This window comes from Xiphophorus maculatus, chromosome 23 (genome assembly GCF_002775205.1).
Source record: "Xiphophorus maculatus strain JP 163 A chromosome 23, X_maculatus-5.0-male, whole genome shotgun sequence".
NCBI classification, from domain to species: domain Eukaryota; kingdom Metazoa; phylum Chordata; class Actinopteri; order Cyprinodontiformes; family Poeciliidae; genus Xiphophorus; species Xiphophorus maculatus.
Window position 1 is genome coordinate 17,957,753 of NC_036465.1, and position 456,542 is coordinate 18,414,294.

The 456,542-nt window shown below is 38.0% G+C and overlaps 13 protein-coding genes across 18 annotated transcripts; 10 read left to right on the forward strand and 3 right to left on the reverse strand.

Annotated features, from left to right (window-relative positions):
• Positions 1-12,220: 12,220 nt before the first annotated feature.
• Positions 12,221-17,972, reverse strand: LOC102235273 (ADP-ribosylation factor-like protein 3). Its single transcript, XM_005795307.2, has 6 exons — positions 17,728-17,972; positions 16,910-17,053; positions 16,069-16,185; positions 15,690-15,740; positions 14,698-14,883; positions 12,221-13,562 (listed from the first exon to the last, which is right to left on the reverse strand). Exons 1-6 carry the CDS (start codon positions 17,743-17,745, stop codon positions 13,515-13,517), a joined length of 564 nt encoding a protein of 187 aa, XP_005795364.1. The 5' UTR covers positions 17,746-17,972; the 3' UTR covers positions 12,221-13,514.
• A 7,547-nt stretch (positions 17,973-25,519) lies between these two features.
• On the forward strand, positions 25,520-37,836 carry rgs14 (regulator of G protein signaling 14). Of its 2 annotated transcripts, none has more exons than XM_023328833.1 (15): positions 25,520-25,637; positions 28,708-28,729; positions 28,854-29,005; positions 29,118-29,210; positions 30,950-31,093; positions 31,185-31,358; positions 31,437-31,518; positions 31,606-31,700; positions 31,858-32,076; positions 32,327-32,400; positions 32,709-32,835; positions 34,582-34,663; positions 35,233-35,285; positions 35,923-36,019; positions 36,768-37,836. In XM_023328833.1, the coding sequence occupies exons 1-15, from the start codon at positions 25,593-25,595 to the stop codon at positions 37,088-37,090; spliced, it is 1,782 nt and encodes a 593-aa protein (XP_023184601.1). In that variant the 5' UTR covers positions 25,520-25,592; the 3' UTR covers positions 37,091-37,836. The 2 variants fall into 2 exon arrangements, with proteins under 2 accessions (XP_023184601.1, XP_023184603.1); XM_023328835.1 differs by having other exon boundaries at positions 35,923-35,998.
• Positions 37,837-49,687: 11,851 nt separating this feature from the next.
• Positions 49,688-61,442, forward strand: LOC102234331 (sodium-dependent phosphate transport protein 2A). 2 transcript variants are annotated; one of them, XM_023328311.1, is made up of 12 exons: positions 49,688-49,750; positions 51,864-52,043; positions 52,411-52,557; positions 52,803-52,946; positions 55,326-55,437; positions 55,921-56,116; positions 57,154-57,249; positions 57,326-57,392; positions 57,495-57,662; positions 57,901-58,017; positions 59,825-59,949; positions 60,082-61,442. In XM_023328311.1, the coding sequence occupies exons 2-12, from the start codon at positions 51,866-51,868 to the stop codon at positions 60,685-60,687; spliced, it is 1,956 nt and encodes a 651-aa protein (XP_023184079.1). In that variant the 5' UTR covers positions 49,688-49,750; positions 51,864-51,865; the 3' UTR covers positions 60,688-61,442. The 2 variants fall into 2 exon arrangements, with proteins under 2 accessions (XP_023184079.1, XP_023184080.1); XM_023328312.1 differs by having other exon boundaries at positions 49,708-49,750; positions 51,833-52,043.
• A 42,468-nt stretch (positions 61,443-103,910) lies between these two features.
• Positions 103,911-108,723, reverse strand: LOC102235708 (alpha-2Db adrenergic receptor-like). The gene has a single exon (XM_023328221.1). It carries the CDS (start codon positions 108,200-108,202, stop codon positions 106,931-106,933), a length of 1,272 nt encoding a protein of 423 aa, XP_023183989.1. The 5' UTR covers positions 108,203-108,723; the 3' UTR covers positions 103,911-106,930.
• A 17,774-nt stretch (positions 108,724-126,497) lies between these two features.
• On the forward strand, positions 126,498-140,928 carry simc1 (SUMO interacting motifs containing 1). The gene is made up of 10 exons (XM_005795474.2): positions 126,498-127,016; positions 131,172-132,431; positions 133,300-133,547; positions 133,646-133,739; positions 133,915-134,075; positions 135,814-135,906; positions 136,003-136,134; positions 136,382-136,538; positions 138,311-138,395; positions 140,473-140,928. The coding sequence occupies exons 1-10, from the start codon at positions 126,861-126,863 to the stop codon at positions 140,682-140,684; spliced, it is 2,598 nt and encodes an 865-aa protein (XP_005795531.2). The 5' UTR covers positions 126,498-126,860; the 3' UTR covers positions 140,685-140,928.
• A 188-nt stretch (positions 140,929-141,116) lies between these two features.
• LOC102235957 (CCR4-NOT transcription complex subunit 6) lies at positions 141,117-159,084 on the forward strand. The gene is made up of 12 exons (XM_005795309.2): positions 141,117-141,194; positions 142,250-142,371; positions 144,625-144,811; positions 145,032-145,117; positions 145,225-145,329; positions 145,498-145,566; positions 146,030-146,187; positions 149,397-149,551; positions 151,703-151,857; positions 152,072-152,302; positions 153,965-154,167; positions 154,598-159,084. Exons 2-12 carry the CDS (start codon positions 142,260-142,262, stop codon positions 154,811-154,813), a joined length of 1,677 nt encoding a protein of 558 aa, XP_005795366.1. The 5' UTR covers positions 141,117-141,194; positions 142,250-142,259; the 3' UTR covers positions 154,814-159,084.
• A 62,226-nt stretch (positions 159,085-221,310) lies between these two features.
• LOC102234845 (A disintegrin and metalloproteinase with thrombospondin motifs 2-like) lies at positions 221,311-353,921 on the forward strand. 3 transcript variants are annotated; one of them, XM_023328512.1, is made up of 23 exons: positions 221,311-221,568; positions 225,205-225,629; positions 281,826-282,000; positions 320,915-321,120; positions 329,800-329,883; positions 331,385-331,541; positions 332,342-332,447; positions 332,654-332,797; positions 333,318-333,450; positions 334,145-334,174; positions 337,381-337,494; positions 337,588-337,733; positions 338,398-338,558; positions 342,542-342,675; positions 342,762-342,885; positions 343,314-343,394; positions 343,494-343,657; positions 343,759-343,915; positions 344,020-344,155; positions 345,131-345,338; positions 345,464-345,593; positions 346,227-346,313; positions 349,855-353,921. In XM_023328512.1, exons 1-23 carry the CDS (start codon positions 221,481-221,483, stop codon positions 352,980-352,982), a joined length of 6,318 nt encoding a protein of 2,105 aa, XP_023184280.1. In that variant the 5' UTR covers positions 221,311-221,480; the 3' UTR covers positions 352,983-353,921. The 3 variants fall into 3 exon arrangements, with proteins under 3 accessions (XP_023184280.1, XP_023184281.1, XP_023184282.1); XM_023328513.1 differs by lacking the exon at positions 334,145-334,174; XM_023328514.1 differs by lacking the exon at positions 349,855-353,921 and having other exon boundaries at positions 334,142-334,174; positions 346,227-348,833.
• Positions 353,922-359,738: 5,817 nt separating this feature from the next.
• LOC102236216 lies at positions 359,739-362,678 on the forward strand. The gene is made up of 2 exons (XM_005795310.2): positions 359,739-359,924; positions 361,302-362,678. Exon 2 carries the CDS (start codon positions 361,304-361,306, stop codon positions 362,072-362,074), a length of 771 nt encoding a protein of 256 aa, XP_005795367.1. The 5' UTR covers positions 359,739-359,924; positions 361,302-361,303; the 3' UTR covers positions 362,075-362,678.
• Positions 362,679-370,976: 8,298 nt separating this feature from the next.
• On the forward strand, positions 370,977-372,137 carry LOC102236467 (C-X-C motif chemokine 10-like). The gene is made up of 4 exons (XM_005795311.3): positions 370,977-371,125; positions 371,219-371,339; positions 371,605-371,679; positions 371,804-372,137. The coding sequence occupies exons 1-4, from the start codon at positions 371,062-371,064 to the stop codon at positions 371,883-371,885; spliced, it is 342 nt and encodes a 113-aa protein (XP_005795368.1). The 5' UTR covers positions 370,977-371,061; the 3' UTR covers positions 371,886-372,137.
• Positions 372,138-373,320: 1,183 nt separating this feature from the next.
• On the forward strand, positions 373,321-383,185 carry LOC102236717 (putative monooxygenase p33MONOX). The gene is made up of 9 exons (XM_005795312.2): positions 373,321-373,424; positions 373,516-373,606; positions 375,590-375,687; positions 375,777-375,955; positions 376,126-376,234; positions 376,402-376,529; positions 380,634-380,758; positions 380,930-381,108; positions 381,969-383,185. Exons 3-9 carry the CDS (start codon positions 375,660-375,662, stop codon positions 382,172-382,174), a joined length of 954 nt encoding a protein of 317 aa, XP_005795369.1. The 5' UTR covers positions 373,321-373,424; positions 373,516-373,606; positions 375,590-375,659; the 3' UTR covers positions 382,175-383,185.
• Positions 383,186-399,118: 15,933 nt separating this feature from the next.
• Positions 399,119-415,852, forward strand: LOC102236979 (glutamine--fructose-6-phosphate aminotransferase [isomerizing] 2-like). Its single transcript, XM_005795313.3, has 19 exons — positions 399,119-399,244; positions 400,142-400,249; positions 401,833-401,943; positions 402,092-402,214; positions 402,770-402,828; positions 403,911-404,045; positions 405,207-405,268; positions 406,883-406,962; positions 409,995-410,112; positions 410,272-410,435; positions 411,305-411,400; positions 411,589-411,686; positions 411,811-411,931; positions 412,140-412,297; positions 413,292-413,406; positions 413,583-413,710; positions 413,916-414,083; positions 414,208-414,369; positions 414,896-415,852. Exons 1-19 carry the CDS (start codon positions 399,238-399,240, stop codon positions 414,938-414,940), a joined length of 2,058 nt encoding a protein of 685 aa, XP_005795370.1. The 5' UTR covers positions 399,119-399,237; the 3' UTR covers positions 414,941-415,852.
• Positions 415,853-417,308: 1,456 nt separating this feature from the next.
• On the forward strand, positions 417,309-433,942 carry LOC102237237 (mitogen-activated protein kinase 9-like). 2 transcript variants are annotated; one of them, XM_005795315.2, is made up of 12 exons: positions 417,309-417,537; positions 423,274-423,420; positions 424,977-425,106; positions 425,370-425,428; positions 425,583-425,721; positions 426,423-426,588; positions 426,811-426,882; positions 430,536-430,718; positions 430,847-430,971; positions 431,056-431,119; positions 432,056-432,127; positions 432,262-433,942. In XM_005795315.2, exons 2-12 carry the CDS (start codon positions 423,305-423,307, stop codon positions 432,396-432,398), a joined length of 1,263 nt encoding a protein of 420 aa, XP_005795372.1. In that variant the 5' UTR covers positions 417,309-417,537; positions 423,274-423,304; the 3' UTR covers positions 432,399-433,942. The 2 variants fall into 2 exon arrangements, with proteins under 2 accessions (XP_005795372.1, XP_005795371.1); XM_005795314.2 differs by lacking the exon at positions 426,811-426,882 and adding an exon at positions 428,593-428,664.
• A 677-nt stretch (positions 433,943-434,619) lies between these two features.
• On the reverse strand, positions 434,620-439,298 carry LOC102235373. The gene is made up of 2 exons (XM_005795477.2): positions 438,160-439,298; positions 434,620-435,012 (listed from the first exon to the last, which is right to left on the reverse strand). The coding sequence occupies exons 1-2, from the start codon at positions 439,095-439,097 to the stop codon at positions 434,775-434,777; spliced, it is 1,176 nt and encodes a 391-aa protein (XP_005795534.1). The 5' UTR covers positions 439,098-439,298; the 3' UTR covers positions 434,620-434,774.
• Between the last annotated feature and the right edge of the window lie 17,244 nt (positions 439,299-456,542).

The window sequence follows — 456,542 nt, forward strand, 5'->3', positions numbered from 1 at the left end:
TGTGAAGCAGCAAAACAGGCCACCATGTAACAAATGCAGATTACCTCCAAATTTGCTTTAGCTTCACCTTTTAAGTAATGACTTTTACATTTGGTTGCCTTGTTTAAATTCAAGTGAGGTTTTTTTTTTATCACTTTGTATTTTCTCACAAATTGATTCCCTGAACTCAGCAGAAGCCTTGTGGGGAAAAAAAAAACTTTGTCTTTATCTCTGCTGAGATTGGAAATTGATTTTTTCCTCGCCTACCTCTATCTCCCAGTGGGAAGCCTCCTGGCCTCGGAAAGTAAACGTTAAGTCATCCTTAGTCACAAATATTCATCTGCTGATGCACAAATGAGGCCGAGAGGCGGCTGCTCTTTAATGGTTTATTAAGGAGAATTGTTTAGTAGAGAAAGCATTTTGAGAAAGAACATTCCAGCTTCTGTGCAGCTCTGCCTTTGTGATCAAACTGAATCAGTCATTTCCTCTTCAGCTTATTCAGACTCATTGTTTAGCAGTTTGTGACACATGGAGTTATTGTGTTCACGACAAATCACTGTTGAATTTTCAATGTTTGAGAAAATGACTCCTGAGAAGGACACTGAGGGAATAATCGGAGGAAAATAAAACACATATTCTTCCAACCACTGTGTGGGTTCCAATGCATTTATAAGGCTCTACAAAGCTAAGTATTTCATAAAATTGTAATTGAAAACATTGGTGTCACCAACCTCAGGCGTCATAAATTGGGCACATAAAAATTTCATTCCCATTCCTGATAAATATGTGAAGCCTTAAAATAAATTAACATTTTATTGTAGTGATATAATCCCACACAGTTTTTCTATTTTTAAAGTTTGGCTTTAGTTTTGACTAACAGGGGAATAAATCAACACTAAAAAGAGCTGTTTTGAACAAAATCACTGATTCCATTATAAATTGTACAAGCGATGCATGCTATTAAGAAATTAGCTTTGATGTCTGGCTTGCCTCTATTCTTTAAATCTAATAGCTGTGAGGCTATAAGTGATTTACTTTTGTGTGTTTTTGTCAGGCAGAAATTTATTTATACCCCCTGAGGGTGTAAGAGGTTAAATCTTCAATTATGATTTTATTAAGGCTTAATAATTGCCAATACTAACACAAAGTAACAATTAAACAAAATAGGACGAGTTGCTTCAAAAAATATTTCCTTCTGTATTTATAAACTAAAATATTTATGATCACATTCTTGGCAGATATTGCATGGGGCCTCAGTGAAGCATGGAATAACCAAGATGATCTTTACTGACGGCGATGAGTGCCGGCTTTATGGACATTCCCATGCCAGTCATGCTAAATATGACAGAGGAGGCTCCTTATTTCCCCGGATGAGGGGCAGCTTACTGACAGCCTCTAACACAGATGTAGCTTGACCAACGCACTGCATGCTATAAAAAGGCACTTTGTTGACACTGGAGCCAACATAGCTCTTGGAACGTAATTGGCAGAAACTCAAGGTAGATGTTTGGAAGAACTGCGGAGACAGCACCAAAAAATCACCGGCTGAGAGGAGATTGTGGATTTCATAGTGCCTTCTATTGGAATGTTATGTGATAGACCAACACAAAGCAGCACCATTGTAAAATAGATGGTAAATGAGTCAGGTTTAGGTACTTTTTGCAAATACAATCTATATCTTGGGTTTTATTCAACCCCAAATTTAATATGAAAACCTCAAAATAAAATCACCTTATGGGTAAACATATTTATGTGTGTCTATGGGTTTGGGTCTGGCTCCCCATCTCTCTGGAGAGAGGCACCAGCCCCCCTGCAACCTGCCTGGGCCTGTGAGTTTAGACAATGGAGCTGTTGGGTGAACGGATAGAAAATAACAAGAAAATTACTCTCCTTCCACATTTTTTTGTTTTGTTCAATCACATAAGTTGCAAATAAAATCCACTGACAGTTGAGGTTGTAATGAGACAACGAGAAAAAATTCACACAGAATACTTCAGCAAGGCTCTGTGAAGGATCGGTCTTTTCTTGGCTGACATCTAACTATGGCCATAATTGTAAGAGATGAGAATTTGCAATGTTTTGTCACAAGAGGATAAAATAAATAAAACGGAGTTTGTTCCTGAATAAATTTGCATCTATTTAGCATGACATTTATTCACAAAAAGAATAAAGAGCTTATGCTTTTCAGTTTATCTCTGTACCAGAAAAAGAAAAACCCAAACACATACAGCATTTAGTGGAGAAAGCCAATGTGTTTGATGTCAGAGAATAAGCATATAGAAAAGGAATAGGACTCTCTGTTCATGTCCCACAGAGAGCAGTGAAAAGCCACCGGGCACCGACATCTGACACAAGAACAATGAGACTGAAGCGTCTGCAATAAGACCACCTTTAAAAGGATTTGCCCTGCTGGCCATGAGATAAGACCTTATTGGCTGCTTTGAGAGCAGGAGAGAGCAAAAGCTGAAAAATTAAGTGGGCCTTTTATCTCTTCGCATTGAGAGCTAAACTCATTAAAATTTATTTGCAGCACTGAAGAAGTCATCATACTCTGAACTTTTCCTCACTGCCTTTGGGAGAACGGCTGGAAGTCAATCAGATGGGGAGTCGGCTTGACGGTGCTCAGTTTGAGCTTCAATTTAGAGCCGAATGATGTGCGAACTGCTGTGTGAGAGTCTCATCAAGGAGTCACACAGAGATGATGTCTGCATGCTTGTCAGAGAGAGTAGGTACCTACCAGGTAAAACGTTCACAATGAGAAATTATATAATGTACATGCATGGAATATGAATCTCTTTGATGTGTGTCTACAACCCGGTATGGCACGGCAACGTCTTAACTTTCATTTTACTCTTTCAATGAAAGAACCTGGTTTTCAAAGTGTTTTCCTCTGCAGGTGTACAAAAACTGTTTGATTTCCAGCAACACAAAGACAGCCGCGAGAGAGACTCTGCAATGAGCTAATGAACTCCTGCTGAATCGGATTCCTCAGGTTAAAAGGAAAGTTTGCTTATAAAATGATCCATAAGGTTGAAAATATTCAGTGCTTTCTAAACGTGTGCTACATACATTAAAAAGAAGTCGATATGAATAAAAACATCGAATGGTTGTACAGCAGGTGATTGTGCAAAAGGGTTCCTTGTTTCTACTCTTTTGAGAATTAATTTAATATGAGAAGTGTGCAGGAAGAGAAGAAACCATAAAGAAAGTATGTATATAAATGCATTTTAAAAAAATATTTGATGAGGAGCTAAAAGATTTTTTCTTCCAAACAAAAGGATATGGAGTTGCTGTCATAGGAGGAGACAGTTCAGTTTTGTTTCCCTCCAGATTTTTATTTTTACCGACCATTCAAACTGGTTACCCTCCTGGGTTGAAGGATCCAGTTGACTCTATGTTTATCTGCTGGGGAACATTCTCACTAAGTGAAAATTGTTATGGTTCTCTAACCTTGACCCATGGAGATTAGATGGTCAAAGGTTCTGCAGCACATGACTATTGGCATCCCTGGTAAAGATGTCTATGAAAGCCTTAAGATTAACTTATCTGCCGTGTTTCTGCTGTTGTTGGGTTTTGATTCTCTTTTACATTTAGAGTTAATTTCATTCTTAATGACATAGATTCGACGCAATTCGACCCCATATTTATGGTGGAAATTGTACTTACCTTTTCAGTTTGAACGTAGGATTTCATCTCTGCTCTCAAAACTTATAATGTTTGTTGGACTACAAGCATCTGCTTTCTTTCAAATATTCTCTGTTCTCCCTCAGATTTTCTCATTGTGCGCAAACTTTCTCTCTGCACGGATTAAATCTGCACTCGAAAACCTCACTGCTCGGTTGCGAAGCATTTTCTGCTCCTTCCCGGATCAAGGAGTACCGTCGCCTAGCAACCGTTCCAGCCAATAGAATGATAGTATTCCACTGGGTGCGCTTGATAATTTTGGGTGTGCTTGTGTGGGGCTATAACAGGTAGCTGGATCTCTTTTTCCAGCAATGTGTAGAAATGAATTTCGGCAAAACTGATCGCATATCTGTGTTCTCTATACTCAGTATCTTACTTAACCCATCTTAAACACTTGATCCTTGTTTTACATGCTTCATATTCATTATGAGAATCAACCGCATCCCAAAATTGATCAAACTCTTTTTTTTAATTCATTGAATACATTTGCTTGGGAAGTTTCAGATGCAGTAAGATATTTATTACAGTTTGATTTAGCCTGTCCAGCTATTTAAATATTTTTTATACTAAACTATCCCAATGAGCAGCTGCTCCCAGCTACTGAGCACAGTTCATTCATTTTAAAAAGCTAGATCCTCTACGAAGGTTCTATTAACACAATCCAATTATTATGACCTGCTAAAATCTAAAAAGCACGCTTCATAAAGTATTGTCCTGTTTCCATTCGCTTGGTCCTAATAAAATTAAAGCTTCTAATCTAGAAGAGCTGGAATGAGTGGAGCCACGGCTTCAAACGAAAAGGACAAATGAGAAACATACCAGAGTGGGAACCCATCATCTTCTTGGAAACAACTGTGTATGAGCGGTCCACATGAACACACACGCATACACCCCTGCACGCACACACACAAACACTATAGTGATACAGATCTTTATTAAAAAGGCTATGGCTGAAAAGTAAAACATTCTAAAAATGCAGCAAGAGCTAAAGTGAATTAGGAGCAAGGAAATAAAAGCCCGGGCAGTGAATCAAATCAGGGGCCCATTCTAGCAGCACTTACCATGCATGAAATGAGCTGCTAATTAGCTTGTAATCAAACAGTGCAGCTCTTGTGAGCCTAATGGGAACCCATTTGCAAGTGAGAGTGTTTTCCTCAGAGTACATTACCAAAACATCTCCTTCCTCTTTGAAAACATTTTCTCATGCAAGCAAAAATCTCTGCAGCTCTGAAGGTTGTTATGGACCAGGCTACAGAAATGTTAACAGCGACATGCATTTTTTTTTTTTACATTATCGATGCTGCAGCTCACCAAACGGGATGCAGCCAGCCATACCTGTCTTTTTATACATTACATGCTGTGGGCAGAGCTTCTGTTGTTATATTAGATTTCTACTTGCCTTATTCTTTTTTATAAAATTGAGTTATTTGTGATCGATTTATCTTGTTGTGCTCTCTCATGTGAGACAGTAGGGTCTAAGCTCTCTGATGTGTTAAAGACCAGCCTGAACATCAATAACCTGCTCACACATGGCTTCAGGAGAGACGTAAAAAGAAAAGTGGGTAAACTGCGTGTCCACACGCTGTGTGCAGTTTCTGATGTCTGATCAGCCCATTTGGCAGTCTAGATTAGCTTTTTATGCCATGTGTGTCTGTGGTTGTTTGCAGTCCAAAATCCTGTAGATCCAAGTTAATGATTTGTTGTTTCATCATTCATTCTGGGTAAATAACATAACTGTTGAAATGAAAGATGTAAAGATCTGGTTAAAGTCCAGTCCAGGATGATTTCTGTGAAATTGGATAAAAAGTCATGCAAAGGAGGACTCTTTGTCAACGCTTGTGCGGTCTGAATTGCATTCTGCGCTTTTTTCATACTCTTGCTGCAATTTTTTCCAAACCAAGTTCCTTGGCTTGTTTTTTAAGTATATCTATTGTGCAGTGTTCTTGAAGATTTTTTTTCAAAAGTCTGCAGTCATTAATAATAGATAATCTGGATCAAAGTTACAATTTTTAACATTCTTCTTATTTCGTCTTCATTGGACTCAAGTTTTCTTGCCTAAAATATTAAAGGCACATCGTCGTCCCCCTTATGGTTGACTTTAATTGGCCCAAATTAATTCTAACAGGAAGCCAGATCATAGACAAGGCATGTCTGTTGTGAAGACAGGAGTGTAGTTCCCGTGATGACACTTTTGTTGTTTGTATCTGCTAATTTTGCATACAGTGCCAAAGGTATATACATCATCTGATCATCTAAATGTTTTGCGTTGTATCTTTGTGCTTATTAAAAAGAAACAGCACTGGAGGATCACAGCGAGATGAGCATAAGAAAAATAAATAAATAAATAAATAAATAAATAAATAAATAAATAAATAAATAAACAAACCGTGAGTTGAGCAAGTTTTAAAAATGAAATGAAATGCTCTCTTTGTGCGGGGAGTCAGTGACTGTCTGCAAGACAACTGAGAAGTCAGCAGTCTTCCCCATGACTGTGTAAGACCATAACATACCATTTATGTATTAAAATGATTTTTTATTGGTTTGAGGCTATATTCTAACTTTGTGAGAAGTGGAATGTTTGCATTTTTATGAGCATAGCCACAAGCATCAACATTTGCTAAGATAAAAGCTTTGAATGTCTCCCCGTTTAGTGAATTTACGTTTGTCTTTTTTAACTATATTGATGAAATAATTTGACTTTTTGATGAAATTCTAATTTAGTGAGATGTGTTTCTAATGTGAATAGTTGTGACAGACCTGATCTTATTCCGATGAACATTTTGCTCAGCAGCACTCCCAAGGAAGGCAGTACATCCTTGAAAAAGAGCCATGATTAATCACCATCATTGAAGATATTGATTCATGCCTTTATGACTACAATCAACGATCTGACTCAAGATTTTGTATTATTTGTTTAACATGAGTGATATTTTTATACATTGTGCTTTATTTTGTATGCAGATTCTTTCATTTTTACAGATATTTTTTGCTTTGCTACTGGGATACTAATGAGTCCTGTTAAAAGAACAACCTGTAAGGTTCAGCTTTTTTCTCTGTGTTAATTTAGGTTTTTGTGTCATTTTCAGTTAATTGAGTCTCCATGTTGTCCTGTCCACCCCAATTGTCCCTTGTTTCTCCTGATTGTCTCCCTGTGTATTTAATCCCACCTGTGTTACTTGTTCCTTGTCGTGTCTAATCTGTCTTGCCATCTAGCCTAGTCTAGTTGTCTTGCCTGCTGTTGTTGTCTTTTGGCTCTACCAGTTGCTACCAGTCGTAAGTTATTGGCCTTCTGCTCGTTCTGTGCTGCCTGGACTTTGGACTTTGTATCTGTGACTTCATCATTAAAATCATCATTCTCCTTCACACCAACCTGTGTCCTCTGCGTCTGCCTCATCATCTCTCTACCGCACTTCATGACACAACCATTTTCAGTTTCTATCAAGGAACCTAATTAATTAGTTAAACACAGAGCATTTTGTGGGACAACACACATTAAATCCTAAGCATACTTGGACACATTTAAAACATGGACATTAGTGCATATTTCTCCTTACTAGTAACATTTTTGCATCACACAACATTTTCAGGATGATTCCATGACTCAGACTTTATGTTGTTTTTTTTCATATCTGCAGACAGAATCTAACCTAATCTTTATAATCAATAGTTAGATATCTTTTGGCCCTGTGCACTTAAAATTCTTTGCTTGTGTGAGCAGCTTGGTTGTCAATGTGACATTTTATCAGCAGGCCTGACTCTGCCTGTGACTGTACATTCAGCGATAACAGCAAAGCGACTCCCGAAGGTGTTGGAGGTAGCTGATTGCAGGTGCCAATCTTAGAAAACACTTGAGTGATCCATCTGTCATCAGGGAATAGAAAAGCGAACACCGCATTTTGCATGTAAGTTTGTGTATTTATTTATATGCACTGCATGTTATGTGGTTTGTGAGGAACAGAAGTAAAAATATTGTCCAAATTATTTTCAGTCTCTAAACCTTGATCATCAATAATATCTATTTCCAAGGTCCTATCACCACATGATTGCTACAAGTGAGATATCCCTGAGCTGCAAGCAATCTCATTTGACCTAATACCAACTTTTTAAAATCTCTGATTGCTCGAGGTTCCCTCTGTCTGAGAAAGACACCAGTAAAGAGAAACATATCGTATCAAAAATAGAGAATTTATTCCATTTTTTGAAGAAACCTGAAGCAGAGTTTTATGTGAAAGAAATCTTTTTTCATAGGGGTAGAAAAATAGTCTTGTAGCATGTCCACATTGCTAGAATTACAGTTAACTTTTATTGTTACTTTTGACAAATTAATGTGGCAAGATGACACATCTTTGCATCTTTTGCTTCCACAAATCCCACCAAAATTTGGACAGTCTCCATGACAGGATCTGGTGATTGCTGTTGAGTACCAGTTTCATCACAAGCTTATTATGCTTTAACTCACAACGGCTGGCTTCACGTAGATGTTCACAAACATCTACGTGAAAAAAGAAACAAAAAGTCTACTAGAAGTGCCAACATTGCATTAAATTGTCATTCTTTACAAAATCATGCAAAGTTGGCACTTTCTATGGACTTTTAATGCAACTTTTAAAGCAACTTTGCATTAAAAGTGTCATTATTTACAGAATGACACTTCATGACAACATTCATAGACATTCATAAAGACTCTTTCATGTTCACGACAGATGTTGTCATGTTTATGACAATCATGTCAGTCTTATGCACACCCATCAAAAAAAGTGTTAAATATGTAAGAGGGCATATACTTTTTCACAGCACTTTGTCTTTCACTTAGATCACCTTATATATACAGTTTAAAATGTTGTATGGTGTGAAGCCCAGAGAAACCTCCTAGAAAGGGTAAACTTCCTCATCTAGTCTGGGTAATAGATGGTAAATTTTTCCTCTCCAGACTGTTTATATTAATAAAACACCTATGACTTAACATAGTTTCTGTAAAAGCAGTGCAGATATGCCTAGAGGAGGCCTGGATGAAAGTCCACTCAAGGGGACCTGGAGAAACTCAGCTGAAAACTAGAACAGGGCTTCAGGGCATTCGACTACAGCTTCATGGGTAAAAAAAAAAAAAAAAAGCAACTTTTTGAACCGAACATCAAACGACCTCCTCACAGAAAAGGTTGGTGATGTTTAACATCAGATTCAACTCAACAGATAAATAACTACTTTATAATCTGCGAGCTATAGTGTGTGAAATAAACAGTGAATGTATTGTAGGTGAATCACTTCAAGCAAAATTGATGAAGTTTCACATCCTGCAGTGTCACAAAAAACTTTAGGAAGTAATTTTTAAACATGTATTGCTTGATTAAAATGGACCTCAACAATCACCAAGGACAGGAGAAACCCACTTAGCAATGAAAGAGAGTGATGGCGTGCCCTCAGCTTTGTCACGGCCAACTCTGTATCCCAGCCTCAACCCTCGGAAATTGTTTGGTCAAATGGGTCAAACCATTTATGAGCAGCTGTTGTGTGATTGGCTTCAATTTATATGGGAAAAAACAATTTACCCTGAAAAACTGCCAGACAGTATGAAGGCAATTTGCAGAATCGTGATGAAAGCAACGTGAACTTTTTAAAGAATCGTTGACCTTTTTGGCTGCAACACTGGGCTTTATGATACTTGGACTTATTCCTATATAATTTATTTTCTTAAAGGGTTGTATCTAGATACATGAATCAAATTTTTTTTACACATTTCTTTCTTTAGGTAATATTTATTACATTTTCCTTATATGTCCCTGTAATGTAGCTGCACAGCACAAATAATATGTTATTGTTTGCTCTGTTGCACCTTGTGGATGCTATCATTTCACCATTATGAATTTCTCCTCTCCATCTCTGTTGCTTATCTTTCATATGTATTCAAAAGCTCATCCACTCATAAGAGGAAATCATTTGTCACTTCACTGAGGATATTGGAGGCTGAAATGAATCTCTGTATAGATGCATTTATTTTTCTTGATCCTCAACGACAACATAATTCACTCATGTTTATATTTTCATATGATTTATATCTTTTATTTTGCATTTTTATATTCAGCTATATGTTAATATTAGATAAATGTTGTATATATACACAGGGATAAAGTAACGTTAATTTCATTGAAAATTTTTTTGTGTGTAATTTTCTTTCAGCTCTATAATACATCAAAACAGTGCCTTTCAGTTGTCTCAAAGTTTTTCTTTGGTGTAGCTTATAGTCAAAATGACAAGAAAGCTTATAGTTATTACTTTTACTGTTCTTATCAGTCAGACTACGTTTTGTACTGACTGGATTTCAAATGAGCTGTGCCTATATGTGGTGTCCTCTGGCTCTAGGCTGCATCCGTTAGCCGACCGTGACTCCTTCCGAGATGAACCGATGGAAAAGTGGAAGCAGGAGGCATAAAAGAAGGCCAGCAGGAGAAGGAAGCAGACAACACAGAAAATGACAATAATCACAATGGTCTGTATTTCCATGTGGTGCTTTTCCTCAGGGAGGAGTGTGGTTGGGGTCATGAGGCTCAACGCTGTTGGGGTAGCATTGAAACTGGGAAACCACGACTTCACAGATGACATGATGAGAAGGGTTGCTTCCTTTGTAGGCTCGGCAGGCTTACTGTAGATGATACCTTAAGGAGGAAAACACACATAATTCAGTTTACCACATGAGCAGAATCAAGGCTCGATTACCTGAAGTCACTTTCAAACAGGAACATTAGAAAGTAACTCAGTGGAGTGTGGACTGTAGCAACTACCAGGTACTTTAATATCCAGACACCAACCAGTCTCACTGTCTGTCCAAAACCCAGTCAATCACATTGATTATCAATAAGGTTAATTCAGCTGAAGATTAATTATTGACCTCTTAAGGAAGTTAAAAAACTGCATTCACAAAGGAGGAAAAGAAAATTATTTATTGGGAAAAAAGCATTTAATTCACTATTGCACCAAACTTAATTATGGACAGTGTTAATCAAACAGAAACCCAATGATTATCATTCTTTATGTAGTGCTTTAGTCCAGCACAGCTGCAGATCGTTTTTGTACAAACAAAATAACGCAGTCTGAAACGTAAGAAAAACTTTCAATATTTTCAGAGACAAACATCGAAAAAGATTGGATGAATTAAGAGTCTCTTTTATCTACTTTAAATAATAAAATCTGGTCTTTTAAATAAAGTGGACAGGGCAGTGAAGAGTCTGGTTGCTACAGAAGGGTATTCGTTTAATTTGGAATAATAAAGGCCACTTTGAACACCAAATTATGAACAATAATATAGCCCTGCGCACAGTCTTTAGATGGTTGTACAGAATTGGAGTTACTACATGTATGAAGAAATGACTCAACACTTTTGAGCGGACACTTTTCTAACTTCTGGTTAAAGCTAGCTGAGCTTTATTGCTTAGCTGGTAGCTAAGTGGGCAGTAATTTCTGTCACCACTTGTGTAGCTTTTGCTCAGTTGCTCGATCCTTCACACACCAGAGAAAAGGTGTGTGAAGAGTAAAGGTATTTGCTTGAATATTCAAGCAAATATTCAAGCATATTTGCTTGAAAATGCATCTTCAAGCAAAACAACATTAACATTAAATTTGGTATTAAGTGAAGCATGTTAAAATGCTGATAATCTGCATAAAGCAATTTTATACCCCCTTAGCTCTTTCACATATTTTACAAAATTAAGCTTAACACGTAACACTATTCATTTTAGAACATTTTCTATTCATTGCATAAAACACTGCACTGACTTTGTCTCTTGGGCTTACCTGTTGCGTTCAGAAGCCGTACTGCCGTACTCAATCTTTCCGTTGCAGGATTCGAGGTTTTCTTTTGGTGAGCACAGGTCGGGAAGTATCATAAATGAAGGAAAAAACGAGAGGGAGGGCTGGAGAGCAATGGAGAGATGAGAGGTGGCTGGAGGACCATGAATAATAGGGAGGGCTGCCATGGCAACGCGGACTTAGGGGCCGCCTGTATTACAGTGACATCACATCCCTCCAACATGCTTTTATTCGTGATTTATATACGTATAACTTTTAACAAAAGAAAGAGGAGTATAGTTAAAGCACAAACAAAGTGGAAGCTAAAACAATGTGGCCTTCAGTGAAGTCTATAATTTATTGACACTGTCAGGAATTAAAGCTTTGCCTAACCAGAAGGTCCAGGATAAGAGCAAACAGATTCCTTGGTGGCTAAGAGATTATTCAGACCCTTTGGTGCAGCCACCTGTTAGTTTAAAAAAAATTCTCAATGCACATTGCAAAATACCAGCTTACCTCCCCTCCCCCAGTGCCTTCGCTGTCTGCCTCCTTCAAACTACCATAATGATCCATTTTTCACAACTTGTAATTGGTGCGGAACCCCCCGGTGAAGTACCAGGGGGTGCTCAAAGGGAACTGAGGACTGAAAATGTTCAGTCTTGCCTCAGATTAAAATCTGCAAGAAGAAAATCATTAAATTCGTGAACATCTATTGAGAAACCTGAAGTTCTACATCAAAAGATTCAAGCAATAACAACAACAAAAAATTATAAAAGTATTCATTAGCACAATTTAATGGGTAAAAGCACAGAATGGACCCCGCTAGCTGTTAATTTCAGAGTGGTTTCAGGTGGTTAATTGCAGCTTTACACAATAGAAACAAAGGATCCATTACATCCAAATGCAGTTAGGAAGAACCAAAAAAAGGGAGCATGAATGAAGGATTTGGGCACACACCAAAGTCAGTCAAACAAAACACAACATGAGGAATAATCACAGGAGTGTGTTAGCCCTAATGCCTGGAGGGTCTCTGACAGCTATCCTCCCAGAAGAGACAGCTGACAAAGACAGAGCTCTGAAAAAAAAATCAATGGTCTGACCCCATCTTACAAAGAATGTAAAAACAGGTTTTCTCCCTCCCAGTTGCTCAGATTTTGTTTGAGGATTTGCATTTACGCTTGAGGAACAAACGGCATTCACAGCTAGAAGTGAGAGGTGTCATGTGGCAAACTCTCGGTGAAAACAGATGATGACAGACAGAAATGGTGCTGCGACATAATAGTTTCAAAATTAACATATAAAACGTTTCATGGAAAAGAGCCTATGCCGAAATTACCCAGTCTCGCTCTGTGTGTAATTTCCTGCACTGTTTGCTCTGCTATGCCATTAAGATTTGATATCTTGTTTGCTATGCCATGTAAGTGTGTAATTTTAAACTGTCTTTTCTGCAAGTCTTGTTGCTCAGATTGTTTCCATCTCACAGCAAAATGTTAGCACTTGTCAGATTAGCTTGTAATTGTCTCACAATGAAGTATGTACATTGACATCAATGCAGTTTCTGTCCATCAGTGACAGTGTTTTTTAACGGGATTGTACCTCCTGTCTCCGTATTGTCCTATGTGAAATGTAAAGACACTTTGATTATATAGGGACAGATTTTATCTGAAAACAAGTAACAACACAACAGAAATGATTAATTTTATTGTCAAAATGTGCACGTTACACACATCCACACAAAAACTGCTACTGCAATGCTACACACTTTCCTTGGTAATTGCAGCATTAAGGAACGCAGACAGATTCAACAGAATCTTTTGGGATGAAGCCAAAATGTTTCATTTCAAAACAATGTTAATTCTTAAAATACTGATACTAATGAGAACTAGGTACTTCTTTATATTGACTACCTTTGTAAAACATTCATAACAATAAAAATTCATAAAAACAGAGTTATTCCAATCTATGAAGTCAGCTGAATGCATCATAATTAAATGAAGTGACAAGATATAAATCACATTCTATGATGCTGATGCTCTGATTCATACTGGTCAGTGTTATTTTGGGATTGGTCTTCACTTCTTCTTGTTCACAATGTTGTTGCAAATCCAGTTCATGCCGTCCTGTTGGTAAAATTAAGACAGTAATTGTGTGTGCAAATTATTTTTATGCAAGTGTCTAAACAGAGTTGTCCTGATTTTTCAGTAGATACTTATTCTAAAATTATTCGCAAAAGTAGTCATACCAGTAAAACTTTCATACATTTTGCAACATCGCAACCGCAAACTTTGATATATCTTGCATGGATATTATATAGCTGCCCAATAGAAAGTAGTTCAAAATTGGGATGTAGAAGGAAAATAAAACAGTTTTCCAAACAAAATTGTTTTACAAAAAGATATCTGAAAACTGTGGCATATATTTGATTTCATTCTTGTTTTAGTCAATGCTTTACAGAACCATCTATTGCTGCGATCAGCTAAACCTCTTTTTAGGAATGTGTTAACCAGCTTTTCACATCTAACGATATATATATATATATTTGCTCATTATGCTTTGCAAATTAAGATTTGCTGTCAAATGTGACAGAAAGCTGCTGTCAACATAGAGGTTCATGTCTAATCACAAACTTCTAATATTACTGAAGTCTGAAGTTTGATGTAATGAGTATGCTTTGATCCTAACAGTTTAAAGTTGCTGTTACTAGAAGGGAAAGCTTCATCTCATTTTCCAGTATCAGGGTTTTTTCTATAGTTGCCCTGTTATCCTCTAAAAATCTCTGCTGAAGTATCCCCACATTATGATGCACCCTCCTCCGTGTTCCACGTCAAAAAGTTCTGCTTTGGTCTCATCTGAGCACAACACTTTATTCTCCTATACTGTACATGACTTACAGTCAATTGAGTGTTCTTGCCACTCTTCCCTAAATGTTTCTCTAATTAATGTCCTTCCTATCCAGTCTGTGGGTTTAGGTGATATTTCATGTGTTTGTGCTTTCGCAGATATTCTTCACTTCTTCATATGATAGGTTGAAAAGAACTCAGTAGTATGTTCAATGCTATTGATATTGATTTGTAACCTAACCCTGATTTGAATTTGTGGGCAATCATGAAAACTATATACTATTTTAATTTCACTTCACAAATATTTACTTATTTAGGTTTTTTACTTTATGTCCCATAAAATCCTGATGAGATAAGAGACGTTTGTGGTTGTAATGTGACCAAAATAACTAAATAAGCAACTGTTGATCCTTACCTGAACTCCCTCCCCAGAAACAGCCGAGCATGCCTGAATTTGCCACTCGCGGTCCCGGTATGTGTGCAGGTTGAGCCCCTCAGCAATCTCACTAGCTGGTGACGCTGTCTCCAGATCTTGCTTATTAGCGAAGACGAGCACTGGAACACCCTTTAAATTTTCTTCATCGATCAGCTCAGACAGCTCCTGCACAAACAGCTTTTGTGAGTCATGCAGACTGTCTAAATAAAATGTATGAGGTAGAATACTTAAAGTATATCACCAATCCCAAAGTGGTAAATTAAACACAGATAACGATCTTCAGTTCCTTGGTTAGGGATGAGAGCTATGCTAGCTTTCATCCTGGTAAATAATTGCCAGAACTAATATACAGTTTTCAATGATGGATTAGTCAGGATTTGTATTATAAGACAGCAAACAAAACAGAGTATGCATGAAAATGACAAGTTAATTTTATATAATCAGACATGACATAGTATTGTAGTCAGAGAATGACTGAAATATTGCTTTCTGAAATCGTTCTGTCGTTGTAAGTTTTAAGAGTTCAAAACAACCCAAAAGATTCTTTCAAGTCAGTGTAATTACGATAGCAGCATCTTCCACCTTTCGCCATTCAGTGTAGTAGCAAGATCTCACAATGAACAATTTTGCTGCAGTTTTCTAACAGTAAACCTTAGATTTTTTATTTTTATTTCAATTCCTTATCATTCTTATCAATAAATTAGGAGGACATTAATCATTAAGACAAGACAATACATGTATTATTGTTGTGTTGATATTCTTTCCTGTATTTCAGGTTTCTCAAGATTTCAATTAAAAAGTGGGCAACTCACTAAGCAAACTGAAATGATTATCTTACTCGGGTTTTGCAGAAACTGCTTGAAAATCAACAAGGAATTTTAAATACACATAAAAAGTCAAACATGATATCTTAAAACACTGTGATGCTTCTTTTTTGAGGGGTGGGAATCAAAAGGAATTTCCAAGCTCACCAATCCCGTCTCCTCAAACCTCTTCTTGTCTGCGCTGTCAATAACATAAATCTAAAAAAAGAAAACATAAAAAGTTGTCTTTTCTCTTAATAGTATCACCAGGAATTTTATTGTCAAAAATATGCAGTCTCTAAGAAACTAGAATGTGTTATATGCGGCATTCATTGTTGAAATATTTCAATCTGCAACTGCTTGTGGATTTCCCTTTCATGGTAAATATCTACAAAACTGCTAGCTTTACCATAAATCATAATATCACACAGGATCAAAGCACACACTCTTTTTCATTTGGACATCATGATCCTTTGTAAGTAATTATGTACAAACTGTTTGGTGTTGGAAATGTAAGAATAGGTTGAGTTAAATCAACATTGCTCACCAAGAGGTCTGTGTTTTCCAGATACTTCTTCCAAAATGGTCTGATCTTCCTCTGTCCTCCAATGTCCCAAACATTGAGTTTCATGCCATGAGAGGCCACGCTTTTTATGTTGAAGCCCTGGAAGAAACCACAGGGAGCAGTGTGTCACAACCTATAACTCAAAATATATGCAAAGCGGAGCGGAAGCCTCCTAAAATACATCACAAATAAAGTATTCTTTTCTTTGTCGTTCTTAGCTGCAAACATGTTATGCATCGGTGAGAGAGTGACGTGTGTTTTAGAAAGACACAGTTAATCCGCAGCTGATTTTCATAACATCTTGCCCGAGTTTCACTTGGCAAAGTTGTATAACAACGTTATCCCGAGGGGCAGCCGAGGAGAAAATCTGAGGATAAGACCAGAAGGATCAAACCAGGAGTATGGGCTGATGTGTCAAGTCTGATTTACTTCTACGGCCACTGTCTCCACATCTTACTGGTTGACATCCTCCCTGCCTAAAGAGCTGTCACACTGGTCGAGGACCTGGCAGTACATCAAATATTTTCTTGGAAGAGTCAGATAAGGGCATCAGATAATGACATTAGAGATTAGATAATTGCATCAGAGTGAGACGATAGGAAAAAAAAAAGAGAACTCTGCTTTGGTCTTGTATATCTTGCAAGAAAGCGTGCTGGGGAGATACAAATCAGAACATGGTTTATGTTCTTATGAAAGGTTATTTAAAGGATGGGAAGATGACATCCATGTCATACTTTTGCTACATACACAAAAAAGTCTGACTATTTTAAGAAAGCAGGCCATGCAGTCTGCATGTCATTAGCTCAGAATCATTTCCTCGTACCTGCGTTGGTGTGATGGTGTTCACGTCTTCTGAGGCAAGGCTTTTCAACAGTGTTGTCTTGCCTGCGTTGTCCAAACCCAGCAGCACTATCCTGACCTCCTGCTCTGTGGATCCTTTCAGTTTCTCTATGACAGAGAGTAAGCCCTGCAAGGTGGTGAGTGTCAGGGTCAGGAGGTCAAACAGAAAAAATATGGCAGGGAGTGAACTGTGTTTACACCTGAAACACAACAACGCATCTTTTTTCTGCTTGTAATGGGAGTCAAGGAGCAGAAACTGCTTGAACAGCTAATGAGAAAACAAACATGACTTCTATCAGTAAACTGATAAACCCTCTCTGACCTCTCTGATTTGTGGTTAAAGCTTTTCTTCCAACTCATGTTCATGGTTTCGTTGTGACTACCACTCTCCCCAACTCCCATTCTGAGAAAAATTAATCTGATGCTACATTTAGAAAAGCGCTGGCGTCAGACGCTCCATTCATATAATAGAACCTTGTTTAATGTGATCAGTCTGAAAGGTTGCACAACAGTTTATGTGGTGTAGCAGGACCACCACATTGCTGAAAATTTGCACCAAGAGTTCAACATTTGATTGTAAGTGATGCGTATAATGACTCTTGTGGGATTTACTCCACACAAAAGAGACAAATGTAACGGTATAATTGGTGTTGAACTGACACAACTTGAGGAATTTGGATAATCCATTCTGACTGAGAATAACACAGAGTGAGAAAAAATTTAATATCCTGAATGATTCATCTTCTACGAGTTATAACCAACCTAAAGAAGCAAATACATATAAGCTCACATTTGACCTACCTTCTGAGCTTCTCCCATGTTGGTGTGTGTCCTGTGGCCTGGCTAACAGGCTGCAGCTACATTCTCCAGTGACACTCACACAGGTGTGTAAGCAATCCAGATCACGCAGAGTATCTATCCAGATAATTAACCTGCAAATACTGCTTTTTTTTACCTTCTCCCCTTCTCTGAAAACTTGTCTAGGTTAAGTGTTATGTGTTTAAGTGATAATGTCTACCTGGGCGTCAACAGCTCCTTAGTGCCACTGTGAGCAGGAAGAGGGGGAGGGTGGATGGGGACTAGGATTAGGAGGCCAGAATTAGCCCTAGCCGTCCAAGCAAAGGCCGCTCCATCGTCCTCCCTTCCCCCCGCACCTTGGACCATCCCTCCCTCTCCACTTTGCAGTGGCTTTACCTGGATTATCCGTTTGCCACCTGCTGTAGGAGGCAGCTAAATGAACAGATCTTCCCAACCCATTCACATACACAGATTGGAAAAAAAATATCACCCATATGACTGCTGTTAATGCAAGACACTCTGTGGTCTTAGTGTGGGCAAGGTTAACATGTAAATATTAAAGGGGTAAATCAGAGCGTTGAACCAGGAGACTGTTTTTGCTGTCATTAGTCTGATTCCTCATATGGTTGCCTTTTAGAGGGGGACTGGATGGATTTATTGTTCAATATATCCATTACAGGCTAGCCACTGTTAAGCTGCTCTGTGTAGAGTGTGCTTCTGTGAATAGAGCATCCAGAAGGATTAGTGGGAATCTCTATCCTGTATTTGGATTAAAACATTTCTAGACTCGTTTTCCTCAACCAAACAGGGCAATGTGGAAGCAGCGTTACATCATGAAAAATATTCATACAGTGGGGGAAAATAAGTATTTAACACATCACTTTTTATGTGTTTCAAATGGGCCCACAGAAGTATGATAAAAAAAAAACATGTAACCCACAGAGATCAAAATATATATTGGAACAGTGGAATGATGTTAGAAATATTGAACTATCTTAGTTAAACACAATTATTAGCCATCATTTTTACTTTTTTAGCAATGATGGTTTCAAGATGTAAACTGTACTGAAAAAAACAGACTAGTTGGGATGTATTAATCAGGATTTATTTTGTCCATTTTTTCCACACAAGCTGTACTCAAATCTTGAACATTTTGCGGACAACTCGCCAATACGCTGTTTCCTTTGCAGAGTATTTGGGATTATTGTCTTCATCACTTTGTATATGGCAACGAATTTTTGTCATAAATGTTTGATTACGTTTCTCCAGTTGTCCTCCCTTCAGTTAGAAGTCTGACAGTACCATTTACTGAAAAATAAATAACCCCACAACATGATGCTTTCACCTCCAAACATCACTGATGGTATAACATTTTTGATGTGTTATTTTTTCTGTAGTTTACTGGTTTGTCCAAATCTTCTACTGATAACTTTAAACAAGATTTAAACAAGATACATTTTCTTCAGCAGTGGATTTTTGCAGTTAGTCCACATCCACATCACTGTGGTTGAGTGAACTAATTGTATGCTTTGAGAAAAAAAAACACAACAACTTTGAAAACATTATTGTGATTCTCTTGTCTGAAGAGAAACGTTGCAAGATCAACTGGTTGGGGCCAGGTTATGGTGAAAAGATATTCCCACATCTAGATTATGACCACAACAGTACTGACTGAAACTATCAGAAGTTCAGAAGTGTGTCTAACAAAAGACATCAGAATGTTTTGCAACTATGACATTGTGAAGGTATTGAGAGCCTGTTATTACTCTCAGTGACATGGTTCCCTGTGGGGCATACCATGATAATGAGACACCTTTTTTTGGACTAAACCAGTTGATATTACATTACACAGATCAAAATTAATTTTTGACAGATTTCAGTTAGATTTTTAGCTTTTTGTTTATATTTGCAACTCTTGCATTTAATATTTGAACTCTATGCTATTTTAATTCACATTAACATTGTAAACCAAATTTTAGTTCATTACTGGGATTTTTGCAAACATTTAGTGGGAATGTTGACAGAAACCTCTTCAGAAATATATAATCTGAGAAACAAAACTAAAAAAAAACCAAACTGATGTCTTCTTCAACTTTGAATTTCTTAGCCGCCAACAGTGACACAAACTGAAACAGGAGACTTTTTATTTACATAAGGAAATAGTAGAAGTACATTATGACAGGAAGCTTAGAATCCATCACAGTTATGCGCAATAGGCCATTTTCTTCAGTATCCTCGGGGAAATGGGATTGGACCAGCATTCTGTGCATCTTGTGCCCTCTGCGCTGCCCTCTGCTTCATCCTCTCCTTGTGTTGAGCTGCCAATAGGCATAGGGTAACACTGATTAATAAGCACTGAGTAAGTTCATAATATGTAGCTTCAAGATCTGCAAACATAATTACAATAGCCATCTCTTCTAAATAAAAACAAACACTCACAAAGGGAGGAAACAGCAAAGCTAAGTGAGACCAAAACTAAAGGAATTAATCAGCCAGACCTTCAAAAGCATCAGACTGTCACATCATATCTAGTTTGTTTGGTCTTGTTCCAGTTTAATGTTTAAAACATGTGCAAATCTGATTGAAACCGTTATCTTACAATGAAGCTCTAGGCGAAAAGACCAATGAGTGTTAACTTCAAAATGTCATAAATCTTCTCACGCTGCTTTTGATAAAAACATGTTTGCTCACCAACTGATAATGATGAAAAATAACACAGATGAAACACTGTGCATTGAGAAATAACGTTTACAGGGAATGTTCTAAGGAGTCTGAGGTATGGCTTAAAATAACTAGCAGGTGTTTTATTTAAATGCAATCAAAATGTAATAAAAAGGCAACATTAACAGTAAAATAAATAATCTGAAGCATAAAAAGAAAATCTTTGGTCAAATGTTCCAGGTCGTGAAAAAAACCCCATCAACTTTGCTTGTTTACCTTAGCTTTCCAAAGCAGCATCGGTATTATTTTAAATTGGTGGAATATGGCTATATCTCTATTTTTGGGCGTGATGTCAGCCATTTTGAACATTTAACAATTATAAAATAATGTTGAGGTGCGCAAAGAAAATAAGACAGAATAAAATAGGTGTGAGACAGTGGGATAATCCATTTGCTTATTTCTTAATGATCTACCTACATTTTTTCAACACATCAGACAAAATATGACAAATAAACAAGAGCTAGTTTGTGTTTTTTACGATGTGTGTATTTTAACCTGGATGAACTACGTTAAGAACTAGTTCTTGCTAACGATGAACCGGGTCAACACTGGATCATAATAGAAACTCTTGCCATGTAGTGGTGAGTCTGAACAACTCTCAGCTGTGGTTTTCCATTCTAAAACTATATTTGAAATTCTGTTATGGACCAGAATGAATTGTAAACAAAATAGAGGAACATGTTGTAGATCAGTTTAAGAGGTCCGTGTAGCAATAACAGCATCATCAGTAACATTATTCATGTCTGTTTTTAGAAGCATTATTCATTATTTAACCACTGATGTTGCTAATTGGTTAACATCTAAATTTGTATCAATTTTTGTGCAATATTCAAAGTTCACCTAATTTAGTCTCTGCTGGCCAGCACAATAAATTTATTTTAGATAAAGTTTTAAATTATTTCAGAGTGTAAAGGGTTGTTTTCAGATTTGCATGGCTGTAGTCATATGAATCCACACTGCTCTGTAAATCCAAGACACACCATCCATGGGAAATTTATTAAAACATCTTTGTTAGCAAGCCTCTGGGAATTTTACTATGTTTGCATAGAGGGAGTGTATGTGTTTACCCATGTTTTAGTCTTTGTGCAGTTATGCTAAGCAACTGCTGACTACATCCATGTTTCTTTAAATAAGACTACAGCTCCTTCAGTCAGTCTAACATTTTAAAAAGAAATAAGAGATTTAAATACTTAAACAATCCAAATAAAGCTCTTACCCTTGTCCATTTCCAGCTTAATCTTCATAGCCCCCCCCATTATTAAGACAAGAGCCAAAGCTGAAACCCCACAGACAATTAAGATCAAGATTGATTCGTCTGAATGACAGCACATGGAGAGTCACAGGGAACAAAAACAAGAAAAATATCAAAAGTTAAAACCTTTCACCTTGTTTTTCTAAAAAAAAAAAAAATAATAAAATTGAGAGCCATTGTAGAATCATGACATTTACTTACTTGGTATATTGAAATCAAATTCATCGGATTCACAGTGGCCACATGAGGTATTCACAAAGCATTTGTATTTGCCATTTTTGCTTGAAAGGACTTTTTTCAAAAGATTTGTTTTGTTATTGCCATCAATATGTTTGTTGTCCTGGAACCATTTATAGCTCAGGTTCAGAGCAGGGATGTTGTGGGTGCAATCTAGAGTTACGTCATCACCCTCTTTTATGGAGGTTAAAGAACTATTGACGTGTGCATTGAAGGCTGTTGGGAAGAAACAGAGTTTAGTAGTGATAGTCTTGGAGGATCTGAAAAGTTTATAACTTGCAGTGATCTGTAAGAGATAGGTATACTGTTTGGCTTACTTCTGGATGTTAATGATATTCCTTCTGATCAGCAGTTTATAGTAAGATCTAGAAAGTTACTATCCCAACGTATTCAGCTCATTCTTTGTCTATGTGGTCAATATTTATAAGGAATATCAACAGTTACACATTTTTAGTTAATATTTTGAGCCTCCTGTGTTTACCACGTTTGTGCTGACCTCTGACTTTACTGAACTTGTGACGTTAAAACTACAGCATTTCTAATCATATGTAAAATTTCCAGCTCTTATCTTAAAATAAACAAATACGAAAGAGTGGATATACCATTAGAACACTCAGTGATGTTAAGTTTCTCCTCACAGCAATCTACAGAGAAATAACAAATGAAAAACACTCATTTAGAACACTTCTGTCACATTTTGATGAAATCATGACCATAAGTAACTTTTATTTTTACCTTTTGTGATATTACATTCCCTAGCAAGAGAGGAAGAGAAGACACAAACTACAAAAAAATAGAATACAAAGGAGATTAAGCAGAATCAAATAGAAATACTTGGTACCCAGACTGCCAAAATAGTGAATAACCAAATATTATAAGTTTTTACCCAGAAAAAGTCCAAACAAAAGCTCTCTCCCTGTTCTGATCATTCTCTGTCAACCAAAAGTGATCAATTTAAGACTTAAGTGCAAAGAACATCTAATAAATGTTATACTTATGATACATTGACATAAACAATTAAATATTGCCCAAGATTACATTATTATAAGGCTTAAATGTCTTGATTTTACCTGCTCTGTTGCTCAAGGCACAGACCCATGCATTGACCGGCTCTGCTTTGCTTAGCCTAAAGGTCTCTGCAATAGAAAAAGCTTGGAAGAACATATTATAAACACAGATAGGGATGTAAATTATTTCGTCCCTGGAACTTGGCATCACAAACACTGCCACTGTTTATCTGTTTCGAAGGTGGAGATGACAGCCAGCCATCGCAGGATGGGTGCTGATTAATGCAAATTTGTTCAAATATTTCGCGTTTCATATGGTATATTTTTTTCACAAAAAAAAAAATTTGACAAATGTGAGGTCAAGTGAGACATGCACTCACAAAGGAGTACTTAAGCACAGCCAGTTATCAGAAAAAAAAAAGTTTTTTATGCAAAAGCCTGTTCCCTTGAGCACATAGCATACAAAGAGACTCACATCAAGGATACTCCTACTTAGAAATAAAAGCATTGACAAAAGATAACTTAATTTTAAGTACACACATTCAATAAAGGCATACTTGGTCTTCATAGTGAGATATCTATTCATAAAGTGGCCACTAGAGAGTGCTGTAGATTATCTTTTGTTTCCTTGTTACTTCTTTGAGTGGATGGGTTCTTTTAAGGAGCTCTTTTAAGAATGCACAATAGAGACGGAGACAGCTTCAAAAGAGTGGAAATGAAGCAAAAGTTCACTGAAATACAATTTAAGCACCAGATTGTTTTAAAGAAACAACACACAGAGAAGGTGACCACACAGAAACTAACAGACATTTCTTTGTGTGTTGCAATTTGCATGCGAGCCACATCGCCACACTTTGGTCCATCTGATGAAAATCATGTTGAATACATACTGCACTCTGCTGCCATTTCCTCTTTAGTTTTAGGTGCTCTGACATTTTAAAATGAAAGCAAAAATCTACTCAAGTGACAACTCGTGTCAGACAGCAGCACAATTCATGTCTTTTCACCAGCAAAAAGCCCACAATATAAGGAAGCACAGAAAAGAGGGAACATGTTTTTGCGAAAGTGTGATGCTTTACTTCTTTCTACAGCTAAGCTGGTTAAAAAGAAACTTTTCTATGTCAGATTTTGTGATCATCTTCCATACTGCAACAGGGAACAATGAAGTGCTGAAATAATGAGTGGGGTTAAGGAATAACTACATCAAGAGCTGCTGTCAGTCTTTACGAAGTAAATTGAGACAGCACAGGCCTCAACAAGCTTTGAAATAGCTTTCTGTTAATTACAATCATTTTGGCTGCTTATGAGGGACCTTTAATCCTGCTCATTTCACTCATTACAGTGATCTAAGTGCCCCATTTGGGAGTTAGTTCTGACACACTGCATAGGGAAAAGGTTAGCAGCCAGAACCTTTCTTACTACGCATGTTGTTTTTGGGTTTATTGTGTAAGCATTTCATTTTGTGTCACTGAGAATCTTTGAGAGTAATTGTGTTGTGTCCAGTTATATTTTGAAGTTTCATTCCAGTTCTTTCCTTAGTTGTTTTGGCAGATTTGCATGATCCCAAATGTGACTCATTTGAGACCAAATGAGTCACATTCATTTTCCAGGTTTCAGATATAAGAACAGATACTGCTGAAATTTAAGCACAATTGAACATAAGTTATCTTCTATTGCCACATATTTACAGCATCGACTCTAATGTTGTAGAAAGAAAAATAATTAAACTGTTCTCTGAGTGCCAGACTAAATTGGCCGCCATTAATTAAGTGCCACCTGCGTGGTTTTGTTGCGCTCTTGAGAATAGGTGTTGGACGTTGTCATCTTTGTGGTTTCGTTAAACATTTTCCTCTCCCTCTCACTAAACATGGTGGCTCTCAGTGGACTTTTTCACAAGTTTTCTCGCCTGGCAAAAAGCGTTTCTCTGAAGCAACACAGGACGTACAAGAAATTGCGTATTTTAGTTTGTTGTAACAGAGAGGGGAGAAAGGTGAGTTAATTACAGGTGTCCCCATATATATTGATCAAATCGCCTCAGCATTATTTGTACTCATTATGAACTTTCCTTACATGAGTTTAGCTTTATTAGAAGAACCCAGAAAACAGGTGAAATTTGACCACTTCAATGTTCTAGGGTCTCTTATTCTAAAACGAATTTGATATTTGAATAAAAATATACCTGGATAATATAAACTACATATTTTCATTTTAACTGGGATCATTTGCTTGTATTTACATTGTATGCAGACTTTTCGAAGTGAAATATTTCCCAAAAACACACAACGGCCTTGCGGGGGAACTATAACTGTGAGGTGCGTCAAAACTAAAACTCAGCTGCATGCATCTCAAAGTGCACAGCAGCTGAACTGCACTAAAAGCATAGTGAGTCTGCGTATGAGCCCACATCACAGAGTTTCTCAAGATGTAGGTTGAGAACAGTTTGATCATAGTAACCATACTTCCTCTTCTGCGGCTTGTTGCTATGGCGAGACTTCCCTTCCAGGCAGGAAGTGACAGGAAGACCCAAGTGATGTCTGAGTGTTTGTTGTGAAGAGTGCTCATCAAGTTTGGGTGGAGCACTTCGCTGTATCCCTTTGACGGAGAGGACAGAGGTTTTTGGTGTTTTTTTTAAATCTGGTATCCAGGCTATAATGGCGAAGAACTGCAATTCTCTAGGGATTCCTCTTGCCCACATGGTAAGCCTGTACAACTCTTTTTTTTAGGTTTGAACAGGTTTCTGTAGATTTGATCTGTGCCTAGTTCTTTTTGTGTTTGTAGGTTTTATCGGTTTAAGTGCTAGCCTTCATTTTAGTACTTCCTGATACCAGTGTCAGTCGACATTTAGCGGGTTGATGAACAGCTGTCCCATGTTGGCTTGTGTTGCCTGACTACCCTTCCCTGCAAAGCCAGCACCGGTCAGGCTGTGTGGCCACAGTTGGTTGCCGCTGAAGACAGGCCGGTGTTTATGAGCCAGAAGCATAAAGCGAGTCATGCATGTGGTCCAATCTGTCCTGTGTAGGCTGAGTTGGCTTGAATTCACTCTCCATTTCCTAAAATGGCTCAGCTCTTAAATGTCTTTTTGTAGATGCCCTCGAATGTCTTGGATGTTTAGCACAAATTACTGCTTAGCATTAAATGCAAGAATTTCTTTTATAATTTGGCAACTACTTTCTATGTTTGCAGTCCCTTTTCTGCTTGATATACAGAAAACACGAGGTGTGCAAGCCAGATAATGTCACTTTATTTGATTTAATTTGTTTGACTTTTCTTTTTGACTTCCTTCTGCCACGACTGATGGCTTTTCAGATCAAACAGACAAAAAAGGACAACAATTTAAATGGGGAAGTCAATGAGGAGTGCAGTTGTAGCAAAAGTCAGCATATTACTGTTGAAAAATGCTCTTAAAAGCAGTTTAATAGCTCAGACACATTGTGATTAGTTATATTGGTAATTTGATCTTTGACACAAAAAGTGATTTATATCACATCTTGCATGCAATATGTCCTGTTAAATTCATTGGATTGAAACTGGTTTCAACCCTTCTGCTTTTCCTAGCCTTTTATTTATTGACAAGAGACTTAATTTAGACTAATATAAAAGCTGCTTTTTGTTTTAAATAAAAACAACAGCGGATACAGACAAAATACACAATGCTGTAATTTAAGGAAATCCTCCCACACCTAGCTTAATCTTTTACTATCAGGACAATGATTGATAATGATTCAAATTAAACACAACTGTGTCCAACCAGCTTCATTCATCATGAACTAAGGCTGCTAAGCTACAGTTACACTAATGGTTAAAAATGTCTTTTTAAGTAAAAATACACTGTGGTCATTTTATGTGACCACCGTATAAATGAAACATTTACAACAGTTCTTTCTGCATTGCTCCGGGTACTCCAGCTTGCTCCCACAGTCCAAAAGCATGACTGTGGAATTTTCCTTAGATGTGAATGTGTGTGTGTGCATGGCTGTTTGACTCTGTGTTGCCCTTCAATGGACTGGCGGCCTGACTATGGTGTGCCTCGCTTCTCGCTCGTTGACTGCTGGAAATAGGGACCAGCACATCTCGCAATCCCACAAGGATGAACCTGTTGGTTAATGGATGGATTTAGGTGGCAATGAATTTCTGGAATTTTATAAACTGCTGATCTATGAGAATGTTTCACACACACTGGTCAGAAAAAGGAGAAAATGTCTACTATGTAATTATTTTTTGGATGACAAGAATATTGGGAGTTGTAGCTCACATCACCGTTCGTTACAATCAACGTATATTGAGTACCAGGTCTGAACATACAACACATCAAACTTTGGAACAGATGATGTACAGCAGCAGACACTCCTGGCAGCTAAGGACAGATAACTCAGGCGGCAACATACACAAGCTCATCAAAACTAAAGAATAGCATATTGAAAAACCTGGTTCAGCAAGGGTCTGTTTTGGTTGCAACATTCAGATGATGGGGTCAGAGCTTTGAATGTTTTAGGACAAGTGTCATTGATGCTAATAGCACAGCATTAGCATCATTTTGCTGGGGAAGTACATCCCGTCATTACCACAGTGTAGGTGTCTTATGATGTCTACTTTCATGAAATGCAAAATGACACAAAAATGATCTCAAGCTGGTGTGGAATCTCCAGCATTTGCATGATGCTATAATTTCAAGATTAAGCAAATTCTCAGAGGAGTAATTTGAAATCTATTCACCACCATGACATCTCATCTGAGAGTCATGGTGAATTATTTTCTTGAAGAATTAAGACACTTTAAATGTCTAAAAGGGGGTCTAGTTTGTAACTACCAAGGTGTTTTTACAAAAGTGGCTGCTCGGTGTAAATCTAAGACTAAAAATTAAAGTGAATGGAAGATATAAGAAACTGAAGCAAATGTTAAAAAACTACAAACAGAATTTTTTTTTCTTGATTGTACAGTTTAAGATTTTTAGCTTAGACTACTAGCAAACGATGATGGGGAACTGAGAGTGAGATATAATATATGGTAATTATATCAGTGTATTTATAAATTAGAACATCAACCTTTATAGTCGGTAAGGAAGTTGTTTTTTTTTTAAAATTTGTTAGTGATATCATGTACAGACGAGTAGACATGGCTACATTCACACCTCTGAGTAATTTTAATTTACCAGCCTCTAAATGTGTAGATTGTGGGAGGAAACAGAGCCCCCACATTAGGAAACCCAGACAGGAAAACATAAATGCCTCTCACAAATTCACCTCATCTCTCTTTTTTTTTTTTAATAGAAATACCATTTTATAAAATTGAAAAGTAATTTCTTAGCCAGATCTTTGTTTTCTTGATTCTAGTTTCACAAAACTCTTGTCTGTCAGCTACTGTGGGAGAACTTTTGCAAGATATGAATTTTTTGTGTGCTCTGAAAGCTGAATGAGAGCTGTTGTCATCAGTGTTGCAACCACTTCCTGTGAAAACTGTCCTGGCTGATTGCGCTACACTGACAGAACATGCAGAAAAACATGCAGCTGTTGTTCACATTTCCTTTTGTAAATGTGTCTATTGTATGCGGTTGAATTCACTTTCTAGGTGTTGCAGAAATGTTAATTTTTGTCTAAGCTAGACAATAAGCATAATTGTAATTGGAGCCACATTTTTTAAAGGCTTGTTTCAGAAATTGTTTTTGAACAGACTGTAAGTCTAAGACAGGTTGATTTGCAGTAACATATTCTTTCCTACATTTTGTTTGCTTTATGAAGTCTCCTGACTTACTTCTCTATTTGTTCCCAGAGTCAGGCAGTGTCAGATGGAGGTAAGCATGCACATGACCAACCTTTTACATATCTCAACATGTTTGAGCATGAGAAGATCTGATTAAGCGTCAAGCTCCAGCTTTCTGTTTAGCTCTCATAAAGTAGGTGTGATTGTGCTTTTAGAGCTGAACATGACTGCGCGGGGCTGCGGAGGCAGCAGCTCCAGCCTTCCAGGGACCCCAGGAGGGGACGTCAACTCCGCCAACAGTGTGCTGAGCTGGGCCGTCTCTTTTGAGAAGCTGTTGGAAGACCCCCATGGGGTCTGTTACTTTACGGTGAGACAGACTATTTGGATATTAACGCTCGGGCTGTTCACTGGTGTTTTGTTGAAGGTGTTCCTGCTAAGCTAGGCATGTTTGTTCATGTTTCTTGCTCGCTTCTCTACAGGCCTTTTTAAAGTCCGAAGTGAGTGCAGAGAACATTTTATTCTGGCAAGAATGTGAAAAGTTCAGGAAGATTCCAGCCACATCTTTGGATCAGGTATGGTGCCACTCTTTAACTCCTGTACTTATTTGACTCATTTCTTTTAGTGTCTACTGCTCTGTTTTCTAATATGTATGTTTTACTTTCACTTTAATAAAACTGCTTGGTTAAAGCAGAGCCTCCACAGAAATAAGGAAAATCACATAGATAACGCTGAGAGTGTATTTCAATGTTGAAAAAGAATTGTTCAGGTTTAAGAGGGATTAATCAGATAAAACCAACTCACAAGGAGAAATGCATTTAATGAATTGGTATGCAAAATCACAAGTTTTTGCTTTTGTGGAAGCTTAAGCCTCTTAGTAAAACACATCTTATTTATAGAAGCCTCGTCTTTCACCTTTAAAGTTTTTGTGGGTAATTTTAAAATTAACACGGGGTAATAGCCTTTGGCCGTTGCAGTGTCTTGCAAAAGTAGTTATAACCCTTAAGTATTTTTTCTAACCTTTTCAATTGACAACCACAAACTAATGATTTTTATTCAGTTTTTGTGTGATTGACTGTTTTCAAGTAATCTATAATTACTGCCATGGGAAAAAAACGATTGGGTTAAAAAAATATATACCAAAAAATCTGAAGTGTGTGTTTGTTGTATTCAGTGCCCCTGTGATCATGTAAATACATTTCACTTTACTTACAGCTACATGCAATTTTAAAGTATGTTTTTACCAACTTTTCACATCCAGAGAGCAATCTTACCTTCCATTCGTCTCACAAAACAATGGTCATGATTTGTCAAATATAGCAAAGATAGATGGTAAACATCTTTTTTTAGAAATTTGCTACATCATTTAGGTCAGGAATGCACAAATCCAGTCCTCTAGATCTACAACTCAGCAATTTTTAGATGAATCTCTTCTCCAACTCACCTGAATCAAATGTCAAATAGCTGGATACCACAGAGGCCTGGTAGTACGTCATTCATTTGATTCAGGGATAAGTGATGCATTGCAAAATGGTAGTTCTCGAGGACTGGACTCAGGTGTGCACACGGCTAAATGTTGAGGGTTGTTATCCTGCTGGAAGTTGAACCTCTACCAGTCCTTCATTTAGCTCTGCCCACCTCCTCATCCACCCTTCCAGTTTCTGCCACTGCTAAAGAAAAGCATCCCCACAGTAAGATGGTGCCATGACCAGAGGATGAGACCAAAATTGAGCTTTTGATCTCATTTGACCATCCAACCTTCTTCCTCATGTTTATTGTGTCCTATATATAGTTTGTGAGAAATGACAAACAGACCTTATCATGGGTTTGTTTCTGCAATTAATATTCTTAATACTTCTCCACAACGTCTCCCTGAACTGGTGTGTGCCCTAACATTCATAATACATAAACAAACCTCTGAGGCCTTCACAGAACATCTCTGTTTATACACAGGTTACATTATGCACAGCTGCACTGTATATTAATTACTAATTACTTCTGAAGGTAACTGGTTAGACTGACAGATCCTTCGGGATATTAAAGTAGAGAAAGCGTCCTACAAATGCACGTCATGCTTGTTTTCAGATTTTTATTTGTGAATACTTTGAAAATGACATTTTCTTTGCAGTTGATTAAGCTCTACTGTTTCTCTACCAGGTAAAACCACTGAAAATGTTTGGTTTTCCTGTATTTGACAAAGTAGAAAACATGTTGCATAGACATTTATTTTCATATCCAACAGCTTGAATACAGTAAGTGAGAAATGGTGTGTGTAATCTCCATTGATTCATTGTGGTTTATCTGTTCTTTATAGTTGAAAGCAGCAGCTCGCTCCATCTATGGCACTTACCTGTCTGACAGCGCTCCCTACAGTGTGAACATCGATGACACTGCCAAGACAGAGGAGAAGGATCTGGAGAAACCCACTCCTGACATGTTTAACAGAGCTCAGGCTCAGGTTAGCAGAACGTTTACTCTCCCATATAATCACTGGTACATGTATTTATTGCTTAACTCTGAGTTCAGCTCTACTGCTTCTCTCGTATCAGATTTTTAAACTGATGAAGATGGACAGCTACCGGCGCTTTGTGCGCTCTCCTCTCTATCAGCGATGCAGCTTGGCAAGTGTAGAAGGTAAACATCTACCTCAGCTCTCGACAGAGCCCGTCCGCATGGGGTCATGGGACGACATGGCCAACAAGAGCCCCGCAAGTGACAAGAAGGTGAATAACATAAAGATCAAGGCAACAACCCATTATTCCGTTTAAACCTTGATTTATCTTTATAAATCTGTCAAACAGAACAGGAAGTCCGACTCCAATAGTCTACCAAGTGGTACTAGTGTCTCAGAGAAACAGCGACAGAAAAGAGGATCCTGGGGAGGTAGTAGTGGTCATATGTCAAATCGTTTCTTTTTTTTGTTTTTTAAATTCCGTATTTTGAGTTTTTCTCTTTTTGTCTTGACTATAGATGCATCAAACGGCTCAGGTCCTCTGAAGCAGTCAAATATGTCGATCAAATCAACCAGCAGTGTGGAGCTTGGCTCCCTCTGCAGACAGATGGAGGTCAGTACATTTGTGACAAACATTCTGGGCATGTTGCAGATCATATAAATTATTAATTATGTAAGATTATGGTTAAACGAACACAATAATAAAATGTAGACCTGAAGCTGGGAAATCTGTCTAAATATTCTCTTTTTACTCTTCATCTGTTGTGTAGAACGGTCGGCCGGGTCCCACCTCCCGCGATCAGGCTGCTGGCATCGGGAGCCGTATGGGGGTGGAGGGGGGTTACTGCTGTGTCTACCTGCCCGACGGCAGCGCCTCCCTGGCCCCTACACGTAATGGGCAGCCCATCAAGGACATGCTGGCCAGCCTGTGTGAGAAAAGGGGCTTCCCATTAAAAGACGTGATGATTTACCTTCATGGCAAGGACAAGGTGAGAGCTTCTCCTCTGTGTGCTGCAGCACTTGCTGTTTCAGATAAAGCTACCGGCTGCAGTGCCAATCTTTAACCATGTTTGGTAACATGAGACGATTAACCTCTTCCTGTTCCAACATCCTCTCAGTCTCATCTCGGCCTTTCGTTTCCGAAACCTTTTGTTGAAACTGATGCTGTTGTTTAAAAAAAAATAAAAAATCACTGGCATTTCTCCCTGTCTCGTGTACTGTTCTCTCTCTCTTTGGTAGCCCTTGTCACTGGACCAGGACTGCTCCGTGCTGAGAGATCAACAGGTCTCTCTTGAGCTCAGGGTGACATTTGCGTGAGTCATCTTAGTCACTTCCTTTTTATTCTTTTTTTGTCTGCCGTTTTAGTCACCATTAGCAGACTTTCACACCCACTACACTACCACCACAACATGTCACATCTCACCATATTTGGGGGAAATCCTGATGTTGTTGGGACACATCATCTGCCTTCTAGTTGGGTTTCCTCAAACACATGACCAAATTAGGTCAAATTTCCGCTTCATGTGAAGAGGTCATTAGGTGTTGACATTCATTTTATCTATCAGCATTGTTTTCAGTAGGATTTGTGTGGGTTATTTTTGAAAATGCAATCATGTCCCAGGTTGGAGAATGCCTTTACTGGTAAAACAGTGGGAATCATGGTGAAGTCCAGTAAAACACTGCAGGACGCCCTCTGTTCAGTGATGCAAAAGCACCATCTAAAGCCGCAAGAGACAGCGGTAACCATGGTAAGAGGTTATGTCTGACACCTTAATATATATAAACCAGTCTTTTATTAGGAATGGTTACTTATGCTTAACAGTCTCACCAATTAGTTTTATATTTTTTAAACCTTTAAATGTTATAAAAGAATTTGCCATGGATAGATACCTGCTAGAATTAGCAGTACACAGTTTCCTCTTCAGTTGTCAGAACATAATTTACACTTATGCCAAATATACTTGCATTTTTTACTTTTATTGAGTCATAACTGCCACTGAAATACAAGCAGTGCTTTGCAATACTCTACAATATTTGGTAGTATATACTACTTAAAATTTCATACTAAGTATGAATATGTGATAAATTGCCCTTACTGGTCCCACTGGGTGTACAATTATAGTGGTGAAAAGGCAAACACTTGTGGAGAGGTAGGAACATTATACATGTGAAAAGACAAAGAAAAAAGCTTGGAAAATTTTGATTAATTGTAATAAATATTGTCATCACAATTTTCAGAAACAGTATCGCAATTCCTCTCATATTACGCAGTCCTGGCTCTGACAAATCTATGCGTTTAGTCTGCTCTTCCAGTAGTGTCCAGCTTGAAGTAAATGATAAACTTAAATGTCAAAAGAACATTTACAATAATGTATTTCTTTAAAACTGTTTTTTTTTGGTGACAAATAATTGTTCAACATATTTCATGTCTTACTTCAGATCTCAAAAGAGAGTATTTTTTGATAGATGCAAAGAGACATTTTTGTAATGACTGTCCCTTCATTGAGATGTTTTTGTCAAATTTACCCCCTTTACTGATTCATTAATCAAGTCACAAAGCAGCCAACATTTTCCCAAAGACTGACCGAGTGTCATTCATTGTACATTGAACTCGGGCATAAATTTTTAGCGCCATGGGAAACCAAAACAGAAGTAATAACGCCAAAGTCTCAAGCTCTAATTTTAGCTCATACAGTAAAGATTTATATAGTCCATCAGCATATTTTTCTCCAACCGTCTTGTCAAAAGGACCCGCTTCTATTTTGGTGAGCAGTGCAGTAACGGAAGGAGAAATTTTCAGCCTCAGTTCGCTGCCTCTCAACTCTCTTCCCTCTGACCTGAGCCTGAGCAATGTCCGGCCCCTGCTTTAACTATAAGAATGTGAAATAGAAAGAGCCTGAAATAAAAATGGAGCTAAGAAATAAGTCCATGAAGTAGCTTTACAAAATAAGTGTCACTAACTAAAACACCATTATGAAATGAGTAAATAAAAAATGAAACAAATAACTGAATAAATCTTGAAATAAATTATATTTTTTAAAGTATTTTTTCAGTTTTAATTCCTAGAGTTAAAACTGAATTCTAGTTTTAATTCATAATACAATTTTATTTTGTGTATTTTATAAATTATTTATTTAGAATTTTAACAAATTTATAAGTAATTTATTTTTATTAGTCCATATTTCTGCGTTTCCAAATATTTTTATTTATTTTTTTGTCTCGTGTAATATTCTAATTTTAAATGCGGTATCCTCAGCCATTTGGTTAGGATGATTAAAGTCACATCTTTAGTCACCCTAACTTAAAAAAAATCTAGATTTCAAAATATAATTATCTGCTTAAGTATCTTCTATTTAATGAATTGAGTTACTGAAAGGACTCCACCTTTCATTGATATTCTAATTTACTGACTATGACTGCATATGTTGAGTTCAGGTTGCTAGTACTGGCTGTCGGTTCAACAGGATCTCTTTCTTTTTTGCTGTCTGTTTCAGGTTGGAAGTGACGAGCCTGTGAACCTGAACTGCTCTGTGTTCAGACTAGCCAATAAGACGCTGCGGTTGGAAAGAGCCAGAGGTAAACATGCTGGACTTTACTTTTTGAAAATCCAATCATTTTGCTTCAAAATTGACCTTTTCCAATAATTTAAAGGGTACGCTTCTCAGCTTTCTGAAAAACAGTAAAGAAAACAAGCCTGTGTAGTCGAGGAACCGTATTTCAAAGTGATAATTAAACACTGGTCTCCATATGTTATTGGTAACACACATCATGTTATGTTCTTTCCTCTAACTTGTGATTCTTTATTTTTCTTATATTTCTCTGTTTTTTTTTATGCCTCTCACTCTCTGAATATATTGGAGTAATTTACTGTCCTGGTTTCTCTAAATCCCTTTATACATGTCCTCTTTCTCTTTAGTCTGACTACTTGCTGAGATTTTTCTCTGCTCTCCTTTTCTATGGGTTTGATGTGTCGCAGTGAATTTGGTTTGTTTAACGCTGTGTCATTTTCAGTTTTCTCATCTCATTTCCCAACATCACATCAGAGCCGCGGTCTGTGCTTCAGCTCCTTTCCCTGCGCTTCAGGGAGAGCAAAGAGATTTTACGTCAAAGTGGTTTTACAAATTTTTATCTTTCTGTGAAAATAGGTAAAGAGCAGACCATTATTCCCAGAGGAGGGAGTTCTTCTCCTACTGCACAGGTCAGACTGCCATTAATGTAATTATTACCATTTTATCAGAGCTTTAATGCATTTCACTTTTTTGTGAATTAGAAGGCTAAATAACTTTCTGTCCTTCACTTCAGATTATTACCTTGTTGTGGGTAAAAGTTCTGATTAGTTTTAGGAACCATGGCTGCTGACTGATGGATCAAATTATTTGTTTCCTCCATAATTATTGAACATCCCAGTAAATATGGGTCAAGCTGTCTCTAAGCAACACAAACTGTTGTTTGGAGACCCACAATGCTGTTCAGCAGTTCACTAACGGCGAGCTTTAAAACAATAAATAAAAAATACAACCCCTTATCGTCTTCCTCACTGATAATTAAAAGTAGACAAGAACCCAGGTCTTTCTGTCCACCACACATAAAGCCTTAGTTGTTTTATAATATTTAGTGAGACTGTACATATCAGCATGTTCTAAAACTGTTTTCATGGAACCACACCCTTAATTGTAAATCTCGGTCACATCTTGTTCAGATGTTCATTTGTTGTTTTTATTTTTTAAATTAGAACTAGAGTGATGTAAATGTGATGCTTGTGTATTCTTCTTCGATATAAATTTCTCTATATGTAAAAGGTGCATCATGTCTCTGGGATCTATTTTTGTCCTCAGGCAGGATCAGGGAGTGGAGGCCTGGAGCCTCGATCATCGACTCAGACCGACAGAGTCCGGACGCAGCAGAGACCCAGTAAGAACCGCGACATGGACGGTAGGGCACCTCACCAGTGTCTGGTGTAGCTGGGTATTACACCACATGCTGTTAGAGGATTTCACACCTGGATCACTGGAGCTCATTTATAGACAAGTGTGTTATGCTAGTGATTTTTACTGCCTTTATTAAAGCAATAAATCAAAGTCAGGTCAAGATTAGATCCATTGAAAAGAAATTGTAAAAATGGATTACAGAAGTTTTAATTCTCATTACAGCTAAAAACATTGATTGACATGAAGTAGAGCACATTTTAAAGCTGAAGGCAAATTATGTTTTGTCAAAATCTAGTGCAACTAGAAATAAGAAAGGTGTGGTGTGCAGTACATCCCATCTTTTTTCTGGAATTAATGATTCCTGCTGGTAGAGCTGGTTTCTCTACCAGCTTTTTACTGTATGGATGATGTGTAGCATAAAAAAAATCTCTTATCATGAAAGTTGGCAATATTACATCTCAAAAGTGTCGCCGCTGTAATTAAAGCAGCCGTTTTAGAAGGCAAATACAATTTTGCACACTTTGGATTTTTATTTGTAAAATATTTTTGAATGAATTTTCCCCTCAATTCAAAATCTTGCACTGTTATGTTTCTCCATCACCTAAGCTATCAATAGAATACTTTTGCAGAGTGCTTTGCCACTTGCATCACTTACATCTTACCAAGTGATGATTCTGATGCACATTGCTCAACACTGTTTGCATTTGAAAAATAACCTGCAAAATTAACATGATTGTCTTGATTTGAATCAGGATTTCTGGACATGCTGACCAGAGCTCAGTGCTGCAGAGTAGATGACCAGCGAGGCCTTCTGACCAAAGAACAGCTAGAGATCCCTTCATTCCTGCAGCTTTCTTCAGACCAGGGACAGAATACAGACGATTCAAGTGTAACCAGCTCTTCCACTACCGACTCCAAAACAGAGTCAGGGGACAATGCAGATGTTCTGGCTCCGGCTCCAGCTTCGGCTCCAGCTCCGGCTTCAACTCCAGCTCCAGCTCCAGCCAATAAATCTGAGGAAAGTTCTGATGCTCCTAAATCTGAATCTAAAGACTTGAGGGAAACAACAGTTTGACGCAGAATTGTGTGGAAAGACAAAGTCTTAAAACCCATTGCATATCTAACAGAAATATGATCTGATTTATGTAAAAAGATAGTTGTTGGTCCAGATGCACTTTCTTTAATGAATAAGCTCACACTTGGCAGTATTTTCTTTGGCCTCAGCCTTTGATCAAATGGGCTTTTGAAGGCAAGTGTAGATGGGTGAAAACATTCTGGCAAACATTTGTGTAATTTTTAAAACACTACAGATCTTCCCTGGAGAATGTTTGCTACGAATCTATACTGCACCCATAAATGCATAAAACGTTTGACCTTAAAATTGCACCCTGAAACATGTTGTACAGATTAATTCACCCTCGAACCTGCAGTCGACTCTAAAGCATACGTGTATGTCTGCAGAGGAAGCATGGACTGTTCTGAGTAGCCCTGTTAAACGTGCCTTGCATGTCTGTGTCTTATGATTTCTAAATATTTTATGAAGATTAGCTTTTATTACTTGAAATATGTGTTTTCTTGTGTGGGCACTTGTTTATTTGTAATGCATGTTTTGCATTGTTTGTTGTGAAGGCACTTTGTGAAGCTCTGGTCATGCCTCGTTCCCTGCCACTTCCAATTGCATTTCGGGATTCCTAAAGTTAAAGGGTGACAGATTCAGTGTTATGTTACCTAGCAAAACTTTCAACCGACTCTGTTAATTTGTTTGCAAGGAAAGGCGTTATATTTTTCAATAAATCCGAGGTCGGTTTCTGCCTGAAAGAACTGGTTCGTGATTTGGTTTAAATTATACATTCAGCGTGCTGTAAGATGACTCGAGCTCAGTGGAGTGATTGGATGAGTCATGCTCAACAATACAAGACTGATCCAACCGAGTACCTGCAAACTCTTTTTATATATCCATTTTTTTTTTTGGTTTATCCTGATAAAGGAAAACTTCCTCCTACATGTAACGTCAGTGATGATGATCTTTGCAGAGTTATGATTGTTTCCTTGGATAAGTTTGTAGCGAATGAACTGCTTTTTATTTCCCAAGACTTGTTGCTGGATGTGGGTTTGCCATTTTTCTGTGATGGCTAGGCATTATGCGAGTTACAAAACCTATTAGATGACTCATGGATGATCTCATCCCCCTGGATGACGTCAGCAGTGTATATATTTCATAGTATGTGGCAGCACGTGGTTTTGGAATGCATCCCATCTAACATGCTTGTTTAGACCATTACATGCAATTGTTATGGTTGCAATTAAGCTCGAGAGAATGAACGGCACTACATTAATGTGCAAAGTGTTCAGACACCGTAGCACACCTGGCATTTGCGTGTTTGTGTGTTTGCACGTCTAGTCGTGCGTGAGTGGTGCGTCGGTGGAGCTATGAATGGGCAGAGAGGGGTGTTCTCTCACACACAGCGTCACAGCTCTGGGATGAGGAGTGCCATCTACTCTACTGCACGTCTGCTGTGCTGCTGAGAGGAAAGAAGACAAAGGGGGAGAGAAGGAGGTGAGCATTTTGAGTTTTTCCCCAGAATGTTTTATTTATTTATTAATTTATAACAGGATTTTTAAAGGTTGCTTTTGCAGAGTGTATTTGTTTGTCCTTGTCACTCCCATCTTTCATCCTTCTTGCCTGTCTGTCAGACAGCACATAACTGAGCTTGATGAAATGCATTTATCCTGTCTGATGAACCTCATGGTTTGTCATTTCTTTTTTTTTTTCACTGCTTCATTTGGATGGAATTTATTGCATGCTTTATTTGATTGAATTTAAAACTGTCAATACTTAAAAATATTAATGATGGATGCATAAGGGTTTTCAAAGAAAATAAATCTATTCTGCGCTTAGTGACGGAATCATGACTGATTTAAAATGATTTCACGTTCTTTTTAGCAGTTCTCGGGTGAAAGACACGTGGCCCAGCTGTTAGTCGGACAGGGAGCAGCTGTGCTGGGCGACCGACTAAATTCATCCTGTTGGGGTGTGAGGTCAGGGTGCTGAGTGTTCACCTGAACGTGGGAAAACAGACGTCTAGTTACTCTGTTTCTATCTTCTCACAACTCCAATGTTATCAGAATTACTGGCCACCTTCTGACCTTGGAACTCGTTCATCTCTGTTCGTTGTGAAGTAATAATGTCAGACTGAAGTTAGGAGCTCTTTGTCTTGATAATTTAATCTAAAGCTTATTTTTGATTAATAAAATGAACTCTAGCTGGTTGGGTATGAAGAAGGTTGCATGTTGGGAGACTCTTTATTTAAGAAAAATTATTTAAGGCAAAGCTACTCCAAAGCCGCCAGGAGCTATAATATAGTTTTATGACTACAGGAAGCTAATCATGCATTTTAAGCTCAACCTCTTCCTTTCGTATTTTAATTCGTGGCCATTGAGTTAAATACTGCTGACCTTACTCTTTTAAAAAATAGGACAATATCTCTGGAACAGATTAGGTTTCCATCCTATGAGTATTTTATTAAGAGTCTTAAAGCTTCTACTTTGTTTTTAGTTTTATCTTCCTCAAAGCGTCTTTGAAGAAGTGGTGGTGGTAGGAGGAAGTGTTTAACCAGAAAGACTGCTGTTTTCTAACATTTGGTGCCACTAAAGAAATGTTCACCATCTGAACATTTCCAAATTTTACCTGTCAAGACCATAAAATTCAAAGCAGACTATTGGGATTTTATGTAATGAAACAACCCTGGGCAGAATTTTGAAGTGGGAGGAAAAGGATATACGGGCTCAGCATAAAAACACTTTACATTTGAATTCTTTTCTGAGATATTTCAAGCTCAAATTGAAATGTTTTTTTTTTCTCAACATATATTTTAATCTAAACCCTTCCATCATTCCATCCCCACCAACAATATCTCTGCTCAAGAGCATCTTTACAGCATGATGTCGTCACCACCATCTTTCACTGTGGGAATGGTGTGTTCAAGGTGATGTGCAGTAGTTTTTCAACACAAAGTTTTGAATGTTTCAGTCTTATTGACCTTGTTTGTTTGCTGTTCTCTTTGTGGCTGCATGTCTTGCCATTTTCCAAAATATCCTGTTAATACATTCTCTGACGTCGAGCTGCTCCTGGCTGCTTCTCTAATTAACGCTTTCCTTGAACACCTCGTCAGTAAAGGTCGACGGTAATGACTTGGATGCCATTTGTGCCATACTCTTTTTATTTTATGATGGATTGAACAGTAACCCACAAGCTGTGGAAAATAAACCTTTGATGCCATCACAGAATAGTAGTTAGCATAGCATCCTTAAAATAACAATAATAACAATAAAAAGCAAGGAAAACATGACAAGGAAAATAAAACAGAAGGGTGCAAATGTAAATCAGCATACACAAAAACAGGAAAAGGATACAGCTCCAATCTGCTTAAAAGCCAGTCTGAATAAATGAGTCTTTAGCTGCTTCTTCACAGGCAGAAAGATGAATGCAATTCATTCCACAACCTTGGAGCCACCGCTCTACAAGATTTATCTCCTCTTGTCTCAAAATATGTGTGGAACCACTAAGATCCTCTTCCCAGAACATCTCGGACTGAGAGGAGGTGTGGAGCTCTAAAAAGCAAGAGATATTAGCTATAGATTCACTCTAAAAGTGAGAACTAAGACTATAAAATAAGTTCTAAAATATATTGATAGCCAATGTGAGAAGAGTAAAATTGGACTAATGGGCTGTCTCTCTTTTTTGAGAAGAGAGTCTCTCCTCAAAAAAAGGCTTGCAGTTGCATTCTGTAGTCACTGGAGATGGTTACGATCCTTCTTTTCAGTGACTTAAAGAGGTTGTTGCAACACAGTCATAAAGAGGCATTGATGATCATCTTCAGCTTTTGAAAGCAGAAGTCAAATTTTGGAAACATTTCTTGACTGAGAAAAACGGTTTCTGATTAATTCTCAGAAAAGATGCTCCAAGGACAAAGATAGCATCAACCTTTCTGAGTTTGTCTTGGACAGTAGAGTGCAATACATCAAAGTGATGTTTGATTTCAGATATTTGGCTCTTAGAGGCAATAACGTTTCCATATTCTCACAGTTCATCTGCAGCTTGTCACAAAGCTTCTGTGTAAAACTTGTAAAGCATTTTTATCAAAGGGCAAGCTGTAAATATTCCTTCCAGCCATTGTCTATACTCGCTTGTCCTTGTAGGGTCTCCTTCGTCAGACAGGAGCCAGGGTACATGCTAGAGTGACACAAACGCATCCCTCCACACACACCAATGAAGCTAAGGGATGTGCCTTGAGAGACAGAACCCATGTATGCAAGAGGAGAACATGCAAGAGGAGAACATGCAAACTCCATGCAGAAAGACCTGAGATTCAAACTCCTTACCTTACAGCTGCAAAGCACCGTTGCTACCAATTGCACCTTTGTGTTGCCACTTTAAATATTCAATTGGTTTAAAATATATGATACATGAAACTTGTGGTACTTCACACAGAACTAGATGGTGGATTAGGTGACTTGTAAAGGGGATTTTCTTTCTGGAGTAATCAGAATAATTGGGGCACAGTAGAAATAAATTGTTTTTAGACCATAACTACAACAAATCTTCAACAACAGTGTAATTTCTTCTTTCCACTTCAAAAGTATGCTCTGATTTTTGTTGTCACATAAAAGTCTAACATAATATCTATAATCAGTATGTCTATAATGTAACATTATTAGACGCTTATTTACTTTTGCAGAGCATTGATTGAATCTTTAACCCTTCATAAGCTAACAGAGATTATTAAATGTTTGCACTTTGCTCAAATGCTTTCATCAGTGACATGTTTCTGTATTTCTTTTAAAAAATAGAACTTTCCTTCCCTCAGTTTTACCTCTGTGTAGGTTTGCTTTACATACAATGGATAATTTCTTTATTGAGACAAACGGAAAGTGAAACAACAAATCGTTTTTATTTAGGTCATCTCCCTGAGTGAGCTGGCCAGAGACAGCACTTAGGACTTACTGAATGCCTCCCCTTCCATCAAGGTTGAAATTATTCTCCTCTGCCTCCTTCAAAGCCCCTTAATGCACATTTAGAGGAAGTGTGCAGAGCTCAGCTGCTGGTTCCTTACCCCTGGGTGTGCTAACTGAAGCCTGTATGAAAAAAAGAGTCGGAGCACTCCACTGAGTCACTTGTGTTGGCATGTTTTAGATAGCAGGCAGGTCCAGTCCGTATCTATTCCACTTCAAGAATGCTTTTGTGTTGGGGTTCCCTGCAGCATCGAATGTTAACCGACTGTGACCACTGACGTCAGTCGTCACAGTGGGTGAAGGAACTCCTGTCGCTCAGTAGTCATTCATTTTTTATGAGCTCCTGAAAAGAGCATCACGGTGATAGTTTTGTTTTAGTCAAATCCTTTCCTTTTATTCCAATAATGTTCTTATGAGGTCTCACTTAAAGAGATGCATCTATTCTGTAAAACCTTATGCACCTAATAAATGACTGATTTAAATGCTCTAAATGTGAGCACAAGTTGGGCTCATTTCTCATAAAACTTAGTAGTTCGCTTTGATGAAAAAGGCATTATTTGTACTTTCTAGGAATGCTAAAGTGTTTGCTTTTTTTCACCGAAGCAGCTTTGCAGAGAACCTGAGCTTAGAAGCTATTCTTCATCTGCTAATATTGGTCCTAAGTTGTAATGAAAAGCTGTAGAAATACAGACTTACTGGAAGTTTATTTTTTTACTTTGACAGTTTTTTTTTTTTTTTTTATCTGTAAAACAGATCTATATGCTGTAGACGGCTGCAATAAACCACATCTTCAAATGTGAACTCAGACCTGCCAATAACATTTCACCCATGCATCTTTGATGGATGTACGAGAACTGACAGAGATAACAGAAACTGTTGGTCTGTTATTTTGTTTTTTTAAATAAAGAAACCGTCTCTCACATAATGACCTAAACCCCAAGGTGTTTAGTCCCTTGGCAGCAGGGCTCCTGACGCCAGCTGTGCCTCTGGCTGTGACTGTTGCTTTGTATTCACTGTAGACTTTGGCTTTTCTGGGACTCATTGTTTGTGCTGCATTGGTGTGCATGAGTGAATGTTCTTTTTCCCCCCCTTTAGAAAACCTCTCCTCCTTTCAAATGTCTCCAAAGCAAATAAAATCATTATAATCTGCCTCTCAAGAATTTCTATTCTCTATTTGCATAATGTCTTGCATAATGATTTCAGGTTCTTAATGAGGTAATTAAACTAAATGTGAGCATTATTTTAAGCTTTCTTCTACAGATACAATTGGAAAGTTGAATGTGTGATTGATCCATTCATTACCTTCTCTCCTCTGTAACTTTGGAACAAATTACTGTGCTAAGTATTCAGCCTTTAAGTCAGGGGTCCCCAAACTTTCTCCTGTGAGGGCCACATAACTTGTCCCTTCTCTGATGGGGGGCCGGGGTCAGTTTGTAACAGAAAAAGTGTGACGATTGTAAGAGTGCTAAACATAAAAATTTATTGTTTTTCAGAAAGCACAATCAAATAACCTTTTCTGGATTCTTCAGAGAACAAAAGTCAGGAAATAACACTATTTATGAAATAAATAATAACCAAATAACACTGGGTTCTCCACATAAAAAAAGGGTTAGGGTCAATTATATGCATGTATAAAATAGTTACTAACTAATTGTTAATAATAAATAAAGTTCATTACTAAGGAACATTTTATTGCAAAAGTCCAACTTATCAAATAAAAATGCACATATATGAAAATACTCTGGTATTGTTCAGGGGGCCGGACCAAATGTGGAGGCGGGCCGCATCTGGCCCGCGGGCCGTAGTTTGGGGACCACTGTTTTAAGTTGTTACAGCCACTGTTCAGCTTGTTTTTGTGCAGTGTGTTAACTCTTTTAAATGTTCTCCTTCAGAAACCTTTTTAATCTGCTCAACAGTTCAAAAATCTAACTGTGATGGTGTTATGTTTGCAGACGGTTTATTAGCATTCACGAGCTCACAGAAAAACATACAAGTAGTAATGTCTGAACTTGTTAAATAAGATTGTCATTAAGCTAAAAGTGAATCAAAAAATAAAAGTGGAAGAATTTCCCCCCTCCCCCCCAAAATGACACAAATCCATTAAAATTAAGTTTCAAGCTGTCTGTGAATTATTACAGAAATTTATTGTAATTGTTAAAACCCCTGAGAATTTTTTTAAAGCTTTAAAGCCAATTCATATCTAGTTGCTGTAGTAAAAGTAGGAACTGAAACATTTAGACAAATGCTAACTTTAACCCGAGTAAATCCAGAACCTGGGAAACAATCTCACTCAACACTGACAATTATTTGATAATAATAATAAAAAAGACTAAGGTATTTTTGCAATTAATTGTTTATAACCTGGTCAGTGTCCAGGAAATTTTAATTAGCAATTAATAATTTTGGCTTATAAATGTGACATGGCAGAATTCTCTAAGCCAACTTTCAAAATAAGAAAGACAAGAAAACATCTATTTCAAGTGATACAAATGTGTTGATCTTTATAAGTCAGGACCTAATACAAGAAAACATTTTTTGCATGGATAAACTTGCCCATAACTTCAGTCAGAAAAATAATTAAAAAAACTGGAAGTGTGACAAACAAGATGGAACCAGGATTCATGTTTCTCTGTCCACTATGCGCAGGCAGTAGATTGTAAAGATGGAATAAAGCAAATCTCCAAACATTTGGAGAGTTTCAGCTAGGAGGGCGATCTTAGGTTCACCATGTCTCCAGGTACAACATGCCAATTAGACACTTGGGGATGATACTAAATGCTGCTGAAGCTTTTACTGGAATGATGTGGTTCGGTTATGAGACTAAGGTTGATTTTTAAATTATTATTTTTTAACAAACACTTGATGCACATCTGGCATAAAACAAAGGATCATTATAAGCAACAGAGGAAAATCTTCAAACTAAGGGAAACATTTACAAGTGTCTGCAATTCATGCTGCTGGGTAGAAGACCGGTTCTGAGTACAACTTCAGAATGCAAAAATAAGTTAAGCAACACATTTATTATTGCATATTGTTCACTGAGAAATTTGTCACAAATCACTGTAGCTATAAATAAAAACAAATGTGTCATAATGGTAAAAAAAAAAAGATAATGTAGCACACAATGAAAAACTAATGGGTCTTAAAAGATGCAAATCAATGATTCTTACTGAACAAGACGGTTTGAAACTTTTTAAAAGAGTGATTAGTAAACTAAATGTGGTCAGATGGTTCCGTTGCCTTGGTACCATGGACTTTCAGGTTCTGCTCCACCTGGTCTTCTGTCATGTTGTTGGAAAAACTAATTCATTCTGAGCCTCTGGGCAAAAACAACAAGCAGCAATATATTTACCGAGAAAACAATATGGGGCTTGGATGTCTAGTTCTTTGTATCTTATGTTGATGAAATAATAATTTTAAAAAGTAGAAGAAAGAGGAGCAAGAGACAAAAGAACATATCGGGCAATTTATTGAAAACATTTAAACTCAAACAGGCTGTTAACAAAGTGATCAAACATCCAAAGCAGTAATAAAAGTGTCAGGAAAAGGGCCTAGTTAGTGAGCCGCTCCAAGGCTTTTGATGATTACTTAAAAAAGAAATGTGTTCAGACATGCTGGAGACGAGTTTTTCCAGTGATTTGGGAGGGAACGTTGTTCAAGCTTTGTGAAAAGTTTCTACAAGCTGAAAGAGACGATCATCTATCTCCACAAACCTCCCCTTCCTATCTGTAGACATTTCAGTTTTTATTAAAAATTGTTTTTGCGTAACAGGTCTTTCACTCATATGCTTCAAATAAATGTTTGATTTTTCTGTCAGATTTTGCTCCTGCAAAACAAATTTGTTTTGAGTTTTTTCTTTCTTTTCTTTTTACACATCTTAACTTGTGCAAGTAGTTATGGAGAGCCCTGGAAATGATGAATCATGTCATCTGAGTGTAAAGGTTTACATTATATAATTTATGCATCTGTGAAGCTTCCATGCGAAGTTGGGCTTTTATCATCAAGGTCGGCATTCCCTGCTGAAACATCAAGAGGAACTGCAGCATCTGCATGTTGTTTACTGTTCCTGTGCAGAATGTGAAAGTCAGGGCAGAGTTTGCTGTCCTGAAAAGGCTGGATTAGTATATAAAATGTATGAATTTAATTATTTGCTGTAGTCAGGATGGTGATTGTGCCCTCTCAAAATGAAGATTTCCATGCACTTCAAAAGAAGCATTTGGGTTAGACCTTAAATGTTCATCTGTGTTTTCAAGCGCTGCTGTTTATACACTTCACATACTAAAAGCTACAAGCATCGCTCAAAAAACATCGGGGGACTTGGAATAATACAAGATGTCTTTTTAAATTGAAAACATACTTCAATGAATAATAAAGTGTGCATTAATTTTACTTACAAAACTGAAGTGAAATTAAGAATATAGGCAAAAACTGCTTGCTTCCCATCGTGACTGTGAGCATAAAAACAACAGAAATAATTCACTTGGTAATGCTTCAGTGATTAAAATGAGTGTGACAATGAAAAACTGAGTCAGAAAGACCATCTAGTGGCAAGAGCCTGCAACTACACACTCAGCGTCTTGCTTATAGATCTTTTGATTGAGCATTTAAATTAAGCAAATAAAATGAAATAAATAGATTTAAAAAATGTATTTGTCTTTTTTCCAGCTTTACTGTTGTCCAAGAATTTTCGAAAGCACAAGGCCACTCTTTAGCACTGAACTGGAAAAATCTCCACTTGGCCATGGAGCAGAAGACAAATGAGGTGTGTAAAAACAATTGACTCTCACAGCATTTTGTTATTCAAACCTGGTCTTAACCAGATCCTTCCTCTCTATAGTGTCCCACCTCTACCTCTCCTCAGAAGCACATGAAGAACAGGTCTAAATCCACAGAGGAGATGCAGCAGTCCAGGAAGGTGAGCAGCAGCTGGACGCATTAACGTTTGTTCTCTGGTTAGAGCTGATCTCACTTTTTTATCTTCTTTAACAGGCATTTTCCTCACAAAAGTCACTGCCAGGCAGGCCTGATCTGGAAAAAGTGAAGGTAGGTTTTGTTTTCCTATTTGGTAATTGTTCACTTGCTCTTTTATGTTTACCATTATAGTGGTTTAATTACCACTGCAATGGTAATTAACATTTATTCTGATAAGGCGTTGGTTTTGTTGGTTTTGCAGGAGTGTCTCGATGGCTCTGACACGCCTTCGTCCTCCACAGAAGAGTTGAAGTGACAAATGGCATCAACATCGAGCCACAAAGTTGCGCATATAAAATGTACATATGTCAACAAAGAAAATGCTTACTATTTATGATCATAGATGGCTAGAATCTACTCAAGCTGTGAATTTCAGGCTGAATCAACCTTATCGGAAGTCTACATCTGATGAAGCTGTGTCATTGTGCTGTGACTGAAATATATGTGTAGTAAAAGTAAAGTGATGTTGTTGGATAAATGATTTTTTCTGTTTTTATTCACTGCAACAAGTCTTGCAGGGTACAAATACATTTGAATTTAGCAATTTAGGGACTCAACCTTTTTTCTTAAAGCCGCTTTTCCAGACATGATATGATAAAACTCTTGGTGCAGTATTATGGGGCTGGGCAAGAACAGTGAACTTTTTGTGTATAAATAAAAGTGGTATTTGATCAGCTGGAAAATCTGCAAATACGATGAAGGGAAGGCCATACATGGGACAAGAAAAACATGGAAGAAGGGATTCTCAACAGAGGAGTCCAAAGCAGAACTTTTTAGAAAGCAAAATTCCTTATGTGTCAGAAAACCAACACCTCACTTTACCATGAAAGCACCATCCTCACATGAAATATGGAGATGTCAGCATCATGCTGTGGGAATTCTTTTATTCAAAACAATTGGTTATGAGAAGGTGGAACAGCGACTCTGAACATGAAGCCAGAACTACAATGGACTAATTTATTGTGCTAGAATGGCCCAGTCAAAGCCCAGGCTCAAATCCTATAGAAAGTCTATGACAAGATAGAACTTTATCACCTATTCTTGTTTCGACTTTTACTTTAAATTGAAATTACATGATTTCTGAAGACAAATAATTATGATGGGTTCTATTTAAGGGCACTGAAGAAGAGGGGCTCGATAAAAACGCATGCAAGACTTTTTAGATTTTTATTTGTTGAAACATTGTATAGTTGGAAGATAAACTTTGATTAAGAATACTTAAAACATTACAGTAAGCCCAGCTTATTATGCAATGCAGATGTTAACAGTTTAGAGCAAAACCTTTGCACAGTATTGCTTCTGATTAATGGGTCTCATTTGTTATTAAACTTGAGTTATTTTTCAGGATGAAAAAACAAATGAAGCACTTGAGCAAAGTGTTTAACTTCCTCAATCCACAATGAATTATTAGCCAAAGCAATGTCATGTCTTGTTATGCTGCAAAGTACACAGCAAATCACTCCTCTGCAGACAAAAAAAGGGGATGTGTGCTTTGCTAAAGCCTTATCTGGCCGTCCTTAGAGTGAGCTTAGACCACAGCTGAAGAAGAGCCGAGCTGGACTGATGGCTGACCTGCAGAATGGCAGGATGAAGACACCGTCACTTCGGTTTGTTTATCCCCAGGATGACAGGTGGCAGCATCCTCTCAACGACTTCTGCATTTGGAGAGGGGATTAACTGCAGTATGGAGGGCTTTCTAAGCAAAGGGCCTCAGAGCTGTTCCACAGCTTTAGCTGGGTGTGTGGGTTTAGAAGTGACTGCATGTGAGTGGATATCCGTGTTTCACTCTTTCTCTGCCTGCAGCGTTACCAAATCTGAAGGATTTCACCTCTGTAGTCAACAAATGACTGAAAAACACCAACAACAGAGCTTGCCTCTGCGTCTCCTTCCTTTTTGTCCCAGCTCTCATCATCATTTGGCAAGTAAAAGTGTTGCTGAGGGTGTTATTGAATTCTGCTCCACTGGGTTTGTGGATGCAGGCATGAGGTCAGCAGGTTCGCCAGATCTGGTTAGGAGAACTGCTGACAGGAAAAAACTCAAGCTGAACTAATTATTAATAATTATATCACCCTGTTACACAGGCCAACTCTGTTTCTGAGAAGAACATCATGTGTGAGCAGTGGAGTGTAAGGGTAAATGTGCTTCTCTGTGTGTGAGGCTGTCAAAAAATTCCCCTGATAGCTCTTGTCCAATCAAAACATACTTAAACTTAAGCGCCCGAGGTTGAGGGGAATACCTGCACCAGCTGAGAGCAGATTACGCTCCAAAAATTTGAATTACTTTCACTGGCTTATCTTGAAAAAGAAATAGTCAGCTAATACACCGTCTCCAATCTTTGCTATGTTCCACAGCAGGATGAAAACGGCTGCGTGAGAACATGAGGACCAAACCAGTCAGCGGCATTCCTCCAGAGTCACCACTAGGTGTCAGATTTCTCTCAGTGTTTTCATGTTGGATCAAATCAAACTGGCAGCTTCATCTTTAAATCCCCTTATCTGGCACCAAATCAAGTGAAAATTACACCGTCTGAGAGAGGATCAATCATTACCGAGTGCACTACATACCCTTTTAACTAATGCATCATTAACTTATCTCTTTGCGATATTGATTAACAGTGTTGTCTCAAGTTAATCACCAAAGGAGCAGGTGCCCCTCTCAACACTTTCAGGTCTGAGAGCGTATTTAAAGATGATTTACTCCCCATCTTGATGCTTTGCTTTGCAGGTCTCACACAGACGCTGTTTGACACCAGGTAAGAGGCTGTACTTCAGAAACAATATCAATAAATATGATATTTGTGTCAAGTTTGATTTACCTATATTTTTCTCATGTGGAGCAGTGTGAAAGAATAGGTTTGCTTTCTTACATATTCCTTGTTTTTGCTGTTTTGGTTGCACTTAAATGTGCAGATTTTAATCCAAACGCAAATGAGGTTTTCAAATGATTTCACTTACTAAGGGAAATGTCTACTCAGACCAATCTGGGCCTATGTGAAAATTTAATTGAAGTTATAAATAATAACTTATTGTGCCATCAAACATTTGGAATAATCAGCAATAAGTTCTTTATCATTGAGGAGGAATTAAGGCCCTCTAGAGCGTGCAATGATGGTCTATTTAAGGCAATGACACAACATCTTATTTGAACTTTAGTTCAGAGTTAGACAAGACAACTTGTTCTTTTTTTGAAACCATTCAAAGGTGGATTTGCTGGGCTGCTTTTAATGATTGTCTTGCAGAATAATCCAAGTGTGCGTGAACTCGAGGTCAGTGAGCGATGACCAGACATTTTTCTTTAGGACTTTCTGGTTCAGAGCAAGATGTGTGGTTGTCCAAGGTCCAGAAGAAGCAAAGTTGTGATACAGTGTTCATACGATGCTTTTTGTTGCTGCTGACAGTTTTACAACTCATGTCCCATCAGTTCAGATTGGACATAAATTGTTAAGTTTTATAACAATACTTGTATGGGCCTAAAACTTGACGTACCTCATTATTTGTCTTTCAACAAGCAAATCTGTAGCATCCCTGCTGCAGGAAGACTTTTGAAATTTCAATGCTTTTCTCTGACAAGATTTAAAGAAAAATTTGCCAACCGATGAAAAAGATTGAGTGGCAAACTGCCAGAGAACCAGCAACACTCAGATAACATTCAGTGTGCATTTACCAGCACAAAATATGACCAGAGACTATTTAGCTGTGATCTGTAGAAGCTGGTTCACCCACTCCCACATACATGTACATATGCTAACAAGACCTCTCCACCCATTAGGAACTACTGGAAGATGTTGCATACAATGCTAATGATGCAGTGACTGTAATTACTGTGATTTTGCCTGCTGTAATTACTTCCATCCTCTTTGCTTTTAAGGGACACATTCTTTTCTGCCTTGAAGGCTGTAAAATACAGCTGATATGCAAAAAGGGAAAAGTAGGCACTCTATGCTTAAAATAGAAAATTCTTTAAAGGCAGTCGTAGCCCTTTGAGAGGTGAAGGGTGCCTTTGAGAAAGTAGAAACGGGGGACAAGTTACACTGATAACGATGTTTTCTCACTGATTCTGAAAACGTTTTCGTTTGCCAGGAGGTGTGGCACTCAATCTGACCTCAAATCAAGAAAAGGTGCCACTTAGAAACAATGTGGGTGGCTTTTGTTCTTTTGTAATTGCTTGTCTGCTGCCGGTCTCGGCGCCTCTGTGAGAGATGGGCTCATATACAAGAAATGCTGGTCTCCACTGATTTCTTGTTACTGCTGCAGGTGGCTGATAAACACATTCACTCTTATCTGTTTCCTCTACAGTGGTGCCATCCTGTGATTTTAATTACTTGAGCGTCTTTACACAGAGCTCAGAGTGCCACATGTTTTCTCCCTCCTCAGCTGCAGAGCCCTGTGGACGGGGCACAGGTCTCACTTACTGTGGAAACATTCAGCCTTTTACAGTTTGACATACACTCATCATGGACAAGAAGGCCATAATATACTTTCATGGTGGAAGGGATTTTTGGCTTTAGTTATTTATCAGATTTACTTTCATGACTGCAAAAAGTGTGTCATCAAGATGCAAATTATTTTCTGTATTTAAGGATGTACAGTATGTTTAATTTTGACCATGTCTGGATTGAAAAAAATAAAAATAAAAAAAATAAAAACTACTGTATGTACCCAATTATTGTTCTCAAAAATCACTTGAAATGCAATTTGTTTACTTTCCTTCGGAGAAAAAAAGAATAGTTCAAATAAAAAACCCCTCTAAATTCAAGACAACATCCATGTTCATAGGGGGTGTGTATATGATTCTGATTGGTACGTATTTTGAAAAGCTTTAATGTCTCCACTAGGAACCTAAATGTGAACCCCGTGTTCTCTCAGGCATGAAGATGAATGTGGTTCAGCTTTCCTCCCAGCCCAAACTCTCACTGGAGGAGGACAGGGAGTCTGGCATCGGATCCACTCTTGACCTCACTGGCAGCTCTGAGTGCTACAATGAACGTCCCAATCGCTTCTCTACTGTACTGTCAATAAATACAGGCAGTGTACACACAGAAAAAGGTATAGGCATCAAGAGGAGATGAACACTTTCATCTCTTGGTGTGGCAGCTGGCTTGATTTCCTTAGAAAGGGGAATTCTTGTAGATAAGAAACATCTACAAGAAAGAGGCAAAAATGCCAATGGGATTTTCTGGCTCCCCTTTAACTCAGCAGGTGCTTCGCTGTGTATGCTGTACATTTGATAGCTTTGTTCTCATACAAGTACGAAATTTTTATATTCAGAAGCCAGATTTCACATGAAAAGGAGATGCGCTAGCTTGAAACTTGCTATTTTTCTGTTTTTTCTTATGGGGAAAATAGGTCAGTCTTAAGCTATTTATGCCCTGATGCAAGTCTAAACCTTTCCCTTGGTCTTTGTTTCCAACAGAAAACTCTCCGCACACTACAGCTGTGAGTCCAGGCAAGATCAAGCAGCGTCTTATCAATCTATCAAAGATCCCTCTCCTTTTCATCCTCCTCTTCTTCTTCATTTGCTCGTTGGACACGCTGAGCTCTGCCTTCCAGTTAGCAGGGGGTAAGTATAACCCTCACTGTGGGCTGAGTGTGACTCAGCTAGCTGATGTGTGACAAAAGAGTGACTCAGTGAGGGACAATTCACTGTCCTACTGTATCATTTACTGCCAAGCCATCATCTGGTGACCTTCTTGAAGAAGAGGAAATAAGCAGTGTGAGTGTTGTCATTCCTCAGAGTAATCAATTTTGTGTTTTGTCTGTGTTTGTATTTTTCCCTCTGTGTACGTGGGTGGGATATTTAACCAGGTAAAGTGGCAGGGGACATTTTCCAGGACAATGTCGTGCTGTCCAACCCTGTGGCAGGACTGGTGGTGGGGATCCTGGTCACCGTCCTTGTCCAGAGCTCATCCACCTCCACCTCCATTGTTGTCAGTCTGGTGGCCTCAGGATGTGAGTAGGCGCATGAAAACCTGTGTAAATGTTTGTGTGTTGGAAGATGAGCTGGTTTAAACTGTAAATACAATTTTGAAATGGAAGGAACAGAGAAAGATAACCAGCCTGGTATATAGTTTGCGTGTTTACTGCATTGTGTACTTATCTCCAGGCAAATACTTTGCATGCATACATATTACAATAAATGGACCAATATTCAGACAGCAAAGAACCCTGGGAATTGAAAACTCCCTTTGTACATTTTCGACAATAGAGCTTTTCAGAAATTGGCTTTGAAACCCAACTGACTGCAGGCGACACGGCATTATGGTTTTTGATTTGCTATTGGCATAGATAATGGAATCTAGATTAATTTAACGAAATCAGCCGGGATTAAAATATGTATGAGGTAAAAGAGGTAGATTGGATTCTGTGCACATTTATATGAATGCAGTGGTACAAGTAGGTGTTAAGCAGATACAGAGCCAATTACATTTTCTATCTTGGAAAATAATTGAGGACATAAACTGGCAAGTAAATCTCTATTTATGAACACTATTAGCACCTTTATTAAGCTTTGATTAGCTTTGACCAAATTAGTGTTGTCTGAGTTTAAGCTATGTGAGTGTAAAAGCACTGACTGTGTACCTGTACCAAAATGTATGTTTATGTACCTAGGTTCACACCAAGAAATATGTGGTAACAAATCCAGTAACCTCATACAGAGAAAATAAATCACTAGCTTGTGTATTAAAACTCAGAGAAAAAAATAAGGTGTGAGAATCGGTCTGACTGTAAAAACTCATTTCTACCAGTAAACATATGTTTATGTAACATTTATAGTTATGTGTTTTTCTTGCAAGTTTGGACATAATGAATATTTAAAATTAATTGCAGCAATGCTGAGGAAGCAATGTAAATACACAATAAAAAAACAGAATGGCTTTAAAACCTTCTGTAATAACAAATGAGGTTTACCTTTTGTAATCCTCAGATATTTAGTTTTGTATTTTCTTGGCTATTGAAGTGAAAGTGAATAGCAAAGTAAAAGGGATTTAAAGATGTCTCTAAAGGATTTGAAATCAGTCATCCCTCTGTTTAGAAAATAGTTTACAGCTGTCAAAATACATGGGTTTGGCTGTCAAAGCAAATCCACCCTGAAAGAAAACGGCCAAATACTAAAAGTCTCCAAAATCCATAAAATGTCATAACAGGACCTCCAGCAGGCTCTCTGCTGTTGAACATAGTAGCTGGATGTGCACTCCTGTATGATAACAATGATACAACAGAAGACAAGTGGGAGGAATAAAATTCTGCTCTCTATGACAAACATGAAGACCAGGTAAAAGTTTGTCAGTGAGAACGAAGATAAAGACCAAGGATTTCAGAACTTTTTGAAGGATGTTCACCAAAATTAACAGAACATCTTCCTGAACACACCATTTCAACTGTGAAATACGCTGGAGGCAGCGTCATGCTGACCATCCTGGAAGTAAACCTGCTGGAGGTTACAAATGACCAGGGCGTAGATTTAACTTGCAGCTGGAGTGATTTGCAACAAGGCATATTCATGACTATTCATATGTTATAATGGCCTAGTTAAAGTTCAGACCTAAATCAGTTTAAAAATCTGAAAACTGTTGCTCACTGATGCCTCCAACCAAGCATTTGAGTAGAAGTGCAAAGGTGCAGAGATATAAACAAAAACGTCTGATGTAAATATAGCAAAATGTATTGCATCAATACTGCGTGCCTCAATTTTATTATTAAAAGTCTTTGAAAAAAATACTAAATGTATAGTTTTTCTACTGCATCATAAAAATATACTATTTTGTGTTGGTCTACCAGTCCCCAAGTGATATGTTGCTTGTGGTTACAAGGTGAGAGAATGTGAAAAAGTGGCTCTGCATGATGTCAAGTCACACTATCCCAACTGTGAGTTTTCTCTCTTTCATTCAGTCCAGGATTTCTTGCTCTCAGGCTCCACAGTGAGTCTGTACAAATCAGTGAAATCATGCTACAGAAGTTGGCTCTCTGCCCCTTCTAAAAGATAAAATAAATAAATAAAATAAGATTTCTGATAATTATCAAACTTAGAGGAAGGTAAGGATGTTTGCCTGCATGATGTATGTCCTCTCTGTTCTCCCCATTAAAGATGCTCTCCACATTAACCTCTCCCGTAAAGCTGCCTCCTCTCACTTTTAAATCACAGCCATCTCTCATCACCATTAAAGGAGAGGGTCATGTGTCGCAATTATTGCTGCCATAAATGGCTCTTCTTGATAACTTGGACGTTTCACGGCAAAACAGCTCCTTTTGTATGTGTGCGGTGCTGCATAGTAATGACCTTGATGCAGACTGTGAAAACACCTCTATTCTGTCTCTCCTCTCTCGCAGTGTTGAAAGTGAAGTTGGCCGTTCCAGTTATCATGGGCACAAATATCGGAACCTCTGTCACAAACACCATCGTAGCCATGATGCAGGCCGCAGAAAGAAACGAGTTTCAACGGTGAGTGAGCAAACAGTAGTGAGTCAAAGAATGAAGGAGACACAGGAGCAGGGAAGAGAAAACTGAAAAAGACGAGTAATTATTATATGGGGGGGATAAAGAGGAAAACTGCCCGGATGAAAGCAGAGGAGGTGGAAGAGGAAGCACTGGCAGCTGCTTGCTGCTTTATAAGCTCTATTTCAGTGTGAAAGTGACAATAATGGCACGCATCCAGTCTAATTCCACCCCGGCAAAAATCTGCTATGAAATGATAACATACTGAACAGATGGCGCATTATTTTATCTGCATGATTAAATAATTATTTATGCCAACATTTTGCAATAAACAACGTCACAGTCAAAACAGACATGCTCGTCATGTCACTCATATCTAGAAAACTGCAACTGTAAAAATCTGATTAACAAGCTATTGTTCAAAGTAGATGATCAGCCTGATGCTGAGTGACCTTGGTGAACAGAGTTAATGACTGCGACCCTCGGCAGGGCCTTCGCCGGAGCAACAGTCCACGACTGCTTCAACTGGCTGTCGGTGCTGGTGCTGTTGCCCTTGGAGGTGGCGAGCGGGGTCATTACCCATCTGTCCCAGTGGCTGGTCAGTGTCTTCAGACTGCAGCCTGGGGAGGAAGCACCTGAGCTACTGAAGGTCATCACTGAGCCAGTCACCAAGCTCATTATACAGGTAAAAACCTTTGCTTGGTCGTGTTTGCAAATATCCTGTCCAATAACCCGCTCAATAAACAGATGGTGCCACGTCATCCTTCATTAGTTGAGTGTTTTCTTCTTGTTGTTTTTTGGCCAAAAAGTGTTGAGATATTAAGAGGACAAAAGTAGGGAACATCCTGATGCTCACAAATAAGCACCAGGATGCTCTTCACTCAGGGGTAGCTGCAACAGATCACCAGAGAAATGGAGCGCAGAGAAGTGATTATTAATGACATCTTTCTTTGGTAAAATGATTGTCATCGTTTTATCTCGCTACAGCATTACACATTACTAACAAAAACCTTTTAACACGTCACTCATTGCCAGATGACAATTTGGCTTGAAGGTTTATACCAAATTTTCTATGCCAAAATTTCATATGAACTTTACCTGAGTTGTCCTCTGTTTTTCTGCAAATACATGGAATATAAAAACAGAAATCCAGACTAAAGGGGTCATGCTTTATTCAAACCAGCCAGCAAACAGAGAATAGAAGGATAGACTTTATATTTATCTGCTCCAGTGGGTTACAAACCCTTAGAAATACAAATAAACCCATTATCCCAATATCTGGTTTATTCTGATTTTTTGATCTTTTCTGTGTTTAAACTCCAATTTCCAACACACTTTGCCAATCAATTCACAAGTGATAAAATATGACTGTAACAAGTTTTCCAGACAGGAATTTGCTCTTATTTTTTAAAAAGTAACAAATAACCATTTAAATAATAAAAAAAAACAATCTTTTCTGTCAAGATTGGACTTTGTTAGATCAATTTTTAGTATCCCAAACTAACATACAAATTCCAAATTTATGAATTAATTTCTGGATATTTCCAAAGAGGAAAACTGTTTCCCCAAAAAGATGGTAATACTTACATAGCAGACACATCAACGTTTTCATTGACAGCAACATGAACTCATACTGACAGTAGATGTTATAAAAAACATTTTTTCATTCTTTAACCTTACTGCCCTGAAATGTGCTGAAAAAATGTATCCTTTTCCCATCAGCTGGACAAATGTGTGATCACAGGGATCGCCATGGGAAATGAGGTCATGAGGAACCGGAGCCTGGTGAAACAGTGGTGCCGGGATGACATAGTCTTGGTAATAGCTAGTTTGATACACATACACTCTGTGGTTTAAATGTGGCTTTCATAAAGCTCCATCTTTCTTTCTGTAGTCTGCTGGCAATAAAAGTGCTGAAGACTGTGGTCTCGGTTCTGACTTATCCTCAACACATGTCAAGTGTGGGTTTGCAGTTTTGCTGTGACACATTATTATTTCTTTAATGTAAAAAAAAAAAAAAATTCAGTGCAATAAAACAGCTTGTGGGATCTGTCTCTTTGCAGGCCGACATTTGTTTGCATCTACAGAACTGTCAGACCTCACAGTGGGGCTGATTCTCCTAGCAGCCTCTCTGGCCGTCCTCTGCACATGTCTGCTGCTTCTGGTCAAACTGCTCAATTCTCTGCTTCAAGGTCAAATGGCAAAGGTCATCCATAAAGTCATTAATACAGGTGAGCTCACTCTGCAGGCCTTCATATGTTGCTATATTCATGCTGTTATTAACAATCCTGGAAAAAACAATGACATTTTTCTAAGGATACATGGTAAATTGGGGTTTTTATTCCAGTTTGTTGATCAATAGGCCATGTTAACTTACAGGCAGGTTTGAGTGTAATTAATCCTTTAGAAGACTCTTTTGATGGTTGTAATTTTTGGTGCATTTAATTTCTCCCACTTTTCTCTGACCAGACCTGCCATATCCATTTGGATGGCTGGCGGGGTACATCGCCATGTTTGTAGGCGCAGGGGTTACGTTTGTCGTCCAGAGCAGCTCGGTTTTCACCTCGGCTATGACTCCTCTAGTTGGTGAGTATCGTGCTTTATTTTCATGCTCTTATCAAGGGGACATCAAATTATTGTATCTTCTTTCGTGAACTGGAACGACTTTGCATTACAAATAAAAGAAAACTCAAAGTCTATTTCAGTTCAAGAACTGAAGTCACTCTCAATCCCCCAAGGTTACTTTTGCATAAATTTACTGGGCATGTAAAATGATAGAAATTATGGAAACGGACGTGAGATGTGCTTAGCAACGCAGGACTTAAAGTGAGACATCTGCACATCATGAATCAGAAATGAATAAATGTGAAAAGAAATGACAGAAAGGCTAATAATCAAAAACCTTTTGCAAGAAAATAGGGGTTTTTTTGCTGCGATTACATAAAGCACAATCAAAATTATATTATTTTATAATTTAGTGGAAGCATGGAAAATTAATTTGGAGCATGAGATAAGAAATGCAACAAATCTCCATGTGATGCAACAAAAAAGAAATGAGAGAGCACCTAAGTAGGCTTTTTTAGAAGGTAGGGCTGGAATATCATCGCATCTACACCAAACTCCTAATTACTTTCTAAAGAGCTGAGCAAACCGAGACCCACACCACACATTTTATATTATGAACCACTGACATAAACACTAATTTTCCCACTCAAACAGCAAAAAACTGTTTCTATGAGGCTAAATCTGTCAGAAATATATGTTTTTCCTTCTTATTCTTCATGCTCCTCTGTTTTTTCTTTTGCCCTGCTGCATATGTGCTCCTAACCCATAAGATATTAGAGCATATGATATGTTTTCGTATTCCTCCCACGTAGACCTCAAAACTGGAGCTACCCTGCCCCCAAGTGAAGCTGTTTTTGACTAAAATTGTTCACACTTACAAGCAGGGCTGGATTGGACCTGGAGTCAAGATTATTATATCTTTTTAATCTCTATCTTTATTATTATTATTATTATTTTTAAATACATCTTATTTTCCTACTCAGTATTTTCTTTAAAACTTGCAAAAATACATCAATTAATTAAAGAACCTATACTCATATAACTTTCTGAGCAGGTTTTGAGTCTCTCCTGTAAGAGACAAAAACAACATAGCACATGTTTGAGCTATTAAAAGATTAAATAGGTAGAACATCAGCAACATAAAGGCACAGAGGTTCCTAAAGTAATTCAGATTTGAAGTATATACTGAAACAAGACAGCCCATAAACTGAGCTTTTGCTTCCAAGGCCATAGCTTCCTGTACATATATAAATTTTAACACCATGGCCTCTAAAAGGACATTTACTACAAAATAAATAAAGTGCCAACATACAGGTGTATTGTATTTGCTACTTATGAAATATTTAGTTATTTTTAAGGAAGAAAATATCAGATTTTTCTATTTTATGTTTGATTCGTAGATAAATATAAACATATATGACTGCATACATCCACTGACAGAGTCTTATGAAGTTTTTACGAGGACCTTTCATCACCAGCACAGTCTGTGGACGGCTAAAGGAAGAATATCAAATCGGTGACGACTGAGTCATCAGCCTGCTACATAGTGATAAATAAGAGATCAGAATAATCCTCACATCCAACAGAGGTAATTAACTAAGCTTAAAATGAAAAGGCAAAAACAGCTTTTAATACAAAAACAGATTTCTGCTTGTCCTGCATATTGGATTTCAGCTCTGGCTCCCAGTGAAATCACTGTCTTAACACGATGCAGAATTATGTAATAAAACCAAACTGCAAATGAAGAGCAATGAGACATCACTGACACAATTTTGGCTATTTTATTTTTCTGTCTTTCCACAACATGTTTTATTATCCTATCTGCTAGGAATTGGTGTCATCAGTCTGGAGCGGGCCTATCCGCTCACGCTGGGCTCCAACATCGGCACCACTGCCACCGCCTTACTTGCAGCTCTGGCCAGTCCTGGGAACAAAATAGTAGCTTCCATTCAGGTTTGCTTCTGTTTTATTAGAGACAACTAAACAAAACAAAAATGTTACGATGGTAGGATTTTGTTTTACATGTATGTGAAGAAAGAGGAAATGTCTGGTCCTTGCTTTTCAACTGTTTGCCTTTGTTCCTAGATTGCTTTGTGTCACCTCCTCTTCAATGTTTTTGGCATCCTGCTGTGGTATCCTGTTCCATTCATGCGTCTGCCCATCAGGATGGCTTATGTTCTGGGGGAACGCACGGCCAAATACCGCTGGTTTGCCATCCTCTACCTTCTCTTGTGTTTCCTGCTCCTTCCATCCCTCGTGTTGGGCCTTTCCCTGGCTGGCTGGCAGGTGATGGCTGGAGTTGGGGGTCCTTTTTTGGGTATCACTCTCTTCATTGCTGTAGTAAATATGATGCAGGCTCACAGTCCCCGGCATCTGCCCACCAAACTCCAAACCTGGGACTTCCTGCCCAAGTGGATGCATTCTCTCAAACCTCTTGACCGCTTGATAGTGAAGGCAACTGTCTGCTGCAGTTTCACTTGCAAGGCAGGTCAGAACCAAGAGACGGAGGATGAAGACCCAATCTCACCGCACACAGTGTCTGTCAGAACGCAGGATGAGTCCGCTTCGTCCCAGAAGAAAGAACAGCTGGCTTACAATAACCCGGTTCTGGACTGCTTAGAAGAGATCAGACCAGGTGTGCCGGTTTTTAAATTAAAAGGCTTGGAGAGGTGCAACAGTACCCCACTGTAGTTGGACTAACAACAAACTGCATTTTGTACTGTCCTTTGAAAATCTGAAATTTGTAACTAACCAGGAGAAACAAGAGAAGCTTTCTTTTTTTCTGAAGTCAAACAATAGTCAATATGAAATGTTATCTTGCCTCAGCTTGTTTCAGCTGTGATTTATTTAAAAGGTGTAGTCTTCAATCTATTCCAATGCAGATTATTATGTTTAAATGTCCACTTCAATCATAAAGCTGTCAAGAATATTAGGCTCTCATAGCCCATTGTGTTCAATCTAAATTTAGCTAACAAATTTTTCTGCCACATTTAGACATCAAGAGGCATCTTTTCAACCACATTAAACTGTTATTTAGACAGATGCTAAAGCTGCTTTTTCTATGCTTTCTCAACATGTTTAAGAGGATTAAAGCCATCAAAATATTCATTAATAATCACAATATGACAAAAATCTGTAAAATTGTTACAGATTTTATTTATTTGTTGAAGAATTGATGTGCAATTCTTCTCACTTCCTGTAGGGGGCGACACTTACTAATAGGGGGTATGGTGTCCTAACTTTTTCCCCCTGAAGAAAACACATTTTGTTTATCTTTTGGTGAAACAAATGAGTAAAACATGCTAATTGTTTACCTTTTAATTATAGCAATTTTTTTCAGAGATAATTTAAGATTAGACATAGAAATGTCAAAATTTCTCAATAAAGAACTGAGTACCTAGGCATTGTCAGTTTTCATGATCAAATAAAACACAACTTTAAATGAACAATATTTTTGCATTTTTTTTTTTTAAATAGACCTGAAATGTTACAAAGATTTCTTCTAAATGAGTACACAAAAGCAAAGGAACACTATTTTTCCAAGAAGTTAGCAGCCTCTAAGGATTTCATGTGAGAGGTGAGAGACATGCAAGTTAAAAGTTCAAAGAGACAGAAGTGACATCCATCACAGGGTGATGAGGCCAGGATGCAAATTAGGGACGGCTGCAAAAAAGATCTTCATGTTCCATGCCTGGGCTGCTTGCTCAACTGGTAGCACTACCAAATACACATATTGGAAATTCAATTTTTATCAAACAATCTCCAGATAAAGCTTGAGAAAAATCACCAGATGGACTCAGAAAGAAAAACAGATGCTAGAAGACGTACAGCTGAGGGCTTCAACGTATTAGCACCTGTGCCTCCTGATTTACTCGCCGAGGTAAAGAAACTGAGAAATACTGCACCAGTAAGCATTGGAATGAGCAAACAAGCTGAAATAAGTGGTGTGAAACCAACTAAGTGGGGATCAGGGAACTGAGATGTATCAGTCGCTGTAGTGAACTGTAGTGAATATGTTAAATGTTAAGTGTGCACGCCATTATGCCATGTTTTTTATTATTGCAGTTAAACACCAACATATTGCAGTTAACAAATATGTAATTTATTTTTCTGTTTTCCTTTTGGGTGAGTGATGTTCACAAGTTATTTTAATCATAAGGGTTCTGAATCGTTCTGTAATTTTTCTCCTAGTTAATTTCTATCTACAGCAGTTCATCTATAGATCTGTCGAGGAAAAAATCTAGGTTCAATCACCATAATATAGAGCTTATGAAAGGCTGCTATGATGTAAGCTGCCTGTTAAAATTTGTTCTGCATCTGAGGTTATTTCTGGGTGAATGAATTTACACAGCTGCTAAAAGGAACTGAAGAGTATCTTCACATGAATGATGTCTGCAGCAACCTGTCTGTGTGTCCTGTGCAGTCTGTGTCTTTGCGTGCGCTTGTGTGTGCTCACTAAGTGGGTGGGTGTGCACATTTCATTTGGGAGGTGCTGCAGAATGTGTGAATTTGTGCTTTGTTCTTGTTTGCAGACTAACAATTGATCATGTGTTTCAGAAAAGTCGACAACTCTAGTTTGCAGTGACTCTTCAGCCGTGAAGCTGGTCCAACTGGTCCAGTGACAAACACTAATTGTACAGCAAAATGTTAATGTTGACGCAAATCATTTCCCACAGACAGGTGTTGCTTTACTACTGGCGACCAAATTGTCTGTGTGAAAATGTGATGACAATGTCCAGATATTAGTGATGCGCAGTTCTAGCAAGAGGTTGATGAAATATTTATATTGATCTATTGAAATTTTCATAGTAAACCATTTCACAAGAAAAAAAAAAAAAACACTGACCAGAGAGAAAATTTGATTTCAAAAGCATTTTTCTTTCAAAGCTAGAATACATAAATAAATAATGCAGGCAATAGTTGAAAGCATGCAATTTTTATTTATAGCAATCTGATCATCAACATTGCACGGTCTTTATGAACACTGAAAAGGCTAAAAGATATACAAATTTTCTTCAAACATGTTTTTTAATGTTTCAACACTAGGAATGTTAAGAAATTGTCATTTAAGGTATAGCACCTTGCAAAAAGTATTCATACGCCTTTTTCACAGTTTGCCAAAAATGCAACCACAAACTTAAATGTGTTTTTTGGGTTATGAGTTGGAGACAACACAAAAACGTGGATGATTGATAAGTGTAGATGCCCTTTAATAAAATTTAGTGTGACCAATTGTACCTGGAAAACAACATCCACTGTGGTGTAATTTAATTTCAGCATAAGCTCACCTGATATTCGCTTGGATAGAATTCTGAAAACTGTCTCCCACTTCACAGTAATGCTCTTCATTGTTCACCTGAAATTCATATTAAAAGCAATTCAGTTTGTTGTACTGTGAGCAAATGGAAAAAAGGAGGCAAGTTCAAGTTGTGTCGAGCGGTTTATCACTGAACGACACAGGCTTGCTGCTGTTGATATTGAATGCACCACATTCTATTTTAGAGTAGGAACTGATCACCATTAGGATTGCATATGCAGCAGAATCCCATCCCAGAGCATCATCTGCAGGATAGAAATACGCTGCTGCAGCAAGATTCTCATATCACTAGTCACTTGAATTTCAACAGCTCAGGAATAGCCTGTAAAATAATGACAGACCTGAGTCAAACTCACTCTTAGTTTTGACTAATAAATGACTCAGCAAAAATTAGGGAAATACATAAAAAAACCTAAACTGATAACATCTGCCTACATAAACATAATTCTTTCTTTTTGTGAGTCTTTTCACCTCTCTAAGTGCTTCAGTTTGTCTTGTCATGCTGGCTGCAAATTAAAGTTGGAAGATCGATGACTGTTTTATTAAGCATCTTCATATCAGATTTTTCCTTCTTCCTTTACGCTTCCTAAATGCGTCTTTTTATGAAAGCTTAATTATCTTCATATTTTACTCTGAAATGACGTTCAATGAGTTGTGTAAAATACATATGAATGTTTAGTGTCACACCTGCAGCAGTTAGAAGATTATTAATATGGTAAATGAAAGCAGAAAATATATAGAAAAAGAGCTCAATTTTATGACATAAAATTATCTAAATTTACAAAACAAACAAAATAATGTCCATGTTGTGGATTTTTACATCATTTTTATCTCAAGGAAGATGGTTGTGTTTTTGGGACCTCATTATAATAATTGCGCTGTGCACAGCCAGCTAGTAATCATTGGCCCTACACTAAAAGGATAATACAGAACAACACAAACGTTATACTGGTCAAAAAAATTGTGTCAGTCTCTAAGCTGCCATTTTTCTAAAATCAGTAAGAAAAATGTTCATGCACACATCTGTATTTTTTAAGTATGATATCATTATGGAGATATTGTGTGGCAACCGTACCTGTCACTGCAGCAACTGCTTTAATACAAACCTGCAGCAACCGTTTCCTGTCCTCAAACAGTGGCACATCTGCAGCTGAGATTTTGTTAGATCTCACAGCAGGTTTTTGAGAAGGTTGGTCACACCATCCTAATATATCATCTCTGAGATCTGGTTGAGGGAAAGTGTGTTATCATTCAGTGATTCACTTTCTATTACCTAGTATCTCCTACTGTGTTTGAATGGTCAATTTCTCTTCAGCAGCCCCTCTTAGTCTTGGAGTTCCTCATGGATCCATCTTTAGGTTGATTTTGTTTCCTCTTTACATTTTTCCAGTGGATCATTCTATTCTCTGCTTTCGAAATCATATTTTTGATGGTGAATTTGAGCTCCTACCATCTGGAAAGTTATCCAGATGGCTACAGATGGATAAAACTTTGATCCTCAGGCCATTATTACAGATAAATATAAAATGTAGTTGGACTTGATTGTTTGTCATTTAGTCTGTTTGTTTTACACAGATGTTTATACAATTTCTTTTTACTCTTTTGTCAATGCTGTAGCGTGATCGTCTCTGGATTTATATTTTTTCTCCTGTGGGGAAAGTAATAAATACTGATATACAGATAAATACAACAATGCCTAGAAACTATTTTTAGCTAATTGATATTACTTTTTTACATTTTATCCTCACTTATTAAATGCAACAGTTTCTTTGAATAGATGGAAATGTTTATTTTTATTTTTTTACAGATGTCGTTTCTCCTGTGAGCCTGTAATCTGTCACGTCCAGCCTCCGTCTCTGAGCATTAGCGTGTGCAATCTCATCAGTTTCTTTTCCTCCATAAATAGTAACCATTCTTTCCCCTGCTATTTGAGCCCAGTCTGATTTGAACAAGGTTTCAGTAAAGCCACATTCTTCACATACAAATTTTTTTAAACCCTTTCAACACCAATGCCAACAGATTTTGCATGGGAAGCATTTTCATGTTCACTACCCAGGGACTGATTCAGCAATATTCTATCCACAGCTATTTCTTGCTGTGCTAGCTTTTGAACACATTCTCAGAGAGACGGCAAGATTCTTAATCTAAATGATCATCCAGAGAAGCTATTACTGAAACAGAAAAGCTCTATGGTGAAATATTTTGGGTCCATCTACCATCATTAAAATGGGAATATGCAGTAAAATCTCTCTGGATTATCTCATTTCAGGCAGGTTTGACTTCCAATAATGATGGTAAAAATGTGATGTTTTATGACTATCATGCATCAAATATGCAACTAAAACAGTTGGTTTATCCTCTACATTGTTCTAAATTAGTTGATTTTCCTAATAACTGAGGTGTGGCCATGCTAAATTGAATCGTGAAGCTGCATCTGAATGAGATGCAGCTTAGTCTCTTAACTTTTCACAATTTTGATCTTCATGCCTGCACATACTAACAGAGAATCAGACCTCACTGACCATGGAAGAGCGACTAAAAGCCTCTTAAAATGTGGCAGAGAGTTACCTAAACAGCTAGAGCCTGAGAGAGACATGAAGAATGCAGGAGAAAGTGTCGTACTGCAGTTAGGGTCACCTCTCCTGTCCTCTGCTGCTGGGAATAATAAGTGTCAGAGGTAGTCCTGAATTTAAATCAAACCCATGCATGGGGACTTAATCACCACTTTAACGTTTTAAATAAAGTCATTATTGTGTTTTTCTGTGCATAAATGTGGAAAAGCACAGACCTGAGTTTGAAGGAAGGTCATACTATGCAGCTCATTGTGAGTTCAGAAATTATTCATTAAGACTGGAACGTTCTCATAAGGTAAATCACTTCAAAAAGTAGTTAAATATGAAATTATAGCTATAAATAAGAAGTAGTTTGTAATATATAAATAAAGAATACAGAAGAAATGGTTTTTAACTGTTTGTGCTTCTTTTCAGAGCAGTATGAACTAAATTTACCTGCACCAGAAAACATAGCTTCACCAAATGTAACATTTTCTTACGACTGTCTAAGTTCTTTGAGATATGTTGAAGTTGTAAAATAGATTAAAACCACCTTTTGAAAACACTTTCAACAATTTAATATTCATATCAAAACATCATAAGTACAGAGTTGGTTGCTAATTTTCCCTTTTGAACGAGGAGTCCTGACATCCACCAACACAGATGTTTAACTAAAAATAATGGGAAAGAAAAAACTATACTTTGAAACTTTATCCACAAAGTTGAGATGTTGAATTAATGACAGAATGGACCAGCCGGTTGCATGTTTACTATGGATTTCTGAGCTAGAAATCTGCAAAGGTGGAGCTGTCTTTCAGTTCCTTTCTGCTTCTGTTTTGCCCTGCCTCTTTCACAAAGAGTCAAGGAAAACAAAAACGTCGGTGTGTAGTTTGTTGCCCAGTGCTGGTGTCTAGCTGCACCGGTTGGTGCACAACAGATGGGCCACACCTGGCACATCACAGAGCAACACACACACACACGCACACGCACAAACAATTTTGTCACACCTAAATATTTCAATTCATGAAAATAATTTTACTATCAGGTGTTGATATTTGACTAAATATGAAAAGCAATCATCAAGGGAACAAAATCATACAAGTAGGTCCCACTAGTTTGATCATAAATTAACTTTGACCTTCGTAAGTTTGCTTAAAATGACCTTTTTAAATGTTTTCCAGTTTAATTACAAAAGCCACACCAAGGCCTGATTATTAACAGATCTCAAAAAGCAAGACATCATGCTCCAGCCTAAAGAAATGGAAGAATAGATGAGAAACAAAGTCATTGAAATCTATCAGCCTGGGAAATGTTTGCAAAGTCATTTGTGAGGCTGGGGCTCCAGTGAACATCAGTAAGAGCCATTATCCACAAATGGAGATTACATGGCATAGTGATGAACCCGAGTGGAAGGCTGAACAAAATTACTTTAAGAGTGCATCGAGGGGGTTACACAGTTGAACCCATAACACCATATAAGTCACTGCGGTGTTCACTTTCTTTAGTAAAGGTTGGTGTTCATGATTCAACAGTGAGAAAGAGGCTGGGAAAAAATTACATCTACGGAGAAGCTCAGAAAGACTCATCCCAGATCTGCCAGAAAAAATTGAATCATCACCAAAACTTAGGGAACTATTTAAACACGATGGTAGTAGTGTGATGGTCTGGGCTGCTTTGCTGCTACAGGTCTGACTTTGCTACAACTGATGGAATCATGAATTCTGCTCTGCATAAGAAAACACTAAATAAAATGACTGAAATTAAATGATTGAATTAAAACAATTGTGCAGAAAACAGTGGGCTAAAATCTATTCTCCCCAGAACTTTGCAATATTTAGCATAAATATTTTTCTCCAGGAAAAACAGGAGTCAAAGCAGTTGTTGTCCTGTAAAGGCCCAAACAAACAAGAAATGGTTCTATGGTTTTAAATGTCCTCAAAGGAAAAAAGATACAGCTAAAGACCAAGTTAAGTGAAAAAAATAATAACTTAGACATTCATCTAGCTACTGAAAATAGTTCAAGTTCAGTTTTGTCATGCAAAGACTGAAATAATAACAACTTTGGTTTATCTATAAAGTCAGTATTTGTCCGCAGACTATGGAGGGAAACATACAAAAAGAGAAAATGAATAAAATCAAACTTGATCCCAGTTCTAATTCACTGCAGTTCTAATTCACTGCAGTCTCTGACGGCTAACATACTTTTTTATGAAACCAAACCCACCTGGTTGCATTGAGCGACTGGCTTGTTTGCTCCTCAGGAGCATGTGGGGACAGTGGGTAGTCCACACATGAATCTGGCTGTTATCCTTGCAGAAATCCCAGAGCGTTCACATGCCAACTTTTTTATTTTTGTAAGGCAAAACTAAACCTTGCAGGTGAGCTCCAACATTCCTATCAGGACTTTTTCAATTTGACCGACTTAAGTTGAAGTATCGTCCTGCAACATGTCAGTGGACACAAACATGTGTCCACTTACAGGCTATCTAAAAATACTTTTGTCCATTACTGTTTTTTTTTTTAAGTAAACCCTTTACTGAACTGGATTTAGGAATAGCATGACAGGAGTTCGAAGAAATTTATTGTTGATGGAGGAAACAAATCCCTCACTGCTTCTGTAGTACAGAAATCACCGAGTCTGAGCCACTTACATGAATAAAGTGACTCATTGCACCGACACAGATTTCCCTGCACACCACACCCAAACAAGCTTTTGATAATAACTAGCACCAAAAAACAGAATCACCAGAGACCTTTGCTTCTACATCTCCCAGTTGAAAGAAAGCGAGTGATAAATATGGAGTTGTGGGAATGAAGCTGTCTCTCTACCTGCAGGGCATGGTGGGTGGTTGATTTGAATCACACACTTTAATGCCGTCTGTGTTGCAGCTGTTGTGAGTAGGCTGGATGATAAGGCTGTTTACGTTTTTGCTGAATGCCAGGAAATGCAGTGATATCTCACTCCTTTTTTACCACATTTACAAATTGTGTCATTAGTTCTTGGTTTACACAGGAAATGGTGCAGCGTTATCATCCTCATTTACGTCCATTTGTGACCATCATATCACACCATTCAACCTTAGACTAAAAGCAAAAAAAATGTAGCAACAGTAATGTGTGATAAATCATAGAAGTACGTGAGTGAGTGCATCGAGTGTGGATTATGGTAACCTTAAGGTCGCACTCAATTTGTGCTGTGTTGGAAAATAATTTAGACAACTTGGATCCCCAATGAATCCCATCTTAGGGGTTGACATGTTGCATTAACCTCTGTATTGGTTTGCACAAGTTCAATAGTGCACAAACATTGTGTGTCAATAAAGCAAAACCAGGATACCAACATCTTGACTGATTATGAGTCAATAGCAATAACAACAAAAAATCCCTGCAAATATATCTGAATTGACTCTATGATATTCTCTATTGAAATGAAGGAAATTTCTGATACATTAAATGGGGAAAAGAGAAAAATGATTCTAATGTTTGGCGACAATTAAAACAGTCTTGTTTCCATTTTCCTAAGGCATGTCTGGTTCTGAATAATTTGATGAATCTGAACATAAACTGACTTGTACCAGACAGATTACGTATTTACTGAAAACAGAAAAATATTTTTTTTTAAAAACAACAATTTCCTAAACATCCAATGGTTTGGTGTAATATATAACTGTCAGGATTTAACCAGTTTTGTGTAGAAATAAATAAGTGAAACACTCCTCGAAGTGGTTTCAGTGTTAATAATAACTTTATGTTGCAGCAGTGAACACAGAAATGTCCCTTCTGAAGCTGAGATTTGAGCAGTGATCCAGCAGGATTTCCAAGAGGAGGAGAGCATCTACGAGAAGGTGAGTTGGAAGCTACATTTTTAAGGAGGCTGTCCTGGGCTTAGATAAGTACTTTTCCAGGTATCTGGTAAATTATTCTGTAGCATCAGTAGAGATGATAGTGTGGGTGGAAGACCAAGTTGCACTGGGACTTTACCAGGAGCTCCAGTACAGCGGGAGACACGCACAGAAGCAGTTTCTAAACATTACTGCAGGTTGGTCTGGTCGAAAGGCGGGCATGAAACTCTGAAGGTTTCTCTCATGGAAAAAAAAAGTGAGACTCTAAAAGTGCTTTGCCAGAATGCAGCAGTGAGAGAGAGCAGATAACAGAACAACCAGAACCACGAGGCCAGGAGAATCTGATTACCACTCAAGTCGAACATAATTGAATTCTTGTCAGTGGAGATGAGATGAAAAACAAAGTCTCTGACATCCATCAGTCTGAAAAAGGTTACAAAGCCATTTCTGTGACTTTAGGACTCCAGGGAACCACAGTAAGAGCTTTTATTCACAGATGGAGGAAACATCAAACACTGATGAACCTTCAATTGGATGGCTGGCCTACCAACATCACTCCAAGAAGGCATGAATAACTCAGAGGTCATAAAGAAACATGATCATCAGCTAATGCACTGCAAGCTTCACTCGTCTCGGTTAGGGTCAGTGTTCAAGATTTAACAAAAAGAAAGATACTGGACTAAACAGCATGTAATGAAGACTTCAAAAGACCAGCAGTCAGACATGGTGGCGGTTGTGTGGATTGTCTGGGGCTGCTTTGTTTCTACACAAGTTGTCCAACCAAGCACTATGTTTAGGGGGTTTAATGTCTGACATTAAAATTCATTTGGCAATCTGATACATTTCAGTGTGACAAAAAAGTGACAACAAAACATCAACCTCTTTCACAGCACTGTACTTGTTCTGCAGGCTCAAATCTTGTGGATTAAGTTGAACATTCCCATTGAATTTCATTGAGTCTGTTATACATTTGCAATATTATTCATGGAGCTACGTTCTGGATTAGTTGCATTAAAAAGAAAAGTAAACTGAATAGAAATCAAATCTCTGTACTGGATTGCTCACTTGCATATAGTCAGAGACAGATGGCTGCTGTTAAAAGAGATTATCACCTGGGTAATTGTCTCATCCAGAACTTTCAGCTATCATATCCCATCATGATAGCTGAGCTGGATCTGGGCTAGACTCTGTCAATGCATGAGAAATGGGACATATTCTAGACATTCAGCTAGACCATTACTGGGCCAGAAAACAGAGAAAGAGGCAAGCATGCACTACTGTCAACTTAGTACACACACTCAGCTAAATTAACCATATCTTACATGAATCAATGCGAGACGTTCCCAATTATTAGCTCAGACTGTGATATGTTACATTTATTCATGTAAAGTTACTGCTTGAATAAAAAAATTATACACTGTTTAGACTCAATGAAGCACAGACAAAAAAAAGGAAGCGGTCTTCTTCAAATGCGTATTTGTTCCAGCTGGATCCAGATCAGCTGGATTTCACATCTAAAACTCATTTTAAAGAAAGGATAAGTTGGTATCTGTGTTTTAATGAAAGGTTTCTTCTATATCCTGCTCTTGCTCACACTTCCTGCTGGTTGGGAACAAATTACACACAGCACAGTCCACAAGGCCGACTGTGTTTCCAAGGTCTATCCACTGTTTACACGAGAAACACAGTTAATGTCTTCTAGAGAGGACACACAGGAGACACGAAAGGTGGATTTCACCTCTGCTTCCCTCGGAAAGTTCAGTCTGAGTTTCTGCCAGCTTCGCATGTGAGTCAAAATTTCTCAAAGTAAATAAATAAACAAGGGCAAAGGTGATAAATGCTGCGACATTATTCGGTGTTTCTGAATATGCACATCGCAGTGAGTTTTGAGTTTGATAAACTTGAACCTGAGCGAAGAATGACCACATTAGCAGACAGATATTAACACAAAGGAAAACTGACCTGTTGTCACTGTGATATTTTTAGTTGTTTTCTTATTTTACTAAATCCTGTTTATATCCTGTTTTATTTAAACTTCTTGAAGATGAACTGGTTATGTTATTACTAACTGCCTTTGTGCCAAGCAGTCCATTTTCTTCTTATTTATATTTTTTCTTCCAGTTCCTTGTCTCTCTTCCTGGAGGTTTCTTATCGATTCCTCCAATTTAATGTTCTTTGTCAGTAAGTTGGATTCTCCTTGATCTTCCTGCTGCTGAGGTGCCTTCCTTAATGATTTAATAAATAACTTGTTTCATCCAAGCCTGGATAGTTTCAACCATTCACTGTGACTCTGTAACACTTTGATTAAATATTCAAAGAAACCTCAAATCAGCATTCTCACCTAGCCTCATAAAAAGCATTTTAAGAATAAGATGAAACTGGGAAAAACTAAAGGATAATTTTAATGGCCTAAGCATTGGGTCCAAATCAACATACTTATTAAATCCTTACAGGTGTGCTGGTTTTAAACAGTATTTCATGCACACTGGCTCTTGTTTTCTTTCCCTTGGCAACATCTTTGAACTTATGGACATAACCTGTATGAATCAGTTTATTTAGACAAATTATGGAAATAAATAATATACAGTTTAACTGAAATATGCATTTCTGAAATATAAAAAATAAGTACGAACCGGGCTTGTTCATATTCATCTTTCTGTTCAAAGTGTGTAAATATCACCAATATTTTTTTTTTAAAAAGCAATTAAACTAGACACTTCACTTCATTTTCCCTGTCCGTAATGAGTGGAAAGAGATGTTTAAAATACAACAGATACATTCAGGAGAAAGTAGAAATGCTGAAGAAAAATGTTTGTTGGAAGAACTCGTAAACAGGTCCCCTAAAAACAGAGGTTTTTAATCTTGATGTAGTTTTTATCCTAGGAAAATAAAGGTTAAATTAAATAAAAATAAAAATGCTAACGTTTTATTTTTCTCAGCAAGCGTTTGATTTCTTTTTCCTTTATAAAGTTTAGATCACTTGGTTAATTCAGGATAAAAAAAAATAGAAAAAACATTAGTTTTAATGCCCCAGTCTATCCCAGCTGAGGCAGGATGGATGTTCAGTCCTGTTGCCTTACTTTGTCAGAGCAGATTTATGCCACAATAGCGGGGGGATGAAATCATGCCTGTTCCATAATTGATTTTATTCAATTAAATGTGCAATAGATTGCTTGACAAGGGGAAGAGAAAGTGGAGGAAGAGGTCGGGGAACGACAACATTTACAGCAACTCAATGGAATAACTCAATGTTGTCTTATCTGAGGATCCACGGATCAAACAAAAACAGGTTTTGGGAATTCTTGTCCGATCTGGAGATGGTGTAAAAAACACAGCCTACTCTATTTATTAGTCCAATTTACTCTGACATACTGCAGATTTTGAGAATCAGTCAGGTTTATTTGTCTAAACATTTGTTTGAGAATGACAGCTAGTTCAAAGAAGTAGATAAGGACAAGTAAAATCATACAAGGTGTAAGTTATATCAGAGCAACAGATCATAAAAAAAAGATCTTTTAATTACATTGGTGATTGAAATTATGTTTAAATTGAAGTCTTATAATCTCTCATTTAATTAACAAACAAAAAAGCTTTTATATTTATTGTTTTATTTGTTGTGTGTTGATAGGAGCTTATTCACCTGTCTAAAAGCATCTATTTTATCTTCTTCCAGACAATTTAAAAAGAGAGTGAACTCCTAACCCGCCACAAGGCAGGTTAGGAGTTCATCCTGTGTTTCCCTGGTGATCTAGCCAGGCTCAAAGAGATTCTCCTTTGTGATACAGAAAACTCAGACTTTCACTTCAACACAGCCAACTAAGCCATAAAACCTTGCCTCAGTGCATTGTCTGGATCGACGGCATCAGACAGTATTCCACATTTACCCAGCCAACTCTCAGTTATGAAGGTAATAATGTCTGATTGAGCCCAGGTGTCAGTATAGCAGCTCACTGTCTGAAAATCTGCGAGGAAGCTTGCAGGTTGATGACGACTGTTTCATTGCAGTGAGAATCCACAAAAAGGCTACCTGATGGCGAAACAGAAGGGCAATTCATCACAAAGATGCCATCAGTGATTTCTAACTGCTGACAGAACAAGATTCATGAACTTCTTTGGGCAAAGGCAGCCAATATTATTACCTTAGAAATAAGAATGTCTTTGTTTATGACAATATTACAAAGCAGCAAAGTCACGGTAATGATTTACCACCAGATTCTCCTTGAGGCAGAAACTATAACCTAAACTAAAATGATATTTCTCATGTCAAAAGTTACATTTTTGCTTGTTTGTTTTGCTTTGCATTTTCCAGGAAACTCAGAACATCTCAGGTAATTGGTCAGTTCTAGACCACCATATATGCAGGAAACACAAATAAACACACACAATATAAAATATAAAATCTGTTTCTGGTGTTCTGTCTGAGGCCAAACAGCAGTGAGTCGGCATGAAAAAGACTTAAGGTGATTGCAGTAGGCAAACAGCAAACACAGCTAAGCCACAAAGCTTATCTTTACTGCAGCATCGAGCCTTTTATATGTGGTTTAGATTCTCTATTTACAAAAGAAAAAGTCTGAATACAAAATGAAATAACTACACCACCAATATAACTATATTAATATTAAATTAATAGTCAATTATCTGCGACAGACTGCCGACCTGTCCAGGGTGACCCCGCCTCTCACCCAGAACGTTAGCTGGAGATACACACCAGCACCTCCTGACCCCACTAAGGGTGGTAGAAAATGGATGGATGGATGATGTAATAATGAATCATAATTATAATAAATGATCATAAAAAACCTAAAATAAAATTAAACTATGACTAAGATGTGAGATTTTGTGGAGGAAAATTCTTCCGAACATGTAGAAATACTGATCATTTATTTGTTTGTTTTTTGGTGTTTTTATCACCGATTAGCGAATGGGATACTTTAACCACCAAATGTCCCAGTTTCAAATAACTTTAAACAGTTTTATTTTCCAGGAACCTGAACATCAGAGTCGTGCTCATTATGGCTAAAATCATTTTGTACTATTTTCAAACTGAATGTAATGAATCCAATTAAAACCTGTCTTCCATTGCAGAAGCGTTGCTGCTTTGTAAAACTATTAAAAGTAGGAGGGGGCATAGTCTCATGTTGGTTACATAAAAACGATACCTTAAGTATCTTTTGAAATACTTTCTGTGTTTCAAAATATGTTAAGTACTGTAAATGTCTGCACTATGTAAATATATTTAATTGGAAAGGATTTTAAACAAACTACCAAAATCTCAATATCTTGTTCAGTTGAGGAGTGTCAACAGAAAAAAGATTTATTGCTCACATGATGTGAGCAATAAATCTATAAACAACGACTCTCTCACAGTACTTATATGATTTAAATATGTATTTTTCTCCTGGCTACTTGTCATTTTAGCACATCAGATGACAACAGAAAGATCTCCAGTTGACATTATAACCCTGCACTTAGATTTTTTATTATTCTACAGAGGTTACACTCTGCAAAAGAATTGCCTTTAAAGTCCAAGAAATTTTGATACATTCACATATTTGTAGTAGCTAAAGCCTGAAGGACACACTCATCAAGCAGATGGCAGCATGGGAGCAGCTACATGACTGTTTTTCCAATTTTCAAATTGGTCAACAACAAAAAATCCTGGGGACCTATAATTGCTTACATTTATATTTATTTATTAATTTTTTTTTTTTTTTTATCACATCCAGTTTAGTTTCCAGAAATGACTTCGGTGTGCACCGAAAGGAAAAATACATGGTTGAATTTGTCATGATTCCAGCCCTTCAGCTCTGCCTTGGCTGTGCTGATTGCTCATTGCCCTCACCTGCACTGAGCTGGGCCCTACTTAAACAGCTGCTCATCACCAGCTCAGCGTGAGATTGTCTGTTGCCATTGTCACAGCTTTCAAGCCTTGTTGTCTCATGTTCCAAAGAGTTTTCTGGTTTCTGATCCTGCCTGTTTTTGACCACAGATTTTTGCTTAATCCTTCTGCTGTTGAAAGTCCTGTTGCTGAACCCCGCCTGTCTCTGACCCTGCCTCCTGCCTTCTGGATTCTGGATTTTCACTGCCTGAGACCCTCCCGTGCATGACCCTGGACCGTTTCACGACTCAGCCTCTGGTTGGTGGATTTTGTCCCTGTCGTCTGTTTGTCCCCTGAGACCCCCACAGATCTCCCTTTGTCCATTCACCCCCCCCGGCTCCTGGACTCCTGACCCCTGTGGATTCCTTGTCCCTGACCCACCAGTGTGACCACACCCTTCTACACCATTTACTTTTGTAATAAAACTTTTTGGTTAACCATCCTCTTGTTGTGGCTGCGTTTTGGGTTCTGGCTGATTCTGCTTTTAGCATTACAGAATTGAGATATTTCCACAAAGTTTAGCTTATTTTATAAATGTATTTGAATGTAAACAGTGAAAAACAGATTTTTCACTGGGTTTCAAATGATGTACCAATTATTCTTGCTGGATAATTTAACATTAAAGTAAATTATCATCAAGAAACTCTGCCCTAGGGTAGCTCTATTGCTGTGTGTGTGTTGATTTATTATAGAATGGATTTTAAGTGTTAATGTAATATGATTGTTAAGGTCTTTGGATAATGCAGGAGCCAGTGACTATAACCCACACATTTAAAGTTTATTTTATCTTATCTAAGCTATCTTGTTAACTGAGAAATATTTCTGTAGAGGAAACACACCTCAACCTGCTGTAAAGGTCAGATTAATCTCAATTATCTGGGGAGAAGTTCTCACTGAAGAGTCAAGCGAAAGGGTAAATGATATATAAAGCAACCCAGGAAACAGGATTTCAAAATGTCTAACTTAAAACATCTTACTTAGGTGCAAAACTACTTACAGTTTCGGAGGAAATGTTTAAAGACCAACACAATCAAATCTTTTTGACTACACTTTCATCAGACTCACGCTTCAGTTTCTGCCTCTCCAGAAAAAAACTGTCTTACTGTAAGGAACAGCAAAAAAGAAAAGAGCATGAAAGAATAAGCGCTCTGTCTGCAATTTAACTTTCCCAGAAACCTTTTCAACAAAACTTGTCAGCATTGTATAAAAAGCACTTGATGTTCTGAATCTTTTGAATGCATTACTATTTCACTGCTCTCAGTTGTTTTCTCTGAAGTGTAGGATAGTCTTACTGTAGAGTGAAGCGTGCATCTTTTCTCAGCTGGGTAAACTTCAATCCCATCCAATCTTTATTTCTCTGACAAAGAAATTTGGTGAACACAATGAGTGTTATCAGAGCATATGGTCCATCAAATTATTCATCGGCTCACAGACAGTGCATTTGTTTATACCTCAGTTCTGTATAAACAATCACTTCATTGCAATTGGTCCTAACAGTTTAAAGCATTTTCTCCAACAACATGCAACATCCACTTCACACTTGTTGGAAAAACCAATAAATCACATTTTCTTTATAATTAAACATAAGTTCAGTTAGGGTTGAGTTGTACTAGATATTTTGTCACTAAGATTAGACTGAAATATGTTGGATTTTGAATAGAAGATGTTTTTGTTTTAAATAGTGGTGAAGCCCTATTTTACTGCTCTGTCATGGACGTGGCATCACCTCTGCTCATAATATTTATAGTTCTTGACCACTCACAGCAAGGATAGAAAAAAGAACCTGTTTAATACATATATTTGATTCAAATTGTATTTAAAGAGAAATTGAAATTAGCTAAAATTAGTAATGACAGTTACTAATTGTTACCATAAAAAGAGATCAGGTATAGGCAACAACATTCTGATTCTGAGCAGTGCACAGTTCATGGGCTTTATATGTGTATTTTATTCTATTTACAAGCAAAATCTGCTTGTTTTTTCCCTTCTTATGAGCTGCTCTGAATATACTACTCATACTGCCTGAAGGACAAGATAACTTTAAGTGGAACATTGTATTCTACTGTTGAACAAGCTGTACGGATGAATGTGGAAAACAAACCCTGGGGACTTCAGAAAGATGACTTAATTACCGGTACTCCTCACATTGTTTTACTTTGGCGTCCATTTAAAGTTACGAGATATATCCATACCTGATCTTTGAAACCAGATTAATGCGAATAGGTTGTTCAGGACGTTGTTTATGCCCCACAAGCAGAGAAATTACATGACTTATTTTTTCTAGAACATAGAGAAAAAAGGAATTAATAAAATAATCTAATTCAACATCTCCCAGCTAATTACCAAACTTCTAACACCTGGATCATATTTTGACGGAAGGTTTTTGGAACCAGTTGATGGCATTTTTATAAGAGATGAGATTAAACATATCTCTTCGTGCACTGATTGAAAACAAAGTTCTTAAGATTTAATTGTTTAGTCAGATAGCAAACAGTGACTTAGATGAAAATCCTTAACATTTATTTATTTTGAGTTCAAATTTCACTCAGATCAACATTGGTTAGTGATTAGTTGACACCCCAGGGCAATGGCTGCCCTGAATTTTATTTATTATCAGAATAAAGACAGCTAAATACCAAGTCTTCATTCATTTTCCTTAAACTTTTCTATATAATTGCTCACTATGCTCACTATTTTCATTGGTTTATTGCTAAAATCCCAGTAGATTTTAATGTTATGATCAGATGATATGAGTACTTTACTAATGTGTGTGAATGTGTGGTTATAATTTCCATGTATTAAACCATCTAATCCAAATCTGATTACATTCTAAACCTTTAAAAAAAAATCACGTTCACAGTGGTTCAAATTTTGAGACAGTATTGATTGTAGATGGTAGAAATATGTTATGGTCTGACTACTTTTTAGTCTGTCATAAAAGTCTAAAACTGTTCATCTAATCTGAGGTCATCAAAACAGTTTTCTAACACAGGTAACATTCTACTAACTCATAACCTCTCTGCAGAAACATTATTTTTATTAGTTTTGTTGGTCTTCATGTTTCATTCCCTTTGTGATATGATGTCCTTTTCAGCACATAATCCACACACATAGTTTTGCACAGTATTTTTTGAGAGGCCACTCGAACTTCCATCCATGTTGGGAAATATTACTCATATTCCCACATTTTTCAGTGGTCAGAATAAATCCTCACAATCCTCTCACCTGCCTTTGAGTAAAAAAACCCACAACATAGTTTTGGCTTTATCTTAGCAATTATATAACCTGAACCATTTCTCACAAATCTTTGCTAAGCGTCACCTTCTGGCAGAAACACCAGTCTTCTTTGACACAATAAACATGAAGTCATATTTACATTGTGGAAACAGAAGAACTTCACAAAACATGTAGTGAAAGCTTGAATCGGCTCAAAACGAGAAAGACAACATGTCGAATTTCCGAAGAACATGCAATTTATTTTATTAGAGGTGTGTGTGGCCCTGATTCAGGCTAAATAGATTCATTGTGCTCTTCCTGATGCTTCACACTTGGTCTTTGGCAACCCACAATGGAGGTTACACAAGAGATCTGTTTTGTAATGTAATGATAAATCCTTTAAAACAGGATTCTTTTAGTTCCAGATATAACATTTGAAATCTTTCATCACTTTCTCACCAAACCTAATAATCCTCACACAGTTTCCCATTTTATTATCTCTCCTTCTTTGATTTATGTTTCTTGCTAGAGTGTATTTGTCCTTTGTGGCTGTTCAGTAAATGCACTGTTACCGTTTTATTGTTGCCTCACTGTTTTTATTGCATCTCATTCTTTTTTATAGCAGTATATTTTCTTGTTTTAGGTCAAATAAAGAGGTTGCAAAGAGCGCAATTGGAAGAAAAATGATCACTATTCCACACACCGCTTCCCTTGCTGTGTTATTATTCTGAGGTTATTACCTTCAGTCAATTCTGCTGCAGGTAACAAAATAAATCAAAAACTGCTTTGAGTTTCTACAGTTCTAAAACTCATCTATAATAATTGGTGTGTTCAATCTGTGTTCCCCTTTAAACTACATGTGGAGTGTTATAATCAGACTCCTCTTAACTGATTTAGTTCTGAGCAGTGATAAAATTATGATTGAGATTCCAGTACTTCATACGTTGAAGTGTAAATGCTCAGGCCTTACTAAAGTGATTTTTTTTCTCTACCGCTCAAGTGCTGTTATATCATCCAGTGCCTGTGAGAAGAGAGCGCTCTTCGTTCAAACGGATCAGAGGCCAGACCACAGGCGTTTGATCTTTAAAGGTCAAGTGGATGTGTCTGCTTATCTCACTCACTTCATCTAAATTCAAAGAAAACAGTGGCTCTAAAAGAATTAAAAAAAAAAAGACAATGTGTGTGAGTTAAACTCCAAAAAGAGGAATGTTTAGAAATATGTAGAAAGAAGAACAAAAAACAAGATACTTAATGAGAAAAGGTTTTGCTAGTCAGAAAGAAGAATTTAGTTTGTGTTTTGGAACGTGAAATAACACAAAGATCATAACTAAAATCCATATCAGTCACAATCTGATTGGGATGCTGCCTACCGTCCTATTTGCAAATGAAGACAGGTTGCAACTGCTGCTACTGTCTGCGATTTCCAGTGCAGATATGCAAACAGGCAGATGGAGGCAGATATGTTCAGATGCTGTTTTTGGGTCCCTCTGTTCCTGTTGTTGACAGATATTTGGCAGCTCTTGGCTTGATGGGGAGTTTAATACATTTAGCCAAAAAAAGAAAAAAAAAAAAAAGAAAAGAGACAGATCCAGATGTCACAAGAGAGGATGTTTTCCAGCCTGGACTGAAATATTTTTCTCTTGATGGAAATTGCTTTTTTATGCTTGTCTAAAGAAAATTATATAACTAGTATTAATGTTTCTCCAACAGCTGGGGTGACAGCAGGCACATTTAATTTAACTATTAACATTTTAGTTAATAATTCTCAATGGAAACTCTGTTGTGTCTTTGCATGTCATGAAAAATTTAACATGACCTTCCAATAGGTTGAAAAAATAAAGTTAGAAAATTGACAGGTTTATGTTTTCGGCCAAAATCTAATTTAAATTGTATGCATGTGATCTTTTGCGTGTTGATCTAGCTGACAGATTAGTAGCTACTCTTAGAGCCATCTGCTCACTCAAGATGTTTTTTAAAAGGAAATAAAAAGGGCCCACATTTAAGGTCCTTTTAACCAGATGAACACTGTGTCTGTCAGTATGATTCACATTTTTCCACTTCATCATAAACTTCATCCGCAAACTTCTCTGGATTAGATTGAATTTGCTCGATCACCTTCCTACTTAGTAGCAGAATTACTGCATGATGGGTGTTTTAACTTCCACTTTAACCCCATGGAAGAGCCACAGTGACTTCCCACTCTCACAAGGCTGCAAACAGCTCTTTCTACAATTAACTCATTAGGGACACAGGAACAAAAGCCACTTTGATCCCTTCCAAAATAATTCTTCAGTTTTGGTTTTGTGACAAAATAGTGTGAAGATAAATAGTCCCCAAGAACTGTATACATTTTTATTTCCAGCTCCTGTGGAGCCAATGTCTCACCAGTCAACCTCACTACATGCTACTGACTTGTGCTTCATTAAAGTGCTTCAAAATCCTCCATTTTCTGTAACAAAATGTGTAAAAGTTTAATTATTATCAGGATAACAACTGTAAAAGCCATTGAAAAAGCCTTGTTTCAATCATGAGTGCAGGCAGCTACCCACATTATTAATTGGAGATTAACAGTGTGGGTGTCAAAACTAGCAGTAATAATAATGTCTTACAAACCCATGCAGTGGTTTGAATGTGGTGAGGAAAGTGGAAATGAGAAGAGGAGCGGGGATGGAATGTTGCCACTGAAGATCCCACTGGGAGTCAGTTCCAATCTGCAACCCTCCACACAATCTTGTGTGAAACTACAGACTAAAGAGCTGCCTTCGCTGATACATCTGCTTATTGCCTCACTAAATAACTGATTGTTTTCAACTATACTCACAATCTCTCCTCTCCTTCGCAAATGGCCTGCTAATCCCCCCATCTCTACCTTCCTCTGCCTGTGTGGGATGAAGCACAATGAGCAAGCCGAATCTATTTTAATTGACACTTTCCTCCTGCACTGTGGCCCAGCTGTGTGCGGCAAGCAATAGATGAAGGACATACCTGGCTAGATTTCCAATGAGGAATGAACACTTGCTTAATAGATTGAGATTATGTGTGAGTGTATGTGAATATCTTCACTTGGCCTGACTTCAGATGAGCACTGGCAGAACAACAACTTGTGGGATGAAGTCTGTTTATAGACTTTTCTCTCCTTTATTGAGCAGTTGAGTAGGCAGAAGTTTTCACATATAAAAGCTGATTTTGTTTTTGAAATTATTATTAACAATTTGTTCATTTGTTAATGAACTGTCAAAGGTTTACAACTTCTCTTCCCTGTTGATTAACTCAGTGAGAATTGAGTTTCCATAGCAAAATAACAGATGAATTGTAGGGCAACAAATAGTTTCATACTTTTAATTTGGGAAAAAGAAATAATTGGAGAAACCATTCAAAACTAACAGAATTATGTTTAAATCAAAATCTGTTTGATGCCAAACATGAAATTAAGCAGGAGTTACAATGTTGTGAAAAAAATGTCTTATCACACTGAAGTATTTTACATCATCTAAGAAATTGTAGTGTAGCAATTTAATAAATCTAAGCTTTAATTATTTTTTTTTCAGAAAGTCCTGAACATTCATTAAGACTTTTTTGAAAAGTTAAAGTCCCACCTTTATTTCACCACCATTTCATACTTATGGATTATTGCTCTGATTGTATGCTGTGACATTGTAATTACTTCAAAACTGATAGATGCTAGGGATTTTGTTGTAATTTTTATTTTTAGATTAGGGTGTTGTTTATTGCCATCTTTTAGAAAACCTTACTCTGTCAGAGGTTATATTTAAGGTCTTTCATGTCTGTGAGTAATCAGGTTTTGCTTGTCAAATTAAGCTTGACTGTCCAAATAACATATTTAATTCATAATTTAACAAAAGGGGCAATTGCTTCCCCCTTTTGGGCTAGAGTGATTTAGATAGCTTTGCTCCTTAAACAAACCAACTTGTCATTTAAAAACTGCAATTTGAAATTATTTAGATGCTTTGTCCGGTATTACAATTTGTTTGATTATTTCAAACATTCAATTATGGTCAAAAAAAAAAAGCAAAAACAGACAAAACAAAGGGGCAATGACTCCACAGTAAACATAATAATGGCAAACGGCATGAAATCCATCTCCTCTTGAAGTAATGTAATGATTTGCCATTCAAGAAAAATAAAAATGTTTTTTGTTGAATGAAAATATTTATAGCACATCCCCTAAATGGGTTTTCCCTAGTGAACAAGCAGAAAAACAAGAGGATTATCATGTAGTAAAACCAAAAAAAGATGTATGCGATGGGGTTTGGGTGATGGTAATCAGACTTGAAGAACTGGCGCCAGTTTCATGTGTCATTTTTAAGATTAAATTTATATTTATTTGCAGGTTTAGAGCTAAAACTGTCCAACTTTTACAAATCACTGTTGAAATAAGAAGCAAGGATGGTCTGGACTATGGCTTGTAACACTGAAACTGCCTCATTTTCAGTGTTACAAGGACAAAACAAAAAGACGTCTCTTTGGTAATGCTTGCTTTAAGCTTGCACATTCGTAACTCTTGATAAAGACGATTGATATCAGAACCCAATCAAACCAGAGGCTAGAGCTGCGTTGTTATGAAAGAGCAACAGTTCAAAGATAAAAAGCTTAAGAAGTTGCTATCTGGGAGAAAGTGGCAATAAACACAATTCACCTGCTTTTTTTCAACTCCAAATTAGTTTTCTAGGTGATGATGTTGATGGAACTGGGAATGTATAGGAGTTGAGCTGAACCCAAAGGTACAGAGGTTCTGTTGTTTTGATGGTGATATGTGGATCTTTGCATGGTTTTGTGTTCAGATGCTTCATATGCTGCATTTTAATTACTGTAAGTTTGAACTTTTTCAAGTAAAGTAAAGTCTCATCAAAGATTAGATTTCCTTTTATTTCTCTGGGACCTCCTTGGTAAAATGATGTGCTTTGTTTTGATGCAGCGCAGAAGGGAGCTTGTAAAGAGACTCTCGCCACTTGAGGCTGGAGATTTAATTGGAATGCAACTCCGTCCTCCCTGATAAGCTTCCTCACTGCGTGAATCACCCAGTTCCATTACATCTATACGTAACACTGCAGTCATTATGGATGAAAGCTTGTTCATGACAGTGAGAAATATTACAGCTATATTTGCGTAGCTCTGTTCTTCCTTCTTTGAAAAATGACTAGAATATGCTCTACAACCTGGCGCCAAGAACGTGCCAATCCACCGTGTTTAAGCTTCACCTACAGTAGGAGGCCGATCCCAGTAACAAGCTTACAAACTAAGGGGAACAAATTTTCAACTGCTTAATTTTTTCATTTGTAAGTAATTATTATTTGCTACTGAATAATCACTACCACAGTTCAGTGCAGTTCAGGCTGCATAGCCAGACGCATTAGTTTATACGTAGATCTAAGTAAAGTTGGTTTTTTTATCTTAGCCAAACCATATTCAGTCCAACCGGTTACAGCATTTTTGGAGAAGCACTATCAAAATATGTACATCATGATCATCTTAATGTGTTTAATTTTTACTTTAATCTTGCAGGGTAAGAAATTATAAATATATCAACCTGTGAATATACTTGGATAGTGTAGTTGACAGCTAAACACCTGATTTACAGATATCTTTTGTTTTAGCTGTTTTTGTATTTAAATGCTTTATGTCGCTAAACTATTTTAATATCAAACAAAGTTCACCTGAGTAAATACAAAAATAATGTGTAGATGGTGATGTCATTTTTTTAATGAAAAAAGGTATTCAAATCTCTCTGCCTGTTTGAAAGGGTAATAAAGCATTTTATTTGGGCAGATTTTAGAATTAATGAATTACTTAAAGAAAACCTGTCTGAAAACTTCAAAGGGGTGAGAATATCTCTAAAGGCAACACACCAAGCTCCACTCTAAAGAAAATTAAGAATAGATGAAAAACGACTGATATTATTTATCAGTCTGGAAAGGTTTGCAAAGCTATTTCCAAGTTTTTGGGACTGTGGTAAACTGCAGGGTTATCATTTATAAATGGATAAAACATTGAACAGAATGCGAGTGCTGACTGAAATAACTAAGTGCACATCAATGTGTCAAGTCATAAAAAAAAAACCCCCAGAGCACAAGTTGAAGCAAAACACAGGTATTGCTTACCCAAGTAAAGGTCAGCTTGTTCATGCTGGTGAACAAGCTGACCTTGTAAGCTTGTGACAAGGTCAGTTCATTATAATGTGATGATCTGGGACTACTTCATGTGGATGACTGGATTTGAATGGATTCTGCTTTCTAGAAGGAGAATCTAAAGAACTATGCCCAAGACCTTTAAATAATATTAATACATATTTTTTATATACTCAGTGTTTCTGACAGAGAACAAATGGATCATGTTTCTTTCTATTGTTAGGCATCATGTTGGTAATTACTGGCTTTAGCCTTACTGGTTACTTGTTAATGGTTAACATGCAGTTATCAAAATGGAACTCATAAATCCTACAAGTAACTTAACAAATCCCATTAAGTTCTTTGTACCATTCCTCAGCATGTAGGCGTTTAGATCTTGAGTGTTTTATTCTGTGATTCTGGAGTGCAGAGGCGACCCGACGCAGAGCAGAGGCTTTACTTTACTCTTTTATAGAATATCACTTGATCCAATAATACTTTTACCAAACCACTGAACCTGATGTTTAGATTAGTTGAACTTGAAATTTTAGACTCTCCTACCATTTAAATATACTTAGTATGTGGGTTTTCTAATGTAATAATGAACATAAACATTTTCTGAATTATTACATTTTTAAAAATATATTGTAACATGGTGCCATGTGGGAAAGTAAAAATATTTGTCCCTCTTTCTTGGTGTCAGATTGGACTCAGAAAAATATTATTCTAATAACAACATCTGACTCACACTCAACCTAAAAATATGACACAAATGTACAAATTCACACACATACCTGTCCTCCTCCTCATCCTCTGCCAATCAGCTTTCCTACACGAGGATATTTTATCTTGCTTCAGCCTTGATAAATTATGGCATTCACAGCAATCCCCACATAGGAGTGTAAATAAAGTAAAAATGTAAAAATATGGACATCCTGAGGAAAGTCGGCAGAAAGGAAAGATGGTCTTTTGATAGTTGACATTTTGTGAGATACAGTATGTACTGTATATGAGTTTGGTTTAGCATGTTATGGTTGGAATATGAATCTCCACTAGTGTCATTCTCTCATTTGCCCAACTAAGTATTGAATGTACACAGCTATGTTGAGGTACATGTCCAGACCTGCCTCATGGTCTTGTGAAGAAATTTAAATAACTTTGGATATGTCCACCCAAAGCATAAATACCCTTCCTATTAAATGAGGACCATTAAAAATCATGACTAAAAGTAAGTCAGGCTGGTTGTCAGGTAGGTCATTATAAAGATTCAATCCAACATCCCCATGGACAAACTTTCACTGAAATTAACCCTAATTGGCTGAGCAGCAGAAAGCCCCAAAACTGCTGGGAGTCCTGCGAATTTGCTTCCTTGTTTCAGCTGGCCTCTTTTCAGACCTTCTCTTTAACCCCAATGGAAACCAAGATAATTTCTTCCCCCTTATCCACACACACACACACACACACACACACACACACACACACACACACACACGCACACACACACACACACCCACACACACACACACACCCGCACGCCCACCCCTGCTGCTGTGTGACCATGAAAAGGTACAATTGGAGTGAGAGGGAAACTCTGGGTCTGTGCTGATTATTTTCACCTCGTTTCACTTGCCTGAACTAGCAGCTTTTAAAATTTAAACCTTGATTATTACCATAAACTAAAAGATTCTACATATGGAAATCGATTAGGGGCTTCTGTGAGTTTATTTCTCAAAACTGAAAAAACTAAAACTAAAACTAAAACTAGTGAAGATTTAAAAACCAGTTATTAAAAATGTTAGGGTTACAGGTGCAATATTTTGTACTGGATAAGACCAATTGGAGCTAAATGCATGTTAGCATGAGCTCTACTGACATGCATAACCCATGTTAGCTCTCTTTAATGACTAAAACTTCATTAAGTTTTTTTGTCTCCTGTTAATCTTCAGTGAGCATTTTAAAATGCATAATTTATCATTCAGAATAATGTCAGATATAAATGTAGCATTTTCAGTTTGTAGAAAGCAGAAACCTGGATAAAATAATCCATATAAACAACTTTACTTTTATTAAGACCTGCATTCCTAAGACCTGCATCAGCAGGTCAGTTTTGGATTTCCGTCACTAAATCCAAAACTGAATAGATCAAGTAAAGCATTAAGTTTCATCAGTTGTAATGATGAAGCATTATTACAACTTCTGCCCAGAATTTTTCTCCCCATCATCTTTACATTTATCTTAATATTGCAGAATGCAAACTCACTCTTGTCATTAAAAAATAAATAAATAAATAAATAAAGACAACTACCATTTAGACTACCCTTTCACTTATATCTGAAGCAGAATTTGGCATGGATGAGCTCCCAGAGCCGTTACCAAATCCTGGTTGGTGGATTTTGTGTTGAATGCAGGCACTGGGGGATAAAATGCCACAAATTTCTCCAGCTCTGTCATTGTCAGGCATTGTTCTCTAAGCCATCCAACTGCTGCATAATTCACATACGCAGCACCAGGGACCCATTCCTGTAATAAGCTGGAGTGACACGAATCCTCACCTCCACCAGTAAAGAGCTGGCTGATGTGTGACAGGAAGTCGGCTTATAGCAGCCAAAGGATGAGAACCACTGTAAATAGTAATGTTGAGTGTAAATAGAGCCACATGCTCATCAACGCAGCACATTTTTACTCAAAACTTTTGGTTTATATGAATATGTATTTGTTTTTGTGAAGGGTGCAAAATTGATGCCAACTACTAGCTTCAACTCGTGACAGAGGTGTGAAAGAAGAAGAAGAGGAAGAAAAAGAAGAAGAAGAGGGCAAAAATGAATGCTGGTACAGTAGGGATGTGATAATTAAAGGTCATAATTTTGGAAAACACCCCCACAAGCATAAACATTTGACCGCATAGGGCCAGTTCTTTAACAAATTAAAATGGATCATTTTAATGAGGCTATATCGTCTAAAGGTCAGACAAACCCATCCGGATAAAGACATCTAAATAGTAATGAAAAACAAGCCATTAAATCATCCGGTTGGGCCTCTTTGAACAGTAGGATTTGGATATAAGGTGAATATGCTGTTACTGTATGAATCTATGAATTTTTCCACTGAATTCTGATCCCTCTAAATTCAAAACATAGTCCGATATGAAAAAACATGCAAATAAAGTGAAAAAATGAATTTTCTTTAATAATCAACAAGATTTTTAATTTCTTTTTAGCATCCCTTTACTTATCATTGGACGGAAGCTTAATATGATCCTTGTATTAGTAACACACAGTGAACCAACATACATTAATATTAGTTTTAATGACCTTATACAACTGTCTAATACACAAGTGTCAGCAGTTGAATTTATTTCATAAATTGCTCTCATTTTATGACTGCAGAGATCCTCTTTTCTATGTGACCCTCAACACAATGCAGGTAAAACACTGATTGCTTTCACAGTTTAGAAGAACCTACATAAAACAAAAACATTTCAACTACTCCTTTTGGATGCCACATACTGGAAAATGTGCAGCGGAGATCCCCTTATGGAAACTTGCACCCTTTACTTTGATCTGACCTCAACTGTTTTCCCTCGCTTCTTGTTTACACATGTATTCTGCATGTTTTACAATGATAATAAATGAATTTGGCAAGCCCCTCAGGCTATTACTTTAGGGAGTTTGTCTACATTAAATGAAAATAACTGCTCATGTTACCCTTGAGAGGCTAAATAAACACTTCTCCACATGGAACTAGTTGCTGGATTTGATTACTCAGTTTCATAGCAAAGGGATCCCCATGCATAAGGCATACACAACATAAATGTGTAACTGCTACACATTTAGGAGCTGTGCTAGCCAAACTCTCGAGCACAAATAAAAGGAATAAGTCATCATCTAGATCCCGATTTGGCACATCAGGGACTTTAACTGGTTCATCATCTTTTATAAACTCTTGAGAAAGTAGAACACATTCATTACAAGCATAAACAGATGTTAACAGATGTGCCCTGTCTCCCTCCTGATTTCCCACTATTTCTAATTCTTATAGGCTGCACCAGTGCACTGACTTTTGGGTAAGCATGTGCGCTATTCGCCTGAGGCGTCAGGGCATGTGAGGTTAAAAGACGCCTACTCAGTCTTCTAATCGAAAATCATAAACACCCAAAGAGCTGAGCCTGAAGAAACATCAGTGATACCATCTGACATGGGCCTCAAATATAATTGTGCATATGTGTAGTAGCAGTGGAGGCAATACGGTTCATCTAGAATGTCTTTCTTTTTTGCTTCAGTAAACCAGTGCCAGGCACTGTTCTTCTGGGATTTTTACAAGGCACCCTTCAACATGAACAACCATTGTCTGATTTGCTTCAAATGCTTTTAAGAAGGGGATATGTTATTTATGAACCACAACAGTTACTGTGGAGACTGTGTAACTAATAATAATGTAACTAATAATCAGTATGGGTCAAAAATTAAAGGGGATCCTTACCGATGTTCATAACACAAAATTTAAGCATGCAAACAGGAAAATAAAACAGATATATATCAATACAGATTCACTAAAGAAATCCCATAAATTATTATTTTAAAAATGCTTCTACAGTGATATTTTTTCCTAGGTCTTACAACGGTCATGCTGTTAACATGACTAAAAATTTTAAATATTTTATCTGTGAACTATGTTTGAAGGAACTGATGAACCAGAAGAAGTAAACTCTGGTTCTGTAAACCAGAGTTTATGCTGTGGTGTGTACCAGAGATAGAAATATTAAATCCAACCATCAGCCAGTAAAACTGTTGGTCACCAAGGAAACTGAGCATTCTTTTTTTTCTAATAATAGTTTAGTTTTATTAGAAAATAAAATTAATTTCTCAGTCAGAAATTGCTGAGTGAGAAAACACACTGATTCTTAGGCCTCCTGCTGGCCATCAAAGGATGTGACAGGTGCTCATCTCCCAAGTCCTGCTTGATCTTCTGCGTGTAATGAAGAAATTATTACTTAATTGATATCCTTCTGAAAAAAGAAACACAATTTCCTTTCCTTTAATATGGCTATGAATTAGTTGCAACATGAGCAGCAGACTTGTGAAGATCATTTCCACACTTCCCACTGACTTACCACAGATGAAAGGGGTTGCATATTCTTTCAATGCATTTTCTTCATATTGAACAAAGCAGATGGCTCATGTTTTGGAGGACAGTTTTAACTATCTGGTGTTATTTTTAGCTTCACCAGTTCACTTAGATGTATAGTGAGCTCTATTTGTGAAGTAACCATTAGCAGTTATGTTTCTTGTTTCTTTGTGTGTCTGTTAAGATAATTTCACATCTACGGACATGTCTATTTGAAGCTTGGACATGTTATAGTATGTCTGTTGCACTGTTTGGAGATGCATCTTTAATTAGAAAAAGTGATAAAAAACATCCTTCCCCCATTTTTGCTTGGGGTAGACTGACCTCCAGAAAAAAAAATTCTATAATGGATTAACAGCCCAGCTAAGAATAAATGATATATGGGCTCTAGAAATGAATTTTTCCATCCCTGACCACATTCTGAACCTATATCATAAAATTAGCCCATACAGCTAGTCAACATCACAGCTAATTTACTCTCAATTATTAAAAAATGTCAAATCAATGCCAAATTCAAATGTATTTTTTCCCCATTCCTGTGCAGTGGAGACTTAATATTTTAGGTCATCCCCCAGTCTGCCCAGTTAGACACTGATAGTGGTATTTTAACCAGTATCTTTGACCGCCATATCCTTGCTGTTTCAAGAGAGCAGACGTTTGGGTATTTTTGCCAATAACTAAGTACTTCAAAAACCCATTTTCTGCTTTACTGCTGTTGAGAACATTGTACTCCGTTGTATCCAATACCATCTATTCTAAGATATGTCTGGCTCACAAGAAAATAAGGAAAAGTTGAAAGGATCTGGAAACCTTGTGTCATTAATGTATTCGGCCATTAATGACACACCATTATTCAAGATTCAGTTGAGGAGTCAGTTTTCATTAAAATAACTCAAGCAGAACTCTATAACTCCAAACTCAGGATAATAAAGATAGATGAACTAGGACTGCTGCTTGCCCTTTTGCATTGAACTTGCATTTGCAGAAGGAAAGACAATGAAGTTGATGCAACATATCTAGAATGCAGCCATAAAATAATCAAAGAAAGACTAAGAAAATGGAAGTACCTTTCAAATAAACCTTCAATACTTTCCAAGATATCTATATATTAGAGTGGTTTTACCCTATGGGAATTCACTGCATAATTCTTTAATTCATCACATAATTTTAATTTATAAAACTGAAGCACTACTTATTTTGAAGTAATAGCTAGAGAGATCTACAAGTGCATGATAATAAATCTTAAACCCTACACCAGAGTTTAAATTCCTCTGTTATCACCATGCTATCAACCTTTCAACTAAAGTATGAAAAAAAAAATTTGTTACTTATATCCTAAAACTTAGATGAGAGCCCATTTTCTCAATATGTCTATTTTATGAAAATATTTTAACTCAAAGAACTATTAATGATGAAGTAAACTTGAGATGTGAGATAAAAATGCTGCATAAAATCCAGAAATGAATAATTGTCATCCTCTGTTTTCATCCATGCAATAAATTCCTTGTGACGGTGCCGATAAAGCAAAAATGAATACTCTGAGCCAAACTCGATTTTGTAAAGCGATGGCTGCAGTGAGACGCAAAGAAATGCAGTCAGAAAGGGGTCAGTAGGAGGGAAAACAAACTACTTGTTTGCATAGTTTATATTCTCTCTGCAGGACTATTTCCTCTGGGTGCCATCAGTTTATGTTTCATTAGCCCTGCAGTTTTCCCTCTGCTGTTTTTTTGATGCAACAGTGGAATTGTGACCCAGTGAGGGGGCCTCAATCCCACACAGTGGTTTTCTCTTTGGCAATTGCATTCAATCAGCGTCTCATTTTGAGTTAAAACTTCCTGTTGTCGCAAAGTGGTCTTCTATACTCCCCATGCAGCCATAGTTTGAAACACATCTTTGCGGGTGCATGGGAGGCCAGGCCCATGCATGATCCAAAACAGTTCACAGTTGAGGATAAGAAGAAAAAAAAACATGTCAGAATGAAAAAGAAATCAACTCCATTTGCCTGAACAGAGCTAGTTACGGACATGTCGCAAGCCAGTGAGAAAGTCAAAATTGTGGACCCGTGTGAGTTTATGCCCTTAAAATAAGAGATATAGCTGAGATTTTTCTGCTGTTCAAATCTTATTCTTATAATTCTATAAACATGATTAAAGCTGAAGCATTAAAGAGCTACATTACAAGTCCTATACAGAGGGATTTGTGTTACAGAGTCGGGCCTCATTAAGGCTGCATTCAGATCACGGTCACAGAAATTGAGGTCATGACCTGTGTGACTCTCTCCTAGCCTTTTCCCACATCTTCTTCCATTTCCTGCAAATACATTAGTTTTTGCAGTTCCTTTTATTATCAACAGTTTTCCATTATAGTGGAGGCTTTACAACAAAGCTGTATTTTTAAAATAAATGTAGATCACTCAGGAGGTTGGTAAATAAAAGCAGATTTTTTTTTTTAATTTAGAGCTAAGATGATAGTTTCCAGGTTAAACTGGATGGAAAATTACAGTCCAATCAAAAAAATACAAAGATCCATGAAGCAGAAGACAAATTGTGCCTTCTTCTACACTGTTCTAGATCCGTTTTAATTTATTTTTTTCAAAACTGAAAAAGTATATATTAATAAATCTATAACATTCAAGGTGGAAATATAAAAATAAATGATGTGCATTTGTATTCTGTCTACTCTAAGAAAATCTCCCCAGCAGGACGCTGCCACTTCGGTGCTCCACCATGTTGATGATGTGTTCAGGGTGATGTGCAGTCCAAATTTGAGGTGTTCACAACTAATAGTTGACCTGTAAACAGATTTTTCCATGTCAGCTTTGAACTTCTACACAACTTTGTCTCTGCTCTATTTCCTGTGCTTCTTGGTCTTCATGATGCTGTTTTTTTTTTTTACTCGCAGAACAGATTATTGGATTTATTGGGACTCTCTTTACTAATTGGATGACTGCTGGAGGGCACTGGCCAAATTTGATTAATCTGCAAGGTATTCGAGTAAAAGAGCCTGAATAAAATATTAATGTATCATTTTTACCCACTTCACAATTATGCTCTGTTTCATGCTGAGCTATTAAAAGAAATTACTCAAGTGACTTTGAAGGCAGCAGTTTGGACTGGATTTTATTTTAGTTGTTACAAAGCAAGGATAGCTGAATACTTTTCACATATCTCTTTTGAAAGCAACCTGTCATTTCACCCCAGCTTCTGAATTATGCACTGCATTTTGTTGGCATGATTTTGCAATAAAATATGGTAAAACTTGCAATACAATTTTAAAATTTATTTTTCAAAGTGCTACGCTACCTGACGATAAACCACGTCTAAAAACAAGAGTTAAATCCACTGATAAGATAGATGCATACCAGATACAAAGCAACAAATTTAGTCCAAAGTTTGACTCCAGAATAAATAGTAGCCTGCTTTATGGCAGTCACTTTGCCAGTTGTTCTTTATTTATTATTATTATTAATGTGTAGAGACTAACACAGTGTTTCCTGTATATGTATTTAAATTGCCCTTTATATTATTTTTAAAATGCATCAAAACTCCAACACATACATATCTTCAATATCCCCCTGAGATTCTAATGACACGGATTAGCTCAACCGTCTAAAGCTGTTTTTTAGCTTAGAAGCAGTTTAGGGGTCATAAAAATTTACAGCCATGAAGTGGATTCAGCCTTAGTTTGATTTCACCCGCATAAAACATTAATACTTTGTAAAATAATTATTGGTAACCTTTGACCAAAGTCTTAATAGCACCATCCTGCTGAATAATAATTCACATCTTTTTACCATCCTCTTGGAAATGTAACAATGGCGGCGAGCAAAGTGATTAGAAATAATGTGAGCATGTAACAGTAATTAAGGCTAGGCGCCTGACTACTGCCAATATGGTAATAGGCAGTCAGAAAGGTTTGGCTGAGGAACCAGTGTGTGAATAAAACACCATCAGACAGAAAGTAAGTTTAAGTTATTGCATTCAAACGTATACTTTTGCATATATTTAGGAAGGTATTCAATAATAATAATAATATTTATATTTTCCTATGAGTATAAACAATAAACACAACAGGAAAACAACAATAACAAAAAAAAAACCCTGATAACACCCAAGAGTTTTTTTTTTCTTATTCAAGTCCGTTCTTTTGTAGGCAGAGTGATTAATGGTCCATCAATCAATAATCCGACTGTTTTTAGTTCATGATCCAGGGCAATAGGTCCGGAAAAATAAAGTAGTTTGGCTCAATTAAGTCCTACTGCAAAGCTGCGGTGATCCCGTAGCTCGCCATCCTGGGTTGAAACAAGGGGTGGAAAAAAACCTGACCTAAATAAGGTCATAAATAAAAACAAAAATTAGCATATAAACTGGGTTAAACTGCTATACAAAACAACTAAACATTCATAAAAAATAGCTATATTCCATAAAGTATTTCTGAGGAATCATCAAATGAATTTCAAGTTAAAAATCACATTAATGTTACAGATCAAAGTCAAGCTACATATCAAATTAAAGTTACAGATCAAAGTAAAGTGCACTTTCAAGTTGTATCTAACTTTAATTGACATTAAAGTCAATTAAACTTAATTGACTTAAGTATTGTTTCAATAAACTGTGTCTGGTACAATCCTGAAATGCATTCAAAACAACTCTTTCGATGATGTTTCTAGCCCATGCACAGTACACAAAGCAGCACTTGATGTGCCAAGTATGTTTTAACATTATTGATTTAGCAAAATTTCAATTTGTCAAACACATGCAAGAACCAAAAACACACTCAAAATATCTCCAAATTTGGAAGCAATATTTAATAAATAGTTTTGACTTTTTTTCACCAAAAATACAGATCAGATGTCAATAAACCAACAAAAAAACCAATTCAAATCTAAAACATAATATTCCTAGATCAATACATTTTTGATATTGCATCATGTCATACATGACACACATGGATTATGGCAATACATCCTTAATATACACATACATGTTTGCATGTGTCACAAAGCAGATGCTTTAACCCAAACAGTAACCGAGATGACATTAGCAAACAGCCACTTTTTTGCACAATAGTTGTGGGGCAATTTTAGTTTGCTTTCACATTAATGTTCATGTTGATCTGATGAATCTGAAGTGCAATATTTGTACACCAACTACCTCTTTTTCCTTGAGGAACTATCTGGCTCCATAGCACTTTAAAGCACCTCTCTGTCTTGAGCGGTGCATTGTAATATTGTCCGCAATAACAACCCTCAGAAACTGTTTGTCCCTTGTACATCGCAGAAATACTAATCAGTAGAGTGTTTGCCTCACATTTTGCATGCAGGAGTGTGAACTTGAATCTTTAAGACAGAAGAAAAAGCTTGTTATCCTCTTCTTACTGTAGCTTGGAAGAAGTAAAACTCCTATCTTCAGGATTAGGAAATATGTGAAGCTTCTTCAGCATACTAATAGTTTCCAGATGACTGCAACAAGCTGGTCTCACATTTTTTTAGGAGGATTAAAAATTCCGAAATGCTTCACAACACAAGAAAATTCACATGACGAGTGAATCCTTGTGGGAGAGCCCCCTTTTTAATATTTTTATCACATGAGTCTTCTTTGCAAATGTGCAGCATAGGAATCTTGGCTCAGGCAAAGTCCTGTGATCTTTGAAATAAACAGAATAAACATGTAAACACAGTTATTGACATTAAGTCAAATCATGTAACATTAATATCCACGAGTCAATCAAGCTTACTGCTCATCAATAATCCAATCTAAACCCTGAATTCTTACGCTTCCCAACAAGTTTTTTTTTTCATTGCACTTCGAAAGCAGAGATTCCTAGTTATGTTCACAGCAAGATGTTTACTTCCACTGTATAAAATTTGTTTTAACCTCTCTGCATAGTCGAGGTGTTGCAGAATGCAGAGTGGTCCCATGTTGGCTGCATCATTTGCAGAGATATTAAACTTATGTTAAGCCCATATAATATTGTCACCAGATAAAAGCAGGTTAACATTCAGAACTTTTCACAATAAATGTACAGCTTTGAACCTTAACATGTCATGCTTAGTGAGTTAGGACCAAAAAAGGCATTGCATGTAGGTAAGCTTGATCAGGGGAATGTTGAACAGCTGAGTAGAGAATGCAGAGCAAGGGACTGAGGAGAAGAGACTAACGAACACAATGAATACATAGGAAGTTAAACCTAAATGGACAAACTAAGTTAAACACTAATGAATGAACTAAAATGGCAGACAAATAAACAATAATAACAAACAGAAACATTAACAGAAATAGAAAGGAATAATCAAAGGAAAAGAACAAGAAAAATAAGAGAAGTGATCCCAAAGGAAACATAAAAGAACAAAACAAAAACATTTGTGAATCATGAGATTAGATAATTAATTATACTTTCTGAGCTGCAGGTGGCTTGACATAAAACATTAGTGTGGAATGTCATGAAAACATCACATTTTTAAAAGATTAGTTCAATGCTTTGAGAAGGATGTTTTGTTCTGAAGAGGCCAAGAGCTCATTTTATTTACATAATGAAATGTATCAGACTATTTGAAGTGAGACTTCAGAAGCTCTTAGGAAATGAAAAGTTTAAAGTTAGACTTGCACTACAATAATTAAAATATCTATATAGATATGGTTAGACACTTTAAATAAAATAGCAAAGTCAAGTTATTTTTTTCTTTCTGAATATGTGCCTTATGTTTTTTTTTGTTTTTTTTTTTTAAGTTCACTGATGTTCATCAGGACTGGCTCTTGTAATCCAGAAGATAAAAACAAAACAGAGGCAACAGATAATGAAGCAATTTAAATTTGTATCTGATTGAGTGTGTGGCTCAGCAAGGACTCTGAATACAGAACTGATGAGTATAAAAAAGATTTTAGCATGATGAAATCACCTCCTGCTGTGGATCCATGCTGCCCCTGCCTGAATCCCATCCATTACTTTACTTGAAGGCCTGACAAGCATAAGGCTGAAGATCGGAGGCCACCCATGTTATTCATTAAGACTGATGCAAGAAACGTGATGCATTTAAAGACTCTAATTTAATGGGAGAGCAGTACAAAATAATCTTCCCTGCCTCTGAAAATTCCAGATGATTTCTTGTTATGTCTTATCTCTTATTGAAGAATGAGAGCGACAGAAACACACAAAAACATAACGTAAATTGTAGAATAAAATTATTTTAATTGACTAGTAGGTTGTTTGAAAAGTTTTTCTCACAAAACCTTTACACTTCCATAATGTTATATCATGCCCCTCCTGTCCAGCATAATGCCCTAATGGCGTACCAGGAAAATCAGTCTATTACTTGTTTTAAAATATAAAAGTTCCCGTAGATCACAGGCCATAGATGCCCTCTAATGGTATATGAGTCAGTGCTGGAAATGGATAAACACATTGGAAAGTGCTGAAGGTGAATACAGATGTATGTGTTTACAGATGATGACAAGAATAAGTATTAAAAAAAATAGACAATGTGATCCAAAAATATGCACTATGTTTTCTACTTCAACACAAGGGATGGAAAAAAAATAAGTGAAATGTCTTCTCTAGTCGGGAGAAATGTACAGATACAACGGCAACTAAATCGGTCTAACAGGGCGCATTTTCTGCATACTTAATCATAATATCTTTAGTGTATGCAAAGGTTATGAAGATTGTCCAGGCATGATTATTATTATAGTTATACATCTAGAATACATACTTTCACTCTGATTGTCCGCTTTACTTTTTACACATGTAATTGCTTGTTATTTTTAATAGTCAATCAGCCATATAAACTTTAACATTTTACAAGCCGACAGGGGCCTTTAGAGTCTGAGAAGTACATCTTGTTTTGGGTAAGTAAGAACCTTACTGCAGAGCTCCAAAAATTACCCTTCATTAAACCCAAAGCTTCTTAATCCAATCCTTCACAGCTTTCTTCCTCTGACTCGTGATCAAACTGGGATTACTCTCCAACACCCATGATCAATAAAGTGTTTAATCAAATGAGTGTGTTCATTTCAAGCCTCAGCTTATAAGATATGTCTGATCTGGAACTGTAGTCTTGAGGGTTAAGGGTTGAATCCTTTTGCAAGGTAGAGTCTTCAGCTTATCTGAGGGCCATGGTCGTCTTCTTCGTCTGCAGGTTCTTTGTTTGTCTTGATCTGCTGTCAGGACACAACCCATACTTCCTCTTTCATCCCTCCTTTTTATAGGACTTTTTGACATACAGATTTGTTTCCTTATTGCCAGACTGATTTTACTGGTTATCTGTTTGGGTAGATTATCTCAAATCCCCCTTTGCCCAGCAGACATGATGTCATGCAGTTTGTGGTCTTGTTGTTCAAGAGCCACATCCCCCATAGTTCCTCTTTTGTGGTTCTGCAGCCACCTGTTTCCATCATGATAGGAATGGTCACAGTTCTCAGCTGTTTACCCTGTAGACTACTTCATGACTACAACTTTGAAGCACAACCTAGTTGACTGTACTGAAGTCTTATTCTCATAAAAGCCAAAACAAGAACTGTTTTCGCAAATTAGCAGAGTAAAATATTTCTGGTGTCTGCTTCTCCTGATTTTAGTGATTGTGGCTTGAAGTTTGTGAGAACCGTCTTTCAATCTTCTCAGAAGATTGAAAGACTCTGTAACTTAAGACCAGTGAAACAAAACAGCTGCAGTTATTTCTGTGCTTATTCACTTTTTTGTATCATGCATTTTCCTACCAGAAAACTTCCCATCAGAATGTTCAAATACTCTAAATAGCTTACTTTTGGCCATTTCAATCCCTCTTTTCTCCTTAGCACAGGAAAAAACACTTGTGTAGGATTCGGTCCTCTAATTGTAAAGTTCCAATAAATTCTTGGATAGATTTTGCTGGACAAGCATCTCAAATCTGTTTACTTGTGCACCTTTTCTTGACATATTTACTTCCACCCTGTTTTCTATGATTATGGCTTTGTGAAATAAATATATACACAGTGCAACCTGACAGTCAGTGGCATGCTCTATCCATGAGTTTATTCTTTACATAAAAACATAAAACACAACATTAAACTCATCCTTGTTTGTCAGTCACAGCCATTTATTTAACTTTTGGTGAAATAACAGTTATTGGAAGCCTTAAGAGCAAACAAAGTTCCTGGTGACTTGAAGGCTTCATTTGAAACTGCAGATGTTTCATTAGTAAAAGATCTAGATGGTCTAAATTTCTTCAGAGTAAGAAGCACCTGTCCACAATCTGCTGTTTCTGTACACAGTATTCACAAATACAACATGATTCTCAGGGACGTAAACAGGCATTCTGCTTTATGGATTTTATAAATGTCATTCTGAAACTGATAAGTGAGCAGGCAGGGTCCAAACATATTTGAATTTGCACTTTAAATAATGAGGCTCAGTGAGGAATAAACAATGAGAGATTTTACTTAATTCACTTCATGAATATTTCAGTTGTGGATTTTTTTTTTCTGTTTCAGAAATCCAATATCCTCACTTCAGTTTTTCAGAAATCAAAAGTTCAGAGATAATAAATCTCAGAGTTATTTTCTGTTTGTTTATTTAAAGAACCGAAACCCATCTTTACTTTCATGAACAATATGGGAGTTGTATTTTTTACCAAATGGTTCATATCTAACATATTTCTGAATTTTGTTTTGAATTGCTGGACTCAACAGCAACAATATGTAAGGTCACATAAATTACTTTGTGTGTAAATTTATTCCATCCATCCATCCATCCATCCATCCATCCATCCCTCCCTCCCTCCCTCCCATTTCAGGAACTGATTAAAAAACATCTCATGCAGTGATGAGTTTCGAAAGAAACCATCCTACAGATACCCTACAGATGGTTTGAAATCTGACTGTCATTTCAAACCTAATGCTGCACTTTCCTGATTCCTTTTATCACCTGAGGTAATTTCTTACAGTGTTGCCGAGTCCCTTGGACCAGCCAGTTCCACTCCCACTTCAGCGTGACACAGGCTGATTTACACTAATGACAAAGCGCCTCTCCTTCTAAAGATGCGTCAGTGGATAAACGGCAGTTTTGGCCTTGTTTCGCTGTCAGCCCTTATCTTGTTGGAGACAACAGAAAAAAGCAATTACCCACAGATGCTGCAGTGGCTGACAAAGTAATGTAGGAGACGACAAGAAGCTGAAGCCACTTCTTTCATCATTACGTCTGTCTCTTCTGCACTGCACCTCTCTGGAAACATTTATACCTGTCTCTTTTCTGACTGCTCTGACTGCAAATAGGCTCGCTAACATGGCTGACCCTAAACCTCTATACCTCTCTACTTCTCTTCTCCTATAGCTTAAAAAAAAGCTCTAGTTCATCACCGCACTCTGGCAGTCATTTAGGCTCTTAGCAGTAGGCCCTGCTGCTCTTACTGAGCCTTCAAGTGAGGGTTTGGGAGGTCGAAGAACACAAAAGTGCTTCAACTCCTCCTCAGCATCTATCAAACTTTTTCTTACCTACTATATATATATATATATATATATATATATATGTATTTATATATAGTTGGTAGATAGATACAGCGAGAGAATTACATAGAATGCAAACTAGGAAAGTCCCAACAACAGCAAATTAATGTGTATAAATACAATTTTTGGAGCATTTATCTAATAAACCTTTTTATACAATAATAGCCTCAGATTTTTCAGTCTGCTCTTTCTGCATTCTCCTCTCTCATCTTGTCACCCTTCAACTAGTTGCACTCTTTAGATTCTACCTGTAAACTGTATAGTTTAACTTTGAACTTTCTACACAAACAACACAAATTTTGATAATTGTACAGGACAACAAGCAAATTTAAAAAATGGCTCTTACTCTGAAAAAGTTATGTTAATGAATATCCATATCAAATATTTTTGCTTTTATGTACTAGATTTCTGGAAAGTGTCAGGTCTTCTTCTCGTCATCTTCAGAATTAACGTCAACATTTTAGCTTATTCAGCTCCTGTGTCAATGCATCTAGTTTTCCCAGCCCTTTTACTTTTTGCACAGGTACTGTTTCATTCTGATTTGACTTAGATATTAGCACCAGTAACACATTTGAAGGTCTTTCTGTTATACATCGCTGCAGCCTTGTAAAACAAAAAACTAACTCTAAATGATTCAGTTTAATAAATCAAAACCTCTGTGGTGATTGCATGAATTAGACTATTAAAGTATTTTAAAAAATGTTACAAAGATAACCAGTTATGAAATGAGGACTTTATTAATCAAGGTACACAGAAATGTTGAATTGCTGAATTGTTTTAATTCTGTCATTTTAAATCAAATTTAAATCCAGTCAAATTTAAATCCATACTTTGACTAGGCTACTCTAAAACCTTAATTTGTTTCTTTTGAGCCATTAAGAGATGGACATGGTGGTGAGATTTGGATCCTTGCCCTGCAGCACAACCCATCAATTATGGCAACTTGTCCAGATCCTAAAGCAGCAAAATCGGTCTCTAAATTAGAGGACTTCAAGTCCAAGTATGGTGTCCTGCAACTCTTCTGCTTCATCGCGCCTATGTGGCAAATAATAACATGATTAACAAGACTCTGGAGAAATTGCCTGCATACTGATGGGAAGTAATTATCACTTGGTTCAGATGTGTTGGACCAGGGAGACATCTAAAAGTTGCAGGACACTACATGGCTCTCGAGGCGTGGACTAAAAACCTCTGCCATAAATCACCATAAATCACCATAAATCATCACATCACCTTCATCTTTGACTGATGTTATGATGTTTTCTTTTTAAAATGTCTTGTTGTTTTTATGCCAAGTCAAACAGGATTTTTGTTTTTAACACTGGTTCGCAAAATGTTTTCAAAACATGAAAATGAGGTTTAACAAATCTTGGAATCACTGAGCTTTTGTTTGTTTGTTTTTCTGTTTGATCAATGGTGGATTTCACCTCATAACTCTCCCATGGATACCATTTTTATCCATTGGCCTTCCTATTTTTGAATCATGAACATTGACCTTAACTGAGGCCAATGAGGCAAACAGATGTCTGTGACATTGTTTCTCTTCTGCTTTTACAAGTTCCTAGAAGAGGCCAAATGTTTTGCTTTCTAAGTATTTTATCTTGCTTCATCTGGCAGGTTCTATTATAGTTTCTTGGTTCTACAGGTCGAACTTAAACCACATTCTCGATGTGCACTTGAACTCAGCTTTCCAAAAAATTAGGTTAATAACTAGAAATTCATGATTTTAATAGATTGTGGTTCCCTTTTGGCTGGAACTGGTTTTTCTCTCCTAAAAAAAACTGTTTGTTAATTTATGTTGCATTTAAACTGGTGATAGTTTTATGTTAACATTGGTTCATTGGTGTGAAACACTTAGGAGTGATTAAAAAAAATCAACAAAAGCAGAAAATATATATGAGGGGGTACCATAATTTTGGCAATGTCAAACAGGGGGCCCTCTGAAATGTTTTTTTTTTTTTTTTCTTCATAGAAATAAAAAAAAAAACTGGGGCCCTGTCAATTACAAAATTAATCATATTGTGTTTTCTAAAATAGTTTTTAGCAGTAAAAATCAAATGTTGCCCCTCCCAGTCCAGAAAGCAGACATCCATATTTGCCGTGAACTCCCCTGGATCTGCATGAAATGGTTCGTTCGTGCTTGGAGCGCTTGACGGTGATGGTGTTCAGCAGCAGTCAGTGGGAGACACTGACTGCTGCTGAATGCTGTTGCAATGCTGCTAAGAAAAATAATAAAGTCAGGTTTTCAATAGAGAAATAGAGAGAGAACAAAACAAGAGTGTCAATTTATAACCCAGTTTTTCTCCAAGAGAAGCGAGTAGACTGTGTGAAATTATCAACCATTTAGCATAATTAGCTTAGCTTCAGACTACTGTAAACCTCCATTTCACTAGCATTTTATGAACGAAGGAAAAAAAATTACCAACATATTCGTATATTTAACTTGTACCTGTACCTCTTACTTAACAACAGATGAGTCAGTCAGCAGCAGCTCTAAACCAAGTCCCTCCTGACCTGACCTCTCCCAAGTAAAATTAAAGCTGCAGTATGTAACTTTTATAAAAATATTTTTTTACATATTTGTTAAAACTGTCATTATGTTGTGACAGTATGGTATAGAAATGATCTGTGAAAAATGTATTTCATCTGCTTTCTCCCAGTACTATCTAGAAACAACCAATCAGAGGCAGGAGAGTTTTAGTGCTGTCAATCACAATCTCATGTGGCTGCTCCCTCCCTCCCCTTGCTCTGTACTATGATTGTAGCTAGCAATAATGATAAGTTGTTTCTCTACCATTAACACATTTAGCAGTGAGTGAATGAGGTTGATTGACAGCACTAAGACCCTCCTCCTGGTTCTGATAGGTTGTTTTTGGCCAGAACATTGTATTGCTTTAGCCAGCAATAGTTCAGACAGGAGGTGGAGGAGATTGATTGTTTTCACAGATTATCTCTCATAACAAACTATCACGACATGGTGACAGCTTTAACAAATATGGAGAAAACATATTTTTTTATTAAAGTTATATATTGCAGCTTGAATAAAATGCAACAACATATCATTTTTTGAGAAGTCTGGATTGGTTCATCTATATTTTGCATATTGCCTATGACTGTTGCTCATGGGGAGAGACATTTCAGTAATCTAAAACTAATAGAAAACATTTAAGCAACCTACTTGCAAACTGTATGCGGACTATTTCATGTAAAATTCACGAGCAGTAAATATTGTGCTAGTATCAGTATGGAACCAAAGAAAGCAAGGCCGTTGCAAGCATTTAAAATCGTGACGCTTTTGATAGGTCAAATAGACTCACGAAATTGCAACGGCAGCTGTGCGGGGGGGGGGGGGGGGGGGCCCAATTAAATTTTTTGTCATGGGGCCCAAGATTCCTGGCGGCGCCCCTGGCTACATGCATGTGTAACATGAAGACCCACGCTCGCACAGGAAAACACATTTGAACAGCTGCCACTGCTGTGAAAACTATGCCTGGAAAGACACAATTTTACAACTTACCCTGAAATAAAATTTGTGCTAAATAAAACAACATGCGTGGGTTCCAGATTAAAACAGGTTTTCGTCTGAGGAGACACGATTTGTTCCTGCTGCACTGAAGCATCTGATTAAAAAGACAATTGAAATGGGATGTGAGATCCAACAAGGGAACTACCCGTCATGACGGATGCTAATCAGTGTATTAGTGAGAAAATTACAAATGAATGTAAACATTTTCCACCTTGGTTAATGAAACACAAATTGATAACTGCATCCTCTGGAGAAATTAGGTGACAGCATGCGTTCAATAGCGTCCCAATAAGTTACAGGCAATTAAACATTGCCTTTCTTCCACAGAAGGAATCTGGAGGCTCTAATTTAACTCCATCTTCCGAGTGTGGCTCTGCTCAGACATTTCATTTATTTCAAGAGTTTGTGAACCCCTCAGAGATTAGGTTTCCTTCCTCAAAGCAGTCACAGTGGCCTCTTATTTTTTAATCTTTGTTCAAATGTAAAAGAATATCAAATGTGCAGCCACCTTCACTCTTTCTTTCTTGATATTTTATTTAAAAAAACCTCATGAATATGAGCATACTACCCGAAAAAAAAAGAAAAATATCCTTGCAGGCACGACACCCCTAAGACCGAGTGATTGTCTTTGGCGAGGTGCCATTGAGCTTTGAAGACATTCCTAGTAGGATATAAATAGTGTATTTTTCCTCAGCACCGCCGTGTAGACAATGGTAGAGATATGGAAGTGGCCAGTCTTCCTCTCACTAAGTAGTACTTTCCCAGAGAAGCACAGGCCTTTACTCAAGAGGCCAGTAATATATGAGACTGACCACACTTTTTAAAAAAAGTGTTGACAAGTTTAAAGTTAGACATAAATAAACACCATCCTCTTTTCATGAACTTTGTCATGTCAACATTAATCATTTAACACCGATGAAAATGTAGATTATATGAGTCATTTTTTTGTGTCATTTCTTTGCTTGTTTGTATCTAAAGATGGTATATGATGGGAAATAGGAAGTATGTAGTATGTAGCTGTTAAAAAAAATAGATGTTCTACTCCAGAGTAAAAGAAACAATCACCCGTCATGATTGTGAGAGCAGGTTTTACGGGAGAGATGAGACCCCAATCTGTTTAAATATTTACTGTCCAAATATTAAGCTGCTGCAAGGAAACCAAATGTGAAAATGTCTGTATTTCATTTTTGCTCTTGCAAGCCTCATATCTGGCCATTGTTCAAGCATGAGGCAGTGTGACGGCGTGGCGAGAGGGTGAGAAAAGACTCTTACATAAGTTTGACTATTTCCTGTGCAGAATTGGCTGAGGTGGCTTGCAGAAGCAAACAAAGAGATGCACCTTTATGAATTAGCCTCAACGTGGGGAAGTTTAAATGCTGCCTTTTAAACCATCCTTTCATCCTCCAGACACATACATTCAAGCTCGCCTGCCAGCTGCCAGGCTTGTATGCGAAAGATGGTGAAGATTATTCTTGTATTTATGAAAACACAGAACGCTCGCTTTGAACCCACAGTCAGCACTGGAATTCATATCAGTAGTTTCACATTTTTACTTTAAATATGTTCTGCCTGTGTGCTGCTCCAACCCACTTGGTGAAATAAGGAGGTGTTCAAGATTTCTTATGCAACCTAAGATTTCTCATACCTCAGAAAGAGTGGCATAAATATGAGATTAGTAGCTTTTAACAAATATTATATATGCTCCACCAAATAAATTTTATTCATAGACAGTAAATACAATGAACTGTGTTTTTTTCTGTGTAATTACAGTAAAACGATGAGGCAGCAGTACTCTGGGCTAATGAGCCACACTAACACATTTTTAGAGATGCACCAATCAATAGGCTAGTTTTTCCTTAATATGCTCCAATTGTTTATCAGAATTTGAAATACTGAAAATTATGTTTTCTTTTCCTTTAAACGCACCAGAACTAGAAGTGTTCACCACCTTTGATCTACAAATTCAACAGCCAACAAAATGTACTTCAATGCACTTTTTTCAAGTGTAAAAATATCTAAGACATACTAGGGACATATGCTTTCATGCATAAATAGGAAAAAGTTTGTAATTCCTTCTGTTGGATTCCAAACTAATATCTATTTTACAGAATTTACTACATATTTATTATTTTATGTGGGGGAAAGCTGAAAGACAAAACTAGTAATTCAAAACAGTAATTGGTAAGTTAGACCTTAAAAATATATATTTATATGTGCTTCAGTAGCATTTCCATGTCTCATACTAATGAGTGAGAGAGCTCCAAGTCTTTCTAAGAACTTGCACTACTTCCTTCAGAAAAATAAATCAGATTTGGTAAGATATGGCATTGGCAGGTGAGTGGACATTGATATCAGTCATGAAAGTTGAATCATTTATCCGCAGATCAGACGATGAAATTTTGGTGTTTTTTTCTCTCCATTAAAGATATCAAAATCTAGATCTAACATTAGTTTTAATGTATAAACCATGAGCCATAACATCATAAACTTTGATATAATATTTTGGGGGAAAAATACTACATAAATGTCATTTCACTTTTATTTTAATTAGTAAATGAGCTCCCTCTTTAGGAAATTGTGGAAAAATAGAATTGGTAAAAACTGGAACCAACAGGTCAGATCCCAAATAAAATCTGAAATTCCAAGAAAAGAATGACAATGCTGGCCAGAAAATGTCCAGTCGATGAATCTCCATACATACATTTTATTATTTAATGTGTCATGTCTCTTCGGAAAATAATGGAACTGGCATGTTGAATCTCAAAGAAAATCAGAAATTGGCATCGGCCTGAACAAAAACCCTGATTGGTGCATCTCTACACATTTCCAAATCTCTTTACTAATTAGTGAGTGAGGCAAAATATAAATAGTACCCCCCTTCATGAGCGCTTTGAAGTTCTGCATATGATTTTCTTGAAGGCTTTTCTGAAGTCTCTATTGAAAATAGTGTAAATAATGGGGTTCACCGAGCTGTTGCAGTAGCCAATCCAAAAGAAAAGTTTGAAAAGTGCGTCAGGGATGGTGCAGCTGTTTCTGCAGATCGCATGGAGGCTGTAGGTGAAGAAAAAGGGGAACCAGCAGAGCACGAACACCCCCATCACCACCGCCAGCACGAAGGTAAAACGCTTCTCCCGCATCTGGGCCACTTTGGTCTTGTTAGCCGCGCCCAGCTGCTGTCGCTCGGCGGGGTTCTTCTGCTCCGGGAATGGCTGTGACGCCCGGGCCGAAGCCCACGAGAGGCGGCAGCTCTGCGGAGGGCAGCATTCCGACCCCTCCACCTTTCTGCGCTTGGTGAAGCGGTGATGGCGGGGCTTGGTATCCGAGGAGTAACAGCTCTCTTCCAGGTCGATGTCGTCCAACTCCCCTTGCCTCTGCTGATGGCTGCCGGAGCTCAGGCTGCTGGGGCTCTCCACCTCGAACCGGTCCTTCCTGACGAAGCAGGTCTCCGACTGGGAAGGTTCTCTCTCCAGGCCGTTCTTGGCCACAAACACGGTGGACGAGCGCTGCTTGGCCACTTTGTAGATCTTACAGTAAACCAGAATCATGATGAGACCCGGAGCGAAGAAGGACACCAGGCAAGAGGAGAGGATGTACCAGGTCTCGTCAGTCAGCTCGCACTTCCTCTCGTCGTGCTTGGTCATGAGAAGAGGGGGGAAGGAGATGATGGTAGATATCACCCACACCACAGTGATCATGGACTTGATGCGCTTCGGCGTTCGCTTCAGGTTGTAACTCACAGCCTTTGTCACTGACCAGTAGCGGTCCAGACTGATGGCGCACAGGTGCACGATGGATGAGGTGCAAAACAACACGTCCAAAGCCAGATAGAAGGCGCACCAAGTACTTCCAAAGAGCCAATAACCCATCACCTCATTGACTAAAGAGAACGGGATGACCAGCGTGGCAACTAGGATGTCCGCCGACGCCAGGGAGACCAGAAAAAGGTTCTGTGGCGCACGGAGTGCCCTGCTGGTCAAAACCGCAACAATAACTAATACATTGCCTACAATAGTCACAGAAATCATAACAATAACTACAAGTATGATGAGTGCCGTGGCTGCCTCCGGGTACGGCAGTGAGAGCGGTGCGTCGGTGATGTTGCCATCCCTGGAAACGTTTTCCAGCAACACATTTAAATCCATCAAATCCATTCTGGCTGAAATCTGTTCTTTCGGATCATTTTTGATATATTTTCGCCCTCTTAAAAGAACTGAGGCTGGGCACGCTATGCTGCGTCGCTACAGATCGGTGCTCCGCTGTGCGCAACGCTCCTGTTCAGAACAAACGCAGCGCATCATTCAGAAGACTCCAAAGCTGCAAACAACACCGATTTCCTGAAATAGCATGTTTTGCATGAAAGTTCGTGGACACAGTTCTAGCACTTCCACCCGATCCCGAACATAAAGAAAACATGTGAACAAAGTCGCTCCCTTGTTGTCACATTGCCCTGCGTAACGCTGGCTGCTTCTGTTTCTCTTTGGAGAGGAGCTGGCGAGCCACGCTGCGGGTGGAATGAATGTTCTCACAAGAGTGGGGTGACATCACAGCAAGTACCAGCCCATCTTCAAAACTCAAGCACGGACAGAAGGAGAGAGAGAGAGCAGATAACATTCTCTGCATGCCATTTCTCCTGGGGTTGTTGTGTTTCATCTGTCCCCGGTGTTGTTTTTTGAAATATTTCGCAAAGTAAAAAAGTATAAGTTACAAAGTAAAGTTTACCACACTCATTGTAAGTTGTGTGTATTTTTTTCTTGTGTTCACTGGGCGTATTTGTTATTTTATTTTATTTATTTATGTACTGCTAGTTGCAACTGAACTTAGAACTACCCCAACCCGACAGTTCTATATATACACTATTTCATTAAATTGAATTTAGAATAAGAGATAACAGTTTGCAACAAACGTGGATTTACCTATTATATTGATTATTCGTCAATTTTTTGTGTTTTAAGTACAATTTAGCTATTGATATGCCAACCCAGGATTATGAGTGGCCTTCATCAGAGCAGAGCATCCTTTGGAAAGCTGATCCCATCTCATATGCTTAAAGTCAAGTTTTTAACCTCTTGCTGCGCATTAGTACCAGTTAAATAGACATAATTCCTTGTATACAGCAACGTATATGAGTAGATTTGTAGATAAACGGGTTAGATTTTCGAGACCATCATGAACACAACTTTATCTATTTAGCCTACCTGATAACAAATACCTTTCACTATCAGAATAATGCAGACAGCCTTTTTTAACTTGAAGTATTATGACTGAAAATGTCAATACAGAAAACACCCACACCCACACGCCCACACCCTGCCTACATCCCCCCTTATATATATATATATATAATTAAACTGAAATACTGACAAACTTTAATCTGCTGAAAATAAAAGCGGCTATCTAAGTGTTTGGAAGCTGAGCTTGCTATATATATAATATACAGTATATATACTGTAGCTTGCTATAAAAGTCACTCTGGTGACTTTTTAATCACCAGAGTGGTTAAAAAGTCCTCATTGTTTCCACAACTGATTTAGAAAAATTACTTTAAAGAAATAAATATTACTTTTCAAGAAATAAATGAAGGTTCAGTTCAGTCACCAACTCGTCTAGTCTCACAGTCTTTCCCAATTACAATTTTAGAGAATGGTTGTCCAGGTTTCTGTCTCAAGGCGAAGCCCACTGTTGTTTATACACACAATCGGTCTTCCATTATTCATGCAGTGTAATCTGGGGTCATTCTCTGCAGCCACACTGAAGCCAACTGTTATACCTGTTGCAGTTTTATCTGTTTGCTCTCAGTTATATCAGATGTGTGCCGCTGGGCCAGACAGCTAGAGGGATATATGCCTGGATACAAATTGCCAGGGACTTTAAAAAAAATATCACCATATTCAACGTTGCTGTAGAAGAGAAAAAAAAACATTACAGCTGACAAGAAAGTGTCTGCCTAACGCAAGCAGATCACCAGTTTTGAGTTGAATGTATATATTTTTTAACATAAACAGCATCTGCTATGAGGCTATTGGGCTGGGATTTGTAACCCATCTGAAGCTGCATAAAAGCCAACATTTGCAGATATGTGCACGGTTGCGTTCACTCTTGAGAGTGAGTTATGTGGAGGCTCAAGAAGAACATTGGCTGCTGTGAGATTAAACCTTAAAAAGCAGTTCCAAGGAATTTTATAGTGAAAGAGGAGGCGGATTCACATTATCAAGCCATTTTTTTCTCTACTTTTTGCTGTGAAAATAAAACAACAAAAAAATTGTGTAAAGGTCATAAGAAGGGCTCATGTCACTATGTATCACTAGTATGTGAACACCTGCCTTGAGGGTTTGTCTCCATTGTAAAATCAGAAAAACGCTGCCTCAGGTAACCAGCGTCCTCTAACACATGAATCATCTAAAGCAATGTAATTTTATAATTTTTGCCCATTATTTTATTACCTGAGGAACCAAGATATTGTGTGCAGTCATAACAAGCAGGTTGTTATGCACATATGATGAAAGATAGCCAGCTATTAAAATGGGTTCTTTTATTGCTTTGTTTGAGCTTTAAAGGGCAGCTACAGATGAAAATTAGCTCAGAGCTAGAAGGGATGATACAAAATATATGAAATAGGATATTTTTGTAGGTAATTGTCAAATTTTACCTTCGCAGTTGTTCCACCTTTTGTATGTTTTATGTTTTCCAAAGATGTAAATCCTTTTACATGTATTCATTACAACAATGGTTATTGTAGATGAGGCATTATTCAAAGGGGTTCAGCATGTTTATCGAGAACAAATACAAAGAGTTGAAAATATGGTTCAACACCTGAAATAAATTAACATCTAGTTTACCTCTCAAAAAGAACTCAGAAAACACTTTGTCTATTTTCTTTTGGTGTATATGCAAAGAAATGAAACTCTTCAACTTTCTTCAAAGTTACTGTGCAAAGTCCAGAGGCAGAAGACATGAGAGAGAAGCTAAGCAGCAAGTGTGTTAACTAGCGTGTCATCATGAAGAATCACCTCTGATCTCATCCTAGAAAATTACCATGAGGCCTAAAAAGGTTCAAACATGAAAGAGGAATTAGATACAAGTTCATTTTATTTATTTTCAGGGTCTGCTTCTTATAATACAGCAACATCTGACATCCCGTGATTTTGACTCAGGCATCTGTTTGGCTAAATAGAACATCACACCGAATGAAGTGAGTACAGAACAAATCAAATACCATCCAAGAACATGTTTTAATAAAAACTACAGCCATTTTTGAGCAGATAAAGTTAATGAGCTATTTGCCATGCTGCATGTTGAATATCTTTGAGACACACGACCTCGGTGTGACGCACATGCCGGATCCATTTACCGTCACATTTTTAAATATTATCAGCACAGAAGTGTCGGAAGCAGCACAAATAGACGCTCAATCAGCTTTAAACAGATCGACTCATCAATCATTAGATATGCACAGTGATTTGACAACTTGCCCAACTGCCAGCAGGTAATGTTTTGAGTCATGTGGTTCTAGTGATAATGGCTGCCCTCAGAAATTATTCATTAGCTCAGAGCTGCATATTAGTATGCGACCTGAACATCCTTTTTAAGCAGAGCGACTCCTGCACATATATGTTCTCAGACTTTCTGAGGTCACTGCTGAGCTAGTTGCATTGTGTACAGGTCTGCAGGACATTAACAAGAATTGTAGACATTTCTTATCAGCCTGTATGGGGAGAAATTGTTGTAAAAAATATGTAGTTATGCTGACACTTGATGAAGCAGATAACACTGTTTATTGGCAATACAAGACAGACTGAGTCAAGTGCACACAATATGCAGGCCTGAAACAAACCCACAAATATTGCTCAAATATTCATTGATGATTTTTAAGCCTGCCTTGTGATGGGCTGACGACCCATCCAGAGTGTACCCCTCTCAACCAATGACAGACAGCTGGTTATAAGCAATATATTAATGGCTGGATTTTTAAGCAGCAATCAAGATTCCTCCAATGCAGCAACTGTATTTGCATAAATTTTACAAGAGTTCATATTCATTGGACTTTATATTGTGGTTTGAAATCACGATTACAGCTTAAATCCCAAAACTGAAAGGATAACAGAAGTTTGCACTTTAATTTCACAGCCACAGATGCTGTTAGAGACAAAAGAAAAGACCGGACTGCAAATGTACCAGAAGGCTCTGCTTCAAAATGTTTGTGTGCTAAAAATGTTACTCCTACACTTTAATGTTCATCTATTTGGCAAAAATATCTACAGTGCTTAGGGAAAAAAAAATCCCAGATTACAGATGTCATTTTATTTGGTAAAATTCAAATGCTTCAAATTAAGTTTAGCAACACAAATGACCAATTTAAATAAAAAAAACAAACAATTTTTTTGACATGATAATGTAAGTTAAACATGTGGGGGAAGAAACATGACAAAAGATGAACTTTAGCATAAAACCAACACCGCATTTAAGACAAAGAACATGAGAACAAAAGTCAAAGAGGGGATTGGGTAATGTGATGATTTGGGGCTGCATTACTTCTTCAGATCTGCTGTGCTTCAAAGCATGAATTCAGTTACCTACCAGGTAAAGTTTAGCCATCAGTTTGCTTCCCTTAGTTTGGATCAAATCAAAGTGCAGAGGACATTTTCATGCTGAAAAAAAATCTTCAGTGTAGCTGAATTACTGTAAAATAATTCCTCAAAGAGTGAATCAGAATTACTCTGCAACAGTTTTAAAGACTTACTGCAAGTCATCACAAATACCTAATAGCAGTTGTTGCCACCGAGCATTGAACATGCATTAAGTTTGGGACAATGGAGCAGATTGGTTTGAATATTTGTTCCCCTAAATGCATGAAACCATCAATTAAAACTGAATGTTGTAATTACTGAATCGTTCAATGCTTGACAAAGAAGCAAAATAATAAAAAATTTAATAAAAATGTATTTTTTTAATCTTCTTTTAAACGCTCCTATTCTTGATTGTGGATGTTAAAAGATGAAAGGGTTTACCACTGAAAGAGGAATAAGATCAGAGTTGACTTTTTTCTTCATACAGAAAATTATAACATTTGATTTTCTTGGTGGAAAATATTTTACCCAGAGAATTTGTTATTAAGTCAAGAAAAATACTGATATTTGTATGTTCTTGACTGCAAGGTTTTTGCAGCCTTTGACAGAAAATCACATTTTGATGGTCTCAGAATGAATGTCAGCATCAGTCAACAGTCGGAAACCTTTAAGTCAATTTTAGATGAGTTTGGTCTGCATTTTTACGTCTTTTCACGGGAAGTAGGAGCCATGGAGTCAAAGAGCCAATTATTTATGTAGAATCATCTGCCATGGTTGCATGTTTTTTCTTTCACCTTATAGCACAGGAGTAACTGTAAGTGAATAAAACTTCATTTTCTTCAAGGTTTAGCTAACAAAAGTCTGGTGAATTCTTGGTTGTATGGACTGTAATTAAGTGGATTTAACTTTTTTTCAGGTATAATTAGCATGTAATTTAAATAAGTTGACAGCCTTTTGAGGTAAAAATCTTTCAAAAATGTATTTGGTTAATTTGACATAATGTATATTGAGTGATACTGAGGATTGGCCTGCAAGGTATCCCACACTGCATTGAACAGGCAGCAGTTCTGTCAATGCAATGGCACATCCTATCAATAATAAATGGAGAAAGTGAGTGCAGAAAGTTTTAATTTTTTTAAACAACTATTTCATTTATTATAAAATTTAGTTTTAAGATATTTAGGGTGAGACAGTAGACCTCACAGCTTCATCTATGTAGTTGGTTAATCAAACATGAGCCTGATTTGAAATGCAGTCCAGAGTTTTTGGAGCAGTGCACATTCACTATTCTTACTAGTTATTTTTTTGGCAGGTACCTTTATAGTAATAAAGCATTTTAATACAAATCAGAGTAAACCTAAGTCAGTGCAGTGTAAGCATATCATTATTTTGCATAAGAATAAGTATGACATGGCACTGTGGACTAAAAAAGATTTCTCTGCACTTTTAAAGTGGCAGTATTATGTACCATACATTTTCTTTAGTTTTACATCATGTTATAATGTTATTCCCTCATTAAAGACATACTTGGATTGTTGCCTTCCTTCTTTAATGCATGTTTGCGAAATCCACGACTAAAAGCATTGTTAAATGTTGACCAGAGAAATGTTGATTTGATGATGTGCTGAAGGTGTAGTGTTGGAAAGAGCAGGAGCTTCTTAAAGAGACAATGGCCCTATTTCAAGGCGTTCAATTGCTAAATCAAGTTTTTTTAAAGGGGCAATATTATGCATTTTCCAGGCACATGGTGCCTTTTTATAGCAAAACAAAGTAACTGTTACCTTCAATTGTTATAAAAGTTCTCTCTATATTTATATACCTTCAGCCTGCAGCTGGCTAGTCTGAAGGAGACTAGCCAGAGGTGTCTTGGGGAAGAGGTGCTCTGTGAAACAAAGATCCATAATTCTGTCCCTCTAAAATATAGTTTGTTCAGGTGTAACCTTATCTTGTGCATTATTTCACTTTCTGTAGACATTTGTGTAAAAAAACTACACTACAAGAGCAAGAGCCAAAAACTATTTTTGTAGATATACAAAAAAATTAGTTATCGGTACTATTAAATGATTACACCTTAAGTTAACTTAAGGTGTGCATTCTAAAACATATGTTATATGTTAATGCTAATCAGTAAATTGAAAGAAAACCAGAATATTTTGAGGCAACAAGTTTGCTTTTATTAAAGTAAGAAAAATTTATTAGAATATGACCTTTTTAGTTAGATAGGGTCACGTTAAAAATCTTACTGAGTTTAAATAATAAAAAGTTGTCATTGTCAGTTTAGGGAATTGAGAGGAGAGTGTCATGTAACAGATTTGAGAAATACCCTATTCTTTTTTGCAAAAAAAATTTTCCTGTTAGTTAATCTACTCAAAGCAAAGCTTCTTAGCCATTGACATAGAGCTCTACATCAGTATCTTTGCATTCTGCAATACAATACATGTCAGTAGATAAACCAGAGATATTCTGGGAGGGCACCTTGTTTGGTACAATTTGTATTTTTCTTTTTGCTGCTTTAATCCTCTCAGCTCCCTGTCTTGTATTTTTCCTTCCAAAGGAGGCTATTTGGCTGGATGTGAACTGAACCCACTGCTGCCTTATGTAAGTTTCCAGGAATAAACAACCTGCGGTGGTGTGTGGAAACCTTAGCTCAGGTTTCAGGTGATCTGCTATTGTAAACAATTTTAGGGCAATCAAGCTGACAAAATTCATCCTGGCTCAGCTTACACACTGTAAAGATATTTTATTTGCATTTTTGATTTAGAAGGTTCTTGGCTCACGTTTGTGTGTTTACTTTTTGGAGTGGGAAGGAGTCTGTGTATCTGTGAGTTAGCCACACTGTGATTCTTTTTTCAGTAATCTCGCTCTTCTGTATCTCCCGCCTTCTCCCACTGCTGCTCTCCCTGTTAGTGGCCTTGGCAGTTCAAAAGAAATACATGACACGACCTTTATTGTGCCCCAAACAAACAAGATTATCCTCAGATGTTTGTCACATCTAGGACCAAACTACACTGGAATGTGAACGTGTGACTTTATTTTCATAAATCCTCAAAGGTCAGATTTGACGACTGTGAAATAAATAAAATAAATGTATTAACAATCACATGTAATTAATGATAAAAATCAATTGTCTCATCTTCAAATTTGAATACCAAAAGCAGTTACAAACAGGGCAAAAAAACTGGCTATGGTACTTCTCTCCTGATATTTGCTTATTTTTACAAATACATAAATATATTTTTGAGGTTTAAAGCCTCAAAACTGTATACAGTATTAATGAATCTTTGGCCTGCAGGTATCAGACTCATCAGCTAAAAAAACAAACTGAGGCACTAATTTACAGTCTTGGACAATGACAAGCAGTAAAAGGTTGGGTGATAGTACTGGGAGAAAGCAGATGAAATACATTTTTCACAGATTATTTCTATACCATACTGTCACAACATAATGACAGTTTTAACAAATATGTAAAAAAATATTGTTTTTTATAAAAGTTACATTCTGCAGCTTTAATTTTACTTAGGAGAGGGCAGGTCAGGAGGGACTTGATTTAGAGCTGCTGCTGCTGACTGACTCATCTGTTGTTAAGTGTGGTAAGAGGTACAGGTACAAGTTAAATATATGAATATGTTGGTAATTTTTTTCCTTAATTCATTAAATGCTAGTGAAATTGAGGCAAACAGTAGTCTGAAGCTAATCTAAGTGAGTGAAGCAAAGCGAGTCTTGTTTTGGCACCAGCTGTTTGATCAGTTTATGTAGGATGTGCCATTGCATTATTTTCCCCAAGATACCTTTAAAATATATCAAACAACTTATCCATGAAGACACAGAAGAGTTAAAGTAGGGGTGTCAAACTCCAGGCCTCAAGGGCCACTGTCCTGCAGTTTTTAGATGTGACACAGGTACAAAACACTGAAATGAAATGGCTTAATTACCTCCTCCTTGTGTAGATAGGTTTTCCAGAGCCTTGCTAATGACCTAATTATTCTATTCAGTTGTGGTGCAGCAGAGGCACATCTAACAGTTGCAGGACACCTGCCCTTGAGGACTGGAGTTTGACACCTGTGAGTTAAAGCAGTCAGTATTAAATAATAATTGTAGTTGAGTTGTGACGTCCAAAGATCAGAGGGAACATAATTACCGTAGTATTTAATTGCACAACTTTTGAAGGATTTGACTGTGATCAATTGGGTATGAAGAGATTTTGAGACAGAGGAAACAGTTAAAGCTATATCCTTTTTTTAAGTTCGTCCACAAGCTAAGATCTTAAAATGTGTAAAAAAGGAATTATTTTGTACAAAAATCCAATTTGTACTTTTTAAAAGATCAGGTCACAATTTAAGGACAGACAGGGATAACTTTTAGCTGGAGGTACCAGAGGATAGAAGAGGAACAAATCATGTCCTTAAAATACCTCAGTGGCTGATGACTAACATGCCCACCAGCAACATGACCAGGAAATATCACAGTTGTAATGTGATTTGTTGAAGAGCAACAACAAATTCTCAGATTAAAAATTGTGCAGTCCTAATTTTGTTACAGGTCAGATGACAGATGACTGCACTCACATATATATCAAAATATACAACAATAAGAGAAAAGCTGTATGTACCAAAGACAGAAGACAGAGACCAAAGTAAGTCCTTACTCCATAACTAAGCTTTAATTTTATTCAAACAAAAACTGCACAACCTCAAGCAAATTATTGTAAAAAGCCTTTAATGTATAAATCCTAAGGTGTTATGTGACAGTGGTGAGTATTTTACTATGCTAATTAGTATGAGACCTTTTGACTGCTTTAAAAATCCTCTGGTATGAAATGTATCGTGTAACTTTGCAAAATGTTGAGCAAAATATGACATTAAGAGAGACTCAATATCTTTTCAAAGTGCTGCGTGCCTTGTTTTTGTTTCCTTTGGTTATTGCTTCTGTGTTTTTCAGTGACCGTTTGCATTTCTCCTCTTCTTGGTCTATAAATATTTATTCACCCTTACTTATGCTGGTTCCATTCAAGAGAAAATGAGGGGAATTGTGTTAACAATTCTAAAATGAATGTTCAGTAAGCTTTTTAAGTTCCGTGAATGTAAAGTGAATTATGTTCACTCGTTGTCACACACTTTTAACCGTTTTAGTTTGAAATTTGTCTAATTTCTGCACATTCGGAGTCTGTGAATTAGATTTCTTTGACCCATGTCCAGCAGTGACAGCTTTGACAGTGAAGTAATTTCTCTTGAAACAACTATTGTTAGGTTTTAATCTACACAGTCCTCTGACTGCTATATGCCTGACTTTAAAAAGACTGCTTAGTATTCGAGCCAGCTCTTTAAATCCTGCTGCCAACTCAACCATGAAGCCCTGATTTCTGAGTGGGACTTTGGTCTCAGTTCATGTTAATTCTGCATCATCCTCTGTATTCCAGTTTCCTTTTCATTTTCACATTTGTCTTTGAAACAACATTTCATCAAGTACAATGAGTTGGACTGTATTTAAATTTTGTTCTTTTTTCAAAGTTAATCTGTATGTGTTGAAGAATAGAGTTAAGGCTTACATAAAGTTACAGAAATTAAACTGAATTTAACTGGAATGATTCAGTTTGATCCAATTTTATTTAAATCTATCATAATACATAATATATTTATGGATATAAATATATGGGTATATATATGAATTTGTGATCAGATTTCAAATGTACCAGTGTATTTTCGTCCTGGAGAGGCCTTGAAATAACTGTTACTGCAGCTGGAGCAATCTGAAACCGAATGAAATGAATTAAATGTATTTGTATTTGAATTGCATTTTATTGAACTGAAATGACGTGAATCAATTCAAACTGAATTAAATTGAAATGACTTGATTTTATTCAGTTAAAAAATGATTGAATTAAGTTGATCTACATGTGACTGAGTTGAGTTGCATTTAAATGAGCTAAATTAAAGTGAAGTGATCTGAACCAAAATGAATGAACTGGAATGAATTGAACTGAACTTAACCTCAAATACTAAAACTTAACTGAATCAGTTTCAATGAACTAAATGTAATTCAACTAATTGAAATAAAATTAACTCAACAGAATTAATCTAATGCAGATAATTTGAAAACTAAACTACACTAATGTGGATTAAAGTGAATTGAATGGAATTGAGCTAATTTTCTTAAAGTATAGATCTAAAGAATTATTTTTTATGTATCTTTTAAAACTGAGTACTTAGACTTTTTTTTACTTCTTTATCTATTTATCTACAATATTGATCACATAAAATCTTTATAATATTTTCATTATAATTAAAACAGATGGGATTCCCTTTACACGTTGTTTACATGTTTGACTACAATAGATTGCAGGTTTCTATGAGTTACCGTTATAGCATTTAGCTGATCGTAACTGTCATGTAAACGATCCTGGTATGACACTCGTCACCCTCTGAGGTCACAGATTGTGGAGTGAGTCACTGGGCTTCGGCCCACAGTTAGCCTCTCCTGTCTCCCAATCTGGCATGCTCTGCCATTCAAATAAACCCTGTTAGGTGTGCTGAGCTGCTGCAAAGGCACAAAAAATTGGGTCATACTGACATGCTTCTAGATTTGTGTGGCAAGCATGCCCTAAAGATCTTACTAGCATGATGGGGCTTCAAGTAGCAATACAGGAATTTGAGAATGTGGCAGCTGGATAGTATCACTGGTGTTCTTTGCTTCACGACAGCTGGCACCGGATGCCTCTGGAAGTTGCTTTTTCACTTTGCCTCTCTACCTGCAGATCTATCTCACTATCTCTCTTGTGTTTTTTTTCTGACATCCCTGACCATCTGCTGGGGCTTTTTGGGATCCTCTGCCAGTCCTTTTTTGTGCTGCCCTGTGGCAACAAACAACAGCTACACATAATTCACCAGACACACCATGAATGCACTGTGAGCATCCATGTACAAAGCTCCTTTCTGGAATCAAGCTGTCAGCCAACAGTGTCTTTTGGCATCTGATTTGTTTTGATACTTGCTGTTTGGTAGAGGTTGTGTTTGTGTGTGTTTTTTTTGTTTGTTTCTTTGACTTTATTTTACCATAATCTCTGATCAAGCATCAGAAAGGTTTTAAGAAATTTGATGAAATACAAAAACCATATCAAAGCACTGACTGATTAAATGCATGAAGCTTAAATGCTTAACTGAAGCATTAATGCACAAGGCAATCAACATGATGTGTTAGCTTAAATGGGAGCACACAGTTTAGTATACCAATTCAAGCCAGAGCTTTTTTTTGGTTTATTACAAAAATGTACTAGCTTCATGCAAACCAATGCTGTTTTCAGGCCATTAAATTTACAATATCCAACAAGCTCTTTGTGGGCCCAAAGTGGGAGGCCATCAATTTGCTCTGTTTTGAACAAACAGAGGAATGCAAAGAAGGGATAATGAATGAGGGGTTTTGGTAACATAATGATGCTGCAGAGTGTCTAGGGTTTGTCTGTGACATGATGGGACAAGCGCAATTAATCCAGTGTGGAATGGACACTTTCTAAACTATTTTTGGTCTTACTTACTCATCCCTTTATCTTGTGAAGAATGAAAGTAATCCTCTTTAAATTAAATTGGGCATCTCATCTGTTCATGTAAAACCTGCCCTTTCTGCTTTAGAGTTTATTCAACTCTAGATACAAACAGAGGCAGTTCTTGAATGAGGCAGTCTTATGTCAAATTGACTTTTTTTTTTAAGCTGTACGTCATGTTATAATGTTACTCATCAAAAACATATCAGGAGTGTTGCTTTGATTCTTTCGTGCATGTTTGAGAAATCCTTTAATCTCACTCTTTCTCTGGGTGCAGAGAAAGAGTGGCATAACCAAGCGTTGCATTTTCGACAAGCTCCTCCCCGAAGCTACAGTCAGGCTGAGGTCCAATTTCAAGGTGTTATATTGCGAAATTTTGTGTTTGAAATGTTTGATATATACAGCATTTTTAGAACAACTGAAGGTAAGATAGTCACTTGATTATGCTAGAAAACTTGTCATGCTTATCTCAATATAGGATAGCATGTGCCAAGTAAGCACATCAAAATGGCCTTTTACTGTGTGTAAATTACAAGCTTCAAATTCTACACAAATTTTGGTGTCATCAGCCATGACAATATTCTATTTTGTGCCAACCACAAAGGGGCACCTAGTCTGATTGATACACCATTAATGGAAACTAAAACCCTGGATAGAAATCCATATTATTTACTTGATCATTCTTTTTGTTGTTGTTGCTGTTAAATCTTTCAAAGTTAAAAAGTCTTAAGTAGTTAGGTTTGCAGGTTTGCAAAATTGCAAGTTGGATGCAGAATTTAGAAATGATAAAGCCATGTTGTAACACTATGAACATGTGCAATGCAGATAACATAACTCAATGCAATGCAACTGAACGCAACGCAATTCATCACAACTCAACTCAATGCAACGCAACTCATCGCAACACAACGGAACACAACTCAACTCAACGCAACTCAACTCAGCGCAATGCAATGCAACGCAACTCATCGCAACACAACAGAACACAACTCAACTCAGCGCAATGCAAAGCAACGCAACTCATTGCAATGCAACTCTACGCAATGCAACTCTACGTAACGTAGGCTGACAGGATATTGCTACTCATTGTTTTAAAAGTTAAGAAAAGATTTACTGTTTCAAACTATCTCTGTCCTAATTGCAGGTTTAAAAAGTGTCATTGTTTGATAAATAACTGTTTTTCTAACAGTTTGCCGATTGCCAGAGTATTGGTTTGTTGAATGTGGTACTATGAAATGTCAGGATGAATACTACATTATGCAACCATCTTCAAAAACACCTGACCTCCAGAAGAGGGGAGAGAAGAGGAGTTGAGTAGATCATATTGAGTGTAGGATACCTGCAAAAACACCAGGCTCTATAAGGACTTTATTCTATAATTCTGTCATGTTTTGGCCATTTCACATTTCATTCTATTTATTTCATTTTTTGAGAAGAAGGCAAGATATGTCTCCTCCGAACAACTTGTTTTTTTATTGTTCATGGATTTTTTTAGAAATATTTCTAAATCTATTTTTTTCCAGATGAAACCTTAATAATGCCCAATATAGCCAGCCATTGATAAACACCAACATACCTTTGCTTACCTCTAAAACAGTATGATTGTTAAGTATTTCCTCTTCAATGTGTGCTAATGTATGCAAAACTGAGCATTGTAACGGATTGTAAAGCTACTGTCACACTGTCTCTTATCTCAGCATGGATGCAGATGTACCCATGAACAGGTTTTACATGGGTTTAGACATGAATAAATTAAACCCATTTTGTGAAATGTCAGTTCTTTGGATGTATATGACATTTATGTGACAGTGATGATGAACTCCTGATGTGATTTATCTTTTTCAAATGTAATGATTGCCTTACCGAGTGGATATCAAAGTTTAATTTTAGTCTATACAGTACAGAAGTGCCCCAAAGTGGTCAAATAGTTACTATCCAAATTCATTAGAAAATAGGTCAGGATGCCCTGCTGTTGAAGTCACGTGAATGTTTTTGCATGGAAGTATGTTGTCATATTGCAACATGAGATTAAAGGTTTTCTCTCAGCAATTGCTTTTACCAAAAACAAATACAGATTAATATGATAAAATAAAATGAACACATAAATAAAATTTTAATCATTTTGGACAAAGATAATTATGTTGACATTGTTTTATTTTTTACCATATTTTGAGAATAGTGATTAAAAGGTTTATTTTTTACCATATATTGAAAATGATGCTGCAGGACAACAAAATCTGCTTTTCTAGCACAATGAGATATTTGGAGGAAATGTGATTTTTATGCATTTTATGTTTGTTTGCTTACCAGTTTTCTTTGTTGGAAATATGCCAGAATTTTTTGTTGATAGGTTTTGTAGGAACATAGTGTGTACATGCACGGACTAACCAGCATGTCTTCTGATGCAGAAGCGACACCTCTGTTTCCAAAGTTGACAGCACAGAGACTGGCTGAAAATCCATGTTATGCATACAAAAAAGCTATAGGTATATTGGTATGAGTAAACAATGAGCCCTGGTTTCTCCTGAATAATTATTAAGTAGCAAGGAATGAAAGGGTGGGTGACACAAAGCTGCATTAGCAAGAAAAAAAAGAGAAATAATTGTCAGGTCCAGTGGCTAACGGTTATATTATCCAATAAATTGGCTTACTTTGTTACGTCTTGAATGACAATAATTATGCTCAGCAAGGTCGATATATGTGTCAATAAAAATGCTTAGTTAAAATGATACTGAAGTCTCAAACCTAAAGACACTAGAAACAATTCTCAACTGAATACCCACTATTAAAAAAAGAGGATCATTTAATGCTAGCTTTGGACAAAACGTTTGGCTCTTTTCCTCTTTAATCTTGCCCGGGATTGACGAGTGACGCTCTCCATGGGCGACGTGCAGCGACCGCGTGCTGCTAAAACGAAACAACAACAAAGCGTGTTGACGTCACAGATCACAGAGTTTAATCTCATACAAAGCAATCGACAACAAAGCTGCAGAGGAACAGAGATATGCATTTTCTCATAAAAATAAAAACACACACAAGGGGTAGACAGACAAACACAGAGACAGACAAAGGCGCCCACGTGGAGAAAAGATGGAAAAACTCTAACTCCGTTTTCTGGCCTGGAATTTTTAAACAGAAGAGGAGTTTCCCTATTTAATATATGCAAAAAAGGCGTTCCGTTCTTTGACCTATTAGAAACTCCGTAGGGACTCAGAAAACTTGGACAGTCCCCTCATCATGGCAAAGGTGTCTGTTTTTTGTCCAAGCAAAAAAGGGGGGGGGGGACCACTTCGTCTTGGGCCGTGCCAGGTACGGGGAGAGGCGCCAAAGAGTCTCCTGCTCTATCGGAATTTAAGTTTTATTGCTCTGTCTGTCAGAAGGGGGAGGAAAAAAGGCCCTACTTCCCCCATGCTCCACAGAAAACTGTTCCAAATAAAGTGTTGGCTATCCCTTTACACATGTCGTAAGATTAAGTGTATTTTTAGCATTAAATAATCATTTTCCTTAACACCACAAAATGCTCATCTCATCTCACATAATAACAGAAATTACTATAAATGACAAACATATTAATTTGGACTGCCAAGGCTTGAGCTTCTCAGTCAGCTCTAAGTACCCATTGTTGTATGCCAAGCATGTATTGGTCCAACTCTTCATGAGTCCAGACGATAGTATTATAAATGTTAACACTCCAAATCTCTCTCCAAAAGAATCCATTGTGATATTCTGTCTGTAGTTGACCTCCTTTCAATCTTCTGATCAGGAGACCTATTATGCTGCCACGTTTGCAGATGTTTACAACTGCTTGTTACGTCCTGCTACGTTGCCCTGCCGGCCATTTCATATCCATGTCAGGTGTTTGTGCTTTCTATTTTTCAAAACCAGTACACAAAGTATACCAGGGGTCTCAAACTCCAGTCCTCGAGGGCCGCAGTCCTACAGTTTTTAGATGTGCCACAGGTACAATATACTGAAATGAAATGGCTTAATCTCCTCCTCCTTGTGTAGATCAGTTCTCCAGAGCCTTGCTAATGATCTAATTATTCTATTCAGGTGTGGTGCAGCAGAGGAACATCTAAAAGTTGCAGGACGGCGGCCCTCGAGGACTGGAGTTTGAGACCCCTGATATACACAGTGTAAAAAGGGGATTCACAGGTCGAAAGTACAACAAATATTGAAAAGAGGTGCATATACGGCCTTTGAAAGGACACTATTCTCAGGTGATTGCCTCATCATTTATGAGGCAATCACCTTATACTATTTGCATAAAATATGTAGCTGTAGCATCAGTATGCAGTATGAATGGTCTCTGAAAGTAATGTGGCTCAAGCAGAAATGAAATTACTTATATGCTACAGTATTAGATATGTAGAAAGACAATGCCTGAGTGAATTTCTTTAAACCCACAGAAACACAAGAAAATGTGCGGTATAGTGCAATTTGGTTAGATGATTTCAGTTTTCTCCACAGCTCTAATGATCAAGCAATGTTGCATTTATGTTGGATTTAAATTTTCTTGTTTTCTTTATGTTCTCATGCCAAATAAACTGATCCACTGAAAACACTGCTGTGCAATAAATATAATTTTCCTCAATTTACATTTTAAGCTAATTTCCGATGCAAAATTTGTACAGCAGTTTTGTAATGCTAAAAAGCCTAAAGATGATTCCCAAGGCACACGCAATATGCAGATATAAACACAGCCTTTATGTATTAACCACCCTAATAAAGTCTTCACAATGCTGAATGGATGTCAGGAGGGTTGTATGTGTCTGATGGCAGTGACTCATCCTGCCTGATATTTCCTCACAGCGTGAAATGGTTGGAGACATCTGAGGTTAATAACCCTTTTCATCCAATTACATGAGACGCTGAAATCAAAATGTAAATTTCTTCGAAAAAAAACCAAGAATGACTGGCAAAATCATTGTGTTTCGACAAACCAAGTGGGATTTAACAATGCATGTAATAAGAAGAAATAGAATTCAAATAATAGTTAAATCATCTATTTGTAAAAAAAAAAAAAAAGGAAAAGAAAAAACAACAAAAAACATGAAACCTACAAGGCGGCAGTAATTTTGTGGGCGCAGGAGTTACAGCTTAAATCGTGGGGTTCACCTTGTTGATACTTGCCTGACAATAACATAAATGCGATTAATTTGTGAAATATGTAAATGCGAGAAAAAGAGTCCTTTCTCAACAGATAGCTACCATGGAGACAAATTGAAGAGAAAAATGAAGGAAGTATATTCACAGAAGCGCTTAAGAAAAGTTAAAAGCAGAAGAAAAAGTGAAAATCAGAATGAAGGAAGTGTTTTACTCTAAACTTAATATTTCCAAAAAGCCTAGGAGCATTATGTGTATGCATGGAGATCTACAGACATGTTTGTTCTCCATCTTTTGAACGTCACGAGTGCCATCCAGTGGTGACCAATGAGACTACATATTCACTCAGAATAGAATAGAATAGAAGAGAATAGAATATGTTGTATTGTCCCTTAGAGAAGAAAATTATGTGTACCAGCAGCAAAGTGACAGAAAAATTGATGCATGCAGAGTCACAAAAAATAGCAACAAAAAAAAGAAGAAATCTGAGAAATAACAGTAATTTTACAATATAAGAAAAAATACTGGGGGGCATAGTGTTATAACCATGTCTAGGAGCTTCTGGGAGGAATTATCTGAGATAATGCTCTTTTGTGCACCTTTAAGTAGTTTATTTCTGTAGGAGCTGCAGTTGTTTCATGTATGACGTGGAATGAAGTTGGTCTTTGAGAATTCCCTCTGTCTTCCACCACCCTTTGTGAAGGGGGCATTCTAGCACAGAAAAAATAAAAAAGAATAAATAAATAAATCGTTATAGCTTCCAGTCCATTGAGAAGGCAGGAACTGATGGTATAATGATGATTTATTATTTCAATCCTTTTATCTCATCAGGAAGAATGAAAATTACAGTCATTTCACCATTCAAATAAACTTCAATCACCGTTATTAACCTTGTTCCCTTACTTTGCAGCATTGAATGCTGTTAACTTTTTCAGGTAGAACTGCCCTCTGTTACCATAGCTACCGTTACAAAAATAAAACTACAGCATTTAAAGCGTGGTTACATTAAACAAAAAATAACTGCACTCCCTTGGCCTTTACAATTATATTTTTTTTACTAATGGGTAAATATTTAATGATTTTTGAGGTCTTAAATATGAATTGATAATGTTTCTAGGCCTGGTGTTATGTATACCTGCATTGGATGGAAGGCTGACAAAAGCAGGGTATGCCTTTGCATTCCTGTACAGCAGGTGGAGATAGCTGCAACTATAAAGCTTTATTTGATGCGCCATACGAAAGAGGAAAAAAATGACGGAGGAAAACAAGGAAGCGGTAAAACGATACCTATCATTTTCTTGCTGCTGTTGTGAGATTACAGCTTGATCAAACGTTTTGAGGTGGTTTATTTGAACGCTACACATGGCCGACAACATTATGAGTGTGGCGTGGAATTCTAACCAGGAAATGCTAACAGTTTGACGCCTCGGCAGAGAAGTTGTCATGTGTTTTGTGAAAAACGTGATGGGCATTTTCCCCATTCACGATAGATCGTCTTTGTTCGGGACAGTGCCAGCTACCGCGGGTCTGCATGACAAGGTGAAGCTTGCGTGAGCGGCGGCCCTCCTGCTCTAGTAGACCTTCTGCTCCGTGTGAAGGCGCTGGATGACGGGGCAGATGGAAGAAGTGATCTCCCTCAGCTCAGACGACTCCGATCTGGAGATCGTCGGCTCTTACGGTGGCTTCACTAAGTCCAAGCCCCCGCCGCCGCTGTCAGAGGTTCGAGTGGATGTCGAAGCTGTAAACGTCAACATCCCCCGGGTAAGCTAACGTCGAAAGTTGTTGCTGTAGAAACTAGGGCGCGGAACCTTTAAACTAATATTGCAGAATATTGCAGCTTTAAAAAAAAAAAAATCACACACCACCGGTGCTCAATGGGTAAGAACTTATCTATAGCGCAATACATGTTCTTAATTTCTAAAAAGAAATGTGCGTACTTCTTTGTCTTAGGTCACAAAGTGCTAAAGTTAAAGGCTGAAATTTGCATAACAGCACATATTGTAACTCGTTTGTCTGTCGAAGCACATTGTTTGAATTAGCAGGCTTGTTTTATTATATACAGTGCAGGAGTTTACGTCTCCCCTGTATTTAGCTCTATTCCACCCATCTTCCTATTAATGCTGTGGAATGCTTTTCTGTCCTATTGCAGAAAAGCATGCCACAGCATGGAGCTTCTACCACCATGTTTCACCAGTGGCGCAAAAAGTGGGTATGCACTGTATGCATAGAGGGGGCGCAAAAACGATGTATGGATTTTTTTTCTAGTCAGCATTTTAAGTGCTTAACAGCTGTTTGTGTATGAAATGATCAATAACAGAGGAACAGCACTGATTAGGCGCCACCCCCCTCACATACAGGTAGCTTAAGCATCGTCCCTGAGAACTTGCCGAGGCGCGTTTTTTTTTTTTCCTTTTAAATGGGAATTGTAGTAATGCACTCAACAACAGGGAGCTAAAGATGGGGCGGCAGAAAAAAAAATCCGGAGCACAAAACAAAAAACGGAAGAAGGGGAAGGATAAAGATGTTGGAGAGACGAAGAAAAGCTTTTCAAAGTGGTTTAAAGACAGTAGGTAAGTAATGTCAGTGTATCAACAAGAGAGTTGTAAATATTCAGGTTAGCTTAAGCTAGCCAAAAAATTACAGGTGGTTGTTGTTGTCCAATACGGGACGGGATTTATTCCGTATGGGCTCTTTGCACCTGCCGCGCTGACGTCACAACCGCATGAGCAAATGCGGCTCTCTTTTTTTCCGCGTTGAGTTACCATGACAGCTAGACAAGACAAAGTCTTATTTCAGAAGCAAATAAAACAATACTATGAACATTGCTGTCTTCCTAATATCATGGGCTTTTAAGTTTTCATGGATTTCCAAACGATCCTGAATTAAGCGTTGCTACCAGTTAAAGCTAACGCCGCACAGCAAAGTTTACAGCCTTCACTTCACTCCGGATCAACTTCTTCTGCCTAAAGCAGAAGGTAAAGGAGCCTCCTGTGTTATTTCCATGGAATCACTTCTGTATTCAGCCTGAAAGAGAGTTTATGGGAACGAGAGAGCAGACCAGAGCCAGACAGCCGAGCTACTGATCCGCCTGTACACACTGCTGTAAACACCGTCCTGCTTCACAAGAAGCATGCAAAACTAATAAAGCTAAATAACACAGAGATACACGGCCATATTTTTCTAAAAGCAACAACTCTGAACCTGAACAGTCAGCTGAACTAGAACTCTGACACCAGAGCTGCTCTACTGTTAAGCGGGTTGTTGTTCCTCAGGCTTCAGAAGCAAAAAGCCTGAACTGTAAAATCCCCGTTACTTGGTCTCTGACACTAACGACAATAAACCACGTAATATACTTGAACACAAGGTAAAAACAGTGTCCGTTAGAATGGATGAAAAATGTTTAGATACTTAAATAGCACGTTTTTACAAAAAAAATGTCTAGCATAAGCTAAAGCCAATGTTAGCCACAAAGTTTAAAGAAAGTAAAACTCACCTTCCCCGAACGCGGAAGCTGAGGTGCAAAGAGCCCATTGCTATAAATGTCTGATAGACACACCTACCACACACATCTCAACAATAAGTGTAAAAATAATTACCAAAATAAAACACAGGGAATAGTAAGGACAGCTAAATTGTCGTTGCGGGACCTAAATAGGACCCTCCCCGTGGCGCAACCCTCACGAACTGAGCTGTTGTCACCAGACGGACACTGCGCAGCCGTGGTGAGCTGCTATCAACCCGTGTCTTTTTAAAATGTCTTTTTAAAATATTATTGATACTTTAATTAAAGATGAGTTGTACAAGTTTATGTCGTGTGGGGGGGTGGTGATGACATGTTTGTATATACCTCAGAAAGTATGTAGTTGAGCCCCTGTGTTTCAGCATTGTGTGTTCAGGGTGATGTACAGTACTAGTGCTCCTCCACACATACTGTTTTTCCCCCCCAAAAGCCTTAAAGCTCCTTCTTTCACATGTTTGTTGTGGCCAGTCCCTACATGTTTTGTGGGAACTCTATCCACCTTATTCCTGGGAGGCTTATTGCGGAAACGATTATGGGTCTTACTTCCGGCGCCCACCGGAAGTAGCAGTATTCCATATGGGGGAATTCTTTTGCCATTATCAAAGAGCACACATGTTCAGTCTGAAAGCAGGATTTTATGTATTTTGTTCTCAAAACTTTTAATACTTTTGCTTACATTTTTACTTTGAGGGCAGAACTTCATGTCTTTCTTCTCAAAACATGTAATGATTGTGCCCAAACTTCTCCTGGCGCTCACCCTCAGCCTCTACTCGGAGCAAATCTTCGCTTGCGAAATTCTCTGCTAGCTTGGTGGAAATTTCCTGCTATAATCCAAGAGCGCACATTTTCAGTTTGAGAGCAGGATTTCAGGTGTTTTGTTCTCAAAACTTTTAATACTTTTGCTTACATGCTCATTTTGAAAGGAGGACTTCATGCCTTTCTTATCAAGACTTGTAACGCGTGTACTCAAAACTTCTCCTCAGGCTCACACTTAGTCTCTGCTAGTTCACAAAACATGGAGCTGCCTTTTTGGCAGAGACGCCTAGCGACCTCTCAGCCAATAGAATGAAAGCGTTGTGCTTGAGTGCGTTTGTTTCATTCTAGCCTGTGTTCCTGTGTGGCTACTATCGATTGTAGCAGAAACCTCAGCACTGCCGGATAAGTTTGTTCATATCTACGGACTATTGACGTGAGATCTCGGGGAATAACGTTTCACAAGGAAAATGGACACATTACTGTTTATGTTTTGTGAATAGAATATTACTATACTGTATTTATGTCCACCGGCAAAATGCCAGCTAATATTACCTACAGTGCGTTGGTGTAATACCGGGGTTCAGCCAACGCAATGAAGGCTAACCAAGATTTTATAAATCTTAAAAAGTTTTAATTATCCCCTAACATTGATTGTGGCAAAGACTCTTATTTGTATGTAATTCTTTCACTCTGTCGAAAGCAGGGGTGCCCAAAGTCGGTCCGGGCCCTCGAGGACCGACTTTGGGCACCCCTGGTCTAAAGTAAGATAGCTCCCGTTTTTATTTTGAAGATTTCATAAAGACACGATGTGAGGATGAAGTGGGAAATGTCCGAGCAGATACTAAGTGTGAGCTGGAGGAGAAGTTATCAGTACAAGCGTTACAAGTTTTGAGAAGAAAGACATGAAGTCTTTCAGTGCGGGTAACTGTTGTGTTGTTCGTGGCTGCACTCAAATAATCAGACCAAGTTTAGTTTGTGGCTGCAGCAAGTGTGTTTTGAACGTGCTCCCAACACAAAAGCGGTAGTTTTCATCACCTACCGACTGATAAGGAAATAAAAAGAGTTTGGCTAAAAATTCTAAACCTTAAAAGAGAACCCAAAAGGCTTTATGTGTGCTCGTTTCATTGTGTGGATAAAAAGCCAACCGAAGAAAACCCGCATCTGCATCCTAAGCAACTGAGTCAGTGAAGTAGCTAAATATGATAGTGCGGGTTATTTGAGGTCATTTCTTCAGGTCACCATCCCACCCCGCATTAGCTGTAGGTAGCGGTAAAACAATATTACTACATTTAAGCTGTGATAGCTGGTGTTCCCAGATATTTTATAGCCTAAAACCTCAGATGAAAGCCGGTTAGCGAGTTGCTAATATGTAAACAAATAGCGGTTCCGGTTTGCGGCGGAAGTCATGCCTATATATCATGCGAAGACTCAAGGGGACTAGGAATAAGGTTGATTTACCAAATAGGTGACTGCACTGGACACTGGGGTTTATTTAGAAGAGACTAAAAGGGGCTATATACATAAGAGGGGTACATATTTATCACATATCTGTTATTTCATTTGCCCATCTTGTCTTTCTTTTCTGTCACACTTTCAAGTATTTTGCTCATTTTGGTGACATTTCCCCTCTTTTTCCCCAGCATTACATTGACCTCACTGATCCAAGATGGGCTTGTCCAGAGCTCAAGCTGCGCCCAAGGTTTAACATCCCAGGCTCCCCTGTTGTAGACTTGACTGCAAATGAGACAAAGGAGACAAAGCCAGAGACAAAGAGCTCCCTTGCCTTGACTGAGACAAGAGTGACAAAACCAGAAATAAAGGGCTGCTTTGAAATTGGTGACAGTCAGTTCAACCAAAGTATTGTGAATAAAAATAATGTCTTAAATGGCCAAGGTTTTAAGCTACAAGAAAGCTCTTCCGGACACTCCCACATCTTTCCTCTACAGCAGGACTGTGGCACCCAAAGTCCAAAGCAGAGATGTTTGAATTCTCCGATGCAACCACAGAAGCAAAACCTTGCAAAACAACCCTCTCAGGATGCACCTGATGTGGAACCAGATCAATTGCCTTTTATCGAATCACATATCAAGAATCTGAAAACATCAGGCAGTTGTGTTCAGCTAATCAACGATTCTCCACAGATGTCACTTTGTTTTAAACCAAACAATCGCTTTGAAGCACAAGAATCTGCTACTAGTTCAGAAATATTTTCTTCTACATTATATGTTTCTCTCACAGAATCTACTGTCCCTAAGTGTCTTCCTATCATGTTGAAATCTACAACAAAAGAACATGAAAACCCCCAGGAATATACAAGCAACCTGTTGCAAGCTCAAGCAACGCAGGACCTACAAATTCCAACTGACTGTCCTAATGCGGAACATGATGATGCAAACTTAAAGCAGCACAAAACTATAGAAAATAAATTAGATGGCTTTCATTCATCTGACATGATTCCATCATCAACTTCATATCAAGATAAAACACAAAAAGAAGCTATTTGCTCCAATTTGGAAAAGCTGGATTTATATCCAGAATCTGGACAAAGATCTCCCTCCGATCATCCTTCCTCTCATTCATCTCAAAGTTCTAAAGCTGACTCTGTTTCATACCCAGGTTCCAGTCCTCTCAATCATACAAACCAAGGTTGCCAATCACCCAGGTCTCCCTACACTCCTACTGAAAAGACGTGTGAATGGGAGCTGGAGTCACAGACTTATGAAGAGAATACCGGAGGTGATAGTCCGATATCCTTGCCTTGGCAAGGAGAAAGTGATAGAGAAGACACGAATGAAGAGAGCAGATGTTGCACAAATTTCCGAGAGGCCAGTAGAGAGGATCGTAGACATGTGTGCCCAATCACTCTTAAGAAATTAATGTCTGGACACCATCAAGTCCTGGTAGGAAACACCATGTTTATGCTTTATTTTCTGTAGCTCTCACAGCTTCTTTATACAGATGCAAACAAATACGTTGGCTGCTTGTTAAAGATGTAGAAAGTTTTAAAATAATTTCTTATTTTATTCCAGTACCATATTCTTACAATGATTTTGTTGAAAACAAAGACAACCTTTAATTTGAGTTCATTAATTCAGTAGGAACCAAATCACATATTGAAGCACTTTAAATAAAATCTCAAGTAGCCAATTATTGGTTTCAAAATAAATCCCTTTATGATCAGTGTAACTGAAGTGTTTCTGTAATTCATACTTTTTAAGTTCGTCAGTGTTTTGATGAACTTATGCATGGCTTTTTGCTTCCTGCCGGAGAATTATCCGTTCTCCATGCTGAGTTCTTGATGTATGAGGTTACAGAAGAGTCAGAGAGTTGAATTCATGAATTCCATTTGTTAATAACAAAATACAGCTGGTCCAAAATGACCTACTACCTCTAAGAGCTAACAGACAAATGGCGACCAGCAACAGTTGGTAACTTCTTTTGTTGGCCTCTGTCTAAGCTACGCCCCAAAGAGGGCGTTCCCTAGTGTGTCATTTCTTCTAAGCAGAGCTATCATTTGCATTTCCTTACATGTCATTTCTTGTAGGTTTAGCTTAGCTTTAGCTAAGCAACTAGCTAAAAGAGATAGAAGGAAAACACAGAATTATTTATTCTCAACATTCCCTTGATTGTAAGAATGGCATTTCTCTTTGTCACCTGCCACCAGTCGGAGTGGACGCAAGTTTATTTTCTTATCACAAACACAGTGGACAGGGTAGCTTAAAAAGAAGATGAAACAAAGTAATTCTTTTTAAAATGTTTCTTTCATAGATCGATAAAGATAATGTAAGCCCTAAAGCTCCTGAGGTGCTGTGTCGTCAGAGCCTGAGTCTGGTCTATAGTACAATCGAGGAGAACTACCCAGAAGGCACTTTGCAGCTGCTGTCTGACCTACTGCAGCCTGGTTTCTATCCTCCCAAAGATATAACCACCCACCTTCTTCGTGGTATCCTGCTTGACCCACATTGTCCCCATCATCTCAGCTTGCAGGCTTATAATCTTCTTATGAGGACTCAGAGGTCAGAGGCACAAGAAACATTATTTTCCAAAACATTTCATAGCTTTGTGTCAGAATTTTACTCCCAGCCTTTGATTTAAATGTGCTTTTGTATTCCAGACACCACCGGGCTAATAGATCCTCTGTTCCTTGGGATTGGGAGTTGCTTACCTCGGTTATGTCCAATCAGCTTGAGCAGAGCAAGCAACAATATGTGAGAATGTGTAGTCCCTTAATATCACAGAGCAAAAAGAAGTGTTTGTAACATTCTATAATAAATTAATCTCAGATTTCATATTTATGTTGAAATAGATTGTACTATTTTGTTGATATTTCTAATATGAAGTAAAAAATAAGCAGGTGTTTTTGTTGCCTTCTTTCACTGTTAGGATGGCAAAAAGGAAAATCAATGGGACATTATCTGCCTGCTATTGGAGTACTGTGTGCAGACTTTAGAGGATGACTTTACTGCCAGATGCTCTTCATCTTCCCTCAGCCATTCCATTGCAAAGGCAACTCTGTCATGTGATCGGCAGTTTTCTCGGGTCAGGTAAGATGAACAAGCCGAGGTCTGCATTTTACAAAGGAGTAGCCTCTGCCTTAAGCATTTCTACTTCTGCTGCTGTTTTCACAACTAAGCAGCTGAAATGTTTACGGTGCAGTAAGAATTGCCCAGAGGGCACATTACAGCCATTGTGTTAACTACTGCAGCCTGATTACCATCATCCCAAACATAAAACCATCCAAGTACTTACTTAGGGTAAGTCTATCATCTTAGCCGTTGTGACGATGTGATCTATTTACTTTGCTGCATCGCTTCCCTTTGGATGCATTGGCAAAAGAAAATAGACTAATAGAGTTACCAAAATATTTCCTTAGCCCATATTTGGAGTTCCTGAGCTGTCTCACAAACATCAAAAGACAGGATTAAGTGGGAGTGTTTTGAGGAAATGTGCGCAGACAAGCACAGATACTTTAGTACTTTCGAGAAGTATTGTTTCCGCAGTACAGGCAACAGAATGGAAAAATTAAAAGCATGCACACACAGTATGCAGTTTTATATAATTTTTGTACATCAAATTTAGAGCTGCACAAAAACTCACAGTAATAAGGTTTGTCATATCACAATCGCAAAGGACTGCTTAGATGTAATATTTGGTTGGATATGATTTTCCCCATGCCATACATTCACATTCTATATGGTAACAATATTTATGGGGAACTGGATGGAAACTCACAGAAAATAAATTATGAGAAACGGAAAGAGTTGGGGAAATGTGAGTTTATCTCATGATCACAACATTATGCAATAGTATCTGTGTTGCATGTTTTACTTATCAATTTACTTATCTTTATCAAATTCCAGAAAGTAAGAGTTGTCTGTTTATGAAAACTACAGTATACGTGGTGTAATGTAATGCCTGGGCTGTGAAATTCAATTCTAGTGATTTGAATGCTATAAATTACATTTTGGCTGATGGTCAGTATCTAATACAGTTGTTATGGTTCAGTTTTCCTGTTACTCTCTCCAATGAAAAAAAGGATAATGCACCTTAAAAAATAAACTAAAATTATTCTTAAAAATATGTAGAAAGTCTATCTTAGAACTTTTTCAATTGTAACAGTTTCAAAAGCGTTTTAAGAGAACTTGTTTTACCATTGCTAACTTAAAATAGTTCCCATTTGTTACATCGCCCAACTTCCTCCTCAGAAAGCATAAATTAGATGAAATAAATCATGCCAGTAAAAGAGCAAGGTCATTGCAACACTGGATTACAGCCGGAACATATATTTTTACTGACATACGCCAGCATCAGCTAGTATATTTGTTACAGCGGGATCCCATTAAAAGAGCTTGGGAAGCAATGGGTTAATGTTGTCTTTTTAGACTTTATTGATTCTGCGTTGCGTAAGATCTAACTCTCTTTTGATGCAATGTACTCTTCACTCACAATATTTTCAGTTTAATTTAAATGTAAATTTCCAAATTGAAAACCTTTTTGTTTTGTACTTTTATTGCTACATAAAAGTACAAAACAGAGCAACATTCAAATGTATGAATGTTGCTCATTCATACATTTCAATGAGCAAGTGAGAGAAACTGTAAATCGGTGGAAGTAAAGGATGCAAATCTAATTTATTTTCACTTTGTTTAAAAAAAACAGACAATTGCATGATTAGGAAGCAACCACATTTTTAAATGTGTTTTCTATATATATAGACAGTGTTGGTTTTAAATTTATTTGGATAATCTTAAAATGTCTGTTTTGGCTTTTTCTTCTCAACAGAGATGTTATCAAGTGGCTGTTTTGTGTCATTATGAAAACAACCGAAAATGAAGACAGCAAAGAAGGAATCAAAATTAAGGATGAGCAAATGAGGTACAAAAACAAAACCTTAAATAAAAACCTGTTGTTGTTTCACTCTTCTCTAGCTTTCTGCACACTTACGTTCTGGCTGCACTTTGTCCCCTGCAGAATAGTGTCCGTTTTCCAAAGGATGCTGTCTCTGGCCCTGGAGGTTGACCGTTCTCCTGCTCTGAACTCTGCCAAGCTTTCCCATGAGCTCTTCCATATGGTTCTCAGCCACATGCCTCTAAGAGCACACAGGTGACAAGCAGGCAAAGAATGCTTAGGACTACCATTAATTCATAACTACAGGGAATGCTAAAATTAAATGAAGGAGGTTTTTTTTTTATTTCATCATTTTCCTTTTACATTATGAATGCTCAGAAAAGTAATACGTTCTAATTCAAATATGCAGATGAATGCACTGAATCATCTGAGTTGTTTTGCAACCATACTTGCACAGGGACTGGTTCCCAGTTTTTCAGACTTTTCTGTTGGTGATATGCAGGATGTTGTTGTTGGAGAGCCTGCAGAGTAAGCTGCTGAGCTGTAAGCTGTTGGAACAGTTGCTGGACTATGCATGCCCAGAGAAAGTCTCTATTCCCATGTCGCTTAAGCTGCTGCTTCACTTTCTGAAGAACTGCACTCTGGCCTCAGACCCAACGGTGAATATCATGCTTGTGTATTTTCTTCTGTGATCATAATGACTTAATACTGTTTGCAAATTTCATTACTAATAGTAGAACTTAATTTCACACAATGCAACTTTCAGAGAGCTCTAAGATTTGTAAAAGACACTAAGAGATTTCTGTTTCACAATTGAGAGACTGGAGATCACAAAACTGCAGCTGCCGGGATCACAGAGTACAGGATTTTTGAAACCAACTGAAGCCACCTGAACACATTAAACTCTCTTGGAAACTCTTTAGGAGGGGAGATTTAAGCACGCCAGCTGGCGGTAGAAATAAAGAATATTGGGCGTGCTGTGGTGACGTAGGGGATGGCGTGACCCACGTTTGGAGGCCTTGAGTCCTCGACGCGGCCGTCGCGGGTTCGATTCCTGGACCCGCCGCCGATATTTGCCGCATGTCTTCTTTCCCCTTTCCTGTCAGCCTACTTTCATATCAGGGACACTAGAGTCCACAAAAGACCCCCTGGAGGGGAGAGAAAAAAAAGAATATTCCCAGAGTTCAGAGAGACTACATTTTTCTTTTCATACCCTCTTAAAACAAAAGAGATGCAATATAATTACTTAATGGAATATTATTTAGCTCACAGCTGAATTTCTCCAATGAAAATTGCATTTGGTTAGTATTGACTGTGTTTTCTGAAGTACTTGTGTTGAGAAAAATTTATTCTTTTATGTAGGGATGTTTGTTTTTGAACAAGTTTTAGTATTGGATTTATTCTTAAAATATTTGTTTCTATTTTAGCAGACAGCAATATATTGGTTAGGGTGAAAAAGATTGTGTTAAACAATTTAGCTCTAATTGGAAAATGTTTCATCCATAAATGTAGATTCCTTAAAACTAAGCTCTACCTGAACCACTGTCAAAACTACTTGTCTTTATTCTGTAAATTTATAACATTTACATTTTTAAAGTCCTTTACCTCACTTTTAAAATGTTTACATGTTTTGTTAATTTTATAAACCTTCATTATTTATTTTAAATTTATATCTCTTAATACTTTTGCAGGTGTTTGCCTTTTTTTGTTTATCATTAATGTGTGTTTTGCTCAATCTAAAACTAGGATAATATATGATTTATCCCTGTTTTGAGTTCGTTTACAAGTAGAGCAGAGGTCTCAAACTCCAGTCCTCGAGGGCCGCAGTCCTGCAACTTTTAGATGTGCCTCTGCTGTACCACACCTGAACAGAATAATTAGGTCATTAAGGCTCTGGAAAACTGATCTACACAAGGAGGAGGTCATTAAGTCATTTCATTCCAGTGTTTTGTACCTGTGGCACATCTAAAAGTTGCAGGACTGCGGCCCTCGAGGACTGGAGTTTGAGACCCCTGAAGTAGAGTAAAAAAAATCACCTCTCATTGGTTGTCAGCAATGTGTTTGCACTTCAGTTGCTAATCAGTTCACAAAACCCACTGCCTCCATTTACAACTCAAAACATTTGTCTGACAGCAACTGAGTGTAGTTTGTTTCACCTTATCCCCATCAAACTAACTATTTTTCGTGCGAACTCACCCAAGTAGAGCAGACTGTTGCAGACTTGTACTGACTGTTCATTGTGAGAAAAGTTGGACAGAAGAAATGGTGTACTGCCTTTTCAGCTATGTTTTTCTACGTGGATTCAAACAAGAACGTGTAAGTCTTATCGAGTGAGTTGAGTTACTAGATTTGGGTAAAGAGAAAACCAACCAAATAAAGATGGCAAAACAAGTAAATCTCTATAAAGCTAAAACATCAATATGTTTTCCAGGATGGCTTGGAACGCTGGCGAAAGTGGGAAGAGTTGATCCATCTTCTCTGGATGTTACTGCTCAGCTATAGCAAAGCAATGAAAGGTGAGCTGGTAGAAAAAGGCCTCAACAGCAAATGTTGCAGAATACTGCACTGTATAGTATGAGATCTAATAAATGTAAAAAGAACTTTACTTGTGGTGTTGGTGAGGAGTATTTCTCTGAGTGGTGAAATAAATGTTTTCTTTTTCTTCCCCAAAACAAAAGTTAGCTAGTATTATTTTGGATAATTAAACTATCTATTTGTACCAAGTCTGTTTTGATAGAATTTAAACCTGCAGGTTCACTGTGTTTCAAACAATGTTTGAAATATTTGTCCTTCTAACATAACACAGTCTTCTCTAATGCTTTTGTAACATAAAAGTGATCTGTTGGAATGTCAGTTTCATTACTGAAAAGTAGAGTTGGTATTTAAATACATCAAAAAATTAAACATCAGTCAGATCTTTTGGGTTAACTTAGTTAAACACATTCAAATGTGACCTCTGATGTGTTATATAACACTAATTATGTTGTAATTGAGACACCTATCAGACTGTGGGATCTAATAGGCAGACATTTTGTTCTTAAATTTAGAGTATGGATTTGAGTGAGTTTGACTGGGGCCAAATCATGATGGTTAGGGATCATGAACGGCCAGTTTGGAGGAGCTCCAGAACACTAGCTTGTGTATGCTGGTCCAAGTTTGCAGTAGTCAGTATCAATCAAAAATGTTCCAGGGAACTAACAGTGGTCAAATGGTCAGATCATTGGCTGCTGAGAACAAAGACTTACCTTTGTAGTCTGATCCAAATTGCCAGAGAGGTTTATGCTGATTCAGATAGAAAGGTGTCAGCATACAAGATCATCATGGGTTGTTGTGTTTAAATTCACTTACTGTTTTGCTCACTTTCAGCAGGAAAATGTGCCTCTGCTACCAAGCATAAATGGTTCAGTAACAATTTTATGAGAGCATGTTTAACTACAAATTCCCCTGACGTCAGTCTAATAGAACATCTATGGGACGTGGTGAACGAACAAGTATCGACCTCGGAGCCCCATCTTGCATTTTACAGGACTTGAAATGATCTGCTGCTGACCGCTTGGTCAGCGCAAATACCGCAGCACATCTTCATGGGTCTAATGAGTCCATATCTTGACAGATCACTGCTGTTATAGCAGCATAAGAAAAACCAGAACAACATTAGCCAGATGATCACAATGTTATACCTGATCAGTGTATTTCCTTTTCCTGCTCTCACCTTTATTGCCCACATTTTCCTTCCTGTTACAGTTGCAATTAAATTAAGTTGTAGAAGTATGCATGTGGTATATTGTTATGACATAGCTATTCTTGGTCTTTATGTGCATTTGTTTAGTGTTTTTTACTTTTTTACTCAGTTATCTGTAATAAAATTTTGCAATGCCAAGTGGTTTGTTATATATTCACATGTAAACTGCAATGTTTGTTTCTGGTGAATGCACTCTAATTTATATATGCTAAAGTTACTATTTTGCTGCTAATTTTACCACTTTTCTGAATATTGATTGTATTAAGGAACCAACTGGTCATGGTCACTAAACAGTTATGTGCTCTTAGTTTGAAGAAGTCAATTAGTATTACTTTTTACAAACTTAATTTGAGATATTTAGAAGTCTTCAAAGACTAGGTCAAAAAGTATATTTTACTGTTTAATATTTGTATACTTAATAAAGAATTGGGGATACATAAAATTAGGTTGATGTCAGAATTAACATTTGGTAGAATATTTAAGAAAAACATTTTTCATTTGAAATCGTAATCAGCCAAAACTAGAATGGGCAGGTGAAAAAAAAAACAACATAAATCAGTATCGAGCATAAAAAACTTAATCAGGGTATTCTGCCCTTGATGCAGGAAAGCAAGCGGTCAAATTACATTTTCCTAGACAATCAGCCTGACTTCCATTTAATAGTCAATTTTTGCAAAAACTATCACGTAAATAATGTATGTTCTGGTTGCTGTGCATTTCCCATAATAGACCGACAGCTGATTAACAGCTATATCTATCTAAAATTCTATATCATTTATTTACAACTTCTGTTCTTCAACCTTTTGCTTTACTTTATTCCCTACTCACACGTTGTCATCTGTCGTCTACAGGCTGTCTGACCAGCTCTCCCTTTGAGCAAATTGGCAAAGAGGCCACATTAGTTTACAAACCAGACGACATGGTGTCAAAGTCTGCTGTTCAAGAAGCAGTGAATGCTTTCCTGTCCCGATCCCAAGAGGACATCGGTGAAGCCTTACCTCTTCATGTGGAAGAGTCCCTAACTTATCTTCAGGATCACCTGTTAGATGTCTGTCAGTGTTGATTTTGAAAGAAAAAAGACTTTCACTTGTTTTATTCATCGCATGATTTGAGAAGCATATTGTAATTTATAATTGATTTTTTGCGTGCCTGTTCATTTGCACAGTTATTTGTTTTAAAGTTGTGACTTACTTAAAATTAAAATTTTAATTTATTCTGTTAATCAGGAAGTTATTTACGAGTTCAGTCTTCTGTTTATGCCACACTACCTTCACACAGAGTTTTTGAATAAAGTGGTCCTTCAGGTATATTTGTAAATTTATTGCACATCTCTGTGTTTGTCTATCCATCACAAAATGGTCCACCAATCTAAAAGCATAGGTTGCTATTTATTGTGGTTCAACAGCTGGTTGGACCTTCTAGACGGCAGCCAATAGGATGCAGCGCTGTTATCGAGCGAGAGAAAAAAAAAATCCTTACAGTCGCCATGATACAGCAGCGGAAACGGGGAAGAAGTAGCTAGAAAACAAAAGAGAACACGCAGTCGTCCTCGCGATTTGGTATGCTCTTGCAGGTAAAATGAAACCCTCTGTGTTGTACTCGTGTTCATGTAAAGATATTTTTTCTCATCTCGTCAAACATCTTTGTCTTTAATGTACACAGCTCTCCCTTCGTGTAACAAAGTATTTCAATAGGAACTCGGTCAGCTTCAAATAATTGAGGTGTTAGCTTTTAGCTTGTAGGCTAGCCAGGCTAAGCTAAATAGCCCGCAGTTGCTTGCAAGTTAATCGTTTCGGGCCTGTTTTAAGAGCGCAGGTGTTTTTTCTTCTTCTTTCATTTATTAGCAATTATTGTTTTTGAAAGAAAAATAGGCGACAGTGGTGTTTTGCGTGTATTCGTGGCCTTGTGTTTATGCGCAATTCAGTGCTTTGCCATTATGTAAACAACAAGTGCACACTATATTTTCAAATTTATCCAGCATATTATTTTTGACGTTTTTCGAAAGGGCTTCGGACTATGGTAACTGAGATTTAATACTAATTCAAGTTGGCCTTTTCACCAGATTGCTAGTCTGCGAGGTAGTTGGGGATCTGGCTTTGTTATGTAGTCCGATAGCTGCCAATTTAGGTTAAGCTAGGCTAATCAGTTAGCGTCACCGAGGGGAACAATCGGTGAGAGTAGCGTTGTTTGTCTTGGCTTTATAGCTGTCGAGTTTTTTATTTTATCCAGAACAAAACCTCGTTTTGTTGTAAAATTGCCGTTTTTCTAAATCTGGCGGGAAGATTCTATAATGTATTCTCTAGGTGTTCCGTTTTTAACTTATGTAACAACAAAGAAATCAGTCTTTCTAGCAATCTGTGGCACGTTTTACTTATTATTATTATTATTATTGCTTCTGGTGCACAGGTAGATCACGATCTTGATAACATTTTTGAACGGTTTTATTAAGTGTTGACATTTGTCTGCAGATTTGTTGAATAATAAAATTGACAGCCACATCATCCTGTAGATGGGGTTACTGAACTATAGTTTCAGGCCAAAACGATAGGCTATGTCTTGCAATTTATTGCATTTTGACGGACTTTTTATATTTACCACTGACAGCTTTATTACACACGATTTCTGTAGTGTTATAGGAATGCCCAAGGAAAAATATGACCCGCCGGATCCCAGGCGGATGTACACAATTATGTCTAGCGAGGAGGCAGCAAATGGGAAGAAGTCATACTGGGCTGAGCTGGAAATTAGTGGTAAGTGTCTTCTCCTGTAGGAAATGCAGAGAATCTTGCTGTGATTGTTTTATGCTTCCGCCTGGAAAACCTTTATTCTGTCTGCAACCTTTAAGACTGAGGGTTTTAATTGTTTCTCAGTTAAATGTATTGTTCTTGTCATTAGCAAATCATTTTTTTTGTCAGTTGATTTCTTGGCTGTATTTTCAACACTTGTGTCAAAACAAAGGATTATGACTAAGAAGATTTAAATACACAACATAATTCCAGGAATGTGTGATGAAACATTTTGATAGCCACACAATATGAAAAGTAAAAATGTGATTGTTTATGTCCCATTTACTTTAGAGGATCTAAGGTGAGCTGACATGTAATAGCCCCATTATTCAACATAAAATTCATATTTGTTACTGCACAATATTTTCTTCTTTTGATCAAAAGCAACAGAATATTCTGCAATATACAAAAAGCTATTCAGTGTGTATTCAATGTAAACAGTTTAATTGATCCTAACATTGTCTAAATTATGTCCATTTATGGATGGTATTGAACATCTGTCCAATACCATCAAATTAATGAACTAATATCTCAAATCAGTTTTATTTTTTCTTATTAAGGTAACTGAAAACATTACCTGGCACACACAGAAGTTGCTTTAATACATTCCATTCCATTTATGTAAATTTGAACACAATTTTGCCAAACCGAAACTTAAAAAAAAATCATGAGCGAAATACAGAATTTGTTCCTGTTATCATCAGGAAATCTCAAAATTTCATACCAAATTAGCCAATAAAACGTTTTTCAGTAGAAGTCACAGTTGGTACCATAATCCTCGATGAACGCATTAGAGGGCAAAAGCCCTCTAATAACATCACTGATGTTATTTATATATGTTTTGTAATCAATAGAACATGTATATATAAACCCCAATCTTTGTCATACTAAAATGTTTTCCATTAATATGTCAACATAAAATGTTATGATTTTATTGCTTATTTTACATTATGAAAATAATACAGAATTGTTGCTGCTGGAGGCTGTTCAGTGAGTTTTAATTTATTGTTGTAAAAACAAATGCAACACAAAACTCTTTTAATAGTTTGGAAAAAAAGTATCAAATTTTTTTTAAATCAAGAAGGTAAATAATATGATCATTTGATCTTTAGGGGAAAAAGTCAAGTTCTGAACCATAAACACTTGAAATTCACTGATGAAATGATTTTTCATCAGTCATGTTCCAGCATTCTCAGATGGAGTCTTGTAATCCCCTTTACCTTCGATTTTCACCAAAAGTCCTAAAGGAGAATGAGATCTGGGCTGTTTGCTGGTTATGTGATTGATGGTCTTTGCTTTCCCATATGCTGCATTATTGTCATAAAAATGATTATGTGGCATATTATGAGAATAAGAAAAATATTTAAATTTCAATGCCTGCCTGTGTGTCTTTTGTAGAGGTATTGAGTGCCATCTGCTCTGGTTGTTTATCTGACACAAAACTCCATATTGATGAAAACTCTTACCAAGAAATTGCTCAGGAGATTTTTTTATTATTATTTTGGGGGAGGTGGGTTGTCATGGTAAATATTTATAATGGTAGTTACGCTACAAAAACTTGTTTCATAACCAATTTTTCCGTGTGAATCTGAGTTTGTGTGTAAACAGAAAAGTTAGCTTTACTGCATATGTGTCTGTTTTTAAAGACCGGGGAGCAAAACCATTTCTCCAAATGCTGTATTATCCTTCTGATTTGATGTTTCAAAGTCCAGCATCTGGCCTTTAGGTTTAACCTGCAAAACCTGCTTGTGCAGATAATACCACCATGGACCATTACAGTGTTCCCAAAGATCTCAACTAAAATCTTAGTGTAATAAATGTCCAGATGCTTGTTTTAGCAAACATTACTTATTTACTGGGGAAGTATGGCCTCATTGCAAAAAAAATAATTGCTTAATTTTTTTAGGTGCTCTATAATGATTGAGTCACATCTGCCAATATCCAACATCAATTTGTAGGTTGATTGGTAGGTCAGGAGAGGACAATGAGAAGTGGGTTATTTATAATTTAATCTAAGACACAACTTTGACCTGCTTGTTTTGTGGAGTGTCTTAGAATATTTATAGTGTTTTTTTCCATTATTTTTATTATAGTAATCTTAAGTTATGAAGTAAAGTTCCTCCTTTTTTTTGAAAAATGTATAATTGTGTCCAAACAAGATTTAAGACACATTAAATGCATTTACATTTTTGTCTTTGCTTTTTGTTTTCTCTTCAGGCCGAGTAAGGAGTCTCAGCACCGCCCTGTGGTCTCTCACCCACCTCACTGCCCTGCACCTCAGTGACAACTCTCTGTCACGCATCCCGCCAGACATTGCCAAACTACACAACCTGGTGTACCTGGATCTCTCATCCAACAAGATCAGGAGCCTGCCGGCAGAGCTCGGCAACATGGTGTCTCTCAGGTCAGTGATGCCAGGTTACATAATGCAATTAGTGCAGAGATAATGAGGGCAGCCACCACAAGTTGCCTGTGCATTTGGACTCTGTTTATTATTTAATTACATAAATGCTGAGAAGTATGAAGGTTTTGGTCCAAATCTTAACACAGGGAGTGTGGTAAACTGTTTTCAAGATAATATGTTTTTTTTTAATATATATACATATCTTATTTGTCCTCTGCAGGGAATTGCTTTTAAATAACAACCAGTTGCGAGTTCTCCCGTTTGAATTGGGAAAACTTTTTCAGTTACAGACACTGGGGTTAAAAGGTAAGTGGCTTGCACAAGTTTTTATTTTTATTTTTTTTTAAGGCCTTAAATCCTGTTTTTTTTTTTTTTTGGTGCTTGATACAGGCTGATTATCTCTTCCTTTCCAGGAAACCCACTTGCACAAGAAATTATGAGCCTCTATCAGGAACCTGATGGCACACGGAGACTGCTCAGCTACTTGTTAGACAATCTGGCAGGGGCTATTAAGCGCAGTGAGTACTTAGCATCCTCTGCTAACCCGAGACTGGAGCCAGGAGTGTGTTTTTGGTTTTCTTCTGTGATATTATGTGCATAAAAAATATGTCAAATGTATGCATTCAAAAGCAAAATTTAAACACTTCAACTTTTTTATATTGACCTGTTTTTCTACTTTTCCACAGTACCAACAGAGCAGCCACCAGCCAGGTCATGGATCTCGCTCCAGGAACCAGACCGAACACGTCCAGCAAGTAAGGCTGATGTACACACACCGTAACTTTAAACAAATGTTAGAAATGTTTTTTATTCCTTTGTTTCATTTTATTACTGTTTTTGTTTTTTCCCCTTTCTTACATTTTATACATGTTGACGCAAAATCAGGTTATTTTCAACAGCAACAAACCTTGATAGTTTGTTGCTGTTGAAAATGTATCACAAAAATAAGGCTGATATATAAATGTCAAAGTGAATGTTAAGAGTTTTACTTCTATATTTCATTTTAAACAAACAAAATAACAAAGTCAATTTTTCAATTTCCTTGTAGTAAGACATTATCATACTAATATTTAACATTTTCTGGCTAAATTGAGCAACTCTGTTTTATGGCAGAATTTAAAGCTACAGAGGTTTTCTTATTTTCTGTATAAATCAGCAACATATGACATTTCTGTTCAACTAAGTGCATTTCTTTTGGTTTCTGTTTCCCTTTCATAGCACTGTTCTCAGTTATGTGTTACAATGTGCTGTGCGATAAGTATGCCACACGACAGCTGTACGGCTACTGCCCCTCCTGGGCTCTGAACTGGGAGTACAGGAAGAAATCTATCATGCAGGAAATCCTAGGCTGCAACGCAGACATCATCAGTTTGCAGGTAAGAAAAAATAAAGGATACTTAAAGTTCAGAAAGTTGTTTGTTTTGTTCATTAAATTAATACCAAAAAGTTTTTAAAAGCATCTTTTTGTGAAAAGATACAATTTTGCCCCTACATCATATGATTACACTAACATGATGTGGTGCCTTATGCAAGAGTTTCTGCTCAAAATAACACCCTTAGTAAAACATCACATACAAGTCAGATAGTGTACCTCGCTATTGTAAAATATATTTTTACAATAACCCTCTGGATTTAATGGAACTAGACAGTAGGGAATGAATAGATCAATCATTGTTGTTAGAATGAGAGAAAAGATTTTCACTCAGTTACTTAGAAAGCTGTGTTGCTTGATGATTAATACCTGACTGGAATAACTTGAAAAATGAATGTACCCAAAACCCTTTTCTTTGTTTTATTGTTCAAACAATCTGCTTAAAAATAAGCTTTTCCTGTAAATCACTCCACACTCACCTGACACTTTATTAGGCACGCCTCTGCAAGCGGTTCTTTGTTAAATTTATGTATGTTGAACGGTAAATTAAGTTGTGGAATGGGAAATTAGTTTTATGAATATTCAGCCAACAAATCTGCAAGGATCTGTAATTCTGTCATGTTGATACGGATCAAAATATAGGAATATTTCTGACACGGTGAATTTATGGCATGAAGGGTTGAGGCAGTTTTGAAAGCAAAGACGATCCATCCAGGCACTAGCTTGACGTTAGTATTAAAGTGTCACTTATGTGTCCCACTAATTTCCAGTAGATCGTGTGATATTCATACAGTGACTTTGTTGTTGGTAATGAGTTCTAATGAAGTTAAGAAATCTAATGAAAGTAAACATTTTACTTATTGTAAGTAAAGGTAGTTATGGCAGTATATGCCTTTTTACCCACTGGTTGAAACATCTTTGTTTGAAAGTACATATTTTTGTTGTGGATCATATTAGTTTGAATAAAGTCTGAGTTTTATTTTTATTGATTACAAAACTGTGAAGGTTTTTAACTAAAAACTATTGAACTTTTTTCAAAGTAAACTTGAATGATATTGTGCAATTTCAATGTTTAGTAATTGTGTTAAGTGATGAGTCTTCACATAATATCAGCATAAAAATTTAAGTTGGCATTCAGTTTGAGACACTTTACTAAAACTTTTCTTTGTGTGATTTCTGATGACATTTTGGCTTTTTTCATGGGATAAAGATTTTTACTCCTCACCACTCTGTTAGGTGACGATTCCTGCTCCTGTAAATTTCTCAGATTCTTTGGGGTTTATAAAGAGCCATATTCTTCTGTACCCAGATGGTTTTGAATTATTGTAATTATAGCTTAATTACGTTCCATAAGCAGCCACTTGATTAGGATATGTAAATGCTGCGTGTAGTTTTCTGTTTCCATCTGCCAATGTCAACTGGGGTTTAATATTGTTCTCTGAGTTTGAAAAAGCTGCATTCAGGTTTGCTGGTTAGCTCTGACCTTTCTGTGCAGATTTTAGCTGGTTTCCTGGTCCAGACATTTGCATGTAACATTATTACATGCAAATGTAATGTAAATAAGCAAATATTTGCTTATTGTAAATATCTATTCAAGTTTGTGAAAAGTATATAAACTTCCGTGGGACTCATGTAATGGACCTTTATGCACCGTTCCTCTTGTTCTTTGTGTCTGCTGGGATGGACTCCACCCAACCACCGCCTTAGGCAGTAGAGCACATCAGTGACCTGGGCAGATGAATTGTTGCTACAGAACTTGTAAAAGATGGGGAAAAAAATTACACCCTGTTCATTTTTAAGGTTTAATGTATACGATCACAGAAAAATCTAATTGTTATATTTCATAAATATAGGTAGGTACAATTTCTGAAATAAACACACAGCACCTATTACTTTGTACATTCATCTACCAGGAAATGAACTAAAAGGTCTGTGAGCTAAATCTATCAAATCAGTAACTTTTAGAAACGTCATTAGCAGCTGGATCATAGTGTAATTATCTTCTGTGACCTCAGTAGTCTTTCACATCATCTTCAACAAAATCAGGGTTGTTATATATCAGTGTTTTTGCACAACTCTACTAAACACTACAGCTACCTTTTAGCTAACGTTGACTGCTGTTTCTTCTCCCTGCAGTGAGAATAAAAGAAAAAACACTTTTGACGTTTTCTTTGTGTAGTTTAGTGAGATTTAACAGTTCATGCTCTTTGGGTGGTGAAATTTCCCCACCTTAGTTTAGGCAACGTCTTCTGCTTCCGTTTGAGACAATGTGTTTAATGGGCAATCAAAAAATCTGAAGCTTTTACTAGTGTCATAACTAAATATGGTTTTTATGCATTTTATTTTATGTTAATACTAACTAAATCCTAGTTAGTTAGTAGGATTTTGTCTTCAGCGTAATTATGAAGATAAGTAACAAATTCTTCCCCGTATCACAAGTTATTTCATGAAGCTGAAGGAAAAAGGAGAAATCAAACTAAGGTCAGAGCGAGAGCTTAGAACTACAATGAATAGAATTTGACCTCCAGACAATCCTGTGATGTTTCTGCTGCAGCAGATTATGGACGCATTGTAATAATCTACCAACTAACATAGTCATGTTGCCCAGGTTGTGGTTCCTTTTTCTAAGAACTATAAAACACACACAATCAGGTGTTTAAACTTACATGAGATCTATTTGAGATTATAACTATTTACCACAAAGAGAGGGAGAAATCGCCTAGCCGTTTCTTTATATAGGAGCTCAAACTTGGAATACACTAACTAGACAAAGGGATTACAAAGTTATTCACATTTATGCAATGAAGTATATACACAGTTTGTACAACACAATACAGTATTTTTTTTGTTTCCAAATAGCAAAACAATATTGTAAAATTAAAACATTGTTGTCCCAAAGTAAATCTGAAGAATTGTTAAATGGAGGATATGCCTTAATTATTTCCCCCCAGATATTGGTGTCTCTGCTCCATTGCCATCGTAACACTTTGCAAGAGCTAGATGATTTTCTTCCTTAAATAATGTAATTTCACTACAAATATATTGTTCACATTTGTTGACAGTTGTTGAATAATTTTTTAACATGTTTCAATATATAGTAATATCTCAGTAAAACATGCTGTAGCTAACATTTAATAAACAGATGGATTTGTTTGGTGTTTCAGAAATGTGCACCATCCTATTAGCAATTTGTTTTATCTTGTTAATTTGCAGGAAGTGGAAACGGAGCAGTACTTCAATTTCTTCTTGCCAGAGTTGAAAGAGCAGGGATACGACGGGCTCTTCAGTCCAAAGTCACGAGCTAGAACGATGTCCGAGTCGGATCGTAAACATGTGGACGGATGTGCAATCTTCTTCAAAACAGAAAAGTAAGTAATGCCAACATTATTCCTGTAAGGTGCTGGAAATATAGATTGAAAAAAAGTCTTCAATCTTTTTTCAGCCCAGAACTTGGGCTGTCAGAATATTTAAAGAAATCTATGGAACAATAGATTTCTTTCTTTTTGAGGAGAAAAAAAAAATCAGCATTTTTCTTTTCAACTTGAATTATTTTTTTATACCTTTAGTCTTGGCATTCTGACACAATTTGGAATGAAATGTCAACAGGTTTTCAAGTTATGAATTACATACACGTGCGGTGCCGTATCTGGGAAAACAAGTATAAGTCTAATTAAGCTCATTATATTTGTGCTAATAAATAAAACAACATAAAACTTCCAAATGTAAATATGATTAAACCAAAGAAGAAATTAACAAAAATAAGTCCTGGTTCAGTCACAACACAACTACAGAGGAGAACATATTTGTGTTAAACATTAAGGGTGTATTCAGACCAACCCAGGATTAGAGTCCTGAATTAGACTCTAATCCGTTTGTCTAGAAAGTCCGAGTTTTTGGGGAGGTCTGAATGCAAATTTGAATTCCAAAACGGACTTGAAAATCGAACTCTGATCCGCCTAAAAACCTAGGTCTCGGTCCTGTTGAAGTGGACCCTAAAACCGTAGAAAACCTGTCTGAATGCAACCTGACTAGAGACAGTTTCAAAAGCAGGAAGTTAGCTACAGTCAAAATATTACTCTTCTCTGCGGGTTAACGAAGATGTTGTGGCGGTTGTCATATCAATGGGTTTGCGTGCCGACACTAAGCAAGGAAAAGCAGAATATAAATGGTTTGAAGTTGTTTTACAACTTTTTTGCAGCCTATTGTCCCATTGCTGTGACGCTCTGCAGCTGCTGTAATTTTTAAACCTTAATAAATGACAAAAACTGAACTAATTGCCTCCTTTGTTTGAACATAATCATCAAATAGGATGGAGGAATTTGCTTAGTCCTCTCTTGTATCTTGATAGAAACCAAACCGCTTATAGATTTATATCAAGGGAGAATAGTTACAAACATCAGGAATTTTCTCAGCTTTAATTTAAGCCATGTTTATAGAAATCGGGTAAGAAATAAAGGCGCTCCGATCATTTTTGTGATTCCTGCTCATCCTGCTTTGGAACAGCCTGGTTTAGTGGACAGACTCACCACGTAGTAACGGCGCCTGCAGGAGCGTCGCTAGGCATTTGTCTTGTTAAAAGTTAATTAATTTAGGCATTCGCAGTGAGTTCACAAATATTAAATGTAATTTTGTAAGCAAGATGAAGTAAAAATAATTTGAGCTTCTGCATAAAGTCGACATATTAACTGCATACATATGGGGAGCAGAGGTGAGCAGTTACATTACTTTACATTCACTTGAGCAAGTTTTTGGGAAGAAAATAATTGTAAGAGTAGTTTTACTACACAGTACTTCAAAATTGTATAAAAAAAATTTAATTTGTCTTCAAAATATCAAAGTTTGCGCGTTAATTTTATGCTGTTTGTCTGTCTGACATTTTTAAATGTTAAGTCAGAGGTTCTTATCAGTTATTCAGAATTTAAGCAGCACTTATACCAAATACTTTTTTCCTATTGAGTAATTTCTTGAATTGAAACTATTTACTTTTACTTGAGTAAAAAGTTTCAAACAGCTGTGCCACTCATACCTCAGTACAATTTTTGGGCTCTCTACCCAACTCTGGTGTTAAACAAACGTGTTAGCATTCAACAGCTTTAAAAAGAAAAGCATCATTAAATTTATCTATTTTTTCTGGCTCATCAGCAGTCGATTCTGTATCTTTTTCTACTCTGCTGCTGCCAATACCTGAGCTTGAAGAGCACACAGACCTCTATTTATATCTTATTTTGATACTTGACACATTTTAAAAATCTTGTACGTTAAGAAGTAATTAATCCATTGAGAGCCAACCAAAGGCTTTTCTCCTTTCAAAACATGTTCAAAAGTATTTGGAGAAAAAAGCCCTTATGAATCATTTTGAGCTCCCATTTAAAGCAAAGTTGAAATTTTCATATTTTTTCTTTGTCAGTGACCTGAATTGCATCCTTTTACAACATACCGTAAGAGATGTACTTGGTTTTAAAAACCATTTATTCTTCCAATTGCCTTCAAAATATTTTTATTTCTTCCTTTCACTCTAGATTCAGCGCTGTGCAGAAGCACACAGTGGAGTTCAACCAGCTGGCCATGGCTAACTCCGAGGGCTCAGAGGCGATGCTGAACAGGGTGATGACCAAGGACAACATCGGAGTAGCTGTATTGCTTGAAGTCCGCAAAGAGATGATGGAAATGTCTTGTGAGTAGTTTTGTTTTTTTCCCCCTCATCTTTATTATTTGAATTCTTGCATATTTTGACCTCCTATGTCTTAGATTTGCTTTTTACTATTGATCCTTATGTGGCTTTTGTCTATAACTCAAACTATTGTAGTTTAAAGAGGCCTATGATGCATAAAAATGTATTTTCTGTTATAAGAACATGTTGTAAATATGCTCGTGATTGATCTTTTTAGCTGGTAAGTCACTCCACGGCCTGGACAAGCAGCTCCTGCTGGTGGCAAACGCCCACATGCACTGGGATCCCGAGTACTCGGATGTCAAGTTGGTCCAGACCATGATGTTCCTGTCAGAGGTGAAGAATATCGTGGACAAGGCAACACGCAGCTTCAAGCTGTCCACCTCTGGTGAGACCAATGCCATTCCACTGGTGCTGTGTGCTGACCTCAACTCCTTACCTGACTCTGGTAAGTAGGCGAGAGCAACAGTTTTATATGACCATTATAATTATGGGGATGTGGGTGTTTTTAATTGATCGGCGTAAGATCCCAAAGCTTTCATTCAAAAACTGCCTTTTCTTTCTGGTAGCGCCATATTGCGCTGCTAAATATGGCTTTGTATTTGTGCCACCCTTCAGAGCGCGCAGTGAGATTGATGTATATATTTCAACAAGCAATAATTTGTGGTGCTTGCTTATAAATTTTTACGCTCGCTCATTCAAAATGTGTTCTGGCGCTTGCACCTTCTCAAGGGTGTGAGTGTCACCCATGAGTGAATGCACTTAACCCCACGTCTGCATTCACAATTTATCAAATTGTATGTTAATGAACCAGTCATAAACACAGTTTTGGATTAAAATGCTGAAAAGGCACAAAGCATCTATAAAACGCATTACATGCATCGCCCTCCCCATGTTTTCCCCTTTAAGCTGCAGGCAGCAGCAGACCAGCAGGGAAGAATGATAATAAAGTTTAACGTTGCCCACAATATTGCAGAAGAACAACTCTTTACTAAGTTTACTAAGTCTGACATAATTCTTCCACCTAAAAATGTTTTGACGGTAGCAAGATGTTCCGTTTGATATGTTCATGAGCTTTTCAGGAGTGTTGAAACATTTGGACTCATTTAGATTTTCTTCTGTTTCTTCCTTTAAATTTTAATTTATGTTATCTTGATGATATCCAGTCTTGTGCAATTCTGATTCAAAAAAATATCTTTATGTTTACTAGATAACTAACTAGATCATTTATGAATCAATATTACCTTTATGGACAGTAATAACAAAAAAATATATATATAAAACTTTGAAGTTAAATTTGATGCAGTTGAAGATTTGGGTGCATCTACTGTTTCTTCTGGTGCTCCTAAGAAAAAAGGCCCCAGTGCAAGAAGTCAGTCTAGAGGTCTGGTTAGACCAAGCAGAATAACTGAAAGGAAACATTTGCTGGACTTAAAAACTTCCATTATATATAATATAATATAATTATTATATTAGTATAATTCCATTCAATCCATTATTGTTTTCTGTTTTAAACAAAACAATTTATACTCAACTTGTAAGAAATATATATTTGGTATTGTATTTCTGGAAGAGGTAAGCTATGTTTTCTTTTAACTGTGGTAAACCTTTCAAAATAAAGTTGGCTTCTGGGGACATTTGCTCTATTTACACTGCATAAACCAGGATTAAGACAGATTAGGTTAGAAATTAGAAATGCAGATAAACGAAGTATAGCCAACTCAAACTGCTTGTAGGGAACCTCCTCTTTTCAAGATGAAAAGAACAAGCAGAGTGGATCATCAGGGCTGATTTTCCCTCCATCCAGGACATGTACAGGTCTAAGGTCAGGAAACGACAGCAGCAGTAGTTTAAGGAGGGACGAGCCAAGGAGTCAGTAGAGATAATTTACGTGAACATATAAGTTTGTATGTCATTGGAAACACAAACAACAAACGAACAACAAACCAGGACTTTGGACTTTACGGCCCAAAGTCTGCCTGGATTTAAAAGAAAAAGTTCCTGATCATTGAAAATTCAAGAAATTATCATGGAAATTATTATTTTTTATTTAAATAACAGACTAGCACAGTGGGAAATGTGTCAGTTTATGCGTCATGTTTTTCCTCAGGTGTAGTCGAGTACCTGAGTACAGGCGGAGTGGACTGCACCCACAAGGATTTCAAGGAGCTTCGCTATAGCGACAGCCTGACCAAATTCAACTGCAACGGCAAGAACAGCACTTCTAATGGCAGGATCACCCACGGCTTCAAGCTCAAGAGCGCCTATGAGAACGGCCTAATGCCTTACACCAATTACACCTTCGACTTTAAGGTAATTAGATAAATAAAACACAAATTTGTCCTTTTTTTACCCTTGTCTTTAATCTTTTACCTTTTTCTTTAAAACCAAGAATTGGGTACCATTTTTGCCGTTAGGAGTCATTAAATATGCTGCAACAAATATGATGGTGGCTACAAAAAGTGTTTGTTTGTATCTTGCTGAGAAATGACAATTTTTGTCTGTATTTCAGGCTGTATGTGTAATTTTAAACCTGTTTGGGTTGGAGAAAACCCAAACAGGGTGTACATTCTGGTTTTTAAAATTCATTAGAGTTGCGTTCCACTTTACATGGAAAAAATGGTTGAAATTCCTGACAAAAAGTAAAACAAATTGATGTTAATTCCAGCGGTGAGTTTATTTGTATAACTCTGGAGCAGCCCAAAGCGTTTTATTTGCTCACTATAATCCTTCTGTCTCATAGGGTGTCATCGACTATATTTTCTACTCCAAGCCTCATCTGAACGTGTTGGGCATCTTGGGCCCCCTGGACCCTCACTGGCTCGTAGAGAACAATGTCAGCGGCTGCCCACACCCCCACATCCCCTCTGACCACTTCTCCCTCTATGCTCAGCTGGAGTTGCTCCTGCCCAATGTGCCCTCCCAGGTCAATGGGCTGCACTTGCCTGCACGCAGGTAGTGAGACCCTGCCATGCCACCAGGGGGAGCTGCGACCACAGCTTCCCCCTCTACCAGCTCTTACCTCCGCCACCTCTGGAGGAGGAAGACCGAAAAACAACGCAACCTGTAAAATATTCGTACAGTGAGGTCTGGCTGACAGGGATTTCGTATAAAATGTTATAGATATTCTATATTTTTCTTTTATTCTTTCTGATTTTTTTCTTTTTCTTTTTATGTCCTTTTTTAACTGCTTGGTTCAGTCCTGTTTATGTATCACGTGTTTTGGACTCCCTCTTCTCATCTGGTTCACAAACCCCCACCCCTGCATACTTTTTATTTTTCTGTCTTTCAGGCTAGAGGGGATGGTAGCTCATTCAGATTCATCACATGAGGCTCTGTGTGGTTTTAATGGGGAAGCTTAAAAGCGGCTGGATGGGTGACATTTAGCTGAGAAGCTGCAGAGCTGTCTGTCTGTCCCTGTATAAATCTAAAACCAGCAAAGACAGCAGACTTGTCTGTCTCAGTCCCTCCATGTTTGGCTCGTGCTCGCTATCCATCTGTACTCTGGGCAGCCGGCGTAGATTCTCGGTCTCTCCAAGATACGCACATTTGGGCTTCGGGTAGAAGCAACTTTTCATGACTAGCTAAGCATCCCAGCAAGCGGATGCGCCGCAGCTGATCCGAGGGGATCTTTCCTGCTGTCATTCTGTGGTGCTCAGGCCTTTTTGTGTGGTCACGGCCTCCTGCGGTGCTACAAGATAGTCCACACCTCTGACCCCTGGTCCTGGTGCATAAGAAGCGGAATTATGTGACATCGGCAGTTCGGAGAAATAGTGAGAAACTGAGAGCAGCTACCATCCTGTTTGCAAACAGTTTCACCCCTGCTTGTATAGTTGTTATGCTAGTCATGTGCTTAGGAGCTCATGTGGCCCAAGAATCACCTTTTTTAGAGCAAGGAGCGAGGGAGCTAGGTCAACCGGTTAAGCGACGGGAGGTAGGGGGGCTTTCACAAACCTTTTCATTGACGTCATTTGCGTTTTCCCAGAGAGCGAAAAATGGCTGAAGAGTAAAACCAGCATTCCTCTCTCTATCAGGAGATGACCTCCAACTTCACTCATGCAAGATCGAACATACATACACACACACATACACAGGTAATTTTCAGGCAGATGTGTAGCACTGTCTCCAAGGCCAGTAGTGACTCCTCCCCCCACCCCCAGCCATACGTTCACACACAGAAGCAGTGATTTTTCACGAGTGTTTGTACAGAATAGAAACCTAGACTCAGTCTTTACATGATTGTATATGAACCACAAAAAGACCTGTTTTCTGGCATTTTTTTGTACGAAGAGTAAATTATGGTCAGATTAAGAAAAAAAAGAAGATTGTATTGTAAACTATGGCTAAATTTTTATCCAGTTAATGTTGAGATGAATTAATATTACCAGCTTGTACAAAAGACGTAAGAGGAGGCTGCTCGCCGCGTTCGCTGTCACTTCTTTGCACTCCCAAGAGATTAACTGTAACGCATCAGTATTGTTTAGGCTGATTTGCTTTGATGTAAATAGACGGAGTCAATTTTTTTTTTTTTTACCTGTTTCTTTCTGCCTATTAACAAAGCCAACGATCCAGGCTGCTGCCGACGGTTTGGACGAAACGACACGCAGCACCGATTCGCATCTGTTCATCTGGCTCCAAAGCGAAGTGTAAACGACACAACACGGAGAAGTCCCGCGCGTACGCCCCGTACTCACTGTAGCAGTTGATGTTGTCTTGCACTATTTACATGCGACGAACGCTCGAGCAGCCTCCTCTCCTTTTATTTTTAAATACTGTTGAGACATTTGTGAAGATTTTATGTCCTTTTTTTTTTTTTTTTTGTTAATGTTTATTTCATTTTTTTTATGAGATGTGACAATGTAATGATGATGTGTATATCCTTCCTATTCATTGAGCTCTCTAGTAATCAGGTATGCTTTCTCCACCCACCCTCCTCTCCTCCACTGTACGGAACATGAGCGGGGTCGTCTTTATAAATTCACTCAGATTGTTTTTTTTGTTGTTTTTTTTTTGCCCCCAGATTACCTGATCCCTCCTATCTCCCTTCCTGGCCACAAATAGCCCTGAGCTTTTATCCATCACCACCACCATAAACCATCCAACCTCAGACTTTTTCTGCTACTCTTCTCAATTTTTTTTAACATCCCTTGCCCCACTTTTTTTGTATAGATTTTCTACAATTGTCATTGCAGCTATAGTGCCATTTGTGGACCACCCCTGCCTCTTGCCTTTGCATTGGAAAGGGTGGAAGAGCCCATTGTTCTTTTTATTCCTGCTGTTTGTCAAAACGGCCAGCCTGTCAAGTTTCTGTTAATCAGATTTGTTCCATCTCAAAAACAAGTTGAAATCAGTTAAATGTGAGATTATTTGAAATGCACTTAAACGATTCAAATGCAGCTCTTATTATACTTCAACAAGAACTTTTTTATGTCGAATAAGCAAGAAAATGGGAAGTGTCAACTTTGTCCCTGTCTCTTGTTCCTCCCGTTTTTTCCCTTTCCTTTGGTGAAAATCAATGTGCCCAAATTGATTTTTCTTTCCTGAATGGCATTAGTATTGTAGTAGATTTAAAGGGTAGCTTCTTTTTTTTGTTTGTCCTTTTTTTTTTTTGTAAAAGTGTGAATAAAAGATGTACTTCTTATTTCCTTTCTAAAAAGACATAATTTTTGGTGTTTGTGTAAATCATGATTTATACAATGACGATGATGATCTGCTGCATTGTTTTTACCCTTCTTTGACTTTTCTTATCCCTTCCACCACAAACCAAATCCTCTGTCAAAATCACGACACGTTGACTCGATGGGTTGATTGGAGAGGTCGAAGGTTTCCGAAGATGCGTCGCAAGAAGGAAGTAACTATCAGTTAAAACCCGACACACGGATGTTTTTTTTTTTTTTTTTTTAGCTTTTCAGCTTTACTTTGGCAGTCTCTGCACTAGCTGGAGAGTGCCGGTGTCCATAGGTTAGGGCAGCAGAGCTGTCTTACTAGTTGCTGCAGTTCAGTATTAGCAAATACTTTTTGACGGGTGTTAAAAAAAATATACAAAAGAATAAAAAACGTGTTTGTACGGCAAATGCTAATGATGTGCCGCTAGACCGGTCATGTGATTATTTTTTCCCCCCCCGTATTTCTAGTCCCACCTCATTCTGATCTTGTGCTTTACAGTGGTTCAGTCTGTTAAACTAGCTAGTGATAGTATTGATTCACAAATCTATTTCTTTGTTACTTCTCTTGTTTCCTCTAAAGATCTGTCAAATTAGAGCTGGATTTGTCATTAGTGGGTCATCACATTGCAAGCTTTATATTAGTTCAGGCTTATTTAGCTTAGTGTTTTTGTGTTATTTTGTCTGCTGGCTGCATCTTTTTGTAACAGTGCAAACCAAAGCTGCTTGTAGTACAGTTGTGTTGTAGCGGAAACTCTTAAACCAATCAACCCTTTTTATTTCTCTTATTTAAAAAAAACAAAGAAACCTCCATCTTCATGCAAATTAGGGCTGTAAGAAAAACAGTCGTTTTCTCTCTGATCCCATTTAATTTGTCCTTCCATCAGCTAAACTTGGCAATAATAACTGGAAACTTTCACATTCAGCCATTTTGTTTTAATCTTTAAAATGTAGCTGTTTAATCCTTCAAAACTGTTTTGCGCATCTTAAATTTGCCTACCTGAACCCTTTTGCCCCCCCCGCCCCCACTCTTCCTCTCTCTTTTATCACCCATTTTGTATATTTGCTCATCTCCTTGCCAATTTTAGTGGTAGTTGTTCAATGATCAGGATTGTCTATCTGTAGTCAGCTGAGTACATATATTGATCTGTGTCACTGTGTTTATGCACTGGACCAACTATTGTTTACCATTCATAAAATACCAGCAAAAAAGGAAAAAAAAAAGATGAACACTTGCACAATGTTGTAGAATGTCCATTAACCCAGATGAGAAATCAAGGCAGCTGTTTTCAAATCAACACATACTGTTTAAACCTGCAACTGAATGGTAAACAATGCTTTCTGTTGTATCCTTTAGCCGTCCTTTTTATTCTCTTTGGACTAGTTTTATTCTTTTATTATACTTTTTTTTTCTTCTTTTGACTACAGGTTCTGCTTGTTTCCTTTACACCTATCTATGTATTTTCCTACTTCTGGTTGAAAAATAAATTCTGTATTATCTGTTTCAAGCTGTGTCACCTCCTATTCTTTGCAATGGATATTGGGAATAAATTCTATATCTGTTGTCCTCGTCTTGCCTGTTTTCATTCTCATTTTGTTTCCTCCAAGGCTCATTTTGTCAATGGATGCATTACGCCTTCATTCATTATACACATTTAAGTTGCATTTTTAGTCTTTTAAGCATTTTAGTAGATGCTCAAATATCAGGCCTCAAACCCAATGAACTTGTTCATGATTCAACAGGTGAGAAACCTAAATTTCCAAAACCTTTTGTTGGGTTTTATTCGACAAAACAACACAATTTTGTGCCTAGTTTTTAAGTGGAATGGAAAAGACATGGCTTTGGAAATATTTTACAAATAAAAATCTTAAAATGTGTGCATTTCTAGTTAACCCCACTGAATCTATATTTTGTTTCTTTTGACACAATGTCTCTCCCACATCTATACAGGTTTAATTTTTTTTGGCTTTTTATCGAAGGCTGAAGTAAAATAAGATTGGATTCTCCAGTTTTGACACAGTTGGAGTAAAGACTTGGACTAGGCCAGGGATCCTCAAATCCAGGCTGTGGGAGCAAGTTGTAGACGTCTCTGTTTCGACACACCTGTGTCAAATAATTAGGTAATTAGCAGGACTGTGGAGAACTTGGCTGCACCGAGGAGGTAAATCGACCATTTGAATGAGGCGTGTTGAACGGGGACAAGGACCTGTGCATCTTGAAACGCTTCACCTGCGAGGTAGGATGGCTTATCGGTGTATGGTGACATGTTCGTGGTTTGAACAGGCTAACATGCTTGAATGTTTCATGTAACTTTTATTCAAGCGTTTAAAACCAGGTATGTCGCCCCTCTAAAGCGAACCGCACGAACTTTGTGAGTAAAATATGACGAAAAAAATGCTCATTGTAAAAAAAAAAAAAAAATCAAATAAACTCCACCAGTTGTCTTGACGTCAAATAGTACAATGCTAAGCTAAACGTCGAGCCAGACCTTTATTATTTTTTTCTTTCTTTCTTTTCATGAGCTGTACAGAAAATGGACATGTTTCCCTTTAGTTTCGGCTAAATATTTAACACCTTTCTTTTGCAGGCTGGGGGTGATTTCTTTGTGGTCGCATGGTGGAGCCAGAGGATCAGCTTTAGACGAGCAGCGGGATCCGGTCTGCATGCGCGTCGCCCTGACAGAGCTGACCTTTTCAGATTGACAGGTATGAAAGAGTTGGGACTTTTCACCTTTAACACTTGGAAAAAATGGTTTTCATCAAAAAATGAGAACTGTCTTACCTCAAAACTTCCATTCAATGGAAGCTGCTCTTTTTGACATCGAAGATAAAAAAATAAATAAATTATGTTTGCAGTGTGTAGAATTCAGTTTTCTGTGTATATTGTATTCAGCACAGGTGAATTTGGTGGATCTATCAAGAGATTTTCTATTGCTTGCTTTCGATCGTGTGGTGTGAAGTAGTGCTTTGCTTCCTTGCAGAAAATGACTGACTCTCAGCCTAATGTTGTTAAAATGTCATGCTGAGCTCTTAGAAGTCGTCCTCTTTAATTAACAAATAAACCTCCAGATCTTGTTCGGTATATTACTACAAGTTTAGCTTTTCACCTGTAATGTTTTTTGCTTTCCGTTTTTGATCCATAATAACTCTTGGTATGCTGGTCGAGTGAATCTAAATTTGTAAGTGATACAAAGGCTGTGTGGTTGTGTAATTTAATGTGTGACTGGACCATTTTACATGCCATCAGTCAGGTGGAACAGGTGAATGATGGCGTGTTTGGAGTTTTTCTGCAGTAATGTGGGTGCTGTTGCAGTCTCTTGTGGTAAAGAAGAGCCTGGCCAAATGGCAAAGCTCAGGATTTTACAGTTTACATCCTGCCCCTTACTCCTGGTCATGAGATATGCAGCATGACCGAAAGAATGAAATCGCTCATAAAGCAGGAGAAATGACCCAACTCAAAGTAGAGCTGATGGATGGATAGCCATAGTCTTAAATATGCAACTCTTTTTAAAGTGTTTCATTACAGATCTCCTCAAAAACTGAAGTTCTAGACTTTGGAGTTTTTATATTGTTCTGGTCGATGGTTTTTCTTCACATAAACAAAGCCTACAGCTCACAGAGCCCTCCTAATCTGGTATCTGAGCTGCTTTAAGAAACCTCAAGTCCCAGAGCATCATACACTCTCCACCATGCAACTTAGATGCCACTGCATTATATAGAGGTCTAATTTGTATCCAATTTTAGAATATTATAATATCATGCAACATAATATTGACATAGAAGAGAGTGAAGCTCATATATAAAAGTTTTGCTACTGAAATGAATTGATTGTCATTGGGCTTTTAATTTTGAGAGGTTTTGTAGAGAGACGTTACCTTTTAAAATATTTTTACAACAATTTTACCAGTTATTTCTCTTTTTCTTTAACAAAAATTGCAGGAGTAGAAATGATTATGCCTCTTTGGTAAATGTACAAAGCCTGAGGGTCATGGGCCCACAACAAAGTTCAATGTCTCTATTTTATTAGAGGGAGAGTTTCAGAAATGAGAGGAACAACAACGAAGCAAAAAAACACGCTCTCTGAACCATTCCTGTACTCTTTCTTACCCAAGACCTGAACTCTATACCAACATTTTCTTCAAAGTGACTACAACCTAAAATGCCCCACCATAAAAGCAATATCTTTTGTGGTCTTTCTTTTGGAAAGTGACAAGACAGCCCCCTTTTAGGTTTTGTTTAAAAGTTTTGGCAGTTTTATTGAATTGTTCTTATATCAATATACTCTATTAAAGAATTTAGACCATCTACACAAGCTATCATTGCAATTTAAGGCTTTGTACTTTTCACTCGTCACATTTAATATGTCATATATCTTACAGAATAGCAATACTATATGTAGCACATTCAATATCCCTTAATCAGTCTGTATAAAAGTCATCACTGCAACAAATAGAAAATCAGTGAATATGTAAGATGGATTTTGTTCCGTCTTCTTGTTCTATACAAATGTTATGTTTTTAGTAAAGGCGATAAAATATTTATTGAGATACTAACCAGAGGTATTTCCCCCCATGTTTTAGATCGGTCAGGATGACCTAAATATCTCTACATGTTACAGACAACATCTCAAACATGCAGCTTTGTTGTGTGACCACATGGGAAAATCAAAGAAAATCTGTAATCAGGAAGAGACCTTTGGATCCTTATAAGTCTAGTCCACATGACTGCAGATGCCAAATTCATCAGTTCAAGCAATTATATAACCCTAACCCTAAGTACACAAATTGATACTGCATCTCTTATTCAGACTGGTATACTATGAATAGGCATAAAACCAGGGGTCCTTTTGGAAACACTTGTACAGTCTGTTTACATGTCGCATCAGTAAAGAGATGCCATTTAATAAAAGAGATGACTATAGTGAGAGCTCTGCTCGATCAACCTCTGATCTGTGCAGTTTCCACTTTGTGTTTTTCTTTCAAATGCTAAGAAGAACATTTTGCACACATAAACGCCAATGCTTGAGAATTGCAGCTGCGTCCTTGAAATTAGCACCGGTGAACAGACCTTGAGGGAAGTGAGCCACCATCTCTCCTACATCGACGATGTGCACAATGAAGAAGAGAGGAAACTAATCCAAGAAATGCAAGCAGACCTTTACCAGATGCCCACAGGAGAGACACCAACTCATAATGAGATTGCAACTGCTCTGCAGAGCAATATAACTGTTAGTAATATGTTCTGGTTTCAGCTCTTTACACAAAGTCAATGAAACTTTATTTCACAGAACATGTACATAGAGAAACTCATGGTTTCCCATAATTCCCCTGAAATGGACTTTGACACTGCATGCAGTTCTCACCTGAATTTGCTCAAGTGGAAAAAGAGGGGCTTTAAAGACGCTGTTTTTATTCTGTGGAGTTAATCTGCTTTAAATGAGAGCTCGGAAGTTGGAAGACGACATCAAGAACTTTCCAAGAAGCAGCTGTTCCTCTGAGGCCATGAACTGTTTCTTATTTTAAATCCAATTTTTATTTACTTATTTTTTCCCCGAGCCAAATGTTATCCAGCGTCAGTTTATTGACAGTTTTTTAAGAAAATAAGAGGAAACCAGATCCTTCCTTTGGCGTTACCGGGCTGTCTGTCTGGTGTTGACGTGGCCTCAGACACTATAAATTTTTACGCTCTCTTGCGATCTCTCCTTTTTTATTTTATTTTTTTTTTGCTTCTTTTCTTGGATCTGATGTTTTCACTCCTCCCTTCTTCAACCATTGTTTTTAAAGTAAATTCCTCCAAAATTCCAGCTGGGGTGTTTCTGTAGTGAGTGTGTGCTGTGATAACTACTAGGCCTGTTTCCTGTGTGATGTTTAGCCAATTCCTCCCTCACTAAACTACTTTGGGCTCCATGGCTGTGGATTCAAGCAATAAAGGCTCAAAAAAAGAGCACATAAACTGTAGCTCCGCATGTCTAACTGGGCCTAGGAAGAGCCAGCCAGAGACATTTCTAACACAGAGGGATTTTGGCTGGAAATGTTCCTGAGGTTTTTCACCGAGTGAAGTTGACCTCTCTGTGCTACAAGAGCGAGACTGATGCAATCTGTAGCCAATCTGACCAAAAGGTTTTACTGCTGATGGAATAACACTTGATGATTTGCCTCTCTGCAGACACCACATGTTCATGCTTATGTGTGGCTTTGTGCTATTAAAGAGAAAGTAAAACCTGACAGCCACCAGGACAGAAAAAGCTTTGCATACAGATTCGGACTGCAGAAAAAAATTTAATAAATCAGTGTTTCTATTTTCTTAGAAATCTGGGAAATTTCTTATGTAAATTTAAAAGATCGAGAAGTCTATTGCAAGTTGTATTTAATAAAATCAATTACGCCATCCCTCCATTTTCTGCACCAGGTGAGACCTAAGGCTAACTATCTCCAGGGATTAATGGATGAGAAGTGGGAAACATCCAGGATGCATTGCCAGTCTGCTGCACGGCGCTCAGAAACACACACAGACGTAGCAATAGGTGGATTCAACGTATGGGCGGTGGACACTTAGCCCCTTGTAAACCTACAATATGGAAAATGTTTTCACTAAGATTTAAGTAAAGGACTTAATGCAACCTCTTGGGTATTTTGCACAATAAAAGCATGAAATAAACAAATGTGCTTTTCGAGTTTTAGGACCTTGGATGTCTGTTGACAAATTTGACAATAATGTATTGTCTTCTGTTCACTCATTTTCAACATTTTTATAAAAACAAATAATTGGATAAAAAGTTTTTCACTTAAGCCTGCCTCAACAGTTTAGATTTGAGGCGATATACTTTATTAATTTATCTAAATTAAAAACTACTTATAACTTGTAAATTAAGAACTAGCTCATCAGTTTATAAAAAAATTGCTATTTTCCGAGTTTCATATTCACCCATTAATAGATCGCCTAGAAACTCAATGGAATTGCTCTATCTTCATATTGTATATTTTTCTTTCTCTCTGTAATTATCATTAGTTTAAACATAGCTAGCTATAGTAACAGAAATTTTAGTGAAATGAAGCCTGGAATGCCTTAAACTTTGTGTTCAACATGCATTCTAATAAAAAAAAGAACATTTCTGAAGTTTTGCTTTATCATCTTTTACATTTTATGTTTGTGGGTTTGAAGGCATTTTCTCAGAGACCAAGCCGACCACGCGACATCGTGAGTAGGCGTGAGCTGTCAGAGTAATGTCATTAACCTCGCCAAATCAGAACTCTAAAAACAATTAAAACGCAAATGGGAGATGCTACTTTAGTGTGAACTGCTGTGTGTGAATAATTTACTGCTTAATGGGAAGTGATATAAACTTCAAGAGTTACTGTATGTTTAGGCTATTTTTCCATCTGAGCTTCATTGTTCTGATTTTGGATGAACATTCTTAAATATATTCTTGAAGTCATGTGCTGTTTATGACAGAGGCAATAAAAGCATCATAAAATGTCTGCACGAAGCTGACAGCTTAAGCATGTTTCCTGCAGGGCAGCTTTGCTGCAGAAGTTAATGTTTTCAGCTGTCAGTTCTGACATAAAGTATACCATTCTGCTAATTTAGCCAAATTAAACTTATGAGTCCTCCTCGCACTCATTAGCTATTAAAGCTATTAAAAAAAAAAAGTTGTCTTCTGAGTACTAAATCATCTGACAGAACCCAGTTTGGTTATCTTTTAAAATTCAGAGTTTCATGTTAGCAGGGAAGAGTAAATTAACCTTGACCTGCAGAATTCATTTAGCAGGAGAACATTAAGGGAATGACAAAACATGTGGAACAGACGGATGTGATGAAGATGGAGGATTTGGTAACCAAACAACCCCACCTCCTTGCAAACTGCACACAACCTGCAACCTTTTGAACAGCAACAACTCTGCCATTGACATATAATCCACAGAAAGAGAAAACGAGGCTGTTTTATCTGTGAAGTCATGCCAGGAATTCACAGCATGAACTTCATGAAAACGTAAATAAGATTGCCTGCTCTGATTTGTGTCTAATTGGTGCAATATGATGTGACCGTGGTTTGTTTGTAATTAAATGATAAGCGGTCAAATAGGAAAAGCATTTTTGTCATTATTCTATTTGGTCATGTATGACGGTTATTAAAGAGTTGTTTTTTTTTTTTTTACCAGATGTTAATAGTGGTAATGAAAGCCTGCATGGAAGGAACACATGCAGATGAAGTTATCCTATGGCTCTGACTCTTTGGGACTGCTGTGGAATGGGTAAAGTCTCTGTTATACCACTATTTCTTCCAGTCTACGAATGTGTTTTAAAATGTAGGCCCCCTTCTGAAACTTTGCATTGTAGCAGGATAGAATATCTTAATTTTTCTGCAGCAAATTGTTACCATATGACTGCATCACCTCTTTATATCCAGCAGTGTAAAGACATGAAACTATGAAGCTATTCTCACTGGAATATTTATATCTTTTCAACTTTTTTCATACAGGCGATATCTGTGATAGCCCAATGCAGGACACAAAAAGGGACATAAAAATAACAAAATCACAATCGCCATAGTGTAGCATGATTCTCCACCCCAGACTTTGCAGTTGAGCTATTTTCATTTTCAGATGATGAATGAAATCCTGAGATGCTAAATGTTTGAAATCTTACTTTATAATCTAAACCTCTCCACAACTTTAGCAATGACATGTTTGCTGTATTCCTTTGTTTTCATAAAATTAATAAGTACAGTTCTCTGACAAATCTGAGTGCCTCAGTAAACTGAAAATGTTCTGAAAGTGATAAAATGCAACGGATTTAAAATGTCTGCTTTTAAACTGTCATACAGTGTCATGGTATCAAGAAAAATATTTAATTCATAACATAAAGTCTGTTTTTGAGATAATTAAACTTGATTGTGTTGCGCATCAGTTTGTCGGAAAGAAAGCTGTTATTGTTATACAGAAACCTTGTGCTTAATTTTTGTGGATAGAAACTGCTTGGTGGAAAGGTGATTGTCCTTTAGATTTTTGAGATCTTGATACCATTTTATTTTTGATAGCTCATTAGACTGTTTGGGTTAATATGTCTTATTGTAGCTAAGTCATGATAGAGTATTACCAGCAGCTGGACTCAATTTACGACTGAAGAATGTGTAGACATTTGCCAATAAACACAATATGTGCTGACAAATTTGTGCAGGAAGTAAGTAATACTCCTTGGACCATTAGACGTGTTTTTTGTGACTCAAGTTGTTTTGTAAGTCTGACACTTGCTTGCTACACAATTGACCCCAAAATTATTTATATCTTTTTGAGAATTGGATTTGAAGAAATCTTTTGATTTTATCAAAATCTTTTTGACTGTAAAACATTTTCGCATTGCAGAGTGCCCTAGTCAAAGTCTTCACTTTAATCTGGTAGCAATTTTATGGAGGCATCTAAAGATTACGGTGGCGATAAGGAGGCCTTATGACTTTGACGAATTGGACCTGGTAATTTTAGGCATATCTCTGGAGGCAGTCTGCATGATGTGGTGGCGTTGCATTTTTTTCCATAAATTTTTGATTGTAGAATTGCCAGAATCTCAAAACTGGCATGCATTCAATTTAATCAGATACATTAAACAGATACTTCAGCAGCAAAAGTAAAATCAGAGAACCACTCTGTGTTTGATAGAAACAGACTTCATCCATGCAAGCAGTTCTCTGGAGCAAGGTAAGTTTAAGCCAAGTTTAATTGTGTGGATCCGATTGCTGAGTTAGCTTCTGCTGCTGTCATTGCTGTCACCGTTAGCGCTGATGCTGCTGTTGCTGCTTGGGTTTGTGGGAGAGGGCTGAAGTCTGATGTGAGAAGCTTCTGGTTGCGGTTGTCCCTTTGTTTACTGTTGTTTAGTCTCCTGTATTTATAGATTCTCTGCTGCCTGTTTCAGCTAATTATACCGTGGATGCCATAGGGATAATTGCAGTAATGAATGGTTGGCTTCCCAAAGAATTCAGGTTTTTTTCCTCTCTGTTCATTTTGCCTTGCACAATAAGTCCCAACTTCAGCAACTCGGTTTGTGTTAGACATTCCTGTGCACATACATCTGCCTGCGTGCTTGGAGCCACATATGTTTTTGCCTTGATTCATGCCAACTCACTGAGTTACCTCAGAGTGGCGCCGTTTAGTATTTTTTATTTTTTTTATAAGAACACATAATTCATGCACTGCTTTGAAATTGCCCATTTGATAGGGGCACAGGTCTCTTACTACCTCCACAGCTCACTTAACATGCAGAAACAGAAGCCAGGAATGTTCTTTAATCAACCTTAATTATGGTTTCCCAGACTCTGCTGCTCTAAGGTCAGCTGTTAATCCTCGCTCCAGGTTCACAAGTTCAAAGTGTCATTAGCGTAGACAGTGAGGGTCTCTAAACACACCATGTGTAAAATACTAAACAATATCAGCACCCGCAGAACTTGCATTTATCATAACATCCACGGCAACATAATAATGCCCCATTAGCCTGATGTTGGAGTTGAAGAATGTGGGGCTCTGTTTCTATGTGGATGTTTCATTTTTGCTGTTCTCCTCGATTCCTGTTCTTAACTGCAGTTATTTATTGGGCAATGGAGGCTTTCGCAGGTACTGCACATTCTAACTAATGCACATGTTAGTGTGTCACTGCTGTGTTTTCTCACATGTAAACAGCAAACATTTCTGATGAGCTCTTGCACAACAATGCAGGGCAAACCAGGCCAGATCCAGTTGAAAACACACACATTTGGAGCACGTATGTTCTTGATATAGTTTGGAAGAACAGCTGCGAGCCACGCTGAGAGTGTCCTGGAAAGGTCAGTAAGGTTTGACGGGAAAAAAAACAGTCTGGTTAGAGCTGGTGATTTAGATCCCTGTCTGGCTTCAAACTCACAACTTCTAGAGCCTCTGTGTTTACACATGAACAACCCAGACGAAAACTTTTTATAGAAGAGATGTCAAACGCTCTGACATTGGTGACACTAAAAATTAGAAATGTACATTTTTGTATTTAAACAAATTTCACAAAAGTATTTGAGTGTGGTTTGAATATTTATCAAAACAGCAATTTACCATAATTGAAAAGTGTAAAAGTTATAAAGTGAGTATCAACATTGAGATTTTGACTTTTGGGAAATTTGAAGAATTGAAACATGGAAAATATAATCTGTGATTAATTACTTTAAATAAAACATGCCTATATTTTGTATCATTATGTAATAATTAGCTGCAGTGTTTGGAACAATCTAGTCTGAGATACTCTACTGACTTAGTTGAATGTACAGTATGCTGGGTTACTTTTCTACATTTCATGCTTTCATACATTAAATGATTATTACCGGTAACTTTAATTGGTATTAAAATTCATTATCATTGTTTGAGCTTCAAAATAAAGTTAAAATACTTTATTTCTGGCACAGATAATTACTGGTTCATTCATTTGCAGCATGCTTGGAGCTTTCTTTTCGTCACTAGGCTGCATGCTACTTGTTTTCATTCATGATTATTTTCTTGTATAAAATTGTTTTTCTTTGTTCCAAAATTAAAAATTAGATTTGTAATTTTTATTCTTTGATTTATCCAGAAAATAATTGGATTTTACAAAGTAGGGGTTATAATGCTTACTTCATTTGAATGGTTATTGTGGCTGTTAAAAAAACAACCTTGCATTAGGAACGAGGATGAATACCAGTGTTTGAATTAATTTGTAATTTGATCTAGCAAATTCTCAAAGCAGTTTAAATTATTAAATTAGTTTTTAATCATAACTCTCATTATAACTTTGTCAACCTGTCCTGTATAAATTCAAGATGACTTTTGACTCCCACATCAGTAGTTGCAAAGTCCCTATATACCTTGGATTGGCCCTGAGTATATAAAAAATAATGCTGAACTGAATTAAGCCAAGTTAGAGTTTGGGTTGTATTGGGTATCACCATTGCCTCACAGCAGGAAGGCATTCAGTTTAAATCTTGGGAGTTCTGGGTTTTTTGTATGATTTGCATTTCCGGTGTAGAGCTGACCTGCTTTGATGTCAATTTTATGACTGAAGCAACCTCTGTGATACTCTAAAGATGAGGTTGAAACTTTTCACTTTTGGGACTCTGATGTTGTGCTGGTAACTTGTGTACCAGATCTGGTGTTTGATATTTAGTTCTAAAACAATGATCAAAACCTTGGTCATGATAGACGGACAACATGCGGGCTGTAATTAATTTCCCTCCTTTTGACTTTTGTTGCTGTGGAAAACAAAAGTTTTACTTTAAGTAAAGCAAAGAACATTTTCATTATGATGAGCCCAAGTTGATATTTCAAAGTCGTCTGCTGAGATGATGAACTGAAGTGGGACAAAGAGGAGCAGAAAAGCTAACAGGACAAGAAATAATGATGTGAAGCTGGTGTGTGTGTGAGAGCCCCTGAGATTTCTGGGAAAAGCACCTCTGTGTGTTGGGGCAGAAATTGCATGTAAACATCATTGTCATGAGAGCAGGTAAAAGGCTTTGACACCAGACAAATGTCAGCATTGATTAGTAATTCTTACCTTCAACATTTTTCTAGAATATGATATTGTTTTGATTCGGTGCTGATCTCATTTGCTCAATGTAGATTTATCCATTTGTTAGCCAGCTGCTTCTGGGATTGTCTGTGGAAGCACAATTCTATAAAACTCAGAACATCTGCTGATTATTACATTTTACCATTATGTTACACATTGTGCAGCACTGAGTTCTCGCTTACACACAATCTAAGTAAATATTAACCTCACTAAGCCATGAAATTCTTTTTATTGAATCCTTAAACTTATTTGTGATACAGTGTGAATAATCTGTATACTTCCTCTGTTCCTATCTATTGGCAAGTGGCAGATGCTCAACCTTGACTCTGCTCAAGGGCACTTTTGAAGATGAACACAATTTGTTAAGCATCAACAAGCTCATTCAGTGAGAGGTTTGTTTCATGGGCCACAGCTAAATCAGGGATTTAGTGGGAAATTTATGAAGCTGTAATGTAGTTAAAACTCAATTAGATTATATTAATCGTCATGCATTGATCTGAGACAAAACTTAATTGAAAATCAATGTGACAAACAAATATTTTAGTTTTTCAAGACACATTACTTCAGAGGGGAAAAAAATCTAAACTGAGTTACAAACATAAAAGAGCTGATTTGTTGAGTAGAAGTTAAGAATTGATCAACAATCAATTCTGTTTGATAGTTACTAGACATATTTGGCAAGTTTACTGCTTAAACTTTACAAAATTAATTATACATGGCTTCAATACATCTAAACTATGAAGGACCAAAACTGACATAATTAAAGATATATATTCTGATCCTCCATATCTTTTGAGGTAAGCTTTCACCAAGCCTTTCGTTTAGTTTCCCTATCCGTAATTCTGTTACTACCATGCTGCATGAGAAAACAATATATTCAAATTAATGTTTAGTGTTGTACATAGTATTTTGCATGTTTGTAAAACAAAAAAAAGTTGAGTTTTGGTTTAATCTTCTTTTACATGTTTGCTCTGTTCCCTAAATGACAGCAAACACACTTTCTTATTGCTTCCTTACATCAATAGTTTTGTTCTCGCCTCTCTTCCATGAAGGTCATATTTATGGTGCTCACAACTAATAACATTCCTATCAATGGACACTCAAGCCACATCTTGGGGTCTCTGCAGCTTCCCCAGAAGAACCACAGGCTTCGTGACTGCTTCTCTGATTAATGCTCTTGTTGTCCCGCTTGTTTGTTTGGGTCATGTCTTTTTTAGGTTTGCACTTGTGCAGCCCTCTTAACAGTGTTCCTTGAGATAATCAAAGCTTGGCATATTGTTTTATAACCTATCCCTGCCAAAACCTTTCCCCTGACCAGTCCGCTGTGTTCCCTGATCTTCATGAAGCTCTTTATTCCCTAATGTTCTCTAGTAAATCTCTGAGCTCTTCACAAAATGACTAGATTTATACTGAGATTAAATTACAAACAGTTGTGGTTGATTTACAAATCAGGTTACTTTACACGGCAAATTCTTTGCACTTCATGCAGTTTATGGTATGATAGTAAAAAGAGCTGATTAGAAGTGGATATCGCATTTTTAAATTAAATTAAGATGCACTGAAATAAAGCAGGAACACCTCACTGAGTTTTTTAAAACCAGCAGAAAGATTCTATATACTGATAATACTGAAGAAAATTAGTTTAAACTGCATTATTTTGACATATACTGACATGCATCTAAATAAATCAGGCTTCTTATTGTCCGAAACATTTTATTTGGTTATGGTTTATATTCTTTGGAATTTAGTGTCATTATCTGTAAGATATAAGACTATTCCATCTTAGTATTCTGTCATGATGGTCAGATTTGGATATAAATGTTCTCTGTGTATGTACATCATTATAAAGAGCCTGTTTTCTGAGCATCAGTAGTGCTGCATTATGAATTATGAATTTGTGGATCAAACTTAAACCCAGATTGGTTATAGAAATGACTAATTCCTGGAACTTTGGCGCATTCTCTGACACAAAAACAACTCTGACTAAAAACACCTGCAATATAAGGTGCTAACAGGGTCCCTAGGACATCATAATTATTTGCTGTCTGAAAATGTACACCTCTAAACTTTTTCTTTGGAAGGTAAAAGCAATCACCGGATTCTTTTAAAAATGAACATGTTCCTACAGCGGTGCATTGAAGCGGCGTAATGCGGTTACAGACAGCACAGAGGTCTGAAATGTCTGTTGTGTAAGCAGTGGGGAGTCTTTGAACTAACTTTTCCTGTTGCGCAACCACTGAGGGCACCTGTACTCGCTGTCCTGCCATGTCTTTAACCTGTGCTTGGCGACACCTGAGTGTTTGTTCTCAGACAGCAGTGTATTAGTTTGACCTTTGGTCTGTTCCTGCAGAAATGGCAGCCTTTTCCATCATATTGCTGCTCAGCCTTGCAAATCCCAGTAGCCAGTGTAAATACCAGGTAACACTCAGATGGCTCACTCTGTTCCTCTTTCTCTGTGACCTCCAAGAAGTTGAAAGAGAAATGTTACTGAGCGCAGGATGAGAGTGGAAGGTGATGGATAGCCCTAAGCAGTGTAATGGTGTTGCCCTTCTGTATTGAAAGAGAACAAATATCTTCCTGGGCTGTATGATGTGTGGCCTCTGCTCGCATCATACGTTGTGCCAGGTTGTCTCATGTGGCTTTCTTCGGATGTTCTGTAGATGCTGGGGGAAAAAAAAAAAAAAGACAGAGCTGTGCAGACAAACAGCCTGACAAAAACGATGGGAGACTTGAGGAGGAAAATGAGATGAGACAAAAAGAAAATGCACCAGGGATGGAGCAGATATGGTGTGACATTGAGAGGCAGAGAAGAGAGATCTCAGCTCTGTCAAGCTTCTTGTCTTCACACGGCGCTGAAAGATGGTCCATGGCTTTTTCCTGGTCTAATGATCACCCTGCAGGCTTGATGTCTTATTTCTGAAAGTAGGTAGCATTTTCAAAATCTCACACAACCCTACAATCATACACATTTTTCCTTTTGTAGTCGAGGATAGGCAAACAAAGAATTCCAATCAAATTTTCTTGAGTCCTTTGTCTTAATCTAAACCCTGGACACAATCTTTGATCTATATTTTAGACAGTCGGAGTACGTGTCCAGAATAGATGAAGGTATCGCAAACTTGACACTCCTGTCTCATAAAACCTAGCAACGCTGTTCATAAATTATTGCAAGCCAAGGAGAACTGTGGCCCTGAGGGGTTTGGAGGAGACCTTTAGCAGAGCAGAGACTGCTTTACACCTGTAATATAAATTAAGTGTGGAATGGGGAGGGGAAGGGATGGACACCTGAACCTGGGAAGCAATAGATGGAGCTTGACTTTAGCAGCGCATGATTTATTGTTGATGGTTGAAGCAAGGCTCAATTCAAAATCCCACAGCTCTCCTGTTTTAACTTCATGTAGAATGTTAATCTTAATAGGTTCACTATTATGCAAAATTCACTTTATGCATTTTTCTGTACTTCCAATGGGGATCTACTGCTCCAGCTGTTTTTTGGGAATAAGTAAATGTTCTACTGGTGTCTGCTAAACTACCAGTTTCAGAGACCATTAAGTTGTTGCCACAATTTATTTTTAGCTGAGCTACTAACCCTAACCCTTCACCAGTCAACTCAAGTGGAGCTCCACCCACTTCACTTTAAGGCAACGCTACATTTGTTCTGCTGGTTTTACTGCTGTACAATAGTTGCTGGAAAAGAACAATGTTTTGTTGTCTGCTCCAAGACACAGCTTGTTTCCATGCATTTTCTCAGTCATGGAGAACAGAACTGCATGGCTTAATTTTATTTTTGCTTACAATGTCCCTGCAATATTGCCAAAAAAAGTTGTAGTTTTGGCAAATCAGTTTAAGGAGGAGTTGTTTGGAAGTTTGAAGTTAAACTACCAACAGTACACTGCAAGATTTGTTAAATACTTCAACTGAAGGAAAGTTCTGTTCCTACTGTTCATCATCGTCAGAAATCTGTACATGATGGCAATGTTTTTGTGTCGGACATTACCAATATCATCTGAATGTATTTATTTTTGCGTGTTGAGATAAGTGCTTCCCCTCTAATCTTAAATATACATTTAAAAAAGGTAGTATTTGTGGAAAAAACCCCCCATCTGTGCTGGAATAATGGTGACATAAATGTGCATCAGATCCGCAGTGTTTCATCCTTCAGTGGTTGTGGCTTGATGGTTGATCTGGAGGCTCCACGTTTGCTTCTGAATCTGCTTCAGGATCAGAGATATGATTGTACCATTGTGCATCTGCTTGTTGTAGCCATTTTCAGGTGTTTGAGATGCAAACGTAAACGCTGAGATGGGAGGGCTTTGCCAACAGCAGGTTATCTGCATAATTGTGACAGCGCTAAAACAACATATTCATAAATGAGCTCCAAACGGTCAGAACTGATCGGGTGAAATCTCAATATCTGAGAATGATTTTGGTTATTTCATGCAATGACCATGTTTTATATAGTCTACAGACCTGACCTAGCTTGTTCTAGGAAGCATAATAGGTTTCAAGCATTTAAAGGTGCACTAACAATGGAAGTGCCATAAGATAATAATGAGCAGCAAATGATTGTAACAATGCTGCAAAAAGGCTTAAAATAATTTCCATAATTTCCCACTAAAAATTAAGAAAAATACAACCTTTAATGAGAGAGAGGAAAATCTCAAATTATGAAAAAGGATATTGCAGTAACTGGAGAGAAGAAAAATATGGGCCACTGGCTAAAATAAATAGGCTCCTTTGTCGAGATATATTTATTCGATGGGGAAAACAGCAAATCAAGGATTCCTTACAACTCTTAAGAACTTAAAAACTAAAGTAGATTCTTCTTTTATGCAGAAATTATTTGATTTATCAGTACAGCCAATTCACCATATTTATAAATCCTGAGCCAGTGAGACTGTATTAATAATACTGGTGATTAAGACTTGCAATTTTAGTCCTGTTCCATCTCAGGAGAAAATCCAATCTGCTGAGTGCTTTAACCTGAAGAAGTACTTCACTCTGGAACAAAATGTCTGCCAATCTAGAGTTGATCATGATTGTGTCCACATTCTCTAGTAAAGACAGTCCTTCAGGTGAAGAGGGGTCTGAATTACCATGTTTTGCTGCAACTTCACTATAAAACTAGAAACATTAAAAAACAAAGCAAATCTAAAGGTAACAAACACACACCACTGTGACACTGTTTGAATACCTGGTGATCATTTTATTAGAAGCCACCAAGTGTGGCAAAATCCCATGAATTGTGACCCTATAACTACACTTTCCCGAGCACTCAATCATTCTTGTTTTGCTTTGGTGTGGAGAGACATAGACACTATATAAATCTCCTCAATTTCTGTGATGATTCTTTACACATGGAATAATAATAATAATAATAATAAAAAAGAAAACATGTTTATCCTTTCTTCTGGATGAGTCATTATTCTCAGAATTTCTTTTCTAATTAAATGTACCAGATTACTATTGCAATTGTGATGAATCCACATAGGGAGCTGGTTAAGGAAACAGGTGGATTATCTGGCCTATGATAAAACCAGCATTGTTACTTGGAAACACAAAAAATGAAAAAAATCTCATTCAAAATGCACAAAACCTTAACGTTGTGACATTTTAGTTATATAGTTCATGCTATTTTGAAACAGAGTTTGGCTGGTTGTGTACTCTTTTACTTGGCTAGCTGCATTAATCTGTATTGCTTATGATTTATACAATTAATAATGGGGACTCTCAAAGGTTTAACTATTACTGTCTTTGTAAATTTTCACAGACAACATTAGACAAGAAACCAAGAGATAAGCAACAAATTTAAGTCTTAAATCTGACTTCTATCAGAGTGAAGTGAAGTTCAACGTGCTGAAGTTATCTAACCAGTCTTTTCAGAATGTCTAAGACGATGTCTGAGATTCTTCCTCATCAATTTATATGCATTAATATTAAGACAGAACATTACCTTTTTGAATGAAGTCTTAAGCAAGCGAGGATGAAACTGTTGGAAATTTTGCCTGTCATGGCCTCACTCCCTCTCTCTCCCCCTTCTGCTTCCTGAATGTTTGCTCAATGTGGGAGAAACAATCAGCAGTTCTGGAAGATTCCAGGGGGCTTCCATGAAAAAATCATGACTCAATTAGAGCTTGTTCAAAATTTCAAACAGAGCGATCATTAAAAATTCACTGGGACTTCTGACTGCCACTTTTAAATACATCGTTTGTATTGCTTTAGCTGCTGAGGACTGGGTCAGGCTAAGCTCCTCATTTAGATGCTTGATCTTTTGATTTGCTATCAAGTTGTTGCCATGGTTCATTTAAGGTCCCTTGAGAAAGTGATTAATGTTGGCAAAGTTGCAACTTTTTATCACAATATTTAACCTCTGCTAAGCCATTTGTTCTTTGTATCTGTTTAATCAAAATTTCACACTATTTATCTTGTACATCTTTCCATGATTTAAAATCTCTCTTTACTTGGATTTAATGAGAGCAGCCAGGTGTTAAAAATGAAGTGAGGACTGCAAGGTGCAAGCACTTCCTTACCTGCATACACTCTTGTGCTTTTTCTCTCTATGCCAGCTCTTACACAGGCACAAACACCCCTTCACACACTATCTCCCTGCTTTTCCCTGGTTTCCATGGTGAAGGACCCGAGAATTCAAGGACAGGTATGTTTTCAAATGAGACTTTGCTAGCATTATATGAGACTTTGCTAGCATTATATGTCCACTGATACACCACAAGCCATGATTCTCAAAGGCAGGCTGAGTTTGTCTGAAAGTGAGAGAGATTTGAAAGTGTAGAATTCAAAGAACATGACACATGTTGGTATTTGTCTGTTGGCCTGCTGCAAGTTCTGTACATCTGCAGTCCATGCTGTGTTTGCATGTTTGCTTGCGTGAGTGAGAGCGTGTGTGGATCACATGTTTGGCTGCTTCCACATACAAGAACAGACACAAACACAGACATGCTCCAATATGGTCTCTGATTAGGAGAGCAGACTGCCCGACTTAAATCTCAACATAAAAACAACCAAACAAGAACGGTAATGTAGAAAGAAAATGTAAACGTGATGCTATGGAGAACAGTTGCATCAAGTACATAACATTTGCAGTTTGTCACTAAGCTTTCAATGCACTCAAGTAAGAATAGCTCAATTTCAAGGAGGCAAAAACCCCGTTTAATCTGATTTAATTTAGGAAAATAATGTAATTATACACCAGAGAAAATATCACATTACTTACAGGTTCCAGTACTTAAGACAGATCAAATTAAAAAAAAAAAAAACAAATCAAAATAAATCACATCTTTGCAAAATATGAAATTTGGATAGAACGCTATCTATCCGACACCAACACGAAGTCTAAGCTAATCATCTTAAAGTAACTCACACAGTAACATTATACATGATGATTAGCTTTGTTTCCAAAAGATAAATATGCTCATCAGTTAAATTTATTGATCTTATTTCACTCCCCATAAGACTGTTGTGTTGCAGGCAAACTTTATGACAAGTTTCTAACCTGAAAAATTTCAATTAACAAAGACTTGAGACTTGAACTTGGGGTAAAATACTTTTTAGGCTTACATTGGAATTATTCCTCTGTAATTCAGACATAGCTGAAATAAGAGATTTCACACTGAGGGGAGAGTTGTTCTAAAAGACATAAATGGATCAGTCCTCTGATTGTGATTTTTGTGACAGGGATATATTGCTATTTAAAATTTCATTTGTTATTGTGTAACGTGTGATCATTGTTGCACTTTAATAAGAATGAAAATGTTTCGCTGCATTCACAGGACATCAGATGATGCAGCGTGTAACTTTACCAAACACAAGTCACTTCAGTTCTAAAAAAGAAATGAAATGCATTTTGATATGGTTATCAACCTCCTGAAGTTGTCTCATTGTAAACTAAATGTATAGGTAACTAAGTGATGGGAATAACCTTACTACTTTACAATGTATTTGTCATTGTATTTGTCCTATCTTCAATGGTTGATCTTGTTACTATGCTCTCAATGTTAGGGACTGCATACCTCCTGTAATGCACAAATGTATACACAAGCTGTTCTGCCCCCCTATAGCACTCTAAACCATATGTCACCCCTGGAGGAACAGCTATCGCACACTGCTGTCTCCGACTGTGAGTTTTCTCTGTGTCATGCTGCAAACACCGCAATACAGAAGTCACACACTGTGGTTTTACTTGCATGTAACGATGGGTGTATACCTGTACGGTTTTGTGTGTCCCAACTCCTCAGTCTGTCATCACACTTGTGTCCTATATATCCAACGTTGGTGTGACTCCAGAGTTAAAAGGCTTGATTTTCTATTTTTTATTTTATTTATTTATTTATTTTTCCTGTGTGATGGGTTGAAAACTGGGGGATTCTCACCTCTTCAACACATCTGCATGACAAGCAACTTGTCTCTTTGTCTCTCTTGTTCATCCTCATTAACTCAGTGTCACACTTATAACGCATTAGTTATTCTTGAGATTACAAGAAGAAGTTGTGGCTCAAAAGAATATTAGTTTAAGGTGTGCACATTTATGTATGGAAGCAACAAACCCACTATAAATATATTTCAATCATTATCCTAGGTTAAAGGAGTAATTATCTTGCTATCCCAGGTTTTTGAAACTCATTTCCTTTTGATAACCAGTCACTTTTAAATAGATGACTAGTATTAACATAAAGCTGATTGGATCCTACTAGTTTCATGTATTGCTCATTTACATAGTCCGCATTAATGATTAGAGTGAATCTGATCCCTCCAATACTTTCTTTGAGCTTATCTTACTTAAAAAACTTTTCTCTTCACTTGTGTGGAAAACCCCTGCCATACTGCTTTGTCATTATTTCATCATGTTCCAATAGGTGACTGTTACGTAAGGTGTGCCGTAATATAGCATAAAATGTTTATTTATCTTTCTAGGTCTGTCTGGCTCCTGTAAAGGGCCAGATGTGGCCTAGTTGCTGTAAAATACCTAGATATATTCTAAAGTAAACTTTCAGTTTCTAATCAGTGTTTCCAGCAATTTCACTACATCTAGATAATTTGAAATCAGGGTCAAATTGATCTCTGATACTTAAAGTAGTTTTAAAAGGCTAAGGACAAAAACTAAAACTACTTTGAAGCTGTAACAAACAAAGTAAGTAGCTTTTAATATATATATATATATATATATATATATATATACACACAGTATATGTATATATATACTGTGTATATATATACATGGAGGTTAGTGAAAGCAAAAATGGAGCTCCCCTGCCTTCTCTCTGTTGCTACTTTTATCTGGAGAGTTATACCCAGGCTCAAACAACCTGGAGGAATGTCTTAGCACTGTCCATCATTCTTGTTTACATGTTGCTCACCCCTGCATCTTGCTCTCTGCTACGTGGAGCCTGCTGTGAATACACAGGTTAGTTAGCATGACCACTGATGACGTTAGATAGCAGTTGTCACTATTAGCACAGCATCATACCCTCTGTCACAACATAGTGACAAATATGTAAAAATGAAAAAAAAACAAATGAGCTACTGCAGCTTTAAAGCTGTGCGGGAGTGGTACTTAAACTTAATTGGAAGAGGTGTGAGTGTTGTTTTATATTTGTGACAGACTGAAGAAAATCTACAATTTCTTTTCAGAAGAATGTTTTTTGGATAGCTGTTGACCAAAAAGCACAGTAGCATAATGGAGAAAACGAAGTAAAAGATCTTGGCACACGCATTGTCAGCATAGTAGTGGAAGGCTGATGGCTTGTTTTACAGCCACAAAGTCCTGGGCACCTCTTTAACCATCGCATGAAAAAAAATAACTTCTCTAAATTAGTCAAAAGTGAGGCTGTCTGACAACTGATGCGTGTTAAAGATTGGATCATACGGCAAATCTGTGACAAAATGGCTGAGAAGTAGAAAACAAAGATGTAGTAAAGACTCGGCCTAGTCTTTTTGTCCCAGCCTTCAAGTTAACTGCGCTGCTTTGGCAGTAAATTTTAAAGAGCTTTGGACGAATGATAACCTAGTAACCTAAAACTAGAGCAACAAGTGTCTGCAAAATAAAAATCTTTAAAGTTGCTTCAGGGAAAGTGAAAGGTGCAAGTCAACAGGTTAACCACCATTTACACTCAGGACAGACAATGTCAACTTTGGCTTAACACAGTGATTTAAATATCCGACTGAAAGGAAAACATTCTAAAAAGACTGGCTTGAGGCAAGCAGTAGTATACCTCTTCAGTTTAGACTTTCCTGTTTATGACTTCTTCTTGCCAAAGGCAGACAGAGGAAAAAAAATAGATCTGGTGTGCATTCTTCCTCCATCACACTCCCTCTCTCCGTGTTTTATCTTTAATTGGCTGTCATCTTCCCGTCTGCTCCTTCTCTCTGTTTGCCTTTCTTCATTTCCTTACCGTTCCCTTTCTCTTCCCCCTGTCTGCACGTCTTTCTCTGTGTTTCTTTTCTTGTTTATTCCCTCAGTCAATCTCGCCATGCTTCTCTCCCACGTCCTGCATGGGCTCTCTGTTTGTGTCGGATCCTGGCATAGGTGGCACAGCTTCCATATGGAAGTGTTCAGTAGATGATATAGAACATATGTGACCCCAGCTCGCTGGCTTGGGACTCTGCGGAGATCACACCGTGTCATTAGTGGCAGTGAAAACGCCAGTGCTGCAGTGCAAAGAAGGAATGGAAAGGACAGATATAATTAGGTTAAGGAAGGGGGAAGAAGTAAAAAGGACAAAAAGAGCAGGTTATAGTGTTGAGTACATTGTGTCCTTTGAGAGGCTTGGTGTGGGTGTGTGCGTGTGTGTTCTCAACCCCTACTGGTTACATCTGGGAGCTAATGTGAGTCGAACTGAAGCAGAAATGCCAGGTAGGCGCTCACGCTCCAGTGTGCACTCACTGTTTGCTTTGAAGCTTACTCTTCTGGAACCAGTCTTAACAAATTGATTTTGTCTCAACAACTGCATAACAAGATCTGTCAGGATCTATTAACTTTCTATTCTAAAGGGGGGGAAAAAAGTGCCGAGTACAGTGCAACGCTTTCATAACGACTACCAAAATGTCAGCATGCCTAACGGTGAATCTGAGGTTTCACAAAGTCATGAAGACATGTGCTGATGTCATACAGCTGGAACAGAGCTCATAACGAAAGAAAACTACACATTTTCCACATGGCGTCTCACTGGGAATGAATCTGTTTTGATTGTTGTTTAATTTGCCTGACTTGTGGAATGATTTGGTCAAGCCAGAGTTATTTTTGGTTTGACTTGTGAAAGTCAGCAGAGCCCAACTTGATTTCTCACACTTCATACTGCATGAGAGATATTGCTCATATAAAGCCATTTCATTTCTTTATGAAGCCACACAAGAAGGTTTGACAGATATGATGTGCACTAGCCTCACAGTATGGGGACCTTAGGATAAATATTAAAGATTTAATAAAAACTTCCAACAAAATAAGAAGCAACTGGCATAAAACCTTGCATGCCTGTGGAGCCAGTTCTCCTGGACTAGATGCAATATACATAAGGTTTATTAAAATCAAACATATTTAAATCCTTGAAAAACATAGTTCAGTCAGTTGGATCTATAAAGAAGAAATGTTATAAAAATAAATAAATTTGCAGTATAATAAAATGTATTGTTTTAAAAAAGTTTCAACATTTTTCAGGATTTCTTCAACAATCTGTACAGAATAGTAGATCATTTTCAAAAGTCCCCTAAATCTGTCTTGCAGGTGATGCAGCGTTCAAACAATTCATGAAAACATTTCAACAAAAAAAGCTTTTCATCACTTGAAATTTTACAATTTCTTTATTTATCAATCCAATGGGGTAATTACTTTTTCTTAATACCCAAATTGTGTTTCTTATTACAACTGAGAAGTTTGCAACTGTTAATTTTATTGACCAAAAAGTCAATTCAATCTTTTTCCAAACTAAAACTTTAACTCTGGCCACTCTTCTTTGCAGAATTGAATGACCTGTTTAAAGTCACATGCAGCGTCTCAGTCTTAAAACCTTTGACTAAGCCACTTTTAATGAAATGTGTACCCCAGGAGTGTTGAACTCCAGTCCTCAAGGGCCGGTGTCCTGCAACTGTTAGATGTGCCTCTGCTGCACCACACCTGAATAGAATAATTAGGTCATTAGTAAGGCTCTGGATAACTGATCTACACATGGAGGTGGTAATTAAGCCATTTCATTTCAGTGTTTTGTACCTGTGGCACATCTAAAAACTGCAGGACACTGGCCCTTGAGGACTGGAGTTTGACACCTGTGGTGTACCCAAACCCCAAACTAGTAAGATGTTTTGGGTGAGTTGCACATGAGCCCACAAGTTTCGGACACTTCTAGGCAAGATTTCATCCACATGCAAGTTATTTCTTGACAAGGCAGCGTTTATACACTGCCTGGCCAAAAAAAAAGTCGCCACCTGGATTTAACTAAGCAAATAGGTACAAGCCTCCTATTGGATAAGTACTGCATAGGCGATTATCTTTCAGCTGGCAACAAGTTATTTAACCCCAGCTGATGCAATGAGTAACTCCTCATTTCTTAAACAACCATGGCAAAAGACACACCCTGTGGTCGTGGAAAAGACGTTAGTCTGTTTAAGAAGGGTCAAATCATTGGCATGCATCAAGCAGAGAAAACATCTAAGGAGATTGCAGAAACTACTAGAATTGGGTTAAGAACTGTCCAACGCATCATTAAAAACTGGAAGGATGGTGGGGAACCATCGTCTTCCAGGAAGAAATGTGGTCGGAAAAAATCCTGAATGATCGTGATCGTGATTACTTAAACGTTTGGTCAAATCAAATCGAAGAAAAACAACAGCAGAACTCAGGAGTATGTTTAATTGTGAACACAAAAGCATTTCCACACGCACAATGCGAAGGGAACTCAAGGGGTTGGGATTGAACAGCTGTGTAGCCGTAAGAAAACCTCTAATCAGTAAGGCTAACCAGAAAAAAGGCTTCAGTTTGCTAGGGAGCATAAAGATTGGACTGTGGAGGAATGGAAGAGGGTCATGTGGTCTGATGAGTCCAGATTTACCCTGTTCCAGAGTGATGGGCGCATCAGGGTAAGAAGAGAGGCAGGTGAAGTGATGCACCCATCATGCCTAGTGCCTACTGTACAAGCCTGTGGGGACAGTACTATGATCTGGGGTTGCTGCAGTTGGTCAGGTCTAGGTTCAGCAACATTGTGTGCCCAAAGAATGAGGTCAGCTGACTACCTGAATATACTGAATGACCAGGTTATTCCATCAATGGATTTTGTCTTCCCAAATGGAACGGGCATATTCCAAGATGACAATGCCAGGATTCATCAGGCTCACATTGTGAAAGAGTGGTTCAGGGAGCATGAGACATCTTTTTCACACATGGATTGGCCACCACAGAGTCCAGACCTTAACCCCATTGAGAATCTTTGGGATGTGCTGGAGAAGGCTTTGCGCAGTGGTCAGACTCTCCCATCATCAATACAAGATCTTGGTGAAAGATTAATGCAACACTGGATGGAAATAAATCTTGTGACACTGCAGAAGCTTATTGAAACAATGCCACAGCGAATGCGGGCTGTAATCAAAGCTAAAGGCAGTCCAACAAAATATTAGAGTGTGTGACCATTTTTTGGTGGCAACTTTTTTTTTGGCCAGGCAGTGTAGTTCTCAGTAACTTGGATATCAAGAAAAAAAATCTTATTGTGCTGGTTTGCCAGAATGTGCAGTTACAAATCCCAGTTCCTTTGATTTTAGATCAAAACTGGGCAAATATGGGTCAATAAATGTCAGCAAGGTTTTATAATACCAAAATGGTCTTTTTACCTTTTAGTTAATTATGAGGTTTATTTTTAGTAAAGGCCTGTGAAGCACAGAAACACTAGCAAAGACAGTCACCACAGCTTAAAAAAAACTTTAAAAGTCGCTGATATAAGAGAATATGCTCAATCCAAGTTAAATGAGATTTTTGTGTAATATGTGTTTCTGTATGCATTGTATTAAGCCACATTTATAAGATTTTTAATAAATGTATTAATGCATACAGAATAGGGAAATAGAGCTGAAAATGCATAGCAGGAGACAGATGAATTGTTAAGTCAATAGCCTGAGGACAGAGGAGTCACGGTTTTGAATAATTTAAGGGAAATAAAGAACATTTTGAAGTAAGAATGTTCCAAAATTAGTTGATGATGAATACTTTTACGTATTTAAAGCTAAAAATAAGATTAAAGAAGATAACAGAGGATGAGAACCATCCAGCAGTGGGAAAGATGGTGTCTGGCGGAGATAGACAGACAAAGCCTGTTTGCTCAGGCATTGATTCGGGGGGCCCCTGAGGCTGCGTCTTCCATTTACCAATTTGTGTCTTTCCTACACTCATCCTCACCTCTGCCCGTCTTCCCTCTCTCCGGCAGATCATTCGCAGGGAACAAACAACGCCGCTCGGGAACGCCGGACCCTGGGTTGCCAGGCAACCACACACTGACTTGATGGAGTGGAAGCAACTTCAGAGGCCTCTGTGAGCACAGCATCAAGGTTGCTATTAAACTCAAGTCTCAACCCTTCACACAGACACATACACATGCAAATAAGGCAAACAAATCTGAGGGCGTGTGCTAAAAACAAATAACATTCAGAAGCTTCTTTTAGTGAAACGACTGCAAACTCAGGGCTGCAACTTTACCGCAGCTTTCTCTCCAGGTCAGATGTGTGCTTTCTCCACCTATACTCATGTTTTTTATAAGTTGTAAAGGAAGTACTGTTTCCTTCCTGTAAGCAATGGGTGTGACTATGATAATAACAGGGGCACTTATTAATTAAAGGGAGAAGAAACACCCAAATTGTCCACTTACACGAGAAGCTGACAAGTAAAAGACAACAGTGGATGGCTTTAAGTCTTAGGTTGAATGAGTTTTTCTGACCAGATGTGCATGTATGCATACTTACATTTTAGTGTAACCACTTTATATTAAGCTAAACTTGTTCTTAAAGCCATATGAAAGCATCAGTGATGGCCTGAGCAGTCGCAAATGTTCTTCTGGCGGAGAAGCACTTTGGGCTACATTAACTCAATAAAAGCAGCAACTAAAAGCATTGTATGTTTGATGAAAGATGAAAATCTTGCAACCTGTTATGTTGTTGCTAAATAGAGCAAATAATTAAATAATAACACTAAGATCAAGGTAATTTTTTTGTTTGGACTCCTGTATTTCTGAAACTCGCTTTGCTTTAAACAGCACTGTTGAAAATATTCTAAATGTAAAAAATGTCTGCCACTAATTGTATCAACATTTTGCAGCATTTTAAAAGTGGCCAGCATAGAACTGGTCAATTAATGGGAGGTAAGTGGAAATAGTCATTGAATGGACATGGAATATCCAACAGTAAAAACCATCATTAAATGTCGACAAGAGGAAGAAAAGATGGTGTAAAATTTAAAAGTTCAAAAACTTTATTTTGCTGTCACTCGCAAAGACTCTAAAGAGCTTCACAAGACTTCAATATATATATATAGATTTATATATATATAAATTTCTTTTAATCTCTGGACTTTTTTCTTCTTATTATTATTATTATTATTATCATCATCATCAAAGTTGTTTCTAAGTTATATAGACTCAAAGTTTATTGTGTCCAACTTTCTTGAAGTTTGTCATAAAATACAAAGCAATAAACCAAAGAACGAACCTCATCTGATTGATCACCGGGCTGAGACACCGAGAAGTGTTCTGAACACTGTGGCAACAAGATAATCGGCTTGTGAGAGAATAAAGTTTGGGCAGCAGAGAGGACAGGCACAGAAAAATCCAACTACTGTTCACCACCACCAAGGTGCTCTGTGCTGCTGGGAAAGCTCTTTTTGTTCCCTTTTTGTGTTTTTACAGAACATAGAAAAGCTCTGACTTTTGTTTCAGTTTCTAAATACCCCCTCTGGGAAGCTGCATTTCATGCTATTCAGAGGATATGCTCCAGGTAGAGTGAGCAGAATACGAAGTCTAAGCAATGGAATAGCCAGAGGAGGGTATTCAAGTTTTGGAATGCTGATTAAAAGGGTTGAGAGCTACATCTGTGACACAAATGATGCTGCGAGATCCAATGTTTGCTTCAGTGCTGGGAATAAGTTCACTTCAGCTGTTGACAGCGTACTGAACTGAGGCGGCTGCACATTTGTACAACAACTGCATTTTAATTAGCTCCTCCTTTAAGCATTGTCTGATTCTCATATCAACAGTGGGTAGCACAGTGGCACACGGTTGTTGATGCCTTTAAACAAGAAGATCTTGGGTTCAAGTCGCATACAATTTCTCCATTAGGTCAGGTTATTTGTTACATTTTTTGCATGTGTGTGTGCATGCATGGTTATATGTCTGTGTTGCCCTGTGACGAACTGACCTCCTGTCTGAGGTGTTCCCTCCCTCTCGCCCAAAGACTGCTGAAGATGGATACCAGCCACTTTGCAAAGACAAGAGGGGGATAGATGATGGATCATTTTAACATACAAATAGACCCAAGATAAAGTCAAAGAAAATCTAACATTACAAATTCATAGTTATCTTTACTTTATCCCTCCCACCCCTAACATTGGCAGCAAATGCAAGAAGCCCTTGTAACTTCTTAAAGTAAAAATGATAGACCAATTAGACTGTGAACTGCTTTCTAGCAAAGAATTTACACAAGGCCTGCAAGTGTCATGATATGCGAGTGTTGAAACTTTAGGTTTCATTTGTGTTTGAGTTTTTTTTTTTTCCTTGTTGCTTATTTACTTATATCTGGGCAGTATAATTTATTTATGCATTTATTCTCATAGTTTATGTTTTAGATCTGTTTTCCTAGATCAGTTATTCTTTCTGCAGGTTTCATGTCTCCCTTTCTCCTTCTCTTAGCCCAGTGGTTCCCAACCTTAGTCCTCAGTGACCACTGACCTGCAAAATGTGTTTACTTGCTGCTGTACACTTGATGTAAATGAATGGGTCATTAAAAGGCTTAACAGCACTTTATGGTATGCAGAGGAGGTCATGTAATCATTTGAATCAGGTTTTGGTGGAACAGACATCAAAAAATGCAGGACAGCAGTCCCAGGGTTGAGCACCACTACCTTAGCCTGCCACTTTGCTCACTTTCCCAGCTGCTTTCAATCTCCTATTTCCCTCAGTGTGGTCTCTTCCCCAGCTGCCCTTACTTACCTCTGATTAGCTCCTCTTGTTCCTGTGTCACCTCCACCTCAATATTTAAGCTCACTGTATTGTTCCCCACTGACTCTTTCTGAAATTCACCGTCATTTTCCATCTTCCCTGCTGTGCCACCAGTTTCGTAAGTTATTCCATTTCTCATTAAATGTGCACTCTATGATTATCCAGAGTTGTTGTCTGTACTTTGGTCCACTCAAAAAATCCCCTTAGATGACAGCAAGAGATTATCTCTACAATGAGAAATCGCCTTCTGACCCCCAAGTTTTAATCTCGCATTACAAAGATTTTGAAATAAATGTATGCTTATCTTAAGCTTAAAAAGGGGTTGATATTTTTCATGTGTTTTTAAATGATGATATCAAATATTTATACATGGTTAATGTCAATGAAGCAGATGGATAGTTACAAATATTGACACCTATTTATAGTCAATCTAATGAATGGAATTCCACCAGCAAAGCTGAATGTAGTGCAGCAAAGTGTTTTTAGTGGTTAACAGAGTTCAGATATAAAAATTAAAGTAAAAAACTGAGAATTTTTTTTGTGTGGATTAGAACACATCCTTGTTTGTTTATTGGATTGGTGCACAAATGTAATTCCTGCACATGTGCCTGTGACTCCTTGCACATCAACAGCTGGTCTGTCCTGATTTATTTGGATGAGGTACTACTATTGTCAATATGAGCGTTGTGGTGTGAGTGAGCTGGTCCTCACAAGTTATTTTCTGCTCCACTCTAATACATGCCATCATCCTCTTAGTAGACCGCAAGTCGACTCCCCACAATAAAATGTTGCAGAGAAAATTATGGGCGCAGTTTGAAACTTGGATTGTGTCTAAGTCATTGTTCTGGGTTGATACTAGACCTTTACAAGAAACTATTTTTATTTAATCTGCAGATGAAGTCATATAAGAGAGAAATAAATAATGAGGAAATGTCATAAAACTAGATGAATCAAGAAACATACCATATTTAGTTATATGTTAATATATAAATATGACTTAATTCGCTATATTCAGCTAGGCAGTTTCAAGTCTGGGAGGCCTGGGAGCTTGAGGACTCTGAGTCGTATCTCGACTGTTTGTGCTTTTCTGAAGCTAGATCTGCTATGGAAACTCCTCCAATCAGGCGCCATCATATACCACTGGTGCCAATGAGGACTTGCCTTTCTCCAAAATCTCTGTCCTACTTGAGCCCGTAGTATTTCTCAAGCTTTCTATATTTTTGCTGGGATTCAATATGTCTGCCACTACTGCGTTTTGTGAGCCTGTCCATCACCACATTGTCTGGATGGTTAGCCATCACCTTATTCTCATCAGCGGTGATCAGGAAGTTCCACAAGATCTTAACTTCATTGTCTTCAACCAACTTTGGTCTTTTTTTCTCACTTTGACTGCGGGCCTAACAGGAGGTACATATTTGTACGTGTTCCATATATCTTTGCATAAATCAAATAATTTTTTGTGCTTAAGTTGCAGGCATAATGTTTGTTTTTTATTATATTCAAGAGAAAAAGCAGCTAAGTTGAGTGTATTTTCTACAGCAGAACCAAAAAGCCCACATGTAAAGGTGAAATAAGAACAACAGAAAGAGACAGCCATCTCCCTCTGGCATTTGTAAAACAGTACATTTCCTGGTTGGTATAATGGATTTATCTCTGAGGAAGACCTCCTAGGAGCACTGTCTGCAGATTGCTCCTCACACCATCTCCTACAGGGTTATTTGTTTGTCAACAGCTGTTTCAAAAAGGGGCAGAAGTGTGAATGGAGATGGGTGATAAAAACTAAGACTATTCCACACAAAACATGCGGGCGAGAGATTTTTCATTTACCATGAACTCATCTCACACGTTCACTCATCTAAACCTCAAATTAAGAAACAGAGGGTCTCTCCAGCTGTTGCTAAGCGTGAGGCAAGGGGTTCTAAATCCCCCTCACTTATTTTATGGTGACAGACATAAAACCAATCATTCTATGATGTGCTGTTTATTGCACTTTTGGCTCCACATATATTAGATCAAATCTACTGCGAAGATGCCTCTGGCAATTTGGCCGCTGGGTGGGGTCTGTTTTACCGTGGCAAGCCGGTTCATTGTTAGCAGAGCCCAGGGGGAAGCGGTGAAGAGCGAGGTCAGGAAAAATTGGAAATTTGATCACCCTCCAAAAACAGTTAAATGGCCTTCTAATAACCTTGGGACCAGCCTCAGAAAATGGCCCCGGGGCCAAAGATGTGTGTTTGCATTGTATTTATTGTGTACAAGTTTGAGTCTTTTGTTTAAAATATACATATATATAATCTGTGTATGTAAAGCATAAAAAGAAAGCAACACCATTTCTGCATAAGGATCACAGCCTCAATAAATGCTGGCCATGTTTTCCCAAAACAATACTTTAGATGCTGAGAGGGATTCATGCTCTGATTTTGTTGTTTTTCCTGTGATTTTAAAACGGGACACAATACTATACTGTTTAAACTGCAATGTCCACAAACATGCTTCAGAGTTAGTTTTTGAGGATTGTTAAAGTTTTGTTTTAAGTTAAAGAGGCTAGTTTATAGTTTGTGGAGCTTGAACTAGCGGAGAACAACATTAAGATAATAATCTGGATTAGTACATGACATTAAAATTGTTCCTGTTTGCTGGATGATTTTAGTGAGTTATTTTGGGTTCATTAATAACACTGTGTATCTTTCATTTCACATAATAAAGCATGAGTGGCCCCTGACTTTTTGGAGAATGCACAAAATTTTTGTAATGAGATTGTAGTATTTCAAGATTGATGTTATGGTACCTTCCTATAGGAGGACATCGGCTGTTAAAATTCCCAGCTCATTGTTCTCCTCCTGCTATTAACTTTTCATTTTGGTGAACTACGCGTCATGCAGATGTGAAGAACAGTTGTTATACAACTACATATTAGTCACAGAAAGTTTGAATCATCACATATTTTTCAGCTTATGCGATAAATGGTCAAATAAATTTCTGGCACTAGTCCCCTTTAGTCACCAGACAGAAAATACGCAAAGGAAGAAAGACATACAGCAAGGTATCGGGGTTGGAAATCGAATCCCAGACTGCTGGACTACATCCTCTGTGTATGGGACACCTATTCCACCTCTACACCATGCACAGCCCCAAAGTACATGTTTGAGTTTGTAAAGAAAAATACAAGCAGCTCTGATATTTTTAATGTAACTGGACTTTAAATTCAGCCTGAGTATGAATATTTTTTCTTTTTTTCTGTGAGCTAAACTTTGAATTAGTTTGTGTGGGATAGCTTGCGCATAAGTGTTGAGACATAAATGGTAAGTGAAATATTAAAACAGCTTTTAATAGGTCGTAACAAAAGAGGCACTTATTTCTGTGTGCAAAACAAAACGTGTCACACTGACAAAAAAAAAAGATGAGATAAAAACAGCTAGGTTATCTTGAATTAACAGGATAATTAACCGCTGGTCTCACATCATAAATTAATTGCAGGCATAGACATTTATAATCTCCAACAACCCACGTTAAAAATACATTTTAATAAGATGAGGCGTCACTAAATACTGAGAAATATCTAGTTCACTTCCTATGTCCCTGTAACCACATGTTGGTCAAATATCCTATAACTTTCTGCTTGTGTCATATTTGGAGTGTGTTTGAATTTTAATGAATATTTTTCAGCACCAATTTCTTTAAGCTGTAACGAAGAGCTTCCGCTGTCTGGCAGAAATTTCTATGTGGTCTTCCTGTTGCAGAAAGAACCCACCACTTCTCCCCTCCTCCTTTTATAGTCTTCATTTTAAAGGGAATGCCACCCACCTGGAAACTGGTAAATACTGAAGGTGTGCAGCTGAATAAATTAATAAATGGCCAACACTAATGAGGGGAGGAATTTATTTGCACTGTTGGGGTCTGTGTGTTTATGTAGAAGAAAAAGAGGGATTAAGAGAGAGAAATGAGAATTTTTCACAAAATACACATATGTCTGTGGATTTTCACAATTTGCGGTACATTAACCCTACAAACCTAAAGAATTTAAACCCTCCAGTGTGTTAGTCCACAATATGATCATGAAAGCTTATGTGGAGAACAATAAATTTTGTTTACTTTTGCATTAATAGAACGTGCAGCGTCTAGTGGTGATGAGAGTTACTGCATGCAACTCATATATGAGTGGCAATATGTGAATCCATGCATGTGATGGGGTACAATATGGCTATTAAATATATGTATATTCTTAATTTAGTATGCATTTAAATTTAGCCTTCTTTAATTTGATACCCCTAAATTAATTAATGTGCAATCAGTTGCCTTAAGATGCCAGCTATTTTTGTAAGCTGAGTTTACTGGTGTGATGTAACCTGAGTATTTATTGTTAAAATATACCCATAACAAACTCATTTGTAATTTGCAACAAGACATACAAGGAACACAGCAAACATGTGATAGTAGGTGCTCTGGATAAATGCCAAAAAGCTGAGTGTAATGTAAAACTAATACTGTTCAGCGCCCAGATGACACCAATGAAATCTAAGGGTAGAGAATGCTTTTCTTCAGCAGAGACAGGAAACCTGGTCATAGTTAATGGGAAGATAGATGGAGCTAAATACAGGACAGTTCTGGAAAAAAAACCTCAGAGTTTGTAAAGTACTTGCAACTGGGATGAAGGTTAATCTTTCAGCATCACAAAGACCTTAAACACAGTCAGATACACAACGTAAAAAGGGTTTGATGTTTCTAACTGTAAATACAATATCTTACTATCAAATTTACTTACTCAAATACATGTAAATCCACCACTTATTCGGTGACTGTAAGTCTGAAAAGGAGTATGATGAAGTTTAACTTATATAATCATACCCCTTTTCCATACATTAATTCATAGCATAAGTAGTCTTCCTACTTGGATCATGATGAGTCAGTAACGGCACTAAGTCAATGTTAAAACAGCTGGAAAATATTACATTTAGGAATGAGGTGTATTTGCCTGAAGAATACAAACAGTTTCCATTGTTTTCAAACAGACTCATTAGCTAGGAGTCATATGCACTTGCCCATGTTGGTACAAAGACATTTAGAACTGTAATATAATGTTAACAAAGGTATCTTTTCATTTTGTTATTATTACTATTATTTTGTGAAAGTGCTGGCAGGTGGGCATATGTAGTACTGGAAAGGACCAGAGGTCATTTGGCAGCAGCATTGGGTGTATCTGGCAGTCAGTACTTCTCTCACTGGGACACACCCTCTGTCTATTTCTGACCTGCCAATCTCTTATTGGCATATGGACGTCGGCCAATGGTAATAATGTGGCATTACTGCCTAACAGCATGGCTAATATTCTAATTGATGCTTATTCAGATCTGATTGAGTAGTTTTTGTTACCCAGATTTGGCATTTCACATGAAAAAAACTCCCAACACAGGCCTCAAAGCAAAATGTGAGGCCAATTTCTTTCCTCAGTTTGATTTACTTTGTTTGATTTAATTCTCGTTAAATTAGTCTTACATAAACTGCGTCTGATTAGTACAAATAGTGATTTCCTAGCTTGATGGTCAATTACCTGATTTAAAGTGTGTTTGTCAAATTTAGGGTAGTATCCATTTACACCAACCAATATGCATAGCTGCTATATTGTTTAAATCCTCTATTACAAAAGTCTTTTACACACTAAACATAAATCAGAGAGGGTACTGGTAAAAAAATCTCAATTCTACATGAGACGATATAAAATAACTTAAAAAAAGGTAGTATTTTTCTTAGTTCCTAACAATATCTTTATTTTGCTTTAGTAGATCCAAATTTTTGCAAGTTATGTAAATGAACTTTTTGAACTCAATATTTAGTGGTGAGGGAGGCATTGCAATCTACAATAAAATGGAAAAATGTTATTGGGAGGAGATGATACAATAAAACTGGGGAAGTTGTTAAAAATATCTTAGTTGTTGCTACTCATTAACAAGATAGATGGACTAACCCAGTGTCACTTTGCTGTTTAACTTTGTGGTTATTTGTGCTTACTGATTATAAACTCCTGGATTTGGAGCTTAAAATACATAATTTTCTTGGCTGTACCTCAAATTTCCAACTTTTTTTTTGTTTAATGCGCACTCCAGTGTATCGGGTTTACCATTTCTTTCCTCCCACACTTTATCCAAAGCTTTGGATTTTGGTTTTTGGATTTCCCGTCATTTCAGTTTGGTTTAAAAAAAAAAAAAAAACTTTAATTATTTTCACTTTCTGCATTCCTCTGGAGTTACACACAACTGACTGTAACTACCAAAATACATCACTCATGCTTAGATGGTTTGAGGCTGAAAGCTGTTTGGCCTGATGCAGTCTAGTGAAACTGATGTCTTGCGTCGCTCTATGTCCAGGATGGTTTTCATGTTAATTTCACACGTACTTTTTAAAATCTTGGTTTTCTTCTACAGGCCACATCATTTTAAGCATGAAGGCTATTTATATCTAAATTATAAAGGCTATTTGGACCACATCAAACAGGCAAATTGACCCTCATTTTCAACATCTTTGTTGAGGCTAAGCTGACAATATTGAAATCTGGGCTATAAGATGATATTTTCCAAAGTACTAATCCCATGATGAATAGCTAAATTGGCAGCGTAATCTAAAAGAGAAACAAAAGAGATTCTGAGGACAAGTTAATGCTTCAAACATAAAATGTATATTAAAGCACAAGTATTAATTTCAGATGTTCAAAAATTTAACAAGGTGGCTCCAATTTTTTTTTTTTCTGCTGTAGAACATCTTGAAATGAGTTTTCTACATAAGGTTAATTAACTCAGACTTTACCAATGAACCACAACACTGATTTCATGGTTAAAATGTTCAGACTGAATAGTAAAAGTGGAAGAAGGTCTGATCATGAGTTATTTATGCACATTGATTCATGGGTAAAGTGATGTAACCGTCTGCCAATTGGGGTTGAGGATGGGCTTTGGGTTCAGTAGCTGAAGGTCTGACCTCTGGAAAGGTTTTCTCTTTGCTGGATGCATTTGGATAAAAAAAAAGCAGTGAAGGTAGAGATTGTACACTGTCAACAGTATGTGCTAATGGTGTGTATAGAAAGCAGATGTTTCACTGAACACTGACCCGTGTGTGTTGACTTTATGGGTTTTTGTTTTTGCTCCAATTTGCCAACTGCTCATATGGCACAAGAAATTGAAGACATTTGTCTAAAGATGTACATTAAGGCAGATGTACTTGTTTTTATGTTGTTATGGAGGTCATAACCTAACAGAACACTAAAACCTTGTTTAAATGTCACTATATTTGTTGTATTATTGTTTGGGATCCAGTTGTGACAGTCATCTCTACAATGACGAAGTAAGATAATGTAAGATGGGGAAACAAGTTAAGTTTGTCTGCCTGATTTATGATTATGGAACTTATTAAAACTGAAGCGCTCACAAGTCTGTCCATTTCTTCATGTTTAGATTGGCTCTACGTTTAAGTTTTTATGTCTTCATTATCTTTTGCTGCTTCTTCACTTGGTCTAAAGAAGCCAGGAGGTTCTGATTATCTGTGAGGCATCTCTGGCAATGTGCAGATGCAGTAATGAAGAGGTTGTCCTGAATTTAAGCAATTCCTGCAGAATTAGAGACAGATTTTGTAGGGGCTCTAGTGAGATTACAAGGTTTACCTGATCCACACTGATAGTTTTTTTTTTCTTTTTTCAGTAGAAGTACACACTAAACTGAATTTGAACTCTCGTTTTATCAGTGGGATCTGGGAGTTTATTAGTCATGCTTCTAACAGCTGTATTGTTTTTTTACATTTTAAATGGCTGACGCCTAATTTTAAGAGTTATGCATGCAGATGTTAAGATTAATACTTGAGGAAGAAAATTCACTGACGGATGTGAGGGGAAAAGAAACAAGGATGTGCTCTTGAGTTGACCTGTAATTTCCTTCATTAATACTATGTCGTAGTTTAAGCGTACTCTGTGGCGTAAACATGGATTTACACATTGTTTTTAGGATTTAATTTCAACACATGGTCTACAGCTGTCGATATTCTAGGTCATACATATACTTTGGACAAGCAGTGGGCAACATAGAGTTTTATCACAATATTTTTTGGTACTATTGTGATAAAAGTGATGAGAGATACTACTGTTTTTTTAACAAGCTGTACAGCTGTGAGTTCATGACACAGCAGTCCACACAAACACAAATACTGCTCTTGAAAAACATACCCATTTTTATGCTGCTTCAGGACATAAATAAGTGTGATTTGTATTACTAAACTGCTCACAGTAACTGGATTTAATCATCTTGTCAATTGTATTGATATTTATTGATGCACTCATTGAACAGTAAAATTAACAATCCCAACAATACGGACAGTTTTGGAGTTTTTTAACATCGTTAATTATCGTGATGACAATAATTCAATTATATCACGATAATAAATGTGTCACAATAAATGATAAACGGTATGGTGGTAATTTGTTATACAACTGCATGCCCATGTTCCATGAAATAAAGATTATACTTATTATTTTCCACATTGTCATAATGAGGTAGTTATGTGTTGAATTTAATACAATTTAAAATAACTCTTTAAAATGTGCAAAAAGTGAAGCACTTTGAATACTTCTGAATCAAGAGTATTGATTTCACTTAAAGTGCATCAAAGAACATGCTGTTCCAAAAATCCTGGGAATGTTCTGTAAATCTACTTTTAATGAACTGGGAACAAATTGTACATTTTCAATATTAGTCCTTTTGATCAGTGATCAAGGGCATTTGAACGATTTTGATCATCGACTGGCTGACTGGTAAAATTGAAGTTGAAAAATCATGTTTTACATTAATGTTTCCACTATGAAAAGACAGTGGACAATTTTTGAGAAAAGAATAATAGAGTCAAGGAGTTTTTCACCAGCAGCACACAAGAGTCACATTTTGTCCCTCATAGATTTGTTGATGAAATCTGAAATTAGAGAAAGCTGCTTTCTACCAATGTGTCCCACAGATTTCTTTACTGTTGTTCATTAACACTGCTTATTTTTGGCAAAAACCCTTTGACTTTTTGGCATAAACTTTGGCAAAGCATTATAAGAAAAGCAGAAAAGATTCTTGTCAGAGTCCTTAAGAGTCAATACTGAAGGAAATGCAAACACACATACAGACATTGTACAACATAGACAGCAACCCTCTCACAACTCACAAATACTCTTGAGTTGCAGCCTTGGCAACTGTTTTTCTGTCTTTTTTTAATTAGAGCAAAAGATCAGAGAAATACCAAGTGTCAATACTGCAGAGAATGAGAATATGGCAACGGCGACCTTTTAGAGCTCTTTGATCTTTTATAATGTCAGGGATGGAGCATCTTGTTCTTTTCTGCCATACGTTTGGGTCCTCTGTCACACCCTCGCATGGAAAATCTGAGAACTGCATTGTAATAAGAAAAAAACAAAACAACTTATCAAAGAAAGCGGCAACAGTCTCCTGCTATTAAATGTACAATGCATGTTAAAAGGTGTTTAACCGCATTAAGATGTTCCCGCATACTTTCTGGTCATTATACGCATGAAGGCATTTTTGAGCAACATGGCAAATGACTAAATAGTGGCAATGTCCACCTCTGACTGTGAGGAATCTGTTCCTAAACCCCTTGATGTCACACAACAGGGTGCAGAAAAGGCTGAGAGTTTTTCTTTACTTTGAGCTATTCAGGTGAGCTAGCTTAATTAGCACTATCGGTCCAGTTTAAAACATAAAAAATAATCACAGAATCGTTTGTGAATGTATTATGGAGATGTGTTTTGGGAGTATTTTGATAATCTGATACATTTCCATTAATGAAATGGTAAGAATTTAATGGTGTGTCAGTAGGTCGACCATGAGTCTACTCCAAAAACTATGCACGGCTCATAAGGCTGGTGCTGTAATTTTGGTTGTGAGAGATGCTGATTAATAGCTACATTTGGGAGTTTGGGGGGAAAAAAACATGGACTTGGCTTTAAAATTTGAACAAGCACATCTTGCATGTCTTCTCCTTGTCTGCTGCGATGCAGCCTTCCCAGAGCTTGCTGTGAAATGTGAGAAATTGACAATTTTCTCGTAAGGTTAGGTTGTTTGCCCACAATTAGCACAGCTGGGCACCAGCAATCTTAAGCTTGAATGATGACAAGCACCAGAGAGGTGAGCAGCACATACACAAGCTTGATTGACATTGCAAAGACATTCCTGGGTCCAAGACATTTAGCACAAGCTGGATTTAGTTATTGTTGATATCACTCCCAGAAGCAGCAGCATAGATCTGTCTTATAGAGAGAACACATAGAAGTAATGTAGATTACACTTGATAGATGTTGCTGCTAAGCAGGATTATCAAGCTTAGGAAGTGATTGTTTTTTGACATAGAACCAGGTAGGTTGAAAAGCTTTTCTCCTTTAAATGAAATTGTTTATTTAAAAAAATGCCTTCTGTATTTAATCTAGTTATTTTTTTCTGATATAAAATTTAATTATGACCTAACACATTAACAGATGACAAAAGCAAAACTGAATGACTCTCTAAGGGAACAAATGTACATACGTATTTTTTTGTTGTGATGTATTGTAAAAGTTACATAAACACATGGATCAGTTTTAACTGCATAGGAAACCAAATTGAAAGCTATGAATCCTCACTAATTACCATCAATTATAAACTGAAAACAAGCCTTTCACAGTAATTTAACAAAATAGAATGGGTTGAGAAATACATGAAAATTAGCTGGTTCAACAACATAGGCAGCAACTCCCCGGTAATTGCAGTGAAAACGGGGGGAGAAACAGCTTTACTTACCAGAGATTCTCGGATGAAATTGAGTCTTGGTCCATTAGGATAAATCTGTCATGTATGCATCTCCAAAGCGTTATTGTGATCATTACCTAAAGACAAACTAAAGCTGGATTTTATGAACAAAACTGAGCTTTGGTTTGTAAGTTGAATTAACAAATCTGGAATAGAAAGAACATTGTGTGACCTTCCAACAAGTTTGCCATGCCCAGATCAGTTTGATATGAAAACCGTCATCAGGCCAGCGAGAAAAACTTAAAAGGATGAAGAAACCCCTCCCCAAAAATGATTTTATCAGTCTATTCATGTAATGCAAGAAAAAAAAAACCTTGAATGAATTGTGGTATGTGTAAAAAATGCTTCATTCCCTTGGTTTTGCTTTCCTAATTAGACCCAGTTTGAGATCAACATCAATGCTTTGATGTTGCAATGGACTGTGCAGGCCACATGCTCCTTTCTCCACATTCCCTGAGCATCAGGCTGAGAAGGAGATAAATCATCCAGGCTAGAGGCCCAGTGGCTGGGATCATCTCTTTCTGCAGAGATGATCCCATCTCTTCTTTGTGTGGATGTCCGTATTAGCAGTTGGCATGAGTTTTTGCCTCCGGCTGTGAGGCAAGGGAGGATTTCAATGTGGCGATGATGGCCTGGTCAAGTTGAAAGCAGTCTTATCTCCTAATCCTGTTAAATAAATGGCCTGCATTTAAGTTGTAAGTTGGCTGAAGCAAAAATGGAGAGTGAAAAGTGAAGATATGTTATACCCATCAAGATTAAAAGGTGCTCTTTGCTTCTTTCCACTGATGGAGGTGAGAGGAATTAAATAATAGCCACCATTATGGTATTTGTTGTTTGTTACTTTAGTTAACTATATATGGCTTTTTCCCCCATTTCCTACACATTATGAAATTATTATTTCTCTATAAATAGAGAAAATAAAGTTTTCCATCATACCTGATAAGAACTAGATAAAAAGCAACTCAAAGAAATGCAAATAAGATCAGCAGTACATTGATAACATTTATCATATGGGATCAGAAAGCTTGAGAGAGAGTAATAAACTATTTCTTACTGTGACATTTGAGCATAAGTGGAAGGCACATAAGCTTAAGTGTACTACTATATTTGTGAAGTTCATGTAAAATATATGCATGCTCATATGTGGGTTAGTGATATCATGTGCATGTCTGACTGCCAGCAAAGTGGGTTGGCCTGGCTTGTGGCCTACGTTTATTTAGCTGTGAATTCTTCCTTTTGATCCAATGACTCACAGCCTGTTTGTGTGTCTAGAAAACTCTAAGCTCTGGCAGACAGTGTCCAGTATCACAGCAAAACCCTAACTTCATTTTGAGTGGGGCCTAGATTTTTGGGGACGTTTGGAACAACTTGAGGGACCTTTAGAGACCTCGGCACCACTAGCGAAACCACGTCATGGGTTTACAACGCTCACTCACACACTAACTTATTGGATATTCTGACTATTATTACATCTTTGCTTTTTAAACATATTTCAAATGAAATTATTGTAATTTTTTGTATTAAGTAATGGGGAAAAAATTAAATCTCTCAATGTTTATTCAAAAGTTGATTCAATCTTGATTTAAAAAAAAAACAAAGTACAGCATTGCTTTGTTGCATGACTTCTGATCTTGATTTGAAATCCAGCAATGAACACAAATATTCTTCATTAATTATGCACCAATATTGCCATTCAATTTCTTTAAGATGCAACTTGAAATATATTGTAATGCTTTTGTTCCTTGAAAAGATGGCTTATTATCCTCAGTTATAATCGTCACTAACCCTACACTCAGTTGACGCTGTACAATGTAGGTCTGACCTGCAATGAATCGTGGATTCAGGAGGAGTAATGTGACATTAATGTGATTTTCCTTATTTCAAAGCAAGAACATTCATCCTGGGGCAGGTTTTGTTCAAGTTCCCTAAACGGATCATTTAGACCCAGACTGCTTAACAGAAGCGGAGACTTGGGAGTTTGAGGCCATGTTTAAAGACTTCAAGACTTTGCTCTGTTTCTGAAGCTATAGAGTAGTTACTGTGTTGTTTTCGGCATCATCACAACTAATTTTACTTAATTGATCCGCAAATTCAAGGAACTCAGAACATATGCTGTTACTAGCTTAAATGGCACACTCTGTATGTTCCTCATCGGTGGTTTTCTCTGTATGGCCACAGAATATAAACAGTATTTCTCTTGCTATCATGCGAGAAGAACCACCAAACTCTGACAGACAACTCTTATAATCAACACATGCTGTGAGGACAAAGCACCAGGGTATGTGTAAAACAACAAAAGCTCAACTACTTTTTATCTCGTACTTCTTGTCTGCTTGCTCCTCATCACGAATGACAGCCCTGATTTGAGCTTTCACACAGCAGTTCGGCTCAGACACTCAGCCTGTCTTACTGAAACTGTGGATCCAGTGTTTTCTAAAACATGTTGAAATGGAACAATCCAAGATGTCTCTCTCACTGAATTTGTACAGTACATCTTGGGGAAGAATTCATCACTCCCATTTTTTAGTGATGTACTCCCAATATATTTCTGCATTGATGTAGAAATAGATCCTGGTATTGTTTCTATCATTTTCAATCTTTTAAAAACAATGCAGTAAAAAGCAAACAGACAAAAGAGAAAAAAAACAACAAAGCTACAGTGCATTTCCAAAGCATTCATACCCAGTTAGCTATGTCATTTTCTACATTACCATCACAAACTAGTTTTGTGATTGTATTTGATGAATGTGCATAGATTTGTACATTCTTTCTGGGATGGAGGATGAAATGCATCAGGTTTTATTTTTCTAGGAAGAGAAAGAAAAACAATACAGTACATACTTTTCCTGGGTTATACCCATATTCCACTTAGTAAAATAATCTTGTCAGTAATCTATTGTAAAATACAATAAAATCCAGCTGTTAAATGAAGACATCAGAGGTTTGTTAGAGTACTTGTGAACGCAGAGCACCAGGAAGATGAAGATGAGCATGCTTTAAACTGAGCCAAGTTATGAGACAAAGTTTTTTGGTGTATTCTGTTGCTCTTTCAGGGCTATGTTTGACTTTATTCCATTATTAATACTTCATGTTTGGTTCATGAGGTTTGGAGGTCTTCCCTTTTTTGGCAGGGTTGTTGTTGAGCCAAATTCTTTCAATTTTCTAATAATAGATTTAACATGTCTCCAGATGATAATCAGAGTATTTTATTTTAAAACCCAGCCCAGGGTTGTTTATTTCCCTTAGTTTTTGTATGAATGATTATTATTGTTTTGTTATTCTCTCTTGAAGCTTATTCAGTGTGTTTTCTTACAATACTGCAGGTTCTAAGTCTCTTTAACACTGAGGGTATCTTGAAATTTTTGGTTCTAGCACTGAACAAATACTTCATTCAGGATGGAGCATCATTATTTGGATTTTTTGCGATCATCCTGAGTTGTGATGATCAGACACAGACTGGGAAGAAAGCAAGATAAGAGAATTTATAAATAGTGTGGTTGTGTGAGAAACAGACTTTGCAAGGCCAAAGGGACATGAAGGGGGTGTTAGGAGCAGTACTGGCAGTACACTCTGTAATTGTGTGTGTGTGAGAGTTTGTGTGCGTGCATGTGCGCGTGTGGAGCCCAGATGGACTGTACTAAGGTTACTTGGAGAGAAGAAAAGACTCATGTTGCTCGGGAAATGGACTGGCGTACAAAAACTTGTTAAATTTGCTACATCTTTATAGAAAAGCAGATCTGCTTTTCAAGATGTTGTTGTCCTGCATCGTCAGCTGTCAGAATTCACTTGTGCTAAAGATGGGTTTAGGCGAGGAGGCGATGAAGCCAGAGAAAAGCAAAGACATAAACAGAGAAGGTAAACAAGAGAAAGCTGTTTTCTGCTTGTGTTCACTAAAGTTTGCTTTATACTTGCATGGAATTAGGTTTAGGAAAAACTCCTTACCAAATTATTGTCAAAGCAAAATCCTAATTCAGATTTGTTTGCGTACACTGTGTTGATGCTTTGACCAAACTGATCTGCCAAAAACAACCTTGAGGTTTGTACATGATATGAATATGGTCAGATGAGTAAACTGTAAATAATGTTAGTTTTACTGTAAAATTAGACTTACAACAGGTCTTTACTGTTTATGCAGTGAACACAATTTCGCTGTAGAGATGATGGTTTTCACAATAAAACTACATTATTTTCTGTACTTTATTACATATGACTGTGGATTGCATTCTGGTAAACATCTTATTACAGCCTCCTTATTAGTTCAGGTCTGTCTGAACTAATTACCATATAAGGCAAGCTGTCAATGATTTATTTATTTTATTTTTTTGAAAATGGCATCAATTCTGCCATGAGTGTCATTGCTCTCACATGCCTGGTTTACTCAACATTTACACAACTGCATCCCAACCTTCTGAGCAATGGCCAAACAAAAAAACACTTCACTCACCTATGCATGCTGGATGCTTGAAACGGAAAATGAAATTGATTGCATGACCAATACGGCTTCTCAAGGAGCATAAAAATTTCACAAAGTGACAGATTACTCTTTTTAGTCTTCATGGTAAAATAAAAATAGTTATGTTAAAAGTAAAATACCTGGTCACAGTTCAGCAGAACACTATGAAAACAAAAATGCACACCTATTCAAAAGGAGAACATGTACTTCAAGCATGCATTTTTTGTTTATTGTAACAAAACAGGAAAACAGGCACATGTTTACCGCATGTTACACAAAATCTGAGCAACATCCAGCTTGAGCCTATTTCTTGTGATCCCCTAGTCTCTGAATTACTGAGGCATTACTGGTCTGATCACACCTTTTCTGCAGAAAGCCCAATAAGCGTCCACCTCACTAACCCCCATCTATGTGGACAGATGACCGCGTTAGAGTCCCTGTAACCTAATAGAAAAAAGAAAAAAAACACATAACACTCAGACAATAGGAACAAACCAGAGCATTGAGGAGAGTTGGAATATAAAAAATTCTAAGCACTCTATGTGCTTTTCTGATTAACTTGTGTTGCATCTACACTGGAAAACAATGCAACAAACAATCCAATGAATGAAACCCGCCCACTCTGATGTCATAGAAATTAAGCATTATATATCTATGCAGTTAGTCATGCTTGCCCTCCCAGTCATCCACACTGCATACCCGTTGGCTCTATCAATATTTATTTTAGCCGTTGAATTTTGAATCACAACTTATATAATGATTTGATTATGCATTGACACAAATTATTTTGCATCCAGTCTTTGTGAGTTGGCGTGTGTGAGACAATCTGCAGCTTCGCATGAGCTGCAGGGGCAGTTCCATAAAGTTTAATTATATGTTGCATTCCCAGTAGAGGGCCTGAGATTAAACTAAATTAAATTGTGTTGGGGTGCATAAAACGTTTCTGTGCTGCAGAGCAAATACATGCAGCGCAGCTGAAGCGACTGAAATTGTGGCATCTCTTTCGCAGGTGACATGTAGTGACAAGTTAGAGTCCATACGGTTTTGTCTAGTTTGATCTTGTGAGCATTAATCAAGTGCAAAAAGTTGATGACATAATGTGTGAAGAGGTCAGAATGTTTCGAGAAGTACTTCCATGTGTCGTCTTAATGACACATAGAGGTTTTGGGCCTTAGTTTTAAAGTGCTACCAAAATCATTTTATATTGACTTCATTATGAGAAAGTTCATATGATTATTATTATTATGAAGCTTTACAAACATGAACAGCTTAGTAAGAATCTTTTGTAGCTCACAGTCTAATGTTCTAGGTTAATAAACCAAATGCCCCTCATGAACAGTGCATTGATGTGGTTTCCTTCCTTTAAATAGACTTGATGAAAGCACTATATAAAAACAGATAAACTTGACAAAAACTTACATAAACTGACTGACAACCAGGCATTTGTATACAATAGTGGTATTCCAGAGAAGATGTTAATAATTTATTGAACTGTAATTGTTGGTGACTTAAAATCCTATACCTCAAGCACGAGCTAAGTTGAGTCGAGTCGTGCAACTTTAAATCCAAGTCTGATGTTTGTCTTTTAGTGGCTTATGTGTGTCAAGGTTGTATAATTATTTTTGCCATCTGTGCCTTTAAATGGACAATGAAGCAGCCATAAAATGCCCAGATCTTTAACTACACTTTTCAATAAAGAGCAAGAGGTTTTTCTTCAACAAAAGTCTAATGCAAATATTTTGCAATGTTTTTCTAATTTTATGCTGAGGTGCAAAGGTCAGCTATTTTTTTTTTTTTTTTTAGTTTTTAAACTAAATGCATTTTTTTTAGCTTGTACAAACCATAATCCTGACATGGATTCAGTTTGAGTCTATTTTTTAAGATATTTTGGTTCTGTAAAAAATAAGATCAGAACAGCATAAGCATGTGGGCTCATTTACTCCCTCTTTTGAGAAACAGAGGTACTGCTTACCATACCTTTTGCTTTTCAGTGTGATTTTGTTGCCAGTTGGCAAAACTGCATATGCAATAACAACATTACAGAAGTGTAATAAAACAGGAAAAGGTTTAACTTGATTTACGCTGTATATGCCCTCTAGAGTGAGGCTCAGTTTGTCTCATTTGGGTTAGTTCACATGTTAGTCTCAAAAAACAAACATACAACCCCGCCCCCTTTTTTTTCTTTTTCTTTTGAAGCAATAATGGTGACCACACTTGAACTGAGCCAGATAAGCATAAAATAAGAATAGAAGATTCTTTATTTTATTTAACTTTTTATTGTATTATATTATTTTTAGTATATCTATGTATGTAGTTTAGATAAATAGAATTATATTTCATTCCCCATAAAGACCCAGCAAAACTAAAAAAAACATACAGAAAAATATTAAATTGAGAGAATTCAGTGAGATTGCAAGTTGGAATTATTAAACGAGTGCATGTTTACAGGACATAAATACCTCGATACCCTGACCTTCACATCATTAAATAGAGTTTACTTTAGTTTCATACTTCATTAGCATCACTAATTGAAAGCAGACTGGCCTCCAAAAGAATACATCTGTCCTTCCAAGTTCTCTTAAATGATATCTGCTTTAGAGACACAAACATTTTAAAAAAAAATATAAACCTTATGATTTGTTATGGAATTGGTTTGTACTCATAATTGTTTTAGCCAATAACTATTACTTAACCCGTTTTTCACAGGTTAAACACTTTGGATTCAATTCAAGTCTTCCTATATCTCTGCATAATATTTCCAGCCCTGTTCTTTGCAAATTAGAAGTAAATTTGTCTCTGGTGAACCCCAGAATAAAGATATTGGATCATTCCTCTCAAAGGCTTTTCTGTAGCACTCAATATGGCTCAGAGTGCAATTTCTGCTTATTTTAAAATCATGTCAAAACACGCCAAGAGCTTAATTAGGATTTGAGCAGTGATTATGTTTTATTATTATAGCAATAATAGTATGGCATATTTTATATTTAGCTGTGTTAATCTGTGGATAAGTCGTTATAATACTGTAACAAATACAGGATTGGAACATGGAGTTGTTTACAACACTTAGGCAGCCTATTGTCGTACTGTTTTTTTTAATTAACGCCTGGACCTGAGGACCTGTTTTTTTGTTGTTGTTTTTTTTCTGTTTAACGGGTTACTTTTGCAGTCAGGCCATATTTTCTGCATACTCACATTACCAGAAATGAAGACCAGTAAGTAAGAGCAAACATGGCTTCCATATGGTGTTTCCATATATGTTCTCTGCAGAGAGTTTCTGTGTGAAAATAATTATAGAAATCACATCCAGTCCAGATGCAGTTCATGTGGTGAGTGTCTGCACATGGCAAAAGTTAGCAGCGTACTGAAAAATTATAAATAACTACTGGTGAAGGAGGGCGGACCTGAGTCTTTAAAGACTTTTCCATGGCTCAAGCAATTGTGGAGCTACTCTTGGTTTTAGAGAGACATCATTCCAAAAGTTATGCATTTTCTCAGCAGGCATTTTGTTTTTATTACATATGTTCTACAAACCTTTCTCATTTCATCAGACATTATCTTATTTCTCTATCAGTCCTTTTAGGTTTGCATACAAACAATCTAAAAATAAAAAGGTACAAAAACACACCAAAAAAAAAAAAAAAAAATCAGATTCCAAGCTGAAACGGATCATCCATGGTGGTTTTTATTATCAAACATATTAAATATTCAGTTTTCAGATGTGAGAAACAGAGGATGATTAACAGCTTCGGTCTTGCTTAATTTCCACCTGAAACACAACACTCAGTAATACCTTTAAACAGATGCAGCAGTTCATTCTCAACACCTTCAAATCACAAATCATTTCAATAATTTTACTTCTGCTGAGCTTAATTTGGTAATATAACAAACTTAGACTTCTGCAATTATTAACACTACCTGACATCCTCCCCATTGGTATCAATTCTTCATGTGATTAATTGGCCACTGCAGCAGAAAGACATATTCTTCACCTCTTGTGCATTTATGCTCATTTAGTTCCCATATCTCCGTAGAACCAGTGTGACATCTATTTATTCTTCTTTTTTTTGTGATGGTTCACATTAGACTGCCGCAGTATCGACTCTGAAACCTGCACAATGCACAGGGGACAAAAAAAGGTTTCCATTCAATTACTAGACCCTTCTGCCCCCTCGCGCTCTGCAGAGCCGATAATATACCTACAGTATGCGCCCATGTGTGGGTGTCTGCACACTGGCCACAATGCTATCATTCCTCTCATTCCTCTGAAAGCAAGACATGCTTCAGAGGGATTATCTCACCTCATGAACAATATAGTGAATAAAGGTTCTTTGTTCATGTATAGCAACCTCATGTTCTATTGTACACGCTTTTACACACAGAAGCAAGTAAAATTCATCCAATTTTTTTTTTCTTTTCTGTGGGGTAACAAATTACTTTACAGTGTAAAATTATCATGTTGAAAATGAATTTGCATCCATTTTGTTGCAGTACAACCACAAATCTTTGAGGTATTTTGTGAGGACTTCATATGAAAGACCAACACAAAGTAGTGTATAATTGTGATTTGGAAGGAAATTTACTTGGTTTTCAAAATCTTTTATTTATAAAGAATCCAAAAATTCTGGTATGCATTTGCATTCAGACCATTGTTGCATTTGAAGAGAAAAGACAGAAGTTTGCAGCCCTGAGGACACAGTCCCAACTATGAAGTTTGGGGCGGTAGCATCATTTTGTGTGGGTGTGTTGCTGCAGGAGGGACCGGTGCACTTATAGAGACATAAAAAGAAAAGAACATTAACGTTATTTGAAAATACTGAAGCAATATTAGAAGGATGCTGATTCAAAACTGTAAGAAAAGAGGTTAGATTTCTTTTATGCCGTGTATGTAAATATCTACTTTCAAATGGATGTTAACATTTATGTGATCGGGGGTTTACACAAAACTAAAAGTTCATCCATCATACCATCACCAACCCTGGATGCTAAATGCAAGATTTGAAAAAGAGACAAATGACGTGATAGAAACTATTATAAAAAATGTCACAATCAAGTTTTCATGATTTAAAACTTCATTTTAATGTGTTTTAAAAACAGAAGTAAAATCATTACATCCTTCAATTTTTCCTTTTACAAAATTAACTTCTTTTATGTCTGTTAGCAGGAATGCTGGTTCATTACTGCAGCAAATTTCAGTAATCATATTTATAGGGGAAAAGTGTTTTGGCTTGCATCCAGACTGAATTTGAAATGGAGAAATGCTGTCAACTTTCTGTGTTTGATGTTCTGAAATGTACTATTTTAGTTGTTTCTACTCATTAGATGTTTCCTGTCTTAAAAAGTACAAGTGAATAGACAAGCTCCATCACCATGGATGTTCTTGTGCAAATTTGACTCATGCTGTCATGCTTTATAAATGTTTTTCTAAAGTCTATGGTCAAATCATTAAAGTAGTTTCCCCTCAAATGTTGAAATGCTTGGGGAAGATGTCACAAAATACTACTTTTTTAGATCATGATTGTTGGAGCATTTTACATCATCACAAATGGATAATTTATTTTCAAGAAGATTGACTCCAAGAAAATGAACAACAAAAAAACACACAATCTAATCAGTGCAACATTGACTATAATTATCTACTAACTTCAACATTTTACTTTATGCAAAATTTCAAAGTGACTGCTTCAATAAGAAATAAGGTAACAAAAGTTTTTAAAAATATATATATTTTTTTAGACAAACAGAGTTTGAAGTTTGGGAGTATTTCAAGTTAGTTGACAATTTATCTGCCATATTTACTAGTTAAACAGAATCCCAGCACAACACATGAGCGTCTAACAAAACAGATGAAATGACAGCTTGTGTGTTGTTAAGGTATTAGAAGAAGATTTGTGCACTTCTACAAAACACAATTCACAATGCAAAAACACTTCCCTTGCTTGTTCAATGACTTCTTTCAATGCATTTCCAGAAACATAAATAAGGTCAGGCTAAACTTTAAGAGAAAAATTAATTTAGTAATTTAAGAAATACAAATACGGAAGAGGATTACGGCCATGGAAAAACAAAAAAAAAGATTTCTGACTTTAAAGTCAGAATTATGAGATTAAAGTCAGAATTCTGACTTTATTCTCAGAATTCTTTTTTTTTTTTCGGTGGCCCTAATCCTCTTCCATATACAAAGGTTTTTAAAATGAAATGAAATTAATATCCCCTTTGCCCCAGATTATTTGCTAGTAAGTGTAACAGAGTAATAGAAAACCCAACAGCTATGTACACTGCTAATTCTGTTTGAAATATTCTTTAAAATAACATGTTCAAAATTGTAGCAACACTGAGGTCAGTCAATTAAATGACTGAGAATTGGTTAGTGAAGAGAACAGAATATACTTTATTGATCCTCAAAGGGAAATTGCTCCTTTGACATGCTACTGAGACAGAGATGGAAACAAAGGAACCAGATTAACTAATCAGAAGAGATATGGTACAGCTGTGGCAGGACAAAAATGGTGAAGTTGAGGCAGGGAGACCAATTAACAAAAAGGGAGCTGAATAAACACTCAAAAATCAAAGGGAAAAGACTAGAGAACTAACTCCAAATGTACAAAGAACAGAACACAAGAAACTAAAAATGAATGAACTAATGTGACAACAACTTGCCAACAATGAAATTAACTAAATATGCCAAGAACTATCCAACATAAATAAACATGAAGGAAGTAATCAAAACACAAATGAAAACCAGACCATAAACACAAGGATTGGAACAAAATGTCCCTTTGTTCAATAGCAGCAGCCTAAGTAAGGAGAAACAGACGTCGCTCTCCCCAACCACGTCATCCATAGAATAAATTACATACATTTTAGTTTACTGATTATGACTGTAGTTTCAACTTTACTAAGGCTTTTCATGTCATGAAGCAGTCTTCGTTGCCTGTAAGTGAAAATCCAGAAAAAATATATATTTTGACCAAACATATGATTACATTAGGCTCATATTTAGTTTTTTTGGCGTTAAGTATTTGCATTGTCGAGAACATGACTGTACCCAGACAGCACAATATGAGTGAAACAACATTGATTCAATGACACATTTTCAACATTGTTTACTTGGCTAGAATTGGATGATTGATTGGTGGTTGATCCACCATCATTTGTTGACCTCAACCAAAAATCAACCATTCTGACCATAATTCAACGTTGAATTACCATCATGTGCTATCAGGGTAATTTTCTGTCAATCACACTCATGCATTAACTTGATATCTGATATCTCTCACTATTTTGCAACAGCAGTAATACTACTTTTTTAAATCTATATTTTATATGTACGCCGTCATTGAGATTTTTATTTCTGTTGATGAAAAAAGGGGAACTTTCAGGATTCGGATTTCCTCTTTTGCCATGGTGGATCGTGTTATCTGCCTTCCACTGATAAGAGCTTTGCATATCCTTACACTCACGCATATATTATCAAATATTATTTCAATGGTTAATATGAAAGCCAAATCTTCAGTTTATACAGTACGTGTTCTAATTTGTAAAGAAAAATGTTTACAGTTCCAGCCTTACATTCTCTCTTTCTGTTTTATTCTGAAAAGTAAAAATAAAATCATGTTCAATTTGAAAGAGACTATGATGTCCATCCAACACACTGGATTCTATTAATAATTTATCAGTTGAGATAAAAATCTATTTTGAGCTTTTCTCACAATTAAAATTATTATTATTTTGAAACCAACATTAGTTCAGCTTCTGATAGTGACAGACTTGGAGTTTGCCAAAACAAGGCCAGTGAATAAGTGATGGATGGTGGCGGGTACAGAACCATGAGCTTACAGCAAGATTTCCTGTCTGAATCTCAGCTCTGTATGCCTGTCTGTGTGGAGAAACTGATCCAGCTTTCCAAAGCCTGGATAATTCCTCAAATAAATCTCTGCACCATTTCCAGAGGAGGAGATGAAACAGGAGAAAAATGGACAGAAGACAGAGCAGGAGATTAATCAATCAGTCAGCCTTTAATTAAATAGACCGCTTTCAGCAGTCGTGTAGATAAGTGGTTTAATTACCGAAAACCACAAATGCAGCCAAATTTGCTTGGATTAGATATCCACATAAATAAAAGTAAGATAGAAATTCTAAAGTTAATAAAGTCAAGTAAAAATAAAAATGTTAGAGTTGTAAAATGGATAGAACAAAATCAGAATTCCAAGTACCTATCAACCAGAAGGCAGATGCAAAGATAAAAGAAACGGATCACAAAAATATGCAGCGATTTATGGTCAGACTTGGAAGCATCACTATAAGTCTTAAGTATAATTTTTTTTTTGTCTGAATTTAAAGGTAGAGTGCATCTGACTCTTTAATGAAAACATGCTGGTAGCACCGTAGTAGGGGGATATAATAGCTGAAGGCTATGCTAGACTGGGAAACTACAGGAAATCCTGCATTCACATTTCAAAGTACTCCATTAGGTTGACAGGGGACTGGGATATCTTTAAGATTTGATGGGGTTTGGGCATTGGGAGTTCTGAAGGTGCAATGAAGAATGTGAAAATCTGTTCTGGCTTGTAGAGGGAGCCACTGCAGATTGTACAGTAGAAGAAATATGGTTTTATTTATGTTCTTGCAAGGGCTCTAGTTTCAGAATTTTGGACAAGTTGAAGACTTCTTTCAAACTCAAGGAATGTCAGAGGCCAGAGGTGAAAGCATGAATTAAGATTTTGTCAGTGTTGTACATCGTAGAGAGAAGATCACAAATATTTAAAGATAACTCTTAGAGTTTCCTAAAGTTTGCCCTTAAAGTAGCTTAAAGTTACTGGCAGGAAATTGAGGGTTTCCATTTGATTTACTTTGCTAAAATCTAATTTGCCCCTTCATCAAGACACAGATGGATGAAGGGTGTCTTCACCCTTCATCCAGTCATATCCATATATTTCCATATATGGATATGACTATCCATATATTTCTGGTTCAGTGAACAGTAAATCACCAGGCCAAATTATTGCCAAACAATAAATCAATTTAGAAAATCTGACTGCATAAAGTAGGCCAAGCAATTTAAAAAAAACAAAAAAAAAAAAACAATCTAAGAAACAGATTAAGATAAAATTATCCATTAGTCTGGGAACGGTCACAAAGCCATTTCTGATGCTTTTAGACTTCAGTACACCACAGTGATTGTTCAAAAAGTAAGAAAACAAACTTTCTCTGGGATTGCGGGCCTACCAAAATTACTCGGAGATCCTATCGAGGATATATCTAAAACAGGGGTGCTCGCATCCAGTACTCGAGAGCTACCGTCCTGTAACTTTTAGATGCATCTTTACTCCAACAGGCCTTGATCAACTATGAACAGGCCTGGTAATGAGACATTCATTTGATTCAGGTGTGTTGGAGCAGGGAAGCATCTGAAAGTTGCGAGATGGTAGCTCTCTAGGACTGGACTCGAGCCCCCCTGATCCAAGAGGCCGCTTATGAACAAAGGACAAAATATAAAGTCTCCCTTGCATCAGTTAAGTTCAATGTTCATAATTTCAAAATAAGAGAGGGACTGGGAAAAAATGATACTCACGGTTGCTTTCCCAGGAAAAACTCAAAAGTATCAATGATTTTGGGGGCAATATTCTGTAGACTGTTCTGAAAAAAAATCTGTTGCATCTGGTGTTAAATTACACTTAAGTCAAACAGGGTTGTGGTAGTATCATAGTCTTGGTTGCCATGCTTCTTCATGACTTGTCATAATTCATGGAGCCATGAATTCTGCCATCATCCAGAAAAATCCCAGACAAAAATATCTGACCATCAGTTTACAACCTTGAGTTCAAATGCACATAGGCTTTGCAGAAGAAGCAGAAAAACAAAATTCATAGACTAAATCATGGAAAACATCTAATACATAGTCGCCATTTACAAATTAAACATGTCAACAAACTCCAAATGTTAATCCTCTGGAATGTATCAAATAGCCAAAGTGAATTTGGAGATGGAACCGGGGAAAAGGCATTCAGCTTGATTTTGATAAGTCAGAAAGCATCCGATGAGGTAATTGTCTTGCAATAGCTGAACTCATCATTTGGCATACTAGCTAATCTCAAAAAATATTCTATTTATATTGCATAATTTAGATTTTTTTTAAAAGCACTTTTATGCATTTAACAAAGTTGTGATGTTTGAGTTACTATTCCAAGCTTCAGGTGGCATACAGCAAAATTTAATAATATTTCCTCTGATTGTACGTTGTTGAAATATAACAAATGTACGTTGTTATATTTCAACAATGTACTACTGATGCATACCGAACCACTGTGAAAAAAATGCATGTCAGAATTGATCAACATTGCGAGCTGTCAAACAAATGGAGGGAAATTTTATCCTACTGATGCTATGAAATTACTTTACTAGACCTGAAAATGTTCTTCTTGCACTTTAAACCCTGAATAATAAAGCTCCATCACATATCAAAGATCTGATTATTTCTGTGAGTTCCCAACAAAATGATTCTGTGCACACCAAAAGTATCTTTATGTTGATTTTTCACTTGACTATTGGATAGTCCATTGGGTAGTCTAGCACCCTGTGTGAAAATAAACAGGTTCAGAATGGCATGATGTTTTTCTTTGTTTTTATTTGTGCATGGTATACATCTTAATCACTGCCAAGCAAAACAATTAAAAAGTAGATGCATTTGCATTTTGCTTTGTGAACATGTTACTGCTCAAGCGACAAAAAGACCCACTGTCAGTAGAGGTAATCAAACAGATAAATTGCAACTGATGAGCAAAGAGAAGCATTCACTGTAACAAGCTATGAACAGCTGTTGCCTGTACTTGGAGCTTATTAGACAACAGGGGCAGGTGGGCTGATCAGATGATCAGCTCTGCACCGGTGTGTTGGCCAGCTCTGAAATGGAAAGAGAACTGAAAAACTTGTAGAACATGAACATGGTTTGACATTTGTGACACTCAGTTAAACAAAAAAGCCCCTACAAACAAGAAGAACTTGAATGATTCCTAATTCAAGAAGTTACATGAAGGTGGTATAGCAAGAAATGAAATGTGTAGAATAAATCCTCAACCTATCCACCGGCTTTTGGAGGTGAAATTTGTGGTTTAGTTGAGTGCTACAAGTCTGTCAAGTTGCCAGTTGTGATCACAACCTCACAGATGTGGTTTAGGAAAGCACATCTGTGCATCAACATGAGATCAACGAAAAACATTTGCTTCAGTCTTTGGCTCTCTCTTGTAATTATAATAGAAAACAACACTTACTACTGGGCAGAACCTTTAGCTTCCTGTGGTCAGTGGCATTTAGACAACTCTGCCTCTTATTTCTCCATCTTAGTGGGATGTCGGATTGCCCAGAGGGTAGCTGTAGTTACTATCCAGTAGCTTTCCACCATCAGTATATGAATGTGTGTATGAGTTGGTGAATAACTAAATGTAAGGTAAAGTGCTTTGAGGTCCTATGGACTTGATAAAGCAAGTACAAGTCAGTTACCATTTACCACTGTTGGAATTACAGTCCAAACAGACTTTTAATTATTGAGGCTCATTTTGACAAAGTGGCTGTTACTCTCAGTTCTGCAATATTCCAATAAGTGTAAAGATTAATATCATCTGGAAAAGAGATTCCTCATAATCTTCTTATATGAGAAAAAGATTAGGGAATATTAATTTAGATTTGATCAAGAGGATAATTTGGAAAACATAAACGCACCTGGTGGTCCAACAGCAGACTGCTTTGTGCGGGCACTGTAAGAGGTATTGAGTCCGATAACTGAAATGCAACATATTACACAAGCCTTTTGTAGAGACAGTTATCTATCTATCTGTTGCTTTTAACTCTTCAATGTTTGATATTCGTTCAACATGGGAAAGGTCATTTCTGCAATTAGCAAGAAACAAATTTAGCAATGCGTGGCGCTTTGTAAAAGTATTCATAGCATACCCTTTGAACTCTTTCATATTTTGTCATAAATAACAACAAACTGTAAAGTATTTTATCTATATTCTATGCATGAAGTAGAGTTTAATATAGTGCATTCTGAAAAATCAGAATAATTATGTACATGTATGTCACATAAAAATCTTCTACAAATAATTATGTCATTTATTATGATGAAAAAAATACTTTTTTTGGTCTTTTCTTTCCTTCCATGCTTTGTCTTATGCTTTGTTCCACACCAGCATAAGACAAAAATAGAAACGGATAATTTTTGAAAGGCAAAATTTAAGAGGCAGGTCATCCCCTGTTTTCGAGTGGTATTTGCCCCTCCATCCAAACTGTGGCTCCTTCACTTTAAAGATAAACTTGGTGTTCATCATCATTTCCACCCAGGTCATTTTGTGGGCAACAGAAAGGAGGAGACCCACTGGCAGACTTCAAGTCCATGTGTCGTCTTCTGTTGCATCACAATGACCCTCCATATCTGGACAAGAACTCTGTATCTTTCTTTGTATTTATATTTCTGGAAAAGTGACATCTCTTGTAAATCGAACAAAATAGACGTTTTTAATTTCTAATTTTGTGATGGTTCAGCTGCCTTGTTTCAGGATCAAACTTCCTACATATCTAGCTGATGCGAGTTAACTTTCTGGAGCCGAATATGTCAGAGTTCATCGCTTTGGCCTGATGCGCTGTCGTGAGGTTTTGATGCCTCATCATGTAACCTCTCTGAGAAACGGGGAACACCTGTCCTTGCACTCATAAGTTATGCTAATACATGCAGACACATGGTGGCCCGCTGCCTGACCTTGCTAAGAGAGCCTGTGTCATTGGAGAGAATAGTGGTGACCGCGCTGCAGGACACTCTCTGGCATATGTTCACTCAGTATAGTCTTTAACAAATCCAGTGTGAGCTAGCTGTTTAAAGCTGCTTGCTGGTATAAGCAAACACTGTATAAAACCAGAATAAGGAAATATAACAAATCTGGCCAAAGATCTGTTTGATGGCCAAATGCCCCTTATAAGAGGCATTGTTGTTGTATATGTAACAACACAGATGGAAAACTGTAATAAAATAAACATTGCATTTTTTAATGGCTAAGGTAATTAAGATTTTGTGGCTGTTGCACTGAAAAGAGAGGATTGTGAATGAACAACAACTGTTTTATGTACAAGCTAGAGTCAACTCATGTAGCACAGCTAGCTGCTACGGAAAGTTTGAAAGTTAATTTTTAAAACTCCAAAAAGTTGACTTATTGTGTATGTTTCTTTTTTTTCTTAAGCTACTTTTAATGTGTCTGTAATCATTATCCTTTTTGAACACCTAAATGTGTTCAAGTTACAACCCTCCTGCATGGGACTGCATGATATTGGAAATATAGCCGCAATTTGCTTGTTAAATATTCCAGTGACAATATTGGTCATGGTAAGCCCACAATTCCCCCTCTCTTCATGTTCCAACCCCTTTCCTTCAGCTGAACCACCTTAAACAGTAGCAGTGTTTCCATTACAAATGTGTGCAAAACTTTGTCGATATTCCATTGTCAAAAAAGGTAATTCCCCATTAAATAAGAAACACAACTAAAATCAAATGTGAATAATGTGTTTTTAAGTCATTAAAAGCCATTAAGTCATTAAAAAGATAATGCACCATCTTATTTACTTAATAGTCAAATGGAAGCTCAACAACAGAAGGTGGCTATGATTGATTTTATGTATGTAAATTCTAATTGTAACTATGGCAGCATGAAAACATGAACTGCAGTAACTGCAGCATTTACATTTAAGCACCTTTTTATGCTAATGTTTATTTTAATCATTTTATAGAAGGCAGATTTTCACAAGCCTGTATTATTTAAGTCATTACTCACCCGATTTTGCAAAATGCGTCAAGGCTTTGTGACCCTCTTTCTTCCTCTGGCTGCAAAAGACTTGGACTTTAACATTGGTTTCTCTGTTTCCTGAAAATAACCTTACAAACCTGATGTAGTACTTGTTGGAGAATTTTCTTGCCTGTTGTCTTTGTGCTGACTGATAAGGCAAAAATGACTCAAAAACTGTCTTGAGTAAGGCATTGAGTTCCACTATGTCTGTCATTAGCACTATTTGTCGGAGGTTTGCTTTACTTTCGTATGGGATGGAGCCGGCGTCATGTCAAGGATTTCATGTCAAATGGCAATTCACAGAAGTGGAACATAAAGTATTTTCATAACTTATGTAAATACATAAAGCATTTCTGAATTTGAATCAAAATTTTCAAGCCAACAAAGTTTACAACCTCCAAAAGAAAATGGATACAATAGTGACAATGCATGATGCTCCAACAGAACAGCCACCCCCCCCCCACTTGTCTAACAAGATGGCTCCTTGTCTCTGCATGCAACCTGTTTGCACATGCACAGGCAATGGACATTTGAACACTATTGTCAATGACAATCACACAAATTATGCAACTGCACACAAACTCTCCCAAACAGTCATGCAAGACTTTGTTTGAGTGGCTGTTTGTCTAAGAAGAGGGCTATTATTGTCTGTCTCTCCCATTTGCCTTCCGAGTGCACTTTTCAAGGTGCAGGGCTTGGTATCTCCATAGAAACAGCAAAGCGACCAGGAGTGAGGGGAGGGAGAAGAAGGTGGGCGGGTGGGATTTAATCGTGGGCAGGGAACATGGGAGGACGTTTTTAGGCATATGGGGGGCGGCTGGTCTTCTGGTTTCAGACAGACGAGCAGGGCACAGAGACTTGGGAACACGGTGACATTTGTGTCGTGACAGCGGAAAATAAAAGTGACAAGGGAGTGGCTTTCTCTGGAAGGGTTTCTGTGTGCATCTTTAGTGACGTCTTTGCATGTGTGCTGCTGAACAACCTTGAGGAGAACTGGTTTCTCAGAGCCCAGGTATAATCCTGATTCTTGGTGAAGGCTGACCTCTCGCTGTAAGTCACACACCCCCTTGATGGTCAGTGTTTGTGAGGCACAGACCTCCAGGTATTACTGGATTGTGTTTACATGTACATGTGTCCACGTTGGCCCAGAACTGTCCACCTCTGTAGATTCTTCTTTTCTTTCTCTTGTTTTTTCTTTAATTTGACCTTTATTCTACTGCAGTCACTTTTGGCTGTCTCTTTGTCTTGGATGACAAAAAACCTACAAACGTTTTAGAGAGCAAATTTCTCTTGAATTGTTTCTCTCCTGACTCTTCACATCTGTCTGAAGATGATTTTTCGTTTTACCCATGTTGGTTGCCTTTTCTCAAACTGTAATTGTATGGAAACACCTACACAGCAAGTTAATTCGTGACAATGTTATTTATAATTTATGGCCACATAGAAGAAACTCAAATTGTAAGTTGGAAGAAGCCCTTCTTTTCAATTTATCAATGTCTTGTTTTGGCTGCTAAAGATATTCTCACCCTTGAAACATTTTCATATTACTTTTAAGATACAACCACAAATATCAAATATTTTTCATTAGGTTTTTAAGGTTTTTGTAAAGATGTTTAACAGATACAACTGGAAAGTTTACATTAGGAGATGGATGTAAAAAGTGAGACAGACTGAACAATAAAAATAACTTTAGAGATGGAGAAACAGAAGAAAAATCTCACTGAGTACACTCACTTCACAAATTGAATACCAGTTCGCAAATCACAAAATGTGATTAAATGATCTGCAATCAGAATAACATGGTTTCTGTTTGGATAGAATTATCTTCCATTTTCAACTAGATAATAGAAAAAAATCCATATACAATAAAAAAGGTAAAAAGCCATTTACTTTAGTGTTCAATTCACAGTACAAATCAGATGTCGATTAGCCACCCGCACTGCTAACTCATATTTTCTCACAGTCTTAACATGTTGTTTAGCATGTCAGAGTTCCTAGTCCCAATGCCCACTTGCAAATATGCAAAACTTACACACCTGTCCAAGCCAAATTGCTCAGGACAGAAACCCTTATTGCCTATATCAAACCCCCCACTTCTTGTATTAAAATAAATCAATATTTGAAATAAGTTCATGTGATTGTAGATGGATCTCAGTGTATTACAGTGATTTATACTTTTCCTGTTTGCAGCAGTAAGAAGTTACCTTACTGATCCAGATGACGGCAAAAAACTCTAATGTTCTCCCAAATCAAGTTTTAGTCATTTTCATAACAAATTTCAAACAGAGGATAACTAAAGAAAACCACAGATGTTTTATCAAGAAAATTATGGAGTGTAAAATAAAAAAGAAATATTGTTTAAATATTAATGTTGTTTGAAACCAAATAGTAAATGAATGTATCCTAATTTATTGAATATAATATGGTTGTATATCGCTAACCTGTGTTCTGTATGTCACAAAAAGCTAAATAATAATCTGATTAATCTATGCAGAAGCAATTAGATTGCATTTGTCCCCAATGTATCTTATGGAATTTTATTTAATTCTGTCACTAACTTGAGCTAAACTTAAATTTGTCAAAAAGCTTAACTGTGTTCTACCTTAAAAATATATTTTCCTTTTAATATTTCTTTATTTTAGTTCTGTTTGCAGGATATGATTATTTTTATAAGTAGAATTAAAGATTAATGAAGGACTGCTACACTAGCTCTGTAATTTAGAATGACATAATTTAATATGTATACTAACTGCATCTCCATGAAACAATATTTTATTATTGTTGTGTATTATTGTTGCAATAAAGACTAGAAAAGTTTCTGTTTCTATGTCAAAATGAAGTTGTGCTTTTGTTAATGAACATAATTACTTATGAATGAGACTATTTTTTAGCTGTTTTGTTTATTAAGTATAATTGGAAATTAGTTATTTTGGATGCTTTCCCCTCCTGTATATCAAATGTAAAAGGAGACCAAGACATTTTCCCCAAAAAAGACAAATAAAAATTACATAAAATTAATAATAATAATAATAATAATTCTGAGATCATAATGATGAGTGATACAATGATGGCGCTGAATATTTACTGTTTGTGTATTACACTGTCTATTGTGTTGTAAAATCCGATGGCTTTCAGTACATTAGCAAAAATCAATGAGCTCCACAGGCTGAAGATAAATCCAGACTGGATTTTCAGATGGCATATTTTAAATATGTCAATAACAGATATTTTTATTTGTAATATCTATCTATTTTAGTGTTCAACTATTTGTTTTAAATACATAAATTCACTTAAAAGGCTTTGCATTCTTAACCAACCCTTTCACACTTTTCTCATGTTAACCCCATTACCTGTTTGCATTTTTACTAGGATTTGATGTGATAGACCAGCATATAATATTATTACAAAGTATAAAAGTTGTTATACAGTTTTCATTTTTAAACATTTTTTTTACAGTAAAAATATTCTAAAAAGAAGGTTTGCTGAATTTTACTCTTTAGTTCCCATAAAAAGTCTACATGGGAATGAAGCTCACACGGTACATCTGTTATCCCATTGTGAAACATTGTGATGACAGCGGATGATTTTTCTGTGGGACACTAAGACAGTAAGTTGAGTGAAGCTAAACACAGAGAAATGATGGAAGAAATCATGTTAGAGGCTGCAACAGACTTGAGTCTGGGAATACGATTTACCTTCTAGGGAAAACTGCAAGCATACAGACCGAGCAGCAACTTGATGGGTCTGAGCTAAACTTACCCAAGTGTTAGGAACTTTTTGTAAAAAACCTAAAATAAACTAAATTAAGAATCCGTTTCAAGGCTGGCAAATTGTTGTTCATGCTCACACTCCCCATCCAGTCAGTGTGAATTTCATCTATTGTATAAAAAATGGAGAGAAATTTAGTCTCTGGATGTGCAAGGCTGGTAAAGACATGGCCTAAAACACTTTCAGATGCAACTGCAGTGAATTGTGGCTCCACAAAGTTATGAGTTTATTCTACTTTCCTAGGAACACTAAAGAAAAGCTTCCCTGCAGCATGATGCTGCCATTGCCAAGTTTCACTGTGGGCATGGTGTGTTCAGGTTAGTGATTAGTGTTAGATGGGTTGCTCTGGATTTTATCAGTATTATAGTAGCAGAACCTGAAATCATTGCACACTTTGCAGGATGTTGTATACTTTATGAAAAAAAACAAAGAAAAACTTCAAATTTTACTTCAAATACAGATTTACTTTATGTTACTCCATTACATCTAACTCCTATGAAATGTTCACAAAATATGGGAACACTAATAGTTTATTGCTCATGTCTGTTGTCTAAATTATAATGCACATCTGTGTTTAAGAGTTTAGTAGTCAACAAGGGTAAATGATGTGCTAAATGAGGGCAATGCATGCTAGGAAGGACTGGAAGGAGCTCTCCTTTCTCTGCCTGTAAATTGGACCCTTGGGTCCTGCTAATACCCAGCACGTTTCCCGCAGGCGGCCGCAAGAGGCGCTGGTGCTCAGCCAGTCCAGGACGGCTAGCTGAATATTCAAAGTTTATGAAAAGGCTTGCAGCATGTCAGGGACCGCTGGAGCGGAGCGCTGAACTGTAGTTATGAACCTGGAAAGAGTGGCCAAGTTGTGAAAAACGACTTTAGGCCGAGGCCCCTCTCGCGCTGGAGGTGTGATGAAGCAGCGAGCTGTCAGCGGGCCTGTCTGTCAGTGGGCCAGCGCTCCGTGAAACATCTCCCCATCTCACACACGGGCTGTGGGTGGGAGCTCAGTGCCCGGTGCGAGTGTCAAGGCGGCAGGGGAGGAGGGAGAGAGACGTGGAGCGGAAAGAAAAGGAAGAGTTGAGTGAGAGAGGGGGAGAGAGTGAGAGACCTCGACTGAAAGAAGGAGAGAGAGCGAGAGGGAGAGAGAGAGACACCGAGGGAAAGAGAGAGAGAGAGAGAGAGAGAGAGAGAGAGAGAGAGAGAGAGAGAGGAGGAGGAGAGCTCTGTCTTTCCCGGTGCACTTGGCAGTCTAGTTGCGGGCTGCTGTGCTGTTGCTGTCGTGGCGTGGCTGGTCTCGCCAGGCGGGGGAACTTCACCACACTGGAGCCCGGAGTCCCACTCTCTCACCTGCGCAGTTCGGAGCTGCCATGGCTCTCTCGCCAGGATTGACTGTCCTAATTATTCTGCCGGCCTTCCTGCTGCACACCAGCGGCCTTTACATCGCCAGTAGCGTTGGTGAGTACAGTACAGCCAAACGTGGCCAGTGTTTATACTCCGTATCTGATCTGATCTCTTATCAGCGGGGCTCCTCTGAGCGCTCCCCAGAACTCCGCTCCAAACTGTCCGGTTTTCTCATGCTTGCTTCATCTTAGACCTGCCTTTTCAGCTTCTTTCCCCAAAATAACACAATTTGCAACTTCTGTGCGCCCTGCTGTTGTGCGCGTACTTTCCGAGGGTCCCTTGGCGGTGCAACTGCAAGCAGTGTTGTGATTTGCTCTCTTCCTCCCCCCTCCTCTCCCATCCATTCACTGGATTAAATTCTTCTTTTAGAGAAGCACCAGATTTACCGATCACACTGTCGGGTTTTGCAGGGAAGTAGCCGTAACGTTATCTGATTCGGCCGCTGTCGCATCTATCGATCTGTGACAGGACGCATGGAGTCGGATGTCAGCCTATTGATCACACTATTATCAAATCGTTCCTCAAACATAGAGAGGTCCAAGAGGGATTAAGAGAGTGTGCTTGATTTTATCAGTCAGCAAACTTTATACATTTAGACTTGATGAGTGCGCCGGGGAGATGCTTGTAAGGAGGTGACACACCTGACTCATGGATAACACTGGCACCATGAAACGGCCTTGGCTCACGGTGTTTGCGTGTGTATCAGTAGGTGTGGGAGCATCTCTGTAGTGTACCTAAGGTCACTGTCACGTGTGAACTACGGTTAATAACATAAGAGCATCTGTAATGTATCCAAAGTAACGTTTTTTTTAAATGCAAACTATTTATTATAAGAAAGATGATACGTGTCTGAAATATTAGGTCGGTTTAGTATCGTGTTTGCACGAATGCTTTTCCTTCTTCTTCTTTTTTTTATAAGTCGGGCAGTTTGACAGTGATAAAGCAGCGTGAGAAAGCTGCAATTAGCACCTTGATCTTGCTCCGGGTTTCCGGTTGTCGGTGGAAGGGCACAGAAGGTGTCAGGAGCGCAGCGCGCACTGCTGAGGCTGCCGTTTCCAAATGCACGCAACCTGAGCGTCGGGGTCGCCTCTGGGTGCATGGGTGGGGTCTGCTCCTGTGTCTATATGGAAGGGGTACAATCGGAGGGGATTATAATATGATGGTGGGGAGTGGGGGTCTCGAGTCCCCTCATACCCCACAAAGTCAGAGCAGAGCCTCTTTCAAAAGTATTCACGCCCCCGGAACCTTTTCATACTTTGTCAAATCGCAACCTAAAATTGAAATGCATTTTACTGGGGGCTTTGTAAGGCAAATGAAAAGTAACGCATGATTGTAAATTGGATGGAATATGATACATGGTTTTGCACATTTCCTCTTACTAGAAAAATGTGACAAGTGTGCCATGCATTTGCAAACAGTCCTTCGTATTTGTGCTGCAATTATTGCTGTAAATCCTTTGTGCTACTACGTTCGATTTTTTATCCATCTTTCTCTTTTCTTTTTTTGTGCAAAATAGCTTAAAGTAAGTAAAATTGGATGGACAAAACTATAAACAGACATTTTCAAATCTTTCTCAATTGGATTTGTGTCTGGACTTTGACTAGGCATTTCTAAAGAAATGAATATCCTATGATTCAATTTTTATTGTGACTTTGGGTTAGAACAATGTCTTACCTGAGATTGAATGTCCTGTGCAGACTCAAGTATTTTTTTTGGCCTTTCTTCAGCTTTTCTTCCAGGACTGTCCTGATAGTTTCACCCATTTTTCCCATCAGCACTGACCAGCTTCCTGAAAATGTCACTGCCGAAGAATAGCGTCTGCATGATTCTGCCAACGCCTTGCTTTCATGTGGGGATGATGTGTTTTCAGTGTGACGAGCAGATTTAGTTTTCCCGTTAGTGTTTTGTATACAGAACAGAAAGTCCAGTTGTCCAGTTTTGTAGAACACAGACCTTCAACATAAAATATATTGAGAGTTTGACTACAGCAGAAACTCGAGCACCTTTGACTATGTGCTTGCGTTGTATCCTAAATTACTAGTTTTAAAGTGTAAGTGGTGTGATTTCTTTTGATCTTTTTTTGAGCATTGGATTTCTGCACTCTTCAATACATTGCAGTTTGTTTCCCCCACATGAGCTATGAAACTCTGCAGCTCCTCCACTATGACTACAAGCCTCTTGATTAATGCTCTTCTCACCCTTGGAGCGTTGTGATTCTGTTTGTCCACCAAAGTCATCTAACAAATCTGTGAGGCATTCACAGAACAGCTGGCTTTATTCAAACATTTCATGACACACAGATGGACTTTGTTTCCTTCTAAAACTCGGATCCACTTTGTTTTATTTGGGGAGATCAGAGTAAATGCACAACCATTTAAAAAATTTTCTGTTTAAAACAAGTTAAATTATGCAAAACTTTGTTTTGCTATACTATGTAAAATCACAATAAGCTACACTGAAGTTTATGGTTAAAACACAACTAAATTTGAACACATTCAAGATTTATGAATTACAGGCATATTTTTAAACTAATGTCTAATCTTGTAGTCCTTGTTTAAATGTCATGTTATCTACATAGATCACCTTGATTCATATGTAGTCCAGTAAATTAAAGGGTATAAACCGCAAATTAATATATCTATTCTGTATGACACCTGCAAACTATCCATGTGTAAAAATTGGTAGAACATACAATGTGTTGAGAGTCTGTCTACAGCAGAAAAGAGCAGACCTACATAACACCAAAAAAATCTTCAACTAGATATAGAGGAAGATGTTCTCTGCACACATTTACAACAACTCTCTTTCTCTATGTCAATAAAAATATGGCTGAGTAATTTCACCTGGCAGAGGATTTCTAGAGAATTTAAATAAAAAATCTTCACTAAGTATTTCATTTTTCAGTTTTACAACATTGAGAAATATACATGTAAAATTAATAACATAATACAACTTTTAATAGTTAAAAGCTTGATCTTAAATGCTATACATTTTCTATATAACTTCAAATTGTAGCTAATTTGATAGATAACGTTAGGAGATTAATAACAGCGGCTCCAGAAATGATTGTGAATTGGTGTGATGTACATAAACTTGCAAATTCTCAACTGATTGGTTCATCTTTTGTCAAAACCCCTTCTGTGTTTTAATCTGTTGGACTTTGAGTTTAGCTTGATAATTTTGGTTTCACTATCTTATGTTTCCTTTTATTTCTGTTTTTGATTACTAGTGTTACTCTTTTATTTCAGTGCCTGAGTTACCTAGTCTCTAATAGCTGTTCCCATCTGTTCATTCTCTCTCTCATCTGTGTAGCATCAAAGTGCCCAGTATAAATACTTCTTGGTTCAGGTACTCCATGTCAGACTCTGTTATTCACACCCTGCTGTTTACAGTCTGTTCCTGGCTAATAAGTTCTGGTAATTGAAGTCATCTTTATTTCCACAATGCTTCTGCTATCCTGGTTTCTGCAAGTGGATCATTAGCTACACCAAAACATAATAGTGTACAATTCCACAATTTTTACCTTTGTAACTTTTATTGCTTGATTTCTTACTTTTTTATTACTTGTCCTATAACTTTGTTTCCTTCCCCATCCTACTGTTCTTCCCTCTCCTCTTCACCCAACAACATTCTTTACATCTTTCTACTGGATTGATTCCCTAATCCAACACTGCTTTTCCTTTTTCCCAGACTCCCTGCAGCATATTCTGGGGGACTATGGACTGGTAAGGCCGATCAGTGTGGATGCAGAGGGCCGCTTTCTGTCACATGCCGTCTCGGGTGGTCGCGTGGCAGCGGGGCAGTCCCGTAGGCGCCGGAAGAGGGAGGTAGGAGAAGGCAACGATGAGTGGGAAGGACATAGAGGAGCCGAGGAGAACAGAGAGTACCATGCCAGTCAGGAGAGGCTTTACTACAATGTCACCGTCTTCGGCCGGGAGTTCCACCTGCGCCTGCGCCACAACGCCAGGCTGGTGGCCCCCGGAGCCAAGATGGAGTGGCACGACGACAGTGACAGCATTCGGTACTCTGAGCCCCTGCATAATGAGTGCCTGTATGTGGGGGACATCACAGACACACCAGGAGGCACCGTGGCTCTCAGCAACTGTGACGGACTGGTGAGTGGACAAGCAGTTACGAGTGGATGTGGGGCTCACCACGAAAGCATCTGGCAAAACACGAGGTGACACAGGAGAGCGCAAAACCCATCCAAATGGATTGGGTTACTCTAGGGCTGCATAATACATCACAAGTATATCATTAAAACAGGAAGATAAAGTGATAAGGTGATCAAGCCATTTAGAAACTACAGCTATCCTGTGTCGAGGCCAAAACAGCAGATGTTGTCTGGAAGGAACTTTTTCAATAAAACCTTCTTCTTTAAATCTAAATAAAATTTTCTTTTTTCCAGTAGCTGAATTGCACACTGATTATTTAGGGACATTAACACATTTTAATTAATATTTTTATTACTTTTTATTAATTATTCATCTCAAGTCATATAGTTATCACATCATTCACCAATATTACTGCATATTGCATGTTTTCCTAGGTTTCTCTGTGGTGTGAGCTCCTTCTCCTGTCACATTCACTCCTTACTACTCTAGACCTGCCATGAGATAAAGCTGAATCATGTTTTAGCCTCTTCACAGTCTTCTCAATATACTGAAGGAGTTTTCAAAGGACTACATCAATATTTTCTAATAATTTCATATTAAGCATAAACAGGTATGAGGTTCTTATGATCAGTTTGAGCAAAATTGCCACAGAATCACATTATTAGCCCAAACATCCAAAACAAAAATGTATAATGTAATTGCATTAATTTAATACTGCAGAAAGGTTTGCTAGGATATTGATATGCCTTAAGGAATTTAAAATTTTTTTTAAACATGCTGTCATGTTTTTTGATGCCCTCCTACTTTGAATAGTGTGTGTACGTTGGAATCAAAGATGTGGAGTGTTAACCTGCATCAGAACATTTCTTTTGCGTTGACACCCCTGTTTTTTCACCTATGTTAGCATCGACTGTTTGTTCCACCCTGGAGGGAAATTTGAATGCTCTTTGTTGGCCGTCTAGTGGTCAGATGATTTTTGTGAAAAACTCAGAAAGTAGGTCATGTTGTCAGTTTAACTTTCAGTTTCAATCACAGTTTCAATGACAGAAGTTTTGCATAGTCCTGAATGAGATTACATGATTTTTTTCTTTATTGGGTCTTTGATGCCATGTTTCATTAGCAGTTGTGCAATTGCTGTAGCAGTGGCACACATTTGCAGTATACATGGTGTATCTGTGTGATGGAAATTTTAAACATTTTAAACAAATTTACTAGTGATCAAATGTTTTTGCATCAAATGCGTCCTAAATCGATGTTGAGTGATTTACCTAAGTTAGCATGCCTTTCTAAACAACTGAAATGCAAGAAAAAATATGAAATAGTGTGATGGGAGCATTAGCAAAAGTGATGGGTGACACTTCTTTAGTTCCTTCACTTTGAGTGTCCATGTTTTTCTGTGACCAGAAATATTTCCAAAAAGCAGAACTTGTCTTCCATGATTAAAAACATTAAAAAAAACAAATAGTCTTGTCTCAGCCAGATAACTGGTGGTAACAGGTGGCAGAGAGACAATAATGTATTCATCTACCCTCCAAATTATAGTTTTGAATCCAACAAAAATGAAAGAATTAAAAGATTTACCCAATTTATGTGTCAAAGAATGCTTTGACGCATAAATTGGGTAAATAATTAGGGGAAATAAAAAAAAAGAGTGAATTAGAATATATGCAGTCTCAGCTTTTTGAGTTGTATTTGGCTTCATTTCGATGCAAGCAGAGAGAGCAGACTAAAAACTATCAGTCCAACAACACTCAGGATTTAAACTGCCTCCATGAAATGTTTTGTTGCCCAACAGTTGCTCAAATAACTTTTAATAGATGGAAGGAGAAAAAAGGAAGGATATGGCAAACTGTTGGTGAATGACTGTCAGTGAGGGAGCGAAGTGAGATGTACACAGTGTGAAGACTGTGCACAGAAACTGAGATGAGAAGATGAAGAGAGACAGACCCAGTGCTAAAGGAAGAGGTGGAAGGGACGACTGTACGAGATAAGCCTAAGGCAGTGCAGGAGGGAAAAGGAAGGTAAATATGGAAGCAATATGCAAAAAAAGGAGGGTATGTACAGGAAATGTTGAGTTTGGGGAGGGAGGGGGTGGTCCTCTCATTAGGGAAATGGTTCATTAGTCAGTCAGATCAGCCCACCATTGAAGCTGAGCGGCAGCAACTGGATCGATTTAGGGTTGAGGACACTGGGGACTGAGTGAGCAGCTGAGAGAGCAGGCAAGAAGCCAGAACAGGACTGGTCTGACATGCCCACTTAGCTTGATACCAGCCAGCGGCACCTCACCGCTGTTGCTTCTTGTTCTGCATTGTCCTTTCAGGCCTTATTGGCAATGTCTGGAAAAGCTTGCTGCTAAAGCAAAGCTGTAGCAGATCACAGATCCGTCAGTACCAATCATTAGTTTGTTAACTGCACTCTTGTTCCACATATCCAAAGGATTTATTAACACATGTAAATTTCCTATCATTTGCATGCAAGAACAGGTTCAGCTGAGTATAAATGTCTGCAGAGAAGCATTTTTTAGAGGTTATGGGCACAGGAAAAAGGACCAGGCTTCACTGCTTCAAAAGCATGTAGCATCTTTGAATGCAGGATGTTGAGTTAAACAAGGATTTAAATGTTTTGTCAGCAGTTTTTGTTTGTCGTCTGTTACATGTTGGCTGCAGGGCTTTAGAGGTGGGCTCATGTTACGGAGGTTTCACTATTTAAAATGTGAGGGCTTTACTTTCTTTGAGACTCTGGCTTACCTAATGCCAGAGCACCTTAGATTTTAACTATCAATTTTAAATTTTTTAACAGCAAATATTCGTGGGCATCTTTTGTTATGACTCTGTGTTGGCCCTGTAATGTGTAAAGATGCAGTTACACATGACAGTTCCTCATTATTTATAATTGATTTTTGTCTCACTTTTAATTCCAAGTCATTTTATTACCAATAATTACTTGTCTGTCTTTTTATTTAACTCATTCATTTCATTTTGGTTATTCAATTGTGTTTGTAGTGCTTAAATGTCCAAATCATTTGGTGTTACACTTGGCTGCATGAAAAGTGCTCTAGAAACATAGCCTGGATGGATGAATGGATAAAAATAAAATGCTCCACAACATCTTATTTACAAAGTTGAATGGATTTGATTAAAGTTTGTAGCAATATTAAGAAAGATTGGTTTGGCTGGGACTCTTTCATAAATGTGTTTTTCTGTGGTTTAGAAAAATTGTTGCTTTTTTGGAGTGATGTTAGCGGCTCCATACAAATGACGTAGAAGTCACCAACAAAAGCTTCTCAATGTTTAAAATGTATTATTCAATGAAGGTTTATACATTTTGAGTAGATGAGAAGCAATATATTTCAAGGTTAGAAAGGAAAAAGAAGCTATCTTTAATAAAAAAAAACAGTTTAGTGGAATTGTGTGGTTGTGAAATTGAGGAAAGTTAGTCTCAGATACATGTAAACAATAATGAAATCCTAGAAATCGTTTCTGATTGCAGACAGAAGAGGATTAGTGAAGAGAAATTGGACCAAAACCAGGATCTGAATTCCTGAATTTCTTTCGGCTCTGTGTTTGTTTGTTTAGAGAGGCTGTTGATTGTTCTGGCCTGATTCTGTGCACATTTGGGTTTGTATCTTTTATCGCAAAGATTGGATTGATGGCTATGGTTATGACAACATTGCAATTTATGTTTTAATGACAGATGCTTATTTTACTGCATCTCGACATGCTGAAAATGACGCATTCATTTTCACTTCAAACATTTCATCTTTTTTCATTCCACTCCTCTAAGGCTTGTGCTGCTTTGAAGGAACTCTGTATTATACTTAAAGTTTTGCTCCATGTCCTTTTTGCCCAGTTTCTGAGAACATTTCGTTAGAGCATGTTCCCCAAGCTCATTGTTAAGTTTTCTCCATTATGTAGTCGTGACTCTTCAAAGTAAAGTATCCTTGAAGTCGATAAAGCACAGTGAGAGATGCTCTATTCAGAGACATAAGTATATTACTATATTTTGATTTATTATGAACTCCAAAGTATTTGACCTGATATAAAAAAGAATAAATTATGAGTCAAACACAAGAATTGAATAGGCAAGTAAGTAATAGAGTTACATGACTCAACCTCTTGAATTTCCACAGAATCATCTTTCACGCTTTAACTCTAGAATAAGAATTGATCAATTTATTAGTACAGACTTTGACAAGTGAAATGTGCACATTAAAATAATATTTTATTGCATTTCTATAATTTTGAGTTGAACACTTGTGAGAAACTCAATATCTATTTTGATTTCAAACAATGCAATGTGGAAAAATCCTACATTAAGAAATGATTGTTTTAATCAGAAACACTGGTGAGACAATTACAGATGCTCCTAACGATCCTGAGGCATTTTTTAAAATTCATATCTTTGAATCATTTGAAGTTAATTAGTTGATTAGCTTCTCTTGAGAATAAATGACACGGCATACACCAATTCATCTTAGTCACTAGAACACTAGAAAGAGGGCCTATAATTATGTTTCCACTGAGTCAGGAGGCTGGTCAAAGGGGTTAAAAGAAAACTCTAATGCTCACTGTGGTCAACAAGTTTCCATGAGACCAACAGAAAATATCTACAAGCAGAGCTTTTCTGTGTGAAGCCAAGCAGAAAAAACAGCCTTTTCTGTCTTACCATTACTAACATAAAAATGTATGTATATAGATGAAAATGAAACAAAGGTATTTAGCATCAACGAAATAAATTATTATGTGGAAAACCACATTAGGTTTATTGTAAACCATAATGAGGGATCTGTGTTTTTCTTCGAAAAGCCCTTCTCATGGTGTCTACACCTCTTGTCCAATGATGGCTAGAGATATTTTTCCTAATTTATTTATTTTTGCTGTTGTTTCCATGAAATTACATCAAATTTAAAAGTCAAAGTACTTTTTGTACTTGAAAAATCTGGCATTAATTTAGGTGCTACTTTTTAAAAACAGTTTGGGAACTTCTGTAAACTTATATATTGTCCAAAGAGGACAATGACCCCACTTTGTGTATGCTTCAACTTTGTGAAATGTATTATAACTCAATATTCTCCTTTTGCCAAAGGGAAGTTGAATAAAGTATTAATAGCTGGAGTACCAATAATTATGCCACTGGTTTAAACAGAACATGTATTTCATCTTATTTTTGTAAAAAAACAAAAAATAAAAATTGTTTCTTAACATTGAATGTTTTGCCTAATGAATACATATATTAAAATTAAAGTGTAGCTTTTATTACATTTTCTGTATACGCTTATGCTACTGCAGTTAAAGATGATGTTTAAAGGCATTTTGTGCACAACTTTACCATAAGTACCTACAAAATAGTCCACTTCTGTATAAAGAAAATAGCTCTGTTTCTCAGTGCCTTATTCGTCAGATATCAACCTATACTTTGAGGACTTTATGTTCTTTTAGATGGACCACAGTAATCAGTAGATTCTGAGCGTTAATGTGCCAGTTACAGTGTGAACAGAGTCTTATAGGGAAATGAATGGCTGCACAAATCAACTATGGAGAGGACTGATATCTTTAACAATGTGTTTCATAGAGGAAGTGTGTTACATCTCATCCTCGGTTTTACAGCTGCAAACCAGGTGGGTGCACACCTGGATGATTAAATACTGCTCTGGTGCAGACATTTGCTGCATGTTGCATCCCTAAATAAATGCGCAGTATATGTGCATCAAATTTCAGACATGGGTGCAGAAATCAAAGCGTCGTTCACTCGTCTTGTTGCATTCGCCCCGCAGTTCCCCTCGTTCTTTCTGTGTCTTGGCCAGCAGCAAAGCAGAAGGACTCTCCTAATGATGGTATTAAAAGAGTCAGGAAAATGACAGAGAAGGTGAAAGACAAAAGAATGTAAGAGATAGCTTCTTGCTTCCTCACACCCACAGATTCAGAGCTTCAGCAAAAAAAGGAAGGAAAAAAAGAGAGAGACAGCGAGAGGAGAGACAGTGTTCCTTTATGAGCACTCTTTGTCTGTTTTTAGCAACAGCTCTTCTCCTGTGCAATGATCAGACAAGTGCTGTTCAGGGTTAAGGGTATTGCCCATCATCTATTGCCCATCTAAAGTTTACAGCTGTTGAAATTTTTCAACAGTTTTTCAATAGGACAAATTACCTCAAGTTGATTACTCTTTAGCCCTTATTCCACACAGGTGATACTCTTGTATTCTTTAACTTGCTGCGAATTTTGTGTGTCTGATTAGCACACAGCATGAATGCTGGAAGGCAGCACTGTGACTTTGTGCTTGCATTGAAAACACTCTGACATAAATGGCAAAGAGAAATGCCAAAGAATTGACAGGTTGTTTATTGATTCATTTTCTTTGAGTTGGAAACATTGTTTTTAACTTGTTCCACACAGAAGCAGCCCACTCAGTGTTTCAAAGCTTTTCTGGAGTATACAGGCCCTGAGGAAGATGCTGCCTATTTGCCGATGTCACAAAGATGGATGAGGCCAAAATTTTCTTAACTCCTGTCTAAGACTGTACAGGTACAGAATTTATTTTATGCAGGATATTTCATAAATCTTAGATTCCATTTTTTTTACTGAATATTTCCACTTTGGGTTTGAGCAAGTGTTGCTTCATATAGGGAGCCATTTCATTCAAGTTAAATAATGCTATTTAAAAATTATTATTAATACATATTCCATTAAGCAAAATAAATATTAAGCATTTTTTGCACCTTATTTGTTTAGTTTTAATTTATTTGAAGATTTATTTATTTTACTCAAGCCTTAATGGGATGCAGACTTGCACATTACGCTCTCATGCAGATGTGCTGAATTTCATTAAAACTCCACCCCCAAATTTGAATACAAGATCATGAAATAAAAATCCTGCCGTAAAATCCTTGAAATCAAAACGGTGCTAAGAAAATAAGTCCCTGAAATATGTAAAGTAGCTTTACAAAAAAAAAAAGTCACAACATAAAAAAACATTATGAAGTGAATAAAAAAAATGAGGACCCCATTCTCATAGCTTCAGGTTTTAGGTGTATAAGCTGCTTGATACTTGGCTTTCACTTAGTTTGTTCTTTTGGTTTAGGTTTGACCCTAATTATAGCATGCATTAAGAAAAGTGTTATTTATATCTTAATTTCTTCAACAGTGTTAACATCGACCTGAAATTATCATATCTTTTTACTCAATGCACTTTAGGGGGGTTGTAAATACCTTTAAAAACTTTAACATAAGTTTTACATTAGAGCGATTCAACATTAGATTAATATGCAGTACAAGTCTGCTTAACTAAACGTTATTATCTCTGAATCAACTTGGCACATCTAAAAGTTCACCATCATCTGAGCCTGACCAGATGTCAGCAGCAAAGTTTGCAGACTTGCACACTTTCCTAGCGTATTAAAGACTTGATCTGACAGCTTACTTGTGGTGCACTTAAAGGGAAAGTACATTTTTAGTGGGTCATCAGCTTTGTCAGTCAAAAGCTCTCTAAATTAAGCATTTCTTCAGCTTCTTCTTTTCTCATGTGACCTTCCTACCCAGCAATTTATTTGTTTTTTTTTTATAAAACCTAACGGCTATAAACGTTTGGTGGTATTTATCTATAAAGCTGCTATACAGCTGCACTAAAATACAAACTGCTTTTTATACAAATACTTAAGTATACCCATAAACAAGTTAACAAGTCAAATTTGTAATACATTTTAGATTGTGGCAATGGTGGTGTGAACTTATAAAAACTTGTATTTAAACTCATTCTGGTGATTTGCTACCCTACATGGAGTCACTCTACCAAACAGAAGGGCTCACTGTGAAGGAAATGTAACTGTGTCACCTCTACGCAGATATTAATAATGCAAGAGTTATTACACTTGAATGAAAGCCTAAAATGATAAGAGTAATTTTGCTGTTTTCTGTTGAGGCTTCCTGTTATCGACTGAAAGTCTTACTCTCTAATAACCAAGCGGATATGTTCATGATGTATTTATCTCCATTTATTTATTTTTTTCAAAAGCATATAAGTTTTACATTTGTTTCTGAATTTAGTTTTAAGGCAAGCGACTTGGATTGAAATTTGATAAGATTGGTAAGAATCTGCACTGAATTTGATTATTTTGATTTGTTCAAAGATTTACAACATGATAAGTTAATGAACATAATTATCTTAAGCGAATTTTAAGTTTAGATAACATTAAATATTATTAATATATACTTCCTCAACCACTTGCTTGCTTGTCTGCTGAGATCTCAATCAAGCCACAGTTTATAGATGGAGGTGAACGCCGATTCCTTTAAAATAATCAGAATCGCAATAAATTGTGTCAGTGCCACTTGCCCCAGCCTGTAGCCCATGGAGCATGCTCGGCCATTACCTCCACATTAGGAGTTAATAGAAAAGGCAGCTGTGTGCCGAGCCAAATCAAAATATCCATCCAGCCGACCCAGCAGCTAAGCCTGGTCAGGCGTAGCAGCTCTGGGCCCTGCAGTGTGTTATTCCTCCCTGGGTCACACGATAAGCAGCTCTCAGCTATAATCAGCTCAAATTGAAATGATGACATCAATTATAGCACAACACGTAGCTGTTATTGACCCTAGCCCTGACTGACTGTAAAACAAACCCCAAAAAAAGAAGAACAGAAAAAAAACAGTGGAGTGAGGCCTAGAGGAACCACAGGGCTGGAGGGAGAGCCTGGTACACTGGATAAGAGGCCAGTATACAGCATGAATGAAGTGAGGAAGAAGAGAGAGAGAGAGAGATGCCCCCTAGTATCTGATTGCAGTTTAGCTCTACTCAAACATACAATTACTCAATCTGGTGCTATTATCAGAATCAGAGGAAAAGACGGAGAGAGAGCGAGAGAGACATAGAGTAAACTCATTCTGAGGAATGTTACACTGAGCAAACGAGTGCTTTTACCAGAGCTGTGATTACTGCCACTCACTCCATGCACTTAACCAGCCCCCTCGCCGCTCTTCCTCCCTTCGCTCTGTCATTCACACAGGGCTGCCTCCGTTTATCTGAGTGCTTCAAATAATAGGACTCTCTACAGAAAATAGAGTAGTGGAACCCCAGCAATTTAAAGGAAATGCCTGTGTGATGTCATAATACAAGTGGGTTATTGTTATACTATATACTCTACAGCTGATGTGGCAGCTATATATATATATCTATATATATATGTATAGATATATAGATAGATACTGTATATATATAGTTTACCGAAATGAGATTATGTTCTTGTAAATATGGCTGTCTAATAAGCAGATTTGTACTCATTAATGATAGCAAAAAACAGTTTTTTGAATTGTTTGATTTGATCTATTTATCTCAAGCAGGTTTTTAAAAACAAGAAATCAAGCAATCAGTAGGACAGATAAAACATGTGCATACATAACTAAGAACAAAATAATTAGTTTTTTTGTGTGGTCTATATAATTAATTATCAGACATGTATGTAATTGATTACTAAACTGGGTTTTCATCAATTCATAATATATTAAACCATATGCGATTGCATCAACCTGTCCAGGGATTGCAGGTGGACACAAGCTTTTCTGGCTATAATCTGTATAATGTACATGCACATTGTCTCTGTTTGGTAAATTTGCAGTGGAAGGAAAGTGTGCATGCTTTCGTGGCTTTTTGTTACAAATGGAAATCTGAAGTGAACATTTGTTTATAGCCCCTTCACTGAGATATTTCTAAATAAAACCTGCCAACATACGACCCTTTACTTACAGTGCGAAAGTGATCCTTTACTCAGGTGGAAGAATTTGCTGATTTGGACACTATCAGTCATGCACATCATAAATTTGGCCTTTATAGAAGATGACCATAAAATGTCCAGATTAACCTTTGCTTGAAACAGGGGTTAGCGCGACCCACGTTTGGAGGCCTTTAAAAGAACATAAAATACTCTGTTTGGCAGAAAACTAAAACGTTACGTAACCCTGAGACCTCATTATTATGGAACATGGTGGTGGCAGCATCATGCTGCGGGCATCCTTTTCCTTTTTTCTCTTTCCAACAGGACAACAGCTGTTAATATACAGACAGTCGCAAAGGAATGACATGTATTTATGAAGAGTGATTTTTAAATAGTATGAATCACCAATATCTGAGGGCCAAACATCTGATCCTCTAGTGAGTAGTGATTCCTTTAGCTGGAAAATATGTAGATAAAAATGTAGATAGTTCAGACTTCTTTTTCCGTCATATTTCTTCATCATTGCAAACTTGTCTTATCAAGCATGCAATAATGTGCATATAAAATAGGGAAATAATTTAGAAATGTACAAGGCACAAACATGAAATGCTTTTTGTGCCTGTTTGACCAGTTCTAAGCATGGGAGTCCCCCGGGCTGCACAGCCATGCAGAGAACTGATCGATGCTCGCAACATCAGCAGTTCTGCAGATCTCTGCAGCCTCCGTAGGGCTTGTTAGAAAACCAGACGAGACATCATCCTCTCATCCCACCGTCTTAACAAGCTGTCTTTCAGCCCCACCTCCAACTGACCCTGCCCACATCATCTGGAGCTTATTTTACCTCCCGTTTCATGTTTCCCCGCAAAACAACATCATAGAGAGCGTACGAAAATGTGAAAGGTGTGGACACTTGTTTATAGCTATTTTTGGTAATGGAGGTATAATTAGCATGTACACTTCAAATCAAAGGTTACATCCTTGATTTAAGAAGCTTGAAAACTTCAGTGCCTGATCATAGGGGTATGTTATGTTTGCCAGCTGTTCCTACCTCATATGCTCTTTGTACTGCTGCCCTCATACTGTTGATTTGTTTTATTGTCTCTCATTTGGATTTTCTACTTTTCTTCTGCTTTTTTCTGTAACAAAAACATTACACATTCTTTGTGGTTGTGCATAAGGACTTCAGGAATTGTAACAGTACAGGCATATGTAATATATTATATAATGACATGTTGTATTCTAATAACTGACACTGTGGGGGCTGCAGTGAAGAAGCAGAAACAAATAAAGACATGCTTTCCTTTGATCAGTCTGACTTATTGTTTGCCAACGTGTACATGGAAAGCTTTGGATACGGCCGTACAATTACATAACCTGTTTGCCAAGAAAAAAATGGACATTGTGAGAGATTTTTATTTTTTTTAACATGTAAAGCACAGTGGGATATTTTTTAGTGTGACATTAATGCGTTCTTGGTGCATCCTCTCAATTATGGCAAGGAAAAGACAGCGCTTAGTTATTAGGAGGCAACAACCAGGCTTTGCTGTTCTGGAGCAAGTTTTGTTTTTCCAAACTTTTGCTGATTCTGATTTTTCTGCGAAAATATTGTATATTATGGAAGCTCATATGTTTAAACATTGTTTTATCCAACAAATAAATCCTTCAAATTCTCTGAAAGAGATGGGAGTTTTTAAACCACCTGGAAAAGGAAGCAATTGTAAACCTATCCCCATTTTCCCCTCTTCGAAGCTCCTGATGTTTCTTGTACTTGTAGAAAGAAAAGCTTGAAATTTTCAGGTACCCGGAGAGAACCCACGCATGCACAGGGAGAACATGCAAACTCGGTGAAGAAAGACCCCGGGCCGGGAATCAAACCCAGGACCTCCTTGCTGCAAGGCAACAGCTCTACCAACTGCGCCACTGTGCAGCCCTCCGGCTTCCTCCTACAGTTCAAAAACGTGACTGTTAGGTTAATTGGTCTCTAAATTCTCCCTAGGTGTGTGTGTGTGTGTGTGTATGGGTTGTTTGTCTCTGTTTTGCCCTGCGACAGACTGGCGACCTGTCCAGGGTGACCCCACCCCTCGCCTGGAAAGTTAGCTGGAGATGGGCACCATCACCCCTCCCGACCCCACTAGGACAAGGGTGTTTGAAAATGGATGGATGGATGAAATTTTCAGGTGTAATTTGTGTCGTGAACAAAAATTTATCTGAATTTTCTGCATTTGACTGGTGGATTTAGTAGTTAGGACCAGTTATGGGAAAACTGGCCCATTTCAAACCTTAGCCAATTGATTGTTACATCACTAATACTTATCGTCGTATACTGTAAATGAAATAGTACACTTCTTTAATAACATAATCAAACTAAGCAAATCTTGTTAGACTGTTTAAAATTTTAATTGTCTCTGTACAAAATACTAGGACATTTGAAGCTCCAAGAGTTTACATATTAAATGTAAACTTTCAGACTGATCAAAGGAAAGCATGTCTTTATTTGTTCCTGCTTCTCCAGAGCTCAGCATTGCCCTTATTGGAAGAGACGTTGGTGGTACACTGGACAAGCTGACGGTCAGTTTAAGAGCTGACACAATGACAAGGCCATTAGCTTCTCACCTACACCCAATTCAATCTGGAGAGACTCACACAGAGAAGAAAATAGCAGTTAAAAAGATTTAATGGTACAATTTCTTTGGCGCTCGGACCCGGCAGAAGACCGTGAGCCGAGGATCGCCGTGAGCAGGCGGTCTGCTCGGCGAGCTCGGGATAGTCTTCCCCCCGGGACCGAAACTGGTGGTGGAGCGGAGCTTGGAGAGGAAGAGCACAAGGGATCCTGGAGGACGACCCTCATGGTGAAGGTGGAGAAGGGGAGGAGGTGGGTCGAAGCACGGCTGACGAGCAGGAAGACCCCAGGGTAGCTTGGACTTTTGAAGGTGTCTTTGGACGACGATTGGCTGGAGCGGCGTGAAGCTCCGGTCCGGATTGGCTGCGGTCGGGCGTAGTGATTAGATGATGTGGTGAAGCTGGTCGAGTCTCCCAGTTTGAATTTTCGCCAAGGCTCCATTTCAATCTGGAGAGACTCACACAGAGAAGAAAATAGCAGTTAAAAAGATTTAATGGTACAATTTCTTTGGCGCTCGGACCCGGCAGAAGACCGTGAGCCGAGGATCGCCGTGAGCAGGCGGTCTGCTCGGCGAGCTCGGGATAGTCTTCCCCCCAAAAGAGGGAGCCGGGCCGAGGCCTGGCTGGCCTGCAGTCGGATAACTGATAGGCGCACCACGTTGGTTGGGGCCTGCAGTCTGACGAGACTGATAGGCGTCGGTTGGGCCTGCAGTCTGACGAGACTGATAGGCGTCGGTTGGGCCTGCAGTCTGACAAGACTGATAGGCGCCGGTTGGGCCTGCAGTCTGACAAGACTGATAGGCGCCGGTTGGGCCTGCAGTCTGACAAGACTGATAGGCGCCGGTTGGGCCTGCAGTCTGACAAGACTGATAGGCGCCGGTTGGGCCTGCAGTCTGACAAGACTGATAGGCGTCGGTCAGGGCCTGCAGCTCGGCGAGACTGATAGGCGTCGGTCGGGGCCTGCAGTCGACGAGACTGATAGGCGACGGTAGGGCCTGCAGCTCGGCGAGACTGATAGGCGTCGGTCGGGCCTGCAATCTGACGGGACTGATAGGCGTCGGTAGGGCCTGCAGTCTGACGGGACTGATAGGCGTCGGTAGGGCCTGCAGTCTGACGGGACTGATAGGCGTCGGTAGGGCCTGCAGTCTGACAAGATTGATAGGCGTCGGTAGGGCCTGCAGTCTGACAAGATTGATAGGCGTCGGTAGGGCCTGCAGCCTGACGAGACTGATAGGCGTGGGTCGGGGCCTGCAGTCTGCCGAACTGATAGGCGTCAGTCAGGGCCTGCAGTCTGACGAGACTGATAGGCGATAGGGCCCGCACGCTGGCGGGACTGATGGCGAAGCAGCGTGATGGACTGCGAGGCCAAGCCGGCAGGGCTGAGGGCCTGTTGGGCCCTGCTAGCTTTCCTAGGTGTGAAATAAATGTTAGAGGTGACTGTAGCGGCCTCTCGGAATGGACAGCCAGATGCAGGGAGTTCCGAACGGGTGCAGCTTAATCTTGACCTTTCTTGTCAGGCACCGTGAAAACTCATTCTGCTTTCCAAGAGCGCTATTTTACAAATTTTCTTTTTCTTCAGGCTCTAACGCTGACTCTGCGTGGTTAGCAAAACAGGAAGTGCCTAACACAAAATACGCAAAGAAGAAATCTACCGCTCTTCAAAATAAAGCACAAATCAACCACTAAGTGTCACTGTGGGACCAATGAACAAAAAGAAGAATTTCACCATTTAGTAGCTATTTACGGTGACTAGGGCTCCACCACCAGTTATTTGGAGAGATGCTCACCTGCAGACATTGCATGTGGAGCTTCGAGCACAGCTGAAAGATTTGGTAGGATATAGGATGAGAAGGCCGGGGATGACCAGCGGCCGAGCTGAAGGAGAGAAGCTGAAGGGACGCCTGACGATGGTGATGAGGCAACGCCTATTCTAAAAGAATGGCCCGAGAAGTGGCAAGGGGGAGGATCTCAGCTGAGATCAGTCTGAGGTGGCAGATGAAACGGGCAGCGGTTGTAGTGGTCAGGGAAGAATTTAGTATCGAGTTAGATAGTCTCTAACTGATTGAATACTTTAGATGCAGTGTGAACTCACTCCGTAACTGAAATCCATAGAAGGCTAGGAGGAAAGCGCATGAGTGGAGCTCTGATGTAGGGGACGAAGGCGCCGGATTGGTGTGCAGTGATGAGATTCCCAAGTGATGGGAATGAGATGGGTTTCCAGCTATCAGGATTAGAGGAGCTATGCTTAGAAATCCCTTGAGAAGAAATTCACAGCGGGGTTCGACTAGACGACCAGACTAGACTAGATGATGTGGTAGGTTGCTAAAGCTTAGCGTGAAAGTTGCTTCCAGCGAGCAGACTGCGGATGTAGGAAAGAACTGAAGAAGAGAAGCTGTAGGAATGCTTTGCACGGAGGCAGATGTGGGAGTTATAACTGGACCTGGAGGGGCAGACTGGCTGCCTGTGATCTGCTGTAATATGATTAAGTTGTACGGATATACGAATCCTGCTTAACTAATTAATTAATTAATGCAACTACAGATGAATGCATGGATGTAATTCTCGAAATCCTGGACTGTTTTTATCTTATGCTGGGGGCAATGAGACGAAGTTGGATCGCTAAATAATAATAGGGGCCTGTAAATCCCCCAAAAGCTCTTTAGAGAACGCAAGGAAAAGGGGTAGAACAAGTCAGGATTCCTACTGCGCGGTAGACTAGAGCACGTACACGAGACCGAGAGTCAACGTCGGGCCGGAGTTTAGTTTCCTGCCAATGAGGATCTCCATACGTCCTGCTCCAACGGCTGGTAGCGACCGACAGAAAGGGATTACCGAGACGCTTTTAGGTAATCGGCCACATAACAGGGAAGTTAGATCTTCGTGAGCCATATTGCCAGCGACGGTCCGGCTTGGTGGTAAGCAGTCGGATTATCGGGGAACGGGAGGCTTGTTTTAAACGAGCGAGCTTTGTGGTCGGCTACGACTAGCTCCAGCGGTAATTACTGACCATTCATTTACCAGAAGAACGTTGGCTGGTTTTATCCCGTCGCGTGAATCGAACTGACGGCCGTACAGATGACGCTGACCACCTAGCGCGCATGGCTGCGTACCAACTGTGTGTATGCCTCCTTGATATGGGTCGGAACCAATGGATGACGAGGAAAGAAAGCTGTCAGAGCGAGCGGCGTTGTGAACTATGAATCACTTGAGAGAGGACTCGTGAAGTTTGTATCGCTGTGCAGGTGAGCTAACTGTTCGAGGGTGGAGGTTAAGATTGACGACTGGAAAGTACGCAGATGAGATCCGGTCTGGCTGCGATGAAGCTGCAAAATTAGAGAGCCTACGAGCGGCTTCTGATGATCAGACTACTCGGGGTGCGACATTGGCCCGACTGGGGGGGAAGGAGAACCATCCTCCCCGCATTGTGCACCAGGAGCGGCCCCGTGATTGATGGTGCTGCTAAGGTGTGTGTGCGTGACTGTTTCTCCCCGTGTATGTCGGCTGCCTGGGTGGCTTGTGTTCCTGATTGCTCGACTGAGATCGTCAAGCCATCTACGGTCAATGGCTGGGATTGCGGTTGTTGTGGATGCTGGACCTACTAATGAAGCCATTCGTGTGTTCCTGCAGCATTGTTACGTCTCCACCTGGTTCACCAGATGATAAGCGCGGATCTAGGTAGGCTGCGTCTCTGCTCTCGGGTAATCTACCTGCTGGGTCCATAGTTAAGGTATTTTCTCTTTCAGACACCTGATGACTGCACCATTTTGGAGCTGCAGTGCTCGGACGCTCTGCCATCTGTGTGGATGGGCTGCTTGCATGGATCTGGAGTAGAAGGGGCAGCACGGCTTTTTTTTTTTTTTTTTTTACAGAAAGAGAAATTGTAAATAAAAGATTGCCCATAACTCCGTTTGTTTTCAGGTGCGTTTTATATGGAACTTTAGGCGGATCCCCTCTACTAGTCATGAAAAGCTTTAAGAAAATGGTGCTGCGATTAGGAGACCAGCGGCAGCTGGGGCGGAGGCCAGAATGAGCTGAAATGCAAACCGGAACTACTGACAGAATTTGGAGCGATCTTAGCAACAGAGGGCAGAGAGGGCTACGGCGGCCTGAGCGGGAACTAACGGAACGAGCTAGTCGCGACCCTGGAAATGCCAAGACTGACCGGCTATAGGAGGCGTGGTAAACATGAGTTAAAGGCACTGGTGCGCTGACAGAGACGTAAAGCGAAGGGAAAATGAACGAGTCAGGAGCAGGTACGTCTTACCTAGACGACGCCCAATGGGCGCAGATGAAGCTGCGGGTTGATGAGGCTGACAAGCCAGCTGCGAGCCGAGATAGGTGGAGGTGGGCGCAGCGGTCTGATGCGACGTCCTCTCGGAGGTGAACTGGGAGAGACGATCGGGCAACGGATCGAGTCCATGGTGGGACGAGCAGGAAGAGCCGACGTGCGTCGGTGCAGCGATGGCGGATCGTGGAGACAACCAGCGCTTGCTGCGGGGGACAGCGCCTATGAGCCGCAGCAGCCTATGGTGAGCCGGAGCGGGGAACCGGGCAGATAGCGGAGGACTGAGACGTCAACGAGGGGAGGACGGAAAATTCCGCTCGTCGTCGCAGATGGAGGCCGAAGGAAGGCGTGATGAGGGCGGTTCGATTGGTGAGGAGTAGCGGGGAGTCGACAGGAGCGCAGCCGGTCGGTGAGGGATACTCCCTGGATCTGGGCGGACTGAAGGCAGCTGAAACTTGTTGACTGAATGTCGGAGAGGTAGGAGAAGCGTTCACGTAGGTTCGAAGCACGGCTGACGAGCAGGAAGACCCCAGGGTAGCTTGGACTTTTGAAGGTGTCTTTGGACGACGATTGGCTGGAGCGGCGTGAAGCTCCGGTCCGGATTGGCTGCGGTCGGGCGTAGTGATTAGATGATGTGGTGAAGCTGGTCGAGTCTCCCAGTTTGAATTTTCGCCAAGGCTCCATTTTAGAATCACTAAATTACTGACAACTCTATAGACAGACAGGGGAAACTTGCACTGCATTGCAGCTGTTTTGTTGTCGTTTGTACTGAGTCTGCACTCAGGATTTAAGATTCTACTACAGTATCTTTAAAAGACGATATTATATTTTTGCTGGTATTAAAATGATACCTTGGAAGTTCCAGATTTAAAAAAATCCAGAAAGACAAGCTTTTTAATAGCAAAATCTTAAATATGCTTTTTAAATGTTAACTAATAACACTTAATATTTATTAAGTATTAAATTGGAAATTATCACATTTACCAATATGGTTAATGCAATGCATTTCTTTGGTGATAATGTGTCCTTTGTGTGAATTACAGTTAAGATTTTCAAAAATACTCAATTTCCTCCTCTTCTTGTGGACTGCTTTTGAAAAAGGCAAACAGCAAAGCATCCATATCTTTTATTATTGCTTCCTTCATATTTGGGTGCTTCTATGTTATTTTTAGATCTTTCTCTAGAAAAAAAAACAGTAGCAAAAACAAAAAGAAAAAAACACACACACATAATGTCACACTCAGTTTGTGTACCCCGGTTTATTTAACTATTCACCCCAGCTTTACTTGTTAGTTATTTTTGTTGTTGTTTTTGTACTACTAAGCGTGATGTATCATGTATACATGCCAATAGTATCTCTCAGCAGTTTCTGAAACTGTTGCGAAAAGTAACATCTTCAGCCATAAAAAGATTCCAGTGATGCAGACGTGCCGTCCAGTGCCATTTTCCAAAACCTCCCATCAATCTGCCCTCTTAAACCACTAGCATTCCACACTATGGTGGGAGACTCCTTTTAAGATAAAATGCATGTTTCACTCACTTTTTATTTGTTGTAGGATTTAGAGAATTATAGGTGATTCCATATCTTTATTTATTCTACAAGTTCAAAGCATAAATCATGGAACATCATGTACTTTTCTAAGATTCATGGCCCAGCATGAATCTTTTTTCCATATCTTTTTACATTTGTCACATTTTAACATTAATCTTTGTATTCACTCACTGTTCCCTTTAGTTTTTGGATCAAATTCTACTTTGTGATTAATATATAGACTGGCAAACATTGTTTTTGGTCAAAATGATTTGTTTCTCAGTTCTGTTTGCACAAACTTTAAGGTGCAGAAAATATATTCTGATTTATTCAGAGTAAAAGTAATGGGTACATATAAAACATTTTAATTGACCATCTCCAAATCCTGACTCAGACTACAGTCAGTGTTCATTCATATATTAAATGTTATTTTTTAATTTAAATGCACATTTACTGTTAACCTTTATTGTTGGAGCAGAGACGTTTTTGTACCCTATGAAAATGCTAATAATCTTTTAGAGAAGGAGCAAAAATTCTTGCAAGAAATTCCCAAACTTTGTCAAATTATTTTGCATAAAACTTAAGGATTACATTGGCCTTGTCCAGGAGTGCCAATCATCATAATAATGAAGCTCTGTTTACGTACATTATGTATGTTTGCTTTGGTATATTTAATATAGTCATATCTGAAAACATTAATAGAAAAAAATGGGACTGATAAAATAATGATTGTTTTAATAGCCCTTTTGTGTCTTTTTGGCTATTGCTAAAAGCCATTTATATTTTTAAGGTCAATTTACATTTGCCCAAAGGTCTCCCTGTAGTTAAGTGATTGACAGCATTGCTTGAAGACAAAGAAAAAAATATATTTTTTTTTCTCTCAAGCTAATCTTTTGCCTCTATCACAAATACACTGACACACATTGACACACAGGGGAGTATGGACTTTTTGTCAGGTTGTGCACCATCTCCACAGTTCATTTCTAATCCTCTTGCTCCTTTTTCTCCTTTTATTCACGATTACAAACAGTCACTTTGGCCCAGTGCAGGGATTCCACATTACTAGCACCCGGTGCAAAGCTAAATCTGGGGGATTCAAAACGTGGTTGAAAGAGAACAGAGCTGTTCAGACAGGGAGAAGGTTAGATGTGTAGTGAAGAGCTGAAATGAGACTAGAGAAGAAAGAGTAACATAAAAACAGAATGAGGCTTTTCCATTTGTTCTGTACTCTTGAGCTTCTCTCCTCTCCCAGCTGTGGGGTTTTCCCTCTCAGGGCGGGTGTGGCTGCAGCTGACTGATGCGATGTGAAGGGACCCTTCTCTGTGTTTATCTCACTTGAGTATGACAGAATGAAGCTGTCATTCAGTTGTGTCTTATTTCCCAATTCCTTGCTTTATTTCTTACAGCTGCAGGTTTAAAGGTTTCTACCAGCACTGGAGTCCATCCAGAATGATTAGATTGTATGGATGTTGCATTTGTGAAATCTTTTCTATACTTTCCTCAACGTTTACCCTTGTCAGTGTGTTGCTAAAACATAGTGATAATTAAGTTTTATTAATAAATGCTCCAGGAGAAGGTCTCAAATACTCTACCTTCAATTTTCAAGAAACAGACTTCTTGGAAAAGCTTATGTTTACTCTAAAAGTGCGTCAAAGAGGCTTTCTAGTATTTTCACTTCATCAGAAAACATTCATCAGAATCTACTTCTTGTCTGTACTAAATGAGGATTTCAAAGAATTTCTCATCCCAGGTTCTAATGAATCACTGTTTTTTTAATAGCAAGGACATTTTTTTTTCATCGTGGTTGTAAACTAAGGACTTTCTCAGTCCACCAAGATCAGTTCTCCTACACAGCGTAAAGGTGCCGAAGTTTGAGCTACATTGACCGTCAGAAAATATTGACTTTTAAAAGTCACTTTTGGGATTTAAGCCTCAACCAGCCTTTTATTTTTTATCTCAGATCCCAGATGTGTTAATTGTGTAAATTCCTTTCCTGTAGAATAAACGTGATTGTAGATAAATGACTTGAACAGCTCAACTGCTTTTTACCATGACGTGCCATAAATCCAGTTATACGTTGCTTCAATAAATGAAGAATACACCCCCAAATCTGAGGTCGGTTATAGGATAATTATGGTGATTTTTTTTTTTTGGCTGAGGAAAGGTTGTAGTTAACATCTGTCTCTAGAACACGGACATAAAATTTTATGACTCGAATCTGTGTAAACCCATTACACTTTTTTGGCTGAGTGTATCCGCTTGTATAATCAAGGAGGCTTTTGGCTGCGGTGCACAAATGGTTTGCTTTAACCAGCTACTGTAGTTAATGTTTATTAGACTATTCATGTATTTTCTGCAGTGGATAACAAATTATATATATATAAATTTATTTATTTTTTTGCAGAATCACATAAAGACTTTGTAGAGGACGGGAATATGGGAGGGCTTCTCAAACTTCTGTTCAACTGTTAAGTCCTTTGTTATTGTTCTTATTCGGTCCTTTATTACATTTGCAAAAGCATTTGCTCAAATTTATGTGGATAACAGTATTTTTTCCACATCTTTCAGTTGTTTTAAAGTATTGTTGTTATAAAATGTATAAATTTCATTAGCACAAAGTTTTGGCACACAAGGAAAAATGACCGTTTAACAGGAAGAAAACTCCAGCAGAACCAGGTTCAGTATAAGCAGACATCTGACTCCACCGACTAGGTATGAGAAAACAGCAGATATGCACAAAAGCAACGGTACGAGAACTGATGCACAAGAACTGTCTCTGTTAAAGAAAAGTGAAAAGTCCACAGCAGGAGAAGGAAAACGTTTATATCTCAGCCAATCTGCATCCTAAAGAATGCATTGCAGCTAAAACGATTACCAGGCCAGGTATATGAGGAGAGAAAAACACTAAGAGAAAACAAAGTTAACACTGAAAATGACTGCAAATTATGCAGAGTAGTAGAAGAAGAAAGCAGCTGAGTGTTGAGAAGCTTTTAACCTGAGATCATGATCTCTGGTCTTCTGTAGCATAATGTGTCACACAGCTCTGTTAGCTAATCAGCAGAAATGGGAAAGAGAGGGGAACAGGCTATTTGAGTAAAGGTGAATGCACATAGGGTGCCCAGAGATGGGTCCCATTAATTTATTTATATCAGTAGGCACCTCTAACACACTGTCTTGCTGAAGCCTTATGAGACAGAACATATTACAGCGTTGAGCCATGGCTGGTTTTATCAGAAGCATCAGTGCTTGTTAATAGATCAAGCTAAACAAGATTTGCTGGGCACTGATCCTTAGAGCTCTGGCAGCAGACCAGACAGCTCTGCTGTGCATTGTTTAGTGTTAAATAAAAGGGGTTTATTTTTGCCTTTGAGGCAGATGTGTTATAATTCTCATAAGTCAAGAAATCACAAAAAGAAAATGAGTATTTAATCTAAACCTAACCATATCCAGAGTCAGAGCATAAATAAAAACTTTAAGCAGCTCTCAATGTGACAAACACTGCTTTATGAGGACCTGAGTTAATATTCTATCCATGCACAATAAACTAGATGGTTGGTAAAATAAAACAGTTTCCAAAACTATTGCAATCAAAGGTGAATTTATTTTAAGCTTTTTGCACATCCTACCAGGAGTGTGGATTTTGTGGAAGTAGCTGTACAGACCTCCTCAGTCAAGTGTTAATTCAGTGAAACAACCTATTACTTATTGCATGTGTGAAGGTAGCATGAGACTGCATGAAAGGTGCTCAGACCAACTTAGTGTTGCGAGATGGTAATTCTTTGTCTGATGTGCTTTTTTTTTTCTCTTTTTCCTTCCTCTGCTGCCAAATCAATCATTATCTCAGTATTACCCTCTCCTTATTTCTGTTGTACTTTCCCACTACAGTGTGTAGAGGTCATAACCCCGACTGAGCCACAAGCTGTTGCTGCCCGAACCTCAGAGAGCTCAGTTTACAATGTTACTCTCACACTCTCTGGAAGAAAAATCTAACTCACTCACCTTTATTCCTGCAGAAAGGGAGTTTATATCTCAATATCGTTTCACAATTCTGATTTATTTAAACATTCTTGTTCAAAATATGGTTTTGTAAATGTCAAATACTTTTACTGCATCCAACCATAAAATGATACAACCTACTTTTTAAAATGATTTATATGCATACTTTTACATCCAAAGCCAGGATGTGCCTCACTTATTCATCTACGATATGGAATTTTCTAAAAGTTTGAGCTGATTTACAGCATATGTGGCATATTGACAATGCATACAACATAGCATCTCCTGTAAATTTACTGAATAATGGCTTCTAATTTCAAGCATTGTTTCAGTATCCTGAACCATCTGAAATGCTGCTGGATTTTGATCCTATCATTGTTAGAGAGGAAGGTGAAACTTTAATTTGTTAACCCTAGATGACACATGCTGCTGTGCTCCAAAAGGTATCATTTCTACCTGCTTCTTCTTCATGTTGTTGAGTGTTAATTTGTTTCACGTTGAAGGCTCAGTTCTTTAGTGATTGTATTTTTAGGCTTGGTTGTAGAAATTCTTTATCTCCTTTTAAGTGAAAGCGTAAAAGAGGTGGCAAACTGTCTATGGAGAGTCCTTTTTTAGATACTAACGGAGGGAAGGAAAAATAAGTTGTATTTACTATATTGCTGCAAATGGCTTTTGATTTACAACAGAAATATGTGCACCATCTCTCCTTGTGGAATGCATTTGTTTACTCTCATTTCTCCTCAAATGCTGCTGGACATTACAGCCTTCTTTTTCTTTTTTTTCTGAAGCTCATCTCTCAATGTCTAGAAAATGAGGGGGTGGATGAAGCAGGGGTTGGGGGTAATTTGGTTAGAGGAGGTAACTATGAGATATGGCAGAGAAGAAGGCAGGCTTTTTGACACAGCCATTCGCTGGTGCTATGCCGTGATGTATAACGGCAATACGAGCGAGCTTGCAGAAAGCAGAATGCGTTGCACAAACTACACAATTGTGCACACGCGCACAGTAAATTGCAAACAAATTGAACCTATAGGCTTTCCTACTACCGAATGAAGTGCTGAGCGCGGGCCTGTGTGCGTTCTTGGGATTAAGGTGTCTGTTTGATCTCTGTCAAAGTATCACATGAAAAAGAAGGACGTGGAGGACATCTCTTAGCAAAATTGCATAAGATCCTTTTTCACCAGGAACTGAGGTCACTTTTCCTTTTCTTTTAGAACATGATGGTTTAAGTGCTGAAACATAACAGGCACCGCTCATCTCAAAGCAGCAGTAAAAAGCGTCTGGTTTCCTCTCAGACAATGTGATTGTATTAAAAATGTCGCTGTTGACTCTGTTCCAGGTCCCATAATTGGGGGTAATAAAGGAGCATGGTGTTCCCCCTGTGGATGAAATCTCTTTTTAGAAGAGAGGAACGATGATTTGGCGTGTTCAGAGAGAAAAAGGATGCACATGTGTCTGTGAATATGTGTCTCTCAGAGTGTAAGGGTGCACAAGCACATATTTATTTGTTTGAAAAAGTGGTGGGTTTCCCTGGTGATTGCCAGTTTGATAGCTTTCCTCATCTTTTATTTTTCAGCTGGCGAGTTTTCTCTGAGGAAAAGATGTAATAAGTTTTTTTTGTTTTTTTACATATGTGGCATGTACAGTTTGTAGATTTGGGAATAGAGGTACGTGTTAAATCCTGTGGCTCAGATGTTAATATGTGGATGCTGTGTAGATGTATCAGTGTTTTAATTGGCACCACAAATATATGCAGTAAAACATACACTCATGCATTTATTTAAACACTTGCACTGCCTCAGGCTATCTACACCGTCTTCTGTGTCCCCTAAATGTGCTTACATCTATCTCTACTGTATACATCAGTTGATTAATGCTTTTACATCTCATTTAGGGCTGACTTCGCACCAGCTGCCTGCCAATTGCATGCTGTTTCAATGCAGTAATGTTTTTTTTTTTCTATTGGGGATATCCATGCTAGCTGCAAGTTAACAACTGCTTGATCCATGCTGTAGCTTGGTGTCATTTAGAAAGTTAGAGGAGCCATATGACATATTTTTTGTATTGATATAATTGGAGGCCATTGCCAATGGTAGTTTTTATTATGGAAAGTATGACTGGTCACCATTTGGCATATTAGAAAAGAAGCCCAAAAAAAAGAAGTTGTAAATTGTGGACTTGGGCGTCTTCCTTACACATGGTGTGAATGCTGTTTTAAAATAAATGGCGACATGCCACAGCTGGTTTATGATGCTGAAGTTATTATTTTATTCCTGCACGCTATTACATTAATGGGGTTTTCACTGTTTAAAAAAAGCAGCATTCGCTCTATTTCATGCTAAAAATACCAAATCTGATCCAGTCTAACTGGATGAACAACACTACTCTGAGCAAATATTCTTTGAAACTCGCTTTGAGATTTAAGAGAATTTGTTTTGTGAAAAAAACCAAAGGGGATTCTAGGTTTTCTCTCATTTCCATCTGGCACAAAAGAAAGGACATTTACCCAAAGACTGCTGCTGGCCCTTTCCAGCAAAATGCAGGTGTTTACATCTGATTGGTTTAACGCACATATAAAACATTATATGCATGTAATTAAACTGTCAGGGTGTCAAGTCAGCTGTTGAATCTCTTTATAATAGGAACCAAAAAAAGAAAATATAATACTCATGTAGAGTTGTGAGTTCCTTTTGCATTAGCTCCACTTTTGTGGTTATTGCAGAGTTGGGGAAAAAAATCATAGACAAGAGGCTGTCTGTCACAGGCTTATTGTCTTTGCACATGGATGTACAAACAGAACAGAGTGGATTGGCAGTCAGCAGGGTTTAAAAGTTATAGGTCAGACTCTAAAGAAAAAGAGAATAGAGTAGTTCAACAAAAATAAAATGCACAATATGTTTCTGAGCAGGGCAAGCATGAAGACAGCACCGAGTTGTCTGGAAACCAAACTGCATGCCAGCTGTCATGTGGAAAAAAGTTCATAAAATGCAACTTAAGGTAAAGATTTGTTTTCTTTATGTAATTTTATCATTTTCAAAACTTCAACTCCATCTCAAACAAATTAACAATGTTGTGAGATGATCTCACAACAAGTAGTCTTCATGCAGTATGCTCCAGGTGGTCTTTTATACCTGTTAAAACTGACAGTTCAACTTCATGCTGTTTCCTACATATTAAGTATATTTTGCTTGTAAAATTTAGAGATTGTTCAAGTTTTTGTTTTGGATATTGCAATATTTGTACAACAGATGAAGGGCAACTGCTGCTAAAAACTTTATTTTAAAGTAAACAATTGCTCTTGTTCAGCTGTGGGCTTATCATTGAGCTATCAGCTCAAGTCATTTTTATTTGATTGGTTAAAAAAAAATTCTGTCATCTAAAATTGAAAAAGAAAAAAAGCAGGAAAAAATCCTTCACTACGACTCTTTGATTTTCATATTCTGAGGTGGGGTCGTCTTGTCAATGTAATTATCTCTGCATTTATCAAATACCTTCTACTTCCTCTAAAGAATGACATAAAATAGAATGGCTTGTGATGAAGAACAAAAATGCAGGAACCGTAATGTGTCACCATTAAACATCTGCAAGAATAAACTATCTGCTGTTTCTTTTTTCAGATGTGAAACATTGAAAAAAGAGTTGGCACGTTATGAACGAACAGGTCATCTGATGTTCAAATTATATAACTTTACACATACAAAGCACAAAAGAGTAAAATGTAGACTTCTATTGGCATTTTTTTTCAAACAGCAAAGCCTTGATATGGAGACAGATTTTTAATATTTTCATGTATTTATGACAGATGAAGAGCCAAGTGATTTTACCTCCTTGTTTTGTCGCAGAGCTCAGAGCATGCCTAGGAATATTCCCTCTCAATTTGTATTTGAGTGCCATGAATGCAAAGGTGCTGGTGGATGCCCTCCTGTGTCATGGAAACATCAATTTTTAATCTAGGATCTTTAAACACATCACATAAGCAAACTAATTCAATGACTAATAAATGCAGTCGGGCATAATGGATGGACGCAAGACGTCTGGCACATTGGAGAGTGCAGAAATTGTAATGGGAGAAGAGGAGTGCAGAGAGGCAATAATAAATTAGTGTGTAAGTATTATGACCAGTAAGGAGGTTGATAATTGATAAAGGTGAAGTGTTAAATATGAAAATGAATCAGTTTTCTCTGAGAAAAAAAACACAATATTAAAATCATTTGAAGAAAGTAGTTCAATCTAACTTTGCACACTTGACATATGGAATAGGTCAGGTGAATGTAAAGTATTGTTTCTGATTAATTTTTATCTTGCTAACCTTTTAAAGACTTGGGAAATAAAACGTCATTTGGTTTGGTCAGCCCTCCAGATTTCATTTTTTGACACAAAGACGTGAACGTCGACAAACTGGACTTCAGCCACACCCTTCTTTTCTACATTTTCACAAGCGGCTCCGATGGTATCCCTGGCTACCGCTGGTAACCTTGGTGATACCGGTGGAGATATGCTGCAGTCAGTGGGCGTTGCCAGGGCGTGATATGAAAGCATAGCCGGATCTCTGTGTGCGCGCGTGTGCATGCATGTTTAGGGGTGTTCTTGTCTGAGATTCTGATAGCAGCCCCTGCCAGAGCCTTCATTTTGACATATCCTTTGATGACGGCATTGGCATTCGAGCAGCCACAAATGCACACGCAGGAGAGGAGAAGGGGGGGTAGACATGAGGAAAAGCTGCAAAAATATGAAACGGGAGCATCCAAGTTCAGGTACACACTTGTATAAAAATCGATTAATTAATAGAGGAATCCAGCAGCATGTGAGGGAAGATGTTAAGTGTTTCTTGATAGTTTATGCACTTCTGCTGGATAAACTAGTGGTTCTGTGTCTTTCTTTGGGCCTTTAAGGCCTGTGTGTATCAAGATTGACTCTTCTGCATGTGATTTATGGCCAAATAACTGGGCTTAATCAACATTATTGCACACCTACAGTATCACTACTAAAGTGGAGATAGGCTGCTATGACTGGATAATAAAATAATCAATACATAAATTAGCATCTTTTATACCATTTTGTGACCTGCAGTTTCAGCTTGAATAGCTGCACTAAGAAAGGCAATTGTTTGAGCAAAAATTTTATTTCAATTATACTTAGTCTTGAGGTTTTGTCTTTGGTTTCATAAATTGTCGGTGGTATGTATTTTCTATTCCATTTTTTAGCACAATCAAGTAACTATGATATTTTCAGTTATGAAAATGCTGTATATATCAAACATGACTCAAAAGTAATTTAACTTTGCGATTTGATGCCTTGAATTAGCCTCTGTCTCTTTAAGAAGATCTTACTTTTTCCGACACTCCGCCTTCAGCACGCCATCACAACAGTGTTTGTCCATTATGCCCTTTACAACCATTCTAAAGAAGGCTGAGAAGTAATGTGTATGATAAACTCAACAGGGTCCATTCGCCAACAGTTACTTTTGCTCATTAGGCCTTTTGGGGAACACCTTTACTTATCCCTTCTCTAAACTAATTTAATTGCCAAGCTCTAAAACTTTAATTCCGACAAGAATTAGGGAAAAAAAATAAAAAATAAAAAAAAGTTTTTAGTCTTAGTAAAGAAAAAATAACAATCATCCAAAGCTGACAGTAAATGGTGCATCTGTCATTAAAAACAAATGAAATACTGATCCTCATTTCGCTACCCTTTATATGTCCTTCATGCTCTTTCCTTTTACTTCTTAGAAACACTTCCCACATTATCCCAGGATAATCTACAAGAAACAGGAGAGCCCAGAGTGGAGGAGATGTTTTTGCGGGGTGAAGCTACTAGCTTCCCAGAGAGGGTTGAGGCGGAGGCCATCGATGTTCACTCATCTGTCGAACACGCACACTGTCTGTCTTGCACCAGAGAGACTCCCTTGGCCTAGGCTGCCTTCATCAAGACATTAGCAATATGCTACAGGCAGCGTTTTTCTCTTACTACAAAATCACACAGGCCTTACCTCGACTCTGAAGGGAGGAGTCGAGAGAATGTTTTACTCACCAGCCGTAGACAAAATAATGTCTGTTATGACTGAAGCCAATGACTGTTGTCAAAATTCCTCAACTGAGATCTTTTCGTTTTCCATCTCTAGTTCCCACTGTGGTTTCTCTCTTCTCTTCTTTTGCTTCTTCCCCCAAGAGGAAGAGGTCATTACTAGATCCCCCTGTAGGTTCTCCGTAATCAAATATTTGACCTAATGAGGGGATTTAATTACTAGTTGCTCAGCTCTGGAGGTGTCGGATTACCAGTTCCCCTTTTCATTTTCTCTGCAATTCATCACCGTGCTGTCAGCAAGATGTGTAAGTGCATGTGCACTTTTGTGTTCGGTACAAGAAACTGTGTTGATATTTTCTTTGAAACCGCACAGTGAAGGAGTGAGTGTGGACTTGTGTACAAATTTGTAGTTTGTTGACTACTTGAGACTCAGGAAACAGACAGCTTTGTTTAACGTGGGATGTAAGCCACACTAAAGCACGTAGATTGTCTGGACAATCAGAAATGTATTTTTCATTCTTCCTGTGATATGCCCAAAGAAATGTGATGATTCCAACTACAGGCTGCTTGATATTCAACAGAAAACACACATGCAAAACAGTCTTCATTACAATGCATGAAAAAACAACCAAAAGAGAGTATTCCTCTGCCCTTGTGTTAAAAAATGTATGTTAGGCTAGATATTGAAATGCTAGGAATGCGAAGGCACAAACTGTGTTTTGAAAAGTTTTGGTTAAAACTATGTCTTGGTTTAGTGGAACTTCTTGCATGAATGGCACCGCGGGTGGCTTACTCTTTCTGCCATCCCCCAAACAATTATGATGCAAGCTGTTTTTGACATTCCAGGAAGGGTGAATTGCAGTGCACCACCCTGTCTAATGCCACCTTGGGAAACTGCCCACATGGCCTGTACAAAAGTTCCTTAGTACTATACTTTTTAGCTGTGTTTGTTAATTCATTGGCAGGCCTCCAAATAAATAAATAATAATAACAAAAAACCAAATGAGAGTTGGAGGAAGTATTCTCCTTATGAAATTCTGACATTTAGTAAAATCTGGAGCAGAGGTTCTGGGGATGGGGGAAAATGGCTGTCATAAAACAGACAGGAGAGAACATTGGAGGAATTTCTGAACATCATTAGCGAATCAGTATGCGACAGATGCACAGTAACGTGGCCCACTCCATGTAGATGAAATGTAGAGGGAATTGTGATTTCTTATGTTAGACCCATTATTTTACAAATGAAGCACTTCCTTTACTCTTGTGTGAAACACACGTTAGCTGTTGACTCACAGGAATATTAGCTTTCCAAAAACATGCAATGATCTTTTGTACTGCAACTGGTACAGAATACTTTAATGAAATGTATTAACAGGAAGTATGTGATATTTTGTTATTATATTTTCAAATGTACATATACAACTGATATTAAATATTCATGTGCACTGGTCAGTTAGGATAAACAGAATTATTTCTAGGCATGCACCAATAAATTGGTCCCGATTTCCTTAATTTTGGCAAGATCTGAGATCGACCAATACTTCCATGTGAAGCCAAGCTTATTTACCTCTGCAAAGGTCTAACAATCAACCACTGTCCTCTTTTCTCTGCTGTGAAAGAGTTTTGACTGACAGACCCAACCACAAGGTCATGTCTGTACATTTGCAGTTAACAATAGTCACTCCACAGTCACTGACTCATCAACTTCCTTGCTGTATTTCGTAACATTTCAGACAAAAAAAAAATTAGTATCAGCCAAAATTGGAATCGGCAGGTCAGGCTTTTTAAAGATTGATAATTGGCAATCAGCCGGAAAACTGCTATTGGTTCACCACTAATTATTTCTAATCGCTACGTGCCAGAAAAACATTTATTGAATTTGGAAGCATACGTGTGCTTGAATTACGAAGGGATTAGACAATTTGGGAAAACCCAGATGAAGATGCCACAACTGTGTAAGCTTCTGAGCAATTTTTAACATTATTAATAATAAACAACACCACAACCACAATACTGTCCTTTATGACATCATAAGAAAATTAAGAAAAATCAACCAGGAAATCGGGAATAAAATTGTGGACCTCCATAAATCTGGTCAATCCTTGATTCACTTTGCAGGTGCCTTAATGTGCCACCTTTGTCTATTCAAGCAAGTTTACAGTATGTGTAAACTGAGTATGTGTAAACTCAAAAGAAATCCACACCCACTTTGCTCTTTAGGAAGAACATAGGTTTCCAGAGATGAAATGGTTTCAGTATGAAATGACCTATGAAACCTAGAAACAATAGCATCCACAATAAATAGTCATTATCTGTTTGCAATGTAAAATGCCAAATTACAAATCATAAATGCACAATTTCCTGAAACATGTCTCTGGTCTGGAGGAACAACTAAAGCAACTATTTGTACTTGTTGACTACTGTTACGTTTACAAGAAAAATGTGGGTGTACTGAAGCCTAAAAGACACATTTTTAATGGTGAAGTTTGGGGGGTGCCAGCATAAGGTTGTTGGGATGTTTTACTGCAGGAGTGCTCTTAAAAAAATAGATGGCATCACAACAAAAGGACAGTATGTGTAAATATGAAAGCAACATTTTAACACTTCAATCTGGAAATTGAAAGTTGAGCCTAAATACGAGATAAAAAATAGTACTCACTATTTAAGTTTTATTATCCTCCTGCTATATAATAAATAATAAAACTTATTACATAGCAGGATGGCCCTCCTGCTATGTAATAAAACTTAAATAGTGAGTACTATTTTTAATGTAAAACTTTATATCAAAATTTACCACAATGAACATCTCATTGCACCTTGAGTTCATCGGGGCTTTGTGAATTTTTGTTTTCTGAATGCAAAAAATGAAAGCAAAATAAATTTTGCATTCAGAAAACAAATAATCCCTGAATTCACCCTTAAAATGTGTAAGACTAAATCTCATATTTCATCCTCTGGGGACCACAACTTAGTCTGTCAGTTTTCCACATGGCCATGTCTAACGACAAATTAGGCTATGGATTGGTTCGTGTTTTGAAAATACCTACAGATTTACCTAAATATCTGTGGTTATTAAAGACAGGCATCATGATGCTGGTCATGCATGTTCTTGATAAGGTGCTGCACATGCTGGTAAAAAGAAGCAAGAGAGTGGAAAGATCAATTTTTGCTCCACTTCTTAACAACACAGACATTTTTATGTGGTTGCCCTTTGCCAAATCCCGTCTCTTTTCTCCACAGGACGCCCCAAAGAATGATCCCTTTTTGCCTCCCCTGCCTCTGCGTTCTAACCATGTGGGAGTTAAATAATTGTGAGCCAATTTGAGGGAATGTGCCATATCTTCCATTTACCTGTTTAGGAATTATTATGCTAATTTCCACACACGAATGAGCATGTATGCATTAATAAGTAAAAACTAAGATAATCACTCAATTCTAAAACTGCACGTTACTTTTCTAGTGACCCCTGTGCTAGCATAACAACCAGGAGCACTTAAACATTGGGTTTATTAATTAGATATGCAAATCTTTGAAACCCTCAGAATTTGATTAGATTACAATTCATTGGCTAAAGGTCTGATTCATCAAAACATGATCATAAATGGATCTCAGTTTACATCTTCTAAGTACCATGTAGGCAAACAAATTAGCACTTTTAAGCACCTAAAGATGCACTAAGATTTAACTAAGTGCCTTCCCTTTTGTTGTTTCTAAATAACCTTGCAGAACAATTTTACAGCAACACAGCCAGATATATCGCCGTCATAAGTACAGAAGAATAAACGGTAACACTTTATTTGACGGGGTGTGCATAAACATAAACTGTGCATTAAAGTGTCATTATTTACAAGATAATACAAAGTTGGCACTTCTAATGGACTTAGAAGTGCCAAGTTGCAACTTTTAAAGCAACTTTGCATTAAAGGTGTCATTATTTACCAAATGACACTTCATGTCAACAGTCATAAACATTCATAAAGACTCTTTCATGTTCATAACAGATGTTATGTCATGTTTATGATAGTTTCATGTCAGTCTTATTCACACCCTGTCAAATAAAGTGTTACCGAATAAACAAAGTGGCCCACTTCATTGGGTAAAGTGGTATCCAAACCAAACTTACTCCTGAAGCTTTCTGATATAACATCATTTCATATCAACTCACTGAAAAATAACCAAAACTTTTGTTTTGGTTATTTTTGTTTTGTTCTATTTTGCTTAATGCTCCCTTTTAGAGTAAAATGTTCAAATTTACCACATTGTTCTTGTGTTTTTAGATATTAATATCTTCAGCAGGGCTTGTATGTATATAATGTATATGCTCTTTTCAATAGTAACCTGTGTAATTTGGTCATACAATTCACTAACTTCAATAATATTTCATTGTTTAATTTAAATTATAATTTTTTGAGTCATTTGTCACAAAAGCTTGCTTTCAATATCCATTTTCAAATGGGTGTAGCCTATGTGCATTGCAGATAAATACGTATTCCTAAATGAGTTGGCAAGAAAGAATTCAGTCAAATTGATATGTCTGAATAAACAGCAGAAAAAAGACTTATAAAATAGTAGAAAATATGGAAAGAAAACCAGCAAATGACTGTTGGTGTGAGACATGAGGTAAAAAGCAGGGAGATCTGACAATAAAAACAGAGAGGGAGTGATTACTGGAACAAGAGACAGGTGAAAATACTTAGCTAAAAGTGGATCATCTGTGGGAGATTTTGTTGGAAGGAAGATCGCTAGAATATCAAAGGGGAGCACAGAATAAATTGACCAATCAGAATAGACACAGAGAAACACAGAAATTAGTGGAACTACACCTTTACACAAGAGAGCATCAAGGAAACACAATTTTAGACAAATTAAAAGGATCACATTTACTTCTGAAGCTTTCTGACATTACATCAGAAAGCTTCAGACATTACTCGCTGAAAACATTTGAGAGCGGATATCCGTTCTGTAAAGAACTACATCGATGTTAAATATGATGCAGAAGAGAATTTTGTCTGCCTCAAACACAGTGTAAGCCACAATCATATAATGTTTTTCATGCCAACAATGACAAGAGGAGTGATGGGTCCCTAAATGCTTTTCAAATATGTACACCCATATGTACACAGACACTCAGTGGGATGTAACTTTCTGTCTTAGTATCACTGTCATCAGTCTCTGCTGTAATGCCAGGGTGCCAGAGGCTTCTCAGTTGTTTGAAGTGTAACAAGCTGCTTCTGTCCTCATACAAGTCACCGATGGGGAACCTGAGCTGAGCATTATGTGAAGGAAGGGACATCCCCGGGAGACGACCCAAAGGAAACAGAAAAGAGTACAAAAGCATGTACTTGTAGAAAGGAAAAGTGCATGGCACTTACACACAGAGAGCCTTATTGTGATCTGCAAAAGCGGACAGAGGGGACTGAGAAGCAGCCAAAATCAGTCTGAGCATCGGTGTCACTTCCTCCAAATCCTTTGCTGTGGGTTCTGTGAGGAGCTTTTCAATGAGTTGGTTTATGATCGTCTTGCCAAATTCTTTTAGACTTTGTTTTCTCTTCTGACTGTGATTTATTGCCACGGCTTCTCTGCTGTGTTTTCCAGCTAATATCTCAAGTTAAACTTATCATTTGTCTTTATTTAATGATAGCTTTAACATTTTGAAATTATCAACCAAAAGGCTTTTTAAATGTCAGCATGGCTGCTTGGGGAATTAAGTTTGTGCTTCTACATTTATTGTTTGAAGTCTGAGTAAAAGATTTAGAGGTTAATGAAGAAAATAATCAACAGAATTTGTGAAAAAATGCTGATGGGTTATTCTGTTTGCTTCGGTTTGTACATATAAATTGCATACATATGTCATATTGGAATTAATTAATGCAGCAAATAAAGTGTTTAAAAATAATATTTACAGACAAAAAGTATCAACATTTTTTTTTATTTTATTTTCTTTAAGAAGCGCATATAAACTTTGACTGTACACACAGAGAGACAGCAGTGAGCTCCATGATTGGGTGCACAGAGACCATTCAGTGCAGGCGCTGCTGCTCACATCTCTATTGGCGTCAGGGCCAAAAGAGGAGACATCAGGTAATTAAAAAGAAAAGTGAGAGAAAGAACAGCAGAAGGGAAGGCAGGGAGACAGGAAGAGTGGGAGGGTAGGAGAGGAAGAGGCCAGTGGGGAGAAGGATAATGGACGACCTCATGCAGCTTTGGCTGAGAACATAACCTGTTATTAGCAGGCTATCAGCCACAGTCATGTTAAGTTTTATTTATTTATATATATATATATATATATATATATAAATACGGGGTGTGATAAAAAATTGTTTAATAAAGGCATGAAATCAAATGCCACATTCACTCAGATGCTTCCACTGGTTAGCTTATTGGAGCTAATGTAGTAGAATCACAGCAGAAAAAGCTGTAATCCAAACAATGTAACTCCTTTAACACTGAGAAAGTAGCACTTCCCTTTATTCAGAAAGGTGTAATGATTGCATCATTATCAACAGAAAGTGTTGTACAATTGTTGCTAGATCACAATACCATGAAGTAATCCATCTATAGTTTTCCTAGGGAGCAACAAAACAGCTCAATTTACAGCACCCTACCAAAAGCTTCCTGGTAATTTAGTTTGACTTGTATCACTTACAAGAAACATTAATCATTGTGAATGTTTAGCTGAAGGAGTATAACGGTCAGTATCCAACACTATATTTAATGGAAAGGTAACATGAACCACGCAACAAGTTTTAGCAGAGCTTTTTGCATGGATGGGACATTATGACACGCATAATGTCCCTTGTGTTCTCAACACGGTTATACTGCTGATCTTGATAAAGAAGCTTTACCCTCTATAACAAATTTTCAACGCACAAGACAGTTACTTATCTTTCTTCTTTAGAGTGTAAACTGCACTGTGTGCCTACATCATCTGTTCATGTTTGCCAGGGTCCAAATAATTCCTCTGCAGGTGGTTGCATGCAGCTCAGAATTTTGTGACAAAGAATGTGATATCTAAAAGGTGGTGCCACATATATAGCAGACAAAGAAAGACCAGGAGTAAAAAAGCTTGAGCAGAGAATGAAAAAGGCCTTTGTATAATATATCTACCAGAGAGCCCAGGGACACATTTTCATTGAGAATATTGAATACTATTGAGAATTTACTTAGACTTACCTTCTTTTTCTTTGATTTCTATTAGAAAGATCACAAAATAGTGCATTATTGCCACTAATGATTTAGTCAAGACCACAAAATTATACCAAGACCAATACTTTGGGAGAGGAAAGATCTTGTCCAAGACCAAAGCAAACCCAATGTGAAGCCATTATGAACACCATAACACAGTTATTACAGTGTCTGCTACAGACAGATCTTTAAAGAAGATCTGTTGGTAGCAGTTCATTAGCAAGCTAATCCATAACAGGGCTCTAGACTAACTGGCTGCACTAGTGAGTGTAACTCTTTCAGGTAAGTGCACTCACTGTTGCAACATTTAGGTAAAGACAAACTTAAGAATGTAGGCACAGGAAGCAGCATCAAAATGTCCAAGGTAAAAAACTTTATTAGATTAGATTTTCACTCTAAGTTGCAGTAAAAACTGATGTTGCAGCTGTGGTTTTGGTTTTGGTCTTGGATAAACAACTTGAGTCTAGCTTTTCTGAGACCGAGACTTCGAAAATATATTCTGCAGACCGCTCTCAAGTACCACACGGCTAATTGCCCTTTATTAGACAGTAGTGAAAATAGCAGCCTAATGACTCAACTGGTTTGGTACGGCTGGTGCAGTACATGCATGTGTGTCAGATCCAAACAGCTCGCTTATGTGGATACTGAGAGGTCTGCTGACATCTTTACGTAGCCCTGTGTAAAGGTGTCAGAATGTTCAGAAGGAATAAGCTGGTTACAAACCTGCGCAAATAGTTTCTGCTGCGCAACTTCAGAAACTACACAAATAATGCAGTTATTTTAATAACATGTTTAGCCCTGTTATTAAGATAACAATGCTAAACATGGAAGCAGGAAACAAAAATATTAATAAAAAAATACATAAAAAGAAGAACTTGCCAAATCAAAACATGGCATATTCCCTGGACTATGACAGAGATAGATGGCAAAGTGGTGCAGATGTATATGAAACCATAGACTGACTTCACCTGAGTGAACTCTGCAACACACATTTGATATGTTTGCTCACAAAATATGTCCAACGCTTCTGTCCTCCAAGCTGGGCACAAACACCACAGTGTTACTGACTCTTACCTCCGGGCTGAAAGTTTTGTCCTGTCTGTCTATCACAACATCTGTGCTGAGAAAAAAATAAGGGGACCAACCAACATTATTTCAGAACTTTATAACTTTTACAGGGGATCTCACAAGTGTCTGTTTATGAGTGCATTCATTCGGTATGTACCATTCAAAGTTTCTTGGCTGATTTGGGATCTCAGATGTTTTACAGCTTTGACCTGCCAATACTGATTTGTCCAATTTCTCTTTAACAGTCTACATATAAATGACATTAGCATGCAAAATATACTTTATAGAATTACTGCTTTGAATATCATTAATTATTAAAAACATTTAAAATAAAAAAAATGACATAGGTTGAACGTTTAATAAAAATAAAGTTGATATCCTTTCTAAGTCAGTTTCTTTTTAAGAGCTTTCTGTTTGTTCCATGCTTCTTCAGATTTAAGTTTTAAACACCTCGCTGATAGAGAAAATATTTATCTTGAACTATTTTTCACTCAGAAACAACTTATCAAAGAGCATCATTCCTGTGAGTTGATTAGTTTTTCTCACTAATCAGCAAACAGCATCCAGTTGAAATTAGCCCAAGTCCAGTCCCCAGTCCCCCATTGTGGACCGTATACATGGTTGTATATGGAGCCATGATCAAATATTAAATTGAAGTTATTAGACTTGCATAGCAGAAACTTTGCCTGTGGCTATGTCTACCTTGGACTTCTAGCAGTGAAGAAAACAAAAGAGAAAAAACAAGATCTCATTGCTGAGAACAAACATCAGCAAAGAGAGGAATTTACCAGAACTATTATTAAGAAAACGAGACAGTTCTTGGTTATTGTTTATGTTTTCTGTTGTCAGAGTTACAGAAAGTGAATTTGGCTTGTGTCAGGTTCCTGCTGGTTTGACCTGTGTTTTTTGAAGCTGACAAGCACACACACACACCCAAAAAGTTCCTTGGAGCTTGGATTGTTCATTTTCACACACCCACATGGGCTTGCCTGCTTAGAAATGGAATTGCTTGCATGCAAACACAAACTAACTTTGCACTTGCTTAGTTTGGTTGGGGAGGATAAGGTTGTGAAAGTACAGGAATTTAAATTGATTTGGACATGGTTCATTGTGTTTTGTGTCCTCCAATTTACATTATATCTGGACTTATGAAAAGGTCTGGATGGATTTAGTGTTTAGCTAGAGATGGAAAGAAAATTTGTTCCAAGAAACTTGATTAAGGTTTTGAGCTGGAATCCAGAAAATTCAGGAAAGCCTGACTATGGATGCAGAAATAAGCCTTTAAATGTAACAGGGTCAAAAATACTCATCTCTGTACATCCTCATCTTAAACCTCTAACAAAATGAAGAGAGCATCCTAACACACTTGGGCAAAAATGAATAAGTAAAACAAAAAAAGTCACACAGGCACATTATTCATGTGCTGCTATCCATTTGAACTTCATGCTGTTTCCTCAGTAAGTGAAGAGGTGGAAGAGTGGCCCAGCTCTCTGCCTCTCTCTGCTCCAGCTGATTTGAAGTGAATGAGCCTCTCGTTCTGTAAGCTGTGTAAATATTTCAGCAGTTCATACGCCTGCGCCAAGCCCAGCCACAGTGCCATGTCACTGACCATTAGTGCTGACCTGCTGCTTCTGGTCCTCTGTCCTTTTGTGTTTTTGTTTCTTCCAACTTCGTTTCCCTTGCTGTTTTTTTTTCTCCTCTCTTCTTACAGTGCGTCCAATTAAAAAAAATAGAATAAGAAAAAAGTGATTTATTTTATATGAGATGTTAATGAGAAATCCAGGGTTTCTACAGTCTTAAGCAGTTTTAGAATTATATAAGTTTGTATCAGTATGTTCCATGTCAGGACCAGTATGAAAAAAAAAATTTGAAAAATAACTTGCTTTGTTAGACCTTTATTCCCTCTCCTGTTGTCTATGAATTCCCTTCTGGCTTGTGTATTTCCTTCTGTCGTGTTGTCACTTTTAAAATTTTTTTCCTAGTGTCCTTTCTTTTTTCCCATCTTGGGTTTTTCCTGTCTTTTGTCCTTCCATTAATGTGTCTCACTCCCCTCGTCTTTCTGCCTTTTTGTCCTAAATTGATTCCAACCTCCCTTGTGTCCATCCTCTTTTCATATTTTACACCCATCTTTTCTCCCTCTTGCCCTCCCTTTCTTTCCTTCCTTCCTTGTGTCCTTTATTTTTTCTTTTCTTGTATAATTCCCTTCCTCCTTAGTGTCTTTTCTTCCTTCCTTCCCTGCATGTCCCCTTTCCTCTTTCCTTCCTCCCCTCTGTGTCCCACATGTCTTACTTCTGTCCTCCTGTCCAGTTTGTGTTTGTGCAAATACTAGATTTTAAATCTCTCTGCTGTAGAAATAAATGCTATGAAGTCAGAGTGAACATTAGTGTTTTGTATTTTAAATGAATAAAAAAGGACAAAGAAATCTGGAAGGTTGTACCTTTAAAAAATGTGGGAATGTATACATCAGAAATCTGTAGGGAAATGATTCCCACTCGAGCCGATTTGAACGAAACACTCGAGGAGGTATTTTTACACAGATAACCTTAGGTGTGTTTACCTGTTTTATTTGATAAGGTGTGAAATCTGTCAGCTAGATTGTGGTGCTGACAAATAGCCCTCCTCTGGCTCTGAAATCTGTCTGTCAACTCAGTGATCTGTGTTGGCAATAATGTAAAAAAACACACACGGTAACTTGTTTGTGCTTCTCTCCAGCACATTGTTTCCTCACTAAGTTAGCACATAAAAAGCAGCATCAAAAGTGATTTTGTTTTAATTTGAGCCAAAAGTTTTACATATTTCAGAAAGAGTAGATTTCTAAAATATTTCCATTGGATTTTTTAAAAAACATTAAATGTGAGAGGTTTTTTTTTTGTTTGTTTTAGAGCAGAGGCTCCAGAGCAGATGACATTAGTTGCATTACACGAAGGGAGGAAATGTGAAGGCTCACCCGTTTTCCGTTACTCAGTCTGGCGCTTCTGATCAGAAGACAGAGGGTGGTTTCTCAGTGTGAGAAAGAACTTGACATGACTTTGTTTTTTAAATGTTATACTGTGCTAGTTTCTGTCTTTTATACCCAGAGACATGAATGTTTATGCACTCCCACATAATACAGAAGGTGGATCAATCAAAAGAACAACCAGCTCAGTCTGTCAACTCATGCACAGTCTGAGTCTGATCGATCCGAAGGCAGATCTTATTGGTGTTCTCTCTGTTTGGCCTAGTACACAAACACACATATACTGTATTTACTCACACACACATTTAAACATAGATACAAATCATTTTTCTTACACAGAAGTTTCAACTGCTTTTATAAAAATCTACTGGCTATTTCCTTAATTTGTGGCTTATTTGATGAACATTGTCACCATAAAATATTTTGCGATCTTATTGTTCAGGAGTTGATAGGTAAGTGGGCATATCAACTGTTATAGATTTATGAGCCAGGAGCATTGCATGGAGTCATTTAATCTATGTGTTCATTATTCTTTGGCTGATAAATTAATATTAGCATTGTCCAAAATAGATTTTTTTAATAATCATTCTAAAGTGCTGAATAGAAATCTAGTGTAATCCATGACATCTGAAAGGTGCTATAATTTAGCTGGGTGATAATTGTTGTGTTTTAAACATTAATTTATTAATGAGCTCACCTCATATTTTAATTTCGCTTTAAGCAATGTTCTTCTTCTTTTGTGTTGGAGAAATGTGCTCTTGCATATTTTGTCGCATGACAACCACAATGTGGTAAACCAGTACAAAGTAGTGCATAATTGTGAATTGTGAAAGAAAAATGATACACTGGTGAACTACTAGGTTCATAAAAACCAAGGGAAGACCAGGCAAGTAAAGTTCTGAATGGCTCTGAACATCTTCCATGCACCAAACCCATCAAGACAGGACAAAGCTTATTCAGAGAAGCAGCTAAGAATAGAATAGAATAGAATTCAACTTTATTGTCATTGCACTGTCACAAGTACAAGCAACGAGATGTAGCAGGGTTTCATGGTTGATCTAGAACAGTGTTTTATGGTGGTGGCAGCATCCTGCTGTGGGGATGCTTCTTCTTTTGGATGAATAGGGAACCTGAGGAGAATTGCAGATGAAAATCCAGAGCCGTCATGTTAGAACATGTTTTTGAAGGTCTAGTCTTGAAACTGGGTCAATAGAAAATGACCCTAATCATACAGCAAGAGCGAAACTGGCAATGATAAAGGATATCCCAATCAAAGCCCGAGATATAAATCTGTGTGAGAATCTGATGAAAACTTGAAAATTACCTCTAAATGTGCAAAACTAGTAGAGGCATACCTCAATAGATGTACACTTTAAGTCCAGCAATGCAGGGATAGATGCTTAAACTATAGCAAAATGTAAAAAAATATTTTCTGATTTCTGCCATAATTAATAATATCTCCCACAAGTCTGCCTATTGTCTATACCCACTTATTGTCAAAGTGAAAAGTATGCTGCATATTAGATGTTGTTTTTGGTGTTTACGTCTGCTAGGTTTTGTTCAGTTTTAGCACTTCTGCCCATATCCTGCACAACTTTTTTGAATGACCCTTGAAATAAAGCTTTGGTGAATGTTTGCTCTGTCAATGGTAAAGCATAGCCCATGTCTTATCTGTCCTGGGTAATTAAAGCTAAATTATTGATACAGTGATGCATTATTCAGGAGGGACAATTAGAGGTAGAAAGAATAGCAAACACAGGTAGCTCCGCAATATCTGAACGGAGTGTGTGTGCGTGTGTGTTGGGGCATAAGGGTATCCTACAGCCTTTATGCCTCAGAAACTACTCTCCCAGCAGCCCCAGACCAGTGTTCCTCCATCTGATTTCCCATCAATAATCTCTCTATATTTTACCATTTTCATCTCTCTTCCCTCCATCATATTTTATTCTGACTTAACCTCTTACTTCCCCGCCACGTTTCTCTGTTGTACCTGCATTTTACTTTCCTGTGCCGCACCCATTAGCTTTTTCTTCTCCCTGTTGCTATGACATTACCTAGCACTGAGTGTCAGACTTGTCTTACAGGATGGGGGTAAAGAACCAAGTCTTGTTCGTGTAATTTAATTACCTCTGCCAAACAAAAGCAATCTCAACCTCCAGGTTCTCTAGGCATTTTTCCATTTTTTTTAATCACTCCTTGCTTCCCCACTCCAATTCTTTGGCCCTTCATCCCATTTTTTATTTATTTTTTTGTTGGTTCCACATTTTTTGTTTTACTCTGCTTTTAATGGACCATTCCTCTTCTTTGTTTTCTGCACTAAATTTTTAGGTCCCATGTAAACTACAAATGGGATATTTTACTTTTCTTGGTGCTATACCTGTTTAGCAAAATGGATTGTTGATTTTAGTCAAGCATACACAGTCACAATCTGGTCGAGTTTCAAACCCTGCGTACTTGTGTGTTTGTCTCTGTGTTTTGGCCTAGGCTTGACCTTGCTTATAACAGCGATGGTGAGGTTCCTCATTAACACTGGACTGGAGGAAACAGGGTAATGAGGGAGCAGGTTGTCTTTAGGCACACAAGTATTCTCTCTCTCTCATTTACACACACACACACACACACACATGCACGCCCGCGCATAAATGCCAATACACCGCGTTGTGTTAGTGCTAGCATGCACCTGCTGACACCTGTGCTTATGCAAGATCTCACATAAGCTTCCTGCTCACTCACTCATACACAAACACACTTTCTGAGTACTTCTCAGTCTCATGGCCCCCCCACTCAGTTGTCTCGCCTCACCTTCTGTTTAGTGTTTTTTCTCTCCCACACACATTCTGCCTCTTCCCCTCGACTCTGTCTTCTTCTCCCTGTTCTTCCTACTAGACAGACCTTGCAAACATCACTGCCCAGATTAGGTGGACCTGCAGTTCCATGGTTGCCCTCTGCTGGTAGTCTCTTTAAAGGGCACACCTGAAAATAGTTCTTTGACATGTTTGTTTTTTAATAAATGTTAAACAATAATTTTTTTTTTTCAAATCAGGTTAAGCCATTTGAGCAACAATATTCACCTTGTGTGTTTGTCATGTTTTTGCTTAATGTGACCATGAGAGTGTCACACAGCCCGTGTGTAGCTTTGTAAGAAGAGACATCCAGAAACATGAAGAACAATAACTGGTAGTTTACCGTTTTACACCAGTAAGCTGTATTAAGATCATTAGGACTGTTAGGTGGGATGCACAGTGGTGCAGGTAGTAGCAATGTTGCCTTGCATCAAAAAGGTCTTTGGTTTAAATCTAAAGATACTCAATTTCCTCCCTCATGATAGATGGATCTATCCATCCATGATGGATGGATGGATGGGAGACGATAGGATGACATTTAACAATTGTGCATACAGTGAGACCTTTTTCAATGCTGAATGAAGTACATTCACAACTGCTACCTTTACAAATCAAGCCTGTCATACAGTATTGCAGGTTGCTATCCATCCATCCATCCATCCATCCTGCATATTATGCTCAGAGGTTAGAGTGTTTAAATAAGTCAAGTTAATAACTTTGGTCAAATTAATCAAATAAATACATGTAGATGGTTAAACTTGCCCTGCGACAGACTGGCGACCTGTCCAGGGTGAACTCCGCTTCTCGCCCAGAACGTTAGCTGGAGATGGGCACCAGCATCCCTCCCAACCCCGCTTAGTGTGTTAGAAAAAGGGATGCATGGATGGATGCTTAAATTATAGCAAAATTAATACTGTGGCTTTTGAATCAACAAGCATTGGCTTAAGAATGAAGACCTTTTTTTTTTTTTCAGAATATATCTGTTCAGAATGACCATTAGCCAACTTGTGAGTGTAACACTGCTAGCACTCCATTTGTGAGGTGGAAAACATATTGGGTGTAGTAACAGCAGCAATACAGTAGTGTTTACTGAGCAGTCAGTTCCTGTGTGATTTAGCTGCAGAGCTGCTTAAAAGTCAAAAAAATATTTTGTGGATATTTTAATTGATTAGCACAGTCAAAGCTGAAGGGTTCTGGATTTGGATACAGAAACTCTGTTTTTGTTTTTGGTTCATCTTATATTCTGTCCTCTTTGACCCTTTGCAGCCAAATATACAATGCATACATTGCAAAATACAGTTTTACCAGAACAAAGGTCATAAAATTGTTATTTTAGTATCTTATTTTCAAGTTAGCTAAAATAAATAAGACTTCTCAAGTTAAAAAGTGGAAAGGCTATATTGGCAAGTTCTTTGATTGCATAATGTTCATTGTTTGTCCAACGTTGAGATCATTTTTAAAAACCCGATTATTTATTTAATTTTCTTTTCTGGTTTTCTAGTCTGAGAAGCTATTGAAACGTTGGCTACACAGAGCTTGTTGTCTGGGTTTAAATAGAGTAAATATGGCTGTGTATCTGAGGCATTCAGGTGTTGTTTTTTTAGGAGTGTCATTCTGTCAAAATGCAAAAATAATTTTAATTCAGAGAGGCATTGTTCTACAATGTCATACACAAATAATTTTCTTTTATGATGAAAAAGGAGCACGAGAAACTAGAGAAATACCAGGGCCTCAGGGAGGAACTGGAGAGGGCCTGGAAGGTGAAGACCACAGTGGTGCCTGTGGTCATCGGGGCCCTCGGGGCAGTCACCCCCAAACTGGACCAATGGCTACAACAGATCCCAGGAACAACATCAGACATCTCAGTCCAAAAATGTGCAGTCCTTGGCACAGCCAAGATACTGCGCAGAACCCTCAAGCTCCCAGGCCTCTGGTAGAGGACCCGAGCTCAGAGGATAAGAACCACCCGCGGTGGGTGAGAAGGGAATTTATATATATATATATATATATATATATATATATATATATATATATATATATACAGTATAACATCAGGAATTGTAGTTACTGGTTTTTAACACATTTCTGTAGAGGGTGGCCACACACATCAAGGAGACAATCTGCTTTTACTTTGCTGTAGCACTGACAGACAGGCCTACTGTGCATAAGTACATACGCACACAGTGGTCCAGATAGAGCTCCACTCGACTGCATACTTTGAATTTTTTGAATTCTACGTTAAGACCTTGGATGCATTTTTATTCCCTTTTTGGAAATGCAAATGCATTTTTGTGGAGGAAAATAAAATGTCAGTCTTGTCTTTGACATGTGTCTGATTGTAAGACTGGAAAATGTACACTTGTGTAAACTTCTAAAAGCCAAGATGACTTCCCTTCTTTTTCAGTTTATTTTTCCACTGTCTTTCCTCCCCATCCATCCACCATGAGTCTAATTAATCCTTACAATTTCCGTGCTTTGATCGCCCTCCTTAGAAGCAGTGTGATTTGAGCTGCCGACACAGTGAGAGGGAGATCATCTCGCTACCTTACTCCCACCACCTTCCACTGGTTTTGACAGTTTCCAGTGGAGAGGAGCAGGAATGTGAAAATAAAAGAAGTGAGAGGCAAAGGGAAGGGACAGAAAGTTGAGGAAAAACTGTTTCACACCAGCCTGACACATGTGTCATAACACCTGCTGATAATGTTAAAGCAGTCCTATATAAGGTAAAAAAAAAAAAAAGAATAACAGGTTACTGTCACGGTAATTTGAGCTTGAAACACTCAGTGTTTCTGTGTAGCTGAAGTAGATACATTCCTCTAAGAAGACAAAGTCAAAGCTTTTTTCTTTTGCTACCACAAGACCACAATTCATGTTTTGTTAAAGTAATTTATTTTGTACTTTTCTGTCTGACTACTTGTACCATATTATAATTCCAATTATTTTGATTGTGATCCTTGTTTGCACCTGTGACATTTAACCAATTATGACCAATTATGGATGCTAATCGAGATAAAGTTATTCTGAGCATCCTTATGACAGTTTGCTAAAGTTATTTATCATGGTTTCTATGCAACAAACTACAAGAACATTAATCAACCTACATATGTGCATTTTTATATACTCCTAATATCCCATGATTGGTACAAACATTCAGATTTCAGATAGCCCCCTGTCCAAAACCAACTTTTACTGGGTACCAAAGCTATAACAGTAGAAAATGACAAATTGGTAATTTGAATAGCTGCCATTATTATGTCTGTCAGTAAAATAAACAGAAAACTTCAGACTGGTTACAGACTATCTAACATCAACTTGTTAGGTTTCCAACATTTACTTGCACAATGTGACAGGTTCTCTCTCTTTTTTTGCATTAATCTTCTACCATGAAATATACAATATAAATTATATATCATATAAGTTGACTCACACGTTAAAGTTTATCCCAGTTTATTTTAGAGTGAAATAAAATTTAATGGATAGTTTAGCATTTTGATTTGGCCACAAAGAAGACAAATTTATTTATTGTTCATAATAGGGGAACTTCATTGTAACTGAGAAAAGAAACTGCCTGTCTGATACAATTTTCTTCTATTCAGAAAGCTCCCAACATTTGTACTTTTCCATATGATGTGTCTTCTCATCATCAAGTCTTTGGTTATAATTGATTGGTTGCTATTTAATCAATCGTGAAGTTAGACCAATGACCTCAACAGATCGACGTGTCTGTGCTTGAGTATGGTTGCAGTAGTGTGTTCATTTTACATGTGCGTGCAGATGCCTGTTCTTCCCTCACATGAGGGGTCAGAAAGGTGGCGAACAAGGCAGCAACTCCCTGATAAAGCAGACATTTGATTGGCTGTTGCTGTTGCTCTGAAGCAGCCCAATTGGCTGCCGAGTCCAGCTGTCAGTGTGGCGAGCAGGTAGGGGTGGGTCTCTTCACTCTGCTCTGTTGCTAGGTTACAGGTATACCCAATAGATTTGGAGATATGGAGATAGAGTAGAGATAAGGTTGAGGATGGGTGTGGATCAGTGTGTGTGTGTGTGTGTGTGTGCGTGTGCAGATGTGTCGCAATGTATTTGCACATGTGTGAGGGATTTTTAGCAGGAGGGGAGGGGTAGATAGGTCAGGAGGGTGGAAGCATAATTGACATTTGAGGGCAGAGACAAAGAGCTTCCTAGAAAAAAGACAAAAAGGTGGATTCTATTCATTGAAAAATTATGTTAAGCCTATGTACCATGTTGATAGATCCTATTAATATCTAAAACTGATTACATGTACAAAAACCTAAAAGTGCTAAAGCCCTCATGCTTTACTTTTTGAAATCACTTCACAAAACAAATACTACATGGGTTTCCTCTGACTTCCTCTGAGTTTACAGGTACAGTTGTGTCATTATTACTGGACAGCCGATCCCAGGCCTGTGGTAGATTTGTAATTCATTAAAGTGCTGTTGTATTAATTACAGACTGCTCCAGACTGCACTGCTCTGAGAACAGCTGTTCCGCAGGACTTGGATTGCAATCATAGAGTGGTCAGTCGCCACTAATCGTGGTCATTTATCAATCTGGAAGACCACACACTCATATGTGAGCACGGTAAAATACACAGACGCACACACACTTGCAGACCCTGATCGATGACACGGCTGGGCTGGTAAAAAGGATTGATGGGTGCTTTGTTTGTGTGTGGGTGAGTGTGTGTGAGAAAGAGAGGGTGCTTGCATTGGAGCAGGTAGGACCTATAGGTCATCTCGTCAAAGAAAACATTTTGGAGCCTGCATTGAAACAATACTGAGAATCGGTGTAGACAATAAAAGATGAACATGCTTTCATGAACTAAAACATATTAACAATCTCTAGACTTGCCCGGGCTCCTCCATGTTGGTCAGGCCGAGAACATCTGGCTCTTTGGGAAAGCTGAGCAAGTAAATTTATAATCATAATTATAATTCTGTCATGTTCTTCTTTCTTTCAGTTGCATCACTGCTTATTTATTTTGCTAAGTGCCTTGTAAAAGCATTCACTTTCCCCTTAAACATTTCAACGTTCTCTCACATTACAACTGTAATGTTTAGTGTTTTGATTGGGATTTTTTGTGACCGATCAGCACACAAGTGATGGAATCACAGGAGAGGAGGGGTAAATAGGTCTGAAGTCACCTATTTAATAAATAGACCTGTGTGTAATTGAACATATTAATAATACAAATTGAATAATTTTCATTATAACCCCGATATTGTATCACATTTCATCCCTTCTCGTGAGATTATATTTTCTTTTGCCCACTTTCATTCCTCTGTTTTGTGTTTGTTTTTTGTTTTTTTGATTCAGAATCTCTGTTTGGAAATAAAACAGAGGGAGGGAGCTTCTGTCCTTCTTGATAACAATGGAAATTTGGAGACAGAGAGAGAGAGAAAAGGCGAGAACGGGATACTGAGGCGACCCAAACTGACTGTCTGGCGTTCTGTCTGCCAGACTGTTATCAACTATGTTTCTGTCTGTCAGCGCTCTCTCTGGGAGCTGAAATTTCCACAGATCGAGTTGTCACATTAACCAGGTTTGGCATACAACAGCTATTCTTAGACTTGGATCGCGCTCTTTGTTTTTTGCTTCTTTTTCCTAATTCCTGGATTTGTCTTCAGTTATTTATTTACAGCCACTCCACCTGTTGCAGTATGAAATAAATAATATAAAAGATGGTGTAAGGTGGAAAGGAATACTAACTGAAGTGCAAAAAACATTTGGAAACATACCACAAGAATCACAGAAAAGCTAAGAAGAATGCAGAATATATCGCTAATATATGAAGACAGTTTTAAGTAGGTTTTGATGGATAGAAATTGTTCGCAAGTTCAGCTTTTATAAGAGTTAAAAGTTGGAATAACTTAAACTCACAGCAAGCTTTTATTATAATTAACATGTACTAGACAATTTTCAGTTACTTATACTGTTTTAAATAATTAGATCATGCTTACAGTATTATTTTATCTTAAATTATGCTTATTTGTGCAGTGCTTTTGACTGCATCTGTATGGTTGGATACACCACAGCATATAGGCATAGCTATATAACATATTTTAATAGCAGTTTCTTACTTTGCAAAATCATATCCACAACCAAATAGAAAGTTGTTTGATGCAGCTTCCTTGTTAGGTTCAAAATTCCCAGGAAATATTTATGCACCTCATGAATCAACTCATTCGAATGCATGCGTTCACGCCATGGAAGAGGAAGAACGGTTTTCTGCAGAAAGATCTGCTTAAAATTGAAGTTACAGTAGAACATCAAGTGGGTGCGCCGTTTCCTTCACATGCTGCACATTTACTGTTGAGTTCTTTTGTTTTTATTCATTGAGGGAAGTTAATTTCTGTTGGACTGAAGGTTAAGATCTGAGGTCATTTAATATTTATTTCAGTGTTTGTGAGAAACACAGAATGGAGAGTGTGTTATTTGTTGAAATACTATGATCAGAAATGTAGGTCATATGAGGAGCAGCCACAAAATCAGAAATAAAGAGTGGCCAGGACAGGGATGTCACGCGTGTGTATTTATGAGAATGATGTATGGTGCTTAGAGTTATTTTTTGTTCCCAATTGTTTTCTTGAGAGATGATTTATGGAGACCACTCTGTGTAATGAGCTGAGCGTGGTGACGGCGATGAGCGGTCATCACTAAGTCCTCTTTGGCTTAAATCGCCCTGAAATCTGGCTTACACCACTCACAGATGTAAAACCTGTGGATAGCGTTCATATCTTACAGAGAACAGTGGAAAAAAGGAGGAAAAAATTTTTTTTTCTGAAGTCTTGTCACTGTCACATACATGATATAAAATATTTTTTGGTGAAGGAGAGTAAAAAGCTGCTTTTCATTCTAAAACCTGAAATGTTCTATTTTTGTCTGAACTTATTGTCAATTTAGCAAAACCAAAAATGCCAGTGTTGACACCTCCCATTGACCGCAATATGATCCTAAGAACCAAACCTTGGTTGAGCACAAAGAAAAGTGAAAGCCTGGATATAACTAAATCCTTGAATGGTCTGTTTTTTGGAGTCTCACATTGTCTTGACTGGTTCCAAGTTTAATTAAATTTTAATTGCATTGAGCTACAAAAAAAGATTTCTGGTAGAGAAAGAATTAGATTTTTTAACAAGATGTAGTCTGACAATGTTGCACCATGTGAAGGCAACTGGAAAAAAAGCTCAAAGTGTTTTCTGATTGGCTGACAGCAACAAGAAAGAGAGTGGTAGTGAAAAGAACTATGGTGTCCACAGGGAGACAAAAAGCAAAAGAGTAGTCCAACTCTGCAGTCAGACCTATTTTTTAGTTGCTAAATGGATAGTTTGAATATCCTGAATTGTTTCAAGGAGTTGTGAGCAGTAAGGCTGGTCAAAGCTGGACCTAGAACAAAGTGTATTTCAACTTTTTTTAAAACAACTCCTATTATCAAAGTCTTCACAGCAGCTCATGCAAACACAATTTCATAAACCTTTACACCATTTGCACTTTGCATAAAGCTATTTTCTATTAAGTCTATTGCGTAAAAAAACTCTCCAAGCCATTTTTAGTGCAATTTATAATGTAGGCATAGGCAATATAAGGACAGATCATCACAAAGGCAAAAACACCTGTGTCATTTCCGTAGTGAAGCATAATGTAAACAAACTTTTGATTATATGATCAAGGTTAGATTTCTGTATTCTCATGCTTTATAACTTACAGAGTAGCAGAGTGTATGCATCCTCAAAAGACTTTAGAAACTATACTTGTAGAGCATAAATTTCATGCTAATTTATATGTGTAATCTGAACACAAAACTTGTCCTATTGAGGCTAATTTCTGTTTGCACGAAACAGTAATTTGCTGCTGATGCGATTAAGTAAAACGTGTCTTCTTAATCTCTCTCATTGAAGTGTGCCTAATTTTCTTAATCAGACTTACTATTGTACGAGGCTGATTCTGTTATGACTCAACGCTGAATGAATGGAGGGTTACACAGTAGGAGTGAGTCACTATCAAAGCTATATTTGTGCACGGAAGTGTGTTTGTGTGACTGTGCTTGCCCTGCCTGCCTGTGGATGCACGTATACAACTGTGTGTGTTTGCCAGCAGTAGCAGGGTTATGAATCGGATCAAACATACACAGTGACACACAGGGACAACGGATCAAACGTGCACATGCATGCTGCCTGGGCTGGACTGAACAGAAGGGCTCTGACTGGGTGTGACTTTGATCCTGACCACAACATCCGTTCCTCTGCTCCAATGCTGTTTTTCTGCTACTCATCTGCCTCATGTGCCCCTCTGGTCTCTTGCCCTGGTCTCAAGTTACTTCTCACAAAGCTTCAAATAGGGCTGAGTGTGGTTTTGAGAAAACAGTATCCAACAGTGGTAAATGGACACTCGGTGTTTAGCATCCTTACTCAAGCATGGTCAGTAGCTTTTGGAAGAGAGTTAGAGCTATCTACAAATATAATATAAAAATAAAATGCCACCAAAAAAACATGCATATACGTTTTTATATAGATTTTGCCACAAAATCAACAAACTCGTCTTTCTCTTTCTGAAGTTTTTAATCTCTTCAGACTTTAGGACAGTGCTTCGATGCTATTACGCATTTCCAGGTTACTCTTGATTGAGTCCACTGTAATTCAGTAACTCAGTTTACCCTTAGACGTCCATCCATTGGTTGTTAATGTGATGCGTTTTGAATTTTTTTGTCTGAACAACTTGGGGAACTTAAACATTGCTTGTGTCTTTTATGTCACTCTGTTGCCACTTATAGTTCCTAGCAGAAAACAAACATGGTGCCAAACAAATGATTTAGGTGCAGGTTGGGCATCTTATATTACAACTTCATCAGACAAAGCTATATTGACTGCCACTGGCTAGTGCTCAGATGATTTCTGTCACCTTAATGAGGAGTAATGTAATGTTTTAATAATACAAGAGCTTGTTACAGCTCTTGGTGTCCTGCCCCAAGTGGAGGAGTTTAAGTATCTCGGGATCTTGTTCACGAATGGGGGAAGAAGGGAGCGGGAGATCGACAGGCGGATTGGCGCAGCGTCTGCTGTCAAGCGGGCGCTGTACCGGTCCGTCGTGGTGAAGAGAGAGCTGAGCCAAAAAGCGAAGCTCTCGATTTACCGGTCGATCTACGTTCCCACCCTCATCTATGGTCATGAGCTTTGGGTCATGACCGAAAGAACGAGATCGCGGATACAAGCGGCCGAAATGGGTTTTCTCCGTAGGGTGGCTGGGCTCTCCCTTAGAGATAGGGTGAGAAGCTCAGTCATCCGGGAGGGACTCAGAGTAGAGCCGCTGCTCCTTCACATCGAGAGGAGCCAGTTGAGGTGGCTCGGGCATCTGGTCAGGATGCCTCCTGGACGCCTCCCTGGTGAGGTGTTCCGGGCACGTCCCACCGGGAGGAGGCCCCGGGGAAGACCCAGGACACGCTGGAGGGACTATGTCTCTCGGCTGGCCTGGGAACGCCTCGGGATTCCCCCGGAGGAGCTAGAAGAAGTGGCTGGGGAGAGGGAAGTCTGGGCCTCCCTTCTGAAGCTGCTACCCCCGCAACCCGACCTCGGATAAGCGGAAGAAGATGGATGGATGGATGGATGGAGCTTGTTACACCTCTAATAAATAAAGTCCAGTTTCACCACATGCACTCACCTTGATTAATAATTAAAAAGGATTCAGTTGTGTATAATGTGATATCATTAAAAAGCAGCTATTTTGTGAAGGCTTCAGAGGTTTGTTAGAGAACATTAGTGAACAAAATGTCATGAATATGCCCTCTGTCCAATCTGACTGAAATTGAGATATTTTGCAAATTAACCTTTAGGAATAAAATCAATTTCTAGACTTGCAGTGCAGACATACCACAAGACTTAAAGCTGCAATAGCATCAAAAGGTGGTTCTATGAAGAGCTTCAAACACAGGTATTCCATGATTTTCAAAGTCTCATTTGTAAAAGATTTTCTAAACCGTTTTTTTTTTCTTTCTAATTAAAGATCTTATATTACTTTGTGTTTCTCTGGCATATAAAATCTCCCCAAATTACTTTAAAGTTTGTGGTTTCAACAGCACAGAATGTGAAATAGTTAAAGGAGTATATTTGATTACTTTTGCAGAACCATGACATCTCCAAACAAAAAGCCAAAGCTGTACGTCATCAGAGTTTTGAGTTCACCCTTCTATACTGAAGATCTCAAGTTCAGGAAAATAGATGTTTTTTCCCCATTGTGAGAAATATTTAAAACGTTATCTTGAAATGTACAAAGAAAAAAAAAACGTAGATACTAATGTAAAAAATATGACATCTGGGGAATCTCTTCCTCACTGTAGTTTTACTGCAGCATTTTCGATCAGATACTGAAACCTTCTCATTGCAAGGAATTAAATTTCAGTCTGGGAGAAACATATTCATAGACTAGTCTGACAAAATGCTTTTAGATGAAGATATAGTGTAGAGACTGATTGTGTTAGATTTTAGTGGCTCATGAGGGAAATGAAGCTAATAAGCTAAATCTTAACATGTCAAACTTAATAAAACATCTTCCGACTCATCGCCCAGAGGAGCACAATGAATTTAGAGTAATAAGAGAGTAGCAGTCAGAAGCATCTGAAGCTGTAGTACTCCTTAAAGAAGAGAGTGATTAAACTAAAAATCTGACTATTACACAGGAGGAATCAGAAAAACTCATATGAGAAAAACCACTTGGAATAAACCATCATTATTGAATGATTATTTGTGAATATTGCATTATTGTTAGGAATATGGTTAATAGTGATTAAAACAGCAATACATACTTAAATCTGTTTTAATGAGATCTGATAGGATAGAAAAACATACAGTAGTGTAATATTGTGAAGTGAAAGAGAAATGATGCATGGTTTTGAAATTGCGAGTCAACATGTTGTGGAGCCACGTTCGGCTGTAGTTAAAACTCTACAGCCTCGTTTACATGGAGCCGATTTCCAGTGGAACTGTAACATTTTTATTTACACTTCTCTAGTGATGAAGTCTCTGACTTCTTGACACCATTTCTCAAAGTAAAACCTGGAGTCATGCTCTTTATATTCTATTCCAATGGTTTTATTAGTGTTCTGAGGAACGTTTAAAGCTTGTTCTCCTACATTGCTCCAAGGCATTTACAGAACTGTATTTATATTGAGACTGAATTACACAATTAGTTTTTTCATCTTTCTTGTTGTCATTTAGAGGTATCAGAGTAAAGATTATATGAATGCAAGTCACATTTTTTCAGATTTTCATTTGCAAATGAGCTGACATGATTCTCTTTATATCAATTCCATCCATGACCCTGCTTGTGTTGGCCTGTGATAGCTGCTAGTGTTCTGCCAATGAGTCTGATTTCCTCTCACTTTTCCTGGACACAGTGTTTGCACAAGTATCTCCATAATCCTCTTGCCTGGGACTTGGCTGCTGCTGTTTTAGAAGAGATGAAGACAATTCTTCCCACTGTGTAAATGTGAGCACAGCCTTTGATGCTTTATTCACGTCACTTTTTTTAAAGAACGTGTCCATTTTTTTCTCATACTCCCAGTCCCTCTCTGTGTAACCCTCCCACCCTGACTATGCCTGTTCGGATCGATCTAGCCATGTCCCCTGCTCCCACATGTCATTTTTTTTCTTTGACTGGCTCTCCTCTGCCTTCTGCTTGGTATTCTGGGCTTGGAATGCATGCACCATCTCAGATCCATCAGATCCGATAGTAATGCCGCACCATGACTCTATGAAATGGCAAGATGTGAGCAGAGGGAAGACAGAGATGGTTAAACAAAAGTGTGTCTGTGTGTAGTGGTTGAGGTTAGTGGAGTATAGGTCAGTGGTTTGTCAAAGGAAAGAGAAAGGTAGGTAGGTAGATATTTTGTTTTATGGCACCTCTTAAGTGCACTCTTAATTGTGTTGTGTTATATTGAACACATAATTTACTAGATTGAACACAAAAACTAAAATAATAAGATTAGATTAATCACTAAAAGAACAGTAAATAGCTAACTAAAATGATTAATAATAAACATAAATTCTATGTATATTCCCTCTCTGGGGGAATTATGGTACAAAAAGATGAGGCGCAACTTCTACCTTAAGAAAATAAAGGTACTGGCTCTCATCTCCACCATCAGCACTTTGTGAGTGATGTGCGTGTGTGTGTGTGGGCGTGTGGGGGGGCCAATGTGTGTGAAGGGTTTATAAATCAAGACTATCTGCTTTAACACCTTTTTCATTACTTTCAAAAACTTTGTAAGCATGAAAATGGTCAACCACAAACTTGTTAACAAACCAGATGTTGTGATTATTTCACCTGGAGTGAATTTAACTCAACTACAGGGATTAATATTTAACCTGCTTGATTGACAATACTCACAGAGCTTCCTGATCAGAACAAGTGTTGAAGCAACTCCAAAATCAACACCCACTAACTCAGAGTTATTAAAATTGAAAAAAATCAATACTACAGATTTTGCAACTGTGTCGATGAAAAAAGAAAAGAAATATATACATACATATATATATATATATATATATATATATATATATATATATATATATATATATATATGTATATACATACATACAGTGTGTGTGTGTGTGTGTGTAATTTCCTTGAGGGTCATTGTACATGGTTTAGCCTGCAGACGGAGAGAATTTCTTTTAGCAGACTATATTACAGAAGATCTCTTGACTCTTTTGCTGTAATAATTTGATCGGTTGAAGCCACAGAAATGTGACAGTTCAGATTTCTTAATTTTAGAGGTAATCATTCATCAGTAATGTTAGTGAAACTGATTTTAAAAACATTATTTAACACAGTTAAGTTTTGATTTAACAAGAGAGATCTGTTACAGTTATGACTTAATATTACCTACAAAGTATTATTTTTTTAACAATAGTTGAAACTCAAATTCAGAGAGGAAAAAAACGCTTTGTTACCCTTCAAGCCAAGCATATTATTTTTTCCATTCAATATTTCATATTTCTGAGGTAGTTGTTTGAAATACAAGTTCCATATTCTATTTCTGGTTTATGTAAAATTGCACTCCTGTTGCACGCCACTCTGCAGCTCTAAATTTCATCTACTTTATAATAATACAATTTTCTAGAAGTGAGTTTATATGTTGCTATTCAGTGCAGTAGCATAAGCTCACCCAGCTTTACAATGCACATTCCTCTGCAATGCATCCTGCAAATTCTTCACATTGCTCATTTTGTTCTCTTTAACTTGCTCATCATTCCTTTCTTACATGTCAAAGCAGAAGCAGACAAGCAAGTGCTGATCATATTGATGTTTTCCCATTTTTCATTTATTAGTCGCTCTTATTTTTTGCTCTCTTCCTTTCAAAAGCCTCTCAATCCTCAGTGTGATCTCCCCCATGGCTTTCCTCTACAGCAGTGCGTTGCCTTGGTAATTACCAGTTGTCTTAAACAGACAGATGGAATAAGAGAGAGTGACGGGCAATTTTCCCAGAGTCTGCTTTCCCCATATTTGTGCACGCTACTCCTTTTTTGCGCCTGTGTTATTTGTATGCACGCTTCCTTTCTCCTTCTTGTCTCTTCCTTCTTTATGTCGCTCCTCCTTTCACCAACTTCATGTGAGTTTGTGCACAACTGATGTGTGTGTGAAAAGCAAAAAAAAAAAGGAGGAATTACCTGACAAGATGTGTTAGCTGAAGATGGGAGAGCGATAGTCTCATCTCTTTCTTGTGTGCTGGTCATTTTAGATGCCAGGTGTCACTCTGGACCACCACAGGGGACCCAGAAAGCATCACCTCCCTTTCTTCTTTTCTCTTTCTTTCCAGCATGGCCCAAACATAGCAACAGGATTAACCAAAGGGCTATTTCTGTCTGTAAAGGATTAGATAGGTGAACGATGTAAGAAGAGAGTCAAGCACAGTACACCAGCTGCTGACATCTTTTATCACGTTTCAGAGGTCACTTTATCTTTATATTATCCATTTTCTTCTTTCAGGCTGGCATGATCAGGACAGAGAAAGAGGAGTTTTTTATTGAACCAGTGGAAAGGGGCGATGGAGTAATAGAAAAAGAGGAGGATGGAGGAGGAGGGAGGACACACATCATCTATCGCTCGTCAGCTGTTAAGAAAGTGCCCATCAGCAGCCCAGCGGCGGACTACCACTCCAGAGGTTAGTCTGTGGTTCCCATGGTGCTATCCTCCACTTTTATACATCCTTGACTTAAAGCTCTTCATGCACACTTCAGCACCATTCTCGTATTTCTGTGTCTCCTTGAACTTACACCTTACGGACAAAGCAAAGTCCCACAGTATTGGTGCAAAAACTGCCAAATTACAGAAAAAAGCTTTTCTCATCAGTATTTTCACTTCTAAATATTTTATTTGCTTAGCTATTTTTATTTTAAAAGTCTGCTGTGCCGCTTGAGCTATAAAGAGTGATTCAATTAAAAAGCCAGCTCTGCTCGTAAAAGTTTGACACAAACAACACGAGTCAATGTTTTCCATATATTTTGTAATACAAAATGTTTAAACCATGTGGACAAAGCAGATAATGAGTCCCACACACCTGAATAACACATATGGTCATATTTACTTTTTTATTTTGCTTTTGGCATACTCCGTCTGGTCATTCGGGGCATTTCATGCCAAACAAAAGCCGAGTTTGTTTGACTATCATGCTGTGAATTGCATCGTGTAAATTTACACGCTCATTATCTCATAGTATGCTGTAATTGTCCTGGAAGGTGAATTTTTTTCTACTTAAAATTAAAAGAATTTACTTGTTTCTATAATCTTTCATTGCATAAAGTAGAGGAAAATTGGAAAGATTGTTATTAGATTATGTTGCTAGTAAATAATTAGTCGGGTCACGGATCATAACAATTGTCAAATCTTATTAGTTCTTCAATTTCTGACAATAATGCACTCAACTCGGTCTGAATAACATATGGTGCCCTCCCTATCTTTCTCATACCTTGTTTTTTATCAAACTATAATATGCAAAAGCAGTGTGTCATATGGTGCTATCAAAATTAAACTTGTACTCAAATGTACCCTGCTGCTGGTGTATTCACGTCCCAACAAGAAAGGTGTGACATATGGAGCAACACATGGTCTACTGATAATGGCAGCTTCAGTATCTAAAATGTCCATGGAGGTGGAGTAAGTCTGCAGATCAGCACCTAACAGACCGACACCCTTCCAGTGGCAAACCATCTGTCTGTAATTCTGAACTAGTTGTCACAAAAAGTAGGAAGTAAAATCTTTACATCGTCCAAAAAGACATTATAATTTCTGAACAGTTTCTGGGCAGCATTCAGACTTTGACACACATATGTTTTCCAGATTTTCTTTTCCAAAAATATTTGGATGGTTTTGTACTACTATGACTAATCACAAAGGGGGAGCATACAGGTGTGAGTCAAAGCTCATTATAATGAATACATTGCAACAGATGAGATCTATGTCTTCCTATTCTGAGCGGTTGACTCGAGAATGTCTAATAATATACCGAGAGAGTGAGAGAGTTTCCATAGGAACACCCAGCAAGGACAGGCTGCATTTGAGTAACATAAATCTGCTCCCAATGTTACTAATACCTGGCAATGCATCCACTTACAGCCACGTCTCTGCAGCCTGACCACATGTACACGCTGGGGAGAACAGGGAAAAGTTTATTGAGAACACAGGCATGTAAAGGATGTAACCAAAAAGCTTACACAACTCCCCTGACTGTGAATTTACACTTTAGAGCACACATACCCGCACACACGCTGTGTGTGTGCAGACAAAGGAAACACACACTCTCTCAGTGCGTCTCACTGCTGCTTGTTGCCTTTGAATCTGTCTTTCTAATGAAGAGTGGGGTGCAGATCAATAGCGTAGGATAGAACAGGCCACTGTGTGTGTGTGTTGGTGTGCGCGCGCGTCTGTGTGCGTGCACATACAGCGTGGGCATCAGTTCTGTGGTCGTCTGGCTCTGAGAGCTGGGATTTTCAAGGCTAAGCAGACAGACAGACTGACTGATAGACAGACAGACAAGCAGGCAGGCATGTGCTGCTCCCAGTGGTATTTCATGTGGATGTCTCTTCACGTCTCATCACTTTTTTTTCTTTGCTTTTTGTCTTTGCTATTTTAGAAACATTATGTAAACACAAAGTTTACCTTCCAGCTGTTGCATCATGTTGTTGTAACATCAGACATATAGGAAAGCACCTTGCAGAGTTTATGCAGAGCTTGACTTCTAGTTAACACCAAACTAACTTCTTTTTATACTTTTTTGCCTTTTATTTCTCAGGTAATCACTCCTGCAGATCAATCAGGAACATTAACATCATTAATTAAGATCAATCACTCATTTCTGTTAATACCCCGTGTTAGGCGTGCTTTATCCGCAGCCTGACTTATTTGCTCAGCAAAGTCAGAAGGAAGGAAGTTATATTTAGCAAGGCAATACAGGATCTGAAAAAGAACAGAAGGAATTAGGAGCAAGATTGATTGCTTTCTTGCACCGTAAGCCAGGGAGGTGTGAATCAATGCTCTAAATGGAGAAAGCGACCCTCATTATTAATGTGGTACATTCATCAATTAATCGCTGCAGCGATAGAAAATAAAAGATTGACTTTTTTTTTTGTTCCACAGCGGACGGAGCTCCATCGTTCAATCTGTCTCTTCTCTTTTGTAAAAATTGTATTTTATACTATTCCATCTGCAGCTTTGATCGTTGTCCCCATTTTTTATTTCACTTTTCTTTTCTTTTATTTCTGTTATTGATACTTTTCTTGGCTCAAGCTGATTTTCGTTCTGCTCTTTTTCATCCCACAACCATAACAGAGAGAGCAGCGTTAGTGTTTTGTCTGATAGGACTTGGTTTCTTGTTTCTGTGTGTTTCCAACTCAAGGGTATTGAGACTTTAAATGCCTCAATTTCTCAGCCACAGGGCATCTTTCTGTACTTTTTATAGTTTGCGTGGAAAACAAAATTGAGCAGAATCTGCTTCATGTGGGGATATTAAGTTGTATTTAAGATGTATGGCATCAACCAGCTAACTTTTTTAAATATTTTTTTTGGCTGCAGTGACCTTTTTTTGACAGCAAATGACAGAATAGTGGACTATGAGAGAGGCTAGGAGATGCAGAAAAGGTCAAAGGGCCGTGACGGCCGCATAGAGGTCCGGTGCCTCCATAGATGGGCCGTGCATTTTACTCCTGCACCACCACCATCAAATTAATTCAGTTTTGAGCAGCCAAACGCAACAGAGTTCAGCACAAATTTGCTGTCCTTTGCAGAAAATCTGAATTTTTTATTGTCAATAAATCCTTTTTGCCGTTATGCTTTTATGAGAAGCTTTATATTTATCTCATATTCATACAATTATATTTACGTAAGGAGGCATTCTTACTTATTTGGAATATTTTAATCAAACTTTAAATTTTTATTTACTACAAAGACAAGTGAAGGAAATGCTGCAAACAAATCTACTATTGGGTTAGTTATTATTATATTATATGATATCTTCCAGATGCTGCTTTGCTTACAGGTGTCAGTTTTATCTATGGGTTTTGGCGACACACAAAACCCATTATTTTTGTTTTGAATAGAGGCCATGTTTCAATGTGTGTGTGTGAGAAGGTAGCCGCTACCAAACAGGCCAAACCAAACTTGGTATGTATTCCAGATACTATTTCCCAATGCAAAAGATTAAACTTTACTTTGCAAAAGTATTGCTTCATTAGTTTTCACTGAATTGGAAATCAGTAAGCTTTTGATTTTAATCTATTTAACAATTAATAATTTAATACTAGATAGTTGGCATAACTATCTAGTATTATAGTATTATAGTATTATAGTTTTTATTTTTAAAAATAAAAAATTTTATTTTTATTTTTTCCCTCTTCAAGTGAGCCCTTAAGTCTGAAGCACCAAAAATAATAATATTAATTGTTTATGAATGTCAGGGGTTTGATGCGGACGACTACTCCTGCAGGCAATTATTATATTTTTTTAATACTTTAGCCAAATTTAGCTGGGCTGACATTAGTTATAAGAAAACCGAACATTTATGAATGTTTTAGGGCTACTTTATGTAACTTTGTGGCAAGAAAAGGAAGTAAAACACCAATAATAAACTCAACCTTACTGGACTATACAAGATTAAAACACTCACTGGCATGAGATCACTGCCAAGACCAGTCAAACCTAACTGTACAGCAGGTACAGTTAACTTTAACTGTTCCAGCTGTATCCTTTCTTGTATTTCTGAATCAAAGTGCGTAAAGTCATATTCTTGTAGGCCAAAAGAAAAAGAAAACAACTCCTACTTATGTACACAAGAGACACGCAAAACACAAACTTCACACACATAGACACTCCACATGTGTGTGAACGGCCCAGGTGTGCCTCTGGGAGGAAATTACAGGAGGGGAAGCATTTCAGCAGCCAGCTGCTTCCGCTCTCCGCTCTTTGTGGCCATTGGCTCTGTCCCTGGAGACCACCACTGCCTTATTACCACACTCTATGTGCCTCTGTATGTGTCACTGCAGCGCTTTGCATTCCTGTTTGCACTTTGTGTGTTTCCCTGTGCATTTGACGGTTTTATTCCATGCCTGTTTTACTCACAGCTGACTGACAGCATTTGTGTATCTGCTGGTGTGTGTCTATGAGTGCGCCTTTACTGTACATCCCTCAGTGTGTGTTCTCCCTTTTGCTTGTCAGTCTCCTCACCTGCTAGTAAACTCCCAGCAGGCCCTCCATTGAGCCGTCAGTCAGCACGCCGCAGCGCTGCCTTTAAACTGAACAAGTCTCTGGGGATAATAGCAGGGTGTGGCCGACCTCTGCTCCAGTCTGCAGCCAGCGATGCTGCACTGAGCCTCATGAAGCTTGTGTGTGTGGATGTCTGGGGTTTGGTCTCTCTGTTTGGGGAAAAAAAAAAAAGCAGAGGGTGAGTTCTGGAATCGAAGCCATGGAATATGACTGAAGAGGTAATGTGTTATTACAGTCCCAGTGATTGAGAGAGTGTCACTATAATCATGGTGATCATAGCACTGACAAGATTAGCACCTTTGTGGTGCCTCTGATGTGATGTTCATATTTTTAGAAGCTGATCTTGTTGTTGAAATATCACTAGGCCTACATACCATGGCTGAGCTCATTTTCTCAGACGTGTTTTTTTTTTTTGTGTGTATATTTTTTCTGCATGTTGCCCAGTATTTAGTACACTTTGGTTTATAAAGTACCTTTTCATTTACAAATGAAAGAAAGAAAATAGAAGATCTTTACTGGGATAAAGGAGCGATTTAAAGAGCTTCAAGACATAGCACACTAAATCTATTAGTCTGGGATGGATGGATGGATGGATGGATGGATGGATGGATGGATGGATGGATGGATGGATGGATGGATGGATGCTGATGTTCTAGTTTTTTTATTGATCTCATGTATTATTCAAATTTTCTCAAAAAATAGAATATAAGAATTTGAATGTTGTGTATTAGAATATTTCACCTTATTTTTAATGAATTTATTATATATGAGTTTCAGTTTCTAAAATGATTGACAAGGAATATTAAATGTTTTTATGACATCCAAACCTTTTTGAGACAGACATGTGTTCACCTAACTTTATTTTTCTAAAAAATCACATCCAGAAAGTGCTTTTGTTTTACTGAGTTTGACTTTCATGATATTTCAAAGATTGTAAAGCAAAGTTTCAGAGTGTAGTTGAGGTAGAGATTTTGCTCCTAAAATCAAATCAAATCTACACCATTAAGTGTTACCGTAAATCAAAACATGTTCTTAAGAGAATTATAGCCTCTGGTACTGAGTGACTGCAGTTTTGAGCTCCATGAAGTTGGCCCACGTTCTGTCTCAGCATCCGTTATGCAACTAGCCAACCTAAGGGACAGAAGCTCGAGGAAGATGAGATGGTGTGTGACTCCCTTCCTCCCACTACTGTCACTCTGCAGCAAACACACTTGAAGCATACACACCCACCCACGTATATGTTGTGTTAAATCTGGCACTGCTAAGGGAACCATAGCAGCTGTAGCCACTGCTAAATATTCCTTAAAGTTAGCAGCAGTACTTTCAGAAAATTACTGTGCTTTCTAATGTTTAAGTTTAGCAGTAGCCTAATACATTCTGTTTTGGGTCATTATTTTGACCTTTGGTGTGAGTTTTGATGTATAATTTTATTGCAGCAAAAATAAGAAAACGTATAACTTTGTTAGTATAGATGTTTAGTAAATAGACTGTAGAATCACAGTCCATTTACTAAAGATTTAAGCTAAGATGCGCATACTTTTTTGGTTAGTTATTATTTTTAAGTCACTTATTGAGAAGAGTCTTTAGTTTACCTCTTTTATGGACCCCCTAATTGTTTTTTGAATACTGTTGTTGTTAAATGCTTTGATGCATAAACTGGAATAGTAAGTTATTTCTTCATAAATACCACCACTACCTGTAGTCCTGCAGCAATTTTCTTCTCTTTCACTGCCACATTTTGCTAAGTTTATTAAATTAAAATGATGCTTTATGCAAATAAGTTTGTGAGTGTAATTACCCTTAGAATGAAAATCAAAACCAGCCAAAGTCGGAGATCATAGGCCAAACCACGGAGAAAAACATGAACCAGTAGAGGCCAGTAAAAGCCTGATCTACACGTTTTGAGGTATGATGACACAAAAAACTGTACTTAAAAAACATGGTACACTGAGACTGGATTATAACCTTATCTCAATCTGTTTATAATTGTATTCTTAATTGATTTTTCTTTTTTTTTGTTGTTCTGTTAAATAAACATGACACATAGATTAGATTATAGTGTGAATTTTGAGTCTTCCAGCTCAGCCCATGCACCATCAACTTGATAAGCTTAATCAGCTGCTGAATGCAGTATACCTGAGTTGGTGTAAAGAAAAAAAAAAGCTTCAGCCTCCATCCAGATCCACGATATGAGGCACAGTTCACTGAAACAGCACTGAGGGTAATGTAGATGTGTGTGTAAAGAGGATGTAATAGCGAGCCAACTGATTTGGAGGTTAATGGAGCCTCTCATGTGAATGAGGCTTTTATCACTCAGGATAGTCTGACAATTACACGGCTTTCACAGCAGTTTCCTCGTCCTGTGAATGTATGTCTGTTATGTTTTCAGCCTCTTATGAGCTGTAAACATGCACCATAGGAGTGAAACTGCAAAATAAAGACTGTAAAGCCTGTCAATACTGTTTTAAATGTAGGTCTCTTTTCTCATTTATAGAGTTGATGATGTGGGTTTAAATGTACATTCAAGGTTCAGCTTAATGCTAATCGTCTTTTTTAAGAAATCTCCCCGGAGGATACGGTCTCCGACTGACCTTTTCACTCCAGTTGGCTATGTATATGCACTGTAGTTCATGTGCGGCGTGTGTGCCTCATTGCTGCTGTCTGATTAGCAAAGTGATGTGTGGTGGTGGGAGTTTGTTACGCTCCAGTTTATTTGCCATTGCACCACCCCCGGGAGTTTAATTGAATAAAACACTGCTCTGTGGCTTCTCATTCAACAAATGCTTTATTGCAGCTCATAAGACTCAATGAGATACACACATTTATAGCTCAGACAAACTGCACAGGTGGAGGGAATCTTTTTTTTTTAATTATTATTATTCCTTGATTTTGGTGTTTTTTCATCTGATTGGCACTTCAGTCACCGTGTTCCTGGCAATGGCATACAGATAATGAAACCACTTGTTCTTTGCTACAGTCAGTTGGATAATATACCACCATTTTATCAGCTTTTATATTAACTATGCTCTAGTGCCTTCAGTCCATAGGACTATCAGTTTTTGTTTTTTACCATGTCTCTAATTACCCTCATCTGAACCTTTCAGACTTTGAAAGAGCTTCCCAAAAGGAGCAAAAGCTCCTCAGTAGGAAAATACTTTTGCTGTGAAGGCCAATCACTGTCTCTTTTTTTTAGCTTAGAATCATATATTGAAAATGCTCCAAATGTTATGTCCAACTTTAACAATACACAAAGAGCATGTAGCAGAAACCCAGGTTGGTTGTAAGAAACCAAACAACAACTGGCACTCTCTATGGTCAGAACTTCCCTCAGATTTAAAAATGGTATTTAAAAATGATGGGAAAAAATATTGCATTTGAATAGCAGAGATGTGTTAATTGATAGAATGAACTTTCTCAGTTTTCTTTGAAATATCTGCTTAGGTCGTTTTCAGATTTGTTTAATTATGTTATATGTTTTGTATATGTTTTACTTGATCATTAAAATACACAGGCATAGATGTTATATTGGAAATGTTAAAATATAATCAGTTTAAACTGAACTGTCATCCAATTTTTATTATTAATAAATTTCACACTAAAAAGGAAAACATAATAGAAGTATTTGAATACACAAATCAGATTTGAATTTAAATGATAATTTCCTGCATTTGTTATTGTTACAACTCTGATTTGTAGATGGGAATTTTTGAAAATCGCTAATGTTACCATTACTCCTTTTGATGCTATGTGTTATAATCAGGATTTGTTTTTTTCCTTAGATACTTCATTGTCTCAGCAGCACAATGAAACAAAGAGGGGAGAATGTATCTGTTGCTTGCACAAATGTGGGTTTATGATAATTAATTTAAAGTGGCAATAAACATTAATTTGCAAGTAATCCTATTGATAGTACTCATCAAACATATATTACTCAATAGAAAAAAATGTGAATAAATATTGAGTGGGATTAGCTTGCACCAACATCTGCTCCCAGTTGCTTCATGGGCGTTATTAATGATTATATTCATAGTCTCAAAGGCTGTTCATCGGTTCAGATCGTTTGGGTATTGTTGTGTCAATGAAAAAATCAATTTATTTTATTTGCACAATGTAACTGATGATGCAAGTTTTGGATGGTCACACTTTTAAGTTCATTACCGTTCTCTATGGGTTTGCAATAATCATGCAAGAAGCTATAGTAAACAGATTAATGTCTCTGAAGTGTGTTTGTGGTAGCAGTTTTATCTGTGAGGCGTGTGAAACCGATCCAATAAAGTCACTAGTTTACACAGTCAGTGGACAGTATCCATGGAGGAGGGTCTGCTTTTATGTAATGTGTCTTCCACAGCTGTGGCCACAATCACACTGAGACAATTACAGAGCATGCTGGCATGTCTTCAGTGCCTGTGCCTGTGCACATACTCTTCCTCTCCTGCCATATGCGTGTTCGTGTAGTGAGGAGAGGGAGATGGATCTTCCTCCATAACACATGTGCTGATGCCAGTGAAAACTTCTCTTTGGCATATTCCCCACAATCCCCCATGATCCGTCTCTATCAGTCCTCAGAACTCTAACTCTGGGAGATTTCTGAAAGGATTCCCAATCAAGCTGACCAACCCCAGTTTTCTGGCTCCTTGTCATCTTTGTGTGTATGTGTGCTTTTAGTTTTTACACTGTAGCTCACTCCCCTGTACTCCCATCTGCATTCTCCTTTTGACCTCTATTCTTCCTCTCTTCCTCTTTATGCTCCACCATCTGTCCCTTTACTCCCTAGTTTCTTTTCTCTTTCTAACTCTCTCAAGGCCTCCAGGAGCAGCCGAATGTCCCCAGTAGTAGTAACTAGTTAGGATGTTCTTTATAAATATTCTTGGATTCATTTGTGTAAATTAACTAAAGACGCCTTCATCAGATCATTCAACCAAGTTTTAGAAATGTTTGACAGGCTCATTATGATTTTACCAGATTCAATGTTTAGATGCAACATATTTTAATATATATTCATAATGACCTTATCTTATATCTAATGTGTCAGCTCATTAAAGGAAGTTAAGAAGACACAAGAACCAGAGCTGTGGCCAGAAAAGACATGAAACTTATTAAATGGAAGTAAAATAAAACTTGAACAGATTATTTTTAAAAAACTATTTTTTAAGTTAAAACAAGGAGGGATTATCTGTAATTTAACTGGTAATATGATGTTGCAGTTATCGTGTAAAAAATATGAACATTTAAAGTTATAAATATATTTTATAAAGTTCTTTTGTTGTGTGGGTTTAGTGAGAAAAAACAAGAACAACATATTTTGGTGAATTATTTTTACTCACACAGCAGATAAGCATGTCTATTACGAATATTTAACTGAGCAGCTACACCAATTAGCTGGCTAAATCCACCTAATTAGCTTTAAAGGTAGAAGAAAAGGAGAAATTGTTCTGTGAGATAGGAGATAAAGAAGTCTAATCTGCTTTAATCACACATCTGTTGAGGCTATGATACATGTACACAATCAACACAGGCTTAAAATGAGAACTACCCTCACTATATATTTGTTTTTTGGTGAGTTATTACATTATACTAACAGGTATAATTTATCGCATGCCTGCCATCACACTTTCTGCAGCAAAACGCACACTCAGAGGCAGATGTGATAGTGATGTCTGCCTGTGGCATGCGTGTCGCTCTCTCTGTCTGGATAGTTAGGGCTGAAATTGCCAATAAATAGTGGCCGGTGGCCTTCAGCATCACCAGCGGGGAGAGATTTGTGTCCTCGTACCTGATTGGCCCAGGGCGGAGAAAGAGAACAAACCATCCCGTTAATAAGGGAACACTGCGAGGACACTGGGTGTGTTTTTCTGTAGCGGTCGCGCTTGTTGTGGCGCATTGTCAAACTTATGTGTGTGTCCGTGTAAAAAAGAGAAACCCTGAGAAAGTGAGAGTGGTGTGTGGGCGTGGGCGTGTGTGAGTGCAACATTTTTCCTGCTGTTGAGACGTCAGCAGTGTAAAGCTGAGCCTGTGGATGACAGATGGGTGTTAAAGGCCACTGGAGCAGCGATGATTTAGATACGCACCGTATGTCTGTGCACAAACTTCTGGCTGCCGAAGCTGTCATAAAACCCTACCTTACAATCCCCTTTTACCAAATTTCACCTTCAGGGCTAAAAAATAAAATTCAGGATATCCATGACTCACTTTAAGATTTTTGTGGTATGATATCATTATTATAAATCCCCCCCAATTCTGACAGCATCATAGCATTTGTAAACACATTTTTACTAAAATATATCATATCATCTAATTCTTTTTAATTAAAACAGAAAAGAAAACTATTATTGGAGATGTATATTCTAGTTCTGTTGATTGTACTGATCTAAGTTTTGTATAAAGTAACAATTTGCAACTCAAACACACACACCAACCACTGACAGAAATATGATGCAACATACATATATATATATATATGTATGTTGCATCATCATAAAACTATATTGTAAAGCCAGACCATAATTACATGCAATGGATGCCATAATGTACTTTGAGGAAGGGTAAAGTATGAATTAATGTAGAAAGGAAAATTTTCCAAACTATTGGGGGAAAAAAGTTTGGTGTTCATTAGAGGCACAATTAAAAGTTGCAGGACACCGGCCCTTGAGGACTGGAGTTTGACACCCCTGAGTAGAGGATTTGCTGTTTCGTCGCTCTAAATTAACTGAAATACTCAGTTAGCGAAACCTCAGCTAAAATGACATATCCTTGTTACAGTATAAAGATGGAAGTTATAGAGCTGACATAAAATGAAATACATTGAATTAGAGCAACCATTTTTTTATGTAGGCTTTCTCAACTTGTTCTGCTCCTTGTGATTTTCCTTCCCCTCTTCTTGCTCCATCATGCGTTCTTTCCTGGAGGTAGCCTCGGGGCTGGCAGGTGTGTGTGTGTGTGGTTGTATATGCACATGCACGTGTGGATGTGTTCATTCCAGAGTGAGCAACATGTTCACCTTACAACTAAGGCACAGCAAAAACACACTCCAGTTTAAAAGTTTTTTGCCGTTATCTGCTTACATTTAAGTTAGATTATCCTTCTTCCTTCCGTATATCTTGAGTCCTCAGTGGGGAAAGATGTTCCTTTCATGGGTCATTTAATTGTTCCTGAATTATTGCTTCCATCAAGCAGGATTCCAATTTCCTACCTTGGGAGCTCTGATATGTGGTCATTAAAAGTACTTAAATACAAAACTACAGTTGAGGGATTTGGCTTACAATAGAAAGGAAATAGTATTTCTTCTTGTTTGTTACAACAGAGAAGCAGAAAAAAGAAGGATCTGCAGTAGCAGCTAAAACACGGGTGATAATTTCTGTGTTTCTCTGAGACTTTAGCGGTAGCAGATCAGATTTTTCCCCCATCAATATGCAATAATACTCCCTGTGGCAAGCTTGGTTTGGTATTTCTCAGTTTCCTATAAATTACTTCTTCTTGAAATAACACTTTCTGCAGATTACAGCTAATGGAGTTTTATAAATCTGAAGAAAGAAGTTTTTCATGCCATGCCAAACTCTTTCCAGTCTGCTTTACAGAGTTTCTGCACAGTTTTGATTTGCTTCTGTTAACCATTTAACTAGAACCTATGATTGTTTAGTTTCATTAAACTATCATAGACAATGCTTTTACTCGCTGCAGTAATCATCAACATACAGACAAACCTCACTTACAACTTGTCAGAATTGCCCTTTTACTTAGCTCATTCAGTCACTGCTGAAGTAAAATATCCCCACAGTATGATGCTGCCACCACCACACTCCACAGTTGAGAAGGCCTGTTCAGGTTGATGTGCATCATTAGTTTTGCTTATAAACCCAAGAGTTACCATGGACCTCTTGGCTTCAAGTTACTATTTATAATGCAGCTCTGCTTTATCTCTGACCTGTCAGGTGTATTCCTTGATCTTTATGAAGCTTTTTATTTGCTAATGTGCTCTATGAAACTTGTTGACAGAACAACTTGATTCTGCTGAGATTAAATTAAATACAGAATAAATACAGAGGAACTGCTTTTGCCACACCTAAAGCTAATTGGTTGCACTCTGATAATCAGGGATATCAGAGTCAAAAGAGCTGAACAGAGAAGCACAAGACACTTTTTAGAGACTCTTTTCTTACCACTTCAAAATTACTCTTTCCTTCCAGCTGCTCTTTCAGACAAAATCCTGATAAAATGTATTAAACTTTGTGGTTCTAAAGTTAAAAACTGTCAGACATTTAAAAGTATGCATATTTGTGTATCCACTGTACAGTTGCATGTTATTCAAAAGGCTAAATACAAAATAATAAAAAATATATATTGAATTTTTTTTCTCTGTGAAAACAATTTCCCCATCCATAACCACCCATCCTGACTAACTTGGCAAGCGGTCCTCTGCAGGGTCAGAGTCAGCAAAGGGAAAGGTGATGTGTGCCGTTCAAATAAATGAAATATTAATAAAGCCAGCCAATTAAAATGGGGGCAGGCGAAGTGTCCCAGGAATTCAGAGCAGACATTATCTCAGGCTTAATAAGATGATTTCCATTAGCCATAGCCAGACATCACAGATTAACGACAGACAGGGACAGAAAGTCCTGTGGTTGCTGCTGAAGTCAGGTTTGTGTTTAGTCAAGTAGAGGAAAAGGAGCAGAGTGATCAGACTGGATGGGCAAAAGCAGGATAATGCAATAGCTTATGTTGTATAGATCAGGAAACTGGATCTTTGGTATTTTCCGTGCATCTGATTGTTTGCAGTAATAAGGAGCTTTTCCTTTATTTTGATATTTGATGTGACTGTCTTTTAAATGCAGTACAAGCTACATAGAGTGAAACAGTGATTTCCTTCTTTTTGTTACTTGTTTTTTTCCCTCCCCACATTTTTCTGTCTCAATGCAGTTTCATGTAATTCATCAGGGAAAGTAAGAAATGCTTTTTTTAGAGGTTGGTGAAAAAGCAACAAAGAAAACACAAAGCAAAATAATCTTTTCAAGGTATGTCTATTCAAAACACAGAAAGCTGCGATATACTTTCATTTTAAAGACCTAACTATATTTTAGAGTAGGAGTACAACAACTATAGCTTTTACACTCAATGTGAAATTTCTGGATTAGTGGATGCTTCATTCTAATTTGCCTTGCACTGTCCTGTGTTGCTGTATTTCCCTGACTCATCAGTAGTAAAGGACACACAGCTCATCCTGTCACACTCAGCTGCTGGCTCTCTTTCTCTTCTCTTATTTGGCTTGCTACTGCTATTCTTAGCAAAGGGGATGTGTAGCATTCCATTACAAATCTCTGGATTTTGGTCATGCTCTCAATTGCACCTATACGTATATGTTTTAATATCACCTTATATGTCCAACTCACAATAGTGAGTAATTTAAGCTTATTGTCAGTATCAGAATGCAACATCGTGTAGATCAATGAATGCATAAGACAGGCCAGGAACAATGTGGAAAAGGAGGTCTTAATGTCATAAAACCATATGCCAGGTTTTCAACAACTGGAAAAAGCACAACTGCAAAACCACCAAAACAGGATGGTCCACATGTTTTGGTAATAGAAGTAGCAAAGAAAGCCGGGGTAACTCTGGAGGAACTGCAGAGATTCAAGTCTCCGGTGGGATATTCTGTTGAAGTTTTAGTAGTGGCTCTACTAAAGGATATACTGCTGCCACTAACTTTTTATTAAACAACTCCCAGATCAGCTCTTCTGTTTCTCATTGTGTGTATGATCCGTCTTCAGTGGCAGATGGTTGTTCACACTGAGCCGGGTTCTGCTGGAAGTTTCTTCCTGCTAAAGGGGAGTTTTCATCTCCTCTGTCGCTACATTCAGTATGAAGGATTGCTGCAAAGTGAACAACACAATGCAAGCGGGACTGTTGCCGACTGTTGCTACGTGTTTGTCCAGAAAGAGTGAATGCTGCAATTCAATGATTTGATGCAATCTGCTGGGTTTTCTTGTACAGAAAACTTTTTTAAACCAATTTGAATAATAAACTGAACTTGACTGCATTGTTTGATCACTAGGATCAATTGGAATGACTGTATGATTGCACTGACGCAACTTTTGAGATGATGTACTGTGAATTGATGCAATTGAATTGAATAGGCGTCTGTTAATTTTGCATTCCACTTAAATTATCTTTATAAAAGAGTGGAGAAAATATATCCATGTGTTATAAAAAATGTAACAACAAATTGCTTTTCAAAGTTTGCACCAGCCATGTAGAGGAAACATGCAAAAAAGTTCTCTGAAAGGAAATCACAGTTGAACTTTTTGGCCAAGGAATCACTGTGTGTGAAGAAAAATGAACACTGCACATTATCTAAAGTGCACTATCATGGTGAAGCAGGGTGTTGGCAGCAAGATGCTCAAGTGAATGTTTTCTAAATCCCTTGCCACAGTTTTGCAGAAGAATGTTTTCTTCTGCAAAACCAGGGAAGTAGGATTGGTGAGAAGATGTATGGCGATCCCGGCAATCTTGAAGTAAAATCTGTTAGACTGGAGGTGAAGATCCAACTTCCATCACAATAATCCTAACCCACAGCCAGAGTTACAGTTGAATGCTTTAAATCAGAAAATATTCACATGTTAGAATAGCATTGACACTTAGACATGAAAATTGATGTTCATAGATGCTCTCCTTACAATATTGACCAAGCTTGAGCTATTTAAAAAAATAAAATGAGCAAAAAATGCACTATGTTTATATTATAATCAGAAACACACCCTTAAAACTAACTTGTAGAAACGGATGGTAATCCAAAGTATTAATACTGGGGCTCTAAACACAAATACACTCCATGCTTTTCAGATTTTTGTTAGCAAAAACTATTGAAAGCCATCACTTTCAAATATTCTTTTGTTTTATCATTTATATCCTGTTCTATTATACTACGTCATTTTCTGCTATGATATAATATATTTATCTCCTTTTTGGAAAGGTGCATAGTTATAATACAGACTCATGATACCTGCCTCCCGCCCCCAACCCACACACACAAACACACACCCTCTGTGGTATTCCCAGAGTGATCAGCACTGCAGTTATTATTAATGAGATAGAATCAGGTCATTAATATTTAATCAGTGTCACTGGGGCCACTGCCATGATAGTATGTGTGATCTGTTTGTCTGTGAGTCCCACATATAGAAGAGGGGCCATAAGGCAATTTGCCTCAGGCAGCGTAGCCATAGCTACTACATAATAATAAAATAGACAGCGATGGAGACACATTACTGCCTGAAACAATAAAGGATGAGACGGGCTGGAGAGGAACAGGTTTCAGATCCTGCAGTCTGTCCTTAAATTCCTATCCTGTCCTCTCCTTTCTTCCCTATCAGTTGTTTCTGTTCTGTGGAGGATGAAGAGGCTCAAATTGGAAACAGCAGATATCTCATTACATAGCATTGGATAGGATAGGATAGGCTAGGAGCTTCCTGTGTAGGTGTGTGTGTGTACTAAATGAACACTGTTGGGGATTGTGACTCTTTACTCTGCATAGTCTTCTGTCTCTGGAAATAACACACATATGTATGCACAAGCACAAAAGACATACTCTGTTTTCAATGAGTTCTTACTTTTAAAAGTGACATTGTGTGAATGGTTGATAAAAAGGACTAACACTGGACCTAAAAAATGATTGCCCTTTCGATCCTTCCCCCTCTTCCTCCTCCCAACAGTCCTTTTGATTTGAGTAAGTGGGTATTTCTTGGTCTGCGGAGCAAGGAGAGTGAGACAGGTCTTACAGCCAGTTCCCTGATTAGACGAGCACAGAAAACATCCATTCATAATCAACTCTCCGCTTATTAAATCAAGCATGATGTGAACCTATGTGTATATGCCAGTAGCTTTCCTCAGATTCATTCGGTGATTAAAAGTGTACCAACAGAGAGCGATTAATTTTATGTTGTTTATCCTTATGTTTTGATTGCTTTATAAACAAGTTAATAATTTGTTGATTTGCTCAGTCCTTCTCCATGACTACCCCACTTTTCTCTTTCGCTCTGTTTGCCATGTGGTTGGCGAGACGTTCCAACTGATACAGTCACAACAATTACTCAACATACTACAGCTCCAAGACGGCATGAATTTAAACATCAGCGCAGCAGAGAACTGAAGCTGTTTTCTTTTTACAGATGTGCTGGAGTGAAATGTGAAAATTCAATAACTCTCCATGTGTGCTGTAATCCAAACATCGATTTTCCGCGTCTTGCCAGTCGCTTTAGCTATGACTGCGTGCTAGGGCAGTCTGGAGAGAGCACATTTCCAACAACTTTTTCCAACAATAAATAAAAGACATTGTTAAGCCATAAGGCTCACAGGGAGGTAAAGGAGCAGATGTTATAGTGACTTTTCAGAGAGCCAAAGATCCTTCTCAAAATGCTTTGTAATGTAAGCCTTTAGCATTGTTTTAGCTTGGGAATTGACAGATAGGGAGCTCAGAGTAGAGCCGCTTCTCCTCAGCATCAAAAGGAGTCAGATGAGGTGGTTGAGGCATCTGATAGGGATGCCCCCTAGTTGCTGGGGTTTTTTTTAGAGGTTTTCCAAGCACATACCACTGGGAGCAGAACCTTTTGCAGCTCCAGAATCCTCTGAAGGGACTATATTCCTTCTGGATGGATAATTTCTCAGGAGCCCAAAAAATAGGCCAGAGATGGTTTGCTGTGAAGAGGGATGACTTGTGTTTGCCCGTAGAACCCGTTTCCCCCTGTGATTCAATCTCAGATAAGAGGAGAACAATGGATGGATTGATACACTAAGCACATAAAAAGAGTATTCTTGACATGTCAGTGGTAGAAAATAGTAAAAACTAAACTTGTTGTTTGAGGTTTTTTTATTAACAAGGGAGAGGGAGGGGGAATCAGTGAAGTGAAAGAGCAGTTTGCTTCTTTTCTCTTAAAATTCAACTACTTTTAATTTTTCAATTAGTTCGATTCTTTTATATTTCAAATAAAAGACAGTGAGCAGTTAATATATTGCTTATTTTGGTGGCACATTATAACAGAGATCCAGAAATAAATAAACAAGTTTAACCATCATTGTGTTAGTTAGGTGGATGTAACAAACTTACAAAGTTTTTATTACTCTATTGTAGTAAATTGTACAAGGCTTTATGAATTACGTAGTTCAGGTTAATAAAATTTAGGATTATGTTTTATTTATAGGTCATCTAAAATGCTTATAAAGGTTGCCAGAACTGTCTGGTTTATATCTGTTTTATAAATGATAATTAAGTCCAACTGGATTTAATTATCTAAGTCCAGTTGCTCCAACAAATAAACAGACTATATTTAGAGGTCAATCTGTTAGATTAGGGGTTACAGAAAGGACACATGGGCATAAATAATATGTTCTGCATATTGAATTAATGAAGCCACATGTTCATTCACTTTTTATTAATATTAATTAGATGCTAAGGGAGATGAATAAGATAAGTTTAAAAACTTGGTATCACTCCCAGTAGGAGCCATGGTGGTCGCTCCCTTATTGGCCATCTGCCTGTGTTTACAGTGATTTGATTACCTTGGAGCTTCATTAGGATAGAAAGACAGGGGAGACCACATCGGTAGCTCCCCTATCTTCCCTGTTTGAGTGTAGAGTTACGCTTCTGCGGAGGAAGCCGCATTGATTAGCCATATGCCTGCAAGGCTAGAGAGGTTGTAGCTTCACTGTGTGCCATCACAACCACCTCTTGGGAGCTCAGGACTGGAGATATCGTGGGTATTAGATAGAGGCTGCTCCCCCTCCAACTGCATCTTTGTATTAAGACCTTAACCATGTTTATTCATAGCAAAGCTTTGATAAAATGGATCTCAATATAGTCAATAAAGTCTTGGCCAAGATCTTCCAGTAAAGTGGGAAATTGTGTATAAAGCAACCGATTCTGTGGAGAAGGATCAATTGGCGGGTCCGCGCTAAAATATTTGTGCGTCTCCGGCGTTTGCCAGGTGTCCCAGGATGTAGCTGTTTCTGTGAATTATGACAGCCTGTTTTGAAGTTGCTTCACCGTTTGAATTTGAACTTGTTTTTCTCTTGTTTTTCTTCCATCCTGTCACTTTTTTTCTGCATAAACTCCGCTTCAGTGGCCATGTGTTCATCTGACAGACATGCTCAGGGATTTGTCCTGCGAACCTAGTCAGAGGTGTGATCTTTACATGAAAATATACCTCAGCCCTGTCAACATTAGCTTCTGTTCAAAAGCACTAAATGATTTTGTTTTTCATTATGTTTTATCAGCATCTCCACTTGTTCTGCTTTCACAGAAGAGCTTGGCTCTATGAGAATGATGAATGGGTCTTTTAATTGTCTCTAATTTTTATCTGCACTGAAAGACTTTATGAAACACCACCGATCTTGTAACACTGATACACTGCAGTTCCTTATTAATTCTCTTTCTTCTGGCTGCAGCACCTTCACTACTAAAAAAATTCTGTGTGTTTGTATCAAGCCTGTTTTCAGGTGAAAAGATGTACTTTTATAAAACTGTTTCTTTCCAGGTCTTCAGATTGTCTGTAGAGCTTCACGTGTTAATATTTAAAAACAAACCTAACAGATTTTTTTCTGATTCACTCTCTGTTTAGGTAGCTTGCTTACAGATGATGCACAGGCTTTTTTCTTACAAATGTGCAAATGTGTTTATTGTAATCATTTGTAATGAGATGATATTGGATGATAAATCCTCATTCAGCTTCTCCATGGCAGGCGTGTGGGTTCAGCTCCACCAAAGGAAACATTTGCATACATATTGTCTCACACCTTCAGATAGACTTTCTCCTTACTTCCTTTACGACTTCTCCATAATTTTGAGGTATATTTAAGGAAAACTGCAACGCACATATATTGCTCTTTAATGCGCGGAGGAAGAAAAAAAGAAACCCAGATCTGCACTTAAATGTTTATGGTTTCCTTCTTGTTCATTTTCCTTCCATTTTAATATTTGCACATGTAAGGTAATATAGAAACAAATTTTAAGATTTGTTTCATTTTACAGCAAGTCCTACAGTAGTTTGGACTTGCTGTCAACCTGAGGCAATTTGTAGATGAGGAGAAAAGAAACACCCTATTGCAAAATTATGCTTTAGGAATGAAAAAATAAACACCCTCTCACAGATTTTCTCGGTTTTTCTCAAATGTTTCAGATTAAAGAGAACCTGGGTGTTACGACCCGGCTCGGCCAGGGGAAAGGGAAGTAACATTAAAGAAACCTAGGTGGTAAGGTTTAACAGTTTAGAGGTTTTATTGTTAGGGTTCAACAAAAATAAAGGGGTAAAAATTAACAAGAGTCAAAATGTAGAGACTAACAAAAAGGGTACTAAACAAAACAAAGCCCCAAAACAAACAATTGTAAATCAAAGAACTTAACCAAACAAAAATAGACTTTCAGAACAGGGTACACAAAACAAACTACAAATCTCTAACAGAGAATCAAAGATCCCGCACAGGGACAAAGTGAGTGACACAAGCTGTCCAAGCTAACAAAGGTTGTCAGAGCTAACAAAGGTTATCAGAGCTATCAAAACAAGTTTACAGCAGTCAAACCCCTAACAAAGTGGCAAGCTGTCTAAACAAAGAAACAGCCGCGCCTTCTCCCAGGATGTCCTTGGTTCTTAAAGGGAGGCCTCAACAGTGATTGGTGGAGCCGGCAATTGATGACCCAATCACGGTAGGCCTCAGGATGTGACACAGGACAAGCAGGGCAGCACCCACTTCCAGGTGGAGTCAATCTGATTAGCCACTGAAAAACAACAAACACAGAAAAAGGCCACTGGCCGTAACACCTCCCCCCCTTAAAATCCTAAACCAAAGTGTTTGAAAGGAACATTCCCAACCGAAGGTAAGTATATAAGCTACACTCTAGATAAAGCATCTGCTAAGAAGTTGTCTGCACCTTTCTTATGTTTGATTTCAAGATGGTAATCCTGTACCAGTAAAGCCCACCGCATGAGTCTCTGGTTGTGGTTGTACATGCGAGAAAGGAAAACAAGGGGGTTGTGGTCGGTGTACACTATGATTGGCACAGGACTAGACCCTAGGTAAACCTCAAAGTGTTGAAGTGCAAGTAGCAAGGCTAGAGTTTCTTTCTCAATGATGGAGTAATTGAGTTGGCTGGGTGTAAATTTACGGGAAAAATAACAGACGGGATGATCAGCTCCGTCCCCACCTTCCTGTAATAGTACAGCACCAGCTCCAACAGCACTAGCATCCACTTCAAGTTTGAAAACCTTTGACATGTCTGGAGAAGAGAGGACAGGTGCATATGACAACAGAGATTTTATACTTTTGAAAGCATGCTGACATTCAGGAGTCCAGACAAAGTCTACTTTTGGGCTCAGCAGAGTAGTGAGAGGGTGGCCTACTGTCGAAAAATTTCGACAGAAGTTTCGGTAATAACTGGCCATGCCAAGGAAACGGCGAAGGGCTTTTCTGGTGCTAGGGACAGGAAACTCAACGATGGCTTTTATCTTGGCTTCTACAGGGCATACTTGTCCCTGGCCGACCTGTCTACCTAGGTAAGTGACAGTTGCTTTACCAAAGTCACACTTTGCTAGGTTTACAGTAAGCGAAGCTTCAGCAAGCCGTGTGAACACATCTCTTAAGATTTTAATGTGTTCTTCCCAGGTAGAAGTATACACAATGAGATCATCAAGATATGCATTACAGTTTGGTAACCCAGACAGAACAGTGTTAACCAACCGTTGAAAGGTGGCCGGGGCATTACACATGCCAAACGCCATGACGGTATATTGCAAAAACTGGTCTGGTGTCACAAAGGCAGAGATCTCTGATGCACGATCTGTTAATGGTACCTGCCAGTATCCTTTTAACAGGTCCAGTTTACTTACAAAATTGGCACTGCCAATGGTATCAACACAATCCTCTATACGGGGAAGTGGATAGGAATCCATAACAGTAACTGAATTTACCTTTCGGAAGTCTGTTATAAAACGAGGAGAACCATCAGGTTTCATCTCTAAAAGACAAGGGGAGCTCCATGGGCTGGAACTATGCTTAGCAAACTCATGTTGTAACATGTAGTCTGTTTCACCGTTCATCAAAACTCTTTTAACTGGGTTTGTTCTGTACGGATGTTGTTTTATTGGTTTGGCCCCGGCAACATCAATATCATGTTCAAGAACTGAAGTTTGTCTTGGCACATCATGGAATAGTTCTGGGAAACTTTTGACCAAGACAATAATATCATTTTTTTGTTCCTCTGTTAAATGTGAAAGCTGGTTAGGCAGAACCTTCAACATTTTAGAGTTTGACAATCGTGAGCTTTGGTAAGAAATGGGACGCAATGTTAAACCATCCTCTATAGCAGAGTCAGAACAATCCCTTACAATCAATGCTGAGGAGCAAGTTGAAGGTAAGGATTGACCTATTTGAAGGTCAGGATTACCGTTTGGGTCTCGAGAACAGTATGGTTTCAACATATTTATGTGACAGACCCGAGATTTCCTCCTTCTTTCCGGAGTGCAGATTACATAATCTGTCTCACTCAACCTTTCCTGAACCACATAAGGTCCTGAAAACTTGGCAGAAAGGGTAGAACCCGGAACAGGTAGTAAAGCTAGGACTTTTTCCCCCTTAGCAAAAGAACGGGACAGAGCAGACTGGTCATAATGCTTTTTCATAGACCTTTGAGACTCACCTAGTGTTTCTTTCGCAATAGCACAAGACTGATGCAGTCTTTCTCTGAATTTGCAGACATAATCCAGAATGTTTTCCTGGGGAGAAACATTTATCTCTAAGAGTTTCTCTTTGAGAATTTTCAGAGGGCTACGGAGTGTATGGCCAAACACCAACTCAGCGGGGCTGAATCTTAGAGACTCTTGAATAGACTCCCGAGCGGCAAACAAAACAAAAGGTATGCCTTCATCCCAGTCTTTTTCTGTTTCTGTACAATATTTTCGTAGCATAGACTTTAACGTCTGGTGCCAACGCTCTAAAGCTCCTTGAGATTCAGGATGATAAGCGCTGGAGACTGTATGCTGTATGTTCAGTTCTTTTAGGACTTGCTTAAAAAGTTTAGACTGAAAATTTGTGCCTTGATCAGTTTGAATTATTCTAGGAAGGCCAAAGGTGGAAAAAAACTTTATCATCGCTTTTACTACTGAGCTGGAGGTAATCTTACGCAGTGGGATTGCTTCTGGGTAACGAGTTGAGGCACACATTAAGGTGAGCAGAAACTGATTGCCAGATTTTGTGCGAGGAAGAGGTCCAACGCAGTCCATGATGATTCGCTCAAAAGGTTCTCCAACCACAGGTATAGGATGGAGAGGAGCAGGAGGGATAACTTGGTTGGGCTTACCAGTTACCTGGCAGGTATGACAGCTGCGACAATACTGGCGTACATCTGTTTTTATTCCGGGCCAGTAAAAATGTTTCAGAACATTCTGATAAGTTTTTGTTACTCCCAAATGTCCTGACCAGCTTCCTTCATGTGCCAAGGCCAAAATGTGTTTGCGGTAACCTGATGGAATCACAATTTGGTGTACCACATTCCAGTCAGCATCAGGGAGGACAACAGGGCACCATTTTCTCATCAATACTCCATCATTTACATAAAATGCTACTGGTTCAACTCTAGCTTTGTCAGCACTTACAACACTTGAGAAGCACCTTGTAAGGGTTGGATCCACCTTCTGAGCTGCACAAAGCTGTGATCGGGAGATGGGAGAAGAACCAAAATCAGCTTGTCGCACATCTGGTTTCAGCTGCGGGACTGCAGGCAACTGTGTTGTAGCCGGTAGTTTTTTCTCCTCTGAAAAGATTGACATAAGCACACTGTCAGACAAGTCTACATTTTCCTCTGAGATTCCCTTCAATTTTTGAGCCCTGGTGAGCACACAGGAAGTAGAGACAGTAGTCTGTGTTGCGTCTTCCTCCTTAGGAAGGGAGCAGGGGACATCTAATACTTCTAGGGATGGTGTTACCTTACCACCTGCAATATCATTACCAAGTAAAAGGGAAATACCTTTAACTGGAAGCGCAGAACAAACAGCAATGGGGAAAATACCAGAAATCAGTTCTGATTGTAACTGCACCAAGTGTACAGGCCGGGGGGCATAACTCATTTCCAGTCCTTGCAGAACAACACTGTAGCCACAAGATGACAACTCAGAAAATGGTAAGGAATCGGTTAAGATAACAGATTGGGAGGCACCAGTGTCTCGCAAAATACGAACTGGATGTGGATCTGCAAGTTTTCCTGGTAATGAAACATATCCAGTCAGCAAAAAAGGTTCATAACATGGATCGGGACTATAGCTAAGTTCAGCCTTTCCTAAGGTATGAGACTGGCTCTTTATTAACCCCACACCTTTAGGTTTGGTTTGTGTGTTCTGTTCTTTTCGTTTCAAGGCTAAACAATTAGCAATGAGATGACCTGTTTTGTGACAATAGAAACACTCCTTGTCATTCTTTTGAGGAGTTGATTTGGGTTGCTCAACAGCTGACTTTATAACCACACTTTTATTGAGCACGGACTGAAAGGTAGACTTATGTGTAAGCACATACTCATCAGCTAACACAGCAGCAGAAGACAGTGAGTTTACCTTTTGCTCATTCAAGTGAACAACAACACGTTCAGGTAGACAATTTTTGAACTCTTCCAATAGAACAAGTTCTCTCAGAGCATCAAAATTTGTCACCTTACTTGAAGCACACCAACGGTCAAAGAGACTTCCCTTTTCTCTGGCGAACTCTACATAGGTCTGAGAGGGGCTTTTCGTAAAAGACCTAAATTTTTGCCGGTAAGCCTCAGGAACAAGCTCATACGCTTTCAAAATGGCAGCTTTAACCACATCATACTTTTGGGTGTCTGAAAGAGGAAGGGCGGCTACAACCTCTTGAGCTTTACCATAGATTTTGCACTGTAGAAGCAAAGACCAAACGTCAGGTGGCCACTGTAAAGCCTGTGCTATTCGCTCAAAAGCAGAGAAGTAAGAATCAATCTCTGTCTCTCGAAACTCAGGTACTAAAGAGACATACTTGGTAACATCAAAGGGTCTAATAGAAGAGGGCCCCCTAGAACTACTAGTAGGGCTCTCACTGGTTGTTTGAACTGGAAATCTGGCCTTATACTCAAGCTCTAGCTGTCGAAGCTTTATAGCTTTTTCAGCCTCAATTTCCAACCGTTTAATTTCAAGCTGATATTGCCTGAGTTGTGCTTTCTCCTCAGCCTCAGCCTCAACTTGCAATCTGGCGAGACGAACCTTCAGGCGAGCATCAACTTTGGACCCAACAGATCCAGAGGAAGCCGAGAGGGGATCAAACCTAGGAAGTGTGACAGGAGTCTGAATCCCACCAACCACCTTCAGGTCCCCCTCTGGTGTTAGCTCCTGAGGCCTCTCTGCAAGGTTTGAGGGGCCAGCAGATTCCATCTCTGCAGCAGGCACAGCAACAGTTGGTAGAGCAGATGAGATTGGAATCTGTGAAGGCAAAGATAACACATTCAACTCAACCAGTTTATTCACAATTAGATCCCTTAATTCCTTCTTCAGCAGGTGCTTGGAATAGGAAATGGAAAAGTAACTTGCAATCTCAGCTAAATCAGCTTTACGACAAGATGCAAGTTCTTCAAAAGAAGGTTGTTCCAAGAACTGGTCAATATTAAACTGAGCCATTTCTGAACTAACACCGCAAACTTTACAGCAGCACCTCCAGGCAGCAAAGACAAACAAATTTCCCTAAACTGTAGCCACGGGATTGTATTAAATATATCCCGGACGAGCCCCCATTTAATGTTACGACCCGGCTCGGCCAGGGGAAAGGGAAGTAACATTAAAGAAACCTAGGTGGTAAGGTTTAACAGTTTAGAGGTTTTATTGTTAGGGTTCAACAAAAATAAAGGGGTAAAAATTAACAAGAGTCAAAATGTAGAGACTAACAAAAAGGGTACTAAACAAAACAAAGCCCCAAAACAAACAATTGTAAATCAAAGAACTTAACCAAACAAAAATAGACTTTCAGAACAGGGTACACAAAACAAACTACAAATCTCTAACAGAGAATCAAAGATCCCGCACAGGGACAAAGTGAGTGACACAAGCTGTCCAAGCTAACAAAGGTTGTCAGAGCTAACAAAGGTTATCAGAGCTATCAAAACAAGTTTACAGCAGTCAAACCCCTAACAAAGTGGCAAGCTGTCTAAACAAAGAAACAGCCGCGCCTTCTCCCAGGATGTCCTTGGTTCTTAAAGGGAGGCCTCAACAGTGATTGGTGGAGCCGGCAATTGATGACCCAATCACGGTAGGCCTCAGGATGTGACACAGGACAAGCAGGGCAGCACCCACTTCCAGGTGGAGTCAATCTGATTAGCCACTGAAAAACAACAAACACAGAAAAAGGCCACTGGCCGTAACACTGGGTAAATGCAAAATGTAATTTTCAAATGATAGTCACTGTAATAAATAGAGAGCAGCTATCCATAGATCCATCACATAGATCCAACTTGGATCTATGTGAAAATATTATTGCTATCATTGCTAATTGATACATTAACTGTGATTTACCTTTTTTCAATATTATTGAAGCACTGAGCACTTTGTGAATCTTAATCAAGCTCTTAAATTGGATTTACTTCACAGTCCTCTAAATGATGTGGTTATGTCTGTTGTTTCTGCACCTGTTTCTACCAGATTTTTCCTTCCACTAAACTTTCCATTGTTATGGTTTGATTCAGCCATCTGTGAACAGACTGCTTCCTCAGTATTTACCTTTCGCTTCTTACTCTTCTTGTGGCACATAGGGAGGAAGACTCATTATTGTGTAGGCCATACCATAAAATTTCTGTATCTGTTTTGTAAATGAAATAAAGTAATATTCACATTTTCTAAGAAACAAGAATTTGGCCTTTTGATTAACTGTAAGCCACAATCATAAAATTTACTGAAATAGTTTTGAGACATATTACTTGAATATGAAATGAATATACTGTACATAATATATTATAATTTTTATCCAATTATTAAAATAAATGTATTTTTCAATTTTATATTAACCTATTATGTAAACATATATGTTTTGACAGTAAATCACAAAAATAAAAATGGATAAAAGAAGCCCTATTAAGACTTCACCTTGTTGCAGTATGAAACATCAACTCTGAGATTATCATCATCCCAGTGTAGATTAGCTTTAGCCTGTTCTGATCCCTAAATATGTTAATTTGTCAGCAGTTTGTTTTAGAAAGGTGTTACAAACCAGCTGGTTTCACAAGCTCACAGGGCTGCCAAATCATGGGTGCTAATGAAGAAAGTAAATTTAAACATTTTAGCAACTTTTAGTACAAAGTATTTCAGCTCCCTGTGCTAAAAATATTCAGTTTTTCAAATATAGTTTAGCATAGCATTAACATTTTTTTTAATATAGAAAGTTACAGTGTCCATTAAGACACTCCAACTAAGGAGTTTCAGAAGACGTCTGCCAGAAGCAACTTTTCCAAAGACTTTGTTGAAAAGTGGAAATGAGTTCTATTTTAATTTAATTTAATTTGCTTGAGAGACTACTCATTATATGGTTTTTTTTATTGCTTTGAACCCAATCAGAATTAACACTGCCTAAATATTTATTTGTGACAAGTCGTATTATCCATCCATCCATCCATCCATCCATCCATCCATCCATCCATCCGTCCATTGATTTTCTTACACACTTGTCCCCGGTGGGGTCAGGAGGGATGCTGGTGCCTATCTCCAGCGAACGTTTCGGGCGAGAGGTGGGGTACACCCTGGACAGGTCGCCTTTCTGTCTCAGAAGTTGTATTATTGTTCATCATTATTTATTATTATTTATCATTATTCTTCATTTATCAGTATTATTATGTTTTCCTAAAACTGTGCAGCCCTGGGCCAAATCTATTTGTAAGGATTTGAAATGCTTGTGGGACAAGCATTTCAAATTAAACATCTTCAAATCTCAGCATGAAATTCCAACACTAGTTAATTATTTCCTCAGGTCCAGACAGATTCGAACAGATCCTCTTTGCAGTCATTGGCTCATTGAAGCCCAGTTTCAAACTCAGACGCCCTATTATCTTTTCCCATCTCTCACATCCTTCTGTCTCCTTCATGTTTACTTTGCTCTGCTTTTGTCTTTCCTCTGCCTCATCCTCTCCAGTCATTCTCCCTGGCAACAGCCTCCACTACTCCCTCCATTCTCACACTGCTTAGGGTGACAGATGTTTGGTTGGCTGGCCTGTCATAATAACTGTGGAGCTGTGTGTCTTGAGTGGTGGATTTTCTTTGAGCACTTCCTTGCCAGGACAGGACAAGAGTCTGGAGTTACAGCTGAAGGACAGAAAGATGAGGATAGGAGCAGAGGAACAAGGAGGACAAACCTAACCATTGTGTTTTGGTTGATTCCATTTTTTTTCTGCATAAGATCTCACAAAGTACTTTTTTTTGTCTTTGTGTAAAAACAATGAGCATTCACCTCAAGCAAACAGAAGCATAATGACCACTCGCTTGCAAAATTATGTAAGAAATTGAGTAAAAAGGTTTTCAAATTAAGATTGAAGCAGATTTACGGATTCCTCTCCTGGTGCTGTTTAATATCACTAAAAGATTAAAGAAATCTGGAGCACCTTTAGCTTTTGAAGACCAAGAGTGAAAGGCCTAAGCTGGACATCTGTGATCTCTGATCCCTCCGAAGGCTTTGCATCAAGAACTGTAATTCATCAGGAGGTGATATGAGCACGTGGACGTGGGATTACTTTGGAAAAGCTTCTTCTGTCAGATAATACAATTTAAATCATCAACAAAATATCAAATATTCTGGAAATAAATATAGTGTCTATATTTCCTCTCTCCAACAGGAGTGTGTCAACTTCATGGTGTCAGGGTATTTTGAAATGGACCATCAGAAATGAAACTGGTCCAATGTAATCTGTGTTTTCTTTCCCTTTTTTTTATGATTTGAAAAAAATTAACACATCATTCTTTTGATCGTATATTATGAGAAACAAGTCCAAAACCCTTGTATTTATATTGGTACCCTTGGCAATAACCATTTATGTTTAAGTACTAACACCATATGATACATTAAAAAGTTGTTAAGAAGAGCTAAATTTTTTGTTTGTTATTGCAACATTTTTTCAAGCACCAACATGCATTTTTGAACAAAAGGACTAAAGAAAGGCTGAAAAATAGAAAATGCAAATAGAGGAATTCCCCACCCTTGAATTATGTTTAGACATTATTTCATTTTGTTTTATGGCGCTGTGTCCTTTATGTCACAGAAGTGACAGGAAGTAAGGAGGATAGGGGGCAATGTTAAGCTATTGAAATCACATAGCATCACACCAGATGTTGCTGGTTAAAGGGAAAATTGTGTTGGTAGGTTTTCAGACTTTTACATGTGCACTTCCATGACCTTCTTGTTTCCGGTCTGTTTAGAGACTGATCATGGTTCTCTGAAAAACATCTTAACTTAGTCTGAGGATTTTAAGTCATTGGGTCTGATGTTTTCAGTCCAACAGATGATGGCAGAAGAGTTAATACTCTCCAAATGAGACTTATAGAGTCAATGCAGCGCCTTGCTCCACACTCTGAAGGACGTAGGTTTCTCCATGATCTACATACTGTATGATCTAAACCCATTTGTAGGCATCTTCACTGTTATGTCCCCATTCCAGTCTTTTTGTGCAGGTGAATACTGAGGCATTTATACTCCTCCACCACTTCTACTTATTTTCTCATACTGAAAGTAGTGTTTGACCATTTATATTTTCTTTGAAATTTTTAACTATTTGTTTTGCTCACGTTCAATATAAGATGATTGTTGCCACATCATGACACAAAGTGGTCCACCTGCTCTCTGTTCTCAACTTCTTGTCCATCCCTGATACATCCAGCAACTGCAGAATCATCTGTCATCCATCTTGGTGACTTCTTTGGTCTAAACTTTCTTCAGCCCTGTTTGCTGGGTTCTTTGGTCTTTGTGATTTTGTTGGGTTTTAATGTTCTTTAACAGAACTCTGAGGCTCTTAGAAAATAGCTACATCTACACAGTCATTAAAGTATACACAACTATCCACTTGATTTTCTTTAAGGGTATCAGAATAATGAATGACAAATACAGATTTCTACCCCTCATTCCTGACTTTTATTTCACTTCCTCATCACAACTGCGTTCTATTTTGTGATATTCTAGCCCCTAAAATCCTAATGAAATACAATAAACCTTGAGGTGGAAAGTTGGAAAAACTGTGGAAACATAGACAGATTTTACAGACATCTCTCTGTACGATATCTTAAATATGAGTTCCTAGAAGCAGTGCTGACAAATTAAAGATGATGTGGGAATTTCCAATAAAGAACTTGTAAACATTGTACATTTATTGATGTGCTGAAAAAGACCAAGGTTTGAATTTTTCCAAGAACAGTAAGTCTTTCAATATACAACTTGTCATATCTACACTGCTTAGTTTTTATATCCACACTTCAGTATTACAAACTAGATCTAAATTGGGTGTAAATAAGAACATCTTCCAATTTTGTGGGACTTAATTTGTCATTTAGCTTTTTTTTATTATATGAGAAAAATTACAAAAAAACTGAAAAGAAGAAGAGCTTTGTTCAGGAGTGTATCTGCAGTTTCATGCAGGAGATGTACGTTTTCATGTGTCAAGAGGAATTTTCTTAAACCCTGTAGAAAAAGATCTACATTGCCTTTTGTCTCAGAATCACTGTGCTAAATAAACTGAACAGAGCTGTTGAAAATGCTTGTTAGAATATTTTTAAAAAGTCACAATTGTTTTAGGATAGGCTTTCACTACAGAAATTCTTTTCTACAAGGAAGAGATGATTAAAAGTGTGGACTTGTGTAGAAAAGGATGGATGATTCATATTAGGGGATGAAGTGATGGGAGAGGTTGCACCGTTGGGAAGAGAGGTGGCGAGGGGGCCACAAACCCTTCAAGCCAGCAGGAGGCCGTCTCCGCAGAGATTTATTGCTACTCTGAAAGCTGAACCTTGTGGCTCACTGTCAGCCTTCCTCATCTTAAGGCACACACAGTTTCCCAGTAAAACTCATCTTTTATGGCTCATATGTCACCAAAGCAAGTCTGCAGGAATCATGGATAAAGATTATTTTTCTTCAAAATGCTGTGATCTACATTCTAGTAATCTTAAAAGTTTATTTGTTCTCCCCTGTTGTGAGTAGAGATTTTTTTTTTTTGGCTTCTGCTGATTTCATAAGAGACCTTTATAAATGTCTTGAGACAGACAAGGGGGAGGACAGGCGGATGGGCCAGTTTCAGTGTACCAGACCTGCAATAAGCCTTATATCAGCCTGGCTTTACTGTCTTATTGAACACTGAGGTTATCGGTTTACACTGAGCACCAAAGATCCAAGCACAGAGCAAGCTGGAAGACTTGGAGGGCCCGACTGAAGCTTTACAGAAATATTCCCTCTTCTGTGAATACATGTGATTGGATAATTGCATTTAGAGATGTCTTTAGGGTGCTTAAATAGGTGGTTCATGTTTACCATAAGAGGTATTTTCAGTCACTTCTAACTATGTGCATTTGTGGATTGTTTGCATTCTCTGAGTATTGAAGCACAAAAGCTATTATTTAATTTTGCGGCTTTGCTTCATGAATGTGTAGGGGGGCTGTATACATCACAGACTGAGTGAAGGTGGGACTTTTCATAGTTAATGAAACTGAGGTGTAGCAGGTCACACAGAGAAATGATGTTCACCACCTCACCTTTGCAGCAGTCAACAACCCTGTGTGCTTCTGACAGACAGTTACGTAAGGAAGATGTGGCGAAAGGTTGCCATGTCTTCTGAATCAGGAGAAAATCCACACAGATGTGTGAAGCAGCGGTGCAGATAGGTGGCCCGTTCACCTGCTGATCCCAGAAGTTGCTTCTTATTGTTTGTCCTTTATTTATTGATATTAAAGTGCTGGTCATATTGATCGGCACAAATGGTAATGTTGTTTAAAAGGAATACAGAACAAAAACTTGAATGCAGCATCATTTTGTTCAGAACCTTAATTGAAACACAGAAGGATTTGTTTTGTTGTTGTGGTCTACTGCTCAAGTGTTTGGGAAGAATATTTAGGATTTCAGCAGTCAGAAGAAGAGATGGGTGTGTGTATTATTGAAAAGTAACACCAAAGGCTTATTTTCTGAATCGTGTATAGACAAGTGAACTTGTCTTATGAAATATGACAGGTTTTTCCTCCTGATCACCTCCAAGGGACTTCCTGCTGATAAATATTAGAAAATTACTTTAAATTATTGGCTGTCAAAATGGGTACAAAACATTCTCCTGGCAGAAGTGAATTGTTGCAGTCAGAACAAAACCTCCTGAGGCAAACAGCTCAATTTATACCCGAAAACTTCTGGTAGGAAACGACCAAACCTGCATTGGTATGAGATGGAAAAATGAGCAGCACCTTATTACACCATACTTTATTGTTTTTCAGTTTTAGGGACAGAGGCTTTGTGATTCATTATTAAAGTGCTTGTAGTGTAGAAATACAACAGATTTTTTAAATGGCCATTAGGATTGACAAGTCCCTGCCTTTATTTGTCCACCAAAATATTTTAAAATTTTAATTGCTTAAAAATGTACCCTGAACAAGAATATCAGGCATGCTTATGGAGGAATAGATCATCATCCCGTCTAATGGCTGAAAGAAATTAGCCTCTTTGCCAGATCTTGTTTACATCCAAGAGAAACAAAGTGAGTGTTAGGTATACTACTAATTGTGTCACTATTTAATATTCAGTCCTTAAATGTATTAACTCTAAAGGATGCATTTTATTGCAAAAAGTTTCAATCCTTGCCTAAATTAAAGCACAAAAGGAATCCATTAAAGCTTTTACACATCTTTACCAGGGTGTGAATAAATGCAGTTAGGATTGTATTTTTTATTTTTTTTTTACATAGAAATTTTTTAATAGCAATCCTAAATAATTAACAACCATGTGATTATAAGTAGCTGTATTTCAATGTGATCTACAGTCAGAAAGTGAACCACAGGCTGAACCATTTAGAGTTGTCTCCTGGTAGCTGAGAAATAATGAGCGTTCATTATGGAGACATTGTTTTGGACAGCGTGACATGTTGCTACAGGCCCAAATGCAGCAGCCGCAGCATTAACAATCCATCGTCCAAGCTTCTTATCACCTTGACAACCCATAAAGCTGTCACTGAGGAGACAAAATGTTCTTGTATGTGACCAAAAGGTGTGTGCAAGTGTGTGCGTCTTCACCTAAAATACAGCCTTGAGCTCAGGCAGTGAGTAATGAGCTCAAGGTCTACTCCACTCCTATAACAAAGCAATACAATTAAAAGAAATACACAAAATAATTTTAATAGGTCTCTGTTGGGAAACCGTGTGTTAAAGTCACACAAGTTTCAATTTCAGGATGTAAAATGGGATATAGAGGTTTTCTGCTGTATTTCTTCATGCTCAATAAATAACATTTCATTTAAATCCTTAATCTGGAGCAGATTGAACCCCCACTCATTCATGTCTATACAATCTTTTCTTCTCAGCTTGTTTGCTTTAAAGTCCTTCGAAACTTTACAGCCAACACTGTGAATGAGATAATGTAGAAAGCTTACAAAGAACTTCATGTGAAGTGCATATTGCTGAAGGTTTTCTTGGTGAACAGCTTCTGAAACACTTTGGACCTTGAAATATATCACGTCTCCATTAGTGCGTCACTGGTGAGACAGGAAGAATCTGAATGAGTGTTTTGCAATTTTGAGAGAATACTAACTAAATAAAAAAATAGCTTAATGACTGTCTTTTCTATATTAGAGTGCATCTTGTGGTTTTGGGTTTATGCATACCTCGAATTAGAAAAGTTGGTAGGAATTGATCAACAAAAATTAAAAATAAGGAGCATTAAGTCAGTGAGCAAAAAAGAAATTGTTTGCCAAAGTCAGTGGCCGTGTTGCATGCAGTCAGTTGATAGTTCAATTAATGCAGGCACAAAAGTGGTGCACCTTATTCAAATGGAGGGTGTCAAAGAGTGAAGTGGGCATAAAGGAAAGATGAAGTTGAAAGTCATTATGCTGGATGTATAGTAGAGCAAGCAAAATAAGAGATGTATTTGGTTTCACAACCCCCACACCATTCTTCTCAAACTCTTTCTTCCAATCTTCTGTGACAATTTGTCCATAGATTTCCCCTAAGCACATCCCTAGTTTAAATTTGTTGCTTAACTTTAGTTTTAGAAAAGTTTGTAACATTACCTCATTGCTGAATCATTCTCAAGTGGAATTGGGGCCACACTTCTGTGGTGTTTTTCTATATGTTATTTTAGGCTGCACAAAACCCTCAAGTGTTCACATATTATTTAAATTTCATCCCCTTAATTTCTTTTCTTATTTTTAGAATTAGGATTTCAGGGTGACAATTCTGCCGTGGAGTTACACTCACTATAGTCAAAAGGCATTTTGACCTATTTGGTGTTGTAAATACCAAATAGGTCCATGACTCTGTCACCATCGAGAGTCAGAGGCAGTCATCTTGCATGCAAATCATAGTGATGTCCACACCTTCTTACCAAAGGTCGCTGCTCAGGAGTAAAGTGTTGCTTGACCCAAATTATTATCGCCGTTCTCCGTCTCCTGTTATGCTGTTGTTACTCTGTCAAACAACCCTCTCTTCCCGCATAGTATTCAGCAGGCAACCAGACATTCTTGACATTTTGTAAAGGTTGAAAAGACAAAGAACCTTTGTCTCCTAATAAGGCCACACTCCATACCCCACCTGAATGAAAACACAGGGCAAGCAGGAGCAGTGTGTGTGAGAAGGGTTACATGTAAGGTGAGAGTGTGTGTGAGACGGTTAGGGGGGTAAAGACTAGAATCATTGCAAAGCAATAAATGAAAATAAAAGCTGCTCTTAAGAAAAGGAAATGAGGGTTTGTGTATGATTGAGAAAAGGTTTTAGGCTACAAATCCCACCTAATGTTGACTTTTATTTTTATTTTTACCATGAGTTCCTGACGGTGCTTTGCAGAAGTATCCTTAACTCTGAACGTTTTTTGCATTTTGTCCTGTTCCAAACATAATCTTCAGTCCTATTTACTTTGATTCTCCTAAATTAGTGCAACAATTGTGCATGCAGAAGCCACCTGATTAGGAAAGATCATCTGTGGCTAATTTAATCACAGCACAAATTCATCCTTTCTTTAAAAGTTTCAGAGATTTGCACCTAGAATGAAGGCACCGATGTCCTTTTGTATTAGTAGTTTGACAGGATAAAGCCAAAGATAGAAGGTAAAGCCCTGCATTAAACATTATAGATAAGAAATCAAACCTGGAACAAGAACTGTAACCTCAGCATGAGGGGAGTCTGCCACCCCACTCAGCCACTCAGTTGTGGACAGCTTTAAAAAAAGATATTGTAAAACAATATGAAAAGCTTCATTCAACATGTGAAACTGGAAACAGCATGGCACACCCACCTAAGCTGGCAGGTTTTACAAGGAGAACTGTTATCAAAAAAGAAGCCAAGAGGCCTGCAATATGAAATGATGGAGGCATGATCACACTGTGGGCCTGTTTTGCTTCAGCAGGGACAGGGAACCTTGCCAAAGACAATGTGAAAGGTTACTAGAGATGCAGGAAGGTGGTTGGAGCGGATGGGAAAATAGATGAGACTAAACACAAGCTAATCCTTTACAAGAACACCTAACACTCAGGCAGAAGTTCACTTTTCAGCAATAAATCAACTCATGCATACAAGTCTCTGTGTAGTAGCTAAGATTAAATAATTTCCACATACACAAATGGTTCATTCAAAGTCTACTTAATATAACTAAGAATCTGCCTCAGAAATTTATTGATTTTCAAATCGTTTTCCTCTAACCTTACTGACCTTGTACTATATTGAAAAGAGGGTGTAGAAAAATGTCAGCCCCTCTGTTGCAAAGCTGGTTGATTCCCAAGTCTTGAGAAAAAAGCCATAAGTATTGATATCATAGGGGTTAAATGCTAATGCATGCTACTCTTTTCAGATTCTTGTTTGTAAGAAAAATATAAACACATATATTATTTTCCTTTCACATCTCAATTATGGTGTTCTCTGTGTGGAAATCTCTCATAAAATCCCTAATTAAATACACTGAGTCTTTTTACTTGTAATCTGATCAAATGTGTCTCTAAACACTTTTGCAAGGACTTGTATCTGGATTCTGTCAGTGATATGAGGCTAATGTGAGTCGTTGCAGTAAGAAACAAAGCAGTACAGCTTTGCTTCACCCCCCAGTCACCATATCAAACTCGGATGAAGACGGAAAGCCTGAATGGAAACTCACAAGAGCCAAGGTCCTTCTGCTCTTCTCTCATCTCCATCTCTCATCCATCAAACCCCTCGACGCTGCTTCTCACCTCCCTCAATCTCTCTTGTGCCTTATTGCTCCATGATTTTTATTTTTTTTCCTGCTGAAGTTCTTGCTGTAAAACAGCTGAAGTAATAGAAAATAGTGCTTTTGCAAGTCTGGGCAAGGACATAGATGCAATGAAATGGGGATATTTGATGGTTTAACACGTTAGCCGATTGCTGTGTATGCGTTAGTTTACGCGAGCTTCCAATTCTAATCTTTTTTGGCCTTACGCTATGCAGCATAATATGGTCTGATTTGTTTTCAAGGTGCTAAGTTAAGAAGTTCAAAGACAGAACTATTTTATTTTGTTGCCCCTTTCACATTACATAAGTAAGAGGTAAAAATATCTCAACCTGTTTCCTGAAGCAAATATGGAGGTTATGACATCAGGCTCCTTAAAGGCAGCTATAACTAGGAAAAAGCCAAGTTGTTGTGATGTAAACCACATTAAATGCCAATTTCTGTGCTAACAAGCAGAAGCAGCATTCAGTGTCTGTATAATATTGTTTCTCTTTGCCCCCACCTCCTATTTTTCTGCTTCTGTGCTGGTGTTGTTTCACTCGCTGGAATGTGGGCAGATATGGGATAATAGTCAGACTTTCAAATTAATTCTGCTCGCGACTCAGGAGCCAACGTTAACCACGTGTTTGTTGTTTTACCCATGAGCCTGTTGTCTTGGAAACGTTGCATAAGAGGGAGTGGGAAAGCAGGATGCCCCTTGCTGATTGGGAGACAAGGTGGCGGATCTCTCTCTTCCTCTCCCCCTCCTACCCCACCCGTCTTTCTCTTGAGGCTCTCTTTTTTTTTTTTTGCTCCATTTGACGCTCACTTCAACTCAAGGTGTCAGAGCTCCGTTGGTCCCATAATGTTGCACTTTGAACCCCTCGCCCCCTCCTAATAAAGCTTCATGGTCAGTCGGTCCTGCTGCCCAGCTTCAGCTAAATTAAAGCTCATGCTGCAACAGTGATTTATAGCCCAATCGGAAATGTTTGTTCACAGAGTGCTCACACACCCACACCTGCTAACACACCCACACAGCATCTCTTTGAGCTGCATTTTGAAGCCTTGAAGTCAACAATGATGGCGCTTTATTAAATCCACCTGTATTGCATGAATTGGCCGCCCATGGCCTTTGCATGAGCACAGGAATAGCAGGTAAAGGAATGATGGCCCTGGCTCAGGAGACAAGACGCTTTATATTCTTTACTGGCTTTAGCTTATTGTCTGACTTGACAGGATTAAACTGGAGTTTAAAATGTAGTTTGCTTTACAACACACGGTTTAATTGATTACACAACATAAGTAGTTAATAGTTGCAAAGGAAAAAGAAAAGATGCATATTTTTTAATATCTTTTAAAATAAAAGTTTGAAAATTGTGTCTTGCATATTTGTTTAATACATGATTGAACCTCTATTAAGTGCAATTACAGTAAAATGTCTGTTAGGTTTTGCACATCAAGATTATAGACTTTATTTATGGATCTTCATGTATTTATCAATATCCATCTTGCAAATTTTCCAAAATGTTCAGTTTTGGTCTCGTATAACCCAACACCGTCTTGCTGTGTGTCATACCTCTGTTATGGTAAACAGAAAACAACAATCTTCCACCAAAGATCCTTCTTTCTTGCCTTTCTTCCAAAAAAAACAATCAGTTCTGTCTAAAGATTGTTCCACCTAAGCTGTAAATCTCTGCCACTCCTCCACAGTTATAATCTCTTGACTGCTATTTTTAATTCAAGCTCTCTTTAAAAGGCTTTTAACTTCAACATTTTATCTGCTGAAGTCCAAATGCACACAGGTGAACTCTGTTTACTCTTAAGGGGCTAAGGACAACTCATTGCACTTTTTTTCAGGTAATAAAATAAAATGGGATTGAAATAAATCCACATTTTTAAGATTTTGATTCTGAAAATCTTCCGTCCACTTCACAACTATAAATACCAAAAAAAAAACAGTGAAGTTCATGGTTGAACTTATCTAAATATGCAAAATGGCAAGGAACATAAATGCTTTTCTGACATACTTTACCTGTAAGAAGACGAGTAAATGTAACCTCAGAGTGAGTTTCCTGTGTAATTTGCATTTTTTATGTATTTAGTAAGCCAAGGAAAGAGCAGAGTGGGCAGCCCCTGTGTGAAGGAGCTGTCTTAATCCATGTGTTTAGCAAGCACCATCTGTTCCTTTTATTCAGATGGGAGTAGAAATATTTGGTTGATTAGGAGAGGATCTGTGAAGGATAGCCGCACCGTTACCAATGGTTACAAAGGACACACATGCTCGATTCCATCAACTGGTGTCTTGGAGAGCAAACGGGATACAGACACAGACATCACATTTGTATCCCAGTTTGAACACACAAGATGCAAAAGTGTTCAAAACAACTCAAGACTGCACAGAGAATGTGATTGTTACACAGTAAGATGGTTAGAGATATAGCGTGTTTTTTATTACTATCAGTGTTATTTAGGTCAGGCGTTAAAACAAGGTCAACTTTTGTCTTTTATTGCAAATGTAGATGCTTTCAAAAATGGGGTATTTTCCTCTAAGATGGTTTGTGTCAAGTACTTCAAAATGTACACTCGGATAAACATGCATAAACATTTTTGATTTGCTTAAAATGGGAATGTGCTTACTTAACAAAAATATATTTTGTTGAAATTTTCTATGTGATTTATACTTGTTTGGTTTACACATTCTTCTCTCAGTGTACTCAAAATGTTTTCTTAAAGATGTGCATCTAGTAGCTGAGACGGACATGAAATAAGTTGGATTTTGAGCCAAGTGAATAGTTTCTCCAGTTATTTGGCCTCATGTTTCCGTCCTGCTGAGAAACCCGGAATTTTATTTAAAATGCATTTGTATGTATAGATTTGAGATTCAGTAAAAGTACAGTATAAAAGGTGTGTTTTTGTGTGCTCCCTGTCATTAGGTGTAGACCTGGGTGGTCTCATGGACCTGGAGTCTCTGTACCGTGGCGTGCAGCAGAGCATCAACAACACACGGGCTTCACGGGTGCGCCGACAGAGTCTGGACAGAGCCTACAACATCGAGGTGCTGCTGGGCGTCGATGACTCCGTGGTCCAGTTTCACGGGAAGGAGCATGTGCAAAAGTACCTGCTCACACTCATGAACATCGTAAGTGTCCTTGTCTCTGGGTTTTATTTGGATCACACAAAGGTTTCCAGATATTTGAAACCCACATCTGTTCTCCTGCTTTAGATTGAATTAAATTAAAATATTCTTCCATTTGAGTTGAAAAGAAAGTCACAGAGAGGTCAAAGAAACATAGACAGACACACACACCCCCACACACCCACACACACAATGAATGAGGATTCAATTCCCCTCCTACACGTGAAAGGATTACTTGCAATCAGCCACAGGTAATCCTTTCTTCTCTGTCTGAATATGATGAGATTTCATTTGTGTATAAGTGTGTGTGTCTGCAAGGTGCTCTGTCTGTGCTAAAGGGGCTTCCACATATATTTTCATCAGGATTTGTGTCATATCATCATTCTGTGTGTGTGTGAGAGAGAGAGAGAGACAGAGAGAGAGAGAAAGATGCAGAAACAGCAGGTAGTCTGCTCCGGGCCACAACAACACTTAGCACTCACGCTCCCAGGTGTTGTCACAAGTGTGCGTGTAGGTGTGTGCGTGAGCTTGAGTGTCACACTCCCCACTCCACACTTTAATCTTTGCAAATTAAACCTGTGGTGAGAGTGGTGTTTCCATACATCCATTTATGTGTGTGTTTGTGCGAGTGCCGCTGTTTGCTTTTGCTTGTACTGCGACCCCACTGCGCCAGGAACCAGCCTCCGACTGTTAAGCAGGTGCAGGCGCAGAGCTGCAAATCCTACCACACCTCTTTGTCTCAGTTCAGCGCTTGGAAAAGAACAAGAGCTGCCGTTGCTCCCTACCTCCCCTTTTTAGATATTTGTTAGACAATATAGGCGAAGGGAATACGCAGCCCTGTCGCAGCCCTGCTTTAATCTGCGGGGAAGAGATGGAGAGAAAGGGGGAAAGAGGAGTATTTTAAACAGCGCATTTGGAATAAATTACTGACAGCCAGATAAACAGAAATAAATAAATAAGGGTTTCCTCCCACGCGTGGCATCTGGGCGACTTTCTTCTTGAAAGTTTGCTTTGCTCACTTCAGGATGGGTGTGCGATGTCTGACTCTCTCCCTCTCTCTGTCTTTCTCTCTCTCTCCCCGGCTGTCAGCAGCACTGCTTGGGTAGTTTTATGGCAACAAATCTGCATCAGTGTGAAAAAATCTTTAGAAATATAATGCAAGAGGTAGGAAAGGTTTACAAAGGAACACTTTTGGTGAAAAGAACATTTTGGAAAATGACAAGCTATTGCGAAAGTGAAACAAAGTCCCATAAACACAATAGAACAATGGGTAATTTGCCTATTTTTTACGTCCCTTTATTCGTTTACTTTGGAAGTAAGTATATCTAATGTATTTACATTAAATGGCAAAATTTTTAAAAAGGTATAATCATGAAAAAAGGCTTAAAAACTGACAAAATTAGCTAAATATGTGCATGAGGTGGTCATTTTCTTTTGGTATGTGGTTAACATTTTTGAGTTTTCAACATATTAAAGTTTACATTTGGCTGAATTTAGTTACATAGAAGCATTTCACAAGGATATTTCAATATCAGAACAAATTCAGTTATATTCTTACTGACAATTGCCAGTTTCCCTCATTATTAGCAATGGTCAATACCTACAAAATAATAGCTCTGCACAGTAAAAAATGGTAGCAGAAGAAGATTTACTGCAACATTATTTATGCAGCTGATAACATGAAAAATTAACCAAATCTGAGCAAAATTTTCATAAGGCAACTTTTATAATATAATCTTTTGGAAAGGCCTTTAAAATTATTTTTAAAAATCTTGTTTTCCTTAAAATTATTTTTACCCTTTTCGTCTTGCATGTTTTCGTAATGCGATCATTTTCCAGCTCTGCTGCTTTCACCTGTGTGTTAAATGAACTCTGCAGAGAGCCAAGGGCCAAGGTGGATCATCTGTTTGTGTTTGTGTCTGTTGAAGTGCAGAAAATAATTGACATTACTGCTGTCTGCAGGACATCAAAGCACGCCTACTGAAAACCATTGAGTCCTGTCTGCAAAGTTCAGCAGGAGTGTCAAAATCTGTGTGCGTGTGTTTGTTTGTGTGTGGGCGTGTTTATTTGCATGTCCATGGTAGACTAAATGTGTCTTTGTTTGTATTATGTGCTTCCCACTAATTTCCCATGTGTTTTCTTCTTTTTTTTTTCCTGCTGTATTAATAGGCTGACAATTTCTCCAACCAAATGAAAATTCAAACAATGTTTGCAGTGACTGTATTTTGTTTTTAGTTTTTTGTTGAGGTCACTGAAATTCATTAGTGTAAACAAAGAATTTGCCTGCTTAACATGAGGCTGAGTAAAGCTAATATTGGGTCATTGCTGCAACGATAGAGTAGCAATTACATATATTTCATAGCAGTAGTGCCTAATGGTGGTATGTATGCCGTCTGTATTTTCTGATGCTTATGCCACAGAATCGTATCAATGTTTTCTAAAAATTGTTGCCAATCTAATTTAAAAGCTTATAAAAATGTCACATGTTAATCAAGATGATGACAACCATTGACTTGATGGATCACACCTCTTAGATTTGACTTGATTTTTCTTGTAAATCACCCTGAGATCATTTGTGTTAATTATAAATGTAAAGTTTGATTTGAACTAAAGTTATTCTTGAACATTCACTTATACAGGGTTGTTACTGGGGGGTATGTTCTCAAATTAACACTGAATTTAGCACAGTGTGCATTATTTAAAACAAAAATGGAAGTGAGTTGCTGCTCTGGGTTCTGTAGGAACCATGTTTCATGTGATGTGTGTTTATATTCCAGGGCTAAACAAAACAGTGATAAACTGAAGAAGTTGAGGTAATCTGTCTGTCTACCTGTCTCTCACTCATTAGTAAGACCTTTAGAAGGGAGCCACAACGCGTTAATCACTCGCTCCGAGTATATTAATAGTCACTGCTGAAAAGGGTGGTTTGTTTATCTGTGCATTTTTAATTTTGATGAGCCCTATTAGTAAACTGATCTGCATTTTGTCTGCCTCTGTTATGTGTGGTAATTATCATTTGTGTAAAGGTTGCAGGAGATCAAAATCATCCTTTTTTTCCCTTTACAAAACCTTCTGGAGCCGGTGAATAGACACAATAATACATGAAGGAAGCGAGTGCACTACAGGTAGAAATAGACTTGTTAGCTTGTGACAGATACTTGGTTAAAAAGCCACCAAAGTTTATGGGCTCAGCATAGTATTCCCAGATGTGTTGACTATAAGAGATAGAATATTAAGGAAAGCCTTATCTAATTTATGTGACACTTTTGCCAGGTTTTTTTGATTGCTCCGCCCTGTCTCATCAGCAGCTGACAGTAATTTGTAAAACAAATTTTCCAAAATGACTAAATAAAACATCTTGCACCTTCAGTGACAACAGTAAAAACAGTGACACCAAGTTTTAAAGCACTGTATTAATAAACATATTTTCCAAATTTTCCAAAATGACAATGAAACTATTTCTACCTGTTAAACTGTTCACCATAAGTGGTAACAAAATTAAAATCCAAATAAAAAAATGCATGTTTACGTATATAAGCAGGCATTGTATGGCGGGAAAGTTTTTGTCTATTTTTATTTTCAGATTAAGGTTTTTCTGATTTACACCTGTGCTCTGGTGCCAGACATTTATGTTTAACTTTGCACACAAAAAACCATGTTGGTTACATAAGATGTTGTACTTTCACTGTGCTCAGAATGTTTTTAAGTAGAAATGTCTTTCTTGTTAGACTTGAATCGATGCTACCCTGGTCAACTGGAAGTCAACTGGGCCTAACTGGCTTAGCAGTTGTCAAGGAAACACGTTGAATTAGGCATAACACAGACTGACCCACCCAGATGTCCACTTCTATCAAACAAACACGACATACAAACAGATGCTGTACGACTTCTCATATACTTTTAAGCTCCCTAGATGACAAGGTGTGAGAGAAAAGTTATAAAACCTGGCAGCAATACCAAGATGGGTTGGACAAAACATGAACAACACGGACATGCAGGTTCTTCATCAATTAATTTTGAAGCTATTATGGGATACTAATTAACGTAATTAAATAAGTATTCATTATGGCACAGTGAATATGTTTGCTACAGAAAAACACATCTATGTTAAACTCAAAAGACTAAGAAAAGGAAAAGCAAAGATGTAGGACAGGGTTTCTTTTCCATTAATATCATGTCTGAAATTTGATGAATGAACGTTGAAAGGACCACATGATTTGTAGAAAACCTTCTTATTCAGAAAAAGAGAGACAGCAAAACACATGCATGATCTGTCTGTTAAACTGTGTTGCATTTGTACATTAATCAAATGATCAAAATGAGAGTGAAGGGTGTCTTTGTTAGGAAAAGATAGGAATAATGGTTCTTTCCTAAGGTGTCTAATATGTGTAGACACAATTCTGGTTAATTTAAAATACTTTAAATATTGAAAGACATTCAGATTACCTGAATGAATATTGATTAGACTAATTTTAGCCAAATCAATTCAAATTTGATTTACTGAGCAAACAGCTGAATCTGCCAAAATGCTTCACAAATCAGGAGTTTGACTTGTTCACTATTGTAATTTAAATAACTGCTACAAGGCAAAGCTGTTTTAAATTTTAAAATAAACAAATGAGAAATGACTCGAATCTTCTGCACTGCACAAGGATTTAATTTTATTAAAACATCTTAAAAGTTGCAGTTGTGCCATCACAAACTAAGAAGTTCCATGCGTACAAATACGTTTGCGGGAGACATTTCACTTCAGGAGTAGATCTCAAGTGCATTGTGAAATTATGCTAAATATTATTTACTCCTTAAGGAAATGTAAGTAAATACTGAGCTCAATACTAAGTGTACATACAAAGAATGTGTGACAGTGATGATAATGGCCCGCTAAACCGTAATCGCTTTAGGAGCACCAGGTCTAATGCTTCTGCAGTAGTAAAGTGGGTAAAGGCTGTAAAAGCATATGTAATGTTCTCTACTTGTTTACAAGACCCAAACAACTATTATTGCATTTTTACTGCTTTACAGAGAGCTAACTTTGCTGCTGATGACACTTAAGAGTGCTTGTCCTTGCTGAGCTCCATTGCACATGGCAATCAAAACACAGAATAAAAACCTCACATAAACCCAAACAAGACACTTGATAAAATATTTATTCCAAGCTTTCACTATATCCACTTTATCCTGTACTGACTCGGAGGAGGATGCAAAGCATCTTAACAGTCATTGTGTGAGAGGCAAGGTCCACTCTGAAGTTGTATATTGTATAAAAATTTCGGACTTTCAATACAGTGCGTCTCTCAGCAGGGGTCTTGCGTCAAGCCCCTGCTGGGTTAGATTATAACAACCAGAAAAAATACCCTCACCACCGTTTTTAATTAGGTTGGCTACAACGACTCCATGCTACAGAACATTCTACACTGCTTGCATCATCAGTTAAAGAGATAAGTAAGCATCAAATATCAAACTTTCTACCAGAACACAGGAATATGAATCCTGTTTGGCTTTTCTCGCTATTTCAGGTCATGTTTAAATTGGGTTTTCTTGTTTTGTCTATCTCTTTGCTTGCTTTTCCCATGTGTGTCAAATAAAAATCTTGCTCCCTAATACTGTATTTTAAGCAATCTTGTTTTCTAAAGATTTCTAGCCAACCCAAAACAGAGAAGCAGAAGTCCCAGAAGACAGAAAAGATTTAAAGCACTCAGAAGAGTTAATTCTTTAAACAGCTGCAAAGTAACTTTGAGTGCTAGCTGCAGGACCAGGGGTGGGCAAGATCTGTTCAGAGATGCTTAAGGCTGCAGACATTGCTGGAAAGTTGTTGATATCCCTCTTCAGTGTTACATGGAAGACTGAGACAACAACACCTGTAGAGAGACAAACCAGGTTGGTGGTCCCAGTTTTTAAGTAAGGGAACCTGAGAGTGTGTTACAGCCATTAAGGAATCTCTATTGTCAGACTGCCTGTGAAAGCTTACCGTAGGACAGGACACTCCAACTGATTGTTGAAGCTTGAGATTAGGAGGATGAGTTGACTAAATCCTTACTCTGAAATTAACCAATTGCTAATGTAGTTATGGAAGTTTGTTTTTCTGGCCCAAATAGCTGTTGTAGATTTGGAGAAGGTTTTCAACCATATCTCTTGAAACGTTTTCTAGGTGGATTGCTTACCCAAAGTTATAGTTGTGACATCATTCTCAAAAGGTCAAAGCTTGTTACCAGTGCAGAACATGAGAAATGGATACACAAATTGGGACTTTCTGTCTGCAGTAACCCGGGTCTGGTTTTGAACTGGTGATAGAAAAAGTTTAAGCTCCATGCACCTGTGGACATTCATATGGGCCTGCTTTCCCCAAAACCCATACGGTGAAGCATTCTGTAAGTTTGTTTTTGATGCATTTTTATTTTTTATTTTCATGTGAAAGAGACCTTGATAGATTCAGATATACTTTTAGGAGTTTTAGCTGTGGTTGCAAGAATATGACTCATTTTATTACAGTTCAGTTATTTTGTTTTCTTGTTCAAACATGCTGATATGATTAAGTGAATTATTTTCACTTAGTTGTTAACAAATAGATTTTATTGTTATTGTGTCATTCTCAATAGGAGGTTTGGAGCTTGGTATGTACTTTTGTAAACCAAAAGGAGGAAAATCTAGCTTTTTTTTTCTTATCCTCTTCTTTCAACAGTAATTGTTTCTCTGCTACTTCGAGATATAGTTGCTTTCTAAGAACTCATTCCTTTTCAAGCTCTTCTCCGCATGTTTTCCCCACTGCATTCAGCTTCTTTCCTCTGTTCCTTTGCCTCTCGGTCTACATTCGAAGCATTCCACAGCTTCCCCTCAGCTTCCGCTCATACCTGTCTCTTGCTCCATGTCTCTGCAGTGTTTCCTTCTTATCGCCGCACCTCTCTGTGGGCAGAGTTTGTGTGCGCGTATGCGTGTGTGTGTGTGTCTCTGCAGCATGTCCATCAGCCATCTCATTATGGCTGTCTGTTTTTACATCCCTTTGCCTCATTAAGCACCAAACAGCCACTGAGGACAGCAGGCCTTGACTTTAGTGCCAATTTTCCCTCTCTCTCTCTTTGGCTTTGTGTCTCTGTGTGTCAGAGTGCGTGTGCCAGAAGAGTGCTCTCTGCATCTCCCTTGTTACACATTACCTTGTTTCCTTGCATTAGGCACTTTCCATCCTTTGCATCTTCTTCATCTCCTCTTCATCTTTGCTCATGGGAGCCCAAATTTCCTTACAATCTCCTAATTGTTTCTTGTTCCCTTCTCTCCCACATTTGTTAGTCCTAAATAATATATTTCTTGGAGTGGGGGTATTTATCACCTCCTATAAGGGTGTTACTTAAAAAAAAAAGTTGAAATATGCCACTAACTGACTTATTTTAATAAAAATTTATTTTAAACTTCTTGGCCAGTTGAGCAGTTTTGAATCACAAGTCTTCTGTAAAGGCTGTTTTGGATGATCCAAGCTGTCCTTCGGTACACAAGAGACCATTTTTTCATGTTACAACTAGAAACTAGAAACTTCATGACACTGTTGTCAACTCCTCAGCAAGAAAAGTAGCTATTGGATGTCTCAAAAGTCATTACAAGTCACCAGATAATGTCATTGTTTAATTTTCATATTTGGTCGTGAGTGATCTGGGGAGTACGCCCTCGTATGTGGGAGCATTTATCTAGCAGAGCTTGGAACCTTTCTGTACATGTGAGGCAATTGCTCAATGACCACTATTTTTTAATATATTTTGTTATTAAAGACATCCTTATTTTTCACCTGATTTTAATAGCAGCATATTAACCTAAAGGTTATAAAATTGACAATATTTAGAAATAAAGATATTTAAGAGGTTATTTAGAAGACCATAAAGTCATAAAAGTAGTGACATAATATTTTTCAGTCTGGTTAAACTAATTTACAAATGTGAAACTGAACTTAGATATGACTAAAAGTGGAAAATTTTATCCATTTGTATTGATTTTTATGAAAATACAAAGTAAAGTTCAAATGTATTCTTAACCAAACAATTGTTGTTATAATAGCACCTAAAACGCAAACCACATCAAATGATCAAAACGCACCACCTTTTTTGTTTATTTTGTTATTATGAATGTATTAACTGATAAACTGACACCAGATGTGTCACACTTAACGTTAAGCTTAGAAAAATGTGATCCTATGGGGTCCACTCGCTTCCAGGTTGTTGATGTTTCTATGCTTTAGATTTTACAGTCTCGGTGAAGGTCAAGAGGGTTGTTATTATGTTTGGTGAACCATTTCTCTATTGTTTTAACCAGATGTTATGCATCATTTCCCTGCTTAAAGACCCACTGATGACCAATTTTCAGTTTTCTGTCAGAGGTCACAGTGTTGTATTAAAAATGTCCTGGTATCCTAATGGCATGAACTCTAACAAGGTCTCCCAAATCCATTGACAGAAAAGTTGGCCTGCAGCATACCTAACAGTGGTCATGCAGTGCTATTCCATTTTAATATTTTGTTTTTATACCTAACCATGCTAGAGGATTGCGTCGCTGCAAAGCTCAATCTTAGATTCATCTGAACAACAGTGTGAATCCAATTAGTCTTATATAACTTCTGGACAGAAAATGTTTTTCCAACGTTTTATCTACTGGTGCATCTCATTTAATAGCTCCTGCCTTTTGTGTTTGCTTTTGTGGTTCCAGGTGAACGAAATCTACCATGACGATTCTTTGGGAGCAAAAATCAATGTGGTGCTGGTGCGGATAATCATGCTGGGCTATGGCAAGGTGAGACCTGACAGGACTCGAAGTCCTGCTGAGAAAACAACTGAACCGCAGTTCCTGAAGCACTTACACTTTAGAACAACAGGATTTGGGCTCATCCTGTTTGTCTTTTTGTGTCTATGTCAGCACTATCCATGACATAAGGATTTCACTACTCTTCCTTTAAGTACCTAAAGCAAACTTATAAACAAATGTACAACACACACATCCAGTCATCAGGACACACACACAGACCGATGCCCAGAGCTTGTTATTCCAGTGGACTGAGCAAAAGAGGAACTAAAAGCATGCAGCATCTCAGGGGAGTTTTTCCAAGTCACACGCCTTCACAGTTCACCACCAAAGCACACAGAAACTCTGGCCGTTATGCAATCACTGTTCTTCCTAGCAGGTTGCCTCACAGAATCATCTCCAGTCTAGACAAAGGTAAGTAATCAATGACAGCTCTCCTTCATTCATAAAGAGTAATGGCAATAGGGGCAGCATCTCTTTCTTCCTCACTGTAACTTTATCTGCATGCCTGTGCTGAGAAGCATGGCAGGATGCTGAATGGCATCCTGCCATGCAGGAATGATGGGATTACCCACTGAATAGCACATATGATTTTATTGGTGGATAGGTGTTCTCCGATGTTCTTCCACTGTTCCTGCCCGTACAGCCCCAATAGAAGTCAGGAACAACACACACAGGCTACAATGCATTGGTCATTCAGGGCCAGCCCCTGTGCAGCTTCACCCAAAGCTTTGGCTGTCCATCATTCCCAATTACCACAGCAACAGAGCTGCACCCAGACAGCCTGCAGATTGACTGTGTGACCCTGAATGCAGCCACACTCATACACCCACACTTTACTCACACACTGTCACTATGCTACATTTACACCCATTGCAGAAACACATTTTTGGAATCATGAAAAAAATGCTCTCAAACACACGTAAGCAACTTGGAAATGGTGCACACGTACAGGCTACACCGTCTAAATGAGGGCTGAGCCGAGTGCATACTTAGCACTCCATCAAGTGTGCAGAGGCAGGCCATATGTCTCGCTCATGTTGCATTCCTTTTGTGAACCAACTGCACCTTAGGCATGTGTTCAAACACTGAGCAAAAAAGAGGCAATGCAAGAGATATGAAGAGAAACCTTGATATCAGACTGTTAAATCAAGATCATAGAGGGAACATATTAGATAGGGAAATATAGCTTTAAAGGAGCTTGGTTAGGGTTTTTGTTTAACCATAAGCAGATATTTTGTAAAACTCATTAACAGAGTACTCCTTTCGAGCATCTCTTTGAGACTGTGTGTTTCTCTGTGTGATGAAGTGGAAGAAATGCTCCAGCAGTTTGTGAGATCTTCTAAGATCAAATTTAAAAAAAAAAAAAAAGTACACAGTGACACTGCCCCCTACAGGGTGAAATAAATTGTTGTACATACATAAACTAAAATAGGGATGTTCTTGTTTTTAAATAACCCCTGCACTTTGTTCGTGTTGCTCTGTGTTTCAGTCCATGAGCCTGATTGAACTTGGGAATCCATCTCAGAGTCTGGAGAACGTGTGTCGCTGGGCCTTTCTGCAGCAGAAGCAAGACACGGGGGACGCTGAGTATCATGATCATGCCATTTTCCTGACACGCCAAGAATTTGGGCCCACTGGCATGCAAGGTATTAAAAGACACGATGAACACATTCAATGCTGTTGTGCATTATATTCTTGCTGCATGCTCACACTTTTAAAAAGATTCTAGACACATAGAGAAGTGTGTACCTCCTTCCTTTTGCCTCATATAATTTGCAAGGTGCACTGTGGCTTTAGTGGTTGATGGTTTTCTGTGCAGAAGAGCACAAGCTAACAGCCAGGCCCAGGGGAGAGGCCTCTAAAGCCAGTGGCCTAGCTAGCCAGAAGCCCTTCAGCTGCCCTTGGGCGCAGCCTTCAGCAGCAGAAAATCAATATACAGAGAAGAGGCAGCCACAGCTCCACAATTAAAGAGAGTGCAGGACACACACAGGAAGCTGAAGACTGGCATTTGCAAAGAGAGAAGCCAACATCTTGGAATTAAGATTAGACACATGAACGTAAATGTTTGTGGCTTACACTTCGACAGTGACCTTTTCTGAACTATACATCCAAAATGTGATACCCCTAAAATAAAATTCTGGCAAACCAAACAGCTAAAAGAGTAAGAGATAGAATCCTTGTGTGTGTAAAGTAATCTTAAGATGAATAGAACTGGTCTGTTATTAATAAAGCAAAATTGAAACAGATATGTGTTTTTGATTTGATAAAGGAAGTCTACTTGACCAAATAAAAAAAACACATATTTATTCATAGAATGCACACCTAAATGAGGATCAAACATAGCTAATATAGCCTTTTATCATTTTGTCTATGATTATGTTTCAGCACTACTGCAACAGTAAGTCAGTAAATCTCCAACATTACTTCTCTCTCCCTGGTTGTTCAGGTTATGCTCCAGTGACGGGGATGTGCCATCCGGTGAGGAGCTGCACCTTGAACCACGAGGATGGTTTCTCTTCTGCCTTTGTGGTGGCCCATGAAACCGGGCACGTGTAAGTGTTACCAGTAACAAAGTAGACCAGAGAGCAAAGCAGTCTCTTACTAATTCATCACAGTTTTGTTCAAGTGGTCAGTATGCAATAATTGAATCCTCCCTCTGTTGTTCCTTGATCTACTTCTCCCACACATTCCCCTTTCTGTCTCTACTGCTCTTTGTCCTCTCCACCACCACTCTTCTTTTTCTTCTCTTCATCCATAGGCTTGGGATGGAGCACGATGGCCAGGGAAACCGCTGTGGGGACGAGGTCCCCATGGGCAGCATCATGGCTCCTCTGGTGCAAGCTGCCTTCCACCGCTTTCAGTGGTCCAGATGTAGCATGCAGGAGCTGGGACGCTACCTTCAGTGAGACATGAAAACTAGAACATATCAATACATGCAGGAGGCTTTACATGTACATTTAATGGTCAGCTGTGATCTCAGTGTTTTTGCTTTTTACATGCAGCTGCTATAAGATTTGACATGCACAATCATCGTTGTTTTTAATAATCTCCACATATCCAGCTCAAACAGACAAGCGCCACAAAGAGTGTTTAAAAATCTTAGGTTTTCTCATGAAGATCTTGTTTTATCTATTGTCAAGAGGTACCAACAGAGCAGAATGTGTCTGTTTTATAAAATATTCATATTAGTGTGAACAGGGCACAGAATCTTATCTGTCCTAGTTGGATACAGTTTTTAAATCAGATAAGTCAGCAAATCTGAGCAAAATATTCAGTTTCAAACTTATTTTTTAGTACATTTCTTAACAATAAAAATGTAAAAAATGTTAGCTCTACTTGTACATCTATACCAGAGGTACCAGAAAATGTAGGAACATTACAGGCAAGGAAAGAAAATTAAAGACTTTTCACTTCCTCTTCAGGTCCTATGACTGTCTTCGGGACGACCCGTTTGACCACAACTGGCCATCGCTGCCTCAACTTCCTGGTTTGCACTACTCCATGAATGAACAGTGTCGTTTTGACTTCGGTGTGGGCTACACCATGTGCACCGCGGTAAGAGACCCCTGTAGTCTATCAACACTTACTTTCACTCATCATCATACTGAGCGCATCTTCAGTCAAAGCTTAGTGTTACTTTAGCTTCTAAGCACAAGTGACAGGTAAATGTTAAGCCTCAATAGACAGAGTTTGAAAGTGATTTTTTTCACTGTGGTTTGTAAAATAGCTTGAATTATTTAAGTATTTTCTCAAATTTTAAGAGTTGGGCTTCTTAACTGAGCCCAATGTTGTCTACTAGTGTATTACCTTTGACCAAAATAAGTGACATACGTAGCCATTGACATTTTCTGATGTCCTCTGTTTCTTCTCCCGGCCTCTGGTGGGATTGACATCTTGCTTAAAAGCAGGTAATTGGTTTTGTTAGCTATTACTTTTTTATGTCATTAATTTAATTACAAAAAAGTTTCTTTTTATAGCTTCTCAGTTGCCTTAATACCACAGTGCCTTTACATGAACCTGCTAGAAATAAAATTTTGTAAAGACAAAAGCATCACTAAAGAAGTTTCATCAAGCTGCAGCATCTTTTCTGGTATCTTTACTTCCTTTACAGTCAGTATCATCTTTTCTGTGACTGTGAAGCCACTGTGGCACGCTGTTGCAAAGCTGTTTTTTGACTAAGGGTTTGCTCAGGGGCTTGCACACGTTGCTAGATTACCCTCTATTCTCTTGTCAAACTCATTCCCCTCAGCTACAAAAGGTGGGCCAGACAGGATCGCAGGTAAGTCCACCCCACCTCCAGGAGGACGTGTGGACGTGTCATTTGTTTTATTAGGTTTTCTTGTTGTTTTTGTTCCCCAAAGTCACGTGTATGTAATGTTGCTCCTTCATTTCTGTTTTGATTGTACTCTGCGTCTCAGTTTTGTCAGGATTTGGTCTGCAGGATTCTAAAATGCTTGTGCTTTAAGAGAAAGCCACTACAAAATCCTCCAAAACAACAGGACACTTGCAATTCATTTGTGTGGCCCTTATGGCTCTGTCCAGCACTGTACCTGGAGTCACTGGTGCAGTGATTTACTGACGGTAAATCACTGCACATCTTGTAGTAAGAGACGCATTATATTGGCACGTTTATGACTGTAAACGAGTGGAAAAGATTGGCGAGAAGTCTTCCCCATCCTTGGGGAGAGGGCTCAGCCAGAACAGAGACCCTTTTCCCCCTGTATTTTAGGATCCTCCAGTCTATATACAGCTGACGATTACCTACCACAGTCTAAGCCGATGTTTGTAAGTCAACTCCTGACCTGTAGAAGTCCCTCAGGGTCATGGTAGGTGGGAGGTTCTGGGGAGAGGAGAGAAGAGGGCAGGCTGGTTTGTTTGATGGCATTTTGATTCATTTTAGACGAGGGGAATTTGCTGAATTTACTTCTCAAGCCATGTCGAGAGACATCTCATTAGTCACAGATATCTCACCTTTTGTCTTGAAACACTCTGCCCTCTGACCCTCCTTACAGTGCTTTGCAAAAGTATATATGACACCTGAAGTTCTAAAATTGTTACAGGCACATCCTGCTGTGTGATTCATGTGATAGATCAACACAAAAAGTAAATGTGAAGTGGAAGGAAAATTATATACATATATTATGTTTGATGTAGATTTTTATTAAGCCCTCTCTGACTTGTAAGAATCACCTTTTGGTTCAATTATAGCTGCAAATGCTTTTGGTCATTTTTTCATTAGTTTTTGGAAACTAGAAACTGGGATTATTGCCCATTTTTTTCATGTTTATTTTTTATGTTTTTGCAAAATATTAGAATGTCTGTATAGACTACTTTTTCCGCAGTTTCACAATCAGATTCCAACGCTGAATGCACTGATCCAGACAGTTGCAGCTCTGTGGGTGTTTGTTAGGGTGTTTGTCCTGTTGAACAGTGAATTTAATGATCAGTGATGTATGCACTTAGTTTTTCTTCAAAGAATGGTTTACATGAAGGTCAGAATGTTCAGTGTTGGTGTCCTCTGACTAAATTATGTTCTTCCACCTGTCTCCTGCAGTGGTAAGCTACTCATTGGACTTATTGTGGCTTTTATTGACTATGTCTGTCTTCTGGAGCCCACAACTCAAACTTGCCCTGTAAACAGATTCTCCCACCTGAGCTGTGCATCTCTGCAGCTCCTTTAACATTACCCTGAGTATCTTGGCATCCTCTGTTATTATAACTTTATTTACCTGGCCTGTACATTTAAGGGAACTGCAGTACATTGAGAGGTTTGCTGTTGTGTCATACTTTTGTTCAGATGAAGGACTGGGCAACACTCAGTAGAGCCCACTTCTCCATTAGAGTGACTTCAATCAGTTCTGCTTCAGTCCATCCCGACCAGATTCATCTCCGTTAGCGGACATGGCTCAGCAGAGCTCTTCTCCGTTTTTTGTACCTAATTCAGGAGTAGTACTAGTCACTCTAAGAAATGCCTTTCATGCAAGCAATTTGATCGAGAACAGACTGCATTCATTGATTGGCCCTTGATTTACGTCACTGCAAACTCCAAACAACCTCTCAACCAGCACTGTGGACGGGCAGTCATCCTGTCTGCTATCAAAGAGCTGCACAGTGTGGACTAGGGTAATTATGAGTTTAATCACGAGCAGCGCCAGGAACACTGCGCTGTTCCTGGCTCATTCTGCATTTTGGAGCAGAATGAACGTGATTTTGCAGCGATGCAAGCAGCAAGTCTTTCTGAGGAATGGGCAGCAATGAAGAAGCGAGGAACTGTGCAGCTCTGGTCAACATTTTGTCTGAGCTACAGCTTTGTGTGAAACTCTGGATCTAGATTGGTTTGGCATCATGTGCCTTTAATTCTTTGAAATTTTCTTTTAAATAAACTTCACTTTGGGATATATGTTTTGACTACATTACCTATATCCAAAAGGTTGCACATTTAAAAAATAAAAGTACCACCATATGTTCATAGGAAAATAATCAGCTAATCTGAATGGTTTTCACTATGTTTGCTCCAGCACTGGATTTCTAGAAGACAAAATGAAATATCTGGTTCAGTTGGCTCCATAACAACCATAACCATGAGGTTCTCCATTGCTGAGTGTCACTGAAAACATAATTGGACCATTGACTGCAGCTCCTGCACACCATTGGCTTTCCCACGCTCCTAACTATATTCACACCCATAATAGTGAGGAGCAGATCGTAATGGAGACGCTCCAAACGGGGGTAGAACCAAACAGGCTGGGCATCAAAAAGCTGCTTTTCCACTGTAAAGTCTCCCTCTAACCGGAGTTTGGAATATGATTTTATGAACTTTACAGGTTTTTTTTACTATTTTATTTCTGATCTATTTTTCTGTGTTCGTTTGTTATGTGAAGCTATTTGTAGGGAACAAGCAGCTTCTCTTACAAAAACCTCTAACGCTTTAAGAGAACTGTATTTACAGTATATGCAGATTAAATTGCACACAGGTGGATTTGTATTACCATAGACTTAATTTAGGGTTATCATAGTGAAACGGTCTGAGTACAAATGTATTTTGATCAGAATTTTATGTTTGTAAATGGATTTACAAGCTGAGTATCATTCTCCTTCCACTTCACAATTTAGTGCTGCTTTGTGTTTGTCTGTCACCTAGAATCCTATTAAAATGTATACATGTTAGTCATTGTACAGTGAGATTATGTGAAACAAGAGGTAGGATTACTTTTGCAGGGCTCTGTATCTGTCAACAGAATTTGCATGAACTGCTGTGTGTTTCTCAATGGGTCCCAGTGTAAACTGCAATGACTGCATAGATTAAGTGTTGGTATTGTTTGGTATGTTTCTGTCTTTGCTACTGTTGTGGCATTTCTCCTTCCATCTTAACTTTATTAAGTGTTAAACTTCCCATAAGTTTACATTTTGATTGACCTGTTATTCAAAATGTTTATTTTGAGCTGCTGTTTTTGACTATGCTGAAATCTCTGTGCTCCCAAACAGTACCGTACGTTTGACCCCTGCAAGCAGCTGTGGTGCAGTCACCCAGACAATCCGTTCTTCTGCAAAACCAAGAAGGGCCCACCCATTGATGGCACCATGTGTGGGAATGGAAAGGTATTGCTACATTTTTACAAAAAACATATTGTAAAAGATTTTACGCACAATATGTAGGTACTAAAGTAGGCACATCTTTGTGCTCTCTGGCAGCACTGTTTTAAAGGTCATTGCATCTGGTTGACTCCTGACATCATGAAGCAAGATGGAAACTGGGGATCATGGAGCGAGTATGGCCAGTGCTCACAAACCTGTGGGGGAGGAGTGCAGTTTCGCACCAGAAACTGTGACAATCCCAAGTATGACATTATTCTCTAGTTTGTGTCTAGTGTCCACCACGACTATGAGGTGAAGGTGTGTAAACAGACTTAAAATAAGGTAATCATTTATTGCAATAGCAATAGTAATAAATGATTACATGCAACTGGATCACATCAAAAATTTTATATTTTCACTGACAACCAACTAGTGTTAAGCACACATAGTTCCTTTTAAACTCACACAGGCCCCCCTCCTGCCCCTGATTGGTTGTTTCCAACAAGGAGCAATGCATTTTTGCGAGTTGTCTGTATATATACAGTATATATATATATATATATGTATTACCAGCACTGTGTATTTTTCAGGCAGCCTTACAGGATGTTTCTTAATTCCAGTCGTCAGCCCCCCTGCCCTGCATACTTTAGATGTGTCTCTGTTCCAGAACACTTGATTCAAATGATTGCATGACCTCCAGTGCCACCATCAAGTGCTGCAGAGGCCTGTTAATCGTCCATAGGTTCAAGCCAGGTGTGTGGCAGAATGGAAACACCTAAAACATGCAAAGCAGGAGAGCCTGAGGACCGGAATTGAGCAACACTTGGTTAAAGAGATCATTTTACTTTAAAGTGTAATAAAAAAGGCCAAAGAGCAAATTACCGCTTAAACGGCAAGAACATTTTTTGTGCCTCTTGTTTTTCCCAGACCAGCCAATGGTGGCCGGCCCTGCAGAGGGGTAACTTACCAGTTCCAGATGTGCAACACCAATGAATGTGAAGACATTTACAGTGATCCCAGGGAGGAGCAGTGTCACGCCTCAGAGTACATCAACAAGCACCTCTGGCTGCCTTATGAACACCCAGACCGTGAGTAGATTCTGAACCAGCTTGACAGTAGCAAACCAGGAGTGATTAGGTTCTGCTGGACCTATATGTTATGCAATTTAGAGCATGTGGTGTTGTGCTATTTGATTAATTTGAGCACAGCTTTAAGGTACAACCAGACCCCTCAAAGATATGGCATATTTTTAACAATTGAAAATGATTTGGGAGTTTTTGCCTCCTCTACCCATTGACATCTTAATCTCATTAATCCTCCAATTTTTCCAGGTTTTATTCACCATATGTAAATAATCCCACTAATACTAAACAATAAGCCCTAAGTTCTCTATCTAATACACAGAAACTCTTTACAATGAAGAAATAGTAACATCCACATGGCTGCATGCATAAAATTGACAGCTCCAACCTATCTAAGAGCTGTATTGTCACCTCCATCTTAATACACGTGAAATTATCATCCACCTAAAGGGCAACTGTACAGCAAAGCACTGTGCTTACTTCCTATCTAAATGACCTTCCTAAATTGTTTTTCCTTCAATCTTGTTACTTCTAAATGCCATATTTTTTCTCACTAAAGCATTCAGCATCATAAATTACCTCTCTTTGTGTGAACACGCCAACCAGTGTGTGTTTGTGAGAGAAAAATGATTCTGAAGGAGGTGAAACTGAATTCCATTCACGATCTATCATCTTTGACTTCCATGATAAGTGTGAGAATGTCAACTGCAGATCTGAAACTATAATATTTGTCTAACAAATTGTTTTTATTCCCCCTTTTGGGATTTCCCTTGTATTGACAGCTGTACTGTGAATTACTCCTGAGAGGAGAAACATGAGGTATTAGCCAAGCAGCAAATTTTTGGGTTTTGCAGTCTGAAGCTTTCTATGTTCTCGCACAGAGGAGATCACATGTCTCCCATATACAGCAGTGTTTGCAAAACACTTTGATTAACACCTTCTGACCCCCCACAGCATCTCAGAGCAAGTCTTGACAAACTGAAGATGCTGTCTTCTGTTGCTCTAAACTGTAATGTTATGGTTATTATTATCATGTAAAAATGTTACTGGGAGAAGAACAGACTGGCTCTGAGTGAGCGGGTTGATTTATGAATAGTATATCATGCTGATGCTATAAATACAGACTCAACCTCTGCAGTGTTTCTTTTTGACTGCACTGAATGCACATGAACAACACTGGTTTGATCAGGTGTCACCACACTGTGGAGGATTCTTTATTAGGAGCTTCCACACATATTAGTGTCCCTGTAAATACATGTAAAAAAGCCTTCTACCCATACTTATTTCTTAAGTAAGGATTAGGACTTCATAATTTGTGAGAAATGTGTAATTAAAGCAATGTACCTGTATGCAGTATCTGTATCACAAAAAAACTGTGTGTATTGCACCAAACGTTCAGGCTCTGTATGCCCGTAATAGATTTGTTGATAAGAATCATTGAGAAATTATAACTAAGATTTTTTTCTTTGTCTATACACCAGCTAATGCCGCATACAATTCTTTTAATGAAGCCAAATTCTTCCTATAAAACAGTATTTTTATGAAGCCTAAGTTTGCAATGAACTAACAATAACATAAAATAAATGTTTTCCTAATGTTGTACAGATCTACTAAGAGGGGGATTATCACAGGGTCACCAGTTCTTCATAACATCTATTCAATGTTATAAATATGTGGTGAAGGACCTCTTCTCCTTTTGTTAAGTATTGTGGAGGATTGGTGATGCCGTAGGTCTGTTTCTGGGCCTGTTAGAGTAAAATATCAGGACATTTTGAACAGGATCGGGTGAAATCATCTAGAAAACTGAAGATTTATCAAGTAACAGTGTAAGCAAGTCAGAAGTAGTCAGAAACCAGGATGCGGTACTCAAAAACATGTCAACTTTAACTGCGTAATATTCAAACAAACTTCATTAACTGATAAACGACAAGGATTTGGGCAATTCACAGAATACGAAGTAGAAATCTTGACAAAATAATGAACAAATCATAAACACCACAATGTGAGCTACCATTGTGTTTTTCTGCTCTACAATGAGCACGAAATCAGCATTTTTCCCTGACAATGTCAAACCTTAGACCTAAATTATCCACAAACCCTGTGGTGAGAGCTGAAGACAATAGAGAATGAGAGAGGACCAAGGACTCTGGGCAATTTAGAGTGATTAAGCCAACAGGACAAGTCAAATATCGCAATCTCTTAATGCACAAACCTGGTGAAAAGGTTGGTCCATATTCATTTGCCAATATTTTTGCCGCTGTTGATTTTGTTTAAAATAATAATTTCTGAACATGGGATTTATTTTCCCTCTGAATAAATGTACTCAAAGTAATTAATTCTGTGTGAAATTACTGTTTCCTACTGCAATAAAAGACTGATAAATTTGAAAAGATATTTTAAGGCTTTTCACACGTGTTTACCAGGGATAGCAGTATTTGTGAAGCTAGCTGAGGTAGATTAGTTGCATGTCTGCCACCTGTTCATTAGAGTCAAAGCTCTGAAAGACAAGGTATTGGTGTGTGTGTGTGATAAAGTAGGAGTGTTCGTTCTCACCGGGACGGTCTGCCAGGTTTTGTCTCTGTGGGCTCACGTAGTTGTAGTGTGACTAAGAGACACAATAAGACTCATCATTATGCTGACTCACTGAGATCTCATTCAGATTATTACAACTACTTACAAACAATTAAGACCAAATGTATTTATATGCCTTAGGGATTTAGGTTTAAAGTTATGTTTTAACTTTGAAAATTTTACATAGTTACCAGCAAGCGTTTTGCATATCTTCACTATTAACCCAGTATGAATATCTTTGACTATTCATACTGGGTTATGAGCTCAAAGTGTTTGAAGTTGGAAGGCCTCTTTGCCATTACCTTTACCCCCATAGACTGTCTATCACAGTCAAATCAGGTTTCTGAATTTGCGACTCCAATTTGTTAATATTTTATTTAGTAAATCTTCTCTTCACTACTTTAGATATGTGTTGCCTAAGACCAAGTTCGTCTGTGAACTTTTTGTTGAGAATCCTGACATGGATGACCCCCAAAATCATTATGTTTTCACTACTGTTTTAGGCTGCAAATGCTAAGAAAAGAGTGTTTCTCTTTTGTATGCCAAATAAAATACCTAATTGTGGCTAAATAACTAAACATGTTTCATCTTGCCATAAAACAGAAGATCATAACATCTTGTTCTTTGCTTTGGTGAGATTTTCCAAAAGTCAAGTGGGCTTTTATAGGCCTTAGTCTAAGAATAGCCTTTGTTTGTTGTTCTACATCAATGGTGTCCAGCAGTCTATTGGACTGTCTGTCTTGAGGTGTTGCCACCAACACGCCACACGTTCATCACAACGACCTTGTTCCTAGGATACTTTTTCACCTACTGCACCATCAGCCTTGGCAGTGAAAAGGTGTCACTTATGACTTACAGCCAACACCTTCATGGTTTTCTACAGTGTTTAAGTTCTTGTAGTGTTTCAACATGACTTTATACCAGGGCCCTTGGAACTTGAGGACAATTAAAAATGGCCTTTTTCCCCATTCATTAGTCTTAAACTGACAAAATGTCCAAACATGGGTTTTTACTGAGCTCTTTAGTTTTAGTGTTTTAGTGAGTTTTAGTGTTTTTCTATTCAATTAATAATTTTTATTCGGATGCTTCAGAACAGCGTAGTCAATTCTCAATCCTGCAAAACTTTGAATTTTACCGCTAACTCACAGTCGTATTAATTTCAGATATGTTACTTAATTTTTAGTAGAAGTCAAACCAAAACTTTTCTGCTAAAATCTTTAGCACATCATTGTATCATATTTTTATACATAAGTGCATCCTTTCTTGAAAGAAAGAAAACGTGTTGGTCAAGTTAAGGAAGATTTTAAAACTGCACTAGAATGAGTAATTATGGGATTAACAGTGCCAACTAGTGCAATTACGTAATCAAGGTAAAATGGAGTTTTTTTATTTCATGTGAAAATATGTTTGCTTTCTAGCTAACAAACGCTGCCACCTGTACTGCCAGTCAAAGGAGACCAGAGACGTGGTCCTCATGGAGAAACTGGTGCTGGATGGCACACTCTGCTCTTACAAGGACCCGCACAGTGTGTGTGTGCGTGGAGAGTGTGAGGTGAGGTTCTTCATATGTGTGTTTGTGTGCCTCAAAGTAAAACAGCTGCACTTATTCTTATCAGCTTCCTTGGTTTCCATTAACAGAAGGTGGGCTGTGATGGCGTGGTGGGCTCCTCGAAGCAGGAGGACAAGTGTGGCGTGTGCGGAGGCGACAACTCCAGCTGTAAAACCTTTAAAGACACAATCATGCGGACTGCTAAAAAGCAGGGTAAACGGAGAAAGCCGAGTTGATTCTATCCTAGCAGAAAAACTGCTGGAATGTATTTCTGTCTCACGTCTTCTCTTCGTTCTTATGCTTAAATAAATATCGCCCTCTAGAGGAAGATGCTTAAAAATGACCCTGAACCTCAGGGAAATTTGACCATATGTTTCCATGCGAACATTGCCAAGACTTTACGTCAAAGTTCATGAGCTAATGTTGAGTCTATTATCTAACTCTTAAAGTCTGCGCAGACCTAGCTCATGAGAGCTGAATTCCTGGAAGAGTGTTTTTTTCAGGCTCAAGCTAATAAAAAAGTTTCCAGTGAGGCATTTTTTCTTCTTAGGTGTTCTATCTGGAAACTACAAATTGAGCTCTTTGAAGGGGGCGCTGGAGGTTTTAGATCCAAAAAAAACTCATTGAGTCTGTCATTTCAGGCTTCCTTAAGGTTCTTGAAATCCCCAGAGGAGCGAGGCATTTACTCATTCAGGAGCTGAAAGCCACCTCACACATTTTTGGTAAATGAAACCTTCCCTTGGTCCTTTTTCTGTCATGCACGTCTGTATATGTTTCCTTTTTTTTCTTATAAAGAATTATTATTTCTCATTCATTCACAGCTGTTAAAAATGTGGCATCAGGACTGTTTTTTCTTAATGGTGAAAACGACTACCCTGAGTCACGCTCTGTGATAGAGAAGGGCGTAGAATGGGAATATGAGAATGACAACGACAAGGAAACCGTCCAGACCACAGGGCCCCTCAGACATGGAATTCTAATAATGGTACAAACAACAGGATCAAATTAAAAGTTTAGTTTTTATGATCATAAATCCTAAATTAAACCAGTTTTCCTTTGATTTTTCTTTGCTGATGTCTCTCGTAGATGAAATTGCATGGCGATGAGGATGTCAATTTGTCGTATAAATACATGATGAATATGGATGGTGATTCGAACATTCAGGACAACATGCTGGTAGAGGACAGTGCCTATGAATGGGCTCCGAAGAGATGGTCTTATTGTTCCAAAGCTTGTGGTGGAGGTATGTTAAAAAGCCAATGACTTCACAGCCTCCCTTGTCACATGTATTTTTTCCTTTGTTATATCCTAGAATTATCAATCGGCTGGCTGTCACCTTCTCTTTAGGGAAGCAGTATCTGCGATATGGATGCAGAAGGAAAGTTGACAGTAAGATGGTTCACAAAAGCTTCTGTAATAAGTCCAACATGAAGCCCAGAGGAGACATAAGAGACTGCAACCAGAAGCCTTGCCCTCCACCCATGTATGTATTCAGTAATTCCTTCCGGAAATTGAAGGTAGATATTGTTTATTATGACCAGTGTCAGGAATAGTAAAAAAACTTTAATCAGCTGTCTTGTCTGTCTTGTGTAGTGTCGCTGTGCAAATTTATGCGTAAGAGCTGAACATTTTACATGCATGGATTTCGTCAGTCACTTTGCTGGAGGAGGGCAAAAGATTGTTGCCTGAAAGTGCAAGTCCCATAGGAAATGAATTAAGAGGGAGCAATATGGCCTTCCATGTGTCGAGCCCTTAACTATGTGCGTTAATGTGACAAGAATCAACTTGGGATGGCTCAGTCACTGGGTCAGAGTAAGGCACATGTGGAGAGAAACAATAAAAGGCTACTATTGTAGTGTAGCTGTCTTCTTTTGGACATCATTTCTGCTTCTGATGGAAAAGTGACAGAATTCAACACGTATTTTCTTATGCAAAGCCCCAGACAAGTCCCCTTGCTGAGTCCAATGATCAACTAGTCATTAGAACGAAAGCACAGTGTAAAGAGGGACTAGCCTGAAAAATCATGCATTCTTTTGCGTCACATAGATGTAATGCATGGTATTCCCTGATGGTTGCCACAAAGTATAGGTGGTTCAAGTTTACAAGTTTGAGTTGTTGATTTAACCTCCAAATTCCTCAGATGTTAATCTAGTCGAGCATCTTTGGAATGAACTGGGCAAAGCATGAGGTCCATGAGCACCAACCCCACAACTTACAGGACTTGAAGGATCAGCTGCTAACATATTGGTGTCACATACCACAGCACACCTTCAGGGATCTAGTGGTTTCCATGCCTTGACAGGTCAGGCCAGTTCAGCAGCAAAGAGGAACCCAACATAGTGTGAGCTGGGTTGTCATAATGTTATACCTGATCATGTATGTTTAGACTGTCTTTAAGCTTCTACCACTTTTAGATGATTCTCTTTTGTATTTTTTTAATTTGGTATTTCACTTGCAGCTGGGTGACAGGAGAGTGGCAGAACTGCAGTAAACCCTGTGGAAAGACAGGGATGCAAGTACGCTCCGTCACCTGTGTTCAGCCTTCAGAGGACAACACAACACGCCTCATTCACAATAAACACTGCAGCGATGACCGTCCTGAGTCCCGCAGGTCCTGTAACCGATATCCCTGCCCCACGCAGTGGAGAGTCGGCCCCTGGTCACAAGTATGCACCCAAGACATTAATAGAAAATATGAACAAATGTTTTTGAATAAAAAATGTTGTATTTATCCTAAATTATGTGTGATATTTGATTGCATTGCGTTTATGTTCTGGTCCTGTGCCGCCAGTGTTCAGTGACTTGTGGAAACGGGACGCAGCAGAGGCAGGCACTGTGCCACACCAGGGACAACACCATAGGACTCTGTCTAGACAGCAAGCCTGACACCATAAGAGTTTGTCGCCTGGAACCATGTCGCAGTATGTGTTAAACAAACTCCACTATTCTTCTGTCAACTGTATTTAGAGCTACTGTTGTGATTTGCATGTTACTTATTCAATAGTAGTGAAACAGAAATGTTCAGTATGAACATTTTGATATTTGCTACACTTAAATACGTACAGTACATAAGGTTACTGTAATATTTGATAAACCTAATGGATATTTGAGAGGACAATGGAAAAATATCAAACATTAAAACAGACTTTTTAGTCATTCAGAAAAAAAAGAAAAGAAAAAGAAACAAACTATTGTAGCATCTGTGTCTGTATTATGTTTTCTCTGTTTTATTGTTGTGGACAAACAAAATGGCATTTTGCTAAATTGCTAACCAGTTACTTCAAAAATGCAACCCATTGAACAAAACAAATCACTTTTCTTCAGATTTTGTTACATCCATACATCCAGGACTAGTTAGTCCTGAAGGTGATGGACATGTGGGCATAGGCAATCAAGTGAAGGAAAATCTAAGTCAAAGTGAAAATATCCAGTGTGGACATGTGCAAAAATGTCCTAACTTCTGATAAAAGTGATAAATGTCTCAGACGCTCCTTCGTAGAATACTCCCTTTATTGTCCTTGAGTTATCTTACCATTTCTGTGTCCCCTTTGCAGAGGGCTCATCAGACCTCAACAAGAATGGCAACATTCTGATCCAGTGGCTTTCCCGCCCCAACCCCAACTACCCAAGGATCTCATCACGTAAAACCTCCCTCTATAGCTCCCAGCCCGGCCTTCACAGCGACAGCCGCAGCCGCATGTCTGTCCTCTGCTGGGCCCTGCCCATCTCTATCCTCCTGTCTCTGCAGGGCCGGCCCTGGCTGGCCCCCTGACCTGCCCTTCCTGCTGCGCCTTGTGCCTGTGCCCACGCCCGTATGAGCGAGCGGCAAAGCTTTCGCTTCTCTTTTGGGGGGGGGATGTTGTCTCTCTCTCTCTCTCTCTGTGTCTGAGGCGGCTCTGACCGGGGGAGGTCTCTGGCTCCTGTGTGTGCTAGTTGGTTCTCTCTTGCTCTGTCTCTCTTTATCTATCTCTCCTCTATGGAGCATTGTGTTGTAACCGCTGGCCAGTCGAAAACTTAAAAGATCAACAAAAAATGTGGTGTGAAGAGGATTCTAAGTGGCAAACAGATTTTCACTGACACCTCCTATGATGTGTCAAAGGGCCGTTCATGTGTGAGGGGACCCCCTCTCCTCTCTGCATTTGGCAGCCATGTTTTGCGTGATGTTATGGGTTACCACACCTGAGACGCAGCAGGGCTTTTCTTTTTTTTCCCTTTTGTAGCGCACTGTCAGTGTGGGAGAAAAAGAGATGTGAAAAAAAATCAGAAATGGTATATAAATATCTATATAGAAAAAATATTTATATCTGAAAAAAATATGAAAGCTTTATTGTGAATGTGATCTGAGGACATCTTTGCTAAAGTGCTCATCTTGACATCTCGGTTCCATTCGGGGATGAAAATGGCGCTCCCATTTCCAGATTGACAAGAACTCAGCACAGTGAAAAGATATAAGGGGATCTTTTTTTGTTTTGTTTTGGTTGATTTTATTTTTGCAAAGTGAACTGAGGAGTTGAAAATTGTGAAGTATGATAAGAAAAAAAGAATTTAAAATAAAAAATACAGGGTAGTTTGACCACTTGAGGTTGCTTCCCATTCCACCTCATCAGCCATCCTCTCTTTGACTGTTATACAAAAGTTCAATAAATGCAGCTTATTTGTGCTTGCATACTTTAAACAAATACATCTATAAATATATTTGTATTTATATATACCTATAAATCTAAATCTATATGAGTACCAATAATATTAATAACATTTTACCATGAATAAGCTGTAGCTTATTTGCCTAAAACCTTTGGACTGCTATTGATCGCTTAGATCCTTGACTGTTATGTGTATTTTTTTAATGATTTTACATGAATACAGATAAATATTTAATAAAGGCAAAGTGTTTTGTGGGGAACGGGTTTGACCCATATTATGCAGGACTTGGTCAGTTAGTTGCCTCTCCATTCGCTCAGATGGATCAGTGGTTTTCCTGTTGCTTCTTGTTTTTTCTTTCAGGATAGGATCATGTTTTGTCATGCACATTTGCATCCATCACCTGGATGTTTGGACACATGTCTGTGCGAGCTTGCACCTGTCCACGTGCAAGTCCACGAGTACGTGTGCAAGGGTGGATGTGTGTCTTGTCATGTACGAGCGTGTGTGCGAGGGTGCTAAATCATTTGGGCTTTTAACACACTGCGATCAGCTACAGAAATACCTCATAAACTTTGATTTTGAGAGCGTCCGGTGGTCTCACTTTATGTTTTTGTCGAACATGAACAATGCCTTATCTTGGATTGAATGTAATGGCATTTATCTGTGAAAGAGATGGCTTTACTCATTCAAAGTTTCACTCGGAATAGAGGCAGCTTCAAACCAACTTAAACTCACACCCGCCAATCATCAAAACCTACCAAGCTGATGTCGGACCAGTGTCCGACTACCGGAAAGGATTTTCAAAGGGCCTAGGATACTGACACATTTGGCATCTTGGAGAACAAAAAAAAAGAACACTTCAGACTTGTCATTGTATTGTGATCACATATTTCTGTTGTGACTATGTAGCGAGCTATCCAAGGTTTCCTTCTGCTGGAGTTGGACTGTACGAGACCATGCCAGACCTAGCAGTGCGATACTGTATATAAAATTGGTGTTGACTGTATTTAATAATGTTCATGACTGTTATCTTCTTCTATAATATTCTATACTTTGGGTAACTGTTTCGTGGCTTCACTGGCCTGCTGCGTGGGGCTGGCTAATGTTCGAAGAAACATTCAGATGGACTACGTGCACTGCGTCTATATGCACTTTGATTTATCAGGGAAATTTTATTAATGTTTTGTAAATGTTTCATATGACACTTAATGTGCCATTCCAGTTTTTACATCATCATGGAAATTCTGTATTTTCTTTAAAAAGCAAATATAATTTATGTACTTCATGTTCTTTTCTCAATCAACTAACAGGTTGACTTGTTGATTTCCAAGTAATCAAGTGTTTTACCAAAGTGACTGTGAACTTGTAACTTTCGATACAGTTGAATTATTTTTCTTAAGAAAAAAAAAATCTATATATCTATATAATGAGCTGGAGGTGGGGGCGTACATCTCATTGTTTCAGTTCCTGTCATTCTCAACAGCAAAGTTGTATCAATAAAAATGTTTTAAAAAGTGTGACTTTTCACTCTGCAAAAATTTTTACAATAGAAAATATGCTGTTTGGTAGTGACACAGTATAGATATTTTCACTAGGGATTTCTGATTTTTTTTGTCACTGATACACATCATGTTTTAGGGATGTCATTTCTGAGTGAACATTGGCTGATACTGACAATCAAGTGTGTTGTTAAAGCTAGTAAAATATCACTTTCCTGAAAACTGTAGCTTTAGATTGCAGTATAGTGCCATTCTACATTCCCTCATTATTACAACTAACTCAATTATAAATGTCTGAATGCTTCAGTATCACCTAGGTTTCTCTTTTTTGGATAGCAACAGACATTGTGTAACAACAGGAGTTTCTACAGATCAGCCTCAGTATGCTGCTCCACTGTGGATTAGCATGACTTAGAAAGTCACTTTTAATATTCTGGCAAAACATCACATGAAACACATGTTATCAATTATTTGTAAATATGTACACTGTATGACTGCAGACATGTACATATGGTCTTGGAAGTTATGTCTTTCTTTTTGCTAAGCTAACCCTGACATTTTCCCTGCACCTTGCTGACATAATCTCAGCAATGGGGGAGCTGATGGAGTTCCAATATGGATTAATTAAGAATGTCAATATCTGAAGCCCATATCAGCAGGTGGATCTTGAGTTCCCTAATTTGTTTATTCTGATTGGTTGAGTTTGACATTAAACTATCAAAATGAATGTTAGATCTTAAGTTAATGATCAGTTGTTCTTACACCCAAGAAAAGTTTTACTGACAACTAAAGACTGGCAATCATTTTGTTGTATTTCAGCTGCTCCGGATTAATTTGATGACTGCTCTTAAAATTTTCTCTTCCTTCCTGCATCCTCTGCTGATGATCTGGCTTTTCTCCTGTATTTTTCTAATTACATATACACACACACACACACACAAATGCTACTATTTTTTAGAATACATTCCTTAGAAATATTACCCTATTGCATCATGTTCTTTTCTATTCCCAGTCTGAGTTCTTTGTCTCTTCTTTACAGGCCTACCATGTAAAGGAGATCGCTCTGTGTTCTGTCGTATGGAGACTCTGCAACGCTACTGCTCTTTCCCAGACTTCTGGCGATTATGCTGCAAAACCTGCAGCACTATCAACAGCACCAAACCTGAACCCAACTCCACTGCTACATCCACCTTCAACATCACTGTCACACCTACTCCATCCAAGAACATTCTCTGCTCCATCTTCACCACCGCTCAACCCACTAAAACTGCCATCCCCACTACCTCGACTTCACCAACCACTCACGCCCCAACCCTAAGAACCATAGCCCTTGATTCCACTGAATCTTCATCAAGATCAACAAAAACTATCCCCACTCATCAGTTACTTCCAACCAGCATTCCTTTCATCCCCACTGTCTTTTCAGGATCTGTTTCACCTTCTACTAACACTCGTTTAGACTTCTCTACAACCCCAGATGTTTTTTCCATCAAATCTTCACTGAGACCCTCAACAACAATTTCCACTCATCCAGTGGATACAGTGAGTTCTCCCTCCTTCAGCACCAATTATCCAGCTTCTACAATTCAAGCCCTTTATTCCATCCCATCTTCATCATCTACCACCAAAGAGACTCCCACTCATCCACCAGCTCAAACAAGCATTTTTTTCCTCCCAACCATCTCTCCTAATGCAATCACAACACCTTCTACTAGTCATGCAAATGCTGAGATCACAGAGCCACTTTTGCAGAAAACTTCAACTACTTCAACAGCTGGGACAGCAAGTCCCAAAGTCCTTGCATCAACACCCACTCCTGTGACAAGTCCAATAGAAAGCACTACTAAAAGAGTCACCATGCCAAAATACAATCCTGATAGGAAAATTCAGCCACAAACTAAGAAAAGGGTGGTTCCATCACAGGAACGTGGAAAAAAGGAAATCCCACAAAGAAATACTGCAAAAAAATATGTTCCACCAAGGAATAATCTTCAAAAGAAAACAAGTACCACTGCAAAAACTGGAACTCCCAAAAAGACTATTGCTTCACATTCTAATGTGAAGAAGGCCACTCCAACAAACATGATCCCAACTAATACTTCAAAGAGTACTCTACCTAATAGACCTCCAAAGAGGACCATTCCACCAAATACTAAAGTGATAAAGACTAGCCCACCAAGCACCAGTCCCAAAAAAAACATTCTTCCAAACCCAACTATGAAAAAGGCCACTCCAACAAATGCATCAAAAGAGACTTCTCCATCAACCCCTACTGCAAAGAAGAAAAGTCTGCAGGATAAGCCTCCAAAAAAAACTATTCCATCAAACACTAAAGTGATGAAGACTAACCCACCAAGCACCAGTCCCAAAACAAACATTCTTAGAAACCCAACTATGAAAAAGATTGCTCCAACAAATACAACATCAAAAGTGACTTCTCCTTCAACTCATACTCCAAAGAAGAAAACTCTACAGAATAAGCATCCAAAGAAGAGCATTCTACCAAACACTAAAGTGACAAAGACTAACCCACCAAGCACCAGTGTCAAAAAAACTATTTCAAACCCAACCATAAAAAAGACCACTCCAACAAATACAACATCAACAGCATCAAAAGGGCCTTCTCCTTCAACTAATACTGCAAAGAATACTTTACAGAATAGGCATCCAAAGAAGAGCATTGCACCTAACACTAAAGTGATAAAGACTAGCCCACCAAGCACCAGTTCCAATAAAACTGGTCCTCCAAAGAAGAGCATTCTACCAAAGACTAAAGTGATAAAGACTAATCCGCCAAACATAAATCCAAAAAAGAATATCCTTGCAAAGCCAACTGCAAAGAAGACTCCATCAAATATTACCCCATCAAACCCTTCAGCAAAGAGGACAACTCCACTAAATAATACACCAAACAACATTTATCCATCAAACTCTACAGTGAAAATGTCCATTCCAGCAAATACTACGCCAAGAATGGCTGTCCCAAAGAATAGTCTGAAAAAGACTAATCCACCATACAGTGGTACCAGAAATGCATCTACACCAAATACAACTCCAAAAAAGACTACAATAGTTAATAATCCTTCGAAAAGGAAAACTCCAAACATCACTTCTAAAAAGACAGCTCCAACAAAGAACATTCCAGAGAAAAAAACAAAATCTTCACCTAAAAAAGAGGTTAGTTTAAAGGCCAATCCCAAAAAAACTACTGAACCAAAGAAAAGTTTCACAAAACAACCTCAAACAAAGACCAACCTTAAACACAACCCAAAAAAAGCCCCAGAAAGTGCTAAGTCAAAGGTCAATGTTAAACAGAATAAAGTGAAGGAGATAAAGACCAATCGAAAACAGAATGCGTCTTACTTTACCACATCTTCCACCCCTTATCAGGTATTGTCTTCCATGGTTCCTTCCAGCAGCTTTGTACAAATTACAGTGGTGAGCTTGTCTCCCTCTGATTCAAAAGTCAGTCCTTCATTCATCAACAGGGATGCATCGGTCACAGACAGAACTCCAGTCATGCACTATAGCAACACAGAGAGAGAGTCTTTTACACCAGACCCTTCTGATGATTTCATAACACCCCTTAATGATATTAACACTGAGGCTGACACACGAACTATTCCATCTAGTGAAATCACAGTGACAAGTAGTGGTGAAGCTACCAGCTGGACTTATCCAAGTAGTGATGACAATAAAGAGTCTTACAGCAGCTCGGGAGTGGTCACAGAAACTGTTGTGCTGGAGGATGGCCTCTCCATGGTGATCCCGATTACAAACGGAGAGGACACAACAGAGAGAGCCTTTCCACCCTGGCTTGACCTTTCTGACTATATCCCTGTAGGTGTTCCCGTTTCTACAATGACCTCAGACCTTCCTGCCTCCCCAGTTCCCACTGCGGTCCCTCACACAAAGGAAGAACAAGTGACAGTAAGCCCTGAAATCATCTCCACTTTGAAACCTCTGCAAAATGCTGCAGAGAATAATGAGAGCAACTCAATCGCTGCATTTGATAACAGAGTCATTGTTGCAGAAAGTGACATTTCTCAAAACAATCTGATCCCAAGGCACCTCAGAGAACGAACCAGGAACAAACGAATACAAGAACTTCTGGAGGAGAAACGAAATTTTCTCCTCAGAATGAAAAGGGGCAACACAGAACAATAGAACAGCGGAGATAAACTCTTCTTGAGTCCAACAATATTTTATATCGGGCCTCCCAAAGGGAAAAAAAGAAAACAAGTGAAACGCAAAGATCAGACAAAAATATTTTTGCTGAATGTTGCAGAGTTGGTGCAATTTGGCATGTAGACACTGTACTGAGAAATAAAGAGGTTTGATATTGCACAGGGCCTTTGAAAAGCCAAGTTGTTTTCCTTCTTCATAACCAGGCTATTGTCTGAGAATTGAATCACCATGTAGATAAGATGTAATGTATTTTTTAAATATTGTTCTTCTACGCACACAGAGAACAGAATTTATCACCAATTGTCTCAAGTTACAGTGTTAAACTACTGCCAGTGACTGCAGCCAGCCCCTCAGACGTTAGCGTCCCATGAAATGGTCATTTTGATTAAATATTTTTTTTTAAGTAGTTCTGGTAAAATTAGACATTTACAAAGTTCCTGTTGGATGTGATTTAAACCTTTACACTTGTTAGAATAGTGCTATTTTCAAAGCAAACATTTTCTGTAACATTTCTAAGTTCTCAGGAATCTAATTTTGAAAGATTTTTTACAGGCATTTGAAAATATTTGGTGCTTAACTTTCCCACAAAGCCAAATAAAAAGTGTTAAAACACAAAGGAAATAAACATTCACTGACTGCTTTTTGGTCAATGAAATTGTTCTTCTTTCATCAGTGTTGCCAAAAGTTAAGATGTTTCTCATGCATTTATTTATGAAAAGATACATATAGAAAAAAAAGATTCTCTTAGCTTAACATCCGAGGACCAGTGTGTTTTTCTCTCTTAAAGTTGTATTATTTGTACATGTTAAGTTACATCATCTGAAAAATCGCCTATATTTCTGTACTATATATGTACATATGAAAAAGAAGTTAATGTTAAATATTTATTAAAGTTTAAATGCTTTTGATATGTTGCAATTTATCTGAGTTGTGTGATTTTTGCTTGAAGAAAAATATACTTTATTTCTGGATTTTTTTTCTTTCTTTCATGTTTTTAATGGTAATGCAATATTTGACAGCCAGGTGGAGACAGAGCAACGTAGTTATCTCAGTCTTTCTTTACACTGATGCTACTCCTCACATCAGTGAGTTTTAAGCCTTGCTTTACGGCGACAAAATGACGTACCGCCAAATGTTATTTATATTACTTGTGTCTATCTTATTTATCTTGGTAATTTAAAAAAAAAAAGTTAACTGCTGAAGGAAAAATGTTATTGTTGCCATGATTTGAAGTTGGAACAAACCATAAAAACCAGTTGATGCTAAACAATCTAAAGCAACAAATTAATTCTCAAATTCTCTATATTTAAGTTTATAATGTTTTTATGAAGCTTTAGAATTTTTAAAGAGTCTTGTATCACCATATGGAAAAATAAATACATGCAAAAAAATCTAAATCCATTATGATTTCAGGCTACATGGCAAAGGAAGGAACACAAATTGTCATATTTTATTTTTTTGTCCCCAATAGACTCAGGTTTTGTTTTTTGGGTCTTTTGACACCACTGGGATAGTTTTCATTTTGCAAGTAGAGAGAAATGAGACTTTAAATTTTTTTTATTTTGCAAAAAGCTTTTCTTGGGAGAATTAACGGACATTGTGTTTTTACTAATACTTTACATAAGACCTTGTTCATTCAGTTGCTTATGTGGATAATATTAAATTTGTATGACGCAAAATATTGTTTGTAAATAGTAATAAATGCATTTCAAGCATTTCAGAAACACCAATCACATAAAATCTTTTGAAGAGGAGCCTAGTTTCTAGTCAAATACATGAATTTAATATTGACATTTATAATATGACTTACTGCAGTTATCCTTTAATTTATACCACATTTAACATGTAAGTGGAATTGGTTATAAAAGCCCTTAACCTTTAAACAGTTATGTATGTAAAAATTATTCAACCCAATCACAAAAGGTCTAGTTGTCTGTTCCCCCCGCTATAATTCAATTTCCTCCAAACGTTTCAAAACAAATGTCTCCTGGAAGTGCCCCTCTTTTCAAGGAAACATCCATGTCTGCCCTCTGGAGGACAGATGATCATTTCTCAGAATCTCTCTGGCAGCTGGGAACTGAGTGATAAAAATCAATAAAATGGTTCGCTTTAAGATGTCCAGTTGTTTTGACCTGGAGTGTACGCTGAAGCTTTTATCAACCACAAATGCCGTATGGCTGAACAGTCCTAAGTGGAAGAGGACAAGATTTCAAACAAAGTGTGGGGAGATGGAAAAACCTACTGTGTATCTTAAAAGTGTGCACATCATTGACAATATGTCAGGTTTTTATAACGTAAAAATAGAGATCACAATAAATCACATCAGTTAGATACTTCTTAGTTCCTGACAAATTCGTATCTATCATTAGCTTCTTTCACAAAACACTTTTAAGTGGCATTTAGAGACTTTTTTTTTGCCATCTTCCCTTGTTTTGTTTTGTTTTTTTATTATTATTATTTAAAGAACCAATATACCACAATACACTAAGGGAGGTAGAAGTCCGCTCACCTCAGTCATACCCCAGACTCGTTAAGTAAGGTTTCCAAAGGCCTACATCAGCGGACTATAGGAGTCGATGTAGTGATGATGAATATTCAGCCAGCCATGTAATTGAAAAGTGTAAGCAGAACAGATAACTGTAAAAATTTTGATTACATGTGAAAATTGTAGGTACATTTTGTCAGTGATGAGTGAATTTGCATTAATAGTTGCGAACAGAACATTGCAACTTTTTGGTTGAGATTAGTTTAAGGCTGTGTACAGTTTTGTCGCCAGGTCACTGAACTTGTTTCATTTAGTACATATGCAATTTCCCCATAGGAACTGGTTTAAGTTTCTGTTATATTGTGCAGGGTGTATTACTTAATCACATTATGCATTAATGGAGTCATTTTTTAAATGGAATTTGTTAGTCTCCTTAGGACAAATACCGCATCAACACCCCCTCAAGTTTGATCCACAGCAAAACACCACAATCAATCATTAGCGATGAGTAAGCTCACTGATAAGACAGACATTTCCCTTTAAGCACAATCTCATGGATACAAAAAGAATGCCAGTTTGAAACAATCCCACGTTTGTTGCTTTTTCCATATTTTTTTTTTCTGCTGAAGAGGTGGGGAGTAGTGAAGCCAGACTAATGTTGAAGTTGTTGTTTGTCATCAGCGGCATCCACATCGATGGGAGCCTTCAGTGTGGTGCCTGAGAGTCTGTCTGCTATCCAAAACAAGCAATGCGCCTGCGTGTGTAAATCTCTGTGTCTGTTTGTTTGAGGAGATTGCTGTTGTGAGTTCTCCATTAGAGAGCCATATAAAGACAGGAGCCTGTTGATGGAATGGATGCAGAAACCGCAGACTCATCTGCATCAACCCAGGTCACTTTACCCTGTACAGCCCACACCCACACCTATGCACTAAGCACCATTTTTTCATAGTTGAATCCTTCAGCCCATATATAGGGAAAAAAAGCAGTTGATTTTACAGGAGAAGGGGTGTCTGCAGAGAATATCCATAACAATTATTTAAAAATGTCTAAATTTTTTTTAAGTGTTTTCTTCCACAACAGATCTGGTGGAGGAGGTAGAAGAGCTTGATTTCCTTTAAGCAGATTATCTGTCTCATACTGTCAGGAGGACATGGTGACAGTTTTAACAAATGTGGAATAAAACAAATTTTTATAAAAGTTACCTACTTCAAGTTTAAAAGGCATTGTTTCTCAAGTTTCCAGGTGAGGTTATGCTACTGCAATAAAAGATTATTTGAAGAAAATGAAAATAAATGTAAAACATTTTAAGCTATATTTGCTGATTAGGTGACTTTGAAAACAATTCTTTCCACTGGATTTCATTTGGGGGTGTCAAACTAAAGGGGACAGTATACTATTCTACCCTCTTTTAAATGTGTATTCATAAAAGTTAGCTTTTCTGAGAGCATTTGTTAGCTTGGCACACGGGAGTGGGAATGTAGTCTGCACTAAACAGGTTTGGTGTTTGTGTGATGTTAGTGTAGAGAGTGTCTCTGCAAACATTGTAAAGGCCAGTAAGCCACATAAATCTGCATGCTTGTGTTTATACTGCCTGATGATGCTTTTGTCCTCTCTGGTAGTAATTGGCAACTGTATCAAAGCTAATAAATGAAAAAAGAATATTGGGTGAAGGTTAACCTGCTAGACGAGCATTTGAAGTGGAAAATGATCTTTAATTAGACTTTGGTGATATAGTGAATCAGCCAAGGTCTGGTTTTTCTCATGCCGGCGATTGTGAGAATAACAAATATTAGACATTGTTTACTTCTTTGTCTATTTACTCATCTATAATTGCCACCACAGTGTGCCGTTAGGTCAGCAAGAACGTCAAATTTTACCTAAAGACAGAGTCACAAAAACAGTTCATCATTCTCCATAAACTTGAAAGAAACATTTATTCTATATGTGGGATTTAGGTTACTTTGAAATTTGATTACCACTAACTGTGTTAACATCCCAACAAAAGCTGGTTGTTAAATCTGCGAATGGGAAAATTTTGGTTTCCTCTCAAGCAGTTAGGAGTCATATTTGATCATGTTTGAAAACCCATGACTGACCTTTGATGTGAGCAGAGGCTCCACAGAAATCCTTGTAATTTGTTACATGGAAAAACAAGTTAACCAGCAGCTTGTTACATGAATTCAAAATAACTTACACCACAAAATTTGGAGAGACTGTCCTGTAAATTAAATTTCAATCAAAAACCAGGCACAGAAAATGAAAATAATAATTATAATGGTGCACAGAAAATAAAAAAAAACAATTGTACCATTTGCATGTTCATCATCATGATCATGTCTCTATGCCACATAAAAAGCCACAAAAAACACGAAGTTATAGGAATAACTTTGTACTTTTGGTGCAAAGTTATATAAATCACTTTGCATTTCTATAAATACAATGTGATAAATCTTTGTATAACAGCACAAATTCCTGAAAATGGGATTTTTTTTCTCTCCCCGTTTGTAACCACAATGTTTTTTTAGTTCTGAGTCCACAAATGAAAACCTTTTTTCTCCAGTATTTTATGATCATACTCGTAATTTTTTTTTCTATAATACACAACAATATTTTATTAGGATTTCATGTGTAATAAAGTGTGGCAGCATATGTTGTCAGTTATCTAGAATAAATTTTTTGTAGAGCAACATTTCTCTGTAATTACATCTGCAAATCTATTGAGCTATATATCTCTATAAGCTTTATACTTCTATTTTCCTCATTCTTCATTGCAAAAAAATCTGGTTCAGTCAGACTGGATAGCAACTAGAGCTGCTAACACCCGTTTTCATGTCTTCCAAGATGCCTGTATGTAGTCCTATGATATGCTAAGTCTCTTTAAAAACAACAGTTTTACACATCCAGAGACTTCATTAAGTCACATTCTTCACTGTTCGCTGTACAGTGGCGCAGTTAGCATTGTTGCCTTGCAGCAAGAAGGTCCTGGGTTCAATTCCCGGCCCAGGGGCTTTCTGCACTGAGTTTTAATGTTCTCCCTACACAGGTGTTCTCTCCCACAGACCCAAAACATGACTGTTAAGTTAATTGGTCACTCTAAATTCTCCTTGTGTGCATGGTTGTTTGTCCTGTTTCTCTCTGTGTTTCCCTGCGATGGACTGGCGACCTGTCCAGGGTGTGCCCTGCCTCTCGCCCGAAACTTCTCTCTCGAAATAGGCACCAGCAGCCCTCCTGTCCCCACTAGGGTGTAAAAAAATGAATGGCTGGACATTCTTGTCTGCAAAATGGCTTAAACTCAGTCAGATTGGATAGAAAGTTTCTGTAAACAGCTATTTTAAACTCTTGCAATGAATTTGCCATTAGGTTTAGGTATGGACTTTGACAGAGCCATTCTAATACATAAAAATGTCTTGGAGCGCTGTATTTTTACAATCTTTTGCATCCTCTAAAAGGTTTTCTTCAATTATTACCCATTGAATAGATTTCACACAAGTGACAATTTACTAATTAGGTGTCCTCTTCAGACATTATTGCCCTGGATTTTATTTAGTTTCATCATAGTAAGATGGGCTGAATGCACATGCACCCCACTCTTTTCATCTGTTAGTTTGTGAACATTGTTTCAGTTTTGTACTACTTTGTGTTGGTCCATCACACAAACCTTGTGTGTACGATGCAGTTTGCTAACTTTTGCATGACACTTTAGATCTCAGTGAAAAAAGAAATGAGGCTTACAGGAGTATTAAAGGGCTAACAATGTGTGTTTGAAGAGGAATGGGTGACTCATGTGCCATGTATTGAGTCACATGAAATTCTTCTTATAGATCTCTGCTATGCAGTCGTGATGTGCATGTGCACACATTGGTCTCCCAGGCAGAGCAGCCATGTGCAGAGCTCTCACATGCACGTCAGCAAATCAACATTTCGAGCATTCCAAGCTGTACACATGCACATCAGGTGTTTTTGAAGCTTGTCCGCTTTTATTTAGACAAAGGTTATCAAGTTAAGAATTGATATGTTTGCCAAAAAACAACAATATATATATTTTTTTCTTTTTTTTTGTTTGTCCTCTTCTTTTCTGTCTCTTCCTTAACTTTCCCTCTTTTTCCCTGCCTCTGTTTCCTTCCCTCCATCATTACAGTCAGTCAGTGCTGGAGCTGAGGAAATGGACGGTGTGCCTATTTTTAGAAGCAGGGAAGGAGGGCAAACCAAAAGTAAGCTATGGAGAGAGGGGGAGTAAAGAGAGAGGAGGAGGGATGTGTGGAGGAGATAAATCTCCATTCAGCCTCTGCCTCTGCTCAGAGACAGCTGATGCTTCAGAGCAGCACTACTGGATTCAAGCACAGGAGCTGAAACAAGGCAAAACTGACTGATTCAGATTTCAACTGCAGCGAAAAGAAAGGATTAAAGGGACACCAACAGCTGCCGTCTGTTACCAGGTGAGTGTGACATGCACGAGTTGTAAAGGCAATATGTTGTTTCAGCCTTGAACTCCGAGCGTGGAGCCATTTTTAGCCACTGTGTATCAAAGGAGGGACTTAAATTTAGCCCTGGTTACACCTTGGAAGAAACTGGGAGAGGCTGGCGTTTTGTGGTTTGAGGCGTTACTCTATTTTTGGTCATGAAGGTTAAGACAAAAATATGTTGCGAGCCTCATTTGAGGTTGAAAGCAAAACGCAGCCTGACATGATCTGTGACTTGACATGACTGAGATGGGGATTTAAAATAGTCGTCTGTTTATCCAGCAAGATCGGTTGTGTTTTGGGGATGCAGTTCCAGAATAAGCAAGAGGATGATGCCCAAAACAGGAGAGAGAGGCAGAAAGAGAGGGAGAGAGAGACTTGTTTGTTTGGCTTGATGGATAGCTGTTTTGAAACGCAGTCTCTGGACTGCTATGGATCATGTGAGCAACTTTCAGATTATGTCACTGGAAAAACACATTAGTCTAATGAGGGGAAAGGAGGAGAGTTAAAAATCAAACAAAAAGAGACTTCTGCAAAACATGTATGTTAATTCAGATTTATTCTGCTAATTTGCAACGCTCCATTTCACATATTTTATGTGAAAGGGAACTGAATATTTGTTCTTTCGTAAAAACTCATAGATGAGATTCAATTCAAAATTCTCTATCCTTTTTATTGGTGTCCAAGTTGGTTAGTCAGACCAGGTATGAAGGAAACACCACCAAAGATGTGGCAGTAATCTAACGCATACCCTGTGGTCATGTCCAAAGATTATGGCATTTTGGAAATGGTCCATTAAAGCATTATGCAGGTTACAAGGCTAGATTACAATTTTTGACTTGGTCTTAACCCTAATCAGGGTTATACAACGCTTGCTTGTGGCATAACATCTGACTTCTAAACTCCAAAATCTGACATGTGTATATGTGTTGACCAAGAAAATTGGACAACATTAAAATTGTGCAAAGTCTAAACTAGACTGCCTAAACCTGTACTGGCTTATTTTATGCTGCATAGGTTCTTCTACAGACAGGTTGGGAATTATATTTAAAAAGCTGCTTTTTCAGTATTTTCAGAGTTGTCATTGGTACAACCTGTAATAGAGATAAGCATGAACATAAAGGCCAGTTAAACTGGGTTTCATTAATTTACCCTGACTATAGTCTTTAAGACACAGTTTGGGCTTCAAATTGAAATTCATTTTCTCAAAATAAGAAAATAATAGTGAAAATAACTGTTTGCCTCATTTCAGTCTTGTGAACCAAATAGCTGTATTGATTGTCAAACACACTCCCTGCATGCATCCCTAAGGTTGTTTTAAATGTAAAAACATTTTCTCCTTCCTGCTTTTAGATATGCGGCCAAGGTCAAGACTGCTGAGGAAGAGGAGAGTTATGCTGCCCACAATCAGAGAGGGCATGGAGGAGATGGTGAAAGACCTAAATGAAGCTAACACATTTCATTTTGCTGACAACACCCAAGGTGTCTCATCAGAGGACTACTTTCTCTCCATCTGTCACCTGGCCCGCCCCACCTTTCCTGCCAGAGATGTTTTCCCCCAAAGTCAGGAGACGGTGCAGCAGAGACTCATCGCGACTGCTTTGTCTCCGCTGGAGTTTAGTCTCAACGAGGAGGAAAATGGCAGTGGTTCACTGCAGATAGAAGAGAAAAAACTGAACGCCGAGCTTATGTGCTGCAACTCTGACCCATTGGAGTATCTCTATGGAAATCAGAATAACCTTATAGCCCTTCCAGGAAGGGTGAGGAAAGCGTTTGTTAAGGGAAGGTTGGCAGGTCAACATGGAGAAATACTGGAGGGCCCAGCTCGAAGCAGAGCAAACAGCATCCCCCACACTTCAAGCCCAGATTTACCATTCCAGCGCAAGAGCAGCTGCCCTGAAATTCTCTCTGACATCAACACCTCAACTGCAAGTAGTTGCCCAACACACAGCTTACCCAGGTCAGAGGTCAGGGGAGTCGGACCAGTGGACAAAGGAGAAAAAGGAACAAGATTCAATCCAGCCACCCAACAATCCTTAATCTCCCAGTGGATCTCAGACTGTCGGTCAGCATGGAGAGAGGCACGTCTTCGGGCCTGCATGCTGCCTGCTATTGCTGAAGTGTAGCGAGTGCAGGGACAGTGACTGGAAAATTCCTGAAAAATAAACACAGAATATTTTTCAAGCCAGAGCATGAGACATTCAGGGCAGAGCTGGTCCCCAGTCGTACAGGAGCCGAGGTAAAATGCAAAACCAGTTTTCAACCATAACGTGGAAACCAACAAACCCAGTTAACAGTACTCTCAGTGATGTTTTCACATTCACAAGCTACAGGATAAAATCTACACTGAGATGATGAAGCATATTCCCAGCTTTGAGACAAACAGTGGACATGAATAAATCATGAGTAGTTAATCATGGATTTGTTTAAATAAATGGTTCTACAATTTATTTAGCAATTTATTGATTTTTCAGCTATTCTTTATTGAAACTGAAGCCCACACGTGAGCAAGAGACCCAAAGCAGCTTATGCCTCAGACAGGCTCTGATTCTGACATATGTAGAAATACGTGTTTGAAAACATACAGAGGAAAAGAAATATTGTCAATGTTTCATACTCTTAGTGTTTGCTGTTGATCTTGTAAATACACGAACATGAACCAATCTTGTTTTATATATTGTGTGTAATGACTTGTAAAGCAAAACAAATAAACCTGTCTTTTAATATGCAGCCTGTGATTTTCCTCTCTGTTACATCTTTGCATGGTCTTGTCGGTGGAAACCCCTCAATAACAAGCCTTTCGGCTGAGCCTGGTGCCAAGCGGTAGAGTTTCTATGGTAACTGACGTGGGATCCTGTACTGGTAAACATCAGTGTGGAGGAAGACAGGCTGAACACAAATGACACCAGTGAACCCACACATGCAAGATGCAGGCTGTTGCTCTGCTGCTCCTGCATGGCAAGAGAAGACAAACATGTAAAACGAGGGCAACCATATTGAGCCTACTCATTATGGTTCCTCTTGTCAACGAGTCGTAGTTAACCTACACATAACTAGAAAGATTTGTATTTCCTGCGAAATGCATTGTGAATGCTGTAAGCTGAATATTTTTAGTGAAATTGCAGAAGCAATTGAAGTCAGAAGACTTGGAGAAATGTAAGAAATAGACAGAAGCAGCCAAAACCAAAAGCCCGCAAAATGCAAATAGAAAAACTGTAGAAGAGGAGTGAAAACATTCAGCTATGCAAAAATTTCACCCAAAGACTATTAGACATTCGTGCAGAACACTATTTACAAATAGTGTAAAGTCAGATGTAAAGTCATAACAAGTTTATAAGCTAAAAAGCTAAAGCTTGCTGAAATATGAATGATACCCTCTAGGTTAGGACTAGAACCAGTAACATCCTCTATGCAGAGTGAAAAAAAACTCTAAAAGCTGCAGTTAAAACTAAAACTAGATAAAATAATAATGATAACATTGAAGCTAGCACTATGTTGACCTACTCCTGTTAGGTCAACAATGTGGAAAAAAACAGGAATGTATAAATCAGAAACATTAAAAAAGTAAAACAGTCTGCTATATCCTTTCAAAGCAAAACTTTCTGCTTATCATATGTTGAAGAATATAAAGAGTAAGAAAATGGTTTTAGCTCATCTAGTGCAGAGTGGCTTACATGCTAAAATTAGCTAAAGCTAATTAGCTTAGCTAAGGCTATCACTAGCATATTAATGTCATATTAATGTTAATGCAACAGCACATTAATATTACTGTTGGCATTATGAGACAGGTCTGACAATGACTGTAGAGTGACCTGCAGTATCTGAATCTATGATAGGTTTCACATTTTATCAGCAAACAGAAAGTAATTTTATTTTGAGCCACAAGAGGGCGGAAATGTACTATTTGTTGATGGTGGATAAAACAGAAAATACCTAGCATACTATATAAATACATAGTATATAAGTATTTTCTGTTTTATCATCCATCAAGGTGCTTAACAGAATACTGAAGAAGTGAGGACCTCTTGTTAATGTTTCACAATTCACGACATATCAACATATTTCAACTGCATTTACATTTATGTGTACTTTATCATATAGTAACCTCCGTAATGGACTGGCAACCTGTCCACTGTGTGTGTCATTTCTCACCGAATAAATGCTGGAAATAGACACCACTTCCTGCCGTCACCCTGCAAGGAAAGGCGGGTGTAGATAATATACGGATGTATGGTAACGTATTGATTATTGTTTATGGGATTTATTCACTACATTACCGCCATTGTATCCCAAAAATCAAAGGAATGTTACTTTGCCAATTTGGTCACCTATTCTAGCAGTTTAATTCAAATATTGCAAAACCAAAGAGTGATGAAACTATTATTCTGCTCTAGAAAAAATACCAGATGGTCTGATTAGACTTATTTTAAGTTAGCTGTAAAAGAAAACAGTTAATTAAAAAGTTAAATTATGTTGAAAAAATGGTATTGCAAGCCAGTCCACTGCTGCCGTCCTGGCTTTAAAAAGTCCCAATTACAACATTAAACCACTTTGTGATATTCAGCTAACATAATCATAGAAACAGAATTTTCATATGATTAGTGGTCATTTACAGCTCAAACAAAGGGAATAATCTCATTCAGATAATAGGCAGGAAAATAATAGATGATACATTGAGATTTCTTAACCAATACTGCTCTTGATGTCACTTGACATGCTGTGAAATCTCATTTATCACACAAAGTGCCTTGCCAGCACCTTGGCTATATTAAAACCTTCAACCAGCTTCAACCAGCTTCTGGTTGAAGCTGTGAGCCACATGTCTGTGAAAGTGACGGTGTGAAGAAAGTTGGTGCTTTTACTGACAGATCGTTTTACAAATAATGCAACCTGGAAGTATATATACATATATACCATGACTCAGTTGATACAGTTGGGCTAATGTGAATCAATAAGCAGGTGGGAACATGATAAGCAAGGAACAATGAGCTGATCTAAATAATATGGGCAGCACTTAAAAAGACAAAAGTATGTAACAGCCTGAGGAATAATAAAACTCTTACATAGATTAACATTTTTACAGTTGTCTGTCTTTTAATATTTTTTAACTTCTATGGTCTCCTTATTACAAATCACAATTGGAATGGATTAATATTCATTTTCTTTGACACGTATCTGATTTTTTTTTTAGAAGGGTTTGGAATCTTTACATTCATTCCACGAAATTTATTATTTTCAGAGAACATGTATGAGCAGAAAGGTGTGAAGCTTTGTTGGAAATGTGTATGTTCTAGTGAAGCCCTTTTCTGTCAAACAGGAAGGAGATCATGGGGTCCTGTGCAGTGTTGCTTTTCACACTTACTTCAGGAGGTTTTTTTCTTAAAAACCGCAAAGCCCGTCAAACCTGAATCGCATGTGAAGGATGCTTTTGAGAATAATGTTGGTCTCCTCTGCTATAATTTTTTTGAAGGGGATTTTTAGGTGAAAAGCACATTTTGCAATGACTCTAACTTCAGTCCCTTCCTTCATTCTAACTGATGCAGCAATGTTTAGTTATAAGAATGTCAGAAACACAACTTCCCTTAAAAAACTTATTTCTGTGTTAGGAACACCAGTACATCAAATATAAATGAAAACAAATAAGCATAAGACACAACATTTTGACCACAACAGAACGAGCACAAAGTGTGGCTTACAAAGTCAAAAATGTAAAACGGATGAACGGAGGCAAAGACGACACAGGAAGTTTTGAATAATTTTGTGGTAGCTCTGAGCCACCGTCAAGAGCCACACGAAGGAGCATTTCTTGAAATATCAAGTGAAACTGGTTTTAGCCTTTTGAACTTCTGTCTTTGCACAATAGCTTAGAGTAACAAGTTATTGCTGTGTAACTGGAACAAAATATGCTACTTGAATCTGTTTGTCACTATTTATCTGTATCATAAAGATTTAAAATCTTAAAACTCTGAGTCATTAAAAAATGGACTAAAATAAGTACAGTACATCTTTCAAGAGCAATTTAATTTGCATTGCAGTTGCTTAATTCAAGCCAAAAAATGTAAAGCCTAAGAAATAAAACATCACCAAGGCTACACTTATTAGTGGTGCTTCATATGATTTTTATCAAATAAATGTAAGCAAAGAGTTGTTAAAACATAAATTGCATGTTTATGTTGATCATAGTTTCTAGAAACTTTTATTTTCTATGTTCCTGGTGAACATGTATGACAAAGATGAGCATTTCACTTACGACAGTGAACCCCTGGTATCCACAGGGGTGAGAGACCACAGCTGCCTGTCAATAGCTGAAATCCTTGATACCTGAAGCACCCTCTAAAAAATTACAATTTTAATTATTCAATCTATCAAAATATACCTTAATGTACATAAATACACACAATTGACATGGTTTAGACACCACCATAAACACTAACATTTAAGGTCTTTCCTATCTCCCTATTGGGGGTAAAGCTAATCAGCGCCAAGAAAAATTATTGCCACTTCTGGATTGCTTGCTTTGCAAATCCCCCCCAATAGTAATGGAAAGTAGCATTGTGGCTAGGTATTTCAATTTGATCTGGTTTGAGACAAAGGAGAAATATACTGAAAAGCAACCCACACCGACTGTTACGAACAGTTGAACATGTATGAGCATGTGGGCCTATTTTTCTTTCATATCAGTTCCCTGAGTTACAGGCGACCTATGCTTCCTTGAACAAGTTAGGATAGGTCTTTGGACTATACAAAACATGTCCATTACATTTTTGTGCAAAAAGTCATTCTGAGCATTTAATTATCGACAAAAAAGCTGCAGTGTACTTGTTAGTGGACTGTTTATAGAAGCCCTACAGACCAGAATGGAAGTACCAAAATGTGCAGAAAGTGAATTTTGCCTAATAGGTCTCCTTTAAATCATGTAGAAAACCTATGAGGTGAGCTGAAGGGGGGGGAAGTAAAGGCCTCTCTCTCTCTCAATGTTCCCATCATGTGAAATCCCATAGGAGAAGACCAAGCACTCATTTACAGGGGATTGTGCAAAGTGTTGAGAACAGTAATCTTAGATGAGTCTCACTGATTATTGTTTCTAAAGTAATTATATCCCTTTTTTAACTTGTTAAATAAGTGTACACACAAACTAAAGGCTAAGTTTTTGAGACTGTAGGCATTATATTCTTCAGTTTATGTATAAAATGCAACAAGAGGTATAACTTCATTGTCCATGTTTCAATTTAGTTGCATTTCAGTTGTCTAGTTTCTGTTTATTTTTCAGGCTTTTCCCTCAAAAAGGTTGTTTATAAAAAAATGAGAAGTGTAACTGAACTGGACGGCTCACGAAAAGTCTGCAGAGGAAGAAGCACTGCCGACGTATGTTTTTCCTCTCGGCTCATTGCTACATGGGGCTTCTGGTGGAAATGTGGTCTGACTCACAAGGACACAAACCAATAAAGACACGTGAGGTGGGCAATCCCCGGTACATCCACTAGATTTAGCTTGTCACCAAAAGGGAAAAAGAAAATGGAAAGGAAAAGTTTGCATTAGCCACTCAGGCCCTTTCACTCTAAATGGAAGATATAACATCCTCCACACATCATGTCTAAATATTCAATAAGTGTTTTTTTACTGATATGTACAGTCCAAACCCACAAATGCAAAAACTATAATGTATTACCAAAAGATTAAAAAAAAACAAAAAAACATTTAAACTTTCCAGGTGCTGTCAATCCGTCAGAACAAAAATCTAAATAGGAGTGGCAAAAAATAGACATTACCATTAAATAATATATAGTCATTATGAGAAAGTATTAAAATTACTCAGTCAGCACCTGCATTTTTTTTAAACTGAGGATGGTTTCAGATCACACTTTCTGGCCACAGGATCATCAGAGTTGTAGAGCGTGAGCTCTATGCTGCAATACACAAAACTCCCTTTCACTTCTTTTAAATGTCAGGCAAGACCATTGCTGCAGAAATGCCAGATTTAAATATTTGTTATGCTCAAATTTACACTTAATATTATAATATGTACCCCTCTAAATATGCAAATAAATATTTTTAAGGTTTGTCGTTGTACATAAAGAGTTTTTTTTTTTAATATGATGCTGCAATCATACTTAATTGTCATTTTAAAGTGGCATGTAAGACATTTTTAACTTATTTACAGATGAAACCTTTAGTCACATGTGTGGTTTAGAGTTGACCAAGTTTTGGGATATTTCAGGTCTGAAAAAAAGAGCAAAGAATTTTCAAAATTTCAAAAATTCAGAGTCAGACAACATTCACAGTAACCAACTGAATTTAGATGATGTTAAATAAATAAATAGAGATCATGTCTGTGTGAATGTGGTGCAAATGCAAACCTACCAAGACATGGCTAGATCTGAGAGATCAGCCAAGAAGAATGTTTACAAGAAACGGTCAAATAGCAGATGGTAACTCTGGAGGAGCTGCTGAAAATCCCTGTGTAACATGTTGGTTGCAGCTTCATGTCATGGGTTGCTTTTATTACGCAGGAACAGTTGTAGTTGGTCAGAGTTGACATGAAAAAGGATGGAGCAAAATACAGGGAAAAGAACAGCAAAAAATCATTTGGAGTTTACAAAAGACTCAAAATCTGCTGAGGAATGTTCACCAAAAGACTTTCTGGTGTGCAAAGTGTAGGTCATGAATCTGTGTGCGTGCGTGCCTCCAGCCATATTGGATTCTGAGGTTGGGGTTGGTGAGAAATCTGTGACTGTCCAAGTAATAATTGTGACATTGTTGGGGTTTCCTGCAGGAAGCTTTGAAATTCTTGTTTCAGAGGGCAAACCAAGAATAGTTTTCATAATTATGATGGGTTTTTTGCTTGAACTCCACCATTAGACCTTAACCAATTGATATTTGACTATTGTGCAAGAATTAAGCCTCTCTTATCCACTCTTATCTATGGGAAGAGTGGCATATTTTTTGTTAGAATAATTATGTTTTGTTATCATTCTTACATAAGTAGTTACCAGTTTGTTTTTCATTTAAAGGGTTAGTATTCACACCCCAGAGAGGAGGAATTTGTTAAACCGTGTGAAAGACAAAACTTGCTTTTCCCTAAACCTTGAAGGTACAGCTGCTTCTTATCTTGGGATACTCCTTAAACTGCTTGTGTGTAGAATGTAGTTCTTCCTTGTTTCAGAATAACCACCCCTTGATTTATTACCTCCACATTCCATTCCTGACTCCCTTCTTTCTCCTTTCTTAACAAAAAGACAGGCTCTGCTACAGGGAGTCAGAACGCATGGTAAACACCTTGCAGAAGTGGTTTGCTATGTTTTCTCCTTCTGCAGAAGCTTGGTTGAAAACTCATGAACGTTGTCTGTGGTCCTTTCTTGGTATTTAGGTAAACAAAAGTACCTATCATTTTTGGTAGCACAGTTAAAGATATCAGCCAGACATTTCATCAAAGACCCACTTTAACGTTTGCCAAGTAAAGATCAAGATGCGATGATCAAATGCATTTGTATTGGCTTTTTCAGTCATGAAACATTATTGAATCATCCAAAAAAGTCTACCCTCAGACAGCCTCTTATGACATCATGTAAGGCATGAGCAACTAGTCAGATTTGTTTTGTGTATATCCTTATTGTTTGTTTTTTATTGATTATCTTAATTCATACTGTATGCCTTGTGTGATGTCATTAGCCAGAATGCACCCAAAATAAAATTAGAAGGGTTTATACAAGTACGTATTTTTTTGTTTGTAAAATCCTACATCAGAAATTCATCATTATCCAGCTATGTTTTTAATGGAAAAAAAAAATCTAAAACATAAAGGCCTAACACCTACTGTAACACGGCTGCCTTTGTCAACACAGAACACTATGTATTTGTTAATTGCTTGGAATTAAAAGAGTCCTATTCATTTCCATATTGTTCTTTTGTTTTTGTGTCATTTTTTTAATTTCAACTTTTAGTAAAAAGTTGCTAAACTTGGTTTGGTTACCTCTTTTTTTCGTTACACTGAAACTTTGTGGTTGTAAAGCCTGTGCTACAGTATATGACAGTGCAGTTAGAAATAGAGAAGGAAACAGAGTCTGGGATCCTATTTGACTTTTGAGACTTGGATAAAGTGAAAGAGGACCTAAAACTGAAACACAAGGGTAAAGCTATGTTCTAAAATCAACCATTTTTCTGATAATGCATGCGGTGTGAAAATAAATCAAAAATCTGTGTCTGATAAGAGGGAAAATATCAAACAACTGTGGAGGAAATTGAAATAATACTCTATCAGATAAGAGACCACATTCTCACATATAAAAGTAAATGTCAAGATAAAATCCCACACGTTTGCAGTGGAAAGAAATAAAAAGCCTGCTTTGGTTTTTCTTTTTTTTTTCCGGGGCCACTGGCATTTTATTCAGTGTTGCATTTGCTAGAGGTGTTAACCACTGCTGCTTGCTGTATAGACATGAAAAAACTTTGCAAAGATCACAGCCTACACTTTAGTCTGCCAATTATCCACACATGTCTGAACTACAGTTTTTTCACAAGGAATGGAGTCATCATCTCACCTTTTAAGAATGATACATTTGACTTTATTTTCATGATTGTACAGCAAGAAATGTAAGGACTTGAAAATATATCTTGTTTGACTGATTAATAAAGTTCTTAGTTAATAAACAAAAACTAATCAAGAAGAGATAAATGGTAATTTCTAGTTATAGGTTTTCTAATTGAATGTAATTCAATCCTGTGTCTTTATATTATACATAATTAAATGTAATATCTAATATATTTGCTATTTAGCTGTTAATTCAGTCTTTACCAACTTATGTTTTTCTCAGTTCTATAATCATGCATTTGGCTAATTTAGTTTTTATTTGCCCAATACTGTCCAATTTCAAACGCAAAATTGAAAGCAGGGGGCAATAAGATGAGCGGAAGTTTGTTTTTTTTTCCTGTGGGTTTTAGGGTTTCACTTTCCAGTCTGAAAAAATTCCCTTTTGTCACAGGAGAGATGAGGTAAGCATCTCAAGACTGTATTAAAGAGGGCTTCCACTGCCTCTATCCTTCACAGCTCTTAAGTCAACAAACCTGCTGCTTTCTCATCTTGACCACCGGCTCTATCTCAACTAAGAAACCAAAGATGTCTGGCATCATGAAGGTGTTTCTGCTCCTGGCCGTTGCAGTCTGCATCTCTAAAGCTCAGCGTAAGTTTCTACTTGTGATTAGCATTTTGAAATTCAAAAACTGTAAGAATTTGTCAAATTGGACTAATAACTTTGTTTTTTGTCTGTTTTTAGTGAATGAACCAGGACAGAGCTGTCTTTGTCAGCGTGTCAGAAACGGCGTCTTCTCAAAGGCTGACATAAGGGACATCCAGATTTACCCTGCTTCTATCTTCTGTGACAAAGTAGAGATTGTGTAAGTTACATCTTTTAAGTTAAAATTGTCTTTGCAAATAGACAATTTGCAAAGATTTACAATTTGCAATTTAATTTATATATATATAAATATATAATAACATCACATAAACACCTTACAATAATGAGAAAAAGTGTCACTTAAACAATTCTTTAACGTAGGTCACTATTTTTGATTCACAATCTATGCACGTATGTTAATTAGATGTTGAATGTTTGTTCATCTGTTCAATTTTATGCTAATCTCTCTATTTCTATTCCCACAGTGTGACCAGTGCAAACGGCCGCTACTGTCTGAACCCTGAACTTCAAATTGTGAAAAAGATGCTTACCAGAGTCTTGTGAGTACTACATAAATCTGGGTTTTTCTCTTTTTCCATACACCCACCATTCTCTTACTTCAGTTTCAGAGTGAATTGCACCCTGTGTTAAACAAAATCCTGTTTGCTTTGTTGTCATCTCTAGAAGGAGAAAGGCCGCCTCCATTTCCAAGCCCACCAGTCTCAGCAACAGCTCAGTCAGCAGCAGAACCACAGCTCAGATCTGATTCTTCACGTTGAGCAAGAACCTCCCCTCACCTCCAGCAACAAATGCACCTTCGACAAAGACTGCTGAAGCCTAAGCATATTAAACTATATAGATTTGTTTTTATTTATGCAAATGTGTGTGTATGTAGCACAGCAATCCTGAATGTCATGTTTTCATGCGCCACTGTTCTGAAGTAAGACATTTTTATGATAATTATTTTATTTTTATTATTGTCTTTCATGGCTATTTTTTTTAATAAAAAAAAGAAACCAAATAAGTTACTGATTCTTGAATTTTTCTGAAACCTGAAACCGTTGGGTCCTGCAACAACAGCTCCCCCATGTGGTATAAGGCTGCAAATACAAGATAGTTGAACTGTGTTACGTCACTTTCCATGTCAGGTGCTTTCAGGCATGCTCAGAATATCTTTCATTGAGTGTTAGGAGTTGCTTTCCAGGATAACCTCAATGAACGGCTGACACCAGAGCTGCATGTGGACATTTAGGGGGTCAATGACCAACCAATGCAACATGTTCCTGCGAGGGGTGGCACTGCTTCATTCACTCCCATTGGCTGCTGACCTTCACACCCACACACAAACATATAATTAATCTTAACACTGGCATCAGGACTAAATACTAACCATTACATTTTATATTAATTGCAACATGATACTCACTATCACTTAGTTTGAAACTAAGTTTTAACCTTCAAATGTCTTTTGAGGGTTACAAATAAACAAGCTCAATGTTTGTGAATAGCCATGGATTCACAACTCTTATCAATACAAATGTGAAAAGTGTAGAATAAATGTATGTTTAGATCTGCTGAGTCTTTGCTGGGTAAGATTATTAGTCATAGCCTACTGATTCCTGCAGCTCCTCCAGAGTCATGAGGCTCTTGGCTGCTTCTTTTGTAATGCTATGTTCGATTTGTCTTAGAAATTTGCCTCCAAAATTGGAGTTTAGCTGGGAATTGGTCTTCATTGTGCTGTTCTTTGATATTCTCTCACAAATCTCAGATTTTCACAGTATGGCTGCATTAACACCGAGATTAAAGTAATTCACAATATAAAATCAGATTACTTCTGAAGGGAACTTTGGATTTTATTTATGGAGTATTAAAATTGGCTCCACCCACTATAATCTTTTCGAATTTTTCCAGCAAAAAAAAAAAAAGAAAACAATGGCTTTCTTTTCTTTTCAGATCAATGTGTTTTGTTGTTGTGTCTCAATAGATCCAAATAAAATACATATCTAATATGACAAATAATGAAAAGATTCAAGAGCAAGGAGTACTTCTTAAACTCACTAGCTCTACTTTATTCACTCCTTACTTATGTGAGCTAAACCCTGATAACAGGATGGCCTAGTTATTTATCTCGGGTTAATGACACTTGTCCTCCAGTTGCATCAAACAATAAGAACTGTAAACCACGGCAGCGTCGTTTCACTCTCCTCTGCCCTTTATCCCGCGCCGATTCTCCCGTGCGGGGCTTCAAGTTTCAGACGGTCATTTCTGCCACCGAAAACGATACAGAGGGAGAGAGAGAGAGAAGGTAGGCTCCATCCACTGCTGCCGCGTGTTTAGTCTCTGTTTGCTGTTCGACCAAAAGTCATGGACGAACTAACCGGTGAACAAACATGCAGCGTTCATTCCTGCCATCTGCTGCTGCGGGATCGTGGGGACATTGGCACAGAAATCAGCGCCTTTGAGTTATTTTAACAAACTGACAGAAGGGTGAGTGTTATAACATGCATCGTACACATGTAAACCTATGAAAAGTACGGGACCTAGCACAGACACACACATAAAAATGAGGATTGAATCTGCTGAGAAGATTTTGAATGCAAAAGTTAAAAGGGATCCTGGTCATTTGAACTCCGGCTTTTGCAGAATAACAAGCTATTACTGTAGCACGTTTACGATAGCTTACATGTATTTTTATTTTTGCAAGTCACTGTAAGTGGCTTCCTTTATTTATGACGTGAACAAGTCAGCTGTCTGGGCAGCAGCAGAATAATAAAACAGGCTACCACTGATAGCAAATCAGATTAACTCTAAATAACTGCAGGTTGCGTAGGATGTTTTGTCTTATCTGAAAAAGAAATGGATTTTAGTCTAAATCCAAGGATCTTGTAGTCAGTTCATCTTAGAGTAGATCAGAATTCATGCCAAAGATATTTTATTCATAGTTCATATTCATAATTTATCATTTTTTTTCATGCATGCAATGGCTGCTACTCTGCTCATGGAATAAGTCATTAAATGTGCCATTATACATTGCAGTTCTGAGTGTTTATTATTTAACTAACTAAAATTAGCTTGCATAGTTAAAACTGGAGATCTTACATGACAGACTGGGATTTTCCTGAAGATTAAAGTGTGCTTTTACTGTTAAATGGGTAAAAAGAAAGTGTCCATATAGATAACAGTCTGCTTGAGTAAAACATCCACTTTTTCTAGGCAGAAAACTGAGGGAGGCTGATACAAGAGTGTCTCTGACTGAAATTCATATTAATGACAGTGCTGTACAGTAATCAGACTCTGCAGTTCTATTTAAAGCATGTCCAACAAGACAAGCTTTGCTCTGTGTTCATTCAAGAGAGAATTACTTATTCCTGACTATCAATAATTATTTGTCCTTTTCTAACTCTCTGTCTAAAAGACACAATGAGAGCGGGGAATCAACTTTTTTAAAGACTTCATTTGCAAAAATACAACTAATTAAATTTTTTTGAAAACAGTGTTACTGTTGCAACTGCAGTTCAGCCTGTTGTCTGAATGAACACAGAGGTATTTAAATTCCTCAACCACCTCCACTTCTACTCTCATGATGTAAATATTGTTACTGTTGTTTAGAGTCACGTAGTGATAAGAGACAACAAAAGGTTTGTCAGATATGTATGAATAAAATACAGTAAATAATGAAATGTCTTATTGCAGTAAACCAAATAAGTGCACATAAAGATAATAGGAATTAATTTTTAAAAATCACATTTCACAATGGCAAAATTTCTATATAGAATAAACCCATATTATTATGCATTCTTAATTTTTATTTACACATTCCAGCTCAAACATTATGTTGTTATGTTAGAGATAATAATGTTTTTGCAGCCAACATTAAAACCCACAAAAAACTCAAATAAATGTTCCAAACTTTCACCAGTAGTGTAACAAAGAATGCAATCAACAGCATCCAAATTATATTCACTTAACATATTCTAAATAGTTTCTCTGTCATTTTTAGGTGACATTCCATGCAGGTAAATTTTGTCAAATTCCTGACAATAGCTCCTATAACTTCCACAGTTTGTTTTAAAGCCTTGCCGTCAAGAGAGTTTCCACATGTTTTATGAGCTTTAGTTGGTTTGGAAAATCCAATAATCTGTGATTCAGCAGCAGACGAAATTGTTAAGTGTGTAAATCCCCAGTCTTTCAATCGTAAAACAAAAACAAGTCTGTTAGTGTCAACGCCCAGTCTATTCAAAATTTGTCAAGATTGTGAAAGTCCTCAGGTGTGGTCCCAGATTTAGAGTTTGAACTGGAGCGGATCAAATGTTACTAAGTTTGCTTAAAGAAGAGAAATAGCTTTTGACTTATTTTGTAATACATATGCCACTTGAGATTATTGCACCCACATCAGTATGCCACAACAAAATCACCCAGAACTGATTGCTGCACAACCATTCAACACAGTGTGACGTTGTGTGTTTGCAGGTGTGTCACGCTGAGCAGAGAGAGCCAGCCTTCTGTCTTTTGTGGTAATACCCCTTGTTCTGGTGTCAAAATGGCCACAGGCCAAGGAGACATCCCAGGTATTTAGAAACAACACATTAACTTTAATAAAGACTTGAATCTGTATCTATTTATGCTGAGCGTTGGCTTGTTTGTTGCCATTTTTCAGCACTTGAGTCTGGCATGTCTGGCCTCTGTGTTGCCTTATCATCTCCCTCTGGAATACCTCGCCACAACATCAGCTACGATGAGCACATGGATATCCCCATGCATCACCCTCCTGCAGGCATGACAGTAAACCTCTGGAAAGACCCTGTCATTCCTCGGCACAGGTTCTGGAACAAAGAGGTGCTCCTTGTTTGTTTACACTTTTAAGCCCAGATAGTTTTTAGCTGGGTACTTAATGTTCTTTGCTTGAACTCATGCCAAACTGGTCATGCATATTTGAAGGCTCTTGCTCACTTTGTGTTCTAAAAAGAAATTAGTTTCTAATTTCTTCCTTAAACCTGTGATATTAGGTAAGTGAGAATGGTGACAAGATAACGTGTGAAGCATCATTACCACCCAAGTCCCCAGGGCCTGTTGTAAAGGCCAAAGCCACCACACTGATGAGTTCCCTTATGTCAAGTAAGTCAACTGAAGGCATTTAAAAATTATTTGTGTTTCTGTTTCCAAATACATACTGTCCTTTGAATATCACAGAAATTTCTATGCCATCTTAAGAGTGTCTGTGAAGCAATAGAAGAGAATATGTAACTATCTGACTCTTTCTCCGTATTTCCATTTGCAATCAGGAAAGTCCCAAGAAAACCTTCAGAAGTTTGAGCACCAGGCAGGACTGACTGAGGCTGTTTATTCCCCCCACAAGGGCCTCACTGCAGAGGAGACCCAGTTCCACAGAGTAGCTGATGGCAAACTGCCAGTAAGTTTGAACAAATGTGGGCAGCAGTATTTGTCCCTAAGCACCACAACAATCTGAAAAAGCAAAAATAATTCAATACAGTAGCGTTGTTGCAGATAGTTGTATGGAAAGAGTGTCAAAACTTCTGTAAAATAAGGAATTGCATTTCCTTACTTTACTGCAAGTCCAAGCCTGAATCATTAATTCTTCTAACATATGCATAACTCTTGAGTTTTTGATATTTTTTCAAATTACAACACACTTTAATGTTTGTCATTCAGATTTTACCTAATAGAACAACACAAATTAGAATAGGTCAGAGTGGTCAAGTCCAGTCCACAAGGGCTATTATCTTGGAAAGGATGTGTGCCTTGGCTAAAACCCCTGAATCAAATGAAGGACTCATTAGCAGGCATCTATTGAGCTGCTAATGATGCAGCTCAGTAGATGACTGGCTTCTTTTCCCAGAAAGAACCCAGTCATCTGATTTAGGTGTGCTGCGGTGGGGAAGCATCCAAAGGATGAACGATTGTAGCTCTTGAGGATTGGACTTTGGACGTTAAAAGATGAGGCTATAAAGTTTTCAGTTTCTTTGAAAAATACAATTTACAAAGTCTGGTACACCTACATGTACACAACCACCATAGCAGGTGTCAGCATCATCAAATGAAATTATGTTGTGTTGTGCCACATTCCCAAAGCAATTATTGTAACAGCTCTAGAGTCTGAGACAAAATTCCCTACAAGCAGTGGCAGTTCTAGGGCATATTTACCAGGTGGTGGGTATGGGGTGTCAGTGCTTTTTCATGTGGTTGTCACAAAACAAAAACAAAACAAAAAAACATGCTAATATTGTATTATGAGTCAAAGAGCCAATTGTGGATTCCTGAAGTTGAACGTGCAGCACCCCAATTAATTAATTGTCAATGTAAAACTCTGTAAGTGTCTAGAATTGTCCAAGCCTACATGGGCAGTAAAGTGTCTTAATAGGAATGGCATAGGCAAATCAAGCGTAGATTTGATTTAATTTTGTGTTGGTGTGTTATATCAATCCCCACTGAAATACAATTATATTTATTGATGTAGCATGAAAAATAATGGACCTTTTATAGTTGAATGCAGCATGGTGAGTATAAATTGTCTTATATAAGACATTTCATTTGGAAACATGTTATTTATTCAACATTCAAAAGGTGTTAATAGTCGAGTAGGTTGTAGCTGAGAACAATGGGAAATAAAATGTTTTACTAAGCTTTGATCTTTGATTTTTGGATTATTTGGGGGATCCATAAAAACTGAGTGATAACAGTTGACATTCACAGAGTGCCTGCTACTGTGTGGTTGGTTTTCTGGACATAATTGTTCTGTTTACAGGTCTAATTTTAACTGATAGATTCCTTCTTACCAGCTGTCAAATGACTTGTTCCAGATCCACATTGTTCCTTAATGTTGTTGCTAGATCACCTGACACAGACGGATTCTCCCTGCACGGATGCGTAGATTCTTCAAAAACATACTTTTATTGCAAAATTATATACTAAATGTTCAGCAAAAACACCATGATGATGTTGAAGTGAACGAAACGGTGTACAACATCTTGATAAACAAATTACGCAACGGGTTCTATGCCTTATCAGTGCTGTTGCTAGGTAACACCCTTCATATGAGGCGAGGCCTCCTCTTCCAGCGAAACGAGCCAATCATCGCGCTCCTCCCAAAACAAGGCCGTTTTCGGTGTATAACGCTGACATCGTCGTGTTTTTAAGAAATAATCCTACACCGAAACGAGCAATTATGGACAAAATGAAGAGAGCTATCGAACTGCGGCGTCAAAGAAAACTCATCATAAAAAGGTCGGTCCTGATTTAGCTTTACTTTATTTCTAGAATTCTACATTCTTACAAAAGGAGGCCATTGCAAACTGCTGTGCTACGTAGCAGTGCTAGTGCTAGAGCTAACGCGATAAAACAGACTATCCAGACGTTTCTCTGATTAATTTTGTTATGCCACAATAAATCACATGGACGGGATTGATTAATTAAAGACGCATATTTGTTGGTTAAGTAATCATAATTTTGTAACAATAGATAACCGTCCGTCGATTGCTCATGTGGTCGCCTACAAGCTTTTACTACGACCCGACTGGGCCAAATATTTAGAAACGCTTTTGAATCAATTACTGTTATCAAAACCCTTACACTACTATTCATCAATTGAGAATGTTGAAAATTAAGACGTGTAAGGTTAGTTTAGCTTCTGCTTCACATTTGCCCTTCAAATGTTGTTGTTTTCTGGAGATCAATTATGCTTTTATTGTTTATGTAAACTAAATGCATTTGTTATAGGAGAAAACGTATAAAGGTCGAAATCGTGTTATTTTATTGGGTTAAAATAAGGGGATGTAACTGTGCTTTGCATTTCTTTTCTCTGACTTTCAGCAGTGTAAGTCATATGGAAATTGAAAATGCAACCTTCCTAACACAAAGCACGTTTATTAATATACGTAATTAAAATTAGATGCCATAAATTTAATAATATAGGCATTTATACACTACCTGGCCAGAACAGTCTCCACCATATAAATGTCACACACTCTGGTTGTTTTGATAAGCTGCTGCAATGTCACATAAGATTTATTTCCACCCAGTTTCTTTCATTTGACTGTCATGGAAGAAATTACTTTAACAAGAGTCTGGATGAGAAGAAATAAGAAATTTATTAAAACCTTGCGAGGTGAGAACAGAAATACAGAGTCAAATGAGTCTGTCAGTGTGCTCTGATCTGGCTTCCTTTTATAGGTTCTGGTCAGAGAAGAGAAACTTTATTGGACAATAGGTGTGAATCCCTGATTGTTAGTACCAAGAATTATGTGGAGCCCAACCCAGAGGGTCTTGCCATTTGTCTATTGTAAGGAAAGGGGTAGTTATAAGGAAAGGGGGTTGTTCTTTAATGCTAAAGGGGGCAGATAAGTTCTGGGTTGGAGAATTAACACAAGATAGTCTCCAGGATCAAGGACGTCCCCTGCTTTTTTTATGGCACTGTAGAAGTCTATAGGAGAGCAGCTTGATCAATCTCATGATAAGATCATGCAGACACATGATCTCATCATCAGACACAATCTAAAGCACAAAAGAGCACATTATACAATTTTCCATTACATTGACCTCAAGATCCTATTTTGATGATGAGGAAAGTCTTAACCCTGCGTAAAGCCTCCAGTACATCCCTAAAAATCTCAATGGGGATAAGATCCTGACTCTGTGGTGGTCAATCTCTGGGTGAGAATGACTGTCATGATCCCCACTTTTTCACAATTTTACCCCGATGGATCCTGACATTTGGCATCTTGGATAAGCCGTGTATTCAGTGAGAAAAAAAAAAATCAAATCTACCTGGCCATTCAGTATATGCAACCATAAATATTGATATTTATGGCTGCCAGACATTAATGAATCAAATATTGAGAGGATTCCAGTTGTTTTGAAGTTTAGTGTGGTATTAACTATGGATGCATTATGATGTAAGTTGATATATATATATGACATTGTTGGAAATTATTAAGCTTGTTTAATTTATCATGCATGAATTGACTCATTTATTATTGCGACAGGCCTAAATATGAGTTGATTAAAAATCAGATAAATGCAATGTACAGTTCCTTTGAATAATCGGTGATTATTCAAAGGAACTTTGAGCGCAATTTTTTCCAATATTTTCTGTTGGATTCAACAGAATCACCTTGATAAAGAACCTGCTTTATCTTTATGTGTTTGAATTTTTTTCAAGTGGTTTATTGTTTCTTTTTTCATGTCAGTCATGTCCCCTTTAACCTCACGCCTGACACCACAACAAGTGAACTATGACGCACATTATCATTAGTTTTGACCTGAGTGCCCAGTTAAACGACCTCCGCCCTTTTGCATTGTGTACTCAGTAATGTTTGCTTTCTAAATAGGATCAGTGCTGTGCCTCCATCTAACTTGTTGACATCCTTGATTTGAACTTGTTAAAACATGTATAACTTTCACATTTATAAGCTTGTTGAGAGACTAGCAGGTTTAATGAGTGTTGTTTTTTTCTGTCTTTTATTTTTATTTTGTTTGGTTTTTTTGCTCTCCTGAGTAGAAGTTGAGAATGCCGGGGGACTTCAAGGAGGACAGGCTTTCAACATCTGCACAATCGACCCCAAGTGGCACGCCTTCAGTCACCCCCTCTGTTACCCCTCTCTCATCACCAGCTGTTAATCGCAGGTGAGGTTTGTCTGTGAAACATTTTCTTATTTTCACAATTAGACATTACTGATTGAACCTGAATATTAAAACAGTAGAAAAAAAACTTTGAATATTGTTGTTTGGCTGTTTTTTTTTTGTTTGTTTGTTGTTGTTTTTTTCAAATTACACTTCTGGTTTGTGGGGATCCAGGAACTGGTTCCAGCTGAGTCCGACCCATTACATTACTGCACCTGAGCCTAATAGACCCGACCCTAACATAGACATGGGAGGAAACGAAGGAGGAGGAGGCCTGGATAAGTGGAACTTCTTTGGAACCCGGTCTGTGGTCCACAAGTCCCCCACGGACCCAGGCTCTGAAACCAGCACAGGTGGGAGCTTTAAATGTACTGTCCTACATCGTGGATGGGAACAATGTTGCTCTAACTGTGATGCTAGCTCTTGAGACATCATGATTTAACTATGATAATGACACTACCTCCAGCTGTGAAGCCAGATTTTTCCTCATGTATCCCTCATCAGACATATTGAATGACAAATACTTCATTTGTACACAGTGAGTGATGTTATGCAAACCATCAGACTCTGGTGGTTACATGTTTTAGTTTTAGCACCTGAAACAACATAAACCAGTCAGACCGGCAGTTCCCAAAACCATGCAAAAATAAAAACCTTGTAAAAGCGCATGCATGGGGTAAAAAGCTCGCAGGGTGTAATGGACCCGTCTCTTAAGACCATGGGAGAGTTGGAAATAAGACGCCACGATTTATATATTTTATCACATATTCATGTAAGAAATATTTTAATTGCTTTTTGGTGTTTTTATTTGTTTAAATCTAACGGTTTATATAATCATTCTTCTTAATTATACCTTCTCATAATGTCTGTTGTTGCTGACAGTAAAATCTAAAGTACAAGTGCTAACTGTTTACCCAATTTGCACCTGGGTGTGAAAGATTTAAGTACATAGGCATAAAATGGCTTGTTTACTGTTGCTTGTGGAAGCAGGAAGGCCCTAGATGTTAACGAGTTACAAGAAATAAAGAAATTGTGAATTGGCAAGCTAAATTAAAACAACCTTTGTTATATGTTGTAAACATTTAATAAAAAAAAAAACTAACAGGAAATTGCTTGTTTCCAGCAACAACAAATATTTAAAAATAACTCTTTGGCTCTTTCTTTTAAACTTGAATGGTCTGTTTATTAATCAAAATCTACCACATCCTTCCAGGCTTCTCCCTGCAGTCCTACTTCGGTCTGCAGAAGTCTTCTACGATGGATGGCACCAACACACAGATGAGCCAAAAAGTGGAGGAGCCTGCCAAATTCATGCCCCCCAAGATTGAAATCTCAGACCCTGAGTCTAAGCGGGTTTCTCCACGGCCCCACAAACTGAAACCTCGGGATATGAATGTTTTGACACCGTCAGGCTTTTGAGGCCAGCCCAGATGTCTACATCCCTTCTCTCTCTTACCCCCCCTCCTACATGGTTGCTAATTTACTTTCATGTCCTCTTCTGCCTCCTCTACTTCCCTGCAAATTCCTTGAGAGGCTAAGAGGAATGAGGACCACCTGAGAGTGCTGGTTCATCACCCCCATGAGACGCCACCGCAATGTTACACTTCCCATCAGACATTTTCATATGTCCATCTTTTAGGTAGTTTTCTTCCTTGGCCTACCAACTTAATGTGCAATTTAAATAATAAAAAAAATGGAATAAGCGATTTAATTTGTGACCTTTACGATACTTTGATTAATTGATGTGTCACTTTGTGGGTGCATTGGAATGAACTGACCTGGTTCCATTGTTTGCAATGGTGTGAGATTGGAAGTTAAATGTAATCTCTGGTTCTTTGCAAAAATTAGTCACTTTACATTGCTTCCTTTACTAAAATGGAACTCCTTTTTTAGTTTAAAATACTCAGATGCCTGTTTTATAATTTTGTTGTTGTTGTAATGTTAAATAAGCTGATAGATTTACTGATGTTGTGCTTCTCTCTGTCAGCATGCAGAGTATAGCATGGTGTATGACTGATAATGTGCTTAAACATGCAGTGTGCTTGCTTTGGGCAGAAGAGTTGGGTCTTTGTTTTTTATTATTTGAAAGAGTGTGTTATTGTGCTCTGAAATATGACTGTTGTGAATTGTTTTTATATTGTTTTAATTCCTTAATTTTCATATTGTCCTGCTTTAAATCAATTTTATTTTAAGGTAGCTGGTAGTATTAATACTTTGGATTTATGGCACAGCAACAAACTACTGCAATGCAAAACAAGCTACCCCGCACATTTGCATTGAAGTGGTTCATTTCCATATATATTTTTTTTTCATTGTGTGTTCAAGAACTGAGCTGGATTAATGGGAAGAAGTTGAATTTTGCAAAGTAATTGCACAAGGGAGCAAATCCCCTACTGGCGTCTGAATAATAAATCATTCAAAGCAAATAAAGATGGACTTAAGGCTTGTTCTTTTACATCATCACATGCCCAGATTAATTTATAGACCTTATCCTGACAAAAGTGTCAGGATTTTGACACTTTCTATACAGAAAGTAATTTACTTGCAGAAATTACTGCAAGTAAATTTCTGACTAAATTTGCTTGCAGTTTTTGACCAGAAGATGGCACAATTTGTCCAAAGTGAGCGCTCTGAGAGATCATGACTTCATGTTTCCTTATGGCGTTCATTGATGATGAGTTCAAATTGTTAAAATAAGGTGGCAGGGAAATCAAAATCATCTTTTGATTTCTCTTCTTTCATTGATGCTGAAACAATGACACACAGAAAATCTAATATACTTCTTCATGTATAGGGAAGAATTTCAAATTGCTTTTAGTCACAACTACCTGGAAAATGTTTTATATTACTACCTGCTAAATAGAAAACTAGACTCTCCCATTTTTATTGTAATTATGAGCTATGAGTTCAAGAATCAGGAAACCCACTTTAGAATCAGACCACGACAATGACCTAATTACACATATCTCTTTTATTATGCGCGTATGTTCTGATTACATTTTCTTTAGAAGACCCGTTTCACCCAGTTACTCAGTTTAATTAATATCTGTCCTATTTTTTTTATTCCTGCGTAATAATAAATAGTAGCTCATGTAAATATTTGCTTTCATTTCATGAACCAGTCTCAAACATTTAATTAGTTTTGTTCTGTCATCAGAAATTTTATTGCATTAATAACACTGTTGACAGTTTTAGTGCGAGTATCATTTATTTTGATATCTTCCCATCGAAGCAAATATGAGCAGAGAAACGAGCCAGAAGAAAACGTCAGCATAAATCAGTTTTACCTTTCTAAGCTCAGCTTGAGTTACAGCTTTTAAAATTTGCAGTCAATGTTCACATCCTGCATATATGTGTACATGCAGCTTATTTACAGATGTGAGAAGAAATTGTTGATACTCTTAGTTAAGATTAATGAAAAGCCTGAAAATATATTAACCATTTATTGCAGTAGCTTAGTCTCACAATTGAAATTTTAGAAAACACATTTTTCACTTTCCGTGCCTTTTTTTCAATGGTGAAAACAAAAAAAATAAAATAAAATATGGAAACAATTGCTTTAAATCTTTGGCAGTACAATTATCAACTACTTTGTATGTCAATTTTTGCAATATGCAATCACTTAGTCTTTCTTTGGAAAATTTCCCAGACTTGGGAATAAAGAGGCATCTCTCTTTCCACCATCTCATTAAATCATCCTCATTCCTGGGTTCTTTTTCATGCTCCTGTCTCTTCAGCTCAGTCCAAAAGATTAAACTCTGGTAATGGCAAAAGATTCATTTTGTGTCCAGTGAATCATTTGAGAGTTGACTCCTTTTCCATTTTTTGGCAACTTCCATCAGATTTTTGTTTAAAATCCAGTGGTATTTCAAAGCGTTTGTGGAACTGTGCACTCAAATAAGATTCCCTTTAAGGAGCCAAATGAGCACTTTGAAGGAGAAACAGGCTTGCATCACCACAGACCCTTCAACATATTAATTATTTGCTTTAATTCTACATTCACCGGAGAATACTGAAAAGCCCATCCTGGACTAATCTGGCCTAAGGTTCCATTTTCAGTTAAACTCGTCCAGTTTAGCAAACTCCAAGTGTTTACACATGTGATGTTGGGGCAGAAAAGTGTTTTTTTCAGCCATCTCTCCCAAGGAATTGTTTGCTTGTATATAGCACTTACTGGTTTACAATGGAGACTTGCTGACCCAAGATAGCAAAAAAAAAAAAAATTTTTCAAATAAACATAATTCAAACCCATTTTAATTCATATAGGTGAGAACTTGTAGTTGATCTAGAACACTAATTGGTAATCCATAAGGCGCAATATTGATGGAGATAAAACATCTTCAGAGCCCCATGTTAGAGGGCTACAGCAAAGAGTGCTACCATTAATTGCGTGAGTGATGCCTTGGTTAAAAGTTGCTCATACTGTAGACTAATTTAATGAGATATTGTTTTAAGTAGATTTGGGCAGTATGATTTTTTGTTCTTTTTTTTATGCTGTTTCAGTGTTATCTTTATGTCCTTCTTCAGCTTTTGTGTTTTTGATTTTTAAGATTTGTTTTAGAAAGCTCTTTGTGGTTTTGTTTTGCAAAGTAAGTAAATAAAACCTTTGTTAATAAAGGTTGGATTTTTTTCTTTTGTCACTTCTAAGTTTGAGATTAATCTGTGCTTTTAGCCATATTTACTAGGGGTGCCAATAAATTTGTCTTCGTCTGTAATTAAGGGTGTGCCTGCAGTCTCTGTTTTAGTTGTTTTTGCAAACACTGGAAAGAAAACCTAACTCATTTAAAGCAACTCAGCTAAAAGGAAAAAAAAAGAAGAAAACGCTAGAAAAAAAAGTCTGTATGTTTTGTTGTGGCTTAGGCTAGAAGTGATGTAGACGGACACAAAGCAAACGGCAGAAATGTGGTGAAGTTGTGGCAAGAGAAAGAAAGCGTTTGTGTAAAACTACAATGACAGATGAAGGTATTCCATCTTGAGATACATTGTTTTGAGACATGAAAGACAGCACATACTGCTGGGACACAATGTCTGTGTCGGTAACACTAAAACAAAAACATACACACAGCAGCACCGCAAAGCTAAGTGGGTGGGGGACTGGGAGGAACAGAAACATGGAGATGGGGAAACTGAGAGGGATGGGTGGAGTGCCCAAGCCATCATGATGTAATACAATTTTTTCTCTTTCTCACTGGATCCGACATAACATTGCAGCATACCCCTCACCCCACACAAATCAGAGCACCACCCAGCAAGAGTGACCACGGCTCCGAACAAAACAGCTCTGCTGCCTCCGCAGTCTGAGACACTTCACTTACTCACCTCCATGGGTTTAGAAAAAGAAAAATATTGTTTGGCTAAAATCTTTCCTTGACAACCTCCAAACAGTGACTTCAAATTGGTGACACCCTGAGCATGAAACAACTTACCGTTACCAGTCTGTGTACCAGTTTACTGGAAACCACGGCATCCAGTATCAGCTGCCTACACGTATCCGGAAGCACGTGTGTCAGTAGTAAAACGTCTGGGAAAAGGTTGTTAAAGTGTAAATGGGAATAGAGGTCAGCTAGGAGCATGACATGAATGAGCTTTTATCCAGTATATATGTATGTATCCCGGGGTTTTATTGGGACTAAACCAACATGAAGCAATGTAAAATTGTGCAGTAGAAGGAAATTTCTTTTTTCACAACTAAAAAGCTGAAAAATGTGAGTTGTTGTTTTGCATATGGTACCATCTTCTCTGTCACCTTTAAATGAAATCTCATATATTAAATGAAAACTTCTGGGGGCGATCCATTAACCCCAGGAGTTTCATAATTAATAAATGGAGTTCAACTATTTGTAAATTAATCTTAGTAGAAATGCAACTTTTCTGTGGGGTCCTGGAGAATATTAGTGAAGAAACAGCACCATGAAGACCAAAGAACAGAGCAGGTCAGGGAGAAAGCTCTGGAGAAGTTTATTTAGTATGAAACATTTATACTGAAATTACTGTACATTACAGCTAACTCTAGCTACTGACTAGGTGACTTCAGAGGGCTGTTACTTTGGATTTTATCAAGGGGGAACAAAGTAACTGGGCTGAATACAAAGGCACATCAAACTGAATGTGTGTAAGTACTTTGCAAAAAAGTTATTTGCTCCTGTGTACACTTAAGAGTTAACAGGGATTATCTCTTAGGCTGGTATAGAAAATAAAGTCCATATTTATGACTAAAACTTGATCTGCACTAAATAATTAAATTTTTATTTTTTTTTACTGTAGTTCCTTTAGTGTCTCAATCTACATTTTATAATATAAATTCCTTTAAGAACCAATGAAATTGAATAGTCCACTCAGGCAAAGGTACACTTAAGATGTGATAAGATACTTGCACTCTAAATTAGAGATTTTATTACTAATACTGATATCTGTTTATTGCTTTCTGTTTACATATCCAGTTCCTTTTATCTATGCAACCAAGGTCATTAATGATCACTAAAAATTAACCAAGACAGACTTTTACTTCTGAGTAAATGTGGTTATTCACACAAGTGACGGAAAAATGGAAAGAAATACTCGTACAGGGGTCTCTTTTGACGTCTTTTTGTGTTGCAATATCCGAGTCCAGAACCCCTCAAACACATATGGGAGTGATTCACAGGGAACTGGCCCTCAGATGAACTGAGATGATGACGGAGAGAGAGAGAAAACTTTGGTCTCAGTGTGTGTGAGCAGGATAGAGATGTGACTGCAGATCAGATGTTGGAACTGTCCTACTTAAAGAAAGTATCCTCATCTGATTTCATGAGCCCTGGAGGTATGGGCTTGGCTGGGCTGGGCGCTTTCAACCACCAAGCTGATCATTGTAGTTAGAAGATCCGAACAGTCAAAATCTGAAACAAACTCTAAAAATGTTAAAATATCTAAAACAAAAAATGTAGTAACATTGTACTGGCATTTATATGTTTATTCACTTATCATATATATTTTTTCATCATATTTTTCAAATTTGTAATGTCTCTGACAATTATATCAATGTGCCTTTTCATTTATGAAGAGTTAAGTGTGCCAGCATTGGGTGTGGCTTTTTTTTTTTTTGGCCAATGGAATTTGAACTTATGGCTTATTGATTAAAATGGTTGTAAAGAAATATTTTTGGACAAACTTCAAGAAGAAAAGATTCCCCCAATAGTTCTTCTAGTAGTGGATTACTGCTGTCTGTGTATTACACTCATCTCTACTTTAATATAACCTGTGGTAAAAGAAGATATGTAAAAAAAGTTCAAGCATGTGTTAGTCAATTCATCCCTTCGCTTTTGTGTATTTTGCAGTTTTGATTGTTGTACCTAACTACATCAACAATGTGTCAATTCATTACTGCTGGGAGCTTGTTCTTGTGAATGACAGTTTATGGATGGATTCAGTATTTTATTTTCTCAATATGTGTATCCATGTCTGATTTCTCAAATCATTCATAAGTGTTTTTTGTTTTTTTTTACATTTAACTTTTAACCATATTTTATTCATGAGTAAGACTTCCCTTCACAACGTGTCATAGAAAATTGCACAACTTAAGAGCGGTCGGACTTTCTCTAATGAAATAAGTCACTGGCAGGAATCTCCACCAACAGTAAAAATCCTAAACCACAGAAGGATGAGAGTCTTTATGTGGTTGCAAAACGTAAAATAGCTTCCAATTCCAGACTATAGATATTGAACAAACTATTTTTAACAATGTAGATCTTTTTTTTTTATAGGAGAGGTATTTTAAAAATGGCAGCAATAATTTGTACAATATCAATGTATCCATTGTAGAACCCGTAAAAGTCATTAAGGCAAATTTTTCCCTGTGGATGGTCAGCTTTCTAAAAGTGTACTAAAAACAAAAAACAAGAAGATAAATCAAAACATCTTAAACTGAGGGGATAAATTGCCTTCATTGATCTAATTTGAAGGTTTTGACATAAATAATTGCTATGAATCAGATATTTTGGAAATAAAATCCCTATTTCTCATCTAAAACACATTGACCTGTGTGTCCTGGGAAAAAGGGCTCATGTTTCTTTTTTCTGGGTTTTGACAGTTTACATCCGCCATTGTTTGTGACTTCTAGCCAACAGTGCTGATGGTCTCTGTAGTATTTAACAGGCCTCCTCCTGCCATCCCCCACTGTGAAAGACTGCTGTGGTGGCCTCAAGGCTCTAACATAAAGCAGATGTGAAAGAAGAGAATCCCTAAAAACAAATGGTCGAGGTGCTCAGCTCACCAGTTCCACGTCCAATCGATGTGCTCAGGCTGTGGGCATTCGTCTGAAAACAGGAAGAGCTGAAAGAGGAAAACATTAAAATATTGTGTGTACGTACTTTTTTAAAAAGACATGCGTGCACGGGATGACTCAGATGTTGGATTTTACACTTTGCAAAAAAAAACCCAAACATGTCTTACAAATCGTAAGATGCTGTGTGAGGTTGACTATGGTGTTTGACAATCTTCTGATGAAGATGACGTGTATGAAGCTGATATGTTTCCTCATGCAGTAAAAGATTAATGTATAATCCTCTCTGGCTACTGACCAGTTTTATCTATTGTTCACAATCATAAATTTTGATCCAGAACTTTGATGTGGATTGTTGCAAAATCTTTATTGCTTTTATGTAAGGTGGACCCAGACATTTATTAAAGCCTAGTTTAATCTTCCTGTTTCCTTCTTTATATCTCTAACGCTGTTACTGCTCTGATGTAATTCTGACTTTCAGTTTGGATGGCAACTGGAGTAGGCGTGTAATCATAAACTGCTTAACTAAATCATAGCAATCAAAGGTCAACAGGTGAAAAGATCAGCTTGAGTTGTTGAAACTCCCTGTAATTTCCTGATAAGATGTTTATTTTATTTTCATTTTATTGCGCTTCATTTTCCCAAGAAAATTACAAGCTTCCTTCTTTAAGGTTAAGGAGATTGATGAAATGAAACGTTGTTCTTTTTATGACTTGAAAAGAATAAAAAACTCTGTAATTGAGTCAATTCAATAATACCTTGGAAATAAATAGAGGGGTGTTTAAAACAAAATAGATAATATCCAGCGCATTTTTCTGAATTTGAAGACTAAGTAAAGTCATTTCTTTCACTTTAAACATTATCGGCCCTTGTTATATAAGAACCTTTGATCTTTGGGGTGGATCTTGTTGGATAACAGCGTTCTAATTAAAATTGCCTTAAGCCAGAAGATAATTCATTTTTTGGCTCTTGTTGCTAGTCCTTGCTCACGCACATCTACATCACAACTGGACACTTGTCAGCTTGCCTGGACTTTAGCAAGCACTTACCAGGGCCTGACCCGAGCCCCTGGGTTTTGAAATATTTATTTAAAATTTATTTAACACCATATATTGCAAATATGGCATTGGATACATTTCCAAAGACATCATAACTGCTGCTGAGTAGGACCCGAATGAGGACAATGTGCAGGCAGGATTATTAACTACCAAACCATAGTTCATACATAGTAGTAAACTACAAATATATAAAAGCCAAAGATCAAGCCAAAAACTGAAACTGATGCAAAGAATAATAACACGTCCTGGACAAAAAGATCAGACAAATGAGACTGAAATGTGAAGCTAAATCCTTTGGAGTCTAATAAACAACAGGCTGCAGCCTGGGGGTGAAGCCGTGAGATGAAGAACTGCCGGATACAACAAGGTGACACAGGAAATCAACTAAAAACGGTATGACTAAAAACAAAAGTGATTAGAGATGCAAGACCAAAAATGACAAAAGACTCAAAATGAACAGGAAGTAAAAAGAGCTTAGCACACACTGACAAATTAACATAGGAACTGTAAAAAGTAGTAATTAGGAGCAAAACGGTGAACAACATTTGAAATTCCCATAATAAGAATATTGCTTATTTTTTACCTTTTATTTGGTGTTTTTTCACATGCTTAGCAACAATTTGAAAGAAGTAGTAGTGCTTATTATCTAGCCTAAGGTTCCACCTTAAATACCTCAGAGAAAAAAATGTAAGTGAATTCTCCATGTTTCCTTCTTTGTTTTGGTTGTATTTCAGTGAGTGTGCCACATCACCACATACAGACCTGATGTTTTGGTTAATTTTCTAAAAGAAAAATAAAATAAGGCTTTTTGTAATGACCACATTTTTAGAAAGGACAAATTAAACGAATGTTTAGCCCAGGTTCTCACATCGTCATGATTCTACCCCTACACTTTTATCAAATACTGATTTTTTTTCTTCAAGAATAGTCACGCAGCTTTAGAAAATTTTCAAAGAATTTAAAAAATATTTAAAATGTTCTACATTTTTATCTTTTTAGGATAAAAAGATAAAAATATTGGCATGAATGTCTTAATATTTTAGTTGCCTTCGAGATTTGAGTTGCCTTTTCTGCATGGGTGGGGCAAAGGGGGTAATTCAGGACAAATACTAACAAATTTTTGTGTTTAAACACAACAAACCGAAACTGTGGACTCCTCTTGTCCCGCTTCATGGCTACATATGGGGTGACGCAGTTTGGAAAAAAGTCAAGGAGAAGACGTGTGACTTGGCCAGACAGTTTGCATTCCTGCTCCATCGACATGAACTGCAAACGGACGTGATGTGGTTGGGGAAAGCACACGAACTACAGTTTTTCACTGTTCTGAGACTGTCTTGAACATTTATATGTGTCAGTGGTAATTACACATGCATTCACTATTTCTTAATAACAAAATGAATTTCTGAATTTCTCAAAAACAAAAATATATTCACAATTCAGTCAATAATAGTTTCTCATTTAGCTGATCTAAATGCACTTAAACATGTCAAGCTCACCTGGGTTCTTTCATTATTAAGTTGAATGTTTCCTTGGCATCAGATTAAAGAGCAGGCTGGACCTTTGCACCACAGGAGACATAGAGCCTTCAGCGGTAATCAGAGTGATATAAGCTTCAGTAAACGAGTGATGCAGTCAAAGGGTCATTTACAGTAACTCCTGCCTTTTTAAAGCTTTTACCCTCTTACTGGATTGTCAGTAGTACTACTACAATATACGTGAGATCTTGTGTCAGTTTTCATCAGATAAACATAAAAATACAGGGAAATGCCTCATATATATGGGAGACAGGGTTAACTGAATATTTTACTTCATCATTTTATTTTTAAACAATACAATCTGAAGTTTACAAATTAACTTTACAATCAATCAAAAATTAATAATAATAATTAATATTATTAATAATTAATAATGAGTATCATCTCAGATCTGGACCCTGTGCTCAATACATCTCGCTCTCTGGGAGCTGACAGCACGTTTAAAAGTTCTGGACAGGAGGCTTTGGAGTACGTCTGTGACCGTTCGGGTCACAGACTGCAGCAACTCATCTGCTGGTCCAGAAGGAGCATGCACTTCTCCCAAGCTGTGGGACTTCTTCCAGTTTTTACCTGAAGGTTGAAGTATTTTGTTGGTAAATGATTTTTGGATAAATGATGTTTGTGTTTATTCTATATATGTGAGAAGGGCTTGCTGTTTGAGAACATCAGTGTGCAAACACGATCCTTTAACTATTGTTATTTAATACTAGACCGCATCAGGCAGGTGGCATTCACTAAACATTTTTTCTCCTACTTCCTGATAATCAGGTGGTTCCCCAGCTCAGTATTATTAATAAGAAATACAGCATTTTGTTAATAAGCTACTGGTTGCAGTTATTGTTGCTCTTAGCCAAACAAAACCTATTGCTGCACACTACCACCCATCTCAGAGTGTGTGCATTTCCTCATGCTGTCCTTTCTCTTGTATCTGTATGTGGGTCACACACACTCAAGCCCCAGCACTTTTTTCCCTCTTGTTTTGTCTGTTTTCACAAAAAGGTCGGTGGTTCCCCATCATCCTGGCTCAGTTCTTTGTTGAATCTCCTCAACAAAGAACGGGATATGGATTCTCCATATTCTTTGCCTATAGAGAATTATTTCCCTTCTTTCCTTGTAACCTTCTAACCTTGTAGGGTTAGTGCCCTTTGAACTTTATGCAGTGATCCCTTCATTATCACAAGTCCAAAAACCCCAGTGAGTGGGCAGCTAACTAAAGATTTCTGTTTTTAAGATGATTGGAAGAGCTAAAGTACCCAGAGGGTAAAAAAATGAAAGACACTGATCAGAATTTGAACCCAGAACAAATTTATAACTGGATCACAATGCAACACCGAATGGTTTTTATTCTTAATTTGATTCTGCATCAAAATAATAATAAAAAAAAATCTTTATTGAAAAAATTAAAGACAACAATCTCATAAGGTCTAATGAGACCGTTATTAACCAAAGATAAAAGGAAAGAAGTAGAATAAAATGACCAATTATTTTTATTAAAGTTTGAATGGTGAACATAGCAAGACCCTTCAACCACATAATAACTTTAATTCAATTACAATAGAGACAGCACATATTAGTTAAAAAGTACATGTAAGCGTCTCAAACTTCAGGCTTTGGCTAATTTCTATTGGCTATCCCTTGCCAGATTGATGACCCTCCCAAAGAAACAAAAACAAAATATAACACATTACTCTTATTTAACTGTACAAAAGGTAAATTGCATTATGTCTGGCAATAGAGGTATACCAGACGATGCATACCTTCTGTATACCAAAAGCCATAGAGGCCATAATATACAAAAGATAATGTTATCAGAAATTAATTATCTATGGTGAACTACTATCATTAACATTATTGTAATTTTACCATTTCTTACTCTTTTGGAAGTGAGAGAGTGAAATCTGATCAACTTGTTTATGTCAAAATAGCATTTTCTGATCCAATGATACTCCTTATAGTCTCTTGTCTAATGTAATTATAATCAAATCTTCCAAATTTCTATTCCAACAGCAAAACCAACTATTTTGGTCTAAGAAAAAACCTAGTGGTTTCGTTTTGTTGTTGTTGTTATTTGGTGGGTCTTATTCCATTCATTGCTGTGGAATTTAAAAGAAATACAAAATTCTTCAAGTCCAACCAATAATTATGTGTTAATGCAAAATGAGTAAAACATGAGTGGGAGTACAATGGTTGGTTTTATGTTTGCTTAATTAAAGGGACCAATTATGTCAACTAATTATCTTGTTAAAGATGTTGGCACCCAGCATGAAATATAGAAAATATGCAGTTCCCGGATAACAGCTGCTGGCTCCCTGAAAGAAATATGCCATCTAAATGATCCACCACAACTTCCTTGTTGTTCTTAAAAAGTACTCATACAGTTCTTCAGACGAGTAAAAACTTAGAAAAGAAAATGAAGATGAACAACAGTTGACTCATAGGAACACAAAATAAGTTGAAGTTTCTTAAGAAGTTACCCACCCTTTCTGCCTGTTTGCTATAACTGTGACTAATATTTCTCTGTGATTTTATTTTTGCAGGCAGGTAAAGAAAGGTTGGTCAGTCACTGTAAAGTGAGTCATTTACAAACAAATGAGCACATAGTCAATTTATCTGTTAATTCTGCAGAAAATAAATAAGAAACACTACTATGATTCATGGAAACAAATAGATTTGTCCTTAGTTGTCTCCTTATTTATTTCCAATAATTTTCTCTATAAGATTGTGGTGTTTTTTTTGTTTTATCTCTGTTGCACTTGATTCATTACGAACAAATGAAAACAATAACCAGAGTTGTTGACTTTATACAAAGCAAAGAGTGAGATGAGAGTAAAGGTGGGTCTTAAAAAACATAAAACAATAACATATGCTACCAAAATATGTCCTCCTACTTCCATTTTGCTCCAATAAGTAAATAATTTTGTGTCAATTTAAATAAAACACTGCATTTCTGTGTAATTCTCTTTGGGATGGAAAACTTTAATGAATGGATCTAGTCATAAAAATGGTTAAATCTCATTCTGAAATTTTTAGTATTATTATTTTCTGCAAATTACTAGTTATTTTTAAAGATTTCACGTCTGTTTACCATCGGTTACTGCTGTCATTGAATATGACAGAGTACAATTTCAGTTTAAAACAAACTCTTGAGTGGCTTCTTGTTGATATATTTTTTATTAACTAGACATGTATGACTATTCTCTGAACAGTAGACTATGAATAGGAAACAGAAGACTGCTTGAAATTGTTAATTGTCAGAGCAGCTATGAGACAGGCACACAAATTTAGAGAACCATTTGACGGTTTTTGTTTGTTTTTATTTTTGTTTTTTTTTAAATGACAGCCTGGTTTAGATCTTTACCAGTTCAAGCTGTATCACTGAAAAGCGATTAGCAACACAATTTCAGATTTATACAGCAAATATTTATGCTTGCTCCTCCATGGGCTGCCACCTTATCGTGGTGGAGGGGTTTGAGTGCCCCAATGATCCTAGGAGCTATGCTGTCTGGGGCTTCATGCCCCTGGTAGGGTCACCCAAGGCAGACAGGTCCTAGGTGAGGGACCAGACAAAGAGCAGCCCGAAGACCCCAATGATGAAGGAAAACTTTGGACTTGGTGTTCCCTCGCCCGGACGCGGGTCACCGGGGCCCCACTCTGGAGCCAGGCCTGGAGGGGGGGGCACGATGGCGAGCGTCTGGTGGCCGGGCTTTTACCCATGGAGCCCGGCCGGGCTCAGCCCGAAGAGGAAACATGGGCCCCCCCTCCCATGGGCCCACCACCTGTGGGAGGGGCCAAAGGGGTCGGGTGCAGTGTGGAATGGGTGGCAGCAGAGGGAGAGGACCCTGGCGGTCCGATCCTCGGTTGCAGAAACTGGCTCTTGGGACGTGGAATGTCACCTCTCTGGTGGGGAAGGAGCCGGAGCTAGTGCGTGAGGTCGAGAGGTTCCGGCTAGAAATAGTCGGTCTCACCTCGACGCACGGCTCTGGTTCTGGAACCAGTCTCCTTGAGAGGGGCTGGACATACTTCCACTCTGGAGTTGCCCAAGGTGAGAGGCGTCGGGCAGGAGTGGGCATACTTGTTGCTCCCCATCTCGGCGCCTGTACGTTGGGGTTTACCCCGGTGAACGAGAGGGTAGCCTCCCTCCGCCTACGGGTGGGGGGATGGGTTCTGACTGTCGTTTGTGCTTACGGGCCGAACGACAGTTCAGATTACCCACCCTTTTTGGAGTCCTTAGAGGGGGTACTGGAGAGTGCTCCTCCTGGGGACTCCCTTGTTCTGCTGGGGGACTTCAACGCTCACGTGGGCAATGACAGTGAGACCTGGAGGGGCGTGATTGGGAGGAACGGCCCGCCCGACCTGAACTCGAGCGGTGTTCTGTTGCTGGACTTCTGTGCTCGCCATGGATTGTCCATAACGAACACCATGTTCAAGCATAAGGGTGTCCATATGTGCATTTGGCACCAGGACACCCTAGGTTCGATGATCGACTTTGTCATCGTTTCATCGGATCTGCGGCCGTATGTCTTGGACACTCGGGTGAAGAGAGGTGCGGAGCTGTCCACTGACCACTACCTGGTGGTGAGTTGGCTCCGGTGGTGGGGGCGAAAGCCGGTCAGACCTGGCAGGCCCAAACGTGTTGTGAGGGTCTGCTGGGAACGTCTGGCGGAATCCCCTGTGAGACGGAGCTTTAACTCCCATCTCCGGCAAAACTTCGAACACGTCCCGGGGGAGGTGGGGGACATGGAGTCTGAGTGGACCGTGTTCCGTGCCTCCATTGTCGAGGCGGCCGATCGGAGCTGTGGCCGCAAGGTTGTCGGTGCCTGTCGCGGCGGAAACCCTCAAACCCGCTGGTGGACACCTTCGGTGAGGGATGCCGTCAGGCTGAAGAAGGAGTCCTATCGGGCCTTTTTGGCCTGTGGGACTCCGGAAGCAGCTGATGGGTACCGGCGGGCGAAGCGGCATGCGGCTCGGGCTGTTGCTGAGGCAAAAACTCGGGCGTGGGAGGAGTTTGGAGAGGCCATGGAGAAAGACTTCCGTACGGCTTCGAGGCGATTCTGGTCCACCATCCGGCGTCTCAGGGGGGGGAAGCGGTGCAGCACCAACACTGTTTATAGTGGGGATGGTGTGCTGCTGACCTCTACTCGGGACGTTGTGGGCCGGTGGGCAGAGTACTTCGAAGACCTCCTCAATCGAACCAACATGCCTTCCACTGAGGAAGCGGAGCCTGGGGACTCTGGGTTGGGCTCTCCAATCTCTGGGGGCGAGGTCGCCGAGGTGGTTAAAAAGCTCCTCGGTGGCAAGGCCCCGGGAGTGGATGAGATCCGCCCGGAGTTCCTTAAGGCTCTGGATGTTGTAGGGTTGTGTTGGTTGACGCGACTCTGCAATGTCGCATGGACATCGGGGGCAGTTCCCCTGGATTGGCAGACTGGGGTGGTGGTCCCCCTGTTCAAAAAGGGGGACCGGAGGGTGTGCTCCAATTATAGAGGGGTCACACTCTTAAGCCTCCCTGGCAAGGTCTATCCAGGGGTCCTGGAGAGGAGGGTCCGTCGGATAGTCGAACCTCGGATTCAGGAAGAGCAGTGTGGTTTTCGTCCTGGTCGTGGAACATTGGACCAGCTCTACACCCTCGGCAGGGTCCTGGAGGGTGCATGGGAGTTCGCCCAACCAGTCTACATGTGTTTTGTGGACTTGGAGAAGGCGTTCGACCGTGTCCCTCGGGGAGCCCTGTGGGGGGTTCTCCGGGAGTATGGGGTACCGGGCCCTTTGATACGGGCTGTCAGGTCCCTGTATGACCGGTGTCAGAGTCTGGTCCGCATTGCCGGCAGTAAGTCGGGCTCGTTTCCGGTGAGAGTTGGACTCCGCCAGGGCTGCCCTTTGTCACCGATTCTGTTCATCACTTTCATGGACAGAATTTCTAGGCGCAGCCAAGGTGTTGAGGGGATCCGATTTGGTGGCCTTAGGATCTCATCTCTGCTTTTCGCAGACGATGTGGTCCTTTTGGCTTCATCAGATCGTGATCTGCAGCTCTCGCTGGAGCGGTTCGCAGCCGAGTGTGAAGCGGCCGGGATGGGGATCAGTGCCTCCAAATCCGAGGCCATGGTCTTGAGCCGGAAAAGGGTAGAGTGCCTTCTCCGGGTCAGGGGGGGTGTCCTGCCCCAAGTGGAGGAGTTTAAGTATCTCGGGATCTTGTTCACGAATGGGGGAAGAAGGGAGCGGGAGATCGACAGGCGGATTGGCGCAGCGTCTGCTGTCAAGCGGGCGCTGTACCGGTCCGTCGTGGTGAAGAGAGAGCTGAGCCAAAAAGCGAAGCTCTCGATTTACCGGTCGATCTACGTTCCCACCCTCATCTATGGTCATGAGCTTTGGGTCATGACCGAAAGAACGAGATCGCGGATACTAGCGGCCGAAATGGGTTTTCTCCGTAGGGTGGCTGGGCTCTCCCTTAGAGATAGGGTGAAAAGCTCAGTCATCCGGGAGGGACTCAGAGTAGAGCCGCTGCTCCTTCACATCGAGAGGAGCCAGTTGAGGTGGCTCGGGCATCTGGTCAGGATGCCTCCTGGACGCCTCCCTGGTGAGGTGTTCCGGGCACGTCCCACCGGGAGGAGGCCCCGGGGAAGACCCAGGACATGCTGGAGGGACTATGTCTCTCGGCTGGCCTGGGAACGCCTCGGGATTCCCCCGGAGGAGCTAGAAGAAGTGGCTGGGGAGAGGGAAGTCTGGGCCTCCCTTCTGAAGCTGCTACCCCCGCGACCCGACCTCGGATAAGCGGAAGAAGATGGATGGATGGATGGATGGATGGATGGATGGATGGATGGATGGATGGATGGATATTTATGCTTGTTTTGGTGCTGGACGGTGGTGCAGTGGTTGGCAGCTACAAGGTCCTGCCTGAGGTCTTTCTGCATGAAATTTGCATTTTCTCCTCATGCAAAAGGTTTTCTCCTACAGTACAACGGCTTTTATGTTAATTGATTACTCTTAGTTGTATTGGTTGTTTGTCCTGTGATGGCCTAGCAACATGTCCTGCCTCAAGTTCATGAAACCTAAGAAGCTTTTTCAAAAAAAGTGAAACTACTAATTTTCTCCACACCTACTCAGCAAAAGCTGATGTGTATTGGAAAAACCTAAGTTAAAAAAAAATACACATTGTTAAACTTTAACAAATAGTAATAGCCTACTTACAGAACAGCAAGATCCAGGAAGTAAGTAAAAGAAAAGACGAAATGGAAGTTGAGGAATTCTCCACACCCTCCAATCAAGCTTGGGCGACAAAAACAGGAATCAAAAACCGGTCATACCCATATCTAATAAATACCTACAATTGTATTGAGAACACGAGATTGAGGTTAACTGCAGGGAGGGAAACAGGAAAGTTAACAGCGGTTAATCATCACGTACAGGTGAAGTGAACACCTGACAGATAGACGCAGGATGGCCTGAAAGGACATGGGATAAGAGACGTCAGAGGAGGCGGGGCAGCTGCCCTGTGCAGGAAACTGCATTTAAATAGAAAAGCCCAGGGGGAGTGTGCACTACATCCGAGACTTCACCGCGGAGAAACAGAAGCATCATTTTAGCTGGAAAACTAAAAATCGGTTTCAGAAAGAGTCGACCGGTGAAGAGGAAACTTGAATCATGTGTGGTAAGTCTTCTTCTTAATACCCGTGAATTATCATTCTTGTTTCTGAATAATAAAAAAAAAAGCTATTGCGCGCATTTTGTGAAGAAAGCAACACACGATATGCTGATAAACTTCTACTGTTGTTCTGATTTGGATGTAATTCTAAGGATTAAAACTTGAGTTTAAATGTCTGTGATTTCCGACATTTTCGCTGTGGATCTTGAAGCGTGAAGGACTTTTACGCACAGCTGCTACGTGTCAGTGTCGTCGTTTGACTGTATACTCAAGAGCAAGGAAGCTGCAGATGACTGATCCTGTATAGAGATGACTTAGAAGCCCGATGTTAACTTTTCTCCATTGATTGGCAAATACCTATAGGCTACATAGTGCGCGCTGCGCCTCTGTCTGCTGTTACAACAAAACCATTTTTTACAACTGAAAGTAAATCTTTAACCGTTCCCCAGCCTCGCCTCGTTTATGTGAAGAAGAAGGCAGGATCAGCGATGTTTAACCTCACCCTGCCTCTGCCTGTCTGCTCCAACACTGCGCGCAGTATGCGTCCTGTCAATGGGTTAGCTGTGTACTCACAAAACGTTTTTAACAGACCCCCCACGCACACAATTTTGGAGGAAAATACACACGCCTATTCACAGTTTGTGTAGTGCCTTACCTCCAACACCAGCAAGAAAAATGTGTGTAAAGATTGAACGGGACAAGTGGTCATATACTTGATGATAGAAGGTAGAAATCTAGAAAAAAGGCCTGTTTGTATGACTTTATTGCATTATTTATAGTCACTGTGTCCAAAATGTCATTAAGCAAAATTATAGTGCCAAGCCTGAGTTTGAATAAAAGAGGAGCACTGTGCTCTGCAACCAAGACTTGAGTTATATTTCTGGTTCTCTTTTTTATTGAAAGGGATTTTTGCTTACCTGAACTACCAAGTGCCACGCACCCGAAAGGAGATATTTGAGACGCTGGTGAAGGGTCTGCTGAGGCTGGAGTACAGAGGGTACGATTCAGCAGGTGAGACAGTTGCACAGTATTTGCACTCACACAGAAACACGCACACAGAATAAATAATACGTAAAGCTTTAAGGAAAACAGCTTTGGAAATACTTACTCAAATTCAATCATTAAAGAGATGGTTTGGATTCTTTGAAGCATGGTTCTGTGAAGATGTTATGGGAAGATGCCCCATTAAACTAGGATTGTAAAAATATAAATAAATCCCTATAGTGGTGGAAGGCTAATAGACCATAAGGCATGAGTGTTCCAGCTGATTTTAGCTATTTAAAACAACTCACAAACAGAAAATGTTCATATCTACCGGATGGAACTCCGTATTAGCAGACCTTGAACATCTAAACCTCACATTATAAACATAATAAGTTTGGGGAGATGAACAGCTACTTTCCTAAAGAGATTATCAGCTTGATCAATCCACCAGGCTAATTTTCCAATACCTGGAAAAGCAGAGGAATGTTTGATCTTTGATGACGTTGCACAAGTGACAGAATGTTGCACACTTCAAAAATGTACTCCATTCTTGGATCACTGACAAGTTGCAGCTTATAAGGTTGATTGTCACAGGAGCCAGCCTCATCCAATGTCACTTTGATGAATAAAACACAAATCCTTTAGCAGAGAAATTCTGCATTGTATCACATTGATATGGGCATTCTCAGATTAAATTGCTTAAAATAGTTTAAATCACCTGAAACCTTCTGAATAGCTCTTGGCCTTCCGCTTTTCTCTAAACTTAAGACATCATTGAGGGAAACTATTAATGATAATAACTTCATAGAAGCTAACTACAGGTTCATAAAATTGGAAAAAAGTCACGGTCTTCCAACATAGGACGCTACAGGAAGCAGACTGTTGCTGCAAGGATTTGATTATAAACACCCCCATCAGTTTAGAAATGTTATAGGAAAACAGACCTCACAACTGATATTGTGTAAAAACTGGTTTATCAGGTTGAGTCTATTAAAATAACTGATTTCAACATTGCCCAAAAATCGGCAAATCTTTTTATCTAGGTTTTAAGGGTTAAAGCATTTGTACTTCAGTTATTACTCATTTAGTTTTGTTTGGAAGATTAAATGTTTCAGATCTTTTATAGTTTGAGAGAGAATTTTTAAAGGTACAATCATTCTGGAGTTAGGTTATATGGTTAAAATTACAATTGAATAAAAAGTGTAATTGACAGATGGTTGTTTTTTTTTTACCTGAATGCTTAATAAGCTCCAAAAAGACACACCCATATTTACTGCACCTTGTGTTTGTCCATCCTATTTGAACAGGATGAGCTGCTTTAGCTTAGACACACTTGCAGATAGACAGACTCCTCATTTGGACATTAACTAGCAAAAGATACTTTAACTGTATTTACTTCACATCCACAAGCCAAATCTGACTGCGTCTCGAGCCTTATCACACTGTTTACATATTTTCTGCCCGCCATGAGTAAGACATGTCTGGGGAATGTGGTTTTGTAAAAACCAGTTGGAGTTGTCATTCATCACAGGAGCAATAATTGCACGGGAACATTCATAACTCACATTCCAGTGACCTGAGTTTGACATTTTCTGGTTTTCCGTCCGCAGGTGTTGCCGTAGACGGCCCCACCAAGACAACCACTGACCTCAACAACAACAACAGTATCTGCTTAATCAAGAAAAAGGGCAAGGTCAAGGCTCTGGAGGAGGAGATCTACCGTGAGTTCTCATATGATTGATTTCATTTCTTGAAGTTCCATAAAACCCTTTAATGATATGTCATTTTTAGTAATAAATAACACAAACCAACTTGCTGAATTTGATAGACATCCAGCATTATTCTCTCATGTTATTCTTTGCTGTTCAGAAAAAGACCGGGACATCAATGAGACTCTGCACACACACTTTGGCCTGGCTCACACTCGCTGGGCTACGCACGGAGAGCCGAGTGCTGTCAACAGTCACCCCCAGCGATCCGACAAAAACAATGGTAATAAGTCCTTTCCTGACCTGATCATCAATCATATGAAAGGACTGAATTTCTCTTCCACCTTCCTTAGTAGTGACTTCTCGCTTGACTTGTTTAAATTGTGTCAATATGAATCTTATAAAACTGCTTTTAAAATTATCCTATTTGAAAGAACACAGTGCAGTAAAAGACACACCCATCTGTCTTATTGGTTTTTTAAGGTGTGTTGGTTATGTCCCTTAGCTTTTCCTCATAAGTCTGAAATGAAACAAAATGATTCCACTCTAAAATCACATTAATTTTGCAAACAGATTGTAATCCTGTAAGCTATCCTTCTAGATCTTTGCGATGTAGTAATACTTTGTTAGCACATTCCAAATTGTTGCTTTGTGCAAGTGCTAAAGCCAAATTATTCTATAAATAGCCAGCCAGACTTGCTTTACCACACACCAAGCTTGCATTTCCGAGAAGGTGTGGCAGCTTTCCATTGAACTCTAGTTTTTGTGTTTTGAATTCCTTAAACAAAAAAACATGAAAAGCCTTGAAAAAGAACTTATGTCTGGTTTCGTTTTTTAGAGTTTGTCGTCATCCACAACGGCATTATAACCAACTACAAAGAGCTGAAGAAGTACCTGGTGAGTTGCCATAAATTTCTTTCTGAAGAAACAGGTTAGTGCGATAATTAAACCTGCCCTCCACTACAAAGTTTATATTATTACTGGAGGCCTTATGGTTACAAAGGAAAACTTTCATGATGATTTCTTGAATGAAATCTGAAGACCAAAATTATATGATTTGTATCACATTGTTTTAAAAAACAAAGTCAAGGAGCTTTTAGCGTTGAAGAAGTAACAAAGTTGTAACTATGATGAATAAAAAAACTACAAATTGGAAAAAAAAGTAGAACTATTAACTATACAAACTGCTTAATCTTGTTTTTTGAGTTATATAGCAAAACGTTTTGCACATAATTGTGAAGTGGAAAAGAAATTTCACATTCTTCTAAATATTTAAGTGTGATGTGTATAAATATTCTCCCATTTTCTTTCTAAAAAATAACCCAATGCAAGAAAATGGGCTTCGAAGATCACCTAAGTAAAGCCCACCTATATCTAATTTGACCTTTGTAGCTTTACAGCTGTTCTGTAAAGGTCTGAAAAGCTTGTCAGAGAACATTAGTTAACAAAGTTGTAGAGAAGTTTAAAGCAGAGTTAGGTTATAAAACGAAATTTAAAGCTTTAAACACCTAATGGAGCATTGTGGTACTCTGGAGAACTTACAGAGTACTACAATTGGCAGAATCATTTGGCAGAATCTGTTGTTCAGACAAATTAGTCAAAACCAAAGGCAACAGGAAATCCCATTTTCAGTTTGAGGCCACAGCAAACACATGGAAGAAAGTGTTCTGGTCAGATGAGACCGAAATGTAACTTTCTGTCCTACCTGCAAAACACAACATGTGGTGGAAAACATCCACCACATGTACATTTACGTACACTAAAAAAAGATTAAGACATGGTGAAAAAAGTTCATGAGGTTAAAAATGGCAGCAAAATCTTACATGTTGGTAGCATATTTTGTCAAAAACTTATTTCATAGAAGACTCCGGACTGATTAATACAGTGTTGTTTAATTATCAGGGGGAAAAAATCTGTTAAATCCTTACATTCCCTGAGGCCATTTTCATGTGTTAAACCATTTTCTTTCCTTCCCTCAGATCACCAAAGGATACGAGTTTGAGTCAGAGACAGATACAGAGGTGATCCCAAAACTGATCAAATACCTGTATGACAATCGAGAAAACAACAGCATCACGTTCTCCACACTGGTGGAGAGAGTCATCCAGCAACTGGTGAGCTTCTCACACAGTAAAACCACAATCTAACTTCACACCACCATGTACAGTAGGTTATGTCCTGCTCTTCTGGTGAAACTCAACTCTTTTTAGTTATTAATGCAAGAACCTTCCACTCCTCAGCTGAAAGTGAAGGAAACTTGCTCTGTTTCGTAAAGTTCTTTCTTAAGTGACATATTTATATGAGCAAAAACACTTCTAATACTGAGTGAAACAAAACGTTGTGAAAAAATGTCTCCATGGAAGCAGTCCCAACAGAGTCACATGTGACATCATTAGTCATAGAATCAGATGGGTTTTTTTTTTAGATGAAGCATACTGTTTTACGTTTTCCATTGTGTGAGTAATGTTCTAAAGCTTCATTCAGTCTGCAGTGAGGCTTAACTAAAACGTGCATTTTTGGACTGGAAGTAATGGAAACCAGATAGTCCAACCTTACACTAGTGACACCCTCCTTTTGCTTCCTGTTGCATTCACTCATACCCCCTTTCCTCCCCACCACTGTCCCACACTCAGCCAGCTCTGTTTCCAGTAAGCACCGTGAGCAGCTGTGTGGCCAGCACTTTCGAAACATAGCTGATGTTATACAATACAGCTCCTATTGCTTTTAGACTTTCCCTCCAGTACCTAAATACTCCCAGGCCTCCCCAAGTCACCCCCCGCATCTTTTAAACCCCACAGAGTGAGGAAAAAAATAAGATTTTGTATATTTTAAAGGTGTTTGAGGCAAGACAAATTTGTTTGTCCATTCATGCACAAGGAAATTTTAGTCATTTAGTCAAAAGCTTCACAAAAGCACTTGGCTTGTCCTTAATGGAACACATACAAATTGACAATTTCTGCATGTCACAGAAATACATTATTGTTTATAATTAGCTTAAAGATGTTTAAGCATGTAGCAGTACTCACGGAGCGAGGATTACAACTTAGATAATAACTACATGTTGTCCAAAAACAGAACCTTGAGGATTTCTACTTCTTTTTGCACTCCAGTTCATATTTAGCAAATGTCTTAAAATAAAAAGGTTTCACTTTTTTCTGATTTATCTGACAGTGACACCTGCTTCTCTTCCCTTCTTTTAACATGCAGCTGCAAGATGTGTTTATTTTAGGATGTTCGTTCAGTTAACACAACGTCTCTGTCTCTGTGTGTTTTAGGAAGGAGCCTTCTCTCTCGTGTTCAAAAGCCGTCATTACCCTGGAGAGGCTGTGTCCACCAGGTTAGTCAGAACTCACTGACTTGTTCACAGGCAACGCTGAGATTAGGCTTCACATATCATCCATCCAGCCAGATGAGTCGTTGCTGTTATTAACACAATGAAGCAATATCTGGACTGATTAGGAGACAAAGCCCGCGCTTATTAATTATGGCATTACTCTGGAATCCTTTTTGCTTCCAGTACTGGGCAGCTGTGGTCATGTGAGTAGCTCCTTGTCCAGTGGAGTGAGTTGGTATGTTCTGCATATTAAGATCTGAGGTTCAATTCAGACTGCTGTTCCCTCCTGGGCCTCTTCCGAAGCTTTGAGGGCAACGCCCCCCTTTCTGACTCATTTACAGAAAGACTACAGAGTTTCCTGTTTCAGCTCTGGGAAACTCTGAAGGGGCAAAAATCACCAGGTTAATTACTTCTTATCAACTTTTTTTTTTTTTTTTGCGTTATACCATTCCCAGGTCAATGAGCGGTCACAGATCAGGAGGAAAGAGTTACGGGAGCAGGGCTGGTAAATTGAGATGGCTTGGGTGTAACTTGTGCTTTATGCAAACAGTTCACCTAGCAAAACTTGCTGGCTCACTTGCTGATTAAACCAACGGCTTGGTTTTCCTGTTTATCAACATGAGCTTGAAGGAAACATTCAAACCAATTATTTTAGCTTGCAAAGCCTATGGCTACACACATGATCTTCATGTTTTAAATGTTCATCATAGTTGATGAAGGTGGAGTGAAGGCCCTATTATCTGATGTTACGGCCTTTACCCTTCTTGTGGTATCACAGATCAGCCACCCAGCAGGAAAACTGCTGTCTTAATTTCTACTTTTGCTTCTTTGACCTATTTTCACTGTTAGTCATCCATTTAAAGTGTTTGCACATATTTATTTTTCTAACCCACTGAGACATTTCTAATTAATAAGGAAATGATGTGTGGAGACGATGACAACTTAGTGTATAGTTTTCAACCTAGAACATATTTGGAAACTGACCACGTGTCTGTTTGCATGTCTCCTTTGTCAAATCCCACACCCTCTAGAACAATTAAAGAGCATGCATTAGTGAGGCCCAGGAGAAAACTGATGCAGAAAGAAAAGACTGATCTGTACAATAGAAAAACAAAAAGTAAGGAGAGGCTGCTGTTTCTTGACAGGTGGTGTCAAACTTGCATTAAAGGGATAGTTGAGGATTTTTGAGGTGAGGCTCTGTTTAAAGGTTATGATCCATTAATATCATACTTGCAGAAGATAACTCTCTTTATTTCTGTTTTTATGAAAGTAAAGTGCTAGCGATAAAATATATTCAAACTAATAGTTGAGTAAACCTTTACATCCTAAAATGATGCAGACACACCTTTAATATCTGCAAAACTTTAGTTAATAAATGTATTAGATTTGGTACAATTGATATGATAAGAAAGTAAACAAACAGAATTGAAGATAGGGGGACAAACTTTATTTTAACTTACAATGACACAACATGATCAGGTATCAGGCTATAAAGGAGAGCATGTTATTGTATCTGACATGGCTTTGTGTTTAAAAAACCTAACCATTGTCCCTCTCCCGTTCCTTCTTTCCGACTCCATCTCTTCCGCCTTGCCTGCTTTGTTCTCATCTCGGCAGGAGAGGAAGTCCGCTGCTCATCGGTGTGCGAAGTGAGCACGAGCTGCCAACCGAGCAAATCCCTGTGCAGTACAACAGTGGTAAGCTCTGTTCCTTTTGTCCTGCTGTCATCCACTTTTACCACATCTTAAATTCACTGCCTCAGCAGCAGCACATCACCTGATCACAGTTGTTCAAATGGGTTGTATTTAGAAATATCCTCCAGATCTTTTTTTTCCATCAGTTGCACAACTTATGAAAAGTTGCTGATTTAAAAAAAAAATCTAAGAGTGGAGAACAGACTCTCTTATTTTTAACTGTATTTTCTATAGGATCAGTCTTCATTTTTTTGTCTTATATTTTGTTATTTAGATTTTGTATATGATGTAACCCTTCTTTCGAAAACATTTTATAAGTTATAACCACAAAGAGCCTTTTTGTGGTTGAGCAACAAAATAAAATGTCTATAGCTACAAAACCTTCTTAACTAATACAAAATATTAATAGATTTAAAGTTATACACCATTTTAAAATTAGTTTTTATTGTGAAATTAAAATAAATTCATTTTCTTTATTAGATTAAATAAGAAAAGGGTACATTCTTTAAATTAATCCTTTCCTTAGATAGACCATAAAAATGAAAGCTACACAAAAGTAATTAGAATAAGAAACAAACTGAAAGGGAGCAAGTTCTTAAACCAGCATCTATATTATCATTGATTATACAAAGTAATGTTATTCAGTGATTGCAGTTTTGTTTGCATTGTGTTTTTATAATTCTGCAAAAAAAAAAAAGGCTGAATACAAGAACATACATTAGTTAAATGTAAGGAATACAAAGAATAAACAAGTATTGTACTCAGGTTTCTGGGGTACTGTTCTCTCAATGCTAAGCATAATATACAGATTAACAATAGATTTAGCAAATTCAAGCAGAAATAAACAGCAAATATTTGTCATTTGTCTTTTAGCTGCTCATATGAAGAATCTGGGAATATAATAGTCAGTCATTAATATATTTTATGTGTCTGGGCCTGAAGCTTTCTTGCTAATTCTTTCAGGTTGGAGAGATAGTTCTCTCAAGAAAGATCAATACATCCCTGTCCATAAGAAACTAAATTAACACACTTTCTCATTAAATGCATACTGTATAGAAATTAAGTAAAACAATCTTTACACAGAGTTTTGATTGGAACTAAAACACCAAATATGAAACCAGCACCAGTGGACTTCACACACAAAAAATATGTCCTTATGTTTCTGGATAAAGGTCTCTTTTCCTGTGGGTTAAAGTTTCAACTTGCTTTTCTGAACTTTGTCTGCTGCTGCCAACAGAAACAAGCCCACAATGTCTGCCAAAAGACATTGTGTTGGAGTAACATGAGATGTTTTTGGTCAATGATAATTATTACGCAATCACTTTTTTCGGAGGACTTTCCTTGAAAGATGTTTTTATTTAAAGAGTTACTGTTGAACACCTCTGCAGGTTTTGCTAGAGTAAACCGTAAAGAAAGTTTTTCTTTTCTGTACTTCATTCATTACTTTGCTTAAGAATGGGACACTGTGATCCCTCTCTGTATGATAACCCTAAGTGCCACATTTAAACAAACTCTTTAACAAACATGTCTTCCTTGATCTAAATGTTTTTTATTCAAAACTGAAAAGTAACAAAATTGCTTTAGGTGTTATTAAATGTAACATATTGAAATATTAAATGTAGTACTTCTATTTTGGTTATTTTGATTAACTAACCTAAGTAAAAAATATAGAACAAACACTAGAGAAACTATTGAATAATTTTAAGCAAACATGATTATTTTGCAGAACGTTACACCTTCTTGGTGTTCTGCTCTATTTGTTCTAGAGAAGGACAAGTACTGAGATAATATTAGCTAATTTACTGGCCTGTCTGCTACAGGTTGCCAGCTGCTGTTTGTATGTCCCTATCTCTAGTTTTAAAACAGTTTTACCGTTCATAAGAAGTCCGGTCAGCATTCCTTTAGTTTCCCCATTATCACTGTTAGTCTTGTAAGCGTAGGCAATGTGTGGGAGCTTTTAATCTGTCACCTGACTGGCAGTGTCCTGCAACAGGTTGGGGACGGCCAATGCTGCTCTATTCTTTACGCTACGCAACCAGAGAAAAACTCCACCTAATCAGATGTTTCCTTTAGCAACTGTAACTTTAAAATCTTTATTACACCTTGAAAACTTTATAATTGGCACATGCCTACTTCAAACTCAGTTATGCTCTGTAAATGTGAGCAGTGTAAACAACTGCATACTTCATCTGTTTGCTTTATTGCTCTTGTGCTTATAATTTATTCTTCACTATCTTATCAGCAGAACATGCGGTTATTAATGATCTATATAAGAGAAGTGCAAAGTCCAAAGCAGCACAATTATTTTGTTTAAATGACGCAGAAAATTCTGGCCAGGTGTTTTGTAAGTGTAATGGAAGATAATAGTTGTTGAATTGTTTTAAAATTGATTAATTAATAAATTGATTAATTGAAGAAGGAAAGTATGAGTAAAGACTGCACAATAGAAGAAAGAGCTTTTCGTGAGAGACAGACATTTTTCTGTGGGACACAGTGAGACTTTAGTTAATGGGATCATTAGTAAGGAATCTGTTACGGTGACATAGTTAAACTCAGTATAATTTTTGTTTCTGTCACCTGCTTCCTTAAGCTGAAAGGGCAGATGAGTTTAAATCTTAGACTGAAGATCTATAGAGCTAACCAAACCATCTCTGCTCTTCAACTATTTTTCTAAGTATGAAACCTCTTGCTCACTCGCTTAAAATTCACCAGTTTTCTAAAGGTTGCTTTTAATTTAAAAATATACAGTAATATACAAAGTAGTTCTGAATATATCATAGAAAGTAATAGTTTGTTGTACTTAAATGTATCAGTGTCAGTTTTTGAGCAGATGAAGCAGTCATCTTGTCTTGGAAAGCTGCTACATGTTTTATCTACAGTCTCGTGATTCTGTGCTGTTTCATCTAAAAGGACATCCTAGGATATTTTCTTTTTTGTAAATGTACAATGACAGTGAAACTGGAAACTTAGTCAAAGATTTCTTACTTCCTAAAGATCTGATTTAACCCACTAACTCTTGAATTAAACCTCTGTAGGTCACATAAAGGAAGACGTTCATGAGAAGAACAGCCATAATCGCACGGACTCGCCCAACGCCATCAACTCAAACGAAGATGGCAGGGCTGTGGAGTACTACTTTGCCTCTGATGCTAGGTGGGGAAGAATTTGTCTTGTGAATCAAGCATGGAGCTATGTTATTCAGCTTTTCACAGCCATTATGCCTTCTCATCTGTCCCCACATCTGCCTAGTGCACATTTCTATTGCTTGCTGCAGCATTCATTTGCTTCCTTCCTGTGTTTCTGCGTCCACAGTGCCATCATCGAGCACACTAACAAGGTGTTGTACATGGAGGATGATGACATTGCAGTTGTGAAAGGAGGTGAACTTTCCATCCACAGGATTAACCGGCAGGCCGGTGACGATCCAGTGAGAGCAATTCAGACGCTGCAGATGGAGCTGCAGCAGATCATGAAAGGTTGGAAAACTGTTTCTACCATGTCAAATTGCCTTTGTTTTAATTTAATTGACAGGAACTCCACTAGAAGAGAGTAACACTTAGATAAATGCTTATATGGGGCTGCCTGCACTATGATATTGGGTCAGATCAATGTAATAGACTGATACTTGCTCGCCCTCTGCTGGCTGAATAGGGGGAAACACTATGCCTATAGTAATTTTTCAGTTAATGTTGTCTGCACATTATTGCCAAATGTTTTGAAATAGTAGGCTTTACACTCATAACTTTTGAGAATATCCCAAAAAGGATATTGCTTTGTGGACAGAAAACACCCTCCCAAAACTATTTCCCACAGTTGCATGATTCTCCAATCCAAAGAACCAACCTCCAACACTAGTGTGCCAACACTTTGCATTACACCTGGTTATGCCAGGTTTGGATGCAGGAGCTCAGCTATGCTAACCTATTCTGCGCTCGTTATTCTTGAGCTAGTCTGAAGCCGTCGTAATGTTTGCAGCCAGCTGTAGACAGACGATGCCTCAACTTGCCCCATATTCACTCTGATCTTACAGGGCTTACCACTGGCAGTTGAGTTGCTGCTGTTCCTAATCTACTTTGTTATGACAACACTAACCGGTGACCAAGAAATGTTAATTGCGGAGGAAATTACATGAATGCACGGCACCATGCTGGAGTTTAATGAGCTCTTGAGAGGGATGCACTCTATCACAAATGTTTGCAGAAGCATGACGAGTTGCTTCAATTTAAAGATTGGAGTGGTGTCTCAATACCTTTAGCAATAAAGTGTCTATCTTTTCTTCTTTTTTTTAAGGAGAAAAATTTCATTGTCATTGTGTATCGTTCTTATGTCTTCTTAATCTCTGCAGGAAACTTTGAAGCTTTTATGCAGAAGGAGATCTTTGAGCAGCCGGAATCAGTAGTTAACACCATGAGAGGCCGGATTTGTTTTGACACTAATACAGGTGATCACATGGGTTTTTTTAAAAGTCCTGTTTTTAATCATGTCATACTTTCTTAGCAGAAATCCTATTTAGAATCATTAGGAATTTGGTAGATTATTTCTTTAAAACTTCCAGTGTTTCAAATATGAAACAGCTGTCGAGATAAACTGTTCCAATAAATTAAACTGTCTTTTCCTTTATTTCCCAAGTGATTCTTGGAGGCTTGAAGGACCACCTGAAGGAGATCAAACGCTGCAGGCGGCTTATCGTGATAGGCTGTGGCACTAGTTTCCACGCTGCAGTTGCTGTAAGTACAGCTAGTCAATTGTCATATATGCCTTTAGAAGATCTCATGACATTTCATGGTCAAAATTCAAAAATACCCATGACAGTGCTAATAAAGCGCCTGTTTTTCTTTTTTTTCTGCTCAGACCAGACAGATCCTGGAGGAACTGACAGAACTGCCCGTCATGGTGGAGCTGGCCAGCGACTTCTTGGACCGCAACACCCCAGTCTTCAGAGACGACGTTTGCTTCTTCATCAGTCAGTCAGGTAAAATAACCTCCATCAGAGCTTGTGTTTTTTTTGTTGTTTTTTTTTTTCACTTTTCTTTCTGTCACTAAAGCCTAGATCCTAAAAATATCTTAAAATAACTTCTCACCTCTCATGTGAAACAACTTCATGCCAAGTTCTGCTTTAAGCTTGACCTTAGTGTTCTATAATTATACATTATAATGTTTCACTCTCTCCGCCCCTTCAGGGGAGACAGCGGACACCCTGATGGCCCTGCGATATTGCAAGGATCGAGGGGCTCTTACTGTGGGTATCACCAACACTGTGGGGAGCTCCATCTGCAGAGAGACTGACTGTGGGGTCCACATCAATGCAGGACCGGAAATAGGAGTGGCCAGTACTAAGGTACACTCCCCTCAGCATAATCAGTCTGTAATTAACCACATTTCAAATCACTACATTATTTTGAAGGTTTTCTTCTATTTGAATCAGAGCGTACATACGCTCATCATGGACTTTTCATTACATATTTGAACTAATCTTATTCCTGGATGAAGTAACATACAAACAAACTCCAGAAATTTTTCTGAAAACTAAGTAGGAGCACATTTAATTTATTGTTGATTGTATCTAATCACACAGTCATTATGCACACTGTCCAAACTATTTACATTACATTCACACATATTCATCAATATTTGCCCACATGTCACTTTAACAAGTTGCAGAGAAACTACATGGCTTTTCTAGCCACTGACGAGGTCCTGGCATAATTCTCACCAAATATTTGGCAAGCTTTCTTATCAGAATTGGTGGAGTTCATTTGAACTGATTACTTTCCTGGATTTTAAGCATACTGCATAAATATTTAACAGACCAAAGGTCAAGACTATTCTGGAAAATAACACTAGTGTCCTTTGTCCATTCCAAACTAGTTTCTCTGTGTTTTTGCCCTCCACCTTTTTCCAAGTTTCCAATATTGCATCCAAGTTCAGAAGAAATTAAGTTATCAGTCATAAACTGGCATTTAAGCTTAAGAGGAGCGTGTGTAAACTTCTCTCCAGCGCTACAGATTATGAGACTGAAAGAATATCAATTTGGAATCTTCCTTTCAGCAAAAGTCATACTTAGGAAGCACAGCTCAGCACTAAAATAAACATTTTCCTTTCAGAGAAAAAGCTCTATTTCCACATATGTATAGATTTTTTTTAACATGAATAGCCATCAACAAATCAAATGATTTTCATTTATACACAAACCAACTGTTTTAATTAATTGCTAAGTAAGAAAAGAGTAGGTCAAGGAATATGAACACAGAGTTGTGCAATTTGATACTGTTTTTGCTTTTACTGAACCAGATAGTCTTTACTCAGGTGTTGAGTGTGTGCTTCCCTTTCAGGCCTACACCAGTCAGTTTGTGTCCCTCATCATGTTTGGCCTGATGATGAGTGAAGACAGACTCTCACTGCAGAAGAGAAGGCTGGAGATCATTCACGGCCTCAAGATGCTACCAGGTTAGTATTACCAATTGCAGGATCTAAAAACCAAAACAGAAATAACTCTTCAAATATGTTTAAGGATTCTAGATCATGTTAGAAAAATAGTGTGATGCAATAGTTGTGTGAAAAGGTAGATCTTTAATCCATAAGATATCAATGTGACCATGACTAACTTTTATACATTCTCACAGACCTGATAAAAAAGGTGTTGTCACTGGATGAGAAGATTAAGACCATAGCCAACGAGCTGTATCAGCAAAGGTCACTTTTGGTTATGGGACGAGGGTACAACTACGCCACTTGCCTTGAGGGGGCGCTGGTGAGTTAAGGATTTCGTAGTACTGTAGCCTCTGAATAACTAATTTCTCCCTGCTTTTACATAAATATTATACATGCTATAAATATGTGCACTTTTTATGCACCTTATATTAACAAATGTTAGAGTAGAGAAGTTACATTAATTAATTTATAATCACATATTTAACATAATCTCAATAAATTTTATTTTCCTTATTTTATTGTAGAAAATCAAGGAAATCACATACATGCACTCAGAGGGCATCCTGGCCGGAGAACTGAAGCACGGTCCTTTGGCACTCATCGACAAAGACATGCCAGTCATCATGGTTATCATGCGTGACGGCTGCTACACCAAGTGTCAGAATGCTTTGCAACAAGTCACTGCCAGATCGGTAAGCCCTGAATAGAATATATAAAAAAATAAATAAACACACACACATTTTGCTAGAGGAAGCCCTCAAGGTGGTAAAACGTAATCCTTACGCTGTGCAACGTCTTGATTTCTCTCTCCAACAGGGCCGACCCATTCTTCTGTGCTCTCAGGATGATTCAGAGCTGATGAAAAATGCATACAAGACCATTGAGCTGCCACAGACCGTGGATTGTCTGCAGGGCATCCTCAGTGTCATCCCCCTACAGCTGATGTCCTTCCACCTAGCTGTCCTGCGAGGATATGATGTAAGTAGCAGATTTTCTTACGCACAAGAACTTTTGACATGCATCAGACATTTTGTACCAGATTCAAATATTCCGACTCCTGTAGGTCAGTGCGATTTAATATAGCAAAACATAGAGGTGCAAAAATAAAACACACAGGACATCAGAATGGTAGCAGCATTATGCATAGGGATGTCAAAGTTCAGACCTAAATCTGGCTGTGAATTTATTCATTGTCTGTGAGGTGTGCCTCAGGAAGCTTCTTTTCCCAGATACTTTATTTTTTGGTGTGTGGCAACAAACTGGCTTTGCAACTCGTTATATAATGGCAGTGTTTCCTTCCAATGTAAAAGAGAAGGAGCTTTTTCTTAGTTGTTGCGTACATTTCTCTAGGTTAAGATTTATGTCTGAATTCATGGGAACTTGACTTTCTTGTACAACTCACCTTTTGTAATACAGTGTCCAAATTTGGTCATTTTACTGTACACCCGCAGTGATTGATCTTATGTAATTTTCTCAACTGCTCTCTCACACTCTCTTTTTCCAGGTTGACTGTCCCAGAAACTTGGCCAAGTCTGTGACTGTGGAATGATTACAGTCTACAAAGCTCAGCAGAGGAGACAGGTGGCCTTGGGTGATTTACGGAGCAATTGTGCAATCAAACATCGGGTGTGTGTGGAAGGGTTGGGGTGAAAAATGGGGACCATAGTGTGTTTGGATTATACTGTGAGTTAAAGAGAAAGCTGCAGAGCAAAGAAGGGTTTTAAAAGGCACTATAAAGAAAAAAGAAACAGAAAATCAGAAATGTGAAATCTGACCACAGCTTTATGGAACAATCCATAAAGCCTTCTCAACAATGCTGACAGCCAAAGAAACCTTCTGTGCCTCTTTATTGTTAGTTGAGCCAAAACCTGTCATATGAATAACCGTAAGGTACACTGAAGTGTTTACTATTGTGCAATATGGACCGCAAACTCAGATTTTGAATGTACATTATGACAAGGTCATTAATTCTCCCCCTATGTTGTACATCATTGTAAAATTCAAAAATTTTGTTATTATAGTGTCATTTTCTAAATTTCATTGTAAAATCATCAAATTACTGGGCCTGAAGAACCAGTGAATTATAATCTTATTTTTTTATATTATAATTATATTTTAATTTAAATATTTTGTTTTGAGGCCAGTTCTAAGGTGTTCATCCAGGTCTTTTTTTAAGGTTTCTTTACTTCTTTTTGCCATGGGGAATATGTAAAAGCACAAAAAGCACTGCAATGCTGCAGTAAAAAACGAATTATTACAAATCATTTTTATTACATTTGACAACTATTTTTATGGGTCCTATGGCAATGATATTCTGTATATAACAGAATTTTTTTATTTTGTTTTTATAGGGGCTAAGCAGATAACGTGATTGACATCTTTATGATTGTATTTGATATTGTATGTTTTATAATGTTAAATAAGCACTACCAATCAATAAATTAATGAATTATTACTTTCAGGCTGTTCAGTTGTTTTTTCTTTTCTTTTTCTTTCTTGTATTTCTTCATTGGACAATTCATTGTGTGTGTTTTTAATTGATTTAGTTTGAAACATTTTTGGTATTTTTGAGGCTTTTAACAGGCTAAATGTTAGCCTGATATGTTGATTCACAAAAAATAAATTTTATATATAGAAAGTTGCTGGAACTCCAGTCTCACCATCTACACTGAAGTTTTATACGAATAATGACTGAGTGTTAACCAACAAAATAAGAAATTGGAAAACTCCACATATTTAAGAGCCACTGAATTTGCAGGCTTTCCACATGGAGAAGTCAAGTGTCACATCAAGCGAGATAAAAAGTTTTGCTATTTGACCTAAATGGCAAGAACAGTGTCTGCACCACCTGTCGAGCATGACGTTGGTAGCATCATGCTGAGGGTCTGTTTTGCTGCCAGTGATACTATTGCATTGCAGTTGATGGAATAATAAAAATGGAGGAGGGCGTCTAAATTCAAAACCTTCTGAAATCAGTAGCAGAATGTTTATAACTTGAAAATTATTAGGTCGGTGTCGCAACAAGACAACGTTCCCAAACACATATCATGACTGGTTTTGGGAGGATAAAGCAGACTAACATTATTCTTCAGGAAACCTATTGAAAATGTAACTTGTAAGATGGAAACCAATTTAAATTAATATTACCAACTTTTTATATCATCACGAAGCATGTAGGCTGTCTACATTGTTTCTGGATTTTTTTTAATTTAAGTATAGATTTCAATTTATTCACATTTTTAGTGTTGATCAAATCGTATAAAAAATTTATTGTATTAATTTGGTTTTATGGTTAAACAAAGGTAGAATAATGAAGAGGACATTGCATCCTGTGTACTACTAAGATATTCTTATTTTATGCTTTTTCTTATCCAACCAGTTTTCGGTTCATTTAAATGGCTAAAGGATTTCCTTATTAATCCATATTAAAATGGTCTGGTAAGTAGCCTGTGCTAGTGTATGAAATATTAGTATGATAAATTGCCTTAAAGCTACATTACAAAATATTTTTTTACACACAAATTGATCGAAAAATACACCCCAACTGTGAAATTAAGATTAAAGAGAATTGTACCATAATGACATATTACAGTCAAAATGTATACTGAAAAGGTTTGCACAGAATTCTTAATGGGACGTTCTGTCAGATGTTAATATGAGTGCATAATTCAGTAGATATTGTATCTTTCTTTACTTTGAATCCAGTGCCAGAAGCTGACAGCTAAGTGAGAAAACCAAAGTACACGTCTACTATGTTAGACCAGATCCAAAACATGTAGCGATTAAAAACTAGGGTTTAATCTGTACCTTTAGATATTTCTGATAAAAATGCTAAACAAACTTTCTCAAGGAAGTTAATGTGTTTTCTTTTATTTTATTTTTTTTTTGTGAACGTAGACTCTGCGGAATGACGTCACCCTCTTTCCTCGCTCCTCTGTCTCTGCTTGTTTCGGCTTCTCCGCGCCGCGCTGCCGCTGGAGTTAGCTCGGACCAGGGTCTGTCTGTTTGTCAGTGGTGAGAGTCACGACTCTGGGTGTTTTAAACTTCCCCCCCCCTCCACTTCACCGTCGTTCCTAAAGGAGTGGGAAAGAGTTTGACTCGCGTTTTGGATGCATGGGAGCTTCCTGGGAGCGGCGAAAGGAGAAGGTAGGTTTGACTGCTGCAGCTACCGCCTCCTGTCGTCGTCCCTCTCGGACTGTCGGGGCTTCCAGCTCAGCCCCGGCGGCCCGACTACCGCATTGCTGCCCATAGATTGGAGGCAGGCTGGTGGTTTAGGCCCCACCGACTGTGTGTCCGGTTAAACATTTGATTAATTCAGGTAGTGGTTATTTTGGCGCTTTCTTGTATCAAAGCTGTGAATACCAGCGGTACCCGGTGTCACACCGCTTTATTGCTCGCATACCTCCGTGTTGTACCTCTGCTTTAACATCATGTCATCAATTCACTCCGTTCACAAATGACCCATATGAGTTGCATTTCATTGGGCCTAACGTGATCAGACCAACAAACATGCCCACAGCTGTTAAACACAAACACAGCTGCAGATGTGATGAACGCATGTACTATTTTCACCCCCATCTAGTTTATTTGGTATGCCAGATACTTGTCAGCGACTGAGGCTGAGCTTGTATACAGTGAATTTACCTGTCATGTGTAGAGGAATCACAGAAGCACTCCCTTCATCCTTTATCGCCACTTTCCCTTCATCCTTAATTGACATCAGAAGCAGCAGCAGCAGCAGAGTCTTGGATGTAGATGTGTGCTGTTTTATAACGCTGCTACATGACAATGAGACATACTTTTCAGGTCATGTTAATCTGATATGACTCCTTATCCACCTCCCTACTGAGAGCCACGTCAGACCCCAAAGCTGGGCTAGGCTCATGATGAGCTGGACAATAGCCATGATGAGTTACTGTGGAGGATGCTGATGATTATGTGAAGGTCACAGCTCTCTTCTGCTCTTTAACTGGTAAGATGAAAAAAGTACATATATCCACAAAGTCCTGTTGGTCACCATTAGGCATACCAGTATGAGGTTCATGGTTACCTTGAGGCAGAATACTCTGGTTTCACATGATCACAGTTTATGTGCAGGAAAGCAGTGATTCCTTACGTACTGCGGCTAAAATAACTGAGTGGTTGTTCTTACGTTAATAATAATGATATTAATTATTCAATGGATAGACTTAAGCAAAAATATTTAAATGGATTGATAACAAGTCATGTTAGAATATTTTCATGGTCAGGTGAGATTCAGCTGTTTGGCCACAGTAACAATATTTGGAATCAAGATGGATTTTTCACACCAAAGAATAATACACCAAGTGTCAAGCATAGTGGCAGTAGGATCATGCTAAGGACCATTTTTCCTGCTAGTGGTAATGGTTCATTGCACAAAGTGGGTAGGCTCCAAGTCCCTCAACCTCAAAGCAAAAACTAGATGTTGACACTTGGATGCAATTTCTAAATAAAGTACAGAATAAATTAGGTAAATAGAGATTATGGTGGCTACAAGGACTGATTGAATAATAATTATTAAGAGGAGAAACGTTAGAGAAAGACTTCAACAATTTCAGAATCCTAAATTAATACCCACTAGAACCACAAATATGTAAAAAGAAAAAAAAGATAATAATAATAAAATACAACCAATCTAAGGTAAAATGAAGGATGAGAAAACTGAAGATACAAGGAATCTTAGATGACGTTAAAATTTAAGAATTACAAAGTTTACACTGGACATTTACGTTTGATGTCGATTTAAAAAAAATTAAACCTCATCCTGCAGTTTTTTCTCATCTCTTTTTCACAAGATCTGAGGAATCTGAAAAACTGGTATGATAAAATCAGTCATATATAGTGGGGTACGACTATTTATGATGAAAAACTTAATGAAAAGCACCTTACTTACCGTTAGCCAATGTAGAAACTTAGAAATTGCAGAGATGTGAACTCTCTGTCAGGATTCTTGCAGCTGACTTGCAGTTATGATACAATATTTTTACTAAGACAAAAAAGCTGAACATTGCAGTGATGTATTCATGGTCCTCAGGGCTCACAGTTCTTCATCTATTAGATGTCTGAGGAGGGCATTACCCTCCTCAGACATCTACTCAGATGTCTGCTAATCACGCATTCATTTAAATCAGGTGTGTGAAGAAACATGCAGAACAGGATGCCCTCAGGACCAGGATGAAGTAACGCTGATCTATTCTGTCTACGGCTGAGAGAGAAATGGTCGACTTAAGGCGATTTTTTTTCTTTTGTTGCTATAATGCTTAGTTTGAAACATTTTTAGTGTGAGGTAATATCGTATCTGGGTTTTTTTTTTTTAAACAAAAATAAAATATGACAGCAAGATCTAAACGGTTACATCAGTAAAATCCCAGTTAATCTAATGTTAATTCACAAATGCTTCTTGCACAAATCACTGTATTTTTCTTTCATTTCACTCTTCACTGAGTAACAGATGTTTTTTTTTTGTGAACTAGAAAAAAAGTATTTTAAATGTTCTTTATTTCTACAACCAGGTTTTTTAAGTCAGTCATTAGTCTAGAAAATAATCATCATCTTGTAATAGGTCTGAATATTTATAATTTATTACTTTACTCAGAGCAGATATTTTTTATCCTTTAAATCAATGTTTAGCAATGTTTAAGTTGCTAAACATTAACTAAAGCGTTTCTTTAGTGTCATAAAATGCTTCAAGACAGTGAATGGTTGGTGGTGGTCTCTGCTTTCTTGCTGCTTAGGAACAAACCTCTGTAAACGTCTTTGCATGGCATTTTATGTGAGGTTGATTTTTGATGGTTAAAATATTGACTTCATTTAGTAATTTAATTCTTTAGCTGTTCCTTTTTGACAAAGGAATGAGGTTTGTGGTGTGCTTCAGATTTTGACTACATTTGCAGCAGCAGCTTTGTCATGATGTAGTCACCACTGAGAGCCTGAAATGTGATCATAATTGATGCTGTGACTCATCCACCTTGGAGGGTGGCTTTAGACTTAGACTTAGACTTAGACTTGTACTTTATTGATCCCTTGGGAAGACTCCCTCAGGAAATTGAAGTTACCAGCAGCTCCCAGGCAAAAGACAAAGATAACACACAGTAAGCAAAAATACAAAAGAATACAAAAATACAAATTAAATACTAAGGTACACACTAAATGTGAGTAACCAAAACCTTAAATTATGCAAGAAACAAGGAATAAGAATATAGAATATAAATAAATATAAATACAACACACACAAAAAAATATATAAGAATTTGGCGGATAGATTGACCAGTGATATCGTAAGTAGTCCAGGTTTTATCATGGGAAATGCACACATGTCTAAGATTAAATTCAGATTTTAGACAATACTGAATCTAAATTGTTAGGATAAAAATATAAATATCTGTATTTTAGAGGTGGTTCTTCTATACTTAAAAAGCAAATGCAATGTTGTAATTGAGTACTGTCAATCCATTAGCATTTGGCTTTTCCTACCCATGCTATTATTTCATCAAGTACCTCAGAAGGCATGCTATAATGAGAGTGCTGAGAAAAATAAATCAGCCAGCCTTTCTCTGGGAGGAAACCTGGGGAAATCCAGAAAAGACCAAACGAGTGAAGAGATCCCAGTGCCAAAAACCATCATGACAAATTCCTGACAGAGGAACACAGGCGGCTAAGTTATTTACAGCTCTCCTTTCAGGTGTAGGAAGGGAGCTAAATGGATGTGAGAAAGAATCCATACAGCAAATGAAACAGAGAAAGAAAGATTTATGCAAAAGTATAAAGGTAGAAAGTCTATAGGGTCAGAGTGTAGTTAATTTAGTCAAATAAAGGTTACCAAATGAGGAATGGCTTTTAGGAAACATCATTTGCCTCTGCAACCATCTTCAAATGCAACAAGCATAAACAGGATTCAGGATTCACCCTAAATATTGCTTTGGGCTCCACTTCACTTGATATTAGAAAATCTTGCTTTTGGTAAAAGTTGTTTAGAAATAACTTTAAGCGTTTAAGAAGTGCACTGTTGACTTGATTTTTTACTTAATTATCTTATCATGAGAATCAGCATATTCCTAAAGTACATGTATATGAAAATTATGGGGTTTTTTATAATAAAGCTTTAGTTGTCATGATGACATGTTAAATTTCATTATTGATAATATTTAGAGTTTATCTCTATCAACATATTTTTGGAGTGATTGAGTTCAGTCATTAATCCGGCCCTCAATTTCCCACATCTCCTGTGACCCAAATGGGAAAATGACTGGCCAGCCTTGTTAGGAACCAGACCAGCTTCACAGCATGGTTTGAATTAAAGAGCAATAATGTTGCAGGGCTACGTTATTACACATGAACGCTGCAGTATATTTTTACGAGAAAAGTGTGTGGCCAATCCAATGACCCGTTTCAGCTGATGTGAAGAAGACAATGAGAAATCAAAGTTTCACTAAAAGAGACGGGAAATTCAAACCGGATTATTGTTCAGGTTTGTTGAAAATGCCAACATGTCCAGAAAAACAATTAAGAATTGTCAAAGATGAACGATTGAGAAAGATTGCTGCCTCAAAGCCACAGAGGCCAACCAGACATCACTGTGTTGTTTTATATAACAGGAGCTTATTATTTTTCATCTCTATTCCCAAACAAACTGTGCTTTTTTGTTAAACACAGTACTGTCTTTGTGCAAATAATATATGCAAGTTATGTTATCAAAGTTGTAATGTTAGTCAGGGCAATATATTTAAAAAAGCTGTGTATTTCTGTGTGAAAACAAACAATATAACAGGGTTTTAACACAGTCTGAATTTTTTTCAATATTTTCTAGGTCTGGCTAAGAGGGGAAAAAGAAAACGGCCTAGAAAATATTTGTGTACTTCCAGCCTTTATTTCCAATCATATATGTTTAAATCTCATCCTTCCCTTTGTTTTGCTTGTTTTTGTCATCCTGTCTATCCTTCCTTCTTTCTTTGTAGTATCTTTTCCTCCTTGCTTTTAGTTTCTGGGATCTTCAGGACATTTAAAACATTTCCACTGTAGAAACATTGTGAAAATATTGTGAAACGAAAGTAAAGAAGTCAACAAAGATTGCCTGGAAAGGCCCAGTATTTTTACAATTTTAAAAAATGTGTGGCATTACAACACGTCTCCATAAGGTCTGCGCTGCTGATTCTGTGTGTGGATTTTATCTGGAGCATCCAGACCAGCCAGTTGATGTCAAAGAGCTAAAAAAAAAAATCCATCTCCATTTAACTTGTGGCTGTTTTTTAAGGGAATGGCAAACAGCCGTGACTCGTTGCTGTTGCATAGCTACACGATAGTGTGTCTTCGCCCACATGCAAACACACACACAGAAATGACTGCCAAGAATAACACCCCTCCACTTCCTGCCCCAGGAATCAGCGCTATCACGACTGTTAGAAACCCACAAGCATGTTGTGTGTTTTCCTAACATGTATGTACTCCTGCTGTACAGTTAATCTGCCGTCAGATCACAAACATGTTCAAGCCGACGGCTGCCTCTGCTAGTCAGTGTGTTCTGTCTGTGTTTATTTAGCATGAGCGTGTCAGTCCGAGTTTGAAGATGGCATCAAGGGCCTCAGGATCTCTTCATCAAGCTTTCAGCCTTCTCTGTTGACCTTGATGTTCACATACAGTCACAGACCAAAACATTAGCAGCTTCAGCATCAGCATATCTACTCTGCTTCTGTTGTTGTAAAATGATGAAAGAGAGCAGCAAGACATGATTGTTGGGTTTTAGACTGCTCTGGAAAAGGAACAAGTAACCCGATCTCAAGCTAACCGGCCTTTGCGTGTTCTTCATCCTCTTGTTTGAGTGTTAATAACATGTTTTTGTGTGTGTGTGTGTGTGTGTGTGGACAGACTGTGCTGCTGGTCCTGACTTCTCAGCACGATGAGTGAGGCGGAGGGCCAGTTCTACAGTGTCCAGGTGGGGGACTCCACCTTCACTGTGCTCAAGCGCTACCAGCAGCTTCGTGCCATTGGCTCAGGGGCCCAAGGCATTGTCTGGTGAGATTCTATTAGAGTTTGTTTGCTGGCTGTGAAAGTATCTCAGTGCTGTAAATTTCCAGACCTTGTTCCTAATTCTTTCATAATCAGGTTGTTTTTAGGTCATTTTGTATTTTTTTCTACTGTGCAGTTATTATAAAGTCATTAGGCATAAGCAATCTATTCCTGATAAAAAAAAAAGGTTTAGCACTCTTCAAAATATCAAGTTGGTGTTTACAGCCAAGACTTTCCTCTTATATTATGAATAGTTATTGTACCTCATTTTATAAAATGTTTGAGTTGATGTCTTTGAAAAATGAAACATTTTTTGGTTATTAAATGCATCTTGCAGGGATACCAGACAGTTAATGTTAAAATGTAGAACAGCGTCAGACCAAGATGATGCTATTAGTAGAGATGAATTGATCAACTATAGCTGATCTGCATTTCTGCTGTGAACAATCATTACTAGTCACAGCACAGAAGATATAATGCAATGTGTTTGAGAGAAAAGTCACCCTAAAATGCCTTTTAGTTTCATTTTAAAACAAGTGATATTTTTACAGAGTTGTCACCTAGAGTGGTGTTTAAAAACCTTTATTAGCGGCTGCTACCATAAGTAACACAAGTAAGCCATCATTTAATTGCTACATTTGCATTTAAAAAGATTTTTTTTCTATATTTTGTTTTCCAAAAGAAACCTAAATCTAACTTTTACTTAAAAATGTTTACACTGGAACTTTCTGTATTTATAAAACAATAAGTATTTCTTTGAACTATTTGAGTTTTTGTGTTGTGGAAATTCTTTGCAGATGTGCTATAGAAATACACTGCAAACGTGCTAAAAGCAGCAGCAATTTGTCCAAAGTCAAGATCCACAGGTTGCAGAGCAACTTTTCTGTAATATTTTCAGCTCTTCTTTTATTTGTTGTGGTTTTGCTCCCTATTGAAACTTGCAGCCTAAAACAGCAACTGATGTGCCTCCATAGAAAATCTTGTTTTCTGAAAGTTTCTTACAGCTTTTGTGATTCCTCTAGGAACACTTTACTGTCAATTTTTCACATAAAAGGGTTGTTGTTACCGCAACATGTTTCCGCTTAGAAAACTCCCCAGATTTTTTATTTAAATTTCTGACATTTCAGATTTGTTTTCTTAACAAGAGTAATTATAAAAAAGTTTCAAATGACTAGCTTTAGAAAACTTTGGATGTGTTTCTAATGATTCTCAAAGCCAGCCTAGATAGAAGTGCTATTATTTAGAAACTTAAGCTCTACATCTTAATGGATGTATAATATTACATTATTAATACAGTCAAAAATAATTTTAGCTGGTTCAGTACTCAGCTTGAACACGTCTTCTGTGTAATCCTATTTTGGATTGTTACCAGTAACCTTACCATTGTTTGAAGGGCTGCACACTGATCTCTCTTGTTTAAAATGAGAGAAACTCAGTAAAAATGTAACTTGGCTGTTTTTTTCTTTCTGCCTTGAGGCGAGGAAGTGCTTCTCTCAGTAAGAGTCACATATGTGCTTCTAACCTTTTTTTTCTCTTTAATTTTTTATGAAATGTGTGACTAGCTCTGCTCTGGATACAGTCCTCGGTATACCAGTGGCTGTGAAGAAGCTGTGTCGGCCCTTTCAGAATCAGACCCATGCAAAGCGGGCCTACAGGGAACTGGTGCTGCTGAAATGTGTCAACCACAAAAATGTAAGATTTAATGCAAGGCAACAGAATGTTATTTTTGATGTAAAGATGCAAATAAGCTTCAATAAATATGTGATTTAATTAGTTATGCAGCAGGATAAAGCTGGTGTAAGATCAAATCATTCTTTGGGAAGAAACTCTGGAAGTCACTGCATAAAATACTTTAAAAAATGAACAGGTCTGAGAGGAGAAAAGAGTGAGCTCTGTGCAGTGAAGTGGATGGGAGAGTAACAGAGTGAACTAATGGCCTGTTTTTGTGCTCGCAGATCATCCGTCTGATCAATGTTTTCACGCCTCAGAAGTCTCTGGAGGAGTTCCAGGATCTGTGAGTGACAGCGGAGGCTTCTTTAGAGCTTAGTCCAAATATTTTATCCAAATTTCATTTTCTGTCCATTTTTTTCCAGTTTCTTTTTTATTGTTTCTTGGTTTGATTTTCTAATAAATCTTTGCTTGCATCATTCACGCCTCGTCTCCTTTAGTTACCTGGTGATGGAGCTGATGGATGCCAGCTTATGTCAGGTGATTCACATGGACCTGGACCACGAGAGGATGTCCTACCTGCTCTATCAGATCCTTTGTGGCATCAGGCACCTGCACTCAGCTGGGATCATCCACAGAGTAAGTCCAGGTGTTTGTGCTTTGAGCTGAATCGACACAGAACATGGTGCATTTTACTTCCCTCTCTTTTGTTAAAAGTATTAAGAAAAAATGTGGAGATGCCTGAATACAAAATATCCTTAACTCTCCTCCCTAGTCATTAAATGTGAAGGAAAAGGGGAAAGATATGTAAACTCCATAGTTTAGTAATTCTTGTTCATTCTGTAGTTTGACTCCTGGATGCTTCAGTATGCAAAGGAGTTCATGGTCAACTCCGTTATTTCAAGATGCCCATATCCTATGGGAAACAAGGGCCAAATCATGCGCCCTCTGCCACCTTGCTTGATAGTTGGTGGAGACAACTCTTCTGACATTCTTTTTGATGTTTCATGGCTCATTCAGAGGCAGCTTTGTATGTTCCACTGCCATATTTTGAATTATTAAAGATAAATGCTCTGCTGCTGTCTTCCAAACAAGCCGCACTTATTCTGTTTTCATGATTTTTCACATTTAACCCACTGACTGGAGTCTGTAGAGCCTGAGATGGAGCTCCCAAGTTCCCTATAAATTTTTTTCTGAGCATTTCACTGCCTACACTTTCTTTGGGTAAAGTCACTGAGATGTAAACTCTGAGGAACATTACCTAGCATCTCTTGACAGTCTTTTTCCAGTGAATGTGGGTTTTTTTCCCTGTAAAATGCTTTTGTTGTTTTCCTCTTCAGGATCTGAAGCCCAGCAACATTGTTGTGAAGTCTGATTGCACTCTGAAAATCCTTGACTTCGGTCTTGCACGGACAGCTTGCACAAACTTCATGATGACCCCCTATGTAGTAACCCGATACTACCGCGCCCCAGAGGTCATTCTGGGCATGAAGTATAAGGAGAATGGTGAGAAAAAATACCCACCAGATTTTCACAGAAATTAATAATTTTCAAACAGGAACATAAATATATTTCGTATCTTTATAGTTTTCAAGTTTCTGCTTTACAATTGAAAACAATTTCAACTGCCTGTTCTTGTTGATCCAGTTATGCTGTTAGTTTTCTGTGTGGTAATTTTAGCCATTCAATGTCATTGAATGCTTTCAATCTGCAACTACTCTGCTTCAGTGGACCTGTGGTCAGTTGGCTGCATAATGGCTGAAATGATCTGTCATAAAGTCCTCTTTCCTGGAAAGGACTGTATCCTTCCTTGTTACTTCAAGAAAACCTTCATTTAAATGTTTCTGATGTTTTTCTTCTGTTTTATTTTTCTTTATCTTTGAAACGCATCCCAGAAAGACTCTTTTAGGATTCTTTCAGAAATACTTTAGATATATATTTTGTACCTAGTAGTTTAGTCAGTCACATAATTTTTAAACACTAAAACTATGTTATGTCTCCATGCCCTGGTAGTTGCCAAGGAGATGAATAAAAGTGACTTTGCAGGGCTTCTTGGTGTTACCATTTCATGCAATACAAACGCCTATCTATATCATCTCAGATTTACACTACATGCGTCATTGCTGCGCATTATACCGGTGGAGCCAAGTTGCTCCTGACCGGCCAAAACTAGAGCACGGACATCGGTGCGTCAGAAAACGCCAGCAGTCTCTGTGACATTGCTTAAAAACATGTAACTGAACACAATATGTCACTTTAACATGGATGAGGGTCCCCTCATGTTTGACCATTTCTAAAAAAAATTCAACTTGTAGTGCATTGAATTTCTTCTTATCATTATTTTAAATAGCCACGTAAACAATGCCATCTTAATTATTTTCCTGCCTAATCCAGAATGTCACTTGGACATTTTTTTGGCTCTTTTCTTTTTTCACACTGGGGAATTTTTTTAACTGACTGCAAGAAAATCATTTATGTAGACATTTTTTTTCAGTGAAACATTGTAAAGATTTTAGAAATGCTGTGTGTCTGTATGGTTCCACTTCTTATCATGTGGTGTGTACCCATATGCACCTTTGGGGATGTGTACATGAGCAGTTGATGAAAGCAGGGGTCTCTTGTGGACTGGAACAGGTGATAGAAAAATTAAAGTCAGTCAGTCGAGCAAAAGGAGATGTAAACATTGCGATTATGCTTTAAGAGCAATCCACACAAAGTAAATCGTTTTAGATAGATCTGTTTATTTGTTACACAGCCATAACTTATGTCAAATATCACTGCCTAATTGTTGCTGTGTTATATAACCCAGTCATGCTCTCAGAGGCACTGATGAAAACACTCAGTGTGAGAGGGTGTGTCCCCCCCCCCACATTCTGTTGAGATGCATACAGCCTTAAAAAAATCCCTGGTGTACTCTGTGCAAAGTTTACATTTATGATTCATGTGATATTTGTGAAGAATCGACTTGGAATTATGTGCAGGGCTCTGGAGATTTTATCAGAGGCATAGGGGGCTTTCAGCTTGAGGGAAAGTGGACCGGAGGAAACAGTAAATGGCCATTTGCCACTTAATAACGCTCCCGAGCAAACAGGCAACTCAAGAGAGTGAGGGTAAAAGACAAACTCCGTCCTCCTCTGTTAAAAACACACACACTCACACACACGCATGCACACACAAAGAGAAAGTAAGGGAGAGAGCAACAGCTGTGTAAACTGATAAGCGTAGGCGAGAAAAAGGCCTGGAAGGCAGCAGCCGGTTTGAAGCCAGACTGAAGATGTGCACCGCATGAAGAAATCAGCAGAACATTTCTCTGAAAACAATGAGGCGTGGCATTTTTACATCTCAGTGTTTGTCAGTCAGAGCAAACCATATGTCTGTACTTCATCTGTACAGCCTTACTGTGACGTGTTACTGTGTATTTGTTTGTTGTTGTTTTTTTATCATTTCAGTGCAATAATTTTTGTCTGTGGGATTTTGTGTGTCACATTTGTGTGTGTTTTCTGTTCCCAGTGGACATCTGGTCAGTGGGGTGCATCATGGGAGAGATGGTAAAAGGCAGCGTCATCTTCCAGGGCACCGATCGTATCCTTCACTCTTCTCATTGTCTCTGTGCCAGTTGGTGTCTAACATTCAGAGCGTTCTGTCTTGTAGTCCTTCAAACACATCAAGATGTTTTCTGTTATTGTCATAGAAATTCATTTCATTTTAAAGCAACCTTGAGTCCTGAAAAGCGCTATGGAAGTCTGACGTCATAGATCTTCATATTTGTAGATTTAACCCTACTATTTAGAGCAGATCTGGGTTTAAGCTAAGATTTTATGTGTTCCCGCCAATGTTTATTAATCAGACAATTTCTGGTTCAGACGACTGCAGTTTCCCTAATTGACAGATGGAATCAGACGGAAATAATTCACATCATTAGCATTTATAGTGTTTGTCTCTGTTTCTAATTATCACCTCTCACTTACCAGGGTCTGCGTTGTAGGCGAGTAGCTTTGAATGGATTCAAGGCAACAAGTGTGATACCAGGTTATATCGCTTTTCGTCCTGCAAGATAATTGCCTTCGCTTGTATTTATGTTCTGTTGGGGACCAAACCGAAAAATGTCAAGATCCACTTGATGAATCTGAGCCTCCCGCCCAGCCCATTTCTCTGACAAACATGGAGAGCTAGATGGATTCTCCACTCCTTGATATTTATCAGTTGTTAAAGTACAAATGCCTACATTTAAGTACAGACTGTCAGATGCCTACTTGATGTAGCACTGCACCATATAGCCAGCAGCAAACTAAAATGATCAGATGATGAATCCATTTTTTTCTTGGCTTATTTTAAGAACTATTCTGGCCTTTTCATTTGTTTAATGAACAGAAAAGGAACAAAAGATGACAGGAAAAGGGCAGAGAGAAAGAAATTAGCCTGAGAATCGAACCAGGGACTTTAGCCTCTTCACGTGAAGCATCTGCTCTACCACTGATTCAGTCAGATGGCACCATACTAAAAAATATTTTAACATGAAAAGAATATTGAAGTATTTGACCGGATGCTTTGTAAAACCACTTTTTGCTGCAGCTGCAGGTCTTCGGGAGTATGTTCTTTATTAGTTTTGCATAACCATATAATAGAGTTGTGTTTTTTTTACATATTCTTAGTAGTGGCAAATTGGCAAAATCTGGGAATGAAAACTTTTTACAGATTTTTAAGACCTGGACTTTTACTAGGTCATTCCAGCATATAATTTGCTTTTGCTCCACACCGTTCTGCTGTAGCTCTATCTGTATGTTTAGTGTTGTCGTCCTGCTGGAGTCTCAAAGCTTTTACTTGCCTTAAACGTTTATTGTTTGTTTGTTTTTCCAGTGTTGTCCTGTGTTTACATCCATCTTTCCATCAACACTGACCAGCTCCTTGTCCCACAGAATGATGCTGCCTCTACTGTGCTTTATTATAGGGGTTGGTTTCACAGTGTTTGTAGAGACACACTGAGTATTTACTAATCAGGTGGCTTATAAAGCAATTGGTTGCACTGGAGTTGTTTAAGGGTACCATAATAAATCGGGCTATATACAAAGGTATTTAAATTATTACATTACATCCATGTAAATGGATACGTGTGTATCTCTGTTTTCAATAATGACACAATCAATCAACAAATTTGTGTTGATCTGTCACATAAAATGTTAATATTGAACATTGTGTCTAAGTGATGACACGTAAAAAGGTTCAGTTGGTGTGAGTACTTTTGCAAAACACTGTAAAGGTTATGGTTCCTAATTAGGTTTTTTGTTCATATTAAATTTATTGACACTTTTAACCACTTTATGGCCCACTAAAATCTTAGCACTGATTTCTTGTTTTATATTCTTTGTTTAAATTTTCAGGCTTGTCTTTTTCACTTTCATTTATAATTGTAGTGTACATGCCTACAATTTTCCATAACAAACGACTTTGTCCAGACATCGACCAGTGGAATAAAGTGATTGAGATTCTGGGTACGCCCAGTCTCGAGTTTATGAACCGACTGATGGAGACCGTAAGGAACTATGTGATGAACAAGCCGCAGTATCCAGGCGTCAGCTTCACAGAGCTGTTCCCGGATTGGGCTTTCCCTTCTGAATCTGAACAAGACAAAGTGAAAAGTAAGAGCTTCGGGAACTTAAACAAAACCAATACTTTGCATAAATGCTGGCCTGGGAAACAAAAGTCACCAATTTGTCCCCAGAGATGTTACAGACACGGTAATGCTTGTCCTGTTTTGCCTAACCAGCTGTTCAAGCTCGGGATCTGCTCTCCAAAATGCTGGTCATTGATCCGGAATGCCGTATCTCGGTAGAGGAAGCCCTTCATCACCCCTACATCCACGTGTGGTACGACCCTGCAGAGGCGGACGCGGTGAGGAAACTAGTGGTAGACTTTCTCAGCACAGGAACAGTGCTAGCGATTACTCTGATGGATCTGTTCCCTTTTGTGTTTCAGCCTCCTCCTCAGATTTCAGATAAGCAGCTGGAAGAGAGAGAGCACACCATCGAGCAGTGGAAAGGTGGTGCACCGCCCTCTAGGGACGCAAAACAGCATTAGATTATTTCCAGGGTTTCTGCAGTCTCCAAGTCTGGAATTTGGAAATTTTGTGTTTTGCAGAAATTACAGAGACAATGGAGTATAACATTATTTGTAATTCCAGATTCATTGTTTGCATGATGAATATCTAAAGCTTAAAAAAAATAAGCTGCTTCTGACAACCTGCCTCTTATGCAGTTTTTTTCAATATATGTTGCAAATGAACTATTAGAATTATCCATTCATCAGTCCATTCATACCTCCTGCAGTCTCCCCAGTTATCTGTTGATCCATTGATCTATTCCTTCATCCCTGTATTAATTAGTTTTTTCATCTATCCATTTTTGCATCAGTTTATCTGCCTTTCCATCCATCCATTTGTCATCTAGCCTTCCATCTGTCTTTATCTCCATCAGTCTCTCCCTCTCTTCCTTCATTCACACTTCCGTCCATTAGTGTGTACCTCCATATATCCATCCCTTAATCTGCCAACACATCCATCTGTTCCTTCTTTCTTACATTTCGTGTTTTTTGCAGGCATTACATTTGAACCCTGAAGTAGAAAAATAACCTCTGAAATCTATAAATTTGAAATCTGGATTATGTCTTATAATATTTTGATCATTCTTTTTGAAGGAACACACAGAAATTATATGCCCATTTTCTCATGAAATATTCTGATTGTAGTCATTTGCATGGATATCCCGCTAGTAAAAGAGACGGGATGAAAATATCAAACAAGCTCTTAATTTTGTGTGGCACCATTGGAAACGCAAAAGCTTTAAAAAAGCTTTTATGTTTTTGTGTAGTTTACTATTATTAGAAATGCAGACATAACATTTATTTACCTACAGCTTCACAAATCTTAACAGAAAGACCCGAAATAACATTTGACCATACTTCTTCTATTTCTGCACAGAACTTATTTATGAAGAAGTGATAGACTGGGAGGAGAGGAACAAGAATGGTCTAATGAAAGAAGACTGCTCAGGTTGGTTCAGATCATGTGCCACCGTTTCTGTCTTAAAGTGGATGGAAGTGTGCTGGAATGAGCTGCTGTCAGAAGGGTTTCACCTGGAGGGTTTTAATCACCGTCCTGGTTCTGTCTCACGTGTCGCGTCTCAGATGTGGCGTCCGGTTCCGCTTCCCAGTCGTCCTCGGCCAACGACATTTCGTCCATGTCCACAGAGCACACGCTGGCGTCGGACACAGACAGCAGCAGCATCGACACGCTGACAGGGCCGCTCGACGAGAGTCAGTGAACGCCTCAATGTCCACAGCTCTTCATCTGCCTCTGTTTAGGTTTTATCCCCTCTAACTTGCGTTTCGGTTCTTTTCTCTCAGTGAAGCAGGTTTTTTTTTTGTTGGTTTCCCATTTGTGATCAGGTGGATCTTGTTTGCGACTGTTGCCTGGAGGTCAGAGTTATGTTTGTGTAAAAAAAAAAAACGAAAAACATTCACTCTTCTTTTTCTTGGTGAATGTTTAACTTGATCATCTATAAAGTTTGTGGTGTAGGTGGGGAACTAGAGGTTTGCATTGTATGCCTGTGTTTTAATAGTTTTTATTTTTTTTTTAGAAAACGTCATTATTGTCATCTAATAAGGGCAAACAAGGACTAAACAACCGTTTGCCACTCTGTTGCATGTTACGCCAAAAAGAACAAAAGCTTCTCAACCATCTGAAGTTCATCTGATGGTCCAATGCTGATCTTATGAATTAGAACCCTTAGCACGCTGAAAGTATTGCAGATGTCCACGGTGGTGCTATCTGCGCTGAAACGTTTTTGTTTTTGTTTGTTTTTCATGAACCGGCACGTGTGATGTGGATTTTGAGCTTTTTACTCCAGGCCGCTGTAGTTTCAGTGTTCAATTTTGTTTCCTCATTTGTTGTACTGTATGTAGAGCAAGAATCACAAAATTCAATTTAAGGTACTGATGACAAATGTGTATAAGCGGATCATAATCCTATAAATCTGAAAGAGGCATAGTGATACATGTATTTATGTATATTTTTTTTGTTCTTGCAAAATTTTGCACACAAGCCACATTATAGCCCGTTAAAAACATTTAAAAGGCAAATAAAGGCATGGGCTGCTCTTTTTCTAAAGCATTCCTTTAGTACTGGGAGAGTCACCAAATTAGTCATAAAGCCAGAACACATGTAGGATTCACCTAAAGGCAGCACAAAATGAAGATGTTTACCTTGCATGAAGGCATCACACCTTCAGGATACTGTGGGTCTGAGAGAAATCCATCCAGATCTGTGTTTTTCACTTGCAGTATCACAATGCATATTGTTCCGACGGAGTATTGTTTGCTTTGTTTTGTTTTTTTTTAATCATTATTTTAAGTCTGTATGTGTGATGTACAAGTTGTACAGTGCTGTCCTTATTTCCTATGAATCATCACTTAAGACAGCAGTTGCCCCATTTGTAGAGGACGAGTTCGTGGGAGAAGTTTGCCCAGCAACAAGGGCCTGTTTAAGAGACCGTGGAGACCTGCAACTCGAAGAAGAGCCTTTTATATGAACTGCAGAGCTGCTTTTTGCCTAAATGATTGCGCAGTGTGTTGAATAATCAGAATTATGACACTACAGAGCCACTGAGGACTTAAGCACCACATTGTACACCAACATGGTTTTTATTCTTTCTGTCATGCCTTAAACAACCTGACGAGTGGCCAACTCATTCTGTAATTCCTTAGCTCTTCTCTGAGCTATCTGAGATGTGTGACTGCAATGACCACAATATTACTTGGCCAACATCTTTACCCAAACTAAAATCTAATAAAGTGGACATCAGTGATTCTTCTTGTTGGTTGTGACGTTCTTTCTTATCACAGCAAATACAAATATCAAAATGTGAAACTATGTTAGATTCTTTACACTAGAGTTGAATTTCTAGTGTTTATGTTCGTTTTAATAATTTTTCTCACAACTAATAGAAAACCAACTTAAAACAAAATACTTAATTATAATAAGACAGGAAATCATTTTAAATTTAGAAATCTAAGTCCTATGTGCTTCACAGCGTCTCAATAATCTTTATCTCAACAGTTTCTCTCTTTCGGTCTTGATTCCCAAGTGAAATGCATCATTTTGCAAGTGTTTATTTTTCTCTTATGCTAAAGTAAAAATGCTCCTCAGTTCACTCTCTAGTTTTTTCTTTTGAATAGATTGTTTCACATTCCCTTTGAGCCTTTAGGTTCAAGGGAAAAAAAGTTTTTCCACTTTTTTCCTCCACTCAACTTTCCATTAATGTACTTGGATCCAGCTCTCTGAACAGCCAAATTGTTTAACAACAATCTTTTATGGCTCACCTTCCCAGTGCAGTGCAAAATGATAGCTTGTTGAATAATTGTCAAGTTGTCATGATCATATCTCCATTAGAAGTCATTTTTCAGTTGCTTAAATGCACATTTCTTTACTTTAATTCACATCAACTTCTGTATGAAATGACTACACAAGTACCACTTTTTGAGAGATTTTACTGAAATAAACTTTTTGATCATTTAATTTATTGAGATGCTCCTGTTACAGGGAAGAACATGTTTTGCTTTGCTACATTATCAGAAAAGCTTTAAAGGAATCAGTCTCTCTCGACTGGTCATGCCATCAAACCCGCTACATTTAACTTGGTTCAAAAACTCTTGACGATGTATTCTGTCTTCTTAGCCTCATTGTTGAGCTCACCGAAGGTGTCAAAGAACTGATCCATCTCCCGCTGCAGCGTTGCGTTACGGAGCTCTGCAGCAACTTTGGCCCTCTCTGACTCCACGATCTTAGCCTGGACCACCTGGTACCAGTGGCGCTGCTGCGACAGATTTGTCTTCAGGCGAACAACCTCCACCTCCAGCTCCTCGTTTCTCTGCTCCAGGCTGATGGGAGTAAGAAGAGAAGAAGAAAAGTGCAATGGTAATGACCAGTAAAAAAAAAGTAAGAGGTCAGTGGCTTTTAAAAGTGAGTGAGAGAATTGTTTTCAGTGTTTCAATTCTGCCTCTAGTAGTTTGGAAAGAAAAGGGATTAACACTTTTATCTATCTAAAATACAGCATAGAATTGTGTTAAACCATCTTATATATTGATTATTCTTTGAAATTGAAGAGGTTTAAAACAATAGTGACCAACCACAATTTGTAAAAGGTACATCATGAAAAAATCCTGCTAATTACATGCACTTGATTAACTTATAATCGAGAACTGTGCACACCTCTAAAACAGCAGGAGTTTTGTGGGTGTTGGCACAATACTGAGAAGAAAAAAACATCAGCGATGACCTTAAAACAGCCATCATCGCTTGGAGGAACGTAAAACCAATACAAAACAATTTAAAAACATCGTTCAACAGTGAAAGAGAATATTTACAAGTGAAAACATTTTAGGACATTTGCCAATCTTCCAAGGACTCGACATCTCACTAGACTCAGCTTCAGGTCAGAATATAAAATATATAAAGAAAATAGCAAAACAAAAAAATCTATGGCTTATTTGTCTCAAAGCTACAGACCTCACTATCCTTATTAAAGCATTGTTTTATTCTTTTAGTCCTGGTTTTGTGTGCCCTGTTGATAACAAGGCCTGATTTTCTGTTCCTTAAGTCTTTTCATATTTTAAGATTAGATAAGATTTATTGATTGCCACAAAACAGCACCATGAAATTTAATTAGTGCCACACATCTATCATGGGTATCTGATATAGTTTCCTTAATTTTTTGTTGAATCAGAGCCTAAGAGCTTCTCCCAGCAAAGGTTCATGCAGACAGTTCGGCTTAATCAGCTTAATTTCTGACACTCCTACCTTATGTCATTGACGACTGACCTCTGGAAAAGATTAAAAACTTCGGCTGCAGGTGTTCAAAAACGTTTGACCCTTGGTGCTGTCCTCTTACGCTCCCTGTCAAGCTAAAAGAATTGCAATAGCCTCTTGTCTTCACCGGATAGTTCCAATGCGTGACCTTACACCGAGACATGCTCTATCTATATCGGTAATAAATGAGGTATGTGTTGTGTCTAGGTCAGCAGCATGGCCCCTTAAATTAGCTCTCTTTCCAGTGTCATGAGCTGTTTTCTATATGTCAGCAAGTCAGGCTATATATGTTTTTTTTCCACTTTACACCCACCAGCTGTTAAGTCATGGAAGCACAAACTGCAGCGCCGAATTCACGGAAATTAGGAAACTTGATGTTGCATTAGCATTAATGCAGGAAGTGTTGGGATCATGGCGTGTTATCAGAGACCTGTGGGAAAATTTAGCTCTGTGAGCTGAACAGGATGTAGGGTGAAAGTTGGAGTGGACTGGGAAACCAAAACAGCGCAGCTTTTTGTAGACGCACCCTTTATGGATATTGGAACATTGTGTTACCCTTCACTGAAATGCGCCGTAAATCAGTGGTAAATGTAGCATTTAGGCAGATGTGATTTACAGTGAGGGATAGGCAAACTCAAAATAGAAAAGAATTGAGAAGGGAACTAAAATAAAAGTCTTAAAAGCTTATGAGAGCATTCACAATTAGTTCCTTTTAAATACAATCCAATAACCCAATTGGCTTCAGAAGTCACGTATTAGTCCATCTCTGTGTAATTTCATCTCAGTATGAACCCAGATGTTCTGTGAAGGTATCAGGTGTTTGTGAAGAACACACCGGATGGATCAGAGATAAAGTTAGGGGGACATTTAAAGCTTGTTTAGTTTATGAAACAATATCTCAAGCTTTGAACATCTCTGAGAGCTCTGTTTAATCCATCATCTGAAAAAGAGTATGGAACAGCTGCAAACCTACTAAAACATGGCTGCCAGCCTAAAGTGACAGGCCTGAGTGAGAACGTGTTGATTAATCAGACAAACGGTCAAGAGGATGGTGGTTATTCTGGAAGTACTGTTGAGATCTACATCATAGATTCTGGCAGAAGGTACATAGTGATAGAAAACTAACATAAACTCCACTGTAAAGTACGGTGGTGGCAGCATCATGCTGTAGGGAAGGTGTTCTTCAGCAGGGACAGTAAAGCTGGTTAACGTTGATGGGAAGATGGATGGGAGCTAAATACAGGGTAGTTCTGCTAACAAGAACTTTAGATTCCAGACCTCAATCCAATTGAGAATTTGTAAAGAGAGACTTGAAAGATGATGTTCACAGACACCGAAGAGTTGCCAAAAAACAAATTCATTCTGAACATACGCAGGGCTGTTGGACACACACCCTAACAGCCTTGCAGATTGAATTATAGCTGTCATGTTCCGTGTTTTTCTGTGTGTTTATTTTGAGTTTCCTGTGGCTCTGAGTCTCCGTGTTGTCCTGTCTCCCCCTCGATTACTCCCAGGTGTTTCTTGTTCCCTGATTACCCCCAGTGTATTTAGTGTCACCTGTGTCTCAGCGTCTCTGTCGGGTTCTTGTCAATGCGTTCTTGTCCATGCGTGTAGCCTGTTGCTACCAGTGCTGAGCCCTAGCCTTCCGCTTGACTGTGCTGCCAGGTCTTTTGGACTTTTGGAGTTGTTTAAGCCTATTTTCATCATTAAACTTGCATCATTCATCTCATCTGGGTCTGCTGCGTTTCCCTCACCGCTTTCACCACCGCACTTCATGACAATAGCAGAAGATATGGAGAAGGGATCGACTCAATAAGCAGATTTACACTCACTGTTGATGAAGAAATGGTTTTATAAATTGTAGTTATACTGGTTTGCTGCATTTTGGTGAGATCAATAATAAATGAACAATAAATTATTGCATGTTTGTAATTAATTGTTATTCTGGCTTTTCACCCAGATTATGAATGGGTAATCTGATGATGTAAACAGCCTGACACAGGTTGAATTCAAATAACATCATAAAGGAAAATGATATACGAAAACTATATCACCATCTTTTCAATTTATTGCCACTCACTGCTTTGTGTTTGCCCCAATAAAACACTATTTTAAGGTGATCCAACTTGTGGAAGCTAAAGGAGTATTAAAGCTTTTGTAAAGCACTACAAGTAGCTGATTATGTCTGTTTTTGAGCCAAAAATCTAATTTTAAATCACCTGATTATTCGTTCCTCGTATTCTTCCCTCTGCTTGATTATCTGCTGCTGGAGGCCCGTCAGGATGCTTCGCAGAGCACTAGCAGAAGGGTCAGCCAAGGGAACCGGAGGGGGCACCCTCACAGACAACGGTGTCTCCTTTAAGTGCTTGGTTTCAGCAAGGGGCCACAGATCCTGGCTGTGGCTTGGCTGCGGAGGACCTTCTGTGAGGCGTTGCTGTGGAAATGACAGCATCAGATCCTCTTGAGCACAGGATCCTGAGTCCAGCTCTGGCTCCTGCTTCTTGTCTTGGTCTGGACTCTGGTGCTGCTTACCACAACCTTCGGTAAGGAGGATGTCACAAGGCAACCAGAGGTTCTTCTCTTTGCCCAGAGGATCGCCCTGCATCAGTCCTTGGATATGCTCAGGGGCCCATGAGGTGTATGCGTGCTCGTCAAAATGCTCTTGCAAGTTCATTTCTATGTCGAAGACCTCCTCCAAGCTGTCAGCTATTCCTGTGTCGGTGAGGTTATCATACAGAGACAAAGCACTGCGATGCTCCTCGCTGTGCGACGGACAGGGGCTTTGGCTCCGATAAGCCCCATCCTCTGCTTGCCATACCACTCCCTGTTGTCCTCCTCCTTTGTTTTTGCTAGAACTAAGCTCTGATTCCCAGGCCTGTCCTCCCAGGGTCCCTCTACAGCTGCAGTAGCTGCGATCTGGCCAGGAGCCAGGCTCTCTTCCTCCAACAACCACTGTATGAACCTCAGCCAGAGCTGGGACCAAAGGGCTGCTGGACCCAAGGAGTCTGGTTACTAAAGGAAACACAGCCCTGCTCTCCATTTCCTTTTCCCTGGCCCTGTCCCGCTGGCCAAAAGGTGGGCAGTTGTCGTACATGGGATCCGTGGAGCAGGAGCTGGCTGAGGTGGGGGTCTCAGTTGGAAGACAGGGTAACTCCATGATCCAAGCAGGCACATGGGGTTGCAAAGAGCAGTGGTCAACCCTCCCCTTTTCTGCCTGCTGTAAAACTGGGATTAAAGGCTGCAATTGTGGGTTTGTGTGCGCAGCATGGAGCTTCCCTGTGCCAGGTTCCTGATGCTCCGGGAGGGGTGGGGGGTGGGGAGAGGAAGGTGCAGCGGCCCTGCTTCCCTCTCTGCTCTGTCTTTGAAGATACTGTTGGACAGGTTATAGTGTGGGTGTAGCCACCAGGGACTGTGTGTCTTTAAGCAGGCGTGACATCAGCCGTTACTTTAGCACAGCTCCTGGGGGAGGTACCAGGGTGTAATATAGTCCGGCTCATTCCTGAAGACAGTCACACATAACTGAGACCACAGAAATAGATGTTGGTTGTGGGCACAAAGTGTGAAACACAGACAATAAATCTGATAAGATGTTGGACAAGTAAGATGTGACAAAAACCTGCAGGATCATAATTTTACATTTCTGTTGCTCAGAAATTTTTCTTCGTTTTTCCTCCAGTGTATGAAGTATATGGACTACAGCTACTGCTAGTTGAACACTTAAATTGTACCTTGGTAATTTCTCTGTAAATTGGTTTACAGATACAATAAAACCCACTGGAGTACTCCTACTTGTAAAAGTATGTAAACCCCTTAAAATGTTCTGTTCTTCTCACATTGCAACCACAAACCGATGACGCAGCCTATTAATTTCTTCTTGCCCTTTTAAAATGCTCTAGATCTGTATAATGCTCTAGAGCTGTGGAGCACACAATGAGCAGTTTTTCTGTCAGCAGATTCACTAACCTGACTCAAGGATCTTTGCAGCTCCTCGACCTCTTGGCTGCTTGTCTTACTAATACTTTTCTCGTATTATCAGTTGGTGTGAATGTCCATGTTGTTTCTCCTTTCCATTTTCAGAAGTATGAAATACTGTTTTTATAATACAACCTTGCTTCAGACGTCTTGACAACTTTATCCCTGACCCATCTGCTCTGCTCCTCAGTCTTCATGAAGCTGCTTCTTCACTAACGAACCTCTGAGACCTTCACAGATCAATTGGATTAAATCATTCACAGATGGACTAACTGGGTGATGTCTAAAGCAAACGTCTTGGATTGTTTGGAAGTATATCAGTACAAGGGGCATTTACATTCTACTTTATGTTAGTACATTGCATAAAATCATGATAACATAAATTAAAGTTTGTGGTTGTTTTGAGATGTGGAAACAGTTGTGTTGTGACTGTTTTGCAGGATTTGGTTGCCAGTTTTCTTGATTCGGGTGCATGATCAAGAGAGTCATTAAACCTTAATGTAACAGGGGATATTAATATATTGATTTCTCATGTTGTTTCACTTAGTTAACCATTAGTTTCAACAGTTTGTGTTGTCTGAAACAGCTGATTATAAACGTACACAAAATGTCACCTACTTATCTTTAAATATTAGAAGTGTAAAAACTCATAGTTATGGCTTGCTTTTTGTTGGTGTGTTTTTTTTCTTTAGCAAAAAGTACCAACATTATTTGATAATGTTTGTACATTCAAAGGATTCAACTAGTATCTGTTGAATGGTTTATCACTGCATGATATAGATATTTTGATTTATTTTGATTTGTTTTTTAATTTCTTTCCTGAACATGCACTGCTTTGTCATTATTAATCTAATACTTGAAAAAAAAATCTTCTGGTGATTGCATTCACTGATTCACTGCCTCCTCACTTTGTCATATTCCAGGCACCATAACAAATTAATATTTTGCAAAAATGTGACAAATTTCTAATTTTGTTATTGTCATGAAGTGAAGAGGCAGTGAACAGTTTAACGCAGGTTCAGTTTTCACGTTCAGTGTGTTTGAAACCACAAGGGGGCGCTTTAGACAACATAATGAGCAAGTTTTGTTACAGCTTTTAATGAACAGTTTGTGATGAGCAGGACTTATTAAAATTAAACTGAAGTAGCTCTTCCACTCCTGTTTCATGACACGGTGCTCGTTTTAGCTTTCTAAATGTATATTTTTAGAACTCCATTAACCAGGCTTTTTCTTTTTTAGTTTAAATAATCCGAAAAAAAATTCTATCAGCAATGAGGAGAATGTTTTTTTTTTGGAGGACGTGGGCTGGGTTGCACCTTTTCTTCAAACCACCTGCAGATGGTGGTTCTCTTTACATCAGGATTTCACAGATCACACCTGCTGAAAGTGTTTCTTCAAAATTTCTGCGGTGTCACTGCAGTGTCTCTCAAATCCAAGATGCTCTGCGTACGTCAGCGCTGCTACTACTCTCTAAGCATTAACTCTCTATATGTCAACACTAATAAAAACTGTCCTTTTTTCTGCCTGTATTACCCCTGCATCCTTTAAGGCTGCACAGATGAGAAAACATATTTTTTATCTGCGATGCAGGAAATGCCGCTTCCTAAAGCGCTTTTATGCATACCACAAACCATCTCTATGTCATTCTGATAAAAGCAGATCCAGACAGACTCGTTCTGCTCTTAAAAGTAAGACCTAACGTACTCTGTCATATCCCCATTGAAATGATCTGACCTCTTATTTGTCATTCAACAAAAGGAAGCTAACATCACACCCTTCTTCCAAAAAACCCTCAGACACTGAAACTCAGCCCCACTTGATCTCCAACCTCACACAGACCGAGGCTCCCTTGAGGACCTCTCATCATCTCTTCGCTCCATCCTTCTCTGCTTCCTGTTCGTCTGCGTAGTTGTTTGTAGTCATGACGACAGAATCCATGGTAACAAGGTCCCCATGGTGCTAAATAATAAAGGTGGATGTGCTGGCAGTACAGAGGGGGTCTCTGTGACTATTTAAGAAAGTATCTTGATGGAGAGTAATTGAGTGGGGCCTTTGTGAACAGGAGTCAGGGCGTGCATAACAGGCAACAAAACCAAAGGCAACAGCGCTCTTTTCTTTGAATTAGTGCATCAGACGATTCTACAGAATCATGACTGTGTGGGAATTAAAAAGAAAATGAAAAGGGTGACCATGAAAATGGCAAGCAACAGACAAAGGTCAGGCTTATAGAAGGCGTTCTTGAGTGACATGGAAAAGTGAACAGGCAATGTGAATGAAGCCACCTGCCTTTACTTTTTGCTGTTCTCTGTTTAAGGGTGCAAATCTAAATCTGTTTTAACTTGCTGTATGCAGCTTTTTTTTCTGATCACTAATGCTTTCTGCAGGCAGTCATTGTGTCACCTTAATGGCTCTGATTAACCCAAATGTTGTACCATGCTAGGTGAGTTTTCTGTGTATTATGCATAAAAAGATCTTAAAAGACATCAGAGTGTTCACAAAACCAAGTCAGTGAGGTCTACTTTGCAAGTAAAATGATTTCAACTAGTATCTGTTGAATGGTTTAGAAATTTTATAAATTGTAATTTCTCCAAAATATGAAAAATCAAAAGACAAGACTCTCCCAATACTTTAGATTTAACCAGCTATCTTCAAATGTATCAGTGTTTTTAGCCTTTATGAATTAAGTAATGGGGAATTCAAATGAAAATATGCAAGTTCTATGAGATTTTACTGCATTGTACAAAAATCTAAAATGTAACCGCATCTCCATTTATAAACTAGCAAAGGAACCAATTTCTAATTTCTTTAGTTTGTATATCTCTCCTTGCTAAAAACAGACTTTAGTTATCCAATATCCCTGTGAAAAATAAGACTAAATATTGATCATTGGTATGCTTGCTAAAATTACTTTTTAACAGATCTCTCTTTAAAACAAGCAAGTAGCTGCAACAAATAACTTGGTAAAATAAATGTTTATATCTGCTACCTGAACTGAGACAGGAAAATGGACGGGGATAGATCAAGGTGTGATCTTTTCCACAAAGTTTTCTGAGTTTACAACACCACAATATTATAAATCCAAATTTGAAGAATATTTCCTGAAGTAATATACTTTGAAATGCTCAAATAAAATTTTAATTTATTTGAGCATTTCAAATAAATGCTCAAATATTTGCATTTATATTTGCAAATATAAATGCAAATATTTGCAAATATATATTTGCAAATATTTTTATTTGCAAATAATAAAAAAATTTTATTTAATCCTCATTTTTATGAGGATTTTAATCCTCACATTTGTCTGAATGTAGAAACTCAAAATTAAAATCAAAGACAGACTTAGGTCCTTTTGTATTTATCCATTTGTGTCACTGTTTCATTTTAAGGCTTTTCAGGTAGCAGTCCTTCCTTTGTTACCTCATGTGTCATCTTTACAGCAGCTGTGTAATGTGATTATCTTTCGACTAATTGGATGGTTCATATTTGCAGAATTTTTTAACACTTTGACAATTGAAATGTTACCATGAGAACAACTTCTTTTCAGATAAAAAAGGACAGGAACGCAGATGCAGTGACTGCATCTGACTAATTACAGCTCCATGCTATAATTAACCACACAGCAATGATGTGACACACAGATATCTGACAGATGTTCATTCAACTCACACATAAAATGAATGGACTAAATTTTAATCTAAGTGCAAAACACCTTCCATTGTCTTGCCGTTTGGTTAATTTGTCAAACAGCAAATTAACCAGACTTTGCATCAGGAGAGGAATGGTGAGTCTGTGCAAAACACTGCATTAAAAAGTAATACAAATACAGTACATAGGCTAGCCTAATACAAATAATTTAGGCTAGTACAAGAAATAATGGATGAAGGAAATAATGAGAAGCAGAATGATGGAAATAAATGGAGGAAAATGGAGAGGTGGTCCAAGCCGGGAGCAATGTTTGCGTGAGTCGAGCACTCAGGGCAGGAGATATTAAAGAAAATATCTCATACACAATTCCTATGGCACTCTCTTCCTGTGAAATCTTTAAAAACTAACATGTTAGAAGTGTTTGTAGATGTGAGAGTTTGCCTGTCCATAGGAGGTGGAGGAAGGATAACAAATTGTGTGAGGTGGGAGAAAAAGTGGCCAAATTTGCTGAAAAACAGAAGATGACCAAGAATAAGAATAAAATTATAAAGCTTGCATTGAAAAGAGGGTAAAGTTGATGTAGCTTAATACAGAGGCAGATATCAAAATTATGAAATAGACAAAAGAGACCTATGGAATAAGAACAGAAAAGGTAAAACTCCTACAAAATACGAAAGGAAAATCATTGTAAAATAAGCAGTTAAAAAGCTTGAAACCAAAACAATAGAAGCAACACAAGGCATGATAAAATCAGAATTTGTAAATATTTAAAAATTCAAATTTGCTTAAGTTGCCCAAAATAGTTTTGGTTTATTCTTGTGGCCTAAGAAGGGCCTGGTTTGGTTGCATGGCAAACTTTTTATTCAAAGTTCACAGCCTTCGAAAACAGGCTGCACTTCCAACTGTGTTCTAAAAGCTTCATCTATTTAAAATGCTTCATCATAATTTAAATATCACCCACAGTGCATAATTAAATATGGGAAGTCTCACAACTGCACCCTATGCATAGCAGGGACCATCAAGTTTTCCATGGTGCTGTTGGGAAAATATCCAAACCGGGGAGCAGGCAAACCGAGGTGTGATGGTTTCTCAGTTTAACAGGACAATCTGGGCTCACAGTGCTGGCTCCCAGGCACCCAGCGTGTGTGTGTGTGTGTGTGTGTGTGTGTGGGGGGGGGGGCACATTTGAAACTCGTCCAGCTTGCACCAAACTCCAAGAGAACTCTGCTCATTGGCCAGGGCAGCCGTTCCTCTGGGAGACATTGGATTGGTTCTGGCAGGGTGAGCAACAGTATGTGGGGGGGAAATGTCATCAGAGTGAATTATACAAACACAGGCTGTACATTTTCTACAACAAGTGTATATAAAACTGCACTCCGTATTCATCCTGAATGTCCTTTACATAAAACAAATTAATAGGCATCTCTCAGCAACATATTGTTGCTCACTTTTACTTCAATAATTATCAATATGAGCTGCTTTCTGGAATTGATCACTTTCTTTCAGATGTCACTGTTGTCTTTATTTTAATTTCAGACCTCATGATTGTACTCATACCTGGGCGGGTGCTCAGACAACGAAGGCCTTTATGTGCTGCTTATACCATAAAAGGACAGAAGCTGCGTCTGGCTGGTGTTATTGTAGTGAACACACAGTACTGTTGCTAAAATCAAGTGATAACAGCGGCATGCAGCACTGCTGAAAAATCTTGAGTCATCCATCATTTCTTTATTTCTTATTTCCTTTTAAGAGCAGCAAAAGAAAAACGGTGCCATTAAACTGCTTTTCTGAGTCAGTGACTTCATTTATTTTGGGGGAAAAATATGGGGAAAAAAAGTCAATGGTAGGATGCAGTTTTTTACAAGAACACAATACCTTCTAAAAGTATTCATATTTTATATTTGTCCTTACATTTTGTATAAATACAGCTGTTTTTTTTCAATGTATTTTAACTGGATACAAGATAAATAAAGTAGGAAGTAAAGGATGCATTGGTATTCAACCTCACTTTTCACTTTCATTCCCGCTGCAGATATTTTGGATTTCGTTTCAACCATCTTTTACTCAACTACATCCAAAAAAGTTAAACCAAACCAAACATTGTATTACCAATAAACTTTCCCTGACTTTTCTTTCAATGGTTTTATTAAAAAAGCTTGGTCTAATTTATTTTATTATGTTTTCCTTTTTGCTATAAACATTTAGCTATTTTATTTCACCCTCATAGCATCTCTTCTTCAGGTACTGCTTCCGGTTTCTCCTCTGCCTGTTGTGTCGAGAAGGAAAGTTGGTAAACTGAGGCGCATGATTGATAAGTACAGATGAAGCTGGGTGAAAATACCACTGAGAAGAGCCAGAGGCGTGAGCTGACTCTCCCTGCTTCTCACTATCTGCTCCCTCGGTGGGGGAGCTGATGATTGCACACTCCACGTTCTGCCCCTGTGTGTGATTCTGCTCACCTATCAATCGCAGCCCTGCAGGCGCAGACATATGCTATCTATAGAAAGATCAGTTACTCTTTAGTTCACGCTCAGCGGAGACTTGTGCTACAAATGCCAATAATGAATGATTTGCAGAACAGTCGTTTGTTTCCCTCTCTGAATACTCATCCACTTCTGCCACAGAGGACATGAGAGGGTTTTATGAAGCTCAAAGGGAAGCCCAATACTCCATCTGTCACATTCCAACGCTTATCTGCAATAAGAAATCCAGGTATAGACCGCCTTGTCCTCTACTCGATGTGGTTAAGAGTGAGAAAAGAGACCATAAAACGTATCTTTAATAGGCAGAGCCTGTTCTTTAAACATACCTGCAGCTGCAGGGACTCACACTCAAATACTTTTCAAATTATCTCACACAAAGATGGGAAATAGGCTCATTCAAGCTTATAGAGGATCCAGAGAAAATCACATTTTTGAGTATAATACGTTTCTTCCCTCCCTGCTGTGTTTCAATCCTTTTTTCTTCCCACATTAAAGAGTTTTTTTCTTACTCTTCTCTCCTCCCAAACATTATTTCCTGATATCCATGAAATGCCTTGTGGAAGATTTGTGATTTTCCATCTGTGTGCACATTTTTCAATTTGGAAGGGAAAATTACAGAATCATAACTGGCTACCTTGCATAAAGGAGGATTATTCTATATTTTGAGTGTAAAGCATTTTATTTTCTTTAGCTGGTAACAAGAACTAAGAAAAAATATTAAAGAATAAACACAACCTCAGAAAATCCCACAACAGCAGGGGAATATGCAGACTTTAATGATCTCAGCTGCATCATCTGTTTTTAAGTCATGTGCAGAATTAGCAAGTCATGCTAACATTTCCTTTCATTCACATGCATAAAAACCCTGTTAAAATGACAACATTTGGACTTATGCGTATCATGAAAATGTATCCATTTTCATGAACAAAGCATCCATCAGTGTTTTGTTGTAGGAGAATAAGGCTGCGTTCTCTGTCTACTCGGAAGTCAGATTTTCCAAATTCCCATTTTGAAGAACCAGAATAATGTTTGAATTTTGAATTTTTACTGGGAAAGTGGTCACTTGCAAATAAACCCTAGGTTCTGTATCCAGTAAGGCTGCACAGCTAGAAATTACAGCGAATATGGTGAATTATACTTCATTAGTGAACATTAGTGAACAAACAGGATCATTAAAACCAAGCAGCGTAGCAGTCAGGGCAAGGTTAAGGTTCAACACTGTTTCCTGAGTTTTGAACATCTACTGGAGAAATGTAAAATTTGAAATGGAAATGCAATTTCATCTATTGGGAGGAGTTTCTTCAGAAATGGCAGTACTCTTGTCAGTGACGGGAAGCTGGGTAAAAATAAATACAATAAAAATATGAAGCTTATTGAATGTAGTGTTGATTGCAGGTTGAGCTCATGTTGTTTGGCACAATCAACAGAACCTTTTTTTTGTCTATTCCCAAGTTAAATTAAACATTTGTTTCATCTTTGGTATAACATAAGGTGTTTTGGATATCTGAGGGATTTAATCAACTAGCAGTGGAAGCTTTCTTTGTTAAAAATGTCACGTTTTAAAGATGAACTGGTTCAAATTTGTATATTTGAACATCTTAATTTTTCTCTCCAAATCCTCACAGGATATTTTATTCCTCGTGTTGAGAGATAGCCTCTTACATCAGTTTTTGGTCCGTAATTACTTTCTGTGTTCATGAGGGGGATTCATTAAAAGACAGGCAACACCCAGTCTTCCTCTCATAATGACTATTCCCCTGGATCTTATTAGGCCTCGTATTTAGAAAATCAATGAGGACTGAGAGAAAGATTATGGAGGATTCTTATTCTGATCATCCTGCAGTTAAAGATGAGATGTGTAGTCATTATTTAACCATTAGAACCACATGGAGACACGCAGAGAGGAGCCAACAAAGAAGCCTGGTTCAGTACTGCAGACACAGTGAGTATAATGATGGGGAGATTAGGAGAAGTAAGACGGATGGAAAAGAGAAAATAAAAGCTGGAGAGTGATGTAAAACTTCATATTCACCAAAGAGAGTTGGCTCCAGGAGAGGGGATCAGGTGAAACAGTGAGAAAAATATTTTTTAATTAAAATTTTAGACACTTCTCAGTTTAATATTTGGAACCTTTGTAGTGGAAAAATTAAAATTCAGCAGAGCATATCTCAGTGTGTGCACTACGATAATGTGTCCAGAGTGTTTCTGAAGTGCTGTGATTTGTGATAATTCCTGACATATCAGTGCTATTTATCAGACGAACGAGAAACCCACGCCAACCTTCCTTTCTGTCTCTCTCTCTCTCACTCCCTGCCTCCCTTAACTTCGCTTCTCGGTCCTTCTTCCTCCCCCCATTGCTGGCAGTCATTTCTCAACTATCCATTAACTTCACCAAATAGAGGCCTGGAGGAGGAGAGGCAAAGGTCTTCACTCTGCTAAAGAGATTTTCTTTGAGACAGAAGAAAATGGAGGGAGGCAGGCAGTGAGAACGAGGTAACAATGAAAGGCCAAGAAAGATGGATGGACGGACGGACGGACGGACAGATTGCACCAACGGCAAAAATAATATCTTGTGACCCACTTTTTCCACGTTGGTTATTAAATCTCTTTGGGAAAACGTCCCTCCTACTGGTCACCGACTAGTTGTCTGTTTAGTCTAAATTTTCTACAACAGAGCAATAAAAAAAGCCTTTGCTAGTTGAATTTCTTGTTGATTTTTTTTTTCTTGAACTTTCTGAGCTTTGCATATGCACGACTTTCCAAGTTGGTAGTTGCCTTCCACATCCTTCAGATTTTAATAATTGGTCCTCAGACTTATTCCTTGCTAGTCTGCAGCTCCCTCTGTGTATTTTTCCCCCCATGTTTTCCAGCAAATCCTTGCCTTCTGGTTGTACTTTGTTCTTCAGAGAGCAGCTCTTTACTTTTTATTAATGGAAATACCTTGTTAACAGGACAATTAATCCAGCTAATGTGAGTTAATTTAATACATTATATCAGTTTTATATCCCTTGATGTTTGGTTTAGGCTTTAATTCCATCAACAACTTGAAAAAGAAATGTGTGACAATGAAAGGAGTCTGTTTTAGAAAGGGTTTAAGAGCTACAGTTTAGGAGCAAACAAAGATACTCTTATCTAAGGAAAATAAAAACACTGAGGAATGGTGCAAATTTTGCATGCCTGGACTGGTGTTTTATGTGGGACATATTGTACATTTATTTTTTTATTTTTTTAGAGAAAGAATTTTTACTGACAAAGATAAAAAAAAAGGAAAGTTAATTACAGCACAAACATTTTCCATTTTATTAACCTGACTTTTTTGCAGTCATTTTGATTTAGCAGTAAATCTACTACTTAACTTTGACAAATACAAGAAGTTTTTCAAGGATGAGTGCAAAAAAAGAATATAGAAAACATCTGAATCCATGAATTAAGTGTGAGAATTTGAGTTTTCTGTGTGTTTATTTTGGTTTCTGTCTCAGTTGAGTCTCCGTGTTGTCCCGTCTACTCCGTGATTGATCCCAGCTGTTCCTTGTCGGGTCCACTTCTACCCAGTCTTTGTTTGTGTCACATGTCTCTACATTTGTTCCAGTTGCAACCAGTTTCTGTGCGCCTTGCCTTCTGCTCATCTGTGCTGCCTGGACTTTGCATTCTTGTCATTTTATCCTTAAAACCATCATTTTCTCTACTGCCTGGGTCCACTGGGTTTACCTCACCTCCTACATACCGCGCATGATGACATTAAGGGCATTCTATTACTTTCCATTAATAAGCACAACATGGTTTGGCCTTTTTATGTTTCAGATCTATAATTATTTACTTAATATTCCACAAAAGATTATTTTTCCATTGTACTGCAATTTTAAAATGTTTTCTTGTTGTTGAGTGGATAAATCATAAAAAATCCCAATACACACAATCTGAAAATAATTATCAGCAATACAATGAGCAGATCAAGTATTTTTTTTAGGTTTAAGACAGAACAAGCATTAAAATTATGTTTTATGAGTGGTAGTGCAGGCACCAGTACCCCTCCCAACCCCATTAGGGATAAGGGTGTTAGAAAATGGACGGAAAGATGGAAGGACGGACGGACGGACTGGCAGTGCCGGACATCTAGGTCTCTATTCCTGATAACAAGCAACCTATTCAAGCAGAAGTCCTGTATGAGCTAGTAAGTATAACATCTGTGCTGAAGTTATATTTGTGACAAATTTGCATACTGTTCTCATCATGCAAAGAGAGCACTGAACTGCACAATTAATGTTGTAATTTTCCTTTAAATAAATTATTTGTTTGGTTTAGGAAAACCAGTTTGGGCACAGGGTGAATTATTATAAGTGCTCTTGAAGGAAATTGGCAAAAACTACTTGTGGATTAAAATCCGTTTGATCCAAATATTCTGTCATGTTTGTTTTTTTATAGATATTTTTAAAATCCAAAACAATGATGTCAAATGTAAAAGTTTGCATGAGCAAATAATACAGCTTCTATTAAATAAAAAAAAATCTCGTTCTTCATTTAAATTCATGATATTGAACTAAAGGTTGCAGAGAACAGCATTCATATCTAATGGAAGAATAAGACGCTGACATGGAAACTATTAATCTCCGGGTGTTCATATCCTATTCAACTTTAGTTACATGTAATATCACTTCACAGCATGTCGAATAATTACTTATGCAGCAATAGATATTAAACAATGTAAATGGACAGATTGGCTAGGTAACTGTCTGCAAAAAGTGAATGGAGACTCTCACACAGCAGAATGACCTGGATCTACTGTAGATGTAAATCTGGGTTCAGATTCCAGTCACATGCTGTGTGCCTCTTTGGCCCCGATGCTTTTAGCCTCCTCTAATATAAAAAGATAAAATGCCAAACTGAATGCTCAGAGAGTCTCTTCAGGATTTCTAATGACTGCAATTTTCATTTCATAAATGTACAAAATAAATTCTCCTGGTCAAGCTAGTCTTACTTCTCGTTTTTTTCCCTCTGACACTCTGATAATGGAGAAATTAAAACCCTTCGAAGTACCCGTGTGCTTGTGAATGTGTAATGAAGTACAACAGGGTATATTAACCCAGAACGATGATGGGTTCAGGCTCATTCTCGCTCTGACAAGTTGCTATGACAACGTGGCATTTGCATTGCTGACGACCTGTTTAAGAAAAACAACTTGAAAAAAAAAAAAGCAGTGCTGCATGCAAAAAAAATTAAAAATAAAATAAAAAATACTGAAACATGGCACCAGGTTCCTGCTGAAATGCAGAGTCCTGGGGTGGAGCATGAGTGAAAATCACAGAATAGTCAATAGACACAATGCTGAAAAGATGCAAACTTAAAAGAAACTCGATGTAAATTATCATAATAGGGGAATAAAATGTCCATAAAAAAACAGGGTATAAAACCTTACATGTGGTTCTTTTGGTTTTGCACAGATGAGCTCAGCAGGAGCTTGGAGGAATAAAGGATTTTCAACAACAGCCCAAGAGACATTAACAGTCCGCCGCCAGCAGACTGAAGACAACAGAGGTTCTGACATTGGAGTAACTGAACTATAGAGTATTTTCACATGGGAGTTTGATTACTGAATGCTACAAAGGTGATTTAATGAACAGATGGGGAACAGCTGTACCTGAGGCTAGTAGACTAGTATAAACTACTGCAACATTAGAAGCTACAAAAGACTAAAGGGATCAAACTAAACTCAAAACTAAAGATTGTGACATTAAGAATCATTCTGAGTGTGTTTGAGATTTCCGTTCTGCCTTTGTGTGCATCATGTGTTGCCCACACACATAAAGAAAGTCTAGTACATATGGAGACTAAGCTGAAGGATATTGACCGGCCCTGTAAGAGGCTCTCTTGGGTTTTGCATGGATAGAGAAATATTTCCCAACCACCTCATATGATTCCTCTCTTTTTCCCTTTTGACTTCTGTACTCTTACACATTCAGTCTCTCCTTTGTCTGCACGCATCTCTGCTTTTCTCCTCCATACGCCCACATTCGAACATCGCTTCTTCTTCCTCCCCTGTGGCCTTAACTCTCACAACTCCTCTCTGTCAGAGCAATGACTATGCCCTGCCAGATAAGAACATATTTCGAGCATCAACCTTCACCCTGTCCACTGTGCTGAATCTCACTAACTTGCTGTGAACTGAGCATTCCTTATTGTTGAAGTTTATTTAGTTCTATTTCTAAAAATAAGTTCTATAACTTTTACTTATTTAGTAGCACCAAAAATTAATATGCATACAATGCTTTGCAAAAATATTTATACCTCTCAAACTTTTCCACATAATACAAACTCCAGTATATTTGAACATCTCATTGAGCACTGCTCAATCCAGAGTTGAATTCAGACTACAGCACAACTACTACCTACCTTGGAAGAAGCCAAGAGGCAACTCTGGAGGAGCTGCAGAGATCCACAGATGGTTTCTAGTTTTTGAGATGTTATTAAAAATGAGAAAATCACATTTATCTGTGCATCAAAACTAAGACAAAAAGTCAATTTGACTGAACTTGAGCTATTTTGTATAGATGATTAAGTGAAAATCTCTAGATGTGCAAAGTTGTTAGAGATATACCCCAAAATCTTTGCAGCTGTGATTGTAGAGGAAGAAAGTTGAACCTAATTACAAAAACATGTCAACATTTTCAGAATTTTATTTGTAAAGAATTTAGAAAAAATAGCATAATTATACTACCACTTCACATCTGTGCACTGCTTTGTGTTGGTCCTTCACATAAAATATGAATAACTGAAGGAACTAAAAAGAAAGAAGCACAAATGTTAAATTTTGTAGCTGACAGCTTCTGTCAGATTTTTATGCTATTTTTTTTATTGAAGTTGAACTCATTCCTATTTCTCGCCTCAATGTTTCACTTCTCAGAAGATTTTTTCACCTCTTTTTTTATTCCCTCTCTCATCCTCACACAAAGTCACACATGAAGCCGATGTCTTCCGTGTCTCTACCTCATTGCAGTCGAATGTCTCACAGCAGGTCTCAATAATAGAGACAGAGTGTTGGTAAAATGTTCATGACAGAATGCTAAATGGATTCAAGCTATTTAAACGTATATGTCATCTTCAGCATGTAAGCCAATTTGTCAACAGTCACACTGGCACATTTATAATTTGCACCCCCCTCCACTCCCTTCCTCTCCTTCTGCTTGGGCAATACAATGCATTGGACTGAGATTAGATTGCTGTTTTATTTTGCTTATTCCAAGCAGCTGTAACGTTTGGCTCTACCAGAAAGAATCATTGCATCTCTGCAGCAGCTCCACTTAAGACACAATACTCCACTGACAGAGGAGAAATGAGGTACATCCCAGCTGTCTCTCAGTTAGCTGATGAGATTACAGATGTAGTTCCCCGTGGAAAAAGCAATTTAAGCGTCTTTCACTGGACCAGAGTAATTGATTAGGATCCATTTAATTGTCAGTGATATTATCTGTTGATAATAGGCATGTGGGTTGTGTTGTTTTATCTGCATCTTTTATTATAGACAGCTTCAGCTCTGGTCCTAGAAGTAAAAATCTTGTTATAATATCCAGTCCATCTTGTTTCAGAAAAAGCTGCAAATATTAGCAGTCTTAAGATTTTGAAAAATATTTTAAGCCCTATTTTTATTGGCCATGTTGGATTGTCATGAAAAATAATCTAATTATTATGCTATAGATGCTACAGTTAAATTTTATGTCACTAAATGTTTCATATGATTAATAAAAATAAGTAAAAGCAAAATGCAGTTTTCAAATGATCACTTATTAGGTTTAAAAGTTTGTTTGTCTGTTATTGACATTTGCAACATTAAAGTGTAAGTTTAGTCATTAAACACTAGAATAAATGACTGCTTGTTGCTTAACACGGCTTGTTGTCTTAAAATACATTTAACCCATTTCTTCATTTGTTAATTTCCAAACTTAAACAGTTGCCTGCAGACACAGATTATTATTCACTGTTTTCACCCTTGTTTTTAGTATGATGTTCAGAAAATACCCTTAGGCACTATTTAAATCCCCAAATCAAGCATTAGTGAGATTTGTGGTCTTACATGGGTGGATATATAGCTGGATGCATACTACAATATTAAAAACATGACCTAATAAAATGATTTGGCCTTCTGCCTGCTGCAATGCCTGAGACACATACAGTCTCTTCCAGAACAGAGTGGAAACTTTAAATTGGATTTATAGGCCATAGCGTGTCTGAAAAGGTCAACCTTAATGATTATAGCCTAAAGCAGCCTCACTATCCCTCCTCCAACCTGCTAAGGACTAAAATGGTGTCCATACTCTGGTTGTTATGCAGCCATCTTCATATTAGCAGCATCAATGTTAGCTTTTAATACGGGCTATGTGGCTTTCTGCCAAGGGATGCATTGCCTGGAACAGAGGTGAACAATCTGGGTGTCAACAATGATGGCCTGCATGATTTGAACACACCTGGGTGAAATATCTAATTTATCTCCTCAGGTTGTGACAGATTCCACAGGAACCTGAAAAATGACCAGCTGAAGTCATTCAGGTGTGTTTGAAACATGAAGGGCAAGGAAGTTTTGATTAGATTTGATGATATCTAACTCAAAATTTTACGTTTTTAGACTGGTCAAACTATTTTCCTGTTTATACTGTACAACCTTTACTCTAATTGGAAAAACAAAAATATGCTCATGTTTAATGTTTTCCCGGCATCAGGACCACGTTACGTTTAGACAAGCATGTAAAGCACATTAAGCAGACAAGTCAAACGTGGAGGCAGATGTTGTAAAGAAATACTTAGATTTTTCAACAACTCTACATGAAATAAAGAAAAGATTGACAATGCAATCAAACATTTTCCTGGAACATCTTTCAATTTGTCTACAGTGGAAACAATGAGCTGCACTGGAAAATATTTTTTCTTTGGTTTTGTATGAGGCACTGAAATGAGGCTCGTCCAAGGTTTCCATTGATGCATTACTGAATACAATCACTGAGACAAATGCATGAGCACCAAAAAATGATTGACCCAATTTGAACACAACTTGTATAACCAGCAGTGGTGGTATAAATGCTTCACTTTCAATAAAGATCACATTGCTTCAAAGGGCACTGGAAGGCATAACATGTCAAGTGGAGTGACATGCAACGATGTCATTAATATCAGGAGGAGTAAGTACTGCGCTCTGAGTTTGAGTATGATTCAGTTGATGAGGAAGGAGACACTTTGAGTTTGGGTCATGTCAACATTCACACAGAATTGAGCAAGAACCGGTGCCATTTTTTGACAATTGTTTTGATGTTTGAAATTTTTATCTGTGAGCTTTTGGTGCTGCAAGAAAAAAAAATCATGCCCAACTTTATGAAGATATGGGCCTGAATTCCAGTCACAAGGTCCTTCCAATCTAGTGACAGATGATGAACTATTTTGCAAAGAATAAATTGTTATATATTATGGTTCCTAGATCTGGAAAGCTGGTAAATATCCATCAAATAACTTGAGCCAAAATTCCCGACGAACTATCTCTCCACCTGTGATTACAACACTTACCACAATTTTGAAATTTTTCTTTGCAAGAAATTTTAAATCATCAACTTTCTTTGATTTCTCATAGGAAGAAAAAGACAGTGTGTAGTTCTCTGTGTACAACATAAAACTCTACATCAAAATTTTATTTTATTGTTAAAATGAATATAAATACTCTACAAAGATAAGTCAGTTTACATAATTTGACAGCAACTTTTCATTACTAAAGAAAATCAAGCAGAAAAAAAATGTACATGCCATTATGAACAACTACGGTAAAAACTAATGTTAAACATACAGAAACTTTCATTAAGATCTTAAATAAAGTAAATGTATTTAAGATTTTTTTAAATGAGCTTCTTTCAGGTTACAGAACTATTAAAAGTATAATTAGTCTCAGCTTTCACTTCTCTTTTCCTCACATTGCGGGCAGACATGTGATTTTCTAATCCAGTGTGACTGTGGTCACTCTCTGACCTCTTGCCCAGTCTAATGGAAGAGAAAACCTTTGATGCTGGATCATGTAATTACTCAGACACAGACACAATCATCCAGATAGAGCAATTTGAGACTTCCTTCACTCCTCAAAAATAAATCTCCAAACAGCCTCCAGATAGGGAAGAAAATGTCCTTCCTTGTGTGGCGTCTTCTTGTTAGCGTCACCTGTTTGTAAAGCTGACTTGTCTGTCATCCCTCTTCAATAAAGTGTGTTTAACAGAAAGGCTCGTCTGGAAGAAGTCTCAGTGAACGAAGGTGTAATGTGAATTAATGCAGACTCATGGGAATGATTCAGAGATTGATCTGAGAGTGAGGGCGAGTAAAGAAACAGTGGCTGGTTATCCACTTGTTGATGTGGGACTTTGTGTAGGAAGCAGAATGTGGTGGTGACTAATCCTTCACTCGATATTGCTCTACCAGTTGTCGCCGAAGCCCCGGCAGTGAGAAGGGATAATAGTCGTGACTATGACCAGTGAGAGGTATTC

Coding starts and splice junctions, on each gene's coding strand:
- LOC102235273 (XM_005795307.2), bottom strand. Junction 16,186..16,909: donor ACACCATCACACCAACGCAG/GTACGAGGAAAT, acceptor GGTTTCTTCCAG/GGCTTCAACATAAAAAGCGT. Junction 15,741..16,068: donor TGGAAAACACAGACCTCTTG/GTGAGCAATGTT, acceptor TTCTTTTTTTAG/ATTTATGTTATTGACAGCGC.
- rgs14 (XM_023328833.1), top strand. CDS start 25,593: ATGGCGAAGAACTGCAATTCTCTAGGGATTCCTCTTGCCCACATG. Junction 29,006..29,117: donor ATGGGGTCTGTTACTTTACG/GTGAGACAGACT, acceptor GCTTCTCTACAG/GCCTTTTTAAAGTCCGAAGT. Junction 31,701..31,857: donor CCCTCTGCAGACAGATGGAG/GTCAGTACATTT, acceptor TCTGTTGTGTAG/AACGGTCGGCCGGGTCCCAC.
- LOC102234331 (XM_023328311.1), top strand. CDS start 51,866: ATGAAGATGAATGTGGTTCAGCTTTCCTCCCAGCCCAAACTCTCACTG. Junction 57,393..57,494: donor ATCCTCAACACATGTCAAGT/GTGGGTTTGCAG, acceptor GTCTCTTTGCAG/GCCGACATTTGTTTGCATCT. Junction 59,950..60,081: donor AAATAGTAGCTTCCATTCAG/GTTTGCTTCTGT, acceptor CTTTGTTCCTAG/ATTGCTTTGTGTCACCTCCT.
- LOC102235708 (XM_023328221.1), bottom strand. CDS start 108,202: ATGGATTTGATGGATTTAAATGTGTTGCTGGAAAACGTTTCCAGGGAT.
- simc1 (XM_005795474.2), top strand. CDS start 126,861: ATGACGGGGCAGATGGAAGAAGTGATCTCCCTCAGCTCAGACGACTCC. Junction 132,432..133,299: donor CTGGACACCATCAAGTCCTG/GTAGGAAACACC, acceptor TTTCTTTCATAG/ATCGATAAAGATAATGTAAG. Junction 136,539..138,310: donor CTCTGGCCTCAGACCCAACG/GTGAATATCATG, acceptor TATGTTTTCCAG/GATGGCTTGGAACGCTGGCG.
- LOC102235957 (XM_005795309.2), top strand. CDS start 142,260: ATGCCCAAGGAAAAATATGACCCGCCGGATCCCAGGCGGATGTACACA. Junction 142,372..144,624: donor GGCTGAGCTGGAAATTAGTG/GTAAGTGTCTTC, acceptor TTTTCTCTTCAG/GCCGAGTAAGGAGTCTCAGC. Junction 145,118..145,224: donor ACAGACACTGGGGTTAAAAG/GTAAGTGGCTTG, acceptor CTTCCTTTCCAG/GAAACCCACTTGCACAAGAA.
- LOC102234845 (XM_023328512.1), top strand. CDS start 221,481: ATGGCTCTCTCGCCAGGATTGACTGTCCTAATTATTCTGCCGGCCTTC. Junction 332,448..332,653: donor GCCCATGAAACCGGGCACGT/GTAAGTGTTACC, acceptor CTTCATCCATAG/GCTTGGGATGGAGCACGATG. Junction 334,175..337,380: donor TGGGCCAGACAGGATCGCAG/GTAAGTCCACCC, acceptor GCTCCCAAACAG/TACCGTACGTTTGACCCCTG.
- LOC102236216 (XM_005795310.2), top strand. CDS start 361,304: ATGCGGCCAAGGTCAAGACTGCTGAGGAAGAGGAGAGTTATGCTGCCC.
- LOC102236467 (XM_005795311.3), top strand. CDS start 371,062: ATGTCTGGCATCATGAAGGTGTTTCTGCTCCTGGCCGTTGCAGTCTGC. Junction 371,126..371,218: donor CTGCATCTCTAAAGCTCAGC/GTAAGTTTCTAC, acceptor GTCTGTTTTTAG/TGAATGAACCAGGACAGAGC. Junction 371,340..371,604: donor TGTGACAAAGTAGAGATTGT/GTAAGTTACATC, acceptor CTATTCCCACAG/TGTGACCAGTGCAAACGGCC.
- LOC102236717 (XM_005795312.2), top strand. CDS start 375,660: ATGGCCACAGGCCAAGGAGACATCCCAG. Junction 376,235..376,401: donor GATGAGTTCCCTTATGTCAA/GTAAGTCAACTG, acceptor ATTTGCAATCAG/GAAAGTCCCAAGAAAACCTT. Junction 381,109..381,968: donor AGGCTCTGAAACCAGCACAG/GTGGGAGCTTTA, acceptor ACATCCTTCCAG/GCTTCTCCCTGCAGTCCTAC.
- LOC102236979 (XM_005795313.3), top strand. Junction 401,944..402,091: donor TCTGGAGGAGGAGATCTACC/GTGAGTTCTCAT, acceptor TTTGCTGTTCAG/AAAAAGACCGGGACATCAAT. Junction 411,932..412,139: donor CTTCTTCATCAGTCAGTCAG/GTAAAATAACCT, acceptor CCGCCCCTTCAG/GGGAGACAGCGGACACCCTG.
- LOC102237237 (XM_005795315.2), top strand. CDS start 423,305: ATGAGTGAGGCGGAGGGCCAGTTCTACAGTGTCCAGGTGGGGGACTCC. Junction 425,107..425,369: donor AATGTGTCAACCACAAAAAT/GTAAGATTTAAT, acceptor TTGTGCTCGCAG/ATCATCCGTCTGATCAATGT. Junction 426,589..426,810: donor CATGAAGTATAAGGAGAATG/GTGAGAAAAAAT, acceptor ACTCTGCTTCAG/TGGACCTGTGGTCAGTTGGC.
- LOC102235373 (XM_005795477.2), bottom strand. CDS start 439,097: ATGGAGTTACCCTGTCTTCCAACTGAGACCCCCACCTCAGCCAGCTCC. Junction 435,013..438,159: donor TACGAGGAACGAATAATCAG/GTGATTTAAAAT, acceptor TACTCCCATCAG/CCTGGAGCAGAGAAACGAGG.